We start from the raw sequence: 576716 nt of genomic DNA on the forward strand, positions 1-576716 counted from the left end.
ACCCCTTGTTAAAGAGGCAGGGGCGTCACTAGGAAAGGCTGTGGGGGTCCCCTTCAGAGTGTTGAAAATGACTGAGGAGCGCATTTGTCCCCCTTGAAGACATCAGTGTGATCAAAGTGCATTTGGTTTCCCCTTTATAGTGTCATGAACATGATCAAAGTGCAGGGGAGGGTGGTAGTCTATGTCTGGTACTGAATGCACCCCATGGCCTGAAAGGATAAGTTTGGTATTTTTCAAGTTGAAGTTATTTTTTTGAAAATATGGTATTTATGCATTTGCCATACAAAATTGTGTTCCAAAGTGAAGTCTTTTCTGTATATTTTTAAAAATATATCATCAAACCTGGTATTTCATAATATACAGTAACAGAGTACCCTGGAAAATAAAAGCCTAAAAACTTACCAATTATGTTCATTTTGAAATGTCAAGAACTTCAATATACTCAGAAAAACAACTCTTCTATGTTTCCACTGTATGCTTGTTACAACAAAAGGGATCTGGAATTCATCATTTTATCACATACTCCTGGTATTGTAAGGATGCATTTCCTAGTCGATCGTATGAGAGAAATGGCCTTCATGGATGGAGTTCTCACATAAATTTGGAATTTAATCAACACGACAGCAAGTATGTGAAAGGAAATATTTACTGTGATTGTGTCTTTCGAGAGGAAACCAAACCTGGGAGACGAATGAAAGAAGACAAGTGCTGAGATAGTGAACACAGCTGGTCTTCTTTTAAAATGTCGGACTCTCATTATGTTGGTGTTTTTTGTTCAAAGACTTCATGTACTGTAAAACCTATTTAACCTATATAACCTATGTGTGTAATTTCAAGATATGGATCAATGCAGAACCTCTGTGTTTTTCCCAGTTGATTCTTGGGGTTCCTCAGGGGTGTGTTCTTGATCCTTCTCTGTTCAGTGCTTGCATGGACTGGGTGTTGGTCAAGGTCGTGGGGTCTAGCGGCTGTGGGGCATCTGCTGCTGAAAAGAGATTTACTGTTCTCAGCTTTGCTGACGATACTGTGATCTTCACAGAGTGAACGGAGGCTCTGATTTGGGCTTTCTAGAGACTGAGTGAGGAGTCTGAGTGTCTGGGTTTGCTTGTCCTGATAAAACCAAGATCCAGGCCTTTAATGATCTCTTGGGCACAGTCATCAGCAGTGTGTCTATCTTTAGAGAGAGTGTCGACCTTGCCGAGAGGTTTACTTATCTTGGCAGCGACATTCATGTCTCTGGTGACTCTTCTTATGAAGTCAGTAGATGGATTGGGGGAGACATGGCATGGCTGAACTGCAGGGCTTCTTTAGCAGCCTTGATGCAGCTGTTGTACCAGGTCATCATGCAGTTAGTTAAGATGCTCTCTATACTGTATCTATAGAAATTAACCAGCATCTTCTGGGGGAGGTCAGCTCTCCTTAGTTTCCTGAGAAAATAGAGGCGTTGTTGTGCTTTGCCTATTATGGCCAAGTTGCTGTCAGCTCAGGACAGGTCCTCTGAGATGGTGACTCCTAGAAACTTAAAGCTGGAAACTCTCTCCACAGCATCAGTATTGATTGTTATCAGACTGTGATTGGTCTTTTTAGTGGTCCTAAAGTCCAAAATAACTTCTTTGGTCTTTTTGGTATTCAAGACCAGGTTGTTGGTGTTGCACCATGCTGCCAGATTCTGAACCTCTTCCCTATATGCAGCTTCATTGTTGTCTGTTACAAGCCCAATGACAGTCGTATCATCCACAAATTTAACAATAATGTTTGATTGGTGGATGGGTTGACAGTCATGGGTGAAGAGTGCATAGAGAAGGGGACTTAGTACACATCCTTATGGCACACCAGTGCTGAGGGTAAGGGGGGAGGATATGTGTTTGCCCATCCTGACAGACTGGGGGCGGTTGGTGAGAAAATCCAGTAACCAGTTGCATACGGACAGAGCAAGTCCTAGTGCATAGAGTTTTTTTGATCAGTTAGTTAGGTATGATGGTATTAAATGCAGAGCTGTAGTTAATGAAGATCATCCCAACATAAGTGTTGGGCTTTTCCAGGTGTGAGAGGGCAGCATGTAGAGCCACACAGATGGCGTCCTTAGTTGATCTGTTTGACCGATAGGCAAACTGGTGTTGGTTAAGATCAGCTGGGATGGAGGCTTTGATGTGGGTGATTACCAGTCGTTCAAAGCACTTTGTGATGACAATGGTGAGAGTGACTGGTCGATAGTCATTAAGACAGGTTATCCTCGTTTTTTTGGGAACAGGTACAATGGTATAGGATTTCAGGCACAGGGGGACTACACCTGAGGAGAGAGAGAGGTTGAATATGTGCGTAAATACCTCTGCTAATTGGTCAGCACAGGCCTGGAGCACACGGCCTTGCATATTATCAGGATCTGCTTCTGCCTTGTATTGATGTTTTTGAGTGCCCGTCACACATCATGTATGTGTACGACCACAGGCTGTGAGTCTCCGGTCAGCTCAAAGCTGACGGAGGCTGGTTATTGTCCTTGTCAAACCGTGCAAAGAAACTGTTAAGTTCCTCTGCTAGGTTGGCATTGTTATTGGCCAGTGTGTATTGTTCATCATTTTTCTTTTTGACTGAATTAACTGAATGCCTTGCCACATCTGCTGTGAGTTTGAGTTACTGTCAAAGTTCTCGTCAATCCGTTGTTTGTACATTAGTTTAGCAGTCTTGATGCCCTTCTTGAGGTTAGCTCTATAGGCTGAGGTGTCTCCTAATTTAAAGGCTTTGTCCCTTTCCCTGAGCAGCTGTTTGACTTCACTGTTCATCCATGGTTTCTCATTTGGGTAGACCTTAATCCTTTTGTTGACAGTGACATTGTCCACACAGTAATTAATATATGACAACACAGATGGAGTATATGTCTCGTAGTCTGTCTGATGAAAAAATATATTCCAGTCTGTTTGTTCAAAGCAGTCCTGGATTTGGCAAATGGCAGCTTCAGTCCAAACTTTAACAGTCCTGCTAATTGGATTAGCACTGTTGATAAGGGCTTTGTGCGCTGGAACAAGAAACAAAGAGAGATGATCAGACTGGCCGAGGTGGGGGCGTGGAATGACCTTATAGGCTCTTTTGTGTTTGTAAAGACGTGGTCTAAGGTGTTTTCCCCTCTGGTTTTATAATGTACATGCTGATAAAATCTGGGGAATGCATCCTTAAGATTCACTTCATTAAAATCCTCAGCAATGATAAAAACTGCATCAGGGTGCGAGTTCTTTTGATTACTGATAATATCAAACAATTTTTCAAGTGCTGACTTAACATTAGCCTGAGGAGCTATGTATACTGCCATAACAATAACGATTGTATGTTCTCTCTGTAGGTAAAATGGTCGACATCTTACCATCAGATATTTCACGTCCGAACAACAAAACTTGTTGATTGTAGTTGCATTAGTGCACCAAGTATTATTAGTATAGACACACAGTCCTCCACCTGTTTTCTTACTGGAATCGGGGGTTCAATCAGCTTGATGGCGCATGCAACCTGCAAGTTTAACTGCTGTGTCCGGTATGGTGGGATCCAGCCATGTCTCCGAAAAAATCAAAAGGCTACAGTCCCTTGTAGTTTTATGTGTGAAAATATACAGTCGGAGCTCATCCATTTTATTTGTGAGTGATCTAGTACTCGCAAGAAGAACGCTAGGAAGAGGGATTTTATGCGGAGCAGCCTTTAACCTAGCTAGTAATCCTGCTCGCTTGCCTCTTTTTTGCTTCCACTCCCTGTGCCACCATCTTCCAAGTGTAGGAGTCAACGTAAGTCCCAGTGATCTGAGAATCTCCTGTGGTATTGCTTCTGTGTTATAATAATTATCTGTGCTATTACAGCTGATCTGTAGAAGCTTTTGACAACTGTAGTGATTGCTCGATTCCGTGTGTAAAACGATGAAAGTCCATTTTAAGAACAATAATAGCAGAAAAGAGCACCTATTCGGGGAGTACAAAGCCATAGCATCTGGGCGCACCGCCATTGTAAGGATACGACTGGATGAAATGTGAACTATGTGACATGAGTAACATGAGATTTTTTTCTTGGTCTTTTTAATGTTGTTTGCTGTTGTTCAGTGTTGGTCACTATAGACTCCTATTGTATCAGAAAATTTGTTATCTCTAATCTTCATGAAAGCATAAGATTCACATTCTATTTTTCATCACTACAAACAGCATGGGGTAAGAAACATATAAAAATATCATTGTTGGGATGGGAGACTAAGAGAAAATACACAGGGACGTAAATACATTTCAGAAAATATTGCTTTTTTGATTGTGTTTGTCTACTGTAGCAGCGAGGGATAATAGGGAAAGGTGCCCGTAGCTTGAAAGTTGTCAATGGCCTCTGAAGCACACTTTGGATCATCAAAGATTATGTGTCCTGAGGTAAGTAAAATCTTGAGACAGGCTGGAACAGAAAAAATATGTGCATGCCTACAATAGTGCTTATCACCTTTCAAACTGGAGCCATAGCCTTCTTGCCTTGAGCTGTTGCTGAGCTGAAGTCTAGAAAAAAGAAAGTTTATTGGCCTTTGCAGGATAGCTAGGGTGTCTTTCTAGCCTCCTTCAACATACTCAGACAGTAATTAACCTCCTCAGTGTTAATCCTGAGCTATTAGAATTCTATGTAAAATTGGGTACCCCGAGTAGTAGTCGGGGTATACTGTCGTAATGAGCTATAGAGCGTTAAGCCTGAAGAAGATTTGGGATAGTATTCTATTGTTTTAGACAAACTGAAACTGAACTAAGAAATAGCGACGACAATGTAAATTGGTCATCAGATGTTGACACAGATAGTGAAGTCGATGCGCACGACTCTTTATGACTGAATCATTGTGATATGTCTAGTGATTTCGGTCATGTGAAAGTTCACTATAAGGGTCAAAAAAAGGCCAAATTGTTTGCGATCAAATGGGAGGGCAAGGAAGACGTTAGCCCCTAACCACTTTTGCACAATGCAGTAACTGTCAACAATCATGTCAGGAGAAATGTGGAAGTCAGTATGCCTTATGCTGTGGTAGCCTACAATAACAAAATGGCTGGAGTCCATCATGCAGATCAGGCACTGACCTTCTACCCTCTCATGTGTAAGCAACAGAAAAAATATTGTAAGAAAAGTGTGCAAAGAAACCCACTCATATCATCCTGATTGCAACATCAGGCTGTGCATTGATGAATGTTTGAAAACATGTCACATGAAGGATGTGTACTAAATCAGCATCAGAACAGCAGTGGACACTATATATACCTTTATTACTGTATTTATGTTGACATGTTGGTTATAATGAAAAAAAAAAACCTTTTTGACTCATTCTTCCAGGAGTAGCATAACACTAAGGAGGTAAAGATTGTCTAGGAAGGGATAAATTTTGATCAGGTATTCATAAATTCTTTGAAATTTTTCTACAACAGCTGAAACATTGGGGTAGGCTCTAAACAGGGTTGGCCGATGCTTGTTTATTAATTCAATTGCATTTGAGCTTTTAGTGTTCTCTTTTATTCCAAGGATGTTCACACGGTTTTTATGATTCCAATTCACTGTCGAGCACTTAGGGACACCACTCAATTGTCCAGCAAAGTAATCTGTTTACCTTGGTGGTGGACTGTTTCATGCAGCGTTTTAACCCTGAAGAAAATTTTGGTTCACTCTTTGTGTGTCATTTCTGAGCTCAGTCTGAAATCTCTGCTGGAGTGATTTGTGTGTGGCAAAGAGCTGGTTGACTGAAAACTCCTTCAAATGATCAAAAAGAACCACCATATATAAACTGTTGCCACTCTGAGCACTGAGATGTCTTCATGGGGCTAGAGATATCAGAGTGAGACCTTCTCGAATTGGATGCCACCTATTATTTCCAGAGGAGTTAAGTGTAAGTTTTATATAAAAATCATGCAGGTCAGTGGGGATGAGTTATAAAATTATGAAGAAGTGAGTATGGCAGGAGAACTACCTTAATGTGTGCTCATCTTCTACCAGAGGTCATGTGCTCTCCCCAAAAGCCAAGCTTATATGTTAAATGTCGACCTTAAATAGTAAATGTCAACATTAAATGGCAGATATCAACTAAAGTGACAAATATCAGTCTTATATGGCAAATACGGAACTTATATATGTAACATCAGGTGTAGCTGCTGGTAAGTAAGGCAGGACCAAGCATGGGTCAAATGCATGCCGTAAGAAATCAGTCCAAAAGTTCGTATTGAAAGATTGAGTGAAAATTCAAAGCAAACAGTCCACACAAAAATAAAGAAAAAAGGTTGTTGCACATGTAGATAAAAGGCAAAAAATATTGGAAAAAATTTCTCTTCTCTAAACTCAGCTTTTCTTGTCAAACTTCAGTTGTTTCTATACTTAAATATGCTTAATTCGCCTTCAGTACGATCTAAGCATGCGGCACGTTCAATAGAGCATGTTGCATTATACTGTATACTATTGGGCACATTAAGGCACGGTTCAAAACTGTAGGTCCTCCATGCCTTACCCTCGTCAAGGCAGGTCACTAACTGAGAATAACCTATAGTCAGAGAGACAAGAAATAGAATATACCAATTCAGTTCAGCTTGTGGGGATTGTAAGAACCTCCCATAGACAATGCACTAATATATAGGAAGACATTTAATATGATTTAAATACTAGCAAATGACTCTCACATCAGGTGTAAATGCTGTGGTGCGTAAAACGTAACAATTTCTAGCTCTTAAAAATGAGACTAGTTCTAAAGAGAAAATATAAGATGTACTGTTGATTAGTAAGAGAAAATGACAATGATACATGTCAAATCTGAATGTTGAGCTGAAAAGAAAATGCTCATTACTTATGCCTGTATCCGTTTCTTCAGCATTAGCATTCTCCATTTAATGGTTTTGTTCAAGTTAAAGTTACTCACAATAATGGTATATTTTATTTTGGCACTTCAAATATTGTTCTAAAGTGAAGCATTTTTTCTTTATTACTTATTACTAGGCCAATGCCGCTATCCAAGGTGTCTTACAACATTTCAGATACAATTGGTTACATTAATTTTTTTCCACATTTGGAGCACAGGCAGGAGAAAGGCGTAGTCACATAGTGTCAAGAGTGGATTTCAACCTACAGCCTCAGAGTTTGAGGTCCAAGTCTTAACCACTATGCTACACAGAGAGAGTTGCGCCATAAGTGTGCTACACTTTTTTATATATTAAATTGTACCCTGTTCTTGCAGTTTAAAGTGGAGCTGAATGAGCCTGTCCTGTCGCTGCTGTTACCACCATGCTTCAACACTGGAATAGCACTGCACAGGTGAGGAGCGGTGATGGGTTTCCTTATCATTGTTTCACCAGATGAGAGTATCTTGTTTCTTACAGTCTAAGCATACGCTCAATGCTTTTATACAAACTCGAAGCAGGATTCCATGTGTCTTTTACCGAGGAGAGGTTTCTGTCTGGTCACTCTGTCATAAAGCCCAGATTGCTGAAGTATTGCAGTGATGGTTATTCTTTTGGAAGTTTCTCCCATTCTTAAACACAAATTATTAGCAGAGCACACATCAGCAAACTAAATTACTAAATTTGCTTTCAGCTCTGATGTTGTAGTTGTAGTTTGATAAAAGAAAGCCTATAAATCACTGTATTTTGTTACCTCATACATATGTACAGCGAGACAGACTTAAAAAAAGTACATTAATATTGCAGTTTTTCAGAATTGCTAACATGCATTTCCTTAAATCTCCTCTCCCTTTCTCAAACACTAAGCATAAACCCTAAAATTCAGGCTACACTAAAAAGACCTTTCACTTGTTTAGCAAAATCAAATAATTGACCCCAACACTATTTAAACTTTAATGAAAATCAAGCTCTACTATCAGAAAACACACAAAATTAGCCAATGTGTTTATTGCACGCTATCTAAATAACTGCAAAACTCTCTGGGATAATACAGTAGAAGAATAGTCTTTATGTACAATATTTGAACATTCTTGTATTTATGAAAGCTTTTTTATATTTAAATAAAAAAAAATTCAAATGTGAGCATCAGTAGGCTTTGCGCCCTAGGAACCAAGTTACCCAAACTATTCAATAACATTTCAGTAATTATTAACTGCTCTGACTCTGAAACAGGTTGATACGATACAATTGATGAGAAGATTTCATAGTTAATTGCAGAATTACAATATTTGCCATAACTCTTGAGATATTATTAAAAATTCATTTGAAGGTTCCTCTAGAGTGTCTCTTTCTCTTACACTATTTGGCTCAAAAACACATCGTCATCTCATAACAGGCCTAATTTTTGAGTTTGGTGTTTTTCTGTTCAGCCATTTTAGCTCTAGACGGCCCTCAAGAAACTGTGACACACACAGAGACAGACACAGACAGACACACACCCATCATCAAGATATCAATGTTTTCGGTAACTGGAGATCGAAATTTTTGATGTACTGTATCTAAAGCTTTTGCTCCTCCCCTATAGATAACAGATTATGGTGAGGAAGGGCGCAAAGCAAAAACTGTAGCAAAACAAACTTGCACAACATGATTATCTATTTTTACAGCAAAATTAATCGTTCTACCTCAGTATCATGCCTCTGTGCTGAGTCAGGCCACGGGGCTTCATCTACATCACATGCAATATTCCATCTTTAAAGGCAGCATGAAAAGAACCCTTTGGTATGCTGAATCCAGCCTTGGAAAGATTTTACTCCTACATTTTTATACACTGTGTCCATTACTTGGATTAGATTTTCCTGTGTGTACCAGTTTCGGTCAAATGCTTTCCACAGTCATGCTGAGAAACATTCCATAGTATGGTTTAAAAAGGTAGAGCATGGCAGAAGATAAACATTCATAAAATGCTGGTTACTATTAAACAGTTAAAACTTGGCCAGATGGAGCCTCCCAGCAGCTGCAGGACTGTTTCAGTAGGACCAACTGGGACATCTTTGCACACCCAGACCTTATAGTGTTTAGTGACAGCGTACTGTGCTATATTAAGAACTGCACAGACATTGTCACAGTGGATAAACATATCCGAGTCTACCCCAATCAGAAGCCCTGGATGACCAGGGAAGTCCAGAGGCTGTTGAAAGAGAGGAACACTGCCTTCAGGTCTGGTAACAAGGGTCTCTACAGCCCAGCCTGTGCCAAGCTAAACAGGGGCATCCGAGAGGCCATGTCAGACAATAAAAGGAAGATCGAGGAAAACCTGGATAGAAACAACAGCAGGCAAGTGTGGATGGGTGTCCTGCATATGACCAACAACAGGACCAGTCCTGGAGCTGTGGGAGGTGATTTATTGCTGGCTGAGGAACTGAACCATTACTTTGCCCAGTTTGAAGTGGATCCACCAGAAACAGCCAGACCCCATCCAGATACCAACAACAGCACCATCTTCACAGTGGGGGAGCACGAGGTGAGACGCACGCTGCAGGCTGTCAACCCACGAAAGGCAGATGGACCAGACTTCATCTCAGGACGTGTGCTGAAAGACTGTGCAGACCAACTGGTTGTGGTCTTCACCAGGATATTCAACCAATCTCTGTCTTAGTCCACTGTGCCTGAAATCCTCTATCATAGTGCCTGTGGCCAAGAAACAGACCATCACCAGTCTTAATGACTACAGGCCAGTTGCATTGACCCCTGTGGTTATGAAGTGCTTTGAGAAGCTCATCAGGAACCACATCATGTCATTCATGCCTCCCATGCTTGATAAGCACCAGTTTGCCTACAGAACAAACAGGTTTACAGAGGACGCCATGGCCACTGTTCTCCATGCACTCAGAGGGTTAGAGTGGGCCCCTACTTCTTCATACCCATGAGCCTCAGCACTGGCTGAGCCCCCTGCTCTATACCCTCTACACTCATGATTGCATTCCTGCCCACTACAGTAACACCATTGTTAAATTCGCTGCTGATACCACGGTAGTAGGGCTCATCTCTAGGGTGGATGAATCTGCCTACAGGGAAGAAGTGGAGCAGCTGACAATGTGGTGTAGGAATAACAACTTGCTCCTAAATACAGCCAAGACCAAGGAGCTCATCGTGGACTTCAGGAAGAAGGCAGACAACATCCAGCCACTCATCCTCTATGGGGACTGTGTGGAGAGGGTCTCAGACTTCCGCTTCTTGGGAGTCGCCATTAGGGAGGACTTGACCTAGGGAAAACACACAGCTGAGGTAGTGAAAAAGGCCCAAAAGAGACTCTACTTCCTGAGGGTGCTCCGAAAGAACAACATCCCTGAAAAACTGCTGGTGTCCTTTTACCGCTGCACAGTAGAGATCATCCTGGTCTACTTTCTCTGTTCATGGTTCTCCAGCTGCACAGTAGCATAGAAAAAAGAGCTCCACAGGGTCATTAAGGTCGCCCAGAGGATAGTTGGCTGTCCTCCCCCGTCACTAGAAGAACTACATAGTTCCTGTTGTCTCAGAAACATCAAGAAAATTCTTCAGGACCCATCATACCCAGGACATGCATTGCTTGAACGCCTGCCTTCAGGCAGACATTTCAAATCCATAAAGACTAAGACAAATAGACTGAGAAACAGTTTCTATCCTTCAGCCATCACTATGCTGAATGCTGCTAAGTGGTCAATCTGACCGAGTGCGCCTTCATTCTAAGTTAACATTCGATAAGGGACAAGTGCAATATAATGTATGTATGAGTGGAAAACATTGTTCTGCTGTTATGGACAATTTTGGATACTTATTTTATTCCCTTATTTTAGTTGTAACTTGAGTAATTGTGTTTTGTTTTTGTTTTTGTTTTTATTTTATTTTTTTCTGCACTGGAAAATTGCACCTGAAAATTTTGTTTTACAATGTTTCATTGCTACAATGACAATAAAGATTTTGATTGATTTGATTGAAACCAGTCACATATTCTTGGACCATGGTGAAAGCTCACATTGTCCCAAATGAAAACATAAATGGCATGGTCTGCGTGCTCTGCTCATATTTGTGCAAAACATTCGATAGACCATCCAGGAATGTTAGCAACAATTCAGTGTTGTATGGTTCAACATGGCTGTGGACAACCCCATAGCTACTGATGGGAACACATATGGTCACATTTCCACCACGCTGGCCAGGCACTTCTATAATGCATCGTTTCTCAAACTTTTCATCTTTACATCTTTGTGACCCGAGTTCTCATAACAGTTTTAATTGCTCCCCCCAAATGTTTTTTTGAAAGGAGCTCACTAAAACCAATTTGTTCTTTTTAAATGAATGATATATCATAGGTGCATACTGGTGTTTAATCATACATACTTAATTTTTATCGACATGTATCTGAACTCTATATGTATTTTTCTAGTATCAGAATGTAGTTTAAGTTAATTTGTTTTGGTTTCAATAGATGTATATTTCATATTTTCAATTCTTGTTTTCTTTTTTTCACATCTTCGCGCCCCCCTTTTTGTTACTTCGCGACCCCCTAGGGGGCCCGCCCCACAGGTTGAGAACCACTGCTATAATGGCATGTTGACCAATTATGCTGCGACTTTTCTTTCTCCCTTTTGCCAGATTGAATCCAGCTTCATCCATGAGGATGTATTCATGAGGCCTCTCCATTGAGTCAAAGCCACAAATTCTCTATGCACATTGGGGAAGAAAGGATACAATCAGTTCTGTAAATGACACAGTATGATGTATTTTATGTCTTTAGTGCAGAGTTTACTGTAAAATTGTCCTTGCTTGCATTTCACTCAGATTCAGAGTTTCGCACAAATGGTATCCTTTTAGGTCACATTACAGGACAAGGTCAATTGTTGACAGACTTGCATTGTTTATTCCCTCAAAATCTATGTTGTCATCGGTAATCCTCTGTTGTATTTCATGCAGTTGAATTGTAATATTTTGATGTACCAAGTCAACAATAAGTGTCTCTTATTGATGTGAGAACATATGCGTTTTTCCTGCCTCATATGTCCATCTTTCGATTCTACAAAAAGATAATTTTATTAGAAATGTACTTGCTGTATTGTATATTTTCTCTTCTGTACAAAACAGATATAGTACCATAAGGAAATTAAATTTCCGTGCCCCCTTTCTAAAATTTGGTGGATTGATTTACTAAGACTGTAATCATACTGTAACTTCCATAGGTAAAAATAAATTTTACCCATTTTCTTCTCTGAAGGTCCTGACTATGGAGGCCACCGAGAATCTGCTTATATTTACATTCGGTGCTCTGCTTCCCTCCTAGTCATGCTATGAACCATAACATGATCTATGATAACTGAACTAATTTCATTTGCAATTATAGCTCTTCCTCTTGATCTTCCTCCTCGTCAACCACCTCTGACATGCACTCCTCTTCCTCTGTTGTAGCGCTCCATTGTTGAATTTTTGTTGAACTCACTCATGCCACTTGCATTCGACCGTCTGTATCCTATGTATTGATTGGGTGCCATCGATCACAGATCGAACAAATGTGTGCTCAGTTTTGAATGGTAGTGCGTTAATGATGAAAACAGGGTGTGAGCTGTGAGTAACTTTTGGAGTCTGTGTGTACCATTCTGGGTTTAAGTACTGTAATAAGAAGAGACTTGAGGCATGGCAAGGTTTGGGGCAACCACCCGTTTAATCCGGTTTCCTGGCTGCAAAAGCAATTGATTCATCAGAGTCAAGTTTACACAACAGAGTCCAAAACAGAACTGCCTCCCAGAGCAAAGGCAGGAGGCTTTATAGGACGTAGGGCGGAAGTGATGTCGTCCTCTGTGCCGGAACCGGAAGTGATGTCGTCCTCTGTGTTGGAACCAGAAGTGATGTCGTCCTCGGGCCCGGGACCGGAAGTGATGTGTCCCGCTTCGAGGTGGCGGCTCCTGGTGGGATTTCCCAGGAAAGACCTGTAGAGAACTCAGAAAGAGCGTTAGCGTACCCCGCCCCCCCCAGGCAGATGTATAATCAGTCCTCTCTAAGTCCTTCAGCTGCCTCCCATGCACACGTGTGTGACAGTACACTACACTGCTAAAATGTTTTGTGAATGAGAATGTGTTTACTGTGGTGAGCTGGCGCCCTGCCCGGAGTTTGTTTCCTGCCTTGCGTCCTGTGTTGGCTGGGATTGGCTCCAACAGGCCCCCATGACCCTGTAGTTAGGATATAGCAGGTTGGATAATGGATGCTAAATGGGAGAATCACATTTGCAAATAGGCCTAACCAGATGAATAGTGTTTAAGGTTTTGCCAACTGTGGGATTGATTTGATGAGGAGTTTTGGTATTTGCCAGTTTAGTTTTTAAAATGGCGTTTAATGTTCTAGCAGTTCAGAAAATCTGTATAGCTATCTCTACTCATTAGTCCATTAAACAGCTGCAAAGTAAATGCAAACCAAAGACAGAACCATGATCACTTAACGCTGGGCTAATTTGGAGTCACTGTGCATGTTTTTCAGAGGAGTCTAATGTAACAGGTGTTTTGTACCAAATTATGCTCCCCCTGCAAGTACCCCCATATGTCAGCAAATCCACATTCACGTGAATATGCGTCCATTCTATTTAGAAGCAGGGATACATCCAGTCTTTTTCTTAGAGTTATCTCACATATAAACCATGACTGATGAGAGAATGCTTGTATGTTGTAAACACAGCCAGGCAAGCAGAGCAAAGAAGGCAGGAAAAAGGCTGGTGTGCCAACAGGGCTACCCCGTTTAGTATACACAAATAAAGAAAAATAACCACTCGGGCAAGAAAACAGTCAGGGCGTCCTAAAGAGCCAGTCATTAAACTTGTAGGCAGAACGAGTTGGAGCTCTGGCCTCCTCTTAGGCTAGGATCCAAATGTAACGCCTCCTTCTGGAGTTAGGCACCCTCTCTGCCATCTGGTCTGGAAGGGGCGGAGCTTTGTCAGGGTGTTGTCCTATGCCACGGGAAAAGGAAAAGCGATTGTTAGCATCAGTACCCCTTCTCCTGCTGGAGTGGAAGTGCTTACCTCTCCAGAGTCAGGAGGATGTTCCCCATGTGCTAACTTGTGACAAAGTCATAAAATAATCGAATTGTAATGCACTGGAACCATCTTCCTGATTATGCATGGAGACATGTTGAGCTGTTTTTAAAATGTTATGCTACTAAAATGTGAAATATTTTATGCTAGCTTTTACAAACCCACAAACACTCTTTGTACCCAAGATTACTAGTCTCACTTGTTGGTACATCTCCATTTTGACAGGTAGTGTTATTAATGCGTTCACACAAATGTGCTGGAATTTGGTAAAACAACTGATAGCTGGTCTCCTCTCAAAGATATGCATATTGACTTGACATCAGCCAGCACAGGTAAACATGGTTATGTATACATGGTGGTATTCAGTCCATGGCTTGTTTATGCCTGAATTTGGCTCCTTCCCACCCTCACTAGAAAGTGGAATGAGTACAGACACACATACCTCCATTGATATAAATTTATCTTGATTGTTCAGCAGTGAAATTGGAATTGTAATGTGCACAATACCCCGGTGTACTTTTTTCAGTATTCGGGAACCCTAAAATGTCGAGATCCGTTGAAAACGCAATGTAAAAAATGACTGATTTTATACTTGAATTTTTATTAAACTAGAACGGCAGCATAAGAGCTGAAATCAAAAGTGAAAGTGGTGTTCACTTGTATTGACACAGGTCACAGTAACAACATATAATTCAGTTTTTAAAATTCACATCTACAAATTAAAAATATGAACTTTTCCAGTCTACGCCACTACTATCTTCAAACTGTCACTGGGAAGTGACTGATAGTTCTTTTCACCAACCTGCATTCTTCTTTCATTTTGAATTTGTATCTTTCTTTTCTGTACACTCGACTCCGATTTTGAGCATGCCACTGGATAATGCTGTCGTCCATCTGATTTTGTGCTCACCACATTTTAATGCCCTGTGTATTTTGTGTGCGTTGTTTTAATTTTCTGCCAATTTACACCCTGCATATCTTGAACTAGTCACTTGGTCACTTGTTATTTGGTGTGCCCCATTTGTATTAATTTTCTGCTGCTTGCCGTTGTGTCCACTGTAGCTAATGACTAGATTTGTTCCCTCTTATGCTGTGACTCAGGGTTTCCTGGCATGTTATTTTGCATAGATCACAAAATAGTTTTCTTTATCAGGAACATCTAAGAAATTGAAGAATTGTAGTTACTCAGCTGCATTGGTCAGGTCCGTTGGATTTCCAAAATGCAAGCTAACTTCATTGAGACTGAGAGTTAAGTGACATTGAGAAGATCTCAGTCTCAGAGTCCTGATGGAGACATGGTGTGGTGTAGGGCTGACTACTTTTAGCTCCTTTCATTGTCTTATGAAGAAGGTCAGCTAAGGAAAAGATAATCACACACACTTCTTACAGCCCATCAAATAGCCATTGACCTATCAAGTTAAATGAAGATACCGAAAGGGAAAAATTGACTTTTTATTTAAAGAAAGCAAGATTTGCATCTGTCAAGTATCTTTTCAGTTGTTTTAGATAACATGCAGAGATTTCTATGAGAACAGAATGTCACAAGGAGAACATTTGCACACAGACACAGACACTGGGGCCTGATCCCAGCTATCCTCAGACTTGTCCATGTTGTTTAGAGATGTCTTGCAGGAGATACGAAGTTACTGATGGCTGACACCTCTTGTTTGTTATCATTCAGTTATGTGCCACTTCTCCGTTAAGAGGTCTTCAGTGCTGGTGTCAAGTCTTTATGAACTGTAATTGCAATGGTACAACATAAAGATTCTAAACATCTCACTTTTTGAGACTTTTCTTTACTCCTCAAGATCCTTGACTACATAATTTACTATTTTTGGTGATTCTCATTCTTTTAAATGTGGAATTTGCATGACTGACAGGAATGTTCAAATGGGGAATCCAGAGAGATGCCAGGTCTATCACTTGACATAACCATGTGCACAAACGCAGGCATTCAGTCAGAGAAAACATTGCGGCCTTGATCCTTGGCCACCTACAAAGACAGATACTAAAAACAGTTGAGAAAAAGCCATCTTCTAAGCTGCCAATAATCAAACATATAAGATGACTAGTTGATATTTGCAGGGAAGCATCCGTCTGTAAGTGCCAGTAAACTTTCTTGGGATCCAGCTCAATGGAGGCAAATCCAGGAGCACCCTGCTGGGGACATTCTTACAAATCTTTGGGCCTGACAGCTCCTTTATCATAACTACCATTTCAGCACTCCCAGGCTCCTCTGAAGCACATGTAGAAACTATGGCACTACTTGAGTTGCCTTCAAGATTCTGACCTTATGATGCAGGTTCCTTGCAACTATTATGTGTCCGCCACACAGTCTCCAATGTTGAGCTTGAGCGCCCCCTGCTGATGAAGCCGCTGGAGAGCTTGAAATTCAAGTGGCATGGCATGGGGGCTAGACTGAGAGTCAAACTCATACCTAAGGCTGTCATAATAGTGGTACTTCACTGAATTTCCTTTCTGGTCCTGCAAGAAAGGCCAGAAGCCATAGAGATGTATCTCATCGCAAAAGCGAGTTGCTAGTGTATACATTAACAGGCCGGTGGATGGACGCTTTATTGGAACCTTATTTGTCAACCAGTACCTAAGGAGAGAGGGAGAAAATGATAGATATCAGCTGATAAATAAATATAACAAATAACATAACATAAAATTCTGCAACCTATTTAATCCAAAGCAAGGTCTATTCTGGAGACTATCCTGGTAGAATTAGACACTAGGTAAGAACTGACCAGGATGCCATATCATCAACGGATCCACTAACGTGCACCAACTCATGTCACTTCATCCCTCTTGCACATCTTTAAGGTGTGGGAAAGAAACACATGCAGACATGGAGAGAATGTGCACAGCTACACAGGCATTAAAAAAATCAAACCCAGGACACTGGATCCATGAAGAAACATTTGTGCCAATCTAAATAAATATGACATTCCATTCTCCGACTCACTTAATCCAGATCATCTTTGTGGGGCACCTGAAGACCATCCCATTAGGTCTGTGTGTAAGGCAGGTAATGGTCTTAAACAGGGCTCCAGAGCATCTTAATGACCACTCACACACATATCAACACCATGCCAGTTTAGAATCTCCAGTGAGCCTAACCAGCACCATCTCTGGGAATATGGGAGGTAAACAGGAGTACCTGAGGAAAAACCATGCTCATAAGATAGAAGCACTGCCTCTAGTGCCATCATGACACCCCTAAATTAATATACAGTATAGATACATATATGAATACATGTACGTATGTTCTAGGCAACACTCCATTTCTACAAATCCAATTTGCAACAATAGACCCATCTTTTTTTACTCTTCTTCTTAGGTATAATCTGTGGCAGGAGTAACTACTACTTGTTTGGTGAACACAGGGCTGGCTTTACCATGTAGGTGAACTATGTAGTCACTTAGAGTGTCAGAAGGTTTAAGAGGATGACATTCTGTCAACACAGACAAACTCCGCTATACAAATAATGAGACATACAACACCCCTCTTTGTATAGCATCGTGTACGAAACTCCAAGGGTACACTGTTATTATAATATCAATTTAAATTTAACATTGTGGTCTAAACTCCACCCCAGTTCTTCGATATAATAGTGGTGTAACATAGAAATACCAAGGGAGACCCCACCCACGTCCTCATTGCTCTCCCAGCACAAAAGCATGAATCAGCCCTGGGTTAATGGAAGACTTTATGTTTCCTTGAGATGGAATTAGAATTAGAATTAGAATTAGAACAATCTAGACGAGAACAGGCCATTCAGCCCAACAAAGCTCGCCAGTCCTATCCACTTGCTTCCTCCAAGAAAACATCAAGTCGAGTTTTGAAAGTCCCTAACGTCTTACTGTCTACCACACTACTTGGTAACTTATTCCAAGTGTCTATCGTTCTTTGTGTAAAGAAAAACTTCCTAATGTTTGTGCGAAATTTACCCTTAACAAGTTTCCAACTGTGTCCCCGTGTTCTTGATGAGCTCATTTTAAAATACAAGTCTCGATCCACTGTACTAATTCCCTTCATAATTTTAAACACTTCAATCATGTCACCTCTTAATCTTCTTTTGCTTAAACTGTAAAGGCTCAGCTCTTTTAATCTTTCCTCATAATTCAACCCCTGTAGACCTGGAATCAGCCTAGTCGCTCTTCTCTGGACCTTTTCTAGTGCTGCTATGTCCTTTTTGTAGCCTGGAGACCAAAACTGCACACAGTACTCAAGATGAGGCCTCACCAGTGCATTATAAAGGTTGAGCATAACCTCCTTGGACTTGTACTCCACAGATCGTGCTATATAACCTAACATTCTGTTAGCCTTCTTAATGGCTTCTGAACACTGTTTGGAAGTTGATAGCTTGGAGTCCACTATGACTCCTAAATCCTTCTCATAAGGTGTACTCTCGATTTTTCGACCGCCCATTGTGTATTCAAACCTAATATTTTTACTTCCTATGTGTAATACTTTACATTTACTGACATTAAATTTCATCTGCCACAAATCTGCCCAAGCCTGTATGCTATCCAAGTCCTTCTGTAATGATATAACGGATTCCAAATTATCTGCTAATCCACCTATCTTGGTATCATCTGCAAACTTAACCAGCTTGTTACTTATATTCCTATCTAAATCATTTATATATATTAAAAATAGCAGCGCCCTAGCACTGACCCCTGTGGAACACCACTCTTAACATCGCCAGTTCTGATGAGGTTCCTCGCACCATCACCCTCTGCTTCCTGTGTCTGAGCCAATTCTGCACCCATCTAAAAACATCACCCTGAATTCCCACTTCTTTTAACTTGATGCCCAACCTCTCATGTGGCACCTTATCAAATGCTTTCTGAAAGTCCAGATAAATAATATCATAAGCTCCACTTTGATCGTATCCTTTTGTTGCCTCCTCATAGAATTCCAACATGTTAGTAAAACACGACCTCCCTCTTCTGAACCCATGCTGACTGTTCAGAATAACTCCTGTCCTTGTCATGTGTTGCTCAATCTTATCCTTAATAATTCCTTCCATTAATTTTCCTGTGATGCTTGTTAACTTACTGGCCTATAGTTGCTTGGATCTGCCCTGTCACCCTTTTTATATAATGGGATGATATTTGCCATTTTCCAGTCCTTTGGAATCTCTCCAGTGCACAGTGACTTCCTAAAAATATGTGTCAAGGGTTTATATATGTACTCACTAGCCTCCTTAAGAACACGAGGATAAATATTATCTGGGCCTGGTGATTTGTTTGATTTCATCTTATTTAATCTGAGCAGCCCTTCTCCTCTACAATTTCCAAATCCCTCAGTACCTCCTTAGTAGTTGTGTTTACCTCTGGCAGGTTATCCACTTGCTCACTTGTAAACACCTCAGAAAAATGTAAGTTTAGGGCATCTGCTATTTCATTGTCTGTATCTTTTAATTCCCTTTACTATTCCTGATGAACTTGACCTCCTCCTTAACTGTTCTTTTACTACTAAAATACTGAAAGAATCTCTTGGGGTCTTCTTTCGCCTTATCTGCTATATTCCTCTCCAACTGTCTTTTAGCCTCTCTGATATCCTTCTTAATGGTTGCCCTCATTTCTCATACGCTACGGTTCTCTTTGCAGTCATTAGTCTTATATGCCTTATACAGCAGTTTTTCCTTTGCAACTTCTTTTTAAATCTTTATTAATCCATCGTGGAGATTTTTTTAGTTTCCTATTACTTCCAAATTTAGGTATGTATCTGTCCTGCATTACATGTAAAACATTTTTAAACCTGTTCCACTGCTCCTCGACTGTCTCCACATTTAAAAGCTTATCCCAGTCTATCCTACTTAGACTTTGTCGCATCTGCTCAAAATTAGCCCTACTAAAGTTCAACTTAACAATTTTAGTCTTTGCATCTGTACTCTTACAAAATACTGAGAATTGTATTACATTATGGTCACTTGACCCTAGTGGTTCAATCACCTCTACACCCTCAATTCTATCCTGATTATTACAGAATACTAAATCCAGATAGGCTTCACCCCTTGTTGGTGCTTTAACATGCTGTGTTAAAAACAGTCGCGATTACTTCTAAAACTCCTGCTCTTGTGCTCCTCCATCTGTAAGGTTATCCCAGTTAATATTTGGATAATTAAAGTCCCCATGACTATAATATCCCCTGTAAACTTGCCTTTTGATATTACTAAAAGATGTGTGTTGAAATTACTGTCTGAATTGGGTGGTCTATAACACACTCCTAAAATGAGACCTTTTCCCTAATATTTTCCAGGCGAAGCCACATGTCCTCACTAAGATGGGGCTCATCATCCAACTGAAGATGACTTACATTTAATTCCTGTTTGGCATAAACAGCAACCCCACCTCCTTTTCTGTTCTGTCTATCCTTCCTAAAAAATGTGTATCCCTCTATGTTACACTCATCCCCATCTTTGTTATTTAGCCAGGTTTCCGTTATTGCTATAATATCATAATTGTGCTCTGCTACATACAACTCCAACTCACTTACCTTATTTTTGATACTTCTAGCATTAAGGCAAGCTATTTTTAATGTGTTAATCCTTCTATCTTTACGTGTTTGCTTAAAATTTACATTACTATGCATTTTTATTTCTACACCATTGTTTGTTCTTCCATGTATAGATCTAAATCTGGCCTGTCCTAAACTCCCTGCCCCCATTCCCTAGTTTAAACAATCCTCGACTAGCCTACACATACGCCTCCCCAATACATTGGTGCCCCTCCGTTCAGATGTAACCCGTCACGGCGGAACAGGTCCCATCTGTTCCAAAAGGAGTCCCAATGCCCCATAAACCTATACCCTTCTACCCTGCACCAAGATTTGAGCCACGCGTTAAGCCTTCTAATCTCCTCAATCTTACCTGGACTGGCGCGTGGCACAGGCAGAACTTCGGAGAAGACTACCTTGTCAGTTCTGCTCCTCAGCTTGGTACCTAACTCTTTGAATTTGGATCGCAGAACTGACAGACTACCCTTATGTATGTCATTTGTTCCAACGTGGACAATGACAACTGGATCCACCCTCGCTCTGGCCAAGAGCCTATCCACCCTTCCAGGGAGGTCTCCCACCTGTGCTCCCGGAAGGCAACACACCGTACGAGACTCTCTCTCTCTGGAGCACACCTGCGCTTCAATCCCCCTAATGATTGAGTCCCCAACTATCACTACCTCTCTCTTTTTGGGAACTGGTTTTGAGGTGGCCCGTTGGGGCTCCTCAACCCTGCCTACCACCTCAGAATTATCAGAGTCACCGTCCAGCTCCGCCAGGACATGATAACGGTTAGACACTTCTAATTCTGGGGTTGATGCCCCCGGACAGTGTGCACCCTTTACCTTACGCCTTGCGACCGTGACCCACCTATTCCTACCTGTCTGGTCTGGAATCTCCTCCCGCGCCACCTTAGGGGTGCACACTATCTCTCTAAAGCTCTAGTGTGCTTGCTGATTTTCACTGCTAGTGACTTTTTACAATCTGAATAACATGACATTATTATGAATTAATTTACATTTAAATTCTTCTGACCTTGCTGTTATGTTTTTCTGATTTTTTCTTACCCATTTAGAGCTTTGAAGAATGTACATTTCAGTCCTTATAATTTTTGATTTTAAAATTTATTTAAACAGGCCTTTCTGATCTGGTGGTACAAACTTTGCTTGATAATTTTGATGGTGTTTCATCTCCTGGCCCCTTTCCAAAGGCCAATATTTCTAGCAACATCTGTGGAATTCTACCAGGCTAGAGAAATACCAATAGCAAAAATTGATCTTTAAAATCTATAAAATACTGAGGTTGCAAAACACACAAGAAAGGTGCTAGTCCCAGACGGGATGCCAGTTGATGAACGGACATAGTCATATACATTGGTCAGTATAATGTCACCAATAAACATCCATCAGTTCACTTATGAATGTGACAATGAAGTAAGTGTGAGGGAATGCAAATAACGAGCACAACATATTATGTAAAAACATTTTTAAAGAACTGCGCGTGATAAGTCATTTCACAACAGGACTTCGACTCCTGCTTTTATAAATATTTTCTACAAATACTTATGAATCCTACATCATCATCATCATCGTTATCATAATCATAATCACTAGTTTAACAGTCATTTTCCAGGTTTACACAGGTTAGCCAATGGCACCCAGTCTTTTTCCTCCACTCTCCATAGTCCTTGGCATCTTTGGGATGTCATCTCACACCTCCTCCAACCACATCCTCTTCAGCCTCATCCCTTCTGGCCTATTTTGGTGTACTTATTCAATCATTACCCTAAGAATATTTCTGCTTAGCCCAACATACAGGTATATCACCTCCACACCAAGTCTGTCAATCAACTAAACATTTATTCTTCTTTCACTTCGTGACACTTCACACATCTCATCTCCACTCTTTACAGGTTTGCTTCATGTTCCTCCTTCACCAGCCACGTCTCACTCCTATAGCACATATTACTCTTCAAACAACTCTCATAACTTTTAATTATAGAAAGATTCCTTTAGAGGTGCGATTGTTCCCAAGAAATTCTTCCACACACCTCTCACCCTTGCTATCACTGCTCTGTCTGCATTCATCATGTCACCTAAGTAGCAGAAATGCCTATCCTTTGCTAAAACAGCTCTATTGCTGATATCTAAATACACACTTAACAAATCAGCAGTGTGAACCTCTCTTAAACACTTTTTACACACAAAGGTAACACAAAAAGTGAAATGCTGCATAAAGATTCTACAACTAGTGTTATGCCAGTTGTGAAAACCCTAAGGGGGACCCTAGGGGGGTCACTTAAGCTGACATTTAAGTCTTCAATCTGCCTCAAGAATGATTTAAGATATAAAGAGGTAGGGGAAGTGATGGCAAAGGTGGTAGGAATAAGGATGGTGCCCATACACATGTGCCACATGGCCGCCCTGCTGGCCGCTGCCGAGAGTTGATTCTACAATAAAAAAAATAAAAATAGGAATAGCCTTGGAGGTCAATTCTCACCCCAAAAGCGGATAGCATACATCATGTAGTATATGTGTACTAAATTTCAGGTTAATAGTTTAAACGGTTTGCGAGCTACAGGTGATTTAAAATCCTGGACAGACAATTGAACAGCCATGGTAGCGTATTATATAAAAAGGTTTGGTATTGTTATATGTTAATAAATACCACATTGATTTTTATATTTTCTATACTTTGTCTTTCATCTAGAGTGTGATTTAGATAGCTGGTTTCTCATTCACAGGGTTTATCAAGGTTATAGAGGTCGCTCCTCCACAATTAATCTGAACAACTGTGGTAAAAGCAAGGCATAGTTTGATTAGTAAGAGGCATGGTCATGTGAAAAGACAACTTCCCCGCAGGGATTAATACAGTGTATCAAATACCAAAAATAATAAAAAATAAAGCAAAATAGTTGAAGTGTTATGTGTGCTGCAACAACAACCGCATGTTTGTTACAACTGCTGACAGTGAATCCCTCTATTGAGAATTATATGCAGAATAATGAGGAGTGAGTGGTAACTGGCACCACTAAGACTTTATCTGGCTGGGATTTCTGTATGTATACATGTGTAGCTGTGTCCAATGTGGAATATTGCAGAGTGACTGGCAATTGACACAACATAAAACTTTGTCTAAATAGGGTCACTATGTAGATGTGTGCGTATCTGTGTGTGTGTTAATCTTCAAGGGTAATAGTATATGAACCCATTAAATGTTCTCAGTTGGGTTCTCACAATGCTGTTCCTTACAGGCTAATTGTGTAACTGTGAATAAACAGCCTCTGAAAGTGGATGGAGTTATCATTTACAAAATGCTACAATGAAAAATTTCAAGCATTATAAATTAATGTAAGAAGATATTTAGAAAAATGTTTTTGACTCAACTGTCATAGCCCTATGGGATGGATGGGTTTAGTTTCCAGCTTCCCCCTGACCCACCCTTTCCTCAACTAAGGATTTCTTTGTGTTTGGTTTTAAATGAATGAGAGGAGTAGCTCTGCCGAGACCTGTGGTAACTCTTAGTAAAGTGTCTCCATTTAATTTCTGCTTTTCAAATTCAGTTGCACTTTCCCACAGGATGCCTTTTACTGCTTCAAATACCTCTTTAAGACACATTGGAATTAGCACTACTGAGGTTTGGTTTGTGGTCAGGCTGTAGCAGTTATTTATTACTTTGTGGTCTGGGGTGGAGATATGTTGCAAGATTTAAGTAGAAGAGCACAGGAATGCGTGAATCTGGAAAGCAGACGTGTTAAAGAAAGCAAATCCAGATTGACTGTAGAATCATTCATGCGGGAGGAAAGTCCATCAAGAGTAGATACAGTATATGCATCATCAGAGATCTACTAAGGTATCGAACTGGGTTACTGCTACTACAGTGAACTTTAGTATTACTATCGGTATTTGCATTCCTTTAGCAGACAGATAAGCTTGACATTTACACAAAAGATTTCAACAAAAGTCAGGAGCAGATGGTATTAAGCTAGTTAAAGCTGATGTGCAATCTCCTCGCTCTACAACGTACAACATTTTATATCCTAGAAGTTTAGTGCTAACAGACTCCCAAGAAGCAAATGCCCATCTGCACCAGCTTTAGGCCAAGAAGACACAGTATAAAAGTGTGGAGACGCTTATGTTTTACAAAATATGCAAAGGAGTCCTGGGATTTGTTAATATCTCTATAAACTGCAAGGCTATAAGCATGAGACATCATAAATCAGACATGGCTTCAACCTAGTTTCAGTTGGGAGGCTGCCAGAAAATCTGCATGTGCTTTACCAACCATAACAATCAATGGACAAATGATGTCCACTGAAGGGGGCCACTTAAAAGATCCCTCATAATATTAAAGGAAGAACTCAGACTCATCCCTGATGTGGTGATGTCTACACTTCTTTCCAAAGAATCAGAAAAGTATTCAAGGAAAAAGAAGTGTGATCATTCCAGATTGGATAAGAAACACATCTGAATAATTTCTAATCTTGAAGAAATGGAGGTGCAGATATGTACAGTGGATTCAAAAAGTATTCAGCCCCCTTCGACTTCTGCACACTTTATTGTGTCGTAGATGTAAGTTTAAGTGGACAGATTTGCCATTTTTAACTATCAATCTACACTCAACCACCCATAACAACAATGTAAAAACATGTTTTCTGAAAGGGTTTCAAATTCATTAAAAATCAAAAACCAAAATGTCTTGTTCATGTAAGTACTGAGTACTTTGTAGAAGCCCCTTTGGTAGCAATTACAGCTTTGAGTCTTCTTGGGCAAAACTTTACAAGGTTTGCACATCTGGATTTGGTAAGTTATCTCATTCTTCCTGGCAGATCCTCTCAAGCTCTGTTAGATTTGATAGGAAACATCTGTATACAGCCATCTTCAGGGGTCCCTATACAGTAGATGTTCTAAGATTTTTAGGTCTGGGCTTGTGCTAAAGCCACTCCAGCAGTGCCTTGGATCTACGGTTCATTTCATTTTTGTGTAGGAAGGTGAACAGTCATCCCAGTCTGAAGCTGCATACACTCTGGAGCAGGTTTTCTTCAAGGACCTGTCTGGATTTAGCTGTGTTCATCCTTCCCTACAAACCTGACCAGTCTCCCTGTCTCTTCAGCTGAGAAGCATCAACCATAGCATGACAGTGCTTTACCATTGGGTTGGTATTAGGCAGGTGACAAGCAGTGTCTGGTCTTTGTCATATGTAGTACTTGAAGATTTGTCCAAGGAGTTCATTTTTTTGTCTTATTAGACCAGATAATCTTTTTCCTCATGCTCGGTGTTGTCCAAGCGGACTGCCATATGCCTTTTACTCCAGAATGGCTTCTGTCTAGCCATAAATGCCTGATTTTTGGAGTGCCGCTGAGATGGCTTTCTCATCGATAGGTTCTCCCGTCTCAGTAGAGAACTACTGGTGCTCTGTTAGACTGACCATTGGGCTCTTTTCACCTAAATGACCAAGACCCTTCTTGCCTTCTTACTCAGTCTGGCCAGAAGGCCAACTCAAGGAACAGTCCTGGTGGTTCAAAACTTCCTCCATTTTAAAATTATCAAGGGCATGGTGCTCCTGGAAACATTCAATAATTTAGACCTAGATTTATACCCTTGCCCTGATCTATGCCTTACCACAGACAATTCCTTGGCCATCATGGATTAGTTTTTTTCCTGACTTGCAGTGTGAATTGTGGAACCTAATATACACTTGTGTGTGCCTTTCTAAATATCCACGCAAATTCAATTTGCCAGAGGGGGACTCCAATCAAGTTCTTGACACATCTCAAAAAGAATTAAAGCAAACAGGATGCATTTGACCGTAGTTTGTAGTGCCACAGCAAAAGGTCTGTATACTTATCCAAATGAGAGATTTCAGTTTTTGATTTCCAGCATATTTGCAAACCTTTCTGAAAACATGTTTTCATTTTATCATTATGGGTTATTGAGTGTAAATAATTTGAAATGAAATCCACAACACAACAGCATGTGCAGAAAATGAAGAGGTCTGAATACTTTCTGAGTCCACTGTTATAGATCAAGGCCAATCTGAAAACCCCTTACAAGGAAAATATGGTTGTTCAGGGTTATATGAGGCTAATGTAAAAAGGAGCTAATTAGAGCTGAAAGGCATAGGGCAGATTCTGACTTAATAGTTTTTTCTGGAATAATACACCAAACTTAAAAGCCCCCTGGTGCTGTAATTTGCAAAGTACCTACCACTTGTACACATTTATCTCCAACCTTACCTCCAAATATGTCCTTGAATCTAAAAAAATTGCATTGTAAACCCAACAAATCTTTGTTCAATGGACATACCCTCTGACTGCATAAAGTAGCCTCAGAGATGGATAGGCAGTTTGCACATTGATTTGATGTTTGAGAATCAGGCTGTTGACCAGTTCAACTCGTTGCTCTCCACCTTTTGCCATGAAAGCAGGAATCCACAGGATACTGCCATTCAGATTCTGGAGACGCTGCAGCAAGCGGTCCTTCCATGTGTCGTTGGCAAGATCTTCAAAAGCCCGCTGGACCACAGAAGGGTTCATTGTCACTAAATTTGTTCGTATACCAACGTCACTTGCAAACTCCTGCACAGGAGCAAGGTTGCACCTGAAGAAATAGAACGGGAAACATCATTTAGCTGTTTGGAAAAATTCACCCAGTCATGGGTGCTTGCTTGCAACCAGACTGAGGTCTTGATATTCTCGGGTAAGAGATTTGTAGATTTAATGTTCTGTTACCAGAAGGGTCTCCAAAATTACAGAAAAGAAATAGAAAATAATAAATACTGATGTTATGCGAGTGGTGGAAGCAAAAGCCTTGGTAAGGGAAGTGTTTGGGTGGGCCATAGAGAATGACATTTTCTATAGCTGGATAAATTTATGGAAAACCATTTAGAGTGGTCAAGAGTTCATGCTAACAGGGATAAAACAAGCATTGTGAGAATTTCGTGAAACAGGCAGCCAAGTCCATCACACAGTAGGGAGTGTTGGAAACTTCTGATGGGGTCAGAGTCACTGCTGTGGTTGAAGTATGTGTAGTTGTCTTCAAACTCTGTAGTAGCATAGCTTACAGGGATGGTTGGATTTCAGAATGCTGGAGGAAACAGCTATTATTTGGGTGTCTTGTAGGAGTGGCCGATATATCAGTTAATAAGACATATTGGATGAACCGTATGGATTTCAAGAAAACCGTTTTTAAAGATATGATAAAACTTACGGGAAAACTTACAAACACATTAAAATGTAAAACACAAAACATTCAAAAAGAAATGGGAAATGGGATTTTCCATTAGTGAAGAAGTGTCTTAAAATGTGAAGTGTGTATAATAAGTGAACCAAGAATATTACCCAGAGTGCTGTGTTGTTCAGCCTGTCTGGTGAGTTGATGCAAACATGAAGGTGGGATAGGAGGAAGCTGTGTTTGCTTGTTGGCAACATGAGCAAGTGAGTGAGAAAGAACCTGTACTTTTATCAGTTTAAAGAAGGTGAATACCTGCTATCAAATCCATTTGAATATAAGGGCATTAGCAAGCATTTTAAAAGAGGCATGAATGTATATTGAATAAATTAGTGGTACATCTATTATTTGTTAAAAAATGTTTCAGTCTGAAAAATATGTACAAACACATTATAGCAGTACCTACTAAAACTGTCAGAATATTTAATTATAGTCAATCCTCAATATTTATACGTTTAACATTTAAGGCTTCAAGTATGCACACAATTTTTTGTAATATCTTTTCTATTTTCATGCTAGCAACCTCACACATTTATGAGTTCATGGCTATGCACAGTAAAGAAAAAAATGAGAGGCATGATGTGCACAAGTTTGAGGAGCGGCTGCAATCCTACTAGATGCCTCACTGGTCTTGTTCACCCTACTGATGTACAGTAAAGCGCTCTCCATCTATTATTGCATACTTTTATTGTTTTGCTTAAAATATATAGTTTTGTGTGGCAGTTTTGCCCCCAAAGCATAATGTACATCCTTCGGGCTCAGAGACCAAGTGTGCAAAGTCAGTGATTTGGCTTAGTGAGAAAGTAAAGGTGTTAGATAAACTTCATGCCATCGCTGTTGGCTGCAAATTTGACATTAACAAATCAACCACCTGAGTAGTGACTTCTAGGTTGCCAGTCCCATGTCCCATTATCTATCACAGCCTCAAGGTTAAGCAACAGCTTGCTCGTTATGTTCACATATGCTTAGATCTTTAGGCCAAGAAGCGCACAAAGCAGATGTCACTGATGGATCATTTCAAGCTGGTTAATCATTCACGATTTCCAGTGCTAGCCATGAATGAGGTGTTGGAGGTGATGTCAGTCTCTGTGTCTTCTGACAGCAGTGACTTAAGTTTTTTTAATTCAGATATTAGCAGAAAAAGTCACAATTTTAGTAAACGAATAGCTAGAAAAAATGTTTTCTGCATATTGCCAATTATATTTTTTGTGCTGAATTCTATGGGTTATTTCATGGTTACTGTGATATGAAAAGTGCCTATTATCAAAAATAGTGTTTTGTTATAAAAATTTCAATGCAGAAGTGTAATTTCAGCAAGCCCTAGTGAAAGATTAAAGTTTTTGCTGGTCACAATAACCTCACCTCCTATTTCCCATAGGCTCAATGTATTAACATTCGTGTTTTCAACTTTTGCATCATTTCCTCGGAATTGAGCACAAATGTGAATATCAGAAGACTTTCTTTACAGCCTTTGTTGATTTTCGTAAAGTGTTTGATTCAGTTGATCGAGCTGCCCTGTGGGACATCCTGAGACTTTGCAGGATCCCCCCAGTGTTGCTGGATATCATGGTCAGCCTGTACACTGGTACTGTAAGTGCTGTGCAGAGTGGAGGCAGAACCTCCTTGTTTTTCCCAATTGATTGTGGGGTTTGTCAGGGGTGTGTTGTTGCTCATACTCTGTTCAGTGCTTGCATAGACTGGGTGTTGGACAAGGTCGTGGGGTTCAACAGCTGTGGGGCATCTATTAGTGAAGAGAGATTCACTGATCTTGACTTTGCTGACAATACTGTGACCTTCAGAGTCAATGGAGGCTCTATTTGGGGCTCTCGAGAGACTGAGTGAGGAGTCTGAGTGTCTGGGCTTGCGAGTGTCCTGGATAAAAACCAAGACCCAGGCCTTTAATGACCACTTGGACAGAGCCATCAGCAATGTGTCTGTCTGTGGAGAGAGTGTCGACCTTGTTGAGAAGTTTACTTACCTTGGCAGTGACATTCATGTCTCTGGTGACTCTTCCTATGAAGTAAGTAGATGGATTAGGAGAGCATGGGGGGGTCATGAGGTTGCTGGAAAGAATGTGTTGCTCCTGATATCTGTGCAAAAGGTCAAAGGTCCAAGTCTTTACAGTCCTGGTGCCTCCTGTCTTGCTATATGGTTGCGAGGCATGGACGCTAATCAGCGACCTGAGATGAAGACTGGACTCCTTTGGTACTGTGTCTCTTCAGAGCATCCTTGGGTACCATTGGTTTGACTTTGAGTTGAATGAGTAGTTACTCATGGAGTCCCAAATGAGGGACATTACCTGAATTGTGAGGGAGTATCAATTACATCACTATGGCCACTTCGAACGATTTCCTAAGGGTTATCCGGCTCAAAGTTTGCAGCTACGAGAGGCTGTGGTATAGCAGGTCCACAGCTCACGTCAAAAAGGCTTTGAGAGGGGGCGTGGTATTTGTGGTCGGAAGCAGTTCCCAGGTGAATTTGTGATGCGGACGAGCCTCACTTAAGTGCAAAGGTGAGGAGTTGTCCACATCCGTAATTGTTCCACTGAGCATTTTGTGAAGAGCGGGAGTGACCGGAAGAAGGATGGCTCATTGCGGAAGACAGAGGAAGTCGGGAGACTTTGAAGGTGGATTCCCCAGCGTGAGCGTCCTGGCCGTTGGGGGGAAGCCAAGTCTCGGTCTGAAGAGTGTTGAACTGGATCCAGGGATCGGGAAGCCTCCAGATCAGAAGGTAGAATGAAAGTCAGCTGCAGGTAGGGTGGCTCCCCTGGTGCATAGCCTGGACGGGAGAAGCAGGGTAGTCACCAGTAGAAAGGCACTGGGTTGACTTTAAAAGGACAGCTTCCAGCCATTGTTTTAACCTTGTTGTTTTTAAAAGGGTTTTTTTCTATTGTGTTTTTTTAACCTCCACTTTACAACTGTTTCATTGGAGTATTTATTTAACGATCAGTGAAGCACTGCATTGTTTATTTGGACACTTTGTTTTTGACTGTTGGATTTAAATAAAAGCACTTTGCACTTTTTGCCCCATCCCCTTGCTTCATTGTGCCTCACTGCTTATCTCATCGGCGACATTACCAACGGTGTCAGGTTCAAGGGCTCCCAGAAGGAAGATGGGAGCGTGGAGCATAACCCGCATCGTCACAGAGTCTGGGCCAGGCTAAGGGGATGCCCACGTAACAACTGACTGCAGCAGGTCATTTTCGGAGAGTGGGACTAGACCGCATTCCTGCCTGGGAGGTTGCCAAACAGGATCCTGAGCTGTTTCGTTGTATGGTGGATGTGGCAACACGCTGTACCAGTGCATGCTCCTCAACCTCACCTGACCTGACCTAGGAATGTAACACCCACGAAAGTTAAGGACTGACTGTATATTGTGATACGAGAGGAACACATGGACCTCCGGTCCTCAAATAAAAGGCAACTGAAAGGGGAGTAGTCCACCATTATAATGATGAACTTGAATATAAATTTTAAAGGCACTATGTCGTGGGGGATTATCAATAGAAACTTTAGTGGGTGGCAAAGATTAGGAGTTGTTGATACTGTGTATGTGCTTGTGTGGTTCTGTCTTGACAGCACTGAAAATATTAACCAACAAATCTTTTCATTCATTTGCTTAGGTTAATTTTGTACTCACAGGGAAACTGTATTTTTCCAAATAATTGAATATAGAAGAAACAGTCAATCTGCCCATTTACAGTGTGCCAGCTCCAGAGCATTTGTAGTCATTTCAATTATTACACTTCTAAACCACTCTTTCCATTACAGGGAAAAGGAGAGCAAAAGCCTATCCAGTCAATACTGGGCACAAAGCAGGAACTAAACCTGGATGGAGTCACAGTCCAGTGCAGGATATACTTATGGACAGTGGCAGACTGTGCATTTCACACCTAGGCCTTCAGTAGTGCTCCGTTTGAATCAACCCGCCCCTCAAAAACTAATTTATGGTTATAAAAACCATCTTAATATGCAGAAATACAGTATAAAGAGCCGTTGCATCGCAGATAGATAACTCCTGTAGCCACAATAAATGCCTTTATTGAATAGAAAAACCAGGGGTTAACAAGTTCCTTTCTACTGCAGCTACAGCCGTGACACACATAAAAAACATCAATAATAACTCATAAACTTGCAATATTATTTAGGAAAATCGCAACATTTTACTCACCAAAAATTCGGATTATTTGTAAACAAAATCCATCCTCCTCTCTTTCCTCAAAAACAGTTCAATTACTCTGTCGTACAGATTATTCGTGTGCTTCAGTTCCATCAAAAAGTCCCTTTCTATTGCCATCAATACTAATGCTGAAAGTCGAACCTGCCCTGTCGTATTTCTGGCATAAGTTTTAATTCGCTTTAGGACTGAAAATGTCCGCTCGACAGAAGCAGTGTACACGGGAATGGTCACCGCCAAATATATCAATGTGAACAGCTACCCCATGCTCTCATTCAGATTTTTCTGATGAAGGAAGTCAAGGAGATCAGTGGAAGAGTTTCCTGCAAAATCATCCATGGCATACATTACAGTCAGTTCTGTTTTTAGCCGAGACAGATCAAAAAGTGCTCTGTGGCTCTGTGTTAAACTGAAGAGGGCTGCATGCGGAAAATTTTTCTTGTATTCCCAAAACTTCTGGGGGTCGAGGAGCGTGACAAACATCAGTTTTTCGTGGTCTTGAAATCTGGTCTGTGTCTGGCAAATAATATTGTCCAGAATCCTGCCATGGAGTTGGTGGTAGGGCGCGCGAGGATCTTGCGCTTGACCTCTTCGTGCGCTCGGAGCACCTGTGGTGTGTTCAGTGGCCCCGTGGAGTTCCTCATATCGGCTTCTATCCAATCAATGGGTCTGAATACGGTTACGTTGCCGTATGCCTGCTAGAGGGCCCTACTAACACTAACTCAAAATCTGATCGGTTGAAGCAACAGGTTAATCGACATTTATTTTATGTTAGAGGGCCTGTAGAACAGATTGTGAAGGCCTGAAATGTTGGCTGAAATGTGATTGGTTAAATGCTTTAATACGAAAATACATGTCTGGATGCAGCACAACCATCAGAAAAGCTATGAAAGGAAGCGGACAGACTATTTGGAATTATTTAATAAGTACTCATGGACAAAATATAATTAACATCAGTTTATGATTCAGATATTTTTTTAAGCCAGCAGAGAAGGCCTTGCACTGCTTATGGACATGTTTGGTCAGGATGTAGAATGAAACTAGAGCAGCCTAGCACAACCTCCAGAAAAATGTGCACAATTTTCACCGAAAGTGACTTAGCCAGGGATTGAGTCAAAGTTCCTGGAGCTATGACACAGAAGTGCACTCAATCTACAGTTTTAATATTGTGTTTTAGCAGACTTTTATTTAATATTTATTGTAAAACAGAAAAAAACAAGAATTACCTGATCACAAACTCATGAGTATCAATCTCTTTGCCACATCCGCTGTTCAATAAAACTCCTGAGTTTCCCACAATGGCACACTTCTGAAAATGCTGTCCCTTTAATGGAGATTCTTTTGGGACTAGCTGGTATAAGCTCTTCGAAATATTCATTGTACTTCCTCTGTCAAATATATAATGGATTGTGTCTCCAGGTTTCAGATTTCCCTTCACAACTGAAATGTCCCGTTCAGCATCCAAAAATCGCAAAATGTTCCGTCTGCAAAGTAAGCAAAAACGACAACAGTAAACAATGAGCTCCTGTGTATAAGTTGGAGGTGAATGATACTTGGAGACAATATCTGTTATTAAGTCTTGTTTATTAAAACCTCACAGACGCTTTAGTAAACAAACCTTTGTTTCTTTTCAAAGATGTCTCCAAGCAGTTGGGGTCATCATTTTGAAATCACTTCTCTCTGTAGCTCTCTTTTAGTAACTATGTGGTCTGTCTTTGTTGATTGGTGCCATATATTAGCACTATTTCATGTGTATGTGGTCAAGCACTCAATGAAAGGAGCTATAGGTAATAGATAATGTACCTCATATTAAGAGACAAGGTTCTATTCAGCTTCCACTCGGAAACAACTGGCACAATGCTTTTCTCTTGATCTTCTTTATCTTTGTCAAATATAGCATCCCGCTTTGAAGAGATTCCTTGGTAGCCATCATCTCTAAGCAGATCAGAGACACAGAATGAGAGAGAGAGACACACACAGAGATGAAATTCTATAGGAAACAAAATATTAGACAAGCTAAAGCTTCTGCTCTCTGTTGACTATATACCAATGTAATTTTAGGGTGCAGCTCTTATTAATGCCTTTATGATCTATCAGGTACACCAGTTATATGTAACCTGGTACAGAATGGGGAGAAAACTATAAGGCATTTTTTTTTTACAAAAGACTGCCTATATACTGGCAAGTGTTTAATATATTGCCAAGTGTTACAGGAGGAGATGAAGAAAGACACTGGACTCAATGTACTGTGAAAGGAAGTTCTGGAATAGGAGATTAGAGGAAAATGTCTGAAGCAAGGCCAAGAAGATTCCTTGGCTCTGGTGGGAAAGAAAGTTTAATGAAATATACTAAGCCTCAATTCAAGGTATCTGGTCTATGGACTGGCAAAGCAGGTCACTATGAGATAGAATTCCCAATTTGTGTATCAGAAGGACTTAGCTTATGGCAAACTGGACAGGCAGCTATGAGAGTACATGACCATCATCCTTCTCACACCCAGTATGTTTTGTATGGTTCCTACATCTTTTCCAAGAACAAAGTCTTTTTTCTTCAACAGAGGGAGCATTGATGAACAGATGGTGCAGGTGGCAGGACTTTCTGGCTTTGTCTTTGTATAATAATATACTGGTAATGAGGGTTGTGGTATTTGATAAGGCCACCATAGTCCTTTTAATTACAGCTCCAGTCCAAGGAAAGAAGTGAAGCTGTAAACACTGATGACTTACTTAGGAAAAGGATATATGGACAGAAGAGATGAAAGATGAGCAGATGGAGCCCTGCTGTGCTTTCAACAGACCGGTTGCTCAGTTCCTACATTTACATAGATCTTGACATGAATGTGTTTGTGATGTTCAAGGTTGGCTGCAGCTGCCATACTCCTTGAACCTGGGATCATCATTAATCATCTCCAAGATGAGCTGGGCAATAAGAACACAAAACGAGCAAGAGTGCTGCTAACGGTAACATGCTTTTATTCTTATAATTCATAGTATCCATTGACAAGTGCAGTGCAAATTCTTCAATACATAATTCATCCCTAAAAACTGTGTTCAGTGAAGCAGTTAAAATCTAAATCAATAATCAAATAAAAACCAAGGGTAAAAGTAAGCCAGAATCCATCTGTAACTTCTGTTCCAGTGCTGCTCTTTTTCACTCTTCTCCTTCCATTCATCTATCGCCCGAGCATAATCAGCAGATTCGAGATCCTACTGACTGTGGCCTACAAGCCACTCTCACCTGACCACCTCCTTCACTATCTGCAGTGACTCCCACATCCTGCTTCATCCATCATCATCTGCAGGATCTCTCGAAACGTGAGTAGTAATCTGGTCCACCCCAGGAGCTGCTTTGAGCGGCTTCCTTTGACCGCTTTGCCACCTTCTCTCTGCACTGGCTCTTTACCATTTCTTCTATTACCTCATTGCTCTTACTTGCTGTATTATCGTAGTATTTCCCTCCACTTGCCCTTTACCTGTTTCCTCAAGCGTAAGGGTTCTCGTCAAGTTCGTTATCGGGTTGGTCTACTGTTGCACTTTAAGATGAACACACACACAGACCCTAACCACAACAGTGCTCCATGAATGACACACACACGCTGATTAACCCTTAGCACTTTAAACCAACCAAGTGCTAAAGGAATAACAGCCTGTCATTCAGCACTTCAAGAGACTTACTTATTTTCGGCACGAACAACAATACGATGTTTTAGTGATATCTCAGACCTAAATATTACTTTTGGTCTACAAGAATACATTTAAACATACAAAGACTCAGCACTCTTGACTATAAGCCATTCATCAGCCAAGAATACCTTCTTTATCGTATCTGTCCCTTCTGTTGAGTATAGCGCTCTTCACTCTCAGCCATATAAACCTTGCAGCACAGAAATAATGGCAAAAATCCGGCTGTCACCAGGTGCTCAAAGAAATCTAACTTATTACTTCAATCACTCTAGACATTAAGACAAAGCATTGAAAGTTAAAAGCAGCATGGTATTTATTACAAGAATAATAATAATACCACAAGAACAAAGAATACTAGAAAATAGGTAGTGATAGGAAAGTCTGAATATATATAGTCTTTAGAAAAAGCTTACGAAAAAGTTACAGATGATAAGGATGAATGTCCCAGGGAGGCATTTGATTTAGCAATCGATGTTCATGATGCCTTTCTGACGACCAGGGCCGTCTTCGTCCGTTCCTCTTCTTCTTTCTTCTTCTCCCTTTGCTTCTCTTTCTTCTCCCTTTGCTTCTCTCTTCTTCTTTCCAAACCAAGGCATATTTATTATGAAATGTCAAGCCTTGGTTTCACAACACATGCACCTGATTGGCTGGCTGTCCAAATGATTGATGAATTAATTCATTGTCTGTTTTCCCACACAACAAAACCTTTGATGTACTCGGAGGCATCAGTAATTCTTCCTGTCCTAGGCCATAAAGCAAATTGTTGTTCCAGATGTCCATCCATCAATAGCCTGAGGTATCACCTCAGCATCCTTTCCCGGGCTATAAAACCAAATTAGCACAAAGCTATGAACAAGTGTTATAAAAGTAAGGTGTAAGGGAAGAAAACCTGCTTTAATTTGTTAATTTCATCTGTTGTCTTGTCTTCAACAAAATATAATGGAAACCAAAATGTACAGATTTTATACACCATAACACTTGCTCAAATTCTTTCCTTTCTCTGTCCTTCCCCCTCAAGCTCCTCTTTATACACATGTGGGTGTGGAGACCTAATTACCATTTGCGGAGTGCCAATGCAGGACCACTGACCTAATTAAACAATCTGCTTGCCTCCACACTGAGCACCCCGTGGCCGCACCCAAGGAACTCGATATGTTTTTAAAAACTTGTGCCGCCACGGACCTCTATCTCATCACAGTGTTACACTGTTTTCTCCTTTCCTCTTTATTTTTGTGTGACTCTATGAAAAGAATTATAATCCTGGTGTTGGTGCTTTGAGACTGAAGTAATCCGTTGCAAAGTGTCTACCTTAAAGATTCTTTAATGTAATTTTTTGCTGTCAGAAGGATATCTATGTCTACTTTGTAATGGCAGAGTGTTGGAATCAAAATAAACTATCAATACATTGGGCAATGGTAACCAACTATTCCAGGGTAAACACTCCGCTAACTGGAACCCCAAAACCCCCACACTAATACATCAGATAAAATATACAGCATGTCCATGGTATTGACGGAAATTACTTAATCTCATTGGAAGGAAGCAAAGCTCTAAAGGGGGCTCAGCCTCCCACCCCTATTGACCGCAAACAAATTCTACAGGAAAGCTTGACTTTCCATTTTTTAATTTAACCCTTATGAACTGTATCAGTATATCAGTTTTATTGCTTTCCCTCAATGTGACATGCTAACTACTCCAGAACTTCAATTTATAAAGAAGAGCAAGAAGACCTACGTGAATATGAGAAGAATATGAACATTTTACACTAAAGGCACTATAAATTGGGAGGTTTACCATTCCTGCTATTAAAGGCAAAAGTATTCAGAAAAAAGCACATGCAATAATATTAATTTATGTTTATTTAAGCAAATGAAACCCCTGATCAGTGATAGAACCGATCTGACGCCACAAAAAACTATACAGAAAGTAAGTCAGAAAGATCAAGTTGCACTTAAACAGAAGGACATAAATTGCCTCAAACCTGCTCTGTTTGCCTTGTAAGCTGCTAGAAGATGATTTCTTAGCACCTCTGCTTTTGGGGTTTCTGTTAAAAAAAAAAAAAAATATTGAAAGGTTTTTTTCACACTAAAAACAGCACAAGAAAAATATTAACTTCCATGCATTACAGAAATGTCTTGCAGACACTGGGAGTGTTCCATGTGTCATTTTTCACTAACATAAAGCAACATGGATCTACTTAATGCGGGAATTACACTATTCTAATGAGGAGTGTCTTATGCTTTGATCATTCAATTCAGAGGAAGCCATCTTGAAAAAAGATGACAGTCTGACCAAGGTGACTGGGCTGTGAACTAAACATCCTCTCTCTTCCCTCTAATGTGGGCTAGAGGAGGGGTGTTCGGGACATACAGTAGTATAACTGGCATAGAATCACAACCTGTTTGAGCACCACAATGTTCAAGGCTATAACATCTATTGCTCTTACATTTTCCTTTCTAGAATATCTAAAGAAAAAAAAATACAAGAAACCGAGCAGATATAAACAAAGGATCACAGCCTATATAATACTACTGCATTGTTCATTTTGATCTAATTCCTGTCTATGTATATGGCTCTCCCATTCTGCAATTGTTCATTGCTTTAAAATGCAAATTCAGAATTACCGAATTACAGTTTTAGTATTTTTCACATAAATCCTTGTAGTAAAATAACACAAAATTCTACTAACAAGTGACTGTAGATAGATAGATAGATAGATAGATAGATAGATAGATAGATAGATAGATAGATACTTTATTAATCCCAAGGGGAAATTCACATAATCCAGCAGCAGCATACTGATAAAAACAATATTAAATTAAAGAGTAATAAAAATGCATGTAAAAACAGACAATAACTTTGAATAATGTTAGCATTTACTCCCCCGGGTGGAATTGAAGAGTCGCATAGTGTGGGGGAGGAATGATCTCCTCAGTCTGTCAGTGGAGCAAGACAGCGACAAAAGTCTGTCACTGAAGCTACTCCTCTGCCTGGAGATGACACTTTTCAGTGGATGCAGTAGATGCAGTGGATTCTTCATGATTGACAGGAGTTTGCTTAGTGCCCGTCGCTCTGCTACAGATGTTAAACTGTCCAGCTTTATTCCTACAATAGATCCTGCCTTCCTCACCAGTTTGTCCAGGCGTGAGATGTCTTTCTTTATGCTGCCTCCCCAGCACACCACCGCGTAGAAGACGGCACTTGCCACAACTGTCTGGTAGAAAATCTGCAGCATCTTACTGCAGATGTTGAAGGACGCCAACCTTCTAAGAAAGTATAGTCGGCTCTGACCTTTCTTACACAGAGCATCAGTATTGGCAGTCCAGTCCAATTTGTCATCCAGCTGCACTCCCAGGTATTTATAGGTTTGTACTCTCTGCACACAGTCTCCTTTGATGATCACAGGGTCCATGAGGGGTCTGGGCCTCCTAAAATCCATTACCTGTTCCTTGGTCTTGCTGGTGTTCAGGTGTAAGTGGTTTGAGTCACACCATTTAACAAAGTCTTTGATTAGGTTCCTATACTCCTCCTCCTGCCCACACCTGATGCAGCCCACAATAGAAGTGTCATCAGCGAACTTTTGCACATGGCAGGACTCTGAATCGTATTGGAAGTCTGATGTATATAGGCTGAACAGGACCGGAGAAAGTACAGTCCCCTGCGGCGCTCCTGTGTTGCTGACCACAATGTCAGACCTGCAGTTCCCAAGACGCACATACTGAAGTCTGTCTGTATGATAGTCCACAATCCATGCCACCAGGTGTGAGTCTACTCCCATCTCAGTCAGCTTGTCCAGTATACTCAGTCCGTATACTAGCTTATACCTGTAGGCTATAGATTAGTCTTGTTCAAGGCAGATGTACAATATATATGTCTGCTGACAACCACAAGTGAATTTTGCTTAAAACTGGGTGGGAGTTATTAGACGGCTCTCTGAGTGTAACATTACTAAACCTCATGAAGGCGGCGCTCAAAGTAGGCATAGTGATTTTGAACAGCAAAGATAAGAGGTGTTCTTGTTAACCTGGACTGATGATGACGAACGTCTATAGTCAAAAAGTCTCCTAAAAAACTTGTTAGACATATAAATGTGTGTCGCCTGTTCCATGGAGCGCCTCAGAAACTTTAAAAATAAACATAACCTGGTGCAGCTACGTTGTTCTTATATGTGAGTGGACATTTCTTATTCAGTTCTCTTTCTCTGATGTAGAACCCTCGTCCTCATCTGAGTTCACCTCTGTTATAGCACATCTTTATTTGAAAACAGCAGTGTCAGATCTGGGCAAGTGTGATTGTGACTGTGAATGTGACTAGGGCTGTGCGATATGACCAAAATCTTATATCCCGATATTTCATTTCATATCCCGATATCACGATATAGTACATTTTCTTTGTATTCAGTGAATAGTTTATATAATCACCACTCCTTTTTTTTCATTTAAATTAAAAATCAAAAATGAGAAGTACTCAACTTGTAATTATTTCTGTTCTTTTATTTAGAACATTTGAGCAAATGTTTGACTTAGAATGTAAACATAAAATGTTAATGTATCAAATATAAAACACTTTTCAAAAACAAATTACTAAAGGCCCAATATAAAATACTGCTATATAAAATGCCTGACATAAACAAAATGTGAACTGTAGCAGCAATAACTCTCACAACATATATTAAATATAAAAGGATCAAAGCACTAACAACTAAACTATATAAGGCCAATAAACCCTTTAAACAAAATAAATACAAGTCTAACATTAACTGTCAAAACCAAATGTAAACATTGTACTTCAAACTGCAGCAGCAATAAGGCTTACGACAAAAATATATTAAATATATAATATTAAATATAATATTTTTAGGCTACATTCTAGTAAAATGTTAATTTGCACATCGAGTGAGGCAAATCTCCGTTAATGAGTTACAGCTGATCGCCCGCGCGTGGACTGGACGGCACTAACGTGTTGATGTCGTCCAGCCCCAAGCACGGGGCGATCCGCGGTAACTCGTTAACGGAGATTTGCCGTGTTAATGCAGTTGTGGCGTAAACGTAATTTTAACAAGATTAACGCTGACAGCAAACGCTGCAGGGAAAATTATGCCTTACGCAAATTGTTTTGGTAGCAATTAATCTTCCAAGCTTTTAACATGCTCGTTTAAATAGTACCTTTACAACTGTAATATCCTACGTGGCCTGCCTCTCAGTTGTAAACTCTCTGCATGCTCGCTCACGTGCTTTTTGCGGAGGTAGTAGAAGAGGTTTTTCGTGTTGGAGTCTGTGGTAGCGATCGGTTTGCAGCATAATTTGCACAGTACCGTTTTCTGGTCCGTGTCAGACTCTTCAAATCCAAACCATCTCCATACTACAGAGGTAGCCCCTCGTTTAGGAACAAGGTCCTTCTGTGTGGAGCTACCTGGTGTTGCCTCGTCTTCATCAGCTATGCTAGTGTGTCTGCATCCACGGGGGGGCCATCAAAACAATGAAAAATATTGCCGTAAACAGTTTATTTTGCGACACCACGAAACAAACGATAGCGTAATGTGCAGCGATAGACGTTTTCATATTGTCATCCGATATATATCGTTATATCGAACAGCCCTAAATGTGACAGAATAAAACTGAATAACAAAAAAAGCTAACCTTTACAAGTACCGTGCATTAACACCAGCTGTTACAGACACAAATTAAATGTATGTTTTTATTGTATAGTAGTAACAATAAGATCAGCTCCTACTGAAAATGTTTATTTTGAGATGCAGGAAGGCTTAAACCCGCAACTTCTTGATTATGAGTCAGCAGTTCTTACCGCTGTACTACCAAAGAAGTCGTGACAATGAAGTACACTAACCTGATTTCTTTTTCTTCGGTTACAGTCTTGAATAAAAACACACTTGTTCTTTTATATTTGTACCTTTTCTGAAAGTGTTTATTTGATATTTGGACTTCTGGTTTCACACATTATACACTTCATGTCAAGATTTTGTCATTAGTACTAAAACATGAAAAAAGTTTGTCTTTTAGGCTTATGTTCAACACTTCTTGCATTTCCTGTCATCCTACACTTACATAGATCTTTGTAGACATGGAACACACGTGAAATGCAATGAAATTTTTGCCCTTTCTGCGGCGGTGGGGGGGATGGGATAGCAGGCTGTTTGTGTTTGTGCTTATCGACACATTTACAAAACAAAAGATGCTGATGGAGCGGTGCGAACAGATTTAAGGTGGTCCAGGATTGTGAGTTTTTTTGTAGGCTTTGGTAATTCTAGTATTAAGAGAGCTGATAATGAAGAGCCATATGACATGTAGATTTTAGTACTCAAAACACCCAAATCAACAAATATGCCTAACGATAATTAGGGAGAAGGCTGCACAGCATCCACTTTCTGACTGCACGTCTAAATAACTAAAGAAATTTAACACTATTGTCAAATTGGAAATGCAAAAATGCCATGACAAAATAGACACTGTATTTTAACACATTGTATATCCATAAACCACAATGCTTATCTAAACTCTTGCTTTTGATATTCCATATAGTGAAACAATAGTCAAAATGATGGAAAGATATTGTAAAAGACAGAGACACTTCTTAAATGTGTAGAGCCCAGTAGCTGTGGTGGTCTACATCTATGTGTACGTATCTGTCTGTCTCCGTTGTTGCAGCGCTCATTACAAAATTATTAAGTTTAAGCTACCGTGTGCTACCTAGCACCTGAATGGATAGAAGCAGATTTTAGGTTTTTATTTTCCTTCAGCATCTTTTGTTCAGTATCTTTTGCTCTCTCCCTGAAACACCGACAGCAGTTTAAAATGCATTAACTAGAAGTATTGGGGGTGGGCGGAGGTTTGGAGAAAGCCCTGTGGGGTGAGTTTTTGCTGCTATTCATTACACACTTTTAAAGGGGTTGTCCGTAGATATGTATTCTCTTTTGAGCATCACGTCTAGCCCTCACAAAATTAGCTATAGAAGGTCTGCTCTATCTTTAACTGTAGCAAACTTACCCTTAGTCTTTAATATTTTAACTTGTACTGACATATATTAAATATATTGTCAACATATTGAACCAATATGTTGCTTATTTCTTATGTCTTGATGCTTTTTTAACAAAGAAATAAAAGGACACTGAATCTATATACTGTTTAATATATAATTTTTGTCCTCTATTGATGAGGCTAAGTAAGATGCTTTATCTATTTTGATGAGGCAAATTTTATTTTGTGTATTTTGCAAAATTACCCTGTTTATAATCTTACACTCCTAGATTTCAATCAGTGAGGTCAAAAATTGCCCCTTAAAAGAATTCTAACACTTTGATCACAATACCTACCAGTGACTCTGAATAACGGAATAGCAGATGGGGTTAATTTCTTAAGATAGTGAAAAATAAAATCCTTATGAAAGCAACAGCGCACTAATGATAATAAAACCTGCTACTAGAAGCACCAGTCTTCACTGCATTTACTCTCCATTCCACATTTAATACACTGTTTTAGACATTATACACATATTTGTATATTTTGTGTTGTGTTGTCATAGGTAATCAAGGAATGAAATTCAAAGGTTTGAAGTTAACCTTCTGATCCATAGGGTGGGGTGTTTATAGTGATGGAGACCATTACAGTTCTATTTGTCACTATTACTAACTCTCCATAGCAATGGTATAACATTGACTTTGCAATTGAATTTGCATTTCATGCAGTGCCTCTTCATGGAATACAACATTAGAAAACCCATCTACTTAAGTGACTCAGGCAGCATGATATGTCCTCTTGGTATGAGAAGCCCTCATGTCTTTAACACATACTAATACTGCTTACTTCTCTGTGTGTTTGGCATGTCGACAGAGATCTAAATCACTCAAACTGTGATGCAGAACGCGTAATTTGTTTGCTAATTGCCATTATCTATAAGTTTTGCTTATCACATCTGCTGAAAAAATAAATGACTGCTCTGCAGCAGTCTCCCCTACGCGCAAACATGTTTGCAATCCATCATTCAATCCGTTTACAGCTGGCCTTGAAATCAGCTCATCAGCCTAAACATGGCAAGCACCTGTGTCTCCATCAGGGAGGCATATGAGCGGGTCTTCATTATTCATCTGGGTATGCAAATCAAGTTTGTTTTTTAAAAGCCCAGATGGCACATTTCTATGTTTCAGAAAATTCTTTGACACTTCAACTCTAAAGATCTGATGGTGTAGATGGATTTTGATGAATGAGTAAAAAAGGCATTTTTTATTGCCATCTGCATTTTGTATTAGGCAAGACCTCCATTTAACCCTTCATCTGACTTATTTTTTTCATTGTGAAATCATATTCTTTATCTGCAAAGCACTTGAAGTTTTTCAGTGTTACAGTTGACTTTGTCACTCATGTCTGTATTTCATCATTTCCAGCTTTCCTTCCTTTCTACTGTATCTTTCACCTTCTGCCACTTTACAAATACATTTTTAGATAGATAGATAGATAGATAGATAGATAGATAGATAGATAGATAGATACTTTATTAATCCCAAGGGGAAATTCACATACTCCAGCAGCAGTATACTGATAAAAAACAATATTAAATTCAAGAGTGATAAAAATGCATGTATAAAAGACAATAACTTTGTATAATGTTAACGTTTAACCCCCTGGGTGGAACTGAAGAGTCGCATAGTATGAGGGAGGAACCATCTCCTCAGTCTGTGAGGGTGTTCACCACAACCGTCTGATAGAACATCTGCAGCATCTTATTGCAGATGTTGAAGGACGCCAGCCTTCTAAGGAAGTATAGTCGAATCTGTCCTCTCTTGCACAGAGCATCAGTATTGGCAGTCCAGTCCAATTTATTATCCAGCTGCACTCCCAGGTATTTATAGGTCTGCACCCTCTGCACACAGTCATCTCTGATGATCACGGGGTCCATGAGGGGCCTGGGCCTCATAAAATCCACCACCAGCTCCTTGGTTTTGCTGGTGTTCAGTTGTAGGTGGTTAGAGTCACACCATTTAACAAAGTCCTTGATTAGGTTCCTATACTCCTCCTCCTGCCCACTCCTGATGCAGCCCACAATAGCAGTGTTGTCACGAACTTTTGCACGTGGCAGGACCCCGAGTTGTATTGGCTGTGTATAGGCTGAACAGGACCGGAGAAAGTACAGTCCCCTGCAGCGCTCCTGTGCTGCTGACCACAATGTCAGACCTGCAGTTCCCGAGACGCACATACTGAGGTCTGTCTGTAAGATAGTCCATGATCCATGTCACCAGGTATGAATCTACTCCCATCTCTGTCAGCTTGTTCCTAAGGAGCAGAGATTGGATGGTGTTGAAGGCGCTAGAGAAGTTCAGAAACATAATTCTTACTGCACCACTGCCTCTGTCCAATGGGAGAGGTATCAGTGTAGCATATACATGATGGCATCCTCCGCTCCCACCTTCTCCTGGTATGTGAACTGCAGAGGGTCGAGGGCGTGACGGACCTGTGGCCTCAGGTGGTGAAGCAGCAGCCACTCCATGGTTTTCATCACATGTGACGTCAGGGTGACAGGCCTGAAGTCATTCAGCTCACCAGGACGTGATACCTTTGGGACTGGGGTGATGCAAGATGTTTTCCAAAGCCTCGGGACTCTCCCCTGTTCCAAGCTCAGGTTGAAGATGCGCTGTAGAGGACTCCCCAGCTCCAACACACAGGCCTTCAGCAGACGTGACGATACTCAATCTGTACCCACTGTTTTGCTGGCACGAAGTCTCCTCAGCTCTCTGCTTACCTGGGCTGCTGTAATTGTGGGTTGGGGGAAACTCTCTCCTATGCTGGTATCAGCAGAAGTATGGGTGGGGGGTGCAGTACTCTGAGGTGAGAATGCGTTAGGGTGGTCAAACCTGTTAAAGAAGTTGTTCATCTTGTTTGCTCTCTCCACATCTCTCTCGATGGTGGCACCCTGCTTTGAGCTGCAGCCAGTAATGATCTTCATCCCATCCCACACTTCCTTCATGCTGTTATTCTGCAACTTCTGCTCCAGCTTACTCCTGTACTGCTCCTTTGCCGCCCTGAGCTGGACTCAGAGTTCCTTCTGCACTGCTTGAGCTCATGCTGACCGCCGCCTTTAAAAGCCCTTTTCTTCTGGTTCAAAAGGCCCTTGATGTCACTTGTAATCCATGGCATGTTGTTAGCATAGCAATATACTGTTCTTACTGGAACTAAAATGTCCATACAGAAGTTGATGTAGTCAGTAGTGCAGTCAACCTCCTCAATGTTCTCACCATGTGATCCCTGCAGGATATCCCACTCTGTAGTTCCAAAACAGTCTCTCAGAGCCTGCTCTGCCTCAGAGGACCACTTCCTGAATGAGAGTGAGGTTGTAGGTAGCTCCCTCACTCTTGCTTTGTAGTGAGGCTGAAGCAGAACCAGGTTATGATCTGCTTTCCCAAGCGTAGGCAGCGGGGTGGCGCTGTATGTGTCTTTAAAGTTTGCATACAGTAGGTCAATAGTCCTATTTCCCCGGGTGTTACAATCCACATACTGGTAGAAGGCAGGTAATGTTTTGTTCAGCGTCACATGGTTAAAGTCTCCAGCAATTAGCACAAGCGCCTTTGGGTGCTGCGTTTGTAGTTTAGCAACAGCGGAATGGATGATGTCACCCGCTATCTCAATGTCCGCCTGAGGAGGGATGTAAACAATAACAAATAACAACAATGACATGTCCAAACTCTCTGGGCAAGTAATAGGGATGCAGACTTACGGCCAACAGTTCAATGTCCCTGCAGCAAGTGGAGATTTTGATGTTTACATATCCAGAGTTGCACCACCTTGTGTTCACATAGAGAGCGAGTCCTCCTCCTTTCTGCTTCCCGCAGGTATTTGCGTCTTTGTCTGCTCTAACTGTGCTAAACCTGGGTAGCTCCACGTTAGCATCTGGGATGTTAGTTGTTAGCCATGTTTTACAAAAACACAACAAACTGCATTCTTTGTAGGTCCTGACATTTTTCACCAGCGCAGTCAGTTTGTCAATCTTTTTTGGTAGTGAGTTCACATTTCCCAGGATCACAGAAGGCACCGAAGGCTTGTATCGGCACTTTCTCGCTAGCTGCTTAGTTTTTAGCTTAGCGCCGGTTCTGCTGCCACGATACCGCCTTCTTACCTCATCAGGTAAATTAGGTTGTCACACCAGCACGGGCCTTTGTTCTCAGCGGTAGAAGTTGACTACCTGAATAGATGAGTCTCGGCATGTAAAAATCCATGTCCAAGTAGTAAAAAGTAGTAAAAAGTGTACAGAGAAAAATAGAGAAAAAAAAGAAAGAAAGATAAAGTCATACATGGAGCTGCTGGAAAGGCTGGCACTCGCGGTGGCACCTGAGTTATAGTGAGCTGATATGAAAATAGATAAGACCTGGAATACAAGGCATAAGTATAGAACGTTACGTTTTGGTTCTGTGTATTTATGTTCATATTACCATTTTATTATGTACATCCAGCAGTTGGTTTGTTAGAGATTGCAGCTTTTTCTAAACTAAAAGTGTATATTTATATAAAATAAAATATCACATCCTTCCCTAGTGGCACAGTGGTGATTCTTAAGATGTAAAAAAGAAAAAATGACACTAATGAAAGGATATTCTCAGCTTCTTTTAATATCACAGCACCACAATTTCCGATGGAGCACTACTGGCAGTAATGTGCAGTCATGGGTTTCCTGTAGTTGGCTTTGGCCACTTTGAGAGTGCAGGAACCATGGTTCCTAGGTACAGACACAAGCAATGTCTTCCATCTGTACATGGACTCTAATGTTCAATGAGTTGCTATAGCTTTAAACTTTTCTCTCAGTCTTTGTTTCCAAAATAAGAACATGCATTTGCGAAACATGGGATTCATCCTATTGCTAATACAGGAAGCTCTAAATAGCAGACAGTACCCTTTGACCATATATTGACCACAGCCAAACAGGGAGCACATCAGCACTTTTTAACAGCATGTCTGGGTTGCGTCCACTTGTCTTTTCCCATCTCAGTTGTGCCTTCTCCCTATCAGGTTGTTTACATAGCAACAATGCTTTCTCCCTGTCAGATGTTTTTCATGGCTTCAGCTGTATTTATTTATTGCCTCAAGTACCTGTTTTAAATAAAGTAATGTATTATGGAATGAAATTCACAGATCACAGTGGCACACTTCAAACCTTTGGCTACACAATACTATTTTAATGTTGTGTGAAACCTGGCCCTGGCACAGACAGACGGACAGCATGTTTGCACCCAACACACTTTTATTTACACTATTCACAAGTTCGCCACGCACCCCAGTGCCTTCTTGCACCGATTCCCCCAAAGTCCAGGGCCCACAGTCTCTTGTGCCTTCCTGGCCGCCTCCCGTCCTCTCTCTCCAGTTCCGTCTACTTCCTCCCGACTTCCACCAATGACTGGAGGGAGGCGGCCCCTTAAATAAGGCTCCCGGATGAGCCCCAGGTGTTCCGTCTCTGGCCACGCCTGCGTGGCGGAAGTGTCGGCTGTCTTCCTGGCAGCTCTCCCGGTGCCACACAAAGTCTTCCCCCCCGCACTTCCTGGTGTGGCGGGAGTGCCGGCTCCCGGATAATTAGGCACCGGGCGCCGCCTGGTGGTGGCCACGGGTCCCTACAGGGCTGGGCTTCAAAGCCCTGTACCCGAGGCCCCCTGCCTAACCAGGACGGACGCCCCCACTCTGTCTGGAGGAGGCACTCGCCCTCCTCCGGTCCTCCAAAGCGTCCCGGCCGGGCTCCCGCCCGCCGCAACCGCATCGGGATAAACCGCATCGGGCGCCGCCTGGCGGTGGCCACGGGCCCCTACAGGGAAGGGCTTCCATGCCCTCAACCCATGGCCCCAACAGAACCAGGACGGACGCCTCATGGGTCTGGAGGAGGCACAAGCCCTCCTCACGCCCTCCTGCGCCCCGGCCGGGCTCCAGCCCGGCCGGGGCCACAGTGCCCCACCGCTAGCGAGGACACGTGGGTCCAACGGCACAACCCGAAGGGCAGCACGCCCCCAGCGAGGGTCCTACTATGTCCCCAGGGTCCAACACGGCACCCTGGGACATCTGTCTTCGCACCCTCGCCGCGCAAACGCCCCCTGTGGTCTGCGCCGCCTCGCCCGCTGTTCCCCAGCGGGTCACTGTAGGCCTCCCGCGTGGAGCACTCCCAGCGAGCTGCCCGCTCCAGGCGGGCAGGTCCCCGTTGACGCCGGCCTCAGCGCGCCGGGCTTCGGGCCTGTAAAATAAAGGAACAGAGGGCCAGAAGCACAGCCAGGACACTCACCCCGAGCGCCCCGTCGGTCTCCGTATCGACCGTGCTCCTGCCCCCCTCCGACAGCCCCCAACTTGCCTGCTGAAGCCCTCCGCCGCAGGTTCCATGCCCGTCCGCCGGGCGGCTCGCACCGCTCTCGCAGGCAGCTCGCCCAGCCGCCCAGGGGATCTCCTCTGTCCATCCAGAGGACGGCCCTTCTCCGGACACGCGCACCCAGCGCCGCGTCCTCTCCTATCGGAGGAACCGGCATTCACCCTTCGGTTCCTCCTTCTTTTCTTGGACGCGCTGGCGGTCTGGGTCTGAGCACAGCAAAGCTCAAATCCAGCCCGTCTGCGTCCAGGCAGAGCGACAGGAGACAGCTGCAGGCTTGAAGCGCAGGGCGCTAGGACCCAGGGCACTCAGCAGCCCCGATCCTACCAGCCCTTGCGTGTTCGAGCTCCTCGCCTGCGCTAGCTGTCTGCACCGCCAAGATCCGCTGTTGGGAGGTCGCCTACTGGGCCGGTCGTCCCGTGTCGGTCACGGCCATGTTCGCGAACCCCCACTTGCTCTACGGAACGGCAACACTCACCACTCCCGCCGTGTTCTGCCTGCCTCCGAGTTCCTGCGCCGCCCGATCCTCCGTCTCACTCGGTGTCTTTCTCGACGCGACCGCCATCTCCATCAGCTGCTCACACTGAGCGGCGAGAACACGTAGCAACTCCTCTAAGGACGGCTTGGCGGGCCGAAGGGACTCCTCCGACGCACGCCGAGCGCTGGTGGAGAGAGAGAGACAGACGTCGGTGGGCTTACCTGTCCATCAGCTCCACGCGACGCCTGCCTCCTCTGGGCCACTCCCTCTGGCCCAATCGGGTCTCGGTTTGGCACGAGACTGGCATTCCTTGGGCCCGCCTCTATCCAATCATCGGCGGCACGCAAGACACACCGCCAATCCCGTGCCTGTCAGCGGCGGGACATCCGCCTGCGGCCATCTTGCCTTCCCTGCTCCGAGTGCGGAGACGTGCCTCTTCGCCGCGTTGTGGCTGCGGCGATTCCTCGAGCCGCAGCGGCTCCGTTTCCGCAGCCTTCTTTGCTGCCGCGTCGCTGCGCTGCCGACAGCCCGTGGCCCGGCGTGCTCCTGCCACGGACGCGGATCCGGTTCGTCCCTCCCTGTAAGAATAGAGGTAAGACCGACCCCGAAGGGCCGATGATTGCAGGGCAGGGCACTTACCTCCCGGATCCCGTCATGCCGAGGCCCCCGCCGGTGTGGCCTTCTGTGCTGCCACGCCGCCTGGCTGTCCGCCTCGACAGCGCGACTGGAGCCGCTGCGCCCGCGATGTCGGGTTCTCCTCCGCACTCGGGGAAAGCCATTCCGCTGTCCGGGCGGTTTCTGGGGCGAACGCCTCCGGTGGTGCACGGCGCTCCCGCGGCCAGTGTGTGGGGTCCGCTGCTGCGCCGGGCCGTTCACAGAAATATTTTGTTTTAACAACACAGGTCCCCGCCTTGAACCAGGCGGAGTATCCTGCCGACTACGCCACTGTGAAACCTGGCCCTGGCACAGACAGACGGACAGCATGTTTGCACCCAACACACTTTTATTTACACTATTCACAAGTTCGCTCACGTGCACCCCCAGTGCCTTCTTGCACCGATTCCCCCAAAGTCCAGGGCCCACAGTCTCTTGTGCCTTCCTGGCCGCCTCCGTCCTCTCTCTCCAGTTCCGTCTACTTCCTCCCGACTTCCACCAATGACTGGAGGGAGGCGGCCCCTTAAATAAGGCTCCCGGATGAGCCCCAGGTGTTCCGTCTCTGGCCACGCCCAAGCGTGGCGGAAGTGTCGGCTGTCTTCCTGGCAGCTCTCCGGGTGCCACACAAAGTCTTCCCCCCGGCACTTCCTGGTGTGGCGGAAGTGCCGGGCTCCCGGGATAATTAGGCACCGGGGCGCCGCCTGGTGGTGGCCACGGGTCCCTACAGGGCTGGGCTTCAAAGCCCTGTACCCGAGGCCCCCTGCCTAACCAGGACGGACGCCCCCACTCTGTCTGGAGGGGGCACTCGCCTCCTCCGTCCTCCAGCGCCCGGCCGGGCTCCCGCCCCGGCCGGCAACCGCACGGGATAAACCGGCATCGGGGCGCCGCCTGGCGGTGACCACGGGCCCCTACAGGGAAGGGCTTCCATGCCCTCAACCCATGGCCCCCAACAGAACCAGGACGGACGCCCCCTCGCGGTCTGGAGGAGGCACAAGTCCGGGGCCACAGTTGCATACCCCCATACATATTAGCTATAAAGTGTTATTGGTCAGGTTTCTCTGGTGTCAAACATGCAAGCTGATAGGAAAATAATAATGCTATACTATCCTTAAATAATCTGTTTATTCCCATCAGTCCAGAAGACAACTTTTAGGAAAAACAGTGATGTGATTTCAGACCCTGTCCCTTCTGCCTCAGGACTTACATAAGAAAAGAAGTAACTGAAAGTCATCTGTAACAGTGGACCCTACCTTCACCGAGGACACTATACTCAATAGATGAGCTCCCATTCAAAAAACCTAAAGAATGAATAGTGGATAACCTCCTAGCGATAACAGGGACTACTAAGGAGGTACTGAGTGATCTGGAGATTGCAGAGGTAGAAGTACTGCTTAGATTAAATAGGTTAAAGTCAAACAAATCACCAGGACCAGATAATATTTAGTCCTTGATTTTTTTAGGAGGTTAGCGAGTACATATATAAACCCTTGACAGATATTTTTAGGAAATCACTGCACAATGGGGAAATTCTGAAGCACTGGAAAATAACAAATATCATCCCGTTATATAAAAAGGGTGACAGGGCAGATCCAAGCAACTATATTCAGGTAAGCTAAAGTACATCCCAGGTTAATTCATGGAAGGAACTATTAATGATAAGATTGAGCAACACATGGCAAGAACAGGAGTTTTACTGAGCAGTCAGTATGGGTTCAGAAGAGGAAGGTCATGTTTTACCAACATGCTGTAATGCTATGAGGAAGGAATAAAAGGGTACAGTATAATGAGTTATTTTCTTTTATATTTTCCAGCATGCTGTATGGTAGTTGTGTGCGGTATTTTGCAGATTCTGGGGTTTTGAACCCCAAGGAATATGAGTTTGTAAAATTTGCAATGATTTATAAGTTCAAGTTTTATAATGTCTTATTGGGATGCCATTTTATTTGTTTATTAAACAGCTAAACAGCTTTTGAGGAATTAGCATCGGGTGCTGCTATGGTGTTCTGTCCATACAGCTCCCCCCGGAACAGCATAGCACATGACGTCATTCTGAATACCATCAAGGTTGGCTCAAAGGTTTCCTGAACATCCGATATTAGGATTCTTCATTTAATTTCATGAAGTTATTTTTTTTTTAATGATTTACTGTTTTTTCAAACAAAAACATGTTTTTTGGCTTTAGACTTAGATTTTTTGATGATTACGTGCTTCTTAAACCGGCTTTCTCTTCCTCCGACAGGACATAGAATCCATTACATTCGTGATATTACAGCTCTCTGAATAATTAAAATACTGAGATGTATACGTGATATAATTTTTATGATGATAGGAGTTAAATCATGTTATTAAACATGAGAGCACGGTGGCACAGTGATTGTTCATGTCTCAGATGCTTGCTGCGCCATGCGCGACCTTTGATGAAATACTTTATTACAGAAGTACTGTCTCTTTCAAACTAACCTCCAATTCCTGTCCTTACTTTTTTTCCTTAAATACCCAATCGCCATACAATTAGCTCTGTAATAGACGTTAAGCAATCTGTAAGCTTATAACGCCGATTCTTCAAAACTTTTAAGGAACATTGAAATATCTTTATACTACATGTTTAATTATTCTATTCATCTATCCTTCCAGTGTCATGCCAGTCCCAGTAAGAATACAGCGCAAAGCAGGAACAATCCGTGAACGGAGTGCAAGCTAATAGGTAGTGCTGCGGCACCGTGTCCTGGCATGTTAAATTATTGACAATTTAGATTATTTAAATGAAGTTAAAGTTTTTATTGACAATTTAGATTATTTAAATGAAGTTAAAGTTTTATCTGTATAATATAATAAACATATTTTGCTGCATTTCATCTTAAAAATGATATTGTCATCATATGTAAATACACGCTTTATAAAGTGCCTCGGGTTGTGCAATATTGTAACTGCAGTGCAAATTTACAGTGAGGTAATTCTACTTATAAGTACAGACAGTTCTACAAGGAGCACTTGATTGAGTGCATTTATAGTTCTTGGGATGAAACTCTCTCTGAACTGCGAGGTCCATACAGGAAAGGCTTTGAAACGTTTGCCGTGTGAAAGCAGTTCAATAGAGAGCATGGCTGAGACAGCGTGTGCTTGATGTTGTATACCGATAATTCTCTTTCCCAGCTTCTATAGATCTTTCATTCCCCACTCAGACACAGTGATAAAAATACGCTGAGTGTTGCAGTGAGAGTAATATGGAAAAAGATGATCCGCTGTGGCAACCCCTCTTGGGAGCAGCTGAAAGAAGAAGAAGGTGCAGTGAGAGTAACAACGCTAAAGCAGCTATTGTATTTAGAATAGTTTGACCATTCTGTGGACCATTATATTGTTACTGGTTAATTACAATCAGGTGCATTAAACTAATAAACAATATGCGGTTAATTTCAGTGTATTTATAAAGCCGTGTGAGGGATGTTGATCTAAAAAAGAAAGGATAATCACTGCTTTGACGCTGGGTGCCGGCAGTCTGCAAAACAGAGCGCAGAACTTGCATACGATAGGGAATGAGGAACCGTGGAAATGTGCGTGACTTTACGCCAAATTTAGGTTTTATACATTCTGATTTGAATGTGGAAATGTTCTTACGCAACATTTCCGTGCGTACACACCATTTATACATGAGGCCCCAGGTCTTTTCTCCTGATACCATTTTCAATTCTCACTACCTCGCCTTGAGTCAGTACAATGGCTTTTTCCCATCCACTGTCTATGTCTCACTCTCTGTTTCAAACTGCAGAGTTTGAACATCCACACATTGTTAATGAAGAGTGTCAGGGGGCAGGAGCCAACACCGACTCACCAATCTGTCTGAAATGCAAAGCACTCTGGGCAATATTTTTAATGGAGTAGGCTCACTTATTACACACAGTTGACATACTGTACAAGTTCATTCACAAAGACATTACCTTTAAGGCAGTAATACACTGACAGAAAATCACATTTCAATTTTCTTCTGCATGAACAGATTTGTACATTTTGTGTTTTATATTTGAATGTGTTTTCAAGTTTTTCACTAACCTTTAGCATACCAGTAAAATGTTTTTTTTCTAAATTCATACCAAAAGAAGAATTTCACCAGGTGTACCGGATCAATTGGTACATCGCCCACTCGTAGGTAAACCCAAACTAAATTAGCCTCATCATTCCAATTGATTCCACAAATTTGTAAACCTACCTTTTTCCATTACAAGGCTGTGAGGTGTCTATCCAACAAATGTCACACATAAGATGCAAACTAATCCTTCATAGAATGTCAGTCTATTGCAAGGAACCCTTACACTGACACCCAATACTCACTCACACTGGGCCAATCAATGTAATGTGAGATTGTTGCCACATAGAAACAAGCCAGAGGATGCCAAAAAGACCCACAAGGGCACACAAGAAGGTGCAAATTCCACACTACCCTAGAATGGCAGCAAAAGAAAAAAAAAATCCAGCGTGCGGGTGACCAACACTACTTTCCTACACCAACCCAAGTATAGGGACAAACAAGTGGAAACAGGGTTAAGTGAAAAATGATTATTGGAAGACGATACACAAACTTACTGTAACAAAAAACCCTATATACATAATATCGGGCTGTAGCGCTTCCCACCTGTTGTGATGTAAAATTTTGCATACAAGTTGATAAATATTTTGTATGTCTTTATTTGTAACTTAGGCAAAGCAATGTAATATTAGTGTTACATTAGTGAGAAGTATTCATGTCCCCCCCACCCCCACCACCTCCAAGACTGTCAGGAAAGTGAATTTTATGACAGGATTTGGGGGAAGTATCAATATTATCAATAATACCTTATTTTATATGTAACTTAACTCTTGCTTGTCTTTTACTACACCTAATTGCCTGAGGTTATAGATGTAGAAGAGAAGGTGGGGAGAAGTTATATGGTACAGTACCTTATAAACAGTGGTAAGTCTGTGAGATTTGAGGCATTCTGACAAAAGCTACATATTAATAATACAAAAGGGGAAAGTAGAGTAATATATATTTATAAATCGCGGTACAAAACACTTAAACACATAAGCTACTAATACAGAAATTTGAACAAAAAAAATGTATTTGTAGTCCTTTAAATATTATTTGTATGGAATGTCGAGCTCAGTCTGTATTGGCCCATCAGGTCCTCTCCTGAGTACCTTTCACCAGAAAGTAAAAATAATTTGTCTTGAAATGAGCACAGGTTCAACTGACATTTTCCATGCGGTGCCAATTATTTCCCGCTTGCCTTTTCCTGTGATGGCGTCCACTTCTCTCTTGGCTCTGCATTTCTCTTCTCCTTTTTCCCCGCCACCCATTTACCTACTGCTCGCTCCTCCCTGTACAGGCTGTTGGCCCTCCAAGTCAGGTGCTCCCCCTCCTGTACAACTGTCCAGCCTTCCAAATTAAGCCATTCCAATAATAACAGGAGTGGTAAAAGGTACAAACTCACAGTGACACACACATATTCCAGGTGACCGTTACAAACTATTTTTCCTGTAGGATGAATTACTTATTGTGCCAGTGTGTTTGATTTATTAATTGTCTGAAAAAATTAAGCAATAACTTAACAAATGAACTACTGACTGCATATTTTTAACTTCACAGAAAAAAAAGAAAGATTACAGCTAATTAAACACAGAACTGAACTAAAAGTATAAATCAGACATTGTCTGCAATAACAGCAGTGAATTTGCGATTCATTTTTAAAGAAGTTGCTATTTTAATGTAAATGTCCAAGTTTATTTTTCCTACCTTGCAGCTTTGCATAAATATTTGTACAAATTACACTTGATCTACTCTCTACTGCCAAAAAGCAGACAAGACACAACCCCTACCCCAGAACCAAGTTTAAGATTCACTCAGACTACACTTCTGTCCTAATCCTGCACTAAACTGCAAACCCAACTTGAAAAAGTGTTACATAAAATAAAACTTCAGGCAGGTTGTTTTTCCTCAGTCTGGCTGGATGCTGCAACTCTGTAAACTCCTCAATCTAGCTGATTGGGCAAGCCTTGACATTATCTCGGTTTTATTGGTCAAACTATTCAACTGTCCTTCTCAAATACCACACTATACACCACTACTTACTCTCTCTCTCTCTCTCTCTCTCTCTCTCTCTCTCTCTCTCTCTCTCTCTCTCTCTCTCTCTCTCTCTCTCTATATATATATATCTATATATATCTATATATATATCGGTGGGTTTTCACCCTGCCCGGGATTGGTTCCTGCCTTGTGCCCTGTGTTGGCTGGGATTGGCTCCAGCAGACCCCTGTGACCCTGTGTTTGGATTCAGCAGGTTGGAAAATGGATGGATGGATAAATCTATACTAATAAAAGGCAAAGCCCTCACTCACTCACTGACTCACTGACTCATCACTAATTCTCCAACTTCCCGTGTAGGTAGAAGGCTGAAATTTGGCAGGCTTATTCCTTACAGCTTACTTACAGAAGTTAAATTAAGAAATTCTACACGTAACGGTCATAACGGTCAATAACGATCGACAACGTCCGCCATGTTGAACTTTCTTATTTATGGCCCCATCTTCACGAAATTTGGTAGGCGGCTTCCCTGCGCTAACCGAAACCGAAGTACTTACTTATTTCGATGGTATGACGCCACTGTCTGCCGCCATATTGAACTTTCCAATGTCACTAATTTTCCAACTTCGCGTGTAGAAGGCTGGCCCCATCTTCACGAAATTTGGTAGGTGGCTTCCCTGCGCTAACCAAAACCAATGTACGTACTTATTTCAGTGGTATGACGCTCCAGCAGACCCCCGTGACCCTGTGTTTAAATTCAGCAGGTTGGAAAATGGATGGATGGATAAATCTATACTAATAAAAGGCAAAGCCCTCACTGACTTACTGACTGACTGACTGACTCATCACTAATTCTCCAACTTCCCGTGTAGGTAGAAGGCTGAAGAATTTGGCAGGCTCATTCCTTACAGCTTACTTACAAAGGTTAAGCAGATTTCATTTCGAAATTCTACACGTAATGGTCATAACGGTTGACAACGTTTGCCATGTTGAACTTTCTTATTTAAGGCCCCATCTTCATGAAATTTGGTAAGTGGCTTCCCTGCACTAACCAAAACCGATGTACATACTTATTTCAGTGGAATGATGCCGCTGTCGGCCGCCATATTGAAGTTTCTAATGTCACTAATTCTCCAACTTCCCGTGTAGGTAGAAGGCTGAATGAATATATATATATATATATATATATATATATATATATATATATATATATATATATATATATATATATATATATATATATATATATATATACACAAACTGGATTCAAAGTTGGGACACTATACAAATCGTGAATAAAAACTGAATGCAATGATGTGGGGTTGCCAACTTCTAATATTTTATTCAGAATAGAACATAAATCAATGGAACAAAAGTTTAAACCTGAGAAAATGTATCATTTTAAGGGAAAAATATGTTGATTCAGAATTTCATGGTGTCAACAAATCCCAAAAAAGTTGGGACAAGGCCATTTTCACCACTGTGTGGCATCTCCCCTTCTTCTTACAACACTCAACAGACATCTGGGGACCGAGGAGACCAGTTTCTCAAGTTTAGAAATAGGAATGCTCTCCCATTCTTGTCTAATACAGGCCTCTAACTGTTCAATCGTCTTGGGCCTTCTTTGTCGCACCTTCCTCTTTATGACATGCCAAATGTTCTCTATAGGTGAAAGATCTGGACTGCAGACTGGCCATTTCAGTACCCGGATCCTTCTCCTACGCAGCCATGATGTTGTGATTGATGCAGAATGTGGTCTGGCATTATCTTGTTGAAAAATGCAGGGTCTTCCCTGAAAGAGATGACGTCTGGATGGGAGCATATGTTGTTCTAGAACCTGAATATATTTTTCTGCATTGATGGTGCCTTTCCAGACATGCAAGCTGCCCATGCCACACACACTCATGCAACCCCATACCATCAGAGATGCAGGCTTCTGAACTGAGCGTTGATAACAACTTGGGTTGTCCTTGTCCTCTTTGGTCCGGATGACATGGCGTCCCAGATTTCCAAAAGAACTTTGAATCGTGACTCGTCTGACCACAGAACAGTCTTCCATTTTGCCACACTCCATTTTAAATGATCCCTGGCCCAGTAAAAACGCCTGAGCTTGTATATCTTGCTTAGAAATGGCTTCTTCTTTGCACTGTAGAGTTTCAGCTGGCAACGGCGGATGGCACGGTGGATTGTGTTCACTGACAATGGTTTCTGGAAGTATTCCTGAGCCCATTCTGTGATTTCCTTTACAGTAGCATTCCTGGTTGTGGTGCAGTGTTGTTTAAGGGCCCGGAGATCAGGGGCATCCAGTATGGTTTTACGGCCTTGATCCTTACGCACAGAGATTGTTCCAGATTCTCTGAATCTTCGGATGATGTTATGCACAGTTGATGATGATAGATGCAAAGTCTTTGCAATTTTTCGCTGGGTAACACCTTTCTGATATTGCTCCACTATCTTTCTCGCAACATTGTGGGAATTGGTGATACTCTACCCATCTTGGCTTCTGAGAGACACTGCCACTCTGAGAAGCTCTTTTTATACCCAATCATGTTGCCAATTGACCTAATTAGTGTTAATTGGTCTTCCAGCTCTTCAGTATGCTCAAATTTACTTTTTCCAGCCTCTTATTGCTACTTGTCCCAACTTTTTTGGGATTTGTTGACACCGTGAAATTTTGAATCAACATATTTTTCCTTTAAAATGATAAATTTACTCGGATTAAACGTTTGATCTGTCATCTACGTTCTATTACAAATAAAATATTGACATTTGCCATCTCCACATAATTGCATTCAGTTTTTATTCACAATTTGTTTAGTGTCCCAACTTTTTTGGAATCCGGTTTGTATATATATATATATATATATATATATATATATATATATATATATATATATATATATATATATATATATACATACAGTACTAGCAAAATACCCATGCTTCGCAGCGGCGTAGTACTGCCTTAAAATTTTTATTAAGAAGAAAAGAAAACCTTTTTAAACTGAGGGAAAATATACCAATAATTATTTGTTAAGGATCTCTTTGTATGCCACGTTGTCAGTTCGGCCCTCCGGTTGAAATATGACCAAGCTGTGTGCTGAGCTTACTCTTGAGCATGCAACGTACAGTTGGCCATGTGAAAAGCAATCTTGTCTCAAATCTCACAGCTTGGATTGCTCCTGTCATAATCGGTTAGAGTTTCATGGTTTGTTTCAATTATGTTAGTATTTGCAGGACTTGTTGTGTTGAAGTGATATTCGGCATCTGTCAAGCGTTGTAAGCATACAAAACGTTTCATTGATAACTTCGCATCCAGCTTTTGAGAGTTTAAACATTCATAAACATCAAAGTGCCCACTAATCAAATCATCACCTGTGAATCTAAGATGTTTAAGAGGCATTGGTGGTTGTTCAAAGGTGTAAAATATTTGCCCATTTCGGTACACTTGAAAGCGACAACCAAACAGCCATCAACTCACATGCAGAACCATAGGTGAAGGGCTTAAGCATTTCACTCTTATAGGTTTGGGACAGGGGGCGGCTAAAAAAGCAGCTCGGAGATCGCTGTTTGTCAACATGGCACTTGTGTAGAGTATAATTTTCAGTTGTTGATGGTGGTGAACAATTGAGGAGCTTTAACACAAGTTTGTATGTATTTAAGAGATGCATATTCCTTCAATTGAAACAGTCTTTACAAGTGCATTTAAGTTGTTTCGATTGTGTAATTTTTACTTTCACATAACCCAGCCACAGGGGGTGCACAAAGCAATGTGTTTCTTTGTGCTGTTCCCAAGCCCAGATAAATAGGGAGTGTTACGTCAGGAAGGGCATCTGGTGTAAAATTTTGCCAAATCAATATGCGGACAACAATACAAATTTCCATACTGGATCAGTCGAGCCCCAGATTAACAATGACCGCCACCAGTACTGTTAGCCAACAGGGTGCTGGCGGAACTTGGGCTACTGTTGGCCAAAGACAAAGAAGGAGAAGAAGGGTGGGGGAGACATGTCCGGAGGCAGGAGGAGAGGAGAAACTGAGGGTAGGAACTTTGAATGTTGGCAGTATGACTGAAAAGGGGAGAGAGTTAGCAGATATGATGAGGAGAAGGAAGGTTGATATATTGTGCGTGAAAGAGACTAAATGGAAGGGGAGTAAGGCCAGGTGGATCAGAGGTGGATTCAAATTGTTCTATCATAGTGTGAATGGGAGGAGAAATGGGGTAGAAGTTATTCTGAAGGAACAGTATGTCAAGAGTGTTTTGGAGGTGAAAACAGTGTCAGGCAGAGTAATGATTATGAAGCTGAAAATTGGAGGTGTAATGATGAATGTTGTTAGTGCATATGCACCGCAAGTTGGGTGTGCAATGGGTGAGAAAGAAGATTTTTGGAGTGAGTTGGATGAAGTGATGAACAGTGTACCCAAGGGACAGAAAGTGGTGATTGGAGCAGATTTCAATGGGCATGTTGGTGAATGGAACAGTGGAGACGAGGAGGTGATGGGTAGGTATGGTGTCAAGGAGAGGAATGAAGAAGGTCAGATGATAGTGGATTTTGCCAAAAGGATGAACATAGCTGTGGTGAATACGTATTTTAAGAAGAGGGAGGAACATAGGGTTATGTACAAGAGTGGAGGAAAATGCACACAGGTAGATTACATCCTATGCAGAAGAGTTGATCTGAAGGAGATTGAAGACTGCAAAGTGGTGGCAGGGGAAAGTGTAGTTAAGCAGCATAGGATGGTGGTCTGTAGGATGACGTTGGAGATCAAGAAGAGGAAGAGAGTGAGGGCAGAGCCAAGGATCAAATGGTGGAAGTTAAAAAAGGAAGACTGCAAGGTTGAGTTTAGGGAGGAGGTGAGACAGGCACTGGGTGGCAGTGAAGAGTTACCAGACAGCTGGGAAACTACAGCAGATGTAGTAAGGGTGACAGCAAGAAGGGTGCTTGGCATGACATCTGGAAAGAGGAAGGAGGAAAAGGAAACCTGGTGGTGGAATGAGGAAATACAGGAAAGTATAAAGAGGAAGAGGATGGCAAAGAAGAAGTGGGATAGACAGAAAGATTCAGAAAGTAGACAAGAGTACAAGGAGATAAGGCGCAAGGTGAAGAGAGTTGGTGGCGAAGGCTAAAGAAAAGGCGTATGATGAGTTGTATGAGAGGTTGGACACTAAGGAGGGAGAAAAGGACCTGTACCGATTGGCTAGACAGAGGAATCGAGCTGGGAAAGATGTGCAGCAGGTATGGGTGATAAAGGATAAAGATGGAATTGTACTCACAAGTGAGGAGAATGTGTTGAGCAGATGGAAAGAGTACTTTGAGTGGCTGATGAATGAAGACAACGAGAGAGAGAGAAGAGAGACAGTGAATCAGGAAGTGCAACGGATTAGCAAGGAGGAAGTAAGGACAGCTATGAAGAGGATGAAAAATGGAAAAGCCATTGGTCCAGATGACATACCTATGGAAGCATGGAGGTGTCTAGGAGAGATGGCAGTGGAGTTTTTAACCAGATTGTTTAATGGAATCTTGGAAAGTGAGAGGATGCCTGAGGAGTGGAAAGAAGTGTACTGGTGCCATATTTAAGAATAAGGGGATGTGCAGGACTGCAGTAACTACAGGGGAATAAAATTGATGAGCCACAGCATGAAGTTATGGGAAAGAGTAGTGGAAGCTAGGTGAAGAAGTGAGGTGATGATTAGTGAGCAACAGTATGGTTTCATGCCAAGAAAGAGCACCACAGATGCAATGTTTGCTCTGAGGATGTTGATGGAGAAGTTTAGAGGAGGCCATAAGGAGTTGCATTGTGTCTTTGTGGACTTGGAGAAAGCACTTGACAGGTGCCTTGAGAGGAGCGGTAGTATTGTATGAGGAAGTCAGGAGTGGCAGAGAAGTACGTAAGAGTTGTACAGGATATGAGCAAGGGAAGTGTGACAGTGGTGAGGTCTGCGGTAGGAGTGACAGATGCATTCAAGCTGGAGGTGGGATTACATCAGGAATCGACTCTGAGCCCTTTCTTATTTGCAATGGTGATGGACAGGTTGACAGACGAGATTAGACAGGAGTCCCGTGGACTATGATGTTTGCTGATGACATTGTGATCTGTAGCGATAGTAGGGAGCAGGTTGAGGAGACCCTGGAGAGGTGGAGATATGCTCTAGAGAGGAGAGGAATGAAGGTCAGTAGGAACAAGACAGAATACATGTGTGTAAATGAGAGGGAAGTCAGTGGAGTGGTGAGGATGCAGGGAGTAGAGTTGGCAAAGGTGGATGAGTTTAAATACTTGGGATCAACAGTACAAAGTAATGGAGATTGTGGAAGAGAGGTGAATAAGAGAGTGCGGGCAGGGTGGAATGGGTGGAGAAGAGTATCAGGAGTGATTTGTGACAGACAAGTATCAGCAAGAGTGAAAGGGAATGTCTACAGGATGGTAGTGAGACCAGCTATGTTATATTGGTTGGAGACAGTGGCACTGACCAGAAAGCAGGAGACAGAGCTGGAGGTAGCAGAGTTAAAGATGCTCAGATTAGCACTGGGTGTGACGAGGATGGACAGGATTAGAAATTAGTACATTAGAGGGTCAGCTCTAGTTGGACGGTTAGGAGACAAAGTCAGAGAGGCGAGATTGTGTTGGTTTGGACATGTGCAGAGGAGAGATGCTGGGTATATTGGGAGAGGATGCTAAGGATGGAGCTGCCAGGGAAGAGGAAAAGAGGAAGGCCAAAGCGAAGGTTTATGAATGTGGTGAGAGAGGACATTCAGGTGATGGTTGTGAAAGAACAAGATGCAGATGACAGAAAGATATGGAAGAAGATGATCCACTGTGGCAACCCCTAATGGGAGCAGCCAAAAGAAGAAAAAGATGTTTGCGCCTCATATGCTATGCCAATTTGAGAATTATTACATTGGCCTTGTTTTATTATTGCCTTCTTTTCAACTTGCCTTTTAGGAAGGCATTCAAATTCAGGTTGTACTTGCTCAGGTACTACTTTGTTAAAAGTTTAGGTTTAATTGTCATTGTCTGAGTTTCAAATATGCCATTAATTTTCTAAAATTCCATTGTGTTGATTCTACATTAATTTTTTGATGAAGTTTTTGTAATCGATTCCCAGCCCTAATATATAAATACACATATACACACACACACACACACACACACACACAGAGTATATATATATATATAAGCACATACTAGAAAAGTCTGACTGTGTGTTTAAGTGATTTTTTTTTCTGGCTGATAGCACTGTGGTCTTACATACTTCACCAAATGGTTCTACAGAGGGACAGACCCTCCATTCATGCGTTCCACCTGATTGTGCCAGGGCTGTGTGAGGAGTCAGGACACGCACAAAGCTGGATATCTGTCCAGTGTATGGTAAACACAGAGTCAGATGGCAATCCTGCATGTCTCATTGACTTGCTTGTTGTCTCCCTTGTAAAAAACAATTATGTAAAGCAGAAAGCTACAAATCAGTTTTAACTGTTAAATGTTGCTTAATTTGGTTATTTTATACTGAGAAAAGCAACTGTAAATAAAAAAAGGTCTCAGGAAGAAAACCAGAGCCTCTATTTTCAGACGCTCATTTTTCATGCCACCAAGGAGGACGCAATCTAAATATAACACCATAAATCAGAAGAGAATATGACAAAGGTGGAGAGGTGCTGCTGACATTTCACAAATGCAAAGAGGATACTTGCTGGCTGGCCGATGAGGCAGAGTTTTTATACTGGCAATGACTTCCAACCTGAGAAGCTTGCGGTATGTTCAATTTCCATTAAATGGTGGCATAATGCAGTCTGAATTTTTTTATTTGTGATAACATTCAGTAAAATCTTTGCACTGTACTCCTTTTGGTGTGATCTAGTTAGCTTTTTCTAATGAATGATCTTGCCCTTCAATGTATGATTTACTAATGAAATTCTAATTATAACAGATTAAACAACAGCAACAGAAATTATTTATACAGAAAGAAGTATTATTTATTAATTTATTTGTAGATGTCAGATAATCGTTGGAAAAATAACCAGGGACACACTGAAGGCATTATGAGTACACCTACCATGAGACTTTTCTGTCACTGTGTTTCTATCTCTCATTTGTTATTTGAGATAAAATATCTTTCACAAACAGTAAGTAGAGTGACTGCTCAACATGATGATACCTTTCTTGCAAAAGAAGAAAATAATTAATTGAATAGGAATTCTGTATTGCTAAAGTCCATTTATTATAATAAACAAACTGCTTTTATTGGTGCAGCATTTAACCAGATGCAGTATTTTTGTCCAGTGTACTGTAAGAAATTCTCTTTTTCCTGTTGGAGATTTACAGACCACACAGCACCATCTGTTCAAAATGTTTCCAAACACTTTAGTTTGGGTCCACATTTACCCATTTAAAGGTAAATATTTTCTGAATAACCTTAAATAAATTAGGTTTTCAAATGCTACTCAGTGTTAGACCAACTATTTGCGGGTGAAGTGTGGTTTCTTCACATTTCTGAGGCTTTTGCCTCCATGCGCACATTTTCCAGGGCAGTGGTACAGGATGACATACCCAGGGCCGGATTTTCCTATAGGCTAACTAGGCTTCAGCCTAGGGCCTCAAGATCAAGAGGGGTCTACATTCAAATTGTTAGCAATTTGAACAAACTTAAAAATGGGAGGTGAAAGGGCCTCATAAGTGGAATAGCTTAGGGCCTCTTTTCATCTAAATCCGGCCCTGGACATACCTCCTTCCTTTGCTGAAACTGGATGTCTAGGGTAGCAACTTGAAAGTTTCTGTGCAAGCTATGGTGCTTTCTAGGAAAGGGGAGCACTACCACTCAAACCAGTCAAGCTACTGAGTCAAAATTCAGTAGAAGATCAGTAGGTTTTGGTAATATTCTGAGGAAAGCTGTAGCTACATTTGACTTCAAACCTATAAAATTTACATTGAACATTGGCCAATTTTGCATACTGGTCCTTCCACATGAGATTTTTTTCCCTAACTTGCCTCAATCTCTTTCTGTTGACCACCTAATCTACAGAAACTTCTCATCTGCAGCTTACTTCACAGAGGAGAGTCACATTCCTCACAAAGACATTCTGCGCTGTAACAAGAGCTACTGTGTCACTTGCAAGTATGTCACCAACAAGACCATTGTACAATGTAGTATCAAAAATGGGCCTCTTGCCAATCTAAAAACCTCATTTACTGCATTTCTTGTAGTAAGTGTCCAGCCATCTACATACCGTTCCATCAACCGCCCTGACTGCGACTCTCCGAGGAATAGATTTGGATGTGTGTAATGCTTCGATTCCACTGTTAGCAGGACGTGGGTTGCTAGACCACAGATGGTGTGTCACTTGCTCACAGATTCCTTTAACAAACGCCTCTTAATCTGCCCTGAGAGCCCTCGCAGCCGTCCTTCTCAATTCCCGGAACAGACCAGAGTTGCCATTGAGCTGTGCACTGCGACTCATCTCGATGATATCCAGGATGCCCTGCGAGATGAAACACCTCCTTCTGGGAACACCGGTAACACCAACACAACCCTTAGCAGCCTTCAGGGTCTTGTAATGGAAGGTCTTCCACATCACATTAGTATCAGCAGTCATACTCAAATCTGAAAGTTCCTCACACAAACTGCGTGCAAACTCAATAGAAACAGCATGGTCTTGGAGTCTGGTCAAGTCCAGGCTCTTTTTCCTAGTAGGTGGTAACCTACTGGACCTAAGCTGGATCCTAAGAGTAGCAACAACAAGTCTGTGGTCAGAATTCATAAACTGGGCACTTCTGTAGACCCTGTAGTTTTGCAATAGCCTCCAGCATCTGCCAATGAGGATGTGATCGATCTCCTTCACTGAACCACCAGTATTGGAGTACCAAGTTCAACTATGCGGTTCTGGGCGCTGGAACCAGGATCCAGTGATTCGCAGCCCCTGACCTTTTGCAAAGTCAAGGAACATGGAGCCACTTTCAACATGGTCACCAGACCCATGAGGAACAAGACAATCCTCATAGCCAGCCCTGTCAGTGCCAGTGGCTGCATTGAAGTCACCCATGACCAGAGGAGTGTGACCCCATGGGCACCAATTAAACACAGAGCAAAGTTGCGAATAAAATGTCTCCCTCACCGAGACATTACTCACTGCACTCAGAGCATACACTGAGACAACAGACAAGGCACCCAGGGAGTGCTGTAATCTGAATCTCATAATACGCTCATTGAAAGGAGTGACATCGGACACCATCGGAAGAAGCCAATCCACTACAGCAACAGCTACTCCCCGAGTATGACAGCCATCAGAGCGACCATACTAATAAAAGGCGTATCCACCTACAGAGATCTGGCCAGTCCCCGGTCTGCACACCTTAGGGAGTGCTGCCACTGAAATGCAGAGTTTACGCAGCTCCTCCGACAGCAGAAGAAGATGATCATCTTGCCGGAAAGACAAGACGTTCCATGCGCCTACCCGTAGGGGCCGCCTCAAATTGGGACCCGAGTGCTGCCATACAGCTGGCAACGCCTCAGCACCACACCATGGAACTGATGGAACAATCCTTATGGATGACACTGCAGTTGTGACCCGCTGGGCTGGCTACTTTGAGCAGTTGTTCAAAGCTGATCCTCCGGCTAGGACGTTGGATATCTCTGGGTCCAAGATCTTTGAGCCTGATCCTTCAATTAGCTGTGAATCTCCCAATCTCACTGAGATTGCACAGGTAGTGAACCAGCTGAGGCGAGGAAGGGCTGCAGGGATCTGTGGTATCTGGGGTGAACTTCTCCAGGATGGTGGTAAGGTTGTCCTCCTGGCATTGCAAGCAATCCTTGCTTCCATTTGGGAGACTGGCATCACCCCAACTGACTGGAAAATAGGACTTGTCGTCCCTATCTGCAAAGGGAAGGGTGATCGCCTGGACTGCAACAACTAGAGGGGGATAACACTGCTCTCGGTGCTGCGTTAGGTCTTTGCAAGGGTTGTCCTCAATAGGATCCGTGATCACTTGCTCACCTACCAGCGACTGGAACAGTCTGGTTTAATGTCTAAGAAGTTCACCATCGACCGCATCCTGGCACTGAGGGTTCTCATGGAGTGCAAAAGTGAATATTGGCAGAGTTTCCTTGCAGCCTTTGTTGATTTTCGTAAAGCGTTCGACTCAGTTGATCAAGCTGCCCAGTGGGACATCCTGAGGGTTCACGGGATCCCCTCAAGGTTGTTGGATATCATGGCTGGTTTGTAAACTGGTACTGTGAGTGCTGTACAGAGTGGAGGCAGAACCTCTGTGTTTTTCCCAGTTGATTCTGGGGTTCATCAAGGGTGTGTTCTTGCTCCTGCTCTGTTCAATGCTTGTACGGATTAGGTGTTGGGCAAGGTCATGGGGTCCAGCGGCTGTGGGGCGTCTGTTGGTAAAGAAAGATTCATGGATTTTGACTTTGCTGATGATGCTGTGATCTTTGCGGTGTCAATGAAGGCTCTGATCGGGGCACTCGAGAGACTGAGCGAGGAGTCTGAGTGTCTGGACTTCTGAATGTCCTGGATAAAAACCAATATCCAGGCCTTTAATGGCCTCTTGGGCACAGCCATTAGCAGTGCGTCTGTTTGCAGAGAGAGTGTCGACCTTGTCAAGAGGTTTACTTACCTTAGCAGTGACATTCATGTCTCAGGTGACTCTTCCTATGAAGTCAGTAGACAGATTGAGAGAGCATGGTAAGTTATGAGGTCACTGGAAAGGGGTGTGTGGTGCTCCCGATATCTATGCAAAAGGACGAAGGTCCAAGTCTTTAGAGTCCTGGTGCTTCCTGTTTTCCTATATGGTTGCGAGACATGGATGCTATCCAGTGACCTGAGACGAAGACTGGACTCCTTTGGTACTGTGTCTCTCCGGAAAAATCCTTGGGTACCGTTGGTTTGACTTTGTGTCGAATGAGCAGTTGCTCATGGAGTCCTGAATGAGGCACATTACTTGAATTGTGAGGGAGTGTCAGTTACGGCACTATGACCATGTGGCACGTTTCCCTGAGGGTGATCTGGCTCGTAAGATCCTCATTGTCAGGGACCCTGGTGGCTGGACCAAGCCAAGGGGTCACCCACATAACACCTGACAGATAGAGGGTAATTTCCAGAGGGTGGAACTGGACTGTGTGTCTGCCTGGAGGGTTGCCAACCAGGATCCCGAGTTGTTTTGTTGTGTAGTGGGTGCGGCAACGCACTGTACCAGTGCATGCTACCCAACTTGACTTGACATCTGCATAAATGAAACAGGGAGACAGCTGGCAGACCATTTTATTAAGCACATTCAAGTCGTTAAGATCAGAGCTCTTACAAAGCCTAATGTAGAACAATTCACATCTCTTGATCATGGCCACACAGATCTCTCTGTTTGAGTTCTTTCACAGGGCTGTTTCATGTTCTTTCATGCTGGTCTTGTCTCCTCTCTGTGCAGTCTGTGTTATTTGGGTAAATACAGTTAATAGATGTCAAAAAAACAACAATCTCTTTTATATTTTTAATGTCAAAAACATCCTGCAATGCTGTTTTACCTTTTTGTAAAGGGCATTTGAGCTTCTATACATGTTAACTGTGTAAACACTGTGTCTGCACTTTTGCTGCAATCTAAGATGGTATTTACCCGAATCACACAGACTGCGCAGAGACAACACAAGACCAGCGTTTGAGGTTAAAAAGTATATAAATTGTCCATTTGTTTAGAAAATAACCGATTGTTTCGCTAGATAAGACTCCTCCTCCTCGGCTGGAATCGTTTAGAGTCTTCTGAAGCTGCATTTAAACAGCATTTTGGAAATTCAAACTTCGGGGTGCCATACATATCCATTATATAGAGAGAAATCCTGAAATGTTTTCCTCAAAAAAACAATTTCTTAATGATCGAGGAAATGTTTTATATATGATGCTTTAATACTTATGCTGTCCATTATAAGGCACAGTAGGGGATTTATCCACTCTTTTTAATCTAACGTTAGTGATGAATCTCGTTAATTAAAATGAACGGATCTTTTTCATTTCAGCAGAATATAAATATAATGTATGTTAATATAGACCAGTGATGAAGTTATGAAGCTTAATCGTCATCTCTGCGGTGGACGCGCAATATACACGTTTCATATATAATATATAATCTGATATATTTGTTTTCTATTTGAACTGGTTTGTTATACAGCACACAACATTTTGTTGTTATTGTGAGTGTACACAAAAAAATTATAGACACTTAACGTAACCGATTGAGATGAAATTATTCTTGTCTGTATGACCAAAAGTTTTGAGCGAGTTATTGAAGGAGAAGTGATTGCACCGGCGCTTTTATCTTAGATTTTCATGCAGTATAGCGTTACACGAGCTGCCATTCAACTAACCACACGCAGTCAGTCCATACAAGCGCTTGAAAATGCGCACATTTAATATAGACATTATAGTTTACATGTAATATCGAGAAGCGCTTTCATTTCAAGTTGCACTCAACATCAAAATGTGGCTACGCCACTGGTAACGTTATAGCGTTTTATTTATGAGATGATCATCACATTTATGATAAAAAAAACATGCAACCAAGGCCAAATTATGACAAACAGAAAAGATTAATTTAATTAATTAGTAATCATTTTATTAAATTGACTATAAAGAATTCGACTTCTTTACCTTTCCTTGTGGTTTTTGAAGTGCGGATGAAATTTGATGTTGTGGTTGTCGTGTCTGATACTCTCGCGTTGCATTCTCTGCATCTGGCAAATCTTTTTTTGTTAGTACGGTCTAGTTCAAAGTCCTTATAACCAAACGTGACCATATGAGGAGCTCGACTATTGTCTGCCATGTTTGGCGCGGTTTGAGTTGTGCAGCGTTCTTCTTCTTCTTCTTCTTGGTAACGTTAAGAGTTGTGCAGCTTTAATGGCACAGGTGCCAATTATGGTGCTGCTGAGTCATAATTATTTTATTAAATTATTTTATTTTATTAAACGAATTATATTTAAAAGTTCAAGTCATTGTCGAGTCTTCCACTTTAAGTCAAGTCTCAAGTCACTTACTCTCAAGTCAAAGTCAAGTCAAGTCATTTTCCTCTCAAGTCAAAGTCAAGTCAAGTCATTTTCTTACTTCAATCAAGCAAGTCTCAAGTCCTGAAAATTGTGACTCGAGTCTGACTCGAGTCAAGTCATGTGACTCGAGTCCCCCATCTCTGCAGTATAGTGATGCTCTACCCAAGTGGTTATCATGGTTCAAAATGGAGCTCTGTTTGGTCATAATGACTAGATTGTATTACCTTGCAAACTGATGTGGTATCCAGTTGGCAAGTGAATTTTTCGTAGTAAAGAAATGCTGACTTTGGAGGGAACACATACTCCTTCTCCACAACAGAGGTGACCCACCAGATTATGAGGATTCATGACCATCTACAGAGAGTAAGAGAAAGTAAGTGTAAGTGTTGTATGTGGTCAGAATATCTTCAGATCACCACAAAGAGAACACAGTCAAAAGACATGGGTCCAAGCAGCCCTTTCAAATTTATGAACTGACAGAATGATCTAGCCTGGGGTTCTCCCTTCTTGTCTTAACTTGGCGTACCACCCCCAAGAACTTTGTTTCAGTCTTAAATAGTGATCTTCTAAACTTTTATTAGGTTAGACTATAGGTGATACTTCTTTATGTGCCCCCCAAATATGATACTTGGGGTATTTACCAAGGTATTACTTATAATTGTTGTATGTGTGTGTCTCTTTTCATTTTTCTAATGCACACTTAATGTTTTTTAATGCATGAACAATAGTATGATATCATCCATCCATCTATTATCCAACCCGCTATATCCTAACTACAGGGTCACGGGGGTCTGCTGGAGCCAATCCCAGCAGAAAACAAATCCTGGGCTGGGCGCCAGCCCACCGCAGGGTGCGCACACACACACACAGACACACCCACACACCAAGTACACACTAGGGACAATTTAGAATCGGCAATGCACCTAACCTGAATGTCTTTGGACTGTGGGAGTAAACTGGAGTACCCGGAGGAAACCCATGCAGACACAAGGAGAACATGCAAACTCCACGCAGGGAGGACCCAGGAAGCGAACCCTGGTCTTCTAACTACAAGGCAGCAGTTCTACCCACTGCTCCCGTATGATATCATATGAAGGAAAAATTAGAAAGACTAAAATTTCAATACATATAATTTATAGAAAATGCCCAGATGGGAGCTTGAATTTCTCATGTGGCAGAGAAGGGGGGTCCCTTCCCACCAGGTAAAAACAAATGTGGGGGTGGGTGTTTTATTGGCACTGGGGTTTATGAAGAATGATTTGATTATTGTGGATTGCCTGAAGACAGTTTGCCTAATTAAAATGTCCTACAAAGCTTTCACAAGCAGTGTAGGTAACTCTGTGTAGAGGTTCTCTGTCAAGTCTGGAGTACAACATGATTGTGTCATTGCAGCTTTTCTTTGACTCGGTGTTGAAGATGAAAACTATTCAGCAGCACATGAATCTCAGATGGACAGTATTTACTTCACTAGAGGACTCAAACTTTGCAGACAACCTTGTTCTGATCTCCCACATGTCTGATCACATACAGAAAAAAATCAGAGCAGTTGGCTAAGTCCATTGGACTCAATATCCACACTACTAAAACCATACTTGTGACCAACAGCACTACAGTACAAACATTTATGATTAAGAACCAACACAGAGAGAAAGTCAACCAGTTCTGCTGCCTGGGAAGTATCATCATGTATTATCATACCATGTGCATACATTAAATTTATTCACTTACTGATTCTATATTTTAATTGAAAAATAGATTCTGCTATATAAATTAGTGTATATCAAAATAATTATGGATATTTTCATTTACATAAACTGTTGAAAGCTCCTTTTATAAGAACACTCTTTTCATATTAAGTTTGCTGTTTTGGGATTGCATCAGTGTATGAAGCAGACACTAGCTGGTTAATAATACTTACAGAAGAGTCACAAACCCCTGATACTTTCCATTTTCCAAATCTTTCACTTTTTTCAGATGTGTCCCAACTTTAAGACTACCAATATTATTATTAAATAGAACTTGTCAATGCAAGATTATTGTTGTTATAGAATTCCTGAAAACAGCCTTTGTTATGTTGTTTTCAAGCTGCCCCACATAAGTGATCCAACTTCTAATGCATGTGTACTAATCTGGACTTTTCCATTGAATTATCCATCCATTCATCCATTATCCAACCTGCTATATCCTAACAACAGGGTCACAGGATCTGCTGGAGCCAATCCCAGCCAACACAGGGTGCAAGGCAGGAAACAAACCCTGGGCAGGGTGCCAGCCCACTGCAGGGCACACACACACCCCCACACACCAAGCACACACTATGGACAATTTAGAATCGCCAATGCACCTAACCTGCATGTCTTTGGACTGTGGGAGGAAACCAGAGTACTCGGGGGAAACCCACGCAGACACAGGGAGAACATGCAAACTCCACACAGGGAGGACCCGGGAAACGAACCTGGGTCTCCTAACTGCGAGGCAGCAGCACTACCCACTGCACCACCATGCCACCCTGCATTGAATTAGACAGTAGTAATTATTTGTAACTCAAGACTGCACCCATTTAATTACATGCTATCCAAATATGTGTTGTTTATGCTTTCAACATATTTATTTTTTGTCACACTAATGAACAAATAATATTAATGTGGTGTTTCTGGATTTGATTTTAGAGACTAAGTATTCTGTTTTAGCTGGCCCACTAACTGTGTGTCTGAGATTATGCGCCTCCGTTAATGCATTGCATGTCATATTATTAGTGTTTTGTCACATGCTTTAGTTATGAGCTGAGAAACATGAATGTCTGGCACATTCTGAAACACTAGCTAAATCACTTCCATTATCGGGTGATCACATAGAGCAGGTCCTTTCCTCACTGCTGTAGAAGGAAACATGCAAGGGGGACATCACCTGCGTCACGCCTAGTGCTGCTGGCACAGACATCCACTCCCAACAGTCCTCAAACGGATAAAGTGGTTTGAAATAGATTGATGGCTGGATGCACCACATTAATTACAATCAACGGATGAATGTCAAGACTCTGTTCATTTATTTGGGCAGTGTATGGTATTGTACTAAAAGGCAATTACGCCATCATCATTTCAACTCCTTCAATCCAACGTACCGCACTACAAGTTAAAACTGACAGCTGGTTAGATGTATTATCGTCCTCTCAAAGAAGGCACAAATTGGCTATTTTTTATTTCTGAACTACTTCCAAAAACAGATAAAGATGTTAATAATTTTTTTTGAAAAAGAGGGATTTGACCACTTTAAGTTAAAACAAAAGGGATATTTAAATGATAGTGAACAGTACAGTGACTGTCACAATCCTGCACCAAAATTCAAGCCCTGTAGTTACATGTAAATTCATGTCAAAATAAGGTTCAGATCACCTACAATTTACGCATGATTTTGCTTCTACAAAAAAAGGGGAAATAATATTTTTACATGTGTTAATTACCATGTAGTATTTGTAGTGATGGCTGGAAAAAACATTTAATCTCATTTTTTAATGGATAACGATGACAACAAAAATGAATAGTTCTGAATTTGAATAAACTTTAGCAACAGCAAACAATATCAAAACATTCATGAAATATATAAAATTACTTGTGTTGCATAAATTTAAATGTCAGGTACCAAGTCATATGTAACGCAACATTCCAAACACTTTTTCTGTTAAAATATTAGAAGTACTAGGATGTTGTACCGCATTAGCCATTATGGATGTGGTAAGAAGTTAAACAAAATTACACCTTTTATTGCTAACTAGTAAGGTTACACTATGCAATCTTTCCATGCAACTCAGGCTCCTTCTTCAGGCAAGATGTTAAAATATTACTAATTTAAATGATTTCTGGAAAATTCTCATGTGCACAACATACATGCTCAAATGACATCAATCCTTTGAACTTAGGACCTGCTTGCCCCCTCATTCATTGGTCAGAAGCCCTGTCCAGTAATATCTCCAGTTTATTGTCTATTATGGCATCAAAGGCAGCATCCTTCCCAGTGCAATAAGAGGAAATCATCATGCCCCTCTAAACAGAACAACTTCTTGACATCAAAATGCAACTGCAACAGCTTATCTGTATCTTGCACAGTGGGCCTTTCTCCCCCTATCTGCTTTTTCAATCCCACCTTTGTGTTCCTTTGTGTACCACCCAATATCTCTTCACATCATATAAAATAGGTTGGGATCTACTGCTCTAGCCCATTAGGTGTCAGTAAATGGTACCCAAATGGAAGGTAAGGTTTACTGCTCTTTTAATATTGCACTTTTAAGACAGATGGTCTCACAGGTATCTAAAGACCTATTCAGATGGGATTAATGTTATACGAAGAGGCAGGGTAAAGTAATTGCTACCAGAGGACCTCTGTAATTTTAATCCCATCCGATTAGCTCATGTCAGTAACATTTTACGGACTGCACATTCATGTCTCATTAAAGATTATGAAGCCTTTTATCTTTGACAAAGTCTGTAAAAAATAACCCCAGGTTACCCTAGTCCAGGGGTCCTCAATCACGGTCCTGGAGAGCCGCAGTGGCTGCAGGTTTTTGCTCCAACCCAGTTGCTTAATAAAAAGCACTTATTGCTAAAGTAACACTTCTGCTTCACTTTAGTGATTTTGAGCCCTTATTGCTTAATTTTGTCTTAAACAGCTATTTTAATTGGTCCTTATTATCAATAACATGCAAATGACAAGAGAGAGCAGCATTTCTCCATTTAGCTTATTTACATTTACACCTGTGTGTATTTATCTGCAATATTGGGTTTAATTAAATACTTGGAAAAAAAATGAAGAGAAAAAAGTGAAGGACTGAGAATTACTCGTCCATTTTAGCCTTCAAATCATTTGCATGATAGAAAGAGAAAGAAAATCTAGGATATGAGAATGACCTGACATAGCAGAGTTAATTTAATTTCATAGCTTGTTAGTGCTTTATTGGCAAGAATTGCTTTCTGATTAAGCAACTAGGTCAGAACAAAAACCTGCAGCCACTGCAGCTCTCCAGGACTGGGATTGAGGACCCCTGCCCTAGTCCAATGCGAGTTGCCATGTCCGCAAGATTCCATTATTTCCTGTGAAAACGGCATTTCCCCCAAGATTTTAGAGGTTTACATTGAAAAAATGGAGGCAGTTGAAGAGCTTGTCCACACTCTGTGTGACCAATCAAAGCACTTCAGGCTAATTTAAAAAATTATAGGTCAAGTGGACAAGATTGTGGACAAAGGAGCTCCAAACACATAATTGTTATCATTGGACTCATGCCATGAACCTTTTCTTGTTATGGTGAGGAGCAATTCTTACATAGCTACAATGAGTGCGGCTGTATTCAGGTGACGACATTGTGTAATTGTAGAAGGAAAGCCTATCACTATAATTCTTCCAGCCCCATCTTATTCCATGTAAATCTAAACAGATCTAGTTACAGATGTTGCGTGGTAACAGTGTCTTTACAGATATATGTTCTAAACGCTTATCCTGCTTAAGAAACCAAACTTGTTAAAAACTATGGAAGACTCAAGAGTGCAGCAACACCAGGAGCTGCCTTGGGCCAGAAGTGAGTTAAATCAAAAGAAGAGAAGGTATCACAAACTGGGGTATAGGTTAAAAGAAATACATATATTGAGAGAGAGAGATGGAAATAGAAGGTAAGAAGAGAATGTGGGGTTGGAAAATGGCACACTCCATCTGGTAGATGCATAGGTTAAAGAAGACCCCCAGTGACTGCTGTGCTCTGTCTGCCTTCTGCCTACATGTACCCCAGTTTTTCACCTTGTGTATCTCCCTATGTCTTATACACTTTCAGTTTGATTTTTTTAACCAGTCAGTATCTCCAAACTGGGGGTATGGGACTGGCAGCAGGATTAGGATGAAACTCTTTGTTACTCAATGAAATAAATGAATGAATCAATAGGTCATTGATCCGGGGCATGCAGGAGCTGAATTAAATGTGTAACAGTGCTGACGTGAATTTTCAAGATAAGCACATGCAGTTAAAAGCCGGAACAGTTAACTGAGTAAAATGATCGGCTGACTAAGGCAGGTGTGCTTCTCTCTTTGCAAGAGGAGAGGACACAAATTTGCTTTCTGCCCTGGATTAGCAGTGTCTCGCTGCCGGCGTGATGGCTATATAAGACAGTCTCTAAAGTTTCACTGTGTGTGGATAATACACTGGACCTTCCTGTTTAATGACTATAAATTGGCTTAGTGACTGTAAATTGGCGCAGTGTAAGTAAGTGTAGTTATTAAATGCATTTGATAGCATTTTGTTCAAAGCTGATTTCTTTTTTTTTCAAAAGTGTGTTCAATTTATTAATACAGTGCAACAGTTATATTCATCATATATCTCAGCTGCAATTTCACATAGTACGTTAAAAGTGAAATCTAAAGAAGTAGAATTGGCAAGGCTGATCTTTGTATTTTATGTGCTCCATATGATAATATTTCTAAAAAATGAGAATTTAACAATGCTATTAAAGTCTAATTCTTTTCATTTAATGCAACTGTAACATGTCTTTCCTGAAGGCACATTTCAGTCATCTTCTTTTTCAAATTCAATGTATCCATGTCTCATCAGGTTATGAATGCACTATGATTTCTTTCATATTTCTCTATATCCACTTCTTTTTTATATTTTATAGATTTTATTGTAATCATTCCATACAGATAGATCAGTTTTTACAAAAAATAGGATTGAAAACAAATCAACCCCTACCCCTGAGAGAGAGAGCATGGCCATGTGACGATGTGGGTTCTGGCTCCACGCTCCCATGGCTGTTTGGGAACCCTTGAACCCAACACCGTCGATAATGAAACCGAGTGAGCCAGTCAATGGAGGCAAATTGAGCATCTGAGCAAGGGGATGGTTGAAAGTACAAAAGTGCTTTTATTAAAACAGTCAACAAAAACAGTGTTCATAAATAGTGCAGGTCTTCACAATTCATTAAATAAATAATCCATAAAAAGAACGTGGAGTAAAACCAATAAATAGAAACACAACAATCCTTTAAAAACGAAGGTTAAAATCTTCTCCTGGAAGCAGTCTTTAAAACAAAAAACAAATCCGGTGCTTTTCTGTATGCGTCTCACCTGCTTATCCCGTACGGGCTTAGCAGCAGGCAAGACGCTCTCTGCAGCTGCCCTCCTACATCACACGCTTTCGAGACTGGAGACCTCCCGATCCCTGGCTCGGTATGGCACTCATCCCAGTCCCCGAGACTTGATTACCCCAATAGCCAGGTCGCTCATATTGGGGACTCCACCACCAAGCCTCCCGACTTCCGCTGCCTTTCCGCGGCCTTCTGCGGCTCGTCGCTTTCACCTTGTCACTCCGCTACCAGATCGCTCAGCGGGGCGACATCTACAAACACCTGGGTGTCGGCCTAACACCCAGCTTCCTCGCAGCTGCCCACGGCTCATTCGCTCGCCCGTCCGCTCGCTCTGCGTGTCCGTCTCTCTCCTGCACCGCTTGCTTCCACGCTCCCTGTAACCTCCGTCCTCTCTTTCCTTTCCTTTTTCTCTCCGATCGTTTTTTTCACCCGAACGTTTCTTTCTCCTCCCGAACGTTTCTTTTTTCTTCTCCCCTTAAAACCGACTCGCGCTTCTTTTTAAAATGACGAGGGCCACAGCAGCTGCAGCATTAGCCGCGGGACAATCACGAATGTGGGCAGTTCCTCACCTGTGCACACGGTAAGAAACGCCCACACCCTACGGATCGTCCCACGGCCCACTATGGCCCAACGTCCCCTCACTAAGCCGCGAGCACATTGATTATTTATTTAAAAATGGCCTTTACTCAACGAGCTGTGGACCCATAACACCACAGGCCAACAGAGTAAAACTTAAAGCTTGTAAAAATATATAAATTGATGAGTTTAATAGGCAGATAAAGATGAATGGAGAAGAAAAAGAAATGTGAAGAGAATCTATTTCCTCAGTGCTTTAAGAGCTTAATCTAAAATATTATTGATTAGATCCTGCCAGGTTTTGAAAAAGTTCTGCACAGATCCTCTAACTAAGAATTAGATTTTTTCCAATTTCAAATAACATAAAACATCGGTTACCCACTGACTTAAAGGAGGAGAGTTAAGATTCTTTCAGTTTAGAGAAATAAGTCAGTGTGCCAATAGTGTAGTAAAGGCAATCACAGTTTGTTTGTCCTTTTCCACTTTAAGCCCATCTGGAAGAACACCAGACACAGCTGTTAATGGGTTAGGAGGGATTGTGACACCAAGGCTGTCTGAAAGGCACTTAAAAAATTTTTGTCCAAAAAGAATGTTAATTTGCTGCAGGCTCAAAACATGTGACCCAGTGAGGCTGGGACTTGATTGCAGCGTTCACAGGTTGGATCCTGCCCTGGAAAAATTTTGGACAGTTTTAAGCGAGACAGATGTGCTCAATATATAATTTTGAGTTGAATAATTGTATGCTTTGCGCATATGGAGCTCGAGTGAATTCTCTGCATTGCTACTTTCCACTCCTTTTCTAATATGTTGAGTGACAGATCTTTTTATCATTGTCCTCTTGGATCTTTGAAAGGGAGGGACTGTAAAATAATCTATACAAATAAAAGGCAAAGCCCTCACTCACTCAATCACTCACTCACTCACTCACTCACTCACTGACTGACTCACTGACTCATCACTAATTCTCCAACTTCCCGTGTGGGTGAAAGGCTGAAATTTGGCAGGCTCATTCCTTACAGCTTACTTACAAAAGTTGGGCAGGTTTCATTTCGAAATTCTACGCGTAATGGTCATAACTGGAACCTATTTTTCTTCATATACTGTAATGGAGTTCAGCTCGATGGCCGTGGGGGGCGGAGTTTCGTGTGACATCATCACGCCTCCCACGTAATCACGTGAACTGACTGTGAGCGCAGTACATAGAAAACAAGGAAGAGCTCTAAAAAGCACTGAAGAAAACATGCATTATACAATTGAGAAGGCAGCGAAACAATAAGAAGCGAGCGAGTGACACATACAAGCATATTCATAAGTGCAGCTACTGCGGAAACAAAGCACGGTGTAAACCGTAAGTTTAAATTAAGTTTATAGACACGCTCCCACTGCTGTTTGTCATGCACAGTGACGCATACAAGCATATTCATGACTGCAGCTACTTTGGAAACAAAGCACGGTGTAAACCTAAAGTTTAAATTAAGTTCATAGACAGGCTGCCGCTGGTGTTTGTCATGCCCACGACTAATGTGGGATACAAGTTTAGGACGCAGGGTATAAACGAGAGTTTTGATCACTTTGTAACTCAGTTAAAATTGCTGGTGAAGGGCTGTGCTTATGCAAATTCTGAGACACTGTGTTTGTGGGGGGATTGACAGTTGAGGCGGGTGGGGGAGTGACATCATCCTTTCCCCTCCCATTCACCTCATTTTCACTCTGAGGTGAGCTCCGCAGCTAACGCGGTCTTGCGGAAGCAACTTTGTCACTCTGCCACCAAATACTCACAGAAAAATCCACAAGTTAATACACACGCTGTCTCTAGAGTTTCTGCACACTCTGAATCCTCCAGGCACTACTTACAAAAGGTTACATTGACAATCGTGTTACATTATTTTTAAAATGTTTCCTTTTCTTAGCACAAGCACAGCTGAGAAGCTTCGATGCATGTGCTCCATAACGCGTTAAAAAATAATGCATTTAATCACACTTTGCATTCCAAGCAAAGGGCAACTTCTCTCAATGCATTATTTCCTGGTACACCGATTACATTGATGCACACATCAGAGCTACAAAAATATAAGAGTCGGAAGAAAGCGCGTTGCTAGGACTGATTGGAGGAAAATTTCATTTCAAAAGACTACCCAAAGGAAGCCTTGATAAAAGCGTGGTTTTGTGCAAACTGTGCAAAAAGGAGTTTGCATAACATCGAGGCACTTCAACCTTATGGTACCATCTAAATGCAAAACATGTTACAGCGAACACAAAAACTGTGTATGCTGTTAGCACTAGCAGTACGAGTTTGAGTACCAACAAAAGGTGTCGGCAGCCCAAACCTGATGAAATGGCTGGCTTCAGGACCAAAGTTAGTAAGTCAACATCGGTCAAACTTACAAATTCTCTCGCAAAATGGATTGGTCATCCAACTTTTCAACTGCCGTGCCGACAGACTATTTCAAGTAAAATTCAACAGCTTTATGACACTGAAAAGCAAGCAAAATTAGATGCATTACAGAAAGCAGACTTTTTGGCTCTTATTGGGGATCATTGGACTTCCGTGACCGTTAGTAATTTTAATTACATCTAATTACAAAATGTTCAATGATCACACTGTTTTAGCCTAATGTACAAAATAATTTTGGCTAAGGTTACTCAGAGTTTAAAGATGAAGCTGGTCAAATTAACTTTTATGTTTCTGCCTTATTTTTTTGAGATGAAAAACTGCACTTTATGTTGAAATTTTTCTTATTATTATTTAAGGACAATACCATTCTGAACATGTACTTAAAGTACTTAGAATACCACTTTATTTTTAAGTCTGCCCAATTTTAGCCACGGATGATGATTCTGATTTGAATTGAAATGCAGTTTAAAAGCATTTTTTTTTTCAGAAATTAAAAGAGCTTGAGTTTATAATATTCATGTCCATTTCTATTATTTGATTCTGTCGCCCACTAAAACCCTTTTAAATTAAAAAAACATTTGCGCTTTGGGGCAAATTTATGTGTGCGATTACATGTGATGAATCAAGACTAATTTAGATTAATTTTTTAATCAAGTCCCACCCTAATATATATATATATATATATATATATATATACACACACATACACATATATATACATATGTATGCATATATATGTATATATATGTGGATGTATATGTATATATACTGTATATATGTGTGTATATGTATATATATGTTTGTGTGTGTGTATATATATGTATATATATATATATATATGACAGCAACACTCATTACAATGACAATGTCAATCATGTTACGTTATTATTAAAATGTTTACTTTTCTTTTTCATTACTTCTTTAACACACTACTTCTCCGCTGCGAAGCGCGGGTATTTTGCTAGTTTTATATATTGCAGAAATGCTGTCTGAGTCCTCGAAACTGAGCAATATTTTTTCCAGCATTAAGGAAGGTGCTAGATGAGGAAAATTGGGCAGGTTCTGTTTAACAAAGTTTCTAATTTGAAGATAGTGAAAGAAATGTGTTGCTGGAAAGTTAAGTTTGGAATGTAATTTGTTCATAGGATGTAAAGATGTTGTCTATATAAAGATCTCTAAGTAATATAATCCCAAATGTTTTCCAGATATTAAAAACTGCATATGTTTGCGAGGGTTGAAAAAGGTGGTTCTCATGCTGAGGTGCCACAGATAAAAGCTTCTCCATCCTAAAATGCTTTCTATATTGGTTCCATATTCTGAGTGAGGCACAATTGGGTTATTAGTATATTGCCGATAACTTGCATTTATTGGGGCACAAAGCAGGGAATATAAAGAAGTACTGCAGAATTTTATTTCTGTTGTGCACCAAGCCCGTGTATGTTCATCTATTTGTGTCCAGGTTTTTATAGCTTGTATGTTTGCTGCCCAGTAATAAAACTGAAACTTGGGTAGAGCCATGCCACCTTCTGCCTTAGGTCTTTGTAGGGTCGCTCTTTGGATACGTGGATGTTTTGAGTTCCAAATAAATTAGGTTATTATTGAATCTTACTGCTTAAAAAAAGATTTATTGATGTATATTGGAATGTTTTGAAATAAAAAGAGAAGCTTAGGAAGAATATTCATCTTAACAACGTTAATTCTTCCAGCTAGAGTGAGATGAAGGGTTGACCGACCATCTGTGCAAGTCTTGCTTAATTTTATCCATACAGATGGTAAAATTTGGTTGATAAAGAGCTTTATGTTTACTTGTGATGTTAACCCCTAGGTATTTAAACTGATCTGCAATGATAAAAGGTAGGGTGTCTAATCTAATATTATATGCTTCAAAATTCACTGGAAAGAGTACACTTTTATTCAAATTAATTCTGAGACCAGAGATCTTTTGAAATTTTGTAAGTGCTGTAAGTGCAGGCACAGTATTATGTGGGTCCGATATATACAGTACCATACCATCTGCACAGAGAGAAATTTTCTGTTCCAGTCCCTCTCTGATAATCCCCTTTATCTGATAAGCATTTCGACAGTGAACTGCCAGTGGCTCAATGGCGATTGCAAATAGCAGTGGTGACAAGGGGGATCCTTGTCTGGTACCACGTTGTAGTTTAAAGTAGTCTGAACAAATCTTGTGAATACAAACTGAAGCTTCTGGATTGGTATACAGTAGTTTGATCCATACACAAATATTCAGGCCAAACCCAAACTTCACTAATGTAGTGAAAATGTTCAAAGCTGATTTCTGTGACTCTACACTTCCTGAACCTCAGAAAATGGATAAAGACATAAACATGCTCTTGTTAATGTTAATCTATCTTGATTGTCTAGTGGTAGACTGGGACTTGTTTTGTACTGGTCTCACTAATTTGGTTTTGTGGTTACAAAGGGAATGTCATTTGTTATGTCCATGTGTGTGTACATTGAAGTAAGCTTTCCAGAAACAGCTGCGGTAGTCATGTGTAGCCTGACAGGAAGATGAAATTCTAAGATAGGAAACAGGATGGAAGAGAGGGAAATTCAATTACATCTTCTTACTGTTTTCCACTGAAATCACATCAAGCAGCAGGGGTACTCCAATCAGGAGGGGATTCTCATTGTTTTGGTCATATGGCCAATTCCATTATATTTTGGTATTTACTGTTACATTTTTGTGGGTTAATTCAGACACAGCCTTAAATGACAATCACTACTGTTTTGCATAGCTCTAATCTTGGCAATTAGAAAAGAAATTTTAACTTTCCAAATTATTTTTATTAAACATTAATAATAAGCAACAATTACATTAATAAAGTTAAAAACATATATAACAATAAATAAACACAAAAAAGATTTTTCAGTTAAAAAAAAAACACTTTTAATATAAATGAATGTTATTCTACTCAGCACCCTATCTCTGTTCAGCATGACTCATTATCCCTAACACCCGCCAAGTCTGTATGCAACTTTGAGGTGGTGATTGATGACAAGGTGTCCTTCAGGGACCATGTTATTATGGTTGCTCGGTCCTGCAGGCTCATTATATACAATATCCACAAGATCAGACTGTATCTGACAGAGTTTGCAGTTTGACTCTTGGTCCAGGCTTTGGTCTCGTCATGTGTGGACTACTGCAACTCTCTCCTGGCAGAAGTATCAGCATGTGTCACTAAGCTGTTGCAGATGATCCAAAATGCAACAACGTTTCTGGTGTTCAACCAGCTCAAACAGACATGTCACTTCTCTTTTCAGATCATTACATTGGCTAAATTAAATATATTTTAAATTCGAATCCTTGATGTTTGCCTAAGAAGCATATATATGGAGACACTTGTTAGGTTCTATACTCCTTCTTGACCAGTCAGGTCTGCTAATAAATGATGTCAGGTGATGCCACTCTCAGTCTAGACCCTTTAAATATTAAGCTCCTGGCTTGATCCTTCAATGTGTTTAGAAGCGTTTGAAGATGCTTGCTTGGTGAACCTCTGTCTAACTGTAAGGTTTTTGTTATCTAGGAATTGTAACTTGCTTGCTCTTCATTTGTGAAGATCACTTGTCCTGTAACACTTTTCCATACAGTTTCCAAGACTGATGTTTACTCGATTACATTGATCTCTTTTATAAGTCGCTTTCGATAAAAGCATCTTCTAAGCAAATACATGTAAATGAAATAATTTAAACGCAACCCTTGCAGATGAACAAATTAACAAATAGATTACAGTATATACACTTGACAAATAAGTGCACATCCACACACTTTTCTATTTCATGGGAAATGCTTACGTATTTTGTTTATTGTACATATTGATGTTTACTCAGCTGAAACTGCTCAGGCATATTGCATGACAACGTAATTTTATCTGGCACACGCACTTTAAAATTGCAGCTATGATGCTACATGCAGCACCACATTTGAAAGACTTTCATTCTTTGTAAGTGAGCAGGTTTGGAAACCCAAGTTTTACTTTTTAAACTGTTATTTTAATGAAACAAAAACATTCATGGCACAGTGAAATGTTGAGGTGAAGTAAGCAAAACTGTAAGTTTAACACAATAGTGTAGTAATAAGTAACATCCATCCATCCATTATCCAACCCGCTATATCCTAACATATCCTATCGCGGGGGTCTGCTGTAGCCAATCCCAGCCAACACAGGGCACAAGGCAGGAACAATTCCCGGGCAGGGTGCCAGCCCACCGCAGGTAATAAGTAACTGTCCTTTTTTTCTTTGAACATGTGTCATTTACAAAATATAGATCCTGACGATTTAATGGTTGTTAGAAGAGGAAACTTAAGATGAAACAATGAAATAAAGTTGCAAAAACACTCACAATGCTGTAAACCTGAGTCCACATGTAACCCTTCTCAAATAATCTTTCCAACAATCAGACGTCATCCATGCATTCAGGTTTGTAGCAGCAGCAGTGGTGGAAGAATTTCTAGAACAGTGGTCTGTCACCAAATTTTTCATTTGTGGAAAAGACTAATCTTTGCTGTTTTACGTGTGTATTTGTCAGAGCCAGTGAGGAGCTGCAGGTACCAGTTTTCTGATATACAGGAGTGACTGATCACTAATATGAATGTGTCCAATTCTTCTTTATATTTTAAACCTTGAATTAACTTTCACCTATTTTTCCTTTATTTTAAATTGAGAATGACAGTCTGACGGACTCACTGATGATCATGTTTCCTTCCTCAACTGTTATACAGATGAGTTTTCAGTAATTCCACTCTGATTACACCAGTACTCTAGCTGGGACATTTGTTCTGTGGTTCCAATGTACTCCCACAAAGATTTCCTTAAAGTGATGTTGTTGTGTTTCAGCCAGGGTTCTTCCCCTGGCTGGTGTTCATATTTCATTGTCTTTTTTCCCATGTTTGTTTCATTTGTTTCTGTTTATATTATTATTTATTTGGCATTATTCTTTGTTTTGTGTTTTATTTAATATCTATGAGTCTATGATTGTTCTATTTTATCCCACGTGTTTTGTGGGTATCTCCACCAAGATACTGCCCTCAACCCTGTAAAGGCTGAGGGAACCGTGGTCATGTCTCTGTATGGAAGCAAAGTGTTCCGAGGGAAGTTCCTTGTAGTATGGACATGTGAATGAAGCCTCCCAGGGATCTACGAAGCGCTGTTAAAGTGTATGGGCTCATTTATACTTCACGCTCAGAACACGTACACGCATGCATCATGGCTGCCACTCGCTTCCAGTGTTCATTTGACGAATCCTCTGAGCAGCTCCTCAGAAACTGACGCATGCATGAGTTGCAGTACCAGCAAAATGTCGGGGGCACAGTGTGAGAAAAGTTGGAATGTGACGTCAGAGTCTCTGTTTACAATCTATCTCTTGTATTCACCTTGCGATGAGCTGATGCCTTTCCAGGGATTGTTTCTGCCTCGCGCCCAATGCCAGCTGGAATGGGCACATCCCTGGATTGATGGATTTAATCATTAAACATCCTTTTCAGAAATATTGTGGCAAGGTGTCATCGGAATTTAATGGGTCTTCCAGGCAATTCACAATACAGCGAAGCCGAACCTGTTCTCACCGTCATAAAATCTCATACTGCCACTTGGTGGATTCTTCCAGATTTACGTAAAGTATGCGCGCAAGTATAAACAGTAAAACGCTTGAGTAGCAGGAGCGTCCACTGCAACATGCACGTGAAGTATAAACCCAGCCTTAGGGACGACATAAGTCTGATTTTGTGTGTCTGTGCAGATGCTGGTAGAGGCAGGTAGGCAGGATGGGAGTCTGTAGAAAGTGACCACAGTTGTTGGAGTCGCCGCTGGCTTGGAAAACCTGCCTGAGGTGATCTTGGGAGACAGCGTGAGTGCCGAGACGAACTGGTTGGAGATCGGCTCCGGGAACCTCGTTTCTAGAGTGGATTTAAAATTATTTATGGATGTTTTTTGACGATTCTAAATTGGCCTTAGTGTGTGCTTGGTGTGTGGGGGTGTGTGTGTGTCCTGCGGTGGGTTGGTGTCCTGCCCGGGATTGCTTCCTGCCTTGCACCCTGTGTTGGCTGGGATTGGCTCCAGCAGACCCCCGTGAACCTGTGTTCGGATTCAGCGGGTTGGGAAATGGATGGATGGATGCTTTTCACCCTGCACGCAAGCACTGTTTTTATTATTAGGGGGTTACTTATTGACTTATTTATTGGGATTATAATTTGCATTTTAGTCATTGTGGTTGGCCTCTCCATGAGTGAAGTTTGCATGTTCTTACCGTGTCTGCATGGGTTTACTCCCACCATCCAAAGGCATGCAGGATAGGTGAACTGGCAAAGCCATATTAGCCCCAGTGCGTTTAGTATGTGTTTTTTAAGTTTGCCCTCGGATGGGCTATTGCCCTGTTCCTGCAATATGCCTTATACTAGCTAGGATAGACTCCAGCTCCCCATGTGACTTTGGTCTGAATTAAATTGGCTAGAAAATAAAAAATTACTTTAGAATAAAAACACTTTGCACAATTTTGCACCATAACTCCTGTTAGTGTTCTCACTGCACTGGTCATGTCATTCACGACTATTGACATTCTGGGTTCAATAGCTGCCAGGGATCGTGAAGCCAGTCAGGGTTGTCACATGAGCACACAGTCTCTTGTGGTACTTTGATTGCATGAGTGTTGTTGAGCTCTCTGTGGTTATTGCTTTCATCGTATTATGAGCTTCAGAGCACAATCATTTAAGAGGGGGAACCATCAACTCCAGAAGTCATACAAAACAGGCAAAGAAGAATGTTTATAAATAAAAAGATGTATTTATACAAAATGCTCTGTGGCACAAACATAAGCTCCAAGGAGCACAAGACAAAAAGGCACATATGGCAATCCCAAAAGCAACCTCAATCTTAATATGAAATCCAAGAGGTGAAGTCAAAAACAGGGCAAAGGGTGAATGTCCAGAGCATCACAAAAGCAAAAGAATAATCACAAATCCAAATAAACTCACCACATCATGAGCGCATTCACACTACACTGCCAAGGACTGTACATTTTCTGCAACCTTTATAGAGTTGGGGGCAGCCCCTTCACTGTGATGGACTGGGCAGGTGGTCTCACCTCTAAGGGAACCACCTACAAAATACAGGGAACATAAACTAAGATATATAGACACACAGAACTTAAAAGACCAACAATATTAACATAAACAAAGGAATCAAAAATGAACAAAAAAGACATAAAAATGGCATCTTAAACAGTCCGTAGGCTGAAATACAAACTCTTTGCTACTCCTGGGCCTTTTGTGCTACAGAGTAATAAATAATAAATGCCTTATTTTATAAGTATTCTTTATTTTAACTTTTGTTATATAAGGCAGGGGTTGACGGACCCTTCCTTTTGTGGGGCTTTTTGTAACAGTTTTTTGGGATTATGTTTGGTGGAACTCTCCAGTTTATGACAGATGTAAATAAACAATCTATCAAAATTTTTACCTAATTCATAAGTTTAGCTCAAAGATGTACTATCCTTTACTTTTTCCTATTCATAATGAATTAGCACAAAAATGACACAAAGCCAGAATTAAATTAAACAGTCTAATATCACTGCTATTTTCTTTGAAGAGGGTCCGGGACCACTCAAGTTAAATTTCAGAATTTCACAACTCAGCTCTCCTCAAACATACGGTCTAGATCTGTCAGCTGATTAAATCATACTGTTTGAAATAGATTAAATATGATGAGATGAAAAGATTCAAAAGCTTTTTTATGTACTTATTTTTTTTAATAAACACGGTTATTGTATGGCTGTACTGTAAGGAATAGAATTTATTTTTACAGCTCTCTTTAAAAAAAAAAGCATTATTCAACCTGCATGTAAAACTAAAATAAAAATATCAATACACACAAAACACATTGCTGAGTCCACAAGAATTTATTTTACAACAATAGGGAGACAAAAAAAATACGCAATCTTAAAAACCATGTCATGTCCTACAGCTAGAATGAAAAGAGAACTAATTTATGTGGGTTTTGTGCTCAGATACACAATAATTTACTACATGTGCCTAAGATAAAGTAGCTCCTAAACAATAAAATAAAAACTCCACAAATCTAAAAAAGAAAGGGCAAAGCCAATAAGACAATGAAGGAAAAGACTGAAAAAAGTGAAAAATATAAAGCCACAGATGTACAGTATTTTTTTTTTTTTAATATCAGCAAACAGAAATAAAAAAGTCAAAATTCTGAGACCTCCATACAGGCTGGAATGATTGATGAACCCACAGTTGTGTGAAGATGCCTTTTTGGTGGTGGGGCAACTGAATTCATTAACATCATAAGCTGACTTACAGTACACGGCCACGCTCCCATCATGTCCATTTTGGCCATCTTGAATGCCTGAAACAATGGAAGTTCTCCAGAAAGAATGGTCATAAAACAAATAAAATGCAAAACTTAAAAAATGATTAAACTGACTGTAGAGCCTGAGGGATCTCAAGATCAAGCACCTGTCTATGACACACACGACCTTTCATGTATGTAGTCCTCAAAATGGTTGGTGAGTTAATCAATTCCATTAAAGTTGAGTGGCAATGTGCTAAAATGTAATAAAATAAAAAACAACCTTCAAAGCATGAAGCTAATTAAAGAACTTAAAATCATATTGCCTTATTAAGTGATTACACTTAATACAAAGTCAAATTCTGACATACACAAATCAAAAAACTAACACAAACTAATACAAAAATAACATTATTTTTCTGAAACAGTCCATTGCTATTTTGGAATAGTCCCCCAGCTTCTCACTTGAATTACTTTAATACTTTTTTCTCCTTAAAATGTGTATGCTTCAGTGCAATTCAGCGAAAATTCTTAAAATTAAATTACAGATACACACCTTTATCTGTATATTAGACCCTCTGCCTACTGACCCTACATGCTAGTCCCCTCAATAACACAATTATAAACTTAACATGGCATTAAAGCAACTTTTCTTATGAATAAAACTGAGCTTGACCACAATTTTGTAAACGACTACATGCTAATAAAAATGATCTGCCCTAATTCCATGTCAATAACAGCTGACTGCACCATTTTCTTTCAGCTGCAGATTCATCTCCATTCCAGTGAAGATCTTGGTCTATTATAGTATAGAGTAAATAATTCAAAGAAAACTTTCTGATCAGGGTCACTGATGATCTTCTCCTCACTGCTCATTCTGTCTACACAATACCGAGGCTTCACGTGTTTCTTTTGATTTAGTTAATAAAGAATTGCCGCAGGAAGGGCTGCAGAAGCTTCACCACATTTTCTTTGAGGCGTTGTAAGTTATATTGTGTGAGCAGGCAACAATATGTTACTTTCAAATGACCATAATTCTGCTTCCGCAGCCACTGAACACTGGATTCCACGGGAAACTGTCCTCAGTGCCCTGGTATTATCTCTCCATATTTTGCTGGTGACAGACACATTTATGAAATTTCCACATTAAAAGTGTCATCTACCTTGTCATAGCTCCACATACAGGATTTCAAAAACTGGATGAAGCTGTAACAGTGCCACTCAAGTTTTGTCTTTACTGTGTGGTTGTCTCATCATTTTTGTATGTCTCATGTGATTATCTGCAGGAGTTGAGATGGGAACTGCACTTTTAAAGGAGGAAATTATGGAGGACTGGCCAGTGAGCATGAGCAGGAAGTGGTTTAAAAGGTAACAGGACACTCAGAAATGAATGCCAACATCATCTCAAACTTTTACAGGAGTGTGGTCGAGAGTCTGCTGACGGGCTGCATTACTGTCTGGTATGGGAGCTGCTCTGCCAGCAGCGGGAAATCACTACAGAGAGTGGTGAAGGCAGCAGAGCACATCACTGGCAAGAGTCTCCCTGCCATTGAAGACATTTACCTCCATCGGTGCTTGCGTAAGACAAGCAGCATCATAAAGGACCAAAGCCATCCAAGCACACCAGCTGTTCTCCTTGTTACCGTCTGGCAGACAATACAGGGGTCTGGCTGCTCAGACTACAAGACTTAAGAACAATTTTTTACCACCAGGCCATTCAACTCCTCAACAGCAACACCTGAACACTTACATACACTTACATTACACGTACATTGCATTACATCTACATTGCACTACTCACACACAAACTGTACCTGCATACACTCTGAATACTGACTGGAACATGTATCTGCTCTTTATGGAATATGCATCTGTACTTATAAAACATTATCTGTGCAATAATTGTCATTTGTACTTGCTGCTCATTCAACTCATATTGCTCTATAACTTCTTTTAAAATGTACACATTTTATTTTATATAGCTAGTCTATTTTTAACTTGTATGTTTTTATTATTATTTTTTTTAATTATTTTTTAGCTTTATTGAATCTGAGTGACTTGTTTTTCTTGTCATACACATTTCATTGTATGTTGACCCTGTGTTAACCTATATATGACAAATAAACCTAAACCAAACCAAACCAGAAAAGGTGGAATTTTCAAAACCAGAGGTTCATATTCACTGCTTAGGTAGAGAAACTACTTCTGTATTTGTGAAAATAGTGTCTGCCATGAAGATGATTTGTGATGGAGTTTTCCAGTTGTTGTTTGAGTCGAATGAAATGAGAATACCTTTGAACAGTGGACCACTAACAGGATTTGATGAATGCAGTATGAGAGAAATTGTTTAACTGTGCTTCAAATTCACTAGGTTATGAAATTAGTTTTCATTAAAACTGAAACAATACTTTGGAATTGTTAAATGTGGTTTATGCTGTTTACTTTGTGTCATGCCTGTCTTTTGTTTGGGTGCATGGATTTTGTATTTCATCTTTACATTGTTGTAATCTAATTAGACATATATATACGAAAGATCAGTGTGTGCGTATGGAGCAGTCTGGTCTGCTCACGCTCAACCACAGCCACTAGATTGCATATGCATGCACTTTTAAATTTTTTCGCCGCTTGCATGCACCTCACTTCTCACTATGAAAGACCTGTGTGCAACAAACACCGCAGCGCAACAACAACATTGTGCTAATGACACAGATGAAGAGATACAACGTCGAAAAGAAGCAAATGCTGTGGCTCAACAACGTGCAAGTGAAACACATCAGCAATGGATGACAAGGCTTCAAGTTTTCACTAAAAACATTGTCTATCTGGAGGTATTTTCTCAAGACATAGATTAATAGGACTCATATACCAGAGATGCGTATAACATATGGCATTGCTAGTGTCTTCTCACGAAAGCCAGTGGGGCAGCAAGCACAGGTGGGTCCATGTCATCAGCATTGGCAAATGCCTCTCCAAGTTCACGAATATAGTAAAACTGAGAGGGAGTCTTCAGGTTGTTTTTTTGTCCTAGTTTGGTATATTTGACATACTATTTAAAGTGTACCGCCTGCTATTATTAGGGAAGGAGCAGTGGAGCTAAGATTTGCCCTTGTATGATATGAAAAGTCAGGCACCATCAGTGGCAGCAGCCCCAATCTAAACTGTTCCTCTGCTTACTTTGGGGATTGGTATAAAGTTACTCAGCTGTGATTGAAAATAATTTTTTGCTATTGGATCTCCAGTCCTGATGAATAAGGCTCAGAACTTTATTTGTCTGTTGATGAAGTTACTGTTCTTTATTCTTTGAATGCAAAAATAAATCATTAGGAGTGTCTTGGCTGATCCCTCTCATTAAGACTCGTTGAAACAATACCAGAAGGCTGTCCTTCTTTCACTTGAGCCATCTGCCAATATGTATGTCCTCCTTTCTTTTATTGATGCTTAAAATGCCTGCATGTATTGATTTCCTGACATCCAGATTATTTGAATTAACTCTCATTTGGCTTTAAAACTAATCTCCTAAACAGACTCCCAAAACTCAGCAGCCTGTACTCCTTGCCATGGCTTTAAAACTAATCTGCTGAATAGACTCCAGAACTCAGCAGTCTGTTCTCTTTGCCACAGCACTCCACTGCTTTACAGACAATGTTAGCTTCCCATAAAGAAGACAACTGAGTTTGTTTGAATCTACCCTTCCTTGAACTCTTAAAAATAAAGGTGCCAGACAGCTTCTTAAGAGTGATGCCACAGGGGAACCATTTTTGTTTCCCTAAAGACACATCCATATGAAGGATTCAGAAAGACCCTTTCTTTATTTAAATCTGTAAAAGGATCCATACAGTAAATAACCATCAATAGATGGGAAAAGATCTATGAATTACCAATGGGCCATGGTTTTAAAAGGACTTTTGCTGTATAGGCACAGCTACACAAGAGTTTCTTAATTTGTTACAGCAGAGATTTCAGGGTTTTATTCCCTACATATTAGGAGATTTTTCAAAGCACAAAGAACCAGCTTCATATGAAAAAGCTCTTCCCAGAATGAAATGGTGCTTTGTACTGCAACAGCTCTACAAGGAACCACACAACCCAGTAAAAAACATAAAGTGCCATTAAGGACCCATTATTTTTAAGAGTGGACTTATACCTGCTTAAGCCTTCCTGCTACCTAAGATCCTCATATTCTGACCAGATGACCACTCCACAGATTTGTCTGGGATCTCCATTTGGCTGTGCTGCAACTGATAAAGAGATTTGCAAACACTGATAGCATTCCAAAAATAAGTAAAAAAAAACACTGAAACTCACCTTTTTGTTTTACATGCCCTTTATGTACGGTGGCGCAGTGGTAGCGCTGCTGCCTCGTAGTAAGAAGACCTGGGTTTGCTTCCTGCATCCTCCCTGTGTGGCTTTGCATGCTCCCCCCGTGTCAGCGTGGGTTTCCGCCGGGTGCTCCGGTTTCCCCCCACAGTCCAAAGACATGCAGGTTAGGTGCACTGGCGATTCTGAATTGTCCCTAGTGTGTGCTTGGTGTGTGTGTGCTTTGCGGTGGACTGATACCCTGCCCGGGATTTGTTCCTGACTTGCGCTCTTTGTTAGCTAGGATTGGCTCCAGCAGACCCCCGTGACCCTGTGTTAGGATATAGCGGGTTGGAGAATGAATGAATGAGTGTACATTTTGCACCGTTCAGAGTTTTTTTTGTTTTTTTTTTAATCAATCGGGTTTTCATATAGGGGACGTTTACAGGGTCAGTAAAGTACAGACAGTTAAACTTTGCACTCGTGGTACCACTTTGAGATTACTGGAAAGTGGTACATAAATAAAATGTATTATTATAATTTGTACTATTTTCTAAAAGTAAGAATAAAATTCACAAACATGCATTGTTCGGTTGTAAACAATAATAAAAAATGAATGCAACGTACCATCTAGTGGGACACGGCGCAACACAAGGGAGCATATAAAAAGGAAAAAGACACTTCATGGAAGGGAGGGAGGCATCCCACAGCTCACATTGCCTGGGCGATCCTGAGCTCCGCTCGACGAGCAAGTCATTAAAGCAGCGATCTCCACCCACCGGGAGGCTGCTGCAGTTTTTCTTTATCTAAAAGCCCTACTAAAAAGGAACATTATCCATGTTGCATTAAATATTATGAGATAGACAGATAGATAGATAGATAGATAGATAGATAGATAGATAGATAGATAGATAGATAGATAGATAGATAGATAGATAGATAGATAGATAGATAGATGGTGGTTCAGAGATCCACTGCAATGTTGGATTAAAGACTCTGCTGAAGTCGTGTGAGGAGAGTCCTAATTTAAAGAGACAGGAATTCGTGTAGAGGAGGTTAACGCTAATCCGTCCAGTCAGACATGCTGTCAACTTTGTCGTGACAGTGGCCGCGGAGCAGCTGAATGAGGTACACCCCTCCTAATCTGGACCGACAGCAAAATCTATTATTTTAAGCTTAGACATTTCAAAAGAGAAAAGCACATTGCAGAAGTTAGCTCTAATCCGGATACATCAACAATGAAGGATGTTAGGAGATGAGGCAAAGTCAGGTCAGCGCTAACCTGGGTGGGATGTCTGTTTCTATTAGCTGTCGACTGAGGTCAGCTTTTATCTGGCAATGCAAACGGGGACATGCCTTGTGTGACACACATATCGAAAAACGAAGCTGCAGTCTTGAGTGACGAGAGGCTAGTTGTAGTCATGATGACCCAGGAGTCGTAAAATGGACTAACCACTCGAAGTGCAACCCCAGAGACGGCCACAGGGCGCTATAGTCTTGAGGTAGCCACGCGACACGACTTTCCCAGCGAAGTTGTGCCACGGGTACATCCAAAACCAACAACATCTGCTTACCCCCCAACCAAAACTGATGAAACGGCAATACCTACCCGATCTCTTCCTCGACTTCGGAAATATCGGCAACAATAAGCAGGAGCACAAGTACGGTGACAATGGCGAAGATGCAGCCGCCGGTGCGTACAGTCATGCCGCTGCTTGAGACGGTCATATATATGTGTCTTTCATTCGCTCTCTCTCTCTCTCTCTTTTCTTCTTCTCTGTTTATTTTCACGGCTGACTTTTGTCCACTTCTGCAGTACCTTTCAAAGAGACCCCGTGCTGGTCTCTAAGCCTCGGAGATCAGACCTTTGGCTCGTGCCGTGTCCCTCTGTCTCAAACTTTCTCACGCGAGCGCGCCTTTGCGCGTGCCCTCTTAAAGGCGCCGAGATCTCGTTTTAGACGACACTACCCCCTCTCCGCTCTGTCTTTTAGGAAGGTGTAACAAATGTTGAAAAAACCCTGATCCCAGGGCTTCCAGTTTACGGATAGTACCGTCAGCTGCGATCTAATCCTCTTACTTCTGCAATCACCCCTCCCGTGCTTTTTCTTGCCCAGGGTCTGCTTTCACAAAGTCGTCCAGAAGAAGACCTTTTGCGAGTGAAGATGCCCCTGTCCTGGAATTCCCTCGACTCCCACTGCTGCTGCTGCGCAAGGAGAATTGCATCAATCAGAGTATACTATGGATAAAGGTTGGTTTACACTAGTTTGACCTGATATTCCTAGCTTTTTTGTGGACTTCTCTTTTAACCTCATAACTCTGCACCGTGTAGACTTTCTGAATTAGAAGAAAGGCAGAACTGTGTTTTTTTTCTGCTTGATAAAAAATTCTCCTTTGAACATATGGGGCTTCGTCTCATTCTCATTCTCGGCTAATTCTGAATTTTCACTACCTGGGCTGTTTGATTCTTCTGTCACAGACGTGTTCTAAACGGTGAATCTTTAAAGAGAGGAGAAGTCACCATCAATTCTAGGGAAGACACAGCAGGACAATAAAGGACTCAGCTGTTTATTTTTTTTCTGGTGTTAAGAGTCACAGTGACAGATTGTGCGTTGTGATGTGTGATTTGGGAAGAAATTATAAGAAAAATGGCCTCATTAGAAGGCAGCATCTCATCCATGAATTTCTGAATCCAGCATTTCTCCTCACAACAGTAAATAACACTTTTTTAATTTACTGCAAATAATGCCCCTCAAAGACTCCGCTTAGTCAGGGATGATCCAGTAATCATCTTCCTGCTTGTTCTTTATTCATTTAGGCTCCCCAGAGACACCTTCATTTTTCTTGAATCTGTACTGTTCACTATTTGGATGCTCTGTTTGAGGTTTTCATCATCTCACAGTAGCAATAAAGCTCCACCCCTCCATCATGGCTGGCCATCTGGCACAGTGACATTTATGTCCCATTGATTGATCAGCTCATTATATTACTTGAACTGATGCTGGAAAATGTCCCAACATGTATCAAATCAGTTCAAATGTCCAATAACAAACAACAGAAAACAAGACAACGATGTACCTGCCCAACTACCATAATTAGGAATCCCACCCTTATTTTTTATTTTTTATATCTTTAAGGGACCATCTCTATTTTTGCAGTTGTTTGTAATTTATGCACAGCTATACTTTACAAACCATAGATGTGAAATTGGGTGCATAAGTGTTTTTTACCATAACTCAGGCATCTGTCATATAATGTTGATATATATTTACAACTATTTTTAGTTATCTTTGAGCAGATGAAAATGTTAAGTACAATACAATACAATACAATACAGTTTATTTTTGTATAGCCCAAAATCACACAGGAAGTGCCGCAATGGGCTTTAACAGGCCCTGCCTTTTGACAGCCCCCCAGCCTTGACTCTCTGAGAAGACAAGGAAAAACTCCCAATAAAACCTTGTAGGGAAAAATGGAAGAAACCTCGGGAAAGGCAGTTCAAAGAGAGACCCCTTTCCAGGTAGGTTGGGCGTGCAGTAGGTGTCAAAAGTAGGGGGTCAATACAATACAATACACAGAACAGAACAATTCCTTAATACAGCATAATAATAAAAATGTTAGAAGTACGGTTTAACAGTAGATGATATGACATAATTAGGTTTCGATATTTTTAGAGTCCTGGAGACCTCATCCATCTAGCTGCATCTCCATTTGGCCATGCCACGGCTGAAACATTGCTCCGATGAAAGGACCCCTCTTTCCCATGATTCCTGTGATCCTCCATCAGGGAAGATCTTTACCATAGGCAGGTGGGCCGTGGCACCAATGGCCACATTTGGGTACCGAGAAAAGAAACAGAATAGGTGAGGGTTAGTATTCAAATATAATTATTCATGTTACTTATGTTATAGTGCTAATGACTAACAACAGAGATGCAGTCTGTACAGTTAATCAGCAGCTCTAGTCAGGATATGCTAGACTGAAGTAGTGAGTCTTCAGCCGGGATTTAAAGGCTGAGATCGAGGGGGCATCTCTTATGGAAGCAGGAAGTGTAAGTAAGTAAGTGTTTTACCACGAGCAAAGGAAATTGCTACCCTTACTTGCACAACGCATCAAAAACATGCATTATTGACTCATTATCAAACACGCTGAATCCAGGCAGCTTTGAGTTCCAGGCAGTAACCAGCTTTAGGAAGGATGCCATTTTATCGCAGGTCAAACTCAGGCATACACATGTTACTCACACAGGGCCAGTTCAGAATCACTAATTAAATTATTACACAATTCATTGGGACGTGGGATGAAAAACCAGAACATATTGTGGGGCTGCAATATGTTTAAGGGAATTCTTTATCTTAGTTTGTGTAACCAAGAACCTCCAAATAGAAATTTTTTGTAATTGGGTGTCTGTGGTACTACATGTTCTCTATTTCCATTACTAGAACAGCTATGAAATAGGACCACTTCAAAATCAACAATTCACCTAACATGTATGTCTTTAGGATCTGGAATAAACACCAGCGTACCTGAAGAAAAACCCATGCAAACATAGGGAGAACATACAAACTCCATAGAGACTGACTGGGCCAGGATTTGAACTCAATACTAACCCCCAAGCCACCACACCAGCATCAAAGGCAACTGCATTTAGATACTTAATTCCTTTAATGTTTTAATAACCAAAACACAGCATTCATGCCCGATTGCAAAAATACAGTATATGGCTATAGTTGGCTAAAGTAAGGAGTCAAATAAAAAAGTTAGGATCCACCAAAAATATCACTGGGGCTAGCTCTTTAACTTCTTTTTGTCTAATTATTAGTTGAAATGGAAACCTAATGGTTCTGTGAATCCCAAAGGCTAAAGGACAAAGTGGGCTGTGTTAGTTGAGATTTGTAATTTTTTCCTTTTTACACATAAAGCACACATCTGTCAGAATCTGTGCCTTTTTACGCTGTTTAACAGAAAGAAATTGTCCAGGCTTAGGTTTGTGCTTATCTGCCTTGACTGTAAGTACCGATTATTGGCACATAATTTTTATGCCTTCACTTTGCAGTTAAAAATAGCTTGCTTATTGTGTTTTTAATGAGAACTTCAGGGACAGGCTGGTGGGTCCTCTCTACCTTCTAAATAGATGAATAGCCTATTCTAGATGGAGCCAGGTCCTCTGTGAAATAGGGCAGACATTAATTATCCAGTAAATCAAGGATCTCAAAGTGAGTAACAGCAAATCCATTACATTGGAGGTTACATTATATTTGTTTTCCTCTCAGCTTAGAGAAGGAGACATTCACGAGGAGACGGAATGAACAGGCACATGCTGCTTTTACTGTGTTGACTTAAGCCGGCTCAGGCTTCTGAGCAGGAAGGGCAGGGGTTCAGATTTGTACAAATAGCCCCACCTTCATCTTCAGGTTGTAAAGGGGTCCTCCTAAGTTAGCTGGACTGAAATAATGAGTGAGGGTATTACCAATGTGAACTCTGCCTGGTATTGGAAAACTGCTTTGTCCAAACTGTAAATTGATTGTTTCTTGTTAACAAGCAAGGACTTTTTCTGCCCCCAAGACACTACGTAATGAACCAGCTTTATTTAATGACATGCTAAGTGATGCCATTTTGTTTTATAGAAGGTGATCATAATTTAAAGAAATTGATTGATGGGCAGTTGTGCCATGGTTAGAATCAAAACAAAGATGCAGTATACTGTAAGGCCAAAAGTGTCTGATCCTTAAGCCTACATGCAGTTGCCATTTCATGATCTAGGGCTATTTCCTTAACTGTTTTTAATCTTAGACAGCAGGATCCTAAACTCCTTTTCACACTCACTACCACTTCACAGTTTGTGCTTGTGTGCTTTATATTTCTAAATATAGTTTTGTATTGACCAGTATCTACCCCTAGTATAGTGTTGTAGACCATTTCTTGGTTTGTAACTGGCAGTTTGAATGCTCCTTTTTTACTGGGGTAACATAACATCATATTATCAGATCTACTTACATCAGTTCAGGGTCAAAGGGAGCTGGAGTCTATCCTTGTATCACTGACTGCATGGCAGGGACTGACCGAAGATCAGGGCATCCAGCCTGTGTAGACTCATGAAGCAACCAGCATTTTTGGGACACTGGAGGAAAACCAGAGATGTTTGAGGACACTCTTCAGTTAGACTGTGTGAAATCCAAAAAGACAATTTGAACCCAGATACTGCAAAACATCACTGCTTACTCTGTGCCAGTGTTTGACTCTGGGTAGGTGAATTAGTGACTTATCAAGCTGTGTGTGTGTGTATGTAAATGTGAGCGTTACCAGTGACGGGAATACATCTCAACTAAGGCCTCCATCATCTGCTGGATTCTGGTGGCATCCCACACATCTACAAAAGAAATGCAGCTTGGAAAAGAGGCAGATGTTTACAATTTGAACATATCCAGTTTCTTGGGCAGGGTCATGGGGCAGCTGGAACCTTTCTCAGCAATTATCAGGTGAAAGGCAGGAACAACACCACGTGAACACTCACAACCACCTGCACACATACAAGTACCAGCTTAGCAAAGCCAATCCACCTGACCTCTGGTGCATCCAGAGGAAACCCATGCAAACATGTGGCGAACATGCCAGCTTCATGTAGGGAGGACCAGCGCCGCAAACCCTTGTCAACTTACTGTGAGACACCATCACTACCACTGTGCCACCGTGCTACCCCAATTTAAATTATATTTTAGTGTTATATTTTTGCTAATATGTTGCTTATTTCTTGTCTCTAAGTGAAAATTTTTTACATTTAATTTAGAAATGTATTTAATAATTACATTTCTGTCTTTTTACAATTCACATTTAAGAAAATTCGTATGTATCAATGGTATATGCTATTTAGAAAATATTGTTAAATCTGGCATGAAAAGTAAAACAGTATATTTAAAAAACTGTCTTATTTTCTGTAAATTCTATACATTCTGTAACGATTTCTGCTTTGGCTTAAAACTTCTGTGGAATGGGAGATGTAAGGACTTTTGAATGGGACACCAGTTGTTTTCCACAGTCTGCAGACATGCTGTTAGAATGACGGCTGATGAGTGGTTAACCTGGTGCAAGTCTGTGTGTGTTATGAATTAAACAGTTCCCAGGTCAACCACCATGCCACCCTAGTGAAAATCAAGATTTCATTTGACTGTCACAAGTTTGCCTATAAATTATTAGGATTCCCATCTTTCTTTCATTTTTTGTGACTTTCCTGAGGTGTGTTCTGGCTATGTATGCATAAATTGTGGTGTTGTTTTTATCCAAGGATTCTTAATTTGGCATTTGCACCCAGAAGCTGAATTATTTTTCCATTTATTCTGCAACTCCATTTAGTTTGTTAATGGCCAACACCCTTTTAGAAGGAGCGCATCTATAGTTTCCACGGTGGCCATACCCAAAATGACTCGGGAATGTGTGGCATGTGATGTTATCGGAGTGACTATAAAAAGGTGCATTTCAGATTATCCATGAGTAAGGATAAAAACGTCAGTGTTGGGGTGCAATTCATTTTTGTGTTTATGCTAAGTGATTTGAAGTACGTTTTGGTATTATAGGTTTGATTTTTGGTTAACATTTTGAACTTGACGACATATCAGTTTTGAATTATTAATAGTAACCTCAACTTGATTATTGACTTTATGTCATCTTCTGGTGGCTGGTGGCTACTGAGGAGAAACATTGCTTCAACAGATAAATTACCCCTACCAGCATGATCATCATAACAGGAGTCCAGGTTATTTTTGACAACAATGTAATTTTGTATTGGCTTCTTATACCATGACACACTCTTATACCCTTCTCCCTGTAGTGGGCATAGTGCCACTAAGATTCACACAGCGAAAAGGAAGCTGATTTATTTATTTATTCAGTGGGGACCCCAGGAATGCACCCATCCTTGGCCCAACTCACACCACTCACACTCAAAGACACATAAACAAAAAGGCTTAACCAATAACTAAACTGAATATATTAAATATAAAATAGAAGGTAAAATATAATTAAACAATAAACATAAACACAATCTCAAAACAAGACAATATGACAACAACAGTAAGCACAATAAACACCTAACAATAAACACTAATGATAAAGTCCATAACTCAGTCCAAATGCAGCGGCAACAGATGATGTGAAATGAAGGAGGAAAAATAATGATCCAGCTTGGGGCATGTGGTCTGCCTGCGGGGAGAAGGCCAACAACTTCTGTTGATTGAAGATGTGTCTGAGATGTCCATCACTGGAGTGCTGTGGTAGAGCTGCCACCAACCGTTAAGCTGACCTGTCAGGCAGAGCACATAGAAAGGTCACAGCTGGAGGGCTTAAATCCAAACCTGCTAACTCCTTTGCTTTTGGTTAAAATACAACTAAGTAGCAGCTGGGTGTATTTTTTGTCAATTTTTAAAAGTTGTTTTTGACCAATTCAAATTAGGAATAATGGAAATAATAAAGATTAATCACATTTTCTAATAATATACTCCAATGGTTTTGGAAATGCAGCGGCAACAGATGATGTGAAATGAAGGAGGAAAAATAATGATCCAGGGGACAGCTTGCTGTAAGTAACGTATTAACGGTTGTACTGATATTCCTTATGTGGTGGAGGAATGGTGAGATTTAGGAGCACTCCCTCCAACAAAGCACGATGATAAATCCAACTCACTACTCACACAAAAAGCAGGCACAAGACAGTCCATACATCCAAACAGGTATAATGGTTCAGGATAAAGATGATAATCCGCATCTGATGGTATGCTGACAAGACAGACAGGTGAGCTTCAGACACAAACAGGCCTCCTTACTGACTAGCTGGCTTTCCTTTTCAAAGCTTCCACTAGCTGGTCTTGCCCCCAGCAGCTCCTCTGCTTCCAATCAGGGCCACAAGCAGGGTCTGCCAGGAATTGAAGTTCATAATTTATGTAACGCTGTTACATTCCAATTGCTGTGGAAACAAACAAATGACAGTACTCTTTGTGTTTTGTTTGCTTCTTGGTCGTCTTTGTGATGATGTTCAAATTTAACTCAAGCTCTTAACCTAGCTTTCCCTGTTGGAGGTTTGACCATACTATTATATTACATTGAGGGGTGGTATGAGAGATCCACCTTGGAGATTCATATACACAGTTTTAAATATATTGTGATAGTGTTTGTTTTAGCATTACAATCTTTTATTAGATAGGTAGCCTGTCAAAACCAGGACATTTTGATATTCTTCAGTTATTTATCGGGATGCATAGCCTGAATCGGGACTGTCATTGTCGTCTGGTCCCCACCTGACACTGAAATAGTGAATCGTTATAATCTGCAGATAATGGAGCTGTGCGGTTGGTTTAAGAGCAAGTTAAATATTTACTCTATGCACAAAAGCTTACATGTCACAGAACAATTCACTTATATCTAGAAAAAATTTTGTTTTGCTTGCTTGCATTTTATACTTTTGTGGTTAGGTAGCTCATTTAACTTACTTGTTCCGACTTAAGGCATCGGGATGTGTGAAATGTTGCACTGGTTTTCTTATGGTCAAGCCACTGAGAAGATTTCATAAAGCAAAGATTACTTGGTGATGTAAAAATTTCCGCGCATGCCCAGCTGGTCTTGTTGACAGCATTACCATCCCAAGCCCGCATGAGTGATCAACCAATGATAGTGAATTCCCATCCATGCACGCAGTCTGCTGGTGTTTCATTAACTTGTACTGAGGATCTGTTTGCCATCAGTTATGTCTATCAGAGGTGACAAAAAGGAAATTGTGCAAGTTGGTGCAACCACTGTCAAGATAATATTAAAACAGTAAAGTAATTCATATTTGAAGTCACACATGTTTCTCTGCTGAAGACAGACAAGTTTGCATGTTTGCAAATTTTAAAAATTTGAAATTTTAAAACTGTAAGCAATGCAATCTGTTCAAGGTAACGCAACAAAATTTGAATTGTCTAAAAAAATCTACTTGAAAAGTAAGTGTTGTACATTTCAACAAAATCGGTCTGACAGGGAGTGGTTGTATTGTTTCAAGCGGACAGACAGACAGACATAGCTATTGCAGTAGGTGTTTCACACATCATATGCAAACACACTTAAAGAGAAGTCATTGTGCTATGCCAGTGATGTATTACTAGGATGTTAAGCCATGTCTGCACACCCTTCAATTCTCCATGGAATTGTAGATGACAGACATTTGTAGCTGACTGGCCTGCAGTTGGCCGATGAGGACCCCTTCTGTTTTGTTATGAATAGGATGCTGTTGGGTGCTTGACTCCTGATCTTTGGTGAGCTAGGTCCACATTTTCTGGTTGCTAGTGCAGGCAACAAGGACTGAATATATTTTGAAGAATTTCATTATCACGTTTTATTAATTTGTCATACTTAACAATTTTTTTTGCAGTGATACAATTATCCAAAAATGAGTGAATCATGCAAATAAAAAGACACTGGTATTACCATATGTACAAATCTATAAAGATACAGGGGAAACACAGCTTGCTTCTCCCAATCACCTATGCTGTGCTGTAATTGGAAAAACTTGACAGCTGGGCTCTGGCAGACCATGACCCTAATCAGATCAAAGGCAAATTGAATCTAAAGGGGTGCTGATTTCTACTGGATGGTGGAGAGCAGCTTGGGGCATGTGGTCTGCCTGCGGGGAGAAGGCCAACAACTTCTGTTGATTGAAGATGTGTCTGAGATGTCCATCACTGGAGTGCTGTGGTAGAGCTGCCACCAACCGTTAAGCTGACCTGTCAGGCAGAGCACATAGAAAGGTCACAGCTGGAGGGCTTAAATCCAAACCTGCTAACTCCTTTGCTTTTGGTTAAAATACAACTAAGTAGCAGCTGGGTGTATTTTTTGTCAATTTTTAAAAGTTGTTTTTGACCAATTCAAATTAGGAATAATGGAAATAATAAAGATTAATCACATTTTCTAATAATATACTCCAATGGTTTTGGAAATGCAGCGGCAACAGATGATGTGAAATGAAGGAGGAAAAATAATGATCCAGGGGACAGCTTGCTGTAAGTAACGTATTAACGGTTGTACTGATATTCCTTATGTGGTGGAGGAATGGTGAGATTTAGGAGCACTCCCTCCAACAAAGCACGATGATAAATCCAACTCACTACTCACACAAAAAGCAGGCACAAGACAGTCCATACATCCAAACAGGTATAATGGTTCAGGATAAAGATGATAATCCGCATCTGATGGTATGCTGACAAGACAGACAGGTGAGCTTCAGACACAAACAGGCCTCCTTACTGACTAGCTGGCTTTCCTTTTCAAAGCTTCCACTAGCTGGTCTTGCCCCCAGCAGCTCCTCTGCTTCCAATCAGGGCCACAAGCAGGGTCTGCCAGGAATTGAAGTTCATAATTTATGTAACGCTGTTACATTCCAATTGCTGTGGAAACAAACAAATGACAGTACTCTTTGTGTTTTGTTTGCTTCTTGGTCGTCTTTGTGATGATGTTCAAATTTAACTCAAGCTCTTAACCTAGCTTTCCCTGTTGGAGGTTTGACCATACTATTATATTACATTGAGGGGTGGTATGAGAGATCCACCTTGGAGATTCATATACACAGTTTTAAATATATTGTGATAGTGTTTGTTTTAGCATTACAATCTTTTATTAGATAGGTAGCCTGTCAAAACCAGGACATTTTGATATTCTTCAGTTATTTATCGGGATGCATAGCCTGAATCGGGACTGTCATTGTCGTCTGGTCCCCACCTGACACTGAAATAGTGAATCGTTATAATCTGCAGATAATGGAGCTGTGCGGTTGGTTTAAGAGCAAGTTAAATATTTACTCTATGCACAAAAGCTTACATGTCACAGAACAATTCACTTATATCTAGAAAAAATTTTGTTTTGCTTGCTTGCATTTTATACTTTTGTGGTTAGGTAGCTCATTTAACTTACTTGTTCCGACTTAAGGGTTAGGGTTAGGGTTAGAAGTTGTTGAGGGCTTTTGTTTGTTCGTATGGCCTACTTTGCCTCTCTGTGGCCTAGATAACAAGCCACATTACACAGCCCTCCTAATTGGTAGATGGCCACAGAAATATAGAAGATAGAAAAAAAGTGAACTTTGCCAGTATAGAAGTTAAATGGGTTAGATAAAAAAGAAAACCAGGACAACACAGTGGATGAAATAAAGGTGATTGAATTCTAAAAGCCATGCATGGTAAATGCATTTAATTATTCTTTTTCAGGAAGCTGGAAGCTTCACCAGGAGTAATAAGATGAAACTGAGGAGAGCCATCATTTATTCACTCTGTGCACTACCAGCACAGCCAGATCATGACATGACCTGACGTATGTCGTTGGCACCACTGGAGGAGGATAAACCTTGTTTTGTGTACTGCTGCTGCCTTGAAAGCTCAATGAATAGAGAGCTGGGACTTGGTGTCTCAACTTTGGATTCTCTAAAAGAAATCTTGTTTGTTAGCTCTTACGAAAACTTTTCATTTTAGAGTTTTGACTTGGTTTTCTTGCGACAATGATTTTGAAATTATTTTTTTATTTTGGTTATTCGTTCCTGCATTTACTGGTATTTTCTTCTACTGCCTAACTTCTGACCATCCTTTCTGAACCTCTCTAAAATAAGAAACAATTAATTCACTGCCTTTTCGCTAATTTACAGTTTCATTTGGATCAGTTTCTATCCAACAAGACTTAATAAATATGGCTGCTGTGATGTCACAAACATATTTATTTATTTATGCTTTCCTGAGCAATTTTTGACACTTCTTGGTGTCTTTCCTAGGGTTTCTGAGATAGAGATGTTTTATTTAAACATTTATTTCGTCCTATCTGGGTTCCCGAGTAAGGTGTAATATTTAGTGTCTTATCATGGTGCCATTTTTAATATTGACAGAGAGTTTTGTGACTTTTGCATCAGCCATCATTGAGGCAACTTGTCATAAGTCCCTAGATCCGTGCTCATGTGACGCATTTAAAAAGGCAATCTATGCATTGTTGGGGTATCAATGTTTTGGATAGAGCTAAAAGACCTAACATATGCCTTCTCTGTATTTTCGTTTTCAGTTTTCTGACTTGTGTTCCAGTTTACAATACTGATGTTTGGCTCATGTTTCTGGTTTGGCAAAAGAGCGGTTTGTCTCTTTGGTTATGACCCCAGAATGTACATTGTTTTGTTCTTGTTTAATCTTCTGATCTCAAAGTAAAGTTCATTCTGCTTTGGCAAAACAACATCATGTGCCAGAGACCATTTAGAATCCATCCATCCATTTTCCAACCCACTGAATCCAAACACAGGGTCACTGGGTCCTGCGCAAGGCAGGAACCAATGCCGGGCTAGGCGCCAACCCACCACAGACCATTTAGAATCATTGTGGAAAGACAGAAGGGATGGTGGAAATCCACATACACTGACTGGCATCAACAAATAAACAGAAACACAAAATAGGGTGGAAAGAAAAAGATAATCTTACAAAATGGTACCGATGATGTTACAATCAGGTCATGATTTATGAGTTTCATTATTTTTGCATTTCCTTTTCTTCAGTCTTTATAGATGTTATTTATATCTTTTCCAGGGTTATTTGCCCTGTAGAATTAATTTCTATGGCCATTTTATTTTTGACTAAAAGGTAATTTAAGGACGAAATTTAGTTTTTGCACAGTCCGTTATATTTCAGCCAGGGTTCCTTGCCTGGCAGGGGTTCAGAAGACATATTTTTGTCTGCTAAGTTCATTTTTTAATTTATCAGTGTTGGTTATTTACTTTCTAGATGTCAATGGGTATTCTGTCATGTTTCTTGTGCTTTGTTGATGGTTCCCCAAAATGTGGGGCCACCTCACTGCCCTCAGCTCTGTACATGCTCAAAAAACCTACAGTCCTTTGCGGTTCATTATGAATGTACTGTGGGTGAGTTTTTTCTAGTAATTAATGGTATCGTGCTTTTTGTGATTTATTAAATTTTTTTTTTACTCTGTGCTCTTTCTTTCAACTATTCTTTGGATTTGTGTTTTGGGAAATTATGTCTCTTGGATTGCCAACTGGTTTTGCCTTTTGTGCCCTTTGGGGGCTTTAATTAGTACAGAGCATTTTTCTAAAGTAAATCTTTTTATTTAAAAAAGACCCTTTGTTGCTGTTTTTGGTGACTAGCCAGGGTGTGATGGATTCCGCCTCTTGTGGGCATTTTGAGCTCTTTTGGGATTTATTGTGCTTCAGTACTCTCGAGTTAATAGCAGTAGATGCCACCATATTCTGAATCTGAAACTTCCCTTTTCTATTCTATCATAAGCCTCTGGAAGAACTGACATTTGTTATTGTAATGTGCAATGGTACTTTAATCAGCATGTACAAACTCATTTTCCGAGGTTTAAAGTTTCTTTATTTAGTCATGTTTACACAAGAAAACGTGAAATTTGCCTTCTCAGTTGCATCTAATAACAGACAGAATGAAATAAAACAGACAAATAGAAACAAGAAAGGTTAAGGTAAGGCAGTTAAATACATGTTTACGCCAAAAAAAAGGTTACAGGATATATATTAAAACCTTAATCATTATCTCCAATATTTCTTATTGAAAAGTCGTATGGCACAAGGAAGAAAAGAGTTTCTGGAGCAATTTGTGTGGGTTTTTAAAGAGACTATCCTTCCTGATTTGCTGAACTTTAGTTCTACATGTAATGGATGACTGTCATCAGTTGAGATGATTTCCAGTTTCTTTAACATTGCCCTCTGACACACACTAGTCAAATCATCTACATCAGCCCCAATAACTTTAGCTGCATGCTTCGTAATCTGCTGGAGCTTTTTTGAGTTTTGGTTTGTCAGACTATTAAACCAGGCAATGAAACTGAAGTGATCACAGACTGGATCAGACTGCGATAAAAGGACAACATGAGGTCCTTGTCTACTTTAAATAGTTTGAGTTTATGGAGGAGAAATAAGCACTGGTTGCATTTAGAGAATATTTTTTTATATTTGTATTCCAGTTAAGATTTTTATCTAGGTTAGTTCCTAAGTATTTATATTCAATCTCTATTTCTACCTCCTCTCCCAGAACTACAAAGGGTGAACATACAGATTTCTGTCTCTTAAAATTAAATATCATTTCTTTGGTCTTTTTTACATTCAGAGTAAGAGAGTTTTTATTGCACCAGTTTACCATACAGTCCACTTGATTTAGATGGTGGCTTTCATCCTCCCCAGATATGTGTCCTATGAGCATGGTGTCATCAACATACTTGATAATGGAGCAGTGGTCATTTTTCTGCTTCAGGTCACTTGTGTACAGAGTAAACAGTAACGGTAATAAGACGCACCCCTGCAGACTTCCTGTGTTTGAATGAATGACTATTGAAAAAGTGTCCTGTACTTTAACTGTCTGTGAACAATTTCAAAGAAAGTTCTGAATCCATAGTGTAATAATGGGTTTACATTCATACTGTTGAATTTCCAAATATGAGGCTGTATGGTATTGAACGCTGAAGAAAAATCCAAAAATAGTGCTCTGACATATGAACCAGGCCAATCAAGAAAGGTGTATATTTGATGAGGTTTTTTTTTTGTTCTTTATTTCACCTTATACAATTTCTTGTATTAGGAATTTGTTAGTTTTCACAGACCCCTTGGGGTCAGCCATTGTACAGCACCCCTGGAGCAATTACAGGTTAAGGCCTTGCTCAAGGGCCCAGCAGAGTCGGATCTCTTTTAGCAGTGACGGGGATTCGAACTGGCAACCTTTGGGATACCAGCGCAGATCCTGTGCCTCAGAGCCTCCACTCCGCCAAGGTTGGATAAACTAAACCCTTTCTGGAGGTTTTACTTTTGCTTCTGTACTTATTGGCTTTTTGATTCTCTGCTTTGTGTTTCTCAGCTTTGATTTTTTGTTTGTAATTAGGATTGATGAAAGATCTGCTAAATTTTTTGATAATTTAAACCTGGCGTCTTATTTTGACCACGTCCCTATTTCCTAGTCATTTTCATAAAACTTCTTCCTCTCTCTCTTTGATATATAACAGTCATAATTGTACATTTACAAATCTAAAACATTTATGCTATGTATCTGACACTTCTATAGAGGATGAGCTACCATCATAACATGTACACATTTCCATTCTGTATTTCCAACTCTCATCCATCCAATAAGGAGCAAAATCTGCAGCTGCAGCAAGCAGCCTGAGAATGTCTCAAATAAATTGCAATATGTAATAAATGGATTCTTGGACTGTCCAGCAGAGCAGGAAGAGAAGAACATGCACACTGGCATAGAAGTCAATGGATTGGACTGTCAACCACTGGAATGGTAATTCCATCCCTACCAGTAAGACATTATGTGATTCTGAGCAACTTAATTCAGCTGAAGAAGACTCACCTTAGATAAAATGTTCAACTACATACAGTAAATAAAGTAAGAATAATGGTCTAGTTAATTCATACATGAACCAACCTCCACTTATAAACAGTGACCTTCAATGTCACCAAACCAGCAGTGCTCAGAACAATTCTGGACAGTCTGAAATGTGCAAAAGGAAATAAAAGCACAGTAAAAGTGAATTTTTTTTTTTTTAATTTATTAATTTTATTACAATCAATACATAGCAATCAAGTTTTTACAAAAAAAAAGAATTATGCTAAGAACAGATCGATCCCCACCCTTGAGAGAGAGAGCAAGCCAAACGGTGTAAAATTTAAGGCTTGTAAAAATACCTAAATCAACAAATTCTCTGTGCTTTATAAACTTATTTCAAAATATTACTGATTAGATCCTGCCATGTTTTGAAAAAAGTCTGCACAGATCCTCTAACTGAGTATTTGATTTTTCCAATTTTAAATAATATAACACATCAGTTTCCCACTGACTTAAAAGAGGAGAGTTTGGGTTCTTCCAGTTTATCAGAATAAGTCTGTGTGCCAACAGTGTAGTGAATGCAATCACAATTTGTTTGTCTTTCTCCACTTTAAGACCCTCTGGAAGAACCCCAAACACAGCTGTTAATGGGTTAGGAGGGATTGTGAGTCCAAGACTGTCTGAGAGGTAATTAAAAATTTTGTCCAGAATAATGTTAATTTGGTGCAGGCCCAGAACATGTGACCTAGTGAGGCTGGGGCTTGGTTGCAACGTTCGCAGGTTGGATCATGCCCTGGAAACATTTTGGAGAGTTTTAGTCGAGACAGATGTGCTCGATATATAATTTTGAGTTGTATAATTGTATGCTTTGCATATGGAGCTTGAGTGAATTCTCTGCATTGCTACTTTCCACTCCTTTTCTGATATATTAATTGAGAGGTCATTTTCCCAGTGTCCTCTTGGATCTTTGAAAGGAAGGGATTGTAAAAGGATTTTATATATTGTAGAGATGGAGTCTAACTCCTTGAAATTGAGCAATAATTTTTCCAGCGTGGATGAGGGTGCAAGATGAGGAAAATCTGGAAGGTTCTGTTTAACAAAGTTCCTGATTTGAAGATAGTGAAAGAAATTTGTAGCTGGAATGTTAAATTTGGAATGTAATTGTTCATAGGATGCAAAGACGTTGTCTATATAAAGATCTCTAAGCAAGTTAATTCCAAATTTTTTCCAGATATTAAAAACTGCATATGTTTGTGAGGGTTGAAAGAGGTGGTTCTTTTGCAGGGTGCCACAGAAAGAAGCTTCTCCGTCTTAAAATGCTTTCTACATTGGTTCCAGATTCTAAGTGAGTGGAGCACAATTGGGTTATTAGTGTATTGCCGATAACGTGTGTTTATTGGAGCACAGAGCAAGGAATACAAAGAAGTACTGCAGGATTTTACTTCTATTGCGGTCCATGCCTGTGTATGTTCTTCTATTTGTGTCCAGGTTCTTATCGACTGTATATTTGCGCCCAGTAATAAAACTGGAAGTTAGGTAGAGCCATGCCACCTTCTGCCTTTTGTCTTTGTAGGGTCGCTCTTTTGATGCGTGGATGTTTAGAATTCCAAATAAATGAGGTTATTGTTGAATCTAATTGCTTAAAGAATGATTTATTAATGTATATTGGTATGTTTTGAAATAAAAAAAGGAGCTTAGGAAGAATATTCATCTTAACAGTGTTAATTCTTCCAGCTAGTGTGAGATGAAGGGTTGACCATCTATGCAAGTCTTGTTTAATTTTTTCCATGCAGACGACGAAATTTTGTTGATAAACTTTATGTTTACTTGTGATGTTTACCCCGAGGTATTTAAACTGTTCTGCAATGATAAAAGGAAGGGTGTCTAATCTAATATTATATGCTTGCGAATTCACGGAAAGAGTACACTTTTATTCAGATTAATTCTGAGACCAGAGAGCTTTTGAAATTCTGTGAGTGCTGCTAAGACTGCAGGCACAGAATTTTCTGGGTCCGATATATACAGTACCATGTCATCTGCATATAATGAGATTTTCTGTTCCAGTCCTTCTCTGCTAATCCCCTTTATCTGATCAGTATTTCGACAATGTATTGCCAGTGGTTCAATGGCAATTGCAAACAGCAGTGGTGACAAAGGGCATCCTTGTCTTGTGCCACGTTCTAGTTTAAAGTAGTCTGAGCAAATGTTATTGATGCAAACTGAAGCTTCTGGGTTAGTATACAGTAATTTAATCCATGCACAAATGTTGGGCCAAACCCAAACTTCTCCAAAATAGTAAAAGGTATTTCCATTCAATCATGTCGAATGCTTTTTCTGCATCCAATGATAATAATATTTCTGGGGTGTTTGATTTAGTTGGTGAGTATATTACATTAAACAGGCGTCTAAGATTTGAAGATAAGTGTCGGCCCCTAATAAATCCAGTTTGGTCTTGTGATATTACTGAGGGGAGCACTTTCTCCATCCTTCTAGCTATGATTTTAGAGAGTATTTTAACGTCGTTATTCAGAAGTGAAATTGGTCTGTATGATGCACATTGTAATAAGTCCTTATTTTGTTTTGGAAAGACAGTGATTAGTGCTTGGCGAAAGGTTTGTGGAAGAGATTGGTTATCTCTGGCTTCTGTAAATGTTGCTAATAGGAGGGGAGCTAGCTGAGCGGAGAATTTCTTGTAAAACTCTGCAGGGTAGCCGTCAGGGCCTGCTGCTTTTCCACCTTGGAGTGACTTTATAGCATCCAGTAATTCTGATAATGACAGAGGTTTATCGAGTTCCTCCACACTAAAAGCGTCAATTTGTGGTATCTGTAATTATCCAGAAATGCATTAGATTGTATATTGTCTTCTTTAAACTCAGTAGTATATAGGGATTTATAGTAGTCTCTAAAAGTGTACATTATATTTTTGTGTTCGATGATTTTATCTCCGTTCGTGTTAGTAATTACCGAGATTGCGTTGCGCACTTCTTGCTTGTGAATTTGTTGCGCTAAAAGCTTATTAGCTTTCTCTCCATGTTCATAATAATGATGTCTGGATTTGTAAATTAGTTGTTCGGTTTCTTTAGTTGTCAAGAGGTTTAATTCTGAATGTAGAGCCTGCCTCCTCTTATGTAAAAGTGAAATTAAAATCACAAGATTGAATCACTCTGAAAAACAGAATAGAAGTTGGGCTGAATTGTGGAGACCGGTCTTGTCATACCCTTGTCATTGTAAGGAATCCTAGCAGCTATATGGAGCATCTGGTAGAATAACATTTCTCAACAGGGCAGGACAGGATGGCAATTCTGACGACATATTATGTGACTTCTAACTGGAGAGGATATCAAACTTAATGACCGTATTGCTGGATTGTGTTGCTTTGATGATGGCAGATTATGCAACCTAGGACAAATTACACGACTATCTGACAACGTTCCAGGAATATATATATTCTGAGCTTTCTATATTCTGACATCCAATAATGTGTTGCCTGATGGCGCTGGTGCTCGTGTGAAGGCTATACATATATGGCAATGTCAGTCCTTTTAATTCTAACGTAGTATAAAAAGCAAATATGGGTCATCAAAAGTCTCAGTTTTGATTTGAATGGGCCAAACCTCCCAAATTCCTTCTTTCTTCAGGGCCTCATTCCATACATTGTAGGTCCAGGGGAGCACTCATTGGTTGTTAGCTCTCACATCCACATAGGCCTGTCCAAACACGTGACAACCAAATCAGACCTATTTGAGTTTGTTGGGACCAGTTGCAGACTGGTCTTACTGAGTGGCTGGGGATGTCAAACTACATGACTGAGGCTCAAGGCAGTGCGCCACACCTGCCCCAGGATAAGATTACATAAATGATCAGCAGTTAAGTCGTGTAGTGTGAAGTACTGGATTTGAACCACCCAAACTGTTCCTTTTTCTATGAGTATGCAGAAGGTCAGTTAAGAAACAGCTGCTAGCCTCAAGCTGTATGTACAGCTAAAAGCCCCCCAGACATATGGACTGCTGTTTAACATTATATTTTAACCCGCTTATAGCATGCTTCATGACATTGTTGGATATTAAGTACTATTTTGATACTATTTATTGCATATTTAATGGTATGTTGTATAACTATATTATAGTTTTTCCATCTTAAAATTGATTTTCTGACCATTTTATCCAAATCAGTGTTGGATGGAGGCAGCACTCAACACAATGTACGAACCGGTTCTGAAAGAGACGCCATTCAACTGCATGGTACATTCACACACTCACCCACTGTCACACATTCAGGCCAATTTAAAGTTGGATGCCAGTTAGTCTAACACATACATCTGTGGAATGTAAGAGGAAAACTCAAGGAAATTTCTTGGGAAAAACAGCCATTAGACCAGGGGTGGGCAAAGTCATTCCTGGAGGGCCGCAGGTTTTTGTTCTAACCCAATTGCTTAATAAGAAGCACTTATTGCTCTAGAAACACTTCTGCTTCATTTTAGTTATCTCCCTTGTTAAGATTTTGAACCCTTAGTGCTTATTTAAGTCTTAAACAACTGCATTCTCGGTTTTTAATTGCTCCTTATTAGCAATAAGATGCAAATGACAAAAGAAACCAGCAGTTATCCATTTTGCTTGTTACCCTTTACACCTGTGTGTATTTACCATGCACTATTTGGTTTAATTAAATACTTGGAAGGAAAGAGAAGAGAAAAAAGTGAAGGATTGGGAATTACCCATCCGTTTTACACTTCAAAGTATTTGGATGATACTCTTAGAATGGAAAAAAAATCTAGGATATGAGAATGACTTGACATAGCAGAGTTAAAGCATTTTCAAGCCATGAAATGTAATTATTGGCAAGGATTGTTTTCTAATTAAGCAACTGGGTTGGAACAAAAACCCGCAGCCACTGCGGCCCTCCAGGAATGACTTTGCCCACCCCTGCATTAGACACAAGGAATGGGCAAGGGTTTGAAAGCAACACTCAAACCATGTGTTCCACACCATATGTGTATCCTCTTTTTATTTATTGGTAGTTTATTACTGATTCTGTTCATTACTGACAAAACAGACATGGGCTAGAATTTTTTTCACCAATTAAAATTCTGACTACTTTATTGGCAGCATTTTCACTATGCAATGTTAGGAGATCATAAAACAATAACACAAATGTACCCAGTCTGAAGAAAGGGCATTTAGGGTAACATTTCAAGCATCGGTTAAAAAGGAAACTTCGCAACAATGTCTTTGCCGAGTCACTTTTGTGTTTTGAAATCACTCCACCTTGAGAAGTTGCAGATGTGGGTTCAAACAGAGATGGCAGGAATGGTGGACCTGTCAGGATAACTTTGGCTTACCTAGAGATATTAGAATTTTTATTAAAAAACATAATACATAGAATTACCAAACTTTCTTAGTCCAATTCGAGCCCAGAGAGGTCAGAGATAGGAAGCATCCCTAGGCCACCAGTCCCAATCACATTGCCACTCTGCCACTCACATTCTCATGGATGCAACAGAGAACTGCCAGTTAACTAAACATACAGTGCTTTGGGATATGGGCAGAAAACCTTGGGAAACAGCAAAATTACTAGTGTTAAATGAATACTTAAAAGTGTATACATGGATAAGATATCCCTCCTAACCCATTAACAGCTGTGTTTGGGGTTCTTCCAGAGGGTCTTAAAGTGGAGAAAGACAAACAAACTGTGATTGCATTCACTACACTGTTGGCACGCAGACTTATTCTGATAAACTGGAAGAACCCAAACTCTCCTCTTTTAAGTCAGTGGGAAACTGATGTGTTATATTATTTAAAATTGGAAAAAATCAAATACTCAGTTAGAGGATCTGTGCAGACTTTTTTCAAAACATGGCAGGATCTAATCAGTAATATTTTGAAATGATTTTATAAAGCACAGAGAATTTGTTGATTTAGGTATTTTTAAAAGCCTTAAATTTTACACCGTTTGGCTTGCTCTCTCTCTCAAGGGTGGGGATCGATCTGTTCTTAGCATAATTCTTTTTTTTTTTTTTTGTAAAAACTTGATTGCTATGTATTGATTGTAATAAAATTAATAAATAAAAAAAAAAAGTGTATACATGGAAACACTCCTACCACATATACAGTATACTGGGGCACTTCATGTCTGTTTCTGACAATGCTATTCATTGTTAAGATTCTTGACTAAGTCAGTTGTGAAAGACAAAGAGGTATTTATCTGAACTTTTTTTCTCAAAATAAAAACACAACAAAACAAGCTTTCTTTATGTTTTTGTTTTTGTATTTTGAAGACTTCATTAACCTTACTTTATCGACTTTGGGTCACTGCGTTCAGTTCAGTGTTTCATGCTTGACTTGTCTGGCTACTTTTATGAGATCTCCCCTTTAACTAACTTCTTGTCACTTGCAACTAAATGAAACTAATCTGCTCTACATGATACACTCCTGTTTATCATGATGCTGGTGAGTAGTAATGTGTTTTGTGTTGGTCAGACACGTAAGTAGAGATGTCACTATTATCTGTACATTTGACAATACAACTGCAGATAGTCCTACTACACTTTTGTATTTCCATGTACAGTTGACCCCTGAAATTCATGGGGGTTACGTTCCTAGAGCATCCACAAATAGTGAAAAACAGTACATTTTGGATGTGGTCAAAAAATGACTATAAATGCCTATTTTTATAGTTTAGACCCTAAATATGCCCCCAAAACACTTTAATTTCATTTCAAACTCAGCTTAATAAATTACCCTAAAAAAGAGAATGTAAAGGTAAACCCATATACTGTACAGTACTGTACTGCTATGTCTCCCACAGTGCTGGAATTAAAATACAGATGTTACCCGTATACAGTATGTACTAATATTCATACAAGTGCATTTTGTTTGGTATGCGCTGGGTCCTCCCTGCGTGGAGTTTGCATGTTCTCCCCGTGTCTGCGTGGGTTTCCTCCAGATGCTCCGGTTTCCTTCCTCAGTCCACAGACATGCAGGTTAGGTGCATTGGCGATCCTAAATTGTCCTTAGTGTGTGCTTGGTGTGTGGGTGTGTGTGTGTGTGTGTGTGTGTGTGCGCCCTGCCTGGGGTTTTTTTCCTGCCTTGCACCCTGTGTTGGCTGGGACTGGCTCCAGCAGACCCCCGTGACCCTGTAGTTAGGATATAGCGGGTTGGATAATGAATGGATGAATGTATGGGTACTCACCAGTAATGAATGATATTGCTTGATGATGATGAATTAGCTGTGCAGTACGATGAAGGTATGTAATGAAGATAATGACTGCACTGCAAAGCAGTGGATTTACAGCTCCTCGGGTGGCGCCTCTTCTTCAGGCGCTTCAGGAGGAGTTGAATCTTCTAACAGGTCTTCTTCTGGTGGGGTTTTGTGCTGGCTTTTCTTGATAGGTTTGAGTAATATTGTGATGGGAAGTTGCTGTCATTGTTTCTTCATGGCGGTGAGGAGGGTTGTATATGTCTGAATGGCAGCATCAATGCCATTATTAACTTTGAGAGCCCAAACCATATAGGGATCCCATGCTTATGTTCATTGCCAGAAGCCTTAGAAGGTGCAGGGGATCTGGGCGGCATTTTAGGGCTTTAAGAAAAACAAAACAAAAAACACGAGAATACTCAGCAAAACACTCGAAATAGCTACACGTGGTAAACTGCTATGATGTGAGAATGCTGGGCTGTATCTGCCAGAGATCCATCACAGGGCAGCAGCCAATCAGCAGCAAGGAGAAATGAATAACGCTCTTGGATTGGCTACTTTCAAACCTCCCACCTCTGAGTACAGGGGTATTTCACCATCCCAAGCGGCGTTTTCCTCTATGGTTGCTTTGTGTTTTCTCTACAGTACTAAAAAATGTATACAGTATTATATTGTACCAGTAACGGTGGTATTGTACTGCACGATAATGTGCAATGAATACACTTGACTTGATCATTCCTAGTTTTCATTCTCTTTCTCTGTACGTTTACCATTCATTTGCTCAGAGGTTGATGCACTTGCTGCTTCCTAAGCAGCTCTTCTTTTCGCCACCGCAGCAGTCCGCTTCTTCTCTTCTTTTGTCAGCATCTTTTCCAGTTAAAACTGATTGAGTCAATGTTAGTGTTGCAATTACTTAGTACTTTTTCTTTAATTTTTACTTAAGCTGGCCCTTAAGTCTTCAATCTGCCTCAAAATTATTTAAGATATGAAGAGGTAGGGGAAGTGACAGCAAAGGTGGTAGGGATGAGAACGGCGCCTGTACACATGTACCGCATAGCTGCCCTGCTGGCCTCTGCCAAGAGTTGATTCTACAATAAAATAAAATAAAAAATAAAAAGAGGAATAAATTTGGAGGTCAATCATGACCTCGAAAGCAGACAGTACAGGTCACATAGTATATGTGTACCAAATTTCTGGTCAATAGGTCAAACAGTTTGTAAGCTACTGGTGATTTAAAATCCTGGATAGACAAACAAACAGCCATGGCAGCGTATTATATAGGAAGATATGGAAATTTAGCTGAATTTATGTTGCAAAATTAGTAAATTATATTGTTCTTAATAATTTCACATTAAAACACATCAAAAATTACATATTGCTATGAAAAAAGCCATAAAAAAATTGTGGAAGTTATTTGTGATTTCCGTGAACAATTATTAGAAAAATCCATGAAAGACTGAGGCAGCGAACTCTGAACCGCGACTTCGTGGAGGTCCACTGTATACACTGTAAGTGCCAGGTGAGACAGACGGGCATCCTGACCAGAATGGAGGTGGAGTTCTTCCCTGAACTGGATGCCACAATGGAAGGACTGCTGGACTGGAGACACAACTCAGCCAGAAAGCCCAATAATATTCGTGCCGGGTGGGATCAGTCTGTAATTAATGGGCGGGGAGAAAGGGAACAGTGTATACCTCCACATGGAAGGTGACAGTGTTCCTGAAGGCTGATCCCAATCAGGACACCTTCAAGGTTGCACAGGAATTGGAGTGTAAAAGTGCAGCACTATCAGGGTCCTTGGGTGCGACAAGAGGGTACTGTCAGGGCAGGACAATACTGGTTTCCATATGGCTAGGAAGTGCTGCCAACATGCAGTGCACTGTCACTGGAAGCAGTAGGAGTTTTGCTTCAGGGAATCAGCGTTGGGAGGCGGCATGTGAAAGAAGAAGAATCGACAGAACATTGGATTGGTTATTGATCTTTTGATGGGTGATTATTGATGAGGCCTCGCAGATAAATAAATATCTTTTATTTACAGTAAATCCAGAATTGTGTTGGGCATTACTGTATCTGTTTGTTTGGGGTTCAGGAGCGCCCCCTGGTGGTTATAACACTTTAAATGTAAATTTAACACTGATGATGTTGCGCTGTACCTGAAAATGAACTAAAGAAGAACATTACTCTACAATGACAGTGACTAGGTGCAGTATTCACACCCAATAATTTTGAAGAAGCTGCACTAAAACTGCACCAGGGTGTTCTTCACATCTTTCAGTTAATTAAAAACCAATTTTTTGGGTTTTTTTTGGCAACATTTTTGGAATATATTCCCCACATTATTCACAAATAATGAACCTTATTGCCACAAGTAAAATATACCATTACTCTGTGATTAGGGGGCTATAATGTTGAAGAGATGAATATGGTCAGATGTGTGATGTGCTGCACAGAACGGAATTCAAGATACATTCCTTAAAATTCCCACCCACTTTAATCACAAATATTTAAAGGGGTGAAACACCCCAACAGGTCTGACTGGATATGCGGTGTCCTGCCTGAAAGCTACAATAATTCAAGACACCCCTTATAAGTCAAATAGTGATATGGTGTATACAATTGGCCTGAGACTTTATCAGAGTTAAAGAGATACATGAAAGTGAACTTGGGACACACATCCTATAGAAACTAATAAATTACTGAAATGCACATGTTTCCATACAAAGTCCTTTGCATCTGTAAAACTCCAACTATGTTACTAAAGTGCTGTCACCTGAGCATAAGCAATGGAGACCATTGAGGCCACCATACAGCTGACTGGTTCAATTATCACATGCAGTCAACTTTTCAAAGATGGCAAGATGCCTACTTCTACAGCATTCCTGGTCTGCTTTGAACTACACCCACCTTATCTGTCCACAAAGAAGAATTTTCTTGTTTTTGTCTTTTCTGTTCAGTGTCCTCAAGCCAGTGGATGACCATGCACCCTGTCCACCAAGTATGATGTTTTGTTGTGGAATCACTTCACAATCCATCCCAGGTTGCACATTTTGCACTGTGGTAACTACCAGTGGTCAGATGTGAACACATGACATCTATATTACAAAGGTCCTCAGAGGCAGCTCCTTATGGTGGGAGCTAATATGAGAACTCCCGTTCTTGGCTGCACAGAGACAGTCTGTAAGTATCCTCAGTGCAGTAAGTGGAGGGTTTCTTGGTGATGTCAGCTCTCTCTCTCTCTTCCACTCCGCCCTCACCTTTCTGAACAAGGCTGCCACTACACTCCACCCATCCGCAATCCAAATCCTGCCAACTACACCAAATGTTTTGTTGTAAAATCACACCATAATCTATCCAAGTTTGCACTGTGGTAACTGCTGGTGGTCCTTACAGAGTGAAATTTTCTACACAACTGAGAAGGGGAGTTCTATTAGCTTATGCTGCAAGTAGCTGCTTCTGAGGGCCTTTGTAATCCTGACATTGTGGAACTTATAACCTCCACAATGACTGATTACTGGTAGTTACCATATTGAAAAATGTGTGACGTGGGATAGACTGGGTGTGACTTAAAGAAAAAACATAAGCATAGGTGGCAGCATTTGTACTGTGGACAGGTGGAGTTTAGTCAAAACAGATGGCAAACATGAACAAAGCAGCAATGGTGAAAAGAATGAGTGAAAAGCAATACATTATGAACCCAAAATGTACTGGACCAAGATCTTAATGTAAGGAGGTCTTTCTTAAGCATGGCTGGATGATATTCATTCAGTTACCTCTGCTTACTTATTCAAGAGTTTTGAAGATGCTAGTGGGTTCTCTCCAAATAGACAGTGGGTTTGTCTCTGCTGAAGAATGCATCATTCCATAAGTTACCACCATAACATGATAAAAAAAACACCAGATGAACAGAGTGGCAGCATTTAGGAATTAAAATAATATTTGCATTTATTTTACAGCAGACATACAGCATCCACATATTTATTCTAAAATTATGTTCCCAAAGAAATTAAAGTGAAAATAAAATACAGAATGCAAGAAAAGAAGCCGAGAGAACATATAAAATTGATTTGTCATACATGGTGAAAAAACATACAATTTTTTTTTTTCCCTTTTCATTACTTTTATAAGAAATGCCACTAAAGCCCTCACATAATGAACTTTCCTTTGCAGGAATCTGCAAACAGAGAACATAACATTCTGAAGGGTAGGTCTCTGCTCTTTATATACTGCTCACAGTCTGGATGCCCACCTTATTATGTCAAGTTTTTCTAAATATTAGCTATTGCTTTTTTAACTTCAGGAATAAAAATAATTGGCAATGCTTAAGAAAATTCCTGTGATATAATAGTAAAATGTCTGAAGAAAAAGGAATGCGTTGAAATTGCTTCAGCTGGCCACCACAGACAGCAGGGTAGACAGGAGGATCAAGTATTTTGACAGAAGACATCAGGATAGTGCTGTATGACAGAAAAAAAAATCAAAGCACTGGCACTGTGACACCTGTCAGGGGAAAGCAGGTCAAAAATGGATGGAAGGAGTTACCTTGCACCTCAGCATCTTCAACACATGTATTCGTGTCTTTAGACAATGAAATCAAGTCACAGAAGACACCCTTGAAAAATCTAAATGTATTTTGCTTCATTTCGCATGATTGGCACCCTAGCTCTGAGTTGCACACCCACTAGGTTTTGACCTTCCCTCCCATCTAAACAGACATTCCCTCAGCTAATGAGGCAATTAAGACTTTGGATGCCAGTGTTTGCTTTGTAGCTGCTTTATCTGAACTCATTTATTCTTTTTGGTGCTGGTCTGATTTATCATGTCTGTTTAATAGTGGTTTTACCATTAAATCGTTCCATCTTTGGTACTGCCATCTGTATGGAAAGCCAACCTTTAATTTACTGGAGTACAGTACCATTTCTTTAGCACTGCCATTTGGATTTGTGATGGCAGGCCCTCATTTTGAAGCACCTCTGCATGGCCCAAATGAATGATCCACAAAGTATGCCTGCATGGGTGAAGCTACTATTTGTAGTCATTCAGACTAATGGAGAATGTCTGCTAGAAGGACTGGGAGAGGAGCTTCTTCTTATGTTCCATGAGGAGGGCATGAAACTCAGGCATATTGAACATTGTGCAGGACATGCAGACTTACAATGACTAAATGCTGGCTCATTGTGAGTCCACCGTGCCTGTTCCATAGAATCTAAAATAAAAATCCAATAAAATAAAAAATGCTTCTTTTCGGATGGTAACAACTCTAATCTTTTGGTCTGTGTATGCAACAGCCATACTTAAGTAAAAGTAGAGATCCATTTCTCTAGTGACTCAAGTAAAATATAAAATGTAATGCTGGGCAAATTACTCAAGTAGAAGTTTTAAAGTATCTGATATTAAATGTACTAAAGTATCAAAAGTACAAATAAATGAAGGATCTGCACCATTTTATATATAATGAAAAACGTTTATACAGATATTTGATAATTCAGACTACCATCGCATTATAATCACTAAAGGAGAAGCCAAGTGCCTGCAACTTGAAGCTGTGACATTCAGCACGAAAGGACATCGTAATGACAGTATCCTAAGTTAGTGGGGTAGCCACTAACAAGAGGTGCGCAGGCTTCCCCCTCTTTACAAAGGACCGTTGTAATGTGAATTTTTCTAACGAGAATACCTAATTGTTATTAATTTAAATGTGAAACATTTTAAGTGTTCCCATTTTTGTTAAAATAACTGAGACAATTGACAGAATTAGTTTAACCTCTTTGGCATTATGACAAAGGCTTAAAATTCTGTGCAATTACGGTTAACCATGAACCATAATTAGGGTGATATTTAATGGTTCGCTTTACTTTATTTAAGCCTGACTAACGTTCAGAATTGTATATTGCTGCCATCTAGTGGATGAAATAACACTATGCTGCAAAAAAATCATGAATATTTTTATGCGTTTTGCCATTCTAAGGTAAGTCATCAATATTCACGAGTGGGGCAGAGTCTTCAACAAAAAACACAATGATAAACAAAAAACTGTAAAAGCAGTTTTAGAACAAACTTAAACTGAACTATTGCTTGAATCAAGCGGTACTGATGAAGATGTGAATTGGTCATCAGATATTAAAATGGAATATGAAACTGATGCACATATATGAAATTCTGACCATGATATGCCCAGTGAATTTGGTCACATAAAATGGCAGTAACTATGTGACAAAAAGGCAAAACAATTGCAGTCAAGTGCAAGGACAAGTAAGATGTTAGCCTATAAGCACTGTTCACAATGTGGCAACTGTCAATGTTTCTGTCAGGGAGAAATATGGAAGTCACTAAGCCTTGTGCTGTGGTAGCCTGAAATAACACAAGGAGTGTGTTGATTGTGTGGATCAGGAAGTGATATTCTAAACTCTTGTGTGTAAGCAACAGGAAAAAAAAGTGCCCAAAAAAAAACACACTTTTGTTGTTTCGATTGCAACACTGGACTATGCTCTGGTGAATTTCAAAATATATCACACAAAGAACTTGTACTAAACCTGCATCAGTACAGCAGTAGACACTAGACATACCTTTTCTAAGGTACCTATGTAGATATTTTGATATTTACATGTTTTTGTTACACATAATAAAAAAAAAATTTCTTGTTGAAAAAAATGTAATGTTTTTGGCTTGTTTTTCCAGAGGGCAAACATTATTCTAAGGCCTTCAACACAAACCTCAATACAGTTCATTAAATAATGTTAAACAGAGTGCTTTACCTGCACTTTCAGTTTCAAATTCAAAGGAATGCACTTTCAGTATTTCTTAGGCTTTTCCAACTAGTTTACAATCCGTTTAAAAGCCCTGATGGACAAGATAATTAGAAAATTAGAACGAGGACAGCCATTCAGGCAAACAAAGCTTGCCAGTCCTATCCATTTAATCCTTTCAAAATAACATCAAGTCCAGTTCTAAAAGTCTCTAAAGTCCTGCTGTCTACCACACTATTTGGAAGTTTATGCCAAGTGTCTATGGTCTTCTGCGTAAGAAAACATTTCCTAATGTTTGTGTGGAATTTACCCTTAACAAGTTTCCAACTGTGTCCCTGTATTCTTGATGAACTTATTTTAAAGAAACAGTCTTGATCCACTGGACTAATTCCCTTAATAAATTTTAAATATTTAAATCATGTCACCTCTTAATCTTCTTTTGCTTAAACTGAAAAGACTCAGCTCTTTAAATCTTTCATCATAATTCATCCACAGTAGCCCTGGGATCAGCCTAGTCACTCTTCTTTGGACATTTTCCAGAGATAATGTGGAAAGACATGATCAACATGCATGCCAAGGTGAGTGAAACACAGCATGTGGACACTTAAGGACACCTCACTGCAGCTTGTGTATCAGCTCGGACACGAGGACAGCATCTGAATGCAGCGGCATCTCCTCTGGAAATAACGAACACTGGGATTGTGTGTCAACATTTAACACCATCTTAAACTTCCAACTGCACCCTGTCTAGAAACTGCTGTGAGGACAGTGTCTGAACTTAGCATCAGCCCTGAGAATGAATGAGATGGTGTGTCACTAACATCAAGCCACACTGCAAATGTTAAGCTCCTCCCCATTCTAGAGGCTGCATAGATAACTTGGGGTCCTAGCATGGGCAGTGCGCATTTGAAAATCAGGCCAGGTTATTCATATATGTGAATGTTGCTAATGTGGGGAAAGCTCTTATTTAAGTGAACTTGAGCAAAGCATTGTGTGAATTTGTGTAGCTAGCTTGTGTTCTGGTTTCAAATTGTAATACTGTAAAAAAATGTGTCTAGCAAAATACATTGGAGTAAAAGTAGCCATTTGCATTTGAACATGTTGTGGTGCATAAGTGAAAGTAGAAAGAAAATTTAATATCAAGTAAAGTAGAAATACTCTCAAAACATGCTCAAGTACATTAATCAACTATTTCTTCTTCATTACTATATAACGCCCCATCTTAGTAAGGACATGTAGCTTCGCCTGGAAAATATTAGGGAAACAGGTCTTATTTTAGGAGTGTGTTATAGACCACCCAATTCAGACAGTACTGTCAACACGCATCTTTTTAGTAATATCAAAAAGCCAAGTTTACAGGGAGATATTATGGCCATGGGGGCTTTAATTATCCAAGTATTAACTGGGATAAACTTGCAGATGGAGGAGCACAAGAGCAGGAGTTTTTAGAAGTAATCAGTGACTGTTTTTTAACACAGCATGTTAAAGCACCAACACGGGGTGAAGCCTGTCTGGATTTAGTATTTTGTAATAATCAGGATAGAATTCAGGGTGTAGAGGTGATTGAACCACTAGGGTCAAGTGACCATAATATAATACATCCATCCATCCATTTTCTAACCCGCTGAATCCGAATAGGGTCACGGGGGTCTGCTGGAGCCAATCCCAGCCAACACAGGGCACAAGGCAGGAACCAATCCTGGGCAGGGTGCCAACCCACCGCAGGACACACACAAACACACCCACCACACACTAGGGCCAATTTTAGAATCGCCAATCCACCTAACCTGCATGTCTTTGGATTGTGGGAGGAAACCGGAGCGCCCGGAGGAAACCCACGCAGACACGGGGAGAACATGCAAACTCCATGCAGGAGGACCCGGGAAGTGAACCCGGGTCTCCTAACTGCGAGGCAGCAGCACTACCACTGCGCCACCGTGCTGCCCTAATATAATACAGTTCTCAGTATTTTGTAAGAGTACAGATGCAAAGACTAAAATTGTTAAGTTGAACTTTGGCAGGGCTAATTTTGAGCAGATGCAACAAAGTCTAAGGAGGATAGACTGGGATAAGCTTTTAAATGTGGAGACAGTCGAGGAGCAGTGGAACGGGTTTAAAAATGTTTTACATGTAATGCAGGACAGATACAAACCTAAATCTGGAATTAATAGGAAACTAAAAAAAAAACTCCACGGTGGATTAATAAAGATTTAAAAAAGAAGTTGCAAAGGAAAAAACTGCTGTATAAGGCATATAAGACTAATGACAGCAAAGTGAATCGTAGAGCGTATGAGAACATGAGGGCAACCATTAAGAAGGATATCAGGGAGGCTTTAAGACAGTTAGAGAGGAATATAGTGGATAAGGCGAAAGAATACCTTAAGATATTATTTCAGTATTTTAGTAGCAAAAGAACAGTTAAGGAGGAGGTCAAGTGCATCAGGAATTGTAAAGGGGAATTAAAAGATACATACAGTGAAATAGCGGATGCCCTAAACTTACATTTTTCTGAGGTGTTTACAAGTGAGCAAGTAGATAACCTCCCAGAGGTAAACACAACTACTAAGAAGGTACTGAGGGATTTGGAAATTGTAGAGGGAGAAGTGCTGCTCAGATTAAATAAGATGAAATCAAACAAATCACCAGGCCCAGATAATATTTATCCTCGTGTTCTTAAGGAGGCTAGTGAGTACATATATAAACCCTTGACACATATTTTTAGGAAGTCACTGCACACTGGAGAGATTCAGAAGGACTGGAAAATGGCAAACATCATCCCATTATATAAAAAGGGTGACAGGGCAGGTCCAAACAACTATAGGCCAGTAAGCTTAACATGCATCACAGGAAAATTAATGGAAGGAATTATTAAGGATAAGATTGAGCAACACATGACAAGGACAGGAGTTATTCTGAACAGTCAGCATGGGTTCAGAAGAGGGAGGTCGTGTTTTACTAAAATGTTGGAATTCTATGAGGAGGCAACAAAAGGATACGATCAAAGTGGAGCTTATGATATTATTTATCTGGACTTTCAGAAAGCATTTGATAAGGTGCCACATGAGAGGTTGGGCATCAAATTAAAATAAGTGGGAGTTCAGGGTGATGTTTTTAGATGGGTGCAGAATTGGCTCAGACACAGGAAGCAGAGGGTGATGGTGCGAGGAACCTCATCAGAACTGGCCGATGTTATGAGTGGTGTTCCACAGGGGTCAGTACTAGGGCCGCTGCTATTTTTAATATATATAAATGATTTAGATAGGAATATAAGTAACAAGCTGGTTAAGTTTGCAGATGATACCAAGATAGGTGGAGTAGCAGATAATTTGGAATCCGTTATATCATTACAGAAGGACTTGGACAGCATACAGGCTCGGGTAGATTTGTGGCAGATGAAATTTAATGTCAGTAAATGTAAAGTATTACACATAAGAAGTAAAAATGTTAGGTTTGAATACAATGGGCGGTCAGAAAATCAAGAGTACACCTTATGAGAAGAATTTAGGGGTCATGGTGGACTAAGCTATTGACTTCCTGACAGTGTTCAGAAGCCATTAAGAAGGCTAACAGAATGTTAGGTTATATAGCACAGTGTGTGGAGTACAAGTCCAAGGAGGTTATGCTCAACTTTTATAATGCACTGGTGAGGCCTCATCTTGAGTACTGTGTGCAGGTTTGGTCTCTAGGCTACAAAAAGGACATAGCAGTGCTAGAAAAGGTCCAGAGAAGAGCGACTAGGCTGATTCCATAGATTGAATTATGAGGAAAGATTAAAAGAGCTGAGCCTTTACAGTTTAAGCAAAAGAAGACTAAGAGGTGACATGATTGAAGTGTTTAAAATTATGAAGGGAATTAGTACAGTGGATCGAGACTTGTATTTTAAAATGAGTTCATCAAGAACACGGGGACACAGTTGGAAACTTGTTAAAAGTAAATTTTGCACAAACTTTAGGACGTTTTTCTTTACACAAAGAATGATACACTTGAAATAAACTACCAAATAGTGTGGTAGACCGTAAGACATTAGGGACTTTCAAAACTCAACTCAATGTTTTTTTGGAAGAAATAAGTGGATAGGACTGGCGAGCTTTGTTGGGCTGAATGGCCTGTTCTCGTCTAGAGTGTTCTAATGTTCTAACACTGTGCTAGATAGCGCTATAAGGGTTGATTTGAATGCCTCTTGCTGTTATTTTATTTAATAAGTTCTGTTTATAGAGGTCACCCTGCGGTGGGCCTGCACCCTGCCCAGGGTTTGTTTCCTGCCTTGTGCCCTGTGTTGGCTCCAGCAGACCCCCGTGACCCTGTAGTTAGGATATAGCAAGTTGGATAATGGATGGATGTTTATAGAGGTGTGTTTAAGCATAAAAAACAGTAAAGTCAATAGAACATTGCAGATCATTAACGAAATTACATTTTGAACAGGACTTCTGTCTGTTTGAAAGAAAACATGGCAGGGGTTGGATCCAGTCTGGTGCAGGTGTCTGCTCCTGTGACTAGTTGTAGAAAGAGGAATGGTGGCCATCAGAAAACTGCTTTATAAATCTGCATTGAACAGTGTAAATGAGGGTCTGGAAGAAATGCACAGAGTCTACCTGCAGGATCAGGCCATTGGACCTCTGATTCTGAAAGCTGCAGTCAGTTTTACGTTTGGATGAGAGAAGCAGAACATTCAAATGGTTTTGAAGAGAATTCGTTCTTACAGATTAAAAAAGACTTGGCTGTAATTTGTCTTTTCTTCATTTTAAAGAACTCATTTCAGTTCAGTAGCTGGCAACATTAAAAACGGCAATAATATCTTGGAGAGGGAGACCAGCTTAATGCCTCAGCATTGAACATGGTTTGACTAATTTTGGGACATTTCAAGTTCAGCTGTAACACATTTTCAGCTTTGTCACAGTTTATGTTGCTACTCCAGCCTTGCACATTTGATTCAGCTCAGTGCCTGTTTCATTTCACTCCATTACTTTAACTTGATGTTAGTGACACGTTACGCTTCCAGGCTAGTTTACAATTTCAAAAATTATCAAGAATGCGACTTTTACTTTTCCATGAGGTTTAGGAAGATAAGCATTGCCTTCTGCCTTAGCTGGAAGGACATTGTACACATTTCTTTAGTTAATACTAACACAACTTCATGTTAAGAATTTCATATGTCAAGTATGCTTTTTTTTTTATTTACCCCACCATCAAGTAAGAATGGGGTGAACAATAATGGGGTGAACAATGCAGATACTCACTTGGGGCCATTTACATCTGTGCTCATTCATCATAAAGCTGCTCCTTTAATACATTTTGCGAACAAAAAAGATAAAGCAATGCTGGAAAGAGGCAGCACGGTGGCGCAGTGTTAGCACTGCTGCCTCGCAGCAAGTAGACCTGGGTTTGCTTCCTGGGTCCTACCTGTGTGGAGTTTGCATGTTCTCTCAGTGTCTGCGTAGGTTTCCTCCGACAATCCAAAGACATGCAGGTTAGGTGCATTGGTGATCCTAAATTGTCCCTAGTGTGTGGGTGTGTGTGTGCCCTGCCCGGGGATTTGTTCCTGCCTTGCGCCCTGTGTTGGCTGGTGTTTGGCTCCAGCAGACCCCCGTGACCCTGTGTTAGGATTCAGCGGGTTGAATGATGGATGGAATGCTGGAAACTAAGGGCACTAATTCAACATCACTGTCACCTTGTCTAGGGGTTATGCATGTCTTTTGTCTGATGTTACTGGGGACAGGAGACCCTTAATTGAACTATGATGTGGGTTTGATAATTCTTTGTGGTTCACAAAACATCTTGTTTTTCTCAGAATCTACATATCCACTTTAAGTAATGTGTGAAATGGCATAACCAGAGCAGAACCAATAGGGTATAGCAATGGATGGATGTGCATTGAAATCTCTAGTGCTACAAGTTGGGCATTGGCTTGCTGGAAACCCCCATAAACGAATTAAGAAATTAGACTGATGGGATGAGAAAAAGAACAGATTGATATTAAAACATGAAGGGGTTTATCAGGGTGAAAACTAATGCCTGTCATAGTTCACTGGATCATGAATATGTGCCATTCATTGACCAGAATGTGGAAGATCCTGGGCTTCTTTACAACACCAACTGCAAAAAGGAGCAACTTGTCCAAACGATTAAACACATCTGCTTCCTCAGTTAGAAAGCATAATAGATAAAGCCTAAGGAGAAAATGGACCACCGGCCATTATTGCCCTGCTAGTGAGGCACATAAGAGACACTGGGTCCACTGCCACTGAACACAATTCACAACGACGGCATTCTGTGGAGTTGGCCTTCCTTTAAAATAAACTGAAAGGGTACTCAAATATAATCAAGAATATCTGTGTCTTGAATGAACATTTCCAAATACAACATACAACGTAGAGCTCCACTCCTAGTGTTATATCTAACAATAAAGCAAATGACTTCCCCACAAGGAAATGAAGTTTACAGCAATATATTGATAAAAGGTTGAACAATAAATGGAATAATATGACATGTTTAGTGGAAAACATGTTGTCCTACAGCACATCTGAAATATAACTTGCCCGATACTTTCATCATTTATAATTTTTTTTCTCATGTTTTAGTAACATTTTGCATCGCACAGTGAACAGTAATAATACTTCAATTAAATATACACATATTTCATGTATATTTCAAAACTATTTTAACATATAGTTTGATAAATAGGTACACCTGTGAGGCATGTCATTGATACTCAACCAAAATATGCTTGTGTAATAAATTGTGCACTCTGCTCACTTTGTAACCAGTTCACAATGTTAAAATGTAATTTTACGCAAACCATTAAGATACATGAGACAAAACAAAATTGCAACAACTTCCATATTTTAAAATATATAACAAAAGAAGACAGTGACACATATTGGGTCAAACTTTAGTTTAGGTATCTTTTAAAAAACAGCTGTTAATAGCCCATCAACATTTTATTAAATAGACTATTAACAATACATAAATTACAATTAAAAATAGTAAGACTCTTGAAATATATTACGGCCATTTTTAATTTTTTAATATCAGCTTATATGTTTAATAACGTGCAGCCTGCTGATTGCTGCTTGAAACAGACACAAAAATGAATGTGTTACCACGTGTTTGAAATACTGGATAATCAAAAAAGATTTCTATGAATTCAAAATCTTATATGTTTTTAGAAATATAAAAAAAAATTCAGCTGCACATGAAAATAACCAGTACTGAAGTAACTGTTACAGTTTACAAGTAATCCGTACGTAAAAATGGGGCTTCTGTTTATTAAATGGTTGATTTGTAAAATAAGGCCTAACCAATGTCCTTCCTATGTCACCTACCTCCATATCTAAGGTGACACTTGTTAGTTTGGATGAAGATTCAGACAGCACCTGCAGAGTATATCAAAAAATCCAAAGGAATTACCGTAATACTCTTCGAGAAGGATGAGGAAGGAAGCTCTTCATTAAAATTTCAGAAATTGAATGGAATTCGGCCCTTTATAAAATAACTCAACTAAAAAGGGATCATCATTCACAAATACAGTAAACTAAGGCAAGAACCACCATGTGAGTGATTCAAGTGTCTGCCTGCATTACTCAGCCACATATTTTGGGAATGTCACGTCATGTCATTTTCTGATCTGTTTAATTCAGACCAGGGTCACAAGGGGTGCTGGAGCCTATCCCAGCTAGCATAAGTCGCAAGGCAAGAACAAACCCTGGACAAGGGGGCAACCACACACTCACACCCGGACAATTTAGTGTCGCCAATTCACCTAACCTGCATGTCTTTGGATAGTGGGAGGAAACCCATGCAGACTTGGGGAGAACATGTAAAAACCATGCATGGAGAACCTGGGTCTTGAACCCTGTGAGGCAGCAGCACTACCACTGTGAGACTGTGTCACCCATTTTGTAACAGTTCTACACTTAAATAAACCATTTTTGTATATTTTGTATTTCTCTGATAGCCTTCGATTTAAAATCACTCCTAATGCTTTAACAGAAAAACCAGATGGGAGACAAGTGTGCTATGAAAAACTGGTTATGATACCACAAGACCTGTACAAATACTTATTTTGTTAACTGGAAAATATCCCAAACCACTTTCTGTATCTCAGTAGGAAAATAATGCTCTAAATAATCTCAAAATTCTCCTTAGGTGGATCCGTTCAGATGTTTAAGAACTTGGAAAGAACCCATTAATGTAATTCAACAGTAAGTGTGCTGGACGTGTGCTGTGTCTTTTTTGATGTGGTATCCTCTTTGCAAAAACCTGCGTAGGCTGTATGGAGTGTCTTCTGAAAATGCTGTTGCACTCGCCATGTTAGATTTTCATTTGAAGGGGTTGTGTTTTGTTATTCTGATTTGTTTCTTAAATAAAATGATGGTTTCCATATCGTATACACACTTAAAAGTGTTAATTGACCACTGGCAATTTTGCTGTGTATATTTATTATGTAACGTACAGAGGTTGTAAACTTTTAAAGCCATACCTTAATAGATAACAAGTATGCGATCGTATCGTTACCAGCAATGACTCTGGTAGGCCTCTTGTCCAGTTTCTCTTTTCAACCGGTCATCCAAAAGGAAGGTAACTTAGGAGCAGGGCCTCTAACTTTAGTATTTCAGGTCAACTTCTATTGAATAAAACTGGAAGGTAGTCTGAGAACCTAATGGCCACTCAACTGCTCCCTGGTCTTGGGTGCAGCACAAAATGTTGGACATTTGGTGTGTTTTAGAAGATAGTGAGCCCCCTTGGAGGGAATGAAGTGGTAGGTTGTTACTCCTCTTTTAAGTTTTCGACAGGGGAAACATGTGACTTTAAATGCAAAGTTGAAAGGGGTCTGAAAAGTCAAAAACCTCAGGCCAGCATTAGCACTGCTAGCAAATGAGTGCACACACTGAGAAGTGTTAAGGTATGCCATTAAATACAGAGAACATCTACACAATGTGTGCACAAGAAAATTGTGTTTTGTTCCATACATAAATACCGTAGACATAATATTTTCAAATCTTGCAGATCTTTCTCAATGACCCTGCATCTATTTCATAATAAGGAATTTAAACCTTACATTTAACATATATTTCATTTACTTTTGAAACGTTTTGCTGTTCCCAAGGAATAATAAGAAAATCCAGTCATGAATTATTATGGCAAGCCTCTAACCTCCCTCCGCTGATTATTGCCGGAAATTTCTGATTTGCTGGTGACAAACACGCACTGCCCTGCACTCTTAGCCAACTGGTCACCTGCTGGATTGCTTCTAAAGACCCTTAATTAAGGACCTCAGATACAGCTGTTTCGCTGTAGCTGTTTTATAAATAAAGAGTTGGCACCACTTGGTTCACAAGTCAGCCTCCACCGGGGTTTATACAAATAAGGCATTTAAAAAGCAATTCACTCATCCCCAGATGCTCAGACGAAGTGGAATGCTATAATGGGTTGAAATATGAGCTGATCTTTGAAGTATTCTACTCAAGATTGTATACCAACATTTTGAAAATATTTAATAGCCATCAGGTCATTTTTTTGAGGTCATGAACAGAAAGTTACAAGATGTTTTGAAAAATACCCATCACATTGTACAATGACCTTAAAGAAGTCTACGTCAATAATAAACTTGTTTTTACTAACTTTAGAAGCTGATTCAGTGACATTTCTCTAAATTCAAAGTAATAGCATAAATTTAAAAAATAAATAAATAAATACATAAACTTTTTTTTTTTTGTACAATTTTAAAATCCTTTGGCAGCTGTGAGGTAAAGTTCATTTGGAACAGAGGTAACCAGCAAATAAACTGTGGCAATACTATTTGAATTCACAACATTTTCCAAATGGAGCTTACTAATATTAGTGACATTTTAAAAAAATATCCAATGTACTGTACTGTGTAAGATCACAGTGGAATCATCCTCTTAAACAGCAGGGAGTGGAAAACATTAATAAATGGCTGAGTGAGCCAAAAGTCACACTTGCAGAGGTAACTGACACCCACCGGCATACTGCAGGAATAAAAGCTCTTAGTCTCGCTTTGAAACCACCATCATCAATACTGCTTTAATTTGATCCATCCATCCATCCATCTTTCATTTATTCTTTGAATCTGCTTTCTGCAGTTCAGGGTCAGAGGGGCTGCAGTCTGTCTCAGCAGAATCAGGCCCAAAGCATGAAACAGATGGACGACTCACAACTCATTCACAACAGGCTAATTCAGAGTCACCAGTCAATGCAACTCCATGCTTTGTATCTTTATAAAAATCAGAGGCCATTTCTAGCCACTATCAAGACTAAAGGCAAATTATCGTGTTTCTATTTTAACATTTGTTAACTAACTTGACACTGCAGAAATACCAAGAGGTTCAGGCTTACTTTGATAAAGAATTTAGCAACTTAATGTGGGTTCTAAGCCCAGTGGCCCATTCACTTCCCAGAGCTTGATATGATTCTCCACTCATTTAGTTCATAATTATAAATATTAAACATGCATACATAAAGATAATATACAAGCTCCATATAGACACTAACTGGATGGGAATTAAAACAGCTGGAGCTGTAAGGCAGCCATTCCTAAACAGGGAATGGATCTTTAAAAGTGATTTTATGTTTGATTAAGCAGCCTCTGGATATTAGTATTTGCTGTTTAGTTACGATACATTGTTGTTTGCACCAGTGCTGCCATAAATCTACACTCACCTAAAGGATTATTAGGAACACCTGTTCAATTTCTCATTAATGCAATTATCTAATCAACCAATCACATGGCAGTTGCTTCAATGCATTTAGGGGTGTGCTCCTGGTCAAGACAATCTCATGAACTGCAAACTGAATGTCAGAATGGGAAAGAAAGGTGATTTAAGCAATTTTGAGTGTGGCATTGTTGTTGGTGCCAGATGGGCCGGTCTGAGTATTTCACAATCTGCTCAGTTACTGGGATTTTCACACACAACCATTTCTAGGGTTTACAAAGAATGGTGTGAAAAGGGAAAAACATCCAGTATGCTGCAGTCCTGTGGGCGAAAATGCCTTGTTGATGCTAGAGGTCAGAGGAGAAAGGGCCAACTGATTCAAGCTGATAGAAGAGCAACTTTGACTGAAATAACCACTCGTTACAACCGAGGTATGCAGCAAAGCATTTGTGAAGCCACAACATGCACAACCTTGAGGTGGATGGGCTACAACAGCAGAAGACCCCACTGGGTACCACTCATCTCCACTACAAATAGGAAAAAGAGGCTACAATTTGCACAAGCTCACCAAAATTGGACAGTTGAAGACTGGAAAAATGTTGCCTGGTCTGATGAGTCTCGATTTCTGTTGAGACATTCAAATGGTAGAGTCAGAATTTGGCGTAAACAGAATGAGAACATGGATCCATCATGCCTTGTTACCACTGTGCAGGCTGGTGGTGGTGGTGGTGTAATGGTGTGGGGGATGTTTTCTTGGCACACTTTAGGCCCCTTAGTGCCAATTGGGCATCGCTTAAATGCCACGGGCTACCTGAGCATTGTTTCTGACCATGTCCATCCCTTCATGACCACCATGTTCCCATCCTCTGATGGCTACTTCCAGCAGGATCATGCACCATGTCACAAAGCTTGAATCATTTCAAATTGGTTTCTTGAACATGACAATGAGTTCACTGTACTAAAATGGCCCCCACAGTCACCAGATCTCAACCCAATAGAGCATCTTTGGGATGTGGTGGAACGGGAGCTTCGTGCCCTGGATGTGCATCCCACAAATCTCCATCAACTGCAAGATGCTATCCTATCAATATGGGCCAACATTTCTAAAGAATGCTTTCAGCACCTTGTTGAATCAATGCCACATAGAATTAAGGCAGTTCTGAAGGCAAAAGGGGGTCAAACACCGTATTAGTATGGTGTTCCTAATAATCCTTTAGGTGAGTGTATATATCTGGTTCAAGATCATGGATGCCAAGACCAGTCACGGCATTGACAGTTAACGAATGTTGCTGCTTCAGAGCTCTAGATAGCTGGGTCAATGTCTGTGTGTAGGTTGCATGTTATCCTCTTGTCTGCACATGTCCTTCATCCACATCTAAAAGACGTGTGTGCTGGGTTGAGGAGTGACTCCACATCGGCCCTTAATGAGTGGGGCTCGTGTGTGTGATTATGCCCTGTGATGAACTGGCACTTCCTCCACTGTCATTTCCAGTTTTAGGTCTAATGCTGCTGGGGTAGACTCCCTGTGACTTTCCATTGGAATAGGCAGATTGCGGATATGGATTGTTAATATAAGTGAACACATGGTCTCAAATTGAATATGATGGCTTACAAATGCATTTAAGGAAACACATAAATGAATTTGAATTAAATTTCAGAGCTGAACAAGGTCACAGCCTATCCTGGCAGCAGCTGACACAACGGGAACAGAAACAGACGGTCAAGGAAATCAATCCCTGCTAATATGAAAACGTTCAAATGACATGAAAAAGACATCATTGGAACAATGAAAAAAATTAGAAAATAGTCACTAATAGTAGTGCGAGGGGACTGGAAGCAGTGGGGGTGATAACCATCTTCAAAGATGTGTAAGAAAAGAGAAAAAAATGATAGTAATCTGTGAAAAAACTTTTATGAAAAAACAATGGCTTTCATGATTTATGTAAAAACAGTTTGCGTCAGGAAGAAGAAACTCCTATGGTCTGTGAATAATTTATTAGAAAATATTTGTTTATTATATCTGAGAAATATCGATGGCACATATGATGACATGACAAGTGTTGTCAATCATCTAATCACCAACAGGTGAGAACTGGTATAGCTGCTATGGGAATCTGACCTTTAAAAAAACAGACCAATCCAAAAAGAACGGTGAGGTAAACATACATCTTGTATGCTTGCATTGGCACCAGCAGTTTGCAGACATGCTTTTCCCAGCACAATCATTGGCAATCTCTAAAAATTAGAAGTGTAGATACTCATATGAAACTGGCAACTGTTTGGTCCATGCTGCTTGACTAAATCGAACAGGTCCAAAGATTCTGCTCTTGTCTGGTGTCAAAAGGTAGATAACATGGTAAAACATCAACCTAGAAAATGAATGCATTTTCTTGATTCTTTACATAATATTAAAACAGAAAGACCATGAAACAGGGAAAGAAATCCATGAGATGGCCATTACATTTGTGAATATCCCTTACACTTAAAGGAACATTCCTGCTGGCTACTGGCTCCTATATGTGAAAATTTAAAATTAGTAGAACACCATACTGGTTGAAAATGCAAACCCAATAAGATATTATCATTTACCGTAGAGCAGAGGCTTGAAATTAATCTTATCTTCTGGTTTTTCTTATGACGTCCCAGAAATGCATAAAAACCTATAGACTATAAAAGCGTACACTTGAACTTCTAATGGAAATATTGAATTCAAAAGCAAAGAAAAACATGAACTGGTATAAAAAGTAGTAAAGATGTATGCGCATATATATTTGAGTTTATTTGGAGCATAGGGAAGCTTCTGAAAAGGTGAAAGAGAACTCCTCTTTGAACTTGCGTGGGGAGGACAAAGAGCCATAATTATTGCATCAGTATTTATAGTCTCTAGGCCAGGAGCTCACATCTTGGGGTGTGCTGGGTGCACTCAGACCCACTTTAGATCATTCAGATTTTTTTTTAACAAATCATGTTATTTGCCACTGGTAGATGTAGTGAGGCTGATAAAAGATACGTTCATTGACACATGGAAAGCTCAACAGTTAAATCAAATTGTGCTTCTAGGGTTATGCATATACCTTCTAACTGTAACTATAGAATTTGTGCTGATTATCCAATGATTGTGGAACATGGGGTGACTACCACCTGGTCAAGAATAAAATATGACATCTCATGGAAAATGTGTATCAGGTAGAACTTCTTCACAGTAAAAAGCACTTTGTGGATCTTCTGGGAATCATAAAATGAAAGTCATTGCACTCTTTGGCACAGGAAAATCTTGATGTGGGTTTTTATACAAGCAATTTCTTTGGCAGCCTGCTACCATGTGAATCCACTACTCAACATTTACTTAAAAGTGCTTTTGACATTACTGTATACTGGAAAGCAAGCACTTGAGGTCTTGATAAATTTGTTAGGACGATCTAGACCAGAACAGGCCATTCACCCAGGCAAATCTTGCCAGTCCATTACACTTAATTCTTCTAAAATAACATGAAGACTAGCTTTGAAAGTCCCTAAGGTCCTACTGTCTACCACACTACCTGGTAGCTTATGTCTATTGTTCGCAATTTTTTGAGACAGACAATATTAGATTAACTCATTGACTCTCATTTCCTAACTTATCAACATATCTTTTTGCTAATGTCTTAAACGTCACAAATAAACATGCATGACCATAATGAACTGCTTTTTCCTTGTTGGCAATGAAATAAAACTATCTTCTTACAGCAGCACTACATCCAACGTGACAACATCCAAAAACTTTAAAAATTTCCAGTGTGTGAGGTCACTCTTCAATTCAGGATTCATTCTAGAGCAGCCACTGCAAGGTGTAGGGAATACTTGATTGGAAACAGCTGCACCCAGAGTGCACCCAGACCCTTCCAAATTACCAGCTATTAAGAAGTTCTGGTCTGCTGTAGAGACAAGAAAAAAAAACATAAAAACACTCTATGGGAGTAATAAACTTGTTTTCAGGTCTAGTACTCATTACTATTGCTGAGCTTCAGACAAGGAAGCATAGTGGCTATGATAGGCACATGCGTTTTTCTCGGTGTAGTTTAAACCTGAACAAGCAAATTCCGCAGGGCATTTGGTCACCTCATGCTTCCTGGGGCTTCAAACAAGGAAAGAAGAACAACCTGCAGAATTAACAGGCCACGCAGCCATGTTCATAGGAAAAAAAAATACGAAGGGAGACCAATAAATTCTTATATGAACCCTGCAAGAAGACAAGTACAAAGCCGTTCCTTGAATGAAGGGTAGTGATTCAAATGGAGACGACGGGGTCAACAGACGTAAATGCCAGACATTTTGCCATGGATCATTTCCAGAATCTGGGCAGCCAGCACATATGTGACTGACATTTATAACATCTGGAGGCTGCAAATTTGGCATCTTTTAGGAAGCAATAGCTGGACAGATGTGGAACTTCATTCTGGACATTAGATCAATAGCAGCTTACCAGTTGTAGTCTTTCCAAGCATCAACAAGAATGAAAATGCACTGAGATTAAAAAAAGCAAATTGTTTTCTATGATTGCAATATTGTATCTTGTTCTTTTTTTTTTTTTTTTTTATAAAACTGATTCCATATTTTCACACCACTCATGATCTTCTAGGTTATAAATAAATTTTGTCCTATTTGGTGGTGGGTTTTGAGTAACGTCCCTACCCAAGTTGTCCAGGGTGAGGGTGGAGGCAAACAGTTCACTGGTAGTCAGCCCGCCTTCGTTGTTCTTTATATACCTTTTATAGTTTTTCCGTAAACACTGCCATGTGGTGGTGTAAAGAATGAATGCAACTGACTTGAGAACGATGGCGATGCTGACATACAAGTAGCGGTAGGTCACATTATCATAAAGCATGCAGGCCCCTCGCTGCCCACAAACTGTGCTCCAGAACAGACAAGTTGAATCGATCCCAGCACCAAAGATTAGTGGAGGGGGGATAAAACCTGGAAAGAGAAAACAGGCAGTCAATAATGAAATAAAACCATAAATGTCTGCAACATGAAAGTGTCACTAAACAGATAAGTTTTAATAAAATCTGAAATCAGGCAGCCTAATAAGCATTTTAGCATGTGTCAGAGTAACTTTCTCCTCCATGGAGGTGATTATTCTAGGAAGAAGGGACAATATAGCAGGGTGTTACCTTTCCAATCGTATTTTCTAATCTGCTTATTCAGCTCAAGGTCACATGGGCTGAAGACTATCATGATAACACTGGATAGAAGGGGGTAGCCAAACCTGGACTGGGTGACTGTTTTAATAAGGGTATTTTTTTACTTATTGTATATGCATCATATAGATGCCTTGAATGAGAATTACGGTACATATTAATTTTCTTCTCAAAGCGTTCTTTTATGTTATGTGCTGGTTTATTTAATATTTAACTAAACGGGTAGTAGCCTCTTATGCACAGGTATCCTGCCGACACGGCCTTATTTCAAAGTTGTTTGCGTAAGTTGCAATAGACCTACAAGTCACTAAAAAGCAATAATGGCATTTTACATACCCAAGGCTGTCTTATTTTAAATAAATCAAAGTGTACATGTTGTCTGCTCTACTTCATTAGTGAAATATGTGATTTGCACATGTATACTCTGAAGCAAGCAATGTATCACAGCTGTGTGAATCTGCTTTCATCAAAGATCTCACCTGCATCGAGAGACGTACAGGTGAAGGCTCATTACCATTGGATAGCTGTTGTTCAGGCCTTTCCAACAATGTGTAGCTGTCAATGATTGGTCATTTGTACTATATGTAACATCAGTGCTCACAAAGGCTGGAAATATATTGTGTATGCAACTGCTCATCTTTATGTACCTTCACACAAAACTCTTCTGTGAGACTGCAAGCACATTGTTTGACTGAGGTGCAATAAGACTTGAAGTTTGTACTAGGGACTTTTAATTTGATACATGCCTTCTTCCAAAAAAAAGGAAAACAAATGCCTAAGGAAGTCCAAGAAAAGTTACATAATACTAGCGATATGGAATATGAAGAACCTGAGTCACAGTCTTGACTCTAGTGAGAACTACCCCTTTGATGAAGAACTCAATGCTATGCTTGATTTGTAAGTATATCTTAGTATAAATATGAAGCGTCTCAGTGTGCAGTTTTACAGTTCAAGTGTCATGGTTTTAATTACTACATCTGGACAATATCTGCTGCACATTCTTCCTGTTAGTTTTCTGAGCAGTGCTCTTACAGTTTCAGCTTCTTAGCGTATCAGTGAAGTATAGTTATGCTCTACCTGCTCAAAATTTAACATGATGAACCCTTATCACCAACCCCCTTAACTGAATGTCATTGAGTCACACCATGCAAACTTCCATAGGGGTTCTTCAACTGAATTTTACTGAATCACGCTGCACCATCGATGCTACCACTCACAGCTTCATATAGAGAACCCCCCTTCGGCTGAATGTCACTGTATCATGCCACTTTGACTCTGTGTCAAGGGCAGATGAGAAAAATTCGGACGTCAGCACCAGTAGGCTTTGTGCTCTAGGAGCCAAGTTACCCAAAGTATTCTATAACATTTCAGTAATTATTTACCACCCTGATGCTGATCTTTTTGACCATAAAATATATCATTACGATAGCAATTGATAAGAAGAATTAATTATTAATTGCAGAATTACTGTATTTGAGGGTTCCTCTATAGTTCCTCTTTCTCTTGCACAATTTGGCTTAAAAACTAATCATCAGCACATTGTCACCTCATAACAGGCTTAGTTTCAAGTTTGGTATTTTTCCAACCAGCTGTTGTAGCTCTAGACCGTCCTTAAGAAACTGCGACACACAGTCACACACCCATCATCGAGATATCAATGTTTTTGGTCTCAGGGGATCCAAAAATGTTGTGATCTGTCGAAAACTGGAGATTGAAATTTTTGATGAATCTAAAGCTTTTACCACCCCCTCCGCCCCATATATGACAGGTAAGGGTGCAAAGCAAAAAAAAAACTGTTTCAACTACCATTCACAGCAAAATTCCTCCATCGCCCTCCGATATTTTTATCCTTTTTCCAATAGTGCTCTTTTCACCCCCCCACGCACCCATACTCCAAAAGGCACAAATGAGTGCAATCACAAATAGGAAATAAAATCAAAGAGTGGCCTTGGATGGGTGGCAGAAGCTGATGCGAGCGATTAATGAAGTAAGTGTGATTAGGATTAGTGGCTTTGGGAATGGCAGGACCATGAATAAGTGTCATAAGCTTGTGACACAGCAAAGGCCACCTGCGACTATGGTTGATAAACACTGTTTTAGGTGTATGTGTGGTGTGTGGGTGTGCCATGGCCCACCTGCCAAGTTGTTTGCCTGCCTATGGTAAAGTCATCCCTGATGGAGGATCACAGGAATCATGGAAAAGAGGGGTCCTTTCATCGGCGCAACGTTTTAGCCGTGGCATGGCCAAATGGGGAGGCAGCTGATGGATGAGGTCTCCAGGACTCTAAAAATATCCAAACCTAATTATGTCATATCATCTACTGTTAAACCGTACTTCTAAAATTTTTATTATTATGCTGTATTAAGGAATTGTTCTGTTCTGTGTATTGTATTGTATTGACCCCCTACTTTTGACACCCACTGCACGCCCAACCTACCTGGAAAGGGGTCTCTCTTTGAACTGCCTTTCACGAGGTTTCTTCCATTTTTCCCTACAAGGTTTTTATTGTGAGTTTTTCCTTGTCTTCTCAGAGAGTCAAAGCTGGGGGGCTGTCAAAAGGCAGGGCCTGTTAAAGCCCATTGCGGCACTTCCTGTGTGATTTTGGGCTATACAAAAATAAACTGTATTGTATTGTATTGTATTGTATTGTATTGTATTGTATTGTATTGTGTGTGACTAGCTCTGGGGAGCCCTGTCTAAGGCTGTACCTGCCCTGTGCCCAAATCTGCCAAGAAAGGCATTGTTTGCACCCCTGTACCCCAGCACTAGAAGAAGCTAGTATGAAAATGTATGTATGCACTTAGCTATTCCAGATATGAAATGCAAGCCAACAACAACAATAAGAAAAATAAATGAAAACACACTAAACCTGTGTGGGGCAACTGCAACAGAAGGCTGGAGAAGATGTGTGAATAAAAGTACAAAAACTTCAATCTGCCGTACAAAATGTAAGGTTTCTCTGTGTCTAGTAGTAAATGAAACTGTTTTAATGAATGGCATAGAAAATAATTTTAAAAGTAAAGGTTTGCATAAATACATAATTATATGTGCATAGTTACAATGTATTTGTTTATTCAGAGTGAGATATATATATATATATATATAGTGTGTGTGCGTTCTGTACATATATAGATTTTTTCTAAAAAAAAAAAAAATTATATCTACTACTACAATAAGTGCTTTGAGATATTGTTTAGGTGTGAGAAACCAAATATTTCCAAAAAAGGGGCCACCTTGTGCCAAACATTATAACTTTGCAATGCTATGGGTTATGCCATCTAACCTTGGCACAATGATAGTGGACAAATTGGGGCACAAAGAAACTTCATTCCAGGGTATTGCATCATAAAATGTCTTGGTTATGTACTGTAACACCCAGTTCTTTGGAGAGAAATCTGTGAAGTATCAGGTTTTTAATTATTAAACACTTTAAAAATTTGGAGTGCTGTACTCATTACTCTTCAGTCATTTTAAGCTCCTTTATTACATATCTTTATTACAATAATGTCAAAAGCCCCTTAGGGCCTGCCTTAAATATAATTGCATTTTCTAATATGTGGCAAAAATATCTGAATGATGTAGTAAAAACCAGCTGGCACCCATTATTGTGTGGCTGGTGCCTTTATCCAGGGTCACTTACAACATTTGAGAAACAATTGGTTACATTTCTTTTGTTTTTCCAGTTGAAGCACAGGCAGGTGAAGTGAATGGTCACACATTGTCAGTAGCAGAATCTGAACCCACAACCTCAGGGTTTGAAGTCTAAAACCTTATCTTCCATACCACTGCCTGCAGCTTATTATTACTTAACGTGCCTATATGTGCTATTTGAATATCTTAGTCTCAAATACAAGGCTCTATTAAAACAAAGTACTGAAATTCATTCCTTTGCACCCAAAAGCTTTTTGTGATCTCTTGTGAATCTCTAGACACAGCTTAAGCAATACATATATCATGCACCAAGCAAATTGGTGGCTCAACTGAACTGACTTTTGGGACCTTGAAAATTTACATGGACTGAGAGACTGGGCATCATTCTCGAGGCAATTAGCATGGCCATCGCCTGCCTTTTACATTGGGCTGTTAAAATTAAAATGTCTGGAGTTGTGAGCACCAACCTAAAAAAACTAAAGTAAAAGGTACACCTGAAAAGGGAAAAGTAAAATACATATTTTTTAAATTACTGAGCTGAAGGAATTTCAACTGTTTGGAAGTCATAAAACATTAAAGGAAACAGAACCATCACTTGATCATCCCACACTGCTCTTGGTGAAAGGATTTATGATTCTGTTGCTTAAAACCTTTTCACTATTCGATTAGAAAAATGAAGCTTTGCACACCAAGCAAAATTCCTGGAACAACAATTGTCAATCCACCCGTCTATTTGGTAAACCTGCTTTTTCAGTTATAGGGTCACAGGGGGGCTGAATCCCATACTGGTAGCACTGGGCAACACAGGTATCTACTCTGGACGAGACATCAGTCAATCAAATGGAAATATTTGAGCCTCAAACAACCACTCACTGGCTTGACATGGACTCACACACTCCATGAGCCATCTCAGTTCAGAGACTTGTGCTGTAGTAACTGCTGGTGGCCAGCCGCAAACCTGCAACATCTTGATTACAATGGCCATCAGAAACAGTTTGATATCTGCCTGTGTTAAAGGAGGCTCCTGGCCTTGGCTGAGCAGACAGTGCCTTTCTACACTGTAAGCGGAACACTTCCTGGTGACTTCAGCTGAGCCCCCTCTCTTAGCCCCCACCATACTGCACAGCTCCACCACCTCCACACACACACACACACTAAAAAAAGTTAAACAGCTCATCTTTTTTGAAGAAGTAAAGACAAATTACCCAGAGAAAACTACTGTGTGCATGGAGAGAACATATGACTCTGCACAAACTGAGCACCTTGAAGCTGTGAGGTAGCAGCAATACATGTCATGCTAATATAACACCCATAATTGTATTTATCTAAATTAAATATTTACTGTTCCTTAATTCTTTAGGAAAACTACTCATGGAGCATCCAAAGACCAACACTGTTAAAAGAGTAACTGTGACAATGTGAGGCAATGTGCAAAATGAATATGAAGACCAAAATGATGTCTCAGACACGTCATTACCTCAAGATGCCCTGTCTGTGATTAACAGAAGGCTTGTCACCATGGTGGCTGTGTGGTTTCATTTTTCAGATCCATCTTTCTACATTACAATTATCAAACCCACTAATTTTGCAGAAATGCTCCTCTGTGGAACACTTTCTATGCTTCTATCCCATAGGAAGCCAAACGTTACCGTGGTAGCAGCTAGGAAAACAGCTGAGCTCCAAACTGTACAGAGCGTTCTGCTAACCAGTAATACACCTGAACCCTCCAAAAGATAGCTACTTACCAAGCAGCCGCAGCAGAAGGAAGAGCACCCCTAGGGCATATGACTTGAGTTCTGGATTCACCGCCCTAAAGAGACATAAAATCAAAAGAAGACACAAGATAATGGTTATTGGTACATTGGCATTTTAAGAATCTTCACTCCTGAAAAAAAAACATCTCTCAAATTGTCAGGTAAAGCATTTAACCACCAGGAAGTGTGATATATGAAAGGAGACAGTGGGATTGCTGGATACTGCTAAGCAAAGCAGACATCTTAAACTGTAGGTTCTCTTCCCTTAGACAAATAATCTTTTAATTCTTGAACAAAGCATTTTACTAGAAACCATCCATTTTCTGAACCCATTTAGCATAATGCAGGGGCACCAAGGACAAAGTGGCCGAAAGAGAGAATCTAACCATTGGTCAGGGCACACTCATACTAAAACACTTTAAAGCAGACCATCTAGCTGGGTGTCGTGCTGCACCTTCAGGGGTGTCATGTAACTAATGTTCTAATTTCTACTTTCTAGAAAAAAAAAACAGAACAGAATGGTTTTGTTTTAAATTTTATATGTTCAGTACAGAAGAAACAAATCAGCACTATGCCTTTCAAAAAATAAGATAAATAAATGAAATATTATATACAGTATATACTTGAAAGTATTCAAATGTAGCCTAATATTCATATATGTTTGTCTTATATTTGCTTTTCTTCTTTATTATTTTTTTTGCACTTGAAACATTGCACTTAACCTGTGACATTTAAATACATGGGCCTTCACATAAGTAGGATTCTAGTAATGCTCAAAGTGACGTCCTCAAAAAAGAGAATAGGGGCAAAGCTCAGAGAACCTCTTTCAACCGTATCAAAACAAAAATCACTCTTGACTGCCCAAACATGCAGTCATTAATCTTTTCTTACTTTTTCTACTAAATGGTAGATAGTTTGTGAGACCTAACCTGACACATCATAGCTGTTATATAAAGTTTTTTTGTTCATTTTTAATTCCATTATCTATTTGTATGATTTGCCTAATTATGTACCCTTATGTTAATTTAGTTCCTATGTGTGTAATTATGTTCTTTTATGTTCCTTGTATTTTTGGGGTAGTTCCCCTCGACGTGAGGCCTCCCTTACCTCCCCCTAAGGCACCACCCCCAGCCAATAAATGCAGCTTGGGAAATGCAGTTCCTTGTGGTTCATTGGAATACTCGTATGTTCCGGTGAAGGAGGGTTTGTCTTTACTGTGAGTATTATGCACTTTATGTTCTATGGATTAACTGGTATGGCTAACCTTTTGCTTATGTTTATTAGACAATGTTTGAATTGAGCTTTTGTCTTTGAATTGTCTTTCAGTCAAATCTTTTGAGCGTCCTTTTTGCCCTTTTGAGCTTGTTGTGATATTTTCTGCTTTTGCAAAAAAAGCCTTCCATTTATAAAGTTTCCTTTTTACCTTGCTCTTTACAAACCAAGAGCTGACGGTTATCCTCTCCTTGGTGATGAATTTTGATTATTGTTTGGGAAAATCCTCATATTTTTTAATATTTTGAAGCCTAAGTCTCAGGTCACTTGGGATGCTGAAAAGTGGGCTTTTCTGGGAAGGCTTAGTTGGATGCTGGCCTGTTTTTGGCCCTATTTTAGAGGCCTTCAACCTTACCATTTGTTATGTTCTTGGAATCACAACAGCAGCATGGGATGTCATTTGAGTGCTATGGGCAGGAGCAAGCACTCCAAGAATAACAAATGGTACTAAGTTAAACTCCTCTCGTCTTTTTCTACCTTTACAGTTACACAGCTAATATACAGTAGGTGGCTGGCATAGCTAAAACGGGCATTGCAAACATATAAAAAGCTCTTTAAAATTATGATTTAAAGCTGCTATAATAATGAAAGGAAAATCAGAAATATGGCAGTTATTTTTAATTGTCTTTAATAAGAGGAAAATACAGTTTTTGCTAGCTGTGATGGATGCTTAACAGTTTTTGCATAACAGAGCAGGGATCTCAGGTTTAAGAGTAAACGAGAAGAGGATTAGGACATGAATGATTATTTTATGGATTGTAACAGGTAACAATATCTAGCATATAAGTAGATAATATTTTTATTATTAATGCTTTACAATATATAGTAAATCATTCAAGGTATTGTCTATCTAATTTTAAAATGCAAGAAAGCAGGATAAGCTAGTCATTGCTCTGAGACTTTTACAAATTACCAGATCAATTAAAACCTTTTGTTAGAGGAGGAGTTAACCAGGTTTGCAGGGCATTTTTTGAGCTATTGCACCAAGAATGGACAAGTAAATGTAATATCCTAAACTGGACAGCTAGCCTGTGGGTATACAGGTAGCTAGGATAAGAACAGGCTGCAATTGGGCTGGGGCAGAATGAGGGCTGTGATTCAAGAACCCACATGAACTAAGAGAAAGGCAAAGTCTCTCTTTAGTTTTCATCCACGTTCAAGATCACGCTCACTTCCATTTTTTCTGTTCTATGGTGAGGCCATTTCTGCTGTCCTGAGCAGACAGCATGCTAGATCAAGGGCCATGCCAGACCAAATCGGAGCAGAGACATTTAGACAGTCAGCCACCTGGTAGCCCATTGCCAGGTTGTATTACTTTAACTAACACTCTTTTTACTTTGTTTATTATTTTGGCCCTATTATCTATAATATATTATTAAAGTTTTAACTTTGATCTCCTACCTGCTCTGGTGCTCTGTCTAATTGTCTGGGGTTATAAAAGTAAAAGGAACGGGAAAATATTGAATTACAGTATCCAACAGTTTGGTAAGAGTATGGAATGTGAGATATTCTATTAAAGTTTACATAATAAAGAGTATAAAGGGGAATAGTCGCCCTTGACACTACCATGACAAAACAAGGTTGAAGTGTTTGAAAATTTGTTTTTACAGCAACTTCAAATTAAAGAACAGGCAGCAGGGTAGGAAAACATGTTCCAAACTGCACTGTGAAGGGGTGTACTTAAGAAACAACTGTCTGTCGGTTTTACTAATGATGATACACATAAGACTTGAGTGTTCATCCTCTTTGGACAACCCTGAAAAGTTTACAAAAGACCTGCTAGGTTTATGCAATCAGAAGTATTGGAAAATGGGATTTATGGCTATTACAGTGATGATAATGATCCTGTGCCCGTGTGTTTATTTTGTGAGGATCATAAATCACTAAAATAAGGATAATGAGGAAATGTTAATTAAATTGTTACATATTTGACTTTACATCAAAGAAACTTATAAAACTCACCAGTCACATGTGAGTCACTAACTGTAGAAAATCTTTCCTTAAAAATTTGTTTGTAAATGTAAACATGGCTTTCTTTTGTAATCCCATTCTTACATCAGTTATGTATTTAAATATACAGGCCTGCTCTGTTGGGTGAACAGAATTTTGAAAAGTCATCATGAAAAAAAAACCCACTGATTTAGAGTGACTAATTTATCTAATAATGTATAAAGAATGCCAACTTAGAAAAGCAAATAAGAAGAGGTCCACTAATTAGCTGTATTAGGACAGACAACATATTAATAATGTTAAGTGTAGAATGACCAAACATTTTTAAACCTCCTAAATCCATCTCAAGATCAATGGGTCTAAAGCCAATGTTGGCAGCATCAGGTGCAATACAGGAGATAGCTCTGTAGGTTGTGCTGGTCTATCATAGGGCACACACACTCACCAACAGTTTTAAATCACCAATTCATCTTAACATGTAGGCATTTAAAAAGTTTCCAGAAAAAAAAAACTTTTGAGAACGTGGGGAGGCCATGCAAACCCCATATAGACAGTGACCAGCCTGGGCTCTGATCTTAGGTTTCTCCAACTGTGAGGCAGTATCATGAATGAGTGTATCATTGTGTCACCCATTTTAATATTTAATATTCAGACTATATTTAGTTCCTTTTTAAGAGGGCCCATAATGTATATTTTCACTGAAGAACTTTTTCATTCTTTTCATCAATTTATATCAGCTACTTGTTGTCACTCCTCAGGGAACTGGCCAACAGGTCAGAAATATCAATTCTTCATGCCTGCTGTGTCTGGAATGTGGACACAGACTGTTCTTTCATCTCCAATCTGTGCGAGTGGGGGTGTGTGTATGGCTGTGCATTGTGATGGACTGATGTCCCATGCAGAGCTGCGTTTGGTACTAATGGGCTATGCTTTAACTTCCAACAGCCAGGTAATGGAAAAGACTTGGACTCCAGCATTCTGAGTGGGGTTTGTATGCTTTCCTTGTATTATCATGGGTTTCTTTCACATTCTAACAAATGCTGTAAGGCTGGTTAGTCCTAAGTTTGCCAAGTGAAAGTAGTTGTTAGGGTATTCCTTGTAGGCACACTATCTAACTAATTTATCACCAACAAAATGGTGTTGGTGATGTCAGTGTTGCTACCTCACTGTCAAATCTTGGATGCGGAATTTGTGTGTGTCTTGGAGACAGGAGAACCTCATTAGTACAAACAACAGGGACCTGAATATTGAGATCCCGTGGGAGAGCTATAGTAGTTTTCCTTTCTGGTTTCCTCATACTCTGTACCCTCACTGTGATCATCCCTTCCCTTGTGTTTTTTGGGTTAAAAAAACTACACCTTTTATTATATCTTTTGTTTGTGATTACAGTAGTATGCTTATTTTAAATTCCACACCTGATGGTATACATTGTAGGATGGCACATTAGAGCAGTGGTAAAACTGCTGCATTGCAGCAAGGAGGCTGGGGTTCAAGCCATGGGTGCTCCCTGTATGGAGTCTTTATGTTCTTCTCATATCTGTATGGGTTTCCTCCCACAGTCTAAGGACATCTCAAGATCAATGGGTCTGAAGCCAATGTTGGCAGCATCAGGTGCAATACAGGAGATAGCTCTGTAGGTTGTGCTGGTCTATCATAGGGTACACTCACTCACCAACAGTTTTAAATCACCAATTCATCTTAACATGTAGGCATTTAAAAAGTTTCCAGAAAAAAAAAACTTTTGAGAACGTGGGAAGGCCATGCAAACCCCATATAGACAGTGACCAGCCTGGGCTCTGATCTTAGGTTCCTCCAACTGTGAGGCAGTATCATGAATGAGTGTATCATTGTGTCGCCCATTTTAGTGTAAACATTTATGTAAAAAAAAAGAAAAAAACTTGTATTCTAATTTAAGCAGGAGTTACATGCTCCTTTCCCTTACCTTCTGGTGCCTACGGTGAAAGTTTTATAAATACTGCTTAGAGATGAATAGTTACAGTAGCTAAGCTGTTATTTGTAAAGGCGGTGCATGATAAATTATACATCCGATGAAATCTATTGTACTGTTCACAGCCACACTTTATACATTTTTTCTAGACATTGTGAGTTGTTGTCTCTGATCGTATAAAATGTACTTCTTTCAATCTTTCAATTGCTTTGAACTTAACTTCAATAAGTTAGATCATTAAATTTTAACTTGTTTTCAGCACAGCAAATATCCCCAGTGTGCTCTTCATTCAGTTATTTTTTTTCTACAGTGTATTTACTAACTTGCTTAATGACTTTTTAAAATGTCCTCATGCTGCTTATTTTGTTCAGTTATTTATTTAATGATGTATGGAAAGCACTGCTTCTAAATCAGAGGTGGGAAACTCCAATTCTCAGCAGTCTTTATGTCTTATGGTTTTTATTTTGAATTAACACTCACAATTAACTTTGTTTATTCGAGCATACTTCACATTAAATATTAAATGCACAAAGTTGCTCTGAAACTGAAAGAATAACTAGATAATTTCATCTGAGACATAGGCATGTTTTAAAAACCTGAGAACTGTACTGTACATGACTGTATAGTGTATGATTTATGGAAGTGGTTGTAAAATTAAACATCTGAACCATTTTATCAAAACACAGGATAACATAGTGGCTGGTGTAGCAGCCTCACAGCTTAAGGGACCTGGGTTCAGTCCTCAGCCCTAGGGCCACATTTATAACACTTGTGTATGCCCTGTCACACACAAACGATTGGGAAACAACCTAAGGGCTCATTTGACTGTAATTCCACTTATGAGCGAGGGTTGGCACTGTTTCCTAATGTGTCTCCTCTTTTTTCATCTGCAGATCTGATGATCGATGGTGAGATGAGTCATGACTTTTGGATGCTGATTGCCTTGACCCGCCTCTTCCTCTCCACTGGTCTCTTAACCAGCTTCACTGCCATCTATAGTCAGTCTATTACTAGACTCATGTCTGGAAAGATATTTCTGCTAACAAATGTTAATTGTTTTGTTAATTTTTCAGCAATTATATGGGGTTCAACCTATGTGTGTCCTAAATTTTATACTCTGTCTTTTTTGTTACAGCACAAAAATGTGAGGATGCAACTTCCCACACAAATGTTCCCACAAAATCTGTTCATACTTTACAGAAACTTTGACTCATCTGTACCCAACATTTTGGAGAAACTGGGAAGTGACGACACCCTTGATCAAGCAGGGAAATTCAGCCAAACCAGTTAAATTGACTCACGTGTATAATAATTCATATCACTGAACTTTTACAATGTGCATTGGCGTGACAAACATATTACACTTCAAAATCAAGAAATGTGATATTCAGACTATATTTAGTTCCTTTTTAGGAGGGCACATAATGTATATTTTCACTGAAGAACTTTTTCATTCTTTTCATCAATTTATATCAGCTACTTGTTGTCACTCCTCAGGGAACTGGCCAACAGGTCAGAAATATCTCAGCCAAACTTCAATTCCTCATGCCTGCTGTGTCTGGAGTGTGGACACGGACTGTTCTTTCATCTCCAATCTGTGCGAGTGGGGGTGTGTGTATGGCTGTGCATTGTGATGGACTGATGTCCCATGCAGAGCTGCGTTTGGTACTAATGGGCTATGCTTTAACTTCCAACAGCCAGGTAATGGAAAAGACTTGGACTCCAGCATTCTGAGTGGGGTTTGTATGCTTTCCTTGTATTATTATGGGTTTCTTTCTCATTCTAACAAATGCTGTAAGGCTGGTTAGTCCTAAGTTTGTCCACACTATCTAACTAGTTTATCACCAACAAAATGGTGTTGGTGATGTCAGTGTTGCTACCTCACTGTCAAATCTTGGATGGGGAATTTGTGTGTGTCTTGGAGACAGGAGAACCTCATTAGTACAAACAACAGGGACCTGAATATTGAGATCCTGTGGGAGAGCTATAGTATTTTTCCTTTCTGGTTTCCTCATACTCTGTACCCTCACTGTGATCATCCCTTCCCTTGTGTTTTTTGGGTTAAAAAAACTACACCTTTTATTATATCTTTTGTTTGTGATTACAGTAGTATGCTTATTTTAAATTCCACACCTGATGGTATACATTGTAGGATGGCACATTAGAGCAGTGGTAACACTGCTACATTGTAGCAAGGAGGCTGGGGTTCAAGCCCTGGGTGCTCCCTGTATGGAGTTTTTATGTTCTTCTCATATCTGTATGGGTTTTCTCCCACAGTCTAAGGACATTAGATTAGATGGACTGGTGATGAAAAAGTGGCCCAGATACATGTGTGTGCTCACCGTGAGATAGGTAGACATCATGTCTAGGGATTGTTCCTGCCTAATACTAGCTGGGAAAGGCTCCTGCAACAGGTCAGGGAGCATGCACTCGTACAGCACATTACAGCACCCACCACACGATGAAACAGCCTGGGATCCTGGTTGGTAACTTCCCAGGCAGACATCCACCGGAAATGACTATCTATCTGCCACAGCCAGATGTTACGTGGGCATCCCCTTGGCCTGGTCCAGCCACTCGGATCACCCACTGAGAATTGTGGCACATGGCTGTAGTGCTGTAATTGATGTTCCCTCACAATGCAGGTATTGTGCCTCCATGAGCATCTGCTTATTCGACACAAAGTCAAACCAGCAGTACCTAAGGATTCCCTGAAGAGAGACAGTACTGAAGGAATCCAGTCTTTGTCTCAGGTCACTGGGTGTCATCCATATCTTGCAACCATACAGTAAAACATGAAGCACCAGGACTCTGAACACTTGGACCTTAGTTGTTTTGCACAGATATCAGGAGTGCCACACACCTTTTTCCAGTGACCTCATGACCCCCCATGCTCTCCCAATCTGTCTACTGACTTCATAAGAAGAGTCAACGGAGACATGAATGTCACTGCCAAGGTAAATAAACCTCTTGACAAGGTCGACACTCTCTCTGCAAACAGACCCACTTACTGGATCTTGGTTTTTATCCAAGACACTCACAAATCCAGATACTCAGACTTCTAATTCAGTCTCTAGAGAGCCCTGATCAGAGATACATTGATTCTGTGAAGATCACAGCATTGTCAGCAAAATCAAGATCAGTGAATATCTCTTCACTAACAGATGCCACAGCCGTACAGCCACTGGACCTCATGACCCAGCCCAACACTCAGTTCAGGCAAATATTGAACAGAGTAGGAGCAAGAACACACCCCTGGTGAACCCCAGAATCAACTGGGTGAAACTTAGAGGTTCTACCTCCACTATACACAGTGCTCATAATACCAGTGTACAGGCTGGCCATGACATCCAGCAATATTGAGGGGATCCCACGAAGTCTATCTGAGACTGAGACTCCTGTAACTCTGTTCCCGATAAACAGGCTAGAAAATGAATGGATAGAGTACACTGTATGTAAGATTTACCTAAGGACAACAATATATTAGCTTATCTGTATTAGGTTTAGGAGAGTCAAATCAAATCCTTTACATGGGTTTCAAGCTCCTGTCCTGGAGGGCTGCAGTGGCTGCAGCAACTAAACAATAATGAAATGTTGAGTTTTTCAAGAGATGACCAGTATAGTAACTCAAGGGTCTGAAACTCAGTTTCTGGAGGGACAAAATTTTCACTACAACAAGTTTCTTGGATTAGAAGCTGATTCTTGTCATTAAAGAAATGCATTATTTAATTCTCAGTTTTTTAGTTCTCTCATTTTGTCACACCAGGCATTTACAAATCTTTTTTTTTTGCACAATCAAAATGTTGTGTGAATTACACCAGATTAATATTTCTCAGAACTTCCCTTTCTCCTTTTTAACAATTTTACTGGAATGGATATTGTATGATAGACATAAAGGTATATATGAGATCATGATAGTTGGTTATCTGTTGGCTTGCTTTATGTCTCATTATTGTTTGTCAGAAGTTCTAAATCTTAAGCTATGTCCACTGTACTATGTTTTCATTTAAACTACATTTTTAAACAAAAAATACCTTCATCCATTCTACTGTTTTCATATTGCTTAGGAAAGTCTCCCCAAACACAGTAAAACAACTGAAAATGCATATGACAGATCACTACACTGGGCATATGTGTATCAGAGGAAAAATCCTTGAAGGGGTGGCACTGCCACTGGCCATGGGATTTACTGCAAAAATGTAATGACTGGTAAAATATTTTCTTTTGAGCATGTATGCAGCATTCAAACTGTACAAGTGCTACAGAAAGCAACTTTTCTGCATCTTTCATGTTGGAATACGGTTTTCTTTTGTGAAGATTGACCAATCAGGGAATGACACATGCAAATTAGCAAGATCCCATCAGAAAACACTTATGTAATAAACAAAAGCAAATCAGAGTGCGATTTGAGTTTTCATGTTTTTAAAAGTCTACATTTGCATCAGTCCAAATTGCAATGACAAGCTGATGTTTTCAGAAGTACTGGGCTCTGGAGAGCATTTTTACAAGTCTTTGTTTTTGGGGTTTAAAAATGTGGGGGTAGTATGGATGGAAGGTGAAAATGGAGACTACTGACTACGTTTTAAAATGAAAACAAAACACTATAGGCGGGGCCATGAAAAGCAAGTCAATTAGTATTTAGGCAACAAAGTCTGCCCTATTAGCAACAGTAACTGGTGGCTGAACTGAAAATCTGTAGCCACTGCAGCCTCCCAAGGCATGAGTTTGACACTCCTGCTTTACAACATATACAATTAAGGCTGTAGGTTTTGCTATTTTCCATAGTGTATTCTGCCATCTGCACATACAATCGAAAGAAGTCAATTACTTGCTATTATAAAGAAGCTTTGAGCTCCACTCATCACCTCTTTTTATAGATAAGAAAAAACACAATTCTCAGTGGGCACCGCATCTAAGAACCTTCTGCATAATAAACAAGCCTTGTGTATCTTCATGTATACATTTCTATCAGAATTTAAACATCTGTGTGCAATACAAAAAAGCCTCCCTATTTTAGTTGTGCCATGGGACGCAAATGCTGAGGCAGGCCTACAGCAAAGTGCTGCGTCAGGGGACCGGAGTCAAACCAAAATAATTGCCACCTTTTCTCTAAACACTGCTAAAGTAATCTTTTTTCAGAAGAGAAGAAATTTCCCTCACAGCTACTGCAATTTAACATTGATATTCATCTATCATGCCTAAAACAATTTTTCATATAAAACTCTTTTCATCCATCCATTATCCAACCCGCTATATCCTAACTACAGGGTCAAGGAAGTCTGCTGAAGACAATCCCAGCTAACACAGGGCACAAGGCAGGAAACAAACCCCGGGCAAGGCACCAGCCCACTGCAGGTCGCGCACACACACACACCAGGGACAATTTAGAATCGCAAATGCACCTAACCTGCATGTCTTTGGACTGTTGGAGGAAACCCACGCAGACAACATGCAAACTCCATGCAGGGAGAGCCTGGGAAGTGAACCCGGGTCTCCTAACTGCGAGGCAGCAGCGCTACCCACTGCACCACCAAGCCATCCTAAAACTAATTTAATATCGGAAATTCTAATTCAACTAAGGCAGGATAAATACTACTGTCGCACAACTAAATCTGCTTAAATGAAATGCTCTGTCTAATGTATTACATTAAATATATTAGCTTGTAGTCTGGGGATCCTTGTTAACTATTATATAATAAGATTTTGTATTCAGTTCTAATACTTCTGATCCTTTGTATTCATTTATTTTTGTTACACTTATTCAATTAGGGCCTGTGGTGGGCTGGCACCCTGCCCAGGGTTTATTTCCTGCCTTGTGCCCTGTGTTGACTGGAATTGGCTCCAGCAGACCCCCATGACCCTGTAGCTAGGGTGTAGCGGGTTGGATAATGGATGGATGAATTCAATTAAGGGTTGCAATGAGCTGGTGCCTACCATGGAAATGTTAGGTGGAATGCTAGAATCAACCTGGATGGGCGTCAGTCTGTCAGAGGTCATACTTGTGACACATCCACACAGTGCTAATTGAGAAATATCTTTGAGATCTTGGAGGAAAACAAGAATACCTGGACAACACTAAAAATTTGGGACAGCCTATTTAGGGTGCTTTATGATAACATTAATTAGCCAAAGCACTAGGCAAAATTACAATGCTGCCCTCTTGTGGTCAACTGTGGTGTTGGCTCTGATAATGGCCTACTTTCAAATCAGAGACCCATGAGCCCATTTATTTATTCTCCCCACTTTTTAATTCAGTTGCAACTATTAAAGTCACTAAAGTGTTTTCTATTGCCAAGCATTTATTATTTTAAAAGCTGTACTGAAGTGTCTGTTTGATTGATTTTAATAAATTGCTACAAAGGAAAATTGAACACAGATTTTACTCCATATTTTGAGACCCTAGAACATGTAGAATGAGATCAAGGAAAGGTGTTCAAATTCAAGTTGACTGTTAAAAAACAATGGCATGTTCTGTCCTTTTGTTTCTCCGACAGCCACAGAAGCTACTAATGTGGACACCACAATAAATGATTCAAGGCCAGTGGCACTGATCTCACTTTCAACTGTGAAGAGAAGACTTTCAGCTGCAAGATTGGTAGGTTGAGTGACAATAAGAAGGCTTTTGCTAAAATACTGAAATGTTTTAGAACATTCCAATTTTTTCCCTTTTTTACTGACATTTACAGAGTTAATGTCTCAATGTGCCCTGAAATTAAAGCATAGAAAGTGAAACCTACTGACTTAGATAGATAGATAGATAGATAGATAGATAGATAGATAGATAGATAGATAGATAGATACTTTATGACTTCACGTACTGTTAAGCTGTTCTTGAAGCTGTTTTGCTGTGAGGCACTAGTCACAAAGCTGTTAACTCTTACAAACTTGTTTTCTGATTCTGTTTGGCTTTGGGTTTCACAGACTTGTACCTGACAGATTTTCCTCCAGTTTCCAAGTTCTTTTTAATGGTGTGAGAAACTATACCCAAGGACATCCTGGCTTCCTTTGCAACATGTCCACTTCTAAGGATTATAATGTTCTGTGTATCTTCCTTTGTTATATGCCCACCATTATGATAGCAATACATAGGGCTTTCTTGTCCAAATAATGCTTTAGGGAAGCAGCACAGTTTGCCCCAAAACTGCTTTTTTACAGACGGGCTGTAAGTAATCAAGAAAAGTCAAGGCATGTGAAGGAATTGTTGACATCAACTTTCAAGGTATAGGTAACTCCCAATGCTGCAGAAAAGCTGTAAGCTCTTAACTCATTACTTGTTTCCTAACAAAAAAGACCTTTTTGTTTAACTCTGAGGGTGGAGCGGTGGCACAGTGGAAGCGCTGCTGCCTCGCAGTAAGGAGATCTGGGATCGCTTCCCTGGTCCTCCCTGCGTGGAGTTTGCATGTTCTCCCCGTGTCTCTGTGGGTTTCCGCCGGGTGCTCCGGTTTCCTCCCACAGTCCAAAGACATGCAGGTTAGGTGCATTGGCGATACTAAATTGTCCCTAGTGTGTGCTTGATGTGTGTGTGTGCCCTGCCTGGGGTTTGTTCCTGCCTTGTGCCCTGTGTTGGCTAGGATTGGCTCTAGCAGACCCCTAAGTTAGTATATAGCGGGTTGGATAATGGATGGATGTTTAACTTGAAAAATTATATTATTTTTCAAGTTATTGGTAACCTAAACTGTTTTAAACCTCTGGCAGTTTACCTCTTACCTTTGCACCATTTCAGGTTAAATTGCTTAAATTCAAAAATAAATGCCAGAAAAACGGTGGTGTTTAAAAACTCTTGAGTGGTACTGCACGTTTTTTCTCCATCAATTTAAAAAGTTCAATCTATCCCAATCAGTACTGCTACAGTTTTATAGAGCTGTCTGCATTCCCATCCTTGCCTATGGTCACAAGATTTTGAAAGTGGCTAAAAAAAGAGATTAGCAGACAAAATATGGGTCCTGTGCAGCACTTCTGGGCTCACTCTTTGTGATAGGCTGAGGAGTCTGGTAATATGGGAAAATGTAAGAGTAGAGCCTCTGCTTCTCCTGAGCAAGAGGAGACAATTATGATACTTTGGGAATGTGTATAGGATGCCCTTTTGGTGCCTCTCATGGAAGTCGTAAAGGTATATGACCCATTGTGAAAACACTAAGGAGCAAATCCAGTTCCAAAGTTGACAGTAATAGGGGGGAGCCTGGTCAGCATGTTGGTATCACGACCCTCACCAGGAAAAGCAGGACGAAAACAACAATGAAGAACTTCTTCTTATGTGATTTTATATTTTTTTGTTAACACATTTCCAACATAATTGCTTCTGAATGTTTTCCTTTAAAAATAAGAATTAGGAATAATTATACATGACAAAACATCCTAAATAGAAGCTGCTAATTTAGTATAATTTGCACCTGTGTTCACATCATCAAGCAGCAGGTTTAATAAACAAATCTGTAAAAAAAAATAAGAGATTAAAATCTTAATGAGTGCACCTGGGAAAACAATTGCTTTTTTGTGGATAAAACTTAAATTCCTTAAATCATCAACACCAGCTTTGAACACTAAATGCACAAACATGGACACAGTAACACTAAGACCAGTTCAGTTGCAGGAAGGGCTTAACCCTGATTAACACAATTTAAAAAATCAGCAGTGTGTGTGAGTGGATCGTATTATAGATAAGCACATCATTCCTGCCTTGAGATCCACGCTGCTAAGATAGGATGTATTTCACCACGAACTTGAATTAATTTAAGAGGGTGTAATGATGTTGTGCTATGGTAGCTACATGGAACCACAGATATAGCAGATGGTACTCTTCATTTAATGGTGATATTGATGTCACACTTACCTGATCAGCACGATGACAGATGGGGTTTGTGCCATTGCTCCAATCATACTGCATGCACAGATCACGCACAGGAAGGTCAAGAAAGCCTCTTGGCATCCTGGACTTGGACACTTTCCTGAAACTGCAGTGGCATTTTCAGCACGGCCTACTGCTATGCAGGAACATCCAGTGAGGTTCTTTAGTAGTGGAACAAAAATGTGAAGTTATTTACAAGATAACAAAGTAAGCAAGCCCTATTGAAAAACATAATGATGAAGTTATGTAGCCTGTAGGAGACACCAAAAAGTACAAACATGCAAACTTACAGTTCTTGAGCACCCAGCAAAACAAGAAGACAAGTAGGTGATACCATCAGAGCCGCAGACTGGACTGATTGAATCTGTGAGACAGTTACAGCCAGTGTTACAAGGAGATTGAGGGTCCAGCTGAGGAACTGGGATTGTCCTGAGGAAAGGCAATGGACAACAGGAATCAGGTAACAGCTATCCAATTTCATTGTGCAGAACAATCTAGAAACAGAGTTATCTCAGAGCAAGACACATAAATTAGAGGTTTGTTTTGCAGTGATGAGTCAATTTCTGCTTGAAATTTGTAATCACTATTGAGTCTCTCCTTTAGTATTAGAATAAATGACTTAAATAAAACTAAAAGAGCTGGAAGGCCTCAGAGCTGATAAAGACAATGAATGAGTTCATCATGTTGTCTCTCTAGCTCCATTAGATTATAGAGTGTGCCTCCTCCTTATTCTCTCCTCTTTTTTTAAGGAAATATGACGTTCTAGTAATTCATTCACATGATTATTTATTTAGGGGCACGGTGGCGCAGTGGTAGCGCTGCTGCTTCGCAGTTAGGAGACCCGGGTTTGCTTCCCAGGTCCTCCCTGTGTGGAGTTTGCATGTTCTCCCCGTGTTTGCGTGGGTTTCCTCCGGGTACTCCGGTTTCCTCCCACAGTCCAAAGACATGCAGGTTAGGTGGATTGACGATTCTAAACTGGCCCTAGTGTGTGCTTGGTGTGTTTGTGTGTGTCCTGTGGTGGGTTGGCACCCTGCCTGGGATTGGTTTCCGCCTTGTGCCCTGTGTTGGCTGGGACTGGCTCCAGCAGACCCCTGTGACCCTGTGTTCAGATTCAGCGGGTTGGAAAATGGATGGATGGATTATTTATTTATAGGACTGAAATTCACCCATACCTCAGCCATATTCAGTCTTGGAACTGTGCTTAAATACATTGTGGTCTACGGCCGGCCTTTCATCCCGGCCAATACCTCCAGGCTGCCAGATGGAGCCCTCCCTGCAGCATGGAAGTGCCCCCAGACCAGCAGGGAATCCTGGACAATGGAGTTTTCATCCACAGCCCTTCTGGATACCACAGGGGCTGCTATATGGAGCTGCAGGGAGGAGCAAAGAATATTATTTGCCCTACGCACCAGAAGTACGTCCGAGTCACATGGACAAGGGGAATGACGTGCTTCCGGGGTGAAGAAAAAGGATTTTTATCTGACCCGGAAGTGTTCCTAGTCACGTGGACAGAGAGGGTGAAACACTTCTGGATCGAGGACTATAAAGGACTTTGGGAAATCCCCAGCTATTGGGCTGAGCTGGGTGGAAGGGTGGTGACGCGTCTGGGAGTGTGGAGGACTGATTATTGTAGAGTATTGTGTTATTTAATGAGTATTGTGGAGAGGAGGGTGCTTTGTGCACTTTGTGTTAATAAAAAGTCAACTATTTGGACTTTTATCTGGTGTTTGGCGTCTTGGACAAGGGTTCAAGGGAGCGATAGCGCCCCCTATCTGTCACAACATACAACCACCATAAAAGCAGTAACTCTACTGTTACATCCAGTTGTCCTAAATGATTTCTTCTACTCACTCGTTTTTATAAGGTACTGTAATTCCAGCCACAGGCCCAGTATCACAACCAAGAAAAAGGAAGGACACGTAGCATGCCGTAGAGACAAGGTTGACGAGCATAGCCATGCGAATGGCACCCAGCGCAGATAGGTTTAGTTTCTTCACGAGCAGGCCTCCCAGGAAGATTCCCAGACATGCACAGGGAATTGCTGTCATTCCTGAAATACAGAAAACAACTGATTTAGGGTTTAGTTAATGCACTCTACAGGGTGTGCTGTCCAAAAAGACATTTGAAACTCCCTCAAGACAGTGGGTAATGTTGGTAAAAAAAAAAGGTAAAATAAGTGTCTGGATACTCTGGAAACTTGTGACCCTGATATCTCCAATAATCAGACAACAGCAGTCATAGTGAACCTTCTTCTTATGAACACAACTACATAGTAACAGAACTTTTTTATTTTATTAATTTTAATTAAAAGCAAACACCAATCCATACAATCAACTCAAACTTAACAAAACCAAAATATACCCCCTCCCCCCCAAGTAGTAGAACTTAAAACCAAAATGAATAAAGTTGACAACATCACCTGGAATACTGCAATTACCATCATAAATCAGATATTTTATATTTTATTTTCATAATAGCCATGAACCTCACTCTAATTAAATCAAATTTATGTATAATGCAAAGTAACCAACTGCACCAAAGTGCAATACAAATTAAAACAGAAATAAAACTGTAGCATAAACATGAAATAAGAGAAAATTAACTAAATTAATACAAAATAGGTCTCCAAACCCCAAACCATAGAAGCATACCAACTCCCAAGCCAAACTATAGCAAAAACATTATTCTGCGTCTCCAAAAGCTTGAAAAAACAGGATTTAAATTTTGGGACTGTGAAAGAAATTCTGACAAATAAAGGTAATTTATTCTAGAGTTTTGGATTAGGCACTGAAAAAGCTTGATTTCCTTTCCTTATGAGGCAGGAACATGGCACTGAATTGGGAAGATGACCTAAGTACCCTGGAGGGAGAATATTGGCTGAGGAGATCTTAGATATGTGGGAGACCCAGATTATTCCACGCTTTAAAAGCAAAGAGAATTGCACTTTAAACATAATACTAATCAGGCAGCCAATGAATAGAGGCCAAGATAACAGTAATATGTTCCCTCTTGCGTGAACCTGTTAAAAACCTGCATTTTGAAGATACTGAAGATGAGATGAGAGGCTTGACGGATTCTAAGGTGTACAGAATTACAATAATCCAGCCTATTGGAGAAAAAGGCACAGATCACAGTCTCCAGGTCTTTGGCAGATGAGAAAGGTTTGATTTTAGCTATGTTTCTGAGGAGATACAACATACCCTTAACCACAGCATTTATTTATCTCTCAAAGCAGACAGTAGAATCAAAAATCATCCCCAGTTTTTACATACATTTTAATATGGGGGGCACAAAGGGCCAAAATTATTGGCAGGATGGGCAAGGAGCAACACCTCTGTGTTATTCTCATTTAGATTATTGGCTAGCCAGCATTAAGTCAGTCAAGCAGATTGGTTATTAAACCCTGGTTGGTTGGCTTCAGATATAAACTTGTGTGTCATCAGCATAGCAATGAAATACAGTATTACAATGTTAATTAATTAATCCTAGAGGAAGAATATATATATGGGAAAGTGTGTCATGGCCAGAATGGCCCTTTGGGTATCTCCACAAGAAATAGTAATAGAGGAGAAAGAAAAGGTGTCAATGAAGACAACAAAAGATTTGTTATCAAAATAAGATTTGGCTAGAGCTGTGCCCTTAATGCCTATCAAACACACCAAATGTTTTAGCAGAATGGTGTGGTCAATCATATCAAAAGCAGCACTTATTTCAAGAAAAGCTAAACAGACACAGTCCCCAGCAAAAGATCCTTTGTCACCATCAAAACAGCAAATTCCACACTGTGATGGTCTCTGAAACTAGACTGAAATTTGTCAAAAATCTGGTGTTTACTTAGAAAAGACAAACCTGAGAAAATACACTGCAGCACACTGCATTTGAAAATTAATGGCTAAATGCTTTTACAAAGATACAGAAATGTGTTAATTAATATAGGATGATCTGGAAATCTCCTCCATTCCTATTTGGGAGGGTAATGGAGGCTGACCTAACAATTAAGGGGTGCAAAGGCCAAAAACAATCCCTGAAGGAAAGTCAAGATAGCCTTCTGTGGCAAACATCTGAGATGTTTATGGCATTGTAAAGCCTTTATGAGATCCTGGCAATCACCTACTAAATGAGCAGGGAATATAATAAATATATGGTTTTTACTAGATGATGTGCAGTAATACATCTGGGAAATGATTCCTACAGAAAAGCAAAATAGAGTAGAGATATAATAGTAATAACAGCACTCGAAGGGACACAGCTTGTTTCCCACAAGCCTCATTAACTGGCAGTTATGAGTGTTTTCTTCTTTAATAGGTTTAACATGGACTTTAATTATAACCCTTAAAGACTGAATTGTTATGATGTACTGTATCTATCCTCCTGAGCTTTGTGAGTAATAAAAAAATTATATTTAGAAAGTCTCTATGTCCATTTACTGGACCCACTTCATCCATTTCTGAGCTGTGGAGAGCCAGTCCTCGAATCTTAAAAATATCGACAATTGGCACTTACAGTTGTTGGGCACCCAGAAAATCCAGAAGACCGAGAGTTTACAGGGCGCACTTGTGCACACACCCACACTCACACACTTTGTCAGTTCACAGTTGTCATCTAGTCGAATGCACAAGTCCTGACGATGTTGAGGGCAGACTAGTGCACCTGAAGAAAAAGCATGCCAGTTTCTATCAAAACTAACAAACGAAGAAAGATCCTCAGCTCTGAAATCGGGCAATGCCTCTTTATCACTACCACTGCTTTGTACACATATAAATAGGACTGTAACAAAACCAGTATAAGTATGGCAGATGATAAAGTTATAATTAAACATATAAGAAACAAACCACAACAATCATTGGTAGGTAAAGACAATCTAAAGCACAGTAAAAATATATGAGGAGTAAAAATAATTACAAAGATATATGACATTTATATGAAAATACAATATTCCTCCCATGGATTCAAACGACTCCCTTGAGGGAGAGATGACCACAAATATGCAGTATTTGGAAATTCATTCTGGATTTTCAAATGATGCTCTGTAGCCCATTTGAGCTCACTTAGGTGAACAGTTTCTTGCTTTACATATGATAGGTTTGCTCATTCCCTTTCTGTGCCTCCTGATTAACATCACTTGAGTCATTGTACAGACATTCCTTGACTGTGATAATGTATTGTAAGCTTCTGCACTTTTCCTTACAGCTTTCTTTTTACTTTTATTTTTGAAATTTTATTAATTTTGTTGCAATCATTCCATACAAATCAATCAATTTTTACAAAAAATAGAATTGAGAACAAGTCCGACCCGAGAGAGAGAGCAAGGCCAACAGAGTAAAATTTAAGGCCTGTAAACATACCTATATTGATAAGTTTGATAAGCCAATAGAGATGAATGGAGAAGAAAAAGAAATACAGAAATAATTGCTTCCTCTGTGCTTTAAGAGCTTATTTCAAAATATTAGTGACTAGATCGTGCCATGTTTTGAAAAGATCCTCTGAGTATTTGATTTTTTCCAATTTCAAATAGTATAAAACATTGGTTTCTCACTGACTTAAAAGAAGAGAGTTTGGATTCTTCCAGTTTAGCAGAATAAGTCTACGTGCCAAAAGTGTAGTGAATGCAATGTCCTTCTCCATTTTAATCCCATCTGGAAGAACCCATTTTCCTTACAGCTTTCTCTCTGCCATATTTAATCCTCACCACCTTCATGGCTCATTAATTTATATTTAAGTATACAAGAAGCTTCAAATGCATTTTTAAAATCTGCATAATTTGTAGCTCTTGTACATGATGGCGTAAATGATATTTTTGTCATTTCCTTTCTTCAAGTGCAAGTCATTTCCTCTTCTCCTATTACAATTCACTTATTAATATTAGATTAGTTCTATCTAGCTGTGATTGGGACTATGAGTACCATACTACTTTTCCATTCACTTAATGAAAAGTGTACTACAATAATTATGTGTTTTAATGCAAAGTTATAGAATCTTTCTATAAATGTTGTGACATACTCAGTTTAGCCAATATGCTATAGTGATAACTGTCCGGATTAAGAAACTTCAGAAATACTTTACCTTTGGTCTTCTTCATTTTTCTTTAAAGTCAGATTTCCATGATAGCCCATCCTATGACTTTCTTTCATTTATAACCATTTAAACATATCATTCACTTTAATATTTTTATTTTCTATTACTATTTTCTGTTTTGAGTTTATTATTGTGGGGTATTTCTGACTTAGCACATATATACATATATATTGTATCTATTCTTTTGAGAATGTTACTGCATTATTCTTGTGTACATAATAAAAATACATTTGTGTTAAATATATTTTTAGTTGATTTTGCATTCTTTTCATATACTTATTCAATATGATGTTTTAATTGGTAATTTAGAATATTAAAACTTTTGAAAAGATGTAATGAAAACAGGTCATTTCACCCAACAAGCTTGTCCATGTGCTTAATCAAAATTGTCCAAAATAACATTAAGTTTAGATTTGAATGTCCCTAAAAACCTGCAAGAGTCAAGGCTGGGGGGCTGTCAAGAGGCAGGGCTTGTTAAAGGCCATTGCGGCACTTCTTGTGTGATTTTGGGCTATACAAAAATAATTTGTATTGTATAATGCTGAATCAGTTGTTACAGAGGGACTTGGACAGCATACACGCTTTTGCATTAGTGTGGCAGATGAAATGTAATACTAATACTGTAGATGTAAAGTATTACACTTAGGAAGTAAAAATGTTAGACCTGTATACAATGTTAGCTTATCAGAACGATGTAGGGGTCATAGTGGACTCATCACTATATACAGCCTAGAGAATGTCTAGAGGAGACTGACAGGTCTGATTCCAGGACTAAGAGGCCCTAGCTAAGAAGAGAGATTGAAGTTGTGTTTTTTTTTTTAGTTTAAATAGACAGAAATTAAATGGTGATGTGATTGAAGTGTTAAAAACTATAAAATGTATTAGTGCAGTAGATCTCAGTTTCTACTTTACACAAGAACACATGGACATGGTTGGAAACTTGCTAAGAGCAAAGTTTTTCTTTATGTAAAAAATCATAGACACATGCTCTCTAAGAAGTCAAGGAAAAACTCCCAAAAAACCCTTGTAGGGAAAAATGGAAGAAACCTTGGGAAAAGCAGTTCAAAATGAGACCCCTTTTCAGGTAGGTTGGCGTGCAGTGGGTGTCTAAAAGAAGGGGGTCAATACAATACAATACACAGAACAGAACAAATCCTCTTTAATCCTCATTATCTGCCCTTCCAGCTAGTTTGGCATCATTTGCAAACTTAACCAGCTTATCCATTATACTCTTGCCCAGGTTTATGTGTATTAAAAAGAGTGGAGGACCCTGCACTAATCACTGAGATACATCACCTTCAACATCAAATAATTCTGAAAAAGTTACTCACACCTAATCCTTTGCTTTCTGTGCTTGACCCAATTTTGTACCCACCTATAGACTGCACCTTGAATTTCCACTTCTTTAAGTTTGCATTTGACTTTACATCAGTCATTTCAATACTCACTTTTTATAAAATTTCTTCAACACAGCTCTTTTGTTCTTGTTTTTGATTTTTTTTAAGTTTTTTGATTGTTCCTTCACCCACCATTAACATTTTGGATTATTTATTTGTATATATTATCTACTGTACTTACAATGTCCCTGCAATGCTCCTACTAAAGTGTTCCATAAGTGTATTTTTCAAATTACATTTATTTTAGCATAGTATTATTAGTCATCTAATGTACATGTTCTCATTTCTTTTGTCCTTCAAGGCTAGCTATAGAGAGACTCAGGATAAGTCGTTGCTTTCTGTCCTCAACTACAAAGCGTGTTGGTCCCACTCCATGCACAATTCACAAATCTCTGATTATTAACACAATGCATAACTGAAGATACACATGGAAGTCGGTTCCAGAACACAGTTGTGCATGTAAAACAAACAAAATTATGGAAATCCTTACAGATACCCTACTAATTCCACCAAACAAAACAATGCAAAATTGTTACTCCAAGTGTGCTGCTTTAACCACACAGTGTTATTCATTTCTGCTTCTATATATTTAAAACTGGCTAAACTAGCATCTGAGACTTACAAGCACGTTAAAAGAAGCAAAGCCATCTTGGAGATAAATGAGCTACTAAAATGATGTCTTACCCAAAAGCTGATTGGCAGATGAGGTGGTGAGGTTGAACTGCTGCTCGAGGTATTTTCCTAAAAAAGCAGCAAAACCAGCAACTACAGCGATTTCCATGCAGGCAGCCAGGACGATGCAGGTGAACACCGGGTTTGACAACAAGTGCTTTGTAACTTTTGGAATCACTGAAATGAAAGAGTCATTAGATACAAATGGGATTACAGCTGATGACCATTTAGAGAGTGCAAGACCTCTCATTTACAAAAGCCCACAGCTATGTGAGTGGTTTCGTTTTTCCTCTGCCAACTTTAAAACTTAATTGCTTCAATGTTTTTAAAGCCACTGTCCTCAAAGATACCAATGAATTACAGTCAGTAGTAGGTAATTAAAATCATCCAGCCTGTTATCTATTACCTGTAAATGTAACTGTGTTAACCCAGTGAGCACAACCCAGTTTGATTTTTTTGGCCCCTTAGAAAACTAGATTGGTGTTCTCGTGGGAGCCAGTAATGATTTATTAACTGCTATGAGATTTGTTTTTTTTATAATTATTTATTCACAGAAATGAAAGTAACAAGCTGTCCATGGACATGAGTGGAGATGTGCCAGTGACAGACACTGGCTATCATGTCTTGCCAAAAGAGCATCCAATAGGGTGGCTAAACTTTATTTTTCCAATCCAAAAACTTGAGCATGTCCTGAAAAATAAACCCTTTTCCATTCGGAATAGGCCTCATCTAATATTAATTTGGCAGTGCCCTGAGCTGAGGTGGCTTTAATATTCATTCTTCCATTCACTTTCTAAACTCTCTTATTTACGTCTATTGAAAAATGGTGCCTGACTACTGAAGAAAAATTATTTTATAAAAAATATGGTAACTTTAAGTACTTTCACATAAATAGGGGTCTGTCTCCCCATTCAGGGATAATTAATGGCTTGGTCTCTGTGGCAAAGAGATTGTCACCGGCTTTGACAAAGAATGTGCGGACAATGGATGACAGGATGTTTGAACAGAAATGATTATGTATGAAGTTGAAAGCTTTGCTGGTATGGTAGAGTGAAACAGTAGTGTGGTGATCAACACTTGTTACTCATGAAGCCTGAGATTAATTCTCAATCCAGCCTCTGTCAATGCACAGTTTGAAACTTCTTCCTGTTGTCACATGGATTTTGTCACTTTCTCTGGTTTTTGCATATTATGGTTTGAATATTGTTAGGTGTGTGTATGAAAGCATGAGTATATCCTAAATTGGATTAGCCACCTTGTCTTGCTTCCAGTGTTGTAGGAACATGGTCTTGTTTACTGTGATTGACTAGTGGAAAAAGCTACATTAAAAAAACTGACAAGTACATGTTGTATGATCATCCTGGATAGAATAATTAGTACTGAAGTAAAACACTTTGACATTGGCTGTCTTAACACTTTAACTTAACTTAATAGGCAATATACCTTAGTGACTTTTGTCTGGTATTGTATTCTTGTAACAATTTCCTGCTCTTTTTAGAAATCTGAATGAACTGTCTCAGTTTTTTGAAAAGAAAAACTGATTTGTACCTGGATTTAAATTATGCTAACTCATTGCCAGAACAATAAAACATTTATTTCACTTATGTTCAATAAATTATTTTTAACATTTCTGCAGTGTTTGTCATTGTTCATTGGGAAAAAAATCACAATTAAAAATACTATATTAAAATCACAATGTTAAAAAGCAAGCTGCAATCTGCCTCAAGTACAAGTTTTCACTCATCTTTAAAACTCTTGAAGGTAATTTATGGTCTAATGACACCTGTGTATCCTTTCTTTACTGTTATTTTGTGATGTGGTACATCCTTTCTTTCTTTTTTATCTAATTACATTTGTGCATCATTTGAAATTGGAGAAAATGCTGACAGGAACAAAAAGTAAACTAGTTCTGGGAGAGAGCTGAACTGAAGAACTGCGTTAGGGCCAAGCATGATTGGTCACTGAATTAGGAGACTCACTCTACACCATGACAGGCCACTGGTCCACGAGGTGTGACAGGAAAAGTAAAGTAAATACAGGACACCTAGTGTGCAGAGACAGCTACTAACATCTTGGAGATTGGTTGGTAAGTGGTTTTAACCAAGTGTGTCTAGGTTATTCTTGGGGTTCAATGTGTGTTAGCTTTTAGGTCTAGGTTATATCTCGGAACATTTATGTGAAGAGCAAGTTAGCTTTAGGTCTAGGTTGTAATCTGGGGAAACCCGTGTGTTGTTCACCCCGAAGCTACTGAGTCCCCATTTGGAATACTGAGGAGTGATAGCTATGCAGGCATCACTAACCAAGCATAATTAGGGCTTAGTTCGATTAAGTCTGTGTGTGTGTGTGCCTTTTTGTGTGTGAAGTTTAGGGTGCGAGAGTACTGTAGACAAATTTAATAATGAACATGGTGATTTCCACTCGTCCCTTAATAATACAGTCATATTTATTGAAATGAGCAGAGGTGGCACATTGGTTCTGGCCTGACCTTCTTCTGTGTGTTTGTTGTAGCTTCCTCCAGCATGTTAAACCTCTTTAGCGATGGAAAAATTATTTTGTCTGAGAAAGCATGCTCTGTGAAGGACTGGCTCCATCCACAATCAGGGTTGCTTCTCCTGTGGAAAAAGTGGGTTTGGACAATGGATGAATGGGTAGGTATTTATCAGATCTGGAATATGAAAAATTAATAATAATAATAACCAAAACTAAATAAAGTTGTCAATTAACTTAGATCTGTAGCGCCGTAGTTATTTTGACCATTTAAGGCTCATCATTCACATTATCACTTTCACTTTGACTGATTAACTTTTCTGGATGAGTGCATTAAAGCTACACTTCGAGCTACATTGTATGAAAATGTGCTATAGAAATAAATGTTGTTGTTGTTGTTAAAACTCTAGATGGTTAAATGAACCAGCAAGATGTTTTTTTGATAAAATCATATTAAATTAAATCCAAGAAATCCTACGTTTTTTTCTTACATTTTTCTTATTAACTTCCTAGAAGTCTACTGATACAAGAGTTCCATTACAATATTATATCAATGATTATTCTTCAATTTGAGAATTAAACTCAACATTATACAATACACTCCAGAGTATTTGTGTCCAGGCCATCATAAACACATAGTAAAAGCAAAAGTTTGAACACATTATCTAGGACAGCGGTAATTTGTAGTCTTTCCACATAGTGAGTGATGCCAGATTGCTCTCAAACATTGTCAGTCCCCCTTTATATTACACTTAATACTATTCACATTAAGGTAATTGAGCAATCAGAATCCGGCAGGAATTAATTCATTCTAGGCACTTTAGCAGTGGCATTAAAGTGATTAATATTCATCCAAACACTTTTAACACACTTGAGGGAAAAAGCAGCAATAACGAATATCACAGTGTGTTGTAAAGCTTTCTTATTGGTTTCTACTGGGAAGATAGAAACTGAAACTTCAAAACATCCCAGCAAGCCTCATATACATGCATCCATCCTTGTATGAGCCTGGTCCACACGTCCCTGAACTGTGGAATAAGCAGAAGGTAGGAACTAACCCTGAATTGAAATGGGGTGGTGGTCCCCATTGTTAAAAATGAAGACAAGAGTATATGTTCCAATTACCTAGGGACCACAACACTCAGCCTCCCTGGAAAAGCCTATGCTAGGAAACAGGAACAGAGACTGTTCAATATTTGAACCTCAGACTCAAGTGGATTCTATCCTAGTCAAGAAACAGAAGACCAACTTTTCCTCCTTACACAGAAAATCCAGATACATTAGTGTTGTATGTGAGAGTGACCATGTAACCCATGGTATCTAGTAGTAGGTGTTACAAGAGTAGGGTTTTCCTGGGCTATTGCTGTTTACCATTCAGTTCATGTATTTGAGGAACAAGCATCTTGTTTACATATTTGGAATGAAGCTAAAAGAATTCAGTGTGGGCCCTGGATTCTTATATTCTTATCTGTTTGTGTTTTTTATAGGTAGAATATCAAGGGGCAGCCAAAGACTGCAGTGTGTTTACAACTGTGCTGATGCATACCATGTTGTTCTCTTGGTCTTACCAGACTGCGGTGTTCTGTGAAATAAGACTTAGATCCTACAAATCTGAGGTTATGGAATTTATTCAGGTGAAGGGTGAGGAGTTCAAGTATTTTAGGATTTTATTCATGAGTGCTATTGGTGGTGTACAAAGTATGGACTACTTGGAGAAGGTCCAGGACACACTGGAGAGATTATATTTCTCAGTTGCTCTGGGATTGTCTGTCAATTCACCAGGAGACATTGAGAGAAGTTGGACAGCCCATCCCAGTATGTGGCTACTATGAATAAAAATAAAGATGATGATGATAACGAATATGGTTACAATGAAGATGATTCAGAAATACAAAGGACTAAGAGGGATGTGATAATCTGGAAAGAGACAATGACTGGAGAATAGTTGGTGGTTTTTGTGTTGGACTCTGATCAAGGACAGTTATGTTACAGTTTTCAGACAGGGGTTGTTATTTGAAGGTTGCATTAAAGAGTCAGCTAAATGTATAAATACTTTAGTGCTCAATCAAGTAAAAATATCAAAGAAAAGAGAGTTCAAAATGACTGTCGATAATTGACGACAGAGATAGTACTACCCAAACTTACAAAGGGAGATGGGAGTGGAATTGTACAACCATGCTCATTTGACATTGTCTTGTGCATTTAACTTTGCAGTGTTAGATAATAGGGATCTAGAAACATTGCAGATTTGATCAGTTTCAAAAATTTCTTCATGTAAAAGAAAATTTAAAAGATAAAGACTTATAAAAGGGGAAAAAGAATAGGTTCATTTACCAGGCATCAAAACTTACTAAAACTGCTAAAATTAGAATCACTAAGTGTGTTGTCTGTATTTAAAAGGGCTACAAAATTATTTATGACAAGAAAAACCTTTGTCAAAATTCAACCATTTCAGCCTTCATAGTTCTGACACAAAGATGCCTCAGCTTATCATGGCAACATCAGGAACCAACCCTGGACGGGGAACCCGTCTAGTACAAGGCACATTTACACACAAATACAAACAAACACGCACCACATCTAACTAATATGGGGCAACTTAAAGTGGCAACTTAACCTGAATGTCCAAAGAGGAACCCACCCAAACATAAGAAGAACATGCAAACTCTACATTGATGGTGACTGGGCCAGGATTTGAATTCAGGCGCTATAAGGCAGTAGTGCTAACCACTGTGTCACTGTCCTACAAACTTAGTAATAATACTTATTACTAATAGCATAATTTTTTAAATCTAAATAAAATTCTGGTGAAAAGATGAATTATTAATAATAATTAAATGTGGATTGCTCACATTCCTTCTATTTTTTTTAACTTAAAACAGTTTGAACTAGAAACATTTTATGGATGAATGGATGGACTATTCAAGCTGCATTCTGAATCTTCACTCATTTATTTTTGTTTGATGTCTGAAGCCAAAACAGATTATTTTGATCATAAATGAAATTGCAGATGGAGCTGAAAACATAACTGTTTTTAGACTTTGATGATTTGCCTACCTCTGAGCTGCTGGCAGCAGGAGGTGCTGTTTTCTGAGCCATGGGATTTGCGTAGCACCCCATTACTTGGTTTGGGTGTTTCATATTCATTGGGAAGCCGCTCAGGGGGCAGCATGGTCTGTTCACTTTCAGTGCTCCCCTCCAACTCCTGGCCAGAGAGGGACTGTGGGAAGCCAAACATGAACAGTGCAGAGAAGAAGAGTAAGGCACCACATAACAGGAAGCCCCCCCACCAAGCTCCAATCCAACGAGGGTCATCGGGAGTAATGTCAAGCTTGCCTGTAAAAGGAGACAACAAAAGGCAAACATTTTGAAAAGTAAAATAGCTCAACTTTGCAGGTAAAAAGCAATGAGTACGAAAAATAAACAACAGGGGGGCTGACGTCAGGCAGTTTACTTTATTCCTGCAAATTAATGTGTGTTATTCAAAATGCACAAAATGCACAGGGGTGACATAATCCAAACATTTACCGTATTGGATGACTCTGACATATCATCCTGCTGGTGATGTGGTATATCTACTGAAATTGGAGGCCTGGCTGTTACCCCTAACTTACATGAGAAACCCCTAGCACTGTAAACAACCGCCTACAGCAAGGTATTCACTAAGTTCTGAGTGAGGGCCAGATTATTAAAATAATATTAGTCGAGGGGTTCAATTGTATTTTGTTGAGAAGTATTTTTAGCTACCTTTGTACCTACAAATTGTTTTAAAACCATCAGGATCATATAAGTACAATCTTCCCGAGTTTATAACTTTCCCACATTTGTCAAGTGTCTTTTTCACACAGACAATTAACCCCATCATTTATGCAACCTACATATTTCTGAGAGCATACTACTGTATAAAGACACCCAAACACCTAATTCTATATTACATGCATTGGACTCTTTCAAGGCACATGAACCCTATTCATTTTAAGATGGCAGTATACACTGTGTGCACAATTATTAGGCAAGTTGTATTTTTGAGGATTAATTTTAATATGGAACAAACACAGTGCTATCAGTCAATCCAAAATGTTAATAAACCTGAAACCTGAATGTTTCACAACGGAAATGTGAGTGTGAACATCATCAGGGGAATACATATGTATGCACAATTATTAGGCAACTATTAGTGTGCAGATTTATTATGCAACTAAAGGAAACATGAAAATTTTCCCATCTCACTTGTTTATTTTCATCTGTTATAGTGAGAATAATAAACAAACACCTCAAAATTTACAAATAAACATCTCTGACATTTCAAAAAATAAATCAATCAATCAATGACCAATATAGCCACCCTTCTTTCCAATAACAGTCATAAGCCTTTCCATTCATGGAGTCTGTCAGTTTCTTGATCTGTTGACGATCAGCTTTTTGTGGAGCAGTGACTACAGCCTCCCAGACACTCTTCAGAGAGGTGTATTGTTTTTCTCCCCCGTAAATCTAGCGTTTAAGAAGTGCCCACAAGTTCTCGATAGGGTTTAGGTCAGATGAGGAAGGGGGGCCATGTCATTATTCCTTCATCTTTAAAGGCCTTTACTGGCTGGCCACGCAGTGGAGAACTTTGATGCAAGTGATGGAGCATTGGCCTGCATAAAAATCATGGTCTTTTCCTGTATCACTGTTTGAAGAAAGTGTCTTGAAAAACTGGCAGTAGGTTTGGGAGTTGATTTTGAGTTCATCTTCAATGCAAAAGGTCCAACTAGCTCATCTTTAAAAATACCAGCTCATACCAGTACCCCACCTCCACGTTGGAGTGGAGCTCTGTGCCCATTACTGATCCACAGGTCCATCCATCTGGTCCATCAAGAGTCACGCTCATCTCATCGGTCCATAAAACCTTTGAAAAAAATCTCTTCAGATATTTCTTGGCCCAGTTTTGACGTTTCAACTTATGTTTCTTGTTCAGTGGTGGTTGGGTTTCAGCCCTCCTTACCTTGGCCATGTCTTTGAGCACTGAACACCTTGTACTTCTGGGCACTCCAGGTAGGTTGCAGCTCTGGAATATGAAAGTACTGGAGGATAATGGGTTCCTGGTAGCTTCACGTTTGATTCTTCTCAAATCTTTGGCAGCTAATTTGCATCTTTTGTTCTCAACACGTTTCTTGCGACCCTGTTGACTATTTGCAACAAAATGTTTGATGGTTCTGTGATCACACACCAATATCTTAGCAATTCCAAAAGTGCTGCATCCCTCTGAAAGACTTTTTACAATTTTTGACTTTTCAGAGTCAGTTAAATCTCTTTTTTGGCCCATTTTGCCCGAGGAAAACTAGCTGCCTAATAATTCTGCACACCTTGATATAGGGTGTTGATCTCCTTAGGCCACACCCTCCCTCATTACACAAATACACATCACCTGACGTGCTTAAATCCAATAAGCATTCAAGTTAATACAGCTTGGAGTTGGAATATACGCATTAAAAATGATGATATGGTCAAAATACTCACTTGCCTAATAATTGTGCACACAGTGTATGTATGTCTCCAAGTATATTACACTCTTTAATCTAACAGACCACATTTTTCTTACATGGGATTCATTTGTCGCCTTATAAGAAACACAACATTTTGGCAGTGAAGGCAGCCTCATAGGTTGTCAGCACAATGCACAAGCATTAACACAGATGCTGACCAGTGATGGATATGCAATTACTTGTCTTCATATGCAAGAATACTGACTCACACATACTGTATATTGTAAGCCAAATGTTAAGATATATAGTTTAAACCCACAGAGAGCCCTAGCGTAAAGCATCGGATCTAAACTTTCTCTAGCAGGGCTATGTTTTTTTTTGTAATATGGAAACCAAAAGTGAACACTGTACTCCAGATGAAGTCTCACTAGTGCGTTATATAACTTAAGTATAACCTCCCTTCACTTGTTCTCCACACAATGAGATTCATAAGTTAACATTACAGTATATTAGCCTTCTTTATCACTTCAATACTTTGTCTTCATATAGACAGTGATTAGCCACTGTGACTCCTAGATCTTTCTCATAAGGTGTATATTCAAGTTTCAGACCTCCCATTGTGTATTCAGATTGAACATTTCAACTTTTTATGTGTAATGCTTTACATTTACATACACTAAATTTTATCTGCCACAATTCTGCACAATCCATTATGCTGTTCAAGCCCCTTTGTAACAATTTAGATGATTCTACATTATCTGCCCTTCCACTTCATCTGCACACTTAAACAGGTTGTTGATTACATTTTGGCCGAAATCGTTTATGTATATTAAAAAGAGCAGCAATCCCAGCACTAATCCTTGAATGACACCACCTTTAACATCACCTAAATTTGGAAAGTGCCATAACCCTGTGTTCCTGTGTTTGAGGTAATTTTCTACCCACCTACAAAGACAGGCCTGAATTTCCATTTCTTTTAGTTTGATTACTAAAGTTTTTTTTTATTAATTTATTCATTTTTTTAATTTTATTGCACTTAGTCTCCAGGGGCAAATTTGGGCTTTAACAGAAAAAAAAGTTTAAACAAATAAATAACTAAATAGAAATATAAATACATTTACATACACTTACAATATGGTGTGAAATTTCACGTGATCCCTTATCTAAAGCCATCTGAAAATCAAGATAAATAATAACATATGCACCTTTTATCAAATGATTTTCTTGCTTCCTTATAGAAATAAAGCAAATTAGTGAAAAATGACCTTCCCCATCTGAACCCATGTTGACCATTTGCTAGTACACCTATTCTTGACATGTGATGCTCAGTCATTTATGTAATACTGTACTTTCATCCATTAACCCGTGATGCACGTTAAGCTGACAGTCTATAACTACTAGGATCAGCCCAGTCCCCCTTCTTATACAACAGAATAACATTTGTTAGACTCCACTCTTTAAGAATATCCCCAGTGTGCACAGATTTCTATTTAAAAAACATGTACCAAGGGTTTATATATGTACTCACTTATTTCCTTTAGCACCTGAGAATAAATGTTATCTGGTCCTGATTTGAGCTAATTTAATTTAAACAGCACTTCACTCTCTACAAGTACCTCCTTAGTCACCCTTGTTACTTTTGGGAGGTTATCACCTTCTTCAGTGCCAGTTCAAAGCATTTCTTATTTCACTGTTTGTATATTCTAGCTTACCTTTACCATTTCTAATACTCTTCACTTCCTTCTTAACTCCTTAACCATTCTTTCCCTATTAAAACACAGGCAGTCCCCGGATTACGTACGAGATAGGGACTGTAGGTTTGTACTTAAGTTGAATTTGTATGCAAGTCGGAACAGGTACATTATTTTAATAAATACTATTGTTGACAGACTGTAGCCAATTGCTCTGCCAATGAATAACCTTTTTATTATTTCTACTTTATTTTCAACTGTGATGGTTTTTCTCTTCTTTACTGTATCACCAGCATTTGCATCAGATTTGTGTTTCAAAGACAAAAGGTTAAGATGAGCTCTTCTGCACAGCACTGTACACGCTGTCACAGCAGGAAGGCACCCGTCGTCAATACGTCTGATGTACTGACAAGAGAAAACTTCCTGCTATGTGCGTAACAGTACAAGCAGGCTTGCTATTAAGAATGAATGCGTGTGGCGAGGGGCGGTTCACTACCCGCCCACCACACAGTCACCTCCTCTACAGTATGCTGCCTGCAGCATCTGGCCACCGAGAACGAACATGGTTCAGCCAAAGGCGGGTAGTAAATCGCCCACCACCGCCCCCATTCAACAGGCTGCCCCATTCACCCTCAATGGCCTCTGTTCAGCCACAACCGGGTCGCTGCTTGCAGCATTACCAGCTGCCCACCGATAACAAACGGGGCAGCCGTGTGTGGTGGGTGGGCAGTGAAATGCCCCCCTCCGCTCTATCCAGCCTGCATCTAGTCAGGAGCAGTAGCTGCGGCGGCATAGTGGGTGGGCAGCGAATCACCCCATCAAGCCGCCGTCCTGTATATGAGCGATAGCTGTGGCCCTGGTGACTATGGACCATGGGTCACCACTTGCCGCCGAGAGCCGCCCAAGGGACACTACACTGCGTGAGCAGTGAAGTCACCACCCTCCAGCCTCCATCCAGCCACCGCTTACAGCGTCCCCAGGCTGAAGATGACGGAGCGGCAGTTACTGAGGCGCATGCGTCGCAGTTGCGGCCCCGTTCATAAGTTGTAGGTCAGATGACCGTAACCTGGGGACTACCTGTATTAAAAGAACCTCTTTGGGTTAATTTTTGCATTTTTCACAAAATTCTCTCCAACTGCCTATTAAGCTTCCTTAAAAATTTTACAGTATATGCCTTATGGTTAGTGATGGAGTTTTGACTTTTGAGTCTTGAATGCCTTATACAGTAGTTCTGTAACTTTCTCTTTAGCACTGTTTTAATCCGGCACAGAATTATCTTTAATTTCTTACTGCCTTTGGAATAAACTTGTCCTGTACAGTATGTAAAACACTTAAAAGCCTATATCAATTTATTTTATTTAGGCTCTACCAAATGTGCTCAAAATTTGCTTTACTACAGTAAATTAGTTTAAGACTAAGCACACTGACAAAATACTGAAATATTTTAAATTATGGTCACTAGATCCTAATGGTTCAATCATATCTATACCAGCAGTGCTGTAAAACATTATGTAGGCACCCAAGTGGTATGGGCAACATGGTCATCTCATAAATATCTTAAATTGTGGCAGTAAGGCAAGATAGAGAATTGCCTTGCTTGATGTATCCAGTTAATATTCATCTTATTCATATGCAGAGAGTATCACTGAGGTAGTTATAGTAGTTGCTGACAATGCACAGATTGGAGGACTCTGTTAGCCGCCATGGAAGCATGATACTCAATACAGCACCATCACTTCAGTCCTTGTTTCACTGAATACCAGGAATACTTACTGGTGTCGATGAAGACAGCATCCACGTAGAATTTGGTACAGAGTGAGCCCAGGATGAAACCACAGGCAGGTCCGAACACCAAGGTGGAAAATAAGATACCTGCAAGATAGAAATGCAAACATAAAAATCTTCAAGTTTTGCACTTTGGATCATGGGACATGTTAAATAACAATGTTACTCATAAAACACATGAAATGAGGATAAAATATGAAAAATCACCACCAGCTCCAAGGTAAAAGTACAGAAGTACTACCATCATCCATAAGCTTATTATTAAAATATATTTCAATTTATCAAGCAGAGCTTATTATTTTTTCAGAAAAGTCTAGGCTGACACAAAAAATATTCAAGTTTCTAGTTAAGAAATAAAAAAAGCAATTTGGCATGGATTCAGGATTAAAATTTAAGAGCAAAGATGTGTTGTGCAGCTTAGGTTAACTAGTGACTCAATATTAATAAAGTTTGGGCCTGTGCATGAATGGTCTCTGACTACCCCGACTCTGTTATGGACTAAGCAGGCTCAGAAAATGGATGGATGTATGCACAAACATTTATTTCATGTTCCCTCAAGGAAAGATGGTAATTTTGCAGTGGCAAATTAATTAAAATTTACATGCATTATAATCAGTTAATATTTAAAGACTTAAAATGTAAATGCCATGGAGGAGAGACAGGTATTCCAGTTGGACAATGGCATGACCTACCAAAATGAAAGGTACCAGGGGATGGACGAGCAGAAGCCGGAGGCCAGGAGCAGTTCCATACTCCATAAATTAGGAGGCAGTGATGTACTGAAGGCATCCCAACTTAGACGCTCACAGGGGTTCATGAGAACTGAACTCTAGAAGTGTAACCCTGATGGGGTCTCTGGGAGCCACAAGCGAGCGCTGTCCCCTGGTTCCCAAACAACTGCAAATACTCCCCAAAGTCATGCTGGATCACCGGAAGCTGTTCCAGGTCCAGTGTAAAGGAGCAACACTCAATTGGAGGTTGAAGGAGAGGAAAGAGTTTTATTAGTTGTATGGTTATTGGCTGTGCTTGGTAGATTAAAGTCCATTATTTAAACACATAACTGTATTGGGTATTACTGGGTCAGGAGTTTGGGACTCGGTGGCACCCCCCTACTGGTTACAAAAAGAAAAGTCTACGTGTAGAGAGGGGACACTTTAGGCACTGAAACAAAAATGAAAATATATAATGTAAATAGAATTCAAAAGTTTCTCCACTCGCAATGTCTTACAAAAATAGCAAAAAAAAAAAAAAAAGAAATAATAAGAACTAGAAAAGAATTTAGTAAAAGGAGAACGCTTGGAAAAGTTGTAAAAGAGGTGACAGGAATGTGTAAACCAATGGAAAGACTTCTACCTAAATATGTGCTAAAGCTTCATTGGATAGGCAGGTATAGAACACATTACACTACATTACGTAATGTTTATTGGTGACACTATTATCAGTGTTGCTCTCTCTTGGATCCTTCCTCCTGAGCTCAAATTTCTGTCTACTTGGAGTTTTGTACATTCTATCTATGCCTGTGTCTTTTTTTGTAAAAATGTGAATTATGTTATTTGAAAAATCTACACTGGGTGTGGGTGTGTGTATAACCTGAGTGGACCCTGTGATGGTCTTGTCACCCATTCTGGGCTGGTACCTGTGTTAGGTTTGATCATTCAAGGACAAATTACAACTCTGAAATGGATTAAGTAGGTTTGACTATGTCATTTTGTTGTTTGTGGGTGGTACAGTGAATAATCTTAGAGGCTGGTCACTGTCTGCATTAAGTTTCCACCAGGAACTCTAGTGTACTTCTCAAATAACTTTGAAGTGGATAAAATGTTGATTGGTGAAAAGATATTAATAAAAAGTCTAACTAGCACTGTATGCTGTTGAGAAGGTCTCAACTGGCTTACCATTCTGAATTGGATTAAGGGTGCATAGGAACTTAATGAAGAAACAAATTAACCTGACATTCATTCACGCATTCATCCATTTTCAAACAAGATTAGGACTGAACTGGTTTCATCCGGCATGAGGCAGAAGTAAAGCTTATACAAAAAAACAGTCCATCACAGTGCACACTCACTCACACACCCTAATTAACTAACATGAGGCAAGTTTAAATTGGTTTAAGATTAATTGAACAGGCAGAGGATGTTTTATGGGGTGTTTAGGAATGATAACTTCACAACGTAGTGGCACTTCAGCTGTGACATAAACATTGGGAGCAAAGGAAAGTGACCCTCTAAAAGACATCCAGAAAGGTACAAGTCCACAGCACCGTAGTTGAGGATACAAGGTAAGGTTGATGTCTGACTGGTAATACTTGCCGAACACAGTGGAATAGAGTTGAGTGTTGATCTCATATGCAATTAAAAGATTGACTGTGCTCTATAAATGTGACAATAACGATTTGAACATCAAAAGTTGGGACAAATGTATAATTTTTCAAAAGTAGATAAAACAATAGGCCCAATAACCACAAGAGGGCAGTAGCAGCCCATTTTTTTTCTCCTCCATCTGTCTGCCACCAGATCAGCCGATTCTAAACCTCCAATGATTTTGGAAAGCGGAGTTTCCTGATGCATAGTCATATCGGTGAGAACTTACACTGAACTGACAAAACAAACCAGTCAGGAAATGGCAATAATGGATCATTTTTTCCCCAATAAAGCAAATTTTATGCTCTACCAAATTTAATATGTTCATATTTCATTAATGTACTTCAATTATTTAGTGTATGTTGGGAGGTGTAAGAAAAAGCCTTATCTGCTTCAAAAAATAAATTATTTCTTTACCCTTCCTGCAACACATAAACCTATTAAAGCGTTTTTTCTGCTTCAAGATCCTGCTTGCTGTCCTTTCGTGTTTTTTCTGGACACTCTCCCTCTGCACCAACCCCATTGTCACTCTGAGCATCATATAAAAGACGAGAAGCAAGGCTATGAAAGCTTTGTGTTTTAGGGTATCTGGTGCCAGGAAATGGACACTGCACCTCCGTTTTAACATTTCACAGTTTGTACCAATGCACAGAGTAGCTGTCATCATTTAATGATGTCCCCTATTTCCTGCAATGCTTTACAAAGCCTCTCAGTGAAGGCTCTTTGCTCCATAATAACCCTAAAGATGGCGTTCTTATATGGTGGCTGAGACACGGCATGGAAACTATCTGTACATTTGCATGTAATCCTAGTGCCAGTATGGTTTCCAGCAGCATCCCAAAGAAGTGCATGTTAAGTTAACTGACATCCCTAAATCATTTCTGTATGAATGTGTGTATGTGCTCTTTGGTGGACTTGTGTTCTGAACAGCCGTTACTTCCTCCTTTGTGCTCCTTGCTGTCAGGATAGGCAGCAGCAACACTCTGCAACCCTTGAATGGATAAGACAGGCTCAGAAAATGGAAGGGATGATATATATAATACATTTCAGTGGACTGCCATTTTACCTAAGATGGGTTCCTGCTGTCTTACAGTACTGTTGAAACAGGCTGGGTTTCTTGAGGCCCTATCCAGGAAAACAGGTATGTAAAGTATGGGTGGACGTATGGATGAATGGATGGATGGATGGATGGATGGATGTTCAATGCATTATATGACGGCTCAGTTTGTAGAATTATGGCTGTAAAAAAGAGCTCAAGGGTCAGTGTGACCTGGTTAATGATAAGATGGAATGACAAATATATCTTCACATGCATGAGAAAATGAAAAAAGTGTTTCCTAGCTGAAAGGATGACTGACAGAATATTTCTAGCAAGTCATTTAGTATGTTTTGTTGGAGCCACATTCCTCTTGCAGAATACTTCTCATGTTTGTCTTTGACTCCAGTTGATATCTCAAAATAGAAACATCTATTTTAGTAGAGTATGGGGTGAAATGCACTAGAAGAGCTTAACTGTGATGTAGGTGGTCTGAGCCACACCACTCTCCACTTCCTTAACAGGACAGAGACATGAGATGTCCACAGACGAAAATCCACTTTGGCCCTCGTAAGGCATCCTGCAACGCATTGCAGTGGGGGACTGAGTCGCAAAGATTGCTGTTGTCTTCAGATGGCAAGCAGCCATTTATCTTGTCAGCATGCTAATATAGGAATATCAGGTAAGGCAGAGAAATTAAACTTGTTTAAAGTCTGAAAATCTAAAGATATTTCTGAAGCATGGTCTTTCAGTATAAGCACAGCCACTGGTCATGAACTGTCTATGTAGATTTATTAAACAGCTACTCTGGTGATTTCATTGGTATATTATCTATCTAGTGCCCTTTATGGTGCAAATTGTCACTAAGCAATTTATAAAGCAAACAAAAATAAGAACATAGATGTATAGGATAGTGCTGCCATTTTCTGCCTCCTGGTTTAATTCTGCTTTTCACTCTCTGATTAACTGGATTAATATGATAATAAAGTGTTTTAACTTGCAACTGAGTGACACTCTGCATCTTAAGCTAATAAGAGGCTTTAGTTAGTCACCTGAAATAAATGAACAAATACTACCTTAGTGCTTTTTAACTCTTAAGATGAAAGAATGCTCCTTTCATTACCTTTCGCTCCACCAATGAACTACTAGCTGGCCCTTTTATCCAAGGTAATGCACAAATCACTTGTGAATATTAGATTGTTCAAATGTTTCATGTAACAGTGTTGGGAACTGAACATCAGTACCATGACCGTTATGATATCTAGACAGATTGATAGAACTTTAATGTCCCCAGGGTGAAATTTGGCTTTATACAGAAGCTATTAGATAGATAGATAGATTATAGCCTGAACACACATCAAAAAAGGAAGAAAGCTATAAAGGAGGACAACTTCTGACTTGGCTATCACAGTAACATTGAGGCATTTTCTTGACACAATTCTTTTGAATGATTTGTTTGCTGAAAGTCCTCAGTATTGGTGTGTCAAAGAGAGGGGATGTGCAGCATTGTTGATATTGGCACTCAGTTTTGCTTTAATTCTCTGTTTCGCTACTACCTTCAGGGAGTGCATACTGAATCCCATAACTGAGCCTGTCCTTTAAATTAGTTTGTTGATTTGGTGGGCCTCTACTGAAGTGATGCTACCAGCTCTGCAGTCCACAGTATGGAAAATCAAATCACACTGGCCAGAAATGTGAAGGATGTCACTTCCCACATTAAAGGAACACAGTCTCCTAAGGAAAAAGAGGCTGCTCTGCCCCTTCTTATATAGGTCATCTGTGTTGGGAGACCAGTCCAACCTGTCATAGATTTGGACCTACAAGTTCTTGTTAGAGTGCACCACCTCTAAATCCATGCCATGAATAGTGACCAGACATACAGACAAAACTCAATAACCTGTTCCTTGGCTTTGCTGATGTTAAGGTGCAGAGAATTCTTTCTGTACCAAGAAATAAAGTTCTTCACCTGAGTCCTAAACTCTGTCTTTTTCTCTGTCTCACTTTTTCAATAAATACCATAAGTGCAGAATCCTCAGAGAATTTCTGCAAGTGACATGACCAGGGGCCTCATGTATAAACGGTGCATACGCACAAAAATTTTGCATAAGAACGTTTCCACATTCAAATTGAGATGCATAAAACCTAAACTTGGTGTAAAGCCACGCACATTTCCACGGTACCTCATACCCTGTCATACGCAAATTCTGCGCTCGGCTTTGCAGACTGGCGGCACCCAGCGTCAAAGCAGTGCTACTGTTCCTGTGTGGTTACCCTTTCTTTTTCAGATCCACATCCCTGACGCGGCTTTATCAATACACTGAAATTAACCGCATATTGTTTATTAGTTTAATGCATCTGATTGTAATTAACCAGTAACAATATAATGGTCCACAGAATGGTCAAGCTATTCTAAATACAATAGCTGCTTTAGTGTTGTTACTTTCACTGCACCTTCTTCTTTTAGCTGCTCCCGTTAGGGGTTGCTACAGCGGATCATCTTTTTCCATATTACTCTCACTGCACCACTCGGAGCATTTATATCACTGTATCCGAGTGTGAATCACAGCTGTACAGCAGCTGATCGGAAAGAGAATTATCGATATACAGCATCAAGCACATGCTGCCTCAGCCATGCTGTCTATTGAACTGTACTCATATGGCAAATGCTTTAGAGCCTTTCCTCGCTGTTCAGAAACTGTTTCATCCCAAGAACTATAAACACACTCAATCAGTCCATCAAGTGCTCCTTGTAGAACTGTTTGTACTTATAAGTATAATCACCTCACTGTAAACTTGCGATACAGTCATAATATTGCACAACCTGAGTCACTTTATACAGCGCGTATTTACATATGATGACGATATAATTTTTAAGATGAAATGCAGCAAAATATGTTTATTATATTATACAGATAAAACTTGAACTTCATTTAAATTATCTGGATTGTTAATAATTAAACATGTGAGGACACGGTGCTGCAGTGCTAGCGAGCCGCTAGCGCTGCATTCACAGATTGTTCCTGCCTTGCGCTGTACATTTGCTGGGGTTGGCGCAACACTAGATGGATAGATGGATAAAATAATTAAACACGTACTACAAAGATATTTCAATGTTCCTTAAAAGTTTTGAAGAATCGGCGTTCTAAGCTTACAGATGGCTTAACGTCTATTACAGAGCTGATTGTATGGCGATTGGGTATTTGGTGAAAGAAAAGTATGGACAGGAATTGGAGATTAGTACATTTGAAAGAGACAGTATTGCTGCAATAAATTATTTCATTGAAGGTTGCGCATGGCGCAGCAATCACCTTGCATGAGACATGAACAATCACTGTGCCACAGTGTTCCCATGTTTAATAACATGCTTTAACTCCTATCATCATGAAAATGATATCACGTATACATCTCAGTCTTTTAGTTATTCAGAGAGCTGAAATATTACAAATGTAATGGATTCTGTATCCTGTCGGAGGAAGGGAAAGCCTGGAAGCACATAGTGATTCACACACATAGAGCACATAGTAGATCAAATACAAAACAAAGCATTTAACATGCTACCTTAGTTACAATGGGATTTGAGAAACTAGTAAATTAAATGATTTTAAGATGATGTTTATGATGTTGTACTTTAATGACAAAATAAACTACGTGATTAAAGAAGAAATTTCGAGATTAAAGTTGACATTTCGTGCTTTTTTCCCACTGTGTGCCTTTTTTTTTCATATGACACTCAGACGGTGGGCTACGACTCGCCTTTTCACGGTGACTTTGATATCTGACAACTTCTTTTTAATTTCGGGCACTGTATGACTTTGTGAACTTGAGCTTTCGAGTTTGTCCGACACTCTATGTCACTCGATCAACTTCCTTTTGTTGTTTATACCACTGTTTAAACCAACAAATAGTACGTTTTTCCTTGCCTCCACTTGGTATTCGCTGAAATTCTATTTTCCCCCGTGCTTTTGCCATTGCCTTTTCACAGAACACTGAGCTTACGGGCTATTTATATTGATTTGCATATTCAAAGAGGTGTAATTCTGGGAGGAGATGGGGTGGGGCAGCAGGTGCATGCACGTGTTGCTTTTCACGCTGATTAGGATTTATGTCGTGGAAGAACGTGGAAGTTAGCGAACACACAGATTTATGCATTTGGATTTTTCTGTGCGTATGCACATTCCCGCTTTTGTGCTTACGCCATGTTATAGTGAGAGTTCTACGCACGGCGTTGTACATGAGGCCCCAGGTGTTATATTTATAGTGTGAGTTGTGCAGAGTGAAGAGAAAAGGTGACAGGGCTGTCCCCTGTGGTGCTCCAATGCTGCTCACACCCATATTAGAAACACAGAGATGGACGTGCATATTATTTGTAATCCTGGGCATAAATATGAAAGAGTAGCTTTCATTCATATTACATGGTAAGACTAATGTGTTAAAAGTATTTTTCCAACTTGATGTTGCCCAGCATCTTCGTCTTCCTTTTGTGTTACAAATGAATGCCACTGTTGATATTTAAGCCCACGGCTATATACTGTACATTATACTGTACTTGCTATGACAGTTCACTCTTGCGGAATGTCTTACATCACTTACACTCGATTCTGTTCAAATGACATAAGGGCATCAAGCACTAATCCCACACCAATATATTCTAATGTCAGACATTCTTACAGTAAAATCACCAAACACTTACAGTGTTAAAGTAATCCTTTAAAGTGTATGTATGGAAATAGTTTTTCCAAATATGCACCTTAAATTTTGATTTAGCATTTTGGCTGTGTAAATTAAACTTACACAGTGGGTGAAACAATCCATCCAATCGCTATCCGTCCTTTTGAGTATTAGATATTTTGCTAAAAGTTTACATTTTCTAATTTGAAGGCAAAAAATTAGTAACATATGGCATAACATTCTGAATATAAACATATCCCATAAGGCTACTGGTATTCAGAAAAAACAGAAATGACAGGGATTTGTGAAGAAACATGCATATGAGAAAGCTTTGTGAAAAATTTGGACATTGAATGGCTTAATAAAATATCTCCAAACAAAAGAATTCCTCTTGGAAACAAAGGATACTGTTCTGCCCTGTGCTGTGGTTCCTTTGAATGCCCTCATTTGTTAGGTACAAGCACACAACGACTCTGTTGTGGGATGGACAGAAAAAGAAAAAAAAAAAGGTAGGAAAACATTTGACTGGGTTTGTAGGTGTAGGGCAAACAGCCCAGCTCTGCATCTCCAGGGACAACTGCTTACACAGATCAAGGCTTTGACATTACCCACTGTTTGGGGAAAAGGTTCCCAATGATTAATTTGAACTGGAAGTCTGGGAAAGCAAACATGTAGCAGCATCCTGCCCTTCTCAAACTGCAGGGAAAATATGCACAAGAATAACCTTCAGCTTTATGGCCAAAGAAGGTGGATGATAAATCATGGTCACTGCAAATTATTAGACGTAATGACAGGCTCCCATACTGCAAATAAGGTGGCAATGTCTTGTATCTTGCAGCCTCATTTCTGCTTGCTTTGTTTTGTACCTTAAAAACACAATTCATGTGCCACTGATAGGTCTCTTAACCACAAAGCCTCAGAAATAGATTTGGAGTATGCAGCAATATTCCTTTACCCTTCTTCACCCATCCTGACCATGACACTCAAATAAAGGGCTTTTTTGCGGACATCGGCCCCATGACTGCACCAATGAAGAATGCTAGCTTCTTTAGATTCCTGTAAGTTGCACCCTGCTATCAGTAACAAATATCTGGCTCATTAACTGACAATCATTTCAAACTGAAGCAGAGCAGAGCAAGCTGTAGCTGGACAAGTTGTTGCTGGCACTCGTCAGAGTTGCATCTACTCAGAACATGTGTGGCTTTTTTCCTGAATCATGTTGGGGGGCAGAGCGTGTCTGCCTGCTCCTGTCACTCTATCTTTGGAGATGCTGTTCATCATGCTACTTTGCAGCTGCTGTGCAGTTTTCTCAATAATATTGTAAATGGTAAAAAACACCACAAACTGACCTTGCAAGTTTCATATAAGAATGTGGACTCTGTTTCTGGCCCTTACATGGTAATGGCATGCATGCTCCTGGAGAGTGGAATAACATGCACTTTATAAATAACTTAATTTAGGCATTTTTTTTTCTACATTCAGTGCCCTCCATAATGTTTGGGACAAAAACAAACTTTTGGTTTCCCCCTCTGCCCCACAGTTTAAAATTACAAATCAAACAATTCAGACCTGATGAAAGTGCACATTGTAGACTAAATAATGTAAGGGTATTTCCATACATTTCAGTCACACCATGCAGAAATGACAACACGTTTTGTTCTTAATCCCACCATTTCAGGGTAACATAATGTTTGGGACATAGGAATGGCAGGTCTATTTAGTACTGTTGCATATCCCTTGCAAGCAATGACTGCTTGAAGTCTGTAATTATCATCACCAGGTGCTGAGGATTCTCTGGCCATTCAAGAATTTTCAGTTTTTTAGCTTTGAAAAACTCTTGTGTTGCTTTAGCAGTATATTTGATATAATTTCTCTTGTTGCATTATGAAACACCTTCCAATGTGTTTGGAGGAATTTACTGGAACTTGGGCAGGTAAGATGTTTCTACACACCTCAGAATTTATTGAGCCACTGCTGTTAGCAGGCACATCATCAATGAAGTACCTGTGGTATGCCCAAGCCATAACACACCCACCACCATGTGTAACAGTAGAGGTGGTCTGCTTTGGGTCTTTGGCAGTTTACTTTTGTCTCCACACTGTGCTCTTGCCATCACTCTGATTCAGGTTCATCTTTGTCTTTCTTTCTACAAGACCCTTTTTCCAGAATTCTGCAGACTCTTTTAAGTATTTTTACACAAACTGTAATCTGACCACCCTCTTTGTATGGTTAACTACTGGTTTGCGTTTGCCCGTTATTATATGTATTATGTGATTACACAAGAACATACGGTAAGCTGCGACAAGAACATGCTATTCAGCCCACTATAAAGCATCAGTGCCCCTTATGTCTTTATTTTGTGTTCTGTTATGAATACAATCTTGCCCTGTTATTAACTGGTACCACATCCAGGCTTGGTCCCTGCCCTGTGTTAAGTTCTGCTGAGCTAGACCTGCCTCCGCTTGATCCTGAATTTGGATTACGTGGGTTAGACATGGACAGATGGACTAATGAATAGTAATTGTCACAAAGAATTTTTGTAACTTAATTACTACTAAGTTATAGTGCTGATTTTGGTGCACATTTGAGTTATGATTAGAATTTGTCTCGGTCCCACTGTAATTCACTGTATTGGGATAATATGCAAGGTTCATCTCAACTTTATAGGCTCTGGGTTGTTTTTTGGCTTGAACATTTTCTGATTTGACCTTATTTCTTTGTACTTTGTACTAATAAGAACACCACTCAATGTACAATAAACGAGCAACTGCTGTTTATAAAAATGGTTGACTCACCATAGCTGTTTACAACCTCTTAAACATAGAACATTTATTAAATGCAAGGAGAAACTAACAAGTCCTTTTCTTTAGTTAATGGCTAAAATGTCCCCATGTTTTTTTGTTTTTTTTTTTTAACAACCATCATGGTGTCTGCTCAGTGGCTTGTTCCAAAGCACTTCTCGAATACACTTCCCTTTAATTTATACTGATGTCTTCAAGTATGTGATTACTTTTATCAGCAAAGTTGAAATATCCTGCAGTCATTCGCTGCACCATTTGTTTGACAGTACTAAAGAGACTCCCCTGTATTCATTTCACAGTCCTTAGATATACTGACTGATTCACTGGTCACTCTGTGTGTCTTTGCCATGCCAAAAACCCACACTTTCTACCTGTTGCTGTCACTGTAGGCTCTGGCTCCTTGTGATCCTGGCCTCAACAGGCTGATGCCATTAATTATCAGAATCAGAAAAATTTTATTAATCCCGAAGGAAATTACTTATGTTACAACTTAACTACAGACAAGGGACATGTTACACTAAGAGCAAGTATAAAGTAATCATATAAATATCAATAAAGTATAATAAATGCAAGTATCAAACTAGAGTGCAGAGTGTTGCACCTTAAGTTAATATTGCACATTCTGAGAACAAATAAGGTTATTCTCATGTGAAGAGAAGACAATTTATTGCACAAGAACAGATAGTATGTTGCACATTTCAAGTACTTGAAAAATGTACCTGGATATCCTATAAAGAAAGAGGGTAATAGCTTAAAATATGGGCGAGTGACCGGAAAAGGAGTTATAGAGTCTGATGGCTGTGAGAAGGAAGGATTTTCTGTGACGTTCAGTGGAGCACTTGATGCTAGTCAGTCTACTGCTGAAAACGCTCCTCTGTCCAACCACAACACTATGAAGTGGGTGATTAGCATTTTCAATAATAGCCCAAAGCCTAGACAACATTCTCTGATCTGCCACAGTTTTTAAGCTGTCCAGTTTCTCTCCTACAACAGAGTATGCCTTCTGAATTAGTTTGTGTAGTCTCCTGATGTCTGCCACTTTCATGCTGCTCCCCCAGCATGTCACAGCGAAGAAAAAGGCGCTGGCAACCACACCGTCATAGAAAATCCGCAACATATTGCTGCTGACACTAAAAAATCTGAGCTTGTGTAGGAAATACAGCCTACTTTGACCCTTCTTGTATACGGCCAGCGAGTTCCTGGACCAGTCTAGCTTATTGCTCATATGCACCCCTAGATACTTGTACTCCTTAACTATCTCCACCTCCATACCCTTAATAGACAGGGGAGTGGCTGGAGATCTCGATCTTCTTAAAACAACTACCAGTTCTTTAGTTTTACTGGTGTTGATCTGCAGTTGATTCAGCTCACACTAGTCAACACAAGTGTCCACTACCTTCCTGTATTCTGTCTCTTCTCCATGTCTGATACTAGCAACTATTGCAGAGTCATCAGAGAATTTCTGCAGATGGCAGCCCTCTGTGTTGTAACTAAAATCTGTAGTGTATAGGGTGAAGAGGAATGGTGACAGAACTGTCGCTTGTGAAGCACCAGTGCCACACAGCACGGTATCAGACACAGAGCCCTGTAGCTACACAAACTGTGATTTCCCGTCAGATTAAGGCACATAGAAGACACTTGAGGAAACAGTTTTTTTTCTAGAAAACTGTAATCCTCTGCATGCTTTCTATCTTGCGTAAACTATGCATTTTCCCCCAATGGGAGACCTCCTTGTGCTCTGGTAATGTGCTGCATGCAGTTGCACTTTAAGCTTGGTTTGTCATCCCTGACTTGGTCCTAATTAAATCAAACCTACGAGACAGCATTCAACAAATTATTATTGCAAACAAAGAAATCAAATATTCCTTAAATCTTAATGGTGGCGCAAGAAGAAACACATTGGCAAGTTCTCTGTCAGTTTACCATTGTCTTCTGGGACCTCTGTTTATGGCCTCTGCATCAGCCGCTAGATCTGTAAGAAGGAGGTTTACTGTACTGTACATCAATATTCACAATAAAAATATGGATTTCAGAAATGAAATCACCTTTTTGTTATTGGGTATGGAATACCTGTTTGGGAAGCAATGGGCACAAAGAGGACAACACTCAATGTCATCTTGGAGTCATCTTTATCTTTTGAACAGCATCAGCACATACACACACGGAGAGACATCAGCAGGTGCAAAGTCAGTAGTACAGAGGATGGACAATCCATAATTCATGTTGCGTTTGGAGGAATATTTAAATTTATTTAAAAAACATTCTGTAAAACATTTGTTTATTTATGGTCATGTTTTATTCTGTTTTCTATTTATTGTCAAATTTCAGGTACTTTTGTTTATTTGCATATTTATTTATTTATTTCTCCAAAATATCCTTAATCAGCTTAGTGCCTGGAAATTATTTTACTTGTGATAAGCACTATAGGCAGGGATTCAAGGTGTCAAGTGTCGTAAGATAATAAAACAATAGACTTTTTGAAGGACACCAGCATCATTTAACTATATGAGTTGCAGTTTGATCAGTGCATTTGAAGGAAGCTGAAGTTAAGGAGTTGTACTCTGAACCTGGCCTTACACCGAAGAAAAGTAATCCTGAGAGAAGATACAGAAGATGTGATATTAACAGCTTACAAGAAGGCAAAGAAACTTATTCTTGCAATTTTCTAATAACATGCTTTGGATCTTTTAGGCAAACTGCAAGCTGGCCATCCTTTTTTGATGGCTACCAGTGGTTTGCATCTAGAAGAGTGGTCTGTGTATTTCTGTTCATGAAGTCTTCTGTGAATAGTTGTCTCTGACACTTAAACATCTTCTTTTACCATGGTGAGGATTTGTCTGTTCTCAGTGGTGGAGGTTTCCATTGGCCTACTAGTCCCATTGTGATTACTGAGCTCACCAGTGCAACAATAGCAACTACAGACTTCAATGGGTAGAAGGAAGCCTGGATATCTTATGAAGCAATGAAACGCACCTGAGGAATCACAAACACTTGTGATGCTAATTGTCCCAAACATAATTCTGTTATGAAATGGGGGGACCATGTAGAGGAAATGTTGTAATTTCTACATGGTGTGGCCGAAATGTATATAAATAAACTTAAAATAAAGTCAGCAATGTGAACTTTAATCATGCCTGGATTATTTGATTTGTAATTGTAAACAGCTGAGCAGAGTGGTAAATATATGAAAAATGTGTTGTTGTCCCAAACATTGTGAAGAGCACTGTATGTGTGGGACTAATGGATTCTGAGCTGAAGTCTGCATTGTCTCATGTTATTCTATTGAATTTCCTCTCACAACCAGGTATAAAACTGTCTTTGGGGTCAGTAAGCTTGGATGAGTGCATGATATGATATTATGTGATATACCTGTATATTCAAAAGACTGATGTCAGGGTTAGCTCCTGACTGCACCCAATGCTATACTAAGATTTTCAAGATTCCCACAAACCTGTACTAAGAGAAGTTCAAAAGGTCAAGAACTAATGGATTGTAATGCTAACATTCATACCATCCCTTGCTTATATGTATTTTGTCCATGAACCTCCAGTTTAGCCAAGATCAAATTTAGTATGAGAGCAAAAAGTGTTTCTTACATAAGCTTTTGTTTTATTGTGATACGTAGTATTGCTGCCGATGTTAAGGCTTTACTTTTTTATGTATTTTTTACAAGGTTTCTAGTTGTCTCAGTGATGGTAAATCAGCTAAGCGGCTTCTCTTTTCTCAGAAAGAGAGAAGGAGTGATTGACTGAAATGATTCCATCCCTTCTGGCTCTGAGGGAAACACTGCCATGGAGTACTATCAATCTGTCACATTTGTTTTATATAGCACCATTCATAGACTATACCATCATAAGGAAAGAGTGTCATAAAGTTTAATATGAGAGCTAAGACCATGTGTGCATCACGCAAAGCCATAGATAGCTTGGAGAACAGAACACAAATAAAGTTATTTATTAAATATAGCAAAGGAAGAAGTGTGCAGTTTTAAAAGAGCACTTTGTGTGCAGAAGACAACAGGTCTCAGAGAGCTACAGCAGCTGCAGGTTTTTATTACGGTAGATCCTCCATCAGTGGTGACTGCTTTTAACTTGTCTCTGTATTTAATTAAATGTCCTTCTGGACTCTCCATGCAGATTGTAGATTGAATGTAACACTCCACTGTGAAATTTAGCACAGATGAAGGAGGATCACTACTATTCTCTGAGTAGTATGTTCATATTTTCTACTCATACATTTGTAGGTATCTTTAGAAAAAAGCAAAATGTCAGGAACGTGATTTAAAAACTCATCTGGCCACATGGTAGGAGTTGCTGAAACCTAAATGCCCTCTAAAAAGGTCAAATTTATTCCATCCATTTTCAAACCCATTTAATCCAGTTTAGGGTTACAAGCAGCCAGAGCATATTTTAGCAGTACTAGGTTTTAGACTGTAACCAGGCCAGGATTAGACAGGGCCTGTTTGGAGTCACCAATAGCCTAATGTGCACATCAGTGAGATTTGGAATTAATAATCGCTGTGTCATGCAGCATACCATATTGAGACATTTTAAACATGCACAAGAAATTAAACTACTTTTAAGCTTTCTAAGACAGTTGGTGATCTATTGTCCTAAAAGTATCAGTTATGACCAGATGGGGGTGCACTAGAACACATATTGTACTCAGAACACACATCCATGTAGACCAGATTATGGTTAATTTTAATAAAACACTAAATAATTACAAGGAAGGAGAACAACAAAAACAAAACAAAACAAATTAACAAAATTATGCATCTGTGCATCTTGCTATATTTCACTCACCTTCTTTTTAGACAATACAATCAACACTCTCCTACTTCCACTACTAGTCAAAGGTTTTAGAATACCTCAGTGTTTCCTCAAGTTTAATCAGTTGAAATGCAATGAATGGCCTAAAATTGTGAAAATGTAAGCAGTAAACTGCCAGAGGTTTAAATTTAAAGTTTAAGGTTGGCAAAAACTGAAAAAAGGAAATATCAGAATATTATAAATGGGCTATCTGTCTGAGGGGAACCTACAGATGTTCTGCAGAAATTAAAGTAACTTAAGCCTTGTAAGTTGAAGCAAACAACCTGTAAAGGTGTCCCAACTTGATTACTTGTTGATTACTTTAAAACCCTCTGTCTGTCTTAAACCTGAGTTGGAGCAGAATGTGTTACTACACCCTCTGAAGTAATACTTAGACAATATTAAATTGTAGAAAGTTGTAAATTCCAGTGATAATTGCAAGAAATGGGCAATTAACCAATAAAATGAGACAAAGCATTATTACCCTTAGAAAATGCAGGCCTTTTATTTAGAAAAATTGCAAAAAAAAAAAAATCAAAGTATCAGTCAGTACAGTGGTGTCCTACACAATCCAAAGGCAATTGGAAACTGGAAGAAACTCTGATAGGATGAGATCTGGCAGACCCAAAGTCACAACCCAATCAGAAGACATGTTTCTGAGAGCCACCAAGTTTGCATGATCGGCGCCTCAAGGCACAGCTCAAGAATGGTCAAAAGAAGCAAGTCTCAGATTCTTCTGTGAAAAGGACACTTTGTCTTGCAGGTATGACAGGGCGAGACAAAATAGGACCTTGAAATACCACCTGTGGTCTATTGCAGATGGGAAGAGAGTCTTATGGGCTGATGAATCAAAATTTGAAATGTATGGCTCATCATGCAGGGTGTTTGTATTCTGTCGAGTTATTGAAAGGAGGGTTTCTCAGTGTGTGACGCCAACTGTGCAACATGGAGGAGGAAGTGTGATGGTCTAGGGTTCTTTTTCAGAGTTGGTGGCTTGCACAGAGTGCTTGCCATTCTGAATCATCTCTCCAGCCCATTTGGAAGCATTTCCGGATCACCCTCATTACCAAACAGACTACAGAAAAACTATACCTCCTAGAACTCTCTAACCTTAAACACTGCAGCAGGGGAACAGTGCTGCCCAGAAGCAGTTGGGGGGAATACAGTATAGAAATCTTCAGACAGCGTGGGTCAATTCCTATATATCTGACTTACTTTAGGACCCTGAGTCACTTAACTTGTTTGCTCTCCAATTGCATAAAATATATATTAAAAAAAACTAGATGGCAGATTTGCATTTGCTTGGAGGATGTTTACTATTGAAAAACATTAGTAACAACATCAAAGCACAAATTAACAAAGCTATGCCCCTCTGTGCCTTGCTATATTTCTGTGACCTTCCTTATAGACAAAATAATTAACACTCTCCTACCTCCCTGCATAATTCTAGATTGGCCTCCTTACCAAATAAAGATTGTCTGCTTGTTTCATTCCCTCAACTGGTTTTCCCATATTTCAAACAAGCAAGAATAATACTGATGGTGAAAAAGGTAAAATTCCACTAACATTAAACAACTTTCTCAAACCCTGTAAATTCACTTTATTGTTGCAGAGATGCTGCAGCCAGACCTAGCAGCATCAGGTGCAAAGCGCAAGATACCTGCAGACAACACAGCACGCCACTGCTGGGAAAAATCCTTCTAACCAACGGATACAGTTTAATAACTGTGAAAACCAAATGCTTAGTCTGAGGCATTCTGTGTAAAAGGCATACATTTTGAGAATGGAAACTGAAGCCAGTTTTAAAGCACATGAAACAATACTCTCCTGTTGGTTTAGTTCTCCAGGTTCAGTCTAATGAACAAAGGAACAGGTTTCAGTAATTTATAAAGCCAACAAGTGCCTGCTGGAGCGGCCTATCAAGGCCAGTCTGCAATGGCAGTTCCTGTCCTGACCGCCCAAGAACAATCTACCTGGGAGGCTTTGTCACAGCACAAGAAACCTGCCAGAAGGAAGTGTAATTAGCTATCAGCTGTAAACCCAATTTCCTGTTATCCACAGCATGTCCTGTTACACACAAAGGGCTGATTTTAATACTAGAGGTATGAGGCTGCTTGATTCTTCAGAAAAAGAAATGCCATTTTAAGATGTGAGCTTTCAAGTAAGGTGAATGTGCATTATAGCTTTAGGCAGGGAGGAGGCTTAACTGCAGTCAAGTATTAAAAAGTCATGTGCTCAAATAAAAAAAAAAAGATTTATTTAATCAACAGACTCAGTCTAGATTTCTATCTGAGTTTCTATCCAAGTTCTATCTTGAAGTATTTAAAAAAATGTTACATGTTAAAAACAGTTACAGTGTTGGTTGAATTTGATCATTTGCCTTTTGCTTTTATAAAAATGTATGTTATCATCATTTGGTGTGATGATAAAATCACAGATCTGCCAGCAGATATTTGGTGGGCTAAAAAAAGTGTGCAACAATTTTCTGAGATGTGCCAAGTGAGTAATGATTATTAAAAAATTCACAAAACTGAATGTACAACACAAAGGTCTCACTGTAATTTCTAAAGCTGCTCCTACACTAATACTCTCAATTGAATAAAATACTGGGCACAAGGTCTCAGAGCTTACAAAAACACACCAGATCAAGTGTGCTGGATGACGTGAAGGAGGATCTGTACAAATACAAGTGTACATTTTGAATACAGTTTTTCCAGTCTTACATCAGGTATTCTAAAGCAGCTTCTCCAATACTTTATCAAGTGTCCTAAAGCAGTGTCTGCAATGTCTCATTAGGAATCAACACTGAACACAGGTCACTCACAGGTACAGTATAGCAAGTGATAGGAGAGACATCTGCAGTGCTAAGTGACGTGAAGTGAAGTCAAGTGAAGCAGCCTTTGCACTCCTTCATCAAATATCCTGAAGCTTCTCCAACACTGTTTAAACAGGCATCCATTAACCACTCTGTCAATGTAGCTGCTTTTGTAATGCTAAGTGATGATTCCAAAACAAGTATCTACATTACTACATTAAGTGTCCTGAAGCAGCTTCTGCACGGATAAGATATGTGCCCTGCAACAGCTTGTGCACTGCTAAATCAAATATTAAGACAAATGACTGACCAATGGCAGCCTGTGCACTAATGCTGCCCACTACGTTATCTGAAGAAGCTTCTACAATGTTAAAATAAGTGATCTGTGGCAACTATTGAACCATTAAATGAGTTATCCTGCAAAGTAAAAAAACCTGTAGTGACGTTAACAATTACAAAAATGAGTGTGCCCCATGGCAGCTCCTGCATTACTGCTTTTTGTCAACTGTCCTGAAGCAGCTTCTACACTTATGCCCTGCAACAGCTCCTGCACTGATAAATCAACACACACAGTTAAAGTGAGGGTCCTATGGCAGTTCATGTATCATTTTTGCCAACAAAGTAACCTGAAGCAGCTTCTACAATGCTAACATGAGTGTGTATTGGTTAACTCAGAAATACAAATTTCAGTCCTGAAAAATGGGTGTCCTGTGACAAGTCATAAACCATTAAATCACATACCCTGCAGCAGCTATAGCACTGTTAAAATGTGTGTCCCATGACAGTTCTGCTAGATTAGGTTTCCTGTAGTCGTTTCTGCACCAGTAAAGAAAGAGTCCAATGGTGGCTACGTCAAGAATCCTGAAGCTGCTTCTTTCTGTGCTGGTATATTAACTACCTGTAATGAATCCTATAGGGTAGCATTTTTAATGCACCTGTCCTGCAGCAGCTCATATACAGCTAAATTGACTGACTCCTGCACAGCTGAAGTCCATCATGATGCAGCTTCTACTCTGTTATGGTGCGTGCCGCTTGGTCACTCCAGAAATTATAAGCCAAGTGTCTTGGAGCAGCTTCTGTACAATTAAAATGGCTGTTCTGGGAAAGCTCAATTCAGCCACATTTTCTGCAGTATTACTACATCAAAAATGATTCAGCAGCTGCTTCACTGTCACCATATGGGAATAGCTTTGTTAAGTCAGGTTTTGTACAGCAAGTTTTGTACTTCTTAGGGTAGTAGATTTTATATTACTATTTCAAATACTGTGAAGCAGCTCCTGAAATCAAGTCTCCTGCAGCAGCTTCTACACTATTAAAATGGGTGTCTTGTGACTACTCTGTTAAGTCAGGTTTATTGTATCAGTCTTTGCATTGCTAAGTCAACAGTTCAAATTATTACCACAAGTTCTTGTATTACCACATCATGACTCCTAAAGAGGCTTCTCCATTGCTAAAGCAAATCTGCACTATCTCTGTAAGAAACAGTGAAGATTCATGAAACTCACTGCACCATTGTGGTGTGGGTATTTAATAAGATTTGGGCTCACATAAATAGCCTACTTATGTGGTGGGAGGTCATTAGAAGGGTTTTAATTATCTTTTTTTAATAGAATTTTATATTATTTGATCAGGATAATTGTTAGTGTACAGTGTGTAATTGATAGTGCTTAAGAAATATTATTCTTTCATATACAATGTGCAATGTATATTTTTAACTGAGTATTGATATCACCATGATACATGCTTTTCTCTCCTTTTTGTTATTTATTGCTTGCCTTTGTTTTCATTCTTGTGTTCTATAAACCTATAAATCCAGGCAAAAGCATTTCTTAGGCTCTGCCAAGAGAAAGGCTGAGAAAAGTTCTGTGTTTTACAGAAACTTATAGAAAAGGAAAGAGACAACTCATAGTTGGAAATTAATTGGTGTATTGTTTCAAAACTATACAAAATGTGTTACCATCCCTGGCATGTTGAAACTCCATAACTGCTGGGACCCTGGATATGCTGCTGACCTGCCCAGAGCTGAGAGTTTTATATTGCTGCTTATCTTACTTTTCTACCATCCAAACTTCTGCAGGCTCCTACAGCATCTGGAGAGGATACCAGCCAGAGTACCAAGAGCACCTCAGCCAACTAATGCATTCATCTTTGTTGACTTTTATCTTGGGTTTCCACAACAGAGCCTAAATGTGGATTTGTATGTTGAAATACAAGCTAAGTGTAAAATTATTATTTGTGTTGTTGTTGGGTTTATTTTGTCACTGTTGTGGCTTTAAGGTAATACAGTAAGCGGAATGATCTTCCACAGTGTGTGCCCCACCACACAATATGGTCCATCTGGGCAGCTAGTTCCTCTTGCTGCACTCAGGCTCCTGGGCAAATGAATGCCCATTACAGCCTCCTTTTGAGTGAAGTTTACTGCAACAGCACCTCCACAGCTAAGTTGAGGCCTGAATCTGTTTCTTCATTAGCACCCCATTAGTTATCATTTGATAAAATGAGCTTCCTGTGACCAGTCCAGAAATTTTACATTAAATGTTCTGAAATAGCTTCTTATAACATAACATAACATAACACAAACAGCCTTTTAACTGAAGACCTGTTAGATCAACTTTTCAGCTATGCCTCCTGAAATACTACATAACTGTTCCTGCAGTGTATGAAGTCAGCTATTCTGCAACAGTTTTTGTACTTCTAAGTGAGGAATTTGAAAGCCCAGCACTGTGATGTATCTTAAACCAGTCAAAAAGTGTTATGTGACAGCTCCTCAACTGTCAAACCAGAATCTTGTGATAGGTCTGCTAAGTCACATGTCCAGAAAGAGCTTCTGCTCTATTAATGTGAGTAGCCTAAAGCACTGGTACATCATGTATCTTCAAGCAGCTCCTTAAATATTAAAATAAATGGCTTGTGGCAGCTCCTGATCTGCTAAGTCAAGTATCCTGCAGCAGGTTCTGCACTGATAAAGATGCAACATGGACAGCACTCCTGCGTAAACGCCCATACAGTCCTTTATTTAAAATTTTGTGTAGTTTACTCATTCTCCCAGCGCCTGAATGAGTTTTATATTGATTACTCTAGCCTTCTTTCATATGCATTTTAGGATAACTGGTGACTCTAAATCGGCCTGCTTATAATGTGTATGGTTGTGGTGTGGATTGGACCAGTAAGCACCCTGTCCTACCTTGCACCAAATGCTATTAGGATAGACTCTGGCCATTAGTGACCTTATTTTGTTGAGTATAGGCTCAGTAAATGGATGGATGAAATACTTACAGTAGCTCCTGTATAAACTGTTTAAGAACACAGACATACAGTAGTTTACTACTTCCGCAGTCTTCCATAGATGTTTAAAACTGCTCCTGCAGCAATAGAGTTATTGATCATAAGCAATCTTTAAAACACTGTTAAAGTAATCTTTCTGAAGCAGCAACACAAGCATCCTGAAGACATTTTTGCACTGCTATCACAATTTCACATTTGTAGTTAGCTCCAGCACCACTAATGGGATTGACATGAAGTAAATCCTACACTGCTAGATGGATTATCCTCATGCAGCTCTTACATTGCTAAATCAAGTGTGCTGAAGCATTATCCTTTAAATTAACCTGTATATATTCTGAAATAATGTCTTTGACTGCCATGTACATTCTGCAAGATCAGTGCTCAGCATATCCACTGGCAGTCATAATGACAAGCATCTCAACTCTCCTGTATGTACCAAACATCCATCTTCTTTACACAACCAGCCTTTTTAAAACACTCCTGAGTGAAATACAAATTATCAGAACACCAATTAAAGGAAGCCATTGTTTCAAATTCTTCTGTCAGTAAGCATCATGAACCACAACTCTCTTATCACTTATTATCCAGTCATTTCAAAAACTTGCTGATCTACAAAATTTGTTTCTTTGTGAAGCAACAAATAATTTCCCACAGTACCCTCTTATATAACAACGATGATTAAACTGGGGTCAGATGGTTTGTCAATGCATAACATAGAAGAAATTCCTACTTAAACCAATGTCAGATTACATGACTTTAGTTGGAAGGGATGTCAAACTTGATGACTGCATTTGCTGGTCTTGTTGCTTAAGCATGTTAACTTACACGACTAGAAATCACAGGGTATATCAAATTTGATGACTGCGCAAAAACTTTCCAGTACTGTTTCACAATTCCAAAGAATGTTTTCTGGAGTGCTCATTTGCTGTCAGCTATCATGCACACAGGGCTTGCACTACAACTAAAGACAAAATCAGTGAATCACAGATTAGTTGGAGTGAGTGAGTGGGTATGTCACACTATACAAGTGGGTCTCAGGAGTGCAACATGGCAACCTCAAAATTGCTAAGACTAAGTACATTACGTCTGTGACTGAAAAAGTTGTGTAATGTAACTGCATCATGGGTCACCATCTGGGATGCAAACTTGACACTAAACTGTCCTCGTGACCCCCTAGTACTTTGTAGGTGAGGATGGGCCAGCAACACGACAACAACAAGGATCAAATTGTCCAAAAGCACAAAATGCTTATTTATTTAAATCAAAGTGTCCGAAGTGCAGATAATAGATGTTCAATAAACAGATGTTCATCAATACAGAGTGCATTAAAAGGAATGTCATAAATAGTTAAAACCAGCTCAAAATGGTAGTAAGAGGAAAGCTGATGTTTACTTGTAGTACTGAAAATCTCAAAATGCTGGTATAGTACCCTTTTAATTTTTTAAAAAATTTGAGCTTTTCGGTACTTTTCCAGTACCAGTATAACATGCAACCCTAGAGCTCAGATGTACATTTTCATTTGAAAATCGAGTCTGGACCCACGAGACAAGTTTTCTGCAGGAAAGAAGCCGAATGATACTTACCTTGAATGGCCAGTAACCTTTCCATTTTAGGAATAACCGAAATAGTTGTCTACCCAAGTGAGTGTGGTCTTTAAATAAATTCCCTCAGTCTGAGGCCTAAAACTCCTTCTTCTGTCTAAAAAACCCACTACAATTTATTCTTCGTATGAGCACATCCATGACCCACATTTAAAGACTGAACTGTAAAACTGAACCTGCACTGATTGGACAGATTAAACTTGTTAAACTGGAAGAGGATAAAAATACTTTGTTGAACTTTTTAGCTTTTTGATAAGACAGGTTATGTTTTCAGCCAAGCTTAGACTGTGACTAACAGTGGTGCCAAGAGGTTTAAATGATTCCACCCTTTTGATGGTGATACAGATTATAACCAAGCATGCAGGACAAGGGGGTGTTTGCTAAAATCCACAGCCATTTGCACTGTTTTCTTGTCCAGATTGTTGAGAGCACACCAACTGATCTGCTTATCTACCTTCATCCGGTACTGCATGTCGAGGTGCAAACATTGGCCAGCCCCATAACCAAACACTACTTCATCACATTAAAGCATGCGGCTTCCTCTATTTCACTAACTCTCTCTAACATCTCCTTTTGGATGTCTGCCACTAACTTCACAGTGACAGATGGCATTAAGGACTCAATTAATAAGAATACATATATTCATTTTAATGGAGCAAATTGTCAAAGTTCAGTGCAAGAGACACTTTGGGCTCCATTTGATGTGTTAAAAAGCACTTCAAAAGCGCCTCCTATATTAGTGGTTCACTTGTGCTCAGGCCATGCTGTTACTTGGGCGTGTTTCCTTAGAGACCATTGGCAGTTCTTAGCAACCATGCAAAGGAAACCACAGAGAAACTGATAAGATCATCTTACAGGAAGGACACCATGATGTAAAGATCCCAAAATGACTTGCTTTCCAGTTTCCTTTTTTTAAGTTTTTACTTTAATTTGATTGATTTGCTTGCGAGAGTCTCTACTCTACTCCAGCACTGGCTTCTGAAGCTTTTGAACGGCTGTGAAAGAAAGATTTTGCACTCTAATATACATAATATACATTACCTCACCCTACTCTGCTCAGGGAAAGAACAGTTGGCAAAACAAACATTTTAAAGAACTGAAGAAATAAAGAAGAAAATTCTGTTTGAAAGCAAATTGACAAAAGAATGCATCAGGCAAGATGAGCTGTGAGCAAATCAGTAAAAATAAAACTAAAACATGAACTATGTCCAAGGATTTTCTGAACCCTTCAATCCCAGCTGCCCATTAGCCAAGTCATCTCACCTACTTAGTTCCATTAGCTGGGTAGTGGGTACAGTGTATGAAATCAGAGGGCTCCTAACTTAGAACACCTCTAATGTGTCTATGCATTATGAAGTCGTTTTGCTGGTTTTAACTATCCTTGTTCTATTTTGAATATCATGGCCTCTTTTCATAATGCCCTGAGCTTATTACAACATAAAAACAGTAACATTTTATCTTTCTGCAGTTACATACATTGTCTGGGGTTCACAAAGAATATGAATGAACCTGTGCTCTCTCCTTCCATCTGCATGCTGTAGAGGTCATCCATTTATATCTCCACCCTGAGGGTAAGTGCTTTGCTTCAGGGATTACCCAAAAATAGACATTGCTGCACTGATGGGATAGGCTAACTAAAACTCCCTTTTAAGTAACACGCAACCCAAATATGCCCTTGCAAGTGTCCAGTGCTGTTCCTACCATAAAGACTGGGTCCTCTCAAGTTCACGTTAAGAATCAGGTTAAGCACTCTGCTTTTCCTCCATCCATTATGGAACCCACATAATCCAGTTCAGCAACAGGTGGAGATGTGGTGGAGCCTATCCCAGCAGCATCTGAATTATTTGGAGTTATCTGCAGTGAATTTCACAGACTACCCCCACTTCTGCTGGCATGTATTTATGTATTTAATCACACATGAAGGAGGGTATTCATTCTTTTCAGATGACTATCTATCTGTCTGTCTGTCCAGTTCTGAAGCATATTACTATAATGCAGAGTGGCTAATTTTGTAATAGTTTAATCCCTTAACTTTGTTACATTCTGCCATCCATTGTGTAATGCATGCCTCTGCTAAACCAATCTAAAGTATGCCTTAGTTCAGTCCACCCTTAGACTTAAACCTATGACATGCACACTTTGATTTTAAAATGAAGCTCCTGATTCTGGAGCAATACTGACAATACTGAATTAGCACCAACTTCCTAGCAATGCAAATAAATAATGTACAGTGGTCCTTCTCTGCCATATCCATCTATAAAATTAAATAAATTAAATCAAGTTCAAGTTCAAGATTTAGAGACAAGTACATTGTCATTAAACAGGTACTGTGGCTTAGCAGTCAGCTACATGGCTCATCCTCTAATTAATACTTCTAAATTAATATTTCAGCTCTGCAACCTATCTGCATCCTGGGAGTTCCCTGCAAGAATTGATCTTCTTTTACTGATAATCATATATACATAGATAAATGTACAATGCAAGCAGATATAATGGATTAAATTATTTCACGATCTGGCCCAGCATACGTTGTCATATGTACCGACTGATCATTGTGAAATGTTCCCTTGGAGTACAATCCATCTGAGATAGATTTCAGCCTTGTGCCTATCCATGCAGATTCTTAAAATGCTGAATGAAATTTTATGTTTTATTGATGGAAACAGCATGAATGGCAGAGGGTGTATCAGTTCAGGTATAAATGGATGGCCAGCTTTTTAAAAAACATATATACAATATGGTTTATGGTCTGGTGGGTCCATGGCAAGTAAGTCCAATGAAAGGAATACGCTCCATTCATCATAACGGGGATACATGCAACTGCCACTATAACAGTCTTGCATTCATCAAGACTTCATGTGGGATGAACAACATAACAATATAAGTCAAGAAAACATCATGTGCGTGTGTTATAGCGTGTGTGAATGCACATGCCTCCTTCATTTTTTTTCTGTCGACTTTTGTTTTGCCCTGCTCCTCTGATATCCTCTTGGGAAAAAAGCGAAACAAATCAACCCTTCCTCCTCCCTGCTAAACAATATTGTGCCCTTTAATGCTCTGCAGGGCACTCCATTTAACGAGTAATGATTGCGAGCTGATTTGCAGCAGAGGCACAGTAGGGAGTCCCAGCTACTGGAAGTAGAAAAAATTTAAAATCACATTAAAACCTGGGCAACAATGAATGATGTTCTTTTGCTAGAAAGGCTGTCAGTGGTGTGGAATTTTGTCATTCATCATGTTGGCAAACAAAGAAAGATGTTTCATACAGCCTAGAAATAATACTGGTCATGTGTGTGGTGTTGGTGGTGGAGGGGGGTGTCGGATTTAGCTTTCAAGTTAATGCCCGTGTAATTAGACATTGTTAGCGTGCACAATACCACACAAGTAGGTCAGAGGTTAAAGTGTAGCATGTCAATACAAGTCATATGGAGTGTGCAAGAGCTAAATGGAATATGAAGGACAAGATACAGCAGGAGGCATCGGCAGACCAGATATTATTTCATAGCCCATCCAGCCTGCAAATGAAAAACAGCAGAAACAGGCACCCAAGGGGGGTCTGCAAAAGCCATCTTAGTGCTGAGGACAGAATGAACTAAGTGTGATGCTGTGTACGCTCAAGCTGGATAAACAGTAACACTTTTCCAAAAGGCAGTTGGCACCAGATGCCAGCTCAAGTGGCAGGCCCCTACTGCGCCACTCATTTCACGCCAATGCTGTGTTTCTAAAGACAATAACATTTCTCTTTACACCCTGCTGGACTGTTAAAGTACCCTTCAGTGAGCGAGATAATTTTGTACACTCTGCTACTTATGTCAGGTAGACTGACTGGGAATGCTTGCCTGTGCTTTTTTGATTTCTCCTTTTTTGATACAATTAAATTTTGTGGAAAAATTAGAACCAACCCAAAGTTCTGTAACTACTGTTTTGATGTGATTTGACATATTGTGGGGCAAGAATCTCTAAACGTCAGGCTGGGAGATAAATCTCTGAATAGTTTCACCTCCTTTCCTTGGTTAACTTAGGCAGACCCCCTCCTTACAGGTGCTGGTTGAATATTCTCTTCAATCGTTAACCCAGATCAACCAAGCCATATACTGAACCTGCTAAATCTAATTTCATGGTGATAATGGACCACAGGTGATCCTAACAAGACTGGGGACAAAACAAGAATCAATCCTGGATGGGGCACCAGTCCATCGCAGAGTACACTGTCGTACACAGCAATGCTGTGTTAATTTAAAGTGGCAGTGTTAACCTAAAATACAGCAGCTGGAGAAAAAACACTTGCTGACAAGACTACAACAACCAAATTCCGTCCAAGCAGTCAGTGTAATGAGGTTCAACTCAATCTTCTGGAACTGTGAAGCAACAGCGTTAACCACTGTGCCACCCCAATTCAATACAAGGAACTAGAAGATTAATTTTAAGGAATCCTTATATGTGCCACTAAAGGATCCTTTAAGCAAGTGCTCTCTACATAGACATCAATTGTAAAGTTCTAAACATTGGATTTCATCCAGCAAAGGTGTGATGAGAAGAGTAAGAAAGCAGAGTCTTCAGGGGGTGCTTTTGTAACAGGCTCTGGCTGAGTATATGACAAGACTGTTCCATTTGAACTTGACCCTACAAACTTGTGTTACCTCACTCTGCTACAGAGTGGAAAACTGAGAGTTTGAGCTGCTGAGCCCAGACAGCTACAATCTGTTTTATTCAGTGCTGGGTGGGGCATCACTGCTCTCTAATATATCTACAAATAATTATGTCTTCTGTAGAATATTGTACTTATTAATTTTTCTAGTTTACACAGATTGCATTTGCTATCATTGGACAACAGGTGTTAAACCAGCAGCAGGTCAAATCCTCGTAAGACCAGCCCTTTCCAGCTATCTTGCAGTATATTTTATTTTTGATATTAAGTTTATGTGATTCCACCACACTATTTAGCACTGACACTTCCTCCTGTGCTTACAACTGTTACACCCTAATACCTTAACAAAAATGGTACCTTAAATGGGGTGGCTGGATTGTTTTGATGACAGCAAAGGAAAGCATTCAGTCAAACAAATAAAGGGGTGTCACACCCAACACATTTTCTATTTACTGCTACAAACAACAGGGTTGTGATGCACAGCCAATACATGAGTACACAAGGGCTACTTTACCTGGGAAATCTATACAGAAACAAAAACCCTGCCTGTAACATCTGGCTCCTATGAAAGAAAGAAAGTCAAGCTATGTTGAACACTTGGGTACAAATAAACTATAATCTATATTTCTATCTGTCTATTCAGACACATGAGGAAGATCAAACTGTTATGGGACACAAAACCAGTAGTCTGGTAGAGTGTTCTGGGCAATAATCAACTCTTTTTTTAAGGCAAATTCAGAGGTTTTGTAGGCTTACCGTGTATTAAAAGTCATATTTAATCAAATGCTGCCCACTATAAAACACATTTACACCTGTGCATGGAGGCCTGCAGAACAACAGAAGCTTAGAAAATTGTCACCAGATATGATCCTACAAAGTATGGAGTAGTTTCTCCAGCAATTTTATTACATGACCACCAAGAAAGGTAGAACAAGCACCAAATAAAAATTCAAATGGCCACTAAACCTGACAATAACAGGATCAGGCTATAATATACTAACTACAGGTCGTTGGCTCCTATGACTCATGCTATTCGGATCAGTGGGTAAATTTAAGTTCTTTTTGCTAAGGAGGTCACAGTCATTTTTCTTTCATTGCCTGGTGGTGATGTCTTGTGAAAGTCTAAATCTCTCCTATTTAAACTCACGATCTGTGGTGAATGACTATCGCACGTTGAAGGCCGATATAAAAAGATCAGACCATGCCCACAGAGGTTGATGCTATTCAGAACGTGTGCCCATCATCCTACCCATAAAGCTTATCAAAGCTGAAGGAATATTTATTTAGACTGCTTAGGAAAGGTTACTCTTTCTTACTGCAAGGTGTCATTGATGTTCTAACAAACAGTTCACTGCTTAACATTCATATAACACATTTACAAATGTCTATGTCTTCTCTTAGTTTTGTCATTATTCTTGTCATAAAAAAATTTGAAAAAATATAAAAAAATTTGCAAACTTCCCAAAAACACTGTATATATAAAGCACGCTGCACTATAATAACATTGTGTGTTTAAGTGAATAATTGGGGGTTTTCACAGACAGCGTGACTTGTTCCATAACAGGCTCACTTCCCTTAGGTACTCCACATGAACTTCTAAGATGTTTTATTTATACATCAATCTATTGCTTGAAATCTGCGGGTAGTCGGCCCCTTTACTGTAGCAACAGCCCCATACTGGATGGGTGCCACTCCAACACCAGGCACACTGACTCACACTGGGAAATCACAGTTGTCAATCTAATTAGCCTGCATATCTTTGTGAAACTGGAGTACCTGGAGAACACCCAGGTGGACATGGGGATAATAACAGTCTTTATTTTAAAACTTATCAGATAATTAGTTCATTTGCATTTTGGACCCTCAACAAGGATGTTGGCTGTAAATCAGAAAACACAACTTTACAAAGGAAGCAATCCAATTGACTGCCAGATCAGACACCAACTTGTCCTTGCATAGAACGCAAGATTACTGAATATCTCTGTGTCACTTTGTTCAATATGTTGGTCAGACATGCAAGCATGAATGTCACTGCACACTTTACATGTGACGGTAAACTTGACCCATAAAGAAGCAAAACAAACAAAGATTGTTTACACATGAAACACTAAAATCATACTTTGAAATACAAAGTGTAAAACACTCAACTACAAGAACAGGAACCTCATTTTAAACAAACATTTATTTTAACGTATTGGCTACTTTTTGTGTACTGTATGCCATACAACAGCACATTATATCTGTATGGGTAGGTCTGTCTGGTTCAAGATGATCAGTATGCAGTTTTCAAACTACTCAAGATAAATGTTAAAGAATTGCTTCCTAGAGGTTCTGTCAAGCGGTAGTAGGTTTAAATAGGCCACCACATTAGGTTTGTCTTCATAATTGCATCTTGGCACAGTGTGTCTGAACATGTGAACACTGTGTCATCTATAAACAGCAGTACTTTCTTTAAACAATTATTCAGGAATTGTAAGTGTGGAAGCTGCAGGAAGAGTCTGAGCTGTGGAAGAAAAGCACAAAAAGGCAATGCTACAGTAGATTACTCTCTTTTTAACAAACACAATGGACTAAGATGAAGTCGATCAGTCTGCTAGTAGAAAAAGTGGGGATTGGGCAACACAAGACGGGGTTCATCAATTGAAGAAAATACACGTCATTGTGGCTTGGCAGGACCACACATAAGAAAATACTCCAGGACATTAGGATATTATGGGGGCAGGCAGCTCAAAGCATTTACCTTTTAAATTAAGGAGGGGGGCTCACAAACGTAAAGCTTCCAGGGGGCTACCAGAGACCCTGAAATTTTGAAGATTTCTTACCTTTAGTAATACTAGAGATGGTTCAAATTAGTGTGTTTGATTAAAGATGTCCCCTTGAATCAGGAGAAAAAAATATGAATTTCAGCAAAGGGTCAATATTTATTAGTTATAGAATCTTTCACAAAATAAATTATCACAGGGTACTTTAAAGGGAAAGTAAAAATGAAGACTAAGATGAAACAAAGTATGTGTACTTAATAAAACAAATACAAAAGTAGTATAATGTAGGCCAGCACAAATGAATCAGACAGAGAACACCATTAAAATTATATCAGATTAACAGAAAACATGAGCTTTAAAACTCAATTTGAATGTAACTTCTAGTGGAGGTTCTCAAACGATTTTGTTTATTTTGTTTATACATTTTTTTTCTTCTTTGCATATATGCCTTTTTCATATGCGCATTTTTCCATGTGCGCATTTATCCACGTGCGTTTTTTTCCGTGTGCGGTTATTTGACTCTGCGCATTTTTCTGTGCGGATATTTCCTGTGCGCTTCTTTCCAGTCACCACCATCAAGTAACTTACTGGAGTGTCTTGATTCCTACTTATGATTTATCCTTGAGCAAAGCTTCAACAGAAGAAATATGAGGTTTGTCCAAAAAGAAGCTAAACTTTTATTATTATGCTTATGACTTAATCAGACAAGTCTCCTTTCAAAAATTCCCTTGATCTATTTATACACTTCTCCCAATGTTTTTTCCATTTATGGAATGCGTCCTAGAACTCATTTTGAGGAAAGTCGTATATGGTGTCAGGGATGCCAGGGGCAACGACCCGGCCGGGACGCCGTGAGGGACCGGAAGAGGGTCAAAGCCCACCCTGGATCACGTGGGGGCCGCCTTCCTGGTTGCTCTGGGGGCCACGGGTACAGAGCATGGAAGCTCCACCCTGTAGGGGCCCGTGGTCACTGCCAGGAGGCGACCCAATGCCTTGGGGACCTGTTACCCCAGCACTTCCGCCACACCAGGAAGTGCTGGGGGGGGAAGAATTAGGACGGCCGGCACTTCCGCCTCGCTGGGGCGTGGCCAAGGGAGGAACGCCGGGAACACCTGGGGCTCATCCGGGAACGGGATAAAAGGGGCCGTCTCCATTCATTCAGGGCTGGAGTCGGGTGGAAGCAGGACGAGGCACGAGAGGAGAGTGGAGGTGGGACGAAGAAGAGGCATTTGTGGCCAGGACTGTGAATTGGGGGTTTGTTTGTGTGCACTTTTGGACTTTAAATATTGTAAATAGTTGTATTAATAAACGTGTGGTGGTGATTACATGATGTCCGCCTGTCTGTGTCCGGGTTAGCTCCACAATGGCAAATTTTCTATCGTTTCAAATCAGTGACCTTCTAGGGTGGAATCATGGCCCCCACAAGGGGGGGACTGACAGGGCTCTAGCCAGGGGGCCCAGGATCACAGGGGCCTGGCGCGGGATGAGTAGATATTATGCACATACAAAATGTATGAACAGAAAGCAAGAATTGATCCTATAGTGTTGAGTGTCAACTTCAGCATAACATATTTTGAAAACTAAAAACAATATCAAAAAAAGTTTCAGTTAAAAAAAAATTTCTACATACATTTTTCTACAACTTTCTCGCTTTGACATTTTATGAATCCAAACAAAACATAGACCTCTCCACTGGTCGAAACTTTTGATATTAATTGCTGATTTGGTGTCATATAGTTTTATATATTCTTTATTTATAAATATTATAAACAATAAACTTAAACAAATTATAAATGGTTTCAAACACAATTAAATAAGAAATACTACACAAAAAAATTAAACATTTATGTCACTTATTTCTGCAGATATAAACAGTTAAAGTTAAAATTAAGATTTTTTTCAAAATTGCCGCCATTTTCAAAAAGACCTAATTTCTGGCTTTTTGCAAGAAAATTGAGGCTTGCGACAACCGCCATTAATTTAGTCGGAAAATTTCCTATAGGAAACCCTACATTAGAAAAGTTTATCAAAAATGCCGGAATACATGAAAAACTCGTGGGAAAATATTATTCAGGGGGTGAAAGCAGATGCTGAGGTAGTAGCAGTGCAAATTCAATTTCTAAATAACCGAAAACCTTCTGCAGAACCAGAATATGATTTCAAAATTTTGGTAGTTTTCCCAGTATTGGATTTTATCATCAGCGATTTAAAGACAAGATTTGAAGCAGCAGATGCCATATGTGAATTATTCTCACCCATTTTGAATTTTCAGAACTTGGACAATGGTCAACTCACCGCAAGAGCTGCAAAACTTGTACATGCATATGCAGAAGATTTGTCAGATGACTTACTGGATGAAATCTTTCACTTCAAAAGTATTTACAAGACAGTTTTTGGTGTTGAAAAAAGCCCAATTAGAATTTTGAATGCAATATACGACAAAAAAACTTCAAGGTATATTTGCCAATATCTGTCTCGCTATTAAATTGTTTTGTACAGTCGCAGTTACTGTTTCTTCAGCAGAAACATCATTTAGCAGATTGGCAAATTCATTAAAAACATGGCAAAGAAGTACAACTAGTCAAAAACGACTTAATCATCTGTGTATCGAAAATGATTTAGTTAAACATGTTGATTTTAGTGAGGTCATTGAAAATTTTGCGTCAAAGAAAGCTAGAAAACAGAGTTTGCAATAATTTTTTATACTACTGTAAGTTTTTCATTAGGATCTTTACTTTATAAATATATTCAATAAATGTGCATAATACTTCTTATGTTTTCGCATCATTAACCTTGCTTATTTTATTTTAAACTAGCTGATTAGCCAGTGGCTTCACTCACTGAGTGTAAGGGAAAAAAATAAAATGTAGTATATAAATTATTAAACAGTAAAACATTAACATGTAACAAGTAAAGATACATTGAGCAGTACTGGAGTGCTTTAGGGTAAAGTACATTTTAAAGGCATTATAACACAACAGGTAAGTAGCAATAACAGCAGTTTAAATATATTTGGATCATCTCTCTGTAGCAGATCCCTTGTGAAAGGCGCTACACGACCGCTGTGGTATAGAAATTACATTTTCTATGCGATCCCGCAAATTTTTGCCTGACAACCTTGCACTACGTGCCTGTGATTTAAGAGAAAAATTATTCTGAGAAATGTGGATGCTGCCCTTCTGTGCTTAACAGGCAGAGGGTCCAAACAATTCCCAAGTCCAAAACTTAACATGAAGAGGTCGGTACATCTTCTTAGATGTAAACCCTCCATCTTCCTATAAGAATTCATCACAAAAGCAACCTTAAATGTTGCGGGGTTTTAGTGATCTGAAGTCACCTTAAGGGACAGTAAGTAGTTGTGAAGCGCAATTTACAAAGAGAGTTTTGCTTCGATAGCGCCGATCACACTCATTCACAATGATTTCCACTCTCCCAGGAGCCAACAGGGCACTCGAAGTGTCACAAACAGTGCAAGAACAGAGGATGCCACCCAAAACTGATAAGCTCTCGACCCGGCAGAGCAGCCCGACTTTCCATGCCTCCGAGCGTCCACTTTGTTCTCATGACCCCTCACCGCTGAAGGTGGTGTCGTCTTCACATTGTTTACAGCTTGGCGCAGTTAAAAAGTAGAATGACGCAAAGCTGTTTTCATCATCTCTTCTACTATCAAGTACTGCCAATTAAAAAAAAGTTACAATGTGGCAGTTTCTGCGACAGTCACTTGGACGAATAAATAAAACTTCTCTGTTAGAACGTGCCTGGCGGCGGACGGCTCCGCGCTGGAGTTCAGACAGGAGGGCTGGGAGAGGGCGACGCAGGGTGCACTTCTATGGGATAGATTGGCCTGTTTGCATTTACTTCTTTTCAATATCAGTAAAGTAACTCTCACACAAATAATAACAATTCATAAAGCCAATATAAAAAAGGCGTCCACAAACAAAGTGATTAGATCCTGTATTAAAATATTTTCTGCGGTCATACGTAATTTCCGTTTCAAACGCAAAAAGAATTTTATATATATAGATCCTATTGGGTATCACATTTTCCTTAACCCTTAGGTGAAGGGCCCTCCAGAGATCCTGGCCTAGGGGCTCGCGTTAGAGTGTGGGGGTCATGGGTGGAATTCAACTTCTGAAACAAAAAAATAAAGTTTGCAGGAGTTGTACACCCATCTGTTATGACTTCTTTCAGAAAGGTTTCATTTGAACTTGAATAATTTAACAACTCCTGCCAGAGTGTTTGCTTTTTTGTTCATCTGTCAAGAGAAACGGAACAAATTTTACAACAAAATGATGCATCTGCAATTTTTCAGTCAAAATGTGTGACGTGAACTTTTACTGAGATGGATTTTTGTGAATTAAAGCACACACTTTCTCAACATGATCAGCATCGACTTTTGGGATTGTCTGCCCATTTTGAATCAAATCATCCTCCCAATTTTGAACCACCAATACAACCATTTGTAACATTTTGTGCAGCTTAAACAATCTCCTCCATTAGCCTGTTGCCGCATCTGAAAAGTCTTTATAAAAGTTTTTGCCAGGTTCACACAGAATTTCACATAAACACATTATAAGACCCTTCATATTTCAACTTGCAAAAAATTTCAGATGGCATAGGAGACAATTTTCCTCTACTGCACGTACTCAGTGGCAAATTGATGTGGCACAATTCAGAAAGTAGGGATTTTCAAGGTCAAGGTCACCTCTATATGCCACCACTAGTGCAAGTCTGCTATGGTGGCTCATTGGCACCCTATTTAAAAAGTTGGGCTTATTTTTGAACATACCTTGTACTGTGGAATAAGTAAGTCTCTAACAGCTAAATAGATGCAAACCTATAAATGGGGCTACACTTCAGACAGAGACATGTAAGGAGTCACTGACCAGTAGGACTGCTACAAAGTAGGGCAGTCTTCTGGTGATAGTATAGTGGCCAGATTGGTCAGGTGAGTATTTTGGGCAGTGGGGGTGTGACAGAAGTATGTTCTGGTGTATATTCTGGTTCCATCTCTTCTAGATTTCACTGTAAAACTGATTAAAAAGGGACATTATAGTGGGTACAGTGTAAAAAAGGTTTAAAACTAAATCTGAATTTAAGCTTAGGAAAAATATGCTAACAGGGAAGCCATCATGACATACAGTAGCATCCATCCATCCAACCTTTTCAAATTCCAAGCATAAAATCAAATGCACATTTGCAGCTGTTTTTCCTTTAACATGATCTAATAATTAATGTATTTTTAACGTATTGTAGTAAAAATTCATTTCAACAATGATGCATCTTCAACTCTGTATTATCTAATGTGCCTGTTCTACTTACTACTATCTTTATAGGACAGGGGTGCCCAATGCGTCGATTGCGATCGACCAGTAGATTGCAAAGGTAGTGCAGGTAGATCACGTTGCATTAGAGAAAAAAAAAAAAATTAAACGTTAGTCTATCATATATCCTCCTTATGGCATTTGCCACTTGATTGACATACAGAGCGGCCAGTCTGAGATCTCTTTTCTTCTAACACATTGGTCATCCCGCACGCATGATCATACGCGTAAGCTACTGCAAAACTCTGGCTGTGATCTAGTTAGCCTTCCAATTTATATCGACTATAGAAGGGATTTAAAAAAATTGTTTGGGTAGGGTATGGGCTGGATGTGGAATTGGAAGAGGATTTTTTTTCTCACAATGTCACAATCGAAGTGCGTTTGTCTGATCTGTCAATCTATCATTGCTATTCCAAAGAAGGAAAATGTGGAAAGGCACATTCGAACCTGACTTCCTTCCGAAAAGCAATCTGAGAAAGAGAAAGGAAAGGGAACTAAAATCGCAGTTAATCAGACAGCAGTCATTTTTCACTTGGCTGAAATCAAAAGCTCCTTGACTGCATTATTTGGCTCTACTTATTTATGCAAGTCAGCCTTTTCCCACATGAAGATTATTATATCTAAATACTGTAGTGACCATATTGACCGTATTGAATTGTTATTGTGCCATAAAGGTTATTCAGTTATGCAAGGTACGGCAACATATATATTATGTATGAAGTATGCTCAGTATATATATATATAGCGCATTTTTAATGTAAGTTGATCATTTCGACCTGGTCATTTTAAAAGTAGCTCGTAAGCCGAAAAACTGTGGGCACCCCTGTTATAGGAGATGACCACCCTGGTCTGAACCTGCAGGTCACATGGACAAGAATGAAAGCTTAGGAGGGAAGCAAACAGGCAATTTGTCAGTTTGCACAGGGGACTGAGCCACACCAGAGTCTCCTTAGTAAACTCTCAAATAATAGATGAGCTCAGATGGAAGTCTGAGTAAGCCTCCCTCCTAAATCTCCAAGGCCTCATTTCTAACCAATTGGGCTATTTTTAAGATATTTTCACATGAAAATAAAAGTGACCTCAGCAAAGATGATGCCAACAGCATTAACTCAGGAAACAAGGCGGGGGAAAGTCCATTTTCACTTAGTGAGCACTGGAAACTCACAGAGAAATGTGGTGTCTTATTTCTGGCCGTGTTACGCCTTTCCTTAACAGTCCTAAAGTTTTTCAAGCATTAAAAATAAAATTTAGGGAGTGTTTAGGATAACAAATAGCAAAATCTACTTGCTTTATTATTACAGATACAGTCTTTAATAAGTAGTAAAACTACAAAAGTTTCTCATTACAGAGTATCATATTCTCAGGGGATACACGGCTTTAATGTTTAATACTTCATTGCCAGTCAATCAATCTTTATTTTACATATACCATCACATGGTGCTTTACAGATTTCCACATGAATAACTTTTTAAAATAAAAATAGGCAAATCCAAAAAAATAGCACTGACAGATACCAAAAGATATTAAGGAAAATCTAGGCTTATCAAGAAAAACAACAAACAGACAGCTGAGCCTGTGCCTTAGCTGGGAGCTACGGCTTATCTGGAGTCTGCATGTATCACAAAATAGAAAACATTTGCTGCACTTTTCTATCTTGCCTCAGACCTACAAGGTTAACTAATATATATTTTTTTGATCATTTATTTCAAATAGTTCATAAGTACTTCTCAAAATTCAGCACACAAACTAGCATGACACAACTACAAAGCTACCAGTGTGAGGACACACACGTCGCATCGTATCGGCCAACAACATCTGCTGATCCCTTGATGGTTCCGTGGTTTGTTTCAATGCTGACAATTATCAATAAAAAAGACATTCAATTAGGACAGTAAGGCCAAGTCAGAGACACCATTAAGATTCTGTTTTTCAAACGTACTTGCTCCTATAGTGGTTTATGTGGCACCAGGTAAAAAGTCTACACCTCTGGTTCAGATTCATCATTAAGATGTTATTGATGAAGTAGACTAACTCCAAGTTCCTTTTCTACAGCGTTGTGTTTGGAAGATTTCCTGTTTTTGACCCAATTTTTCTATTATGTTGTGGTAAGTCACAAGCAGTCTATTAAATATCAAACACAAGTCCACGACAGGGCACACTCACAGAAACAAACACACACACACACATCTAGAGTTACATATTCCAATTTGGTGTCACCAATCAACTTAACATGCATATTTTTGAGATCTGGGAGGAAATCATATGAAAATGGATGGAGAGACACAAGGAGAACATGCAAATTCAGTTAATCTCAGGAAACAATCATGCACGCCTAACCAAATTTAAGCCACCAATTTACCTGACTGGCACATCTTTAGAATGCTGGAGCCAGCCTTGGAAAAAGTTAAAACGTGGCATTGGGAGAACACATACAAGTGACCATGGGCCTCATGTATAAACAGTGCGTACGCACAAAAATATTGTGTACTCCCATTTCTACGCTCACATCGTGATGTATAAAAACTAAACTTGGCATAAAGCCACGCACACTTTGACGCTAGCTCAATCCCTTGCATACGTAAGTTCTCAATTCGGTTTTGCAAACTTGAGGCACCCAGCATCAAAGCAGTGCTACTGTTCCTGTGTGGTTTCCCTTTAGTTTTTAGATTCACATCCCTGACGCGGCTTTATCGAATGCACTGAAATTAACCACATATTGTTTATTAGTTTAAGGCATCTCATTATAATCAACATGTAACCATATAATGGTGCACCGAATGGCCAAACTATTATAAATACTGTACCAGCACTGCTTTAGTGCTGTTATTCCTAGTGCACCACTGAGTATTTAACCCACTGTATATGAATGTGGAAAAACAGCTGTACAGCAACTGATCAGATTATCGGTATACAGCATCTTGCACATGCTGTCTCAGCCATGCGCGCAATCTATTTGAACTGTTCCCATACACCAAATGCTTCAGAGCCTTTCCTGTAGGGACCTCACGGTTCAGAAACAGTTTCATCCCAAGTGCTCTAAACGCACTCAATCAGTCCATCAATTGTTCCTGGTAGAACTGTTTGTACTTATAAGTACAATCATCTCACTGTAAACTTGCACTTTATAAAGCACGTATTTACATACAGTATGATGACTACTGGCTTCTAAGTCGATTTAGATTTCCAAGCGCTATCTTCTCTGAGCTCTTGATATCATTGTTATGATGAAATGCAGTAAAGCATGTTTAATACATTATACAGATAAGTTTTAAACTTCATTAAAATAATGTATACTGTTAATAATTAAACATGTGAGGACACGGTGGCGCAGCGCTAGCGATGACCTGGTGCCCCATTCAGGGATTGTTCCTGCCTCACGCTGTATACTTTCTGGGATTGGCGTGACCCTGGATGGATAGATGGATGGAATTATTAAACATGTACTACGAAGATAATTCACTGTTTCATAAAAGTTTTGAGGAATCAGCATTCTAAGCTTACAGATGGATTGGCATCAATTAAAAAAACAATGGGCACGTTAACGTTAGAACTGGAACATGAAGCAACAGATTGAGGTGGTCTGGTCTGATGAGTGACATTTTCTTTTAGATCATGTTTATGGCTTGGTATGTGTGTATTGTGTACTTGAGGAATAGATGGCCGCAGAATGCCCCATAGGAAGGATGAAATTAAGTAGAGGCAGTGAGATACTCTAGGCAATCTGGGCAGTGTTCTCCTGGGAAAACGCGGGTCTTGGCATTCATGTGGATGTTACTTTGCCACATACCACCCACTTAAAGATAGTTGCAGACCACGTAAATGCTTTCATAGCAATGGTATTACCTGATGGTAATGTCCACTTCAGCAGGATAATGTGTCCTGCCACAATCCAAAAATTGTTCAAGAATGGTTATAGGGATATGACGAACAGTTCAAGGTATTGACTTGGCCTCCATATGGCCCAGATCTCAATTCAATGAAGCATCTGCCCTGGAGGCCCCATCAGACTTAAGTGACTTGCTGCTAATGTCTTGGTGCCAGATACCACAGGACACCTTCAGAGGTTTTGTGGAGTCCATGCCTTGATGAGTCAGAGGTGTTTTGGTGGCATATGAGGGACCTAAACAATATTAGGCAGGTAATTTTAATGTTGTGGCTGATCAATGTATGTTCTGAATAATTTATTGAGTAGTAAGCATTTCACACAGATCTATGATAAAACAATTCTTAGTAATAAAACACTAGAACCATTCACATCAAAATTTTGTCACCATAAATAATTATGATAGTTGATTGACCACCCTGACAATGCTGGTCCTTATGGAGATATAGTTGCTCTATGTGTTTATCATACAGCCTTCTCCATCTTAAATTATCTCAAACCTGTGTGGATTTTCTTCATGTCCTCTGATTTCCCGTCTTTTTCCACAGAAGTGTAGGTTAAATTAACTCAGTTGATAAGGTTGTGTGTGACTCTGTAATGGAACAAATGGTTTGGATAATAATAATATAGTGTGCCTTGTGGGTCAATTGTATAAATTATATTTTATAAAGCACTGTACATTAACCATATATACTGTATATGTTTAAATGTTATACATGTGGTTGGTATTCCGTCCAATGTTTCCAACACCTTTCGCCCAGTGCTGCTTTGCTACATTCTAGCTGCCTATGACCTTGTTTTTGCTAAGCAAGTTGTGAAAATAGATGAACAAATGGACGGATAATAGAGCAGAATAGCAAAATCATATCATCTGCTTGTACCCTCTTGTACTACATTCATTTCTTTTTGTTTTAAATCTTCTTTGAAGTAGGTTCAATGTTCACAACTCTCAGCTACAATTTAATAATGTGCCTATATTCTTGTGTCTTTTGTCTTTTGATAATACGTTTAAAGAATATCATGAAATACCAGTCCTTTTCCTTCTCTCTATTACTCAGACTCCAAAATAACTGTAATTAACCCGAGAGGCCTCGGATGTGAAGTTGTACTGTGGACGATAAGGAACTGCACTGCACTCTCACTAGATTCGCCGCCTATTCAGGCAAGTTTAATTAAACTGCCATATGGTCAAGGTGTTTTACTGACAGGACACGTTGGCGGTTGGTTGTGGCAGAGGGCTCATAATTTTTGACAAAGTAGGTGTTCTAAATTAATTTAATTATTGAACCATCCAGAATTATTCCTGGTTTTGGCTAACAATGTTTTTAAAGATCTGTCCTTGAACGTGAGAATGCGATTAACCCTAATCTGAATCCTTTACAATATAATATGCTCATTTGAGTCTACTATAAACACTGCAGGATACAAACTGTGTCCTGTGCCTTACATTTACTGTATGTATGTCTGCTCAGCATCACTCTGGTTTTATCCATTTTACAGTACTTCAGAAGGCCAAACAGTAATATAGAAGTTAATGCTTCCCCAACAATTCTTTGTCTGCCATAATTAGCTGAATTTGAGAATCGATTGACTGAATTACTTCATTTATTCATCCATCAAATTAGTTCTATATCATCTAAGCTAATGTCACCATGAAGAAAAAAGACCACCCTGATAGGTGACAAGTGGAAACCATCTCTGGTGGAACATTACAGTGACCTAAGTTTAAGCTAAATAAACAGGATGCCTTCGAACTGTGCGGCTAAAGAATTCTTTCAAACAGAGTAACACTGCAGCTTTTAAATTCTTGTCAGTCATCCTTACATTTGAAACAATGAGAAAAATGAAAAGCTGGTTATAAGACCCTGACAGCTAACACACGCTGAGTTTCTGTGGAAAAGCACTAGATGGCATTCTGTAAGACACAGAGGCAAACATGAAGAGTATAGTGATAAAATTGAAAAGACACCTGACAATTTAAAACCTGCTAAAACAAACAACCTGCTAACAAGTCATACTGTATATACCTGCAGATAGATCGATGGTGACCATCAGTGAGAAAACAGAGTTTGTGTTTTCTTGTAATATCTTTTCCCTTGCAGGTCAAGTAACCTGGCACTTCATGAATGTTTTCATGATCCTGATTTGTGCTAAAAGCTTCCAGGACAGGCAGCCCATTCACCTTAATAAAAAGATAAGAGTCTGTGTGTTTGCCTTTGCGTCCAAGACATGTAGTTGAAGCAGAAACCTTGAAAACCTTCAAGAAGAATCTGGATGATACATTGAAACAGCTCATTTATTACCTAAACAAACTAGTTTGACAGGCTGAATTGTCTCCTCGCATTTGTCAAATTTCTTATGTTCTTTCCTGTGTTCTTATGTTGCAGTGTCACTCCAAATGATGTAGCATCACAGACATTTTTAAAAATAAAATCATTGAATTTGCCATCTGAATACTGTAGATGGTGCATTACAAAAATAAACACTGCTTTTATGAAAACCATAACAAAAGGTATATAACAGAGACATATACTCGTACATTGCATTTGTCAATCAAACAGATGGGACACCACAAACATTTGTAGTAATGAAGTTTATTACTAGAAATATTTGTTAAGATCTATCTGTTGGAATGACAAATTCAATGCAGTTTATTACTACACGCATTACAAAAAGTTATCTTTTAATTACTTAGATGTCAACCTGTTCCAGTAAGTACTGTAGATTCAGAAGATAGATAGATAGATAGATAGATAGATAGATATCTTCTGGCTGTCTCTAGCTAGTTCAGGTGGATAGACTTGTGTTACTTATACGTTCATTTATTTAGACACACTGACTTAAGCTGGCTCATGAAGACTGCATAGTATATAATGTACACAATAGCTTATAGTATACTTAGTATAAATTATATATAAAATGTGGTATCAGGTTTAAGTTTATATAGGCTCTTACAAAAGAAATGGCCTTCTGTGATTGTCTGGCTTTGTAACTCCTGTTGCTCTCCATATTATATTTTCACTGAAACCAGCACAATGTCAGTTACACCATTTTTGTTGTATTCCCCTATACTGTTTGCTCTAGGCCTGGATTTCCTCTCTAAAAGTATAATTTACCAATTTCTTTTTATCTACTTCCATTTTACTAATACCATCAGTTGGAGTTAAGGGCATTAGTGAACAAATTCTGTGATAAGCACCTTCCAGCAGTCCATATGAACTTGAAAAGAGCCAACTCTGCTTGCTGCTGGCTTCAATAAAAGATGCAGCTGTAAAAACACTGTATTTTAAAGACTGAAATTTCCAGCACTAGAAGTGTCCCCCAAATGAAAACTGAAGATTTAGAGCTCCTCTAGGATACAGCAAATGGAATGTTTAGCATTTTAATACTACTTTCCCAGAAGAATGCCCTTTTCATCCTGTAATAAGTATTATGTTAAGTGCAGCCTTTGGCTTTTTTTGTTAATAGGCTTCATCAGTTAATAGATCTTCTTTAATAGCTCAGTTCCCTCTTGTCCATACCCAGCGTGGGCATAAATTGCCTACTTTACAGCAAAGGCACAAACCAGGCTCACCGTTGAGCTAGGTTCCTCTCCAAAAACATCTAGAAACTCAAGGTTGTATTTTAATGCTCTTCATGCTTCATTTCTGGGCTGAACTGTGCAAATGGAATGTGAATTCGGCTGGCTATGATACTGCAGTTTTCGTTCAAGCACTGTTAATAAAATGTGTCTGATTCAGATAATTCTTTTCCTGGTGGTAAATCACTAGCTACAAAAAACAAGGTTAACAGAAAGACTTGAATTAAGTGAAGGAGGCTTTTTCCTTTAAAGGGAGAGGTGTATATACAGTAATACAAAAATGTAAGACTGTGTTAAAACACAGCATAGTTTACAGTTCCAGATCAAAATGTGGAAATATTCCTGACAGCCTAAAATGATCCTCTTATTGTCCAGTTTGGCCTTGAGAGGGATAACACGCAGCAAGTCCCTAAACATAAAGATGATTCAAGGAGGCTAAAATTGGAAACTATGGGATATGTCCATCCATCCATTTTCTAACCCGCTGAATCCGAATACAGGGTCACGGGGGTCTGCTGGAGCCAATCCCAGCCAACACAGGGCACAAGGCAGGAACCAATCCTGGGCAGGGTGCCAACCCACCGCAGGACACACACAAACACACCCACACACCAAGCACACACTAGGGCCAATTTAGAATTGCCAATCCACCTAACCTGCATGTCTTTGGATTGTGGGAGGAAACCGGAGCGCCCGGAGGAAACCCACGCAGACACGGGGAGAACATGCAAACTCCACGCAGGGAGGACCTGGGAAGCGAACCCGGGTCTCCTAACTGCGAGGCAGCAGCGCTACCACTGCGCCACCGTGCCGCCCCTATGGGATATGTATTAATAGGAAAGTTAAACACATAAGACTTAAACACAAAGCACAGAAGAAGAGTCAAAAGAGTTAAAGACCTATATATGTCCCACATAGGGGTAACTATCCATTCATTTGCTAACCCGCTGAATCCGAATACAGGTTCACAGGGGGTCTGCTGGAGCCAATCCCAGCCAACACAGGGCAGGAACCAATCCTGGGCAGGGTGCCAACCCACCGCAGGACACACACAAACACCAAGCACACACTTTAGGGCCAATTTAGAATCGCCAATCCACCTAACCTGCATGTCTTTGGAATGTGGGAAGAAACCGGAGCGCCCGGAGGAAACCCACGCAGACACGGGGAGAACATGCAAACTCCACACAGGGAGGACCCGGGAAGCGAACCCGAGTCTCCTAACTGCGAGGCAGCAGCGCTACCACTGCGCCACCGTGCCGCCCCTAGGGGTAACTAATACACTTAAAAGTGCTTACTATTACTTGGGGTGCTTACAATCCTCTAGCCATCCACTTCTCTTCTCTTCAAATTCTGGGCTCTAATATCCTCCTGCTAGTTGAGCTTACACCAGATGTTCACATCTCAAATCCAAGTTTACCACTGAACTGTACATTGTGGATGGGGATTTTAAGCCAGATCTAATGCTGCATTCCATTTGAACTGGGAAGCAGGAATTTCCAAGTTCCTACATGGAATTTTCAGTTGAAGCACCCCCCTACTCAGAAACTCAGGGCTGGTCTGTCAAGTCCAGGTTTGTCTGACTTCAGATTATGGTATCAATCCAAAATGGTGATGTATACTGCAAACGTTAGTTAAAGTTGTAATAGTATACTGTTTAATAAGCAACTTAGGTCAACTTGCACATTATGTTGTTTTTGTTTTTAGAAAGCATTATTTTGTTTTTACTATTTAAATGTCATTTTGTTTCACCACAAGCAACAACATGATGTTTACCATTGCCATGCACATTTGCTGGTCATGTGAGTCATCACAGGACTTTTGGCATTACCATCGGTATAAAACGTGATGGTGTGTTAGTTTCATACTTACCTGGTTACTCCTTCATTTAACTAGTATGTTTTTAGTATAGAGAAAGTCAAAAGGCACTTTCACAAGGACTTTGGGGTAAGAATCATTTCACATCATTTTCTCAACCTTGCCACTTGCTTATCAATTTTTTTTAGGTGCTGAATTTTCTGACTTGTAGTGACCTCTTGCTTGCCTGTTCCACTGTGACCATCCCTTTGCCTAGTTCTAGATGTCACTCATTTTCTGGTCATCCCTAACGGTGCTCTTTCATTTTAGCTCTGGTGCACACCAGATCCATTCCCGATTGTTTCAGGTTCCAGCTTTACTTTCACACTAGGGTGACTGTGATGTTTGTGTGATTGTTTTTTTAATACAGTTGAGAGAAGTCATGCAGTCAAGAAAATTGCTCTAGCCATTAGTGTGGCTGAAGACATTATTTAGTGGGCATCAATGATGAGTTCACTCATTTCATTCTCTTAGGGTCCAATAAGAGCGTGCTGTTTTTGCTGAGTATCTTAGAAGATATTATTTGATTCTCCTTCTTCTTAAGTGGGGTTTTCTTTCTTTGCAGTGCTCTCCACATAAACATAGTCCACTCCCTAATTGTACCTATCGCCAACCAGGCACCTCCAATGTAAAATGAGCATTTGTGAAGGCTTCTGTCAACAGTTACTCTCCCTTTGTCCAGTGGATTCGGAACCATTTTTCATTTTGTCTGTAAACTTCATCCTGCTGTTTGTCCTGTATTATATTTCTTGTATTTAATCCACATTTCTGTGGACTTTGTTCCAGCTTTACTCTTCTAGTTCCCAACCAGAACTTAAACCACAGACTCTATATCCTAATCAGACTACATAATCATATTTGAGGCAGTCAACAGAAATGGCAACTCAACATACAACACCATTGACAATAATAATAATGGCCCAGATTCAAGTGTCATAGTGGGACAGAGGTGCTCTCTCAGATTTAGAGTCCTGGATCCAGTTTGCATGATTTCCCATGTGAGTGGGCTTTTCTTCATGTACACTGGTTTCCTTTGCACATTTCAAAGAGTTAGCTTAACTGAGCACTCTAAAGTGGGCCAGTGTTAGTTTGTGTATGAGTGTATACTGAAATGAAGTGACATCACAATCAAGAGAGGTTTCTGCCCTGCATCCAGTGCTGCCAAGATAGGCACTTGCTCTCAGAAACCATAAGTGGGTTAGAAAATGGATGGATGACCAAATAGAGTGGACCATGCAATTGCCCGAAGAGAAAATATAACATATTAGTGTGTTAATAACTACAATTATTTTCAGCTATGCTCTATTAAAAATGTTCTAATCACAACTTATGGCACAATATTAGTTAAAAGTGTAATTTCATATGTAAAAGTGTATTAAGAAGACAGCATCCAGACGGTATATGCTAATTTTCAAAATGAACTGATTGAAGAGCCCTGAAGGAGCCTGAAACACATGTGAGTCTGATGAACTTTAGTCAATTAAACCTTAACAGTCCTTCTCAAGTCTAATGATTAACACATTTTATAAGTAACTGTGTTCCAACATATTACAGCATTTTAATTAGTTTTCCAAATCTTACAATTAAAACTCAAAGACACAATATTGATTCGTTTTTTGGTTTTATAATGATTTATTCTTCACCTAGGACTATACCATTGGGAAAAGCTTCTTTCTAACACTCATCATAAAAGATTAAAAAAAAGACAAGAATATTCTAAATGAAATTTCAAAGTTATATTTTTAAAATGACACAGAATAAGTATGTTAGTTCAACCATTATATACTGTATAAAAAAAGGTTTCATTTACAAAATACACAAAAAAAAAGCAATATTCCTCTTATCTGACCTGTCTGGACCTATCTTCATAAAAGCCAGATCTGATGATGATGCTATTCTCAAGCTTGTGTGCTTGACAATAATACATTTAGTCTTTATCAACTTAAAAAAGGGTTGTACTAATGGGTGTTGTTTGGCATGACTTTTAAAAATGTTTGTATTGACAATGTTTATGCATCCTTTAATTGGCTACAGATCAAAGACAGCTCAATAGCAACATGCCATTTTTTAAAGTACAACTTAGAAACATTGTCAAAAGCAACTTGTTCAGCTTCCCTAACCTTCCATCAATATTTATGCTTAAATGCATTTTATCTAGTGTATTGCGCACAACCCGGCACAGACTGACCCAGAGGCACGTGTAAAAGCACACAGCCGGCTACAGGCTCTTTTTGTAGCCCTCCCGGAAGTGCTCCAGGTGGTAATTGGCCTAATTAGGCTGAACTTCTGGGTGTGGCTGCATTCCAGCCCACAGAGGTTCGTTAAGCCATGGAGCTCCTCCGGGTGGTGGCCATGGAGCCCAAAAGGTCTGAGTCCTATAGTCCCACACCTGTGGCCCTGATGTAACCCAGGAGGGCTGCCACCAAGTGTTCCGGGGGACGTAGAGTGCATCCCATGGCTGCTCCCCCGGATCCAGTGTTGAAGGGGTGTCCTGGGCGGGCATGGGACCCTGCCGCCCATCACACTAGTAATGATGAAGATAATAATAGTATTTATAGGCTTGATATTAAGTAATTTCAATGTGCACACTCTTATGTGATCTGTGGCAATGATGGGAAATGGACCTTTCAGTTCATATCTCATACAAGAAATGGAATTCAGTTATTCATAACATATACTCTTCTTCAGGTTGTGCAAAGCATGACTTAATTCAGCCTAATACTGTTAGTTTCACAAAACTTTCAAGGTTAAAATAATCTAAAAGCCACTGTTGGCAGGATCCTAATGGTGAACAATGTCACAATATGCTGGCTTTATAAGTGATATGTTTAGGTAATGTGCTAAACAAAGATGATTCTGGGGGAAATTAATTGCTTACTGTATGTGTCAGAACGTGCTGTACTGATAATTCCTCTTAAACCCCAACAGCATTATTTAAAGTAAAACCAGACAGAAAATGATTATGCAATAATAAATCCGCTGTGATCTCCTGTGCTACACGACTCATGTATTGACGTATCTTGCTCAACTGGATGAATACTGGCCTATCCTCCATAACAAAATGGAAAGTGATCTTATATTATATAAAACTAGAAAAAAAAAACATTTCCTTACAAAGAATGGTGCAAAGATTTTTCAGAATTTGTCAAGAATGCATTAATGTCATTTAAAAATATCCTGCCAGACCTCTACCTCTGTCTCTGTTTTGTTGTCTTTTGATATCTTAATATGCAGGACATGAACAATTGCCTCATAATTGGTTTTTCTTTTCTGTGGCTGTCAGAACTGAGAAGAGGTGGGGTGCTCCATCGTTTAATTGTATGTTATTTTTCAGGATTGTATACAGTACACCTTTGAGTGTGGCTTGCTCATTGTGGTGTGATTTTAAGCTAAGAATACCTATACCTCTTATCCTAATGTTGAACAATGGCAACTACTGACTCCAAAAGGTAGAAGCAAGCCTTGGTATCCTATGGCTATCTACACTAATGAGGCAACAAAACACACCTGAGTAATCACAAACACCAGTGATGCCAATTGTCCCAGGCGTTATGGTGCCCTGAAATGGGGTGACCATGTATAAACAGTGTTGTTATTTCTACATGGCGTGACTGAAAATATATGCAAATACCCTTCCATTAAAATCTGCAATGTGCATTTTGTTCACGCCTGAATTGTCTGATTTGTAATGTTAAAATGTGGAGCATAGAGGTAAATACAAACATTATGTAGGAAACTGCATAGATATATATAGTGACAAATAGGGGGTGCCACTGGGCCCTAGTCTCAAGAAACTGACACACAGACAGTCACGGGTTTGAAACAATAGTTTTTATTATAAAATACCTCACAACAGTGTTTGGGTTCACCTCCCTCCAGCAAGTGTTGCCTTCCTTCCTCCCAGTTCCCAGTCTAACCGGAGGAGGCTAGACAGCCTCCTTTAATGTCAGACCCGGGAGTACTTTGAGTGCCAGGGCATTGCACAAAGGAAGCACTTCTTGGTCAGGTGGACATCCCAAAAAGTATGGATCAAGAATCCCTGCAGAGCCCTCTGGTGGTTCCCACAGGACTCAGCAGGGCTGACTCTCAGCACTACAACTCCCATCATGCCCTGCCATGTTCTGAATGGTTACTGTGGTCCTGGGATGCTGCCATCTATACTAATAAAAGGCAAAGCCCTCACTGAGTGACTGACTGACTGACTCAATGACTGACTGACTCATCACTAATTCTCCAACTTGCCGTGTAGGTAGAAGGCTGAAATTTGGCAGGCTCATTCCTTACAGCTCCTTACAAAAGTTGGGCAGGTTTCATTTAGAAATTCTACGCATAATAGTCATAACTAGAAGCTATTTTTCTCCATTTACTGTAATGGAGTTGAGCTCGAAAGCCGTGGGGGGCGGAGTTTCGTGTGACATCATCACGCCTCCCATGTAATTATGCAGTACGTAGAAAACCAGGAAGAGCTCCAAAAAGTGCTTAAGAAAACATGCATTATATAATTAAGAAGGCAGTGTAACAATTAGAAGCGAGCGAGTGACATATAAAACCATATTCAGCGGCTCACGTTAACTGACGCAGTGCGCAGACAAAAAGCAACAGTTCCAAAGAGTGCTGAACAAAAACCGAATTATACTGCTACACTCAAATAGATAAACCACACGCCGTGGTGCAATAGTAGAGTCTTCGCCTCTAGCGCCGACGTCCGAGGTTTGATTCCCGAGAGGGGATGCACTGAGTATGTACGCACGCATTTTTATTCATTTTACCTTCGCATCCCCTCGGTTTGAGACGTATTAAAAAATATGCGGTTAATGCAGAAAGACAGATCACCAATTGAAGCTTTATGAATAATGGATACTTTATTCGCGATCAATGATTGTTTTGGTAAAGCCATACTCAGTGTATTCATTAGATGAACGGTAAAAAAGTAAGAGCGAGGGGAGGGTAACTTATTGAGGCACGCAGGGAAAACCACAATAGCACGCGGGCTCAATGTACTGTAGTGCGCGTCAACTCAATCTGAATTGCGCGATCACATTCGAAAAAATATATCTTTTCAAGTTCTATTTAGTTCATAAGTGTCAAACTCAAGGCCCACAGGCTACATCCGGCCCAGCGTGTAATTAAATCCTGCCAGCGAGATCATTTTATATACTGTACTAGCAGAATACCCGCGCTTCGCAGCGGAGAAATAGTGTGTTAAAGAAGGTACGAAAAAGAAAAGGAAAAATTTTAAAAATAACGTAACATGATTGTTAATGTAATTCTTTTGTCATTGATATGAGTGTTGTTCTCATATCTATCTATCTATATCTATATCTATATATATATATATATATATATATATATATATATACCCGCTTGGCAGCGAGAAGTAGTGTGTTAAAGAAGTTATGAAAAGAAAAGGAAACATTTTAAAAATAATATAACATGATTGTCAAAGTAATTGTTTTGTGTATTTTGGCAGCGTCACAAAGTTTTTTCGTCTAGCTGCATCAGAAAATGTACCACGACGTCTGACACGCCTCCTTTTTACTGTTTTCTCACAGCTTGGATTGCTGCTGTCATATATATACACACACATACACACACACACACACACACACACACATACATACATATATATATATATACACATATACATACACATACATATCTTCATATCTACATATCTATATACATATCTACATATACACACATATATATATATATATACATACCTATCTACATCATATATACACACACATACATACATACACACACACAAATTATATATATGTGTGTATGTATGTATGTATGTATGTATGTATATATGTATGTGTGTGTGTGTGTATATATATATATATATATATAATGTAGATAGGTGTGTGTGTGTATATGTATATATATATATATATATATACACACATACATACATATATACACATACATATACTTGTGTGTATAGCTTTTATATATGTGTGTGTATAGCTTTGGTCACTGAGTGCAAGGGAAAATAATAAAATATAGTCTATAAGTTATTAAACAGTAAAACATTAACGTTTTAAGAAGTACAGGTACATTGAGCACTACTGGAGTGGTTGGGTAAACTACATTTTAAAGACTGTGTAACACAACAGGTAAGTAACTAACAGCAGCTAAAATGTATATGGATCATCTCTCGGTAGTAGATCCCTTTTGAAAGGCGCTACACGACGGCTGTGGTATAGAAATTACATTTTCTATGTGAACGTTCAAATTTGTGCCTCTGGTAATGTGCCTTACCGCATTTAAAGAAAATTAGTTTTGTGTCCTCTGCAGTGTTAAGCGAGAAAGGCTTTGGTTTGGGATAAAAGGAAAAAGGTGTAAAGAAAGGAAAGTTGCCTTTTTCTTTTATATAGTATAGAGATGTGTTCGCTGACGTTATGATCGCCTTTTGAGGACAGTCGGGTGGGTCTTGTGTAGACTGGTGAGCCGCCCCTGCCATTAATCGGCTGTGATGGCACTGTCAGTCCTCTACTCGTGTGCGTGTCTTCATAATCCGGGTGAGAACCTCATAATCGTATACGTGCAAAAGAAAGTGTGAATCGCCTTAATATTATTTTGCGTTGGTGTAGAAAAGGGGTCCCGTGTTTGCACTTGTCTGGGCTATAGCGCAGGGGAGGATGAAAAAAATTAAAAGTGCTCACTTTGACTTAAGGCAGAAGCGCAGTCAGCGTCTCAAAGGCCGGCACAGCTATGCACGCGCTGGCTGCTCGACTTTTGCAGGGCAGGAGACCACAGTTTTGCAGACACGTTCATGATATCAAAAGTCTCAGCTTTTTGGAGGTCATTCATATATATATATATATATATATCAAAATACCAGCCCGCAGCGGAGAAGTAGTGTGTTAAAGAAGTAATGAAAAGAAAAGGAAACATTTTAATAATAACGTAACATGATTGACATTGTCATGAGTGTTGCTGTCATATATATGCCTGCCTAAATAAGTCACCCTCGCTTTGCTCTTACTTTATTTACCGTTCATTTAATCATGGCTAGTGGCGGAAAAATTATAAAATGGAAGGAGGATGGCTTTACCAAAACAATTATTGATGGCGAATCGATTATTCATAAAGCTTGAATTGGTGATCTGTTTTTCTGTGTTAACCTCATATTTTTCATACTTCTTCTCAAACTAAGGTGGTGCGAGGGTAAAATGAATCGGGATGCGCTGATCAAAGTAATCGTGTACCAGGAAATCATGCATTGACAAAAGCTCCCTTTGCTTGTAATGCAAAGTGTGATTAAATGCATTATTTTTAACGCTTATGGAGCACATGCATCAAGCTTCTCAGCTGTGCTTGTGCTAAGAAAAGGAAAGATTTTAAAAATAACGTAACACGATTGTCAATGTAACCTTTTGTAAGTAGTGCCTGGAGGATTCAGTGTGGAGAAACTCTATAGAGACAGCGTGTGTATTAACTTGTGGATTTTTCTGTGAGTATTTGGTGGCAGTCTGACGAAGTTGCTTCGGAAGACGGCGTTAGCTGCAGAGCTCAGCTCAGAGCCAAATGAGATGAATGGGAGGGAGATGATGACGTGACTCCCCACCCGCCTTTAACTGTCAATCCCCACAAACACAGTCTCTCGGAATTTGCATAAGCACACCCCTTCACCTACAATTTTAACTTAGTTATAAAGTGATCAAAACTCTCGTTTATATCCTCGTCCTCTCATTAAACTTGTATCCCGCATTACCTGTGGGCATGTGAAACGCCAGCGGTAGCCTGTCTATGAACTTAATTTAAAGTTTAGGTTTACACCTTGCTTTCTTTCCGAGGTAGCAGCAGTCATGAATATGGTAGTATATGTCACTCGCTCGCTTCTTATTGTTTCGCTGCCTTCTCAATTATATAATGCATGTTTTCTTAAGCGCTTTTTGGAGGTCTTCCTGGTTTTCTACGCACTGCGTTGACAGTCAGTTCACGTGATTACGTGAGAGGCGTGATGATGTCACACGAAACTCCGCCCCCCCTACGTCATTCCAGCTCAACTCCATTACAGTTAATGGAGAAAAATACCTTCCAGTTATGACCATTAGGCGTAGAATTTCGAAATGAAACCTGCCCAACTTTTGTAAGTAAGCTGTAAGGAATGAGCCTGCCAAATTTCAGCCTTCTACCTACACGGGAAGTTGGAGAATTAGTGATGAGTGAGTGAGTGAGTGAGTGAGTGAGTGAGTGAGTGAGTGAGTGAGTGAGTGAGTGAGTGAGGGCTTTGCCTTTTATTAGTATAGATTTGTGTTTTTTTGAACAGTTTATATATATATATATATCCCACAGGCACCTAAAAACTTCTTATTGTGTCCTCTTGTTCTTACAGTGTATGTGTATATAAAACTTAACACCCACTAGACTGAGGCACTTGTATTTGAGGATCCTGAGCTGTTCCTCGCACCACATGAAATAGTGGTCTCCTGCTAGGCAATAAATTATGATACATCATTTTGTCTATGACACATGCTACAAAATATAGAAGCAGCTCTTGACTGATACAGATTTACTTCAATGCTAGTAAATCATACTGTGACCCCTTTGCGTCACATCACTTTTTTACTGCCTGCATTTCATTGTGTTTGCATGATGGAAATCAATGCAATCTACAGAGATGCTGCAAATCACATTAGACTTGCTTCCTCTTGTTTGCAGCCAAAAAGTAATGTTAGTTTAAGGTTTTAAAAAGTGGCAATAAACCTCACAAATCGATCGAACTGGATGGCTGAAACAAATGTTTCTCTCCGCTGTCAAATCTCAGAGTAACTAAGTACCACAACGGCAACAATGGCCACTGCTGATATTCGTTGAAACATTTGAATGTGGCTTCTTAAAAATAAACACACAAATTTCAGGATGAAAGCCATTTGACAGGAAGCAAATTAAAATTCAATTCAAAGAAAACAACAAGGCAAAACTGAGAGAAAACAGGAGAAGGAGCTTTACATTTGTTTTCTGACCTGTATGTGTCATTGGATCATTTTCATTTGCAATGCAAACTCAATGCGAAGCCTAAACTGGACAAGGATTTTATAGTTTACAGAAAATGGCTACAAAGAGTATATTTTGCCTAAGTTGAAATGTTATCGCATGCTACTCCACAATAAAGTATTCTACAGTTATTTGTGAGTGAAATACAAGGTCAAGAGGTTCCTACTGAAAGATCACTAAATAGTAAATGGTGAAGCTGAGACCATGTATGCTGCTTCAAAGCTCAATAAATTCAGATTACCCTGTAGCTGGCAGATCATACATCGCAATGCCATCAGATTACTACAGTAACAAGTGGTAATGCCTTTGGCTCTTTAAAAAAAGCACATAATATCCAAAACCATGTGACCAGGATGAAGTTGGACCCTTGTATGTCTGACACCAGCCATGTTAGTGGCAAATTGAGACACTGAAATAGAGTATTAAAGGCAGCATCTGTTGTCAGGACAAAGCTTTGTCTATTATTTGTTTTCTGTTGCTTTTAAATGATGGTAGTTTTTGGTAGACAACTAATATTGTATTAGCAAAATGGCAGCAAAAAAAAAAAAAAAACAGACAACACTTACTTTCTGCAAGTCAAATATAAGGCACTTTTTCTTTTCCGTGGAGTGTACCAAACTTTAGCCTAAGAAAAAGATAGGGCTATAGGTTGTCAGAGACACATTTGTGTACTTGTCAACTTGGTTTAGTAAAATGTAATCATTCTTTAATTTAACACACACGTCTTGGGATATGAGGAAAGCTGGAAAAACACAAAGGCACAATAAAATGGTGCAAATTCCACACTGATAGGTAAATTCTTAAGAAGCTGCAAGGTAGCTGCGCTAATGCTGCAGCTCTGGGACCTTCCCCAGATCCTAGAAGCTAATGTTGTAGCATTTGTTTCAACTGATTTTGTTTGGCTCTTATTTTGTGCTTTGGATTTTGGGTCAATAATTTGAAGTTCTGATGGGCGAGTGCTTTTTTTAATTATTTTTGCTCTAATGAACTATGAGGCCTATGTTTTGGAGTTCAACACAGCATCTCAAATTTATACAAGAATAACAGTTACTTGTTAGATTCCCTCAAATGAACTTTTCTTCAGGGCTGACTTTTTCTCTTCCTTTGTCCTTTCACTCTGTTTTCATAAAAGTGTACTTCCTTATTTATCCATTTCCAAAGGCCCACTTTATCTGAGGAGATACAGCATATCTCAACAATCTCAAGGCGGGAACAATCCCTGGACAGAGCACCAGTCCACAGCAGGGTCAACACAAAGACCATGCACGCACACGCACACACACACACACAAGGGCCACTTTAGAAACGCCAATCCACCAAACCTGTAAGTCCTTGGACTATGGGGGGAAACTGGAGCACCTAGAGGAAACCCACATAGCCATGGAGAGAACATGCAAACCCCACACCTTCCTGATTTATTACAAACAAAAATATTAGAATTTGTCTAAGCATTTCTGTTGTCATGATTTTGTATTTTAGCTTTATTAGCTGCTTGAGTGTTTTTATTTATTTGGTGCATCATTCTTGGCATTTTCTTATTGTTTATTTTATCATTTTGATGGGGATGGCATTGTGTCACCATTTTGAGTTTAGATTTTACCTCAAGATGTACAACATTTTTGGGCAGGACTGTGGATGCGACATCATTTTACAGCCATTGTTTAAGGTGGCGGCTCTGTATTCTCAAAGTTCAAGTCCTTCTAATCTCCTGGTCAGACCTCTGTGGACTGTTACCTCATTACATGTGTTTGCATAGAGCAAACAAAAGAGCCTACCTCAGAAGTTGATGCATGCTCATCCATTAGAAAAATATAAAGATACTTTGATTATAGTTTGAATAATTTACAAGTGAGCACTTTAATATTTCTGGCATAGTACTTCACACCCTATGGCCCTTATTTGGACTGAATTTAGAAAAAGACAGATGGATAGATGGTATAGGATTTCTTAATATAAATTAACAAAACAATTAACAAAAACAATTTAACAAATCCCATCCACGTTTTTTTCCTGTCTTGCGCCCACTGCTTGCTAGTACTGGCTTAATCCATCTCTCTGATGGATGGATTTTACAAAGCAAGGCAGGAACAATCCCTGGACATCGATCAGCCACAATATTAAAACCACTGACAGATCAAGTGAATAACATTGATTATCTCATTAAAATGGCACCTGTCAAGAAGTGGGATACATCAGGCAGCAAGTAAACAGTTAGTTCTTGAAGTTGATATGTTAGAAGCTGGAAAAATGGACTAGTGTAAGGATCTGAGTGGCCAGGGTCAAATTGTGATGGCTAGATGACTGAGTCTTGTGGGGTGTTCCTGGTATGCATGGTTAGTACCTACCGAAAGTGGGGCAAGGAAGGACAACTAGTGACCCGTGATGGGGTCATGGGCAGCCAAGACTCATAATTGCACATGGGGAACAAAAGCTAGCCCATCTGGTTCGATCCCACAGAAAAGCTACTGTAGCATAAATTGCTGACAAAAGTAAAGCTGACCATAAGAGAAAGGTGTCAGAACACAGTGCATCGCTGCTTGCTGCATATGGGGCTGCATAACCACAGACCAATCAAAGTGCCCATGTTGATCCCTGTCCACCAATGAAACTGTATACAATAGCATCAAAACTTGTCAAAGGAGCAATAGAGGAAGGTGGCCTGTTCTGATGAAGCATAATTTCTTTTAGATTACGTGGAGAGCTGGTTAGCTGTGTGTGTGTATTGTTTACCTGGGGAAGAGATGGCAGCAGGAAGAAAGCAAGCCAGCAAAGGGTAGTATAATACTCTGGGTAATCTTCTTCGAGAAATGTTTGGTTCTGGCATTTATATAGATGTTACTTTGACATGTTAAAAAGTACCTAAAAATTGTTGAAGGTCAGGTAACCCCTTCATGGCAATGATATTCCCTGATGGCAGTGACCTCTTTTAGCAGGATAATGCGCCCTGCCACAGGAACATGATACAGAGTTCAAAGTTTTGGCTTGGCCTAAAAATTCTCCAGATCTCAATCCGATCAAGTATCTGTGAAATGTGCTGGAAAAACCATTCTGATCCCTGGAGGCCCCACCTTGCAACTTAAAGGACTGAAAGGATCTGCTGCTAATATCTTGGTGCCACATAAAGTGTGTTGAAATATATATGTATATATAATACAGTTAGGTCCATAAATATTTGTCCAGAGACAACTTTTCTCTAATTTTGGCTCTGTACATTACCACAATGAATTTTAAATGAAACAACTCAGATGCAGTTGAAGTGCAGACTTTCAGCTTTAATTCAGTGGGTTGAACAAAACGATTGCATAAAAATGTGAGGCAACTAATGCATTTTTTAACACAATCCCTTCATTTCAGGGGCTCAAAAGTAATTGGACAATTGACTCAAAGGCTATTTCATGGTCAGGTGTGGGCAAGTCCGTCGTTACGTCATTATCAATTAAGCAGATAAAAGGCCTGGAGTTGATTTGAGGTGTGGTGCTTGCATGTGGAAGATTTTGCTGTGAACAGACAACATGCGGTCAAAGGAGCTCTCCATGCAGGTGAATGAAGCCATCCTTAAGCTGCGAAAACAGAAAAAAAAATCCGAGAAATGGCTACAATATTACAAGTGGCAAAATCTACAGTTTGGTAACTCCTGAGAAAGAAAGCAAACACTGGTGAACTCAGCACCGCAAAAAGACCTGGACGTCCATGGAAGACAATAGTGGTGGATGATCGCAGAATCATTTCCATGATGAAGAGAAACCCCTTCACAACAGCCATCCACGTGAATAACACTCTCTAGGGGGTAGGCGTATCGATATCCAAGTCTACCATAAAGAGAAGAATGCATGAAAGTAAATAAAAAGGGTGCACTGCAAGGTGCAAGCCGCTCATAAGCCTCAAGAATAGAAAGGCTAGATTGGACTTTGCTAAAGAACATCTAAAAAAGCCAGCACATTTCTGGAAAAACACTCTTTGGACAGATGAAACCAAGATCAACCTCTACCAGAATGATGGCAAGAAAAAAGTATGGAGAAGGCATGGAACAGCTCATTATCCAAAGCATACCACATCATCTGTAAAACACAGTGGAGGCAGTGTGATGGCCTGGGCGTGCATGGCTGCCAGTGGCACTGGGTCACTAGTGTTTATTGATGATGTGACACAGGACAGAAGCAGCCGAATGAATTCTGAGGTGTTCAGAGACATACTGTCTGCTCAGATCCAGCTAAATGCAGTCAAATTGATTGGGCGGTGTTTCATGATACAAATGGACAATGACCCAAAACATACAGCCAAAGCAAATCAGGAGTTTACTAAAGCAAAGAAGTGGAAAATTCTTGAATGGCCAAGTCATTCACCAGGGGCCTCATGTATAAACGGTGCGTACACCCAGAAATGTTGCGTAAGAACTTTTCCACGTTCAAATCGCGATGTATAAAACCTACACTTGGCGTAAAGCCACACACTTTTCCACGGTACCTCATACCTTGTCGTACGCAAGTTCTCCACTCAGTTTTGCAGACTGCCAGCAAAGAGCGTCAAAGCAATGCTACTGTTCCTGTGTGGTTACACCTTATTTTCCTGACGCGGCTTTATAAATACACTGAAACTAACCGTATATTGTTTATTTGTGTAATGCATCTGATTGTGATTAACTTGTAACAATATAATGGTCCAGGGAATAGCCATAGTATTCCAAATACCATAACTGCTTTAGCGTTGTTACTTTCACTGCACCTTCTTCTTCTTCTTCTTTCAGCTGCTTCCGTTAGGAGTTGCCACAGCTGATCATCTTTTTCCATATTACTCTCACTGCACCACTCGGAGTATTTATATCACTGTATCTGAGTGTGAATCACAGCAGCAGTTGATTGGAAAGAGAATTATCGGTATACAGCTTCAAGCACACGCTACCTCAGCCACGGCAAAACGTTTCAAAGCCTTTCCTGTACGGACCTCGGGTTCAGAAACAGTTTCATTCCAAGAACTATAAATGCACTCAATCAAGTGCTCCTTGTAGAACTGTTTGTACTTATAAGTAGAATCACTCCACTGTAAACTTGCACTACAGTTATAATATTGCACAACTTGAGCCACTTTATAAAGCCTGTATTTACATATGATGACGATATTATTTTTAAGATGAAATGCAGCAAAATATGTTTATTATATTATACAGATAAAACTTTAACTTCATTTAAATAATCTATATTCTTCACTGGGACTGGCGTGAAGGATAGAATAATTAAACATGTACTACGAAGATATTTCAATGTTCCTTAAACGTTTTGAAGAATCGGCGCTCTAAGTTTATAGATGGCTTAACGTCTATTACAGAGCTGATTGTGTGGCGATCGGTTACTTGGAGAAAGAAAAGCAAGGACTGCAGGGGTGGCCACACCAATATATATTGAATATAAAACAGAAAGAGAAAATAACAACACAGCTAAAAACACAGCGACAAATTTCTGCAAAAGTTAAATGCTTGTGTCATGAGCACGAGGCGGCTATGCAGTGTCTGCAATGAACATGGCCATCCACTGTGCATAACATACCATACTAACATTGGTGGGTGAAGGAGCCACCGATTCTTCCTCTGCCCAGGGCCGCCACAAGCCTAGAGCCGCCCCTGAGTACTGCTGCAATAAATTATTTCATCGAAGGTCGCACACAATCACTGCGCTGTGAAACACATTTTTAATAACGTGCTTTAACTCCTATCATCATGAAAATGATAGTATGTATACATGTTTTAGTTATTCAGAGCTGTAATATCACGAATGTAATGGATTCTGTGTCCAGTTGGAAGAAGACAGCCGGTTTAAGAAGCAAGTAGTGATTCACACACATAGAGCACATAAAAGATCACATACAAAACAAAGCATTTAACGTGCTACTTTAATTACGATGTGATTTGAGAAACTGGTTAATTAAACGATTTTAAGATGAAGTTTATAATGTTCTACTTTAATGACAAAATAAACTACATGATTAAAGTGGAAATTTCAAGACTGAAGTTGACATTTCGTGCTTTTTCCCCACTGTGTGCCTTTTTTTTCTCTGTAACCTAATAAGCTTTCATATGACACTCAGACAGTGGGCTACAACTCACCTTTTCACGGCAACTTTGATATGTGACTTCTTTTTTATTTCCAGCACTGTGCTGCTTTGTGAACGTGAGCTTTCAAGTTTCTCCAACACGATATGTCACTCGATCAACTTCCTTTTGTTGATTATACCACGGTTTAATTAAACAAATAGTATGTTTTTCCTTTGCCTCCACTTGGTATTCACTGAAATTCTTATATTTTCCCCTGTGCCTTTCCCATTGTCTTTTCATAGAAGGCTGAGCTTAAGGGTGATTTATATTGATTTGCATATTCAAAGATGCGTAATTCTGGGAGGAGTTGGGGCGTTACATAAAGCGCGTGCATGAGCGTTACTTTTCATGCTGACCGGGATTTATGTAGCGGAAGAACGTGGAAGTTGGAGTACGCACAGATTCCTGCATCTGGATTTTTCTGTGCATAAGCACATTTCGGCTTTTGTGATTATGCCATGTTATAGTGCAAATTCTACGCTTGCCGTTATAGATGAGGCCCCTGATCTTAACCCAATTGAGCATGCATTTCACTTATTAAAGACTAAACTTCAGACAGAAAGGCCCACAAACAAACAGCAACTGAAATCAGCTGCAGTAAAGGCCTGGCAGAGCACTAAAAAGGAGGAAACCCAACATTTGGTGATGTCCATGAGTTCAAGACTTTCAGGCTGTCATTGCTAGCAAAGGGTTTTCAACCAAGTATTAGAAATGAACATTTTATTTCCAATTATTTAATTTGTCCAATTACTTTTGAGCCCCTGAAATAAAGGTTAAAAAAATACTTCAGTTGCCTCACATTTGTATGCAATCGTTTAGTTCAACCCACTGAATTAAAGCTGAATGTCTACACTTCAACTGCATCTGAATTGTTTCATTTAAAATTCATTGTGGTAATGTACAGAACCAAAATTAGAGAAAAGTTGTCTCTGTCCAAATATTTATGGACCTCACTGTATATATATTAACGTATGGGCGGTGCCCTTGTTCCGCCGGGACACCTCAACGCTGGGAGGACTTGGGGAACAAGCGTGGCCAGAGCGTTTCCTCCCCCAGGGCGTTAGATGGCAACCTCACCTGGGTTGCAGTGGTGCCTCGGACTCCAATCAGGATTTCAAGGGAGTTGGAGTTTGCTCCAGCCCTGTTGGGATCCGCTGCTGAGCCCCTATGGGCAGTTCTTCCACCACACCCAGAGTGGTGAAGAGTGTAATCAAGCACCTGGAGCACTTCCGGGTGCCTTATAAAAGGTGCCAGCAGCCACTACTTGGACAGTCAGGAGGAGGAAGACAAAACTTGACTAGAGGAGTGAAGGAGAAAAGAAGAAAAAAGAGAGAAGGAAGGATTTGTACTGTGCTTGTGCTGAGACTGAGTTGTACCTGTGGGAAACGGGGGAGGTAAAATAGAAAAGTGTGTGTGCCTTGAACTTGTGTCCCATGGCTGTCTGTGTCAGGTTCAGGTGGCAGTGCCAGTCTGGGGCCTGTGTATATATACACAGAGTAAACTTAGAACTCTAAGGATAAAACTGATGAAAAATAATATTCACTCTGAAAGTTTTATTAAACAATCCCGAGGGGTCATAAAAGCAGAAGACTGTAAACCTTGTGATCAGGAATGCTGTGTGACTGTGAATCAGGGAATTGTCAAGTCTGACCTAGAATATTGTGAAAATGTCAAAAAAAGTAAATGAACCTTTTATTTTAAGAAAAGGCTGAGGTGCTTCACTTTTGAGAAAATTAATTTGTGAAACGCATATATTAAGACAACTAATTGCCATACAGTTACTAATGTCCTCTAACTGCTAAACATCTAGGCATCAAAGTTAAATACTGCAGCAACTTTAAAATGCTTTAGGACTGTACAAAATCATTTACTGGTCAATTTTATGGACCCACACCTTCCACCTTCTGTAAAGCTACTGAGAGTATGAATTGCCCCAGCAGCAGAAGACACAACAGAAAGACTGAACCTGAAAGGATTTCCAATGTATAGCAGGACATACTCATGTACACATCCTTATTCATTTTTCTTGTCTTGTAAATAATGTAACACACACATCTTTGGGAATTCATTCAAATGGTAACTGAGCTGAAAATTGAACCTAGGTCTGTTGAGTTGTGAGGCAGCATTTTATTTTTGTTTTATTTTTGGGAATTGACATTTCCAAAATCAAGGCATCCTTATTGGCAATCTTTTGGTCAAACATCTAAACTTTTCTGTTTTTGCTTTGCGCCCTCCCCTGTCATAATCAATCGTCTATGAGGGAGGAGCAAAAGCTTTAAACTTGTCAAAAAATTTCATCTTCGGTTTTCAATGGATCTTGACGTTTTAACGATGGTGAAAACATTGATATCACGATGATGGGTGTGTGTCTGTGTGTGTATGTGAGTGTGTCACAGTTTCTTGAGGATGGTCTAGAGCTAAAATGGCTAGACAGAAAAAAACAAACTCAAAACTTAAGACTGTTATGAGATGACGATGTGCTGATTAATTTTTGAGCCAAATCGCGTAAGTGAAAGAGGCACTCTAGAGGAACCCTCAAATACCGTAATTCTGAATTTAATTATAAATTCTTCTTGTCGATTGCTATCGTAATAACCTATTTTAAGATCAGAAAGACCAGCATTAGAGTGGTAAATATTTACTGAAATGTTTTAAAACAGTTTGGGTAACTTTTTGGGTTCCTAAGGCGCAAAGCTTATTGACCCTTTAGTCTGAATTTTTTCCCCCATTAGGGCTTTAACTCTGGCTTTCACCAGATATTCTATAAATCTTGGCATAGTTGTTGTTCCATGCAGAGCAGGGCTCCTTTTTGAGCTCCAGACTAGCCTGCCTAAGATTATGGCAAGAGGAGAAATGGGCCACAATATTGTATTTTGAAATGATAAACTGTACATATTGGAGTGTCCTGCGATGAGAGCTCACTGCAGAAATGTTTTTCAGGAACCAGGGACTTTTTAGAAACTCAGGGACATTTGAAGTATTCCCTCTGCAGGAACTCAGGCCATTTGAAGTTTCTGGTAGGTAGTTCTTGGTAATTTTTTTGTCTCCTACTCCAGGGTATGTACTTTTCGTCTGACCTGGAATTATCATGGGTAGAGCTCAGGCAATGAACTATGCTAATTGATTAACCACAAGCACCGGAGCCTTCTTACAAATTTTTTGGATGTTTGGACTTTGGAGATTGATTGGAGAAAAATGAAGCGCCACACTTCACACTGCATCACTCTTCATAGCTACCTTCCTGGTTTGCCTTGAAGAAAGAAGTAGGTGGGTTTCATGTAAGGTCCAGAGCATATCAAAACAATAAGAGGGGGCTGGGTCCCCCTCAAAATCCAGAAAGCACCTCACTTTGCACAGGATCTCTCTTCTTTGCACATCACAAATATTGCATAATGGATGCAGTTCCTGCTGTGCAGTGGGAATGCAACACGCAAAAGTGGCCGGGGACCACAAGTGGCCCAGGGCCTGCATCATACAGGAACTCAGTAACCCCTGAAAACAAAGTTCCTGCAGTAGGAAAGCACCTGTTATGATCATTTACTTGATTACTTGGCTATTTCTGTCGATATAAAGCAGCGCAGTTCAACACTCTCCTATACTCATGGGCATACGCTACTCCAACAGGGTAAGGTGACATTAATCTTTACAGTTGTGGACAGGAAAGGTGACCTAATTCAGGTATTCAAAATTCTCAGAAGTGTCAAGAAAATTAATTTACAACATTTACTCCAACTGAATCATTCAAATACACTAGTTAATATAGGGGTTAAGATATACTTTATAAGGGATTCAAGGTTGAAAATGGCACACTTCTGTAAGCAGTGAGCATCTGAACAAAGTATCCAGTCATGTTGATAGAGTGGCTGCTCTGTCATCATTTAAGTAATGACAGGATTAGATTAACAGCTGTAACATCTGTGTGGTGTCTCCCCATGTTCTTGTCGATTTCCTCAGGGGACTAATGTTTTCCTCCCTCAGTCAGAGGATTCACTGTTTAATGTGATTTAATGGCCATGTTAGCCTTGAACTGCACTTTTATTCCATTCAGGACTGTTTCCTACTTGTAGACTACTTTTGTCAGGATAGGCAGCAGCATTGGCAGAACGGTGTTTGTTCTTGAGTAAGCATTTTTGAAAAATCACAATGTTTTAAATCAACCTAAAAATGTGTAAAACCTAACACAAATGTATGTGAGTGTCCATGTATATCAGGTATTCATCCATTAATAAATCCAGGTAATCAAGTTTAGGGCAGAAGAAGTTTGAGCCTGGCCTGGAGTGGGTCCACTTTGTGCACATTAACACACGGAGCACTCACATTCACTCATGCAGGACCAATTCAGAGATACCATTTCATTAAACATGTATATCTCGGAGATGTGGTGGAAACCTTGGGTTTGCAGAGGAAAACCTACTCATACATCATAAGAATGTACACAATCCACACAGACAGCATTTAGGCTAGGATGTGCACCCAGGACTTAATTCCTCCCACTGTATACCAGCTACTGTACATTAGAATTAATGCCTAGGTCACTGTCACAGGCAATCATTGCTAAATTAGTTGCTGGTTGATCTACTATGCCATTTATTAAGGATCACTTGTTAATTATCGTACTATTTCAGTCTTGCTTCAGTTACCCTCAGTTTTGCTGACCTAAATAGCAGATTAATAGCAGTACAAATAAGGCAGAAATTTTTAATTTAAACTGTCCGGGGTTATTAAATACTAGTTTTAATTGAAAGAGTGGTGTAACTTGGAGGTATCTATAAGCCTAATGCTTCACAGATGTATGCTAGACCAATGGATTACAGTCAACACTGCGGCTTTTCATACAGTGATGGTCAGCAAACATATAAAGTGAAACCCGGTAAGCTTGTGGGGGAAGGGAGCCCAGAGGAAACAGAAACCATTCTAAATTTAAATTTAGGTTCAGTTAGATTCCAAATTTGTCTAACCAATTGACACACCACCACTTGTGTTTGAAGCGTGTGTGATTTCTGTCTCATTAACCTTCATTTTTATTAACCATGCTGATCACCCAGACATGGTGTTGTTTGGAATTCCTGAGCTGAGCATTTGACAGCAAGCAAACAGCGTATCATGCCAAGGGAATCTTCTACAAATCATCCAGTAAACATGCAAGACATCTAGCAGGCATTGTTAACTGACCTCCCAGTGTTAGCCACATGCCCACTGAACATATGAAAGGCACTGATTATACTTGTCATAGCTACAGAGGTCAAGTCTGGTCACAGCGTGTGTGACATTTACACATTTTCAATGTGGCTACATTATTTTTTTTCTGGACACTACGGTATGCCTCCACCATCACAAGAATAAGTATTTTATTGTAAATGGTGAATATTTACATCGGACCCATGTGGGCGTGTGAATGAGTAGGACTTGTGATGGATGGATTCTCTGTCTGGGCCTTGATCCTGCCTTGCCCCAGTGCTACTGGGATTGGCTCCTGTGACTCTGGGTTTAGCAAGTTTGAGTGTTCAGGTTACTGATACTGATTCACTGAGCCAGGTTGTGTATTTAGTTACCCACTAAACAACATCATGGCCACAGCTTGCTCTCAGATATCATTTACAACCTTTTGAATGTTACAGTATATTATATGTGCTTGGCTATGAAGTCAGTTCATTAAAATTATAAAGCATAACTCAGAGTGAGCCCTGTCACAATTAACATTATTGTATGAAAATATGGATGCATTGAAATCACTTCATTTTTTTTGGTTTGGCATCTTCTGAATCACCAGTATGAGGAAATACCCCACATATGATACATTGTTTGACTTGTCTCAATTTCTAGTTATGCAAGACAATGAGCATTTTCAGGTGCCTCTCTATTTTAGGCCCTCTAGACCTAAAAACCCTCATTTTCAGACCATTTTAGGAACATATTTTGAGCACGAAAATTACACCCTTAAAAAGTAAACCAATAGGTGTTTTCAGCAAAAATGGTCAGAACGACTTGAAGTTGTGCATGCTACATCATCCAAACCCAGGGGTTCACCCCCTAATGTGACATAACGAGTCACAATTACTCCTTTTCACAAAACTTCTAAAAATGAGGATCAATAATATATGTACAGTGTTGTTTGATGCTATTTTGAGCTTGATGATCATATTTGATAATATTTTTAGTATTTGATTCTTTTTTCCAGTGGTCCTAGCTCTCTAAGAGTCACTCCCAGAAGGTTAAAAATGATAAATTTCAAACTTAAGCACGTGGGGTAACATTTTAGATTATTTCAATGTCAGTGATTATACAGTAAATGTTACTTTTGATTTTTTCCACTACAATCAATAATATTTAGACTAAATAATTAAACCGAAGAACACATTTTGATATTTTAAACATTTGATGCAACTATTCTTGTGTATTATGTACTTATACCTTATGAAGTACATCATTAAATTTCTTTTGAACACCACAAATTAGGGCGTTTTTACAATTGCATAGCAGGGGATTTAGACAGAACAGTATCCCAAAACCATTTTGATAAGACTGATGACTGTTGTGTTACCTGCAATTTTCAGAATGGAGGTTCAGTCATTAATGTAAAGGGAGAAAATTAATAGCAAAAGGACGCAACCTTGTGGTGCACCACTGCTAATGATGTGTGGGTATGTATTTACCCACCTTCACCAATTACATTTTGTTCTTTAGAAAGATGATGATCTACTGGTAGCATCTGGTACAGTGAGTGTGGTAAATGTTAAGTGTGCGGCGATGGTGTTAAAACTCTGACCTGAAGATGACGAACATGATCCTTGCATCAGATTGAGGTCAGTGGAGGTGCTGTAGGGTGTAGTACAATCCTAAATTGAATGTCTCCTGACCTGTTTGCACGTTAGGAAACACATAAGGGATTCAGAAGGGGTCCAGTGATATTCTTCAGGTGGTTCAGCACCAACCTCTTGAATACCTTCATAACCACAAATGTAAAATGACAGGCCTGTAGTCATTTAGCTTCTTGATGCAGGACTTTGTAGGGATTGGTATTACAGTGGACCGCTTGAAGCAAGAGGGGACTTTACATACTGTAGGTCCATTGATCAATTGAAGATATAGGTAAGCTGGTCTGCACAGGTTTTTAAGCAGGAGGGTGACACACCATCTGGGCCTGGAGCTTTCCTGATTTTTTGTCTCAGAAAAGCTGCTACACCTCAGCTACACAGATCTTAAGTGCAGGTTGAATATTTAAAGAGGTGAGTGTGAGGGTGGGGGGTTCTGGTATATGTGGATGGCTGTGAGAGGCTTTTCCTGATAGTAACAAATTAAGGGAGGCTTAGCCTTAGCGTGTGTTGCAGTCTAACTGACACTCAGATAAGCACAAAGTTCCAACAAGAGTGATCCACTGAGAGTGACCAGATGCCTGGCTTCAGTAGGACCTAACTGTAACAACTGAAGTTGGGCATAGTCAGCTGTTTGTTTCCAGGGCTTTGAAACTAATTAGTAGGATCTTGAAGGTAATTCTAAAACATGCACGAGGCCAGGGCATTGGAGGTAACAATGGAATTATATCGTTGAGGTGACTGGTATGAGTCAAGTCAGTGTTAACACTAACATAATCGTAACAAGGCAATAAGGGCAAAACTGAGTAATTCTGAGTCTGAGATGAAAAGACAAAGTTAGTCTTGGGGCATGTTATAGAGACGCCACCTTAGTATCATTTTAGGTGCCCCTTTATTGGCTTGAATTAAATGAATAAGACAGCTTCACACTGTAAGATGCCAGAGGCTGAGGGTGGCATAGTGACTGTGTGGTGGTCATTGCTTCCTTACAGATCCATGAGACTGGGTTTAATTTCCTGTCTGTGTTGAGTCTGCATGGACTTCCACTTAAATATCTGAGAACTGCTTCAGTTTGGGAAAAATACTATATACATAAAATGCATTACATTTACATTACATTTACAATAATTTGCTTAGCAGATGCTTTTATTCAAAGCGACTTACAAATAAGGTCAACAATTTGAGTAGCATTAGGCTTGGCCCTTGTTTGTTCAGCAAGTGTAATAGGACAGGCAACAATAATAGTAACAGTAATAGCTCATACATTTACAATCATTGATTATAATCACTAAAGCAATTAGAGAAATTAACCAAGAATATAAAATATTGCAGAGGAAAGCTTTTTTTTCCTTCATTAGTTCGATAGATATTCACAGAACAGATGTGTATTATTATTATTATTATTTCACATGGGTTTTCTTTTAGCATTGTAGTGTCCTCCTATTGCCCAAAGTCATGCATGTGAGATATACTGCTGACTATGTATTGGTCTTTTGAAGACTTGGGTCAGCTGTGTGATGGGCTTGTCACGCTCAAGGCTCAGCTTTAGCGTTAGATCTCCTTGGAGTATTCGCTGAATTTCTTGCTGCCTCAGAAGTACAAGGTTAGTGGAAGGGATCTTCTCTGTTCCTGGACTTTAAAAAGGTTTAGGGTAAAAAAGCTGCCACTATGGGTAAGTACAGTGCCTATGATCACTTTATTAACAGCTCCTGAATGAAAATCTCTTGCTAGCCATGTGCCTCATGTCAAGAGTTAATAGGTAGTGTCCATAACAGAAGCCATATTATTTCCATTATCTGCAGTTGTGTAAGTCAGCATAGAGACACATACATGGAGAATTAGAGGAGAGTCAGCTTAAATAAAAATCACAGCTCAAAACCCCATTCTGTTCATAGCCATACAGTTGTGAGTTCTATCAGCCTCTGAGAACAGTTTCTACCACCTCCATGACCCAAAAATATTCAAAGAAAAATTCCACTACAACATTTTGGCTGGTCTTTCTCCTGTGAACAAGCTGGCATCATTTGCGTCCTAGCTCTAAGAGGCCAATTGATCGCAGCCTGTTTGGGGTCATGAGATTAGGAATACTCTGAGGTTATATTAAGAGATTTAAATTCTACCAGTGAAGCTGATTTCTTTGAATGATAGCCTCTAGTTACCAACATATTTATAACTAAATATCACAAGGTTTTGAAGAGCACACACCCTGTAGGTGTTCCTGTGATACTCATGCACACTTAAGACTGATGATAATCTATTACAGTGCATCTGTTCACGACAGCACGCTCTGGTGGGGAACAAAAACACTGGCACCCAGTTTCCCTTCCGGTTTGTACACGCCAATGATTTCCGCATATGTTCAGTCTGTCCCTGTTCATCGTTCTCGGTCAGACATGCATACATTTGTTGTAAAGTCTTTGTGCTCTACTTTGTGTGCTTTTGCGTTAATTAACCATGGCCTCTAAGCAAGTGAAGAGTGGTAGTGCTGGTGAGAAGAAAGGTTCAAAGAAAATTGAAATCCAATTAAAGAAAGAAATCATTGAAAAGTATGAAAAAAGTTACGGATCTTGCCGCCGAGTACAAGAATTCGAAATCTACTAGAAATCTATCGATTTCTAAATCGAAATCTTCCTTCACGGAGCTGGACTCTCCCTCAAAACTGTATCCTCCTCTCCACCCAACTTCCTCCTCACTTCCTTCATGCCAGAACTCGACTCATGCAAGGTTAGTTTTTTTGGTTGTTTATGGTTAGTTTTTGTATAAATTAAAGATTTTTCGAACTTTTATTTTTTTCCCTGTGCTTAAAACTCATAAAAAAAAGTGTTTACACCGAGCAGTTCGTAAGGGTATAGCGCAAACTCTTGCAATGTTAGCTTTCCCTGCTGTTCAAGGTTTTCTCAGTGTTATTCAATGTTTTTACATTTAGTTTACTATTACACTGTGCATTCTATGGTATAAGTAACTATTTTTGTGCTTAAAAATCTTCAAAAAAATATTTACATACAGTTTGTATGGGCTGGACGGATTAATTGTATTTACATACAATCTTTTAGGGAAATTACGTTCGGGTGGCGACCAAATTGGGTTATGTCCAGAGTTTTGGAATGAACTACAGGCGTGACTAGAGAGAGGTACCACCGTACCTAGGTTTAGCAAAGCTTTTAGGGCTAACCATGGAAAACCAAAACTGAAGAAGAAACAAAAAATTGACCTTATTTGATGTAAAGCTTTTCAGATTAGAAGACTATCCCAAGGCGCTTTACATGTTCTCTAGAGCACAGGTAGGGTAGGTGACTTATTGAGGATCACACAGTGTAATGGAAATGGCTGAGCCAGCAGCTTTGGAGTTCAAAATTCCTTAGACTGCAACCACAGTTTAAAATTACGTGCCTTGAGAGCGGCCCACACATTATAATTTGAATCATGGGACAAGATTGTGGGGATTAAGAGTTTGCTAACAAACATGAATGAGTTTTAGCTAGAGGGTGAATGAGTATTGAAAATGCTGAAAGGGGAAAGTTTGAGGAGAAATGAAGGGCTAGATGGGCAGCTATAAACTGGTATGACATGAGCCTGGATGTATTGGTACCCACTGCTACCAGGGAAGATTCTAGCTTTCCAAAATATTAGAAAGCCTCCTGAAATTTGTATTTATTGTCAAAAATACAAGATGGTTAAAGAAAGGAACCCCTTCAATAGACACTGACTTGTCAACTTAAGTACCTCACAAGTCACTCCCATATGTCCTCTTGTCTGTCTCTGCCTTTATTCTTGCAGTAGTTAAGCCTTCAATTCATCTACCCTCCTGGCTCTATGTTCAGTGAGAACTCTGACTTCAGACAGTTTAAAACCCCATCTTGGGGGAATTCCTGACCAAAGCTTAGAATTGTTTCCAGTCTCGGGGGTAGCTCTTCTTTTGCTATGTGAGCACTAGGCTAGCGCTCTGTATATTGATATCCTATTGTTCCTGATATAGGAAATTGTCCAGGCCTCCACTCCAATGCACTAGTAACTGTGTTTGTCAGCAATATGCCATTGGCCCTATCAGTATCTGATGCAATATAAATGTAATTATTATATACACTCACCTAAAGGATTATTAGGAACACCATACTAATACGGTGTTTGACCCCCTTTCGCCTTCAGAACTGCCTTAATTCTACGTGGCATTGATTCAACAAGGTGCTGAAAGCATTCTTTAGAAATGTTGGCCCATATTGATAGGATAGCATCTTGCAGTTGATGGAGATTTGTGGGATGCACATCCAGGGCACGAAGCTCCCGTTCCACCACATCTGAAAGATGCTCTATTGGGTTGAGATCTGGTGACTGTGGGGGCCATTTTAGTACAGTGAACTCATTGTCATGTTCAAGAAACCAATTTGAAATGATTCAAGCTTTGTGACATGGTGCATTACCCTGCTGGAAGTAGCCATCAGAGGATGGGTACATGGTCAGAAGGGATGGACATGGTCAGAAACAATGCTCAGGTAGCCCGTGGCATTTAAATGATGCCCAATTGGCACTAAGGGGCCTAAAGGGTGCCAAGAAAACATCCCCCACACCATTACACCACCACCACCAGCCTGCACAGTGGTAACAAGGCATGATGGATCCATGTTCTCATTCTGCTTACGCCAAATTTTGACTCTACCATTTGAATGTCTCAACAGAAATCGAGACTCATCAGACCAGGCAACATTTTTCCAGTCTTCAACTGTCCAATTTTGGTGAGCTTGTGCAAATTGTAGCCTCTTTTTCCTATTTGTAGTGGAGATGAGTGGTACCTGGTGGGGTCTTCTGCTGTTGTAGCCCATCCACCTCAAGGTTGTGGGTGTTGTGGCTTCACAAATGCTTTGCTGCATACCTCAGTTGTAACGACTGGTTATTTCAGTCAAAGTTGCTCTTCTATCAGCTTGAATCAGTCAGCCCATTCTCCTCTGACCTCTAGCATCAACAAGGCATTTTCGCCCACAGGGCTGCCGCATACTGGATGTTTTTCCCTTTTCACACCATTCTTTGTAAACCCTAGAAATGGTTGTGTATGAAAATCCCAGTAACTGAGCAGATTGTGAAATACTCAGACCGGCACCAATAACCATGCCACGCTCAAAATTGCTTAAATCACCTTTCTTTCCCATTCTGACATTCAGTTTGGAGTTCAGGAGATTGTCTTAACCAGGACCACACCCCTAAACGCATTGAAGCAACTGCCTAAATTGGTTGATTAGATAATTGCATTAATGAGAAATTGAACAGGTGTTCCTAATAATCCTTTAGGTGAGTGTATATGTGTGTTTTGTGCCTTTGTTAGTTTTTTTTCAGGTGAAACTGATTTTTGGAGATTTTTAACCATTTTTGTTCAATTCTCACAAAGTTTATTTTTATTTAATTTTGTTCTTTTATATATATTAAACACATCACATGATTGTAATTAGCAAATTTGTCACATAAGCAGTAGAGTAACTAAGCTATAAATATGGAACTGGTTTCTTTTTGGTTATTACCTCCTTTGTGACTTTGATTTTTGCTTTGCCCCTTTGCTGTGCTCGTTCATGTTTCTTTTAGATCTTCTGGTTTCAGCCAGGCCTGGTCCTAACTACAATTCTCGTCTCAAGGAATTATCTCCTGGTCTCTTCTTGTCTCTCACAATAATTCATGGAGACGCTGTCTCGTAACAGTAACATTTATCAGGCCACAGCTACAGTATGTGAAAGAAGGGCTAAGGGAAGTAAAAGTGTGAGATTGATGGAAGCCTTATGTCAAGCACTGTGTTTGTAGCCTTTGCAAAAGCCTTTTGTCAAACTCCTTGGTGCTTTTAGTGATTTTGATTCCTATATGATTTTTTAGATTTACTGTTGCTTGGTGTCTTTTCTAACACCTTTTGCTTGTTCCTGTTTGCCTATTTGCTTACAACTATTTACCTGTTTCTTAGATCACAGAAACAAAAAATAATTGTCTTACTATTTTTGCTTTGCGCCTTCCCCTACTATAACCTATTGTCTATGGGGAAGGATCAAAAGCTTTAGATTTGCCAAAAATTTTGATCTTTGGTTTTTGATAGATGTTGACATTTTAGGGTCCCCTGATACTGAAAACATCAATATCTTGATGATGGGTGTGTCTGTCTTTGTGTTTGTGTGTGTCTTTGCGTCATAGTTTCTTGAAAATGGTCTAGAGCTAAAATAGCAGAACAGAAAAATATCAAATTTGAAACTTAAGCCTATTATGAGATGATAGTGTGTTGATTAATTTTTGAACTAAATCAAGCAACAGAAAGAGGTACTACAGAGGAGCCCTCAAATACCATAATTCTGTAATTAATTATGAATTCTTCTCATCAATTGCTATTGTAATGACCTATTTTATCATCAGAAAGATCAGCATCAGAGCAGTAAATAATTACTGAAATGTTATAGAATAGTTCAGGTAACTTGGTTCCTAGGGTGCAAAGCCTACTGATAAACATGTCTGAATCTTTTATGATGCTTTTTTTATGTTTCTTTGCCTTGATCTGCACAAAAACCAAGGTGCACACTGCTAGGCACTCTTTACAATGCAACAAACCACACTGCAGTCCTGTGGCTCAGCTTTCACTGTACAGAATTCGACACCAATGCACTTGGCCATGTCCTGTCTGTATAAAGCACAACAGAGTAGCACAAGTCTGGTAGATGCTCAAGTTAAAGTATAAGAGTAAATCAATAATTATCTGCACTTTGGTAATGTTTGTGGTCACAGTGGTGAAGCTTTGACCTTGAGCAGTCAGTTTCTCTTCTTGCTTTCTAGGAATAAACATAGACACTCCACTCTCCACCAGCACCAAAGAGCAGACAGCACTTAGCCACCTCTTATAGGCTGAAGGTGTACCAGGGGCCGAAATAATCATAAGTTCATGAGAATCATGGTACGTATTGCTTAAGGTTGTTGCTGGTTGTGGAGGTGGATGAGCTCCTTCTTTGTGTTCAAGACTTGTCAACCATTTTTTAATTTCTCAGTCCATTTGTAAACGCTCCAAGGTGGCAAACACTATCTTCATATTGTGCAGAAAGCCTTCTAGCCTTCTATGGATAACTCCTGATACACGTTCAGCCCATAAAAAGTGGATCACTGCTCGTTTTTCTTCTTTGATGCAAACAGAGAGTGGAGAGGTCATGTTTATTCCTACAAAGCAACAAGAGAGACTGAAGGTTGAAATTTTACCATTGTGACTGCAAACACACCATGTTTCTACGTATGCACAGGGAAAGCTGTACAGCCAACAAAAACAAAAACATCACAAAACTTCCTCAGCTAGGAGCCTAGTGCTCCCTTCAATGCTTTTAGCATTAATGAAAACAACGTGAACAACTTAAAATACACTTCATTAACTTTAAAAGTAATTAAATTAAAACTTACTAAACTAAGTTAAAATGGCATGCTCAAGAATTAAATAAAATTAAAATCAGTTGAAACTAAAAAATATTTTGTTTCTATTTTTTAAATATGGTAGTCTTTTATGGACTACCCCTCCTTTTCAGTAACTGTCTATGCAGTAGATGGCTATGTAGCTTAATGGGAGTAATGGTTGTCAGCTATTAAAAAGAAAATGTTTTTGAGCTTCAACATCCAGCAAATCAGAAAGTTCTGCCTGAGAGAAATCCAAGCATGACACTGATGGTGACTCAAAGAAGTGTGTAATCAATGCAAGTGGTAATTGGGAGTGGGGAGCTCAATTAAAGGTAAATAGCCTGACGAAATATAAGAATACACTTAATCTGCTTTCAAGAAGATGTTAATGAAGAGACTAAGAACTATGATATAATGAAACACACAAACCTACCAAGGAAGGTAAAAATGACAGGCTGCATTCGTCAGGAAACTTTAAATTCGTGTTCACAGAAAGCTGCTCTCGGTACACCTGGGTCAATCAAATTTAAAAAGAAAGTGGGCAGGTATAGCTTTTATTGTATTAGGAAGTCACACAGGTTGTGTGAATTCCTTTCCTTTATACTTCAGATGCTGTGAAGTACTTGATCTGCATGTTAAATTTAATCAACTTACTCCCTAAAGCGATAGACACTAGTGCTATGCACGTTAGACACATTTCAGAAAATGTCTTGAACTTAAATGTAGATGGCTGGAGTGAAAAGGGACTTACTCCATCATTTATGGGCATTTCTATGTGTTTCTGTGTTCCTTGCGTTATGGAGGTAGAGCATGCATTTCTTAATCTTCATTGAATTGTCCGCTTTAAGCTAAAACAAAAAGTAAACTGAAATGACCCCCTCAAAATAAAAACTAGGTGATATGAGTCATGGATAAAAAAAGCTAAGACCGAATTGATCAAAACCTAATAAAAGTAAACTGATAATTAATCGACAGAAGAAAATAGCACAGAAATAAAAATAAATAAAAAATGGGTACTAAAATAATCTCGGCTCCCAGCCATTGGCTGCAAAATCTCATGCTCTCTTGTTAGCGCTCCAGGGCTTTTCTCTCTCTCTAAGTATCATCTACCAGGTCCTCCAGTACCCTTGAGGAATCTTCTCAAGACTCTTCTTGCTCTTTTGCCAATTTCATTTACAAAGCAACTTGAATTGCATTTTCCATGACCCTTAGCATTCCATTATTTCCCAAACTGGCACACAAAGCTGTTTTATTCCTGTCAGTGTGATATCTTTGCAAAAGGACAAATGTCCAAGTCTTTAGAGTTCTGGTGCTTCCTGTTTTGCTATAAAGATTTCGAGACATGGATGCTATCCAGTGTCCTGAGACGAAGACTGGACTCCTTCGGCACTGTGTCTCTTCAAAGAATTCTTGGGTACCACTGGTTTGACTTTGTATCAAATGAGCAGTTGCTCATGGAGTGCCGAATGAGGCAAATTACCTGCATTGTGAGGGAACATCAGTTATGGCACTACAGCCATGTGGTGTGATTCCCCAAGGCCAATGAGGCTCACACTAAGGACCTGAGCGGCTGGACCAGGCCAAAGAGACGCCCACATAACACCTGGCTCCGGAAGACAGAGGGTCATTTCTGAAGGGTGGGACTGGACCATGTGCCTGCATGGGAGGGTTGCCAACCAGGATCCCATGCTGTTTCGTCATGCGGTGGGTGTGGCAACACGCTGTACCAGTACATGTTCCCCAGCCTCACCTGATTTGAGTGTGAGTCTCTGGTTAACTACTGTCTGCCCACTTCCTCCTTGCTTTTTACTTGTCAGTTAGAAAACTCATTACAAACAAAAAAGTAAGTTCAGAAAATGAATGGATGGCTAATAGGAAAATGAACACTCCATCTCAATTGACTGTAAGCATCATGAAAATTTGGACTTGTGCACATGTGTGCACTCCTTAACCTCCTTCCTCCACTGTGTGGGTATACAAGGTCAATCACACAAGGAAGAACAATGGATTGTATTACATTTTGTTGATCTTGTGTAGCTCTTCTCATGTTTTGGGGTAGATGTGTGTAGTTCATAATCTATCTTCTGCATTTCATCTAACCCTTATGGGTATATAAACATCTACTAAATTCTATGGACGGTTACAGTGGTAGTCTGGACTTCAGTCCCACTGGAGTTTATTCTTTCTTTAGCATCAAGAATGATTGTTTCTCTTTTTACCTAAGCTATAAAAATATACACCTGAAACACATGTCATTTTTACAAGCCACTGACACAAGACTTAAAGAAGAAAGATTGCTTTGAGTTGATCATGTGGATACAACACTGTCTTTGGCTGTTGCATGAAGAAGATGGATGAAGTTACGAAAGATGGGGGACACAAATGAATCGGGTGGTGAGTAGTTTACGTAATTTACTAGCTTCTTTTAAATAGAGTTTTACAATCAAATTTATGCCTGTTAACTTTATTGACTGCTGGATGAGTTCCTGCTTTTTGCATGTGCTGCTGACCAAAACACTTTTGCTGAATTGGTGCTGTATAAAAAATAAAGCCTTGCCTCCATTACTGATAAATTCTGCTGCAGTGCCTCTGGCAAATATAAATCATGTTTGGAAGGAATATTCTCTTTGTTTTAATAAATGCTCTTTAAAAGTAAGGTCTTAAAGATATAAAGCAGAAAAGACACAGTAGATTATGTATTGATACTTTAATGAAAACAAAACAATCTTTTTTTAAAAATGCTTTTAATTTTTCAACCTGAAATGTATACATCAAACAAAAAATACAAAAATCCTACAATATGGTACAGGGCAAACGTGGCTCTTGATCAATTTCTCTGATATTTATGAGTGCTCTGGTTTTAGCTGTTAATTACTTTCTACAGTCAGTCGAAGATTCTAATATTCCCAAAGATTAAAATTATATAGAAAAGAATAAATTAAATAAACAGCTGAACATGTAAAATGCATCTGGAACTTGATTGTGAAAGTCAGCTATCAGCACTTTTAAAGGCCTGGAATAACTGGCACACAAATAGCTTACATGGCATTCAGCTTCAGCAATAATGCTGTCACACAGAAGTCAGTCTGGCCAGGTACACACATTCTACTGAGTCTATGGATCTACTTGAAATCAAACTTGGTGCTGAAATACACACACTCACACAACTGGAAAATTGAAACTTCAGCGCCTCAATATGCTACCACTTGAGCCCTCCCTGTGGATTATTTTTCACAATGTCGAGAAGTATAATTACATTATGCCAAATTTGTCTTTTAATGCTATCTATGTTGTATAAACAAGCACAATTAACAGCCTCCTTATTTCAAACAAGTAATAAAATACAGCCCACTAGGTATTTCCAAAAGATATTTTATGCAAATCTTTGTTGTGGAGTTGTACCAGGCATGTGAAGAGGTCAACCCTTTAGTCTATAAATGGACAGACAGATAGATACACAAACAGTCAGGGACCCCCTATCTATCTATCTATCTATCTATCTATCTATCTATCTATCTATCTATCTATCTATCTATCTATCTATCTATCTATCTATCTATCTATCTATCTATCTATCTATCTATCTATCTATCTATCTATCTATCTATCTATCTATCTATCTATCTATCTATCTATCTATCTATCTATCTATCTATCTATCTAGTTTATGAATGGTGCCTGAATGAATGGTACCCTTTTCCCACTAAATATTTGCACTCCTGGCTTAAGTTTATCTCATCTGTTCTCTATCTATTTGATATTCAAGGGGCTGACTGATACCCCTATATGGAGATTACCTCTAGTCATGTGTTTTACATACAGATTGTTTCTTGCCATGTCTTCCATGTGCAGTTTGTCTATAGACACTTTTAGTTGTGTGGCAGCTGCAATTATTTGTTAGACGTTTGGGGTCTTTTTCCTATCTGCTGGTATTATTTAAAGTGACTCCTGAAATTCACCATTTTCTAAGTGTGTTCACATATTATATTAAAAGCACCTACCACAATAGCCATGTTTGTCTGGCAGCACAAAACAATTCAGCTCCCAGTGGAGTGATTTTGTTGTAGTTTGGCACTGTTATTCTTCAAGGATATTTGTCAGGATAGTTCAATTTTCATTGAGATATTTTGAATACAGGGTACCATACACATTCATGAAACCTCAAAATCTCCCAATGAAAAGCACTGACGAATTTGCTAACTTGTCTACCCTAAAACAGAGAAACAGGTTTTGTGAAATCAAATACAAATGTATTAAATATGTTTGAATTTTTGTGTTGATAGCCACTCCTGACAGCAAAATAGTGAAACAAATATGGCCATGCATGCTGGAGCAAGTGCATCTCACTGCAGGACATGGGATGGGGCAGGGTCAGAAAATGTATGATGTTAGATGTGTATTTATTTATTTAATTCACAAATAATGATATTCTTTATTAAATAGGTATGGTAGTAATAATGTTGTTTATTTATTCATCACTATATAAGGTAAGAACTTTCCCTTACTGTTCTACCATACAGAGGTAGGTCTACATTAACAGTCTGACTTCGGCATCCACCCATCCTACATTCATCTCTGTAGCTGCATGGCGGCATTAGCAAACCTCAGTCATAGCAGCTCACTTTTCCTGCTCTTTGAAATTGAAGTGGGTAAGTGACATGATGTAAAAGAAAAAAATAAAAGCAACTTGTATAGAAATGTATGAAACATAGCTCTGCAATACTTTATGCTACAGTGACTGAATATGTACTTATTTCTGTTATACTAAAACAACTTAAAGATTGACTGCATTATCTAATGATTAAAATGTTTCAGAATTTCAACTACACAACAGTTTATCGGCAAAGCACTACAATGATCCACTATCTATCATGTTCAGATGAACCCAACAATTTTAGTTTGAAAGTTCAGCATAAATTTTAAATCTCCATTGGGTACTTGTTAATATTTTTTGAAAATTTCCTTCAATTTATTTTCTGGAACTGGGAAAAGCCAGACTTCACACTTGTAGCACAAGAAACGACCCTGGACTGCATAGCAGTCATACTGGGCCAAGTTCAATGTTAATCTTGGGGAAAAAACAACTTAAATACCAAAGTTAAGCATTGACTTTACTCCCTTCGTGAACTAACAATTCATTGAGCATGTGTTTTAAAAATTGATTTAATATTGCTATCCACATGTAGTAAATTGATCAACTAAGCATCAATGGTTTGGTGTAAAGTTAATGATTGGGCAGATTTGGGACAATAATCTGTGGGTGGTCTCAGTTAACATTCAATTGGAAAAGGAACACGTCAGGCTTTACAGCATAATAATAATAATAATATTAATAATAATGCTTTACATGTATATAGTGCTTTTCTCACAACTCAAAGGGCTTTACATAATGTGTGGGGAGCCACTTCAACCACCACTAATGTGCAGCACCCACCTAGATAATGCGACAGCAGCCATTTTGCGCCAGTTCACTCACTTCACATTAGCTGTTAGGTGGTGAAGGGGTGAGTTAGCCAGTTAGAGACAGGGAAGCCAGAATGATTGCAGTTTTAGCCAGGACATTGGGATACACCCTAGTCTTCTATGAAAGATGCCCAGGAATCTTTTATGACTACAGAAAGTCAGGACCTTGATTTTATAGTACATCCAAAGGACAGTGTCATTTTAAAGCACAGTGTCCATGTCACTGCACTGGGATCCACATTCAAAACACAGGGTACGTGTCCCCTGTTAACACTTCTTCCAGCAGCAACTCAAGCTTTTACTAGATGGCCTCTAATTCCAAGCACTGGCTGGGTCTGGACATGCTTAGCTTCAGGTGGATGACCTGTTCTGAAGTGAATGTTCAGCTGCACAGTAACTGTCTGTTACTGAGGTTGGATCTTGCACGTGATGCTAAATCAGATGAATCAGTATAGGCTATGACAAGCAACTACCATTCAATGAACACCAATGTCATCATGTTAACATAAAAATAATATGTACATGGTCTTTGATTTAGATTATTCCTTAGCATCCATCCACCCATCTTCCAAATGTGCTTATCCAGAGGAGGGTCACAGGGGAGCTGGAGCCTATTTAAGCAAGCATTGGGCTTAAAGCTGCAACAATCATGCTGTCCCTAAAAAGTTTGTTTGTGACTGCAGGCAACACAAATTACAACCCAAAAACTCAAATAGTACCAATAAAAACCTACATCTCAAAACGCATTATGTTAAAGTGATTTTTCAACTTTGTATTTTGATTTCAAAGGGCATGCCACTGGTTGATTATTGATTTACTGATGGCTTAAAACCATCCATAGCATACACATGTACATGCGTTTTCTGAATCCACCTATACAGTATCATAAAGGACATCCCATTCAGCATTTCCATTTAATCTAATATACGTATCAGTGGGAGAAAACAAATGTGAATATTAAATCCAAGTTTTGAAATGTATATGTATTAGTAATTTTAAGCAATATCATTATGTATTACATTAGATATCTTTATTTATAAAAAATGTAAAACCCTTAATTTCAAAAAGAACTGCAAAGCAATCTGTTTTCTTTTTGCTTAACAGTCCATGACATTCTCCTTGAAGGCAATTCCATTCATTAATTATTTTTCTGACCTATCCTTTTCTACTACAGGGTGATTAGGTGCCAGAAATTAGCTTAACAGCATAAGGGAGGGACCAACCAGTCCATCACACTCACTTAAATGCTGTTTAATTAGTGTCTATGATATGCGAGGAAACAATTGTGCCCAGGGATATCTCATACAAACTGGACAAATATACAAAGTCTGAACTAACTGTGATCAGACCCAGTTCTCTGCAGTTGTCAGAAAGAAACATTCTCTTTTTTTCCTGTCATAATCTGGTTTACGATTTTAACTTTTTCCAGCTGTTCTGGAATGATCTCAGCATAATTCAGGGGGTTATGGAGGTCAAGCAATCGGTTAGTTATATATATATTGTTCCCATGTGTTATAAACATTGCTAAAACTATTCATGATCTCCTGTGGAGCCATTGTGTCTTCCTAATGGGTGCTGCCATTTTGAGATATTAATCACCAACAAAACAAAGCCTTTGCTATGCCAGGCAACTGGGAATGTGTGACGCATGATGTCACTACTACAGTGGTATAAAGGTTTGCATTAAGCACTTCCTGGATTGGACCCATAGAAAGCAAAACTTTAGCATCTTTTCTTCTTGTTAGTTTTTCAATTGATAGGTTACAGCATCTATTTTTCCCTTTCGGATTAATAAAGTAGATCTAATCTCATCTAATTTTACCTAATTACTCTGGGTAAATATTCTTAAAGGGGTAGGCTCATTTATTATGCACATGTCAGAAACTAGTCCACACAGAAATACTTTATATTTAAGACACTAAAACACTGACATACAATCACATTTCCTGTTTCCTAGCACTTGTACATGTTACTTTGTGAAAGGACATGCTTAATGCTTAAATGTGTTTGCATGTTTACAACAAAACTTTAGCATACTGGTACAATGTTTTTCAAAATCAGTCCTGTATACTGGAATGAACCGTTTATCACCCATTGCTACTTAAACATTTAAAGAAATAAAGAAACCCTTCACATTTCTCTGACTTTACTTATGTTGAAAATTTACTTTTCCAGTTGGGAATTCATCTTGCTATATTTGGAATGAACCGAGCCATGTCCGTAGTATCAAATTCTTAAAGTGCTTCGTATTACAAGTTATGGACAAACAATAAAAACAAAACCAAAAGGGATGTCTCAGTTCTCATGTGACACTGTCAACAGTTGGGATTCTCTCTAATTTGAGGAGTTCCAGAGGCAGTTCTGACCTGGACTATATTTCTGTGTCGTGTGCTACAGTTAAATAGTACCTTAAGAGCCCTCAACTTTGACCCCCTGCTGTGTCTGAATTCATGCTGAAACTACTGCATTATTTGAAAGAAAATTGTGTGCGTTTTCAGTAGTACACGTGAAGATAATAAAGCATCAGTCAACTGGATACAGGTAATAAACCTCAATATTTAATGTGACATATGATTTAGTCTCTGATTCATTCAAATCTTTCTGCTGAATAGTTTTTCCAAGATGAATAAAATATGTATTCTTGGTTTAATACAAGAGAAAACATTCCTTTCATGAGCTATGTGGTTGCAATAAAATAAGTAAATGGTTTGCACCATTTCTACAGATCCTTTGAAAAATGAGTATGACAGCTACAGTCCCGAGTATACTCTCTACTATTAAAAAAATGAAAGCAATCCCACAGGCAGAGAAATCCTATTATTTAAAAAGTAAGCACTTTCAATTGAATTTGATTGTTTGTAATTATTACAGCCGCAAAAAATCAATCAGCATCCATTTAATTAAGAGATCTTTGCTCTTCTCCAGATCAGCAGTGATGCCATGGGAAACTGCTGAACATGCGACAAAGTTATCTCAGGAAGCACTGCACGACTACTTAAACGCCATTCAATCAATGAACGGCTGGGATTTGTAGTTAATGCAGGTCACAGAAAATGAATGTGCCGTTTGTTGCATTTTATTTATTTATTTCCCTTTGTTATCTTTTTGGCAGGCTTGAAAAGAAATGTACAAAAAAAAAATGAAAGTGCCTCTACAAAATCAAATATGCAGTTGGGATTAGTGTGCTCAGATTTAGCCGCTTGCCCAGTAAATTTCAGCCTAGTCTGCACTTTGCAGAGACGGTGGAGGCTGGTTTGACCTCCCAGATGCCACAACTGGTCACTAGGTTTACTTACAGTTAAAGTCAAAAGTTTACATACACATGGATCGAATTCTTTAAAACTCACTTTATAACCTTTCCACAGTTGGCATATCATTTAAGACATCTACTTTGTGCAGGGCAAAGGCAATCTTTTCCAACAATGTTCACAGGCATTTTGCTTCACTTTTTATTGACTATATCACAATACCAGTGGGTCACACTTTGTTAACTGTCCCTTTAAACAGCTTCGAAATTCCAGAAAATGATGACAAGCCTTTAGGCAATTAGACAATTAGCTTCTGATAGCCAATTAGCGTAATTGAAGTTAACATGTGGATGTATGTTGAAGCCTACCATCACACTCAGTGCCTCTTTGCTTGACATAATGGAAAAATGAAAAGAAATCAGCCAAGACCTCATGAAAAAAAATTGTGGACTTCCACAAATCTGGTACATCCTTGGGAACAATTTCCAAACACCCAAAGGTTCCACGTTCATCTGTACTAACAATAATACGCAAGTATAAGCACCATGGGATCACACAGCCGTCATAACGCTCAGGAAGGAGGCGTATTCTGTCTCCTAGAGAAGAATGCACTTTGGCACGAAAAGTGCAAATCAATCCCAGAACAACAGCAAAGGACCTTGTGAAGATGCTGGAGGAAGCATGCAGACAAGTCTCTATATTCAAAGCAAAATTAGTCCTATATCAAGATAACCTGAAAGGCTACTCAGCGAAGAAGAAGCTTCTGCTCCACAGCTGCCATAAAACGCCAAACTGCAGTTTGCAATGGCACATGGGGCCAAAGATATTACTTTCTAGCGAAATGTCCTCTGCTCTGATGAATCCAAGATCAAACTGTTTGGCCATAATGACCATTGTTCTATTTGGGGGAAAAAGGGTGAGGCTTGCAAGCCAAAGAACACCATCAAAACTGTCAAGCTTCATGTCGTGGGGGTGCTTTGCTGCAGGAGAGGCTGATGCTCTTCACAAAATAGATGGCATCATGGAGAAGGAAAATTCTGTAGATACATTGCAGCAATATCTCAAGAGCTCAGCAAGGAAGTTGAAGCTCATTTGTAAATGGGTCTTCCAAATGGACAATGACTCCAAGCATACCTCCAAAGGCAAAATGGCTTAAAGACTATAAGGTATGGGAGTGGCCATCACAAAGCCATGACCTTAATCCGATTGAAAATTTGTGAGCAGAACTGAAAAAGCGTGTGCGAACAATTTGGCCTACAAACCTGTCCCAGTTACACAAGTTCTTTCTGAAGGAATGGGCCAAAATTCCAGCAACTTAATGTAAGAAGTTTGTGGAAGAATACCTAAAACGCCTGGCTTAAGTTAAACAATTATGGCAATGCTACCAAATACTAATAAAGTGAATGTAAACATGTGACCTACTGGAATTGTAATATAGTCAGTAAAAAATGAAACGATCTGTCTGTGAACATTGTTGGCAAAAATCACTTTTGCTCTGCTCAAAGTATATGATATATAGATATGCCAAAGGTATAGCTTGTTAGTATAAAATCTGTGGAGGGGTTATAAAGTGAGTTTTAAAGAATTCGCCCTAAGTGTAAGTAAACCGCTGACTTCAGCTGTACTGTAGTCTTGCAATACTTGCAAGCATTAGAGATATTTTTCAGTGCAAACTGGACTTGAAGCTGTGACGATGTGGGTTCTGGCTCCACACTCCCTTTGATGTTTGGAAGCACTTGAACCCAACACCGTCGATAACGTAACCGAGTGAGCTAGTCAGTGAAGGCAAATAAACACTTGAGCAAGGGGTGGTGCAGAAAGTGAATAGTGCTTTTATTTAAAACAGTCAACAAAACAGGTGTTCAAATAGTGCAGTTCTCAAAGTTCTTTAAATAAATAAATAATCCATTAAAAGAACATGGAGGTAAAACCAATAAATTGAAAAAAACAATCCTTAAAAACCAGAGGTTAAAATCTTCTTTAGGAAGCAGTTCTTAAAACAACAAGTCTGGTGCTTTTCTGGTAGCGTCTCACCTGCTTATCCCATTTGGGCTTAGCAGCAGGCAAGACGTTCTCTGCAGCTGCCTTCTTCTACACACACACATGAGACTGGAGACCTCCCGATCCCTGGCTTCGGTGTGGCACTCATCCCAGTCCCCGAGACTTAGTTTCCACCAATGGCCAGGACGCACACATTGGGGACTCCACCACCAAGTCTCCCGACTTCCGCTGCCTTTCCACGGCCTTCTGCGGCTCGTCGCCTTCTACTGGTCACTCCCGCTACCTGATCGCTCAGCGGGAGCAACATCCACTCAAACACCCGGGTGACGGCCTTACACCCAGCTTCCTCACAGCTGCCCTCGAGCGCTCGATCACGCGCTCACCACACGCATGCACCGCCTGCTTCCTCGCTCCCTGTAACCTCCGTCCTCTTTTCCTCTCTTTTTTGATCTCGATCTTTTTTTTCCATTTTTTACAACCCCACAACCGACTCGCGCTTTTTAAAATGACGAGGGCCACAGCAGCTGCAGCATTAGCCATGGGACAATCACGAATGTGGGCAGTTCCTCACCTGTGCACTCGGTGAGAAACGCCCACACCCTACGGATCGCCCCACGGCTCGTTATGGCCCAACGTCCCCTCGCTAAGCCGCGAGCACGGTGATCATTTATTTAAAATGAATGGCCTTTGCTCAACGAGCTGTGGACCTATAACACCACAGAAGCTCACATCCAAAAACAGAGTATTTGGGGTTTGTTAGATATGAGACAGGTGCTGCTTGCTCACTCTTGTGTTTGGTCAGTACTGCACACTCACCTATTTTCAGAAGCTGAAACTTCCAGTACAGGCTCAGAGAGTGTATTACTGATATAACTAAGCAATGCATTGGCTGGGCCAAATCACCTCCTACTGCCTACTTGTTAATGCTATTTCTGAGCAGTGTCTTTAAGTCAGATTCCTTAATAAACATCTTTGAAGCAGGTGATCCTTGGGAAAACCTTTTACTTGTTATCTGTGCCCTAATTTATCTTTCTGTTAAGCCCCTTTTTGTTGGATCACTTGCTGACCGATCAAACTCTGGGCACTGGTGAGTCAGATTGATTAGAGAGCTTACTCTGCATCCTATAGTATGGTGATCTTTATTAAATAGGACACTCATACAGTTTTAACAGCTGTTAAGTTACTATTTGAATTTATAATTGTGATATGACAGGATCAATTTAAAATCCCCATTTAATCTTCCAAGCTCATTGTGCTCATAGGGGAACTTCAATGTTGCAGGAATTTGTAGCCTTTCCCAGATCTGGGACTTGACACAAAACTCTCTCTAAACTCTGCAAGCAACTCCTCCAACCACATAGCCTGGGCATTGCTCTGATGTGGCCTCTTATATAGACAACTGTGTGCCTCTCCAAATAATGCCCAATCTATAGAATTGACCACAGGTGGACTCCAAACAAGGTGCAGAAACATCTCAATGATTATCAATGTCATAGTAAAGGGTCTGAACACTTGCGTCAACATGATATTTCAGTTTTCAATTTCTAATACATTTGCAAAGTTTTTTAAAATCCTATTTTGCTTTGTCATTCTGGGATATTGAGGATTTCATGATATGGATAAAAATGATTTTAAATTTTAGCATAAGTCTGCAGCATGTTGAGTCAGATCCTAAACTGTTATTTCAAAATCATTCAAAGTTGTATATCAAATCTGCTTATTATCAGCAGGTCTTTTTCAGAACACACACATGATCAAAAGGAGCATTACCCCAGTGAGATCTCATTTGCACTCCTCACTGTTGGTCAATGGTTACAACTGAAAATATTAATCTTGACTTTTAAAGACAAACATGGCATCTCACCGAGCCACTTAGCAGATCTAATTAGCCTCTATGTGTCGATGTATCACTCTGCTGATGCCTATTTTTTGTCCATTCCATCTTACAGGTACAAAGCTCTTAGTTACCTCCAAGACTTTGGAATTCTTTGCTATTCTCAATTTGACAAACTGACTACTTGATTTGATTAACCTCAGACTGAAGACCTACTTACTTGAAAAGGTGTTTCACTGATGTCTCTGAATTGTTTATGAATGCATGTTGTATACTGTATTTGTCTATGAATATTACTCATGGTCTTGCTTTTATGTTATATCTACAGAATTCATATTCTATTTTTAGTATATACAGATTGTTCCAGTTTTTATTTAGATTTTTTAATTTATTCTTTTCTTTGTGTATTATCAATGTAAAGGGGCTTTAGACCTTTTTTGGTTCAAACTTTGAATCCTTCAGGTGTACTAAAATATATGGCAATATTTATGACTTATGGATGTTTTTTGTTTCAGAATCAAGTCAACATAGTTTCACAACTTGCAAACTCAAATATTATGCTTATCATTGACTTTATATTGCTAAAGAAAAATATGTCATTGGACATTTACTTTCACCTAAAGTAAGCATATTAGGACCAATTCCCTTCATAAGCCAAAATCAAGAGATTGGCTGCACCATTTCCTTGTGGCAGAAAGTCTCTTGATGATGCCTCAAGGTTTGGATGGCCTTCAACATTAGCATCAGAGGAAAATATTGCTACCATGAGATGAATCATACTGAAGAATCAGAGATTGACAAAATGTGAAAATACACAAAAAATAGGGATTACGTATGAATCTACTAAATGTATTTTTCATGAAGGCTTTATATGATGACTTATCTCCTGCTTTACCACCACAGTCTAATACATTGATGAAATTCAAGAAACTACTACTGTGACACCAATTGTTTAATTAATCTAACAATCTTCTATAGTCTCACTTGAGAACAAGACCGTGAGACACTCATTCACTTTGGGTAACTGCTCACCCCTTACCTGCATGAAATATGCCACTATTTTATGGGGGAGGATCACAACTTCAGATTTGGAGGTTATAATTCTCCCACTTAGACACTTTGGTAAATCACAAAGCATGGTCTGATGAGGCCATAAGGACAATATCATTTGTAAACATCAGAGATGAAGGTCTTAGATTGCAAACCTAAATATCTCCAAACTTCAGTTGCGGCTTGCTGTCCAGTCCAGAAACATCTGCTCAGAATGTAGTCAATATTCTTTACATGTGGCAAGAGGTGCACCCAAAGTGGTCAAAATTAGTGGCATTCACAGAAAAGTAATGAAAGAAATTGTTCACCATTCTTCACATCAATGTCTAGTTATACTACATGGGTTACAAAGTCTGCTTCATGAAACTGTGGATTGTAAGAGATGCCATTCCCACCATGTTTTCCAGAACTGAACTTGTGGGGTTCCCATTTGTTGCCCAATCTGATTGTGACAATGGTGAAGACTTTAGGTTACCTACAGAAGAACATCTTATCTGAGGGGAATTGACATTTTTTGTGAATGTTATAACATCCGTATGGGTGTCAATAGGAATGAAGTACAAAATACAACTTGTTGGGTTGTACTGGTGCATCTCTTAACAGGTTAGACTCAAAGACCTTCTGTTCTGCCCTTGTATAAAGTAATGATACTAAAAGATTCTTAAAACATCATCAAACATAATTAAAGCAAGTGTAAATCACTATAAGATGAATAAACTTAATAAACACCTGGACAGTGCCCACAACTAGCATTATCTCAAACCCAGGTCGCTGATAGTCATGAACCGAGGATGAACCAGAGAAATGAAGGCTCAAACCAGTAAATGTTGGTGTAAAAGCATGCAGTGCTTTTATTAAAACAATCCAAACATTGTTCAAAGTGCACAATGCAGGAGATCAATAAATAATCCATAAAAACACATGGGGATTAAAATTGAATAAAAAAACATTTACAAAAGTGGTTAAAATCTTCATGTTAAAACATAGCCAGAATCCATTAGTCTTCATTAAAAAAAATCCTTCTAATTCTGTGCATCTGCAGCTCACCTTTTGAGGTCTGTTCAAGCTACAGAGGATGCCCTCTGGCAAAAGTGGTCAAATGTTTCACTGTCTTGTGCCCGCCACCCTGAGCATCTGTGGATAGTTTATGGGCCCTTCTTCCTTATCCCACCACTATCCCTTGATGTCCATGGAATCTCAAGCAGTGGATGATCACCCCTGCTCTACTTCAACAAACTACTTTCCACAGGGCCACCATGTCTCCTCTCTGCTACACCAGCCCTTCTACAATCCTGACATTCTTTCATATATTTGTAACCTGGATCAGCCTTACATCGTTTGCCTCCCTCTGGACTCCTTTTATCCTTTGTGAGTGCAGGTGCTCTGCCAAACGTTCTGTAGAATGTCAATGGGGAATAGCTGAGCAGATTGCACTTACATGTAACAAGCAATCAGCTCGCCTCCTCTATCAAACACTCAGCAGCTGTGCACCCACAAGCCTGTATAGAGCTGCACTATTTTTACTAAAAATGCACACTGCTGTGGACACAACAATGCACTTTATCACAACTTTACTTACAAGTATATTTAAATAACAACCTGTATATTTAAAAATGTGTTTAAACTTTATCACAACTTTACTTACAAGTATATTTAAATAACAACCTGTATATTTAAAAATGTGTTTAACAATTTCCATACTTTTACAAAATAAATGTAAGAAGGCAGGAAGTGATTTAAATACCTCAATGAATATGACATATAGTAGCCCTTTGCTCAATTGCAACCGTAAGTGTTAATTTTCTAGATTTTAAATGTGGAACAGGTCCAAGTCTAGCCAGTACATGGGGTCATACAGTAAAGTTTTACTAGAGCTTGTTCTGTGCTAACAAAGATCACACCACTGAGTGAAGAATCACCTACATATTGGTTTAGTTTACTACAGTGAACTGTGGCATGATAAGTGCAGATGTCATAGAGGACAAAGATTGGCAGGTATTCCAACCAGGATGGATGGTACTATACCTGCCCAGGAGAATTAAAAATGGAAGGGTGGAAGGAGAATGCCTCCCATGGTCATGTGCTTCCTTAACACGATAGTTGGCAGCATCCCTCTGGTGGAACTCCCATTTAAACACCCACAGGTCTGCACAGGAATTATAGCCCCAGTGGGCAGCCCTTCTGGGTTTAATGGGAGCTGCTAGGGAGAGCTGCAGGGAGGAGGATAGTCCTGGAAAGTGCTTCCTGGATGCAATATTGTGGCACCAGTAATACTCCCAGTTCCAAGATAAAGGAAACCAACCTGCCTCACCCAGGTAAGTGGGATTCAGGAGAGCAGGAGTACAACATTCGCCTTTTGGTGTAGAGGAGGAGGAGGAGGAGGAGGAGGAGGAGGCTGAGAGCATGCACTGATACAGCATGTTGCCACATAACAAACCACCTCAGGATTCCAAATAAGGACCCAAGCACAGCCTTGCAACGGGTGACACCTCAGCATCACACTAGCTTGAATGGAATAAAACAGTGAGAGGTTATTTTACAGTGGCTGGAGTGTCAATAAGTGTAGAGGAGAAAGGAAAAAGAAAGAATGAAAATCTAGGGACATTAAGCTCAGGGTATACATTGCACTAGTGAGAAAGCATCTGGAGTGTTGTGTGAAGTCCTGGGGCCTCATGCATAACACTACATGAAGAATTCACACTATAACATGGTGTACCGACAAAAGCGGAAATGTGTGTAAGCACAAAAAAATTTAGATGCATAAATCTGTGCGAACGCCAACTTCCACGTTCTTCCGCTATATAAATCCTGGTCAGTGTTAAAAGTAACGCACATGCACGTGTCTGCTGTCCCACCCTGTCTCCTCCCAGAATTACGCCTCTTTGAATATGTAAATCAATATAAATAGCCCTTAAGCTCAGCGTTCTGTGAAAAGGTAATGGCAAAAGCATGGGTGGATATAGAAGAATTTCAGCGAATACCAAGAGGAGGCAAGGAAAAATGTACTATTTGTTGGTTTAAACAGTGGTATAAACAACAAAAGGAAGTTGATCGAGTGACATAGGGTGTCGGAGAAACTCGAAAGCTCAAGTTCACAAAGTCGCACAGTGCCCAAAATAAAAAAGAAGTTGTCAGATATCAAAGTTGCCGTGAAAGGCGAGTCATAGCCCACCGTCTGAGTATCATAAGAAAGCTTATTAGAGTACAGAGAAAAAAAACTAGGCACACAGTGAGAAAAAAGCACGAAATTTCAACTTTAATCTCGAAATTTCCACTTTAATCAAGTAGTTTATTTTGTCATTAAAGTAGATCATCATAAACTTCATCTTAAAATCTTTTAATTTACTAATTTCTCAAATCCCATCGTAACTAAAGTAGCACGTTAAATGGTTTGTTTTGTATTTGATCTTCTATGTGCTCTATGTGTGTGAATCACTACGTGCTTCTTAAACGGGATTTCTCTTCCTCCGACAGGACACAGAAACCATTACATTCATGATATTACAGCTCTCTGAATAATTTAACTACTGAGATGTATACTTGATATAATTTTTATGATGATAGGAGTTAAAGCATGTTATTAAACATAGGAACAAGGTGGCGCAGTGATAGTTCATGCCTCACGCAAGATGCTTGCTGCGCCGTGTGCGACCTTCGATGAAGTAATTTATTACAGCAGTACTGTCTCTTTCAGATGTACTAACCTCCAATTCTTGTCCTTCCTTTTCTTTCTCCAAGTAACCAATCGCCACACAATCAGCTCAGTAATAGACTTTAAGCCATCTGTAAGTTTAGAACACCGATTCTTCAAAACTTTTAAGGAACATTGAAATATCTTCATAGTACGTGTTTAATTATTCCATCCATCTATCCTTCCCTTGTCACGCCAGCCCCAGCAAGAATATAGCGCAAGGCAGGAACAATCCATGAATGGCGTGCCAGTTCCTTGCTAGTGCTGCAGCACTATGTCCTCACATGTTTAATTATTAACAATATAAATTATTTAAATAATAAGTTTTATCTGTATAATATAATAAAGATATTTTGCTGCATTTCATCTTAAAAATTATATCTACATCTTAAGTAAATATGTGCTTTATAAAGTAGCTCAGGTTGTTCAATATTATAATTGTATCGCAAGTTTACAGTGAGGTAATTGCACTTATAAGTACAAAGCATTCTACAAGGAGCAATTGATGGACTGATTGAGTACATTTATAGTTCTTGGGATGAAACTGTTTCTGAAATGCAAGGAAAGGCTCCGAAGTGTTTGCCGTATGAGAGCAGTTCAATAGACAGCATGGCTGAGGCAGAGTGTGCTAGATGCTGATATTTCTCTTTCCAGTCAGCTGCTGTAGAGCTGTAATTCCCCCCTCAGATACAGTGATATAAATACTCCAAGTGGTGCAGTGAGAGTAATAGGGAAAAAGATGATCCGCTGTGGCTGTGCTGTGGCAACCCCTAACGGGAGCAGCTGAAAGAAGAAGAAAAAAGGAGCAGCGAGAGTAACAATGCTAAAGCAACTACGGTATTTAGAATAGTTTGACCATTCTGTGGACCATTATATTGTTACAGGTTAATTACTAATAAACAGTATGCGGTTAATTTCAGTGTATTTATAAAGCCGTGTCAGGGATGTGGATCTAAAAAAGAAAGGGAAACCACACTGGAACAGTAGCACTGCTTTGACGCAGTTTGCAAAACTGAGCAGAGAACTTGTATACGCCAGGGTGGGAGGTACCGTGAAAATGTGCGTGGATTTAAACATGGAAACATTCGTACATAACATTTTTGTGCATACGCACCATTTATACATGAGGCCCCTAGTCACCACCCTGCCAGAAAGAAATAGTAGCACTTGAATCTGTGCAGAGTAGAGCAACCTGGTGTATCCCAGGACTCAGGGCCTTGTCCTTCTCTGACAAACTCAGGGAATTAAACCTGTTTAGTCTCAAGCAGAGGAGACTACGTGGGGACCTGAGGGTGACTCACATACTTGGACACTGGAGGAAATTAAAGGGAGGCCAGGAAGCACTTCCTTATGCAAAGATTTGTGGGAATCTGGAACAAACTACCAAGGTATGTAGTTGAAACATAAAACTTGGCAGTCTTTAAGAAGTGCTGAGAAAATGGGACAGCATAGCTAAACAACTGAGCCTGATGGACTGAACGGTCTCCTCTCATTTGTCAAATTTCTTATGTATGTTGTTATGTTCTTAGAAGAAAAACAGCTGTATATTTTATGTTGAAGAAGAGTCCTGTTTAAAGGTATTTTGTTAAATAAAAATATCTATTTGAACCTGGGACATGTGTGGTTATGTCAGGAGTTGGTGGCTTTGGAATGCCCCCTACTAGTCACTTTATAATTCTCACAATCAGCCTTATGTGTACATACTTACACCCATCTAACAACCCTCAAACACTACTTACACTTTTTTTTTTGGCTTTTTATTTAAATATATCCTCTAAGCTCAGTTCAGCAGTAACAAGTGGTGTCACTCCGATCACACAAACCTAAAGTCTTATCATCAGAGCTCAGTGAAGAATTTTAATGTCTCATCACATGGCTAACGTTGAAAGTATGATGCCCACTTGTAGTATCTGTTGTGCTCATACTGTAATTTAACTGCAAGCATTGTAAAGGAAAGCAGAGATCTCATCTGGACTAATCTGGCAGCAAGTGAACTAACAAGAACAAAAGTGAACAACAAATACTGTGGAGTTCTCTAAACATTACGTTTATTTCCTTTTATCCATTATCTTGCCCACTTTGCTGTGGTGTAAACAAAAGTAATAGTATTTATGAAACAATTAGAATTTACAAGATACTCTACATGCAAATATAATATCTGAATCATCAGACAAACCTGCATCATCACATTTATTCAAATGGTAATAAATCTTGCTTGTGTGCAATAACATTTTTGGAGGATTAACCTGAAACTGAACCTTGAAAGCAAACACATGTCAGTAAGTTGAGGTTACCATGCAATTTAAAGAAAACAATGTGGTATAAATAATCACTGTTTTCTTTACATTGTAACCTCAAGTTGCTGACATGTAATAAGTGATGGTTTGAAAAATCTCTTATTAACCTAAGCCTAAACGCACATGAACGGAAAAATACATCTTTTATTCTTTAATTTTATGAACCTGCTAACTCTAATACAGGTGCTATAGGGATATTGTAATTCTGAATGGCATGCAAAGCATACTCACATTTACTCATGGGCCATTCTAGATTTACCAATCAAGCTAATATGCCCATCTCTGGAAACTGGCCAGGGTTCAAATCCTGATTGCTGTAACCAGGACTTAGCAGCACTAAACACTGCACCACCACACTGCCTTCTTTTATATGTCCACTCATCAAAGTCCATGGATGTTAATGTATAGTATGTCCCCAGCACATGGGGGCACAGATGAAACAAAGTCGCAATGGGGTGCCACTGTTTTGCTACACATGCATACACTCGCACTTCCTTACAGAACCCACTTATGGTTGGTGATCAACAAAACCTACATGTCTTAGTTGAAGCATGCAAAGAATGTGTAATCTTCATGCAGGTGATAAACAGAACAGGGATTTGAACCAAATCCCTGGAACTGGGAGCCATGTTGCCTTGATAAAAAGTGTGTTTAAAAGGAGAGATCTCCAGGACATCACTTCTCATGATGCAAGTCTTACCACACAATTCTTGAAATTGCTTCTTGAGTTTATGTTGTCCCTTTACACTACTTTAGTGCAGTGGTTTATAAACTTTTTTTCTCAAGATATAATTTCACTATTTGTGTGTTTTTGCAAGCCTCAATCGCTGTGGTGCGTCATCCAGGGGATCCATCTCCCTTGTGGAATTGCCATCGAATGTCCTCTACTGAGAGTTCAGGTAGATCGGGAGGTGTCCTCCATGGGGAATTGCTACTGATCATCATGCACTTTGGGGGTGTTTTCCCCTTGTAAATGGCAAACCATCAACTGTTATGAGCCTTTTTCATTTAGCACTATTGTAGTTGAAGACTTAGTACAACCCACATTCAGTCATGATGCAACCCATAGTTTAAGAAAGCTTTAATGTATTTCAAACAAAATGTAACATTAAAATCTCACTGCATCCTGAAAATCAAGTATTATGTACACTATTGTTCAGACAATATTTCTTTTCATGAAGTAACACGATAGGTCTACCCATGCACACTGAGAATAAGCGCGAGCAGCTATGACAATGGTTGAGATGAGAACAATGGCACTTATCCAGCTGACTACAGGATTGGCATCTATAATTAACACACATTAACATTGCACTTTCAGAATTGATGTGGTCCTTTGATCACATATGACTGTACTGCAGGTGACACGCTTTATTTTCTTTACATATCTGTAGATATGATTGTATCAGGTGTTATTTAGTGTAGATATGCTGATATACTTCATACAATGGCATCTTTTCAGTGTTGGAGATATTTTCCTACTTTTTTGCTTGCTGCTAGGTTATGACAAATATGTACTGAAATAAGGTATGGAATATGGATATTTTGAGATAAGGCATTCATTTAAGGTAAGAAAGACAGACATTTTAACGTAAAACAGTTCTACTCACAGATCATGATGTTGGAGAGTGGTGATATTTTGCATGTGGATTAGCAGATGCAAGTAAGACTTTCCTCTGTGCGCATGACAGTATTAATCTTATAATACATTTGGAAAAAACAATCTAACTTAGGGATGCAGGGAGCAGGATTTATTTTGACAGGTTTGGTTCCAAAGAAGAATCCAATTAATACACACCTATATCCACTCATACAAGACACAAAATAATGTAATTATTTTTACATGTGTGGCAAATGAAGTGTTTAAAAACACAATATTCTAATATAAAACAGATACAAAGGAATAAAGAAAAATGTATACATAAGCAAATGATTAGTTCTCAGTTCATGAACAATGTCTCCCTTCTATGGTAAACGATGCCCACTTAAGTATGCTAGGGTCCTGTTTTGTTCCTCTACTCTGTTTCACATAAATGGATACAATTGGAATTAAATATTCATGAAAATGAAAAAAGACTCAGGCTGCAGAACTTTCCTTCTTTGTTCGATGTCTTGTAGCTAAACAGCATACAGGTCTTCGGACCTTGTAATTAAAATCCGATAATCACCTTTCCTCAGGCTGCTGGACTGAAAAGGTGGAGCCCCTCAATGAATCAGTCACCCAAAGCTGGTGATTAGTGGACCATAATACACACCCTGGGGAATGTTATTGCTCGCTCATTAGCTGCAGACATCATTACATTTCCCCTCTAATGATATGTTGTAGTAATTTCCACTACAAAACATTCTGCTGGGTTTTTTCAGGATGCTCCAGTTTTTAAGGGGACGGTCACTTTCATTAATAAAAATGAATTTGTTAAAGCTGGTGCTTATTTTAATTTTGATTATTTACTTTTTAAAGGTACAAATCACATTTTTGCTAAGTATTTCTATAGCAGTGAGTCACTCAAAAATAACAAATATACGTAGTAGTATTCTCATAGAGGACACAGACTGGCTGACATTCTGGCTGGGATGGATAGTTTCTTGCCTGGCCGTGAAGCCTTTATAATGGATGGATGTAGGGAAGCAGCCTTCATGGCCATGCGCTCCCCCAGTGTGACAGGTAGCAGCCCCTCTCTGGTGGAACACTCATGTGAACACTGAAGAGCTGCATGGGAGTTGTTGTCCCAATGGGCAGCCCTGCTGGGTTTCTCAGGATCCGTGGGAAGGGATGTTTCTTATTTTGACCTGTAAGTGCTTTCTAGGTGTAATGTGGTGGCACAGAATGTACCCCTTGGTCAAGCATAAAGGAAGTCGCTCTGCCTCACCCAGGGTGAGTTGAAGCAGGGTATGAAGGAAAGACAAAGCTTGCATGGAAGGTGTGAAGGAAGAAGAGAGACACAAAAGGCAAAGAACTGTATTGTGGTTGTGCGAACCCTGTGAAGAAGCCTTGTTGAAGTCCACTCTTAAAAATAAAAGTGCCAGAGTGGTTCTTCAGAGCAATGCCTTAGCGGAACCATTTCTGGTTCCCAAAAACAACATCCCCATGAAGGTACCAGAAAAAACTCTTATTTATTTAGATTAGTAACAGCCTACCAAACAATAAATAGCCAGGAATAAATGGTAGCAGATTTGTGAAATACCAATGGCCTCCTGATTTCAAAAGAACTCTTGCTGAAAACAACAAGGCAGACCAAATCCAGGTTTTCTTAATCTGTTTATATCCTGCAATCAGTGTATCATACATTACAGATTTCAGTTTATTTCTACAAATTAGCACATTTATTAAAGCACAAAAAACAACATTTGCAAAGAGCCCTTCCCAGCAAGATTCATGGTCAAGCAATGTTTTTACGAGGAACCAACCAACCCAATAAAGAACCAAAAGTGCCATTATTTTTTTTTTTTAGTGTTGTACTTAAAAAAAATAAATTCATATTTGAGCCCAGGACTTGTGTCTGGGGTTTTGGGCTCTACTACGCCCCCCACATAAAATATGCATTTCTTTTTAACATTATGTAGTTAAAAAAACAAGCCCAAATAGGCCTGTGGTGGCAACTTTAAAACTGCATCGATTCATTAATATTATTTGCTCTTAGTTATGGAGGGTCAGTGGCTATTTGTAGTTTCAAAAGAAATACTTGATGAAGAGCTAAAATCTATGCTGAGGTCGGCCCATATAACTCTGTGGGCGTTTCAATAGCTTGTATTGACAACTTGTTTATTCCATCAAGAGCAGGACGAGTTAATGAAGAAAACATAAAAGTTGAGATAAGCTTTACCAAGGTAATTATGTAAGAATAAATTAATCAGTAATTGAAGTGGCACAGAGTGTTTCTCTTTTTTAAAACAGATGATTCTGAACATTAGCAAATGCTTTTTATATAGATGTGTTTTTGAAATTACAAAAACATGTACAACATGAGACAATCTCAATAAAAAATGGATCTTTCCTAACAAATTTTCTTGAAAAAACGTCTGCCAAATTTTAATAAGGTCAGTCCATTGGAAGCCGAGCTTTTTCATGTGGACAGCTTAACAGACACACAGGATGATGGTAATAAGTGCTTTCACATTTAATATGAACAAAACTAAAAAGCAAACCTCTTGCAGTGGATCGGTTCACTATACACATTCATCAGCACAGATTTTGATATGGCAGGTAATAGATCAGATTTTGTAAGGTGAGTTTCTATCAGGCAAATCAGGTTAAATGGTGATTTGAAATTAGCTAAGTTGTGTGCATGTGTGTGTTGGTGTGCCTTTTGAAAGAGTGATGCTCCATCTAGTTAGTTCCTATCTTGCATGTTCTGCTGCTGACTGTGCACAATCCTGAAGTGGACTAAGAGGGGTGAGAAGATGTAAGCTTCTGACAACACTCCTGGATTCATGTATCTTAATGTTAATTTCTAAACAAGGAAACGGGATACAGTTTTAAAAAAATGGTGTGAAATACATCGCTTATAACAGGTGCCACCAATCCCTTCACTTGCAATCACCGTAACGGGACCTTGCACTAGACATCACCATCACTGATCATACCAGTATTGCTGCAGTAAACCAAAGCCTCATGAAAACAGAGTAGAGTCTGTGTAATCTTTATACTGTTCCAAGGTCCCATGTGAGACATCATGTTGGGGGGGGCATGTCTCCAACATGCAGACAAGAATAAGTGGGTGTATTCCACCACACAAAATTCCTTTCATTTTTTATATTTTTGTTGACTCATAGTTGGCGAATGTTAAAGGAAATTTGCGGGCCTCTACACACCCATAAGCACAGCTGGTCATGTATAAGGCAGAACTGTTATTCTCCTTCTTGCTTTTTCAACTGTCTAAACCACATACTCACACTTATAGTCTCTTCAGATTTAAAACAAGTAAAACTGCAGTAGACTAAAGTCCCACCAAGACTAGCTCCTGTCTTACATCCAGTGACCCCAAGACAGGTGCCAGTTACTCAGAGCTTTGAAATAAAAGCACTGGACTATGAAATGGATGGAAGTAAATTTTTTTTTCTTATTTTTATTTTTTTCAGAACTATCACAATTGCTAAATCAAAGTTTACTGAACAAGTTCTGCTTCACCCTAATGCTGTGAAAACAAATGACTTTTAAATGGTCTCCATAACCATAATTTTTCTTTCGATGTGCCCATTTTAAAAGCTACCACATGCAACTGGGAATTTCCTGAATTGTACTAAAGCCAAGCAAAATGACAAACAGCAAGTCGAACTATTACATTTATTTAAGGCAGCAGTTTCTAAATTTGGGGGCCATGGCAGTCTGGAGAGTCTGCAAGGCAGCTCCTAGGGGACATGACACATTTGGAGATGTTGACGTTCTTAGGAAAAATCAGTTCTAATTTGGAAGACTTTAAATTGAGTAACATACTGTAACTGAAAATGCTCTGAAATTGTTGCAAGGAAGTAGCTCTGTATCAGTGTAGTTAAGAGACTAGTGCTGCAGGTCTGAGCTGGTGAGGTGTGCATGCAGCTGACAGGGGAAACACAAGAAAACTCAAATTTAAAAAAACAGAGTTACTTATACAGTCTCTCTGCTGTGCTGCCTTTCACTTCTGTTACTCCGTCTCACAGTGCTCATGCACTCCTGTCTTGCTTACCCAACCTTGTTAATCTTATTCCATCTCCACAACCCGTGCCAGTTCTTGCCCGTTGAGTCTGAGGTAGCAGCACCATATCAATAGACTGTCTGGAAGAAACACGCCAAAAACGATGGACTTTTGTGAAAGAGAACAGTTGTAGCATGTGAGTGCTATCTTTCTCAACCTGCAAAGCACTCTAGGTCCAGTCCACCAATGTTACAATGTTTTGGCAAACTTTTTTGCTGTATCATCATTTTCAGAACAAATTTAGAAACTGACAAGCTAGTGAAGAAGAATATACAATGAGGAAAAAACACAAATGTTAACAATTATTTATAATACAATAAATAATTTAATCCCAGATCATCCATCCACTTTCTGAATAAGCCTTTCCACAAATGATAAAAGCTAAGATAAGATAAGGCAAGAAGGAATCAAGAACAGCAGTACTCATACTAGGCCAAGTTATCGTCCTTAAAGCAAGTAACTTGCATGTATTTGCTTTAAAACCAGAACACCTGGCTAAAACCCCCAAAGACACAAGGAAAACATAAAAACTCCATCAAGACAGTGACCAAGACAGGAAATGAACTCAGGTCTCTGCAGCCACGAGGCAGAAATGCTAACCAACACACCACTGTGCTGCATTATTCCTTCCTAATACTGTTCAAAAATGGTTGTTTGAAATGTGCTTGTTAGATTCAGGGCTTTAAAGTCCGGAAGTATGCATTCTCTTAACAATGAAGTTTCGCCTTCTCAAGAAGGAACCACACTCGTACTGCCATTTAAAAGTCACTTTGCCAACAATGACAAACAAGATCAGGACAAAGTGGAGGTACTGTTGTTTCTAAGGCAGTAGCCAAATGTTTAAAAATCATGACCTCAATATAACAATTTCACCATGACTACCCTGCCTTTATCATTCCTGCCAGTAAAAACTGGGAATTTTCAGGAACTGGGCTGGTTTCCTGGCTCTTTCCTTTGATTTATATTATTTATTTTGCATTCATGTATGAATGAAAAATATGATACAATTAATTTGTTTACCTTGCAATGGCAGTAGGAAACCAGACAAAATACATATGTACAAAGAGAGGTAGGAATGGAGGCATAAACCAACAAATAACTAGAAATGTGTGAGAAACTTTTAAGTGACGGTTGCATACCTTTGAAAACTGAATGTGAGCTGGAAATGTAATTCACGTGAAAACACATAATGTTAAAAAAAAATGAAGTCCTTTACTAAAACAGAAGCAAAGGAAGCAATTGGATTAACCAGGAATTCATGTACCTGTAACCATGGGCCTCTGATAAATAAATTGATTGAAAAATGGCCAAGAGCCATAAGGGTATCTGAAGACCAGGGCTGAAGATTAGTTTAGGACTTGGAAATATGCTTAAATAAACAAATAAATATATAAGGGGATTGACTTACTTTACAAGGGAGGTAGGGGACACTTCCAGAGACATAATGTAAGTGGCACACTGGTCTGCAGGTAGAAAGCCGAAGAGTATCTGCCACGTTTTAGTAGCAAGAAGGCTCCAGATGCTGAGATTTCATGGACCTGCCTCACCTAACAAATTCCACAAATGATAAACACCTCACCCCTTATTTCTGCTGGCCTGAAAGTAATGATCCTGTTGTTTTACTTCAATAATGATAATTACCTTGAGCTGTGATGTCATCCACCCTAAATAGCCATATGAAGCTATTTGTTTGAGCTTTGTTTTCTACTATTTACCAAAAGTATCTATTTGCCTTACTGTACAGTTGAAACTGCAGTTGTTAAGAATTTGGGCCGTAATGTCTGGAATCTTTACCACAAAGCAGTAGGCCTTCCACTTGTATTGCATTTGTGCCAGTAAATGAGCATTCTAACTGCTTTACTTCTTAAGGTATTAATGAGTATGTTTTAAAGAGCATGACATCACTTGCGTCCTCCTATAATGACATAGAAAGTTTAGACACAGCCTTTCATCTGTTCTGCCCTAACCAAAACACTCATTTCAGCCATCAACTCAATAATACCACAGTGACAAATAGCCATGTATTTGGGTGTTTAATTTTGTATTCTACACTGTGCTACTAAGCTGGTAAACTGTAATTTTGTTAGTTTATTGGCATACTGTCCTTTCACAGTGAGTACTGTGTACATAAAAAACACAACCTAAAGAAAAGAATCATATGAAACACAAAAAAACAAAGAGAGTGAAAAGTCTATGTCAACAGACAAAGAGAACTGAGGGCAATTTTTACTTTGTTTTAGATTAACTACGCCTTCAGTATCATGCACAGCTTTTTCTCAGATTGTAAGCCTCATTTTGTAAACAACTCAACCTTCTTTTTTGTTGAATAGATTTTTAAATTATGTGAAGAGATGCAGTAAAAATTGCAACACATGTGCTGTTTTACTTTTTTATCTGTAATAGCAATTTTATGGTGACTATGTAAGCCAAGAGATGAAAGCAATTGAAATGTTACAGTTGAAGAAAATCATGGCTCAAAATGGAATGCAGGCATAATCCACAATATGTGCTCTGACCTAAAACCATACAAGGTGGTTTATCTTTGAAGTACCTATTGTAGCATTTATCCATTCATTCAATTCCTAAGTAAATATCCATCCATCCATCCATTATCCAACCCAATATATCCTAACTACAGGGTCATGGGGTTCTGCTGGAGCCAATCCCAGCCAACACAGTGAGCAAGGCAGGAAACAAATCCCAGGCAGGGCGCCAGCCCGCCGCAGGGCACACACACCACTCCAAGCACACACTAGGGACAATTTAGAATCGTCAATCAGCCTAATCTGCATGTCTTTGGACTGTGGGAGGAAACCGGAGCACCCAGAGGAAACCCACACAGACACAGGGAGAACAGGCAAACTCCACACAGGGAGGACCAGGGAAGCGAAGCCAGTTCTCCTAGCTGTGAGGCAGCAGCACTACCCACTATGCCACTGTGCCGCCCCCTAAGTAAATATATTGTTCGAAATATGCACGTGTGATACAGCATTCCATTTGCGCATATGCACTGCAGGTCACACATAAACACACACACAGATCTTCAAATCATTTGGCAATATGCCATGTTATTGAGTTACTGGGTGTAGTGGGATGCCTGGTCAGGACTGAAACTACAGGTGAAGACAGTGGCAAGTGATTAAAAGGTCATCTCAATAACAAAGGAATCATTTCTGGCCTGGAGGATTGTTTGTCATAGTTTTGGCAGAGTAGAAAGGTGTAAAAGTCCTTGTAATCTTACCTAGTTCCTCCAGAAGAAGAAGTATAGGGAAATGACACTAGAAACAGAAGACAATTCAATAGAATTCCCCCAAAAGTTAAAGGGCAGTAAACATCTGGACCTCTTTATAATGGGTGGAGAGACAACCAGACGTTTAGTTGCACCTTTAAAGGAGAAATGGAATTCAAGATAGCAGTGCACTTGGGTAGATTGGGCACTTGGGTGCCATTATACAATACGACTTGGGACAGAACTGTACTAATGGGCCCTTTCTCAGCCTTACAATGCAATAGCCATTTAACACCACCACCAGTAATAGAGCATTATCAATATGTACTTTATAATTATGCAAACGTTATTAACACATATTGTGCAGCATTTCAACCCAAATGCAAAACATTACCAGCATGTATTTATTTATATATCAAGCCAAACACAAAAGATTATCAGCTTGTATTTCATTATCTTTGAAAGGACTGCATGGTTAGCCGCTATGGAAAAAAGTAAACTGGCTGAGGTGGGAGACCACTTCTGTTCTATGGTGGGCAGAGGAGCACTAGAAGCAAGGATGTGATTTGTGTAAAGGGCCAGATCGGTTCAAGCCATTCTGCATTCCCACCTTTTGTAGTCCGACACAGTTATTGCCACAACTTTTTTAGAACATTAAAAAATTTGAACAATCTAGACTAGAATTGTCCACTCAGGCCAACCAAGCTCGCCAGTCCTATTCACTTAATTCCTCCAAAATGACATTAAGTCGGGTTTTGAATGTCCCTAAAGTTCTAGCGTCTACCATACTACTTGGCAACTTACTCCTTGTGTCTATAGTTCTCTATGTGAAGAAAATGTTCCTACTGTTTATCCATAACAGGTTTTCAACTGTGTTCCCGTGTTCTTCCTGAACTCATTTTAAAGTAACAGCCTTGTTTCACTGTACTAATTCCCTTCATAATTTAACACACTCCAATCATGTCTCCCCTTAATCTCCTTTTACTTGAAATGAAAACGCTCAGCTGTTCCTGATACTGTTACTGATGGCTGCCACTACAAAAACACTTAATTTCTTCACAGGCCTGGGAGGCCTGGGACAAATGTTCTGATTATCTTGCCAAACCCACATTGGTGCCACTGCACTAGGGGCTAGTAGAAGGAGTTCTAGGACGGCTTTCAGAGCACATGTCTGACACCAGAATTGATGAAGGAGATTACCAAAGAAATGGGCACAGATTGTGGTTTAAAAGTTAAAAGGTGAGTCAGGATTAAGGTTCAGAGAGCAGGAGGAAGAAATGCAAGTGGTATACTGTATAACAAGGGGAAATTGGAAATTAGATAGAGGGTGCTTTTTGTGGTACTTAAGTGGGAACTGGGCCAGCCACGAACACACCTGGTAGACAAGAGAACTAACTCATGGAAGAAGGCTCAAACAGACATTGTGGATTTGCTTTTTTTTTCTTAATTTGTACACATGTATTGTTTCCTCCATGCATGCCTCCCTTATGTCTTAAGAGTTATAAAGACCCTTTTATGCATTTTTTGGCCTACTGGCTTCCTTCCTACTCGACTTTCATTCTGGGTTCAGGGATAACTGAAGAGTTTCCCTGATATCATCCACTTCAGTCGAAAATTGTTTTGCTTAATGGAAGACAGAGTTGACTTTGGAATTTCCACTTCGCGACTACAGAATCCTGCTGTTTAAAAAGAAAAGTAAAGCAGACAGAAAGGTACAAGGCCTGGTTTGTAAGCCTTGTGTTGCTAAAAAAAACAGCTGACATTATAATCTTAACCAATAGTCATTACTATTACAAAGAGATGTAAAACAGTAAAATAAGTATGATTTGGTGCACACAAATTCTTCTAAGGGAGCCGAGTGACATCACACCCTTACACAGCAAGCCAGAATAAATCGTACTTTCAATAACAGAAATTACACAATACCAAAATGTAAATAATTTATTGTTTGGGCAATATGTAGATGGGCCAAATTCACAAAAAACATTTGCGTAGCATCTGTGAATAAATGATTAATGAAAATGTGTTGACAAGCCTCCTCTTATAAACAAACACTAAAAATGAACATCCCAATGAGCTGATCAACTCTAGTTGCTCATGCGAATAAAACTGATGTCGAAAACACTCGGTATGTCACATTAAGTGATCGGCTACACGGAAGTGTGCTGCCCACTGCCTCCCACAAGCTACAACAATGTAAATTAAATCTGCAACTGAAAATGGTAAAGTCATCCAATGTGACATTGGCTTAAGTTAGCTCAATGTATATCGTTTGTTTGCCATTCACAGTGGCTTCCTTTTTATTACTGCTAAATGGCAGCAACCGACTCAATGCCAGCCATCTGCATCCAACAGAAAAAGAAAGTTTACCTGCTCCATTAAAAGATACTTATAAAAGCTTGTAAATAATGGACAAAAACAATTGGAAATTCTAGAAATGCCGTGAAACTTGGCATGACAGTTGTAAAATAGGCAAAAAGATAAAATTAATAAATTGTATTGCTCAAGAAAAACTATATTCCAACAGGTTTTCATGAGAAATACTGATAACCACTAGAGACAAGTAAAAACATCTATTTGTTTGTTTAACTCACTTTTTACCATCACTGGGTTGTGAGGAGACAGAGACTAGCCAAGGGTCTTCAGCCATAAGATTGGAACCAACCCTGAACAGGATGGTAGTTCACTGCTGAGCACCAATGCTTATTGAGTAAATTTTGAGCCACTACTTAGTCCCAACCTACAACGTTTTGGGATGTATGAGCAAACCAGAGCACTTAAGGTTTAAGGTTTATAAGAAAACATGAAATTTGCCTTCTCAGTTGCATCTAATAACAGACATAATGAAATAAAGCAGACAAACAAAAACAAGAAAGATTAAGGTAAGGCAGTTAGATAAAACAAAAAAAAGGTTACAGGATATATATCAAAACCTTAATCATTATCTCCGATATTTCTTATTGAAAAGTCACATGGCACTAGGAAGAAAGGTGTTCCTGGAGCGATTTATGTGGCAAATACTTATACAAACAAAATGATCATTTAAAAATTGTACATAGGCAGAGACCAGACTAATAATAGAAAATGGGTCCCTGTTTGCGAGGCTGCAATGCACACCACTTTTCCAGTGTCCTGAAGAGTAGATCTACCCATCCATTATCAAAGCTGTTTAATGCAAATCAAAATCCTAGCGGGTGAAGCCTGTTTTGGCAAAACATTTATGCAAGCGGGAACCAACACTATGGAGGAGACACTCATGAACACACTCACACAAAACCCATTCAGTGATACCAATTAACCTAACATTAAATTAAAAAAAAAATAAGGTACAATAACATAACAAGAATAATACAATAATAACTAGAATAAAAAAGAAAGTACAATAAGAATGTATAACCTAACTAGAGACAATGACAAGGCCAGAAATTAAACATCACTCCTAAAAAAAACATGTTACTCTGAAAAAGTGATTATTGAAAAAAAATCCTTTCTATTATGTTAATGACATACCACTTGTTCATATTAACCGGAAGATTAGTTTAAACCTCCTAGGTTAACATCTAAAGAAGACAGTAGAACAAAAAAGGATAAATCTATAGCAGCTTGAACTTATAAAAATAAAATTATTAGTGATCAACCAATCGTTGAACAGAAGGTTTTGGTCCATATGCAGTGACATTCACTCATTTCTTAATCTGAGATCTGCTTCAGCATGTGCAATAGGTGGGCTCCTTGTTTAAACAGGTGGACAATTTCCTCCTCTCATTATGTCATTTGAAGTGTTTTGGCTTTCTAATAGTTTACCACGTGAGAGTTTCTTGACTCTTTATTTCACAATTCATAACTCAAAGTTAGATCTGACACAATGATGGACTTACAGTTTTTGCATCCATCTGTAATCAAAAACTCAAATCCATTTAAGAGTTTGTGGGGGTCCAGAGCAGATCCCATTATTGAGTGTGAGGCAGGAACCAAGACTGCAGAGAGCACTAGTCTATTGCAGACTACAACTCATTTGTTAATAAAGGTTGACCAACTAGTGACTCTGACAGATTTGTGGATTTTCAGTACAAAAGAAGTCTATATGTTATAGCCTCAAGGTCAGACATAACAACATATAGCAGTCAGACTTCACTAAAAATAAGAAAAATCTAAAAAATAAAAAAGTGGAAAAAGCATAAAATGAAGTTTATATAAAATTAACCAGATCATATCAAAATGAAACTAAAATGGATAAAAGAAAGGGACATTTTTGTTGTGCATCAGTGGGAACTAATTAGAAAATCTTTGATGCCATTTGAAAAGCTGATGTGCCTTTTATCTTCAGCAATCTGAAGTCTGGACAGGTAGTGAGAACACATCAGGCATGGTAGAGAGGTCAAAAAAGGCAGAGACAAAGCAAGGTTTTTGAGACAGTGGAATAAAGCAGGATTATCTTTCATGACCTAATCCGCCTAGCTGCTTTCCACTTGCCTTTAAGCCCCCTGGTTATAAAAAGGCGGGCCACCAAGTAAAGTGTGTTACCACCAACTGTGCTTGCCTCAAGTGGAGCACATTTTTAAATTGTGACAGGATGAGGGCAGAAGGATGAACCTCTTGATTACCTGGAGCCCTAGTACAGCATTTAAGTAGAGATCAGCTTGTGTATCATAAGATATTTAGTATGATACTATTAACCTTTACTTTAGCTGTGTTAACTGATTTTATGTGCCTGTTCAGGACAAACTAGCTATAATATGGCAATAGAAAATGTTCCAAAGAATAAGTAGTAAAACAACAGACAAAGACAGAAAATGTCTTCTAAATAGAGACAATTGAGCATAAATGTGATATTAGTATGTCCCAACAGGAGTTTGTCAGTATGGGAGATGTGAATCCTGAAAATTAAAAGGACCCTGACAGAATATGCACAGTTGACATGTTTTTGTCAGTGATACTCTTGCCATTTCCTTTGTGTGTGTAATTTTTTTTAAGAGGCATTTCAAATATAATGATGTTATATTATCGTATATGGTCAGCTGTCTTGCATCGCAAATCCAGCAGACTGGGTTCAAATCCATTCCTAGACTGGGTGTTTGCATATTCACCTCAATGTCCCATAAGAAATCAGAACTGTTGCTGTCACTGTCTGTCCAGCATTATTCTTTAAAATGTTTGACTTGACTCTGGAATATTATTTAACTGGGAGTCCCTGCCATATGTACATCATTGGTATTCTATAAATGCCTCTGTTCCTATATGTAATCATGATAACTGTGGTATACATTCCATTAGAAAAATGAAATGGCTTCCAGAATGCAATCCTTAATTACCACTAGTGTGTTATCAGACACATGAGCTTTGGTGTCAAAGGAGTGTGATACTGTGACAACTTTTGTTCTCACTGTTTCTCTACAGTGGAGTAAAAGAAACCAAAAGATGACCACTGAGGTCAGTTCCCGTCCAGGCCAAGTCACTTCTCTTCTGGTCTCAACCAAATCAGTTGGTGTTAACAATCGAGCCAACTCTGGGGGAAATCGGAGCACCGTGCCTCTGAATATTTTTTTTTGTGCCATACTGCTGATCTATCATTGGCATGTGGGTGACCTGTTTTTTTTCCGTCCTTTGGACAATTCATTTAAACAGGATATCCTTCAGGACCTCAACATTCACTTCTTTTACTATACATTCATACATACATATTCATGTATGGGGCCAATGACGTCACTTCCAGCTCTGGCACCTCTGATGACGTCACTTCCTGTGCTGGCATATAAAGATGGCATCTTTTTGACAAGAATCAGTTCAGTTTATTTATTTTCAACCTTTTGCAGCCAGGACATAATATATCGGTGGCTGTTCCAAACCTTCTTGAAGTCTCAGTGTGATATTTGTGACAATGGTGTAGTCGGCAGGATGGAGAAAGCCCAGAAGAAAATGGGACTGGACCTGAATCATAACCAGGTGGGAGAGTACCAGGGCCAAGTTTCTGAGTGGGGGGTTCGTCCTGTGGTTCGAAAAGACCCGGTGCAGGCTCCGCTCCGTATATAATTTTCTGGGCCAGTAAAATTACAAAAGGAGAGTGTGGAGGAGACACAAAGGAGTTAGCTGGTTTCTATGGGGGAAGTGACAGGGACATATTATGCTCTCTTGGAGGAGAGAGCTGTCCTCCCCACTGGGGCTGAGGTCCCAGATAATTGTGGGGCAACCCCAGACCAGCATGTGAAGATGTTACAGGCTTGGAAATTTGACCCAAAGTGGCCGACCCAGGGGCAAGCCTTTGTTCTCTGGGAAATGGAGGCTTTATGGCTAAGGCCATTCGTTTGAACCACCTTTCACATAGTCCAAAAAGTATCCTGTTTTTTACTAGTATCAAACATTTCCGACCATTTCACCCAGCCGATCTGGGGAGACTTCCGAAATGTGAACGAGCGAATCAATCTCATTGATTCATCAACGACAGCCTCTCAATCTGGGAGAGCAGAACGGTTCTTTAGCGGACACTATGGTGACTACGTCCCATACAATTTGCCTCCTGTATATGAACCAGAGCCTGTACTGAAGTCCCTGGATCCGCAGGCATGCAACTCATTTGGGGATAAGGTGGGATGCAAGTGGAAAAAGAGAGAAGAGGGTTATGTGCACTTTCAAACCCCCCTGTCAGTAACCCATATGGGAGCAGTAATCATCAATGGGTTTAAAGTGGAAGCCCTCTTTGATTCCGGCAACAACATTTCTATTGTTCATTGCCAGTATATACTTCCGTGACAATGGATAAAAATAAAGACCAGTATAACTTGTATTTACGGAGAAGTCTGACACTATAAAACTGCCCTATGTTTCATCAGCCTTGAAATAATTCCCCATAGCAGTCCTCCTGAATCCAGCTTTTGCTGTGATTCTGGGGTGGGACTGGTCTAACAATAAACACAGTGTAGTACTGAATACTAATTTAGGCCTAATAATAGACAGGAATGACCCATCTCAAGTTATCTCCACGCAGTGTATTCAACCAGCTGAGAGGTGGACGGGAAGGTTCCAGAACCATCACAGGCCATTGTGTCATCAACCCGTGCCTTGACGAGTCGGGATGAATCCCTACCCCATGAGGTCAGACCGGACCCTCTCTCTGAAATGCAATTCCAATTTAGAGAGACACCAGCTTCATTTAAGACGGAGCAATGGAATGATGACTCCCTGAAATTTGCTAATAATGCAGTAGTATTTGTCAATGGCCAATGCACACATCAAGCCCATGCAACGGTGTTCTCACATTATATTAGAAAATGATCTATTATATTGGGTGTCGGAACATGAGTGGGAGGTGCGGAAGTTGTTGTTAACCCCATGTACATACTGGTGCCAGGTCTGTGAATTAGCACACGTCCACCTCCTAGGAGGCCATTTGGGCACCGAAAAAATATTGTAGCGTATTGAGCTCCGATTCTATTGTCCGGGAATTAATAAAGAGGTTCACTGTTTTTGTATCTCTTGCCCAGAGTGTCAACTGTGGCAAATTCCTAGAAGGGACCATGCTCCTCTTATTCCCCTTCCTTTCATTGATGGTAGGGTACTAGCCTTTTGAATTATTATATGGACGACAACCCAGGGGTATACTGGATAATTTAAAAGAAGGCTGGGAAGGAGAGGCTCTTCCCACTACAAATATATTGGGATATATCGCACAGTTACATGATAGATTTGAAAAAATCCGACCTATACTAAAGAATCACATGAAAGAGGTGCAAGCAGCACAAGCCCACTATTGTGACTGTGGCATGACACTCCGAGAGTTCAATTGGGGGGATTGTGTCATGGTGTTGGTTCCCACCTCCCATTCCAAATTGCTAGCCCATAGGCAAGGCCCCTATGAAGTTAAAGAGAGGAAAGGACTCGTTGATTATTTGGTAAAACAACCTAATCGTCAACCGAGTGAGTGGATATATCATGTGAACTTGCTGAAACCATTGAAAGAAAAAGATTCTGATCCCTTCTCTGATCAGCCCCACTCATTGTTTGCTCAGACTAATATAATCAACTTTGGTACTGAATTAGAGCCTAGACAGAGATGGGAGCTCAAAGCAGTTATTGTGTCTGTCCCGGAAATGGTGAACGAAAAACCAGGGAGGACCTCTATGATTACCCACGATATTGTGACAGAACTCAGGGTTATAGTTTCAGAGTGCCCCTATCATCTTGCCGAGGCAAAGAAAACAGATGTGGACCTTGAAATCAAGCACATGCTAGACTTAGGTGTGATAGAAGAGAGTCATAGTCCCTGGTCCAGTCCGATAGTCTTGGTTAGTAAGCTTGACGGGAGTAGGAGGTTTTGCAATTACCTCCATCAACTAAATCAAGTCTCCCAGGTTGATGCTTATCCAATGCCTTGAGTGGACGACCTCCTTGACAGGCTTGGACAAGGAAATTATTTGACCACACTTGACATGACAAAAACTGACAAAAACTTGGCAGGTTCTCTGCAAAGGTCAAGACTACGTTTAGAACCCGTAGTGGACACTGGCAGTATTGTGTCCTTCCATTCGGGTTACATGGGGTTATGCAACTTTCCAGCATCTGGTGGATAAAGTGCTCCACCCACATAATGCGTATAGTGCTGCCTATCTAGATGACGTTGGCTTTTATTCCAGCACATGGAAGGAACACCTACAGCAGGCCCGAGCGGTAATATGGATGCTTGGTAATGCCGGTCTTCGAATCAATCCTAAAAAATGTTTTTTTTTGGTTTAAAAAAAACCACATATTTAGGCTACCTGGTGGGCCGGGGAACCATGAAGCCACAGTGGTCAAAAATAGATGCCATTTTGAAATGCCCCCATCCGTGAACCAGGAGGCAAGTCCAAGCATTTCTCAGTTTAGCTGGCTACTACTGCTGGTTTGTACCTTGGTGTTTGGAGAGAGTGATGCCCTCAAGTAATTTGACAAAGAAGAGGGCTCCTAATACAGTGGGATGCAAAAGTTTGGGCAACCTTGTTAATAGTCATTATTTTTTCCTGTATAAATCATTGGTTGTTACGATAAAAAATGTCAGTTAAATATATCATATAGGAGACACGCACAGTGATATTTGAGAAGTGAAATGAAGTTTATTGGATTTACAGAAAGTGTGCAATATTTGTTCAAACAAAATCAGGCAGGTGCATAAATTTGGGCACCATTGTCATTTTATTGATTCCACCGTTCAACCATTCGGCTCACTTTACACAAGGAGATGCTGTATGCGAGAGTGATGCAGAGGAAGCCTTTTCTCTGCCCACAGCACAAACAGAGCCGCTTGAGGTATGCTCAAGCACATTTGGACAAGCCAGCTTCATTTTGGAATAAGGTGCTGTGGACTGATGAAACTAAAATTGAGTTATTTGGGCATAACAAGGGGCGTTATGCATGGAGGAAAAAGAACACAGCATTCCAAGAAAAACACCTGCTACCTACAGTACAATATGGTGGTGGTTCCATCATGCTGTGGGGCTGTGTGGCCAGTGCAGGGACTGGGAATCTTGTCAAAGTTGAGGGACGCATGGATTCCACTCAGTATCAGCAGATTCTGAAGACCAATGTCCAGGAATCAGTGACAAAGCTGAAACTGCGCTGGGGCTGGATCTTTCAACAAGACAACGACCTGAAACACTGCTCAAAATCCACTAAGGCATTCATGCAGAGGAACAAGTGCAACGTTCTGGAATGGCCATCTCAGTCCCCAGACCTGAATATAATTGAAAATCTGTGGTGTGAGTTAAAGAGAGCTGTCCATGCTCGGAAGCCATCAAACCTGAATGAACAGGAAGCATTTAGAGGCTGTAATTTCTGCAACAGGCGGATCTACTAAATATTGATTTCATTTCTTTTTTGTGGTGCCCAAATTTATGCACCTACCTGATTTTGTTTGAACAATTATTGCACACTTTCTGTAAATCCAATAAACTTCATTTCACTTCTCAAATATCACTGTGTGTGTCTCCTATATGATATATTTAACTGACATTTTTTATCGTAACAACCAACGATTTATACAGGAAAAAATAATGACTATTAACAAGGTTGCCCAAACTTTTGCATCCCACTGTATTATGGTATGGACTGATAGGACAGAGGCTGCATTCAGTGACTTAAAACAGGCCCTAACAACTGTACCTGTATTAAAAGCGCCTAATTTCTTGCTTCCTTTTATCATCCAGACAAACGCTTCAGACACCGGCCTGGGTGCTGCTGTGTTGAGCCAAAGTGTCGATGGTGTGGAACACTCTGTCATGTTTCAGAGCCGGAATCTCCTGGATGGTGGAAAGAGAAGTTCTGGCGATTAAGTGGGCAATCACACAGTTGAGGTAGTACCTCGTGGGTCGTGAATTTACTCTTGCTACGGATCATGCACCCCTAAAGTGGATGGCCCTACACAAAGAGTCAGATCCACGGGTCACCAAGTGGTTTTTTCACCTACAACCTTATAAGTTTTCGCTCGTTCATTGTAAGGGTTCTCTTCATGCCAACGCTCTCTCTCTCATATACACGACCTCTCAGTCAGATATGCCTGACCCAACGGGTCTGGGCTGAAGGGGGTCCTTTGTGCGAGAAGGAGACAACTAAAAGGCCTGAATAATGGTAATTCTATATACGACCAGGGGGCAGTGGAGTGCACTGACTTTCTTTCTCAATCACTTGCAGACCATTCTCGAGCCCCAGCTCCTCTGATGATGTCACTTCCGGTGATGGCATATAAAGACGCTATCTTTGCCGACAAGAATCAATTCAGTTTGCAGCCAGGACATTATATATGGGTGGCTGCTCCAAACCTTCTTGATGCCTCTGTGTGATATTATATATATATAATAAAATGATGTGGCAGGCTAGTCCATTTTGCCATAATTTAATTGCATCAACTCAAAATTTAACTCAGCAGTTTGTATGGCCCCACGTGCTTGTATGCATACCTGACAACGTTGGGGCATGCTCCTAATGAGAAAACAGATGGTGTCCTGGGGAGTCTCATCCCAGATTTGGACCAGGGCATCACTGAGTTCCTGGACAGTCTGAGGTGCAACCTGGCGATATTAGATAGACCGAAACATAATGTCCCAGAGGTGTTCTATTGGATTTAGGTCTGGTGAGCGTGGGGGCCAGTCAATAGCATCAATTACTTCATCCTCCAGGAATTGCCTGCATACTCTTACTAAATGAGGCTAGGCATTGTCGTGCACCAGAAAGAACCCAGGACCCATGGAACCAGCATAGGTATGACAATGGGTCCAAAGATTTCATACCGATACCTATTGGCAGTCAATGTGTCGTTGTCTAGCCTGGAATCTCTTCCATGCCATTGAGACTGTGATGCGAGACACAGCAAACCTGACAATGGCATGTATTGATGTGCCATCCTGGAGAAGTTGGACTATCTGTGTACCCTTTGTAGGGTCCAGGTTTCGCCTCATGCTACCAGTAGTGACACTGACTGGACCCAAATGCAAAACTAATAAAAAAACAGTCAGAAAAGATGAGTAAGGAAAAATGTCAGTGGCCTCCACCTGTTAAACCATTCTGGTTTTGGGGGTTGTCTCATTGCTGCCCCTCTAGTGCATCTGTTGTTAATTTCATTAACACCACAGCAGCTGAAACTGATTAACAACCCCCTCTGCTACTTAACTGACCAGATCAGTATCCTAGAAGTTGCATTGACTTGATGCTATACTTTGATTAAAAAAGTGATCCTTTAACAGAAAAATACTCTTTAATATCAAAATGAAAACAAATCTCTGCAAAGTGATCTAAAGTAATTACCAATATTAAACAGAAAATAGTTGACTGCATAAGTATTCATCTTTTTTAAATGTCTCATCTCATCTTATTTTCTTACTTTTCCTGGTGAGGGTTGTGGTTTCCTTTAATGTGACACACCTAAACCCTCACTGGTGCAGTCATTTGTTTTAGAAATTGTGCAACAATAAAATGAGAAAACCTTGAAGAGGGTCAACATGTTTTATTAGGAAGATAGATAGATAGATAGATAGATAGATAGATAGATAGATAGATAGATAGATAGAGGATCTTGGATGAAACAGCTTGAACATCACTGTAGTAAAAAAAACCTAAATGATTTTCACTCAATACCAGAAGTCTGCATTCTGCATGTTTTATTAACTTGATCAATGTCATAACCTGCGGTGGGTTGGCACCCTCCCGGGGTTTGTTTCCTGCTTTGCACCCTGTATTGGCTGGGATTGGCTCCAGCAGACCCCCGTGACCCTGTAGTCGGGATATAACGGGTTGGATAATGGATGGATGGATGGATGGATGTCATAACCGCATATACTATTTGGAGAGTTTTACTTATTTAATCACATTTAGATGCAAACTTTATTTCCTGGTTATTTTGATTACTTTGCCTAAACCCAGGCATTACTACATGAAGAAGTGTAAAGAAATTGACCAGATGTGAAACTATAAACATCATAAGAATATCATAAACATCAGAAGGTTCATATTGTATTGTGATGTATAGGCAGTATTTTATTCCTGAAGATATTATATTGAGTGAACTTGACATGTACAGTACATTTAAATATAAAAGACTTATTTTAATTTTAATAACTCACAATATAGTAGATTAATAGGAATAAAAGAGTAGCACCATGTTTTTATGTAAGGCTGATGGAGTTATACAGCACTTAGACAAAAAAAACGAAACCCTGGCTGACATTACACAAACATTAGGTATAATCTTTGCTCTCTGTGAATATTCAGACTGACTACTGAAAATGACCCATTTATATGTGCATTTTTAGACATTCATCCACATTTTCCTCTCTCATTTGAGATTGTTTGGCTTTGTGCAAATACTAGGATCAATAATTTTATGGCCTTTCTACATTTTCTACCTAGAAGACTTCAACTGATAAAATACAGACTTCAACATTTCAGCTCCTCACCCTGCAATTTATCTGAAGCAATTTCCTGACGGGGGTTTTAAAAAGAGAAAAGATCTCGTCACAGGCAGCATTTAATCCAGTATGTGATGACAGCCAATACATCAACTCTGCAGATTACACACTCTAATCCAACACTCCTCATCCAGCATTTCAAAATAGACATTACGTTAACACTTTGGCAGCCACATTAATTTGAATCATCTTCCCACTTTAATGTTAACTGATTTGCAATGCTCAGTTTGTTCTCTTTAAGAACAAGGAAGCTTATGGTCAAGGCCATTTTTATTATAATAATCATAAGTTATCTGAAGATCAACTCGATGAACCTGCTTAATTCACTATCACGTTAACAGGGGGTGAAGTCTATAAAAGCAGAATAAGGTACAAGGAAGGAACCAGCCTTGCCCAATCCATTACAGGCCACACTCACATAACACCCATGCCTAGTCACCAGAGTACAATCTAAAGTCACCAATCAAGCTAACTTGCTCCTAGGGAACAGAGGACCCAAACTAAAATCACAAAGGTGGTGACTGGGATAGGTTTCCAATGTAGCCTCCTACAGCTGTAATCCAGAATTGTTAATCACTATGTCACCATTCTACCCCTGTTTAAAAAGATGCTAAAGGATATTCATTCCCGTCACATATTTTGACAGTAGGAGTCTGCTCCTTCTGCTCATTTACATTTTTACATTTGAATTAATTTGCTTGTACTATTAATTATTTCTAAATTGGTCCTTACACCAGACACATAATATGAATAGGCACTCTGAAAACAATATTCTGTCTATCTGAAGAATACTTAAACAAGCATAATTTAAAACTAGAATATTCATAATAATGTTTCATTAATAAATATTTAGAAAGAAATATGACAGCAAACCATGAAACTCACAAGTCTGCTTAATTTCGTTGCTTATGGCGAGGAGTTCTCCATTTGCCTAAAGCTTTAGTTTTATCTGTGTATTCATATGTTAATGAGTTACCAATATGCTTCAAGAAAGATATCAGTACTTTTTGTGCTACAGACAGGCATTTTGCTTCAGCTAAATCAAGGCAGGTTTATCCAGAAATTCTAAATGCGTTTATAGCAGCAGTGTGAACATTGAGCAATAATAAGCTATAACATCATGCAAGTCCTCTTATGAAGTTCTAATATTAATACACATGCAGAAGTACAATAACCATATAAATGCTAGGACCTGCCATGCATGGGATTGTTTCCTGTAGTTTAGTTAATTACATTTCAATGTGCATACCACACAATGTCTGCAGTGTTGCTTGCTGCCCTTTCCAAATCTAATGAAGCCTCAATAAAGAAAGGCATCATGAAGTACGAGGTGAGACACAAATATAACCGGACTAGGCAAGGGGCTTTCCTGGAAAACCGTATGGAGGATGGCTGGACGTGAATCATAGAACTATATCCCATCCTACATGCCCTCTCATACCTTTGACTGGTTAGGTATATCTTGTGAATAGCCCAATCAGTATTTCTACAACAGTCGCTACACGAGTTGCTGTGATAATGTCGGGTGAAAAAAAATCGAACAGTGAATCGACATCAAATTTCTCACGAATTTTCTCTTTTTTCGAAAAGCAGTTTTTGACTAACAAAAATATTCCTGTCCTCGATCATCCTCCCTATTCATCCAACTTAGCTCCCTGTATTTTTACTTGTTCCCAAAAATCAAAAGTGACCTGAAGGGAACACATTTTTCGTCAATGGACGAAGTAAAGACAAAAAACGGCAAGCCTTTGGAAGAGTCTCAAGCAAGAAGACTTCAGCACTGTTTCAATCAATGGAAGATACGTATGGAGCGGTGTAGGGATCGGGAGGGGTGTATATAGAAGGTGACAATGTTTAGAATGCTGTAATTCATCAATATTTTTTTTTTATCAATCCGATTATTTTTGAGTCTCACCACATATTCTTATCTGAACATATCATGATGTTTATTATTTTAATAATATCTTGCTGCATATGGATAGAAGAGACATGTACTTATCTATTAAATGAAGCTCAGACTGTAAAGAAAAGGATGTCTGGGCTGCTACACTTTTATGGCTAATAGGTATTGTATTTGAATACAACGTTGGGTGTACAAATGAAGTACTGTACAGTAATACATGTAAACCAACAAAAGCACATAGAGCTCTGGATAACCCCGAGGACTGTAACCATTTATCATTGTCATAACAGTTTTCTTTTAACCACACAGTTAATTTCTTTGTTAGGCAATGGCCACTATCGATCTGTCTTTGAGTTGAACTAATTTATTATTTATGTGAGCTACTACTTCTTGCTACTATTAGCTTGAACTTGATGTTTCTTTTCTGCTGAAGCTTCCTTTTCCTTTTTTGTTTTGATGATTAAAGTTTTTATACTAGCCATTTTTCTTTGACATTATTAGATAGTTTCAAGACTGCATTTTCCAGAACAGACTTGTTCCTCTTACACCCGTTCTGGCTTTCCCAATGTTGGCTTCCTTGCTATTAAAGATCCAAAACAACTGTGCTGCTGTCAGCTCTGCTTTCTCACTGTCATTTAACTAAAACACAGTGCTTATTCTGTTGCCCAGAGTTTAAGTGAAGTTAGCTGGTTTGTGGTAAAGGTAAAATGCCACCTCTCTGGAGTGTTTAGTCTAAAAGCACAGAAGGTCTAAGCCAGACAGAATAGATAATTAGGGCAAAAAACAGCTTAATTTCACTCCTGTGAGCAATGGTTCTCTTTAAGGCCTATACACCTGAAGCCAAAAACAGATTTTTTATGATTACAGAGGCATATCAAAAGGTACAGAGCCTGATCTTGAGTGCGGTTTTTATACCTCTGGTCTTGCAAGTGGCCAAAGATTTGCTTATATGTGCTAAAATATGTGAATTACAAGCTTTTAGTATTTGTGATTTATAGTGAATGTTTTTAATTGCAGAACCAAGTCAATGTGAATGCCAAAAATGGCAAAATTGAGCAGGCTAAAAAATACTATGCTTTTGGAGATTAATTTTTCCCTAGTCAATATGTGCCAGGAGCAGTCCCTTTTATATGTCTGGTGTAGTGGTTAAGGGTCGGTTTAAATCTCACTGGCCACACTGTGTGACCATGGGCAAGTCACACCACCTGCCTGTGCTCCAATTGCAAAAACCAAAATAAATGTAATGAATTTTATCATAAATGATGTTAAGTGGTCTTGGATAAAGGCGTCAGTCAAATAAATAAATGTGCAACATTCATAAGATAGGCTGCATAATTCTGCCAAAGAAGAATTGAAGGGTGTCGGCACTATTTTGTATTTAATAATATTTTTTTATTATTTATGGGTCAAATGAATCCATTCTGTTTGAACAATTAAACATGAAGAAAGTCTATGCATGTTAGGTTCCCAGAATGTTGATTGCTGAAATGAGGCATCCCTACATCCATTGTTCATGGATAATCACAAGTTAATGAATACATGCTGGAGAAATTTAAGCAGTATGGTCCAGATTTCTGCAGGCAATTAAAATAGTCTGGATTAGAAAAATAATTCAACATTGGAGGTTTTGAAAGTATGCAAATCTTTTATGAGGAGCATTAGTCATGACCATGGTTTTACCATTACAGAAAGAAAGGCCACAGTGTACTTTGTAGGTTATGAAATCATCAATCTGTTATAATCGTCTGCTCCAATTATGTTTTCTTCTGAATGCTGGTCACCTGAGTCTGAGCAAATTGGCCACTGATCCTCCAGGATGCCATGTGATGTTGGACACTTTTCTTTCTTTGAGCAGTGTAACACTTTCAATTTTTGGTGTCAAGAACTGATACACACAAACTTTAAAAAGAAGGATATGGAGGAACATTATGGGCTAAATGCTTGTAATGAAGCTAGGGTGATAAGGTTCAAATTCTTCTTAACACAGAGCCATGTTTAATGGCCTAAAGAGTCTCCATCTTCCTTACTTTTCAACTATTGTGCCAATTCAAGGTTCAGAGGACAGTGGCCCACCTTGGCAGTAATGGGTACTAAGCAGAAATCAGTCTTAGGAAGCATACCAGTGTGTTGCTGCACTGGACATTACAAACTGCACCTTGCCTTAAGGCACACATCTTATGCTATTATTTTAACTACCTCTGGCCATGACTGATGGCATTCATGTTTACCTGAGGTTGTATGTCTGTAACACAACTGAAATGTTGCTTTCTCTAGGGAGTCTTGTTTCCTGGAATAAAGGTTTGTGATTCTCACATTCTGACACACAGGCCCGTCCTCCTTATAGAAATACATAAAAGATCATTAAATTAAACACGCATGAGAGTGATGGCTTTCCAGTGGGCAGTTTCCATCCAAGCGGGTTCCACAGGGCAGGTTTGCCCTATGAGAGTTATTCATCTGTTAATGGACGCTCAATGTCGCCGAGCAATATGTTCTGTAGAACAGACTGAAATACTTAAGACTTAAATGTGATGCGATTTGTCACTGAGAGGCATGACCTCTGACATTATCAATATATGGAATAAAATGGAAAGGTCTTTAATAAGTGAATTTAATTGTGTAGGAATTAAATTGCCTTTTAATAAACACAAGACTGTAAAATAAATAAAAATGTTTTAAGTCTCACCAGCTGTATATTAATGCACAACTGGGCTGCATTTTTATTTTCTCCTTATTGTATTTTCAAGCCTCTTAGGAATGTACATTGAAGACAGGCATCTATCACATCACTGATATTCCCAGACCAGCATGCAAGCTCAGAGCCTCTGGAAAGTGTGCTCGGCTGGAAAAGGTGAAATGTAATCACTCTAACTGAAAGTGATCATTAGCTTAAAATCCATGCATCAGAAACACACTTATTCCCCATCAAAGAAAACTAAAATAATGTGTGATGGTTGAAGCTTAGAGACTGGATGAGGAGTACATTTATAAAGTTTTTCTTTTAAAATATTGCCTGTTTATGTGATGTTAGCACCCAGAATAAAATGCTAACTCAAAACCTACAAAATGTGTGTTAACTGAGAAAACACACAATGGACAGACAAACACATGAAAACTGTATAAAATAAATCAAAGAAAAACAATAATCCTGCATTATCCTAGGACCCGCATTCAAAGGTGTTAGCTGTTTGAGTGGAAATAGAATAAGTACCATTTTCTCTGTCTTCACCCTGTTTCACTCTCACACTCCTCAATCCCAAGCTCACTAAGCTTTAAACCATTTGCCAAAGTCAATTCCAGGTTAAGGGTTGAGAACATAAGCTCTTCAAGGTGCCAAGCCATAGTGTCCTCTGGTAACCTTGAGATCACCATGTTTCTGAGCCTTCTATAGCCCATAAAGGACTAGATCTCCTAGTCATGTTGTGGGATGCTACATTTTAAACATGGTTCCTACCCCTTCTAGTCTGAGATAAGTATTTCCCCCACCAACCAGAATAGAGAGTAATAACCAGCTGGTGATGTGACCTTCTATTGCCCATCTTTCATTACTTGTAAACTGTGACTGTGTGCTGGACAGGAAGTGTTTTGTTCTCCTGTCAGCAGAGCCTTTTGTGATTTTCCTCTTTCTTTAAGATTATACACATCTACCATTTGTTAATTAACATGCCGTCTACTTTTATGCAGAAACACTTCATGATTCCTCCCAGATCCCATTTTACTCTTTTGGAAAAGCATGAATGCTTCTGCACCTGTTCTTGAAGATGACATGTATATTTGCAACTGTAGGTGTCAATTAAGGGTTTGTCAGCTCTCCTAGACCCTTGTTTCTGTCCTTTTTCCCTTTCACTTGCCCACTGGGCAAACCGTCACAATTTGTTGATTGCAAATAATAACTACACACAGATAACCTAGATATTAGTGATGATATATTACCAAATTCAAGTAAGGACATCAAAGCCACAATTTTTAAACAATAAGGCAGCATGCATTCTCTATGGACACGGGTGAAGCATTCACCAAGGGTGAATTCTGTATGAAGTCTGCATGGGCCAGTTATTTTAACGGCTATCATGGGAAAATTAAAAGCAATTCATTATAAAATTGAGAAAACCTGCTATTCTGCACAGACTTAGAGAAGGGATATCATGTTTCACTAACATGATAGAATTTTATAGGAAGCAATTCAAGTGAATCATAAAATAGCATTTGGGTTGACCTTCAAAAAGCTTTTAATAACGTAGCCCATGAGGAGATAGACAGCAATAAAACAACAAGAAATGGAGCCAAGGAGCAGAGGACATGCAGGTGCAGAACAAGGTAAAGCAAAGTAAATAACAGGTTACCAAGACAGGAGCCACTACAGCGTTAGCTGTGCTCAAAGAAAGGATTTACAGGCATCATGTCTGGGGCTAGGGCCTTTTAAAATTTTTTGCAAATTTTAGTAAATAGTCCATTTTACTAAAGAGAATTTAATTGATTACAAAATGTTCTGTAATGTTAATATAATTGATTATGTTGATAACAAAAATGTCATCAACAAAACAGAACAGCAGATGATATTAAATAAGGTGGATTGGCAGATACACAAAAGTTAGATGACTGACCTGGACAAAAGTCAGATATGGACAGATATGTGGCAAATAATTTTATGATACAGGCTGACCACTCTTGACAAGTTTTTGGAACTATTAGGTAAATAGGATATGACAAGTTATGTTGGGTTGAATGGGCTGCTTTTGTCAAAACTGAACTTAGGTACTTATGTGACACATGACAACAGAAGCGGTTGGCCTCTCTCCTACTCAGAAGTAGCAGATGAAAAGAAACTCTCTGGACACAGTTTTAAAGTACTGTCTGCATAAAATGTTCATTTGCCTCGTAACTTTAAAAAATCTGTTCCTCTAGACTCACTTCTTATATTCTGATTTATGTGCTCTCCACCAATGGTATCAACATTATGTCTTCTACTGGCTTATAAAACCCTCCATTCTAACTTTGTGTTTAAAATTGAAATCAATACATATACAAACTTCATCATACACTCTATATTGGTGCTGACCTAAGAAAATGGGCTTGCTTGTAAATGAAGGAGCCTGCAGAGGTAAAAGCGATGGCTGTTTACAAAAGGGCGTTAATCACTTTTTTTCCACTAAAGTTCACAATAATCTAATGGTCTGGAACTGCAATTTAGCATTTGTGAAATGAACCTAAAGCTATAAACATGTTTCCTTGTGTGTACCATCATTAGCTATCATCACTGTTGTAATGGACAGTAGACTACAGCAAAGTCCACATTTGATAAAGTATAAACCTTGAAAAAGGTTTAGATTATTGTGTATTTTTAAACTGAGTACTTGTAGAAATTCAAAAAGCAAAAACATCAGTCCTGAACCTCCCTTATGGTAGCAGGGTCCAAGCTGAAGCATTAATGCAGAGCCAAATGCAATCCAAAAACATGTCTATGCAGGGGCAGAGGTGGTGGATTTTAGGAAATGTCAAAGGTATGATGGGTAGTGGCCGAGAAGTCTCCCTTATTAACACATGTCATGGGCAAAGCTGTCACTCTCCTGCAGAATGCACAGGAGATAGCACATCATAAAGAGTTCTAGCACATTAATAACAGCTACAAATGTGAGTTACAGATGTGAATGATACAATATGTGAGTGTATGGACAAGATGGAAATCAATGGCAATATTTCAGGATGCAGAGTAGCCAGTAATAATGTGGACGGAGAGCAGATGCATTACTTTTCCAAGAATTTAGATTTATCAAAGTCTATGCATCAAGGAAAATATGCTGCATAATAGACTAAAAATAAGTACTACTTGCCATCATAACAGCGCATCTGGAATTATGTTATTCTAATATTTTCCAGTTGTTAAGAGCTGTACAACTTAATGCCGGCTTGCTTTATGAATAAAAAAATGAATGAACAACTTACTCTAAAAAGGAAAAGCTAAGATTTTAAAACCTTAGTGACATACAAAATGAAGTAAACTTTACACTATTTAAATCCATTTATAAAAAAGCTGGTCTATTGTAAGTATTTAGGGAAAGGGCACCCTCTGTATGCCTGTAAGCATTTGGTTCCCTGATTGATCCTGGGCTAATCTGGATTTTACATGTCTAAGTTGTCTTTGTGTGGATTTCCTCATTCAGAATAAAAAACTAAAAATTTCCAAAAAGGTACTACATACTGAGCTCATTTATAATGTAGCTTTTTTGTTGAACAAGCTTTGGAAATGGTCATTAATTATACACAATATAATTTGTATGACTTTTGTTCCTGAAGTCCGGTTATGCAGTAGGATACACATGTCTTGTGTTGTTTTTTTCTTAGTATTAGTTTGTTTGTCATTACACAGTTCCAAGATAGCTGCATGCCTGCCCATCAGGATAGGGGTTTGATGTCAGACTAAGGGTACTGGAAGGATTGAAAGATGAGGAAATGAGAGGTTTAGGCTGAAAGACATTAGTTAAATACAGGCAAAGGTTCATTACTGGGAGTTCAAACCGGACCCAATTACTAAAGCCGAAAAGTCATACAAATGTCCAAGATTTAAAAAGAACTGTGATTAAAAGAAAGAATCCCCAATGAAAATTGTGAGAACACTTTTTTATGTTATTTTTACCCAAAAACTAGGATGCTATGTCCTGTTCTCCACCATCTTTAATAGTGAAACTGAAATAACATCACGACTATGCAACTCCCTGTCATGTGACTGGCAATGGCCCTGAAAACAATAAACAAGATGGAAGGGCCTGTGAAACCAAAAGACATATGACATCCCAAAATAAGAAAAAAGATAAATACAGAAAATAGCCAGGTTGATACATTATGCACTTTACACTTCAACACTTTTTTTTGGCATGTGAACATTTTGGTGATCCAGATCATTTTTGTTCAAATCTGTTTTGTCTCTGACTTTCAACTTTGTATATTTTGTCTGCTCTTTAGGAGCTAGATTTATGGTAGGCAGGCTCTCACATATGTCCTTGCAGGGCTGGAGTGTAAACCACATTTCTGTGGGTCTTCAGGTTTCAGATTCTTTTTTTTAATGATTTTCTAGCATATCATACAATTTCTTTTGTTTTGGTCCCAGTGTTTCTACTTAATATTTAAGTGACTCAACAGCACTATTTGTGCCACAAAAAAATGAACTATAATTATGTAACTTGCTGTCATCCGAGTGTGACAGTAGTTGTTACAAGGTGGGAAGATGACAAATTAAAAGATTCAAAGAGAATCAAGCTTTTCACCTCATTGTATGTCTACTGCATATTTTAAACACCCTGAATTTCTTCCAAATGGCATAATCTTGGAGTTGGATCTTTTATATTTTTATACATTGCAATTAGGTATCAATTAATTCATTCACTTTTCATTCCTGTTAATTTTAAAATAGGGTCAAAGCGGGCGAACAATCACATCAGGCATAAGGAAGAAATCAATGCTGGGTTGAGCATCAAGTCTAGGAAAAGAACCACTCATTCATACACCCACGCATACTGTGACAATAAAACAAATTTCCTTATTTTGGGATTTAGGAAAAAAAAACTAGAAAACCAATGTATTTACATAAAGGATGTGCACACTTCCAGGGCCAGAACTCTTTGCTAATCATTATGAGTATGGCAGCTGAGGAGATTCACTAAGCCTGAAATGTGCAATCCAATTTAAAGCAGGCTGTCAAGCCTAAACCAAAAAAGCTATGCTGCCTAAATTCCCACTTTGAACTTCTTTTTTGACTTCAAACAATGTCTCTGTTTCATACTGTTTCTATTATTTTAGCACCACTTGAAAGCACAGTCAAACCTCTTTGTTTCTCCACATTCTTCCACAGATAAATTAACGTGCTATGTGAGACAGTAAAATTATAGGCCTTTACATTTAAAAGTAAAAGCCTGACTGCACTGTGTCAATATAAGCAAAGCAATGTTTAGATGCCAACATAAGCACAAACACACACCACTAAATGCTACAGTGAGAAATTAACTTGAAAATCACAGCCCATGCTCTGTTACCAAACTGCCATTTGCTGTGACTCCCAGCAGAGCCTCTGTTTTTACTGACTTCAGTGAAGGTTTAAAATAAAGTAATACAAAGTTAAAATGATCTGATAAAGGTAGAGGGATGCTGTGATAGCTCAAAGGTCGCTTCATCTTGGCAATGGCACTTGGCAGCCACAAAAAGAGAAATGCTACCAAAGTTAATAATTCATGAAAAACTAACAAACAAAAGCACAGGTGGTAGAAGAGTTAGTAGAAAAAAATGAACCTACAAGCATCTGTCTTGTAGACAACATGATATCTCAGCAAAAATACATAAATATGAAAGAAAGTGGTTCCTATAGGAAAGGAAAACAAATACTTTGAATAAACAGTGTAAAATAAAATTGTAGTAATTATCTAAGAGAGAAAATTCTACCACTTAAGCCATCCAAAAATTACACAAGGATCCTTCGATTAGGACTTCTAAATAAATGGCTGTAGGGTTGTATTTAAATTAAAATAAAGTACACAGAGTTAGTCAACAGCTACATTTACAATTCCAGTGTATAGTGTATCTAATCCCCAATTATTTGGCAGGTTTGCTTTTGCTGGTGAGAGTTATTTCTCCACAATCATGGTGTATATTAATTTGTCACGTGAAATTGCATTCTGAAGTGAAGCATATTTTATTAATTTTAAAGAAATAACTAGCCTGCTCTTGCTTTTTAAAATGGAGGTGAAGGGAATCAGAGTCCCATTATTAAGAAAAGCCTTAAAACTACTGATTACTATAGTATAAAGCTAAAATATCAGGTACTGACCCACGTCTTGAGATTTTATACTGTACATATTACATAACAGCACATCCATGACATTTAAGAACTAAACACAAAAAAAACATTGTTCAGCCATTTGAAAAGGAGACCAGCTATACACACTGCTCCACAACTTGTCTTGTTGGCACTTGGCATGAATCTCATTCCGTATGCTATGTGAAAAAATAACACTGAATGTACGGTACATGGCAAAAAGTCAATGCTGTTTCAGAAAAAATACTCATATGTTTTGAGCATTCATCTGCATGTTACTATAAACCATGGCAGAACATAACCACTGAAAAAACAGAATCACAGAAGCAAAAGTAGGACCATTACAAGACTATATAACAAGGACTTGTTGGGGTTGTCATGAAATCTTGTAATGAAGAATGAGATTTCAGAAAATGTGCAAATAGCGGGACTTTATGACAGATACTGTATATGGAATAAATCTGTAAAAAGCTGGAATTCAACAGACAAAAAGAAACTGAAAATGGATAATGTTAGTATTCTAATTTAATACAGTCCAGTATTAAACAGAATCAATCATTGTCCTCATGGAGTAGCTTTGGGTAACTAAGGGAGTTTTTTATACGAACTATAAAACTGTTTATTTAAACTGTGCAAAAACTTTATAAACTTACATTCACATTGTTTTGGGTGTCATTCTCCTTTTTCCTACCTGGAACTCACTTTTGATATGCCCATTCTTCAGCATCCTACTGTTCCTGTGGTTTTCTCCCTGTCTCTTGTAATTCATGTATTTTTTACTGATTACATCTTGCCTGAAGAAGGGGCCTTAGCTCCCTTGAAACCTTGCATATTGTAATCTGTTCAGTTGGCCAATAAAAGGTGTCATTTTGCTTGACTTCTCTTTGCATCCATAATGGCTAACACGGCATGTCACCATATTACTAATTTCAGTACTACAATTTAAGATTATGACCACAAACAGCTTAACACAGAGCAAAAAGTATCCACATTTTTATAGAAACATTTAAGCACAGCATCCATCTAAACAGCCCATAGAAATGGACAATATGATGCTTAATCCAATTCTTGCTTCTAAGGGGACAACATAAGTAAATGACAAGATGAAGATCAAGTTAGGCTGGCAGAGTTAATGAGATCCATATCCTCAAACATTGTTTTTGATCGATTCAATTACTGTACTTGAAGACCTGAATACAGTGAATGAATGGTACAATCAATTGCATCACTTTGCAATTATTTTATAGCACCAAGAAAACTCTCAGAATTTGAATGTATTTGATCAGAAAACAAACTAGACAGTAGCCCATAACTTTGAACATAGGCCATCCATGTTATGATAATAAACTGAAGGGGAAGGCCAGAGGCATCCAAAACACCTTTGCCAAACACAAACACGTTGAATATTTAATTTACTTTATTAAACTAACTTATGAGTATCCAAAAGAACACAAATATCTATGCAAAGTTGAAAAATCAAAAAGGTTAAAATTTAAAGTTTTAAAAGAGAAAGCAAAAAGCAACAAATAAAAGATAAAACCAAGTTTGCTTATCCTGAAAATTAGAACCAGACATCAAGTTGCAAATCCAAAAAGCCTGAACAAAAAAATAACAAAAATGGTAAAAAGACCAATAGACTTATAATGAGATTCACAAAAAGATGAAGAGAGCAACTGCTAGCAATAGCTAATGCCACAATGCTCAAACAATGGCAACAGATGCCTTAAATAGGGCTCTTAGGTTACAAGTGAAAGGAGTAAACAAGTACATACAGGGAGCAAAATTACAAATTGCACAGAAAAAGCAAAGAAAAAAGGAGTAGGTTAAATAATAAAAAAGGCAAAAAATTAAAAAGACAAATAATATAATCCTAACAATCACTCACCTACTCACTGACTCACTCATCACTAATTCTCCAACTTCCCGTGTAGGTAGAAGGCTGAAATTTGCAGGCTCATTCCTTACAGCTTACTTACAAAAGTTGGGTAGGTTTCATTTCGGAATTTTATGCGTAATGGTCATAACTGGAACGTATTCTCGTCCATATACTGTAATAGACTGCAGCTCGATAGCCGTGGGAGGCGGAGTTTCATATTAAAACATTTAACCAATCACATTTCAGCCATCATTTGTTGCCAGGCAGACAGGCTTTCACAATCTGTTGTGGAGGCACTCTAACACAGAATAAATGTCGATTAACCTGTTGTTTCAACCAATCAGATTTTGAGTTGGTGTCAGTAGGGCCCTCTAGCAGGCGTACCGCAACGTCACCGTATTCAGACCCATTGATTAGATAGAAGCCGATATGAGGAACTCTACAAGGACACTGAACGCACCGCAAATGCTCCGAGTGAAAGTACGGCCAACTCCGTGGCAGGATTCTGGACAATATTATTTGCCAGACACAGACCAGATTTCAAGACCATGAAAAACTTGATGTTTGTCACGTTACTCGAGCCCCAGAAATTTCGGGAATACAAGAAAAATTTCACGCATGCAGCCTTCTCTAGTTTAATACAAGAGCCACGGAGCGCTTTTTGATCTGTCTTGGCTAAAAACAGAACTGACTGTAATGTATGCCATGGATGATTTTGCAGGAGAATCTCCCACTGATCTCCTTTACTTCCTTCATCAGAAAAATCTGAACGAAAGCATGGGGCAGCTGTTCACATTGGTATATTTGACGGTGAGCATTCCTGTGTACACTGCTTCTGTCGAGCGGACATTTTCAGCCCTAAAGCGAAATCAAACTTATGCCAGAAATACCATAGGGCAGGTTTGCCTTTCAGCATTAGCTTCGATGGCGATAGAAAGTGAGGTTTTGATGAAACTGAAGCGCATGGATAATCCGTACGACAGAGTAATTGAACTGTTTATGAGGAAAGAGAGGACGATGGATTTTGTTTACAAATAATCCAAATTTTTGGTGAGTGAAATGTTGCGATTTTCCTAAATAATATTGCAAGTTTATGAGTTATTATTGATGTTTTTTATGTGTGTCGCGGCTGTGGCTGCAGTAGAAAGAAACTTGTTCATCCCTGGTTTGACTATAAAATAAAGGCAAAATTGTGGCTACAGGAGTATATATATATATATATATATCGCCATCATAATTGTTTTGGTTAAGCCATACTCAGTGTAATCCTCCTTCCATGTTCTAATTTTTTCGCGACTAGCCATGATTAAATGAACGGTAAAAAAATTAAGAGCGAAGCGAGGGTGACTTATCCAGGCAGGCAGGCGACAGCTCAATAGGTCGAATTTGGATATAAGTAGGTTCTATTTAGTCGAAAGAAATATCTTTGGTAGGATTCTGGCACCCCCAGCAACAGCTGCTCACACCCCAAAGGACATATATTATATATATATATATATATATATATATATATATATATATATATATTGTCAGGGATGCCAGGGGCCATGACCCGGCCGGGACGCCAGGAGGGACCGGAAAAGGGTCAGAGCCCTGCCTGGATCACGTGGGGTTTGCCTTCCGGGTTGCTTTGGGGTCCACGGGTCGAGGGCATGGAAGCCCTTCCCTGTAGGGGCCCGTGGTCATCGCCAGGAGGCCCCAATGCCTTGGGGACTTGTTTCCCCAGCACTTCCTGGTGTGGCGGGAGTGCTGGGGAAGACTTTGGAGGATACCCGGAGAGCTGCGGGAGAACAGCCGGCACTTCCGCCACGCTGGGCGTGGCTAGAGGAGGAATGCCGGGAACACCTGGGGCTTATCCGGGTCCTGTATAAAAGGGGCCGTCTTCCTTCATTCGAGGCTAGAGTCGGGTGGAAGAAGGACGAGGCAAGAGGAGTTGTGGAGGCGGCCCGAAGACAAGGCATTGTGGCCAGGACTGTGACTGTTTTGGGGTTTGTGCACGTGACTGAGGTCTGAGTGACCATTGGCTGGGGTCTTAGTGACCTATTATTGTAAATATTCTGTAAATAAACGTGTGGTGGTTTGACAACAACATGTCCGCCTGTCTGTGCCCGGGTGCCGTTCACAATATATATATATACAGTGGTGTGAACAACTATTTTCCCCATTCCTGATTTCTTATTCTTTTGCATGTTTGTCACACAAAATGTTTCTGATCATCAAACACATTTAACCATTAGTCAAATATAATACAAGTAAACACAAAATGCAATTTTTAAATGATGGTTTTTATTATTTAGGGAGAAAAAAAATCCAAACCTACATGGCCCTGTGTGAAAAAGTAATTGCCCCTTGTTAAAAATAACCTAACTGTGGTGTATCACACCTGAGTTCAATTTCCGTAGCCACCCCCAGGCCTGATTACTGCCACGCCTGTTTCAATCAAGAAATCGCTTAAATAGGAGCTGCCTGAAACAGAGAAGTAGACCAAAAGCACCTCAAAAGCTAGACATCATGCCAAGATCCAAAGAAATTCAGTAACAAATGAGAACAGAAGTAATTGAGATCTATCAGTCTGGTAAAGCCATTTCTAAAGCTTTGGGACTCCAGCGAACCACAGTGAGAGCCATTATCCACAAATGGCAAAAACATGGAACAGTGGTGAATCTTCCCAGGAGTGGCCAGCCGACCAAAATTACCCCAAGAGCACAGAGACAACTCATCCGAGAGGTCACAAAAGACCCCAGGACAATGTCTAAAGAACTGCAGGCCTCACTTGCCTCAATTAAGGTCAGTGTTCATGACTCCACCATAAGAAAGAGACTGGGCAAAAACGGCCTGCATGGCAGATTTCCAAGACGCAAACCACTGTTAAGCAAAAGAACATTAGGGCTCGTCTCAATTTTGCTAAGAAACATCTCAATGATTGCCAAGACTTTTGGGAAAATGCCTTGTGGACTGATGAGACAAAAGTTGAACTTTTTGGAAGGCAAATGTCCCGTTACATCTGGCGTAAAAGGAACACAGCATTTCAGAAAAAGAACATCATACCAACAGTAAAATATGGTGGTGGTAGTGTGATGGTCTGGGGTTGTTTACTGCTTCTGGACCTGGAAGGCTTGCTGTGATAGATGTAACCATGAATTCTACTGTCTACCAAAAAATCCTTAAAGAGAATGTCCGGCCATCTGTTCGTCAACTCAAGCTGAAGCGATCTTGGGTGCTGCAACAGGACAATGACCCAAAACACACCAGCAAATCCACCTCTGAATGGCTGAAGAAAAACAAAATGAAGACTTTGGAGTGGCCTAGTCAAAGTCCTGACCTGAATCCAATTGAGATGCTATGGCATGACCTTAAAAAGGCTAGAAAACCCTCAAATAAAGCTGAATTACAACAATTCTGCAAAGATGAGTGGGCCAAAATTCCTCCAGAGCGCTGTAAAAGACTCTTTGCAAGTTATCGCAAACGCTTGATTGCAGATATTGCTGCTAAGGGTGGCACAACTAGTTATTAGGTTCGGGGGGCAATTACTTTTTCACACAGGGCCATGTAGGTTTGGATTTTTTCTCCCTAAATAATAATAACCATCATTTAAAAATGCATTTTGTGTTTACTTGTGTTATATTTGACTAATGGTTAAATGTGTTTGATGATCAGAAACATTTTGTGTGACAAACATGCAAAAGAATAAGAAATCAGGAAGGGGGCAAGTAGTTTTTCACACCACTGAATATATATATATATATATATATATATATATATATATATATATATATATATATATATATAGAAAGAGAGAGAGTGAGAGAGAGAGAGAGAGAGACATAGATATAGATAACTGTGACAAAACAATTACATTGATTACATTGACAATCATGTTACGTTATTTTCAAAATGTTTCCTTTTCTTTTTCATTACTTCTTTCACACACTACTTCTCGACTGCAAAGCGCGGGTATTTTGCTAGTATATGCATATATATATATATATATCTATACTAATAAAAGGCAAAGCCCTCACTGACTGACTGACTGACTCTCTCACTCACTCACTCACTCATTACTAATTCTCCAACTTCCCATGTAGGTAGAAGGCTGAAATTTGGCAGGCTCATTCCTTACAGGTTACTTACAAAGGTTAAGCAGGTTTCATTTCGAAATTCTATGCGTAACAGTCATAAACGGTCAACAACATCCGCCATGTTAAACCTTCTTATTTATGGCCCCATCGTCACGAAAATTGTACATACTTATTTCGGTGGTATGACGCCACTGTCGGCCGCCATATTGAACTTTCCAACGGTCTTTGTTACCTATAGGCCCATCTTCAAGAAATTTGGTACATGGGTTCCAAATGCTAACTGAATCCTACTTACGTACATATATACCATACCATACCATACCATATTTATTTGTTGAGCGCTTATAAACACAGCATTACAACTGACCGAAGCGCTGTACAGTTACAACAAGCAGGACTAAAAGCAAAATATTAAAAACAAACATTAAGAGAGAAATTAAAACAGAGATACTAAAAACAGGTCAGGGGACCAAATAAAATAGAGAAAATAGCAAAAGGCAAGTGGAAAATGAAACAGGTTAAAAATTAAAAGCCAATGTGAAGAAGTGCGTTTTTAGGCAAGATTTGAATGTGGCGACTGAAGCGGCTTGCCTAACCACTAAGGGCAGGGAGTTCCAGAGCCTGGGTGCACAGATGGAGAAAGCCCTTTCACCACGAGCTTTGAAACGTGCCTTGGGAACGGTTAGGAGCAGCTGATCTGCGGATCTAAGAACACGAGGGGGATTGTGACAATGGAGCAAGACACTCAAATAGGCGGGGGCTAGACCGTTTAATGCCTTATAGGTTAGGAGGAGAATCTTAAAATCGATTCTAAATCTAACCGGCAGCCAGTGTAGGGTTTTTAAAATCGGTGAAATGTGTTGGATTCTGCTACTTCCAGTTAGAAGCCTTGCAGCCGCATTTTGAGCCAGTTGGAGTCTAGAAAGAGTGGCTTTACTGATACCAAAAAGGCAGGAATTAGAGTAGTCAAGCCGGGACGTAATGAATGCATGGATTACTGATTCCAGGAGGTGGTTAGACAGAATAGGCTTGAGTTTGGCGATTCGCCTTAGATGGAAAAAGCAGGATTTTACTGTGCTGTTGACTTGAGCATCCATTTTCAGGAACGTATCCATTTTGATTTCAAGATTGGAGACAGACGAAGTTACTGGAATGGGAAGAGAAACGAGGCCAAGGGGTGGAGCCTGTTTGCAGTCGGGACTAAAAACAATGACCTCGGTTTTTGAATCGTTCAGGTGAAGGAAGTTTACAGCCAGCCAGTCCATAGCCTGCAGCTCAATCGCCGTGTGAGGCAGCATTGGGTCCCCCATCCCCACGCCTCCCACATTGTTGGCTGCCTACATATATAAGGCTGTCTGTCGCTCTGGTCTCTTCATTCCCTTCCTTGCTTTGCCACGGTATTCACGTCTCCCTGCTGATAACTGCAGCCTTTTTATTTAATCCACAGCTTCTCCGCTGTTTTATTGTTCGCTTATTATGATTATAGTTATTGTATAGGTATTTTAGAAATAGTTTACATTGTTCAGGTACCCATATCCTTTATGGTTCCAACCGTACCCCTATTAACATGTCTATCGAGGTGATCACCATCGATCAAAGAACTGCCACTTACCGAGTGGTTTCCATGCCCAGAGATGGTGCCTGCCTTTCCCATTCTCTGTGTTACATATTGCATGGCCATATCAGGCTCACTCTTGATATCTGGAGGAACATTGTGTCTTTATGTATTGAATGAATGGGACAGCTTCAAGGTGTGGACTGATGACAGTACAGGAGATAATTATACTACACAGGAGCACTATAAGAGTGAAATGCTTAAAGCCCTTCACCTATGGCTCTACATGTGCGTTGATGGCTGTTGCTGAATTGTTCGGTTGTCGTTTTCAAGTGTACCAAAATGGCCAAATATTTTACACCTTTTGACAACCGCCAATGCCTCTTAAACATCCTAGATTCACAGGTGATCTTTGAGTAGTGGACACTTTGATGTTTATGAATGTTTAAACTCTCAAAAACTGGATGCGAAGTTATAGATGTATGCTTACAACGCTTGAAGATGGCGAATGTCACTTCAACACAACAAGTCCTGCAAATACTAACATCATTGAAACAAACCATGAAACTCAAACCGATTATGATAGGAGCAATCCAAGCTGTGAGATTTGAGGCAAGATTGCTTTTCACATTGCCAACTGTACGTTGCATGCTCAAGAGTAAGCTCAGCGCACACCTTGGTCATTTTACAACCGGAGGGCCGAACTGACAATGTGGCATACAAAGAGATCCTTAACAAATAATTATTGGTATATTTTCCCTAAGTTTAAAAAGGTTTACTTTTCTTCTTAATAAAAATTTTAAGGCAGTACTTCACCGCTGCGAAGCACGGATATTTTGCTAGTAATAAATAAATCACTAATGTAAGAAAAGATGTCACACAACATTGTATTTCTGAAATCATTTACATATTAAATGACTTAACTAAATATTCATGTGACATTTAATGAATGAACATGTTCCATGTCAAAAGTATTTTAATTGCAGTTTGCTTTCTGTAATATACTTAACTAACAAAATACCCGTGCTTCGCAGCGGAGAAGTAGTGTGTTAAAGAAGCAATGAAAAAGAAAAGGAAACATTTTGAAAATAACGTAACATGATTGTCAATGTAATCGTTTTGTCACTGTTGTGAGTGATGAGTGTTGCTGTCATATATATATATACATTTACACACACACACACATAAACATATATATATATATACATATCTATACATATACACATATATATACATACATATATATATATCTACATATATACAAATACATATACATACACACATACATACATACACACACATATATACACACAAATACATATATATATACATACACACACACATATATAAACATATATATACATATACATACATATCTACATATATACACACACAGCTATTTTGTATCAGTGCAATACGCTGCTTGTTAAAACGGATAACTCCGCTCTTACGTGCAAGTCTGCGTGGATATTATGAACTATCGATTTGTTCAAGTTCTATTTAAATTTTAAATAGAAGGAATTTTTATTTAGTCGACAGAAATATCTTTGGTAGGAATGGTAAAAACAGACAGGAATATTATTCCTGAATAAATCAACTCAAACCTTAAACAACTTATAATATTTTGCTCTCCATAAAAATATATCCTGTCTAAATTATACAAGTTAGAAATAAAGTAAACGTTAAAAGAACAAACATTCAAATTTCTTTACTCTTATGTAATTTTATATAAAAATAAACTTAGATTTTAAATATCCCAAAAGATTTTGCTCTCCATAAAAATATATCCTGTCAAAATTATACAAATTCAAATATGAACATGCTGCATAACAAAACCTGGAAATATAAATAAAATGTGTTCCTTTCAGCAATAACAAATCAAATCATTCAGTTGTCTTTGCTCATATGTCATTTTAGAGCTGGACGCCTGGCATCTTTTTTTGGCAACAAGTTCGTTTCTGTTTGGTGTGAGGTTCTGTGTTGTGGAGATTCTCAGGATGGATTGCAGGTGCTCATCAGTGAGGCGACTCCTGTGTGCTGTTTTGTTAGTCTTTATCACTGAGAAGAGCTTCTCACACAGATATGTGCTACCAAACATGCACAAGGTTCGAGCCGCATGTAGACGGACTTTTTTTGTTCTTCAAAGTCACCAAAGCGCCGTGCAAACTCAGTGCGCTCAGTTTATCAGCAAAGTGCGTATTTGGGAACACCGTAGTGACGACTTGGTTTAACATTACTTGGCAACAGGGAAAGTGGGGCAAGTTGCACTGGTGCATTTGTGTCTCCCATAAAAGCAGCTTCACTTGAAATCACTTTGTGATTGTGCACGGTAAAACGTCCGCTGAAGTGTCAGATTCTTATTTAATTCTTCTGCTTTCTGTATCTTCTGCATTGCATTCAGGTCTTTCAGGTTACCCTGATGTTTTGTCTCATAGTGCCGTCTTAGATTAAATTCTGTAATTACAGCCACATTAGCTCCACAAATGAGACACACGGGTTCAGTAAACATATACTCAGCCTCCCATCGGTTTTAAAGGCTCTATTTTCAGAATCAACTTTTCTCTTCAGCATCGTGTGAGCTAGCTTGCAATAACTTGCAGCATCATAAGCTAGACTTGATTAACGCGTAAGTGTTCGAAAGGCAGCTGAAGCGCTGCATTATGGGATCTGTAGTTTATTGTGTTACCAGCGCTTCATATACCGGGCCATTAATAACAATAATACAGTATATAAAATGATCTGGGGCGGATATAATTACACGCGGGCGGATGTGGCCCTGCCCTTGAGTTTGACACATATGGACTAAATAGAACTTGAAAAGATATATTTTTCAAATGTGATCGCGCAATTCAGATAGAGTTGACGCGCACTACAGCCTGCATGCCTCAATAAGTCATCCTCCCCTCGCTCTTACTTTTTACCGTTCATCTAATGAATACACTGAGTATGGCTTTACCAAAACAATCATTGGTGGCGAATAAAGTATCCATTATTCGAGTATGTAGATCGGGTATATATATACATATATATATACCCGCGTATCGCAGCGAGAGTAGTGTGTTAAAAAGCTAGAAAAGAAAAGGGAACATTTTAAAAATAACGTAACATGACTGTCAATATACAGTATTTGTTTTGTGAGTGTTACTGAGTGTTGCTGTCATCAAGGATTTGATTATCATTATTTCTTTCAATCAGGTTCGTATTTGTAGGATGTGTTGTGTTCAAGTTACATTCCGTGTTTGTCAATCGTTGTAAAGATGACAGGTTTCATTCATCGATTCGTTTCTTACTGCATCAATAAACAGCTCGTCTTCTTCTTTATCTGAGACCTGACACACTGCATGCACGGGTTTTTTACACTGTCTTCCTTTAGCGGGACATTGACTTTTTCCACCGTGTGCTTTGTTTCCACAGTAGCTGGATTTATGAATATGCTTGTATGTATCAGGCGCTTCATATTTTTTGCTGCCTTTTCAATTGTGTAATTCGTTTTTGTTCAGCCTCTTTGGAACTGTTGCTTTTATCTGTGCACTCGTCAGTTCACGTGAGCCACTCGGTGTACATGCATCGAAGTTTCCCAGCTGTGCTGGTGCCATCTCGTGCTATTTCCATGGCTGTATTTAATGTTACCTTAGTCCTGGCACTTTTTCTCGCAGTTTCGCTGAGTTTGTGCCAAACACCACCCTGACCATCTCATCTTCCTCTGCATAAGCACAGTCCTTCACCCGTGAATATTTACCCGTGGCAGTTTGCTATTGGATTGCCGCTGACGGACGGCCTTATATGGGCAGGCACTAAATTACAAACGCCAGCGGCAGCCTGTCTATGAACTTAATTTAAAGTGTAGGGTTTACATCGTGCTTTGTTTCAAGTAGCAGAACTCATGAATATGGTTGTATATGTCACTTTCCGCTTCTTATTGTTTCGCTGCCTTCTCAATTATATAATGCATGTTTTCTTCAGCGCTTTTGGGTCTTCCTGGTTTTCTATGTACTGCGTGATTACGTGGAAGGCGTGATGACGTCACACGAAACTCCGCCCCCACGGGTTTCAAGCTCATCTCCATTACAGTAAATGGAGAAAAACAGCTTCCAGTTATGACCATTACGCGTAGAATTTCGATATGAAACCTGCCCAACTTTTGTAAGGAAGCTGTAAGGAATAACCTGCCAAATTTCAGCCTTCTACCTACACGGGAAGTTGTAGAATTAGTGATGAGTCAGTCAGTCAGTCAGTGAGTGAGTGAGTGAGTGAGTCAGTGAGGGCTTTGCCGTTTATTAGTATAGATAATTTCATAAAATAAGTATTTGTTAAATTACTGTATAACTGAGGGGTTTGTCTGTTTTTCAAAAACAGTTTCAGATGTTATTTTGAGATTAGCATACTGTATAAAGATATAATATTTGGGGTGTAATAGTGGTGCATATGATACAGATGCCTCCTGGACACCTACCTGTGGAGGAGAACCTGGGGAACAGTCAAAGCTTTGCTAGGAAGATTATACTGTATCTCCCAGTTGGCCTGGGAACACCTTGGGATCTCACAGTAAACGCTGGCAAGTGTGGCTCGGTGATGTTGAAAACGTGAAATTATAAAATAACCAACAATATTATTCAACTTTATTCACTTAATCAAAAAGCTTTGGTTGCTAGAGGTACACAGACAGATATGTAGTTAATTTGTGTAGGATTTATGACTGCAGGAAATATTTCATCAAAATATATGACTTAGGAGGTCACATCCTTATAATAAGAGTGTAATAATGAGCATTGAAATAATACTTCTTTTCTCTTTAGTGGCACAAACAGTGCTGGTCACATTTCACAGGAGTGATTATACCATCACTTATTAATTCCCTTTAAAATGACCTTCTCTGAAACAAGAAACGCTGCATATTAAGTTTTTGACAGTTTTGCCGGTCACATGATTACTACAGCACAAGTAAACTTGTCCTACATATACAGGGGATGTGTTGTAATTGGAACTAAAGAGACAGTGATGATACAGATTGTGGAACTCAGATCATATTGCTATTTTATTGCACAAATTATTATCGATGTAATAATGGCAATGATATAAGACCTTAAAAACTTGACGTTTCACTTGCACCTATGGTTCAGTTTAGATTTTGACTAAATATATTAAAGTGACACAGGAACTACAATGTCTAAAAGCTGGGTTTGATGAATTCTAGGAGCCTGGCTGTTATAAGTCCAAATAATTATAAGCCAAAGAATAACATTTTCATTCTTTTAACAAAAGATTGTGGTATAACAGTAATCAGACTTTAAACAGCACAAATAAAGTTTAAAGGGTATAAATGACAACAGATGTTAACTGGCTCACACAAAGCAAAGAATACCCACCTAGATTTTATAATATCCAGTTCTGGCAGCGAGCTAGATGGGACACCAGTTCATTGCAAAATTGACAAACTACTAGAGTACAGCCAGGGGTTCATCCCTAGATTGTTTATTTTCCTTTATAATGCTGTTTTTCTTATTTTTAGGTTTCATTATTTTTCATGTTTTTTCATGTATTTGTATTACAATTGTTATGTTTATTTGTTGCTTAGTATTTATGCTGTTTACTTATGTTCCAAGAGGACCACCATTATGTCACTGCAGAAGGACTGCCCTCAGTCCTTGTATTTTAGACTGGGAAGTAGTTTTTTTAGAGCAACATGGGGTTCCCACATCTGCTGTGGGTTTGAAAATGCTTTTGAGGGGGAGGAACAAAGAAGAAGTTTGTGTCATAATTCAAAGGAACTGACAGCAGTGCATTATTCAAATTTATCATGGTGCAATCATTGTCATTGCTGTCATTTGTAGGTCATTTATTATTTAGTGTTCCTGTTTTATGACATGAAAAGAATCAAGCATTCTTGGGCAGAGCGTTCATAACGGCAAGTAACTTTTTTAAGAAAATGGAATTTGGACCTTACAATGAAACACAGAGAAAGGCAGGGTCTAGTAATGATTTCTGCATAAGACCTGATCATGAAACATCCCTGATTTTGAGGTTTGATTGACATTTTTGGGAGGGAGAGTTTTGGGGTGTGAAGGGGGAATGAAATTGATGCAACACCTGCAGTTTGACTCTCTCCTGGCAATAGCACGGAAATTTTAACTATGTGGCACACCTGTTTTTGAACTGCAGTGCAGGTGTTATTGAGGGACAAAGCTCATTGACTGTGCTTCATTGCACAGTGGTGCATTGGCACCCATTGCTGTATGGGGGTCTCCAATCCCCCAAACCATATTGATTGTTGATCAAGTGTCGTTTCTTTTCAGCGCTTGATGCTTTGCAGGTTACCCCAACCCCCTGAATCATCTTTTGAGTCTAAATTTCACAGGGGAAACATTTACAAAATTATTACGATTTATAAAGGTAAATTACTCAACTCATATTTAAATATTATGCACAAAGTTAAAAGCTTTTTCTTTTTGAGTTCAGTTTGTTCACCCACAGTACTGAATGTGGTTCAATTTGTGTTTCAAAAATTATAAATTTGACTTCTTCATCTTCAAATGTGATATTACTTTTGTAGGGGGTGTGAACATAAGTCATATATATTCTTGGGGTGTGCAACATGAAAAATAACAACAACAACAACATTTATTTATATAGCACATTTTCATACAAATAATTTAGCTCAAAGTGCTTTACATGATGAAGAAAGAGAAAAAAAAGACAAAAATAAGAATTAAAATAAGAGAACACTAATTAACATAGATTAAAAGTAAAATCTGCAGGGGTTCCATGCCATGAGACCGCCCAGCCTCCTCTAGGCATTCTACCTAACATAAATGACATCAATCAGTCCTCATTGTATTCAGGGTTCTCATGGAAGGACTTGATGATGACGGTCATGTGGACTTCTGGCCTTTAATCCATCAATAGACCTTTGATTTGGTGGTGCTGGCGCAGATCCCCACCACAGAAAACCGGAAGAAGAACAAAGGTTAGGAACCACTGATTTAGAGGTTCATTGAGTTCAGAGGAAGTTTCACTTTGATTTTTGCTTCCGTGGGATTTTGACTTTGGATATCATATTTATTTTCTTTTATATTAGATCTCCTTTTTTAGGCATATCCTTTTTGCCTTTTTGTTTGTGTGTATTCACGTTAGATACTTTTAATTTTTAAAAGCCTTTGCCCTGTTTTAGGCCTGTGTGAGCCTTGAAACTTGCCATTTGAGTTTGAGGGTCAGGCTGCCTGCGGAGAGGCCTGTTTCAGATGCTGACCAGTGAGATCATGGTCAGGTTTTTGGACATTTAAAGGCCTTCTGACATCTTTTCACACAAATACTCACTTGTACTTAAGAATTACCAATTCACCTGAAGGGCCACCTAATGAGCATAAATAGAACCCAAAGAAAACCCAAGAAATGTGTATTTCTTTAATGCATTTAAACTGGGATCTATATGTGATTTATTCATTCCTTTCCTGAATCCATATTTGCCGTGGCAGGACTGGGTAAAACAGCAGGGTCAAAATCAAGAAGAATACTCTCGGCATATAATGACATTAACAGAAATTTCACTTAGTTACCAGTTATGAATGGGAGCTGCTGACCATGCTGGAGCAGCAGGCAGGAAACAACCAAATGGGACAGCCAAATAACATTCCCACAATCATTACCTCTTTGAAGGCTAAATATTTTTTCCAAAAAACTCAGTTTTCTTAAAAGCACACAAAGAAATGGTTTCATACAGAAAGCAACATAAAACATCTGTTGCTGCATGCTGTGGTTGCTGGTGGCATATGTAAGGCATCTCTGGAGCCAGTGGCTGCGTGGGGGCACCTCAATGGCCACCAGGAATGCACAGTGGGCTGGCTGCCTTCACACAGCCGGTGGGCGGTGGTGGCAGTTGCAGTGTGACGTAATATGGTCTTGTCATCATAAGTGGTGGTCCTCCCAGGCGAATGCTATGGTAGGCGCATCAGCTACACAAACGTGCTCAACACCACGATCAACTGGGGACAGATCAGCTGATGCTTGTACCTCACTTTCGAATCCGATGTCCATCTCCTGATCACTTGCATCAAATTCCAAGTCTGACAAGTCACAGCCCGATTCAGCGAGAATACGTATAATATCCATGACATATTTAGACTCTCGCCTGATCTCAATGCCATTTTTGAGTTTGTTTGCCGTTAGCTACTCACGCAGGGAATCGAGGTTAGATCAACAAAGATACTTAACTTTCCTTCTAGCAAAGAAAGTCAAACTTAAATGAAAGGGCGAGTTTTGTCGCAGTTTGCAGCAGATTACCATCCTCTACCCCCAAATTTCGACAAAAGTCGACATCAGCCCTGAAAGAGTTAAGAGGAGTTTATAAACAACATGAGCTGATGTGTGTCAGTTTGTACACTGGAGGATCACAATACACATTTATAATGATTTTGTTTTAAGCATTTATTTAGATATTTGATTGCTGCTAGAAGTACAGAAAAGAATACATATGCTGATATAAAAGTTAAATATGGCTAATTGAACTTGAACTTATTGTTTACAGTTTCCTTTACATTTTTCATTTTTAATGACGTGCCCTTTTCACTAATTTAATAATGAGACACATGGAAAGTCTAATCTGATTCAGGATTATTTCTGAAGATATAACAGAATGCCCAGCTAGGCAAACCTCCTACTATGATGCACCCTGCTGTAATGGCTAATGTGAGTACATTCTGTTGGGACAAAGGGCATGTGACAAAGAGGCAGACACAGAATAACGGAAGGTGGATGTGAGAGATCTGGCACAGAAATTCTTAAAAGGAAATTCTTTTTTTTACATTTCAACTAGTGCTGGGCAGTATGACCAAAGCTCTATATCACGGTATTTTTCAAAATTGTACCAGTTTCACTGTATTCGACGGTATTTTTTTCCCATGCATGACTTAACCACATTTTCCACTGTAATTACTGTAGTAGACTGGCTAAGAATAACCTATTCCACTGTCATGAGAATTGTGCATTGTACAAAAAACACTTTAATGTGCATACAAGTATTAATACAGGTTTGCATGGCCCCATAAAGTGATAGTTTTCAAGGAGGGGGGCACTAATGAAGAGAAGGAATCACACTGCATGACAGTTGCAGTCAAAATATAGAACCATTTTATTGAACAAATTTTTCAAACAACTTAAACTAATATTTTGACAACATATTGTCAACCATCCAAAGAGGCATTTAGGCCTAGTAAAATATCCAGAGGTGCTTGTCAAAAGTTGTATTGCACTGAACTTGTCTTAGAAAAGGAATAAATAGTAAATATTTTTTGTAAACCAACTACACATTCTGTTAATGTTAACAATCTCTGTCCACTGACATTTTAAAGTGACTTTTTAAACAACTTTACCATCATTAAACTGCATAATATTTAAACTAATAAATAATAATGCAACTTCCAGTAATAATACTATTACTTCAAAACTTCAAGCCCAGGTACATTAAACAATATTCACAAAAATAAAATAAAATAAAACTGAACTGACATTAAGGCAAATTGAATTAATATGGACCTTGCTTCAAGCTAAGCTATCTCTCTATTATTAAAAAAAAATCCTGGAAAGGAAAAGCAGGGAGACGAGACGTGATCTTCTCGGAAGTTCTCGGAAGACACTTAAAAGACCCGTGAGATGCAAACAACATCAAATAAGAGCACGGCCAGCAAAACACTCAGTCGTGTAAAGGCACATAGCACACACAGATCATGTGCTCTCACCACATATAAAGCGTATAAGGACAATACGTTCTAGATGAAACATCAATGACTAAGCAAAGAAGAAAGAGCAGCGTGGAGAAAAGAGACCCAAAAGTGCTGGAGAAAAAAAAGGCAGGTAAGAGATTATGAAAGCAGTGGGATTCGAAAGGCTCAAACAAACAATGGCGTGATACACATGCAGAGAAAGGTAAAGAATACGAAAGCAGTAAAATTCGAAAGTATTTTACTGTAGTGTCCCAGCCAGGTTAAAGCCTTTTTGGTTTTAAGTGACTGTTAGGTCCGATTGAGGAAGGGCGGAGTACAGCATGGAAGACTGATAGCGGGGTATTGATTGATGCAGTAAGGGGGCGAGACCCGGGGTTGGAGAGGGTACTAGAAAGTTATGTTTGGGGTTACGAAGTCGGCAATTGTAAAACTTTTGTGACACTTTATTACGTCAGTCGCTACAGTATAAAAAAAAAAGTAAAGATCGCAATAGCACAAATAAAAGGAAATTAATCATCAGGACCAGGTGTAATTGAAAAAATAGCAGGACAAAGCGAGGTCAGAAATAAAAGGCAAAGAGCAGAAAACAAAGTCTTTTCGCCTTCGCATCATTCAATTCACAAAACGTAAATTTACACAATAATGGACCATATGCTATGAGAATCTGTGGTCCCACAACAGTTAAAGCAACGACAAGTTTAATTTCAAAGAAAACACAATTCAGTCATGTGTATATTTATGATCACGGAGAAGCGATGCAAATTTTAACATGCGACAAGAAAGGTAATGTATATATTCCGCGAATAACATTAGACACCAAAGGAGATCTTGATATGCCATTCGTATTAAAATGTTCACAGTTTCCTGTAAAAATAGCTTTTGATATGACAATTAACAAATCACAGGGACAAACATTAGAAAAAGTTGGATTATTTATTAGAGAAACAGAAACAATTTTCACTCACAGGCAGTTATATGTTGCATTGTCACAATGCATCTCCAAAAATGTAATCAAAATTCAATGAAGAAAAGGTAATTCCAAATATTGTTTTAAATGAAGCTTTAAAGTAAAAGTGCAAAAAATTAAATTGAAACCATTCTAAAGAAAAAAAAAGCTTTTAAAATTGTATATCCGATTAACACAGGGTCTGGCGAGTGAAGCGAGCAGGGGGCAGGGCCCCTAAGAATACATAAATAATAAAACTGCAACTTGCATTTATAATGCTATTTGTGGTATAGTGGGATCACGGCTTCAAAAAAAAAAATGGTCCGTTTTAAAATCCAGTTCGCTGTGTTCATCTCCATGGACGCTACTGCACGACCGCGGGGAGTTGATAAGGTGATTGGGGCGAGTTGCACCTGATTGTTCTCAATTGCTTCATCAGCTTAGTGTGGCATGTGAATAACGCGCTGCGCCCACGGAGACGTATATATTTATGGGCTGGCAGGATAGGGGGAAGGAAAAAAGAAAAGATAGAACACAAGCAGGTTAAAGAAGGGAAAAGGCAGTCATGGGAGACGATCCAGACATCGGGAAGGAGAAGGCAGCATGAGCTGGGGCTCCGTGAGGGAGCGCAGGCTGAAGTGATCTAGGGGCTGATTTACCCCACTGACTAAGTGTTTAGAGAGGGGCGAGCGAAATGTAAGACCTCCAGATGGATCTAAGGAGCGACTGAGTGAGCGCGAAGGAAGAAAGGAGGTGTGCCGACCTCGGACGGTCTGGCTGCGCAGTGTGGCGGCAGCCAAGGCAGGGGTTGGCAAAAGGCAGTTTGTGCTGCAAGCGCCAGTGAAGGGTGAGTCGTGGAGACAGAAGGTGGTGTGCTGCGATCAGGTGAGGAAAGAGACTGTATTTTAACCTCTATTTTAATGGATTTATTTATTATGGATTTTATCCCCAGGTTTCACTGGTTTTATGGATTTGCTATTTATTGGGTACTGCATTTTTCTGAACACTGCACAACAGACACTTTTGGTTTTACTTTTGACTGGTTTTAACAAAAGCACTTTCCACCATCCCCTGGCTTCAGTGAGATTTCTCACCTCATCTTGGTCATACCTATCAACGGTGTTGGTTCAACAGACTCCCATGTGGGAAGAGGGAGTCTGTAGGGGACCGGCATCATCACACTATTACACAGTAACCAGGTACATTACACAGTGTTGAAAAAAAATAAAATAAAACAAGTGCAACTTGGCTTGCAGTATTATCCAGTAGTACAGAAACAGTATTCACACATTTGAACATAATGGTCTACATCCAACCTTTTAAGACCAAAGTATCTCCAGACAACAGACATGGCACCTTTAATCGTCAAAAATATATCTGTGTTATAATGTTCAACTTTAAGTCTGCTACAGCTTCCATTTCGGAATGTTCTCTGTCCATTTTTACCGCTCAATACCTCCACTAACGCATGTACTCTGTTGCATGTGTATTTAGAGGTGCAAAAGTGAAACAGGTCCCCCTTAAACAGTTTCCCCCTGCACCACGTTTCGAACATTGTTTAGGCTATTTAAACCGGTGTTTCGGTATAAGAATAATTCATATTATAACAAAAATAAAAAATGGCTTTTGGTATGAACTGGTATACCGCCCAGCACTAATTTCAATTTATGATAAACACATGATAGTACATTAAGTCAAGAATCAGCGCCTTGCAAGGAATAACATGGCATTTAAACTTTCACGCCTTATCTTAGTACTAGTTAATTTATTGATTCCATGCATATATAAGATGTTGGAAAATAACATTTGGTATCTGAGCATTTGGTGCTTTTTCAGCATAAAGGCAGATAACATTCATTAGTTAGGGGTAAGATAAAATGGACAACTGAGGAAGACTGAGCTGTCAAAGTCAATAACCAGCACTATAAAATCACAACATGTCAGCCCTTGTCCATGCTACTTTAGTAAAGGTTTGTGAATGAATAGGTTATTCTATCGCAGATATCTGAAATGAAACCTGTGTTCTTTCTTTTATAATGGTCTAACCAGACAGTTTAAAAAGCTCACTTTTGACAGCTGTAAAGGCCAACCTGAATGTAATTAATATGTTCATTGCCTCTAATTATTTTAAAAAGGCAGAACTTTATTTTCTATCCACCCATCTATCAGTCTTGTAACATTCTTAACCATTAATAAAGTATATGCAATCAAAAAAATTCACAAGATTGCAAACAACCTGTGCCTATCCTGGCAGCCCATGGTGTAAGAGTAGGCAAGCCCTGAAGAGAACATGACATGGCACACTCACACATACCAGGCCACTTTAGAGTTGACAGTCCATGTAATCTGCATTTTCAGAATGTGGCTTTTCAACAGGCACTACAGAATTGATGTTTACACTAGAACAGAAAACTGTTAAATTTAGATTTTCTTTTGGAAGTCTTAAGACAAATTTTTTTCACTCATCTATGTTATTATTTCAACACTATAGGCAAAACTAACAAAGAAATGACAGGAGAAAACAGAATTTGAAGTTGCAGTGCATGCAGAACTCAGGAAAACTACAAGGACAAAGAAAAATGAAACATCAAAAATCAATATGCAAACCAAACTCAGACTCAAAAGGATACTTCTGAAAGTTCCTAAGTTTTCCGTGTTTTTCTTACCCCTAACTCTAATGAATTTTATCTACCTGTATTTTGAAACAACCACCTTGTGCTTGGACATCAAACGTCACTTGCCACCATCTTGTATATGCTGGGAAAGTAAACTAAACCACACTAAGTAAATTCACGCCTTGTGAGCAGCAATGGGCATAATAGTTGTAAACAATATGTCTGCGGCCAAGCAGAGAAGTCACAAACTGGAGATGCCCATAAAGGAAGAACCATCCAAAGTGGCAACACCAGTTATGACAATAAAAATACATTTTCAAAAATACCATTCAAGATGCTAAAATGCTCATTTACCATAATCTCAAGTTTTATCTGAAAAAAAGAGAATTTTTTTTCTGGTACTATAACAGCCCTCTCAGAAACATCTTTAACTCATGCTGTAATATCCCACAGTGCATTAAATGTACACTTTTTTGGCATTAATGATTCTGTTGTGCAGGAAAGAGAATTAAAACAGACTGTCAGACATTTCTTTTTAGGTCATTTACATTACTTGTTTCAAATTAATCTGGAATACATTAACACATCTGAAGACACTACTCCCTCTTTCCTGTCTGCACTTAGATATACATCTTCTCATTGGTGAAATCTATGTTTTTTTGTTGTATATGCTGTCATAGAAAGAACATAACCTAACCTAACATTTGTCAAACCCCCCCTTCATTCTATTAAGAGTCGCAGTGGGCTGACTCTTATCCCAGCAGCTTTAGGCACAATACAGGAACCAGTCCTGGGAAAGGCACCACTCCATTAAGGGACCCAATCATGCACACAAGGCTATTCAAAAGAGACCAAATTAGAATAGGAGATGTGGAAGAAAGAGACTTTGGAAGAACAACAACTGGTTGTGGCGTAAATTGGATACTGGATCTCGGGAGAGAAAACACAATCATACTTCAATTATACTAATGAATAACTTATTGAAGTGAAAAAGTGGATGACTGAAAATCACTTGCATTTAAATATGGAAAAACAAAACTTTTAAAAAGGTGAAATTATGCAAATAGAAACAATGTTGACAATGAATGAATCAAACAACTTATACTTTAGTTAGACTGTGGCCACATTTAATTTAGACATTATCTCTGATCTAACTTTAAGTCATTGTGATTTTTTTACTTATCCAGCTTGGACATGTAGAAATAATTAAAGAAATTGTGAAATATAAAGGATAAAGAGAAGCTAGTCCATTTTTTGTATCAAGCCGCTTTTTAGCTTTACTGCTATGCTGTTCAAGTCAATGAAAGACTCTTAACTAGCACAGATGAAGAACAAGTGCAAAACCCCAGCACTCAAGTCTGTGTTGTTGGCTTTCAATTAAATGAAAGCTACAATTTTAAAGTCTTCGTTTTGACACATTAAGCTGTAAAAGGCTTTTCCCCTCTTTGCCATAGAAGATATTTTAATACTTATTCCCCAAAGCATACTCAGTGATTTTGTACTCCTGTTCAAGCTTTTTAATAACTTTATTAATTAAACAAATTGCTGGATACTAACTCTCCACTATTATCTTTCATTTATTGGTATCCTGCTGAGAACCTTGGCATTCCTGTTATTTTGAACAAGATTATTCTTTCTAATAATAATAAGAAATAATAAGAAATCAAAGCAGATGGGACAGGGTATCACCATTAATGACAGACCCAACATCTGATCATTCTCATATTATACCATGTTAAATCCTAGGTATTAAGCTGTTCTGTAGCAGATTGTAGAATGCCTCTGGGGGTTGGGTGGCTAGATGTCCTAAGATACATACATTTTTAACTTGCCTTTTCTCAAAGTATTATAGGCACTAGAAATGCATTTTCTAGGAGATCTGTGTGGACTGGAATTTCATTTCTTCTCTGTTTACTTAGCTTAATATACTGATAAGACACCATTGATTTTGGGCTGGTGTAGTAATCAGCACGCTGCCTTTTTCCTGAGAAAAAATGATTCCTCATTAAGAAATTATTATTTTTAACAAAGCCACAAGTGCCATGATTATACTTTGTACAGCCTCCTTTTGCCAATAAAAGAGCACTGAGCCTTCCCCTGTAACATCTTACAAGGTTGGAGAGTACAGAGCAGGGAACATGAGACCATTCTTCTTCACAGAAACTCTCTAGATCCTACTGAATCCTAGGTCCTCTCTTGTGCACTCTTCTCTTCTGCTCACCCTACAGGTTTTTAATGGGGTTTAGAATTGGTGACTGAAGCGGCCAAGGCAGAAGCTTGATTTGTATTCATTTAACCATTTTTGTGTCAACTTGGACATATGTTTTTGGATGTTTATCCTCCTGGAATATCTAGTGACGACCCAACTTTAGTTTCGTGGCTGAGACAGCCAGATTTAAATTTACAAGCTCCTGGTATTTCCTGGAGTCCATGATGCCATGTACCCTAGCAAGATTCCCAGGGCCTCTGAAGGAAAACCAGACCCACAACATCACAAAATGTCTACGACACTTGACAGTGGGATCAGGTTCTTTTCAGTATATCCATCATTCTTTTTACTCCAAAACCACCTTCACTGTCCATTTTCATAAAGTTCAATTTTTGCATCATCTGACCATAGAACCTGGTTTCAATCTAAGTTCCAGTAGCATTTAGGACACTCCAGGTGCTTACCTTTGTGGTTAAATGACAGCAAGGGTTTTTTTTTTCTAGCATGCCATCCAAATAATATGTTGGCATGGGGTGGCATCAGATAGTAGGTAGTTTCAGAGACTTGTAACCTCAAGATGCTACTTTTTTCTGTATTTCTCCAACAGTGATCCTTGGGGACTTTTTTTTACCTCTTTTACCATCCTGCTCACTGTGAGTGGGAGCAAAATAAACTTGGAACAACTTCCAGGCAAGTTGGTTACAGTTCTAGTTGATCTGAAATTTTTAATAATTGCCCTAACTCTTAAGATATAGGCATTTTCTGGTGAGCAGCAATTTTTTATAGCCATTCCCTGACTTATGAAGTCCAATACACTTTTCTCTCATTTGAATTGTGTTCTCTTATCTTTCCCATGTTGAAGAATGAATAAAGGAATTTGGCCTCAGTGCCATCTCATATTTATATCCAAGTGAAACATGACGTCAAGGATTAATGACTGAAAGTTTCAACTTACTCTGATCAGTTTAAAAAGGTCAGACATCAATTGAAAAATGTCTTAGTTACACTTGGTTCAGGGTATTTCTATGGGTGCCAATAATCATGGCACATGTAGTTTTGTTAAAAATAATTTCCTGAGACATAATTATTTTTTCTCAGAATAAATTTACTGCAGTTAAAGGTTGGATTTCCTCTCAGTTTTTTCAGTGTGAGAATACGGTAAATAACCCAAAAGGTGAGTTTCTTGCAACACTTTTTAGTCACATTTACCAGGCGTGCCAATAATCATGGAGGGGACTGTTTGTGTGTGTATGCATGCGTGCATGTGTGTGTGCTCATTGTGCCATTTTCCTGGTTGATTGTGTGGTGTTTTGTTTTTTTAATTGAGAATTTTTTATTTTAACTATGTAATATTTGTACGGTATATAGCACTCTATGCTTATAAATAAAAAGGCAGTCTATAAAAATACATTGAAATAAATTGGCTTTGTTTACTCTTTTTAATTCTCTAATATGATTCATAACAAGGTGTCGTTCATGGCTCAATTTGTTCTACAGTATAAACAATAGTGGCAGATGTTGAAATTCTACCCGGTTAAATTGACAAACCCACAGAGTAGAATACGAGGCTTGGCATGCCATGGTTTCAACAAACCAAGCTAATCAATAAAAATGCTACACAGACCATTAAAATTTATTGCAAAATGACGCATGCCTGCAGCTCTCTCTTGTCCTCTGGAGTTTAAGAAATAAAAGTACCACACAATGTGCTCCCCCTAAGTCTCTGTGTCTAGGTTTTAGGCTGCATAGCTCTTAATCAATAAATCTATCATCAAAGTAAGTTATAATAAAAGCCTATGTGAGTGGCCTCTTTAAACTGGAATAGATTAGAAATTAACTTCAAAATTAGCTTGTAAAGAAACAGAAGAATATTCCATAATAACAGCAACAGAAAGCAGTGGAGCTGGTGGCTTTTCTTACAGACCATCTGCCAGCCTTCTCAGAAGACTGCAGGGATAAACCTCAGCATATTGCCTAATGATGCGAGTATTTAAGTAAAATGCTAGCTGACATTTCAAATAACCTTTTAACATGGTGCTTTACCTCAGTTGTCCTTTGTGAACACAGCAGACCCTGCATGTACTTATCCCAGCCACTCAGTACTTTGGGTCCCTTTACCACATCACTGAGCACCACAAGCAGCATCTATGCTGTTAACATTGTAATGTGTGGGCGGACATTACATCCAGGTCAGACATTGCAAACTAAAAAGAAGTTCAGGCTGTTTGATGTTTACCTCATTCTGGATTTTTTGGATTTACTACCATCTTCCTGTTCTCTGTGCTTCTTTAATAAAAGGTCATTTATATTAATACATTATAACATAACATTCTCAAACCTGATTAAGTCGATTCAGGGTTACTGTAGGCTGGAGCCTATCCAGGAAGCACCATCCCTAAATGCAGTACCACTCCACTACATAGTCCATACATGTACACACCCACAGGGCTAATTTGGAATTGATTTTCAGTAAATCAAAAATACAAGTCTTAAGGATGTAGGAGGAAAACCAAATTAGACAACCCTAAAAAGTAGTTATTTTTCGTGGTAATTTGGAGTAATCATATGGTCTGACTGTATACTTGGCAGCTATAAAAATGGTAAGATCCACTATGTGATTATATTTAAATTGAATTTAAATTCTATTTAACTTCAGTAGTGTATCATGCATAGAAAGTAAATGGATAAAAAAGATTATTTAATGTTGCACATAATTCACTGACTCAAATTTAATTTGCAGTCCAGATCACTAAGGCATACAATTTGAAGAACAATATTTTATGCATTAAGGCTTACCTCCTTAAATATTCTGAAAGCTCTTCCTGTAACTCATTAAAATAGTCATTCAGTTGCCACCCACCATTAGGCAGACGGACCCACCTAAGTCTGCTCCCACCTCATCTAAAAACATCTGATGATATGACGATTCTCTGAAGCTCCTCTGATCCATCTTATCGATAACTAAATTATCAAGACAGTGGGGAGCAAATTAAACAAATAAAGCTCCACTGTCTCTACAGCTCTTTTTATATCCTACAAATTAAATTCAATGATTTAAGGATCACGTAAAAGGTAGTTTTCTGGTGCATTTGTATCATGATATTAGGTATCAGAAACAAGGTACTCAGTTTAGATAAGGGCTGCTGATTCTGTTACGTTTCGTCCCTCTTTTTGTTTTGTTTTTATTGTGTTTTTCGTTTTTTTCTTACTTCCTTGTTGTTGCTATGTTTTCATTTTTCCATATGTTACCCTCAGATAGGCCTATTGTTTGAAGGAAAGATAACTGATTAGCTAATTGCCTTCAGGTGCTGCTTTTAAGATTTTTCAACAGAACATGAGGGCTGTAAGATGCAATCTCTATTGCCATTAAACTTTTGTGCTCTTCTACTCCCTTTCACTCACTGTGTTTGTGTTGCTAAATTTAATGGTCTCTGACCACGTGGTTTGCATCTATTGGTTTTGTTGATTTTTGACTTGACTATTTTTGGGATTCATCTATTTGATTAGAAATTGGTAGTCTTTGATTCTTTTTTTGAGTGTTTCATTATCATTGTCTTTTGTTTCTTTTGTTAATTTTGTTCAGCTAATTGATTGAGAGAACAAGGCTGGCCACAGGAGCAAGTGCAAAAAGGACTGGAAATAAAAAATGTAGTGTAAAGTCAGGCTAAAGTTTAGAACTGGGAAATCAAGACTTCAGAGCCAAATAATATGTTGAAAACACTGCTAAAAAAACAGAGACAGTGACTGATTAATCAGAAAACTATTACTAAATGCACACGCAAATGTTTGAGAGAGCATCTAGAACCTCACGACGATGACATTACATGTCATGCACTTCCAGTTGTTCTGATACACTGTAGCAACTTGATTAGCAACTGTAAGTCAAGTACCACAAAATGGTGAAGTCCTTAGAAAACAAAATGGTGGTGTGTAAAAACAAAAAATAGTAGCTTCATACAATGAACTTGAAAGTAAAAAAAAAATTAAAATTAAATTCTCCCTTTATCGCATTTATCTAGTATAAAATTGTCAAAAATGTTTCCAGGGCAAGACTCAACCTGTGAACACTGCAATCGAGCTACAGCCTCACTAGAGCACATGTTCTGAGTGTTAAACCAAATTAACAACAGTTTGGACAAAAATCTTTGCAGGCCTATCAGACAGCCTTGGTGTCACAGTTCCTCCTAATCCACTAAAAAGCTGTGTTTGGTGTATTTACAGATGGGCTTGAAGTGGAGCAGGACAAGCAAACTGTAATTGCCTTTACTATATTACTAGCACATAGAGTTGACTTGCTCAGCTGGAAGAATCCCACCCCACCATTTTTAAGTCAGTGGGTAACCAATGTTCTATACTACTTGAAATTTGAAAAAAATCTAATTCTCACTTAGAGGAACTTGTCAGGATCTAATCAATAACATTTTAGAATAAGCTTCCATTTCGGGGAAAATGATACCCTTCTTTTCTTGCTCCTTGTATAGAGTAACTTCTATTACTGGCTCCTCTCTCTTTCTCTTGGATGGGAGCTGAATTTTGCTTTAATTTGTTAAATTTGACTTGATTGTATGGAATTATATCTCTTTCTAGTTAAAACCAATAAAATATAAAATAAATAAATAAATTCTCCACTAATTTAAACCCCTAAGTGGAGTAAAACACATGAAAATAAGAAAAGAAGTGTCAAAGAAAATAAAAACGTTATGTAATTGTAACAGTATATTTTGGCATTTTCTGAAATTGATGTTCTTTTTTCTAATTTCTTTATTTCTATTTTGTACTATTCTTAGTTCTTTCCTTTCTTTTGTTATTTTTAAAAAATGTTGAATCTTGTTTTTCTTGAATTTTAAAATATGGCATTTTAACTTGCTTTGAACTTCTTTATTTGTACAACCCTTAAATTAACTGAATAAATAAAACCAAGTTTAATTTGGGTGGTCAGGTTTTGATGCGCTTCCTATGAGCTGCTATATATAATACATGACTTTGTGTGAATACAGGTGTTACGCTGTGGTTATTCATCCGGTCTGAATGTTCTACTTGTGAATTTCATTTTTTTTCAGGTGCTCATGTTGTTCTTTCATATCTCAAACAAGTGCATGTTAGACTAAACAGCGACTCCAGACTAGCCCAGTATAAGTAAGGGTGGGCATGTGCATGTAAGTGTGATTCATGTAGGACCTGGACCCTGTCTAGAGTTGGTTCTTACATAGCTCTCATACTGGCAGAACAGGCTCTGGCACAACACAAGTCCTGATTTGGACAGCAGATGTATGAAAACAGATGGAAGTAAACAGTTACCATGCCTTTTAGTATACCAAAGTCTATTTGCTTTCAACATTTTAGTTAATTATAATTCATTTGCTTGTAAAGAATTTCAAGACCATTATTTTTGTTAAATATCACCAATTTAGCTATGAGGCATAAAAAGGTAACCAACAACTAATAAGCTAACTTGGTACCTTTTGTTCCAAGCTTGCACATAATGTAGTAGTATTGTTAATGAAAGATCTGAAAAAAAGAAAAAATGTGATTGATGCAGACTAATCAAATATAGCCCACAGAAATTTCACTTTCTTAGGCAAGTAAAAATATAAACTAGGAGAGATTTGTGCCATATACAAAAGATAACAAGCCTTCATCAACAAGATGATGTCACTCTTCGTATAGATGTACCCATATGCTGTGTCTAAATAGGATCCTTTTTCTAAATTTTGTGAAGTACAGTTACTAACCCAAGTCTTAAAATGACATAGCATATTTGGTGTCATGAAAACTTGGAATATGACATTAAAATGACAAAGCAAGATATAAAATTTTGAGGGAATCTTAAAACAAACAAGTGGTAGATTATCAATAAGTAACCCAGAGACAGACAAAGGAGAAATGCACTAGTCAAAAATTCATGAGAAAAGTTGAGAAGCTCTCTTTTGTATATCAGTTTACTGCAGTGATTCCTAATGTAGGACACTTTAGTCCAATGTTGTTTTTTTGATTATCAAACTGTTAATCCCACAATTAAAATGGTTATTGGGCTGCCATTGTGCTCAGGAATAAACTGTACTGTTTACAACCCTGAATGCGGGACATCAGTGATGATGAAGGTGACATTTGTTATAAAGAAAATGAAACAGAAGAAATCATTCATTTTCTAAACCCTGAATATTCCAAAACAATTAAGGCTTCAGTTTAACTCTAACTCTAGATGTGCCTTGAGGTTTGGGGGATGTATTTTTATCTTCTAGTGGGTTTGTTCCAGTTAGTGTCTCAAGTTTGCCATGACAATTTCACTAGATTAGAATTGGTTTGAAAACAAATGGATGGATTTTTGTTTACGCTGAGAAAGAACTGATCTATCACCTTGATCCTAAATCAGTTTATCAGATCCTAAATCCTGTCTAAGAATGTTCTAAAGAAATGCAAGAATTAATTCAAACAATTACATGATGTCCTGCCCTCTACACCCGTTAATTTGATTAGGTATATTTGAGAATCTATACAGTATATGAATGTACTGTCAGGCATATAAGCAACAGGAGTGTTTTGTGGGTTCTATGGAAGGGAACCATATGGGGAAGATTATGGGAGTGACATAGTCACTAACAACCTATCCATTTTCATCCCAAAAATGGGGGAGAAGGTACTGGAAGATATCTGACGTCACATCCATTTTAACATCAGAAGCACTGTCCTAAATGTTTCCTTGGCAAGATCCAACCTGTGAAACCTGTGATGTTGAAATTGGAAAAAATCAAATACTTAGTTAGAGGATCTGTACAGATTTTTTTAAAAGCATGGCAGAATCTAATCAGTAATATTTTAGAATAAGCTCTTAAAGCACAGAGGAAGCAATTATTTCTGCATTTCTTTTTCTTCTCCATTCATCTCTATTGGCTTATAAAACTCATCAATTTAGGTATGTTTACAAGCCTTAGGTTTTACTCCGTTGGCCTTGCTCTTCCTCTCAGGGGTGGGGTTGACTTGTTCTTAATCCTACTTTTTGTAAAAATTGATTGATTTGTATGGAATGATTGCAATAAAATTAATAAAATTAAAAAAAAAAAAAAAAGGCATTGAAATGAGGTTCCAACTAAAAAACTGTGCTCATTTGTGGAGCAGCTTCAGAGAAGGACAGGGCTCCATGCTGAAGCACACCTTCTTCCTAACATTGGAAGCATTATTGATGGTGTGTATCATCATTTAGTATCTGTTGTTGCTTATAACATCATTTATTATTTATTATTTCTTTTGTTCTACAGACACCTTCAACATTAAGTGGGGTATCCCATGGAACCCCAGCTCTACATTTTAATATTTGTGGTTATTTACAGTATTTACTGCATGAATTTTCAAGAAAAATCAAAACTCCATTTATCATTTTAAAGTTGCCCATCACCTCTCCCTCATATGCTAATTTAAAATCAAATAGATAACCATATGAAGTTATATGTAACAATAACACCTACATTTTTTCTGTCTTAGATATCACAATTTTAAAAAATCCATGGTAAATTACAGAAGCAAGACAACTAAGGGTGCTCAGAGTGATGATCATTCAAAGTTGAAAGAAATGTAAACTCCACGTGGAAATAGCCTGAAAGGTGAAAAACTCTCCATAAATAACTTCAGCTCTCACCCGATAGTTCTCAAGTCTAATAGCATGTTCACATGTCTGTGCATTGGTAGTTTTGAACCATTAGTGGATAATGAAAGTGATGTCTATCTCCAAACACTGATGTCCTCTTACTTATGGTAGTAGGCTCTAATAATAAAAATTTAGACAGTTATAGGTGTTTCTGGCTGAGGATACTAGTTGTGGGTGTTCTCCTCTTCCCCCTCACTGAAATTGTAGGCATGAGTAGCCTTGCCAAACAGTGTCTATTTCCTGGCCTGGCCCTTTCATTTTTAAGTGGAGATGAGATGATGAGTTACAGAGAAGGTGCCATTATTTTGAAAGCATTGCTCCTCCGCATTCAGCATTTATTCTGTTACATTATATCATTGTACCAGTTACATAATAATTCCAGTTATTTCCTTAGATGAAAATATAATATTAAATCCAGAATGAGAAGTATACATCCTGGTGTCTTTCTGTGCTGCATTGTTTTTTGTATTAAGTCCTCATCACATGCCTTGACTTCCCTAGTGATTTTCAAATTTCATTTATATAATTGTAGTGAGATGTTGATAGAAGCAGCATGTTCCCTTGATCAGCTGCCATCTAGTGTGACATCTCCAGAGATTCAGCCATAGCGCTCTGTGATTTTTCCAGGAGTTGTAGGGGTGGGTCTGGTGTGTGTATGACAGCTGACAACCAATGAGTGATCAGCAAGAAGTAAAATGTACACAATGCCTACAACACAGAAGAGCCCAACCAAACATAGAAAATAAGAAGAACAAGGAAAGCAATGGAGGTCTCAAAAATGAAGAAAGGGTGATGTTCTGGACTTTGCAGACACAATCTGTCATACCCCACAATTCCAAGTCATGTAGTCTGACTTTCTGAAGACAAAAGGGTCTAGTAACTGCAGTTGTCAAATGTGACACGATCTCCAACCATGTAGTGTGATGCTGGCCTTACCTGTGTTTATTTTATTGTAAATTTAATACTGCATTACAATTTCCTGTCTTCTATTCCGTGTCCTGTGATGGTGCATACTCAAAATGACACTATAGACTGATTGATTGATTGTATGATACATTGATTATTGATATTAGATATTTTATTGTCTTCTGTCATGTATACATACCTGAGGGCTCCCTGATCAGCTCAGCCAAGGAAAGCAGTTTCACTCTCGGACAACAGGGGGCACTGTTCCTAACAGTCTCCTCTCCTATTTTCACAGCCCATAAAGCACATCTATTGAGAGCAACCAAGTCAATCAGTAAGATCTGAAAAAAAGTTCTGGTCCTTCCGGTCCCAGGGACAGAAAAACTGGAACCCTGGGAAGGTGGTGTCGTCTTGGGAGGACCTTGGAGGGGTGAGGAGCTCTGACAAACAATTACCTGTTAAATAGGTCATTTAGTTTACAATAGTTTCAGTTCTTTAAAGCCCATGTTTATTTCTGGGTATGTTTCTGTAACCACTTTTTCTTTTGGATTTAAAAAGTAAACAGGCTTACCTGTGGGATGTACCCCAAATTTTTGCATTGTTTTGCCTGCTTTACAAAGTAAGTTGCATAGAAATTGATTTGTTAAAGCTCCTACATATAAAAAAATAGACTAACATAAAAACAAAATACAAAAATAAATATCATTCCCCCAGGAACTTAAGACAAAGAACAGATATACAGTGGTACCTCGGTATACATCCTTAATCCGTTCCAGATCCTTTGACTTATAGCAAACAGAACTTATACCAAACAAATTTTTCCCATAAGAAATAAAGGGAAAATGATTAATCCGTTCCCATGAAAAAAAATCCTATTGTTATTGGCATATAATATATTGATGGGGTTGTATAAAATAATTTAAACACTGCTTAATACTAAAATACATAAATACAAAAGCAATTAGATGAAATAAATGAAAATTTAACTTCACTTAACTTTTTAATAACGTCTTTGTTTTTCACAATCGTAGATACTGTCATTCTCGGCATACGGTATGCAGCCAAGTCCTGGATATGCATGCCACCTTCATACTTTTCAACAATCATTTCAAATTCACGTGAAAATTCACAGAGAGTTATAGCGCGGGTTGTTCACTGAATGCTAGCAACTGGCGTACTGATGCTTGTGGGCAGTCGTTTCTTTGCCTCTAAAGTGGTAAACAAGGGTAGCACGTGGTGTTCTAGCATGCGAGTCATATTCCAAACAAAGGTTGTATACCAAGCAAAATTTTTTAAGTCCAAACAGGACATATACCAAGTTGGACTTATTCCAAAGTGGATGTATACCGAGGTACCACTGTATGTCAAATTTGAGTTTCAAAGTCATGGTGAGCCTAAGCTTTTCCTAGAAGCAGCAGACCTTGAGGCATTAATGAAAATAACATAACACAACACAACACATAACAGTCTCTAACTCTCATGATCCAATACAGAGTCTAGTGCCTATTCTGGCTGCTTGACATGAGTCAGCAACCAACCCTGCAGAGGATGCTAGTCTATCACAGGGATCATTCATGCACATAACCATACTCACACTCATACAGGGCCAATCTGGAACCACCAATCAACCTAAACGGAACATCACTGGGGAGGAAAACCTATGCTGACTCAGGGAGACTGTGCAAACTGCACAGAGACAAAGACTAGGTGTGGGAATCAAACCCAAGCTGCTTAGTGATGTGATGCAGCAGTGCAACCCACTGTACAGTACTGATACCTTACAGCTCTTAGACCACCCACGCTTGATGCATTTTTTCTGTTTTATGTCATGTCCATGTATGTTTTCTCCCCTCACACATAAACAGTGTGCATGTTAAGTAATTGGCAACTCTAGGTTGACCCAGTGTGAGTGTGCCCTGACATTCTTTGTTATTGCATCTGTTTTGTCTGTTATCCTGTAATGCCCTGACTAGTGAATCCAATCTCGGGCTCCCAGACATTTTTCATTCCCGCATGAAACTGCTGTAATTCCCTGGAAACCGGGAACGGCCAAGCTTGCATATATAACATGTAAAAGTGTAAAAATCGATCAAGAAATAACAGAATTATAGTTGAAAATAATTAAGTGGCACGGTTTTTTGGCCCATGGTGTAATGTGTTGCCGATTAATTCAGTCAACAACAGACAAGCAGCAGTCAGTCTCCCGGCTACCACTAAGACTGAGCACAGTGGACTTGGTGGAGTCTGCACTCTGCAGCTCACAAATGTCAGGACGGGGCAGACTTCATTGATGTCTGTCAGACAACAGCCTTTAACAGCAACTTGAAATTGCAATGCGTCAGTCTGTTGAATCTGCATTATCTGTGCCAAGAAACTTGCCATCACAGAATGATGACAAGAAACTGGATGCATCAGTAAAAGCTGAAATGGCGGTGTTTCAGAGCAACGACAAGCGCGGGCGTTGTTTAGAACATGTGTATCAGTATCTGATGACTGTGCCGCCTACTTCAGTGGAGGCAGTTTGTGCTTTCTCAGCAGCTGGCTTACTCTGCATGAATGTGCGCTCTCACCTGGACCCCCGCACGTTGGACACGTTGTGCTTTCTATGCTCTTATTACCACAACTAACTAGATACATGTACTTATATGACAGCATAAACTGATTGTAGATAAGGTTAGTCTTTGATCGGTGTCAACATATTGCAGTAGTTTTATTAAAAATAAAACCGTTCACATGTGAGATGCCCGTGCACTGTGTCATCCCCGGGTGCCCGGTATTCCCGCAAATGGATTCTCCTAGCCCTGACCATAGATGGATAGTTGGACATACAGTATTTATTTTGTCATAAATCCTTTGGGAACAGCAAAACAAGTCCAACAAGAACTGCAAAGCAATTCACAGGAGACGATTTTTAAATTAAAACACCCATCATTCATTATCTAACTTAGCCAGTTTAGGGTTGCAGGATACTGGTGCTTATCTTAATTAAAAGATTTTACAGATTTTTCATTTCAGCAAACTTTTATTTAAATCTTATCAGCATCCTCTACAGGCTTACTTTCTGTTTTCAGCTTAAATCTGCCAAGACAGACTTCAATCTATGTGAACCTGAACAGGATTGAGTGATTTAGGTAGTGGATGGATGGAGGGATGAATATACTACAAAATCAGTTTAGCTGGAAAGAGTTATTTGCAAGCCTCACTTCTGAAGCTATTGAAGGGATAACAAACCAACTGACCCAGAAGAGCTGCTGAGTCAATAATTGGGCAGCAGATTGTTAGTTTGAGATACAGTAGAATGTTTGTACAGAGTTGTTACTTATTATTTCCCAAGGATCAAGCAGAGCAGTGCTGCTGTCTCTCGGATGCTTAGATCCAAGTTAGATTCCTTGCTGGATATTCTGTGTATCAAATCTGCATATTCTCCCAGTATTTAAGTTGGTTTCTTTCCACAATCCAAAAATGAACAGTTAGGCTGGTACCAAATAAGCACAGTTGGATTTGAACTGGCATCAACAATGAGCTTGGCAATTTCATGGCAGGCTCTGGCTAATCAATGGAATCATACTTGGAAAAAGGTAACTCAAAACTGGCATAAATGAAGATTTGAGTTTTTGAATGCTGTCTGTGTTTGATGTTCAATCTAGTAGAAAACATGTCATAATAACCCTATTTTTACTTTTTAGTATAGAACATCACACGAAAATGTAAAAGGCAAACAAGAGAAAAATATGTAGTACAGTACCTGATAATTCAGTGTATGACAAACTACAAGAAAACAAACTTTGAAGAGTATACACAAATAAACAAGACCAAACAGTTGACAGACAGTATACGAAAGAGGGTTCTGAGTAACAGTTAAGAAGAAAATGTTTTGTACATTCCAAGTTCATAAATCACACAGGACAGGACAGGTAATCATCTTCTGAGTGGCACTAGCCTGTTGAGGGAAATCTAAGGACTCCTGACACTCTGATTCATTAAAATTATGCACACACCCCACTTCTCTGTGAGTAATTGATGTGTTTCTTAATACCTCACATAAGGGCTGATTATCATCTTTATTATTATTATTTATTATTATTATACTTCTTTACATTTATATAGCACTTTTCTTATTACTCAAAGCAATATCCTCTTTAATAAAACCTCTGTTTGCATCTAGGTGTCCGTGTGTGTGTGTGTCTTCTGGTGAAGTGCGCATGCGCGGGGCCGTACTGTGCCCGCCCATGCGCACGGCACCGTGGACGCACACACACTGGAAGCTGGGCACACAGTGAACGGCCTAGCCACGGCCGCGCATGATAAGCAAATAAAGGATATCATTGCTGGGGAGAGTGCTGATTGGGTAGTTGCGACCGCACACATAAAATCCGTTGCTGGGGAGATGCCACACATACAAAAATCAGCTACATGCCACCACAAATTAAAATACTTGCTGGGGAAATGCACAGTACTTGCTGTGGAGACACCACAGGCACGATTATCAGCTGCATGCCACACATTACATCAGTTGCTGGGGACACTCTGCTGATTGCCCACTGTTGTGACAGAAAATTAAAGTCATATTATGGACATCAAAGCCAGTATTACTGTCAGAGAAAATTACAGCTATTTTACGGAAATACAAACCAGTGTTAATGCGAGAAAAATTAAAGGCACACAATACAGTGAAGTGGAGGCACGGTGGCGCAGTGGTAGCGCTAATGCCTCGCAGTTAGGAGACCTAGGTTCGCTTTCCAGGTCCTCCCTGTGTGGAGTTTCTATGTTCTTCCTGTGTCTGCGTGGATTTCCTCCGGGCGCTCCGGTTTCCTTCCACAGTCCAAAGACTTGCAGGTTAGGTGGATTGGCCCTGGTGTTTGTGTGTGTCCTGCGGTGGGTTGGCACCCTGCCCGGGATTGGTTCCTGCCTTATGCCCCGTTTTGGCTGAGATTGGCTCCAGCAGACCCCCGTGACCCTGTGTTCGGATTCAGCGGGTTGGAAAATGGATGGATGGATGTAAAATACAGTGACGCATATTACAGCCACATACAAGCCAGTATTACTATAAGAGAAAATATTACGTACATATCTACTAACAACATGCCACCCAAAAAAAAGACATGTCAAGTAGGACAAAAGACACAGACAATCAAATCCTATATAAGCAACATCTCCTGAAAGAACAGTCAGCTCAACAAGTAAACATCAACAAAAGAAAGGCTGAAAGACAAAGAAAAATGCAAGGAAATAGATCGATTGGAGAAAAAGACAATAAGCGTCAGAAAAACACTAAAAGAGAAAGACTCAAAAGAGCAAACCTTAGAAAAAGTTGGCATTTACTTGCCAGAACCAGTATTCAGCTACGGTCAGTTATATGTTGCATTATCAAGAGTTAGAAGTTTTCCAGATGTTGTTGTCAAGGTTGTAGATGGTCCTGAACAAGGCAAACTGTTCCCAAACTCAAACAGAATATTTACAAGAAATGTTGTCTATAATGAAATTTTATAGAAACATTTCATGAGGTAAAAAAATAGAAAATTTTTCCTAAATATCTTCTTCAGATATTGTGTATTACAGATTGTTATAAAGTTTTACACTAAGGCAATATTAATTATACTTACTGTATTGTCATATACGTTTCTAATTTATTTTTATTACTTTACTTTAGGCTTCTTGCAAAAATATTTTTGACAAAAAAAATTAAGGCAGCAAACAGAATGAGGTCAAGGTCCCTTGCCATTTAATATAGACTGTTCCTACTAATGTTTATGCACTACTGTTCTAGCGCCCATTATTGTAACGGGCTTAATATCTAGTAAATAATAAGTAGGAAGCCACTTCAACCACCACTAATGTGTAGTATCCACCTGGATGATGTAATGGCACCCAGTGTTGCACCAGTACACTCACCACACATTAGCTATTAGGTGGTGAAGTTGTGGGGTTAGAATTGCTAGGCCATGGAGAGCAATTAAGCCAGAAATATCGGGATATGCCCTGCTCTTTATAAAGGATGCCCAGGCATCTTTTATGACCACAGTCAGGACCTCAGTTTTACGTCTCATGTGAAGGATGGCAACATTTCCACAGCACAATGTTCCCATCACTGAATGCGATCCACATTCAGACCATAAGGTAAACTCCCCTTGCTGGTCTCGCCAACTCCTCTTCCAACAGCAACCCAAGCTTCTCCTAGATTATTTCCCACCCAAGTACTGAACGGGCCTGAACATGGATTGACTTTTAGATCTATTTCTAACCTGCCTTTCTTAAGTAAAATTCTAGAGAAGGCAGTCATTATGCAGCTAAATGACCACATCAATAAACATGCTATTCTTGATAAGTTTCAGTCGGGTTTCAGAACAAATCACAGTACAGAAACTGCACTCATTAAAGTAGTAAATGACTTGCGGGTAAATGCAGACAGAGGCCATTTACCTGTTCTCATCCTCTTAGATCTGAGTGCCGCATTTAATACCATCGATCACAAGATTCTTAGAAATGGCCTTAGTCAGTGGTAGGCCTCTCTGGCAGTGTCTTAAATTGGTTTGAATCCTACCTGGCAGGTAGAAAATTCTTTATTAGTTGTGGTAATCATACTTCAAAGACACATGATATTCTATATGGTGTGCCACAAGGCTCTATCCTGGGTCTGCTGCTCTTTTCGATCTACATGCTTCCGTTAGATAGATAGACTGTTAGGTCAGATTATCTCAGGGCATAGCGTTAACTACCACAGCTATGCTGATGACATGCAACTGTACTTATCAATAGCACCTGATGACCCCGACTCTGTTGTTTCACTAACACAATGTCTTACTTGTGTTTCTGAGTGGATGGGTAGTAATTTTCTCAAGCTAAATAAATAAAAAACTGAAATTTTAGTGAATGGCAGTAATGGATATAATAAGGTTATTAGAAATAAACTTGATGCATTAGGATTAAAAGTCAAGACGGAGGTAAAGAATTTAGGGGGAACTGTTGACTGTGACCTGAATTTTAAATCATATATTAATCAGATCACTAGGACAGTATATTTTCATTTAAGAAATATAGAAAAAGTTAGACCACTTATATCATTGAAAGATGCTGAGAAATTAGTTCATGCTTTTGTTTTCAGTCAACTAGATTACTGTAACGCACTCCTCTCATGACTACCCAAAAAAGACATAAATCGACTGCAACTAGTGCAGAATACAGCTACTAGAATCCTAACTAGGAAATGAAAATCCGAGCACATTTCTCCAGTTTTGATGTCAGTACACTGGTTACCTGTGTCATTCAGAATTGACTTTAAAATACTGCTTATGGTTTACAAAGCCTTAAGTAATCTCGATCCATCTTATATATCGGAGTGTCTGACATCTTATATTCCAAATCATAACCTTAAATCTTCAAACGAGTGTCTGCTTAGAATTCTAAGAGCTAAACTGAAAAGCAGTGGTGAGGTGGCCTTCTGCTGTTATGCACCTAAAATCTGGAATAGCCTGCCAATAGGAATTCGCCAGGCTGATACGGTGGAGCACTTTAAAAAAACTGCTAAAACACATTACTTTAACATGGCTTTCTCATAACTTAATTTTAATTTAATCCTGATGCTCTGCATATTAAATTAGTTATCATTACTATTCATGGTGGCTCCAAAATCCGTACTAACCCCTACTCTCTTTTCTGTTCTTTTTCCGGTTTTCTGTGGTGGCGACCTGTGCCACCACCACCTAATCAAAGCACCATGATGTCCCTAAATTGATGGATTAAAGGCCAGAAGTCCACGTGACCGTCATCATCAAGTCATTCCATGAAAACCCTGAATACAATAAGGACTGATCATTTATGTTAGGTAGAATGCCTAGAGGGGGCAGGGTGGTCTCATGGCCTGGAACCCCTGCAGATTTTATTTTTTCTCCAGCTGTCTGGAATTGTTTTTGTTTTTTCTGTCCTCCCTGGCCATTGAACCTTACTTTTATTCTATGTTAATTAGTCTTCTCTAATTTTAATTCTTACTTTGTCTTTTTTCTCTTTCTTCATCCTGTAAAGCACTTTGAGATACATTATTTTTATAAAAATGTGCTATATAAATAAATGTTGTTGTTGTTGTTCAGGTGGATGACCTATTCTGAAGTGCATGTGGTATGGCTGATGACTCTCTATCCTGAAGGGAAATTCAAATGCTCAAGAACCAATGTAGGTTTATTCTTAAGTTGAATTTGTATGTATGTCGGAACAGGTACATTATTTTAATAAATGCTATTGTTGACTAACTGTAACCAAGTGCTCTGCCAATGAATGATGGAGTTTCACCTCTCTCTGACCTTTTTATTATTTCTACTTTATTTTCCATGGTGATGGTTTTTCTCTTCTTTACTGTACCACCAGCACTTGCATTCATTTGTGTTTCAGAGACATTCTTGAAGGGTGAAGACAAAAGGTTAAGATGAGCTCTTCTGCACAGCACTCTACACGCTATCACAGCAGGAAGGCATCCCTCGTCAGCACATCTAGTGTACTGACGAGAGACTACTTCCTGCTATGTACGTAAAAGTACAAGCAGGCTTGCTATTGAGAATGAATGGGAGCAGCAAGGGGCGGTTCACCACCCGCCCACCACATAGTCACCTCCACTTGCATACAGTATGCTGGCTAAAGCGTCAGCCCACCGAGAGTGAGTAGAGTGCGGCCAAAGGTGGGTAGTGAATTGTCCACCACCGCCCCATTCAACAGGCAGCCACCTGAGGAACACTACAATGCTGCCCCCCCCCGCCGCCCCATTCACCCTCAATGGCCTCCGTTTAGCCACAACTGGGTCACAGCATCACCAGCCGCCACTGAGAACGAACGGGGCAGCCTTTTGTGGGACACTGCAAGCCTGTTTGGTGGGCAGGCAGTGAAACGCCCCCGTCTGTCTCATCCAGCCTCCGTCCAGTCAGGAGCGGTAGCTGCGGCAGCGTGGTGGGCGGGCAGCGAACCGGCCCCCTCCGCCCCATCAAGCCTCCATCCTGCACACAAGCGCTTGTTGCGCACATAGCCGCCCACTGAGAATGAATGGGGTGTGGCTCCCACCGCCCCATTCATCAACAGGAGCCACCTGAGGGACACAACACTGCGCGAGCTGCAAAATCAACCCCCCCAGCCACTGCTTGCAGCATCCCCAGGTCGAAGATGACGGAGCGGTAGCTACTGAGAAGCCTGTATTGCGTCCCTCCAACAGATGAAGGAGCAGCTGCGGCCATGTTCGTAAGTCATATGTCAGATGTTCGTAACTTGGGGACTACCTGTATAAAGCTTCAGTTACCTTGTGCTGCTGAGCTCCTGGATGTATAAGAGAACCTTAGCTTGTTAGTCTTTTGTTCAGTATCTTTTGTTCTCTCCCTGAAACACTGGTCAGTGCTTTAAAATGCACGGACTGGAGGATATGGTGGTGGGTGTTTTAGGAAGAAGTCCTGTGGGTGGAGCCTTTCCAGTGCAAGATTTCGCTGCTATTCACTACACACTTTTTAATGGGCTGTCCCCAGATATGTATTCTAATTTGAGAATCATGTCTGGCCCCGCAAGAGCTAAGGGGTTTTAGGAACATACCAAAAAAATATAGAATATACACATTTTTGGTCAAAATAATCACAACATCAATTTAAGGCCATATTGCACAGCCCTATAATGATAATAATATATATTCAAGTTTCACAGTATTCTTACTGGTTACCCATTTCAATTTAAAAAATACACTTTCCTGTAAAACTGTGTTTTGCAATGGCCATCAACAAAATCCAACTCACTAGGAAAAGCAGGAATTAAAGCACTGCAGGAAAGTATTACTCATGGTCACTTGTATATAATATGTTCAAGAGGAAGCAGTTCCAGTGACCTAATAATAAAACTATAATTTATTATTTGGCTGATGCTTTTATTCAAGGTGACTTACAACATTTAAGATACAATTGGAAATATTTTGTTTGCTTTTCCAACTGGAGCACACTCAGGTAAAGAGACTTTCTCATGGTCACACAATGTCTCTAGCTAGACTTGAACTTTTAGGGTTTGAAGGTGTAGGTACAAAGCCTTAACCACTACACCAATGATATTAGACCTTAAATCTAAAAATATTGTATAGAGAAAACCAGTTGCATAGTACTTCTGAGTAACTGATGGCACTATAACAGACAACCACCATCTTGTGTAATTTTCCTGGCGAAGCTGGGTGACATTTATATATACAAAAAAATGACCTTCCCATGTTTCCCCACAAAATAAACATTATACACAATACTGTACAACAAACACCATTTTCCAAACTCATGCAAAGTCTGGATCAAAAGAGTCACTGAAAACTGATGTTAAATGATGAAGCGGGTATAAATCCTTGAAGAAGAATAAGATGTGAGATGATGGCACTATCATAAACTGAAGGAACCAAATGAACCAAAGCAAAAACAAAACAATCTCAGTAGCCTATGTCCACGCAGATGTGAAGCATTTCCAACATATGAGTCCACAAAACTGCCTTTCTGACGAATTGTAAGGAGATGGGGACTGGAATTCCTGTAGCACTGCTAGCTGTCATTAAAAACTGTTATTGTAGTTGAGGTCAAGGTGGTAACATATAAAGGAGACTGGGAAAGGAACTGATCTCCAATGTTTTCTATATATAGAAAGGTCCTGGAGATACTGTATATAAATGAAACAGGAGGCCCCATCTCAGTGGGGTCAGCAGCTGTCAATGACCGTCTTCCCCATTGTTTCTTGATGGATAGTTGTTTTACAAATAGAACAATTTACATATATATATATATATATATATATATATATATATATATATATATATATATATATATATATATATATATATATATATATATATATATATATATATATATAAATGGACAATAACAGCAACAACCAAACAGGCCAACTAAATGAAAAAATCTTGGATCCTCGCTACACGACTACTGCTCCTCCACCTTTCACCATTGTTGATACAGAATACAATGGAAAGAGTTAACTAGGATGATCTGTAAATAAACTGAAGATCTCTGACACAGTCCTGGTGTCACACAAACTGTCTCCTGATAGTCAGACACTCCATCTTCAGACAAAAAACATTTTTCTATGTAAAGGTGCAGTATCTCTGTCACAGTCATGCAACTAAGAGTCTAATATACTATGATCAGTGCTCCATTGAAAAGACTCCTGTGTCACAATTTCGGCAACAATCTTCAAGCATGTGAGTTCCAGTATGACCTAAACTTTTCATTTGTTGCATGTCTCAAAACTTCATGGCCTTTTTTATTTATTAATAGCATATCAATACTGATAAAAGACTGCATACAATGTTGTTATCGCTGTTCATGAGATAATTTTTGAGGAAAAGTGTCAATATATCAGCGGTGGGAAACAGCTCAGACACAGACAGGCAGACATTGTTGATTCAAACCACACATGCTTTATTTATAATATTATATACAACAAAGTAAACCGCACACAACCCAGTGCTCCTTCACCAATCACTCTCAGTCCAGGCCTCTTTCCTCAATGCCTCTCCTTGTGACCGCCTCCACTCCTTTCCTCCAGGCTTTGTACTCTTCCACCTGACCAGCTAACGAATGGAGGGAGGCGGCCTCTTTTATGGTCACCCGGACGTGCTCCAGGTGTTTCCCAATGAACTTCCGCTGGCACTTCCTGGTGTGGCGGAAATGCCGGCTGAGCACCCAGAAGCACTCCGGATGTCCCTAGTATTCCTTTTCCCCAGTACCTCCAGGTGTGGCCGAAGTGCTGACATCCAGGACTTCTCAGGCATCCGGGCGCCCCCTGGCGTTGACCATGGGCCCCTACAGGGTTGAGCTTCCATGCTCTGTTCCTGTGGTCCTCATACCAACCAGGGCGGCTGCCCCCTCGTGGTCCAGAGGAGGCGTAATCCCTCTTCCGGTCCTTCCAGGCGTACCGGCTGGGTACCGCCCAGCCACTCGCCACACAGTACACATGAGTGCTGTCCACTTTTCCATTGCCCTACTATATATTTTTCTCTGGAGGAAGTCATTAACCAGTAGGCATTCATCACTGTCATTCCAAACTGTTCAAAAATGAAAAAGAAAAGAAACTTCCTGCTCATTATTGTAAAATGGATTCAGGTCTATCTGATGCCTTGGTAATGATGGTGACTGACAGGTTGGAGTACAAAGGTGTAGCACTGCCAGTTCTTCACTCTTTCTTTTTAATTCTAAGGACAGACTGACATATATTTGACACAAGTCACATTTGCTGTGCATTATGCAGCTAGCTGACATGCGTGGTGGAAATAGAGGAGTGGCTAACGCTCATATTTGCTAATCTACGTGCTGATTGTTTTGATTACATTCAAGCAGTGTTTGGGATGAGTGCTATTCATCCTGCTGCTGTTCTGTTGATTCCATCTCCCGTATTGTAAAACAAATAAATCTCTTTATTACATGGTGCTGTTGTAGGACAATGTGGACATTGCCTATTTCACTAAGCTTTTTAATGGCACACGAGGCCTTTTATGATAACGAATTGAACAGGGAGGCCGAAATACAGCTGCACCTTCGCCAGCCTACTTCCAAAATAAATTAACAAAACTGCAGCTTACATAAACATTTCAGAACACAGCTTCTGTGTCTTAGCTGATAATAAGATGGACACTTAAGTTCAAAAAGAAAGCAACAGTTTAAAGAGTGGCAACATTGATGGACAAAATAATGTGCCTATGAGTAGGAACTGGTTCTGTGACTAGAAGTGGCCTTATACCAGTTACAAGAGGTTACACCTTCCTTTAAAACCGGCTGCATTTATCTGCATATGCATTTATTACCAGCTGCATTCTCTGAAACCTGCTCACTTACTAAAACCAAAAAGCTGACGAGCTGCTCCCTTAGTGGACCTGAAAGCTGAGATCCACTCTGCCAAGCCAAGCTCTTTGCTGTGCCTGATCTGACTGAAATTTGTTGATGCTATGGAAAAAAACTAAATTAGCCAACACATTTTTTTATTTCTCAATAGATTTTTATTTTTTTATTTTTCAACATTTACTAATATTATAATAACTTAGTGTACATGCTCGGCCATGTGCTCAGCATGTGCATTATGCAAATGAAGGACCCAGCTGAAGTGATTGACAGGCCACACGAATATCAGCAGCAGTAACCAAAAGGTTGGACAACTGAAGATGGGGAGTTGTCCTGCACAGGGCACATTATGAAATGGAAAAAGAGAGTCAATGAAGATGCAAAGCTCAATGATTTGCTGTTGACTACCTTCACCCTGAAGGGTGATTTATATTTCTGTATCAAGCCTATGTTGTGGCTATGCACATAGCCCATGCCTTTGAAGGCAGTTTATATTTCGTGTCGTGCTGCGTGCACTGTGTGGAACTGCAGGCAGATGTCTGAACGTTAGTTGGTGGTGTTTGTAGCACACAAGAGAAGTGAATGATCTATTAAAATGCAGGCATTTTTTGCCCTGCAGGATCACTGCTCCTCTTGCTACACATTTCTTTCCATAGGCAAACGTATTTGCCCCTCACGTTTTTCAACTTTTAAAGCTATTCGGGCTACAGCTTAGGCTTGATGCAGAAATGTAAATCAGCCTTTAGATGTGTACCAGCTCTCCTCTTGGCTATCTGTTCTGCTCCATCGACCCCCTGGCATGAAGTATCATTCTTTCACACAAACACCAAATTAATGGAGCACTGTGAGGCACACTTACATCAACAAAGGGGTTGGGGTGGTGGTGGTGGAGCGATTAATTCAGTGTTTCCGATCACCTACACATAAATGTCACATGACGGGGGTGGGATTTTTGTATGAATATCAAATGTTGCAAAGCACCAACACATAAACGATGAATGGTGGGTTGGTTGACCCATGGAGTTTCGTGAGTAGTGGGTGCATTAACACATGGTGAAAGTTGAGATAAAAATGCTTGGGGAGTGAGCAGTGTGATAACAGATGTGCAGAAATCAAGTCATCACAGAAGGCAAGTGAAGTGACTTGCTCATGGTCACAAAGTACCAGAAGCAAGATCCGATCCACAACCTCAAAGTTTGGAGTCCTAGGTCCTAAGCCTTAAACACTACACCATCCAGCCAGTCAATAATATCAGCCAAGGGTTAGGGTTGAACCCTACAAATTCTGTATATAGAAAAGAGCATAGTTACACGGTACTTTGGATACACTTGACTAACTGACCACACTATGACTGATGCCTATTGTCTTAAGATATTGTAACACACCTAATAAATATATGTAACTAAAATAATTCTTTGTGTTGCACTAGTCAGCACTGACTCCTGGCCCAGTTGCTTACTTGTGGCATTTTCTGTTTGTTCTTGTTGGTTTCCCTCTTAACCTGCAGCATAAATTGACTGTAAACCGTAAACTGGACAGGCCGCAGTGAGTGAGTGAATGTGTGATTTGTATAGCTCCTTTTGACACTTGCTGTGTAACATCTACCAGACATACTTTTAGTCATACATATGGTGCCTAAAAATGGTGCATTTCTTGCCTCTGCCGTGCACGAGTTTAACCTTTGTATTCTGTTAAATTATTAAGTTTGAGATAATATTGTAATCATGTTAAACTTTTACTGTAAAGCATCGTATTATATAGCACATGCTTTTAAAGTTGTGATAATGTATAAAATAAAGACTGATTGATTGAGCCAAAACAAGCCAAAATGTTACAGGCTCACTCACTCTATGTAAAATATATTAAACATACTCTGATCAAAGTTTTATTTTCAAAAAGAGCCCCAGAGCTGTAATAAAGATCAGTATAAAGCTTTCTGGTCTACTGGGTGGCTGCAGTAAAGCTGCAATGTGCTTTGTGAGATGGCAAGAGGGAGGATTCTTTATATAGGACAGTGGCAACAGAGCAGAGGAAATCAACTGATGTGCAGACTATTGCTCTTTGAAAAAACTGTTATAAGAAAGAATAAAAGTAAGTACTAGAGCCATAACCAACAGGTACCTCTAGTGACTACAGAACTACGCTTTACATTTCCTTTTATGGTAAACCAAAGTGTAGCCTTCTGAGGGTCCTGTAATGAGGAGCTGTTTTTTGCTAAAGGCGACAGAAGTTAATGAAATCAATGAAGGATGGACATTCATGCAATATGCATACTGATCGTCTATAAAAAAAAAAATCCTCAGGCCACAAGGGAAGACATAATAAAAAAAATACATCTTGTACAACACTCCTCGAGCCAGGCCTGGGAAAGGAATGAGCCGAGATGAGAAATGGAAGATGAAAACTGGTTGCCACATATTACTCCTCTGTTAAATGTGTAACTAACAAGGCTGTATTTCCTCTTAAAGAAAGCTTTCAACTACTGAACTAAAATCAAAATATAGGTGGGTGAGAGACGCACTGCTTCTGTTGACCATCATGTTTTGTTTTTCACATGATTACCATATATCACTGCCAAAATAAGAGGTGGGGTGGTAGTGCTGCCATCTCGCAGTAAGGAGACCAGGGTTTGGGTCATCCTTGTGTGGAGTTTGTCCTCCCTGCATGAGTTTCCTCTCACTGTCCAAAGACATGCAGGTTAGGTGATTTGGCAACCCTAAATTGACCTTAATGTGTGTGTGTGTGTGTGAGGTCACCCAGCGATGGACTGGTGCCCTTGCACCCTATTCTGGCAGGGATTGATCTGGACTAAGTGGGTTAGAAAATGACATGACATAACTGTCAGAATACAAAAACTTACTCTTGTCTGGTGTCATGCCTAAGACTTTTTGTGCATCACCATGAACTCACATCAAACCTCACAAAAAGACATGATTGGAACAGATTTGGAACCAAAGACTCTGGAGCTATCAGACAGCAGTACTGCCAACTATGTCACCATACTCTCAAGTAATCAGTGCATATATTAGGCAGCATGGGTATCACATGCTATAAGGAGAAGCTATGATTACAAAATATTACCAAAAATGTAGACTGATCAGCATAACAAAAATTCAAACCACTAATTGCAAGGCAGGAACTGACCTTGGATAGGGATGCCAGTTTATCCACAATGGGCTAATTAATTTAATACACACATCTCAGGGATGTGGGGAAAAAACTGAGTACCACTGTGTCGCACTATAATAATGAATTACATTTAATATTAAAAAAAGAAATTACAAGTTAAAATAACTGAGGAGAAACCTTGAAAGAATACATGGTAATTGCATTTTAACAGTAACTACCATAAATAGGTGGTTTATAAAACAAGTGTGATAAGACTTTAAGAAAATGTGGGAGAAGTAATAGTATTACAGTAAAGAAAAAACTGAAATGAGTTATTTATTATACATAATAGTGGTGTCAGTGCTTCTCACAATGAAGACCTGGGGCTGTAGAAACCTGTTAATGAACAGAGTACAATAATAAACAGTTAGCCAGAGAGAATAAAGGGGGGTCTTTGGACTGAATTTTAATGTCCAGATAGACAAGGCCTCAGCATAGATTTTCATAAAATACGAGCCACACACAAAGTTGAACGGGCACTCTAAAAAACGTTGAGCAACAGGGTTTTGACAATAAGAAAGTCAGCAACAGAAGATCTCAACTGTCTAACAGTATTTGGGACATAGAAGGAAAACAGGGGAGCTTCAGAAGTCAATAACGATAGTTTACTTAATACTGGATAGAAAGCCAGGGCACACTAAAAAAACCTTAAAGAGGACTAATAGAAATAAGTAAAATGTACTGTATATGGTGCCTTTGCAAACTAAAGGGACCATACATGTACAATATAAAGCATACCAAGAAAATTTCTGAAAAGATCTTAATAGAAGGGGATTGAATTAAGAGCCATGTGGATTATGGTAATGTGCCCTAACCACTCACTGAGCCTGCCAACAGCCCTTATTTGTGTAAGAAGCTAAAACAGAAATAATGCAGGCAGTCTCAGCTTGGGTAGACTCAGTTAATTCTTTAATCATCATATCATCCACTATAGTATTTTGTCTGATTCACAATTGAGTATAGAAAGACTGATACAAAGACAGATGGATAGATACATAGAGTGGATTCAACAAAGTATTCAGATCTCTTTGCTTTCAGCACAGTTTATTGATATTGATAAATTTGCCATTTGTTTAATTAATCTATGCTCAATAATGACAAAGTGAAAACATGTTTTCAGAAAGGTTTGCATACATATTAAAAAATTAAAAAACGGAAATCTCTTATTTATGTAAGTACCTGCCATGGTATCTGACAAAGACAGGTAATAGAATAATTTAAAAATATTTGCTGTCTCTTGATCTAACATGTACCTTCAGTGCCTTTCCTCAGTAGTTGTGAGTGTGAATGTATCTTAATCGTTGCTCCGTCTCTTAAGTGCATTCCCACAAAGCAGAGGTGGGCAACGTCGCTCCTGGAGAGCTGTAGCGGCTGCAGGTTTTCATGTCAACCCAGCTACTTAATTAGAAACTAATCCTTGCCATTCTCAGGCCTTATATAATTTTATGGCTTGTTAGTCTGCAATGTTAGGTTTTTATATCATAGATTTTTTTTCCTTTCCAAAGATATCATCTAAATAATTTGAAGCCTAAAATGGATACATTTCAGTCTGTCACTTTTTTTTCTTAAGTGTTTTATTAAACCAAACAGTGCACGATGAATCCACACAGGGGTAAATGGAAATAAGTTATATGGAGAAACTGCTAGCTCCTTTGTCATTTGTATCTTGTTGCTAATAAGAAGCCATTAAAAGCAGTGAATGCATCTGTTTTAAGACTGAAATAAGAAATTCAGGGTCGGGAATTTCAACAAGAAAGACCACTATAATGGAGCATCAAAATGTCACTTGAACAATAAATGCTTCATCAGCAATAAATTACTTCTCATTAAGAAACAGGGTTAGAACAAAAACCTGCAGCCATTGCGGCCCTCCAGAACTAATGTTGGCTACCCTAGCCGTAAAGCCTGCTTCTTAGACTCTGTTATTATTTTCGAGGAACCTTTCACACCTTCTGTTCAGTTTTATGCTTGGCATCTTTAAAGGTGACTCTCTCAACATGACTCTTTACTCCTCCTTGTGTGTCTCCCACTCACACTTCCTCTTTAGTCGCATCACCATAGCCAAACTGATAAAACAAATTGCTCAGAAGAACTGGACACATAGACCTTAATGTTTTCCAAATTGTGGTCAGGTACAACCATTTTGCTTTAATTATCTGTGAGATATGTGAATAATTTGATTGGAGTCCACCTGTAGCAAACTGAATTGATGAGGACATCGTTTAGAAAGGCACACACCTATGTATAAAATGTCCTACAAAGCACTACTGCATGCCAGAACAAAAACCAAGCCATGAAGTCCAAGGATCTCTCTGTAGACCATTTTGATAAAATTGCTGTAAGAAATAAATCACAACAAGCTTAAAAAACCACTTTTAAAATTTGGAGTGTTCCCAGGAGTAGACTGGCATCAATTATTGTAAAACAGAAGAAGTTTGGAGCCACCAGGACTATCCCTAAAGTTGGCCATCTGGCCAAACTGATTAACAGAACAGAAAAGAAGGCCTTGATAGGAGGTGACCAAGAACCAAATGGTCATTTAAACAGAGCTTCAGAAGTCATCTGCTGAGATGGGAGAAGCTGTCAGAAGCATGACAATCTCACCAAATCTCATCACCTGCTTAATACCATTCCTATCATGCTATGTGGGTACATCTTAGTGCTAGGAACAGGGAGACTGGTCAGAGTTGAGGAAAGGATGAATGCAGCCAAATACAAAGGGGTCCTTGATGAAAACCTGCTTCAAAGAACACGCAACGTCACACTGGGTTGACAGTTCACTCTTCAGCACAACAATGACCTGAAACATATAGCCAATATAAAGCTGTTGTGGCTTCAGGACAAGTCTCAGACTGTTCTTGAGTGACCCAGCCAAAGCCCAGACTTAATTCCTATAGAATGTCTGTTTACCAATGCTTTCAATCCAATTTAATTTAAGCTTAAGAGAATCTGGCAGAAAGAATCGGGTAAATTGCCCATATACCAAGGTATACAAAGCTTGAAGAGACTTACCCAAGAAGACTCAAAACTGTCATTGCAGCCAAAAGGACTTCTATAAAGTACTGAATTAAGGGTCTGAGTACTTATATGAATGGCAGATTTCAGTTTTTGACTTATAATAAATTTCCAAACCTTTCTGGATGGGCAAAATCGCAAATTTTATCTATTTAAAATTAAATTTACAACACAGTAAAGTGTTCAGAAAGTGAAGGCATCTGAATACTTGCTAAATGTATTATAGATAGATAGACAGATAGATGTAAATGTCACTACATGTGCAGCTCAAAGTCAGGGTTGATGCTCATTTTTTTCCCTGCCAGAATGAATGTGTGAATTAATAAAAAAAAAAAAAGAAACTAAACTGTCATTTAGCCCTAAGGTTGCATATCCAGCTTTAACAAAATATTATTGCTGAATCAATATTCCCTTTACAAGATGTTGCAGTGTGAGATTTAGCAGATGGTAATAAATCTAACACTAGCACATTATTGTTTACTTACCTTTTTATTATCTGTGTTTTACCATAGACAAGATTAATATGAGATTTGGAGCAAGCATAACTATAACAAAGACATTTGTCTATAGCTAAGGAAAATGTTTTGTACACTCTGATGTTGTGCACAGAGCTGCTCTTACTACAAAGCCCTGTGCCTAGCTGGACACTGGCCTTGTGATATGACATGATGGCAGGTGTTAATTAACCTACTAGTCAAGTATTATATACATGCACAATAAAAAAAAAACAAAAAAGAACTCAATATTTATAAAATGAAGCAAAACCTTTGAAGGCTGCATTATTAAACAGATCACAGAAGTTCATGTGGGAGGCATACTTCAAGCCATGTGAGTATCTAAAGTATCACTCTGTCACAATGCTGTGGCTCTGCAAAAGAGACATCCATCCATCCATCCATCCATCCTCAGACTTCCCTCTCCCCGGCCACTTCTCCCAGCTCTTCCGGGAGAATCCCAAGGCATTCCCAGGCCAGCAGGGAGACATAGTCCCTCCAGCGTGTCCTGGGTCTTCCCCAGGGCCTTCTCCCAGTTGGACGTGCCCAGAACACCTCACCAGGGAGGCGTCCAGAAGGCATCCTGATCAGATGCCCGAGCCACCTCATCTGACTCCTCTCGATGCGGAGGAGCAGAGGCTCTACTCTGAGCCCCTCCCGGATGACTGAGCTTCTCACCCTATCTTTAAGGGAAAGTCCAGACACCCTGCATTATGAACAGAATCGGTGACAAAGGGCAGCCCTGGCAGAGTCCAACTCTCACTGGAAACAGGCTCGACTTACTGCCGGCAATGCGGACCAAGCTCTGACACCGGTTGTACAGGGACTGAACAGCCCTTATCGGGGGGTCCGGTACCCCATACTCCCAGAGCACCCCCCACAGGGTTCCCCGAGGGACACGGTCGAATGCCTTTTCCAAGTCCACAAAACAAATGTAGACTGGTTGGGCAAACTCCCAAAAGAGACAATGAATAGAAATTTCACTCATTTGCTGAGATTCAAAGAGAAATGTTCCAGCATGTTATAGAAGATTTTCCTAGAAATACTGGGAACTTAAGTCACAGAGGCATGAAGTGCACATGAAAATGAATTTCTTTAGAAAGTGCAAGAGTGGACGGTTTTAAAATACATTATTGTTTCATTGGACATGATTTAATATGTTTTGATTCATGGCCTGGCCATTGTCAGAGTGGGATTTGAACAACCTCCACTTGTCTATGTTGGTTTTCCTCTGATATCTCAAAAAACACATTTAGGTTAGAATGATTGGTGACTCTAAATTGCAGTAATATTAGTGAGTGTACTGATAGTTAATTTGAAGCATTGAGCCAGTTTTGCCAGGATAGGCAATAAAAATCCAGGACAGGCAGATTTACAAACTGGACAATATACTGTAATAAAGGAAACATTGAGCATTGAATGCATTGAGCTCTGCTGCTAACCCTTAATAATGAGCCAGTCTTTCTGTGTGGCATTTACATGCTCTCCCTGTGTTTATGTAGGTTTCCACCCACAATCCAAATATAGAAGGTGGAATAACAGCTATACTGTGAGCCTTTGTATTTTTTTTTGTGTGACTGTACTCTGTATTTGACTTGTGCTTCAAGCCAGCTACTGATAGTATGGATTCTGGATACGAGAGTCACTATAGTGGAAAAGTGGGTTACATTTTATTAATATCAAAAATTATGTGGTGGAAGCCTAATGAAAAAAATGTAGTTTGAACCTCCTTGCTTAAGATCATCCCACCAGACTAAAGCTGACAAATATCTGTTTTACTTCATAGTAAAATTACAAAAATGAAAGACACATGGCATTAAGGTCTACTTGGTGATAATGTGATCTTTACTGCTCATATTTTTACATGTAGCCTACCATCATATTTAATGAAAGCTCAGGTTAAAGGGAGTTACATTTTTATGGAACTACTTAATCACAGATATTACTTAACTCAACTTTTTTATGGTTGTTCAGAACCAGGAATAAAGCAGACGCAATGGGCACAACGTAAAAAGTATTCTGGACGGGACATCAGTCTACCGCAGTGCACACTTGCATATACACAGAGAATGCAGTGAGTGTAAATCATGGTCAACATATGACGTTTGCAGTGTACTTAAGCTAGCTAATCACATCTAACAGTGAGTGGATTGTCACAGTTAAGGGGAGCCTTTGAGGTAGAAGTCACAAGATGTTATACAGCTCAAAGAAATGCATTTTACTGTAACATCAGGTCTTCTCTCTACCCTCCATCCATTTATCCGAAACTTGAAATCATCCTGTTTTAAAAACATATGCTATAAACAAAAAAATTCTGTTGTTTTCTAATTCACTCACTCACTTTACATATCTATTTATTCCAATACAAAGTCATAAGGGACTACAAGCATTCATTGTGTAAAGCACAAACTAAACCTGAATGAATTGCTGGCCAATCACAGCACACACTCAAGGGCACACACATATCATCCCAATTTACAGCAGCTGTATCTCTGAAGCCAGGAACTGAATGTCAAGTAGAAGGGTCAGTGTCGAGTGGGAGGGTACAGATATGCCCACTGCATGCCCAATTACAGAAAGGTTAAGATTAGGCTTTGGGAGAGTCAGATGTTAAAAGCCCATAAAACCCTCCTACTCAACCCTGTAGTCCCTCCCACTCAACATTGCCCCTCCTACTCAGCATTCAGCTCCTGACTGCAGTGATACCCTTCACATTTAGAGACATCAATAAGCCTAACCAGCATATTTTTTAATGTGGGGTGAAATATGCACAGCCAGAGAACATACACACAGATACAAAGAGAAGGATTAGACTCCACTCAAGCAATATGTAAGCCGAAAATGAAAACCAACACTCTGGAGCGATGTGGTTGCAGTGTTAACAAGTACTGTGCTACACCTGGTTCTAGCCCATCTTTCCATTCACTGAACTTGCTTCCAATTCAGGCTTGTAGGGTATGGGAGCCTATCCCAGTAGCACTGACTCTAACTAAGAACAAACCCTGGATGGAATGCCCCGTGATTACTAAAACCTCTTGTGCACGCACTAAACCAATTTACAAATGTCAATCAACCCTCCCATTAGCACAGTGATCTAGAATTGTGGATCTTGCACACATCAGCACTTTGTGACTTCTGATTTCTACCAATCCATCCATCTTTCTATATTTCTGGACCTGCTCCTTAAGTTGCTAGTGGCATTGCCAACATGGCAAGACCCAACCTTGGATGGGACGACAGTAGGTCGTACAATACATTAATATGCACACATACATACATACCACTCATCCAGCTTTTTATGTTGGAGAAAATCAACACACCAGGGAAAAACCCATGTGAACATGAGGAGAACGTGAAAACTACAAAGAGAAGGCACTGTGTCTGGGATTTAAACACAGAACTTGGCAACTGTAAGGCAGCAGCCTTAAACATTTACATAACTATGCTTTTAAACTTGAGTTCCATATAAGGTGCAAGAGACATTTCTAAGTAGCACTAAGAGCTGAGATCCACAGGTACAATATATTTGGGATTTAGCTGGTAATGTTATGCATGAAAAAATAAGCAAATCATAAAAAAATGAAAATATTGACATTTAAACATGAAACACAATGCTAAGTGTGAAACATTAAGAAAAAATTGACTGGTTCAACACATTCATCCTTTGGAAAAGTCACCCTAGAAAAAATGTAAGTACAGTACGTGGTGACCCATTGGAAAGCCAAATCTATTTTAAGGTCAAGGCACACTTTTGATTCACTAATTATCTTTTGCTTGTGTTCATCTCAATTCAATAATAACAAACTTTGCTTGCAGCCAAATAAAACCTTAACGAGTGCAAAACTGTCGAGTGTGGAAAAGAGCAACCTTTGACATCTTCCGCATTAGCAGGAGCTCTGCAAGTAATTCACAAAATGCTTCATTTTTTTTTATTAATGACCTGAAACACAAAGGTGGATGTCAGAAAATGTTTCGTAATCTGAAGTGGGTCTCACGTACAGTACATCTTGGAATGGGATGAGCTGCAGAAGAGATACCATTGTGCAATTTTCACTTAAGTATGTTCTGAGTCAGCTCTCAAGCTGATTAAGCAGTAGCCTGCCAGCGGATTCATAAAAAGCCATGGGCTACTTTACAGCTGGACCGAGCTGACAGATGTTTCAGAATAATTGGCAAGGCTGCTAGTTTAGGCGCTCTAAATCCATAATAGGCTCTGTGCCTGGTAACCGGCTATGAATGTCTCCAGACTGACATTCCTGGAGTTCCAGTAAAACACGCGACCTGAAAAGAAGGTTTCACTTTAATTGTATAATAAAACCTTCTTGGTACAAACAGGCCTCATGAGACTACACCCTGCACCAGTCACTCAGAGATACAGCATATCCTGAGGCAAGACGAGAAAGCTGGATTACCCAAAGATGCAGAGGTCTCCTTTAAACAATGCATTATAGGCAGATTTGTTGCTCTTTAAAAAGCTTATAATTGTGAAATACAATTTGTATGTATACCTGCAGTGCCACAAGACTTAAATGTTTATCCATTCAGTTTCTACAAGTAACCTGTTTACCAGCTGAGCATTGCAGGCAGCCAGTGAATAGCACCAGTCAATCCGAGGGTAAACACATACACTCCTAAGTCAATCTGGAGATGCCAGTCAGCCTGCAATGGACATCTTTAGGATGCACTAAAAGTAAAACAGTCCAGAGAAAAATCCCACACAGATATTAGAGCATATGCAAAATCCACACTGCGAGTCAGCAGTGCAGGAATCAATTCCTCGGGTCTACAGCAGTGAAGCACAAACACTAACCACTGAGCTGTCATGATGCCCAGCTAGATAAACTTTGTGTATCTTAAATCTGCTGCACTATTGTAAAGTGGTAAAGATTAGGATTTGATGGTAGAAAGTCTTTCACGTTTTAATGTTATATTGCAAATTTCACTCTAACAACTATACTCCTGTAATTCAGAACCACTGAATCACTGTCAGGTTATATTAGTTAATAAATATTAACATGGATATGGAGTAAAACTACTGAAATATTAAGCATTATCATCTAAAAACCTCCCAATAAACCCTACTTCAGACATAAGCCTCCACAGAAGATACAAAGGTGTATCAAAATAACTTTAATGAATGCAATAACTGATTAAGCTATTCAGAAGAAAAAAAAAGTTTACTATAATGACTATATGTTTTGGGAAGCATTGTGGATTTGTGGTGATAAGCCATCAACCCAAGTTTTCTTCATGTTTAACCATGGACAAATCAACTAAACAGTCAGTTTTTTTAATGTGGACTGTGAATCTACTAAATAAATAAATGTAAATTTAATTGAGGTCTAGGAAAACATTTAAACAGGTATGTGGCAGATTCCACGATGAAACAATCTTAGAAAGGAAAATAGCATGCCATTCATTTTAAAGGGAGACCAAAAAAATAATTTTCTAACAAATATAAATAATATAGCAAATATAGGCATGTAAGACATGCTAGGGCTATGAGATAATATCATGTCATGTAATCAGTTTCAGTATAAAAGATGACTTGTTAAATATGATGGGGCAATGTGGAAATGTGGTATTTAAAATTTTCATTATAGTGTATTGGAAAGAAGCATTGACACACATACTATATATATAAATATATATTGTGGCAGATGGGCGGAACTCTTCGGGATGTCCTGAGTGTGGAAGGACCGGGGGAAAGAATATTTTCAGGATAGTTTCCTCCTGTGGTAAAACCTGAAGGAAGAGGAGTAGCCAGGAGTCCGACCATTGACCACGGTGTGATGACTGATTGTGCGGTGGGAGCAGAAACGGCTGAGGTACAAGAGAGGGTTGGCTTGTAAGTGGTGGCACTCAAAGCGCCTTGCCCCAACTACCGGGAGCAGTCTCGCACAAGTCGAGAGGGTTACAGACAGTATGGGGTCTCTTCTTCTCCCACAGAGAGACTCAGACTGTTGCTGCACCCCAGGTAATAAGGAGGACCCGGAAAGGTAAGTCTGGGTCTTTGAACACTGTAGCACATGAGCACGTGTGCTCATGTGTGACAGAGGGCCACTCTCTGCGGGGGTGGGGCGGTCTGACTGCAGCTGAGTGCAAAGCAGAGTGGCCGTTCTCACAGTGTTTCAATGTCTGGAGGGCACAGATGAGTGCTGGGGAGCGATGCTGTTACAAGTGCCACCAAGTCGGTCATGGGTAGAGACGCTGCAGGAAGAAGATCTCCTTAGATGCCTGAAGAGGGCATTAGCACAGCACCTCCCCGTCCCACTTGTGTTTATATTTTACAGGATGGAATCGTGGCATTGACGAGGGCAGCTCCCCCATCCAACAGAACAGCCCTCGCAGCTTGGGGAGGAGCAGTGTGTGAGGTGGCCCAGAGTGTAGAAGGACCGGGGGAGAAAGTATTTTCTGGACAGTTCCTCTCCTGGGCCGACAGAGGGCCCCCTTGGTTTCCGGCAGGGCTCAACCCTGTTGGAACCTGTGGCCACCGCCAGGGAGAACATGGACACTTCCTGGAACTTACTTGGAAGAAGCCTGTTAGGCACCTGGAGTCCTTCTGGGTACCCTATAAAAAGGGGCCAGTCCCCACCATTCGATGGCCAGAGTTGGAAGGAAGAGGACAAAGCTTGAGGAGGAGTGGAGCGGATGGACTGGCAGCAAGGAAGGGACTGAATTGTGTGTTGTGTGGTGATATGTGCACTTAAAACGGTAAATAAACTGTGTGTTGTGTGTGGCAACTTGCTGTCCTGCCTGTCTATTAACGGGTCAGGCTCAGAGTTGGGAGGCAGTGGGCTACACTCTTGGGGGACTAAGGAGAGTTGTGCTTGTTCCTTTATTTTTGTCATTATTCTTGTGAAGTAGGTGTTGGGGCTCAATAAAACCCCATATTTGTATTGGGGCTTAGTGGTGCCGCCTTGGGGTTACAATTGTCTCAAACGTGTACCTTGGAGACAACTTCAGGGTTTATCGAGTGGCAGTTTCACCCCGAGTTGGGGATTGACGCTGCTTCCAAACTTGGCTTGTCTCCTTCTCTCTGCAGATCCAGGGAATCACAGCTCAAACACACATAATGTCACTTCCCGTTTTGGGGAGTCTGAACTGATACCACCACCATCTTTCCCTCAATCTGGTGAGAGACTTCCTTTTTGCAAATTCATATATAAGTGACACCAAGACACCCAACACAGTCCTGGGTTTAAATAATGATTTTTTTGTTTATTAAACACAGTACCTTTACCAATGAACAAAATCCACTGTTATAGGCAAAGATAAAAAATGTTCCATTTTAGCCTTCTACTCCTACAGGTGAGTGTTGCCTTCTGCCTCCCGACTCTGACTTTCATGGATAAGATCAAGCGGCTTCTTTTATGTTGGGCCTGGGACTTAACGTCCATCTGGTACCATAGCACTGAATGCAGGAAGCACTTCCAGGTCATGCAGCTGCCCCATAAAACAGGGAGTTGTTCTCCCTGCAGCACCCTCTGCTGGAACCAAAGGACCCTGACATGGTTGTCTCTCAGAATTATGAACCCCAGGCATGAATCCCTGTGGGTGTCCATAGTGTGTCCATGCCAAAGGAGCACTGCCATCTATTGTACTGTGGGAGGAATTGTTCTGGATAGATAATCTCACCCTGTGTATCCACTATGGCCTATCAACCAACCTGGATGGGATGTCTGTCCATCCACATTGACACCAACAGTGTATGCAGGTAAAAAGTGGGCTAAGTGCCTTGTTCTGGGTGACTGTAAAAGTCTTTGGCTGCTGTCTGCCTCAAAGAATATATGGAGCCAGAGGTTTGAGCATACAGTAAATGCATTCATTCTAAATTATGATAAAAAAAACAATGAAAGCAAGCTGAGGAACACATTTCTAAGACTAAGTGTTTATCCATTACTAGCAAAATACCCACGCTTCGCAACGGAGAACTAGTGTGTTAAAGAAGTTATGAAAAAGAAAAGGAAACATTTTAAAAATAACGTAACATGATTGTCAATGTAATTGTTTTGTCACTGTTATGAGTGTTGCTGTCATATATATATATATATATATATATATATATACACACACACACACACGCATACACACACATAAACATATACATATATACATATAAACATATCTACACATACACATATCTATATATATCTATATATATATACATATACACATATCTACACATACACATATCATATATATATATATATATATACACAGACATATATATACATATATACAGATTAACATATATATACATATCTACATATATATATACACATACATACATACATACATACATACATACATACATACATACATACATATCTACATATATATATACTGTATATAGCAAAATCCCAGCATACATGACGAAGAACTGCTTTTAAATTTTTATTTAGAAGCAAAGAAAACTTTTTTTTAAACTGAGGGAAAATATACCAATAACTATCTGTTAAGGATCTCTTTGTATACCACGTTGTCAGTTCAGCAGTCCGGTTGTAATATGACCAAGCTGTGCACGGAGATTACTTTTGAGAATGCAACGTATAGTTTTGTCCAGGAGGAAAGCAATGTTGCCTCAAATCAATGGCAACCTTTTGTAGGGTGTGTCCCTGAGACTTAATAATTGTCATCGCGAAGCAGAGCCTTACTGGAAATTTGAGGCATTTCAATTGAAATGGGAGATCAGAGGGTATAACGGTAATGCCAGGAATACATTCAGAGTGTGGCGCTCTGCTGTTTTTTTGTGCAGCTGCCCTCACACAGCTTCTCCCCTGCTTTATAAACGAACGCCATATAAGGCCATCGTTTCTCCTTGCTTTGCGGTTCTGTACTGTTTTATTGTTCGTTTATTACGATTCTTATAGTTTTTGTGTAGCTATTCGAGACTTACTTTACTGTTCAGGTACCGGCTTGTACGTTATTTTTTGTTCGTTTATTTCGATTATAGATATTTATTGATTCCCTTCTTTAGCTGACTGCTTGCTCATATAAGACGCTCCGCTGGTTTTTTGTGAAACAGCCTTTACACAGCTTCTCCGCTGTTTTATAAACGACCGACATATAAAGCCCATCACCTTCTCAATTTTGTAATGCGTTTTTTGAACAGGTTTGATGCATGGAAGTGATCACTCGTACTGCGTCCACGGCTTTATTTAAGGTTAGCTAAGACCCGGCACTTAAAAGTTTCTCGCTACAGCAATTTTAACTCCATTACAAAGTGATCCAAAGTCTCGTTTATACCTTGTGTTTTCTCATTAAACTTGTATCTCGTGAATAAAGTATTCACATTTTTCTTCAGCGCTCTTTGGAAGCTCTTCCTTCTTTTCTGCGTACTGTGGTCACAGTCAGTTCACGTGATTACGTGGTAGGCGTGATGATGTCACACGCAGCTCCGCCCCCACGGCCATCGAGCTAACGTCCATTACAGTATATGGAGAAAAATAGGTTCCAGTTATGATAATTACGCGTAGAATTTCGAAATGAAACCTGCCCAGCTTTTGTAAGTAAGCTGTAAGGAATGAGCCTGCCAAATGTCAGCCTTCTACCTACACGGGAAGTTGGAGAATTAGTGATGAGTAAGTGAGTGAGTCAGTGAGTGAGTCAGTGAGTGAGTCAGTGAGGGCTTTGCCTTTTATTAGTATAGACTGAGACAATACTGAACATGTGTTCTTGGAATATGTTATTCTTTTCATCCAGAATTGAGTGAGTGAGTTATAAAATGGTTGGATGCTTAGAATATCTAATAATGGGCTAAGTCTCTAAGTCAAAATGTTAACACTATGCTTCATTTATGAGTATTTGTAAAACTTACTTAAAAAAATCTTTTTTAAATTTAAATTGATTGTGATGCACTTAAGTTTGAAATGTTGGTGTTCAATTTCATTCAATCTGAGACTATCACTGTTTCCCTTATTTGTTTTAGCTTCGAATATAAATACAAAATACCAGAATACAAAGAGGACTGTTTCATTTATGTGAGGTAAAATGCCCAGAGGGGACTGGGCAGTCTCATGGCCTGGAACCCCTGCAGATTTTATTTTTTTCTTCAGCCGTCTGGAGTTTTTTTTTTGTTTTTTCTGTCCTCTCTGGCCATCGGACCTCTTATTCTATGTTAATTAATGTTGACTTATTTTATTTTCTTACTTTGTCTTTTATTTTTCTATTTTTCATTATGTAAAGCACTTTAAGCTACATTTTTTATATGAATATGTGCTGTATAAATAAACTAGCAAAATACTCGCGCTTCACAGCGGAGAAGTAATGTGTTAAAGAAGTTATGAAAAAGAAAAGGAAACGTTTTAAAAATAACGTAACATTATTGTCATTGTAATTGTTTTGTGACTGTTATGAGTGTTGCTGTCATCAAGGATTTGATTATCATTATTTCTTTCAATCAGGTTCGTATTTGGAGGATGTGTTGTGTTCAAGTTATATTCCGTGTTTGTCAACCGTTGTAAAGATAACAGGTTTCATTCATCGAAGTGTTCACTACACAAATCGGTACTCGTGAATCTAAGATGTTTAACAGGCATTCCAGGTATTAAGTTGTGGATTTGCCTGCAAATATTTAGCGGCAGCGTGTCTATGAACTTAATTTAAACTTAAGCTTTACACCTTGCTTTCCTATTGATATGTCTACAAAGGCTTGTTCAGATTCAGAGGGTTGTTCCTTTCTTACTGCATCAATAAACAGCTCGTCTTCCTCTTTATCTGAGACATCACACACTGCATGCACGGGTTTACCTTTCCCAGTCCTGCAAACTTTAGCGAAGTGGTTCAATTTACCACATTTTTTACACTGTCTTCCTTTAGCTGGACATTGACTTTTTCCACTGTATGCTTTGTTTCCGCAGTACCTGCACTTATGAATATGCTTGTATGCGTCACACGCTTCATATTCTTTTGCTTCCTTCTCAATTGTGTAATGCGTTTTTTGTTCAGCGCACTTTGGAGCTCTTGCTTTTTGTGTGTGTACTGCATTCACAGTCAGTTCATGTGAGCCGTTTGGAATACATGCATCGAAGGTTCTCAGCTGTGGTTGTGCTATCTCGAGCGATCTTGCGATGTCCACGGCTTTATTTAATGTTAGTTCAGACCTGGCACTTAAAAGTTTCTCTCGCACTTTCGCTGAGTTTGTGCCAAACACTATTCTATCCCTGACCATCTCATCTTCATTTGCATAAGCACAGTCCTTCACCAGCAATTTTAACTCCGTTACAAAGTGATCAAAAGTCCCGTTTATACCCTGCGTCTTCTCATTAAACTTGTATCTCGCGAATAATCTCGTGCGATCTTGCGATGTCCACGGCTTTATTTAATCTTAGCTCAGACCCGGCACTTAAAAGTTTCTCTTGCACTTTCACTGAGTTTGTGCCAAACACTATTCTATCCCTGACCATCTCATCTTCATTTGCACTGTCTTCCTTTAGCTGGACATTGACTTTTTCCACCATGTGCATTGTTTCCGCAGTAGCTGCACTTAGGAATATGCTTGTATGCGTCACTCGCTTCATATTCCTTTGCTGCCTTCTCAATTGTGTAATGTGTTTTTTGTTCAGCGCTCTTTGGAGCTTTTGCTTGTTGTCTGCGTACTGCATTCACAGTCAGTTCACGTGAGCCGCTTGGAGTACATGCATCGAAGGTTTGATATCTCGTGCAATCTTGCGATGTCCATGGCTTTATTTAATGTTAGCTCAGACCCAGCACTTAAAAGTTTGTGCCAAACACTATTCTATCCCTGACCATCTCATCTTCGTTTGCATTAGCACAGTCCTTCACCAGCAATTTTAACTCCGTTACAAAGTGATCAAAAGTCTCGTTTATACCTTGCGTCTTCTCACTAAACTTGTATCTCGTGAAAATCGTATTCGTATTAGGCATTACAAACGCCTCGTATCGGCAGCATGTCTATTGGATTGCTGCTGATGGACGGCCTTATATGGGCAGGCACTCAATTACGTGGGAGGCGTGGGTATGGGGGACGCAATATAAGCAGGCAGCCAACTATGTGGGAGAAGTGGTGATGGGTGACGCAACTCCTCCTCACACAGCGACCGAGCGGCAGGCTATGGCCGTATATATGTACGTAAGTAGGATTCAGTTATGACTGTTACGCGTAGAATTTCGAAATGAAACCTGCTTAACTTTTGTAAGTAAGCTGTAAGGAATGAGCCTGCCAAATTTCAGCCTTCTACCTACACGGGAAGTTGGAGAATTAGTGATGAGTGAGTCAGTCAGTCAGTGAAGGCTTTGCCTTTTATTAGTATAAATGTTGTTGTTGTTGAATGGATTAGATGTAATACGAAAATTTCATCAGGACAGAACACCCACAGTGAAACATCCTGAACATTAAGGCTAATACAGGTTTTGGAGAGATAAATGAATAAATTTGTGTAGAAGGTTAAGTATAATTAGAGTGATGTACGCTTCACATGAACAACAGAGAAATCTGCAAATGTCAAAAGACATGAGATGGAGGAGCCATGAACGATTCTGCTATTTGATCCACTGAAGCAGATAACTTTCTGTCTTTCAAAAGTCAACCAGCTGGGTCAATGAGCTACTAGCTCATCAACCAAGACTGATGGCCTAAACGGTTCCATTACTTTTGTTCACTTACAGTTGTGTTTGAAAGTTTGTGAACCCTTTAAAATGTTCAAAATTTCTGCATAAATATGACCTAAAACATAATCATATTTTAACTCAAGTCCAAAAAGTAGATAAAGAGAAACCAGTTAAACAAATGAGACAAAAATATTATACTTGGTCATTTATTTATTAAGGAAAATGATCGAATATTACATATATTGAGTAGCCCTGAAAGCTGTTGTAGGAGAGGACGCTGGCGTTGAATGTTCGCCGCTTCTCCCTTTGAGCTTTATGAGTTTTATATTACTAATTTATTATTTTACTTTTACTTTAGTTTTTAGTTAAAATGTTTCGTACTTTTTTGTACTGTTTCATCGTCTGCCGTGGGTTTTTTACGGATTTTATCAAGTTTTGCTGTCTACTCACCTGATGTCTGGATGCCCTGATGCCTGGATTTTCTGTTTTATTGTCTGCTTTGGATTTTACGGCGCTGTCTGGATAGCATCTCTCCTTTCTTCCTCGGTCAGAATGACGCTCAGTTATTCCAGCTCACAACTATGCCGACTTAATCCCGCAACCACTCCCGAAATTAATATCTCCATCATTAAAGAACTTGGACTCCTTCGCCGTCCTCGATACACTCATAGAGGCTCCGGTCGAAAGTTCATCTTCCATAACCAGCTCTGCTCCCAATATTCCATCTTCCTGGTCACCTGTCGCACGTTTGACGCGTCATCAGAGCACCGTCATTCCAACTACTATCAACTCTGAAAGCACTCCAGCATGGGAAACACCAGAGCTATTGAGAGAAACACCACAAGACTCTCACATCCCCGCCTGGATTTATTTTGTGGAGTTGATTCTAAGCTGCGTGGAGTGGATTTTAATGTTTTGAGAGATTGACCTCACAGTCATTAGTCAAATTTGAACTGTTTAACTCTCAATCCATCTGTAATAAAGCCACACTGATTGAAGAACACATCAGGGAGAAAGGACTTGACTTCATGTGTCTGACAGAAATATGGCACCAGTCAGAGTGCCCTAAATGAAGCCTGTCCTCCTGGCTACAGTTACTTGGAAGTAGCTCGCAGCACTGGGCGTGGTGGTGGCTTAGCTATCATCCACCGTCAGGATTTGGGGTTGTCCCGTATCTTGATACCTGCAACATCCTCCTGCGAGTGCCTTGCATTTAAATGTAAGCCTCCTTTTCCCATGACTGTTCTCCTTATCTACCGACCTCCAAAACCCAACTCTGCCTTCATCCCGGAAATGACTGATCTTCTCACAACACTCTGTGCTACCTCTGCCAACATCATAATTCTAGGAGATATAAATATTCATGTTGACAATCCCACAGGTTATCTCACTGCTGATTTCCTTGAGCTATTGGATTCTCTCAATCTACAACAACATGTTGATGTCCCCACACATTCCAGGGGTCGCACACTTGACCTGGTCATTTCAAATTCTGCCTTAATCAGTAACTTACAGGTATATGATCTTGGTATTTCAGACCACAAAGTAGTGTCAATGGAGCTGCCCATTCTTTCCCCCCATATCAAACTAAAACGACAGATACATTTCAGAAATCTGAAGAACATCAATGTTGATGCCTTGGCCCTGGACCTTAAACTTCTCTCCTCTGACCCTACCAGCTCCCTCTCTGTTGCTGACCTTGTGGACTTTTACAACCAGTCCCTGAGCAGTCTCCTGGACTTCCACGCCCCCTTAACATCCAGGTCCGTCTCATTCTCGTGCTCAGCACCTTGGTACACCTGCGAACTGCGAAAATGAAGACGCTGGCGTGTCCTTGAGCGGCGGTTCAAGGCCTCTGGGCTGACTGTCCACAAACAGGCTTATAGGGAACACAAGAGGGTGTATGCAGAAGCTCTGAAGGTTGCACGGTCCAGGTTCTATTCCACCATCATCAGCAACAGTTCCAGGAACCCCAAAAACTTTTTCAACTATAAATCACCTTCTCAAACCTCCTTCACCTGCCCACTCTGAGGCCACCGATGAGAGGTGCAATATGCACATAAATTTCTTCAAACAAAAGTTGATAACATCCGCTTACACCTCTCCACCACGGATATCCTGCCACCCAAACTGTCGACCTACTGTCTGAGACTGTCCAGCCCCTTTGCTCCTTCTCTGTTGCCACACGGGAAGAGGTGGAGGATGTCATCAGGAAAATGAAACTGTCTACCAGTTCCCTGGACCCTTTCCCTCAGCTTTACTGAGGGCCAACGCTCTGCCGTCTCTCCACTTATCACCAGGATCATAAACCAGTCCCTTTGGCTGGCATATTCCTTCTTCACTAAAACTGCTGTCATCAGACCCTACTGAAAAACCCACCCTGGATTCTGAAGTTCTCTCCAATTATAGGCCCATCTCCAATCTTCCATTTCTCTCTAAAGTTCTGGAAAAATAGTTGCAACTCAACTTCATGACCACCTCAAACTGAATAATCTGTTTGAAAAGTTTCAGTCTGGTTTCCCCTGGCCATAGCACCGAAACAGCCCTGGTCAGGGTCACCAATGATCTTCTGATAACAGCAGATACTGGTTCCCCTTCTTTACTCATCCTCCTTGACCTGACAGCTGCTTTTGACACAATAGACCACAACATTCTCCTTCACTGCCTGAAATACACCATTGGACTCTCTGGAAATGTTCACAATTGGTTCACATCTTACCTGACCGGCAGAACTGAGCACGCGCCCTGGGCAGCGCAAAATCTCATACCCACAACGTCACTTGTGGTGTCCCACAGGGCTCTGTGCTAGGCCCCATCCTTTTTACCATCTACATGCTCCCCTTGGAAATGTCATTAGCAGACATGGTTTATCTTTTCACTGCTATGCGGATTACACTCAGCTTTACCTCAGTACTACCAACCACCTCCTCTACTGCTCCTCTGCCAATATCTACATTGACTACCTGCCTGGAGGAGATAGAGGCGTGGATGAGGCTCAATTTTCTTCAGCTAAACAGATCCAAAACAGAAGCCATCTTAGTTGGCACATCACACCATCTCCACTCTTCTACCATCACCAGTATCACTTTCGCTGGCCAAAACATTCCCCTTTCCACATCTGTCACCAATCTGGGTGTTAAAATGGACCCTCAACTCACCTTTGACACCCACATCAAACACCTCTGTAAGTCTTCCTTCTACCACCTCAAGAATATTGCTAAACTCCGACCAACTCTCACCCTGGAAGATGCAGAGAAGCTCGCCCATGCCTTTGTCTCCTCCAGGTTGGATTACTGTAATGCGCTCCTCATCGGGATTCCTGGCAAGAGTATTCAGAGACTCCAGTATATTCAGAATTGCGCTGCCAGGATCCTGATGAGGGTGCGAAAGCATGACCATATCACCCCAATCCTGAAAACCCTTCACTGGCTCCCTGTTCCACTCAGAATTGAGTTCAAGGTCGTTCTCCTCACCCATCAGTGCATCTATGGACATGCCCCCCTTTACTTACAGGAACTCCTTACCCCTCATACCTCCTCACGTACTCTCGCTCTGTACACACTAACACTCTCCAAGTCCCTAGAACCAAGCTTCGCAGTATGGGTGATAGGGCTTTTTTATCTGTGGCGCCGAGACTGTGGAACGCCCTCCCTGATTACCTGGGAGCCCCACAGTCGACTGATGTTTTTAAACGGAATCTAAAAACTCATCTTTTAGAAAGATATTTTGTTAAAGTATACATAGATTTTCTTGTTTTATTATTTTTGTTTTTACTCTGTAGCACTTTGAGATTTCTAAAATATGAAGTGCAATATAAATAAAATGTATTATTATTATTATTATTATTATTATTTGTGAGTGGCAAAAGTATGTGAACATTTGCTTTCAGTATCTGCCGGTAACTTTTGATCATTCCTGCACACCGGTTGGAGGAATTTTAGCCCATTCCTCCGTACAGAACAGCTTCAACTCTGGGATGTTGGAGGGTTTCCTCACAGGGATAAGGTTCTTATGCTGGAATGCAGTGTTTTCCTTTCTCCAAACATAACGCTTTTCATTTAAACCAAAAAGTTCTATTTTGGTCTCATCCATCCAAAAAACATTCTTCCAATAGCCTTCTGGTTTGTCCCCGTGATCTTTAGCAAACTGCAGACGAGCAGCAATGTTTTTTTTTGGAGAGCAGTGGCTTTCTCCTTGCAACCCTGCCATGCACACCATTGTTGTTCAGTGTTCTCCTGATGGTGGACTCATGAACATGAACATTAGCCAATGTGGGAGAAGCCTTCAGTTGCTTAGAAGTTACCCAGGGGTCCTTTGTGACCTCGCAGATTATTACACGCCTTCTCTTGGAGTGATCTTTGTTGGTCGGCCACTCCTGGGGAGGCAACAATGGTCTTGAATTTCCTCCATTTCTACACAATCTGTCTGACTGTGGATTGGTGGAGTCCAAACTCTTTAGAGATGGTTTTCTTTCCTTTTCCAGCCTGAAGAGCATCAACAACTCTTTTTCTGAGGTCCTCAGAAATCTCCTTTGTTCGTGCCATGATACACTTCCACAAACATGTGATGTGAAGAGCAGACTCTGATAGATCCCTGTTCTTTAAATAACACAGGGTGCCCAATCACACCTGATTGTCATCCCATTGATTGAAAACAACTGACTGTAATTTCACCTTCAAACTAACTGCTAATCCTAGAGGTTTACATACTTTTGCCATTCACAAATATGTAATATTCAATCATTTTCCTCAATAAATAAATGACCAAGTATAATATTTTTGTCTCATTTGTTTAACTGGTTTCTCTTTATCTACTTTTAGGACTTGAGTTAAAATATGATGATGTTTTAGGTCATATTTATGCAGACATTTTTAACATTTTAAAGGGTTCACAAACTTTCAAACACAACTGCAAGTGAACAAAAGTAATGGAACCGTTTAGGCCATCAGTCTTGGTTGATCAGCTAGTAGCTCATTGACCCAGCTGGTTGACTTTTGAAAGACAGAAAGTTATCTGCTTCAGTGGATCAAATAGCAGAATTTTCAGATTTCATTGTCCTAAAAGTAGGACTTGATTGAAATTCTGATGATGTTTTAGGTCATATTTATGCAGAAATATAGAAAATTCTAAAGGGTTCACAAACTTTCAATCACAACTGTAGGTTAGAATTCACAGTATAATTAACCAGTAAGGCTTGTTTTATCACATTAGAGTCCAACTCATGAATCTAAACCATTAGCGGCAGTATCATGTGTCAGGCACTGAACCATTCCTGTTGTCATTAAAAGATAAGTGGATGTGTAAAATATATCACTGGGTAGCTACCGTACTTTTTCTAATCTTATGAGAGGGTAGGCTGGTACGTGTGGCTACAAAACAAAATTGGGGGCTACAAATTTTTAAATTAATATTTATGGCATGTGGTTTAGTTTTTAAATTTACTAAGGACAGGAGGAAGGTAAAGAGAGTGGAACTGAGGGTAGGAACTTTGAATGTTGGCAGTATGACTGGTATGGGGAGAGAGATAGCAGATATGATAGAGAGAAGAAAGGTTGATATATTGTATGTGCAAAAGACTAAATGGAAGGGGAGTAAGACCAGTGGAATTGTAGGTGGATTCAAATTGTTCTATCATGGTGTGGATGGGAGGAGAAATGGGGTAGGGATTATTCTAAAGGAGCAATATGTCAAGAGTGTTTTGGAGGTGAAAAGAGTGTCAGACAGAGTAATGATTATGAAGCTTGAAAATGAAGGTCTGATGATGAATGTTGTCAGTGCATATGCCTCGCAAGTTGGGTGGTCGATGGATGAGAAAGAAGATTTCTGGAGTGAGTTCGATGAGGTGATTGACAGTGTACCCAAGGGACAGAAAGTGGTGATTGGAGAGGATTTCAATGGACATCTTGGTGAAGGGAACAGAGGAGATGAGAAGGTGATAGGTAGGCATGGTGTCAAGGAGATGAATGAAGAAGGTCAGAGGACAGTGGATTTTGCAAAAAAGGATGGACATGGCTGTGGTGAATACATATTTTAAGAAGAGGGAGGAACATAGGGTGATGTACAAGAGTGGAGAAAGATGCACACAGGTAGATTATATCCTATGCAGAAGAGTCAATCTGAAGGAGATTAAAGACTGCAAAGTGGTCGCAGGGGAAAATGTAGTTAGACAGCATAGGATGGTGGTCTGTAGGATAAACATTGGAGATCAAAAAGAAGAGGTGGAGAGTGAAGTGAAGAATGAGCAGTGGGCAAATGCAGCAGAAGTAGTAAGAGTGAAACCAAGAAGGGTACTTAGCAAAACATCTGGACAGAGGAAGAAGGAAAAGGAAACCTGGTGGTGGAATGGGGAAGTACAGGAGAGTATACAGAGGAAGAGGATGGCGAAGAAGTGGGATAGTCAGAGAGATGCAGAAAGTAGACAAGAGTACAAGGAGATATGGCGCAAAGTGAAGAGAGGTGGTGAAGGCTAAAGAAAATGTGTATGATGAGTTGTATAAGAGGCTGGACACTAAGGAGGGAGAAAAGGACCTGTACCGATTGGATAGACACAGGGACCGAGCTTAGAAAGATGTGCAGCAGGGTAGGGTTATAAAGGATAAAGATGGAAACATACTTACAAGTGAGGAGTGTGTGTTGAGCAGACGGAAAGAGTACTTTGAGAGGCTGATGAATGAAGAGAATGAGAGAGAGAGAAGGTTGGATGATGTGGAGATAGTAAATCAGAAAGTGCAACGGATTAGCAAGGAGGAAGTAAAGACAGCTATGAAAAGGATGAAGAATGGAAAAGCCATTGGTCAAGATTATATACCTGTGGAAGCACAGAGGTGTTTAGGAGAGATGGCAGTAGAGTTTTTAACCAGATTGTTTAATGGAATCTTGGAAAGTGAGAGGATGCCTGAGGAATGGAGAAGAAGTGTACTGGTACTGATTTTTAAGAATAAGGGGGATGTACAGAGCTGTAGCAACTACAAGGGGATAATATTGATGAGCCAGAGTATGAAGTTATGGGAAAGAGTAGTGGAGGTTAAGGTTAAGAAGGGAGGTGATGATGAGTGAGCAGCAGTAGGGTTTCATGGCAGGAAAGAGCACCACAGTTGCAATGTTTGCTCTGAGGGTGTTGATGGAGAAGTATAGAGAAACCCAGAAGGACTTGCATTGCATCTTTGTGTACCTGGAGAAAGCATATGACAGGGTGCCTCAAGAGCAGTTGTGGTATTGTATGAGGAAGTCGGGAGTGGCAGAGAAGTATGTAAGAGTTGTGCAGGATATGTATGAGGGAAGTGCGACAGTGGTGAGGTCTGCGGTAGGAGTGACGGATGCATCCAATGTGGGGGTGGGATTACATCAGGGATTGGCTCTGAGCCCCTTCTTATTTACAATGGTGATGGACACGCTGACAGACGAGATTAGACAGGAGTCCCCGTGAGCTATGATGTTTGTTGATGACAATGTGATCTGTAGTGAGAGTAAGGAGCAGGTCGAGTAGACCCTGGGGAGTTGGAGGTTTGCTCTAGAGAGGAGAGAAATGAAGGTCAGTTAGAACAAGACAGAACATGTGTGTGAATGAGAGGGAGGTGAGAAGAATGGTGAGGATGCTGGGAGTAGAACTGGTGAAGGTGGATGAGTTGAAATCAACAATTCAGAGTAATGGGGATTGTGGAAGAGAGGTGAAGAAGAGAGTGCAGGCGGGGTGGACTGGGTGGAGGAGTGTCAGGAGTGATTTGTGACTGACAGGTATCAGCAAGAGTGAAAGGGAGGGTTGGGTTGGAGACAGTGGCACTGACCAGAAAGCAGGAGACAGAGCTGGAGGTGGCAGAGTTAAAAATGTTCAAATTTTCTCTGGATGTGAGGAGGATAGACAGGATTAGAAATGAGAACATTAGAAGGTCAGCTGAAGTTAGATGGTTGGGAGACAAAGTCAAAGAGGCAAGATTATGTTGATTTGGACATGTGCAGAGAAGAGATTCTGAGTATATTGGTAAAAGGATGTTAAGGATAGAGCTGCCAGACAAGAGGAAAAGAGGAAGACCTAAGAGAAGGTTTATGAATGGAGTGAGATAGGACATCCAGATGGTGGATGTAACAGAGCAAGAATCAGAAGACAGGACGATATGGAAGAAGATGGGAGCAGCCAAAAGAAGAAGAAGGTTATGGTTCTCCACAAACATAATTGTGATGTTCTTCAGTCTTTCAAGTTAACTGAGATGTTAAGGCCTGTTCATGGATTCTGGCTGTTGAACTGACAGGTCAGATGCGGTACCACATTCTAAATTTACATTAAATTATCATTAACATCAAATTTACTATTTTTAACATTCATATCAGCTTCAGCATCCTCCTATTATACTGATAGGGATGTTGATGAACACTGATAAATATTTAAAATTTCATTATTAGTAAACTGTGTGAATTTTCTTTATTCAGAACTTATTTTTAACCTACTATGTTTTTGCTCTTTTTTCACAAAATGACTGCTTCCATATCATGTTGTCACATGCATGCGATCTGGAGACAATCTCAGGGCTCGGATGATAGTAATTACCCTCCGAGTCAAACACTGGCGCTGTCATCTGATGCCCCTATTTTACCTCCCAATACAGAAAGAATGACAGATGTACTGGCCTCTGATGATGTCACTTCCAGTTCCTGGTCTACTGAAACCACCTGCTCCTCTAAGATTTCTGTATTAACCACCATCTCGGGATAGTAGCGGATGACCACCTTAAGATGACTTGTTGTGTCCCTTTAATTTACAAAAACATCAGCATAATATACAGGAATAACTTTGGTGCCCCAAACCTTTATGTTCTCTTTTCGTCTTTTATTTACAATGTATAATTCCAAGGTGGTGCTGGGATGAGGGGACCAACTTTGTGAGTAAGGCATTACCATAGAAGGCTGAATTAGAAAAATGCCAGGGCCTGATAAATAAAATGGCAACGGCCCTGGCAGGGATACAATCCCATTGCACCAAGAACCACCCGGGTACTTAGTCACATCTCTCTCTTTTGTTGGATGGTAGGAAAGGAAAATGGGTACATGCATTACACTTTATAATTATTGTGCCATATTTGTGCATTTGTTTATTTACTTCCCATTAAATAATTACTTGTGTTAGAATAAAGGATTTATTTAATCTATTTTAATATAATTATTATATTTTCTTATGATAATGATATAACTGATCAATAGTTTCTAACTAATACATGGATTGTAAAAAGGACTGTGTTTTCCAGTTTATACCCAACACACAAGTGAGAACATGTTGCATGTTGAGACATGACGTTGCTGTTTATGATGTGATTGTTAAATTTTTTTATTATTATTGTTGTTAAGTTTTTTTTCTTTTTACTTTTGCACAGATGATAGCACAGTATTGCTGCACAGCAGTCAACAAAAATCTGTTTAAAATTTAAGTATTTGACATAAGTGAATCAAATTTTATTTACTTTAAATATTTGTGTACACTGGTTATTCATTAATACTGTAGTTACACTTAACATTAAATTGAAAAATGAATATATGTCATTTGGAGAGTGTAGTATTCTCCATCCATACATTACACAACCTGCTTTATGCTAATTACAGGGTCACGAGGGTCTGCTGGAGCCAATCCCAGCCAACAAAGGGCGCAAGGCAGGAAACAAACCCCGGGCAGGTTGCCAGCCCACCGCAGATGTAGTATTCTAAATGCTGTATTAATGGGTTTAACACAACATCAGAAAGTGAGAAACAGCATATCCAAATGTTGTACACTGGTCTGGGCTGCTAGTGGCATTTATTACTTTCTCCGTCGCTGATGAGGGCACATTCAAACCATAGCTTGGAAAGGACTGGTTACTGTGATGGTTCAGGTTGGCTCCAGCAGCCTGACACAAAAAACACCCGGAACTGTCAGTAACACAACTGGGATGAACTGGGCAAATGAGAACATTAATATCAAGATGAAGGTGCAAAAGTGCTTGAGTGCTTTTAGAGAGTAAACGTTTAATACATCTATAAACAGAAAATCCATAAAAGCAGCATTTGTGGAGGTTAAAATGTCAATAAATATTCCAATAAAATGTACTTACAATTAACAGGTTAAAAAAATTATGAGCCACAGTACTTCTTTCTAATATCTGATGTCTCCTTAGTTCAAACTTATAGGTCTCATCAGTGTGAGAAGATGTTTATTGACAGGCACAAAAAATCCTTAAAATTTCATGTTGCAAGTGACCATTACCTCAGAATCCCATGGATCCTGCGAGCTGTGATCCATCTTCTGTCCACATCCATTGTATGGCCTAATGCAGGGGCTCATTCAAAGCATTTGTTCCTTGGGATGTTCAGTAGGAGTCACCACAGGCCTTGACTCCATATCGCACCGGCTTGCATGATCCTGCCATTAATTACTGTTGTTTTAACCTCCATCAGTCTCCCTTCTTGTCTCTTTCTGTTTTTCATCCTTATACCTCTGTGGGTGCAACATTTTAATTACCTGGAACCTGGAATGTGGAACAGCCAACTAATTAAACAATCAGCTCACCTCACACCCTGCACCTGCCTAGCCCCTCAACCTTGTATGCATCCATACAGACCAAGTTGCACTGTTTTTAAAAACCTGCACTTCCACAGGACTCCATTTCATCACAAACCTCAATTTTCTTAAAATGCTGAAAAGCAATCCAAGGTATAATTTTAGCAATCCAAGAGCGATTGGACAAATGCACAAAGCTTAGAAATACTACCTTTATCTGGCACAGTGAAAATGAAAAAAATTATATTTACACAATAAAATTATTTACAACCCTGCCTTATGTACAGTGCATAATCTGTATAAAGTGTGCTATACTAATGAAGCTTACCTACTCATTTACCTGTACATCACATGGATTTTTGTGTGAAAGCCTTTATGTGCTGCTACAGGTATAGTTACTGTCATGTATGCGCATCTGGGGACCACATTCCTGGGTCTGGTGAGGAAAGCAGTTGGTGACCCTAACATTATCTTCTGTTTCCCCCTTTGCAGCCAAGAAATGATACCCAGGAATGTCACCTGACCCTGCTCTGCCACCCAAAGAAAGCTCCCTTCTTCTTTTCTCAGCCCTATAAAGCTGATCCATTCTTGGAAGGTGGCATTAGATACCCAACTGACAATTGTGAAGAATGTATTTGTGCTCTGACTAATGAACTGCCTTTTTTTTCACCTGATAGCCTGCTGTCTTTTCTGTTGCTATTAACATTAACCCCAACCTTTCCTTGGTATTTTGAGTTGCCTGCATTCCCAGCCACCATTACACTATATATGTAGGGATCCTTTACAGTAAATTAAAAAACATAAGCAAAAACCTTAATATCAGATTCACATGTTTGGAATTGGATCTGTATTTATTACATGAGGCAGCCAGTAGGAGACCACAAAGATATTACCAGGTAAAAAACAATGCATTGGTTGGACAATAAATAAATGAATACATAAAATGAGTGGGCAAGAATGTGTTTTAAATACAAATAGAGACTGTAACTGAAGATAAACCAAAACTACACAAAAAGTCTCCATTAATTGTACTTGAAAAAATACATGCAAATGTGCCAAGGCACCACAACAACAAAATTAAACTTGGAAAGGCTAGTGAAAAGGACTGAACTCAATGGCAGAGTAAGATATCAAAGAGGGAAGTAAAACAAATACTCATCAAGAATGACAAAACGGCCACAGGAGTAGATGAGGTTGTGTTCTGATCTGACGTTAATGGCAAAGTACGTCAGTTTCTATCAAAAATGAGGCTAACAGTTTCAGAACTTTTTTCATTTTAACAGTAAGTACTCTTGGTTTATGTCAATATATGAAAAACATTTTTTAGTTGGTTTCAACAAAATGTCACTCAAATTAAGCAGATAGTTTAAAAACATTTGGTATTCAATAGACATGGCTGTCAAGAAATAACATTTGTAAATGTATTTCAGCTTCTTTCAATTTCTTCCCTTTCCTGCAAAATTCTATTTACCTTACTAACAGTTAATATATACACACAGTTACTTCTGATAGGAAATCCACTTGTTGATGAACTATTACAGGAAATGCTACAGCAGACTGTTTAATAGCTAAGAGATAGTAACTAAACACGCCCCAGGAAGTAATGCTCTCAGCTTCAAAGGTGAACAGTCCATCGTTCACAAGCTCAAAATGTATTTGAAAATACCTTACAAACATAGAATATGTATAGTATCACTGTTTAACACAATATTAATCTAAAGTAATTTACTCACCTATATACAATGAAGAGTCTTTCCTCCGCACATGGTCATCAATATATGACACCCCAAGTGGCTGGACTGGCGTTGCTCCAATACCCAGTAACACTTGCGCTCCAATCAAAAGTAAGTACATCATATTTGTGTTAGCTCTGTTTCCACAAACAAGATCGGGGTCCAGTCTCCCCTTGCCAGAGGCTGATGAGTTTGCAGCACATACGTCCCTTCCTTCTTCCCCACGTCTAAAATCCCCAGACTTGTATTCATACTGGTGAGTGAGGAACTCCGGCAGAGCAGACAACAAGGCACCTAGTGCCATCACAATTCCCCCACATCCTATGAGACGAGGTCGGTGACCCTTAGCCCCAAAGTAGCTCACAAACAAAATTAGTGCCAGGTTGCCAATCTCAAAACTGCTTGCTATGACTCCAACATCTGCACTCTGCAAATTGAATCTTCTTTCTAGGGTTGTTAAAACACTCACCTGAAAGAGAATGAAAGTATCAGTTAATAAAAAAAGTATTAGTCAGTAAAAGCACTGCTTTAGAAATCAGATGAATAGAAGGGCAAAGGAATGGGAGAATAAATGGGAGACTTGGCCTTCACATATACTGTACTGTAAGCTGCTTATTTCCTGTCAATGTAATTTTACTGAAACTCAAGCAACCTTTTTCTTTAAGGATTTCTCAGGTACAGTAATAATATAACTTAACAGCCTGTTTTAATATTATGTGCCTTTAAGGATGAATTCAGTAAGCAACTTCAATTTCAATTTGTTCTTATAAAGAGCACTTAAACGTATACACTCGGCACACTATACACTAATTTTTAAACTGTTTCTTAGGTGCCCCATTTTCCAAACTAATCCCCCACACATAATTAAACCCTCATATTCCTAATGGCCAACACGCTCAGTTTGCTCAAATGTCTCTTAAGGTACTCTGGGTGTTTACGTTAAAATGAACTAAACCAGTTTTTGCATTGAAGACAGCCTGTATTGCCATTGCTGAATGGCTGTCCTCTTAACTTCTGTACTTCAAAACTATTTCTTGTGTTGCTACTCATTCATTTTTGACACCCACTGCCTCCAGGTCAAGGTCAACATACTTTAACATACCTGATGCACCTCCAAACCACTAATGGCCTGGACTATTTGAAGAATTTAGTATTTAAAAATCCTAACACATCGTTTTAGTGTGCAGAATATGAAAATGCCTCATCTAAACAGCAACTTTGGGCTTCCTTTAAAATTGTTTTTATGTTCATTCGTATTTTAAAACTAAACAAAATAATGTACTGTATGTTTTAGGCACATTTTTAAAGTAACAATCATTGCACTTCATCATTTCTCATTTTATAATTGTTACATGTCACAGTTTATGGATTAAACCATTATGTTAATGAAATGATAGTTTAATTATAGAATTGTCAATGCCTAGTAGTAGGAGTAACAGAGAACAATTGTTGGTTAGCATTTCAAAATCTAAAAGTTTTAAGATAAACTTTCATTTTTCATTTTAAAAAAATCACACATTTAAAACTTTTTTATAATATGGCTTGTAAACAAATTATGAACAATAAAGTGGTGTTATTGAAATGCTTGTTAAAATATCAATTTACTAGCCAACCCGCAGCGTACCATACGCCGCATAATCAGGCCGATTTTTTAATGATTTTTAAGCACAGGGAGAAAATTAACATTTGAAAAATCGGTAATGTAATAAATCAGCAAGAAAAGCAACATTGTAACAATGCACGGAACGAACCAACACACAATCGTCTGTGACTGAAAACTGGCGGACCGTCCTCGCACCTTCTCCTGCCAGACAGAGGGATGGGGGTGCACGGCGCGGAGTGTGGAACGGGAGGAGAGGAGAAGAACGTCCATTCAGCTCCGTCCGTTATGCTAATCTGCTGATTTCTCGTTCAGTATGCACTGCCCGCTCATGTGTCCACCTCCAACTCGTCACTTGAGTCGTCGTCTTTACACAGTCCAGATGTACCTGTGACTGACATAGACTTTTCATTGCTCTGTGCGGTTTTGCCTGCTTTTCTATATATAACCCACCAAGACACCTGACCACGGTAGTAGCGAGGTGGGAGGGGGCTGTGTACAAAGGGTTGGGACGCAACCAGTGGGAGTGTATGAGTTGCACTTAGTGGGAATTCCACGGTTTGCAGCCCGAATGGGGTTCAACGGCTTACCCACGCCGGGTAGACACACGCTCAATGTCATGCATAATTATTTATTGAATGCTAAACACTTCTGGAAAGACACAGTTGTCTAAAACAGGTTGGTGTGAGAATACAACAGTAAGCAAATGAAAAGATGGAACTCTGGAGAGAGCAAAATACAACATAATAGTGAACCCGTGGCATAACAAACGACGCATAATTATTTATTGATGGTTGAACACTTCTGGAAAGACACAGTTGTCTAAAAAGGGAGGGTTTGAGGATACAACAGAAAGTGAATGAAAAGATGGAACTCTAGACTTTTCATTGCCCTGTGCGGTTTTGGCTGCCTTTCTATATATAATCCACCAAGACACCCGACCACAGTAGTAGCGAGGTGGGAGGGGGGTGTGAACAAAGTGCAGGAGTATCTAAGAAGACGCATGTTTATCGCGGATGCGAATAGCTGTATGTAGGGTGTAAAACATTTAGCTATGGTGCACGCGGTCGTACGTCGTAACCGAAAAGTCATTTTTAAAGACTGCTTATTTCATTGTGTTTTAACCTCAGTTGTAAAGGATTGTTTTAAGGATCCCATGGGATACCCCTCGCAAACCGTTTCACACACTGCATATGGCGATTCACCTCCGCGAGACACATGCCTCTATGAACAGTCAACGTAGCTCGGAGGTGCATGACATGCACATGACATTAACCTGACCTGCACTGCATGTGGCCTCTACGACAGATGAATATAAATGATGCCATTTTTTCTGTGTTGTCATGTCCGAGTTGGTGGGCGTGGCCCTGCGAGTTGTCGTCGTATCCAATGGTCTTGGGGTTGGTGGGCGTGGCTCCTTCCTGCATGCGCCATAGCTGTCTCACTTGTCAGAGGCTTAGTGAATCCACGCCCCTTCCGGCGTGCTTTCCATGGTTGTCTTGCCTTAGTGAATTATATATATATATATATATAGATATTATGAAATGTTATACAGATCAGGCATGTCAAACACACAGCCCCCGGGCCGCATGCAGCCCGCATGATAGATCCTAGTTAGCACTGAACTTGTACAAAATGATTACTGTCATTTGTGGCTGAATCATTCTGCATCTTTGGCGTTACTTGTTGACTTTTCTTACTTTTGACTTCTGACAAAAGCGCGTTTTCCCATGGCATTATGGTACCAGAAACGTCATCTGCTAGTATAGCCACGAGCCTTGACCAAAGTTAATAAACCGCAATGTCACAACTGAAGTACTAGGCTGCAGCAGCAGGGGTGTCCTTAGGCATGTGCAAACTGTGCACCTACACAGGGCCGCCACGCCAATATATATTGAATATAAAACAGAAGGAAAAAATAATGACATAGCTGACAGTAATGTGGCCGAAAAATATTGTTTCTTATTAGTAAATATAGCATACTAATTAACGTCGCTAGAGTCGGAGCAGTAAGCTATATGTAGTATCATAACGTTCTGCCGTAATGAGAATATCATGGGCCATCACTTGGTTTTCATGTTACGGACACGCACATATAGAAGCGTGTCATGAGCACGAGGCGGCTATGCAGTGTCCACAACGGATGTGGCCATCCTCCGTGCATAAGATACCATACTGACATTGGCAGGCGAAGAGGCCACCAATTCTTTCTCTGCCCAGGGACGCCACGAGCCTAGAGCCGCCCCTGCTAGCCTACACTACTGGCTGGGCTGCCGAGACTGGCCACTGGGCAGAACTGACCATCACGAGTAGTAATAGCCTGCATATTTTCACATTTTTTTGCCCTAGTTTTATGTAATTTTGTGCTAGTATTGTAACGAACAGTTAGTGCAGACTACAGCTGAAGATCTGAAGTGGATGCAAGAAGTTGGTGAGTTGTTTATTAACATATTTTTCTGATTTTGAGTTTGTAAAATTAGTGTAGGTCAGGTGGCTTTTTGCATATCTGCTTATTTTACAATATAAACTTTGAAGTAAACTTAGTAAAGTAACATTTGATTTTTGGAGGATTTGTTTTCCAACTTGAATTACTGAGCAATGAATTCAGTGAGCGTTTTTGCGATTTCAGTTCACACGAACAGGACTTTGCGCTGTTCTCTTACAATGTTGAGAATGCGCCTGAGAATATCCAAATGGAATTGATTGAACTGCAGTCAGATTCTATTCTGAAGACAAAATACAACGAAGTTGGTGTGCCAGGCTTGTATGCTTAACTGTCACCCTCGTATATATAGATCCGTAAGTTGGCATCGAGAGTACTGCCTATGTTCGGAAGCACTTACCTTTATGAAAAATTGTTTTCGTTAATGAAAGCTACCAAAACCCCACATTGCTCAAGACTTACTGTTGAGCACCTTTCATCCCTCATAAAAGTTGCAGCTGCACAAGATTTCAAGCCTGATATTGACGAACTGGTTACTAACAAGAGATGCCAAGTGTCGGGACAAAAGAAATAGATCTCACACTGTAAGACTCCTATATAAGCAATGAATATAATATAATAATATAAGGACCTAGCTAAGAGGCTAAGACTCTAATTGTACGCTGTTGTACGGAGAGTGTATGGAAATAAATTGCTTTTCTTTAATCTTTAAGTGTTACATTTTTTAAAGTTTTCAGTATTGGAAAGAAAGTGTTTCCCTGGACCAGCAGGCAAGGATTTGTCATGAATGGTGATTTGACCCAGAGAAACTAACACAGTCACAGGACTTTAACTTTGTATAATAGTATAATAGTATTTGTTACAGTGAGCCCTGCTGACACACGTATGGCAGTCGCAGTTTGACATGCCTGATACAGATGACCAGACCTGAAATTTGGGCGTGGTGCTGGGGGAGGTCTAGGGGTACCCATAATGCATGCAGCCTATCACAAGCATGATGCCAACAAGTCATAACAGGCAATATTACTCAAACCCAACAGGCAGGATTTTTATTGTAAATACCATATGACTTTAGGTACTACACAGGGTGATGCACATGCTCCTGTCTTCCTACAGATATATGTATACTGCCACAGAAAACATTTCAAATAATAAAAAGAAGTAGAGATGTGAGCCAAAACATAAGCAAAGATTCATAACCGGGAAGTCAAATACACACAGTCATTAAGCCATAAATTAAAATCATAAGTTGACATTGTAAATAAGTTGAACAGATATTGTTTTACCAGGAACACTAACTAAACATATGTTCATTTTTTTATTTCTCCATAAATAGAACGTGTGCGTGACCCTTATATAGGGTGTCCCAAAATTCACGCAAGAAGTAATTTTGATAGAGAACACAGGTTTTTAATTTAAAATTGTACATTTTTAATTGATTCATAAAGTATGCAGTATAGGGTTATGTATGGAATAGCATATAGGGCAAATGACCTCCATGGCTTTGCTGGCACATACGCATTCTTGTCGAAATATTCCATGACCATTTTGCATAAATGTGGCTGTATTTTGTTGATACAGCGCTCAATTTCCTCCTTCAAGGCATGGGTGGTCATGGGCTTGATGGCATAAACCTTAGACTTCAAAAAACCCCAAAGAAAAAAGTCCAACGGCATTAAATCGCATGATCTTGGTGGCCAATTCTGATCACCAAAACAGGAAATTACACGACCAGGAAATGACTCATGCAGTAATTGAATTGTTTGGCATGTGGCACCGTCTTGTTGAAACCACATGTCGTCCACATACATATCTTGCAATTTAGGCACAAAAAGCTGGATTATCATGTCGTGATAGCAAGCACCATTAACTGTTACTGCCTGACCAGCCACATTTTAGAAGAAGAATGGCCCGATGATGCCTCCAGCCCAAAATCCGCACCAAACAGTGACACGTTGTGGATGGATTTGTTTCTCAACAATCACTCGTGGATTTTCTGAACCCCAAATGCGACAAATTTGATGATTAACGAAGCCATCAAGATGAAAATGAGCCTCATCGCTGAAGATGATTTTGTTTGAAAAAGTTGATAAAATTAAATCACTATTCCAACCATATTTTGTACGAAAATTGCGAACTGTAGCCGCCAAACCTTCATTATTTTTAAAATATTGCTCAACAATGAAAACACGTTGTGCTCCATTTTTAATAACCCTGAACTGTGAGCTGTCACGCTGTCTTTTTTTTGTTGGCAACACTTTACTGCACAAATGGCTCCAAATTCAAATCTTGCGTGAATTTTGGGACATCTGCTACCTGCAGGATGATGATTTTGTTTTGGTCATGCAATTTCATGTTGATTACCTAGAAACACAGTAAAAACCACTCCATAAAACAGCAACGCCCTCTACAACCAAAACAGCAACAAAATCAATACAAAAATAGATCAACTATACATTTTATAAACACAAAAAAAATAAAAAAAAAAAAACAATGGAAGATTTGAAATCCTCATGTTCTAATAATAAGATCAAATGGTGAATCAGAAAACCATAGCAAAGCAACAAAAAAAAATCATATTTACTGTATAACCAAATTATAACAATATATAGGATGCAATATTTGAAATATTTATTTAATTTGCAGGTTCTGTGATATTACATATGTAAGCAATGAGGAATTAAATACACTATTAAAAACAGATGTTAAAATGTACACCATCTTCAAGGGACTGGTGAAACTGTCACAGTAAAGCCGAAAATTTGGGAGGAGCTAAAACAGCCTCAAACTAGATAAATTAAGTTTACGTTTGCTACACTTCGACAGAATGTGTGCTACTGTGCACCTCCAATATTCTGGAAATCCCTTATGTAATGATATGTGAAGGTCCCAGCCCCTGCTTATTTTGTCTACTGCTGCAATCCATGGAATCCATTTGTTATAATTTCAGGTTTTCTAATATCCAATGTTCAAAAATGTTCAAACATTTTTAGCATTTTTAACAACTGTTTCTAAGAAATACAAAATCGCTTGAGGTTAAACGATAGAATATCAGCATCAATGACTAAGTAAAAGAATCACATGAAAAGTGGTTTAGTGGTTTAATATAGAGGTAACTGGAACAAAACTACAAAAACAGCTTGGAAAGTGAGTCATATTAGCTTAATAGCTTATTAGCAATATGTGACGGCCATAAAAGAGTTCTAACAATTAGCATCTTGATGTGAGTTTTCAAAACCAATACAAATGAACTAACAAAGTTCATAATGGGGCAAAAAGTTGGCTTTAATTGCAGGTACATTTAGATATCAAGGGCAAAAGTCAATCAGTCAGTCATTCTCCAACCAGCTATATCCTAACACAGGGTCACGGGAGTCTGCTGGAGCCAATCCCAGCCAACATAGGGCACAAGGCAGGAACAACTCCCAGGCAGGGCACCAGCACACACACACACACACACACACACCAGGGACAACTTAGGACCGCCAATGCACCTAGCCTGTCTTTGGGCCGTGGGAGGAAACAGGAGCACCCAGAGGAAACCCATGCAGACATGGGGAGAACATGCAAACTCCACACAGGGAGGACCAGGGAAGCGAACCCAGGTCTCCTTACTGTGAGGCAGCAGTGCTACCACTGCGTCACCATGCTGCCCTAGGGCAAAAGTCTAAAAATTAATTACTGTAAGTCACCTACATGCAAACCTTCAAGTTACGAACATTCAAAGATGCAAACATGCATATCCAATATATTAAAAATGCATTTAAATAAGTGAAAAATTAAATATTGTAGCGTAACTTTTTAACTAAATTTTGCAGCAGAATGTAATTTAGTTTGCATGTCTGGAGCTATGTGGAGAGCAAAACCCATGCTATTATTGTGTACATTCTCGGTCACATGCCTGCATTCTCTACAAGTGGTTGTGCTGTTGGCTGTATCTCTATTTACTTTGAGTTAACGCACTTTATTTCATCCTGAAGATGTCCAGAATTAAGTGCAAAAGAAGCGGTGATGTAGCTGGTACTGCTAAGAAGTGGCAGGTGATAATAATGGAAACAAAAGTGAAAATAATTGAAAGAGTAGAGTCAGGTGAAAAGATGGTCATCATCGCTCATTCATATAACATGAACCTTTCAACCATCGACACGATTCTAAAGAACAAGGACAAGATCATGGAACATTTGAAGTCTTCTGTGTCGATGATGTTGACAGTACTAGTAATATCAAAGCAGCATAGAAAAGTGATGGAAGAGATGGAGAAGCTTCACAGTATGTGGATCCAGGATCAGCATCAGCATTGAGTACTGTTCAGCTTAATGCTAATTTAAAAGAAGGATAAATGCCTTTATGAAAACTTAAAGAAGAAACACGGTGTAGAATCAGAGGGAGCATCTTTTAATGGAGAACAGGTAGGTTACGCCTGTATATGTAGGCTACCTGATAGCGCAAACCGCAATATTACCTGATGTAAAACAATGGAAACAAAAATTAACTTTCTGATGTTTATTGTTAAAATACACATGAAATATGTAACAAAATGCAAATACTGTATTAACTTTTAAAAGCATTTTCGTATGTACAAATAGCTGTACATATACATGTTTTCTATAGGAGTTGAGGGTGGGGGGTTGCATTGTTTTCACTGGTTTCCTTTGCTGAACTTACAAAAAAATCGGACTTGGGAACACAATCTTGGAACAGAACTCATTTGTATATAGGGGGCTTACTGCACATCATTTGTCAAACTTGGATAAACTGCATTGCCAAAGAGAAACAGTGATCACAGGTCAGAATCCACAGACAGGGATAGATAGTTTCTAAATGCCACTACAGCACAGCATCAAAGATTACCACAGAATGATCAAGTCCCACCAAAAAGTGTACAGTCTGTAAGCTTCATAAACCTGGAATTTATGGCATGCCTGCATTTGAGAGAATGCTTATATCCAAAGCCAAAACATGAAAATGCATAACCTAATCTAAAGAAAACAAAACCTGGGCCTCTGAGCAAACAAAAAAACCTAATATGGACTAATGAGTCTCCTTTCACCTTGTTTCCTGCATCAGGACAGATTTACATTTGGAAATGGCCAAAGGAGGCTTTAAGCCACCAACATCTCTTGCCAAATGTTAAACGTGGTGGATGGTAAATAATGGTTGTCAGCAATCTCATGGGTGTCATTAAGTCCTTTGATTGCTCTCAATGGTCATATAATGCGTAAGGAACATAGGGCCAATTTACAGTAGATCGCCTTATGGTGCAAACAATGTTCCCTTCATGATGTTCTGCTGTTCCAGGATGATAATTCCCCTAAACATTGTGCTAAACTACTGCAATTCAAAAATGGCTTCAAGGAAAGATTAAATCAAATGCCTTCCATGGCTAAGGCAGTCACAAGGTCTAAATATCATTAAACCTTTAAGGGAATGAATTAAATTTTCACCTTTTTCAGTCCTCAAAGAACTGGAGGCCTTTCCTTGTGAAGAACAGTACGATATGCCAAAACACTCGGTTCAGGACTTGCAATAAGATGGAAGCTGTTCTGAAGGAAAAAGGTAGCCCTACCCCTTGTTAGGTCCTTGACATCAGTACAGTATATTGTTACTTCAGATGTTATTTTGTTTACCTCCTGTACTTTCTAATGTACAATTATTCTCATTATTTTATTTTTTTGCTTTTGAGAATAGTGTATATTAATTTATTATTCTGAAACCATTTTGCCTGCTTTAGTTCTATGTACTACTCCAGTGCCCTCATCAGAAAATTAGTATATTTTAAAACATGAACAAAATGTTTCAACAAGCTCTGAAAGGCTTAGTACTGCTGCAGCGATGTGAAACAGAGCCTTAAAGCACTGAGTGCAATGGACACCGCATATCACACCAATGTAATAGAAGAAATGACTGCCTTTCACACAAACAGAGTTTACAGAACAAGCTGAAGCGTGGTGTGAGTGGCTTGATAGACAAGAAGAGATTAAGTCGCCAATCCCACCACTCTTGGGTGTCACGCCCTGTCTCCACACTCGCAGAGATTTAACTGAAACTGATCTCTCTCTAAATGTTACTTTATTACAGAAGTTTATTGAATGCAAGCGGAGCATGAAGAAATACTGTCCAGACTGGTATATTTCACAGCAGTGCACAGATGAGTTTAAACTAGTGAAATCTTAAAATAAGCAGAATTCCCACCCCTCCACGGTCACCCCAATCCAGCACTGCCTGTTGTAAAGCATACCTTCAGACCTGCTGCCTGGCGCGGTGGCATAACTACAAGCATTTATTTATATGCGGGAGTTCAGTCATTTAGGGACTTATAGGTGCAGTCTGAACCAGTTTGAGAATAATGGCAGACATTTTATCTCAGCAGAAGCCGAATGCTTCAGGCATTAGTAAGTGTTATGCATTCCCAAGGGTGCGGCGGAGATACATTAAGCACTGAGGAGCTTTTCCCTATTTCATAAGATGCCATTTCATAAAGGGAGAATGGCCTGCAATTGTTTTAATAACTGCTTAATTTAAGAGCCCATTGTATATTTGTGCGTGTTTCAAATGTCAATAATCCTTGTGTGCCGAGGATTTATTTCATTACATTTTGAATGTATTGACATCTTTATTACAAAAAAGACAACAAAAAGCAGTAAACTAAACTGATGAATAAAAGCAATGGAGTACAAGCTACAAAGGTCAACCACCTTCTGCATCAGGGTACATCTGGCAGCAAGAACATAAACCAGCAGATACAGATATAGCATGTTACATGCAAGGTTTATAGGGTCATCGCTGTCATGTGTGCAGAGTACAGTGAAATTCTTACTTGCATGTGCCAATCAACTAGTCACAAATCTCCAGTGCCGTGATTAGTGAGTACCTCGTAATGTCTGTCTTCCTTAACTTAAATGATTAGCTTACCAGGTGGGGTGCAGATCATTGAAAAAATACATTTTAACGCTTATCTGAAATAAAGATAGACAATGACATGCTTGACTGAGATAATAAATCACAAGGTACAGAGTGAAAGCTAAAGAGAAAAAATAGCAACCTGAAAATTGTGAGAAACAGCAGTAAAACATCATACTATATACTGTAAAACGACAAAATAATTTCCCCAAAAATAACTTGAATTTAGCAAATTACAAGCAATATTTGTAGGTCCCTAAAGAGATTCTTAAATTCTATTTATAACACAGTTCCTGTCTTGAATGTGAGGTTTGAAGCATGATAACGAAATTACAGGAAGCTACAATAATGCTTAAGGAGTCTGTGTCATTCCTCACCAGTGGAAGGAAAAGTTTCTAGACACAAACTATTTTTAGGTGGCCATTAAACATTAATAAAGCACAGGATGTGATGAATATCAAAACTGTGGATGTTAGACCAGAATATCAGGAAGAAATGAGTAATATGTTAAGTATCGGGTTTCTACAGCAAAAGAATATAAGATTAAGATTTTAATAATACTGGCATTATAATTACAGCCATTTAGCAACAGAGACTGCGTCCACCCTTGGCCTACAGTCCTGGCATTGACTGGACATCAAACGACCTAACCAACTGAGCTAAGAACTTGTGGACTGTAGTATATTACATCTGGATTTTGAACTTTCTAACTAATATACCTCAGTATGTGTGGACTGGCAATATCCTATCTGGGTAGTGTTCTGACTCAGCCCCCTTCTCTAATTCTTGCTCTGCTTTAACTGATTAGCTAGACACAGCTTCAACTCCATCATTAAATTTACTGATCACCAATAATGATGAGACAAATAAAAGAGAAGAGGTCTACCTGCTGACTCAGTGGTGCCAGGATAGATAGATAGATAGATAGATAGATAGATAGATAGATAGATAGATAGATAGATAGATAGATAGATAGATAGATAGATAGATAGATAGATAGATAGATAGATAGATAGATAGATAGATAGATAGATAGATAGATAGATAGATAGATAGATAGATAGATAGATAGATAGATAGATAGATATAAACAGTCTCAACCTTAATGTCAGCAAAACCTAGGAAGCAGAACTCTGACATCTACATTGGAGAGGATACTGTTGAAAGAGTGAGCAGTTTTAAATTTCTTGGACTGACTATCACCAATGGACTGAACACCATGGCTAATGTCAGGAAGGCTCTCCATTGTCTCTAATTCCTCAGACATCTAAGGGCCAGCTCACCTTATCATTGTTTGTTCTCATAAACTTGTCCGAGTGCAAATTGGATTCCAACCTTAATAGCTGAATCACAACCTGCTTGGTTCAATATTGTAAGTATTGCTGTGTATTATGCATAAAATGGACTTAAACAGTGGTGTAATAACTTTAACCTGGGAGGGAAGCTTAATTGTAATCATAATCAGTTTCACATATTATTTTCTTCTATGACCTATCTCCCAATTTGGCCCTCATGCTCACAGTTTTAACAGAAAGTGGACACATAAACTATGTAACAAGCTGAGCGAAAGAAGATTTTGCATAAACCAGGTGGATAGCTTAGGTGGGGTTGTCCCAACACTGCACCATTACACATTTTTATTTTGACCAGTGCCACAGTCTCTCATGCTATACCACCCTTTCTGAAAAGAACTGCTGTTTCTGACACCAGTTCTAACTAAGGAATTCTTTCATCCTTATCTTGTGCTGCAGATATCCACCCCCTCAGATGTGACTGACACCAGGACCTTGTACTCTCAGCGATGTTATAAAATGGACACATAAACAATCTATCCAGCAAAGCTAAAAGAACTCTACTACTAAAAGTGCTATCACTTTTATTTCTTTAAAAGTGTTCATTTTACCATAAAAAACATGCAAATAGCATGTTAGAAAGGGATATTGCACCTTCAGATATTTTTAAAAAGTTTTCCATAAATTTATTTTGGGTGGCATTATGACACATTTCTTAGCACTGTCACCTAACAGCTTCAGAGTGTGTTGGGTTTAAGACACAGACTTCCCATTGTCTGTGTGATGTCTGAACAGACTTTCACTGTTTGCATGAGACTCCTCTGAGTATTCTAGTTTATTCCCAAAGATATACATGTGACTCTAAGTGGATCCAGTATGTGTGGATATGTGCATTAATTGACAATAATAGTAATAGACAAGCACCCAAAGTGGTGTTGGTTGCTGTTATGTGCCCAGTCCTGCTAGAATAAGATCCGACACTCTCCAACATTGAACTTGATGGGTGGGTTAGAAAACAGATTTGAAATATACACACATTTAATTTTATAAGCTATTTATGATTTTTTTGTCTAAAACTTTTTTGGCCTTATTTATCAGCCATACTTGTGTAAATATGGCCTTGGTGATCGGTATATCTTGTAGTATTTAAGTATTTATTCCAATTTAGGGTCTCGTTTATCAAGCTTAGTTATTGAGTTGACTTAGTAAAAACATTTACTACATTTTTTTTTTTTCCCATCATAGTGTTTTGACAGTGAAACTGTTCTCTGTGAACATAGCTATAAAAGATTATTTGCTTGATATGCATCCTTTAATCACAGAAAAAACAGAACCAATGTTGATGATAATGCATTACATTTTAACTTGCACCAATCTGTCAAAATTATAAATTTGCAATACCGCCTTGAACATAGTTTATATACTGTCAAAGACATTCTGTGATCCTACCTGCTTCCGATAGTGTAAAACTATATACAGTTTCATGAAGAAGTACACATGTCAATCCACATCGATGCTGTGAGACTCATATCTTTATGTAGCCACTGTTTCATTAGCACAGTACAAAGTTCTCTATGCAACACAAAACAATCTGCGACAAGAGATCAGTCACAAAGGGCAGCCCTTCTTCTGACAAGGCATGGAGCAATGAATGTGACCTTCTAGAACTAGTGCAGCATGGTGTAATTTTGTCATTGGTTTTATAATGAATTCTATGTCGATTTTTCTGACTACCAACAATACCCTTTAATTGATTGTGTCCAATTCATGATAGGTTCAAGCCATGAATCCAGGACAGACCCAGGCTGCCCACAAATCTAAGCTTGGTTAAACAGTGGTAAGGAATTGGCCACAGAGTGCATTTTTGGCAAACATGTTAATATCTACCTAAAGAGCTCCAAAATTAAAGGTTAGTGACAGTTTTGTCTGGAACAGCTCCTTTAAGGTCTGATTATATTAAACTGTACCATGATTTTTTCTGTCTTTAGTACATCTACTATTAACCAGATTTAATGGTCAAATCCTTTAATGGATTAGGGTCCCACCCATGGTAGGTTCAGGTGTTGATTCCAGGGCAGACTCTGACTGCCCCAAATCTAAAATGGTCAGATTGAGCTAAACAGTGGTGAGGTATTAATCACAGAATGTATTTTGGCAAAAATGTTAATAAGGAGTTCCCAACAGTTAGTGAAAGGTTTGTCTAGAATGGATCCTTTTATGCTAGTTAGGTTAAATTGTGTCAGGATTTTTTTACATGCGCTACAGTACTAAAAGAGTTTGTGCAACACACTTAAATACTGAAATAGATAAATACAAGCTTACTCCACATTATGAAGCTAATCCATTTTAGAAAACCCTTTCAAAATGGTGAATTCTCATAAAGCAATTTAAATGAAAAAAACATTTAAGCATTCCCTGGCCCCAAAAATAACACCATGATTAACACTGAAATACTGTATATATAAATTGGCAGTATTAGCTTATTAATAATGTTATTCATTAAATTAAAAGCCTAGTAAGACAAAGCCCTTCATTAAATGATGTTTAATAAAGCTGTTTACTTTTGCTTTATCACTTGAAGATGCACATTGAAAAGGATGTCCATTTCATCTTTTGTGGGGTTATCCAACTACTGTACTTCAAATTACTATCTTTTTAGGAGTATTGATACTCAGGATAACTTGAGAAAACAGATGAGTGACACATCTGACAGAGTCAATGAACCATAGCACATCAACATGCAAGTACACCTCGCTGCAGTCTGCAAAATCCAGCTCCGTCCTGTTTGAACAGTCCCTCAACTTAGCATCAGCTCTTAGAATGACAGAGACTGTGATTGCATGTCAGCAACATCTAGTTCTTCCACAAGCAATAAACCTACAGCCAGTTCCACAGGCTGCAGCAAGGTGTACTTGGAATGAATGTGAAGATAATCAGATGTTAGCACTAGCCTCATGGGTTTGGAAACCGCCCCAGACATGCTTTTCGTAAAAGTGAAAATTTCACTTCATTGTGGTTAATAAGACATAAAAGGGTGTAAAAAGGCTTTCTCCATATAAATACATTTTCACAAAGTTGTTTATAATTGGAGGATGTCTATAAAAAGAATTGAAACATGATTGTTATTTGTTATGAAGGGACAACTGGTTGTCAAAAGTTAGCTGGAGAAGAGATGGCAACAAGATGGCACAGGACAGCAATATTAAAGGCAGAAGAATCCACTGAGGAAGAGCAGGTCCGCGACTGAGAAATTAGTGGCTCATTTTAAATAAGTAATCGTGTCACACGAAGGTGCAGGCTGCAATAGGGGACAGTTGTGTGCGAGTGCATTTTGTTTTGTGGTTAATTGGGGAACTGGCTGCCCACTCCGTAAGCACATGTAGAGGTGGATGGTTCAGTCAGATACCTTAATGATGCCACGGAGAGAGCAGCTCCTTGTACCTGTTATCAATTAGGAAGTAGAGGATAAAGGAGCCTGCAAGGGACAGAAAGAAAATTGAGCAGAAAAATGAAAGGAAAGGAGGTTAAAGGAAGGAGAGAGAAAGGCAGGAGTAAGAATGAGCTGGTGTTAGACCTGAGGAAAAAGGAAGCAGACAGGAAGGTGAGCTTCAGGAAGGAGCATATGGCCAGTACTTAGCAGGGGGCTGAAAGATCAATCCTGTTGAGCAGCCAGGTAGCAGGAGCAGTCATTGTGCTCAGGGTGTGTTCTCGCAAGGAGGAGCCAGCGATTATCAGCAGTAGGAGTACAGAACACTGTTACTGGGAGACTCACTGTGGAATGCCGTGAGATTGGCAGTGGGGACACAGGACATAATAAAAGGGTGTATGCACCTATTTGTTTGACATCTCTCTGGCTGCAAGATCTTAATAGGATAAGCCAGAGAGATATCAGTTTTATAAGGGAAGCATTAGGGGCTTGATTTTAAAGGAAAGACTCCTACCTGTGTTTTTAACCTCATTTTAATGGATTTATTCGTGGCTAGTTTTTAATATCCATTACCAAGGACTTTTTATGGATTATTTTTTGAAGATTTGCACTGGACTTGTCAACACTGTTTTGTGTTGGTTTGGTTTTTAATAAAAGCACTTCTTTACTTTCATGCACCTGCCGCTTGCTTTGTGTGATTGTCCTCATCCGCTGGCTCATCCCTCGGGTATTTTATTGGTGGTAACGGGTTCAAGGGGCTCCCTGAAGCAGCTGGGAGTTGGAGCCAACCTGCACTTCAAATCAATGCTGCTTATGTTCTTACATCTCTACACGGCAGTTTACACAAATTGATACCAAAATGGTGTAGTAAAAGCTATATGATTTGTAGCCTCCCTGGGGGCCGTAGTTTGAGTAGGGGGAATTATGGGCAATGGTTGGAAAACTATATACTGTAACTCTTCCAAGCTACTAAGGGTGAACAGACCTAGCATAGAACAGAATGGAACCATATTATTTTTAACAAGACAAGTAGTTCAGAATAGAGTAAGTTAAAGGCAGGCAATGGGCCCAGAAATTCTTAGCTTGGAATATATCACAGATCTAAAGACAGCTCAGAAATAATTCTGGAGCTTGGCACAGAAGTAATGCAAGGTTGGAGGTTAAAGCTCACCCCTTACCAGGGCCCCTTTACCTATCAAATACTCTTTGGCATGGCAGTTTACAGAAAGACAGGAATTGTGAGTGAATTTTTCATTATGATATTGAGATTAACGGCATACCTGAAAGACATACAGGCTAGGTTAACTGACAGCTGTGAATTGGAACACTATGCGTGAGAGTGGGGGTTATGTGAGAGTGCCAAGCGATGAAATAGTACCACCCAGGATTTGCTCCTACCTTGCATTCACTGCTACTAAAAGAGATATGAGCTCTTTATGCCATGGGTAAACAGGTTAAAAGATGGATGGATGAATGGAGAGAGTGAGGGATAACCTAAGAAACGAAGGGCCTGTCGCTGCATTTTGTAGTAGTAAAATATACTTGTTGTATATTGTTATTCATTTATTTTACAATACTGTGACTATTAAAACTTTTAAGTACTCTCATGCAAGTTTTCAAATAGCATATACAATCATGTATGAGGCACCATATGGTAGCAGAAAGTCACGTTCGATGATGTTACTCCATTAAGCCAGGAGGCACACAAGAAATTTGGTGAAGAATGTCAGAAGAATATACTTAATTTGTTTCTTTGCCAGCAAACGAGCCAATACTGAGAAGCTCTTTGTGAAATTTTCAAAATATGCAACAGGACGCTTGAGGCTGTTTGAAGGCCCTAAAGCTACTTTATCAGGTTGGCTTTCTTCTCAAACAGGATTTATGGAACTGAACAACGACATGTTCTACATATTTAACCATGAGCTATTCCAGCACATTGAAACTCGATCCTTGTTTAAACACCGCCCATGATAGGTTACAGTCACTTTTGCATGCCAATGATATTGCAGAGGTTATTTTTATCTCTTCTTTTTATGTAGGGCCAACTGCACAGCCCTTCATTTAAACAGAATTCTAGTTTTTTAATGTCTGTAGCAGGAGCATGAAGCAACCTGCTGAGTCACAAGTTGTATGAAATTATGAAGCAAAAATTCCCTTAATATTTTGCTTTGGAAAAGCTTGTTAAATGCTGGAGTGCCTGTAAAAAACACACATTAAATATAAAGATGCTCTTGGGACAAATTATAAATGAACGCCATTTCAGAGGCAGCTACTTCATCAGCAGTTTTAGATAGCTAATTAGTTTCTACAAATACGTGTATTTTCTCAGATTCTTTAGAAGAACCTGAACGTGTATCCTTTGCAAATCTAATTGGCTCTATTTCTATCCAAAGTGCATATCTACAGTGGGTAAGTCTAAATTAATAGTCAAAAACGTTTTGTGTACTCATGATAATCTCACTTTGTAAAAAGGCTCAAGAAGCTTGCTTTAGCTGAATTGTTTTTCTTTCACTTTATGTGTACACATATGCCACATACAACACAATAAGGCAGATTTACTGAAATCATTTTCAGAAATCCCTGCAGAGGAGTGCAGTGCCTCACTTGCTTTCACTACTCTAAGTGGAGTCAGCTGCTGGGGCATTCCCAGTTTTTATTAGATTATTTTTTATTTTTTAATTTTAAATCCAGATCCACTTGGTAGAAAACACACACATTTAGAGCATGTATAGGACATGATGAAACTGTAGTTTAAATGAAAACAAATGGCTTCACAAACAGTTTGACATAGTTACTGCCTTAAATGTTGCAGTGGTGGTACAAACAATTAGGAAATGCTGATATGCTTCCACGGCTTTGCATTTGTAAATATTAAGAGTTCCCAAAACAATGAACAGAGGAATAAAAATTGTAATGTGGGCTCCATCATGTTTGAGAGACATTTAACAGTAAACTTTACAGCCAGAACTTCATACCATGGTGGTAATGTCATGGCTTATGAAAGTTGGAAATTCTTGCCATTATTGAAGAAGCCATGAATTCTGCTCCACAGAAGTAGACTCTTCAGGAGAATATTAGAAGATCTGTCTAACCTGAAGATGAAGTGCACACAGCAAGATCTGAACTCTCCAAGTAAGTGAACACCAATATGGATGAAGAACATGAACATTATAGGTCTGGGATGGCCTAAGTCAAAGTCCAAGCTGAAATCCCATTTAAATACTGCGGAAGGGTTAGAAAGAGCTGTTTATTCTCAAAAAGCTACAAATCTACTAAGCTGAAGCAGATGTGTTAGAAACTGTAGGCAGAAAGTCTGATGCAGTGTGATAGATCAGCCAATGGCTGCAGGAAGCAGATGGAGTTATTGTTCATGAAGATGGTAAGTAAGAACAGTAGTTGGTACTGCTGCCCAACAGATACAGTAACTTGGATACATATTCTGCACCCATACTTCCTCCACTTAGAGTCTAAACATTCTCTGTGTCTGGTTCAGTTGCTTGGCAACCCTAGCGTGGCCTTGTATGGGTTAGACCCTCTGATGGACTGGTGTCCTACCAAGAGCTGGCTCTTACTGCAAGAGAAAGATCCTCACACTATCCTGAACTGTATAAAGTGGGTGTGAGAATGTTATGCTATATAAAAGAATTCAGAAAATTAGACAGGTGACACACTCTTGGCATTGACCCAATGTGTGTTCGTGTGAAAAATTAAAGTGCATGGTCTAATAGCAAATCCCAGCATATTTCAGCGTTTCTATATCAAGAAATTCAAACAAATTAAGTTGTTAAGGGAACGTTGCATGCCCTTTCCTGGTAAACACTTTCTGTGTGCCAGGCAAAAATCGACAACATGGTAAGTGTAGCACATGTAACACCGGTTAGCATTCCTCAGGCTAAAAATGAGCTTAAATGATTATGAAAGACTAGCCAACCCGCGGCATACCATACGCTGCATAATCAGGCCGGTTTTTTAATGATTTTTAAGCACAGGGAGAAAATTAACATTTGAAAAATCGGTAATGTAATAAATCAGCAAGAAAAGCAACATTGTAACAAAGCACGGAACGAACCAACACACAATTGTCCGTGACTGAAAACTGGCGGACCGTCCTCGTGCCTTCTCCTGCCAGACGGAGGGATGGGGGTGCACGGCGCGGAGTGTGGAATGCTAAACACTTCTGGAAAGACACAGTTGTCTAAAACGGGTTGGTGTGAGAATACAACAGTAAGCGAATAAAAAGATGGAACTCTGGAGAGAGCAAAATACAACACAATAGTGAACCCGCAGCATAACAAATGCTGTATAATTATTTATTGATGGTTGAACACTTCTGGAAAGGCACAGTTGTCTAAAAAGGGAGGGTTTGAGGATACAACAGAAAGTGAATGAAAAGATGGAACTCTAGACTTTTCATTGCTCTGTGCGGTTTCGGCTGCCTTTCTATATATAATCCACCAAGACACCTGACCACGGTAGTAGCGAGGTGGGAGGGGATTGTGAACAAAGTGCAGGAGCATCTAACAAGACGTATGTTTGTCGCGGATGCGAATTGCTGTATGTAGTGTGTAAAACAGTTTGCTATGGTGGACGCGGTTGTGCGTCGTAACCGAAAACTCGGTTTTTAAAGACTGCCTACTTCATTGTGTTTTAACCTCAGTTGTAAAGGAATGTTTTAAGGACCCCATGGGATACCCCTGGGTTTTGGTTGCTTTTCTATATATAATCCATGAGTGGGAGTGTATGAGTCACACTTAGTGGAAATTCCACGGCTTGCAGCCCGAATGGGGTTCAACGGCTTACCCACGCCTCTCTGCGCTGGGTAGACACACGGTCAATCTCATGCATAATTATTTATTGACTGCTAAACACTTCTGGAAACACACGGATGTCTAAAACGGGTTGGTGTGAGAATACAACAGTAAGTGAATGAAAAGATGGAACTCTGGAGAGAGCAAAATACAACACAATAGTGAACCCGCAGCATAACAAACGCCGCGTGGCTCAGACGTGCATGTGGACTTTCACCACAGACAAAAGGGACTAACTGGGTGATCAGTGAGTTTTTGCGTCCGGGCAAATGGGCAGGCAGTGTGAATGCCTAGAGAGCGAGGGTAGACGCCGGCCGGTGAAAAAGGAGTGTTGGTGGGCAGGAAAACGTCTTCCGTGTTCCCGCAGGAGCATCTAAGAAGACGCATGTTTGTCGCGGATGCGAATAGCCGTATGTAGCGTGTAAAACAGTTTGCTATGGTGCACACGGTCGTTCGTCGTAACCAAAAAGTCGGTTTTTAAAGACTGCTTTACTTCATTGTGCTGTAACCTCAGTTGTAAAGGATTGTTTTAAGGATCCCATGGGATACCCCTCGCAAACCGTTTCACACGCTGCATATGGCGATTCACCTCCGCGAGAAACATGCCTCTATGAACAGTCAACGTAGCTCGGAGGTGCATGACATACACATGACATTAACCTGACCTGCACTGCATGTGGCCTCTACGATAGACGAATATAAATGACGCCATTTTTTCTGTGTCGTTGCATCCAAGTTGGTGGGCGTGGGCCCTGCGAGTTGTTGTCGTATCCAATGGTCTTGGAGTTGATGGCCGTGGTTCCTTCCTGCGTGCACCATAGGTGTCTCACTTGTCGGCGGCTTAGTGAATCCACGCCTCTTCCGGCATGCTTTCCATGGTTGTCTTGCCTTAGTGAATTATATACTGTATATAGATTCTGTGTTTCAACTGTCACCAGCTTCTATGACTAGATATTCCATGCATCTGTATGCCTCTAAGTGAGATGCATTTTGTGCTTGCCATTGTTATACTGAATATATTTTTAAACATTAAATACAGATGTCTGGTCTTTTAATTAGTGATTAGTTAGTAATATGGCAGACACAATGTTAAATATTATACGTCGCGCTTTATGAATAACAAGCACTTCGACTAGATTTAATTACTTGTTAACTCTAATCATTTTTTATTTATTGAATTATTTCCAAATAATTATGATTATGAAAATGACAAAGTAATGGTATACCCAGATCAGGTTTCCTGAGGAATAAGTCCAGGGGTGGATCTAAAGAAAAATCCTGAAGGGTTCAAGATTGACCTTGAACAACAGAATAGGAGTAGGTTTAATTTAGATTTGCAGACTTTCAGACCTCTCTCAAAACTCCTTTACAGTTTTATTCTTAGCTGGATCTTGATGCCTGGCCAAGGTTATTCACCAGACAATGTTTGATTAGCAGATCCCTGAAATTCCATTTTCAGCCTTTATTAAAAGCCATCCATCCCTTTGTGACTTAATGGTGCTGAATGTACTGCTCGTATAAGATAACAAAGTGACAGCACTGAAGGCTAAAAGCATCTCTTTATTCATTTAAAAAGAGAGAGCTCTAGTAAGAATGGGGCAGGGCTTCCACACAATGCCTGGCTAATGTCTGTCAATAAAATGTAGTGTGTTCGAGCATTCATGCCAGGGCAAAGAATATCTGCCACGGAGCAGGTGGTAAGTGGATGGTCTGGAAAAAAAATGGCAACAAAGACAATGAAGTAAGAGGAAAAAGCTGAAGTCTTTAGAATGAGTTGCCACCATAGCACTAAAAAGACCTCTGACCTGAGCCTTTAGATGCTTAAACTCACAAATAAATTGTGTTTATAATCAGATACTCTCTCTTATATTTCTATCAGTCCTCAAAATAATTTATTGCACTTTTTGTCATAAAAAAAACAGGATTATGTTAATTGACAGATTTCTCTGTTTTTCTTTTGCCAAAGGAGAAATAGCTCAAAATCACTTACATATTGAAAATATAACCCAGAAAAAACCTCTACTGTTTTTCCTTTCGTAAATGTATGCATCTCTTGGCTCTCTTCATTTGTATGCAGTATCTCTGGACTTAATGAAGCACTTCTGGCAAAAGAAAGGGTGCATTTTGGGTGATCATTTAATAAACGTTTAAACAAGTATTTTTTTATGTCTTTAGTCAATTCTACTCTGTATGGCTTCAAGCAAATAACAAGAAATACACATGCAGTAACAGCAACCCCCATCCGCAAGTTTCTTTTTATGGTGGGAATCTCAAATGCATACATATCAAACCACACACACTCACATTGTTTTCACATTTTCTGTCAAATCTGGACATATTATTTGCAACAAAATTAACGTCTCTATAGGAATGCCTTTGGGTCATTTTCTTTTTCTAGCAGCTACTTAAAGAACAGGAAGAATCTGATAACGTGAAACATGACAGGACAGATCTTTGTTGAGGGAAATGTGTGCAAAATGGGGACGAGCCGTGTAATAAACTGCATAAAGCCATGCCAAAGCCACACCTGTGTTGTTGAAAATATAATGCAGGTTCTCTCATTGTGCATGAAAACTGCATACCAGAACGGCTTTTTGGGGAAATATTTGGAATTTAACATGCTGCTCAAGTGGTGAGGTGGATACAGTGATAAAAGAGCTCCATTTTGCTTTTGTAGTGTAGTTTATCCATCCATCTATCCATTCATATCCTGAATGAGGGTCTTGGGGAGTTGCATTATAGGAACCAACTCTAGAAATGTGCTATATATATATAAGAAAGGCTGTTTTTTTAATAAAGTATAAATTATAGCTTTGTATTTTTTCAATATTGTTCTCACAATGCAACACGTACTGAAACATTTACAATATTAAGGACTTACCATAACTCAAGTCTAATCTTAGCCACTATGCAAAAATGCAGTAAATTTAAGATAAAAGAGGTTCTAGTTGGGCAGCATGGCAGCACAATGCTTCCACCTCACAGTTGTGAATCTGATCAGATAGATAAATTAAAAATATATCTTTAAAAATCTATCTATCAGTAATGAATAGTTACACTGAAAATGCTCATTTAGTGGTCAACAGCAAACCAACTGAGTTCTCTGATATTTTTTTTATCTTCTTCTTTCAGCTGCTCCCATTAGGGGTTGCCACAGTGGATTATCTTGTTCCATACCTTCCTGTCCTCTAATTCTTCATCTGTCATCTTGCTCTGTTTCACCCATCATCTGAACGTCTTCTCTCACTACATCCATAAACCTCCTCTTAAGCCTTCCTCTTTTCCTCTTGCTGGAAACTCTATCTTTAACATCCTTTTCCCAATATACCCATTATCTCTCCTCTGCACATGTCCAAACCAATGCAATCTCACCTTTCTGACTTTGTCTCCCAACTGTCCAACCTGAGTCGACCCTCTAATGTACTCATTTCTAATCCTGTCCATCCTCATCACACCCAATACAAATCTTAGCATCTTTAACTCTGCCACCTCCAGCTCTGTATCCTGCTTTCTGGTCAGTGCCACCGTCGCCAAAACTCATATAACAAAGCTGGTCTCACTACTGTCCTGTAGACCTTCCCTTTCACACTTGCTGATGACCGTCTGTCACAAATTACTACTGACACTCTTCTACCCATTCTACCTTGTCTGCACTCTCTTTTTCACCTCTCTTCCACAATCCCCATTACTCTGTACCGTTGATCCAATGTATTTAAACTTATCCACCTTCACCAGCTCTACTCCCTTCATCCTCATCATTCCACTGACCTTCTTCTCATTTACACACATGTATTCTGTCTTGTTCCTACTGACCTTCATTCCTCTCCTATCTAGAGCATATCTCTATCTCTCCAGGGTCTCCTCAACCAGCCCCCTACTCTCGCTACAGGTCACAATGTCATCAGCAAACATCATAGTCCAAGGAGACTCCTGTCCAATCTCATCTGTCAACCTGTGCATCACCATTGCAAATAAAAAAGGGCTCAGAGTTAATCCCTGAAGTAATCCCACCTCCATGTTGAATGTATCCATCACTCCTACCGCAAACCTCACCACTGTCAGACGTCCCTCCTGTACAACTCTTTTATACTTCTCTACCACTCCCAACAACCTCATACAATACCACAACTCCACTCAAGGCACCCTGTCATATGCTTTCTCCAGGTCCACAAAGACGCAATGCAACTCCTTCTGGGCTTCTCTATACTTCTCCATCAACACCCTCAGAGTAAACATTGCATCTGTTGTGCTCTTTCTTGGCATGCTCACTAATTTTCACCTCCCTTCCTAACCTAGCTTCCACTACTCTTTCCCATAACTTCATGCTGTGGCTCATCAATTTTATCCCCTTGTAGTTACTACAGCTGTGCACATCTCCCTTATTCTTAAAAATCGGTACCAGTACACTTCTCCACTCTTCAGGAATCCTCTCGCATTCTAAGATTCCATTGAACAATCAGTTTAAAAACTCCACTGCCATCTCTCCTAAACACCTACATGCTTCCACAGGAATTTCACCAGGACCAACGGCCTTTCCATTGTTCATCCTCTTCATAGCTGTCCTTACTTCCTCCTTGCTAATCCGTTGCACTTCCTGATTCACTATCCCCACATCCTCCAACCTTCTCTTTCTCTTATTCTCTTCATTCATCAGCCTTTCAAAGTATTCTTTCCATCTTCTCAACACACTCTCCTTGCTTGTGAGTATGTTTCCATCTTTTTCTTTTATGACCCTAACCTGCTGCACATCTTTCCCTGCATGGTCCCTCTGTCTAGCCAATTGGTAAAGGTCCCTTTCTCCCTCCTTAGTGTCCAACTTCTCATACAATTCATCATACACCTTTTCTTTAGCCTTCACCACCTCTCTCTTCACCTTGCGCCTTATCTCCTTGTACTCTTGTCTACTTTCTGCATCTTTTTGACTATCCCACTTCTTCTTCGCCATCCTCTTCCTCTGTATACTCTCCTGTTCTTCCCCATTCCACCACCGGGTTTCCTTTTCCTCCATCCTCCTTCCAGATGTCACGACAAGCACCCTTCTTTCTGTCACCCTTACTACTTCTGCTGTAGTTGATCAGTTGTCTGGTAACTTTTGATCGCAACAGAGTGCCTGTCTTACCTCCTCCTTGATCTCAACTTTGCAGTCTTCCGCCATTTGATCCTTGGCACTGCCCTCACTCTCCTCCTCTTCTTGATCTCTAACATTATCCTACAGACCACCATCCTATGCTGTCTAACTACACTTTCCCCTGGCACCACTTTCCAGTCTTTAATCTTCTTCGGATTGACTCTTCTGCACAGGATATAATCTACCTGTGTGCATCTTCCTCCACTCTTCTATGTCACCCTATGTTCCTCCCTCTTCTTAAAATATGTATTCACCACAATGCCAATCCTTATTGCAAAATCCACTATCATCTGACCTTCTTCATTCCTCTCCTTGACATCAAACCTACTCATCACCTCCTTGTCTGCTCTGTTCCCTTCACCTACAAGTCCATTGAAATCTGCTCCAATCACTACTTTCTGTCCCTTGGGTACACTGTTCATCACTTCACTATAATCTTTTAAAATTATTAATCTGTATGGTCAGTTAAAATGAATACTTGTAATATTAAGCTTTGCAAAAATGTTTACATGACATAATTATGAATAGTTAGTAGGTTCTGTCATAATGGCACATGTTGTAATCATGAATAGTCAGCAGGTACTTTATAAAATCAGGGACCCTTCTATGGGCGAGAGGCCAGCCGCTTGTGTTTTCTTTTCATTACATGATGCGTTCATTGTGAAGATCTGTGGAGCCAAATGAGCTGAGGTTACATTTTTCCACGACGTATGCAAACAAGTAACAATATAATTCATTTTTTAAGGAACTGTCATTGTTTTGACACATTCGTAATGACCAAATTCAAGAGCTGCATTCCAAATACAAATTTAAATTGGCCAGCCCATCATCTGGATTGTTTCAGATTGACACAAATATAAAATGTAATCACAATATGAAAGTGCATTTTATAAGGGTGAGGGACAGAACAATTCTCCATACAGTGCATCCATAATGAAAGGTAAATCTAATTTTTTAATGGATAAATGAATGGTTGAACATTCCACTGGGGTACAGTTCAGAATCAAGAAGATGTAAATGAGGGATGCGGCACCAGCTTTAGAAAGGGGTTATGAAGAATAAGAAAAAAAAATTGCAAATAAAAGTGCACAATTGTATTCCTCTCCTCTCTGCTTAACTAACTGGACTTATTTTATTTAATACCATGCAAATTACCACTTTTTCCATTACAAAATTGAGTCTGAATCAATATTAATATCAAATCTATTTTTATAGCACATTTAAAAACAGCAACAGCTGACCAAAGTGCTCTACATCAAAGATTAATACAGTACAAAAGATAATAAACAATAAGACAATAAAATAGACACAGCTCTAATTAATTAAAAGCCAAGGAACAGAAATGTGCTTGAAGAAGTGATTTAAAAATAGGCCAAGTAGGGGCCAGCCTAACACAAAGTGGTAAACCTTTCCAGAGTCTGGGGGCTATAACTGCAAAGGCACAATATCCCCTACACTTCAGTCTAGATTTAGGGGCCACCAGAAGCAACTGATCAGTAGACCTGAGTGACCACGATGGAATATATAATTGTAAAAGGTCCAAGAGGTAAGAGGAAACTAGGCCATTTAGTACTTTATAAGCAAACAATAAAATCTTAAAATCAATCCTAAATGAACAGGGAGGCTAGCACAGGAAAATTGTGTTCTCGCTTGTGTGTTCATGTTAAACGACGAGCTGCAACATTTTGGACCAACTGTAAACGTGAGATAGAAGACTGGCCAACACCAACGTAAAGCGCATTACAGCAGTCAAGTCAGGACGAAATAAAAGCATGTAAAATGCTTTCCAAATCATGGAATGATGAAAAGGGCTTACATTTAGATAAAAGCCTCATTTGAAAGAAACTAACTTTTAAAAACTTAGTTTATCTGTTTATCTAATTTAAAATCACTATCCATTATTATACACAGATTTTTTACAATGGATCTTAACATATGGTTTTCTGGACCTCAAATCCATATGAGGGGCACCAATGATACCATTTGGCCCAAACACTAGGACTTCAGTTTAACTCTCATTAAAATGTAAAAAGTTTACAGCCATCCAAGCTTTAACAATCTCAAGGACGTAAAACAAAACTTTTTTAAAGAGTTTGTATTAGTGTGCTTCAAGGGTAAGTAAAACTGCATATCATCTTCATAGCAGTGAAATGAGATGCCATAGCTTCTGAAAATGGACCCTGAAGAGAGCAATCATAAATCATCCATGATCACCCAAAACATATTACTTCAAAGCTGATCGATCAAATTAAATATAAAGTCTAACAAAACCAAATGAATAGCTAGACACTTAAAACCTCCAGCACCCTTATTGAAAGTTCAGATTAACAAACTATAAAAGTAAGATATAGACTCACTAGTAACCATTATCTGTAAGCCTTTCATACAGTGCCTTTCTCTAACTCAAAAAATGTAACTATAGACTATGAATGAATGATTTTAAGTTGCATCATGATTCAAAAGCCCAGTGTCCATTAGGTCAATTATTGGCTTTGCATGAGGGAGTGTGGTTGTGTGCTCGAGTGTTCCCTGCTATGGTACTCCATCCACAATAAATTCCTGCTCAGACACTGGCTCCCTGTAACTCTGAACTGTATTTGTTGACTGGAAAATAAATGGATTAAACAATGATAAACCACAGTTCCTCATTGAGTAGCGGTATCAGTGATGTGTCTGTATTAATAAATAAAACTGAAGACAACTTTCAGCTTTATATATCATATTAAATGTCAACAATATATTTAAAGGGCAATGTGTGTCTCACGACTTATTACATAATAAAATTGTCAGTACTGAAGTGTAGCGCCTCCCTCCTTTGCTTATCCGCTGTTATTTTTGTATGACTTCATGACCAGAAACATCTGCATGCAAACCAAATGTGTACTGGTTTAGAAAGTCTCTGATATACTGAATAACATTTAAGTATTTTTTGAACTTGTACATTACTGTGCAGTGCTGTTCAATTTCTTATCAGTGATTCTGGTAAGAAGCAGAAGATGGCCTATGGAACAATGCAGTGATTACTATTATGATTTCAAATAATCCATTAAAAGCACAAGGTGTTCCATTTTCTATGCCCACAGTGAACACAATATGGCACTCATTCTCTTTTCTGGTGATAATTTTTAATGTTCAGAAACACTCTAGCATGGTGAAAAGCATGCATTACACTGCTCTTACCATTTGTGATGTCCAAGATTAACAGGACATATCACTCTACAAGATTCTTGACACATGACTCAAATTTCTACCATGGATGACTTTTCAGAAATGTTTGTTGATGTTCTTTATGTGCAGTAAATCAACAAATCAAATGTCAAAATGTATGTAGGTTGGCAGGAATATGGAGGAGAACTCCTGTCATTGTGAATTTAAAAGGGTTGTGCTAAACAACAACCCAACTGCCTGTTGATAACTATACAGGCAAACATTTGAAACATCACTACATGCAGACATGTTGTTAATTCTAAGAGGGTGTCATCTAATTGTTTAATTGATTTATAATACTTTAAATCAATTCCTTCTGCCTAGGATTATTTTGCTTTTGGCATAAGTTCATAAACATTAAAATTCCTTTCAATATACACTAGAAGACCACTTTTCTGATGCCAACACAAGACTATGTTTGATTACTAACCTCAAAACTGTTAACCAATTTGGCAGTAGAAAAAAATACAGTAACAGGAGGGCTCAAGTTTTACTGATTTTCCTCCTACATGCCAAAAATGATTAACTTAGGATGACTGGCAACTCTAAGCTGGTCCCAAGTGTATGAGTGTGGCTGTGTCGATGAGTGTGATGGACTGGCACCTGGTCCAGTGTTCATTATTTCCTGCCTTGCACCTTCTGCTGCTAAGACAATTTCTGGGCCCTGCAACCCTGAAGTGAATAGGTGGGTCATAAAAATTAAAATTTAGTTCAAAATGACATGCTTGAAAATTTCTTATTGCATTTAACTGAAATCCTTTTGAAACCTTCTCAATCCAATTCATGGGGGACCTTAGCCTAGCACTAGTGCAATTTACGCATGTAACTTCTCAAAATGGCATGATAATGTTGCCTTTTAAAGATAAAAAAAAAACAAAACTGCAGTAGATTCCTTAAGTACAACATTTTACATTCCACTCTGCGTTGCCTTCAACACTTTCAGCATGGCTTCGTTTAACTGTGATGTGCTCGTCAGCGTGGGGTATGTGTCCTTAGCACTAAATGTGCACAACCCTTTACATTTGAAGGAAAGCAACATTCAGCAATTTGGTTTAACAGAAGTGGTGACACCATTACATTCTTGCACATGTTCATTTTCTTTAGGCAAAAACATAATGGATGTATGGAACCAATTACCAAGGAACATAAGGCATAGTGGTCTGCCATAGGCTTTTAAACCTCAGCTGTTATAGCCCTGCAAGCTGATTAGGTAACTAAGGCTCGACAATGGTGGTGCTATCACAAATGACAATGTTTCTTTTGCATCAACATTTATAACAGATGATTTAAGCAAAAATCAGATGTGGTCAGGGAAAGCAAACAACTATCCAGGAACAGTAGCAATTTCCGATGTTTATGGCCTAATCCATTTGTCCTTTATCTGTACAAACAATTAATGTTACAGATGCCGAAAAAACAAGCAGCTTTACCATCAAATGTGAGACAGGAAAAGTGATTTCTAAAGCTGGAGTCACTTAAGGATGATGGTTTGATTAAGAACATGCAAAATTTTGTATTTACGTTATTGTTCAGTTTAAAACATAGGCTTTACTAAGTTTTTAAGAATTTCATTGTGGATTTGTAACGGGAGGTCCAACACCACAAAAACCATGCATTACTCCAAAACAGCTTATTGGATGTTCATTAAATTGTGCATGTACATTACAGTTAAACCAGCTTAACATGTAGAGTCTATGGAGTTTTCTCATGAATAGGACTCCAATAGAAGGAACAATAGAAAAGCCAGACACCGTTTCTTTGTGTCTGTCATTCCAAAAGATGGGGCATCACAAACTTTAACACTGCTTTTATGTTTGTCATACCAAATTTTATATAATAGAGACATATGGATAGAATGGTGCAATGCAAACGTTAATGTTGAGCTCTACATTGATTACTTAGATTTCAACCAGTCTTAGTTGGGTAGCACAGCTAGTCAATGGTTTAAATATTCAACAAGCCACCAAGCTTATTAATCCATCTATCCATTTTCCAACCCTCTGAATCCGAACACAGGGTCACGGGGGTCTGATGGAGCCAATCCCAGCCAACACAAGGCACAAGGCAGGGACCAATCCTGGGCAGGGTGCCAACCCACCGCAGGACACACACAAACACACCCATGCACACACCAAGCACACACTAGGGCCAATTTAGAATCGCCAATCCACCTAACCGGCATGTCTTTGGACTGTGGGAGGAAACCGGAGAAAACCCACGCAGACACGAGGAGAGCATGCAAACTCCATGCGGGGAGGACCCAGGAAGCAAACCCGGGTCTCCTAACTGCGAGGCAGCAGTGCTACCACTGCGCCACCATGCCGCCCCAGCTTATTAATTAGTAATTAAAAATCTATTCATGAAAGCACAGAAAACTAAGAAATAGAAAGAATTAGCATTCATGGTTCCAGCCCTTGCTGTCTTTGAAGGTGACACTCCGCATGCTTCCCATGCCGTTTCTCCTCCTTGTGCATCTCACACTCGCAATTCCTCTTTCATCGTATCACCAAAGCCAAACTGACCAATCAGATCATTCAGAGGGACTGTACAAACATGCTTTAGTATTTCATTATATAGTAGATAGACAGATACCAAAGACAACACAGGGAACTTCAGTTAGTAGTATGAATAAGGATCATTTGAATCTGATGATTTTTAGATAGGCCCTAGCAACCAATGATTATTGACTATTAAATACAAAATAATTAACAATGAGAGAATGAGCTGACACCAGCACCTGTCACACTTTGTTGCAGGATGCCTGGCAAGAGCTTACTGGCCTACTAGTACTGGTCAAGCCAACTTTGACTTTGTTTATGCTAAAGGCAGCTTATTTTCAACAGGAATTTTGTAAACTAATATTGCTGTTTTTCTCTGCTCCACTTGCAATTTGCCATATTCTCTCTTATTATTTGTATCATTTGTTAGCTTGATTTCCATTGCCTCACCAAATTCTTCTTCACTTGCTAGACTGATCTTTCCTAAATTCCTCCCTTGGGGACAGAATTTGCACTGTAGATCATTTTACTATTGTATGACTGCACATATAAATAGATGCTGTTTTGGCACTTAGATAGGTAAATGTTTCTTGGATTTGTTTTCTTGTGTGAGCCATTTATTCTTGTAATTAGGAAGAAATATTTGGACCCTGTTGTCAAAGAAAAAGAGCTAGATAAGAAAAAAACAACTGAAGAAAATTGTTAGTGTACATGTTTGTTTTAAAATGCTAAAATAATACTGAACAATACTGCATAAAGACATGATGTGAACTTTCAAATCTTTCATGACCCGTAGATAAGATATTCGACACATCAACTTACAGGATCTTGTACAACAATCTCACTGGACACACAGTTGTACTCATGCAGGTAACACGAAGTAGACTAACTTGACATGTAAAATATTGATAGTTTGCTAATTCTAAATCAGTTATTTTATATTCATTATGAAGCACCAATGATGATCCACTGTCCCACCATCCACCTTTTACACACGTACTGCTGCACAAACAGCAGTATCTTTATATTGTACATTGTTAAAATGAAATGTGCTCATTCTGTTGTGAACGTGTGCTGTTTATTAGACTTTTCTTACTCAAACAGTATTTTCTGTTTTCATGAAATAAAAATTCTTTTTCCCTTACCTGTAATATCTGTATTTTTTACACTCTGTAAGCAGTTGTGGTAATAAGAGTGTTGGCAAAATTGGATGCCATCCACACAATATTAATTATTTAATTAATTCATTCATTCATTAATCTATCTATCTATTGATTATTGCATTATTTGTCCAGTGAGTCTGTATCTTTGTTTTTTATGTTTCTGCATGCATCTAAATCTCCCTTTGGAGATATACAATTACTCCTCACCTAAGGTATATATTTATGTGCAGTCTATAGTCTCTTAAAAGGCCTTTGTAAAATCCATGTCAGATTCTGCACAGTCACTAATGCAGCAGTGTGTGTGTAAATTATATTAAAATTTATATAATATATATATACACTCACCTAAAGGATTATTAGGAACACCATACTAATACGGTGTTTGACCCCCTTTCGCCTTCACAACTGCCTTAATTCTACGTGGCATTGATTCAACAAGGTGCTGAAAGCATTCTTTAGAAATGTTGGCCCATATTGATAGGATAGCATCTTGCAGTTGATGGAGATTTGTGGGATGCACATCCAGGGCACGAAGCTCCTGTTCCACCACATCCCAAAGATGCTCTATTGGGTTGAGATCTGGTGACTGTGGAGGCCATTTTAGTACAGTGAACTCATTGTCATGTTCAAGAAACCAATTTGAAATGATTCGAGCTTTGTGACATGGTGCATTATCCTGCTGGAAGTAGCCATCAGAGGATGGGTACATGGTGGTCATGAAGGGATGGACATGGTCAGAAACAATGCTCAGGTAGCCCGTGGCATTTAAACGATGCCCAATTGGCACTAAGGGGCCTAAAGTGAGCCAAGAAAAAATCCCCCACACCATTACTCCACCACCACCACCAGCCTGCACAGTGGTAACAAGGCATGATGGATCCATGTTCTCATTCTGTTTACGCCAAATTCTGACTCTACCATTTGAATATCTCAACAGAAATCAAGACTCATTAGACCAGGCAACATTTTTCCAGTCTTCAACTGTCCAATTTTGTTGAGCTCATGCAAATTGTAGCCTCTTTTTCCTATTCATAGTGGAGATGAGTGGTACCGGGTGGGGTCTTTTGCTGTTGTAGCCCATCCGCCTCAAGGTTGTGCATTTTGTGGCTTCACAAATGCTTTGCTGCATACCTCGGTTGTAACGAGTGGTTATTTCAGTCAAAGTCTCTCTTCTATCACCTTGAATAAATCGGCCCATTCTCCTCTGACCTCTAGCATCAACAAGGCATTTTCGCCTACAGGACTGCCGCATACTGGATGTTTTTCCCTTTTCACACCATTCTTTGTAAACCCTAGAAATGGTTGTGCGTGAAAATCCCAGTAACTGAGCAGATTGTGAAATACTCAGATCGGCCCGTCTGGCACCAACAACCATGCCACACTCAAAATTGCTTAAATCACCATTCTGACATTCAGTTTGGAGTTCAGGAGATTGTCTTAACCAGGACCACACCCCTAAATGCATTGAAGCAACTGCCATGTGATTGGTTGATTAGATAATTGCATTAATGAGAAATTGAACAGGTGTTCCTAATAATCCTTTAGGTGAGTGTATATATATATATAGGGTGAGGCGGAAAGGATGGATGTCTTTGAAATGGCTAGAACTCACCAATAGGTGGAGTGACAGATGTGCGGTAAGTGGCGTTAGGTTCGCGAACTCTTAGCATTTTTTTATTTTCTTTTAAGTTGAAGCCATTTAGCCGTGGACGATAGAACAGCGCGTTTTTGCATACGACTGTTTTGTCAAGAGCAACCAATCTATTACCGCAGTTCAGCGTGAGTTTCATTGCCATTTCAATATCCACAGAAATAAAGCTGTTCCCGCTCATAATACTATCTTACGTTGGGTTAAAGCACTTCGTACACGAGGTACACTAATAAACAAAAGACTGTCGGGGGCAACACGAACGGCACATACCCCTGAAAATGTGGAAAGCGTACAACTAGCCCTGCTGCCCAGTCCAAGTCGATCTGCTCGGAAGCATTCTTCTGAAGTTGGCCTCAGTAATCGTTTGGTAAGGCGTATTTTGCATTTAGACCTACATTTCCATCCCTACAAATTGTCAAATGCTATTTTAATATGAACTGAAATCTTTCAATAAATTTGTGATTTTGTAAAAAAGTTCGTCCTTTCTGCCTCACCCTGTGTATATATGTATATATATACTGTCACGCACACACGAGTAGGAGACCGCGGACGGACCTTAACATGCTTCGGAAGACGTTCGCCGGCAGGGAGTGGCGGGGTACTAACCTTTCTCCTTTGCTTTCTTGCAGAAATGACGCTCCGCCACCATAAGCCTCATTCTCCCGCAGCACGTTACTTCCGCCCTTCCTCCGCCATTGTTCCTGACGTCATCAATCCCATCTTCCCTCACGGTTCCTTCCCAGCATTCCTCCACTTCCGGCTCCTCCTCCATAAAATGGCCGCCAACGCCATCTTCGGCGTCGCGCATATGAACAATTTGTGTTTATATTTTGACCTTGTTTTGTTTATTGAATTGTGGATATTTCTACAGTATACGGGGCCGGAAACCCCAAACCTTTATGCTGTCTGCTTTTGAATCTTTTACAATATATATTGTCACGCACTCGCGAATAGGAGACAGCGTATGGACCTTAAACCACTTCAGAAGACGTTCGCCGGCAGGGAGTGGCGGGGTACTAACCTTTCTCCTATTATTTCTTCCAGAAAAAAAAGACGCTACGCCATCATAAGCCTTCCCGCAGTACGTCTACTTCCGCCCTTCCTCCGCCATCTTTCCTGACGTCATCAGTCCCATCCTCCCTCACGGTTCCTTCCCAGCATTCCTCCACTTCCGGCTCCTCCCCTATAAAATGGCCGCTGACGCCTAGAATGGCGTCGCGCATATGAACTGTTTGTTTATATTTTTTGACCGGATTTTGAGTAACTGAATTGTGGATTGTCTACAATATAAGGGGCCGGATAACCCCAAACCTTTATGCTGCTTGCTGTTGTCTCTTTTACAATATATATATATATATATATATATATATATATATATAAACTGCTCAAAAAAATTAAGGAACACTTTGAAAACACATCAGATCTCAATGGGAAAAAGAAATCCTCCTGGATATCTATACTGATATAGACTGGGTAATGTGTTAGGAATGAAAGGATGCCACATCGTTTGATGGAAATGAAAATGATCAACCTACAGAGCCCTGAATTCAAAGACGCCCCAAAAATCAGAGTGAAAAAATTATGTATCAGAGTGAAAAAATTATGTGGCAGGCTAGTCCATTTTGCCAAAATTTAATTGCAGCAACTCAAAATTGTAAGCAGCTCTTTGTATGGCCCCTGTGTTCTTGTATACATGCCTGACAACATCGGTGCATGCTTCTAATGAGATGACAGATGGTGTTGTGGGGGATCTCCTCCCAAATCTGGACCAGGGCATCACTGAGCTCCTGGACAGTCTGAGGTGCAACCTGGTGGCATTGGATGGACCAAAACCTAATGTCCCAGAGGTGTTCTATTGGATTTAGGTCAGGAAAGTGTGGTGGCCAGTCAATGGTATCAATTCCTTCATCCTCCAGGAACTGCCTGCATACTCTCACCACATGAGGCCAGGAATTGTCGTGCACCAGGAGCCACTGTACCAGCATAGGGTCTGACAATGGGTCCAAGGATTTCATCCTGATACCTAATGGCAGCCAAGGTGTCTTTGTCAAGCCTGTAGCGGTCTGTGTGACCCTCATATGCCTCCCCAGACAATCATTAACCCACCACCAAACTACTCATGCTGAGTGATGTTACAGGCAGCATAATGTTCTCCATGGCTTCTCCAGACCCTTTCACTTCTGTCACGTGCTCAGGGTGAACCAGGGCACCAGTGGTGCATCTGCCAAATCTGGTATTCTATGGCGAATGCCAATCGAGCTGCATGCTGCTGGGCAGTGAGCTCAGGGCCCATTAGAGGACATGGGGCCCTTGGGTCACCCTCATGAAGTCTTTCTGGTTGTTTGGTCAGAGACATTCACACCAGTGGCCTGCTGGAGGTCATTTTGTAGGGCTCTGGCAGTGCTCATCCTGTTCCTCCTTGCCCAAAGGAGCAGATACTGGTCCTGCTGATGGGTTATGGACCTTCTATGGCCCTCTCCAGCTCTCCTAGAGTAACTGTTTGTCTCCTAGAATCTCCTCCATGCCCTTGAGACTGTGCAGGAGACACAGCAAACCTTCTGGCAATGACACGTATTGATGTGCCATCCTGGAGAAGTTGGACTACCTGTGCAACCTCTGTAGGGTCCAGGTATCGCCTCATGCTACCAGTAGTGACACTGACTGTAGCCAAATGCAAAACTAGTGAAGAAACAGTCAGAAAAGATGAGGAGGGATCATCTCATTGTTGCCCCTCTAGTGCATCTGTTGTTAATTTCATTAACACCACAGCAGCTGAAACTGATTAACAACCCCCTCTGCTACTTAACTGACCAGATTAATATCCCATAAGTTTCATTGACTTTATGCTATACTCTGATTAAAAAGTGTTCCTTTAATTCTTTTGAGCAGTATATATATATATATATATATATATATATATATATATATATATATATATATATATATATATATATGCACACACTCACACAAATACATTAGACTTACTATATATTTTTAAACTAAGTATCTCTGAATGGCTGAAAAAATGGTTTCTAATCTATTTATAGTTGCTTTAATGATATTGTAATGATCTATTTGGTAAATTTGATATATTTATTTTATTTTGCTTTGTAAAGCACTTAGTGAAGGAATACAGTAAAAAAAATAAATCTTCATAGGACTACACACTGAGCCTCAACATACAGATGTACTGTTAATGGCATATCACCCTTTAAACATAGTAAATTTGGATTAATGACGCAACAGAAAATTTAACTATTGATTTCTTAAATAAGACCTACCACATTGTCTTCAGGTGCAATTGCAGCTAGATTAATGAAAAGCTCACTTTCAGTATTTGCACAGCCTGAACTGAACATACTGTAATGAATCCTGCTTTATTGAATGGCATTGCCCCAGTTCCTTCAAAGTATCCATTGTTAGACATAATTGAAGAAATCAGATTCAGATTTGCATGCCCCAAAGAATTATAGATTTAGGTCAAATTTACCATTTCTTTCTAAATTTAAACATAAAATATTAATCCCACAAATTTGATTTAAAAAAAATTAAATAAACCTTTATAATACATTTCATTTTTGCTATTGCTCTGCCTACAGAACAGCGACTGCCTTTGTTGTTATTCTAAAATTCTTAGATATATAGATATCTATATATTTCAATATTGTTCTCACAATGCAACATGTACTGAAACATTTAAAATATTAAGGACTTACCATAACTCAAGCCTAATCTTAGCCACTATGCAAAAATGCAGTAAATTTAAGATAAAAGAGCTTCTAGTTGGGCAGCATGGCAGCACAATGCTTCCACGTCACAGTTGTGATTCTGATCAGATAGATAGATGTACAGGAAACCCCACCTTCATTACCCTCTGAAAACCTAAGAACAGCTTCTGATTCTGAAATTATTAATCTTCACATTTAATTACACAGCCTACAGAACTAAATTACACAGTCACACACCACTGTTACACTGTTTGCATATACTGTAGATACGGTGTTACTCAAGGTTCAGTGTTAGAAAAAAATATTTTCTTTCTTTACGAGTAGCCATTGGGAGCTGCATAACATTCTCAAACCAGCTTAATCTAATTCATGTCACAGGAGGCTGGATCTGATCCTGGCAGGAACTAACCCCAGACAGGGTGCCAGTCAACTGCAGGGTGCATTTAGGCATATATCCACACTCATACAGGGCATATTAAGCTAAGAACTATATCATTTTGGGTGTAGAAGAAAAGAGATATAAACAGAGGAAAATCCAAGAAGACATAGGGAGAGCTTAAAAACGTCACACAGTGACTGTGGTATTTAAGCACAGGATGCTGCATTCATGCTCCACACAACTGTACAACACAACAGACTGGGAGCTGCAGTTCTGAAAGATAGTATTAATTTAGATTCACATGCTGATTTTCCAGACCTGTATTTATGAGTAAAACTGAATCATATTTCATCATTTACAACATTAATTAATTGCTTTAGTGAAGTGAAACAGTGGATGAGTGAAATTGACTTTAGAGGCAGAAAAAAAAAAAAAATCACATACATACTTCCCGTACTGGTTATTCTGTTGATATTGATAACTTTAAATCGAAGGGAATAATTTGTTTGGTTTAATCCTGACTAGATTTAGGGGCTAATTGTGATACCAATTTAACCTTTAGTTATCATATTTCCACACTTTGTAATATTTGCCTTAAACTTTCCAAAATGAAGACTTCTTTTTATATTATGTAGTGTTAAGAAAGGCAGTTAATACATTTGTATCAAACAGAAATAGTTAATGTAATGCATTATTGACCAGTTTTTCAAGCTGAAAATTATTTTGAGGAACCAATAGATTTGTTTATTTTTAATTGTTCTTATCTACATGTTAAAATTCCTATTGGTTATGTTTTCGATATTTGAGTGACACCACGTCAGCACTGTTCTGAAAATCATTTCCACATCCATATGCCACTGTTTTGCCTATGTTTCTTCATGTCTGTGGCCATGTTATAGCCATGCTATGAGGCTGCTATGACCATTGCTATCATACGACCAGGAGTTGTTGATGTTGTACCCAAGATGAAATGAGGCACTACATACATGCAGAGAAATGGGAAACAGGAAATAAACAGTAGTAAAAAACTATCTTTGCCAGAAACTAGTCAAACCTAGCAACAAAACAAAATTAAATCCTAACTTGTAGTCACAAACAAAGAAATCTAGCTAAAGCTAAAATTTAAACCACACACACTTTTGAATTATATATATCTATATACTGTATATAATTCACTAAGGCAGGACACCCATGGAAAGCACGCCGGAAGGGGCGTGGATTCACTAAGCCGCCGACAAGTAAAACACTTCCTGCGCACGCCCACCAACTCCAAGACAATTGGATACGATGACAACTCGCAGAGCCACACCCACCAACTCGGACGCGACGACACAGAAAAAACGGCATTATTTAAATTCGTCTGTCGTAGAGGCCACATGCACCTCCGAGCCACGTTGACTGTTCATAGAGGCATGTTTCTCGCGGAGGTGAATCACCATATGCAGCGTGTAAAACGGTTTACAAGGGGTATCCCATGGCATCCTTAAAACAATCCTTTACAACTGAGGTTAAAACACAATGAAGTAAGCAGTCTTTAAAAACCGAGTTTTATAGAAAAGTAGCCAAAACCGCACAGAGCAATAAAAAGTCTACGTGAGTCAGAGGTGAATCTGGACTGTGCAAAGACGACAACGACTCAAGTGACGAGTTAGAGGTGGGCACATGAGCAGGCAGTGCATACTGAACAAGAAATCATCAGATTAGCATGACGGAGGGAGCGGAATGGACGTCCTTCTCCTTTCCCCCCGGTCCACCCTCTGCGCCTGAGCGCCATCCACCCCCATCCCTCCGTCTGGGAGGAGAAGGCGCGATGGCGGTCCGCCAGTTTTCAGTCACAGACGATTGTGTGTTGGTTCGCTCCGTGCATTGTTACAATGTTGCTTTTCTTGCTGATTTATTATATTACCGATTTTTCAAATGTTAATTTTAACCCTGTGCTTAAAAATCATTAAAAAACCGGCCTGATTATGCGGCGTATGGTACACCGCGGGTTGGCTAGTATATAATATATATGAAGTGATATCTGCAAAACTTGGATAATCTGGAAATCTGGGGTACTGACCTTTATACAAACTGACCTGTGATGTCACACATAGTATTACCCTAAATGTCACTCCATACCAAATCGCTAAACAAAAAGACACAACATGGAAATGCCTACAGAGTTTGAAAATAGCATTGCAGGAAGACACAATTAATACTATCTTTAAAATGAAAAAAATATAAAAAAACTAACATCAGAATTGGAATCTATGCTCAGAAAAGAGCCTAATATGAGCAATAGAAGAAGAAACAACACATACTATAATTACATGTGAAAAAATTAGAATACAAATACTATTCACAAAAGCCAACACAGGGTTCATCACACTCCATCTCCTATATTAAGATAGTGATGCATGGCTCTCCAGTATCCAAGCTTTTGAATAGAACTAAATCTTATGCAATCCTAAGATCACAGACATTTTGCTAAGAAATGTCCTGTCAGATCGGTATTAACCTATTTTTGTTTGTTGGATGATGTTTTTCGATTGGTGTTTTCTCTGGGGTTGGTCATGGTTTCATTGTGTCACTTTGGCTAATGAACCTGGCATTCTGCCTTGACTAATCTTTTTCCTGAGTCTATTTAAAAAGCACATTTTGTCTTCAGGGATTTCCTCTTTCCACCTAGGAATAATAGTTCCAGTTATTTCATTACTAGTTTACACCTTACTCAAAATATAGCAATATGTACAAGTATAAATAAAACTGTAAGCTGTTTGTATATCTGTTTTTTTTTTTTTGTTTGCCAAACATGTAAAAACAACTGAACCAAGTTTCAAAAAATTTTGCTCGTGTGTTGCCGTTGGTCCAACCTACAATGTAAACTGCATGGTACATTGGGGAGAGGTGGCAACCCAAAAACCAGTGCAGACACAGTGGCTACAACTCCCATTATGCATCAGGAGTGTGCTGGACCTGATTGTAGGACATTGTCATCAGCATTTTACGGATTTATTTATGAAAAAGATCAAAACCGGGAGTCACCAGATCTGTCAACTTAGTTAATATGAGTACACAGTACAACACCCTAGTACTACTAATATGAGTACAAAAATAAGTGGTCAGGAACAAGAACAGAAGATTTAAGAAATTGGAAATCAAAAATAAATAGCATGAAGGTTGCAACAGAAGATTAATTTGTTATCCACAAATAGGTTTATTGTCAGCAAACCTGGATGCAAATAGCTGTCGAAATGACATTTTAACCTATCACTCCACAAAACTGTGACCCCCTCAAAGAAAAACAAAATGGTGTAGTGGCAAAATAAATCAAGTTCCTCAAAAATGCATTAATCTTGAAATCTGACTTCAGAATCAGAATCCCTGAGTTTTGAGACATATAATTAGCCAAACTAATTTAGGATAAAGCATAAAATGTTTATGAAAAATACCATTCACAACAAGCATGCACAGACTTGAGTATCAGCCAAAGTGGGCTCACAGATGTACAGACCACAGGTACATACAGATGCTTCTCAGCTCACTGGAATAACAATTTTAGTGTCTGACTGGATTACGGCTTTTGTCTTAAGAGTACGTCTTTTTGTTTCATCATGGGTTTTGTTTAGCCATGCTGAACTTCCAAGACAGTTTTACCTTATTTATTCATCACAGTGCAATGTCAGCCATAAACAGAACTACGAAACAAGACAATAATCTCATTTCTTAAATGTATTACACTGCCTTGCAATTATACTTAGTGCTATTTGTTAAATTTGATTTTGTCATATAAAGTTCTAAATGGCTTAGGAACTTCTTAACTTAAATAAATAATGTTCCCATAGAATGGTCTCCTACTGGATCATTTAAATCAAGAGTTAAACACTCATTTATTTTAAATTCTTGTTAGAAGAGCTGGTCATTCTACTTAAACTCCTTGTCAATAACAGTGACAACATACAAAGTTGCTGTGGCTGTCTCGTTCTTTTTCTGCTGTAGTTGTCCTGTGGTGCCATTTGGCATTGCCAACATTTTGATCAAGTGAATCCTCCTAAGTACTTGGAACACAAGTTCAGAATGAATGTATTGTGATCAATGATGTGGACATTTTCTTATATTCTGAAAGAGTCATTAACATTTTCCTGCATTTGGTTTATCAATGGAGTACTGAGGACAGGTTGGATGACCACTGGACCAAAAGCAGATGGAATTTGTGGTAGACATGAACTTGATTAATTTTCTTCTCCATTCAAACAATTTCATTTAACTATTCAATTATATGTCAATCAAAAAATTTATTTATTTAAAAAAATTTAGAGATACATGTATATTTCAACTTACAAACTGCACAGTGTTCGTATATATTTTACCACAAGCAGTCTGAATGAGGCAAGTGTATCAGAAATAATATACAGTATATCTGAAATACAACACCTTGAAAGCCTGCTTGTCTAAAATTGTTCTAATTATGGTTGTCTGTGGTTTAAGAGTAACCATGAAGTGTGCTACCATAGAAATGCTATTTTAAAACCACTCTCTGAAAAAGCTAATACATGAAAAAACATAACATAAACGCAAGCCTGAAATCATTCTCTATGTGGCATCGGAAGTTGATTCTTAAAGGAAAAAAGCTTTTCCCCAACACAAACCAAAACTGATGCTTGACACTGTTCAAACTGTTCTCGCCTTTTACAGGAAAGGATATTTTACTCCTTTGTAAATCCAGACCACATTTAAAAGTCAATTTCCCTAAAGATGATGCACTTTGCTTAATTAGCCCAGTGTCAGTATGTATGTATGTTCCTGTACGCCCTGCAATGGACCAGCGCTTTATCCATAGCTGTAATTTACCTTGCGCCCCATGCTACTGGGATCAACTATGCCTTGCCCACAACATGAACTGCATTAAGTAGGTTTGAGAATGTCATGCTAGGTTACAACATGTACCGTATAAATACCAATAGCAGTCACTAATGGGAAGTAAAGTCACATTGCTAGAGGAGGTATACATTCTGTTCTATCACACTGCAGCTCCTGGAACACCTCATTTCTGAAATACACAAGTTTAAACCACTTATTGTTTCCACATCTAAACTATGTGATTCAATACATTGCTCTCAGACTTTTGCTTGGAAAAATGAACGCTCCAAAGATTTGAGCAACAGCTGCAAACACAGAAATTCCCTTTCAAGTACTGAGAAGGGCTAAAGACCAAGAAATGATGTTAGGATTTTCAATTAAAACTGCAATTTGTCAGCTACTTGGCTAAGCCATCAACTGGATTTGTCAGGAAAAATGGAAATAATGACAATCAAAATAAGGCTAATAAGTACAGGCAACCACTAAGTTAAATGTTCCAGCCTTGGGGTGAAATTGGACACATCCTATTGACCAGATGGTACTAGGTATGCAAAACCGCAAAGGCAAAGACAGAGACTGCATTTTCAATTTCTTAGGTACGTCACTTCAGCACAGCAGTTAACCATATGCCAGAAAAACACAGAGTGAGGCAAACCAGTTCAAATACACTGTGTGCACTTTTTTTTACTGTTTATTTCTCCCTTGCATGGTATTCTCAATCAAAGAACAAAGATGTTCTTTCACATTAATATCTATTATAAACATTATACATCACCAATTTATTACCCATTTAAATTTGCTTCTGTCTTTAGGCAACAATCAGGAAGAATTGTTTAATCACAATATGCAGAAGAGTTTGCAGAGAAGCAATACCAACTGCCATAAATAAATAACAAGCATAGTTGAGTTGTATTCTTCAAAAAAGTTTTAGACATGCAACATGCAATCAGTATGTACACATTTGAAGAAAAAAGCTATTTAAGTAATTCCAGTTCTAATTAGACAAACTGCCACTGATTTTAATTATAAAATCAAACAAGTTGTAAGACAGGCTAAAATGATAGTGAAATTTCTATGAAACAGCATAGTCGTTCTTTATATTAAAATTACCACTAAAGCCATTACAGGATAATAGTAAGGATGCTCCAATTAGGTCTTTTGAGGGCTGATAACGATCACAGATATCAGGTTGCTGGATCGGCTGATACCAGATGCAATTTTTTTCCTTTACTTATTAAAAAAAAAAAATTAGATTAAGCACCTGCATAACCAGACATGAAAAAGCTTTATTTTCTAAAGTAACTTTGGTATTTTCATAACTAAACTATAGACTATATTTGCTGTTCATTTTTAATTAACAAAATAAAATTCTAGAGACTAATTGTTCAGTGACTACAAAAACACTAAAATAAGTAAAATTCCCTCAAAATTAATACTTTTTAACTAATAAAATATGTAGAGAAAACATGTATCCATAATATATATGCCATTAAAAAATAAATTGCTTCAATAACTATATATACTGTATATATGTGTATTTACAGTAAATATCTATATATTCTCACACATTAATTCAATTAATTGATAATATTAAACACTGCTTAAATGTAAATATACATGAACTTAGAGGATTTAATCATTTTTAAATCACCTTTTTTGCTGTTAAAATATAAGTTTGCTATATTGATGCAGGTTTTTTTATTTGTTTGTTTTGCCAGTGTACCAGCAAGATAATCCTAATTCTTGAGGTGTAATCTAATAAATAAACAAGAAAGTTTGTCCGTCCCGATGTTTGTCACAAAGCAATCACCAAGTGAGAGGAGGGAGTAAATATCCAAAAACATCATTTTAAATGTGTGAACAATTCGAAAAATTAAGGAAACCCCTAAAACAGTAAATTCTTATTTAATTCGCAAAAAAAAATGAAATGTCAATGTTGTGAGAAATGTGGCAAGACTGTCAAGACATCCACATGTAATTGAGGCTACTACTCTAACTGGAATCGGAAATGATTCGTAGCAACTATAATACATTATTTGTTAATAATGGCAGTTTGACTTTTCAACAATATTCCAATAATAAATAAATTGGCAAATAATAAATGGAAACTGTTTCACTTTTTTCCAAAACCGAGCAATAGCTAGGCATCCCCATGATGTTATAAATATGGATTACAATTCTAATTCTGCAGCACCTGTTTATTACCAAAATGTATACTGTAATACTCTATGACACACACAAATAATAAACTTTTAAAAAGCTGCAAATGCATCAAATGTTCATACTATATTTATCGGGAAGATAAATGGCTAGCATGCTCAACAAAGTTACAAATAAAATAGACAAATTGTGCTATTAAGATAACAAACTTATTGTTTGATAAGCAGCAATTTCATGTTCTACTTTATCTTTCCCTTTTCTAATTGAAAATGTGAGCTGCTGTACTTAACACAAGATCACTCACTGTCCAAACTCAGACAGGCAGTCTTTTTAAATCAAAGGGACAAAATAAAAGGGTCTGAATTCATTAAAGTAGCCTTTCTTGCCGTTTGTCTAATTGCACAGGATAACTCCTCTGACTGCTTTTTCCTCAGGTTATTAATCCACTTTCTTTAATGTAAAGGCTAATATCTCAGTCTTTTTTCTCCATCTGGTAAAGTCTGCCATGCTGGTCTCTGTTTACAGTATGTTTACAGCAAAAAATGATGTGCACTAGCTCAAGTATCATAGCACCTCACAAATAGGAGCACATACAACTAAATGCTTATGAAAGTTGATGCTAAAATAATTATTTTTTGTGATCAGCCAATTTACAGACCACTGATCCAAGTTTTTTGTAGTGAAAATCATCTGGTTTAGATCGGCAGCTAATCAAACGGAGCATCACTAGATAATAGGAATTAAAATGTGATAGTTTTATTATAACATATATTGGACTGAAATATCTATGTGCATAGGGGTTCTAGCATGAATAGGGCACGCTCTTCCAAGAATGCTTTAAGGTGTTCAGAAAAACAAATGAAATCAGGAGATGGTCATGGTAAAATAAACTACCTAGGGTCAAACCTGGGAGAGCAAGAATCGAGTAAAACAGCCAGGAACCATCCATCCATCCATTTTCGCAACCTTTTTGTCCAGGGACTAGAAAATGAGACACAAATCATAGTAATTTTTCAAAAAATCGGGCGTTGTCTCCCCCAGACTTACTTGTGTACTCAAATAAGGAGAAGGATATTTGAGAAGTAAACCACAAGACAATGATTATATTTTAATATTATGTACATTAAAGAGCCATCAACAACAAATCAAATCAAATTAATAATATATTGAACAATTAGTATAAAAGTAAAGTTGAATAAATCAGACTATGCAGTAGCATGAATAAAAGATAAAATACCACTTCCAGTTAATGGAAATAACCCAAAAGTTGATAGAAATCTATGTTTTGTACCTACTTTTATGTAAAATTTGGTTGACCTAAGTGAAAGTGTACTCAAGTTATGGTATTTACATACACACACAGGCAGACATACAGGCATAATTCCAAAAATGGTATTTTCGGACACAGGGAAGTCTAAAACGTTGAGATTCATCAAAACCTCAAAATGGAATGTTTGGAGGATTTGAATCCTTTCCCTATTCTTTGTATATGAGAAAGTCAGGAAGGTCTAAAACGTCAAGATTTATCAAAACCTTGACGTCGAATCTTTGGACGACTACAACACTTTCCCTATACTTCATACACGAGAAAGTAAAAACAACAAAGTCAAATACAAGAACTTACATGTAAGGAAAGTCAAAGATCATAGTTAAAGGGACAGATTAATGTTTGTAAGTAGAATTCAAAACAGGACTTAAGAAAAAATAACGCTAGGCTTTAGATTATATCTACCAACTTGGACAAACTGGGTGGTCATCTTCATTATTTACTGCCTACTTCTCAGTGGCAAAAAGAGTATTTAAAGTAAAGTTTCATGTTACTATTCTTTGCCAAGTGCATGAAAAAATTAAACAAATCTTTTTTTGTTTCTAGACAAAGCATTACAGTACAATCTGCAAAGGCTAATGTACTATTGCCTAACTGCTCAAGTACTGAGCTTTAAATACAAGGTTACCACTGACTGGCTGTATGGCCCTACCTGCCTCTGCTAAAATAAAGAAAACTGTGCAAACATTTAAATTAGAAGTGTGTGAGACACGCCCTCCAGGATTTGGTCTTCCTTTATGCCCATTGCTGCTGGTTCACCACGACCTTGTACTGCAATAAGTGGAGGAGGAATTAACTATAGATATATACAATGCAACAGACTGCCTGCCACATGAGGGTTTCAAGTGACAGAAACAAAGCGCAGCATGGTTCTAGATGAGAGAACAAAGAGAGACAAAGAGTGATAAAAATATTTAAAGTTCTTCCAACATTCTAGAGGGTAAGAGACTCAGCGGGTGCCATTGATCCCCTCCCCTTGTTCAGATAAAATCATGGAAGTTTACCAGATCTTCAAAACACCTAAGAGCAGAAAGCAGCACAAACCATAGACCATAGACCATGCTAGTCTTTAAAAATCAGGACTGGTAAGAGCTCCGTTATGTTTCTACAGAGCATTGTGTAACAGTACAAGTTTCCAACACAGAAGGATAATCCCCAGAGATGAACCTTTCTACTTAAAAGTGAAAAAAGGCATAGGTCATCCAGTGGTCTCAGGGGCCAGCTTGATCAAAAGCCTCCCTTGCAGAGGACTTACAGCCACACAGTCCAGTGGGCAGATGAGTCAGGGTATTGAATCTGAGTTGGGGCATGAGATCAAATGGTGGGAATAAGTAAGGCCAGGTTGGAAGGTGAAGGGGTGATTTATGCGGTACGGTGAGATGGAAAAGTGGGTAAGGCCACCCTACTTAGTACACTGTCATGATTTCGGAACATTTTTTCTAAATCAAATACATTTTTACTGCACAAAAAAGATTCCACTACATTTTTAAATACACAGAACATTCTAGTAAACAAATGATCTAATTCAGAAGCCTTTATCAAAAATACAAATTCATTAATGCCTTAATTTTAAATTATACTGCAGCACCATTTTGTTTTCATTGGGTGCCACCATTTTATGGCTTAGCTGCTACATGTAAAACGTAATTGTCCACTGGAAGTTGCAGGCAATGTTGCCATTGACTCAACACTACACATAGCCACCATTGTGGTAATTTCTCCATCCAACTTAGTGTATACCTAAAAGACATTTCTCGTGTGTTATTTCAAGTTTTTTTTTTTAGCATGACCTTGCCTGTTTTTCCAACTATGCCTTTTGTTGAGCTCTTTATGTTTAAACACTTGTCGACTTGTTTTGTTTTGTGCCTCCTTTTCATGCACAATCCTAGTCTCTCAGGTCCTGGTCCTCTCAGCATCAGTCTGAACATCCTAGCAGTGTCAGAACATGAATAGGGATCAAGACTCATTACAATATTCCTAGGGAGACTGTAGAATGTATTATTTTGTTTTGATGCACTATTTACTTTGGAATTGCCTTCTCATCTCTTCCTCATGTTTATCTGTATAATAAAACCTGCTGTTTTTATATATATTGGCCTACTTGACATAATTCTGGCTAAAGAGGGCTGCTACTAGAACCCCTCCTGTTGTTGTAACAGGAAAAGCACCTTTAGATGATGTTCATTAAAGTAATATATATAATAAAAGAAAACGTGAAGACGTTTTAATAATTACCCAGTCTAAAAAATCTTGCCTTATTAACTTAAAATACTAAAACAGATGAAAGATCTAATCCTGGGGTTCCCAAGTTCAGACCTTGAGTACAGCTGTGGCTACAGGCTTTCATTCCAACCAGTTTCACAAATCAGTGGGTCACTCTGATGTCTCATCAATCTAATTGTGTACCAGCACTAAAAAAAAGATCTAAAATTATATTTGCATTTAGAAGAAATTCAGAAATTAATTTTCTTTGCCATAGTTTTAAACTCTTAAACATCCATCCATCATCCAACCCACTATATCCGAACTACAGGGTCACGGGGGTCTGCTGGAGCAAGGCAGGAAATAAACCCCGGGCAGGGCGCCAGCCCACCACAGTACGTGCACACACAAACACACTAGGGACAATTCAGAATCGCCAATGCACCTAACCGGCATGTCTTTGGACTGTGGGAGGAAACCGGACTACCCAGAGGAAACCCACACAGACACGGGGAGAACATGCAAACACCACGCAGGGTGGACCCAGGAAGCGAACCCGGGTCTCCTAACTGCGAGGCAGCAGCGCTACCCACTGTGCCACCGTGCCAGCCCAAACTCTTAAACAATCTTTTGCAATTTTATTTTAATACATTACATATTACTACTGTGGAGTTTACTCCTCAAATTCTAACCAAAAACTAATAATTAATGATGAAAGTGCAGATGCAGGTACAAATGACACTGAAAATTAAAGAAGAGATTCTACATCAGTGTTACACTCACTTCAATAAAAGGCTTTGCATTGCTCAAGTTCAGTCCTGCGTAGTCCTAGCTGGACTCCTGCCTCTGAGTTGTTATTTCTCAATTTCTGCCTTTTTTTGTCACTGATCATGTTTGCCACTGATCTGAGCTCTAAAGATGTTTGAAGAATTAGCTGTGATTATGCACATGACTTTAGAATCATAAAACAATTGTGAAATATTCAATTCAAACTATTAGTGGGCGCTGCTTTGGACTTTCCATGTCAAAGTGTCTAAACTAATATAGCCGGTGCAGTTCACCTTATCTCACACCGGCTCATTCTACTTGTGATTGTGTTCTCTGATACAACATAGACATCTGCAGTCTTTCATACTTTTAAAACGCATAAAAGAAAGTGTTCTGCTGGAATGTCAAAAGATGGGCATCCAGGGCGGGTAACATCATTAACTGAACTTGCATGTATCCTAGTCCATTGCACCAGTTATTCGACGTTTTCTAAAGTAGTTTCATCAAAATCGTAGTCTAAAAATAACACCAACATCATAATTTTTTCTGGTAAAAGTTTGCTCTTTAAAAGACATGACAACTACGGCAGAAACCATTTCATTGGCAGTAGTAAGCATTTTTCTAATTAATTCTTGTGCTATTTCTTTCTCCATCTTCCGCACAACTTTGCTTGAGCACTCTACAGAAGACGATTCTCCAATCAAAACATAGTATGTGCTAGAGCCCACCCTCTCAACTTTGAAAAGTGAAAGTGACATTTTTTTTTCAAGCTGTATTTCATGATGCGTTTGAAGGAATATTATGGACAAAATTAAATAAATAAATAAATAAATAAGCAAGAAAAAACATATTTCATGACTCATTTGTTTATTTATTTATGCTCAGAATTCACAGTACAGTACTTTTATTTATTTATTTATTTATTTTTGTCTGAAATATTCCTCCATATTTTTGTGTCAATAAAGAAATAAAATGGGTTTGCTGAATGTTTTGTGTGTATGAAATTAATTACTGTTCAATTTCTTGCTTTTTAAGATTTTGCCTTTTTTATGTTCTGGTCATTTAAGCCTTTTTTAATTAATTATCTCACAAGTCAACTTTATACTGAAGTGGCTTCTTCCCTTTAGTATTCAGTGTCATTTGCACCTGAGTCTGCACTGCTCTTCTCTAATCATCAGCATCTGAACACATCAAACAGACTCAGTTGGAAAAGGTGAATTAAAAAGAATATGATAAAAGAAAGTTAACATTTAAAGATGCAGCAAGTAGTGTGAAGGTAAGCAAAATGAGACCTTTTATTGGCTAACCAGAGAGATTACAATATGCAAATTTTTGAGGTAAGATGTGAAGAAGGGGCCCGAGTTGCCTTGAAAGCTTGCATATTGTAATCTTTCTAGTTAGCCAATAAAAGGTCTCATTTTGCTTAACTTCTCACTACATCCATAATGGCTAACATTAGTTAGCCTAGTACTAAAGTACTAAAGTACTAAACCCTAGTACTAAAGATGCAGCAAAAAATTCACATTTCTGAGTTTAAATGTACAGTAAATATACTAGCACATTTTTCTCAATCTATAACTACTCTATAATAAAACACTAAAGTCTGTGTGTCCAGTCCCTGTGAGTGAATCCGATTGATCAGTTTGGCTTTGGTGACACAACGATAGAGGAAGTGTGAGTGTGAGACACACAAGAAGGTGAAACCGCATGTGAGGAATGTGGAGAGTAACTTTCAAAAATGGCAAGTATAAAAGCGGACAGGATGTGAGAAAGACAGAGACAGAGGTTGGGGGCATGCACTGATTACATGTTGCCCCAAAAATAATGATAGAATCTGAAAAGTAGGCTTTAGGGAATACACGCAAGAGACAGATCGCTGGTTTAGAGATGTCCAAACACACGTGGACACCATGGAAAGTACCTGAAAGTGCATGCAGAGCAAGAGATAGAAAATATTTTTCAGTTATTCTGTTACATGTCTTTGGCCGGAAGCATGGCTGGTATATATGTTAAATGAAAAGTTGACATATCACAAATACAAGCGGCTGAAATGGGTTTCCTCTGTAGGGTGTCTGGGCTTTCCCTTAAAGATAGGGTGTGAAGCTCAGTCATCCGGGAGGGACTCGGAGTAGAGGAGTCAGATGAGATGGCTCGGGCATCTGATCAGGATGCCTCCTGGACGCCTCCCTGGTGAGGTGTTCCGGGCACGTCTAACCGGGAGGAGGACACGCTGGAGGGACTATGTCTCTCGGCTGGCCTGGTAATGCCTTGGGATTCTCCCAAAAGAGCTAGAAGAAGTGGCCAGGTAGAGGGAAGTCTGGGCATCTCTGCTCAAGCTGCTGCCCCCGCGACCCGATCTCGGATAAGTGGAAGAGGATGGATGGATGGATGAAAAGTTGACTGACTTACTCACACATCCACTCAATCATTAGAAAACACACTATTTCCCTTTTAGTTAAAAAGCTGAAATTTGTCTGGATGGTAAATCGAAGTCAGTAGGTAAATTAAATCTAAATTACCCCCCAAAAAACACAAAAATACCTTGAGCAATTTGATTGAAAGTGGGTGACATTATAGAAAAAAAGAAAAGTAGCCTACAAATATTTTTTATTTGTTGATTTTTTTTTATTTATTGGTTTTTATTAATATTATGTTAACTTATATGCTCTGTGCTGCACTGAGGGCATGCTTTATGTAGATGGAAGAATGCAGCAGAAGTGATTGACTGGCTATGTGAATCGCACCAATAACCAATAGGTTAGACTGACGACTTAAGATGGGGCAGTTTCCTGGAGAGGAAATAAAAGGTGATCATGTTGTGAAACGGAAAGAGAAAGTTTGGCGAAGCTCAAGGAAAGTGAAAAGCTCAGTAATTACCAAGTGCTGCTTTTTCTATTGACTATCAGCACTCTGTGTAAGGCTTTCATCTTGGTTAAAGCCCAAACCCGCCCTTGGATCACAGTGCTACATTGTAAGCATTCAATAATGATAATAATATATACTCAAATTTCACATTATTCATACTGATTGCCCATTTCAATTCAAAATAATCCACTTTTCTGTAAAATTGTGTTTTGCAGTTACCATCAACAAAAGGCAAGTCGCTAGAAAAAGTAGAAAAAAGCATGGGCAATTGTCTATGGCATGTTCAAGAGTAAGCAGCTCCAGTGACATAATAATATTATTACTACTACATATTATTTGACTGATGCTTTTATCCAAGGCAACTCACAACATTTGAGATACAACCGGTTACATTTCATTTGCTTTTCTAGTTGGAGCACAGGCAGATGAAGTGACTTGCTCATGGTCATATGGCTGTAGCACGACTTGAACCCACTAGCTCAAAGTTTGAAGTCTGAGGTTCAAAGTGGTCCCCATTAGACCAGACTGTCTGCCAAAATGATTAGCTCTTGGTAAAAAAAAAAAATAAAAAAATAAAATCTATAAATACTGTATACAGAAAAACATTGTTAAGTAGCATTTCTGGTACACCCGATTAACCGACAACACTATGACTGATGCCAATTGCATTAGGAAATTTCCCTGGTGAGGCTAGAGCAAAATAAGAGAAGAAAAAGACTAATTAAACCATCATATCATTTACTAGTAAGACTGAACTATTATTTCTAAAACTGGTTGGAATGAAACCACAGTGGTATCCCAGAACTGAATTTGGGAACCGTTGGTCTATCAAAGATCCAGTCTCTATAATGAGCACCATAAGCACACCATGAGAAAAGCAGAGTCTAAACCAAGCATGCAGAACCTGCTCCAATGAATGTGTTGCATGTGTTCTGCTCTTTAATGGCCTTGTGCTTGGTTATATTTAAAATGAAGACTGTGAGACCCGGATTAATTTAACTGGATTAACAATCTAAATCTAATCACAATCTAATGAATGTGTTGAATGTGTGGATGGAACTCTACTGTAAACAAGTCTCTGAGCCTAGCAAGTCATACAATATGCATGTCTTCAATCAAAATGATTGCAGGAAATTCCACTGTGCTCAAACTAGTTTTTATCCTGCTTGAACAGCTATCATCACCAAGACAGCTCATGTGAAGGCTGGCCGCCTGAAGCATGCCACTGACGTCAGTATCATACAGCAATTTACAGCTACTACAAAATATACAAATCTCCTGCTGTGCCTCACTAGAATTTCTTAGAAAAGAGTAATGATATCAAAGCAGACTAGGCCACAGAGGTAGTAGCATTAATTCAAACGAATGCAAAAGAATATAAAATATGTGGTAATTATACAATAAAACAGAACAATTCCATGTTCTGAGGAGGCCTAATTAACTTGCCAGCAAATTATAGAATGCACGAAAAGAAACAAGAGATGCATGTTGCTCTGAAAATGTTCAGGCTCAGGGGTAAATGTAGAACTGTGGCTTTCATTTACTTGCTTTAGTCCAGGGTCACTGTTTATTTTCAAATGAAGCCAAGACCTTTACCCTGCAACTAGTGAAGAGAGACCTGCTGTCTTACAATCTAAATGCCAGAAATTCCAGGCTATAGATGCATCCTTCAGTCGGGAGGATTGGGGACAAAGAAAAGAAGCTAGAAGGATGGGATGCTCACATACAGGATATACATCCATTCATTTTATGAATCTGTTTTGTGCTATAATAGGGTTGTTGGTGCCTCTACCAGCAGCATGGCAGGAAGAACTAATCCTGGATTGGTTGCCAGTTAAACGGAGGGCACTCTCACCAAATGTAGAATCATTAATTAACCTAAAATATATTTTTTTTAAATCTGGAAGCTTACCAGAGAACCTGAATAATAATCACATATTAAGGGTGAAACTTATATACACACAGTGAACAGGGTAGGAAGTGACAGAGCCGTCGGCATGCAGTGCTAACCACTGGACTGCCACGTGGCTTATAAGTAAGGAACAGAAATTAGTTATTTATTTTAAATGATTTGTGCTTTCCCTGACATTATATTTTAAAATTATATATAGTCCTCATTGTTTATGGTGATTAGCAAACCCGCCGGAATTCGCATTACCTCAGATTCGGCGAAATCGGGAACTTCACTGAACTCAGCTAAATGCATTGACATCAATGAGGCAGGAGAAACAGAAGTAGTTTAAAATCATGCAAAAGGCTTTTTAAGTGTCTCTGATGGCTAAGGAAATGTCTGCCAACTATGCTGGACTGATTATTGTGGCCAAAAATGTGATCTGTGGTGTAAGGCAGCTGTGCAAACCACCACACCTCCCTGAGATAAAATTAATAGAATTATATATCAAAATAATTAAAATTATTGCAGACTGTGGCAGACAGGAATCATAAACTTACTAAGACTTGCCTCCAACAGATTTATTCCAGGTACTCACTTTTCTCAAACCAAAATGGAACAGTTTATTTTTTTTTAATGAGACTTTTGCTCATTCACTGCTGCTGCTATCAAGTTAGTGCAAAACTAAAGTACATAGACTCTTCACTGCATCCTGTTTGCTTCACATGCACAGCACTGTGGGTAATACTATTAAAGGAGTTAGATCACATATTACAGACAGGTCACATACAAGTCCATACAAAAAGAAACATACGCATTTACAGTTTCTGTCTGCATGTGCATTTTGTATTTAAGTGTATTTGCAAGATTTCTGCTCATTTTTAGCTAACTACAAGGATCTGCATTATATACTCAGGGTGCTGGCAGTATTGGCTGTTACAGCTCAGTGATGTCACACTTCGTGAAGCACTGTGAGGCACTGAGGTAAAAACGGTTCACCTAAGCTGGCAGTGTACAAGATAAGCGGAGAACACATCATATTTGCTATGAAAAACAAAACTGTTTATAAAACAGACCAGAGCCACTCCACTTTTAATTTGAGAATTATTACTATAGGTACTGTGAATCTTTGAATCTACTTTAGCATTTCCTGATGTATCTATATTTTCGCAAAAATAACTATTTGAGATAATGTTTGAAATTAAGCTATACATTCTCAACCATGTCTATAACAGAAACCCCTAGGAGAAGCTGGAACTTGTTGCAGTTACTGGACTTATTGTTTCATCAACCTTCATCATATTGTGAAGAATAGGAAAAAGAAGGACAAAGGGGTCTTATCTTAAACGTGAGACAATGATTAAATCACATATTACTTGCACAGTAGAAGAAACAGCAGAAACATGAGGTGTAGAGGATATGACACTGGACCGTAAACCTCAAACCTGCCGGGTTCACAGGGATGCTGAGCAAATCACCCAACCTGCCTATACCGTACTCCAATTGTAAAAAATATATGTAAAAAACAGAAATTTATTCTGATCTCATTTGAATATTTTATGTATGAGAAATCAAAGTATTTTACAATCAGTAGCTCAAATTAAAGCAGCTGCCTGAATGAAACTGAAGAAAACATCACAACAATAAATACAGTATGAGCTTTTATTTTGTAAGATTTGCTTTTCATGATGGTTTTTGTCATAGACAAAATTATTTAATGCTTGTTGGATGGCACAGTGGTGTAGTGTTTAGGACTGCTCTCTCACTATTTATGGAATTGGGGTCATTTGCTGCATGAAGTATATACAGTATGTTCTCTGTAAGCTACCATTTTGAAATGCTCTGTTGCGAGTTGTAACATGCTCCATGGCTCCTGTAAATATTATATGCAGTTACATTTTTTTGGGTGACACAATATTCTTGAAGCTCATTTTGAACCCTCTTTTGTTCAATTGCATTATTTAACATGGACATTTTAGTACCAGGATCATAAATTTGTGGCCCATGGGACATATCTAGCAAGTTTTTTTTCTGGCCTGTCACTTAGATGCAAAATGTGTGATGCAACTGAACTGTGCTGCCCCATTAGTTTTAAATGATTTTTTGACGATTTTCACTTTCAACATGACTTGTGCCACGTGAGTTCAACGTAATGCAGCATAAGCGCTCATCAGTTCCATTCGCACCAACTCCATGTCATACTTCACTGCTGCACAGAATAATAAACATTTTGTACTTCAGCAACAATTTAAATGTCATTTCTCAACATGCATGCATCTTAATGATAACTGGTAATTTTTTTTTGCTTTCAAACTACTGTTTGATTAGTAAGTGAACCAAGATTCATTTCACAATAACTGCAAATATTTCTTTTAAACTATTTTATTTTGTAATAACATTTATAAATACTCTAGGAACTCTGATATTTGAGGAAGTATGCAGGTGGGAATCTGCAGGGTGTGGAGCCATGTGTGCAGGAATACTGAACAGCTCTTTAAAAGGAACAAAGAAAGAATAAGATGAACAGCACAATGAGCACAGATCATGAAGATGCCAATTTCAATTAAGCTAAGGTGACCAATGTCCCTACCGTGGGAGTTAGCCTGGATCCCCATCAGAAAAGAACTAATAAGAGGTTCTTGCATTAACTGTTGCTTGTGTGTGTGTGTGCACGTGTGTATGTGGGCAAGTCTATCCTCCACTTCATCTCAGGTTGTTCTAAAACATTGCATCTGTTAAGGAAGGTGAATCTTGGAGGAAGTCAAAGATATGATCATATTACGTTTTATTTAAACTGATACTAAAAATAACACAATAAAATATCAATTAATTAAATAAAGACTGACTAAATTTATAATACCATATTGTACTATGCAGTATTCATTGTTACTCCACTGTTTATTGGGCCTGATAAAGCTTAACTTGAGCTAGGTTTAAACTGAAATATCACTGCCCCTATCATTAACTTCAGACACTGCCCCACAGATGTTTCCCCTGGCACCAGCCCTGATCCAGGCCATTCTTCAACCCATTTTTGCCAGCTATATTAAAATGATGTAGAAACCATAAACATCAAACATCTATAAAATCATCTATGTACAGAAAGTTTCCTAAGACACTGAAGTTAATTCATAACAAAATTAACTAACTTCAATTTCAGAGTTCATACCTTACAACTCAGAACAAGATAATGAAATAATCACCACACTTTTGCCACTCTGATTATAAGGCAAGGGGCACAAATAATTGGAAAGCTCTACTTAAAGCAAAAGGAACTGGTGCTCAATCGAAGAGCAGCACCCCACCAGTGTCTGCTGTTTCTCTCTAAATTCTACAAATTTATGAAAATTCTATATTCTATGAAAATATTAGAGGTAACTCATAATGGTGTCACGTTTGTATTGTCTATTGATTCATCAATGGCAACGGATATATGACCAGCCAGACTGCCACCCTCTATCATCCATCTCTGGACATTCTCTGCCAAGACATGAACATGACATGCAGCAGTTGCCATTGACAGAGGTACCTGTTTCCAGTTTCAATAGCACAATTCATTGATTTATCACTAGGACACTTCGACAAAATGATAGTGATGCACTGCTGTAATACCTCAGCTGCAGCGAAGGCTTTTTCTGTGCTTAGCCTGTATCTATGTAGCTTGGAAGGAAGCGCTTGTTCCGCGGTGTTGCTGAGTTAGTGAATGAGTGAGTATTTTCTCGCTGTGATCATAGCCTGCTTCAAGGCCTTGATTTAATTGCATCGGCCCTGAAACTGTGTTGGATGAGATTCGATAAAAGTGCCATGTTTCTGAAGAGAGTGACACCTCACATTGTAGTCTTTTATGATAGCAGCTGCTTCATTGTAGATCAAACAGGTAAGCTGAGAAAAGACATTATAAAGAGACACCTTTCAGTCCATTTATCATTCAGATGATGATTTTCTGTGTCAGTTTTTCACTGAAAACATTTTCTGGTACCTAACTTTTGATGGAGAATTTGCAATGTGAATTTTGAATGTAACTTGATGGCTAATCAGTAAAAGCTGAATGATTGGATATAACCATTGGGTATTTTAGTGAGATAAAAAATAATTTAAATGACTGAGCTTGCTCATTTGGAATAACACCACCAAAATGAATTCAGTGCGATATATACTTAATGATTCCTGATCTTGCAGAGATATAAATTTGACAGGTCTGAATTAACTTAATGTGTGTGTGATTTCAATGAGTAAAGGCTTGGATGAGAATGTCCAGCAATGAATGACAGAGTGTGTCTGTTAAATTGTGACTGATGTTAAGGCAGCATTGGCGGTTATGGAGGTGGAAGTGGTGGCAAGGGAGGTAATTTCTGTGGGCTTTGGTGCCTGGGGGACCTTACCCCAAATAGTATGTGTTCTGTAAAAATTTGTCTCTAGATCAAATGATGGCCACAGCTTCAAAAGTATAATTCTCATTTTAAAATGTATGATATGTAAGACATAACATTTTCCACATGACCCGGCTTAATCTTTTCCTCCATGTACTTGGGTATCTCTCACAACCTAATGATACAGTATGTGATTTAGCTTAACGCTATTTCTAAATGCAGACATTATTGATAAGTATTAATATGTGATCAAGTGTGGACTCTACAGTTGGTTTCTGCCTTGTACCTGATGCTACTATTTACTCTGTAAGAGATAAAGGAGTACCAGAAAATGGACTTTGTTCTAATTTAGCCCAAGACAAAGGAAGCTATAGTTGAATTATTTTATTCATGAAGACGCAAAAAAAAAAACTTACTGAGTAAATTATTCCATTATTAATTCCTTTTCCAAGCTCTGACACACAAATACTCAAAAACTAATTCTCACCTCTTTTTAAAAACCCCAAATGCAAATAAAAATATTAACCACGTCAAATGTTCCATGGACTCACAGTCACATTTTCACATGTCCTTTACTCTGAAACAACATAAGCTGAATTCATGCCTTACAAGTAAAATAAGAGAATTCAAATCTAGGATATTTGTCTATAAGACATGTTTCTCTTTGTGTACTAATAGTAATACTAAGTACAAGCAGAAGAGCAAAGAATAATAAGATTACCAGAACATAATATGTTTAAAGAAATATACAACATAAAATACAAAAATAATGTAATATGTGAGAAAAAAGCACAAAACAATAACATTCTATAAAATAAATTAACACAGTAAACAAAGACATAATGAAAAAGTTAATTGATTCTTAGAATTCAGGAATATAGTCGAAATAAACACACATATACAAATATGGCAACATGGTGACAGTACAATAAAAAAGTAAAATACAGTATAATAAACTAGTTGAAATCAAATATAAGTAAACATGTATGCATACGCCAAAACAACTTTAGAAAAACAGGAACTGAAAACATGCAAAAAAAAAAAAAATAGGCAGAAAAAAAATATCTTGAAAAATATATACAGCAAAAATAGCCAAAAAATAATCATAAAAGAGTAATAATAATAGACTGAAAAATAAACAGAAAAAATAAAAACAGAACATATATCAAGAGAAATATAGATGACAAGATAACCAAAAAAAGTTAGATAGATAGATAGATAGATAGATAGATAGATAGATAGATAGATAGATAGATAGATAGAACTGAAGAGTACTATATAATATATTGACAGTTAGATTGATAGATCCCTTCCAAAGTTCACATATTATTTGTTTGACTTGTCAATGTCCATGGACATCATAACAACAAAAGTTATTGAATATTTCAAATTTCAAGGAAAAGGCATTTCAAGAACAAAGTCCTCTTTATCAGGGCCACTTGTGAAAAATTCTACAAAATTGTAAAAAAAAAAAAGAAAAAAAAAAGAACAATAAAAGAAGAAAAATATGGAATATGTATATGATATGAAGGCAGAAAAAGGGAAAGAAAAGTGGAAACAGGTACCTGGTGCATGATGGATACATTTTTAAAAAAAGTACTACCCGACCAATGGTATTTGAAGGTTAAGTATACCAAACTAAACCAAAACAGAAAAAAGTAATTATTAATAAGTTCAGAGGAAATTGGTACATAAATAACACTGGCCAACACATATTTTGGTGCCTGAAATGTTAGACCTGTTTCTCGGTATATTTCACCTGCTGATTCCAAAAATGGCCCCATGTTTTCTTCCAACAGCTCTAGTTTTTGAGATACAGTAAATATGCCATATACCACTCTTCACTCGGCTCGCCCATAAAAAATCAGGATATTTTAATGTAGTGTTTAAATTAATATCTTTTAAGCATTAAGGAAACATATTACATATTAAAAGAAAAGTGCACTACCTGAAAATCTACTTATTTAATACCAAAAGCACAGATTTATGAAACAAACTTTCCAGTCATTCGACACACAGGAAGCTCCTTTTGTAAGACTTGCAAAAGTGGGATATGCCAGGACAATCCCGCATACAATTCCAACAATAGTCTTATATCATGTGTGCATAACATCTTCCTTGGTATCTGGCTTCTATTGTTTTTATGTCTTGGTGAAATATTTCACTTTGCTCTTCGCTTAAGTCAGCAAGGTTCTCTGGGAAGTGATCTAAGTGACTGTGCAGATAATGGACTTTAACACTCATGTTACAGCCAAGCCTGTTGAAATGAAAGAGCATATCCTCTACTAATTGTATGTAGTTGTCTGCCTTCTTGTTGCATAGAAAGTTTTTCACAACAAGAACAAATGAAGACCAGGCATATGATTTGATTTCATTGATTGATGCTATGAAATGGCCATCAAAAATTCCTGCCTTCAGTTTTTCCATGGTAAGCCCAGGTAGCTTATGCACTATGCATTCAATGCACGAACCGTCTTTATTCAAAGCCTTTACAAATTGTTTCATCAGGCCTAGCTTTATATGTAGTGGTTGCAGTATGATTCTCTCTCATGCTACCAAAGCTTCATTGATTACATTTTGCCCTCCAACCACCATATATTCCCACAGAGGCCAATCTTTTCTCGCCCAATGTTCATTTTTGGCTCAACTATGTCAAAGGCATAAAAAGCAAGGATACTTTGTGTAGCCACTTTGTTGACCAAGAATAAAATTAACCATTTTCAGGTCCACACAAATCACCCATTTCTGTTCTTGGTAATTTATCTTTTCCAAGACTAAAGAGATGGCCTCTTCTTTCATCCTGGTGGAGGTGACCAATTCAATCATATCTAGAGCTGATGTGGTCTTTCCAATGCAATTTACTGAGCTAGAGTCCCAAATATCCCCAGAAACAGGCCTAAAAACCAAGACACCAAGAACTTTTTTTTTGTTGGGCTGTGTAATGATTGGTGGTCAGTAAAAAAAGAAAAAGACAAAAAACAGTGAAAAGGTGCTCATCTCTGTGATCATGTTAAACTGAGGACAACCAAATAGATACATTCAAACAAATGATCAAACTACAGTCTAAAAATAATGGAAAGTTTAGAATAGATGCTGGGGCAGTAGGACAAGAGAAAGAATGGAAAAGCAACAAGAAGGGAATGAGGTATCCTATAAGAAGACATTATAACAACTGCAATGACAGCAGGGGAAATGACCAGATGTTACAGACAAAGCAAACAGAGAAGGATCACAAACGGTGACAAATTTTTAAAATAGTATGTCATATTTGGTAGGCATATAAAGAGTATAAAAACTTAAAAATAATCCAAGTATTGGGAGTATATTTAAATTGAGATGAAATAGTAAGTCTTTTTAATAAAACTTGCCCATTTCAGGGCCTTGTCAACACATTTCTTTGAATAGCCCTTGTGTAAAAACTGTGTTTTAAGGTCCAGAGCCATTTAAGCAAAATCCTGCTGGTCCAAATGAATACACTTGGTGAGAAAAAAACTGAGTAAAAGGAAGGTGGTCACTTAATGATCAAAGGTAAATACTTGTAGAGTGAAATAAAGTACTGCAATGGGAAGGTTTTCTATATAAGGAGAATTGGAAGGGATTGTTAATAATGTTAACTAAACATCCAAAAAAGGAATAATTTAATACTCCAACCAAAAGTGAATTTGAGATATTGATCACATTTATTGATATAATTATTAAACAAATCTGATAAACCAGAATCACCAATCCAGATTAAGAAAAACATCATCAATATATTGCACCCATGCAATGATATGTTTGGAAAAAATATAATTGCAAGAGTAAATAAGTTGTTTTTCAAAATTAGACATAAGTTAGCAATACAGGAACTGAAAGCTGCACCCATAAAAAAACCTTTCTGTTAGTGAAAAAAACAGATTGCTAAAAATAAAGAAATTCCAATTCAGATAAATATTGGTAAGTTTGCAAATAAACTCAAGAAAATCTGACTGATAAGCAGAAAAGTGTTGAGTATGTAGAACAATATTTTGAGCACTGCCACAAAGAGAAACTGTTATCAGACTCAAAGGATCACGATGATCCTACTGTATAAAGACATATTCTGGATGTGGTATCTTCCTCACTATTATATGGAAGTGGTCAGGGGAGCTGTCAGGTGTGTTTACAGAGAGCAAATAACTCCCTTTTCCCTTAATGACTTAAACTCAAAGAGAATAGAATATGATTCACTCAAGCCCCTCATAAACTGTTATTTCAAACTGATCATTACAAGCACAATATGTATATATTGGGGCTAGTAAATGTGTCTACATCCTGAAAGACTTCTTAAGAAACTATACAAATATAATGCTCCATTTCCAGAATTCTCTTCAATTTAATTTACATACACCGCTCAAATAGCAGTTATGTCTTATTATAGCTTGTGCCAAGACAGCTGGCTGACATAATAACAGTCATTATTTCTAGTAATTGTTCCGCCAACTTGAACTCGGCTGTCCCACTATCAGCTTAGCAACATGGCTGCCAAATTCCAGTTCAATAAAAAAATGGTTACCATGAAAATAAAATAAAAGACTAATCTGTAAATTACCTGTATGACAAGGTGATAGTCACAGAAACAGTTGTGATGTGTTTTTAAAACATCATAATCCACTTATTAACTTAAGATAACACAAAAAGATTACGCAGCTGGCCACTGATCTAAAACACAAAGGCTGCCTCCACCACAGCTTAAAATGACACATATATATAAAACAAATATACTATACACACATTCACACATAAATTCCATACATATTTATTCATCTAAATTTGCCAATTCATCAAAAACACCACACACATATATAAATAACAGTATATACAGTGCATCAGCAAAGTATTCACAGCGCATCACTTTTTCCACATTTTGTTATGTTACAGCCTTATTCCAAAATGGATTAAATTAATTTTTTTCCTCAGAATTCTACACACAACACCCCATAGTGACAACGTGAAAAAAGTTTACTTGAGATTTTTGCAAATTTATTAAAAATAAAAAAATTGAGAAAGCACATGTACTGTACATAAGTATTCACAGCCTTTGCCATGAAGCACAAAACTGAGCTCAGGTGCATCTTGTTTCCCCTGATCATCCTTGAGATGTTTCTGCAGCTTAATTGGAGTCCACCTGTGGTAAATTCAGTTGATTGGACATGATTTGGAAACACACCTGTCTATATAAGGTCCCACAGTTGACAGTTCATGTCAGAGCACAAACCAAGCATGAAGTCAAAGGAATTGTCTGTAGACCTCCGAGACAAGACTGTCTCGAGGCACAAATCTGGGGAAGGTTACAGAAAAATTTCTGCTGCTTTAAAGGTCCCAATGAGCACAGTGGCCTCCATCATCCGTAAGTAGAAGTAGTTCAAAAGCACCAGGACTCTTCCAAGAGCTGGCCGGCAAACTAAACTGAGTGATTGGGGGAGAAGGGCCTTAGTCAGGGAGTTGACCAAGAACCCGATGGTCACTCTGTCAGAGCTCCAGAGGTCCTCTGTGGAGAGAGGAGAACCTTCCAGAAGGACAACCATCTCTGCAGCAATCCACCAATCAAGTCTATATGGTAGAGTGGCCAGAAGGAAGCCACTCCTTAGTAAAAAGCATATGGCAGCCCACCTGGAGTTTGCCAAAAGGCACCTGAAGGACTCTCAGACCATGAGAAACAAAATTCTCTGGTCTGATGAGACATAGATTGAACTCTTTGGTGTGAATGCCAGGCGTCACGTTTGGAGGAAACCAGGCACCGTTCATCACCAGGCCAATACCATCCCTACAGTGAAGCATGGTGGTGGCAGCATCATGCTGTGGGGATGTTTTTCAGCGGCAGGAACTGGGAGACTAGTCAGGATAAAGGGAAAGATGACTGCAGTAATGTACAGAGACATCCTGAATGAAAATCTGCTCCAGAGCGCTCTTGACCTCAGAATGGGGCGATGGTTCATCTTTCACCAGGACAACGACCCTAAGCACACAGCCAAGATATCAAAGGAGTGACTTCAGAACAACTTTATGAATGTCCTTGAGTGGCCCAGCCAGAGCCCAGACTTGAATCCGATTGAACATCTCTAGAGAGATCATAAAATGGCTGTGCACCGACACTTCCCAGCCAACCTGATGGAGCTTGAGAGGTGCTGCGGAATGGGCGAAACTGGCCAAGGATGGGTGTGCCAAGCTTATGGCATCATATTCAAAAAGACTTGAGGCTGCAATTGCTGCCAAAGGTGCATCGACAAAGTATTGAGCACAGGCTTATTTTTAATAAATTAGCAAAAACCTCAAGTAAACTTTTTTCACGTTGTCATTATGGGGTGTTGTCTGTAGAACTCTGAGGAAAAAAATGAATTTAATCCATTTTGGAATAAGGCTGTAACATAACAAAATGTGGAAAAAGTGATGTGCTGTAAATACTTTCTAGATGCACTGTATATATACATAATCCAACCGCCTCTAGGATGATGCAGGCTTAGAAAATAGTATGATATGGTATATACAATATATACTGTAGAAACCTTTCTGACTGAAGTACTATAGTTTTTCTCACTGTGTTTTCCATAAGGTATCAGGTAATGGGAGAACAGAGACAGGAGTAAGTACATAATGTAACTTGATTTGTGCATTAAGTAAGACAAATTATGTTTTTTTAATTAATTCTTATTTATCATGGCACCAGAGAATTGTGATCTATTGCACGTTGATCAAATTTCACTGTCCTCTGAACATAAGACAATACAACTAATACTACTACCAATGAATATTTTCCTAAAACACTTTACATGTAAATTACAAGCACAATATACACATTAGAAACCATCACACAGGAGACAGTTAGTGACTTAATTAATAGATAGATAGATAGATAGATAGATAGATAGATAGATAGATAGATAGATAGATAGATAGATAGATAGATAGATAGATAGATAGATAGATAGATAGATAGATAGATAGATAGATAGATAGATAGATACTTTATTAATCCCAAGGGGAAATTCACATAATCCAGCAGCAGTATACTGATACAAAGAAACAATATTAAATTAAATAGTAATAAAAATGAAAAAATGAAAAAAATGAAAAAAAATAAAATAAAATTAATATTAGCATTTACTCCCCCGGGTGGAATTAAAGAGTCGCATAGTGTGGGGGAGGAACGATCTCCTCAGTCTGTCAGTGGAGCAAGACAGTGACAAAAGTCTGTCACTGAAGCTACTCCTCTGCCTGGAGATGACACTGTTTAGTGGATGCAGTGGATTATTCATGATGGACAGGAGTTTGCTTAATGCCCGTCGCTCTGCCACAGATGTTAAACTGTCCAACTTTACTCCTACAATACAGCCTGCCTTCTTAACAAGTTTGTCCAGGCGTAAGGCGTCTTTCATCTTTATGCTGCCACCCCAGCACACCACTGCGCAGAAGAGGGCACTCGCCACAACCGTCTGGTAGAACATCTGCAGCATCTTACTGCAGATGTTGAAGGATCCCAACCTTCTCAGAAAGTATAGTCTGCTCTGACCTTTCTTACATAGAGCATCAGATATTTAAAGGTCTGCACCCTCTGCACACAGTCACCTCTGATGATCACAGGGTCCATGAGGAGCCTAGGCCTCCTAAAATCCACCACCAGCTCCTTGGTCTTGCTGGTGTTAAGGTGTAAGTGGTTTGAGTTGCACCATTTAACAAAGTCTTTGATTAACTTTCTGTACTCCTCCTCCTGCCTACTCCTGATGCAGCCCACAATAGCAGGCTCCACAATGTGGCTCCATAACTATGGCCTTTAGCTTTAAAGTTCAGTTGTACATTAGGCAGAATACGTAAAATGTGTCAGCTCCCTAGCCGACACATCTACATACTCTCACTCTCACCTTCTTGTTCTTACTGGTACAGTAAGTTCAGGATCCTGCTAACCCTGCCTGCCCATTGCAACTCTAATTGTGTGTTTGCATTTCAAGTCCTCTCATCCAATCTAGACAAAACTAAAACAGCATGATCTCCTTTAAAAAATAATACTGCAAGCTTGTGGCTGATGAATAAATAAATAACAAATAAACAAGCTCTTCAAAATAATCACCACATAATTAGCCAATGGCAACTAACAATAATTATATGCTCCACTTGGCTTGGACCTTTTGGTCTAAAGCAGTCCTACATATGCAGCTTCACGTAACATGGCATAAAATCTCTTCATTCTTTGAAAGTTTTTGGATAACCATTGTTTAACTTCAGCCAAACAGGCAACCAGTGCAGGAGGAGGTAATGTTTGCATAAGACCTGTGTATAAATAAATTTGTGTATCATCAGCATAACAGTGCAATCGTATACTGTGCTATATAAAAATGGCACGAAGAGGAAGCAAGTCCTTGACTAGGGGTTTCTTCCCACACCCCCAGACATATATATGTACATTAGGCTAATTAGCAATTCTAAACTGCATAAGTGAGTCCAGTGATGGACTGGCACACCATCCAGAGTTGCTTCTTCTCTTTGCTTCTAGGATAGGCTCTAGCTCCTCATGGCTTGGAATTGGATTAAGTGGGTTTGAGAATTTTAGGCTGTATGACAGATCACAGCAAGACATTTACTATACCATTTAAAAGGGGTACATTTCACAGATGCCACTCATCATATATACTGTATATCCAACTGAAATGTAAGCAAAAAGAGAACAAAGAATTAAAAAACAGAAAATAACAAACAAAACACATTATTTCAAATGGAGAGTCTTGTTCATTGTTACAAAACCAGCTCTTCTACATGCTTTTTAGCTCAAAAGCATATTTTTTACTTCTGCACTGCATCTCTGTCACAGTGCCAGCATGCCCTTTCATCACCAAAATATTTCTCAAATGTAGTTTTCCTCATGGCATCACATGATTATGAGCTATGTTGTATCCCTCGACATCCTAAGGCAAATATAAAAAGCAGTACCAGCCAGCTTCAGCCATTATTGCAATTCTCTCTCTTCAGGCTACATTTTCTGGGTCTGGCAAGAAACCCCTATCACTTTCTACCTGATCCTTCTATCTGAACCTTCCAGTCAATTCTTCTCTACTTTGTTTTGGCTGGGGGTCACTACTGTTCTTATAAGGGAAAGGTTACAGAGATTTCCTCAGTCCACCGCATTCATTTTTGGACTATTTCCCCAAATGCCATAGTACGAGCCAAACTAATACTGAGAAAAGGCTTACTCTCTGGTGTGTCCTCTTTTACTATATGGCCTCGTAATGACCCTTAACCTGCATCATCAAACTAGCCCTTTCTTTTATATACAATTGGGTATGTTCATTTAATGCTATATCATGTATTGACAAATTTATTATATACTTAACTGTTTCATTCATAGGTCTGAATCACAATCTGATTATTTGGATGGTTGCCTACAAGATAATGCTTGTGGTTGGTCGGCCAGTCGGCAAATATCTGCCACATCCTCTCAGTTGCGAGAAGCAGATCATTGATATATGATACAGTGCCTGCCTCAAGCACTGACGTCCGAGGTTCAATCCCCATAAGGGGAAGGAAAGGTGCGTTCCCCTTGATGAGCCCCATTTACGGCAAGACGTGTCATGTAACTCTTTGTATTATTTGGCAGGTACTGTATCACTTACCGTATATTGTCACGTATAAGATGGGTCATGAAACCCAAAAAATTGATCATAAAATCAGACCCTGACTTATACGCCCGTTCAAAAATACACTTAATTTTTTTTTTTTTTACATCTTCTTGCCTCCTCCAATGCTGCACCAGTTTCTCAGACACATTGAATTTCATTGCAGCAACACAGTTACCAATTTCTTTCTCCACTTCAACGACTTTTAATTTAAAACCAGCTTCATGTTTTCTTCTGATCAATGCTCCATCGTAGATAAGAGATGCTCTTAGGACAAAGGTGTATGAGGGTGTGAGATATAAAAAACATTAAACAGAGCAAACGTCACTTCGGAATAGTACGGGTATTACCATGTGGTAACGTAGGCATGATACATAGAAAAAAAAAGGCAGTGTGCTCAGTGGTTATTCTCTCAGGTGGGTGTTAGTATATAATAATCTCTTGGATCAATAGTGGGAGTTTTCCGCATTTGAATTATACGGCTGACATTATAAAAATAACAGAAATTATATGGTAAAATCAAGCATTGACTTATCAGTGGGAGAACTTAAAAGAGAGTACCTGTATATACAGTAACTGTTTGTTAAAACACAAGTTATAGGCAGGTGTGTACCCTTTGGGCTTTAAACAACAAGACAAATGGTTTAATCTCATCTCTCATTTATTAGATATATTGAGATAGGTTCTCCAGGCCTTGCGCAGATGCTTGCTGAAATATGTTCCAGTTTCCCCATGACTCTGCTCTGGAAAAGCAGGTTTGGGAAAATGGATGGATGAATATATACTGTACTATGGAAAACATTAAGCTATAAGACTATATGTGATACATGTGCATGTATAATGTGCATACTGGACTGCTGGAAAGCTGTTTACCGTAGAAGTATCCAACATAAAGTAAGAGCAGTTTCTTTGCATTTCAAGCAACATGGGGATGCAATAGTAAGCCCTTTTGCCTTATAGCATTTGGGGTCTGTGTTTAATTCCTGACTTAGCTGCCTTCTGTGTAGTTATCAAGTTGTAAATGTGAATTTAGTTCCAGTACATTGGTTTTCTTCCCCAAGCCACCTCAAAAATTAACCCTCCACCAGTATGAATTTTTGAGAATGTACATTTTCTTGTTACTCACTAGACAGGCTTAACACCAAGTTTTGGTTTCAGGAGTTTTTTCATTTTTGCCAGGGAAAGATCTTGTTTCCTGTGGCCCAGTATTAACTAAATTGGGCAAAGGGAAAATGAATGAATGGATATTTGTGCTTAACAGTGCATTATGATTTACGCTTGAGTTGGAATTGGCAGGGACTCTAAGATACAATACTATCACATTACTTGGGACACAATGTATGATATTTTATGTTTTGTGATACATTAAACACTTGATTATGCTGGAGATCACAATTCAGAATTCCTTTTTATATGAATAAATTAAAAGCTGAAATCGTCCTTATGGGCATAACTGTATCAACCCCTTGTATCTATTAATAATGAAAAACTTTAGGACAATTCAACTCATTCGAATTTGAATTAATTGTGGAAATGGAATACAAGTATCTCAACAACCTCCACATAAGACTGAGAGTACTCTGGTATGCTACGTAACATTCAGATTCAGACTGAATATTTGATCAACATTACTAGCCAAAATATATTCATTTATCCTTCTTAAAAGTTCTTAGCCAATTCAGAGTTGGCGGACAGCCTACACTTTGATAAATTTAAAAATAGCAGCCTTTGAAATACAAAGAAAATGTAACAGTCAAACTGCATAAATTCCAATGTAATAAAATACAGTATGTTGTAGCAATACAAATGGAACATTAGCTAAACCAAATTGTTCTATTTTAAGAATGTTTCTGTTGTATAAAAAAATTTAAATCATATTTCCATTACCAACCACTAAAATAATGTTAGGAGCCTACACAAACAGCTCCTTTAATGTGGAGATAACAAGGCTTCTATATTTATGTACGACTGGAAGGCTTGCAAACTCTACGTCTTGGATCTCCTCATTGGATAGGAACAGTAGTGCTTGGACCCTTTGTTCAAGAGCTGAGAATTCAATGTAGAGATGCCAGGCTTCCGTTTGGCCAATCCACAGTCAGACACCAATTTAGTACTACCATCTGCTGTAGGTTTGTGGTTCGGCAGTTCAAGATGTTTTTGATTTTCCTCTTTGCTACAATGCTCTTTGAAAATAGTTGGTAATATGACACAATCCTCTCAGGAGGCCAGAAACAAGGAGCCGCATCAAAACAAACTGTGGTAGGTGCATGTAAGCAAAAACAATTCATGGGCTTACATGTACATAAACTAGTTGATCATCACCACTCATATCTGATGTTTTACCCAAAAAGAATTCAGTTTTCTTTGTAATCCTCCATTTACCTGATATATTTCTTTTGTTCTTCCCACAAGTTTAAATGAAGTATAAGACAAAGCAATAGCATCATTCACAGTGTGTTGTTCACAGTAAAATCATTATATAAATGATTTAGATAGGAATATAATTAACAAGCTGGTTAAGTTTGCAGATGATACCAAGATAGGTGGATTAGCAGATAATTTGGAATCCGTTATATCATTACAGAAGGACTTGGATAGCATACAGGCTTGGGCAGATTTGTGGCAGATGAAATTTAATGTCAGTAAATGTAAAGTATTACACATAGGAAGTAAAAATATTAGGTTTGAATACACAATGGGCGGTCGAAAAATCGAGAGTACACCTTATGAGAAGGATTTAGGAGTCATAGTGGACTCCAAGCTATCAACTTCCAAACAGTGTTCAGAAGCCATTAAGAAGGCTAACAGAATGTTAGGTTATATAGCACAATCTGTGGAGTACAAGTCCAAGGAGGTTATGCTCAACCTTTATAATGCACTGGTGAGGCCTCATCTTGAGTACTGTGTGCAGTTTTGGTCTCCAGGCTACAAAAAGGACATAGCAGCACTAGAAAAGGTCCAGAGAAGAGCGACTAGGCTGATTCCAGGTCTACAGGGGTTGAATTATGAGGAAAGATTAAAAGAGCTGAGCCTTTACAGTTTAAGCAAAAGAAGATTAAGAGGTGACATGATTGAAGTGTTTAAAATTATGAAGGGAATTAGTACAGTGGATCGAGACTTGTATTTTAAAATGAGCTCATCAAGAACACGGGGACACAGTTGGAAACTTGTTAAGGGTAAATTTCGCACAAACATTAGGAAGTTTTTCTTTACACAAAGAACGATAGACACTTGGAATAAGTTACCAAGTAGTGTGGTAGACAGTAAGACGTTAGGGACTTTCAAAACTCGACTTGATGTTTTCTTGGAGGAAGCAAGTGGATAGGACTGGCGAGCTTTGTTGGGCTGAATGGCCTGTTCTCGTCTAGATTGTTCTAATTCTAACTGATTTATAGATGTCTACCTTCACTTCGGTACAAAAAATGGGCACAGCTTTGTCAGTAAAAAAAATATGATATAAGGATATCACATGCTTTGGCTCCACAATGTGAAAAGTGCAGCAGAAACCCTCACTTCATGCCATGTTACATGCACCAAACTCTTTTGAATTAAGAGGGACATTGGATGTCTTGTTTTTGATGGCTTACGTTATGTGCTTGTTGAGTTGACCCTTGTTTAATATCATCATCTAACATTACAAATGCACAGTTCCATGTAAAAGAAAGAATACAGAAGAGGATCATCAGGTGGGTATGTGGAGTGTCACTGTGTGACAGGAAATGTAATGCTGAATTATGTGCTGAATTATGAGAGGTGTAGAAGTGCTAGCTGGGTTCGGTGGAGAAAATAAAAATGATTTGTACATGAGGTGCAAAAGGCAGAGGCTGATTGGATAAACAGGTGCATCAAGATGGAGGTACAGGGGTGTGGCCAAGAGGAAGGCAAAAGAAGACATGGTGGGAAGTGCCATCAGATGATATGAACAGAATGGGACTCACCCTGAAGGATGCCCAGGACTACGGAAAGAGGAAGAAAAACATTTGGTGGCAACAAGGCTAACCTGGGTAAACCCACAAAATGGCCATGAAACTGGGGATGAGGATGGAGATGAATGCTGTGTGAGGGAGTCTTTTACTTTGTTTTGTTGCCAGAGTACAGAGTATTATATAACAATGTTTGCATGTGCATATTTAACGTTACAATGCATTCTTGTTTATCATAATGCAAGGAGTAATTTCACTATACTCTGTACTATATGACAGTACTGTTACTACTACAATTCCCAATCCTTGAGTCAACAAAAATGAACCCAAACATGACTTAACAACATTTGATATTAGAACCTCTGCCGCCAAAACAAAATTAAAGGTAACCCACTGCTTTCCTTATAGCAGTATAAAGAACTGTTCATCAGCTACTTGTTTTCTCACTTAAATTATGAAAAAGTCATAACATGTCATCTAAGAGATTCTAAAAGCACTTCATTTTATTATGCAAGCACTGAAATTGATACGAAATCTTAACTTTTAAAATGTAAATAAACAATATTGATACTTATCATCAGTACGTTCACAAAGTGTCACAAAAAATGCAGTACTATACTATGTCAACTCCCCTTTAATTCTGCTTAGCATGCTAGAAGATTAACATGGTCCAAATTAAACTTTCAGCCACTGCTAAGACTGAAGAGCTCCTTTTTTTGGCATGTCATTATCACTTACGCATTTAGATTAATTGCCACAAATTACGTCTTTCACAATCCATAAGTGTTAAAGGGGATGCTAAAACTTTACTTAGAATTTGTAGACTTTGTAGGCACTACTAGTGAGTGGTGTAATTTGGGATATGATGCGATCTGAGGCAAACTGGGGTTTAATACATCAACCGGAATTAAATATTTCAAACAGCTACATTGTCAGTGCTATGCCACAGTCAACATTTTACAGTTTACATCTTATTTATATGTATTGTGTGTACATATTTTGATATATTCAAATAACTAATATGCAGAGGGGCAAGAGCCAAAATGTAAACACTTTGCTCTTTAAGATCCTTCATATTTCAACTTGCAAAAAATCCCAAAAGACACAGGAGACAAGATCGCTCTACTGCATGTACTCAATGACTACCTGACGTGTTCTAATTAAGCAAGTAGGGATATTAAAGGCCAAGGTCACAACTACATACCACCACTATAACAAGTCTGTTGTGCTGGCTTGTTGCCACCCTATTTAAGAAATTTGGTTTCCTTTTGGACAGACCTTGCATAGTCATGCAGCATCTGCTATGACCCTCTGGAAGGAAGACCTCGGTTCTCACCCAGTGCTCACAAAAATAACAACATAAATGTACTCAGACTTTTTAAACATTATAGGAATACTCCAGCCAAAAATGAAACTTTTTAAATTTTAATTAAAACTTGTAGTTTGTTCTGATAACTAAGAAAGATTTCTAACCTCATGTTTAAAGGGACTGCAATGGGCTATAGCCCTGCCCGGGATTTGTTCCTGCCTTGCGCCCGGTGTTGGCTGGGATTGGCTCCAGCAGACCCTAGTGACCCTGTAGTTAGGATATAGCGGGATGGATGGATGTTTATTTGTAGCAAGACTGGTTATAGCACAGTATTGGAAACCACCTGTTGCCCGTCTTTTTACATATATCTAGGAAGAAACAGCCATCTGTACCTCTTTTGAAAAAATGATTACAATTAAAAATTACTCCTTTCTATGATATGACAAGGCTTGATTACATTGGTATAAAGGCCCAGACTCTAAATCTGCATGTTAATTCAGCTACCTGATAAGGTTGTCTTTACGCTGTTAACTATTAACATTTAACATTTATTAGCTCTTAACATATTTTCTGTGGATTTGGGAAGGTTTGGTTGTTGCTCTTTCCTTTTTAGTTTGCTGCTATAACTGCATATATTGTCAATGAGACAGTTTTCTCCCTTTAGTTTACAGTATTATCGATGTATGTAACTTCTATGTTTTGGCTTTTCCTTTAATTAATCTTTTGGGTAACATCAATAAATAATAAAGATAATCTCATTGCTATAACCTAACAATGCTATTTTGATAATGAGTAATCAATATTTGATAATGTAATGTTGTAATGTTACAGTGCAATGTTCCTCTATACCCTTTAACAAAATTCAGTTAAATAAATGAATGGTAGAGTTACTGCCTGTGTGGTAGTGCTTTGAGTAGTGAGAAAAGCATCATATAAATGTAATGAATTATTATTATTATTATTATTATTATTATATTATTATTAAAGTGAATAAATTAGCAATGTTCTATACAAAATAACTTCAACAAAAAAACACTACATTCAGACATTATATATTGTTCAAAGCATGCAAATGGTACTGTAGCCTCTTAAGAAACAAATTCTAATGAGCAGAAGGCAAGGAATTTCAACAATTAAAAAAAACAGAAGAAACTTATCCATACTTCAGAGTAGTTCTGTTCAGTAACCATTTATATGTATCAGCTTACATCCCATCTCTCTATTATAAAAAAAATCCTGGAGAGAAACACTAGGGCAACGATATGTGATCTTATAAGATCACGGAAGACACTTAAAAGACCTGCAAGACTAAAGATGACGTAGACCATGAGATTCTTGCAAGACACGCCCTACTTACAACCAAATAACAGCACATAGAGGAACACACTCAGTGACACACTCAGTTGTGTTTTGGCTTTGAGCACACACAGATCCAGGGCTCTCAGCACATATAAAGCATATATGTTATAAATGAAATGTAGATGACTAAGCAAAGAAGAAAGCAGCATGGAGAAAACAGACTCAAAAGCATTGAAGAGACAAAAAAGAAACAAGTGGAATTGAACAAAAGAACAAGTGGAATTGAAAAAAAGCACGTCCAATCCGGACGGTGGCGCTATACGGATCCAGAGCAGGTAAGAGATTATGAAAGTAATGATAAGTAATTATCAGCCTAGAACAAGTGTAATTGGAAAAAAAAAAAGCATGTCCAACCCAAACGTTGGTGCGATACACATTTGGAGAAAGTTAAAGAATATGAAAGTAGGAAAATTAGAAAGTACAAAAAAAAAAAAGAAAGTAAAGATCGCAGTTGCGCAAACAAATGGAAATTATTACTCGAAAAAGGGAAAGTAATCACCGTGGACCAGGGGCCGTGTGCAGAACTCACACTATAACATAGCGTAAGCACAAAAGCGGGACTGTGCGTACACACAGAAAAATCCAGATGCAGGAATCTGTGCATACGCAAACTTCCACGTTCTTCTGCTACATAAATCCCAGTCAGCGTGAAAAGTAACGCACATGCACGCACCTGCTGCCCAACCCCATCTCCTCCCAGAATTACACCTCTTTGAATATGTAAATCAATATAAATAGCCCTTAAGATCAGCCTTCTGTGATAAGGCAATAGCAAAAGCATGAGGTAAAATAGAATAGTTTCAGCAAATACCAAGTGGAGGCAAGGAAAAACTTACTATTTGTTGGTTTAAACAGTGGTACAAACAAAAAAAAGGAAGCTGATCGAGTGACACAGAGTGTCGGAGAAACTCTAAAGCTCAAATTCACAAAGTCGCACAGTGCCTGAAATAAAAAAGAAGTCACATATCAAAGTCGCCGTGAAAAGGCAGGTCATAGCCCACCATCTGAGTGTCATATGAAAGCTTATTAGGGTACAGAGAAAAAAAAGGCACACAGTGGGGAAAAAGCAGGAAATGTCAAGTTTAACCTTGAAATTTCCACTTTAATCACGTAGTTTATTTTGTCATTAAAGTAAAACATCATAAACTTCATCTTAAAATCGTTTAATTTACTAGTTTCTCAAATCCCATCGTAAATAAAGTAGTACATTAAATGCTTTGTTTTGTATTTGATCTACTATGTGCTCGATGTCTGTGAATCACTACGTGCTTCTTAAACCGGCTTTCTCTTCCTCCGACAGGACACAGAATCCATTACATTCGTGATATTACAGCTCTCTGAATAACTAAAATACTGAGATGTATATGTGATATAATTTTCATGATGATAGGAGTAAAATCATATTATTGAACATGGGAACACGGTGGAGCAGTGATTGTGCGCGACCTTCGATTAAATAATTTATTGCAGCAGTACTGTCTCTTTCAAACGTACTGACCTCCAATTCTTGTCCTTCCTTTTCTTTCTCCAAATACCCAATCGCCACGCAATCAGCTTTGTAATAGACATTAAGCCATCTGTAAGCTTATAATGCTGATTCTTCAAAACTTTTAAGGAACACTGAAATATCTTCGTAGTACATGTTTAATTATTCTGTCTTTCACGCCAGTCCCAGTGAAGCATACAGTGCGAGGCAGGAACAATCTGTGAACGGAGCGCCAGATCCTTGCAAGCGTAGCGGCACCGTGCCCTTTAATTATTAACAATATAGATTACTTAAATAAAGTTAAAGTTTTATCTGTATAATATAATAAACATTTTTTGCTGCATTTCATCTTAAAAATGATATCGTCATCATTTGTAAATACGCGCTTTATGAAGTGGCTCAGGATTTGCAATATTATAACTGTATCACAAGTTTACAGTGAGGTGATTGTACTTATAAGTTCAAAAAGTCCTACAAGGAGCAGTTGATGGACTGATAGAGTGTGTTTAGAGCTCTTGGGATGAAACTGTTTCTGAACCGTGAGGTCCGTACAGGAAAGGTTTTGAAGCGTTTGCTTTGTGAGAAGCAGTTCAAATAGGAAGCATGGCTGAGGCAGCGTGTGCTTGATGCTGTATACCGATAATTCTCTTTCCAATCAGCTGCTCTGAGTGGTGCAGTGAGAGCAATATGGAAAAAGAAAGAAGAAGAAGAAGAAGAAGAAGAAGAAGGTGCAGTGAGAGTAACAACGCTAAAGCAGTTATGGTATTTAGAATAGTTTGACCATTCAGTGGACCATTATATTGTGAGGTTAATTACAATCAGATGCATTAAACTAATAAACAATATGCGGTTAATTTCAGTGTATTTATAAAGCCGTGTCAGGGATGTGTATCTGAAAAAGAAAGATAAACCACACTGATACAGTAGCATTGCTTTGACGCTGGGTGCCGCCAGACTGCAAAACCGAGCTACCTTGGAAATGTGTGTGGCTTTACACCAAGTTTAGGTTTTATACATCACGAATTGAACATGGAAACATTTGTACGCAACATTTCTGTGCAAACGTACCGTTTATACATGAGGCCCCAGGTGTCTTTGAAAAGCAAGATAAAGAGAAGTCAGAAATAAAAGACAGAGTAGAAAACAAAGTAAAACGTCATAAATAGCTTAAAAAACAAGGGGCCAAACAAAGGCAGAGAAGGTTAGAGATGATAAAAACTGGAATTCAAAAGACTCGTAGAAACACATGCAGATCAAGATACAGAATATGAAAGCAGAAAAAAATGACAGTGTCAAACCAAAGAAATTAAACATCACATTAGCGCAAAGAAACAGAAATTAATACTCGGAGAAGTAACGAAAAGGCGAATAGAGATCGAATGCAGTATATGGACATCGGTGATATGTCAGAAGTATGTAAATATTGTAAGTCTTTGAAGTTTAAGTCAAGAGAATTTAAAAAACGGAGTTTACCTCACATGCATTTATTGGTTACTTTGCAAAAAAAAATTATTAACTGCTGTTTTGTCTGTGCTGAAATTCCAAAAACAGAAACCTATCCTAAATTATGGTACAAAGTCATTAAACACATGTCTCACTGACCTCATTAAAAAGATTCAGTACATTGGGACTCGAAAGATTCCAAATATTGATTTTACAGAAGTTCTGAAATAAAAGTGAAACTAATGAAATAGCAACAATTCAAAGAAAAAAAATATCTTAAAAGTGTGTATCTGGAAAAACAAAAATGGGGATTGGCGAGTAAAGCGAGCAGGGGGCAAAGCCCCCCTAGTCTTCAATAAGATTGCCTTATTTATTTTAATACTCAAAAATAAGTTGAATACTCACCTTTTCTCTACTGCATAATAGGATTTGATATTTATATGAAATCAATATCGATAATAATTGTTACCCATATGATGTGCCACACAATTGATGTAATATATGCCTATAAAAAGTATTCATCCCCTCGGAAGTTTTCATATTTTATTATTAAACAACCCTGGATTAGAATGATTTAATGTGCCTTTTTTGAGACTGCCACAACAGATCTGAGTCTGTGTGGACTTGTATTCCCTCTCTCTATCAGCTTTCCATATATGACATAGCCATTTTCCCCATTCTCCTCTGCAGAACCGCTCAAGCTCTGTCAGGTTGCACAGTGATTGTGAGTGATTAGCCATTTTCTAGTCCAGCCACTAACTCTCAGCTGGATTGAGATCTGGGCTCTAACTCAGCCACTCAAGACCATTAACATAGCCATTCCTGTGTAGCTTTGGTTTTATATTTGATGTTGTGTTTTGCTGGAAAACAAATCTACTGAGGTGCCAGCTTCTTGCATTAGATTTTCCTCCAGGATTTCACAGCATTTTGTTACCATCTTTTGACCTTCACAAACCTTCCAGGGCCTGTTGCAGAAAAGCATTCCCACAGCATGATGCTTCCAACAACATGCACCATGAAGGTGATGGTATGTTTTTAATAATGTACAGTGTTCAGTCTCATCAGACCATTTCATTTTTTTTCAGCTAACCTTCAGAAACTACCATGTACCTTCTGTACATTTTTTAACAGTGACTTTCTCTTTGCAACTATACCATAAAGCTGCTACTGGTGAAGCACCCAGGCAACAGTTGTGTGTACAGTTCCTCCAATCTCAACCACTGTGTATACAGTATTTCAAAGATCTCTATTCACTTTGACATTAAAGAGTCTTTTTCTGTTGATTTGTATAAAAAAACCCAAATTAAATCCACTGATTCAGTGTTGTATAATGATAAAATACAAAAATTATATATAAGCTAGACACTAGTCTGAAATCTCCATGTATTTTGTACATAACAATAAACTTGAACATTATGTTCATCCTGTTCCTAGTTCCATTCATTTTGTTATGTAATATAAATTTCTTTGTAGTGCAACTTGAGATCGAATGATTAACTGTTTGACTGCCAGGCCCTGCCTCCTGTCTTATCTGTGCCATCTGCTCTCTATTCTAATGTCATTTTGGTGCTCGTTTCACTGCAGCTCCACCCTTATCTTGATATTTATTGCCAGTCCCTGTCCCTGAATGCCATGTGAATTTGGCAATTTGACAATCTATCAAAAAAAAAGTGCCACATACCCCAATAAGGACTGGTAAATACTGCCACATGCTCACTGTAATAAATCAATTCATGTCCCAATTAGTCATGGGAACTACCACATGTAAATCTATAAAACAAATGCAGAAGAGCACCTTTAAAACTGGAATCTTAAATAAAGTAACCAAGAAGTGCAATGCTCGTGCAAAGGCAGTAGTTGTTACCAGTCTAATTGGTGTGCCATAGAAGGTAGTGAGTTTGTCAGGAGTGCAGCCAGTAAGGGCAGACATCACTTAAATTTCTCAAGGATATTGTGCACGGTACAAGGAAAAGCAAATTGATTTCATATAGAGTAGGACAAAATGACCAAGGATGGTGATTCACATTATTTAAGGTACAATGGCAAGGGCTTAATTACTGGGAAAAACCTAAATGGACTACCACACCTCAAATACATATCAAAAAGGACCCAAAGGACTTTTATCATTGTAAAAAAAAAGAGACAAAAAGAAAAGAAGGAAAAGGGAATAGGATAAGAGTTTCTTGTGAGAGCAGTACAATTGGTAGGGTGTCTCTGTCTGGAGTACTCTTCATTCACCAATAATCATAACAGACAAGGTGGCTGAGGTTTCCCCAACCCCCATTTTTTATATGTGCTTCAATAAGCTAGTTATTCAAAGACACCTGATTTCTAAATTACCATGTAAACCCATATTCTGGTTAGCATAATCAGGTTATTGCCCTCTGAAAAACCTGGTTAACATATGTAGATTTCTCTGTCATGTAAACCCTTAACTGGGTTACTGTTAAGGATTTTGTAGTCTGTGCATTTCGGCCTTGCACTCTGTCAGCCTGCGTATATATTTGCCTTGAACACACTTTTAGCAACCGAGAGTAGAAACATCCACAAAACAAATTTCTACAGGCAAATGTTCACGTGATCGCATTAATCCTTTTCCTAGCTGAAATAATTTGTCTCAATATTTCAGAAATTTCTCAATTTATGTTAATGACTTGAATGTACAGTGCTAAACTCAGCAACACAATTGTGATAGCAGTAAGGTAATAAAAGTAACTTGCGTTACGTTTTCCGATTACTTTTTAAAGTAATGAGTAGTGCAATTCTTATCACATTATTATCATTCCAGCAGCATTGAGTATAAGGAAAGAAGCACACATACCAGGTCCTTTACAGGGCTCAATAGCACAGTCAAGCAGATAAGAGTGTGCTGTGTGCAATCCAGTAACAGATAATCTATAAATAAAACATCAATTTGGCTAAACATATTTATGAACCATAAGAAAATAAACACAGGTGTCATGTTTATTTTTGGATTCATGGTACCCTGAGATGACATCTGACTCTTTTTGTGCGCAGTTTAATGATGTTGGAGCATTTTGACAAAGGATAAGTCATCTTCTGGACTTTGTAAACCCAGATTTAAGAAGAAACAGGTTTCTGCCTTAAGTAGGTTGTTCACATTAATCGGGTTTTGTGTGTGCATGTAAACATACTCAGTGACAACATTCTGATTATTCCAATGCACACTCACACACACAACCCCTCACTCTATCGTATAAAAACAAAAAATTGTGCTAACAATCTAATAAGCATACATCAGCGACATACAGTGGGCAAATTGTTTTGCTTATTTTCACTAATTAAACACCATCCATTTTGTAAACTCATTTTTTCCATTGTTGGGTGGTAAGAAAATGTAGCCTATTCTGGCAATTTCAAAGCAGCAAAAAACTTTGAGCAGGGGACACACATCCATATGCAATCACAGTTGCCAAACAACCTAATATACGTGTATTTTGGATCTGGGAGAGAAAACAGATTACTCAAAAACCAAAATACGGGAGAAGAATGTGCACCCTGAATATGGACACTGACATGGCTGAGAATCAAGCCGACAGTTCTGGAGCTGTAAAAACTACAATACACAACAGTGACCTTTAAAGTTTATTAAACAAATTGGACAAGGGTGTTAGGTCTGACAGAAATAAGAGGCTACAGTATAACAACATTTATTTATATAGCACATTTTCATACAAAAAGTAGCTCAAAGTGCTTTACATACTGAAGAAAAGAAAAATAAAAGACAAAATAAGAAATTAAAATAAGACGACATTAGTTAACATAGAAAAGGAGTAAGGTCCGATGGCCAGGGTGGACAGAAAAAACAGAAAAAAAAACTCCAGATGGCTGAAGGAAAAAAAAAAAAAATCTGCAGGGGTTCCAGGCCACGGGACCGCCCAGTCCCCTCTGGGCATTCTACCTAACATAAATTAAATAGTCCTCTTTGTAGTTAGGGTTCTCACGGATTATAACACAGGGTGGATTACTGGATTCTCTCAGCAAATATATATTACTATATGTCCCACCATCTGTGAGATATCTAGAATCTGTATGAGCTGCAACAGGCTAAAATGTGTGTTCCATGTGTAAGGGTTTGGTGAAAGGGCCTTTGTTAACAAAAAATGTTGAGCAGTATTGGACACAGTTCTATAACTAAAAACAAACTTCATGTTGGAAGGCTTCTGTACTAGGCTGCACCACACCGAAAAACTCTGAAAGTACATTAACACTAGAATTACCAGAGCCTACGAAAAAACTCGTAATTCCGTCCCACCTTAAAATGCTTCTTAAATCCCTTCACACCTCTCCGCCAGTGCCCTTTGTCTTCTAAATGTGCTGATAAAGAGAAGCTTGGAGCAGCCGGCTATTCCATCCCCCCACCAATTTAGAACGTGCACGAACTTCAGCTTGATTGAGTATCTGGTAGTGAAGTGGAGTTTTAGAGTGGAAATAATAGATCGTTATTTGGAACACACGCATTTCATGTCTGTTCCGTTTCTACAGTAATCTGTGTCAACACATTGTTAAAACAGAAACGTTTTTTATATTCTAGTAGTAGATGACAAAATGTAGGCATAAACTATATAATGTATGAAGCCTGAAGTCCAAATAGCAAAGAAACATTTTCACAAGAATAACACAATTGCGCTTTTATTCAAAAATATAACTGCAGAAACAAAAAGCCGTCTCAACATGTGACATTGACAGCAGCATAATGTAACTGCCTCTGTGGTTCAATAGACTTAGCCCCCGCTTGGGAATCAAGAGGTCACGAGTTCGATCCTGTGCCCCTCCGTTTTGAGAAGTAAACTGCTCTTAGTCTTACTGTTTTAGAATAAAAGCATACATTTGATTTCAGTCTGTAACAGCCGGTGCGATTTATGATCCTTGTAAAGGTTAGCTTTTTTTTAAAATTCAGAATCAATCCATACAACCCCATCTGACACGGCTGTTTTCACTAAAGACGCGCTATAGCTCTGCAGTGTACCACGATGCATACTAACGCCAATACACCCAAATACCCCCGGGTTCTGACACACAAACGCTGGCGAAGCTGCCTTCTTCGTATCTCACCGTCACTTGCTTTTCTTTTTATTCAGTTTTATTGAGTGTTCCTGCCAGTCCCGCATGTTGCTGTATGCTGTTTCTTTTGTACTCCAGGACATGCAGAGGAAAGAATGGTAAAGACCAGTAACTTCGGCGCTATATGCAATCATCAGACACTCCCCATCTGCCCGTGTCGTTCAAACACAGGAACATATATTGGTGTAAAAGTATAACAAAAGTGCACTTTTATTCAAGTGCACTTTTTCCATCGCCTTTTCCTGTAAGAAGCAATGTACACACTTCTCTCTATGCTGTGGTTTCTATTACACACCTGAAAGAAAGAGACAATATATGTGAAAATATAATCGCACTAATGCAATATTATTTGAAAACGAACAGCGTCAGATCGGGTGTGAATTTATGCAGGAACTGGAAATTCTCTGATGCGGGACCTTCCCCAGGGAAGAAAGTACAGTGTCAGGTGCTCATTCAGTGTAATAGAAACCATAGCACAGAGAGGTGTGTACACGGCAATAAGTACGCGTGTCGTAAATGTAGGAAGGACGGTCCTTGGGTGTGTGGGAACTGTTAATATTTGAATGTGATGATTTTATATAGCACGGAATGAAAATCAGCACTTCTTAGCATTGCACCATGCAAGCTGTCGTATCAATCGCCTACTGTAACTTGCTTTCTTTTTCTTGGTTATACAGGTAGTTTTGAATAAAAGTGCACTTGTTTTGTTTGAAATGAAGTGTCTGCGTGCACTTTTCGTGGCATTACACATGTATTTTTGAGCATGCCCGTTTGAGCAGTATAAAAGTATTGAAAAGTATAACAAAACAACGGGCAGATGGGGAGTGTCTGATGATTGCATATAGCGCCGAACTTACTGCTCTTTACTATTCTCTCCTCTGCATGCCCTGGAGTACAAAAGAAACAGAATACAGGCGCTATAGTTCTGCGTTGTACCACGATGCATACTAACGCCCCCCCCACCCGGTTCTGACACACAGACACTGGCGAAGCTGCCTTCTTCGTATCTCACCATCACTTGATTTTCTTTTTATTCAGTTTTATTGAGTGTTCCTGCCAGTCCCGCATGTTGCTGTATGCTGGATATTTTCACATGTATTGTCTCTTTCTTTCAGGTGTGTAATAGAAACCACAGCATAGAGAGAAGTGTGTACATTGCTTCTTACAGGAAAAGCGATGGAAAAAGTGCACTTGAATAAAAGTGCACTTTTGTTATACTTTTACACCAATATATGTTCCTGTGTTTGAGCGACACGGGCAGATGGGGAGTGTCTGATGATTGCATATAGCGCCCGAAGTTACTGGTCTTTACCATTCTTTCCTCTGCATGTCCTGGAGTACAAAAGAAACAGCATACAGCAACATGCGGGGACTGGCAGGAACACTCAATAAAACTGAATAAAAAGAAAAGCAAGTGACGGTGAGATACGAAGAAGGCAGCTTCGCCAGCGTTTGTGTGTCAGAACCCGGGGATTTGGGGGGGGGAAGGGGGTTTGGCGTTAGTATGCATCGTGGTACACTGCAGAGCTATAGCTTTAGTGAAAACAGCCGTGTCAGATGGGGTTGTATGGATTGATTCTGAACGCGACTGAGAGAATGAAAAGTGAATTAAAAAAAAGCTAACCTTTACAAGGATCATAAATTGCACCGGCTGTTACAGACTGAAATCAAATGTATGCTTTTATTCTAAAACAGTAAGACTAAGAGCAGTTTACTTCTCAAAACGGAGGGGCGCAGGATCGAACTCGTGGCCTTTTGATCCCCAAGCGGGGGCTGAGTCTATTGAACCACAGAGGCAGTTACAACAAACTGCTGTCAATGTCGCATGTTAAGGCGGCTTTTTGTTTCTGCAGTTATATTTTTGAATAAAAGCGCAATTGTGTTATTCTTGTGAAACTGTTTCTTTGCTATTTGGACTTCAGGCTTCATACATTATATAGTTTATGCCTACATTTTGTCATCTACTACTAGAATATAAAAATGTTTCTGTTTTAACAATGTGTTGACACAGATTACTGTAGAAACGGAACAGACATGAAATGTGTGTGTTCCAAACAACGATCTATTATTTCCACTCTAAAACTCCATTTCACTCCCAGATACTCAATCAAGGCATGAGCTGAGAGAAGTTCGTACATGTTCTAAATTGGTGGGGGGATGGAATAGCCGGCTGCTCCAAGCTTCTCTTTATCAGCACATTTAGAAGACAAAGGGCGCTGGCGGAGAGGTGTGAAGGGATTTAAGAAGCAGTTTAAGGTGGGACGGAATTACGAGTTTTTTCGTAGGCTCTGGTAATTCTAGTGTTAATAGACAGGGTGACTAATGGGCACAGGTTAAGGCCTAATGCAGGTGCATGAGACCCAATTAGGACCTCCAATCGGTTTGGCATGATAATGCAGCAGGTACAGTAGCCCTATCATACGAACACACACTGGACCAATTCACCTTCTAGGGTGCAGAAATGAACCACAGGTTCAAGAAGATAATCCATGCAAACATGGGGAGAATTTGAAAACTATGTAGAACAGATAAAAGGGCCTAAAATTGAACTTGGATACTTTGAGCTATGAGGCAGCAGCACTGAATCTCTATGCTGCCCTTTAAACACATGGGAAAAACAAATTGTTTCAAAAAAGGCTTCACCATCCATCCATCCATCTATTTTCAGAACTTACTTTATCCAATTTTAGGGTCACACTGGATGGACATCCCAGAAGTATTGGGCACTAGAAAGGAATTCTTCATTTTGGTATACAGTACTCATTTGTTATGTGTCCAGAATTCAAGAGGCAGACTCTGTGGCTTTTAGTCCCTGTTAAATACGATGAGGCCTAATGAGGTCAGCACACCTCTTGACCAGACTAAGGTGGACTACTAAAGCGGACTGAAATATTTTGGATGCACCTTGGCATCACAAAAGAGTTGTGGTAGGCTGTCACACCAGCATGTCCTTGTTTACAGCATAGATTGACAGTTATCTGGGTTAATGCAACATTAAAATAATGACAAAGAGCAGCAGGAGTTACCATTTAGAAAAAAGGTTGCATTTCCATTTAGACACTTAACAAAAAAAACGCATTTAGGCTCCTTCAGAGATGTTTCAAGTGAACAAAGTCACTTGCTTTCTTTCTAATTCCCATGATGCAGCTTTTTATATTACAATCTTATTTTCATGACTTTTGTGAAAAGCCTTGCCGTGTTCTGTTGTTGCCTAGCAAGATGAAAGAAAAACTGTGAACAAGTCAAACCCTTGGGCTATGTACACTACATCTTTTCTCCAATCTGTCAATTTGCTTGCTGTAACACCAGGAAATTGCAAAAAAAAAAGCTTCACAGTTCCCCTTTTTTATAGCAAACTGCATGTCATTTTGGTATGACACTGATTTTTGTTATAGTCTAGTCTAACAGTGCAACAGTCTGCCAGCTAAGGTGGTGGCCATGCTACTTTTATTTGCAACCTGCTTCTCCCTTGTCTCTAGGAAGAGAAGGTTAGGAGCATGCGCATGACGAACCACCTGAATTGGGAGCCGAGTGCAGCGGGTGACATCTTAGCACCACACTGGTACAGTGTGAGGTTTTTTTTTTAATGGTGGCTGGAGTGCCAGTCCTGCCACCAACCCCCAGGTTTTCCCTGTAAATTGGAATACCTGATTGTAGGGCTGGATGCAGATTAACATCACACCCAGGGTAAAGCAATTACAGGTTAAGGGCCTTGCTGAAGGGCCCAACAGAGTTGAGACACTTCTGGCATTTACGGGATTCGAACTGACAATGTTCAGATTGCCAGTGCAGATTTCTAGCCTTAGCCTCATCTCTAGATTGACCTTTTAAGACAACCCTGACCTAGTCTTATTCCTCTCTTGGTGGAGGTGCTATATGCGAGAGCTCTGCCAGGATATGGATTTATCATTGCAATTCAGTGTTTGAAAGTGGCTTAGTGTTTAATGCTGATGCCTCACAGCTCCAGAATCCTGGTTTGAGCCCCCATCCCAGTCACTATCTGTTTGGAATTTCCACATTCTCATCAGTGTATACAGTGGATCCAGAAAATATTCAGACCGGTTTGCTTTCTGCACACTTTATTCATATTTATAAATTTTCCACTTTTGCCCATCAAACTATGCTCTATAACTCATGACAAAGTGCTAATTTATTTAAAATCAAAAACTGAACTCTCTCATTTAAGTAAGTATTTAGGCCATTTGCTTGTGCCACTACAATTTGTGGTCAGGTGCACCCTGTGTGCTTTAATTATCCTTGAGATGTGTCTAAAACTTGACTGGAGTCGACCCGTGGCAAATTAAATTGGTTGAACAGCGTTTAGAAAAGACACAATTTGTGTATACAAGCTCCTTCAATTCACACTGCACGTCAGGACAAAATCCAAGCCACGAGGTCCAAGGAACTCTCTATAGACATCCACAATCAAATTTTGGCATCAGGGCAAAGGTATAAAACCATTTCTAGTTTCCAGGAGCACCATGGCCTCAGTAGTTATGAAACAGAAAATGTTTGGAACCACCAGGACTCTTTCTAGAGTAGGCAGTTAGGCCAAACTGACTAACTAGGCAAGAAGGGCTTTGGTCAGAGTGACTGAAAACCCAATGGTCACTCTAACAGAGCTTCAGAAGTCCTCTGCTGAGATGGGAGAACCTATCAGAAGGACAACCTTCTCAGGCACACTCCTTCAAACATGTGTTTATGATAGAATGGCTAGACGGAAACCTCTCTTGATTAACAGGCATATGACAGTTTAAATGACGGAAAAAAGATTCTCTGGTCTGATAAGACAAAAACTGAACTCGTTGTTTAGAACTGCCAGCACTTTGTCTAGCAATGACCAGGCACTGTTCTTCACCTGCCTAATACCATCTCTACAGTGAAGCATGGTGGTGGCAGAATCATCTTATGGGGGTGCTTCTTAGCAGCAGGAACAGGGAGACTGGTCAGATTTGATTGGAGGAATTCAGCCAAATACAAAAGGGTCTGCGAAGAAAGCCTACTCCAGAGTTCGTATGACCTCAGACTGGGATGACAGTTCACCTTTCAGCCTGAAAATGAACCGAAGAATATAGCCAAGACAACTCCTTAGTGTCTTTGGGACAAGTCCTGACTGTCCTTAAGGACCAGGTCAAACGCCACAATTAAATCTAATAGAACATCTGTGGAGAGACCAGTAGTTGGCAGTTTACAGTCACTTCCAATCCAATCTATCAGAGCTAGAGGGGGCCTCCCAGGAAAAACAGGATAAACAGCTCACATTTAGGTGTGTAAACCTTGTAGAGATTTACCCAAGATGGCTCGAAGCTGTAATTGTTGCCAAAGGGGATTTTTACAAAGGACTTCATTAAGGGTCTTAACATTTTATATAAATGAGAGATTTTAGTTTTTCATTTTAACAAATTTGCAAACTTTTCTGAAAGCATGCTTTCATTTTGATATTATGGGTTATTGAGTGTAGACTGCTGGGTAAAAATTGCAAATTTTATCCACTTAAAGTTAATTCTACAACACAATAAAGTGTGCAGAAAATGAAGTAGTCTTAATACTTCTACTAGGTGTGTTTGTCACCAGAAGTTTGATTCTCCACTCTTCATCTTAGAGACATATAGGTTAGTTTATTATCCACTTTAAATTAAGCCAATGTGCGTAAGTGTCCCCTCATGCTCCATGTTAGGGTCGGTCTCTGTCATAATGTAATATACCTAAGGATGTGAGGCCGCTACTCCCAGAAACCCTAAATTTCACTAAGTAGGTTGAATGTAGCATGAGACATTTATACCAGTGTCTGTCTACATGTGTTAAAGTAAACTGGCTGGCAAAACAGACACTGAACAAACTTATTGCAAAACTGCTGCAGCATTCAAAATGCTTGGGACAGCCTGTTTGCTGCTGAGCCAGATTTCATTTTGTTATTCATGCACTTCGTAGGTCCGCATTAAGAAAAAAAAAAATAATCTGGTATTCCAGTTCTAGTTCCAGTTTTGACTGCACTGGATACCACATGGCTACAGTTTTATTATCAAACACTGACGCAGTGCTTAACCTTGAGCAAGTCACTTCATCTGCCAGAGAGCAAACATATAAATATACAGTAGTTCTTTAACAAATATGCGGTTGGCGTATCCGGAAACATATTTGTGATTTCTTAAAACATTCTATATTAAGATTGACTGATTAAAAATAAACCTCTCACTGACATGTCAGACCATCCATTTTCTGCACCTAGACAGGGTCACAGGGGACAAAACCCAAGCCAGCAACAACAGATGTAAGACATGAAATCTCCCTGGAGAGACACCACAACAGAACAGAAAATTTCCATCACTTACTAACTCCATGTTTGGTCATTTTTGGGTGATACTTGAGATCTTTTCTAAGAATATGTGTATAAAGTATAAAATGGGACCAAAAGTCAACACTGCAGTTGTAATTTATAGGAATTTCCAAAACTCACTCAAACAAAATGTTTCAAAATTAAGCTGTAAGAAATCAAGAGAAAGGCTGCAAACATGTACAGTAAACTACCATTTCTCCAGATGCACCCATTGCCGAGGAGAAGTGCCACTGTCATGTCAACCTGACATGTCACCTCATACAGTTTAAATGTAAAATTCAGTGCGATCTGGTGAACAACATTCTGGAGAAGCATACTGTACAGTCTTAATTCTGGATGTCAAAATTCAATGAAATTGACAAAGCTCCTGAATTTGAATAGGTAAACTGCGGTATAATAGATAGATAGATAGATAGATAGATAGATAGATAGATAGATAGATAGATAGATAGATAGATAGATAGATAGATAGATAGATATTGGCCAACAACTCAAAGATATGCCCTAATTTTTTTTTTCAAATTTAAAATTTTGCAAAGGAGAATTTAAAGTAGGCTAAAACTAGAGCTGAAAATTTTCCACAAGTCAGTCATAAAACACCACCCATCCACCATCCACTTGCAGCAATGAGCTAAACTGCCACCCACAGGAAACCCGGTGTGTCCCTTGCTGCTGTTGCAGCAGTGTCTATGCACACAACATAATAAATACTGAACTTTATTGAATTGTCTTATCATTGGCCATCTCTCAAACTCACAATTTAACTAATTACTCTGCTGTAATATGCTGCTTCACTTCCTAAAGATAAACTTCCAGACACTCCATTCATTCATTACACTTATGATACTTTACTTTTGTTAAACAGTGAAAAAAGATTACATGAATCCATAAATAAGTCAAGAGCAATCACTGAGTGCTACACTCAGAATGAAAATGTGACACCAAATGAATTTCAAAAACCAGGGTTACCTGTCAAAAGTAATTCCACAAGGGCCTGGTCAACAACTCATAGAGAAATCATCTCTCTATTATAAAAAAAAAATTCTTGGAAAGAAAAGCAGGGCAACGAGACATGATCTTCTCAGAAGTTCTTGGAAGACACTTAAAAGACCCATGAGACGAAAGACACTGGCCACGGAGTGTCTCACAGGGACATAAACATGAGACTTGGTGGCATGAGATTGTCCCAGGACCATCTCGTGGGGACGTGAAACATGAGATTCTTGCAGGACACGTGCTACTTACAACCAATATCAAACAAGAGCACAGCCAGCAAAACACTCAGTTGTGTAAAGGCACATAGCACACACAGATCCTGTGCTCTCAGCACATATAAAGAGTATAAGGACAATACGTTCTAGATGAAACGTCAACGACTAAGTAAAAAAGAAACAGCAGCGTGGAGAAAAGGGACCCAAAAGCACTGGAGAGAAAAAAGGCAGATAAGAGATTATGAAAGCAGTGGAATTCGAAAGGCTCAAACAAATGATGGTGCGCTACACATGCAGAAAAAAGTAAAGAATATGAAAGCAGTGAAATTAAAAAGTATTGTAGCATTCCATCCAGGTTGAAGCCTTTTTTGTTTTAAGTAACTGTTAGGTCCGATTGGGGGAGCACAGAAAACTGATAGCGGGGTATTGATTGATGCGGTAAGGGAGGGGGTGAGACCCGGGGGAGGAGGGGTTGGAGAGGGTGAAAGAAAGTTGTGTTTGGGGTTACGAAGTAGGCAATTTTTCAAATAAAACTTTTGTGACACTTCATTACGTTAGTCTGTTTTTCTTACTTCTTCGCTTTTCGAGCCGGAAGCGGAGGTCGCTACAGTATCAAAAAAAGATGGTAAAGATCGCATTAGCGCAAACAAAAGGAAATTGATCATCAGGACCAGGTGTAATTGAAAAAAATAGCAGGACAATGTGAGGTCAGAAATAAAAGGCAAAGAGTAGAAAACAAAGTAAAACGTCATAAAGAGGTTCAAAAACGTGGTAAACGTGGTAATGTATATATTCCACGAATAACATTAGACACCAAAGGAGATCTTGATATGCCATTCATATTAAAATGTTTACAGTTTCCCGTGAGAATAGCTTTTGCTATGACAATTAACAAATCACAGGGACAAACATTAGAAAAAGTCTGATTATTTATTAGAGAAAAAGAAACAATATTCACTCACGGGCAGTTATATGTTGCGTTGTCACAATGTATCTCCAGAAACGGAATCAAAATTCAATGCGATCTTAAAGAAAAGGTAATTCCATCCATCCATCCATTATCCAACCCGCTATATCCTAACTACAGGGTCACGGGGGTCTGCTGGAGCCAATCCTAGCCAACACAGGGTGCAAGACAGGAAACAAACCCCAGGCAGGGCACCAACTCATCGCAGAAAGGTAATTCCAAATATTGTTTTTAATGAGGCTTGTAAAAGTGCAAATAATGAAACTGAAACAATTCCAAAGAAAAAAACAGCTTTTAAAATTGTATATCTGATTAACCAAACACAGGGGTTGGTGAGAAAAGCGAGCAGGGGGTGGAGCCCCCTAGTAGATATAAGAAATAATGAAGTGATGAAGAAAGGAAGCACCATAAAATTTAAAAATGAATAGAACAGTAACCCAAAAGCTAACTACTGTATATAGGTGGCTTCCTCCTTCTCTCATTTCTCATTTCCACACAACCACAATGTCCCTTGCCACACCAAGCACCAACCCCACACACTCCAAAGCTCCGATACCTCAAGTTTTAACCAACCAAACTCTCACAAATCAATATTACTGAGCTTATGTCTACCTAACCTACTGACTCCAGACTAAAGCACCTTTTAAACTCCACCCAGGTTTAATTAACTGGTGATCCCTGTAGTTACTAAAGGGATCAGCAGCCATCTTATATAAATCAATGAACAGCCTCAGGAACAGCTAGTCCCCCTAGCATTGTTTTACCACCAGAGGTAGGTGCCCACTGCAGATTTCAGGCCTCCACTGAGATTACCTAGCATCCTCAAATGTTATGGGGATGGCTTGCTGGCTTTCCCTCCACCTCATTTTCTCATTGACTCAATTCTCCTCTAAGAGCTCCCATTTTCCACAAATGGCTTATAGCAACTGGGAAAAGTCCTGACACTATCTCCAGCATGCCTCCTCATAGACCACATTATTCTAGCACTGCTGTTAGGTTATTGTTAGTAACTGGGTAGTATGGTCTCATTGCTTGATTTGGAGTGCCTCTAGGTGCTTCCTGCTATTTTCCAGATAATTTACTTCAAAGATACTCGCTAAACACTGAGAGCTTATTACAACCTGATGGTCTCTGTCTGTAAACAGTAACATGTACATGCACACTTGGGAAGTGCCAAATTGGGTTGCTATTTTGTTATTCAGTCCCTTTCAAGTCATACCCTTTTCCCATGCCACCTGGGTGCCATGTTTGTCTTGTAAACCTTTTCAAAGATACGCACATTGTCACAGGGACTACAGACAGAAATCCTACTTATGCTTCTTTCTTTTTTTCCCATGCATTTCTAAATGAAGTTTAAATAGTCTAATTTTTTTGTTCATATACTGTGTCAACCACTTTTTTAAATCAGTAAACCCTTTTGTAACAGTGTGTTCTTCAAGTGGTCATGATCAAAGAAGGCTTGGCAACAGAAAAAAAACTATTAAAAGTAGGTTGTCCAGTAGAAAAGCTTGCGGTCAAGAGGTTTGGACTCACCTGGACTGTCTTTATCATATTCAAATGCAGGCAAGCTATTACTGATAACTCAAAACTGGCCCCTTGATAGATAGGCTATAGCTAGCCAAGAACCTGATTATGAAGAAAGCAGCAATAGAAAATGAAGAGTGGGTAATCCAAGAAAATGAGCTGGCTGGCATTTCTAGCATGATACAAACTTCCTTCAACTGGCTGCAAATTCCTGCTTTCATAGAAACTCCCACGCAGTCTCCATGATGTTATTATACAGGCCGTATGTACAATACAAATTCACTTGTGAATAAATCTCCATGAAGAAACATTGACACATTGTGAATTTCCTGGTAGAGAACTGCTGAACCACTACAAACATTCATCCCAAATACCATTTACCACACTCACAATGCCCAAATGATATTCAGGCATCACATCACGATTGCAACAGTAACTTCAGTTCCCTTCTCAATGTTACTGCCAGAAGGTCACAGAAGTTCATTTGTAGCTGTGGCAGCGTTCAAGCTTAGCCATAGATGTTACAGTCAGCACAACAAACACAGGAGCCAGATCAAGCTCTCTGACAGGTCACACCAGACATTTGCTTTGTACTGTGCCTTCTCAAGTGTATTCAAGGCCACTGAACTGATAAACTGCACAGAGGAATGCAGACCAGTGTAAAACAACTGGTGCAAGCATTTCCTGAGGACTCCAGATATTTTCTAAAACTTCTCAGAGCATACCAACAGTGGGTGTAAGTTTGGAACCAGTACTGAACATTACTTCAGTCCATCATGGAGCAAGCTCAGACACACAACCACACTCTCCTATACTAGGCCATTTTTGAAACATCACCTGATCTATAAATCTAAAACAGACACAACAGACCACGAGTGGGCTGAGTATTGAACTAGTTAGTGAATTTGTGAGATAGTGAACTAGCTACAGTGTTATCCTGTCATCCCAGTTTACCTATGCATTTTTTTATGCTTTTTAACTTATTAAGAGAATATACATGAATTATGTATTTATTTAAATGGAGCCACATGATGCAGACTATCTGAATGTAAGAAGAAACTCACATTAAAACTGTTCTTAATTAAAAAACACTACAATACAATCTCAGGTTATTAAGCAAAAAATGTTGCCCACCCATAATTGATTTTAGGAAATGACTATAGCAGGAATATGGTGCTCTAAAACGAACCTCAGCAAATATTATTCATCATTTTAGTAAGCTAAAAAATCTGCACTTTATCAATCATACATACATGAATAATATCAATGTGGACATCTAAGAGTACAATGTTACTATCCTCATTACAGGCTGCAGCAACAGTGTGCTTAAAGCCGGCAAAAAATTCTATTTTTTAAATATTTCAATAGACAGTAAAAAAATAAAAAACAGTTTTCAGAATGTAAAAATAATGAGCTAAAGTTGCAAAAACAACAATGAACCTGGTATAAGTGCTCTAAAGACATTACATTGCAAAACAAAAATGTTTGCTTACTATTTAAGTGCTGGTCATTCACTTATAAATAGCAGGTTAGCACCCTAAAAATTAGGAAGTAACTTAAGAGTTCCCCGGCATCACCTGTCCACCCAATATATACTGTACTTCATCCATGTGTCAACAACCAAGGCAACCTGGAACAAATAGTAACTAAGGCTAACGGCCTGACTGTACATTCAAAACCGTTTTAACTATTAATTAATTACTAACAATAAGCAAAACCAGCAGTGTAGCAACCTAAACCACATTGTCTTTAATGAACTTCTTCTTTGCTATTGCAAAGGTAAAGTTCTATTCATTAATATTCTGAATCAGACAATTCTGATCAGACAACCAAATAGCCCAAGAATCACTTGGCAGTAATTATTACTAATTGTGCTTTAAGCCTGCATTCAAAAATGTTCTTAAGTGCTATTTAAAAGCTAATGGTACACAGATATACAGTATAAACACTGCAACAATCTGTAATTATCTTTAATTGGAACGTATTGCTTAAATGTACATTTTCAAGTTTAATTAACTATAATATAATAGTCAATAAAAAACAAATCAGATAAGTATCCAATGAGTAAATAGTTACAAACTATAGGCCAACAGCTTCTATTACAAACATATTGACAAACCATCTAAAATGCTGTAATTATGTTTAATTAATATTCACAGCATCACTATACTACTATTGTAAGTGTGTTTAAAGATTAATGATTAGACAATACAAAACAAGAACTCTGTCTTAAAAGACACATGGCTATAGTCAATAACAAAGGTGTCCCTTTCAAAAATTGACTCATGGGGTTGAATACTTAAATAATCATTTGTTTTCAGCTTTTGATTTATAATTATTTTGGAGAAATCACTAAATTCCACTTCTGCAAAAATGGCAATTGACTTAACTACTGTTCTATAATGGAATGCAACAGCATAAGGAAAACATGCAAGATTAAATAATGACAGATAGATAGATAGATAGATAGATAGATAGATAGATAGATAGATAGATAGATAGATAGATAGATAGATAGATAGATAGATAGAACTGAAGAGCACTATATTGACAGTTAGATAGATACAGTAGATCCCTTCCAAAGTTCACATATTATTCGTGTGACTTGTCAATGTCCATGGACGTCATAACAACAAAAGTTATAGATACAGTAGATAGATACCCCTAACTTACAGATATATAATGAGTGGTGCATTGGGTAGCCGCTTGTCTTCCCAATGTCTGGCTGTTTTTCTCTGAATACTCTGGCTTTCTCCTATATCCCAGGCACATTAGGTCAATTGACATAGTATGCCAGAAAGTGGGTACATGGATGATTATGGGTAGCAACTGACTGGAATCCAATTCAGATTTTGTTTGTGTCTTGAAACCTATGTTGCCAGTATAGATGCCAACAATGTGCAACTCTGTAATGAAAAAAACCCTATTTTAAAAAAATGGACAGACGAATAAGTTCTACAAGTGCCTCAAACTATAGATGGTTAAACAGACAGACAAATGCTATTTTTTCATGTCTTTTACTAGGTATCACGGAGGTAGATTAATAAAAGCACATTTTAAAAATTGTATAAATAATTCAGAATAAATTGATTTTGTTTTCAATATTCAACAAATTAAATCACTCTTCGCAGCTGTATGCCCCTGATAAGAACCTGATGTCTTAAAGGCGAAGGCTATGGTATGTGAAAACAGGCACTTATTTTATAGCAAATAAACTGCTAAATTCTTTAATATACAGTATTACTAAACCAATTGCTGATATAATATCAATTAGAGGTACAGGTAAAAAAAACAAATACACAAAATAAGGACTTCTAAATGATTTACTAGGTATTCATTCAGAATAAAGTTTTTCATTCTTTGAAACAGGCCTAATTGTGAATAGCAGTATCAGTAGGAAGGTGACTGCATAAATGGGCTTGTGTGTCATTGCCTTTGACATGAGTTGTTTGCCTTCCACCCCCACATTGCTGAAAAGAAAGATAAAAGTAAATAAAACTATTAATAAGTCTTTACTGAATGTGGCTGCGACTGACCTGACACACATCAAATGTCACGTTCACATTAACCCTGTCAAGATGGCTCCAACAGTTTGGTTTATCGCCTAGTTCAAGATAATGATAGGACTTTTTATCATACTTTCTCTGTGATAAAATGGTGCAGTTGTTGTCTCTCCATTTAAAGGCCAGGATTGCACTACACATGTTAACTGACTCTAACCATCCAACCTAAAAACAAACTGATGGCACGCCTTATCGCCATGGCCTTTGATCAACTGACTTTTCAGAATATTACTGCTCCTTTACAATCTAATGTTTCATTGTTGTCTTGTTCTCCAGCTGCCAGTCTTTTTTTTTTTGTATCATGACCACATCTGCTTTCCAAACAGAACTTGTACTGACTGCATCACTCTCAGTTTTCAAATTGTATTATAAACTAATAAAGTGAAATTCTTGCTCTTGTTTTTAAAACCAACACTGTCAAATATTACTGATTACTATGAAAAGCTGAGTGAAATAGTTATTGTTTACATATATATTGTGCTTATTTCATGTAATGAATCTCAAGAATTTAACCCAATGCAGCCAATCTACACACGCAAAGATATATTTGGCTGGTATTTGTTATTTATACATTTTTAATCTCTTCCTATTAAATTGTTTTTTTTGAAAACTAGACTAAGATGACCAACATCACTCTTATCCTATAAACACACAGCACTATGGTCTTGAGTGTTAGAAGTAGCCTGAGTCCAAGTATACAGTAGAAGCAACTGACCCTGATGGGTCTGCTGTTCTTCTTTCTCAAGTTTTTCTTCATTACAATACTCTTTCAAATCACTCCCTGCAACAAACATTGTTCAGTATGAAAAAAACATATAAAAATATTTATGAAATAAAATGACAGGTGAAGCCAATATATACATACCAGGCAAGTAACCCTAGTTGAATAATTGGGTTCAGGGAATGGATATATGTATGGCTGGAATGGATGGCATTTTTTATAAGGATGAATGTAGGTAGGGAATATGTTTCATGATAGTAAAGTGCAGTATAATGGTTTTTTTTTTGTTCTGTAGTGCAGAAATAGTATTAGTATTGTCACCTGTACAGACCACAGTGAAATGATTACTTGCATGTCCAAACGTTTAACACAGTAATTTTTTTTAAAAAAGTATGCAATATAGTATAGTATAGTATATTATAGAATAGTATACTATAGTATAGTATAGTATATGCCTTAGAGCCCACTAAATCTATAACAGAGTGAAAAAGCCACCTCAGGAGCATCAGAAAGACTGCCAGTCCATGAGAAAATGAGAATGCCTGCAAACAACACATACAGTATGATGTATACTTTGCATCAGTCCACTCTCAATGTTCAGTATTTCGGATGAAAAGATTAAGCTAAAATGGTGGCGGGTGCATTTATCTGTATAAATACATACTCATAGTGGAGCTATCGAGTACAAGATTGGCCTCTGCTTAACAACGCTTATAGTTTTGATGTTGTCTGCGGTATATGCTGCAGGTCATCACAAATACGCGGATACAGGAATTACAGCAATTGAAGAAAAAGAAAAAGAAGAAGAAAAGAAACCTTACATTCACTCGTACGATCCAAGTTATTCTACAGAATTTGGGTGCCCGGGTATTCACTCATGATCAACAGATAAGGGGTGTGAAGTTGAAAGTGCAGGGCAAGCGCAGCTGTGCCCACGTGCACAGGCAAATACACACACACACACACACACACACACTGGTGGGACCTGTCTGGTGCATTAACAATGTGCCCTCTCGCGGATACGAGCGACTGAGCGCGCACCCAAACACTGACAGGTGGGTATCCGCCAGGTGCGCTTCGCACCACGAGGAAAGACATGACTGTAAAAAGGATGGTTGGCACAGCAAGGCTGCTTTTAATAAACCTACGGCTACAGAGGTCTGAGAGCACTTCCTGTCAATCGCGACAACATAAACGACAACATATGCGACGAGGCCAGTCATCCCGAATACATGCTTTTAGCTATGAAGGATGAATGGGGACACTTACCAGGTATGCGCCGACCGTGCCCTGCGCCAGCATCAACGCACATTCGGATACCAAGAAGATTTTGATGTTAGAGAAGCATGATGATTTCTTTTTCTTGCTGTCAACTGTCTGGACATCCCCAGTGCCTCTTTCCGCTGCACGCTGCTTCTTCACCTGCATCCTTTCGCCCTCCCTTCGGCTCCGAGATTTTAGACGAAAGGGCAAGTAGATTTTTGAGCTCCGAAGGTGACGAACAGACCCTCCTCCCTCCCGCAGGAGCTCAACCCCTCCTCCGCTCCTCTAGCGATATCTCTCCGCTGCTCCCGGGTGCCCAGCCTCTGCCAGGCTTACTGCCGTCGTCTCGATGCAATAAGCAGCAAAAGAGAGAGCTAGTAAAAGGGAGACGGAGAGAGAGAGAGAGGAAGAAAGAGAGAGAAAAAAAACCGAGAGGGACTGGACCTGCACTGTCAGCCCCAGGAGCCGCGTCCTTCCGCCGGTTTCACACACATCGCCACTGCGTTTAACAAGTCTTGCTAGAATCCGTCGGTTAGCAGTGGACTTTATCTGGCGCCGAGGACATTTCCCTTCTCTGCGAAAGTCGAGCACATCCAGCCCATAACAATCAACGTCTCTACTCCCCGGCACCTCAAGCTGTCTGCTTTGCTTTGGCTGCTCACTGCATCCAGCGCAGGCTCGGCGTGACAGTAAATTCAGAGCGCTCGCGCAGATGTATGCGTGAGCCCGTGCGCGTTCCCGATATGTCAGGCGCGCGTCCGGCGTAAAAGTTACTGTATCTATCTATCTATCTATCTATCTATCTATCTATCTATCGCAAATTAAAAAATAAATATAAATCATAATGTGAAAAATAAATCACTTGATAGTGATGACAAAATGAAATAATTGCTGTAGCCCTGGTAAACTGGGAAATTAGTTTATGCAGTGATACGCAAACATATAAATACAACGTAAGAAACGATCTTAAATTCAAAACTATGTAAAAGGAAGATGGCTCTAGGAGACGAATAAGGAGATCGAATTAGTTTGAGGGATGGATAGGGTGGGCTAAATGCAAAGGCGAATACCATAGTGAAACGTTTTACATTACCAGAGTATTAATAATTAGAATACTAATTAGGTTCCTGTACAGAGTTACTGGGTTCATTGTCCTTGACGGGATGATGAGCTCAGCGATATGGAAGGACCCTACAGTGGAAGTGCTGCTGCTCTGTTTCAAAGGGAGCTGTCTCTGGCCCCCTGGTGGTTTGTACATGCAGTTGGGGTGCTCCCCACCCTAGGAACCACACCTCCAGACAGGACAGTCTTAATGTATGGCCCCAGATGGCACTGACTGAGAACCCCAGGAGCATAGGAGCCCACAATACTTCTGATACCTATGTATGTTTCTGTTTTGCTATCAAAACAGGGGCCCCAGTGCACTACTTTGCCTGGGAGCCTATGATGCTCGTAAGACAACTGTAGTTCCAGACCATAATAGTAACAAGGGCATCTGAAGTACTTAGAGAGAAGCATGTTTTGATGCTCTTCCAAAAATTCACCAAGTACCAGTATACCCTTACCTGACAGTGTTAGTGGTAGGGGGTTTGGCATTTTTTTGGAGGAGCTTAGTTAGGATTAATGACACCGGTGAGCAGGGCTTGCATGGAGGATGTATCAGGCACAGACCACTAGGAGAAGACAAGAACAAGTTGGTGGAATTGTGTCCCCATGAAACAGGTTTTCCAGGTCCTTAAAAATGTATAGCCCCAGGACAGATTAAAAATAGTGAATTTGCCCAAAAAATACCTGAAGGAGAGAAAATGACACACTAGAAAGTGTCAGAGTGATAGAGTTAAGTACATACCATCAGAGCCCTTTGGGGGTTTGTCTCTTCTTTAGAATGGATATATCCCATCACAATAAACACGGGGATTGGGGTATAGATTTTACAATGGTAAAGAATATATACAAGTCCAAATAGCAGTGGAAGCAGTGCCAGATGGATGAAAAATATGGTAAAAATGCAGTGGATGGGGGTTGAAAAATAGCCCAAAATACTGTGTTGTATTTTAAAAAGTACCCCAAAAAATGCAACTCACAAAAGCCAATTTTTTTCAGTGGAAAAGAATGAAAATAGCCAAATTGTTTGAAAAAACCACAGACCTGGCAACACTGCCTGGAAATGTCTAGGAATGCCCCAGAAATAGCTGGGGACAGAATGGCCCAGTTAGTCCAACTTGCTTTGTTACCACCACCACCACCATCCTCACTAGGGTAAACTAAGTGAAATTAAAGAAGACTGTAAGCAAAATAATAATAATAATTTGTTTTAGGGGGAAACAAAATTATCAAAAGTGAAAAACAACTCAAACACTCAATTATTTAGAATTAAAATGCATTTTTATTTTACTATCGGCTCTTAACTTGATTTTCCTTGGCTTAGGATCAAACAATGAAGTAAAAAAAAAAATATATATATACAGTATATATATATATATATATATATACAGTATATATATATATATATATATATATGTATATATATATATATTTTAAAGCTGGCGCAAAGAGTCAATGCATCACATTTGAGAATTAAAACAAAGCATTAAATTCAGGAAAAACAAAATCCACCTTGTGTAAGAGGAGTATCTGTGTACAGGTACAGTGTGCTGAGGAAGAGAAGCCTCTAAACAGCAGAGAATGAGGACATTCATGTCAGGGTTAAATGATAACGTCCACTGGCTGTTAATGAGGTATGCTGCTCCACTTCCTGGAGGGTCTCCACTCATATGACATCTGTGTAACTACAGAGGGCATGTAGTTAATTTGTTCTGTAATGATGTCAAAAAAGTCATGCAAGAACATACATCGCTAGACAGTGGAGGTTAAAGCTGTTCAAACTTTGTAAAGGCTGAGCAGTAAAAGGCAAGGAAAATAAAGAAAATTAGTCAGATGAACCCTGATGGCTTAATACTAAAATAGTCTCTTAAAAGTTATTCACCTTTGCTGAATTATGACAATTTGTGATGTTTTATTTCCTCCCTTTCTTTTAAAAGTGTAGTGGCCACAGCACAGGTAAACTCTGACAACTGTCCACATGCTTAAATCTAAGTGTTTTCTGTTTCTGACTGTCTCAGTACTTTCCTTCCTTCATTCCACTGTGGAGGTGTGCAAATCCTGTGCTTATATGGTATTTAGGAAGTGTTAATCATACTAATTGAAAGCTACTTGCATTTTCTTTCAAACTACTAGTGTTTTGAATTTATCAACAAACCCTGTCTATTAAAAGTATTCAATCATTGGAAGTTTTCATATTTCATTATTATATGACATTAAATTACAGTGGATATAATTTGCTTTTTTTGATAACAGAAAAAGACTGTTTAATGCCAAATGATAATTAGGTCCCTGCAAAGTGATCTGAATTAATTACAGATATAAAATTGAAAATAATGAATTGCTTATGTGTAAGTTGTACCTTTGGCAGCCTTGAGTCTGTGTGCATACGTCCCTGTCAGCTTGCCACATTTCTCCATTCTTCTTTGCAAAACTGCTTGAGTCAGGAGGCAGGAGGCATGGGGATCCTAAGCGAACAGCCTTTATCAAGTTCAGCCATAAATTCTCAATTGAATTGAGATATGGACCCTAACCTAGACTCTTCAGGAAATTAACATTGTGGTTTTCAAGATATTATTGTGTAGATTTGGCTTTATTTTTGGGGATGTTGTCTTGCTTGAAAACAAATCTTTTCCCCACTCATAGGTTTCTTGAACACTGCATTAAGTTCTCCTCCAGGATTTCCCTGTATTTTACTGCATTTATTTTTACCCTCACAAGCCTTCCATCGCCTGCTGCTCCCATCACCATGTTTCACGCTGCATGTTTGGCTTATGGTGTTTAGTCTGACAGTCACAAGGCTCAATTTCTGTCTCATCAGACCATAGAACCTTTTTCTGGCTGACTTCAGAGTCTCCCATGTACTTTTCTGGCAAGCTATAGTTGAGATGTCATGTATTTTTTTTTTCACAGCGGCTTAAGTCCTTCAGAGTTATCATCAGACACTTGGTGGCCTCCATCATAAGTCTTCCTCTTGCACAATGTGTCAGTTTTTGTGGATGGCCTGCTCTAGGCAGATTACAAATTGTCTTAATGATTGACTTAAATGGATTCCAATGGATAGTCAGTGACTTGGATGTTTTCTTGACTTAATCTTCCGACTTGTGCTTTTCAATCATCATTTCACAGATTTGCTAGGAGTGTTCTTTTGTCTTCGTTGTATTGATTAGACCACAATACTGAAAAATTACAAGATGAACCATCTGCACTCTTATAAGTAATGGTTCTAAATAGCAATTTAGTGAGTTGTGTGTTTTTTTAGAACCATTGCTTGAACCATTTAATCCTGGGAAGGGTTGTTTGCATATGAAATGTATTCTTTGGGCTTTGAAAATCTTCCTACACTGTTAAAAATACTGGTTCTTTAATGGCATTCTGTGCTTCCTTACTGGGTGGTATGGTTCCTCCTCATATGACTATTGTTTGACAAAGCACCATTGCATTCTTGGAAAGGTTTTCCGCATATGAAGTTGATTTTTTGTGCTTTGAAAAACGTCCTAATATGTAAAAAAAAATCTTTAATGTATGGTAGGGCACCTTGCAGGACAAGAACAGAATAAGAAAACCAGCACTGCTGTCACTGTACAAGTGCAGCTTTTACCATTTCGTCATGGTTATTTACTGTTTGGAGAATGTTACAAATCTAAATAAAGGTTCTTTCTGGAACCTTCATGTGGATAACCAAAAATGGTTCTCCTATGGCATCATTCTGATGAACCACTCAGGCACCTTTACTTTTAAGAGTGTAACATGTGAGCAAAGCATTGCAAAGTAACCTATTAAAAGATCAAGGGAACCCTTGTTTAGTCTGTGTTACTATATGCAATAAGAATCCTTTAAAATCAAGAACCCACTGGTATTTCAAAAATCTGTCACCATCTATTCATGGCTATTTATGGAACTTCTTATAGACATAGAGCAGGGGTCCCCAACTCCAGTCCTGGAGAGCTACTGTGGCTGCAGGCTTTCATTCTAACCCTTTTCTTAATTAGTGAATGGATTTTGCTGCTAATTAACTCTTTGCCTTAATTTTATTTGATGCAAAACTTACTACTCAGGCCCTCAATGTTCAGTTCTTGAGGCCCCCTGTGGCTGCACAGTTTTGTCCCAACCCATCTCTCAATCAGCTAGCCATTGTTACCTTTAATTGATCTCATTGTTTAATTAGCCATCCCCTGGATTGTTTTTATTTTGCATTTAGAAAGTACAGTAGTGTCAAATTTACACTTACAGGAAATAAAGACATATTTGTATTTTTTTTCTTTATCTTTAGATGCTTACTTTTTTTGTTTAACTCACTTTTTCTACAGAGTTCGCTTTCTTAATTATATCTGAATACCAACAATTAAAGTTGGGTAGAGCAGACACCAGCAGAAACGACTCTGTCAGGAGCAGTTACTCCAGTGCTACACCTCGGTGTGCTTATTAGTAAATTATTATTATTGTGTAAATAATTATTATTAGTAAATAACCAGAACATTAAAAAATTTAAAATATGCTTAAAAGGAAAATGAATGAATTTTCTCCCATCTGATATATATAAATTCTTGATTCATTAAGTAAAAAAGCATAACTAGTTTGCAATTTCTGAATGGTTGTACAAACATAGAAACTGGGAAATAACTGCTTGTTTAATTAAGGCAGGAGTCCAATTAAGGGAAGACATTTGTTGAGACAAAAACTGTAGCCACAGAGGACCCCACAGCACTGAATGTTGAGAACCACTGATTTAGAGTACAATCATGGAGTTAGCCATGTGACTTCTAAAACCAAATGTCTTTGTCAGTGTGTGCCATATCAAAGGGGGTGAATACTTTTGCAATCATTTATAATATAATCATTATCATCCATTTTCCAACCCGCTGAATCCAAACACAGGGTCACGGGGGTCTGCTGGAGCCAATCCCAGCCAACATAGGGCACAAGGCAGGAACCAATCCTGGGCAGAGTGCCAACCCACCGCAGGACACACACAAATACACCCAGCACACACTAGGGCCAATTTAGAATTGCCAATCCACCTAACTTGCATGTCTTTGGACTGTGGGAGGAAACCGGAGCGCCCAGAGGAAACCCACACAGACACGGGGAGAACATGCAAACTCCACGCAGGGTGGACACGGGAAGCAAACCCGGGTCTCCTAACTGCGAGGCAGCAGTGCTACCCGTTATATATAATTTTTATATTAATTATAATAGTTAATTTAGACCACTTTTCAAAGATGTTTTCACTTTGACATTAAAAAATCTTTTTCTGTTGATCAGCATCAAAAAAAGCAAAATTAAATCTACTGTGTTTCAGTGTTTTATATCAATAAAATGTGAAAACTTCCAGGAGCTGAATACTTTTTAGAGGTACTATATGTGTGTGGATGTGATCAGATTTTATTCGTACATTCATAGGTTTTCATTTTCACAAGTTAAATAAACTGTTGTTCATGCTCTAATTTCTTAGACTTTCTGGAGCTGATTGAAAAGAACAATTAATATGCTATAACAATAGTATGAATAAATCATCTTTAAGGAAAGATAAATAATTTCAAATACAGTCATGTGAAAACATTAGGACACCCTTTGAAAGCATGTGGTTTTTTGTAACATTTTTAATAAATGGTTATTTCATCTCCGTTTCAACAATACAGAGAGATTAAAGTAATCCAACTAAACAAAGAAAACTGAAGAAAAGTCTTTTCAAGATCTTCTGTAAATGTCATTCTACAAAAATGCCTATTCTAACTGAGGAAAAAGATAGGACACCCTCACATGTATTCCCTCTTAAATTGGCTCAGATCTCACACAGGTATATCACACCAGGTGCACATAATTAGTAGATCGTTACTCTGCATGTTGAATGAGGCTTGCCCTATTTAAACCTCAGACATTTAGTTTGGTGTGCTCCTGACTGTTGAAGTGAGAGTGAGCACCATGGTGAGAACAAAAGAGCTGTCAGAGGACTTCAGAAAAAAGATTGTAGCAGCCTATGAGTCTGGGAAGGGATTTAAAAGATCTCAAAAGATTTTGAAATCAGCCATTCCACTGTCCGGAAGATAGTCTACAAGTGGAGGGCTTTCAAAACAACTGCCAACATGCCCAGGACTGGTCGCCCCAGCAAGTTCACCCCAAGAGCAGACCGCAAGATGCTAAAAGAGGTCTCCAAAAACCCTAAAGTGTCATCTCGAGAACTACAGCAGGCTCTGGCTACTGTTGATGTAGAAGTACATGCCTCTACAATCAGAAAGAGACTGTACAAGTTTAACTTGCATGGGAGGTGTGCAAGGAGGAAACCTTTGCTTTCCAAGAGAAACATCGAGGCCAGACTGACATTTGCCAGAAATAAAGTTGACAAAGACCAGGACTTCTGGAATAATGTTCTTTGGACAGATGAGTCCAAAATTGAATTATTTGGACACAACAGCAGAGGACATGTTTGGCGTAAACCAAACACAGCATTCCAAGAAAAGAACCTCATACCAACTGTGAAGCATGGAGGTGGAAGTGTCATGGTTTGGGGCTGCTTTGCTGCAGCAGGACCTGGTCAGCTCACCATCATAGAATCCACAATGAATTCTACTGTGTATCAGAAGGTGCTTGAAGAACATGTGAGACCATCAGTTAGAAAATTAAAGCTGAAGCGGAACTGGACCATGCAACATGACAATGACCCAAAACATACTAGTAAATCAACCAAAGATTGGCTGAAAAAGAAGAAATGGAGAGTCCTGGAATGGCCAAGTCAAAGTCCAGATTTGAATCCCATTGAGATGCTGTGGGGTGACTTGAAAAGGGCTGTACGTGCAAGAAACCCCTCAAACATCTCACAGCTGAAAAAGTTCTGCATTGAGGAGTGGGGTAAAATTTCCTCAGACCGATGTCGAAGACTGGTAGATGGCTACAAGAACCGTCTCACTGCAGTTATTTCAGCCAAAGGAGGTAACACTCGCTATTAGGGGCAAGGGTGTCCTATCTTTTTCCTCAGTTAGAATAGGCATTTTTGTAGAATGACATTTACAGAAGATCTTGAAAAGACTTTTCTTCAGTTTTCTTTGTTTAGTTGGATTACTTTAATCTCTCTGTATTGTTGAAACGGAGATGAAATAACCATTTATTAAAAATGTTACAAAAAACCACATGCTTTCAAAGGGTGTCCTAATGTTTTCACATGACTGTAATGCAAATGAGAATAAGAGCATAAACAAAACTATTTGGAAAGAAACTGACGTTATAACCTGATTTTAAAAGTCTGCTTAAATACAGTAACTGCCATTAAATTAGACATTTTCATGAATAATTTATGTGATCTTTGAAAATCTGTCCACCAATCCATTATCTTCCCTCAGGGTCCTGGCAGACACACATTGGCCCAAAGCATTTTAGTAAATAAAACCAGTTAATCCAACTATGGGAGCACCATGAGTGCTTCATAGTGGCTTCAAGGCAGCCTTCATCCCCGAGGCAATGAGTGGCCAGTGAAGAAGAAGAAGGAGACATTGCATTTATATAGCGCTTTTCAAGACCCTGAAAGCACTTTACATAGAGTGAGGGGAGCCACTGCATCCACCACCAATGTGTAGCATCCACCTGTCATTCATTTTGCACCAGTGTGCTCACCACACATTAATTATTATCCATTACGGGACACGGGATGATTAGGGTTTTAGGATGACCAGGCTGTGATTGCTCAATTTAGTCAGGACGCCCTACTTTTTACAAAAGATGCCCAGGGATCTTTTATGAACACAGAGAGTTGGGACCTTGTATTTATGACTCATCCAAAAGATGGCGTCATTTTTGCAACACAGTGTCCCTGTCATTTGCATCCACACACAGAACACAGGGTAGTCACCAATACCTCTGCTACCAGCAACCCAAGCTATTCCTAGATGGTCTCCCATCCAAGTATTATCCGGGCCAAACATGTTTAGCTTCAGGTGGATTACCTGTTCTAAAGTGCAGGTGGTATAGTGTCTTCTGCTGCAGCAGCTGGACAGTCATCCCCATTAGACAGACTGGCACAAAAGGAGGGTAGCACATCCCCTATCATTCAAATGAGTCAGTCAGTCAGTCATTGTCCAACCCTCTATATCCTAACACAGGGTCACAGGGGTCTTCTGAAGCCAATCCCAGGGCAGGAACAAACACCAGGCAGGGCGCCAGCCCACCGCAGTGGACACACACCAGGGACAATTTAGGATCGCCAATGCACCTAACCTGCATTTCTTTGGACGGAGGGAGGAAGCTAGAGCACCCAGAGGAAACCCACGAGGAGAACATGCAAACTCCACGCAGGGAGGACCCAGGAAGTGAACACAGGTCTCCTAACTGCGAGGCAGCAACACTACCACTGCACCACCGTGCCACCCCGATTCAAATGATGATGCTGATAAGTGTTTGCAACCAATAAACGTGAGAATGATAATATTTTGTATTGTATAAAAGACACATGGTCAACTCATCATTTAGTTGAGTTATTCTCAGTTAGATTCCTGTTTGTTCCATAAAAGGCAACCCCAGATAATGGTGTCCGCCTTGCTGTTCAAATTATTACAAAACAGAATCGTGCAGAAGCAATCTATATTACATGGATAAATGAGTGCAGTGCTCTGTGACACACTCGACTAACTGGAGCTGAACAGGACTGAATGTTAGTCAGACTCCATGTACTCTAAACATTAGAGTGGAGGATTGCACCGTCTTCAAACAGAGATTTTCTGTGCCTTTCAACTTTTAGAAGCGGCCTGATATATGGACTCTGTATAAAGATGATGTAGTGAACAAATCTGGAACATAAATAAATGCAGTTTAAATGAGAAGTAATACCCATGTGTACTGGTGATGGCCTCACTGGTGTGTTTGAAATAGGCTGCCCATTTATGAATAATAATTATGAATCAATAATATCTCAATTAAAACCCTCCACCTGCGTCCTTGACCCGATACCAACAAGGTTTTTCAAAGAAGTATCAGGCGTGCTAATTGATAATGTTCTTGACATAGTAAATTCGTCACTAGATACTGGGGTCTTCCCAGACTGTCTTAAGACTGCTGTAGTTAAACCCCTACTTAAGAAACATAATCTTGACCCCTCGGCTCTTGAAAATTTTAGACCCATCTCTAACTTGCCCTTCTTAAGTAAAGTTCTAGAGAAGGCAGTCATTATGCAGTTAAATGACCACCTAAATAAACATGCTATTCTTGATAAATTTCAGTCAGGTTTTAGAACAAATCACAGCACAGAAACTGCACTCGTTAAAGTAGTAAATGACTTGCGGGTAAATGCAGACAGAGGCCATTTATCTGTTCTCATCCTCTTAGATCTGAGTGCTGCATTTGACACCATTGATCACAACATTCTTAGAAATCGCCTTAGTCAATGGGTGGGCCTCTCTGGCAGTGTCTTAAATTGGTTTGAATCCTACCTGACAGGGAGAAAATATTTTGTTAGTTGTGGGAATTACAACTCGAAGACACATGATATCCAATATGGTGTTCCACAAGGCTCTATCCTGGGTCCGCTGTTATTCTCAATCTACATGCTTCCGTTAGGTCAGATTATCTCAGGGCACAACGTGAGCTACCACAGCTATGCTGATGACACACAGCTGTACTTATCAATAGCACCTGATGACCCCGATTCTATTGATTCACTAACACAATGTCTGACTAGTATCTCAGAATGGATGAATAGTAATTTTCTCAAGTTAAATAAAGAAAACTGAAATTTTAGTGATCAGCAATAATGGATACAATGAGGCTATTAGAAATAAACTGGATACATTAGGATTAAAAGTCAAGACGGAGGTAAAAAGCTTAGGGGTGATTGTTGACTGTAATCTGAATTTTAAATCACATATTAATCAGATCATTAGGACAGCATTTTTCACTTAAGAAACATAAGTAAAGTTAGACCTCTTTTATCACTGAAAGATGCTGAGAAATTAGTTCACGCGTTTGTTTTCAGTCGACTAGATTACTGTAACGCACTCCTCTCAGGACTACCCAAAAAAGATATAAATCGTTTGCAACTAGTGCAGAATGCAGCTGCTAGAATCCTAACTAGGAAAAGAAAATCAGAACATATTACTCCAGTTTTGATGTCACTACACTGGTTACCTGTGTCATTCAGGATTGACTTTAAAATTCTGCTTATGGTTTATAAAGCCTTAAATAATCTAGCCCCATCTTATATATCGGAATGTCTGACACCTTATATTCCAAATCGTAACCTCAGATCCTCAAATGAGTGTCTCCTTAGAATTCCAAGAACAAAACTTAAAAGAAGTGGTGAGGCGGCCTTCTGCTGTTATGCACCTAAAATCTGGAATAGCCTGCCAATAGGAATTCGCCAGGCTGATACAGTAGAGCACTTTAAAACACTGCTGAAAACACATTACTTTAACATGGCCTTTTTATAACTTCATTTTAATCGTAATTTAACTTAATCCTGATACTCTGTATGTTCAATTCATCATAACAACTATTCATGGTGGCTCTAAAATCGGTACTGACCCCTACTCTCTTTTCTGTTTCTTTTTCCGGTTTCTTTGTGGTGGTGGCCTGCGCCACCTCCACCTACTCAAAGCTTCATGATGCTCCAACAATGATGGACGGATTAAAAGGAAGAAGTCTACGTGACCATCATCATCATCAAGCCCTTCCGTGAGAATCCTAAAGCCAAAGAGGACTGTTTCATTTATGTTAGGTAGAATGCCCAGAGGGACTGGGCGTATCATGGTCTGGAATCCCTACAGATTTTATTTTTCTCCAGCCGTCTGGAGTTTTTTTGTTTTTTCTGTCCCCTGGCCATTGAACCTTACTCTTATTCGATGTTAATGTTGATTTATTTTTTATAATTATGTCTTTCATTTTTCTATTCTTTAATATGTAAAGCACTTTGAGCTACTGTTTGTATGAAAATGTGCTATATAAATAAATGTTGTTGTTGTTGTTGTTGTTATGTGTCATTTTTCAGGTGTATTTCTCTGTACCCACATTATCTTGTCTTTGCTTCAGTCATATCCCTAGTATATTAAATTAAATAGACAACTACAAAATATCTCAAGCCAAGCCTTTCTGTTTTTTACAGTGTCTATAAAAATTATTTAACCTCTCCCCCCCCACTGGAAGTCTTCGCATTTTATTGTTATATAACATTGAATCACAACAGATTTTATTTAGCCTTTTTGACAATGATCAACAGAAAAAAAGCTCTTTAATGCAAGAAGGAGACTAGTGAGGAGAGCCCCACCAAAGACCTGTGTTAACTCCGAACATGTTATAAGCTACTGATACTGGTGAGAATGTGCGGAAAACAGGTTGAGGAGACCCAGGAGAGGTAGAGATGTGCTCTACAGAGGAGAGGAATGAAAGTCAGTAGGAACAAGACAGACTACATGTGTATAAATGAGAGGGAGGTCAGTGGAATGGTAAGGATGCAGGGAGTAGAGTTGGTGGACGAGTTTAAATACTTGGGATCAACAGTACAGAGTAACATGGAAGTGAAAGAGATGTGGAAAAGAGAGTGCAGGAAGGGTGGAATGGGTGGAGAAGAGTGTCAGGAGTGATTTGTGACAGATGGGTATCAGCAAGCGCGAAAGGGAAGGTCTACAGTATAGTAGTGACCAGCTATGTTACTGTATATGGGTTGGAGAAGGTGGCACTGACTAGAAAGCAGGAGACAGAGCTGGAGGTGGCAGAGTTAAAGATGCATTGCATTGGGTGTGAGGAGGATGGACAGGATTAGAAATGAGTACATTAGAGGGTCAGCTCAAGTTGGATGGTTGGGAGACAAAGTCAGAGAGGCGAGATTTTGTTGGTTTGAACATGAGGAGAGATGCTGGGTATATTGGAAGAAGGATTCTAGGGATAGAGCTGTCAGGCAAGAGGAAGGCCTAAGAGAAGGTGGTGTGGATGTGGTGAGAGAGGACATACAGGTGATGAGTGTAACAGAGCAAGATGCAGAGGACAGGAAGATATGGAAGAAGATGATCCACTGTGGTGACCCCTAACGGGAGCAGCTGAAAGAAAAAGAAGAATTTGTAATAAAATAGTATAATATTAATACTATTATAGTATAATAATAACATTTGAGCATTTTCAAGGAAGTCAATAGTTTTAATGGGCATTGTATATTACTATACCAGAAAGGAAACAAACAAAAAAAAAAGGTAAAACATATTGTCATATGTCACCCAAGTGGCAGAATTTCAAGCAGCTCTCTGAATTCTCCACATCTCTTCTGTGCCTTCATTTATATTGACATCAAGTTTTTTGGTTGATGCCTTTATCCAAGGTGACTGACAACATCTGAGATTTAATTGGTGACATTTCAAATGTTTTTACCCATTGGAGGACAGGCAGGTAAACTGACTTGCTTATTGTCGCATAGGGGCCCATTTCATCTGCGTTCTGCTTTTGAATGGGGTATATGCATCATAGATGTCTTACATAAGTTATGATTTAGAGTTTCTTTGCCTGATGAAATCCTTTTCAGACTCAAATACCTTGCACTGTAAGGATCTCTTATCACAAATGTTGGAAAACAGGAGAAGAGGCATTTGTGTGTCTATCATAAGTGAAGCAAACAGCTACTTACTATTATGCATGGAGAAAGAAGCCTGAAGTTGATAGGTTTTAAAGCAAACATCATGAATACATAGTCCCGCGGCTGACCCATGTACAGTGACTTTTTGTCTGTTTCAGAATCATTGCCAGATCCTGATGCTGGCTGCAGAATCACAGGCCGTCCATAAACATGGGAATGTGAGATAATAGAGATTATCCAAAAGTGATCCTCTCACATCCACAGTGGAAAATATCTAATTGGTAAGTGGGTTGGCAGATAAGGGCCTTGTTAATGCTGAGGCTGAATGAAGGTAGCACATGATTATTCAGCTTATTGCACCCAAGAGACTTCAAGACAGTCTTATATAGTACTGTATTTGTAATTTTCAATGAGGTGAACATGTATAGGATTAGACAAGTGCAGTTTATCATTGAGCAAATGTATAGTAGCCATTTTGTGTCCCCTCTGCTAAAGGTTTGATTTCTGCAATCTAAATATTGTCATAAACTAGGACTCCCAAAGCACATAAATCTTAATATGTTTCAAAAATACTTTCAAAAATGCCAAATTGATGGTGAAAATCACATACAAACCCCGGCTAGTGATAAGGGCAAACATCAAATCTTAAATAAAAATTTTATTCTTAAAAGGCTGCTTAATAACAAAGGAGCTATGTAGAGCAGCCCAGAAACATTAAGGCAATCCAGTGCAAACAAGTCCCAAAACAGCAATCCAGAAATACAGTCAAAATGCAGCAACAATGTTGAAAAATCCAGGAATTCAATAAACCAACGAAACAACTTTCAAAAACTCCCTAGCATATTTGAAATGAACCGTCAGGAACTGTAAAAGAGCAGGTGACTCTGCTTCTTGGGGTCCACCCACAAAACACATAGAACATAACACAGGCAGTTTACAGACAAAATAAAAAAGAATAATCCCCACAATTAATAAAAGCAACAGTAACATAAATAAATGGAACAACAATTAACAAAAAATACATGAAACAAGACATTAAACCTCAGCCAGGGGTGGAAGGAACCCTAACTGAAACATGACAAGCATCTGTATTGTTTCAGTCTTGCTTCCTAAATAACCAACACTACATCTTTGTAGGATCATTATTTTCACATGTACAGAGTTTGGTCTGAGTGGCAAATTCAGAATGAATCTCAAAATAATTTGGGGTGCCAACCGGGCCACCCCTTTTAAAGCAGCTGCAAGAAAGAACCAAAAAAAATATTAAACAGGTGCATGGTGGCACTACAATGCAAAAGAAAGGCAATCACATCAGAATTCATCATCCTATAGCATATTAGAGTGTAATGGGTCACACTTTGGGAGAAGTCCAGTCACTTGGCTGCTCTGCTCCAAAATGTGACACCAACTTCTGGGGATGTGTGCTTTTCTATCATCCAGACTGAAAGGAACAGGGCTTCTGTGGCTCATTCACCCTCACTAGGCATGTTCTTGACACTATGAGGGAAACAGGAGACAAGACTGTTAGTGATAGCATCTCAAATGAGCCCAGAAGAGGATCCCCTGGCATGCATGTGTGACAAGAGCTGAGTGAAATTCTTATTGCCCAGAGGGGACTGGGCGGTCTCTTGGTCTGGAATCCCTGCAGATTTTATTTTTTTTCTCCAGCCATCTGGAGTTTTTTTTTCTGTCCACCCTGGCCATCGGACCTTACTTATTCTATGTTAATTAATGTTGACTTATTTTTATTTTTTATTGTGTCTTCTATTATTCTATTCTTCATTTTGTAAAGCACTTTGAGCTACATTTTTTCTTGTATGAAAATGTGCTATATAAATAAAAGTTATTGTTGTTGTTGTTATTGCAAGCCAACATGCAACTTTTCACCATGATCAGTAAGAGCAACTACTTTACCTTGAAGCCTCTGTCTTCCTTAACTGAAAAATTAAAAAGTGTTATTCTGAAGGCTTTGGCAAATGCTCACTTGGGTTTGTTACTCCCACGTTTTGGAATTCTTGTTGGCCTGTGAAGCTCATTATTTGCAACATTCAAGCTCATATTTACTTTTTAAAGCTCATTTTCTTACTTTATCATGTCATATATTTTCAAAAATAATGCTAATCTTACTCTTTGTATGTCCACGACTAAGAAGATGCAATATACTGTAATGTGTCACCTCATCCAGTAATACAAATTGCACAGTAAACATTTGTGAATATAAGTGGTATTATAGCGTGAAGTAGTGGAACAAAAAGGCTGAAACTCACTCAAGTCAACACAATACACAGTAATTATAGAGTGAAATTTATTTCAATGTAATATACAATTTACAGACAGCCATGGACATACAGTTAGAGCACAGCTCAGGTTCAAACCATGAAATGTAATCCTTCAGCTAAGGACTGTCTGTTGCATCCCCTTAGACACTTAAGAACACCACTTGCTGAAGCCCACCATTCTCACAGTCTGCTATGGGCAAGGCATGCATAACTTTATAGGGTCTAGTTAAACACATACAATGCATACACTGCATCTCTGACATATGTAAACACACAACAAGCACATGTGCACTGTCAGGCATATACTCTTATCCATTCTGAGCTCTGTCTCCTTCACTGAATTACATAACATTAAAATATCATTGAGCTCTGAAGGCCTCAAAGTATGAATAAAGTATGCACACATGGCTACCTTTTCTTTTGCTTGCACACATATTACATAGATTCACTTTCTGTTGGAGATGAAAATGTTTCTCAAGAGTAATGGAACACGTGTCTCAAGAAGTGGAGCTGGGATCCCACAGCAAAAGCCCTCAGGTCGATAGTGCAAATCCCTGAGTAGTTTGGCAGAAGGCTGAATTAATAGATGTCAGTCGCACAGTTGGTAATACTTAGTGTTAGAGTGTTGTCAACTGAGATAAAGGTTCAGCATACTGAGAGCCTCCATCACAGGAGGGAGTTTATGGAACTAAAGATAATATTTATGAAGCTGTCCTGGGGCTTGTACTGTATTAGTTTTAGTACTGTAAGGCATGAAAACAGTAAAGTAGACCATTCCAAATCACTGGAGATCTGTGGGGGTGGTGAACATCACCCTGTTTTGAATGTCAGGGCTTGTAAATAAAAGTTCTGTCAGGCCACCTTTTTTAAATACAGCAGCAGAGATTTAAAGGAGGCAACAGCAGGTAAGTCAGTCGTAGCCAAGATCAGTTAGGAAATGAATTGTCAGGTTAAAGGGAGTTTTCTCAATTCATAGTCGAAACGTTGATTCCATAAATATGTAAGCAGATCTTTTCAAGATCTTTCTTTCCTTTTATATCAAAATTTAGATATACAAGCTGGGACCCAAGCATTCCTGGAACTGTTAAATATTATAAAGCGTACAGCAATTCCTTTTTTGTCACCGTTAAAATATGCTCCTTAAGGTGCAATAAACTTGTCCCAGCACTTCTCCCATTCTTTATATTTCTAGTACAGTATACATCTTTTGTTACCGTGTTTAGAGCTTCCTGGTTTTTTTCCTGGATTTCTTCCACATTAGCAAATTTTCTTCATTTCCTCATTTTTTTCTTCATTTCAGTCTCAATTTTAATTTTGGGAACAAAAAGAAGTCACAGGGAACAAGAACTGTCAAATACGGATAGTGTGAAGCAACAACAACCACGTTGTTTTTTGTCAAAAACTATTTGACTGACAGCAAGGTGTATGCATGAGCAATGTCACTGTGAAAACTTCAGTTTTGGATGTGCGATTTTTGCAGACAATTTTTTCTTTATGCTTTCCAACAGATACCTCAGCAGTTCAATATAAAGTCACTGATTAACAGGATCTCCGTGGGAAACAATCTTTTATAAACAAGTCCATCATTGCTAAAAAATGCAGTCATTATTGTCTCTTTGCCATGTTGGCTGGAGAAAAAACTCATTCAATCAACTCAGCACAATGCCTCTCAGCGGACTGAATAACCAGACTTGTAGGCACATGATACTTAGCGGCATATTTTATAACCAAGCTGTTGTATAATTGTGGGAATTTGTGGATCTTTTCTCGTATTTAATACCGTGTGGACATCTTTGATTATTTAGCTGATTGGACATCACATAGCATCATGTGTCTGGGATCATATTGCATCTCGGTTGCCTGAATTTCCAAAACAGACCTCCATAAAAATAAAAAAAAAACACATGTGCAGCACTTGTGAGAAAAAAAACTTGGGAATATGATACCATGAAAATAATGAGGAAAATACAAAATATGATAAATTATAAAACATAAAACAGCATCTTTTACACAGCCTGACACTGCCATCTCCACATTATGATCAATGCACTGTGTAAGAGCCAGATCTCTAAAGTAAATGTCATTGTTAATGGTAATTTGCAATAGTTTTTTAATTTAAATAGAATGTAGCGTTCTCATACATAATGAAAGACTCTGTTTTCATCCCCTATAAGGTAAAAAGAAATGGAACATTCTTAACGTTAGCTGTGTGACAACTAAATAACTCTCAGATTATAGTTAGACAACCATAAAGAAACATGAACTGTTAGACAGGCATTAAGAGCATATAGTTTACTGACTGTTAACATTAAATTTTACTATTACAGTACGTAATTATGCGAGTACAGGCATAGTATATGAGATAATGTATAGAACCTTTAGGAAATGTAACCTAGATACTATAATCTTAAATAGAATTTCACAGTTTCACAGAAGACTTCCATTTTTTTTTGTGTTGTAGATACCATGTGGGCTGGACGGGCATCCCGGCCAGAAGAAAACCCAGAAGGAAGGAACGGAAAGGGTGGATGGACAGCCAATTAAAAAGAGATATTGCTAGGGGTTGTTTATTCCCCCAGCATGCTAGATGGCTATAGCACTGGTTGTCAGTGCCCTGTGAGAAGTCAGCAGGACATGCCGGGAAATGTAGTCTGGCAGGAAAGCCCTGCTGGGGTCACGGGGTGCCACAAGAGGGAGCTGCAGGGAAACAAGCTCTCTACTATGATGAAGGACTTCTGTGTGGCCTGGAAATACTTCAATCAGGCACCGGAAGTATTTCCGGGTCTATAACCGCACTTCCTTATCCGGGCTAGTCGGAGCTGGGAGGTAGAGTAACAACACTTGACTGGAGGAGGGCAGTGTGGTGGTGAGAAAGAGAGTTATTGGGAAGAGAGAAAACCAGTGGTTTGTGCTTTTGTACTGTGTCGGAGGTAAACAACCTTTATTTGAACCCAAGACTGTGATTCTATGTTCGTGTTGGGGTTTGGGCCCGGGTATCCATCATGGTGTGTATTACCAACTTTCCTCCTTATTTTTATGTGAACTGTTTCCTTTGAATTTCCTGGATTGTGGAGGTTTCCTTTTTTTTTTTGGAAACGAGTCACACCAACTGCTGGAATGCCTTTCTAGTGGGCGGCATTTTTGAGCTATTTGGAAACCCTTGACAAATGCAACTACACACTGTATTTATACAGAGGTCACACAAACTGTTGTAAATTTAATATTGTGTGGAAAAGATACTTTTTTTGGTGGAGTAGGAAACTGCATTGTAGATGAGTATGATGCAAAAGTAACTCTTAAAAACTAATAAAATGCCAGATGATTATCAAAATACACTTTGAAAACCCATTACAGAGACATTTCCAGCAAATTACAAAATACTGTACAAGAAATTTTCAAAACAAAAACAAAAGTTAAAAGAATAAAATAATGATTATCTTCCTAACAGCTATACTTTAGCTTTCAAATCCCGACACTGTGTGACCATAAGCAAGTCACTTCACCTGCCTGTCTCCAAATGCAAAACCAAAGAAATGTCATCAAATTTAACATAAATATTGTAAATCACGTTAGATAAAGGTGTCAGACAAATAGAAGTAAATGTAAAGTTAAGTGAGTTGTGTTACACTTTGTTGCTTTTAATGTAAAGATTATTTGAAAGACTCATAAGGCCCCCAAAACATGTTGCTATTTTAGAATACAAGAAAAAAAAATACAATTCAGGAATCTCCTCAGCTACTCTAGCTTAAAAGAAATAATAGACTGTCCTGGAAAGTATGAAGTTAAAGAAAAACGGTTCAAGATGATATTCATGAAGGGTGCTATAAATGCAGAAGACTGATACATCTGAGAGCTGCTGTGAACCAAGTCTTGTGTCACTGCTTTCCTTTGTTCAGTGCCAGTTCCCATCAGTGATCAAGGAATTTATGATTTCTTGCATGAAGCTAACATCTTTTTGGCTGTGATAACATAAACCTAGCCTAGTGTTTACAGAATAATAAAAGAAATATCCAGATGCAGATGTGCAAATACTCTTTAAGTAATCCAGGCCTACTCCTTACTCTGCTGGGATTCTAAGGAAAAACAGAGAAAAGAATAAATGGTACAGAAAATGTTAGGAAAAAAGAAACTTTATTTTAACATTACAGAATATGAACAGGGATTCCAATGCATGATACTGTTAAAGAGAAGGACCTTAAACCTATGTCACATTACATAACACCTAGTTGGTGGGGATATCAAACTTGACAACTGCACTTGCTGATCTTGTTGCCTGAGTATGTCAGATTTACACAGCAAGAAGTCACAGGGTATGTCAAATTGGCCAACTGCGTAATGACTTTTCAGCACAGTTTCACATTTACAAAGTATGGCAAATTCAACTGCAATCTCTGCATGTTTTTTTTATCTGTAATGGTATGATAAAACAGGTGACATTAGGTAGACAAGCCTATCTTCTTTTTACAGGACTAAAATGCCCACATTCCTTATTCCTCACAGTTGCATCAAATGCATTGTACTTCTTAGTGAGCTCTCACTGATTATCAGCTCTCTCATGCACACAAGCCCACCCCTATAATTTAAGACAAAATCAAACATAACATTCTTATTTCTACTTAAACCATTTCAGGGTTGGTTTGGGGCATCAAGTCTATTTCAGCAACGCTAGGCACAAAGCAGGAAACAGACATGGTCAGGGTGTCAGTCCATTACAGGTCCATTCACACACACACAAACAAACTTACCCTCATATGGCACTTATTCCAACAGTTTACACTCTGTGGAAGTCTGGGCTGCCCACTTTGTCGTGAAGTGTCCTCCAGATGATACCATCTAATTCTGGAGCTATGCTTAATTTTTGTAATTAAATCAAAGAAGAAATGTAGACATATAAAAAATTTTGAAGCTCTTCTCCTATGTGTAGTTTAAAATGTATTTTTGTCTCTAGTATTAACATTGACCCACACAGAGTCTTTGAAAACCTTCAATATACTTCTTATATACGGTACATGCTAAGCAAAACTGATTCCAGTCTTGTCATAAAAATAATGCAGATGCCATTTATTTGTAGAGCTCACTGATTAACTATCAACCAGATAGATAGATAGACAGACAGACAGACAGACAGACAGATAAATAGATAGATGTTTGTTTTGTTTATTTTTCATTGGTATTGTTGATTATGTTGTCTCTATGTGTCAAAATATCTTCTTCTTTATTGCTTGTGTTTTGTGGGTGGTCCCCAACACTGCAAGGGACTTCCCACAGTCTGCTACATGAGTTTTGTCATTTGTATTGATGTTTTAAATTGTTTTTCTCTTTTTTTTTATCTTTTAACAGAATTTTCAATTGTTCTGTGTCGAAGCAACCACTAAGTAAAATGGAATGGGAGAGACACATAATTAACTGCTGCTGACCCTTTGAGGTGGAACTTCCTGTTTCTGGTAAAAAAAAAAAGTTACTTCTACATATAAAGAGACTTTAGACCACAGATTGATCTCTATTTTGATTTCATCCTACAAATTCCATCATTTTGACCACTGTCATCTTGCTAAGGCACTTTTTGATAAGACAAGGGACTTCTAGAATCCACATCGCCAAGGTTAGACAGAAAGGCATTTTCTGCAGTTTCTACCTAGAAATTAATTCACATCTACTTGGACTCAGATTGGTGAGACAGTTCTGTTTTTTTTGTTTTTTCTGTGTGGCACCATCATTTCAGTTAATCTTCTAACATCCATTTTATTTTAAGAATTTCAGTCTGCTTCATAATTTTCCACCATTTTCCTAGTCATTAGCTTATGGAATGTTTTGTATGTATTGCACGTAATGATTATTTGGGGGAATATTTTTTGTATGGTTTGCATATGCTGAGAAAACAAGGTAGAGCAATTTTTTCATGTATATAAATATTTGTTTGTTCTTATATATTTACATACAGTATGTTCACTTTTCTTTACCATAAATTCACTTTTTACTTTTATATTTTATAAGTTACTGTCTTTTCATTGTTGAATGACAAAACGCAGTAAGATCAGGAATCTTTCAAGGAGAGTATGGGGTGACTTGGCTTAGTCCAAGTTACTGTAGCAGCCCATTAAGGTATTTTGAGCTGGTCATTACAGCATCACACATGAACGACACAATGGTTGGTGTTGTGAACAGCAAATAAAATCAAATTTTATGTGAAACTTTTGGTGACATGTTTAAACTTCTTCAAATGGAAACCAAATCATTCCAGAAATACTGTACGAGCATACATGTGACATGAAAGCTTTGAAAGATCACAACTTTTCTTGATTCTCCACTGCTTTTTCTTTTTAAAGAGCTTGTGCTACATGCATACTTTGTATCCACAAGATGATCTCATCACTATTATATCCTTAGTAAAGGTCTTTAAAAACATTTTACTTTTACTTTGTAATAATAAGAGTAGAGGTAGTAGTTCTTGTTGCATGGTCACATGTACAGTGAAATTCTTACTTGCATGTCTGACCAACACATTGACACTCTCTAGAGCCATGGTAAAAAAAGATAGCATTACAATATGTAACTTCATTTTATTTAAGTGTTCTTATTGTTCTACCCATTCAGCCATCCATCCATCCATCCATCCATCCATCCATCCATTTCTTTAACCTGCAGGGCTGGGGCAAGACAACCTCTTTAAATTCTGCCACCAGACACTGATGACATTCCTAAGAAGTTATGCGTCTACACACTAACCTTCAATTTGACAGGTAATGGTAGACACATGTTTCAACATCCCTAGACTATTCACTTTGTCACAGGGTTGATTCAGCTGTTCAATATTCAGTTTACTTTTGACTAGATCATGAATTTATTGTAAAATATATTCCAACAAACTGAAAATTTTTAATTTCATATACCATTTGTATTCTTTTGTTTATCATTTTGTAAATGTTTTACAACAAAAACAGTGACATCAGATTGAGGGATAGGACACCAAGTGAGGACTTCTTTTTCAAAAGTGGTTAAAGTGGATACACGATTTATTGAAGTGGGAGACTATATTTCACATTCGAGTATGTTACATGCCACAGTAGATAGCAGCAATCCAAAACTTTTATTTAGGTTGACTGTTTTTTATTCTGGAGGAAGAGGATGGTAGTAGTCTGTGGCCATTTCCTTTGGATTCCATTGTCATAAAAAATGAAAATGGCTTTCACGATAACTTTAGTAAAGAATATTTAATTGATCAGCCCAAGAGTGTGTTAGAGAACAGTGACTGTATGCACCATCACTACAATTACCTAGTATTTTCTTGAATTGTATATTTCTGACTAAGCATGACAAAAACAGGTTGCATCGAATAGTCTGACAAAAATATCATTGGTGCCATTCTGCCCATCTTACAGGAATCTGTATTATTACAGAGTCATGAAACAGGCTAGGAAAATCATTACCCAACTCCTCACATCCAAGCCATAACTTTTTTGTACTTCTGCCATCAGATAGGTACTACAGATTAGTAGATGCCAGTACAATCAGATATAAGCACACAAATGTTTAGTTCGGCATTTCTTGCATTGAGTTGCGCTCTGCACTTTATATACACACACATACATATCTCTCTCTATATAAAATCCAACATCTGCCTGTTTGTCTGTCTCTCTGGCTTTTCACAAGAGATCTACTTAACGGATTTAGATCAGATTTTGTATCTATAATTTGTTTGAACATTCTCGTTGATTTTGCAAATTCTCTCATTGCGCTATCTATCATACAGTAGTTCACTTGAAATACTGCTTTATTTGCGCTAATCTGAGAGGCATGCAGTGGCCTAAGGGGAGGAGGGTTGGGCCCTCCTCACTCACACACCAGCCTCAGGGAGTACCTTACCTCTGCTTAGCTAGTGAACGAGAGAACTACTTAATGAATTCAGATCGTTTTTTTTTCTATAATTTTCTTGAACATTCCAGTTGATTTTTGCGACTTCCCTCATCGCGCTAAGAATCATAGTTCCCTTGCAGGAGCGATATACTGTATTTGCGCTAATCTGAGACAGAGGCTGCGGACCAAGGGGAGGGGGAAGTGTGATGTCAGGAGTAGGGAGCCGGGCAGGGCTCTCCTCAATGTCCTGTTTCATTACTACTTCACTATATATATTTACATTCTCTGTCTTGTGTGTGTGTTTTTTTTAATCTGAGGTGTGTGATTAACTGTTGTGTGTATGTTGATTATGTAATTTATAATTGGAGAGTCACCAAAACAAATAAATCCTGGTAAAAATCCTCATACTTGGCCAACAAATCTGAATCTGACTCTGATTTATTAAGCACCTCTGGTACAATTTAGAGGTTACTATATGGTGTATACTATATATATGTATACTATACTGTTTAAACACAAAATATTTGATAATACTTTAATCCATTAATTCTCATAGCCAACACATTCTAGTTCAGGGATCTCCATCTCTGGTCCTGGAGCACTACTGTAGCTGCATTTTCATTCTAACCCTTTCCTTAATTAGTGATCAGTTTTTGCTGCTAATTATCTCTTTTACTTTCATTTTAACTGACTTGTTGTTTACGACTCAGACCCCTAATTCACTTAATTAGCAGCCATACAATAATGACACACCAAGTGAGCCAACAGATGACCAACTAACCAGTGTCCATAGTACAATATCAGAAAATAAAGAAAGGTGACGATCTCTGTAATGTTGATCTGCTCATGTTCACAAGACATTTTTTGTTGGTGCTTTTAGAAAAATAAAAATCAACCAATTTGGAAATGTCTGCTTTGACAGAATGAGACCGACAACAAACCATGGAATTAAATAATGTGTTTAATTAACAACAAGAATCAGCTTCTAATTAGTTGGTCTTCTGTTGGTTCATTTCATCTCTCATTTCTGTTTGGTTGCTGTTTAAGGAAAAAATGAAGCAATTTACAGAAATCTTAAAAAACATTACTAATACTAATAACAATTAATTACTTTTATATAGTGTTTTTCTGCGATGGGCTGGTGCTCTGCCCGGGGTTTGTTTCCTGCCTTGCACCCTGTGTTGGCTCGGATTGGCTCCAGCAGACCCCCATGACCCTGTAGTTAGGATATAGCGGGTTGGATAATGGATGGATGGATATATAGTGTTTTTCAAGCTATTCAAAGTGCTTTACATAGACAGAAGAGAACCACCACCAATGTGTAGCACCCACATGGATGATGTGATGGCAGCCATTATTGCACCAGTACACTCACCACAAATTGGCTATTAGGTGATGAAGGGGAGTGAAAGATAAGCCAATTTGAGACTAGGTGGCCAGCTTGGATGAGGACATGATGGGAAAATTCACCAGAACATCAGGATAAATCCTACACGTTATGAGAAATGATCACATAGAGTCACATCCTTGGTTTTACTTCTCATTTGAAGGACAGAGACATATTAATAGCACAGTGTCCCTGTCATTGCACTGGGATAATAGTATCAATGCACCGACCATGGGGTACGTGCCCCCTGTTGCCATAATCAATACCTCTTACAGCAGCAAATGAAACTTTTTAAAGATGGTCTCCCACCCAAGTTCTGGCTGGACCCAGAAGTTTACAGTGAGCTAATTATACTTACTGTATAAGTACAAACACTTCTACAAGGAGCACTTGATGGACTGGTTGAGTGCGTTTAGAGTTCTTGGAATGAAACTGTTTCTGAACTGCGAGGTCTGTACAGGAAAGGCTTTGAAGCGTTTGCCTTATGAGAGCAGTTCAATAGACAGCATGGCTAAGGCAGCATGTGCTTGATGCTGTATACCGATAATTCTCTTTCCAATCAGCTGCTGTTCAGCTTTGATTTACACTCAGATACATACAGTGATATAAATACTCCGAGTGGTGCCGTGAGAGTAATATGGAAGAAGATGATCCGATGTGGCAACTCCTAACGGGAGCAGCTGAAAGAAGAAGAAGAAAAAGGTGCAGTGAGAGTAACAATGCTAAAGCAGCTATGGTATTTGGAATAGTTTGACCATTCTCTGGACATTACATTGTTACAGGTTAATTACAATCAGATGCATTAAACTAATAAACAATATGCAGTTAATCTCAGTGTATTTATAAAGCCGCGTCAGGGATGTGGATCTAAAAAAGAAAGGGTAACCACACAGGAACAGTAGCATTGCCTTGATGCTGGGTGCTGCCAGTCTGCAAAACCGAGCACAAAAATTGCTTACGACAGGATATGAGCTACCATGGAAAAGTGCGTGGCTTTATGCCAAGTTTAGGTTTTATACATTGTGATTTGAACGTGGAAACGTTCTTATGCAACATTTTTGTGCGTATGCACTGTTTATGTATGAGACCCCAGTGCTGGACAGTATTCTGAAATGGAAGCCGGGCTGATGCCAGCAAGTCCTTTTACCCTGCCTAACATCCTCTGCTTTTATCAGGTGCCTCTTCAGATGACACAGTACAATCACAGATTATAACCAGTTGTCACGCGGATTATCCTTCTGCACGCTGCATTTCAGAGTCCTGGCTAACAGAATAGTTTTGAGAATGCAAGTAATTATCCCTAATGTGTGTTTGGTGTGTGTGTGTGTGTGCGCTCTGCGGTGGGCTGACTCCCTGCCTGGGGTTTGTTTCCTGCCTCATGCACTTTGTTGGCTGGGAATGGCTCCAGCGGACTCCTGTGACCCTGTAGTTAGGATATAGTGGGTTGGATAATGGATGGATGGAAGTGCCAAGGGATAATTAGATGGGTAATGCTAGACAGAGATTGAAAACCTCTTTCTCAATGGAAAGAGACAGTAAAGCTCTGCCTATTCAGAGCTTGGGCTGGCAGGCATATGACAATGCAGTAAGAGGACATGTGTCAGACAACACCCTTCCTTTTCAGCTTTCAACGTGTAGCTAAAAATAATTGAGATGCAGGAGTAATGGGATGGGAATCAGAAAAAGACAGAGTGCTTGTAACATATGGGAAAATAAATGAGTCTGGTTTCTCTATTTATGCAGAGAGTTTAGTTCATTATATTTAAATTATAAGACCCTATGTCTATTATCCATATTATCAAGAAAATGAATATTTTAGGCTTGTCACAATGGAAAAAAATAAAACTGGTGCACCTTTTCCTCATTGTGGATCACCAGCCTTTGAATAAATTCACAGAAATAAATCTCTACATTGCACCTCTGCATGATGTTTGTAATCAAGAACATGCCGTACTTTGTCATGTCAAGAGACTTATCTTGTTTTATGTTCATTACTGAGCACTGCTGGTGGGTTTAGCTGGTTAACATTAGTTTTCCTCCACTCACGGGCTTCATGTGGTAGGCACTGTGGCTGTTGCTAACTTTATTTTACATGTGCACCCTGCAGTACTTACCTCTGGTATTCTTAACAAGGGCAGACCGTGTGCTGCTGAGAACAATCTTGCTCTGTTTTCCACCCCTGAAAAGATTTAACACTGAAGCTCTGAGAAGGAGCAGGCTGCAAGTTGCTGGGGCCAATCTTGTTCCCAGTTTCCCTCACTGCAAGGGCTGAACTCAAATGCCTTTACAATTGTTGAGACCAATTTTTCTCCCAGTTTTCCTCACTGCAAGTGCTGAACAGTTCCTAACAGGGACTTTCCACTGTCAAAAGACGTTCACTAAATACCTTAATAAAGACAATGAGCCTCTTGCTGCCAGGGTCACAAAGCACCGTGTGCTTCCAGTTTGCTACCTCTGAAAGGATTTAACCTGAACGAGCACAGCCTGTTACATTAATCAAATTATGCAATTTCTAGTCATGGTGTATGTTAGATTTGCCAACAACTGCTGATCTCATTGCCAGACCATGCCAGTTTAAATGAATGAAAATCACTGGCCATGTCACATTTACTGCCTGAGTTCCAAACCTCATTCTTACCCCTTTTTGTGACATTCAGTAAGATGCTGCCTGAAGAAGCTGGTGCTTTATGAAGAGTTACCAGATACAGTGAGTTCAGACACAGTCTTAACTTTTTTTCTTTCTTTCATTCTGTCATGGTATGTAAAACACAAGACATCACACAAACAAACTTGTCTTGTGTTTATGGGGTCCACGTTCCTTATTCATCATAGCTGCATTATATGCATTGTGTTTTTCAGTTGTGCATTCATTGGTTGTCTGCTCTTATGTACAAACGCCTGTCTCTGTAACTGAAGACAGAATTAAATCTGTTTGAGTTTGATGGAATGAGTTGTAAGCAGTCCTTTATCCTGTACAACCTCTGACACTCCAGTGATTGCTAGTGTCAGTAAACAATATGTCAGTTTCAGTGAGATAACAACAAACTTTACGTTAATATAAACTTGTTAATTGCAGAGAAACTAGGCTTATCAAACACTAGCAATTAAAACAAACAAAAAATGTACAACGTGATGAATTAAAATCAAAGCCCATACAGCAAGCTTCACATCAAATAGTTCATTTGGCTTTTTATATGTTGCAGTTCTTATCTTTGTAGCCTCCTTAGCAATACATTTTTTTGAAAAAATATGTAAAGAGTGTTAAATTTTTTGCTTGAAAAATTAAACATTTATTAAATCTGATGTTTCTGTTCTAAAACATGCAAAACACTAAAAGCACAAAGTCAGAAGTGTAGAAAGTATAATAATGATACAGATAATAATAAAAATGAATAATAATAATAAATATAATGATAATACCATATATGCTGTCAAAATGTGTTGTTTGTGTGGCATACATTGAAGCACAGTGAAATACACAAATTCCAACGTCACAGTCGGGACAGCCTTGTGGAATTTCATTCCAGACTGAACAGCTGTTGAACAGCACACTACACATGTGCAACTGACCCGAGCGTCACTTTTGAGTTCATCAGAATCACTTTCGATTTCACTGTCCATTACAATTGCACTGCCTGAAGACAGGTTCACTTCATCATCACTGCTCGTATCACTGTCAAGAGCGAATAACACATGGGCTGTTGAAAAACGTTTCTTACGAGACTCCATTATGAAGTTAGGAGAAGACGTGTCTGCACTGTTGCCTGGGTAACACTAGGACCTGTTGCTTATGCAAGACACACCCATATTGTTTCCTGAGCAATGTTCTGCAGTAACACTTTTGGCACTTTTACAGTCCCCGTAATCCTCAGGTCTAATGCTTACGCGAGACAAGTCTATACAGTTGCCTGAGTGACACTTGGGACTAATGCTTTTAGCACTACAGTATTTTTACAGCCCGAGTGTCTCTTGGGTCTAGGTCAAGAGTCATGGAGGTTAATCTAACTGAGGTGTACTTTTTAAAGTGCAAGTCATTGCAACATCTTTTTCCTCTTAGGGCAATGATGATGCTTGTAAATGTTAGAACACTACAGGTGGTTAACCTGACAAAAATGTTGAGGAAGTGTCCCTCTTGATGTTTCTGATGCCTATCTGAAGCTTTCTCTTGTTGTGGTATCTCTGAAAATGCTTCTAAATTCTTGCCTTGGAGGCTAATCATGCAAGATTTGGCAATAGTTACATCAGCTGAAGTGGGACAACTGATAATTTCCAGGTATATTGTTACTTTGTTACTCAGCGAAGCCACTTTTAGCTAAATTTAATAACATGCTGACTACAAAGTCCTAAGCTCCTATTTCATATCTTCTTATAAGCATTACATGCATCCTAATATCCTCTCTCTCCTGAAAAACATATTGTCATCCTGTGAGTCATCATCATGTGCTTGCTTCTCCAAACCTACAGTCCAAAAAGACACTTGCCTGTTAAACTCTAGTTTAAATACACTCAATTGAAAATAATGTCAGTTTTACCTTAAGAACACTGCAACACACTCTCGTTTACACAGTTTATTCCCTTAAAAGCTATCTTAACTCAATAATCCTATAATAATCCTAACATCCATACAAATTGCTATTTAATAAATTGTAAAAGGCACAGTAAGTCACTTTCTATGTACTGTATGTGTTATGAAATGTGCAAACAGTTTTGGAAGTTGCTTTATATGAATTTCTCAGAAACAGCATTTTGAATGAGCTCCTGACAAGACATTAAATATTAGGTTCCATGTAAATCTAGCTGAGATCTCATAAAGCAGATTGCTAGCATACTGTTATTGCTAAGTGACTTTACTGTATATACCATGAAACTCTCTGCCACTCACTGGCCAATCATATTTCTATTTTTGAATTATTTTCAATCTATGTACTTCAGATTCTATGGAGCCACCCTCACTTTCAAGTGGGTCTACCAAAAATCACATCATTTCATTCAGGCATTTTTATGTAATTTGCACTCTCAGATGCTATTGGATGATTATAGTAATTCCAGTAAATAACAACAACAGATAGTCAGACTTATGTCCCACCAAGACTTCCAGCAGCTTTTCAAGCTCCTGGAACTTTTGTTTGAATGTAGAGCGTGTGCACTGTTATTAAAATGGATGCCCTTTCCTCATTAGTTTCAATAAGTAGTGAAGGACGGCTCTTAGTGGAGCTGTGAAATGAGAGTCAGGGCGCATCTCAGAAAACACTTTTTTGGTCATCTGCTAGATGATTCAAGGTAAACAATGTTCTAAGTTAGTATCAAAGGGACAGCATGATGACACAGTGGTTAGTGATGGTGTCTTTTGCCAACAGAGACCTGGTTACTGTCGTCATATTTTCATATGACTTTTCTTGTTTTTTTCTAAATTACACCCTTCTTCTCAGAAACATGTTAGTTACGTTAGTTGGTCACTCTCCTTTCACCATATTGCGAGTGATTTATCTGATTTACTTGTGTCCAACCATCCATCCATTTTCTAACCCGCTGAATCCGAATACAGGGTCACGGGGGTCTGCTGGAGCCAATCCCAGCCAACACAGGGCACAAGGCAGGAACCAATTCTGGGCAGGGTGCCAAACCACCGCAGGACGATTTACTTGTGTTCCATCTAGAATTTGTTCTTCCCTTGTTTATGATGCTGCCAAGTCCAGTTAAACTATTCCATAAGCAGAATCAGAAAATGAATAGGTGGAGGGAAATCTGACAAAACTTAAAGAAAGTTCTGCCTATGCTTAAGGTTACGATTTGAGTCAGTCATGAGCAGAAGAAAATCCAAACATTTATTTTACATCTTGTGAGAAATCTTTTATACTTCACAATGTGAAAAAGTTTATGCAGAAAATTAAACCAGCGAAGCAGGAAGATCAGCAATCAAGAATCTTTCTCATTTGAAAAAATAATGATGGTCAATCATGTCTTGTAATGAGATGAAATGAGGCATAATTAGACATACAGAGTCCTCTTTGGCTGTGTTCCTCTCTATCAGTTTTGCAGCCTTGACCCTGCTAGTGAGAAGGGATAAGAATATCTTTGAGGGAATTGGGTCAAATAGGCTGTAAGATCACTATATGCTTCACCTCCAAGTTTGATCTTGTAGTTAACCCTCTTCAGACAGTTTAGCGGTTCCAGGGATGTGAGGACACATTTGTGCTTGACAGAGTAAGATCTACATGTGGTATTAATGGGGAATGAATCATATCAATGAGACTGACAGCTAGAGGACAAGTACTTCTGATGATCAGTAAAAGCAAACAAAATGTAAGGAATGGGCAAGGGCAAATTTTAAAGGTAGACACCAAGGTCAAAATTTAAATGAATTACACACAGTAAATTTATGAAGTGTTCAAGACATGCTAGATAAAGGAATGAAGTGACACAGGAGAGTCAATAACTGAGTGAATAATGAAGGTCACAATCCTTTTTGAATACTTCAGAAAAATGGAAAATGTCTTCAGGTTGGTGACAAATAAGTGAAATTTGTAGGTGTAGAATGTGATCGGTATGGTCCGGAGCAAAAGGATTGTTTAGTGTAACTAGTTATTGTGTCCGAGGATGTAATGTGACATTGACCAACTGGACAGCTGTCGGGGCCTAATGTGAGAGCATTGAGAGGCAGGGATCCATTTTGTCCCTTTCATTGTGTAGGTACTGTTAGGGCCCAGTTAATGGACATTTAATGATAAATGCAAACCATAGGTTCTGGTTAAATTAATATCCTTTGTTAGTCTATGCCTTTCAGATACTGTGCCTATTTTCTTGTTATACAACATTGATTAGTTTTCTATTTTATATTTGCAACTAATTTCCACATTCCAGAAGTTTGTTTTCACTTTGATATTAAAGAGTCTTTTTCTGTTGATCAGTGTCATAAATACCAAATTAACTCCTCTGTGATTCAATGTTTTATAATAAAAAAATGTGAAAGTTTCCAAAGGTGTGAATAGTTTTTACTGGTGACGTAAGTAAGGACACTGTGTCTGTGTATTTTGTTGTGTGTTTTTGTTTTCATCACCTCTACTGTGCTTCATGGCCCCCTCATACTAACGTGGGCCCCTAGGCCAGGATCTCTGGCGGGCCCATCACCTAGGGTTAAGGAAAACGTGATACCCAATAGGATTTAAAATAAAATAAGCGAGGTTAATGATGCGAAAACATAAGAAGTATTACACACATTTATTGAATACATTTATAAAGTAAAGATCCTAATGAAAAACTTACAATAGTATCAAAAATTATTGCAACATCTGTTTTCCAGCTTTCTTTGACGCAAAATTTTCAATTACCTCACTAAAATCAACATGTTTAGCTAAATCATTTTCGATACACAGAATTGTTAGATGATTAAGTCGTTTTTGACTAGTTGTACTTCTTTGCCATGTTTTTAATGAATTTGCCAATCTGCTAAATGATGTTTCTGCTGATGAAACAGTAACTGGGACTGTAAAAAGAATTTAATAGCGAGACAGATATTGGCAAATATACCTTGAAGTTTTTTGTCGTAAATTGCATTCAAAATTCTAATTGGGCTTTTTTCAACACCAAAAACTGTTTTGTAAATACTTTTGAAGTGAAAGATTTCATCCAGTAAGTCATCTGACAGATCTTCTGCTTATACAAATACAAGTTTTGCAGCTCTTGCGATGAATTGACCATTGTCCTAAAAAAATGGGTGAGAATAATTCACATATGGCATCTGCTGCTTCAAATCTTGTCTTTAAATCGCTGATGATAATATCCAATACTGGGAAAACTACCGAAATTTTGAAATCATATTCCAGGTCTGTAGAAGGTTTTCGGTTATTTGGAAATTGAGTTCGCACTGCTACTACCTCAGCAACTGCTTTCGCCTCCTGAATAATACTTTCCAACAAGTTTTTAATGTACTCCGGCATTTTTTATATACTTTTCTAATGTAAGGTTTCCTATAGGAAATTTTCCGACTAAAATAATGGCGGTTGTCACAGGCCTCAATTTTCTTGCAAAAAGCCGCAAATTACGTCTTTTTGAAAATGGCGGCAATTTTGAAAAAAAAATCGAAATTTTAACTTTAACTCTTTATATCTGCAGAAATAAGTTACGTAAATGTTATATTTTTTGTGTAGCATTTCTTATTTAATTGTGTTTAAAATCATGTATAATTTGTTTAAGTTTATTGTTTATAATATTATAAATAAAGAATATATAAAACACCAAATCAGCAATTAATATCAAAATTTTCGACCAGTGGAGAGGTCTTCGTTTTATTTTGATTCATAAAAAGTCACAGCGATAAAGTTGTAGGAAAATGTATGTAGAATTTTTTTTATTTTAAAATTTGTTTTTAGTTTTCAAAATATTTTATGCTGAAGTTGACACTCAATGCTGTAGGATCAATTCTTGCTTTCTGTTCATACATTTTGTTGGTGCATAATATCTACTCATCCCGCGCCGTGCCCCTGTGATCCCGGGCACCCTGGCTAGAGCCCTGTCAGCCCCCCCCCCATGTGGGGGCCATGCTGTGCTTAATTTTAAGACTACAGACTTTTACTCATTAATAATGCTGTAACTGTTGGCTATTGTTGCATGAGGGATGGGGTCAGAGAAATTTTAATGAAAGGAATTAATTATATTACAATATAATGGATTCACTTCTTGGGTCCTCCATGCATGAAGTTTGTATGTTGTCCCCGTGTCTGCGTAGGTTTCCTCCGGGTACTCTGGTTTTCTCCTACAATCCTAAGACATACAAGTTAGGTGCATTGCCAATTCTAAATTGTCCCTAGTGTATGCTTGGAGTGCGGAGGCCTGGCACCCTGCCCGGGGTCTGTTTCCTGCCTTGCGCCCTGTGTTGGCTGGGATTGGCTCCAGCAAACCCCCGTGACCCTGTAGTTAGGGGGTTATAGCGGGTTGGATAATGAATGAATGGACAATATAGGGGAGACAACATTAATTCATAGCAGCATCAAATGTGTTGTTGCTCAGTCATTTTTTATGATTCCCTATTTGCAGATCAATGATGTTTTAATAGCATACAGTACTGAGTGTTATGAATTTTGGCACAACAAGCTCAAAAATGGGATGCAGTCCCCAAAATTAACAAATACCAAACATTCAGATCTGGACTCACTGAACAAGCCTTACCCTAGACAGCCGAGCCCCAAACTCGAATGGCACTCTTTCGGCCTACATGGGACCAAACATTATGCTAAGGCTTTGAAGTCCTATAACATTCAAAATTACTCTTTAACATGGAGAGGTGGAGTATTTGAAAACTTTGGTCCAAAGGACAAATAAAGAAAACATTTCATTTAATTTAAAAAAAGTATTAATACATAACAAAAAAATATCACAAACCGCATGACAAAAACAGGAGCAAGAACAGATTTTGCTCAAATGGTAAAACCTAAAGAAAACAAATCTAAGAAATCATAAACTAGAAGCCAGCATCTGTAAGGAACAGAAGTCAAACCAGGATAGCAATATAAAAGTGAATCAGAAATAGAAACCACAAGATACACAAACACAAACAATGTTGAAGCTGCAGTAGGAATGGCTGCTTCACTTTAAGTTCAAGTTGGGGCACAGTACCCCACCTTCATGATCGGGTGACCCCCTCCTCCTTATGCTCCACATATAAGAAACATGGCAGATAACAAAAAATTGGATATATTTTTAACATAATACACAAGAGCAAAATAAATAAACATCACAGTATTACGTAACAAAGCCATATTCAGAACAAATAACATGCCATACAAAACATTTAAATAATAATAAAAAGATTAAATAAGCAAAAAATAAAAAACAAATATACTTGAGCCAGGAAAATAACCCTGGCTGTATCGTAACACTGAGATATAAAGCCCAGCAAAAAGGACCTCACTTGCTTTTAGCCACATGTTAAGTAGGACTGGAACTCCATGGTCACAGGTCCAGCTTCCTACTCTTGACTGTGGATGGGACTTTGCACGACAGTCCTATGAGAGGAGCTGGCACTTTAGGTCAGCACAAATGGCATGAAGCCTTCTGAATATGCACAATGTGCAGAATCATTTTTTTTTATTGCCAGCTCATTTTTAAGCTGCACTTTGCAAAATTGCAGACCTATTTAGCAATTGAAGTTTTCTGTGATTTACTAATTGAAATACAATTTGCTTAGTATAAGCAAGTACATAAAAAGCCATATAAACATATTTTCATTTGAAAAATGAAAAAAAAACAACTTAAAGCAGCTTAGATTGTGTTTTGGTGCCATCATGTATGTTTGTTACTGGTTCCCTTATTTATCTGCATCTGTGAATAACTGCAATTATCTGTCAGGGCAGTGAAGGCACTCCAATGGCTCTTAAGCTCTTATTAGTGAAAAAACTCAGAACACAATAGTCACAGCTACTTGCCAAGTTCATTGAATCCCATTTTGGTGGAGATCTTTCGAATCATTGTGCTAAACTGTAAACATTTCTTTCTGAGCACTGGAAACAAACTGACAATCATGGTGTTATAAAAATGTGATAGATCAATAGCTGGCGGTTCACACCTGTGTGCCCCTCACATACAGTAACTAAATGGCAGGCAGTCTGATATAATGGTTAAGGCTTTGCACCTTCAACCAGAATGCTGCTGGTTTCTTTTTCCATCTCTGACACAATCTGTGTTCCAAGAAAATCTCTTAACCTGACTAACAAATATTTATACAATTGTAGTGAATCCTCTTATTATAAAACCTAAATGTAAAGTAACAATAAATGTTGTGGTCAAGGGACGCAGTATACCAAAAAGCAGTTTGGGGTGACAGCATGGCCCTCCCCATTTACTACCAGTTCTTTTATAAACAAAATCAATGCACAATGGCGTGAAAAAAAATAACAGAATTTACAGAATTTTACTGTCACATAGCAAAGTGACCTCATTCGTCAGGCTTTGCCAGTGATGTAAACTCAGAATAAGGAGGTTCTCTCTTCAGATCGTCTCTCTGATCAAAAGATGCCTCTATTTGGGCTGTCATCCCTTTTAAGGCATGGGGTCAGTTGCCTTCACGTGGTGTTTTCTCCGGAATGAGGAGGAAGAACATGACAAGGCTATTAGTGGCAGTGTCTTCTCTCAGCCTGAGGTGGTATGAAATAGCTGGGAAGAGCTTGGATACTGATCTTCATTTGCACATGCGTGACAATGTTCACCACTGCCAGTGTGATTATGAGCCACCCATCAGTTATTATTCATTTCGGTAACTCATTCCATGCAAAATATGTTTTAATCTGTTAGTCTGGAATAATAAATGTATTATTATTTAAATCCTTAATAAACTAGCTAAGATAGGTTGAAATCTAAGTAGTGAATATAGAAGACCATTTGCATTGCACTATGCAATGCGTATGTGTCTGTTATGCATTATTTGGTATGAGATTTGCTAAAACAGTGTTAATGTTTCTGATGCGCCATCTGTTGGAATGACAGAGGCATAGCAACCGGATGGACACTTATCCTTTAATTAAGGGGAATAGTTCTTTTAGTTGATTATACTGTATATGTGTTGTATTAGGATACCATACTTTAACTTCAGAGTCTTTGCTCCCCTCCTAACTAGGTCTCTGATCTTTCCTGGGGAAAGCGGAAGTCACATTTCAGTGATGATTGCAGAATGGCCTGGGGTGGGTGAGCAGAAGTATGGCTTTGTCAAGTCTAACTAACTACAAGGTTTATTTTGTCCAGTAATGCTGTTGAGTTAAATTTGTCTTTTTCTCCTCTTCATTGTTAACTGATCATACTTATGCTGTAATGTTGACAGATTTTATATTTTCATGCTTTGCTTGTGGTAATCAAATTGAAATTGCTCTGCATTACTCTGTATTTATGGTTTAGGAATTTGCTAACGATGCACTATTGTTGTGGATGTATTTACACTTTAAAAGCTCTCACACTCAATACTATTTCTTTAAAGGACCAAATGAAATATAACTTGAGTCCTTTTATTTCTCTGAGGTGATCACAGCTCTGTCACATGCAACACAATAACAGCAGCAGACCATCAGGAGATTCCAGTCACTCCAGACTAAACAAAACATAATTAAAAAAAAACTGTCAGTGGGAGTAGGAAAATAAATGAAAAGGAAAAGCAGGTGTAGCCAGGGATAGATCATGACATGCAATATAATGAAATGCAGTGGTCATATTTATTCTGTTCAAATTTTAATGACATCAATGATTACATACTGAAACAGTTTGGCGGGAATAGAAAGAGCCCTCATGTCTGCCTACACAGCAGGTAATCACAAGGACTCAACACTGCAGACACAGATGACCGCTTTGCCCAAGTGACCCAACAGCAAACAGAGTAATTGTTTGCCTTTAAAGATCAGGATAAGTGAGGAGAAGCAGCATCATGACCAAGGAAACCAGGCAAGTTCACAACTGGAAGTACCCAAGAGCCTTGCACCAATCCCTAATACAAAAAAGTCCAAGTCAGAAAAGTGAACCTATTTTTTTGCCTTGAAAACCTAAACCAAAAGCTGACATGGCTAAAAACTTTTTAGAGAATCCACAATCTTGGACACTGAGGGAGACACGACACTGGTTTAAATAGCATTGCGCCAATGACCCTGCATGATGTTATTTTTCAAGACAAGCAAAAAGCACATTGTGTAGAAGCAGTGAAACCATAAAATTATGATATCAATTCATAAACAAAGAAGGGTTGTAGGTGTGGCGGACAGCGAGAGCCCTTACCCGGCCAGGATGTTATAAGAACATTTCTCCCATGGACCAACAGAGGTCAGCCCCCTTCGTTTCCAGCAGGGCCACAGATCATGAGCATGGGAGTTTAACCCTGCTGGGCCCCGTGGCCACTGCCAGAAATCGATGGCCAGAGTCGGGAGGAAGAGAACAAAGCCTGAGGAGGAGTAGAGGAGGAAGGACTGGCAGCAAAAGTGACGGTGTTGTGCTCTGTGTCTTGTGTGCTGTGGAAGGCAACCCTCTGTAAATAAACTGTGTTCTGTGTGGCAGTTGTTGTCCTGGATGTCTGTGTCAGGGTTAGGGCGGCTGTACATGCCCTTGGTTTCACAGAGGAAAATTCAAAACATAATATTAAATGAATATAACAAAACAAAAAATTGAAAAACTCAAGTATAATTTGAGAAAATAAAAAATAAATTATACTACAAGTATTACCAAGATTCACATGCCCTAACAACAAAAAAGAAGGAGTTAAAGAAATCCCTGTTTCCTGCTACACCAACTGCTAAAAGTGGACAAGTGTCATGTGGCAGCACTGGCAGCAAGTGTTCAGTGGATGGAGCCAAGAGTCAGATCACCTTGTCAGTGCTGGTCTCTGTTGATGTTTAGCACAGCACTGTAATCCATTCAGGTCTGCAGATCAGATGCCCCAAGCCCAGAAAGTGATCAGCTAGAAACCTGCAAACTATCCCTCCTTGAATGGGAAATAGGCCACAATTCACATTGGATAGGACACCAGATATGTATGAACATGGAATGCTACATCAACAGGTGGGTTTCCAAAAAAGAAAGTAACTGGTGTGAGTTAAGGAGCAGTCAAATAAGGTTGTTCAGCAGGAACTTGCTAATGTGAGTTGCCAACAGGGGGCAATGTTTTCATTGTATACAATTAGTGTCACACAAATATACCCATGGGGGCACTCTGCAATGGGAAAGGTAATGAAGGACATTATTTACAAAATGTGCAGGTCTTCAATGAATAATATAATGATTAACCATAATGTGTTGTAAGCACAGGGGACCAAAGTGAGATTTCCAAACTTACTGTCTCAAAGAGCACTTTTCTCTCTTCTTAATGCTATCCAAAAGAATAAACCCCCTGTGCATTTTTTCCTAGTTTGGTAAAGTTTATTATCCTCTCTCCTCTGTAACCACAGTGGAAAGAGCCAATCCACTTTGCATGACATAAGCACAATTGTCATTTGTAATGCCAATTTAACACAGCATATCCATTTCTATTCTTTCCTCACATTAAAATGAAAAATACATATACAATATCCATCAATCCATTTTCCAACTCACTGAATCCAAACATATATATACAATATAATATTGTAAAATATTCTGCAGGACTTTACCCTTTCTTCCTATCAGTTCCTGTTCTGAAGGAAGACAGTTATATTTCAGGCAACATCACATATTGGCTGTTGATACCTTGGAATGTTTTCTGTGCTGTTACTAAGCCATGTCTACCTCTTCATCCATCCATCCATCCATCCATCCATCCATCTATTAAATAATTAATCAAATTTAATCTTATGGAGAGAAACAACCTAACAGGGCAGCATTTGTGCACAAGACAGGTGCTAGCTGATTGCACACCTACCCTCAATCATATGGGCTAATTTGAAGTTGCTAAACAGGTCCTTGGAGAATCTGCCCGAAAATAATCTAAAAACATGTAGAAATGGCTGAAAGCACATTTTTATGTGCTCCATAACACTGCCAGACATCAGAAAACAACATCTGGTAAAATGATGCCTTATATGCTACGTCAGCTTTAGTCAGATACTGTAGGTGATGATCAAGCGAGATCATGGATATGAGTGTAGTTTAGCTACCTTTACTCCATATGTTGGTAGTACAAGTGACAATTTCAAATATCTTCCACTATAATATTCTTAAAATATACTAAAAGCTAGCCCAAAGACCTGTTGAATATATTTGAAAATTTACAAATGTATAGTACTAGTTAAGTTCTAGGCACTCATGGTGCATGCTGATTTCAGGGTCATGTAGTGCTAAAGTGTCAGCTAATTGCAAAGAAATATCCAGAGCAGGGGATGTGCATATCTTTCTGCATGGTACCCCATGAACCTTCAATTTTGAAGGTACATTTACTATATCTAAGCCACTTTTTGCTTTTAGTTTGGAGCTTAATGAAATTCTTCCCGATAAAAGTAAAACTGCCTGATTTTTCTACTAATTTCCCTTGCAGCAGTGTCTGAATGAATGAAAACTGCATAGATTTTTGTGCAAAACTACCAACGAAAACAATTATGCTATTTTCTGCTATTCCAATTCCTCCAGTCCATGAAGTTCAGGGAGAGAGCAAATAAAACAGAACAAAAGAATTAAAGCTGAGATTAAATAATAAGCTCAAATTCTGGAGCTCAGTAGCACAAGGTAACTGAAGCTTAATGATTTTTTGTACGTTGTAATGAGTGATGCAGCAGAGGAGACAGATTGACAGACAGACACACAGACCACCGCAGCTACTTGGCTCCATGTTTGAGAACTAGTTCTATTTGCAACAACATCTTTCTCTCAATTTACCATTGCATTACTATACAGCATAACAAGAGCAAGTTGAGTTTAGATTAGCACTTGGTCTATGGGTATACTACGTATTAATATTCTATGGTTCTGTTCTAGCCTGGGATATTTGCATTTCCAGTCAGCCAGTAATGTTAGCTCACTTTAGTTGTTCATTTAGACGTGCAGTCAGAAGGTGGATGCTGTGCAGCCTCATCTGTGCTCAGCTGGTATTGTTAGGCAGATTTATTGATTTGGGTGTTTTGAGTACTGACATCTGCATCTCCTGTGGCTCTTCATTAACAGTTCAAACAATGTCAGTCCTTTTGATGGGGTGTGACACATTGTTTACGTCAAATACATATTTTGCAGTTCATATTTTCATGAGTACAGCTACCAAGTCTTTAAACCTTGTATCAATTTCTGCACTATCACTGTAACTAAACAACAGAGAGCACACCTGTGACAATGTATTGTTCATGTTTACCATTCGTCCATTGATGTTTTCAAATACCAATTTATAATCTGATGCTGCAGAAAAGCTTTTCCTTTCCACCAGGTTATCTTTATTTTTAATGTGCCCTCTGCACATGTGACCCACATTTATATGTCTAACAGGGTTTGTTTTTGGAGACTTTTCAACTGTAGGCAGTTGCTCTCTATCGGACCAGGCACTACTGGTCACTGCCCCTAAAATCACTGCCCCTACTTTGAACTCTGCCTATATAGTATACCCCTTATAGAGCCTACTTAATCTAATTCAGAGTCAAAAGGGCACTCTAGAAGTATCAGAGAGTGGCAACATGTTGCAAGGTTTGACAAGCAAGAATTTCACACTACTCTGTACATGTGACACTACTACCATTTCTTTAACAAATGATGCAAGGTTTTTCTTCCAGAAATATCAATGGTAATGACCTTCTGGAGCAACAAACAAAACTTTTGCATGCCTTTACTGAAACCATATTCCAGTTGTCGGGCATCTGAGGATCACCTTCCAGGCTCAGATAAGATATGCAATAACTGACTGGACAAGAGGGTGCACCTTTGGTAACATTACCACCTCTTTCTCCTCATTAGCTCTGAGAAGTCACCAAAGAGGGCACAACAATCATGTGTCCACTCAACTAAGCCATGTCCCTTGGTCGGTATAAATCTGTGGGCTCTCAGAAGATGGTGACTCACTTGGAGGAACTACGTCTGGTATGAGCAAGCTCCTGGACCCAGACCTGCTTGATAGAATCGAGAATTTAGATAAACCATTGAAACTGAAGAGACAGATTTTGTGCTTATTTTCTGTTGCGTAACCACATGTTCATTTTTGTTCAATTTTCTGGATGGTTCTCTGCTTCTTTATTTTCCTTCCACACAGTGCTGGTTCAAACAGAGCAACAGCTTATCTTAATAGCAATGGAGAAAAGCTAGAAATCAGAAACAGATGAGAAACCAGTCAATCACAGTGCACACAGAATGTACACACCAGCTCTCAGCCACCTTACTGTATATCTGTCAAGCAGCCCAACATCATGTGGAAGGAAACTGCAGCAGCACACATAAATATTAAGAGAAATCAGGGGACACCTCAACTGACAAATGAACATGAGTTCAAATGTCATCAATAGCATCTCTATGTCATCTTCCATAACATTTTCAATCAGGCTGAAGGTATGTTCACTTTTGACTGTTTAGTCCATCTGTTTACAGATGATGCCATAACCCTGTGGAGTAAAGGATCTTTTCGGGATCACTGCAGGGGTTTTGGTCTATTACATATTTTTCACAAAGATGTTCACATTTACACATTATATGGCTTTGACATTTTTTGTGTGCTCCCGGAAAAGAAAATATGAAAAAGCATGCATTATTAGTTTATTGGTTTTCCAAGGTGACAGTTACCAGGATAATTCATGTTTAGTCTCGCTAGGATGAGAAGGACAGCTAGACCTTCAACTGATGACAGATTATACTAATTGTAAGCAGAAGCTGCAACCTACAGCTTGTCCCAAAGGTTTTCTAGTCATGCACTGTATTTGTGTTAAACATATGAATTGCACTCTTGGGATTGTCAAGATCAAAAACATTTGTCTTACCTTTTCAGAATTTACTAGTGATGCCCTTTGGTTTCTCATAAGAATGCTGTTGGGTACGGGTGGAGTGTTAAGTGTTAAATGTGATATTATAAAATGCGCTGATTGTTTTTAAAATATGGTTAAACATATTGTAATGTGATTTTCAGCTCAATAAAACTCTACAAAAATTATAATGCTATTTTACCAAACGTGGAAATAAAATATCCCAAAGTACAAAAGCATAATTTAATAGGCACTTAATTGTAATGCATTCCCGTCTTTTATTCAGAGTCAGAGGCCAATAAATGTTTGCATTTTATTACTGTTTTTTTCTTCTTTATTAAGGTCAGTCAGTCATTTTCCAGTCTGCTATATCCTAACTACAGGGTCACAGGGGGCTGCTGGAGCCCATCCCAGCCAACACAGGCTGCAAGGCAGGAACAAACCCCGGGCAGGGCGCCATCCCACCACAGGGCACACACACACCAAGCACACACTAGGGAATTTAGAACGTCAATGCACCTAACCTGCATGTCTTTGGACTGTGGGAAAACCAGAGCATCAGGAGGAAACCCACGCAGACACAGAGAGGAGATGCAAACTCCATGCAGGGAGGACCCAGGAAGCAAACTCAGGTCTCCTTACTGCGAGGCAGCAGCACTGCCACTGCACCACCGGGATGCCCATCTTTCTTAATGTGGCTAATGCTAAATTTCACTTTGATTAAGACATGTAGTCTGTTAGTCAAAAATAACAGAAAGAAGGAATGGTAAAAAATGATGAACCTTTTTATAAACAAGACAGCTACTGCGGTATAATGCCATTAGTGATCATGGTTTGGTGATCGTATTTTTAATATGAGATGATATTTTAAACATATCTGATTACAGTATGGATTTGCTTAGCTATATTTTAAAACATTTACAGGATGCAACTTTTGTATTGAAAAATGGGAACAGTTTTAAAGTAATCGGAAAATGTGTCACCATCCTAAAATGCACAAATGTATTACTTCAATTTTAAATGAGTGATATAGGAAAATGAACAAAGCTTTTAACATTAAGGCTGCAAACCTCTTCATTTTACACTTTAAATCATTTATGCTTTGCAAACAGAGATTGTGAAAAATGCAAATTACAAATAATGTTATGTAAGCAAATGCCATAAACATAAAGAAGCAGCAGTTTTTCAAAGAAAAAATGTTTAAAGGGGATGAAAGTGATTGGCTGCCTAAAATGCAGTTTATTCCCGCCCATGTAAATGAGAAACAAAATGTGTAGCCTGAAATAAAGATTGACAGATACGTATGTCCTTTCTGATGATTGGCTGGTAGCAAAAAAATTGGGAGGATCAATAGCCATCACTGTACAAATGATTATCGGACATAACGCCCCCTACTGAAGCACCACATTTGAGTTTCTCTTAATTTTGTGTAAAAGTAAGAGAGAAGAGAGATTTTGTTGGAGGTGGGAGGCAGTAGAAGGATGGCTTTTCTTTGAATGGTAGAATGTAGTTGACATCCTGCTGTGGATCGGCAGATGGATGCTGTTTTGGATAGAGGATGGAGTTTTGTTGCAGAGAGCAGGAAAGTTTTGTTGGAAGATGGATTCTGTTTTGGTAGAGTTAGGAGGTAAGATGGAGTTTTTCCAGAAGAAGGACTCTTGAAAGTAAACATGCAATTGTATAAAGTGAATAAGTATTGATTTGTTTTAAATTGATTCAATATTGTATAGTTTATGTGCTGAAATAAAAAGGAAGAGAAAGTAAAAGGTAACCCTGAGACACCATAGCTAGGCTTGGAGTCCTTAGTGACAAGAAAGAATTAATGTCCATTAGTTATTCCCTTGTAATTTAATATTAGATAATGATGTTTTCATCTGTGGCTTCAGGAGGGCCAGCTCACCTTTAAATACAATGTGTAATGATCGGTCCTCTAAGCATTTCCAATAATAAAACAAAATGACATAGAATATTTTGGAACTTCAGTACTTGATTAGAAGCAATAATTTAAATAATCAAAAATGACAGAAAAAAAAGCTGGACATTCCTTCTTCTATTCTCCGATGTAAAGCATGGCCTGTTTCTGTAGACAAAGCCCTTTCTTACTTCTTGTTTAATGTTTTTGCTAATTCCTTAAAAGATAATGTGTTCAGTATGTTTCAAGTTGATGTTTTTTCTTCACAGACATGGTTCTTTATATGTTAATTTGCCACATTAGATTTTGTTCTAAAGTGAAGCATATTTTATACATTAAAAAAATATACTGTATGTCTCAGTACCTCGGGGCAATCATAAATGAAAATGCAAATATAGATGAATAATTTAGAAATAGAATAAAAGACCAATAATGTATACCATCAAATTAACAGCAACTTAATAGGAAAGAATCAATTAGTTATAAAGACGAAGATGCCTCTTTATACACTAAACCCATATTTATACTAACAATGTTGTATGCTGAAGAATCCTGGACAATACTGGATAAACAAAGATCTGAAATAACTGAATTTAAAATGAAGTATTTAACACGAGTGACTGGTAAAACAAAAAGAATCCGTGAAGAACTGGAAATGCAACCACTTGAGGAAACCATAGAAATAAAACAGCTACAGTAGTCTCGACATATACAGTTGAAGTCAGAAGTTTACATACAATGGTGCTTGAAAGTTTGTGAACCCTTTAGAATTTAGATAGATAGATAGATAGATAGATAGATAGATAGATAGATAGATAGATAGATAGATAGATACTTTATATGACCTAAAACATCATCAGATTTTCACTCAAGTCCTCAAAGTAGATAAAGAGAAGCCAGTTAAACAAATGAGACAAAAATATTATACTTGGTCATTTATTTATTGAGGAAAATGATCGAATATTACATATTTGTGAGTGGCAAAAGTATGTGAACCTCTAAGATCAGCAGTTAGTTTGAAGGTGAAATTAGAGTCAGGTGTTTTCAATCAATAGGATAACAATCAGGTGTGAGTGGGCACCCTTGTTATTTAAAGAACAGGGATCTATCAAAGTCTGCTCTTCACAACACATGTTTGTGGAAGTGTATCATGGCACGAACAAAGGAGATTTCTGAGGACCTCAGAAACAGAGTTGTTGATGCTCATCAGGCTGGAAAAAGTTACAAAGCCATATCTAAAGAGTTTGGACTCCACTAATCTACAGTCAGACAGATTGTGTACAAATGGAGGAAATTCAAGACCATTGTTACCCTCCCCAGGAGTGGTTGACTAACAAAGATCACTCCAAGAAAAGGCGTGTAATAGTCGGTGAGGTCACAAAGGACCCCAGGGTAACTTCTAAGCAACTGAAGGCCTCTCTCACATTGGTCAATGTTCATGTTCATGAGTCCACCATCAGGAGAACACTGAACAACAATGGTGTGCATGGCAGGGTTGCAAGGAGAAAGCCACTGCTCTCCAAAAAAAACATTGCTGCTCATCTGCAATTTGCTAAAGATCACGGGGACAAACCAGAAGGCTATTGGAAGAATGTTTTGTGGCCGGATGAGACCAAAATAGAACTTTTTGGTTTAAATGAAAAGCGTTATGTTTGGAGAAAGGAAAACACTTCATTCCAGCATAAGAACATTATCCCTGTGAGGAAACATGGTGGTGGTAGTATCATGGTATAGGCCTGTTTTGCTGCATCTGGGCCAGGACAGCTTGCCTTCATTGATGGAACAATGAATTCTGAATTATATCAGAGAATTCTAAAGGAAAATGTCAGGACATCTGTCCATGAACTGAGTCTCAAGAGAAGGTGGGTCATGCAGGAAGACAACAACCCTAAGCACACAAGTCGTTCTACCAAAGAATGGTTAAAGAAGAATAAAGTTCATGTTTTGGAATGGCCAAGTCAAAGTCCTGACCTTAATCCAATCGAGATGTTGTGGAAGGACCTGAAGCAAGCAGTTCATATGAGGAAATCCACCAACATCCCAGAGTTGAAGCTGTTCTGTGCGGAGGATTGGGGTAAAATTCCTTTAAGCTGGTGTGCAGGAATGATCAAAAGTTACCGAAAATGCTTAGTTACAGTTATTGCTGCAAAGGGGAGTCACACCAGATACTGAAAGCAAAGGTTCACATACTTTTGCCACTCACAAATATGTAATATTCAATCATTTTCCTTAATTAATAAATGACCAAGTATAATATTTTTGTCTCATTTGTTTAACTGGTTTCTCTTAATCTACTTTTAGGACTTGAGTGAAAATCTAATGATGTTTTAGGTCATATTTATGTAGAAATATAGAAAATTCTAAAGGGTTCACAAACTTTCAAGCACCACTGTACACGTAGAGTGAATTCTTTAAAAATCACTTAATAAGCCCTCCACAGATTTTAAACTGACAAACTATGTATTTGGCATATGGTTTAAGATGTCTAGTTTGTGTAGGGCAAAAGTAATTTTTTTCCAATAATGTTCACAGACAGAATATTTCACTTTTTATTGACTATATAACAATCCCAATTTCTGAGGCATGCATTTGACAATAAAAGTAAATTGAAATTAGTAACTATTATTAGGGTTTCTTAGTATTGTTTTCTTGAAGTACGCATTTCTTCAAAATTGAAATCACGGGTAGAGTTTTGACAATTCACCAAATTTCTAAAGCTTTCAAAGCTTTGTCTATACAATTCTTTTTCAAGAAATGATTGTAGCTGTGTCTTTTCCAGTTTCTCTAAATTGAGCTGCTGCTGAGTTGGCAAGTTACAGTAGGAACCAGTATGAATCAAACACATAACATAAAAGCCTTCGGTTTTTAAAAGAGTAAAGCCATCTGTATGTTGATTCTAAGTTTACAGGGACAATCAGCACACACCATTACGCACTTTCTATGATATGGCATACACACATGTATGATAAAAAAGATACACAAAAAGTGAAAAGGGCAGAAAGTGCGACAGAGTCAAATCCATAATGAAACAGATGGAAACTCTACAAACCAATGATCAAATTTTAAGGAGCATGATGAGTCACTATTGCCTAAGGTATGGTAATAACTGAGGTAAACATTTTTGAGTGAGTAAACTCACTGATACTAATCAATCCATGAGCAGAATGTGCAAACTTCTTGCGGACATTAATGCTGTGAGGTAGGAATGATAGCTCTGCGTTGCCACTTTGCCAATCATCTGTGCTTAAATTTCAAAACATCAATGTGATTAAAATTAAATGTATGCCTATAACGCCTCTCCAGTTCTTGTCACTTGATTGCACAGTAGGCCTGTGCTCAGTCTTTCCAGACTAGAATGTGTTGTTGAGTGACAGCTAAAGGGAATTGTCCCTCAGTAAGAGCGCACACAAGTGCATCCTTTTTAATTTTATTTTGTCACTGGTTGAAATTAAACTGGATTTTGCCTGGTTGGCACCACAAGCACTTGGCTTTTGCCCTGCTTCATCATTCACTTCACTACATAAGTTATATAAGGTCTGATTTACAGCCTGAGCAGATACAAACACTCTTATAAATATTGTTTCGTTAATGGCATTTTTCATTTTTTTACTGCGTTGTGTGATTTCTTGTAGCTCCAATTTTTTGAACAAACACCATTTTATTCTGGGAAGGGCTCTTTGCATATGAAGTTGGTTCTTTCTGCTTTGAAAAACTTCCTAATATGTGGAAAAAGCTCAAATCAGGGCATAACAAATCAAGAAAATCTGGACTTAACTTCTGTTACTGTATGTGTGCAGCAAGAGTCCTTTTAAAATCAATAGTCATTGGCATTTCACAAATCTGTTGCAATCTCTTCATCATTACTTTCTTTATGGAACCTGTTACAAATCTAAACAAATAAAAAGTTCTTTCTGGAACCTTCATGTGGATTGGTCTTTTGGGAACCAAAAATGGATCCTCTGTGACATCTCTCTAAAGAACCACTCTTATTTTTATGAGTGTACAAAACAGTGTTATCTATACAAAGACTAATTTTAGAGTTTTTATATTTTTGCCTATATCCTTTATATATATTGAATATTGAGTCTTATTGGATACCCTTTTTACTTTTGGAAAGTTAGACTAGATTTTATCATTGGTTCTTTCACTATAATACCAATAAAACAACTTATAGGCATTCTCATGAAGATGTTTGACAGCCATTTTTATTCTAATTAACTGGAGCAAAGAGGCTGAAGCCTTCGTCTTTAAACCACAAGGCTGCCTGTTCTGCACTGTTCTTTGCCTCTCTGTGTGTCTCTGCATGAGTCACATATTTGGTCTTTTGAAAAAATGCATATAAACAATAATAAAGAAAGCTAATATTATAAGGTGCCTTTGATTGGGTGTCAGCGTAATATGTAATAATGATAATAATAACTGCATCAAAGCGTTTGGATGTATTGATAGAAAGAACAAAGCAATGCACCCATTCTCAAATCGCTTAATCCATTTCAAACAGGCCATCAGTCCTTCACATTGCCAAGTACAAAGTAGTGCTCTTGATTACTCACAGATCATGTGATATGATTTATAATCAAAGGAGACTTTGAGATAAAACTGTAGCCATGCAGGTATGAAACCTTCCTGCTTAAAACAGATACAAAGGAGCAGATTGGGAATCCATCAATTATTCTATTCACTTATCTGACAGGAAATTGCTCTTTATTATTGAAGTCAATCATCTCTTAGTAAGATAAATGCTGCTTTTCATTTTCTTCATATGACCCCTGATTTGAGGGTTCAATTGAAAGTTGGCTGACCAGAAGCACTAGGTCTAGCTGGTCAGGTTTAGCCGTTCTATTATGCATTGTGTAAGGTGCAAATGTAAGCTGAGATTGAGTGCTTGATTCTTGTTTTTTTTTTTAATTTGTCATTGCACAGACTTGAACTTGAATTATTGTGTCAAGCGGAAACTCAAAATGAGTAACTGAGTGTGTTGCACATTGTCATTGTATATGTAATTGGACTGGCCTCTTAAACGATCTTTTGAAGCAGGGAGACATGATTTATGCTTTGTTGAAGTTCTTATTTTTCAAAATCAAGCAGAACCTTTATTACAATTAACCAAGGCATTTCAAGTTTGGCTTTATTAATCATGTATACATATATAGTAAAATAAAAGTTGTAGATGTGTATCTAATCCAGGGCAGCCCTGATTTGGCTGCCAATAGTTGAGGATCTTCACCTTTTAATGGATATGAAAGTTGCCTGTTGTGGTGGAAGGCCCAAATATATATATATATATCCCTCTGGCTTGTCCAATGCAGTGAGGTGGCCCCTTTAATTATGCCCCGGATGTGCTCCAGGTGCTCTGTAATTACCTTCTGGTGATACTTCCTGGTGTGCTGCATGAGCACCCGGAAACACTCTGGGCATGCCTGAAATCCTCTCTGGCAGCACTTCTGAGTGTGGCGAAAGTGCTGCATTCCAAAGCTCAATGATGTTCCGGGCCCTAACAGGGTTGAACTCCTATGCTCTGGCGTCCCAGCTGGGTAGGATTCTCTGCCATCTGCCACTATATATATACATACATATATATATATATATATATATATATATATATATATATATATATATATATATATATATATATATATATATATATATATATATATATATATATATATATAGTGAAAGATGGCCGGGGTCCATGCCTGGCCGGGACGCCCCTTAACCACATCTGCCAGTTGGACAAGGGTGGGAAGCCCAGTATCTCCCCCTGGACACTAGATGGCATCATCCCTGGGTTGCAGCGGTGCCTCGGACTCCCCCAGGGCTTCATGGCGGTTGGAATTCTGTGCAGCTCTGAGGGGTTCTGCAGGCGCTGCCAGAGGGTGCTACAACAGGAGCGGCTGGCCCCTTTTAGGCCCTGGTTTCGCCTTACCCAGAAGTGCAGCCAGATGTCAGCAATCAACCACCTGGAGTACTTTCAGGTGCCTGATAAGAGAGAGCCAGTGACCACCACTCAGCGGCTAGAGTCGGGAGGAGGAGGACTAAGCTTGTGGAGGGGGTGGTGGAAAAGAGGATAATGCTGTTGTGGTTTATTTGTGCTTTGGACTGTGTTGTGGCTGAAGGATTACAGGGAAGATGTGCCCTCCAGCTGAAGAAAAATAAAAGTCTTTTATTTTATATGTGCCTCCCATGTCAATCTGTGTCGGGTCGGATGCACATTAGTGCCTTTCTTACTATATATATATATATATATATATATATATATATATATATATATATATATATATATATATATATATATATATATATATACTGCTCAAAAGAATTAAAGGAACACTTTTTAATCAGAGTATAGCATAAAGTCAATGAAACTTATGGGATATTAATCTGGTCAGTTAAGTAGCAGAGGGGGTTGTTAATCAGTTTCAGCTGCTGTGGTGTTAATGAAATTAACAACAGATGCACTAGAGGGGCAACAATGAGATTACCCCCAAAACAGGAATGGTTTAACAGGTGGAGGCCACTGACATTTTTCCCTCTTCATCTTTTCTGACTGTTTCTTCACTAGTTTTGCGTTTGGCTACAGTCAGTGTCACTACTGGTAGCATGAGGAGATACCTGGACCCTACAGAGGTTGCACAGGTTGTCCAACTTCTCCAGGATGGCACATCAATACGTGTCATTGCCAGAAGGTTTGCTGTGTCTCCCTGCACAGTCTCAAGGGCATGGAGGAGATTCTAGGAGACAAGCAGTTACTCTATGAGAGCTGGAGAGGGCCATAGAAGGTCCATAGCCCATCAGCAGGACCAGTATCTGCTCCTTTGGGCAAGGAGGAACAGGATGAGCACTGACAGAGCCCTACAAAATGACCTCCAGCAGGCCACTGGTGTGAATGTCTCTGACCAAACAACCAGAAAGACTTCATGAGGGTGACCCAAGGGCCCCATGTCCTCTAATGGGCCCCGAGCTCACTGCCCAGCAGCATGCAGCTCGATTGGCATTCGCCATAGAATACCAGAATTGGCAGATGCACCACTGGTGCCCTGTGCTTTACAGATGAGAGCAGGTTCACCCTGAGCACGTGACAGAAGTGAAAGGGTCTGGAGAAGCCATGGAGAACATTATGCTGCCTGTAACATCATTCAGCATGAGCAGTTTGGTGGTGGGTTAATGATTGTCTGGGGAGGCATATCCATGGAGGATCACACAGACCGCTACAGGCTTGACAAAGGCACCTTGGTTGCCATTAGGTATCAGGATGAAATCCTTGGACCCATTGTCAGACCCTATGCTGGTACAGTGGCTCCTGGTGCACGACAATTCCTGGCCTCATGTGGTGCGAGTATGCAGGTAGTTCCTGGAGGATGAAGGAATTGATACCATTGACTGGCCACCACACTTTCCTGACCTAAATCCAATAGAACACCTCTTGGACATTATGTTTTGGTCCATCCAATGCCACCAGGTTGCACCTCAGACTGTCCAGGAGCTCAGTGATGCCCTGGTCCAGATCTGGGAGGAGATCCCCCACAACACCATCTGTCATCTCATTAGAAGCATGCACCGATGTTGTCAGGCATGTATACAGTACAAGAACACAGGGGCCATACAAAGTGCTGCGTACAATTTTCAGTTGCTGCAATTAAATTTTGGCAAAATGGACTAGCCTGCCACATAATTTTTTCACTCTGATTTTTGGGGCGTCTTTGAATTCAGGGCTCTGTAGGTTGATCATTTTCATTTCCATCAAACGATGTGGCATCCTTTCGTTCCTAACACATTACCCAGTCTATATCAGTATAGATATCCAGAAGGATTTCTTTTTCCCATTGAGATCTTATGTGTTTTCAAAGTGTTCCTTTAATTTTTTGAGCAGTTTATATATATATATATATATATATATATTGTGAACGATAGGGCGCTCGCTCCTTGAACCCCTGTCCACGACTCCAGACACCAGGTAAAAGTCCAAATGTTGACTTTATTTTTCTTCCACAGTGCACAAAGCACACTCTCCACCACAATACTCATATAAATCAACAATTCTCAAATAAACCAATCCTCCAGCTCCCAGACGCGTTGCCACCCTTCCACCCAGCTCAGCTCATTGTCTGGGAGTTCCCATAGTCCTTTTATACTCCCTGACCCGGAGGTGTTTCTGCCCAACAGTCCACAAGTCCTTATTCCTTCGGTCAGGGTAAATAGTCCTTTTCTTCAACCCGGAAGTCCGTCGCTCTTCCTATGACGAACCTCCGGGTCACAGGGCACGAAGAAGCCCTCAGTCCTCCCTGCAGCTCCCTCCTGTGGCCCCCACAGCATCCAGCAGGGCTTTTCATAAAAACTCCATTGTCCATGATGCCCTGCTGGTCTTCTGGGGACCTCCACGCTGCAAGGAGGGCTCCACCTGGCGGCTTGGGGGTATTGGCCGGGATAAATGGCCGGCCATCCTTCACAATATATACATATACATACAGTATACATATATATAGTACAGGCCAAAAGTTTGGACACACCTCCTCATTCAATGTGTTTTCTTTATTTTCATGACCATTGGTAGATTGGTAGATTCTCACTGAAGGCATCAAATCTATGAATGAACACATGTGGAGTTATGTACTTAACAAAAAAAGGTGAAATAACTGAAAACATGTTTTATATTCTAGTTTCTTCAAAATAGCCACCCTTTGCTCTGATTACTGCTTTGCACACTCTTGGCATTCTCTCGATGAGCTTCAACAGGTAGTCACCTGAAATGGTTTTCACTTCACAGGTGTGCCTTATCAGGGTTATTTAGTGGAATTTCTTGCTTTATCAATGGGGTTGGGACCAGCAGTTGTGTTGTGCAGAAGTTAGGTTAGTTGGACGATCATTTATTTTCAAAAGGACAATGACCCCAAACACACCTCCAGGCTGTGTAAGGGGTATTTGACCAAGTAGTTTTGATGCCTTCAGTGAGAATCTACCAATGTAAATGGTCATGAAAATAAAGAAAACACATTGAATGAGGAGGTGTGTCCAAACTTTTGGCCTGTACTTTATATATGTATATGTATATATACCTGTATATGTATGTGTGTATATATATATATATATATATATATATATATATATACACTAGCAGAATACCCGCGCTTGGCAGCAGAGAAGTAGTGTGTTAAAGAAGTTATGAAAAAGAAAAGGAAACATTTTAAAAATAATATAACATGATTGTCAAAGTAATTGTTTTGTGTATTTGGCGGCAGCGTCACAAAGTTTTTTCGTCTAGCTGCATCAGAAAATGTACCACGCCTGACACGCCTCCTTTTTAGTGTTTTCTCACAGCTTGGATTGCTGCTGTCATATATATATATATATATACACACACACACACACACACATACATACATACATACATACATACATACATACATATATATACACATATATACACATACATATCTTCATATCTACATATCTATATACATATCTACATATACACATATATATATATATATATATATATATATATATATATATATATATATATATATATATATATATATATATATATATATATATATATACACATATATATATATATATATACACATACATATACTTGTGTGTATAGCTTTTATATATGTGTGTGTATAGCTTTGGTCACTGAGTGCAAGGGAGAAATAATAAAATATAGTCTATAAGTTATTAAACAGTAAAACATTAACGTTTTAAGAAGTACAGGTACATTGAGCACTACTGGAGTGGTTATGGTAAACTACATTTTAAAGACTGTGTAACACAACAGGTAAGTAACTAACAGCAGCTAAAATATATATGGATCATCTCTCGGTAGTAGATCCCTTTTGAAAGGCGCTACACGACGGCTGTGGTATAGAAATTACATTTTCTATGTGAACGCTCAAATTTGTGCCTCTGGTAATGTGCCTTACCGGCATTTAAAGAAAATTAGTTTTGTGTCCTCTGCAGTGTTAAGAGAAAGGCTTTGGTTTGGGATAAAAGGAAAAAAGGTGTAAAGAAAGGAAAGTTGCCTTTTTCTTTTATATAGTATAGAGAGATGTGTTCGCTGACGTTATGATCGCCTTTTGGGAACAGTCGCGGTGGGTCTTGTGTAGACTGGTGAGACGTCCTCGCCATTAATCGGCTGTGAGTGGCACTGTCAGTCCTCTACTGTGTGCGTGTCTTCATAATCCGGGTGAGAACCTCATAATCGATATCGCAAAAGAAAGTGTGAATCGCCTTAATATTATTTTGCCGTGGTGTAGAAAAGGGGTCCCGTGTTTGCACTTGTCTGGGCTATAGCGCAGGGGGAGGATGAAAAAATTAAAAGTGCTCACTTTGAGTTAAGGCAGAAGCGCAGTCAGCGTCTCAAAGGCCGGCACAGCTATGCGCGCTGCTGCTGCTCGACTTTTGCAGGGCAGGAGACCACAGTTTTGCAGACACGCTCATGATATCAAAAGTCTCAGCGCTTTTGGAGGTCATTCATATATATATATATATATATATATATATCAAAATACCCGCCTACTGGGAGAAGTAGTGTGTTAAAGAAGTAATGAAAAAGAAAAGGAAACATTTTAATAATAACGTAACATGATTGACATTGTCATGAGTGTTGCTGTCATATATATGCCTGCCTAAATAAGTCACCCTCGCTTTGCTCTTACTTTATTTACCGTTCATTTAATCATGGCTAGTGGCGGAAAAATTATAAAATGGAAGGAGGATGGCTTTACCAAAACAATTATTGATGGCTTAATCGATTATTCATAAAGCTTGAATTGGTGATCTGTTTTTCTGTGTTAACCTCATATTTTTCATACTTCTTCTCAAACTAAGGTGGTGCGAGGGTTACATGAATCGGGATGCGCTGATCAATGTAATCGGTGTACCAGGAAATCATGCATTGACAAAGCTCCCTTTGCTTGTAATGCAAAGTGTGATTAAATGCATTATTTTTAACGTTATGGAGCACATGCATCAAGCTTCTCAGCTGTGCTTGTGCTAAGAAAAGGAAAGATTTTAAAAATAACGTAACACGATTGTCAATGTAACCTTTTGTAAGTAGTGCCTGGAGGATTCAGTGTGGAGAAACTCTATAGAGACAGCGTGTGTATTAACTTGTGGATTTTTCTGTGAGTATTTGGTGGCAGTCTGACCAAGTTGCTTTGGAAGACGGCGTTAGCTGCAGAGCTCAGCTCAGAGCCAAATGAGATGAATGGGAGGGGAGATGATGACGTGACTCCCCCACCCGCCTTAACTGTCAATCCCCACAAACACAGTCTCGGAATTTGCATAAGCACACCCCTTCACCTACAATTTTAACTTAGTTATAAAGTGATCAAAACTCTCGTTTATATCCTGCGTCCTCTCATTAAACTTGTATCCCGCATTACCTGTGGGCATGTGAAACGCCAGCGTTAGCCTGTCTATGAACTTAATTTAAAGTTTAGGTTTACACCTTGCTTTCTTTCCGAGGTAGCAGCAGTCATGAATATGGTAGTATATGTCACTCGCTCGCTTCTTATTGTTTCGCTGCCTTCTCAATTATATAATGCATGTTTTCTTAAGGGCTTTTTGGAGGTCTTCCTGGTTTTCTACGCACTGCGCTGACAGTCAGTTCACGTGATTACGTGAGAGGCGTGATGATGTCACACGAAACTCCGCCCCGTCATTCCAGCTCAACTCCATTACAGTTAATGGAGAAAAATACCTTCCAGTTATGACCATTAGGCGTAGAATTTCGAAATGAAACCTGCCCAACTTTTGTAAGTAAGCTGGGAAGTTGGAGAATTAGTGATGAGTGAGTGAGTGAGTGAGTGAGGGCTTTGCCTTTTATTAGTATAGATATATATATGTATGTGTGTATATATATATGTGCATATATATGTATCTATATACAGTATATGTGTATGTGTGTATATATATATGTTTATATGTGTATATATATATATATATATATATATATATATATATATATATATATATATATATATATATATCAACAGGATATATATCTATATATATATACAGTATATGGCAGCAACACTTATGACAATGACAACACAATTACATTGTCAATCATGTTATGTTATTATTAAAATGTTTCCTTTTCTTTTTCATTACTTCTTTAACACAATACTTCTCAGCTGCGAAGCGCGGGTATTTTGCTAGTATATATATAAAGGATAGAGAGGGTTCTTTGGGAACACCACATATAAGGCTTACCATCAGAAGTAGGCGTTCTTTGCTGGAAGAGACATCAGAAGAAGCACATTTCTTCCTGAATTCTATACTGCTTGACTATCACATTTAAAACAACCAAACCCAAAGGCAAATTAAAATGTAACAAACCTAAAAACAAAGATAAATACTTACAAGCAACATCTGACATCATTCATGCTGGACCAACATAAATCACACAAAATGTTTTATGAAGTATTAAATGTTTCTTTTCACAATAAACCATGGATAAAATTTTGGAAATCATTCATTCCTGATACAGACAAGTAGACAGTAGTCACTAGAATCTTCAACATATGTATTGTAGATCTAAAGAACACAAATAGGAGTACGACTAAGAATAGGATTATTAAGAGAGAGTTTAGCTGGGTCTAATTACATAAAATTGAATTTGTTGTACATCTTTCTTAACTGATCTCCCTCATGTGAGAGACAATAAAGGTTACAATTCTCCATAATTACAACCTCTGACCCTTCACAGGAGGAAATTAAATAAAATAATTCAAGTTCACATGCAGCTGCAGATGGGGTCAGAGATTCTTATTATAACATCTTCATCATCATCTCTATGGGAATACACAGTAATTTTAAAATCAAGCATTCAGATTGCTTAGCTACAGAATTCAATAACAGTAGCTATACATTATGACACATTTTAACATATATAAGAACATCCTCTCCTCTTTCCTATTGGATCTGCTCTGAATTAGTTGTATTCTTCATTTGCAATACCTATTTCAAAGATGGATTTTGCAGGTGAAACAAATCTAGGCCTTAAAAAGCTTTAAAATCAGCCAGACTGTCCTAGATGCTTATCAGACTTCTAGTGTGGCTTATTGACAAAATCTGTTTTAACACATTCTGTAGAAGATTGCTTAAATCATCACCTTTAGGCCTACAGCTATTTCAATAAACCAGAAAGTTTCAACCTGTGATTATTTAATGTTTGTAGTGGTACGCTCCTGAGCATCACAATGAAGAACAAATCTCTCTCTGCAACTAGTAATAGTATCAGCAGTATAGTTAGGAAGACAACAAAGTCATCCATGTAATATTTATTTAAATGTAAGAAAGAAAGAAAGAAAGAAAGAAAGAAGGAAGAAAGATTTTTGATTCCCACAAAGTACTTGAAATGAACAATATTAAGAATATTTACCAAAGCAATCCACAAAATATTCAGTCTTGTTTTTTTCCTTTTATAACATATTAGAAAATATCAAGATTTAATATTTCTTTAAACTATCTTTTTATATTGAGCTGAAATCATTGAAAAAAGCCTCCCTTGGCGCTAGTAGTTGGTGCTGCCACTTCAAGTAGGCATTACCTATAACTGTCTACCAGTTTCTCCCACTCCTCCATGTAGAATTCGTTTATCTGTGTTGTATGTTTGAAGGGCGAATTGTATGCAGAACACATTTCAAAACCTCTGCAGCATCTCAAAGGAATTAAGATCTGGGCTTTAACTTGGCTATTCCTGAATTCTCCATTTCTTTATTTTAATCTTTTGATGGTAGATTTACTGGTGTGTTTAGTGTAACTGTCATGTTGCAAGGTCCAATTTCGATTGATCTTCAACATGCTGACAGATGGTCACACAGCACCCTCTATTACAATAAAGAATTATTAGTGGATTATTTAATGGTGATATGCCCAGGCCACAATACAGCAATGCAGCCCCAAAACATGACTTTTCCACCCCCATACTTTACATTTGCTAATGGGTTCTTCTGTTCAAATGCTGACTTTCAGTTTTTACTAAACGTCAGTTATAGTAGCCAAATAACTCGATGTTGTCTCATCTATCCAGAGCACATTGTTCCAGAAGTCCTGGTCTTTGCATAGGAGTTAATGGGCAAACTTTAATCTTGCAGTGATGTTCTTTCTGGACAGCAAAGTTTTCCTTCTGGCACTCCTCCCCTGTAGATCTAATCTGAGCTGCCTCTTTCTAAAGGTAGACACATGTACTTTGACATCAACAGTGGCAAGGGGCTACTTGTAGGCCCAGTGATGAAATTCTGGGGTTCTTAAAATCTTGTGTTTTGCTCTCAGCCTAATCTTGCTGCGGTGGCCTGGCCTGGACAACTTGACAGTTGTTTGGAGTCCACTCCATTTGTAGATGATCTTCTGAACAGTGGGATAGTTGATTTCTAATTGGTTGGGGATCTTTTCAAATCCTTTTCTGAACTCATAGGTATCATTGTTCTGAAGGCCACAGAAAGCTCTTTTGATCTATGTATGTTGATAACACACACTTCCCAACAACTAAGCGCAAACCAAACTAAATGTCTGAGGTTTAAATAAGATGCGTTCAGACAAAATCCTCTATCATGATGTTCTAATCATTTGCACCTGATATGGTGCACCTCACTCTAATTTTAGGTATTTGAGGTAGTGATAAATGTAGGGGTAGGTTTACTTTTCTCACATGTGAAATGTGCATTTTTGTTCATCCAAATTATACAAACCTTATATGTGGTGTGATGTTTGTTATATTATATCACCTTTATCTATAGATAATGTTTAAGTAAAGATCAAATCTGAAATGTTTTCACATATGTTAAAAAGGGACAAAACATTTAATAAGGTGTGCTTACTTTTAACATGACTGTAATAAAAGTGAAACCATCTTCACAATACCAAAACAAAAATACACTCAACTATTTATTCTGTAAGTACAAATCTTTCAAAGCAATAGTTATGTGTTTGAATGTTAAAATTAAATTTAAATCAGTTGAAACAAAATTAAAAAAAATGCATAGAGCACATAAGATATCTCAGGAAGACATCATTAAAATTTATTTTAACCTATCAAAAAAAATGCTAACTAAATCTTAACATTACATTTTTAGACATATGGAACTAAAACGGTGAGTATATTTAGAGTAAGAAAAAATTATGACTTTTGTAAATCTGAAAAATGTGCTTTAGAGATCAATAAAATGCAGTATCTCTCATATCAACATAGCTGTTCGTGATTCTGATGAAAACAATGAAATCAATCTCTAGAAAGAAGGAAAGAAAGAAAGAAAGAAAGAACCACTCAATGTATCAGTTAAACTGCCAGCAATTTATAATTAAATGAAATTGTTATTTGGTGGAAAAGAGACGGTAAAGATAAGAGATGCATACTCATCCAAAGATAGAGACCAGTCTGCAAGTGAACTGAACTCAACATTAAAGAGTAGAAGAAACAAATGAAGCTTAGCCACGCATTAGAATGTTAGAACAATCTTGACGAGAACAGGCTGTTCAGCCCAACAAAGCTTGCCAGTCCTATCCACTTAATTCTTCTAAAATAACATCAAGTCTAGCCTTGAAGGTCCCTAAAGTCCTATTGTCAATCACATTACTTGGTAGCTTATTCTATGTCTCTGGTTCTCTGTGTGAAGAAAAACATCCTAATGTTTGTGCAAAATTTACCCTCAACAAGCTTCCAACTGTGTACCTGTGTTCTCGATGAACTCACACAAGTCACAGCCTTGACCCACTGGACTAATTCCCTTTGTAGTTTTGACATTTCAATCATGTCTCCTCTTAATCATCTTTTGCTTAAACTGAAAGGGCCCATAATTTATTGTCTTCACTGTTGTTAGGACACACTCTCTCAGATGGAAAGCTGCCTGAGCTGCTTCATGATTTCACAGCTTTGCCTGACTAATTACACTCTTTAGGATCTGAAGATAACATGTTTGAAGTATTCAGTTCCTATCAGGCTTGCTTGATATTTCAAAAATTGTATCTCCGTCTCTCTGGCATACTTTTTACAATACTGAGAAATCGCTGAGCCAACGTGAATATTCAGTTTCTAGCTGCAGTGTTTTGGAGAAACACACCTAAAGATCACTAAACTGCCCCTAATGACACTGGGCATTGATTATTCATAGACTTTGCATGGGTTTTGCTAATTATAACCATGGCCCCCTGGTTGGTTATAAACTTCACTTAGCATTTAATCAGCTGCATTTTCAGTAATGAAGTTGCTATAAAATCAAAGTATTAGTAAATTACAAACTTTAAAGCAGCAGGGAACATGTCATCATTTAACAGTATCCCAAGAGAGAAGCAGGGGGTGGGAGAAAGATTGATGAGAGACTACAAAAGAGCAGTAAAAAGCAGGGAAGTAAAACATTGAGAGAGGTGAGAAGGAGAGCAAGTAATTTCAGAAGAGTCAGAAGAATGATGGAAGGAGCGACAGTTTGGACAGGGGCATGCAGAAAATGAGACTGGGAGGAGAGAAGATGAGAAAGGCGGACATTTGGTGAAGAAAGACAATGCGATGTTTGGAAAGAAACAGGCAGAGGAGAATGATCGGTAAATGGAGGTGACAGAAGGAGAAATAAATTATCTGTGTGTGCGTATGAAAAACAATCTTTTTGCTGATGGTACTCATTACAAAAGGTGCTACATAACAAAATTACTTACTGAATTGATTGAATGATTGACTGATTACATTTGCATTCTGAAGAGCATGTTTTATGGAATATGTATGCTTGAAGGGGCCCAGACAAAAACTAGTATTGTTATACGTTCTCATCCAGATCTGAAAAAAATGAACGTTCCTAATGAGCAAATGATATTGACAGAGCTTTGATTTGTTATCTTTGTTAACAATTATTTAGTGTCTTTCTCCTGTTTCTTCATTTTGTTTCTCTGGCAGCTATGCATGTGCCACACCAGTAAAGACAAAAAATCATTGAGATAAATTGAGAGGGTGAGATGGAAAGAGAGAAGCACAGCAAACATGATGTAGTGTATCATTATAAAGCAACGTGATTAACTTCCTGTCTGCAGGTCAGTGCCACTGCTGTTTCCATCCTGCCTTTTCTAATGGACACCTGTGGTCCTCAGTATGATTTCATCATTAGGGTGTGAAACATTACTCAGGGTGCAAAATGAAATACGGGATGCGCATGAGGGGACAGCCTTGCAGAGTGTGCGCTTTCTCTCCGGTTTGCTGCTGTTCCATGATGAGCTGAGGTTGGTAGCAGTAAATCTGCAAATATGGACTCACCTAATTAAATGGTGGGTACTATTCAACTTCTCTGTAGTGGCCTGCTGAGTAGATTTAAGGCAGAAGTGAAAGCTGATCTGCCAGCACCTGAGAATTATGACAATTTCTGTGTATGCTAAATATTAATCATTATGATGCAGACAGCAGGCCAGGCAGTCAGCAATGCATTATTAGCTGGTTCTCCCAGGTCCTTTGACTCTAGATGAATAGAATGGACAAGCTCATTGGGCTGAATGGCCTGTTCTCATCACAACTTTTCTAATGTTTTAACGCAGAGTAAAAAGTCAGTCTATGTTTTACATTGATGGATTAAAGGCCAGAAGTCCACGTGACTGTCATCATCAAGTCCTTCCGTGAGAACCTTGAATACAATGAGGACTGATTGAGGTCATTTATGTGAGGTAGAATGCCTAGAGGGGACTGGGTGGTCTCATGACCTGGAACCCCATCAGATTTTATTTTTTCTCCAGACGTCTGGAGGTTTTTTTGTTTTTTCTGTCCTCCCTGGCCATTGGACCTTACTTTTATTCTATGTTAATTAGTGTTCTCGTATTTTAATTCTTACTTTGTCTTTTTTCTCTTTCTTCATCATGTAAAGCACTTTAAGCTACATTATTTGTATGAAAATGTGTTATATAAATAAATGTTATTGTTGTTGTTGTTGTTAGTCTTCACAAAGAGATCAGTGGCACTGCTGCAACCTTATACAATATCACTTCCATGTCAGCTAAAATACAGTTTAATAAAAGGATACATCTTTGTGTTTATGTCTGCCTGGCTGCTATTTGATATGGTATTCATAAAAGCAGTACTAATCTTTGTGATGCACCATCTGTTGGAATGAAAATTGTAATGTATTTCATTACTGCATGCATTATAAAATACCATCCAATAGATGGTGAACTGCAATATGTTAATGTTGAATACACATATCTAGGTTGATTACTTAGATTTAATGCCCAACTTAGATGGGCAGCACAGTTAGTGTATAAATACTTTGCAACAATAGGCACTTTGAAAAAGAAGGTTGATCAATGGACATGCATGATGATACCTCATGGGTGTTGCATAATACAAATTTGGTAAGAAACATTCAGCATGGGTTTAGACAATGGAAATCAAATATGATAGAATAATATGAGAATGTGACAAATATTCGGGTTGGATAATGGATGGATGGATGAATGGATGTGAAATAAATTAATGTTAAATTGTGTGCACAATTGCTTAGCCTAGATTTAATGAGAACCTACAAATGGATTTGGATATAATACAGATTTGGAATGAATGTCATCGTGTGAAGCTCTGAACCTGCTACCATAGGCATCTTTGTTCATTAGGAGCATTGACAGAACTGAGGAATGACCAAGGCAACTGAAAAGTCATGGAAGACTTTAAAATCAAAAGAATTTATTGAAAACAGGAGAATGAAAAGTGCAAGAAGTCCATAAAAATGTGACTTAAAACAAAGCAGTGTCTCTGGGGTGCAAGTAAATAAATAGAAAAATTAATTCTTCTTTTTTTGGCTGCTCCCATTAGGGGTTGCCATAGCAGATCATCTTTTTCCATATCTTCCTGTCCTCTGCATCTTGCTCTGTTACACCCATCACCTGCATGTCCTCTCTCACGACATTCATTAACTGTCTCTTAGGCCTTCCTCTTTTCCTCTTACCTGGCTTCTCTGTCCTTAGCATCCATTTTCCAATATACCAATAATCTCTCCTTTGCACATGTCCAAACCAACGCAATCTAGCCTCTCTGACTTTGTCTTCCAACCGTCCAACTTAAGTTGACCCCCTAATGTACTTGCTTCTAATCCTGTCCATCCTCCTCACATTCATTGCAAATCTTAACATCTTTAACTCTGCCACCACTAGCTCTGTCTCCTGTTTTCTGGTCAGTGCCACCGTCTCTATTTACATAGAATAATCTCTCAACTGAAACCCTCCACCTGCGTCCTTGACCCAATACCAACAAGGTTTTTCAAGGAAGTATCAGGCGTGCTAATTGATAATATTCTTGACATAGGAAATTCGTCATTAAATACAGGGGTCTTCCCAGACTGTCTTAAGACTGCTGTAGTTAAACCCCTACTCAAGAAATATAATCTTGACCCCTCTGCTTTTGAACATTTTAGACCCATCTCTAACCTGCCCTTCTTAAGTAAAATTCTAGAGAAGGCAGTTATTATGCAGTTAAATGACAACCTCAATAAACATGCTATTCTTGATAAATTTCACTCAGGTTTTAGAACAAATCACAGCACAGAATCTGCACTTGTTAAAGTAGTAAATGACTTGCGGGTAAATGCAGACAAAGGCCATTTATCTGTTCTCATCCTCCTCGATCTGAGTGCCGCATTTGACACCATTGATCACAATATTCTTAGAAATCGCCTTAGTCAATGGGTGGGCCTCTCTGACAGTGTCTTAAATTGGTTTGAATCCTACCTGGCAGGGAGAAAATTCTTTGTTAGTTGTGGTAATCACAACTCAAAGACACATGATATTCTATATGGTGTTCCACAAGGCTCTATCCTGGGTCTGCTGCTCTTCTCAATCTATATGCTTCCGTTAGGTCAGATTATCTCAGGTTACAACGTGAGCTACCACAGCTATGCTGATGACACACAGCTGTACTTATTAATAGCACCTGATGACATCAACTCTCTCGATTCACTAACACAATGTCTTACTGGTATTTCTGAATGGATGAATAGTAATTTTCTCAAACTAAATAAAGAGAAAACTGAAATTTTATTGATTGGCAATAATGGATTCAATGAAGTTATCTATACTAATAAAAGGCAAAGCCCTCACTGACTGACTGACTGACTGACTCACTCACTCACTCACTCATCACTAATTCTCCAACTTCCCGTGTAGGTAGAAGGCTGAAATTTGGCGGGCTCATTCCTTACAGTTTACTTACAAAAGTTGGCCAGGTTTCATTTCGAAATTCTACGCGTAATGGTCATAACTGGAACCTATTTTTCTCCATATACTGTAATGGACTTCAGCTCGATGGCCATGGGGGGCGGAGTTGTGTCTCACATCATCACGCCTCCCATGTTCTCATGTGAACTGACTGTGAACACAGTAGATAGAAAGTGCAGCTACTGCGGAAACAAAGCACGGTGTAAACCGTAAGTTTAAATTAAGTTTATGGACACGCTCCCGCTGCCACTTGTCATGCCTTCGTTGAATACTTTATTCGCGAGATACAAGTTTAATGAGAATACACGAGGTATAAACGAGACTTTGGATCACTTTGTAACGGAGTTAAAATTGCTGTAGCGAGAAACTTTTAAGTGCCGGGTCTTAGCTAACATTAAATAAAGTCATGGACATTGCAAAATCACACAAGAGAGCAGCTCACATGAACTGACTGAACGCAGTACAGGTGATCACTTCCATGCATCAAACCTGTTCAAAAAACGCATTACACAATTGACAAGGTAGGAAAAGAATATGCTCCGAGCTGAGCTCCACAGCTAACGTGGTCTTGCGGAAGCAACTGCGTCACGCTGCCACCAAATACTCACAGAAAAATCCACAAGTTAATACACATGCTGTCTCTAGAGTTTCTCCACACACAATGTATTCCTCACATCCCCGTTATACCCTCTGATCTCCCATTTCAATTCAAATGCCTCCAATTTCCAATAAGGCTCTGCTTCGCGATGACAAGTAATTGTCTCAGGGACAGACCCTACAAAAGGTTGCCATTGATTTCAGGCAAGATTGCTTTTCTCCTGGACAACTATATGTTGCATTCTCAAGAGTGAGCTTGCGCAGCTTCGTCATATTACAACCAGAGTGCTGAACTGACAACGTGATATATAAAAAGAACTATAATAATCGTAATAAACGAACAATAAAACAGCGGAGAACCTGTGGATTAAATAAAAAGGCAGCTTTCTTGGCAAAGCAAGGAAAGAGGATGGCTTTATATGTTGTTTGTTTATAAAACAGCGGAGAACCTGTGTAAAGGCTGCTTCACAAAAAACCAGCGGAGCGCCTTATATGAGCAGGCAGTCAGCTAAAGAAGCGAATCAATAAATATCTCTAATCGTGATAAACAAACAAAAAATAGCGTACAAGCCGCGGATTAAATAAAGGAAATGGGTACCTGAACAGTAAAGTAAGTCTCAAATAGCTACACAATAACTATAACAATCGTAATAAACGAACAATAAAACAGTACAGAACCGCGAAACCAGGAGAAATGACGGCCTTTTATGGCGTTCGTTTATAAAGCAGCGGAGAAGCTGTGTGAAGGCAGCTACACAAAAAAACAGCAGAGCGCCACACTCTGAATATATTCCTTGCATCACTGTTATACCCTCTGATCTCCCATTTCAATTCAAATGCCTCCAATTTCCAGTAAGGCTCTGCTTCGCGATGAGAATTAATAAGACTCAGGGACAGACCCTACAAAAGGTTGCCATTGATTTGAGGCAACATAGCTTTTCTCCTGGACAACTATACGTTGCATTCTCAAGAGTAAGCTCTGTGCACAGCTTGGTCATATTACAACCAGAGTGCTGAACTGACAACGTGGTATACAAAGAGATCCTTAACAGATAGTTATTGGTATATTTTCCCTCAGTTTAAAAAGGTTTTCTTTTCTTCTTAATAAAAATTTAAAAGCAGTACTTCGTCTCTCTGTGAGGGATTTTGCTATATACAGTATATATATATATATGTAGATATGTATATATATATATGTATGTATGTATGTATGTGTATATATATATGTGGATATGTATATATATTTGTGTGTATATATGTAGATATGTATATATATTGTCACGCTTGGGTCACAGATTTGCACAGAGACACAGAAGGTCGTAGAAAAAAAGAAGGATTTTTATTCAGACACCGCAAACACATGAGCTTAAACGTGCTCCATGACAAGTCAGATATAACAGTTCCACTAGGAGCACAGAGAGATAAAAGCAAACAATCAATTCCCAAACTGACAGGTGCTGCGCAAGGCTTATAAGTCGGCGAGTACCATGAGGCTTGTATTACGCGTTATAGTGCAAGGATAAGGAGCAATGTGTAGTCAGTGTTTCAGGGTTTGTGGTTTTCCCAGGGGCGTCTGTCTCTATTTGGGGTGCGATCAGCCCTCCAGCTCACAATATATGTAGATCTGTATATATACAATATGTGTGTGTATGTATGTGTATATATATATATGTATGTGTATGTGTGCATATATGTATATTTATCTGTATGTGTGTATATGTATGTGTATATATATGTTGATATGTGTATATATGTAGATGTGTATATGTATATATGTATATGTATATATGTTTATATGTGTGTGTGTCTGTGTGTGTGTGTGTGTGTGTATATATATATATATATATATATATATATATATATATATATGACAGCAACACTCATAACAGTGACAAAACAATTACATTGACAATCATATTATGTTTTTTTTAAAATGTTTCCTTTTCTTTTTCATAACTTCTTTAACACACTACTTCTCCACTGTGTAGCGCTAGTATTTTACTAGTCAGAAACAAACTTGATGCATTAGGATTAAAAGTTAAGACGGAAGTAATAAACTTAGGGGTAACTGTTGACTATAACCTGAATTTTAAATCGCATATTCATCAGACCACTACGAAAGCAGTTCTTCACTTAAGAAACATAGCAAAAGTTAGACCTCTTATATCATTGAAAGATGCTGAGAAATTAATTCACGCTTTTGTTTTCAGTCACCTAGATTACTGTAACGCACTCCACTCAGGACTACCCGAAAAAGACATAAATCATTTGCAACTAGTGCAGAATGCAGCTGCTAGAATCCTAACTAGGAAAAGAAAATCTAAACACATTTCTCCAGTTTTGATGTCACTACACTGGTTACCTGTGTCTTTCAGAATTGACTTTAAAATTCTGCTTATGGTTTATAAAGCCCTAAATAATCTCGCTCCATCTTATATATCCGAATGTCTGACACCCTATATTGCAAATTGTAACCTTAGATCTTCAAATGAGTGTCTTCTTGCAATTCCAAAAGCTAAACTTAAAAGAAGTGGTGAGGCAGCCTTCTGCTGCTATGCACCTAAAATCTGAAATAGCCTGCCAATAGGAATTTGCCAGGCTAATACAGTAGAGCATTTTAAAACACTGCTGAAAACACATTACTTTAACATGACCTTTTTATAACTTCACTTTAACTTAATCCTGATACTCTGTATGTTCAATTCATCATAATAACTATTCATGGTGGCTCTAAAATCTGTACTGACCCCTACTCTCTCTTCTGTTTCTTTTTCCGGTTTCTTTGTGGTGGCGGCCTGTGCCACCACCACCTACTCAAAGCATCATGATGCTCCAACATTGATGGACTAAAAGCCAGAAGTCTACGTGACCATCATCATCAAGTACTTCCGTGAGAAACCTAAATACAAAGAGGACTGTTTCATTTATGTTAGGTAGAATGCCCGGGGACTGGGCGGTCTCATGGTCTGGAATCCCTGCAGATTTTATTTTTTTCTCCAGCCGGTTCATAAGTTTTTTTTTTTTGTTTTTTCTGTCCATCCTGGCCATCGGACCTTACTCTTATTCTATGTTAATTAATGTTGACTTATTTTATTTTCTTACTGTGTCTTTTATTTTTCTATTCTTCATTATGTAAACAACTTTGAGCTACATTTTTTTGTATGAAAATGTGCTATATAAATAAATGTTGTTGTTGTCTCCAACCCATATAACATAGCTGGTCTCATTACCGTCCTGTAGACCATCCCTTTCACTCTTGCTGATACCCATCTGTCACAAATTACTTCTGACACTCTTCTCCACCTATTCCACCCTGCATACACTCTCTTTTTCACCTCTCTTCCACAATCCTCATTACTCTGTACTGTTGATCCCAAGTATTTAAACTAATTCACCTTCCCCGAATCTACTCCCTGCATCCTCACCATTCCACTAACCTCCATCCCATTTACACACATGTATTCTGTCTTGTTCCTACTGACCTTCATTCCACTCCTCTGTAGAGCATATCTCCACCTCTCCAGGGTCTCCTCAACCTGCTCCCTACTATCGCTACAGATCACAATGTCATCAGCAAACATCATAGTGCACAGGGACGTCTGTCTAATCTTGTCTGTTAACCTGTCCATCACCATTTGCAAATAAAAAAGGGCTCAGAGCTAATTCTTGATGTAATCCCACTTCCACCTTGAATGCATTCGTCACTCCTACCGCAGACCTCACCACTATCACACTTCCTTCCAGTACAACTCTTACATACTTCTCTGCCACTTCCGACTTCCTCATACAATGCCACAACTCCCCCTAACCTAGCTTCTACTATTCTTTCCCATAACTTCATGTTGTGGCTCATCAATTTTATCCCCCTTTAGTTACTACAGCTCTGCACATTCTCCTCTTAAAAATAGAAAAACAGAAAAAAATAGAAAAATGAATAATAAATCCTAATATATATTCTTAACATCACCCAAAGTCGAGAGATAACCCTTCTTATTTGTCTCTGTTCTCATTAGAAGTTCTGAGACTTCTATCCCAGATGCACCATGCAGACCCAAATTGTACCACACTTGGTGGCCACAGCTTCCAGGGTGGCTTGCCCCTCAACAAATGTCACTGTGTCTTGAGCGTCCCACCTTCTCTTTGCTCCAGTGACACCTCTCCATCACATCTGGTCCAAAGCTCAGCAGACGAAGATATGGCCATGGCACAGAACCTCAACTCAGCTCTTGGTCTGCCTCTCTGTATAAATAGCCTGTTCCAAGCTACACTTTCCACTGTCTCTCAGATACCTTTTCATCCAGTGATCACTTTTTCCTTCCCAAAAACAACCCGTCTCAGGTCACATGTGGATTCTGGAATGTTGTACAGAAAGTAGACATGAAGAGTTTAAAATTATGAAGAGAGTAAATAGGCTTCAGATCATTGATAATTTCACTGACAAGAACATATGATAAATAAAGAAAAGCTTCTATTTACACAAAAAAAAAATTAGTTTGGATACTTGTAGTGAACAGGAATTACCAAGTTGAATTGCACTGAATTGTACTGAATGGTGTGTTCTCATCCAGACCTTTCTTATGCTCTTCTATGTTTGAGTAAAATTGTGTCCACATGGAAAAGAACAGGACGGTTCTTGTGATCTTAATATTTCATTTTCACAGCAACAGGGAGTGTTATGGTAATAGTACAATGAATAAGAAAGAAAGAAAGAAAGAAAGAATAAGGGTTACAATATTTTCTTAATGACTATGAAACTGGGAGTAGAGAGACATAGAGAATGGCTAACCTGGAGAGTTACCATGCCTCAGGAGTGTCTACTAAGCAGACTGTCCACTTTAATCAAAGGATGAGTGTCTGTGTGCCTGTCTTTGTGTCCATCTGATTTGCTGTGTCTCTGTTATTCCAAAAGGTGGCTCATCAGAAACATGTGCAGTAATACAGTGCATTGCGTTTGTCATTCCAATAGATGGCACATCACAAACATTAACGCTACTGTTATGAATCCCATCCCAAATGTCATATAAAAGAGACATACCCTTTGTATGGTACACTGCAAACATTAATGCTGAGGTCTACATTGATTACTTAGATTTCAACCTGTCTGTGTTCAGATTGGTTGATTTAATATATAGGAGAGTTAGTTCACTGTGTACCACTATTCAGTATGTTTGTAACAGTGTACTGTAAGCTTCTGCATTGTGGAAACAAGAAAAAGGGTGAAAGAAGCAAAGCTAAGCTAAAATATTACCACAAAGTTCAAATATGCCTTATCACATCCTCTACCAGTATACCTGTAGATGCAGAAAATTCTGAAAGCAACACCAAAGATGACACAATGTTGGATCAAGGTGACTGCCTGGAATGCTGGACACAGGAGCAATTTGATTATTTCAAATAAAGATAACCCTGGCTACTAAGGCCATAACAGTAAACTGGGATGCAGAATAGGTACACTTTATGGCCAAAAGTATGTGAACAGCTTTCTAAATTACTGTTTCAGCCATGGCATTGTTAGCATGTGCATAAGATCAAGCACATACAATATCAACGCAATCTCCATTGACAAACATTTGCAGTAGAATGGGTCATTGTGGAGAGCTCATTGACTTTAAACATGGCACTGTCATAGGATGCCACCTTTGCCCCAAGTCAGAATGTGAAATTTTTTCCTTTGCTTGGTCTGCCCCAGTTAACTGTAAGTGCTATTACTTTAAAGTGGAAGTGTTTAGCAGCAACAAAAGCCAAGCCATGAAGAGGCAGACTATACAAACTAACAGAGTCGGGCTGACGAGTGCTGAAGTGCATAGCACATAAAAATTACCTATCCTCTGTTGGATCAATCAAAACAAAATTCCAAATTGCCTCTGAAGGCTATATCAGAACTGTACATCAGGAGCTTTATGGTGTAGATTTCCATGGCTGAGCAGCCGCTCACAAGCTTGGAGTTGTGTATAGCATGATGCCATTGGACTCTGGAGCAGTGGAGACATGTTCTCTGGACTGATTAATCTGGCATTTTGATGGATGGATTGGTGCTCAATGGATGCCAGAAGGACACCATTTTCTGGACTGCATAGTGCTTAATGTAAAATTTGATGGGAGAGGGATATTGGTCTGGGATTGTTTATCATGGTTTGGAAAAGGCCCATTGGTTTCAGTGTAGGGTATTGTGAATGTTACAGCATACAAAGACATTTTATACAATTGTGCATATCCAGATTTGTGGAAACCGTTTGGTGAAAGCCCTCTTCTGTTCCAATATGACTGTACCAGTGCACAAAGCCAGATCAAATAAAGATATGATTTGACATATTTGGTTGGAGTAAATAAAATGGCATGCACAGAGCCCTAACCTCAATGCTATTGAACACCTTCGGTATGAAATTGAATGGCAATTACGAGCTAAGTCTTCTCATACAACACTAGTACATGACCTCACAAATGCTGTTTTAGCTACATGGACACAAATTCCCACAGAAACACTTCAAAATCTTGTGGAAAGTTTTCTTAGAAGAATGGTGGCTGTTATAGCTGCAAAGAGTGTAGAACTGCGTATTAATGCCCATCATTTAAGAATGGGATGTCCACAAATGCTTGAATGGGTGGGACGGTCAGGAGTCCACAAACTTTTAGCTGTATAGTGTAAGTCACTGGATTCACCTGGCTCATCTATGGGCCAATGTGACATGAATGGAGCGAGTATACTGTCTCCTCTACTGGTGCAGACAATTAGCACACTTCACTGAAAGAGAACATAAATATTAACAAAGAATCAAAAGCCCACAATTCAATTCTTAATGAAAGAAAACATGAAAAATGCATCTTATATGAATCTGATTATATTCCCAATGCTTTTTGCTTACTTTTGAAGTCTCTGTTTCAAAAAAAAAGATACGTGTATGTGGGTTGGGCTATGTGCATAATTTGCAATAGAAAATACTTTATGGAAAAAAGTCAACTAAACCAAACTATTTATTCTGATGGAATACAATCTCATTCAGTCATCAGCAACATGGTGATCTAATATATAAGTACAACATTGGGTGGCACTGCCACTTCCCTGGTTCAGGAGCTCTACTCAGGTCACATTATGGGTGCAGTTGGCATATTCTCTCCTGTCTTAGTGGGTTTTCTTTAGGTACTTCAATTTCCTTTGATGTCTCATTGATTTGTTTGGCAACTAATATTCGTCTGGTAGTGTGAAATATGTGTGCATGCCCTGTGATGGACTGACACCCAATTCAGCGTTATTTTTTTCCCTCAAACCAAACATTCACATAACACAATTAGTTATACAGTATAGCATATCGTCATACATAAGTTTAGCTAAAAGTGCTTTATAGTAGTAAAAGAAAACTAAAGGAATAAAAGAGGTAAAATGGAAGAATCATTAAATTTGTAAGTCACCAATGGTTAAAATCTGCCTGATTTGATAAAATACGCCTTTGTTGAGGGTCCCCTCATGGTTGCTGGATGTTATGGATGGCCTGTACACTGGTACTGTGAGTGCTGTGTAGAGTGGAAGCAGAGCCTCTACGTTTTCTCCAGTTGATTCTGGGGCTCGTCAGGGGTGTGTTCATGCTCCTACTCTGTTCAATGCTTGTATGGACTGGGTGTCCAGCGGTTTTGGTGCATCTGTTGGTGAAGAAAGATTCACTGTTCTTGTCTTTGCCGATGTCACAGAGTCAATGGAGGCTCTGATCGGGGCTCTCAAGAGACTGAGTGTCTGGGCTTGTGAATATCCTGGATAAAAATCAAGATCCAAGCCTTTAATGACCTCTTGAGCACAGCCATCAGCAATGTGTGTGTCTGTGGAGCGAGTGTCAACCTTGCCAAGAGATTTACTTACCTCAGCTGCGACATTCATGTCTCTGGTGACTTTTCCTATGAAGTCAGTAGATGGATTGGGAGGGCATGGGGGGTCATGAGGCCACTGGAAAAGGGTTTGTGGTGCTCCTGATAGCTATGCTAAAAGATGAAGGTCCAAGTCTTTAGAGTTCTGGTGCTTCCTGTCTTGCTATATGGTTGCGAAACATGGACACTAACCAGTGACCTGAGACAAAGACTGGACTCCTTCAGTAATGTGTTTCTTCGGAGAATCTTTGGGTGTCGCTGGTTTGGCTTTGTGTCAAATGAGCAGTTGCTCACAGAGTCCTGAATGAGGCATTACCTGCATTGTGAGGGAGCGTCAGTTACAGTACTACGGCCATGCGACGTGATTCCCTGAGGGTGATCCAGCTCACAAGACCCTCATTGTTGAGGACCCGAGTGGCTGGACCAGGCCAAGAGGACATCCGTGTAACACCTGCTGCGGCCGATAGATAGTCAATTCCAGTGGGTGGGACTGGACCACGTGTCTGCCGTTGGGGGTTGCCAACTGGGATCCTTTAGCTGTTTCGTCATGTGATGGGCGTGACAACACGCTGTACCAGTGCATGCTTCCCAAGCTGACCTGACCTGCTATTTTTTGACGTCCAGAATGGGGGTGACATGGTATTGTAAACCTGTAGGGCCTCCAAGGCAAGAGGACTCTCAAGCTCCAGCTTTCTCATGATAACCTCAGCTCTCTCTGACTCTGCAGTGGGCTAGGTATGTTTAGAAAAATGAATGGAGGGTTGAATAAAGTTCATTCAGCAGTGGTTTTCCAAAGTGAAATGCAAAACAAGCAGAATAACGAGATGTACACCACAAAATATTTTGTAACCATAACAGTTTTGTAGCCAAAATCAATTATCAGGCCTTTTTTAGTAATGGTAAGAAAGATATATCCAGATGAGTTACATTTTAATTAATTAAATAAGCTGGGTTTCCACTTCTCACTTGTAAATATTTCTTGAGTAGATGGCTACTAGGGTGCTGGAACCTACCCTGACAGTATCAGATGCAAGTCAGGAACCCAAACAAGATTAAATGCCAGTCCATTACACTCACATTTGGTGAATATAGAATTGTCCATTAGGATGTCGGGGAAACTGGAGTATGACCTGGAGGGTTTTAACTGTGTGTAGCATATAGAATTTGTTACAAATAAGAAATATTTGTTAAAAAATAAGTTTTGCCTCAGGGAGTGTTAGTTTTCCTGGGGTGCTTTCTAATTTGACATCCCATTCTGTATGAAGCAGTTATCTATTCTCACCTCGTTCATCACAGAGTCAGCCTTCATAGTGACCAATCTTTACTTTACATAAAGCTTTTCATGCTAATCAATTTTTTCTTTATGTATTGCATCTAGTGAATCATCATGCAGTTTTAATTGACCCTAGCTAACAAGTCATGTCAGATTGCGTAGAGTGTGAGTATGCTGTAGCCTCAAATGATAAAAAATTGTTATTATGAACTGACCCATCTCCTTAACTCTACTTGTGTCCCTGGGGTGAGGGCTTACACTGCTTTAATGGTGTTTTCATGGTGTACAGTACAAAATACACAGATATGAATTAATTTACCGTGGAAATTACAGGGTCTATAAAAAGTGTTCATCCCCTTGGAAATGTTCACATTTTATTATTATACAATGTTGAACCACAGTGGAAATAATTAGACTTTTTTGATATTCATCCATCCATCCATCCATCCATCCTCTTCCTCTTATCCAAGGTCGGGTTGCGGGGGTAGCAGCTTAAGCAGAGAAGCCCAGACTTCCCTCTCCCCGGCCACTTCTTCCAGCTCTTCGGGAGAATCCCAAGGCGTTCCCAGGCCAGCCAGGAGACATAGTCCCTCCAGCGTGTCCTGGGTCTTCCCCGGGGCCTCTTCCTGGTTGGACAAGCCCGGAACACCTCACCAGGGAGGCGTCCAGGAGGCATCCTGATCAGATGCCCGAGCCACCTCATCTGACTCCTCTCGATGCGGAGGAGCAGCGGCTCTACTCTGAGCCCCTCCCGGATGACTGAGCTCCTCACCCTATCCTTAAGGGAAAGCCCAGACACCCTGTGAAGGAAACTCATTCGGTCACTACCCATAGCTCATGACCATAGGTGAGGGTAGGAACGTAGACGGACTGGTGAATTGAGAGCTTTGCCTTACGGCTCAGCTCTTTTTTCACCACGACAGACCGATGCAGAGCCCGCATCACTGCGGATGCCGCACCGATCCGCCTGTCAATCTCATGATCCATTCTTCCCTCACTCGTGAACAAGACCCGAGATACTTGAACTCCTCCACTTGTGGCAGGATCTCCTCCCCAACCCTGAGAGGGCACTCCACCCTTTTCCGGTTTAGGACCATGGTCTCGGATTTGGAGGTGCTGATTCTCATCCCAGCCGCTTCACACTCAGCTGCAAACCGATCCAGAGAGCTGAAGATCACGGCCTGATGAAGCAAACAGGACAACTTCATCTGCAAAAAGCAGTGACCCAATCCTGAGTCCACCAAACTGGACCCCTTCAACACCCTGGCTGCGCCATAAAGTTATGAACAGAATCGGTGACAAAGGGCAGCCCTGGCGGGGTCCAACTCTCACTGGAAGCGGGCTCGACTTACTGCGGCAATGCGGACCAAGCTCTGACACGGTTGTACAGGGACCGAACAGCTCTTATCAGGGGTCCGGTACCCCATACTTCCGCAGCACCGCCCACAGGATTCCCGAAGGGACACGGTCGAATGCCTTTTCCAAGTCCACAAAACACATGTAGACTGGTGGGCAAACTCCCATGCACCCTCAGGACTCTGCTAAGGGTGAAGAGCTGGTCCACTGTTCAGCGACCAGGGCGAAAACCACACTGTTCCTCCTGAATCCGAGGTTCACTATCCGGCGGACCCTCCTCTCCAGAACCCCGAATAGACTTTTCCAGGGAGGCTGAGGAGTGTGATCCCTCTATAGTTGGAACACACCCTCCGGTCCCCTTTTTAAAGAGGGGACCACCACCCCGTCTGCCAATCCAGAGGCACTGTCCCGATGTCCATGCGATGTTGCAGAGACGTGTCAACCAAGACAGTCCTACAACATCCAGAGCCTTAAGGAACTCGGGCGATCTCATCCACCCGGGGCCCTGCCACCAAGGAGTTTTTGACCACCTCGGTGACTTCAGTCCCAGAGATGGGAGAGCCCACCTCAGAGTCCCCAGGCTCTGCTTCCTCATTGGAAGGCATGTTAGTGGGATTGAGGAGGTCTTGAAGTACTCCCCCACCGACCCACAGCGTCCGTGAGGTCAGCAGCACACCATCCCCACCATATACGGTGTTGACACTGCACTGCTTCCCCTCCTGAGGCGCGGACGGTGGACCAGAATCTCCTCGAAGCCGTCCGAAAGTCGTTCTCCATGGCCTCTCCAAACTCCTCCCATGCCCGAGTTTTGCCTCAGCAACAACCGGCCGTTCGCTTGGCCTGCGGTACCTATCAGCTGCCTCCAGAGACCCACAGGACAAAAAGTCCTATAGGACTCCTTCTTCAGCTTGACGGCATCCCTCACGCCGGTGTCCACCAACGGGTTCGGGGATTGCCTCCGCGACAGGCACCGACCACCTTACGGCCACAGCTCCGGTCAGCCGCCTCAACAATAGAGGCACGGAACATGGCCCATTCGACTCAATGTCCCCACCTCCCTCGGGACGTGGTTGAAGTTCTGCCGAGGTGGGAGTTGAAGCTACTTCTGACAGGGGACTCTGCCAGCCGTTCCCAGCAGACCCTCACAACACGTTTGGGCCTACCAGGTCTGACCGGCATCTTCCCCACCATCGGCCAACTCACCACCAGGTGGTGATCAGTTGACAGCTCCGCCCCTCTCTTCACCCAAGTGTCCAAGACATATGGCCGCAAGTCCGGCGACACACCACAAAGTCGATCATCGACCTGAGGCCTAGGGTGTCCTGGTGCCAAGTGCACATATGAACACCCTTATGCTTGAACATGGTGTTCGTTATGGACAATCCGTGGCGAGCACAGAAGTCCAATAACAAAACACCGCTCGGGTTCAGATCGGGGCCATTCCTCCCAATCACGCCCTTCCAGGTCTCACTGTCATTGCCCGTGAGCATTGAAGTCTCCCAGCAAAGCGAGGGAATCCCAGAAGGTATGCCCTCTAGCACCCCTCCAGAGACTCCAAAAGGGTGGATACTCCAAACTGCTGTTGGCGATACGCACAAACAACAGTCAGGACCCTTCCCCCCACCCGAAGGCGGAGGGAAGCCACCCTCTCGTCCAACGCACAGGCTCCAAGTTGGGGGGCAATAAGTATGCCCACACCTGCTCGGCCTCTCACCGGGGGCAACTCCAGAGTGGTAGTGAGTCCAGCCCCTCTCAAGGAGATTGGTTCTAGAGTCCAAGCTGTGCGTCGAGGTGAGTCCGACTATATCTAGCGGAACCTCTCACCTGCGCACTAGCTCAGGCTCCTTCCCCTTCAGAGAGTGACATTCCACGTCCCAAGAGCCAGTTTCTGCAGCCGAGGATCAGACCGCAAAGGTCCCTGCTTTCGGCCACCACCCAACTCACACTGCACCCGACCTCCTTGGCCCCTCCCATAGGTGGTGAGCCCATGGGAGGAGGACCCACGTTACCTCTTGGGCTGTGCCCGGCCGAGCCTCATGGGTGCAGGCCCGGCCACCAGGCACTCGCCATCGAGCCCCACCCCCAGGCCTGGCTCCAGAGGGGGGCCCCGGTGACCGGCGTCCGGGCAAGGGAAAATGTCCCACAGTTTTTATTCTTCATTGGAGGTTTGGAACCGTTCTTTGTCTCATCCCTCACCTAGGACCAGTTTGCCTTGGGTGGCCCTACCAGGGGCATAAAGCCCCGGACAACATAGCTCCTAGGATCATTGGGACATGCAAACCCCTCCACCACGATAAGGTGACGGCTCAAGGAGGGTTTTTTTTTATATTCATTAACAGAAAAATACTCTTTAACATCATCAGAACAGATCTCTGCCAAGTTGTCTAAATTATTTACAAATATAAAACACAAAATAATTGATTACTTAAGTATTCACCCCCTTCAAGTCAGTATTGGCAGATTGGTATTACCCACTCTCCACTAGATTGGTTCAGATCCTACTTCTCAGGCTGCACTCAGTTTGTTCAGCTTAAAAAATTCACATCCTAACCCACCGCTGTAACTTCAGGTGTGCCCCAGGTCTCTGTCCTGGGGCCCCTCCTTTTCATTAGTTACTTCCTTCCCCTTGGAAATATCTTTCATAAATATAACATTAGCTTCCACTGTAATGCTGATGACACCCAGGTCTATCTCTCTAGAAAACCTACTGTTTGCTTTCCACTTTCCTCACTTATTGATTGCACAGCAGAAATCAAATCCTGGTTTTCTTAGAAACTTCTTAGTTTAAATATTGACAAAACTGAGGTTCTTCTCATTGGTACAATATCAACATTATCCAAAACTGATAATTTTTCATTTGTTATTGATAATTTCTCTGTCTCCCCTTCTCCACAGGTTAAGAGGCTGGGTGTCGTCCTTGACAGTACTTTATCCTTTCAGTCCCACATCAATAGCATCTCCCAGTGTGCATATTTCCACTTGTGTAACATTAATCGTATTCGCCCCTCCATCACTCCCCACACCACTGCTATCCTTGTTCATAGCCTTGTCACTTCTTGTTTGGATTAATGTAATTTCCTTTTCTTTGGTCTTTCTCGCAAATGTCTTTAGAAGTTTCAACTGGTCCAGAATTTAGCTGCCCACATCATTACTAGAACCCCCTCTATTGACTGTATCACTCCCGTTTTGCAGCAGCTTCACTGTCTTCCAGTTAAGTTCCGCATTCAATTCAATATTCTTCTGTTAACTTTTAAGGCTATCCACAACCTTGCCCCTCCATATCTGTCTGACCTCCTTCATGTTGCCATTCCCTCCCATACCCTTAGATCCTCTTCCTCCATCCACTTGACTGCTCCCTTCATCCATCTTACCACTATGGGGAGCAGAGCATTCAGTTGCTCTGCTCCCCTGCTCTGGAACTCACTACCATGTGAGCTTAGAAATATTGAATCATTTTCACTTTTCAAATCTAAACTTAAAACTCATTTGCTTAAGACTGCTTTTTCTCTTTAATTACAATTGCTGTGTCTGATTTAAATTTTTGTATTTTAGTTTTGTTTATAATCTCTGTTTTATCTATTGTTCAGTGTCCTTGAGAGTTTAGATAGGCACCTACAAATAAATGAAATTTATTATTATTATTATTATCATTATTATTATTATTATTATCAGATACTCCTTTGGCAGCCATGTCAGCCTTTAGTCTGGGTGCACAGGTTTGCTCATCACTGTTCAGGTCCAGCCACAAATTCTCAATTGCATTGAGATCTGGACTCTAGCTTGGATACTCCAGAACATTAACATTGCTGTTTTTAAGCCATTTCTATGTTGCTTTAGTGTTATGCTTTGAGTTGTTGTCTTGCAAAAAACACATTTCTCCCAAGGCACAGGTTTCTTGCATACTGCATCAGGATATCCCTTCATTCATTTTCCTCTCATAAGCCTTTCAGGGCCTGCTGCAGAGAAGCATCTCCACAGCATGATACTACCAACGCTATGCTTCCGGGTGGGGATCCTTTATTTTTGCTAATGTATGCTGTTCAAACATGTTGTTTAGTCTGATGTCCAGCTCAGTTTTGGTCTTATCAGACCATATAACCTTCTTCTAGCTGATTTTTTTAACAGTGGCTTTCTCTTTGCTACTCCTCCATAAAATTGTGCAACTGATGATTTATCTGGGCAACATCTGCAGTCTGTACATTCTCTCCAATCTCGTCCACTGTAATGGTAACTCCTATCCTTCAGACCTCTCATAAGACTGTAGGTGGCCTCCCTTATTAGTCTTCTTGTACGATCACTCAGTTTTTGTGAATGGCCTGCTCCAGATAGATTTCCAGCTGTGCCATCTTCTTTCCATTCTTATTCAGTCACTTGGTTATTTTCTTGTCTCTACCCCCTGACCTGTGCTTTTCTATCACCTTTTCTCGGAGTTGCTTTTGTCTTTGTTGTGTAGGTTAGGTCACCATACTGACTCATCACAAGTTGGACCTTGCAGATAAGGTGCATTTAGACTACAATCAGCTGTGTCTCTGTTATTCCTGAGGGTGGTGTACCTAGAAAGGTGATATCCATTTAATTCTGTGAATTTTAAAAGCAGATGGCTGCACCATTGATGATTTAAGATGGTTAAAGGGGTGAATACTTATACAATTATTTACTGTGTTTTATATTTGTAAATAATTTAGATTTTCTTGCAGAGACCTGTTTTCACTTTGACATTAATTTCTTTTTCTATTGATCAGTGTCAATAAAGCCAAATGATTCAAAAGTGATTCAATCTGCATAATAAAAAAACATGAAAACTTCCAAGGGGTCAATATTTTTTATAGGCACTGTATCTTTTCATTTAGTGTGGTCACCTCCAAAACTGCACTAGAGGCTGGGTTGACTTCAGTTGTATTTTTGTGATTTGTAAGTTGCTTTGGATGGATAGTGTGAGATAAGTGAGTAACCGAATGCAATACTTGAATATTTTTACTTGTATTGAACTCCTCATTGATACAGCTTTGAAGCTAAAGCCATTCTTGATAGAAACTGACAAAGAACCCAAAGGAGACTCATCAATCACAAATATTTCCACACCAAAATCATTTCAAGCTATCAAGGCACATAAATTATACACAGGATCTGCACAGCTCTGTCTGCCTTTCTTGCTCAGATAATCACTGGCTTCTGTGGTTACTCCAGGGTGCAAAACAGTACAGTTGAACAACAAACCTACATAAAGAATTCAAGAAACATTATGACCCACATCTGCAAAGAGCCACCCGGCTACAGTATGAACCTAGAGCTGCTGGTATTTTAATATCCTCCCTGCTTTTACTCTTGGATTGGGAGCAGCTTTACAAGTTAAAAATAAAACATGACGCTGCCTCTGCTGAGAGGGAGGTCTCCATTTAGAAACAGCGCCCTGCTATTTTAAGCCCTTGTGGATAACGTGGGAGGAATGTTCATTTCATGAAGAGTGTCCTTCTGCATAGAGGAGCATGTAGTATGAGAAGTGATACAATGGTCACTTGAGTCATCTATGCCAGTCTTAAAGAACAATTGGACTGTTCACTTCAGCCACACAGCACCAGTGATCTAAAGATGTGCAGTGCTGACAGTGCTGTCCACAGTGCAATAAATATGTCAATTTCAGTCCTGTAATACAGCATATATGTCCATTCTAGTTATTCAATACTACTGAGTAACTCTGGGATGGTCATCAGTCTGCTGTGATCTTTAACTCTAAAGGCCTGTCCATTCAGACACATTTGCTCCAGTATTTCTAGTCTGCCCACTACATTTGGATTTCATCACCAAAGGTCAACCCAAGTTATCAGCTGTAAAGGCTGTTTATTCCAGTTGTGCAGTGCATTAATGTATGCCTGTTTCAGTCCTTCAGCACCACCCATATGTCCACTCTAATTTTTCAGCACTGCAGCTTCTCAATTCCACTTACATACAGGGTGGTCCAGATGTAATTATGCAGATCCAGATCGTCTGGATTTGATTTATGCGGGGACGATTCCAGTTCAGTGTAAAGACGATTCTTCATGTTGTCAGTTAGCACACTTCTCGATGGCCCAGGATTTTTGGGTGATTTTCTATGTAATAAACTTAATAAGTTATAGCATAATGAAAATTGCATAATCAGATCTGGACCACCCTATACAGTATGTTGGTAGTTATATCCATTTCTGTTCTGCATCATGAGAGTTACTGTATATCCACCCTACTTAATTAATGCTTCAAGACTGTTCACTTCCATTTATGAGCATTCAGGGTGGTTGTTTCCATATTTAAAGACTGAAGGATTGACCATTGCAATCCAATCTGGAACATTCACTCCAGCATGTCTAAGTCAGTCCACTTCAGTTCTAGAGTGTTAGAGGGGCTGTTCACTTGAGTCCTGAACACCACAGATATTGACTCCAGTTGTTCCATACTACTGGGATGCCCACTCCAGTTCAGCAGTACGTTGAGCATTTCCACTTCAGTCTTGAAAGACAGGCACGTCCATTTTAGTTATTCTGTACTACAAGCTGACCACTCTAGTGGTATTGACTTCTGAGGTGGTACATTTCAATCATTCAGCATGATTGATGAGCACTGTCACTTATGTCCACATCAGTATTTTAATACTACAAGGTTGTTCACTGTGATAAATTAACTCTCTCGGTTGGTCACCTGTTTGCTTCCATTTTTAAATGCCAAGTGCTCGATTTGTACAGTTCTTATCACCCATGTCCACCACAGCATTATAGTTTGACCTGCTCCTGTGCTTAAGTGCCATGAGGCTGCTCCATAGGTATGTCAACTCAAGTCGTTCAATGCACCATGCTGTCTAGTGCAGTTTTACTGTGCAGTAAGGCTGTCCAGTTCAGTCTTGTATGAGAGATACAGCCACTCTACATATTTAGCTGTATGGTTTGTCCAGTTCAAGTCTACAATGCAGTAAGGATGTTAGCTTCAGTTCTACAGCCCTTCAGGTTTGTTCACTCTTTCAGTTCATTACATAAGTGTTTCCATTCTATCTCTCTAGTGCAGATTATCTAGTTCTGACCAACAAACATGTCCACTCTAGCTAATTAGATTTGATGGCTGACCACTGTGAGTTTATATCTCGGTAGGAATGTTCATTTTGTCTTCATGGTCTTTGGCAGCTTGAACCTGGAACCTTTGATAGTGTGACAGATAGGGGGCGCTATTGCTCCCTTGAACCCCTGTCCATGACTCCAGACACCAGGTAAAAGTCCAAATGATGACTTTATTAAATCGCCACAGTGCACAAAGCACCCTCTCCTCCACTCATATAATAAATCACAATAATCACAATAATACAATCCTCCACTCCCAGACGCGTTGCCACCCTTCCACCCAGCTCAGCTCGTCGTCTGGGAGCTCCCACAATCCTTTTATATTCCCTGACCCAGAAGTGTTCCCTATCCCCAGTCAATGTAATCTTGTATCACTTCCGGGTCAGGTAAAAAGTCCTTTCCTTCACCCCGGAAGCACATCATTCCCCTTGTCCATGTGACTTGGACGTACTTCCAGGGCTGAAGAAAGTCTATAAAAATCCAGTGTGCATGGTGGATGATAAAAACAACAATTCTAAAATTTAAATAAAACAGCCATTCAAACCTAGATATCACCATCCTGGCATCCATTATTCCTCATCCAGCCAAGTGTGCCTTTGACTCCAAGTCTCCCCAGCTCACCCCAGCGGGTCTTCTGATTGGCTGAGATACCTTTACTGACTCCTGCCCTACTTGCCTTGATCAGCATCATCTGGGATCCACACAGCCAGATCTCCAACATCCCATACACCACTGCGGCACTCCCTGCTACTATATTTTCAAAGGGGACAACCCCTAGAACACCATTTGCTTCACTCTGCTGGCTGGGCCCAGTTGACCGGTGCACTCCTTCACACTCACTGCTGCTGCTGCTGTCTGGTTACTTTATGACTGTCTTCTTTTTTCTCTTCCAGTTGTTCTCCTTTTACTGTGTATGCTTCCTTATATGCACTGATTGGGTATAAGTGCTACAATCAGACACTCCGAGGTGTGAATGAAGCAATTGTCTGATCTGCCTGCGTTTGCATGTGAATACAGTTTGTTTCTCATTCCTTCACATAACAAGTAGTGCAACTTGGACCCATCATCAGTGATGAACAATCAGCCAAACACCCCAATCAACCTAAGTGGAACATGTAAGCTCCCTCATGCACTGGGACTCCCTATTATTTATTTAAAATACCCTACGCCATGAACCTCTCTTATCACACATTGGAATTCTACAACATGGTACAAGTGTGCAAACAACAACACTATAAACCTTGTCAGCCTTGAGTGCTTAGGGGACACCTTCAGGGCTCTGATAAGTAACTGATATCACTCCAGGCTGCATGGGATCATTGTTACTAATGCCTTACTCCCTTTCCTTTGTAGTACTGAAAAATGATCAGAATATAACTGGTGTCACTTCACACACTTCTGAGTAATCCTGCCTCTTCCAGGGTCTCCATAATATAAACCCACTAACCAGTGACAGAAATACATCTTTAATACAAATACAATTAAAAGGAGATGGACTCCTATTCAGAGCAGCACACAAGTGACAGAGATTGTGTTATGTATGTGCAGGAAAGATTCTCTGAATGTGAAAATGGAGTTCACTATGGCAGTGCCCCAACTCTTAGTTTGTCTTATTTTACACGGATTACAACTGTGGACACTTGAGGCGCTGTTGCCCCATTAAACCCACCAGACAGACGTCCAAGACACACGTGTAAAAGCACAAGAAGAATCTTTAATAATATTCTTGAATAAAGTGCACCAAGCACCACACAATCCACAATTCTCAATCAATACAATAAAATAATAATAATCAATAATCACTAACAATCCTCCACTCCTAGCAGCTCCATCCTCTACTACCCAACTCCGGCTCAGTCTGCTGGGGTTTCCCAAAATCCTTTTAAAGTCTATGACCTGGAAGTTTTCCATCTCCAGGTCAAACGCCTTCTTCAGGTGTCCTGGAAGTACTGCGGGTTTCCGTCCTCGTGACTCCTAAATACTTCCGGGTTAACGTCACGGTAATATCCCCTTGGTTCTTGGGGAGCTCGCCCTGGTGGCATCCATGGCACCCAACAGGGCTGAAGAACCGGACTCCATGTTCCATGCTGCCCTGCAGGAATCCAGGGAACCATTTCCATCCAGGACAGCTGCCATCTGGCGTCCCAGGGGACATATTGCCGTGAACAGGCTGGTTTCTTCAGTTGAGGGATGTCCTGGCCGGACTGAAATGTCAGCCGTCCATCACACAACCTATATGTTGACTCCTGTTATTCATGTATTCAAGTATGGAGCTGGCCGCCAAGTCAGGTTAGAAATGCTGTATGATTGTCAACTTGTAGTTCTGAAGCATTACAGACCAATAAATGCAACAATCATTCCTAAGGTGCCCTCTCTACTAATGCAAAAACACAAATCAGTCCATTTGAGTATTTTGAACATATGTAGAGACTGATGAGAGAGGCAGGTTGGACCAAATGGCCTTTTTTTCTCAAAGTTCTTCTTATGTTCTTATACAGAATATCCTCTCCAGTCCAGTTTATAATAAAAGTCTACTCTTCCCTTTGAAGTTTTTGTCCCAGAGAAGCCCACACACTTTTTCTTAAGCACTTGAAAACACTGATATGAAAAAATAACGGAAACAATGTTGAGTAGAGTCTTGAAAGGTTTCTTTGTCATGCCAAATTGCAAATCCTCCTTTGTGATGTGCAGATCAGGGCTGATTCAATGTCATCCCATTTCCGGAAAGGAGATTTGGGAGCAGAAAGACAGGCTGACTCAGTTGTCATGGCAACCTTCCACCTTAGCACCACCAATAGAAAGATTTATGGAGATTTGTGAGTTTATGAAGCCCAAGAGGAAGGTCAGAGGAAGATGTGGGAATTTTTGTTAGCCATGGAGGAGTGGGTATTAAAGCTCTTGGATGCTATCTATTCCTGTTCCTTCACGCATTGTAGTCAGCTATTTAGGGATTTTAAAAAAACATGATAGGTTAATGGGTAATCAAATCAACATGTCTGAGAACAGGATTTATTCACTCTGATCAATTTTAGATTGTTACCTGATAAAGCTTAAGTACAAAATATGCTGCCCTGAGGAACACTTTCGCAATAAATATCTTTAACAGAAGAGCAAACTTGAGAAAGTGTCTCTTCAGCTTGTGAGACCCATGTGGACTGGTTGTGTTCAGCTGTGCTGAAGGACAGAGATGAGAAGTGAAATGCAAGCACAAAACCCAGCTGGAGTGTGAATGGTGCACTCTGCTTAGCATGACCTTGGAAGATTGAATTAACTGCGCTTTAGTGGAATGACTCTAGTAAAACTAAATCAAAATAAAAGGGTTTGAAGAAATGAGAAAACTAGGGGTTAAAATGAAACAATCCCAGTGCAGACCAAGTTATTTTCACTAGAGTGATACGTATCATGCACAAACACACCCACTGGCACACACTAGGAAACTCACTCAAATCAGATTGGATCCTATGGTGATTTATTGACAAACCCAAATCAACAATTGTGTGTACTTCCACATATGAGCACAAACAAGTCCTGGACACTCAGACAAACACATATAAAAGGGGATCCACATTTAAATCCTTACATATCCATCCCATGATTAATTCATTAAATTATAATTATCAATAATTCATTATAAATCATTACATATAGCCTTTCATTATATTATTCTGTCTTATACTGCTACATCACAGCTCATGGCTCACATCAGAGCACACGCTGCACTGCTTTGCATGTCACTATAGTAATAACAAACCAAACAGTGTAATCATGAGAAACAATAATTAATACAAAGAAAACATGCAGTGTTTTGCATTATGGTGTCCTTCATCCAGACTCCACAGTCATGTTAATTGCTGACTCTGTGATGGCCCCTGTGAATCAGCGGGTGGTGTTCTTAAGTTTACTAAGTATTGCATCATGTCCAGTTGCTTTGTCTTCATTTCCACGGTCCCATCCCAGCAAATATAACTAGAAAAATTAGGTTGACAGAATAAATGGATGAGGGGGGCTTCAAAAAGTTGTCATTTAGCATTGAGCATCTGAGATGACTTGGAGCATGAATGCTGGACCTGAAGGGATAGCTAGTAAGAGTTCAAGTTACAGTAATTGGGTGTCACAAAACTGTGTGAGCCTCACTACTTCCAGGTAGTCTGGCAAGGCTTACATACAGTTCAGTACACATGTGCATAAGCACCGAGAATCAGAAACACACAAAATTTAGTTTTATCTGCAAAGTGAACTAACTAACAAGTTGCCTTTTTATCAAAAAATCATTCCTATGGTGCACATTAGAAGAACAGCAACTGCTAACTGATCTCTTTGGGAGCCCACTTCTCATACAGTAGCTACAAATTCAGAAGAAAAGCCCAATGTTGAGTCACATACATGCAGTGTCACAAGTACAGAGACACACTTGTACTCAACAAGATAGAATTACACAGAAGCAGACACAGACATACACTCTCATACATCTTCAGTAGTCATGTACAATGTATATAACAAGATTGGAAGTTTTCACTTTTCATTAATATACAACATTCAATCAATGAGTTTAATTTGGCCTTTTGACACTAATCAACAGAAAAAAGCTCTTTAATGTCACAAGTGAAAACAGATCACTGGAAGATTGCCTGCATTTATTATTGTTACCAACTACAAAATAACTGATATTGTATTTATTCATCCCCTTCAGATCAGTATTTAGTAGATGCATCTTTGGCAGCCATTCCAGCCTTTAGTCTGTCTGTGCAGTTCTCCCTTTATCAGCTTTGCACATCTGTTAATTTCCCCCATTCTTCTTTACAAAGCTGCTCAAGCTCTGTCAAGCTTCTTGGGAACAGTGAGTGAACAGCTATTTTCAAGTCAAGCCATAAATTCTTAAATGGATTGAGGTCTGTATTCTGGCTCGGACACTCATTAACACTGCTATTTTTAAGCTATCCCCATGTAGCTTTGACTTTACACTTGCAGTCGCTGTCTTGTGGTAAAATAAATCTTTTCCCACACAACAAGTTTCATGTGGACTGCAACATGTTTTTTTGCTGCATTCATTTTCATCACAAGCTCCCCAATTCCTGCTACAGATAAGCATCCTCACAGCATGATGTTGCCATCAACCTACTTTAAGGTGAGGATGGTGTGTGTTTGATAATGTGCAGTGTTCAAATGTGTCGTTTAGTCTGATGGCCAATAAAGCTCAATTTAGAACTCATTAGACCACAGAACCTTCTTCCAGCTGATTTGGAGTCTCCCATCTGCATTCTGGAAAACTGTAGTTGTACATTTTTTTTAATAATGGAAGGTGAAGTACCTGGGCCAAAGATGTTGTATGTACAATCTCTCCAATCTTGGCCGCTGTAACTTGTAACTCTTTCAGAGTTATCACAGGTCTTGTGGCTTTCATGGATGGCCTGCTCTAGACAGATTTACAACTGTGACCTACTGTTTCCATTTTTTAATGTCTGATTTAACTGTACTCCACAGGATATTCAGTCGCTTGGATATTTTTCTGTCTTCATTCTCTGACCTGTGCTTTTCCATCACCTTTTCACAAAGTTGTCCATAGTGTTCTTTTGTCTTCATTGTGTAGGTTCATCATATTGAATAACCACAAGTTATAACTTCCAGATTAGTGTTAGGATTAAACTACAATCAACTGAAACCCCTTAACTACAGACAGTTGGTCTCAATTGAAGTAATTCTGAGACTTATAAAACTAATTGGCTGCACTGCTGAATATTTAGGGGTGTTATATTCAAGAGGGTTAATACTTAGGCACTTAAATATTTTGTGTCTTATATTTTTAATTAGTTTAGACCACTTTGCAGAAATGAGTTTTCACTTCGGCAATAAAGAGTCTTCCTGTTGATCAGTGTCAAAAAACCCAATTTAATTCCCTGAGATTCAATGTTCTATAACAATAAAATGTGGACATGTCTGTGAGTTCAGCACTTTTTACATCACAGGTCCCCAACTCCGGTCCTGGAGGACTGCAGTGGCTGCAGGTTTTTATTCTAACCCTTTCTTAACTGGTAACCAGTTTTTTAATTTTTGTTTTAATTGACTTGTTTTTTAAGATTTGCTCCCATGAATGTCTGAATTGCTTCAGAAAATTGCTACAGGGAGATATTATAGTCATGGGGGACTTTAATTATCCAAATATTAACTGGGATAACCTTGCAGATGGAGAAATACAAGAGCAGGAGATTTTAGAAGTAATCAATGACTGTTTTTTAACACAGCATGTTAAAGCACCAACACGGGGTGAAGCCTGTCTGGAATTAGTATTCTGTAATAATCAGGATAGAATTGAGGGTGTAGAGGTGATTGAACCACTAGGGTCAAGTGACCATAATGTAATACAATTCTCAGTATTTTGTAAGAGTGCAGATGCAAAGACTAAAATTGTTAAATTGAACTTTGGTAGGGCTAATTTTGAGCAGATGCAACAAAGTGTAAGGAGGATACACTGGAATAAGCTTTTAAGTGTGGAGACAGTTGAGGAGCAGTGGAACAGGTTTAAAAATGTTTTACATGCAATGCAGGACACATACATACCTAAATTTGGAATTAATAGGAAACTAAAAAAAGTCCACAATGGATTAATAAAGATTTAAAAAAGAAGCTGCAAAAGAAAAAACTGCTTTATAAGGCATATAAGACTAGTGACTGCAAAGTAAATCATAGAGCGTATGAGAACATGAGGGCAACCATTAAGAAGGATATCAGGGAGGCTAAAAGACAGTTGGAGAGAAATATAGCAGATAAGGTGAAAGACCCTAAGAGATTATTTCAGTATTTTAGTAGTAAAAGAACAGTTAAGGAGGAGGTCAAGTGCATCAGAAATAGATAGATAGATAGATAGATAGATAGATAGATAGATAGATAGATAGATAGATAGATAGATAGATAGATAGATAGATAGATAGATAGATAGATAGATAGATACTTTATTAATCCCAAGGGGAAATTCACATAATCCAGCAGCAGTATACTGATACAAAAAACAATATTAAATTAAATAGTAATAAAAATGCATGTAAAAGCAGACAATAACTTTGAGTAATGTTAGCATTTACTCCCCCGGATGGAATTGAAGAGTCGCATAGTGTGGGGGAGGAACGATCTCCTCAGTCTGTCAGTGGAACAAGACAGTGACAAACGTCTGTCACTGAATCTACTCCTCTGCCTGGAAATGACACTATTCAGTGGATGCAGTGGATTCTTCATGATTGACATGATTGACAGGAGTTTGCTTAATGCCTAATATAAATAGTAAAGGGGAATTAAAAGATACAGACAGTGAACTAGCGGATGCCCTAAACTTACATATTTCTGAGGTGTTTACAAGTGAGCCAGCGGTAAATGCAACTACTAAGGAGGTACTGAGGGATTTAGAAATTGTAGAGGGAGAAGTGCTGCTCAGATTAAATAAGATGAAATCAAACAAATCACCAGGACCAGATAATATTTATCCTCATGTTCTTAAGGAGGCTATATTATTAAGGAGACATATATAAACCCTTGACACATATTTTTAGGAAGTCACTGCGCACTGGAGAGATTCTGAAGGACTGGAAAATGGCAAATATCATCCCATTATATAAAAAGGGTGACAGGGCAGATCCAAGCAACTATAGGCCAGTAAGCTTAACATGCATCACAGGAAAATTAATGAAAGGAATTATTAAGGATAAGGTTGAGCAACACATGACAAGGACAGGAGTTATTATGAACAGTCAGCATGGGTTCAGAAGAGGGAAGTCGTGTTTTACTAACATGCTGGAATTGTATGAGGAGGCAACAAAAGGATACGATCAAAGTAGAGCTTGTGATTTTTTTTATCTGGACTTTCAGAAAGCATTCGATAAGGTGCCACATGAGAGGTTGGGCATCAAAATCCAACAAAAGAAGTGGGAGTTCAGGGTGATGTTTTTAGATGGGTGCAGAATTGGCTCAGACACAGGAAGCAGAGGGTGATGGTGCGAGGAACCTCATCAGAATATGGCCGATGTTAAGAGTGGTGTTCCACAGGGGTCAGTGCTAGTGCCGCGCTGCTATTTTTAATATATACAAATGATTTAGATAGGAATATAAGTAACAAGCTGGTTAAGTTTGTAGATGATACCAAGATAGGTGGAGTAGCAGATAATTTTGAATCTGTTATATCATTACAGAAGGACTTGGATAGCATACAGGCTTGGGCAGATTTGTGGCAGATGAAATTTAATGTCAGTAAATTTAAAGTATTACACATAGGAAGTAAAAATGTTAGGTTTGAATACACAATGGGCAGTCGGAAAATCGTGAATACGCCTTATGAGAAGGATTTAGGAGCCATAGTGGACTCTAAGCTATCAACTTCCCAACAGTGTTCAGAAGCCATTAAGAAGGCTAACAGAATGTTAGGATGTATAGCATGATGTGTGGAGTACAAGTCCAAGGAGGTTATGCTCAACCTTTATAATGCACTGTTGAGACCTCATCTTGAGTACTGTGTGCAGTTTTGGTCTCCATGCTACAAAAAGGACATAGCAGCACTAGAAAAGTTCCAGAGAATTGCGACTAGGCCGATTCCAGGTCTACAGGGGTTGAATTATGAGGAAAGATTAAAAGAGCTGAGCCTATACAGTTTAAGCAAAAGAAGACTAAGAGGTGACATAATTGAAGTGTTTAAAATTATGAAGGGAATTAGTACAGTGGATCGAGACTGTTATTTTAAAATGAGTTCATCAAGAACACGGGGACACAGTTGGAAACTTGTTAAGGGTAAATTTTGCACAAACATTAGGAAGTTTTTCTTTACACAAAGAACGATAGACACTTGGAACAAGCTACCAAGTAGTGTGGTAGACAGTAAGACGGTAGGGACTTTTAAAACTTGACTTGATGTTTTCTTGCAGGAAATAAGTGGATAGGACTGGCGAGCTTTGTTGGGCTGAATGGCCTGTTTTTAACTAGAATGTTCTAATGTTCTAATTTCTTTCCTTAAATGGCACCCAAACAGAAATAAAATGTGAACTAAATGAGCCAACAGGAAACCAACTCCCTCAGGGCCTCAAACTCCAACCAGTTGCTTAATTTATTGCCGATTCTTGTTGTTAATTAAACCCGTTCTTTAATTCCAAGGCTTGTTGCTGCTCTCATTGTATAATAGCATACATTTCTGAAATTATTGATTTCCTCTTTTCTATGAGCACTGTTCAAATATTTTAGGGATCTCAGCAGATCAACATTCCTGAGACCTTCATCTTTCCTTATTTTCAGATATTGTATGATGGACACAGCTTGTTGGTCATGTTTTGGCTCATTTTGAATCTCATTATTTTTTGGCTGCTAATTATGGAAAAATAAACAATTAAAGGGTCTGGGTCTTCAAGAGCAAGTCAATTAAAATTAATTCAAAAGATGTTTAACTCTTTGAGGGCTGAATATTTTTTTTTCCAAAAAGCTCTGTTTTTTGAAAAGCACGCAAAGCGATGGCTTCATCCATAAATCAACATGAAACGTCTGTTGCTGTGTGCTGTCGGCACCGGTATGGCGGTCTCAGGCAGCAGCAGATGTGCGGGGGTGGCTTAAGGGGTCAGCAGAAGTGTGCGGTGGACTGGTTGCCTGGCTGTCTCCGCACAGAAGGTGGGTGGTGGTGGCAGTTGCAGTGCGATGCAATCTGCTTTGTACCTCCTGGGTCATTGTAAGTGATGGTCCCTGTCAGGCGAACGCTGCTGCAGGTGCGTCAGCTACACGAATGTGTCCAGCACCATGATTAGCTGATGCTGGGGACCTCACTTTCGTTCTTTTGTCCTCTGTCTCCAAATCACTTGCATCAAAATCAGAGTCCGATTCAGTGATAATACGGAAAAAACGTTGTCCATGGGGTATTTTGCTTTGGTCTCTCGTCAGTTGTCGATGCCATTTTAGAAGCTGTTTGCTCTGTGCTGCTCATACGAGGTTGCATCACCAAAGCTCACTCTTCTTCTAGCAAAGAGAGTCGAACTAAAATGTAATGGCGAGTTTTGGTGCAAATTTGCAAGCCGATTATCGTCTTCTACCCTCAAATTTCGACAAAAGCCGACATCCGCCCTAAAGAGTTAAAGCAAAAGCAAGTCAGTAATTAAGGAAAGGGTTAGAATGAAAACCTGCAGTCACTGTGGCCCTCCAGGACCAGAGATGGGAACCCCTGTTTTACAGGTACTGTATGTTGTCACACAAGCATGCATTCATACCCAGTTATGCCCAAGCTGTCTGATTTACCAACAGCTAAAATGTTTTCACATAATTTGTTGTGCATTTGAAATATATTGTCTCACACTTTGTTACTTTATGTTGATTTGAGTTGTGGTCTAATTCTCTAAAGTGAGAGGCACTATACAAAATAAACTTGTCAAGTTCACAATCTACATATTCATTATCCTGTAACGCTAAACTATCTGAGTTTCCATAACCACGAACGAAATAAGAAGGGTAAGGTAATGGATGAAAGGATGATTATCTCCATTACTTTTAAAAGAACTGAGAGGGCTTGCTCAGGCATAATGCCCAAGTGGTCTCATGACTCCATCCACCTTGGTATCATCTTTGAAGGAAGAGAACCAAAACCTTTTTCATAATTGCAGATTTTGTCTTTAAAAATGATTTGGAAGAAAATTGCTGAACCCAAAGATGTTTCTCCAAGGGGAGAGGAATACACGCCCTGCCAAGAAATACTCTAATAATTCACTTGTCCTACAGTCCCTAGAATAGCTTACCTGCCAGAGGTGATTTATGTCTTTGTTGGTGATCTTTTGTCACCACTGACTGCTCCCATGATGATGGGGGGGATAAAAAAGGAGCTGATCAGGTTTCCAAGTGTGAACAATGCAGCACCATGGGATGTAAATGAAGTTTGCAGAAGATGCTCTGTCTGGTACCTTGGTGGTGGGTTGTAATATATCATTTACAGAATAAAACAAGTCTGAGTGGGCCATTGAGTCAGTGTCACTGTGCAAAGGTCATGATGGAACAAACCTCTGTGTGAACTCAGCACATGTGAATGTGTGCAAACAAGAAAGGGACAGTAAAAAAAACATATTTCACAGTGTCCGACTTTACTAAAAAATCAGAAGAAATATCTTCACTCTAATATTTTAGCACGCGGGCATACTACAGGCAACACAAAGCTTAGTGTTGTCAGGGACATCAGGATTCAGTATGAGGCTGTTTTTTTTTTGGTGAAATTCTTCATTATCCCCATATCCAAGAGTCTCTCCACTGGGTAACATCCCAAAAATGTCATGTATTAGATTGCTTAGCACAGCTTAGTGTAAGTGTGTGGTGCCTTGTGAAGGGCTGGTGCCCCAAATGCTGAATTTAACTTTAAAATTAATTAAAAATTTAATACTAAAATTTAGCTGAATTGGCAGGTCCAAATGAGCTGAGTGTGAGTGTGGACTGGTCACCCATCCAGGGTAGTTCACTGCTTTACAGTCAATTGCTTTGTTCCCCATGATAACATTCACGATTAAACAGGCCTCAGATGCAGTGTTCCATGTAACCCAGCCACAGGGATGCACAAACCAGTGTGTTTCTTCCTGCCGGACCCAAGCCTGGATAAATTGGGAGAGTTACGTCAGGAAGAGCATAAAATTTTGCCAAATCAATATGTGGACAACAATACAAATTTCCATACTGGATCAGTTGAGCCCCGGGTTAACAACAACTGCCACCAGTACTGTTAGCCAACAGGGTGCTGCTACTGTTGGCCAAAGAAGAAGAATAAGAAGGAGTAGAACAGAGGGGAGATGTTTCTGGCAGGACGAGAGGAGGAAGGTAAAGAGAGGGGAACTGAGGGTAGGAATGTTCAATGTTGGCAGTATGACTGGTAAGGGGAGAGAGTTAGAAGATATGATGGAGAGAAGGAAGGTTGATATATTGTGTGTGCAAGAGTCTAAATGGAAGGGGAGTAAGGCCAGGTGAATCAGAGGTGGATTCAAATTCTTCTATCATGGTGTGGATAGGATGAGAAATGGTGTGGGGATTATTCTGAAGGAACAGTGTGTCAAGAGTGCTTTGGAGGTGAAAAGAGTGTCAGACATAGTAACGATTGTGAAGCTGGAAATTGGAGTTGTGATGATGAATGTTGTTAGTGCATTTGCCCTGCAAAGTGGGTGTGCAATGGATGAGAAAGAAGATTTTTGGAGTGAGTTGGATGAATTGATGAATAGTGTACCAAAGGGACAGAAAGTGGTGATTGGAGCGGATTTCAGATTTCAGGGAACACAGGAGACAAGGAGGTGATGGGTAGGTATGGTGTCAAGGAGTGGAATGAAGAAGGTCAGAAGGATAGTAGATTTTGTCAAAAGGATGGACATGGCTGTGGTGAAAATGTATTTTAAGAAGAGAGAGAAACATAGGGTTACGTACAAGAGTGGAGGAAGATGCATACAGGTAGATTACATTCTATGCAGAAGAGTCAATCTGAAGGAGATTGAAGACTGCAAAGTGGTGGCAGGGGAAAGTATAGTTAAGCACCATAGGATGGTGGTCTGTAGGATGAAGTTGGAGATCAAGAAGAGGAAGAGAGAAAAAGGAAACCTGGTGATTGAATGGGGAAGTACAGGAGAGTATACAGAGGAAGAGGATGGAAAAAAAGAAGTGGGATAGTCAAAGAGATGCAGAAAGTAGACAAGAGTACAAGGAGATAAGGTGCAAGGTGAAGCGAGAGGTGGTGAAGGCTAAAGAAAAGGCGCATGATGAGTTGTATGAGAGGTTGGACACTAAGGAGGGAGAAAAGGACCTGTACCGATTGTCTAGACTGGGGGACCAAACTGGGAAAGATGTGCAGCAGGGTAGGGTTATAAAGGATAAAGATGGAAACATACTCACAAGCGAGGAGAATGTGTTGAGAAGATGGAGAGAGTACTTTGAGAGGCTGATGAATGAAGAGAATGATAGAGAGAAGAGGCTGGATGATGTGGAGATAGTGAATCAGGAAGTGCAACGGCTTAGCAAGGAGGAAGTAAGGACAGCAATGAAGAGGGTGAAGAATGGAAAAGCTGTTGGTCCAGATGACATACCTATGGAAGCATGGAGGTGTTTAGGAGAGATGGCAGTGGAGTTTTTAACCAGATTGTTTAATGGAATCTTGGAAAGTGAGAGGATGCATGAGGAGTGGAGAAGAAGTGTATTGGTGCCGATATTTAAGAATAAGGGGGATGTGCAGGACTATAGTAACTACAGGGGGATAAAATTGATGAGCTACTGCATGAAGTTTTGGGAAAGAGTAATTGAAGCTAGGTTAAGAAGTGAGGTGTTGATTACTGAGCAGCAGTATGGTTTCATGCCAAGAAAGAGCACTACAGATGCAATGTTTACTCTGAGGACGTTCATGGAGAAGTTTAGAGAAGGCCAGTAGGAGCTGCATTGTGTCTTTGTGAAGCTGGAGAAAGCCTATTACAGGGTGCCTCGAGAGGAGCTGTGGTATTGTATGAGGAAGTTGGGAGTGGCAGAGGAGTATGTAAGAGTTGTACATGATATGTAAGAAGGAAGTGTGACAGTGGTGAGGTCTGCGGTAGGAGTGACGGATGCATTCAAGTTGGAGGTGGGATTACATCAGGGATTGGCTCTGAGCCCTTTCTTATTTGCAATGGTGATGGACAGGTTGTCAGAAGAGATTAGATAGGAGTCCCCGTGGACTATGATATTTGCTGATGACATTGTGATCTGTAGCGATAGTAGGGAGCAGGTTGAGAAGACCCTGGAGAGGTGGAGATATGCTCTAGAGAGGAGAGGAACGAAGGTCAGTAGGAACAAGACAGAATACATGTGTGTAAATGAGAGGGAAGTCAGTGGAGTGGTGAGGATGCAAGGAGTAGAGCTGGTGAAGGCGGAAGAGTTTAAATTCTTGGGATCAACAATACAGAGTAAAGGGGATTGTGGAAGAAAGGTTATAAAGAGAGTGCAGGCAGGGTGGAGAAGAGTGTCAGGAGTGATTTGTGACAGACGGACATCAGCAAGAGTGAAAGGGAAGGCCTACAGGACGGTAGTAAGACCAGCTATGTTATATGGGTTGGAGATGGTGGCACTGGAGACAGAGCTGGAGGTGGCAGAGTTAATGATGATAAGATCTGCACTGGGTGTGAAGAGAATGGATAGAATTAGAAATCAGTACATTAGAGGGTCAGCTCAAGTTGGACGCTTGGGAGACAAAGTCAGAGAGGCGAGATTGCGTTGGTTTGGACATGTGCAGAGGACAAATGCTGAGCATATTGGGAGAAGGATGCTAAGGATAGAGCTGCCAGGGAAGAGGAAAAGAGGAAGACCTAAGAGAAGGTTTATGAATGTGGTGAGAGAGGACATGCAGGAGATGGGTGTAACAGAACAAGATGCAGAGGACAGAAAGATATGGAAGAAGATGATCCGTTGTGGCAACCCCTAATGGGGGCATCCAAAAGAAGAAGAAAAAGATGCAGTGTTCCATGTGATGTCCAGCAGCTATGACCAGACAAGCGGTGTCGTGGAAGATGCCACAGACTACATTTTCAGCACCAGACCAGCTAAACTGGCTGCAGAAGGTGTGGATGCAACTTTCACGGTCACTGAGAGAATTGTCAGTTACATCTTGCCGGGCTTAGAGGAGGAGCGAGTTACAAATATCTATCTATCTATCTATCTATCTATCTATCTATCTATCTATCTATCTATCTATCTATCTATCTATCTATCTATCTATCTATCTATCTATCTATCTATCTATCTATCTATCTATCTGACCAGTTCCAGTGTGTTCACAGCAGCACTATACCATGAAGATCTGACAATTGATTTATCATTGACACAGATTTTACACTTTGGGAATTTTTGGAATTATACTCAACACCCAATCAAGATTTATGGTA

At 39.2% G+C, this 576716-nt stretch overlaps 2 protein-coding genes across 4 annotated transcripts; both read right to left on the reverse strand.

The window, feature by feature from the left end:
• Nucleotides 1–14495: 14495 nt before the first annotated feature.
• Nucleotides 14496–94911, reverse strand: st8sia2 (ST8 alpha-N-acetyl-neuraminide alpha-2,8-sialyltransferase 2). 3 transcript variants are annotated; one of them, XM_039773303.1, is made up of 7 exons: nt 94377–94911; nt 70289–70418; nt 37495–37557; nt 33634–33765; nt 33057–33314; nt 26731–27024; nt 14496–16516 (listed from the first exon to the last, which is right to left on the reverse strand). In XM_039773303.1, the coding sequence occupies exons 2-7, from the start codon at nt 70363–70365 to the stop codon at nt 16231–16233; spliced, it is 1110 nt and encodes a 369-aa protein (XP_039629237.1). In that variant the 5' UTR covers nt 70366–70418; nt 94377–94911; the 3' UTR covers nt 14496–16230. The 3 variants fall into 3 exon arrangements, with proteins under 3 accessions (XP_039629237.1, XP_039629236.1, XP_039629238.1); XM_039773302.1 differs by lacking the exon at nt 70289–70418 and having other exon boundaries at nt 94377–94905; XM_039773304.1 differs by lacking the exons at nt 37495–37557; nt 70289–70418 and having other exon boundaries at nt 94377–94905.
• A 43354-nt stretch (nt 94912–138265) lies between these two features.
• Nucleotides 138266–479775, reverse strand: slco3a1 (solute carrier organic anion transporter family, member 3A1). The gene is made up of 10 exons (XM_039773301.1): nt 479076–479775; nt 380607–381075; nt 177867–177965; nt 171995–172273; nt 166463–166627; nt 160158–160356; nt 158597–158735; nt 158292–158467; nt 144283–144347; nt 138266–138661 (listed from the first exon to the last, which is right to left on the reverse strand). The coding sequence occupies exons 1-10, from the start codon at nt 479232–479234 to the stop codon at nt 138282–138284; spliced, it is 2130 nt and encodes a 709-aa protein (XP_039629235.1). The 5' UTR covers nt 479235–479775; the 3' UTR covers nt 138266–138281.
• Between the last annotated feature and the right edge of the window lie 96941 nt (nt 479776–576716).

This window comes from Polypterus senegalus, chromosome 12 (assembly GCF_016835505.1).
Source record: "Polypterus senegalus isolate Bchr_013 chromosome 12, ASM1683550v1, whole genome shotgun sequence".
NCBI lineage: Eukaryota > Metazoa > Chordata > Cladistia > Polypteriformes > Polypteridae > Polypterus > Polypterus senegalus.

What these genes read in the sequence shown, in the direction of transcription:
- st8sia2 (XM_039773302.1), bottom strand. Translation starts at nt 94,495, where the DNA reads ATGACCGTCTCAAGCAGCGGCATGACTGTACGCACCGGCGGCTGCATC. An exon ending in TTACAAGGCAAACAGAGCAG is followed by an intron (nt 33,766 to 37,494) that starts GTTTGAGGCAAT and finishes TGATCTGCTTAG; the next exon opens with AGATGATGGCTACCAAGGAA. An exon ending in ACTCATGAGTTTGTGATCAG is followed by an intron (nt 27,025 to 33,056) that starts GTAATTCTTGTT and finishes CTATTTCTTCAG; the next exon opens with GTGCAACCTTGCTCCTGTGC.
- slco3a1 (XM_039773301.1), bottom strand. Translation starts at nt 479,234, where the DNA reads ATGCAGGTGAAGAAGCAGCGTGCAGCGGAAAGAGGCACTGGGGATGTC. An exon ending in GCACGGTCGGCGCATACCTG is followed by an intron (nt 381,076 to 479,075) that starts GTAAGTGTCCCC and finishes ATTCTCTTTCAG; the next exon opens with GTGAGTGTTTTAACAACCCT. An exon ending in TTGCTGGGTGCTCAAGAACT is followed by an intron (nt 158,468 to 158,596) that starts GTAAGTTTGCAT and finishes CCACTACTAAAG; the next exon opens with AACCTCACTGGATGTTCCTG.